Below are 576716 nucleotides of genomic sequence, written 5' to 3' on the forward strand. Positions count from 1 at the left end.
CATACTGGGCCATGATGCACTGGTGGTGAATGTTTCTCCTTTAGGAGAGCTCCAATGAATCCAAATTTCCATTTGTGTCTCTCATTGAAAATTTACATGTATGGTTGAAACATATGCTGGTGTGATTAAATTAAGCAATATTCTACTAACGTTGAAATCTTTTAAATTGAAGTGACATCATGCTTCCCAAAAATATAGTGTACAAGAAACTTTAAAACAAAGCTGTATTTGTTTAATGTTCTATAAAATAAACCTTCATAACAAAAACAGTTGCAATTTGAGAGCCCTTCTCTGAAATACAAATTAAAAAAAAACCGTCCATTTGAAATGTTCAGTAATTGTATCTGAATTACAACCAAACACGATAATGGCATACATTACAAAAAGATCAACATCCCTTTTATATGTAGTCAGTAATTAATAAGGTTTTTTTTCTATGCCTCATCTGTCACTTGCGATGATCACGTCCTTGATTTTTTTTTCCCCACTTGATAATCAGGATCTTTTCAATAAATATTTACATAGGAAGACCATACTTGCACACAGAGTAGTTTAACATTTACATTTTTGTGTCAACAATGAAATTCTTAATTTTGATGAAAGAGTATGTCAATCATGTGGGATTGAGAAGTACACATAGATTAAATTGATCACCTTCAGATGTAATTATCTGGGCCCAACTTCAAAGTTCATGACTACTCTCCATGCAGTAACAATGCTTTCAGTTCTACTTTCCTCCTGCAATTTGCCTTTTGGATCTTCATACTTCCGTGGCTGTTTAATACACCTGTTATTCCTTATGATTCCACCAAAATGTCAACTGTTCTGGTGGGTAACCAAATTCTACAATGGATTTCTACCTGGTCATTCCCCATAAATTGCCATTACTTCCTTTTTTTTCCCTAACTTGGATTAGCCACTTGGTAGGTGACAGATGGCCTTTAAGTTTTATGCAACCAGCTGCTCGAAAATATGTTTTGTGTGTATGTATGCGAAGGACATTTTACTTTCAGTTAAGAAAACTCACTTTGATTTCAAACACTTTCCAAAAAAAAAGCCTCCTTTTTTAGATCTTATTTATGCCACAAGAATTAAAAGTAATTTTATATTAACATTTTTAGTATTTGTTAACTTTTGGTACAGTGAGGAGTGGTTTTGTGTGGTTGCTGAAGTAAACAAGCTGGAGAGCTTGGTGGTGGTGAATGGACCTGAATTTCTTTTCATCGAAAGGATGTGTAATTGAAATTGTGATTGAACAAGGTAGTTTTCAATCATCTCAGGAGATCTCTGTCCTTGCTTGATCTGGCTTGTATGCAAATTGTGATTACTCAGCAGCAGATGAGCCTAGTCTACAAATGTCTGCATTTATTCATGAATGTGCAATGCTGACATTTATTTCAAAAAAGACACTATTAAATTTGATTATCAAAGAGATCTTACTTGAAACATTTTGGGAAGTATGGCCAGTCCATTTGAGCACTGACCCTTATTCATAACTTGTGGTTAAAATGGTAATAAGGTCATCTAAATTTACTGAGATTTGCAACCTCAACAGTACAGGTCCACTATTTCTGCACAGATACAAGTTATCAATGCAACTTGAGGAATACCTCGTGTGTTGGAAGCGGTGGTTTGGGACAAAATTGAGGTCCTATTTGTTTAAAGTTGAACTGCATCAGGAATTGCAAAAGGTTTGATTCCTAATGTTTCAGGAGTAGCACATGACATATTATTCTCATGAGCTAGGATTTTAGCACTTTTATATCTTTATTAATACACAAACAATTGGCACTTAATGCAAGTTTGTAAATATCAAAGTGTAATCTTTTGGACACATCATCTGATGATGGTCAAACTTGAAGTCGTGGAAATTCGAGGACAAGTTTCCATTCCGGTTACATTTGGCTTAACACACTTCACCTTCAGTACCAAAGGCAACTTTAACAAACCAGTGTCGTTGTGAAGTGCATAATATACTAATCACATTCATCTATTTAAACACCCAGAACAAATGTTTTATTTGATGATATTCGGTGCTTCAGAAATGTTCACTGTAAGGCAAGTGCAAAGGTTAGGAATGGCCATTTGACTAATGTAATTTCCAGTACTAGGTGAATGTTAATGATGAAAGAATAAATTTTTCATCACGTTTACTTCCATATTATTTCTTGATGTTGCTTAACACAATCCCTGGCTCAAATGTGAGGTTATTCTACTTCTGCTACTTTGAAATGTCCAATTTTATCAAGTCACGTAAATATACAGTTTTAACAACATATTTCACATTATAGACTCCAACTTGATACCAGTCAAGTCCTCTCAAAGCAAATAATACAGGTTTGATGAACTCTACACTACATTACAACTAATATGTTTAAGGATTATCTTGTAAAGAAAGACCCCATGTTGTTAACATTCATGAGGAATTCGTCAAAAGCATATTCTGTGCAACAAAAATGAAATGTATTTTTGTTTAAGTTGAAATTTGTTCTAACAATGAATTTCAATGTTTGAAACTGTTAAGTAAATTCTGCTGCTTTTATTTAAATTTCAACTTCCCTGATTATTACAGAACCTGGCAAAATAGTCGATGGGATGAAAGTGTAATCCATCCACATAACACCTCCTTGTTGTTTAAATTATTTGAAATGGACCAACAACATCTCTGGCTGTGGTAAGGGTTCACTATGTATAGATTACATAAGTATATATGTATGGTCTTTTGTAGGGAGGCTCACTACAACTAGCACACGTGACATGTTTGTGTGTATATGTGAATGTTAAATCTTTTACGTGCATTATATCAATGACTAAACTGTTCCTCTTAAACATGTTTGTAACTCCTATGGCCTTCTGCCGTAATATTATCAACAAAGGTGTTTTAAAATGCAATCTACTTTTGAACAAAACTATAATATAATTAGAATACAAAAAGTGATGCAGATTAATGTTATTAAGAAGGAACAACAATGTTTCGGCTGAATTTGTTGATACAAGATTACAAGAAACCTGCAATTAGTACCCTTTTTTTAGATAAAATAAAATTCCACTTATTCTGAGCATTGTTGGATAAATAATAAATCAGCTCGTTCAGTTCCTTGTTGGTCAGAAAGCACAACTTTAGATTGTGTGAGGCTTGTAGACTGAACACCATTTTTCTCTTTGTTCTTTGTGCAGATGATACGATTAATTCCCAACAATTATTTATGTGGCCCAGTAACTTGCTAGGTCATTCTGAATGTGGGATATTTTCAACCTGACTAATTCGAGATGATCACTATTTTACTTCCAGGATGTTAGTGATCCAGTTAAGCTTCTAAGAAAGACTTTGGCTGATTACCAGGGTAGAATCTCAAATCCAAACTGCCACCGTGATACCAGCAGGAAATTAGTTGATGGGCGAGGCCAGCACGATGCTTCGACTTTTGAATAAAGACAGAGTAACTGTAATTATTACTGAAATGTTCTACTTTGTGGCCAAAACATCATGTTGTTCCAACTTGCGTTGGAGGGGGTGGGGGAGATAAGGAATGTATTAAGTTGCTTTTGGAAAGCTTAAAACTATAAATTATTGATCTAATTAAATATTACACATGAAAAAGCATCTTGCAAACAGTACTAACGATTATTTTTTGACTAAATAATTGGAAGGGGCCCAGCCCTCCCATGTTGGCTCACTATCCAGCATTTTACAGTACCACCATCCATTGATGTTTTTCTCAAATACTTCAAAAACAGTTCCCTCTTTAAATCCAGCAGTTTCGCTATCTCCTGCAAAGTCTGCAAGAGCTACAAATAGGCATTGACTTGAGGATTCCTCATCATTGGACTCTGATGCAACATTAATCTTTTTTTCTGCCCATCTCTGTGTAATGTTTGGAGAATTGATCGGTTCCTTTCTCTGTTCGTGAACTTTGGAGGCAACCGTTCCTTTTGCGAGGAGGAAGTCCCTTGAAACTCCTTTAGGTTTCATGTCATCTTTGTTGTAATCATGGGACGAACCTGATTTAAATCTTGGTGGAGGTAAGGCAGGCTTATTTTGTCCCCACACAGAATCTCTCTGGGATTTCACATCTGCAGCTTCTGAAGATGTTTTCTTTGGCAGTGGAGGCCTTCTAGGTGGCACGATTGGACGAGATGGACTTTCTCTGCTTGCCAATGGTGGGCCTTTCAGTTGAGCTTCGTCCATTTTCTTCTCAATTGGTTTCAAACACTTGGGAGCACACACTTTCTGATCAGCAATACTTGAATCATCCATATGATTTACTTCGTTTTCTACACCATTGTGTTCTCTATAGAGAACTTTCATGTCACTTATTTTAGAGGTCATTCCTAAATCTTGCTTCACTTGAGGTCTATTTTCTGTGTTTCTGTAAGAGTTGTTACGCATATCCACTGAGGATTGATTACTTGAGTAATTTTGATTGCCAGTCATGTGCTGGGAAGAGTCCTGCTCCCCCATTTTTTCTGGCAGTCTTGCTTTTCTCAACTTGCTTCTCAGGTTAGAGATATCAACTTCAGATTCTGAGGAACCCTCTCCTTTTGTGATGGGAAGTGGCTTGGGCCTCAGTAGAGGTTTTGGCTTTACAGGTAGATTTGGAGGTGGTTCCACCAACTTATCTTCTATATCAGGCTTTGTCTTTGTTTGCCTTCCTACAGGTTTTAGATTAGGTCTGGCAATTTCACTTGCTAATACCTTAGGCCCTGTCTCAAGTCCTTTTGGTTGTGCCATTTTACTTGCTTCAGCACTTGGCTTCTTGTCTCCTTTAGATGTCATTTTTGGTGGCAACATGGGTAAAATGACCCCTGGTGCAGGGAGCTTGGATGACATCTCTTTTGATTGTTTATCTGGTACTTCAAAGTCAACCTTGCTATTAATCAGTTCTTTTTTTGGAAGGATGGGCTTCTCTTTGTTAAACTTGGAAGTATCATTGTTCATTATATTTGAAGAACATGACTTGGGTTGACATTCTGTATTTGATGGAGAGTTGAATTTGTTGTTGGATAATGGACTCTTACTTGCATCCCTTACTCTCCGATCCTTGAAGATGTCGATATCATTTGATTGTGGCTCTTTTGGTAAAGGTTTGTTTATAAAGGCATTGTCTCCGTTAGTGCTACTTCCTGTGGCTGTATCTGGAAGTTTAAGCTTTGCTAATTCTTGTGCTAAAGGTAGCAGAAAAGTTGCCCTCGAAGCATTACTTGACTTCTTGTACTTGTCAATGAAAGAAGCTGGAGCCCAGCCTTCTTCATCATCTATCTGAATATACCACCAACCACTTAAATTCTTTTCTATTACCTACAAGCAAACAAAAGACAAGTTTGTGTATCCTAGCAGTATAATGAAACAAATAAACATTTAGAGCAAAGTTTAAAAAGGGCTTTGTCTTTAAAATAACATTGCAGAGTTAATATTCCCAGGAAATGATCTTGGAAGGAAACCTGATTGCTCTGTAATATGTTATCTTTTATATCCTTTGTCTACAATGAAGAGCAAAATTGCAACTTTTCATATGAGCAAATGTAGAAACCCCCTGTATTTCAGACACAAAGGTAGGCACAAAGCGGAGGAAATCGGGTACAGATCTATCTGTGTTGCTTAAACTGAAATTTCATTTCTCCATTAGTTACCAAACAATGCACTAACAGCACCTAATAGCCTGAATATGCATGAGATTGTCTGATCTTGGAAGCTAAGTAGGCTCAGGACTGGTCAGTACTTGGAGAGGAGTCTGCCTCAGAACACCAGGGTTTCTGTGAGGGGCAGAAAGTGGTGACTCTGTCTGTAGCATGCATGAAATTCTTTACCATAAGGCATTCTAAATGTTGTATTACGTGACAATATTGGAACCTTTACCTTTTATGTTTCAGTGGCAACATTTAAATTGCTGCTGGTGTGTGGAACTGTTTCATTCTCATTAACCCAGATCTAATGATAAGTAGGCCTAACACAATGCAGGATTATCCTTTATTGGTTTTACTGGGTTTGAACTTTGGGTCAAGAAGTTGAAAAGTGGCTAGGAATCACTAGAGCAGTCTTTTAAAAAAGACCATATTATATTGACAGACATATTTCTAATATTTATGCAACATTTTCATCTGCTTACCTCAACTTTTTGTCCTGCTTGAAAGCTGATTCCATCTGGAATTGTTGTCTGGAAAGCAGCTATTGTATAAAACTCTTCTTCCACTTCTGGAGGGGTTGGTGGTTTGGGAAGATTCAATCCACGTGGCTATTCATAAAGTTGGAAAGATGTGTAATTTACTTAGTCCAGATGCATTGTAACTGATTCATATTCTGTTTTGTGAATTAATTATTTTTCACAAGGCTAGTATACTTAACAATTATTTTTTTTAAAAATCTTAAGTCTTTAGCCAAACTTTGTATGCATTTTCTCAGAGGAGAGAAGAAAATTACACATGTTTTTTTCAAGTCGAAGTGCTAGATACATGCTGTCCCACTCCTGGCCACACTGCTGTTTACAGGCTAAATACATGGTACCCATTTGATAGCCATTCAGTGTAGTGGTAAAAATGGCCAGGAGGTACACTGAAAATTTAAAGGGCCTAATTTGAAATTTTGCCTGTCAAGGACAGCTCCCACTTAGGATTCCTGAGAACACTCTAAAACACTTTTTAAATAAGTCTTTGGTCACCCAAAGCAAAAAGGAGGATATTTTGAATCTCAAGTAAAGACAAGTTAAGAATCCTCATAATACCACAACAATATTATACCTGTAAAAACACCCACCTATACATATAAACAAGCTCTCATCAAATTAAAGTAAAAATTTAAAAAAAATTCAAAGTATATCCACATCTCTGTGTCAATGAATGGCAGAACTAGTTTCTTTCCCCCCACCCCCCCCCCCCCCCCCCAACCACCTCTCTACTTTTTTTCTCAGTCTTGTGTGCCTTCAGTACTGGAGGTGGGGGTATGGGTTACCAAATCAACTTTTTTTTTGTGCACTGACTTTTTTCTGTTTTTTTAAAAAAAAAGGAACCCGTCCTTTACCCAGGGACCACCTCTACGTCACATGTAAGATGATCTACTCAGATGTGAATGAATTGTGTTACCCATGCCCTTCAGCAGGAATTCTGAAACATGAGTATTTAAAATTATGAAGACCTTGAAATGAAAGAGGGGTAGACACTTAAAAGAGGAGAGGGGTGGAATCTGCAATTTGAAATAGTCACTACAAACTTGAAAGGGAAATGACTCTCATCCTCCTTACATTCTGATTAAATTATACAAAAAGAAAGAAAGTTAAAGGGCCAAAACTCTCTTGCTTCAGTACTCAACAGCCATAACAGACTGACTCTTTACTCAAATGAACCAATGATTGAAAAATAGCACGACTACAAGAGCAGGCCAGTCTCAGTATCCTTTGATGAATAACTCTTTTCACTTCATGACTATGACCGAATACCACCTGATGAGTGCAGCTCCGATTACATTCAGTTCGAGGGTACCCAAGACTGGACAGGCCATATACAGAGCCTACTATGGCTTCAGCAATAATTTGTGAAAGCTACTCCAGCACCATATTAACCAGAAAAGTATTTGCCTTGCACATCTCCTTTAAATTCCCACTTCCCACCCCTCCCCCCCCCCCCAACCTCGAGTGTGTGACATATTTACCATGGGTTAAAGATTCTGACCATCGACCCCATCAATGCCTCTCATAATTTTATAAACTTGTCAGGTTACCCCTAATCCTCTGACCATCCAGGAAAGAACAAGTTTGTCCAATTTCTGCTTCTATAGCTCATCTCCTCTAGTCTAAGAAACATCATAGTAAATCACTTCTCGGTTATTATTCACAAGATGTACACCCTGCTAACAATGCCACATTTATTGACACTGACTATTTTAATTGCTCTTGAATGTGGTGAGCCATTGTTCTTGAAATATTCAGTATCTGTTAGGCTGGGAGTTCAAGGATTTTTTTTGTGATAGAAAAAAAAATCACAATGTTGAAATGTGTGTGATGTTCCCCAAGGTTTGTCCTCCTTGGTAATAGGTGTGATAGAAAAAAAATCACAATGTTGAATTTAATGTTGAAATGTGTGTGATGTTCCCCAAGGTTTGTCCTCCTTGGTAATAGGTGTGAGTTTAGGTAGTACTGATAAAGAAGCCCAGAGTACATAGAGTGCACTGGAATTGGGAGAGGAACATTCTAATTTCTTTGTGTTGAAACTTCTAATCAAGTAGAAAATGTCTTCTTGGTTCTGAGATCCCTTGTAGAGCAAGAAAATGTTACTATTACCCTGCTCCCACTGTTAACCAAAAGCTTAGCTGGTGAATTTGCATAACATTAGGCTCTTTTAATAGAGTGAAAAATGCTCTGTGAGCGTACGCATCATAAATATACTGCCTCTGCTAGGGGCAAGATGATGATGTCGCATTGACGCTGTAAGCCCGTTACCCAGGAGCCACCACTGGAGCTCCCACAGATTTTGGTTTTGGGATTGGGGCTCCCTCCTGCCACCTGGAAATGTCCTCCTCTCATTCCTGCCGCCCCTCGCTCCTTCACCAAGGCTGTCGAGACTGAAGAGGGCAGCATGTGGAGCCCCAGTGTGGGCAAGGGAGTCAGAGCCCGCCAAGCTGCTGGGCCCAAAGGGACCCAGGTGCTGAGCTCTACAATCCGGGAGGAAGGAGGACAGATGCTGAAGAGTGGAGACAGAGCAAAGAGCTGGAAGAATGATCAATGGCTATCTTTGTTATCCATAATCCCCCACACAGCTGGAACCACTCTATGTAATGAAGACGGGCGGTGCTACGGCACCACTCGCCTTGCCTCCATATCCTCCAGTGGACACTATGAGGCACCACTCTTCACAAAAGTGGCACAGGAGCAGCTTTTTAGGGCTACCTGCCTCGACGGAGGCCTGGCATAGAATTTGCCAGAATAAAGGCATGAAAGGGAATATGCTCTTGAACTCAGAGCCACCCCAGATCCTTGTTTCTCTCTGTTTCCTGTTGTCTTGCAAAACCTTAGTCTAAAATAAGTTTTGATATTTGCATTAGATTAACAAAGCAATTCATTTTAGTCACCAGTGGCCAGCAATGGGGTCTGCAAGAGACTAGAATTGAAACAATTCAAAGATCTAGGGGTTATAGGACTGTATCATGTTACAGGCCAGGATCAAACTCACTGCAGGATTAGAATCCAAAGGAATTTACAATTCGGTCACTTGTGTTTTTTACACAGCCGCTGCGTTCCAGGAAATTACTCGCAATTTTCCAGAACATAGTCTGTGTAAATTGATCAAAACGGGAATAAGGACTCTTTCCTGTTCCAATATTTTACCCCCTCAATCCCTAGTAAATTTCCCAGAATCCCTGCGGGCATTCCATGAACAATAGGCTAATAAATAGCAAATCCTGCCTCTAACTACTGAACTTCCGGTAGGCAACGGAGATTTTGAGTTTTGATCATTCGTGTGTGAACCAATGCCGAGACCTCCCACATTCTTCAGACCAGTCAAATCACACACATTCTGTCTTTTTAAAAAAAAACCATAAGTGATATCTCTGTAATGATTAAATGGTCAGGCACATGTTAACTTCTTTCATCCAGAGAAGAGATACCTAACTCAAAAGTGGGCAGGAGAAGGTGGTGCTCATCTCAAGGTTAGCAAAACCACCACACTTCAATTTTACCTGCTGACTTTGATCTCTTCTGAACAACTGTGACTCAGATGTCACATTTGCTTAAATGTTGCCTTCGTCATCTGAAGTCATCCTCACCTCTTTACCAAATTCAGCACTCATCCTTCCTGTCTTGTTTTTGTGTTGAAGTGTTTGAGGATATTTTGTGCTCAAAATTTGACACAAATAGTTGCTGTTCTTGCAAACCTTCTGATACTCACCACAGTAAGGTCTCTGCGTGGCGGTGGCCTCTGTCTCACATTTGTTAACTCTGTATTGTTCAAGATAAATATCATAAACTTTTTTGTGTAGAGGCACAAAATCATATTTTCACATTCAATATAAATGATTGGTTGACAGGCACACACATTGTCTAAATATGAAATATTTATCTTGTCTTCTGGCAAAGAGTTAAATAGATGACGGGCTCAATCTGAAACTAAAAGAGAATCAGCATCTGGGAACTCAAGAGTCTTAAAAGGAAGCAGGCACACAAATTGCCAAAGTTTTCTTTTTGATGTGGAACCATAAAACATTACAGCACAGAGACACGCCCTTCGGCCCTAGTCTGCGTCAAACTATTATTTTGCCTCATCCCAGCCAATAACCTGGACCATCCCCCTCCCATCCAGGTACCTGTTCAATTTTTTTTTTCTTCGATGTCATAATTAAGCCCGCATTCATGTTCCCTGGAGTTTGTGACAGGCCCATTTCTTGTGACTCTGAGAACACTTAAGTTAGCCATTAAAAGACCAATTTCAGGATCTTTTTAAATCCTGTATCAGGTTCTTTTTTTCAACTACACCCACCATGAAGATAAAATAAAGGAAATACAAATACAGTCAAAGACTTGATCTTCACTGTTGGTCAATCCCCAGTTTCTCCCATCTTAAAAATGCTGATGTTCCCTGGGAACTTTGGAACAAATTTCAAGCCATGCTTGCAAACGCAGCAACCATCATGGTCAGCCAAGCCCTTGATCTCAAGGTCAACTAATTATAAAAGTTCCTAGTAAGCAAGGCTCAAGCCCTACTTAACTATTTCAGTGTGCACACTTTTCAGTCACAATGGCTATGTCTTTTCTTGATATTCGCATTCTTTAAAAACAATTTATCTTGAAGCTTGAACTCCTGGGGTTTGAGCAAGGAACTACAATCTGTTTCTCACTACTCTTAAATATGTTAAGTTTCCACATGGCCTAAGTGCATACTTACTGCCTTTTGATTCAATGCACGTTGCCCCTCGGAACTCAAATTTTTCTTCTTTCTGGTCAAATAATGATGCTTTTTCTCTGATCTCCTTTGTGGAGCTTGGCTGTTTGCCAATTCCATGGCCCAATAGATCATTTGAAGCCTTTTTCAGGTATGAAGCAGGAGCCCAGCCTTCTCGATCCTGATACCTAGTGAAGAAAAATAGATGTTTTGTTATAATGAGATTTGTTGGTCACTGTAACATAGCTGCATAAGAACAGCTAAGCTAGCTGCTCTTAATCTGGACAATGGTATATTTAATTAAAGATATAATAGCTCAATTTTGAGGGGTGTTATATCAAGTATTTTCTAAAGAAAGAATAAAATCATTGTCTTGTCTACTTTCATACTTATAAGGAAAACCACTTCGATAACAGCCAGACCACAAAACTTTTGCTGGGATCATGAGATTCTTCAATTTCAGCTATCCACCATCTGGGGCTGAAACTAAATCTATGGACTCTATGAATTTTTTCTCTAAATTTAAAGTTGTGATTGTAACTGTTGTATCAGCCATGTGAGAGAGATCATTTTAATTCCACAACAGATGGAGGGAAAGGCCATGCACTTTTAACCTTCCTCCTATGGTTTTGGGCATGCAATAGGTGATGGCAGAGGATCACTTTAAATATTCAAATTTACAAAAGCAGCTTTTCCTGTTCTAACAGTGATGGGGTTTAAATTTCCAAGGAAGGGAGATGCTCTGTAATTCCATGCTATTGTGGTCCTGTTTCAGGTTCTGTCCTTGGTGCCTTCCTGTATGGTTTTCTGCAGATTTGTGGAAAAATTGCAATGACTTTATCACAAATTTTAAAGTTGGTTTTGATATTAAAGCATTTCTTGGTTCTCCTGGAAATCTCTTGTTGTGATGGAGCGCTGAGTTGAGTGCATGTTCGGATGTTTTGCTAATGAGTTTGAAAGATTTGGTGTTGATGCTATACCTCTGGGCCTTGAGGTGCTTGCCAGTTGTTCATGTCTTAGTCTAAAGAAGAATGGGAATTGCAAAAGTTCAGTAGCTTGGTGTCAGTTTTGAGGCTTTGGTTTTCAAACACTGTAATCTCTAAGAAGCACAGAGAAACACATGATATTCCTCCCAGATATCCTTAAAACCTATGGCATGAACATTGATTTTACTAATTTTAGGTAATCTCACCTCTATCTGGTTCTGCTGCTTTCTTCTCTTTACTTATTCCACTCTTATTTTTCTCTGCAACTCCTTTCTCCACACTCCTCTGGTCTCCCACTTTCTGTCCAATACCATATCACCTCTTGGACCCTCCTTAGCTGCTTCCCCCTGTCCTACCTTGGTTTCGATAAAGGGTTCGGACCTGAAACAGATGACTGACCATTTCTACCCATGCATGCTGCCTGACTCACTCTCATTGTTGCACACAGTTTTCAGTAACTGATTTGTAATGCATTAATTTAAGAATATCAAATAGGAGCTACTTTCCAACTCTTTCAAAAGAACTAAAATGATATTTTTTTAAATATTTGTTAATTCCTCCATGATTACATCAAAAGGATATTACATAATGTGACTAGGCCATCAATGAGTTATTCATATCCTGTGGGGGAAAAAAAAGTAATGAGACACTCAAGACTAAGAAGGAAATTATCAGTATCCGGCATTTCTAACCTCAAATCTATAACATTCATAAATCTTCAGATGAGCTGCTCACATTCTATCACCAAGTATCGGCCAAATATAATCATGGAACAATTACTTTTTTTTGTTTTATTTGTACTACCACCACTGAATTAAGTCCTAAATTCATACAAAACTCAGTTAAAGGTGGAATCAATTTCAGCTTGGATATCTATTAAGGTTATCAATATAGTATAAATGGTGAATGAGAAGACTCTTTCCCAGCTAGGTCTCCCCTTTATAATTGGAATGTTGCTTTGAAATTAAATACTGTATCAACATTGTTAGAGATGGGGATCCATAGTTAGTAGGTGTCCAATTCTCCACCATAATAGCAACAAGCTCCAAGCTTCAGAATCACAATTTTTGCAAATTTCTCTCTCCCTCAATCTTTTCACTTCCAAATCCATGGCCAAAGTAGAAACAAATTTGTGTAATTTCTTTCTGTAGGTTTGACCAATTCCTGGCACAACCATGTTTATGCATTGCAAATTTTTGATTTTTATATCTCTCATTGTAAGTACAAAATTTAATGCTCAAATCTGGTCCAAGTGAAAATCTCTTTAATCAATTAAACAAAGGATGATGAAGAAACCCTAACAAACTTAAAATGAGGTATTAGACATCAAAGAAAAAATAATAAACAAGGAAAAGGATTAATATAAAGTACTTAAAATCCTCTGGGAACAACTTGAAGGTGCATGACTTCACAATTTCACTATTCTTTTCCTGGTTCAATGGCATTTGAGGACTAAATCACATTGTTTACAATGCTTTAGAGTTACAAATTATTCAGACCTAAATAACTAAAGGATAAATTTGTATTAAATCATTCAATTTCTAAAGCATATGGAGAGAGGTGGCAGGAGGGTGCAATTGGACTCCAAGATTGGTGCATCCACACAATTGGAAAAAGCAACTTGAGCAATTTGTCCAAGAAATTATGCTCACCACATTCCTGGTGTCTGTGTCAGATTGCCCTTTATTGTTAAGTGTTTAAGCTACGAGCTGTAAACTTCTCTTTTTGATTCCAACTTAATTTTGAGTCAAAATACTGCATTTTGCAACAGAGTGAAACTGTGGCTTCACTTCTAAAGGAGTAACTGGATATTTTTTAAGGGGGGAAAGACAATGAATGAATGACCTTATAATTCAACATTGAATTGGCGGCTCCAGCCATGGCTAGAGATGGCGCTGTTGCACCTCTATTTCTCTGTGACAAAATAATTTTAAAGTGCCAAATCCAGACAACTGGCTTCTGTGGACTAGAACAGTGTTGTTAAATAAACAGTGTGCATTAGATTGTATTTCCGTATTACTTAAACCTACTCTAATTTTACACATCTTAAAACATTTACAACAAAAGTAAACACTGGTAGCAAAGCAGTGGATATGGATGAGGAGAATGAGCAGCGTACAGGAGAAGATGCCAGCTTCCAAGGATGGTGCGACAGAGGCTGAGCTTCACTTTTCCCAAGCTAGAGTTCTTGGTGAACTTGTGACATAAACTGGCACTTTCCTTTCCCCACCACTTTGTGTTCAGCATTACAGCTGAGGTCCTTGCATTCAGTGCCCTCCTTCAGTCGTACCTCATGAGGTGATAACTTCAAAATTTATTGGCATGGCAAACCTTACGCCTGTCTGCATTTTTTTTTTTGCTAACTAACTTGGTGCACCAATGAAAGGATTCTCCCATAGCCATCAATGTTCATCTATTTTATTCTGTTACTGGAAATTGACAGTGATTTAGATTAACAATAACGGTACTTTTATAAACAATTTAGGTGTCATCCATCCAGTTGCATTCTTGCCAAAATGTTCTTCATCAAAACCACGTTACAACATCAGTCAGTTATATAAACAATTCCTTGCTGGTTAACTGCATTGGGGAAATATTGTCAAATTATTAATAATCCTTATGAAATGCAATGTATAGGAGGTGGAAAATTTCTAATGATTTATCAAGAACCTTTGGAAGACATTGTGGAAAACTTAATGTTCTGGGCAATTATGATGAGCAACTTCGATGACCACAGCATTTTGGCCAGTGGGTGCTTAGTCCATGGCACAAACAAAACACCATGCCTCTGGTTTAATGGTTCAGCAATCCTCCTGCTCTGCTCAAGTACAAAATGCGCCAATAATAAGAAAAGCTGAATTGCCAGTCATAAAATCATAATCACTCCCCATTCACTGTAGTCATATCCAGAATTCAAGCAATGGACAACCCCAAGTAATCGGTAAAGAAATACGTAAATAAATACAAAAAAATGCAAATAAAAGTTTAAAATTGTAAATGTTCTCCAACTCTTTGGTGAAGATGAGAGCAAACATTCAGTCAGTGGAGTGCTCCACCCACAGCAGCTGTTTGAATAAAGATGTGGGAGTTGGCAGGTTTGTAAAATATGTCATTGAAAAGCTTGTCCCCCAAGAAAGGGGAGAGTGTTGCTGGAGAATGACCAAGTGAATTCGAGGTGGGCAGCAAAGTGAAGGAAGTTGATGAGCTCATCACAGGTGCACAGTTTCTGCAGACTTTTGTATTTTACTTTTCACCAGTGATTCTCAACCTTCCCTTCATGCTCACATACCACTTTAAGTAATCCCTATGCCATTAGTGCTGTGATTAGTACGGGAGGACCATCGCCTTCCCAAGATCGTGTTCTATGGCGAGCTCTTCACTGGCCACCAAGACAGAGGTGCACCAAAGAAGAGGTACAAGGACTGCTTAAAAAAATCTCTTGGTGCCTGCCACAGTGACCACCGCCAGTGGGCTGATATCACCTCCAACCGTGCATCTTGGCACCTCACAGTTTGGCGGGCAGCAACCTCCTTTGAAGAAGACCGCAGAGCCCACCTTACTGACAAAGGAGGAAAAACCCAACCCCAACCAACCAATTTTCCCTTGCAACTGCAGCACCCGTGCCTGCCTGTCCCGCATCGGACTTGTCAGTCACCAACGAGCCTGCAGCAGACGTGGACATACCCCTCCATAAATCTTTGTCCGCGAAGCCAAGCCAAAGAAGAAGAGTACGGGATTGCTTAAGGTGGTATGTGAGTGGGAAGGGAAGGTTGAGAATCATTGTTCTAGACCCAGTTGTTATTGAAATATTTTGCTTGAGGAAAATGGTTATTGGCCCATTTCCCTTTGGCGTTATGAAACCGTGCACATAACGAGTCAGTCAGTTACGATTAAAACAGTGGTTCTCAAACTATTTCTTTCCACCCACATCCCACCTTTTAAGCAATCCCTTACTAATCACAGAGCACCTACGGCATAGGGAGTACTTAAAAGTGGTATGTGAGTCGAAAGAAAAAGGTTGAGAACCACCGCTTTACGCAATTAAAGACTACAATACCTTTTTTTTTCAAGTTACTTTACATTTTGCAAGGTCTTTTGTTTTTTAAACTTATTTTTTCTTAATGGAGGTGTATGATCTAGGCATTGCAAGAGTCTGTCTCAGTCGACCGAAAAATTTGCATATCCAGCATCTCCAATCCCCGGATACTGGGGGTTTTACTGTATTCTCAGCTATGAGGTCATCATGGGGGGAAGGGGGTCAGGTGTATGTCAAAAGGAAGATTATAATCTTGACGATCTGGATTTCTTACAGCTGACCACACACCCACCATGTATTTTAATATGAAGCTGTCTGCGGAAAATTATATCAGCGGTAATTGAAGGATCTTGAGCTCTCAGCTGTTAACATCTGTTCATATTAATTCCAATGACTCATTATTCATATGCTGGTTATTTGCTCAGTGTACTATAATAAGCCGCCTTCTGGAAAAGAAGCCGGAAAAAGGAAGTGGTACCATTAGATTAAACCACTTCAAGCAGTAGAATTTTACCTACAATGGCACATTTTGACAGCCTAATTTTGAACTATACAAATAAATTAACTGTTTAAATGCAGGATATGCAGTTAATAAAGAGAGTGAATTTAATTCAAGCCCTACCAAGGGATCTTGGTGACAACAGACAGATGCTAAAACATCATGGTTCTGATCTGATTAAAGTTGGAGCGAAAACATTAAGCCAAGCTGTGGACTGCCTGAAATTTGGCAGACCTGATAGGGAGACAGCAGTGCAGAGTTCAAGCAGGCTGCAAAGGGGGATGGTGCAGCAGACGTAGCATTGGGTGAATGAAGCAGGAACAGGGATAGTCGGACTAACAGGGAAAACACGAAGGAGCATGCAACAATAAACCGATGCTGAGTGAAGAGGTGAAGGGTGAAGAAACAGCTCACTAGGTAGTATGAAGGAAGAATAGGTTGGCAAGGATCTAAAGTTCACTGAAGAGAAACAGATGACGAGGGGATATGGGATGGCTTTGGCAGCTAATGTTAAGGAGAATACCAAGAAATCCCATGTATATTGAAGGGAAAAGAGCAACTTGGGAAAGAATAATGGCTCAAAGATCAACAAGGGGATCTAGTTAGACCAAAGGTGAGGTCCTTAATGAATATTTCTCACTGGTATTTACTGTGGAGAAAGACATAGAGGCTTCAGAACTCAGGTAGAATAGGGGTCAGTGCAATGCTGTTGCAGCACCATCAATCAGGACTGAGGTTTGAATCGCACGCTGCATGTAAGGAGTTTGTACGTTCTCCCTGTGTCTGCATGGGTTTTCCACAGGGGCTCCAGTTTCCTTCCACTCTTCAAAATGTACTGGGGTTGTAGTCAATTGGGTGTAATTGGGCAGCAAGGGCTCATGGGCCGATCATGCTGTATGTCTAAATTAAATTAAATTGTGATGCCTTAAAGGGAGTCCAAGAGGTGGTGTGGGACATCTTCAAATGCATTAAGATAGATAAATCACAGGGGTCTGATCAAGTGTACCCTAGGAGGCTCACTGAAGCTAGGGGAGAAACCTCTGGGATGATGTGCAATTAGCATTGTTTGCAAATTTACAGATGTCACCAAAATTGGTGGTATAATGGACAATGAAGAAAGTTATCTAAGATAGATGAACTAAGAAGGTGGGTCAAGGAATGGCAGATGGAATTTAACTTGGACAAATGTGAGGTATTGCACTTTGATAGGATAAACTAGGTTGGAATTTGTACAGTGTATGATGGAGCCCTGGAAAGTGTTGTAGAACAAAGAGAGTTGGGGTAAAGGTACGCCGTACACTCAAAGTGGATAGACAGTGGGATATTTGGTAGTGGATTGGGCAATGTAAAGATCCATACCACCAGATAGGATGAAACAGGAATAGGTTGTCAAGGACCAGAGAGAGACACACACACAACAGGGCAGGGCTTGTGGATTATTGGCACATAACCTATTGCTACTAATGAGTGCAAATGATTGGTCCTACCTGTGGCATTAACCCCTATTCATTCTCAGAGGTAGGGGAAAATTCCCTCAAGTGATCAGCATATTCTTTCCTTCCCCACTACCCCTGCTGAATAAGTGGGCGACTCTGTCGGCCTTGTAGTAGACAAAAGAATTTCATGCATGTTACACTGTAAATGTAGTATTACATGACAATAATGGAACCTTCACCTTATATGAGTGAAATCAAATTCTTGAGTGAAGGAAATTCGTAAAGAACCCTGTTTTTAAATTAAGTATGAATAAAGAGCTGTCGGAAGTGGTAAAGCCAAAGCTGCTAATAAGCCGGCATTAATGCAGTTTCCATGCACAATTTTTCAGACTGCTGTGAAATAAAAAGGACCTCCTCTCAACGGTACTGGAATCTTTCTGACTGAACAGCAAGACATAAACTGGAGGTTGGGGAAAAAAGCCTGCCAGCAGATTTTGGAAACCAATGTTGTTTTAAAGCAAAACCTCAAAGGTTTTCTCCAAGATTTTAAAAAAGCCAGAAATTTTGATGGAGAAGTAATCTTGTGTATGTGGACATTAGGCACAGGATAATTACTGGGAAGTACAATGCACTAAAAGTGCTGGAGAAACTCAGCAGGTTATTGGAGTATCTTTAGGAAGTAAGGGGTAGCCAACATTTTGGGCCTGAGCCCTTCTTGACATTACCCTTTACTTCCTACTGATGCTGTGTAACCTGCTGAGTTTCTCCAGCACTTTTGTGTATTATAATCGTAGTGTCTGCAGACTTTCCTGTTAACAATCATCTTTAGAAACCACAGCAAAGAAACTCTGCTGAACTAGAAGCCTAGTGTCTGTGTGTGGCTGGTCCGACTGACCTGCAGCTGGACCATATCCTTCCATACCCCTCCCATTCATGAACATGTCCACATTTTTCTTAAATATTAAAATTGAGCCTGCAGTTACCTATTTACCTGTTTTTTTTTAAATCACTACACACTGATCAGATAAATAGTATGAATACATCTTTTTAAAATCACTGTTAATATGTTTCCCTTTTCTAAAATAAAATATGCATATCAGACCTCATTTCAGCAAGTATTTAATCATTTTGTTTTAGGAGTGAAGTAATATGTATACTAAAGATGCAAAAGTACAATTACATCTCCCTGGTTAATTTACCCTGGAAGTAGATGTATTCAGTGGGAATGGACTTACCTGGTACAATCCACACCTTTGAACTCTTGACATAACTCAAGCAACTAAGATAATGATGGCACTTGTAATTTGGTAATAGTAGCCTTAAGCCAAAAGAATTTCCTGGTTTTCTAATAAAGTATCAAAATGTAACACACTTATTTGCCACCATCAGTGATTCCCATGGAAACAAAAGCTGGTCCTTTGGTAGATTTTCTTGTTGGCCTCAGTCAAACTATGAATAAACATAGCTTATGCACAAGGTTTTTCATAATATCCAGGTAATTAAAATTGGGGAGGAAATTGCCAGGTCAATCCAATTTGCTACTCGGAGAATAAGTGGTCATATCAACATTATATTTAGTAAGCAATTCAAATAAAGGGGTAAAAACCAATTTTTATGCTACTTCAACATTATACAATATTCCCCTCAGTAAGAGATTTCAATTACCTGATTTTCCACCAGCCTTCCAGGTTCTTCTGTAGAACTTCCACTACAGCACCTCTTTCCAAATCAATCTCATCATTATCTCTTGCGGAATATGGATAAATGACCACAAAATTCTCTTCTAAGAAAATAAAAGTTTATATTGTACTCAAGACAGCATGTCATAGTTAGCAAAACTAAAGCATGATGAACAATGATTCTTGAAGCTCTGTAAAAGAAGCTGGATGACACTTAATTTATGAATAACCAAAAACTTAATACAGAATTCTGTGGTGTGGAATGTGCTTCTACCGATTGCTAGCAACATTTTGACATGTGACCACTTCATGCTGCAGCAAGAGCGGGATGGAAGAAAGGGATGGTTGAGGAATAGAAACCAAATGGTCAAGATGATGGGTGCATTATCACTACAGGAAACATGACCATCATGCAAGTTTTTCAACTAAATTTCCACTGCTCAGCTGTAGTTGTGACTTTCACGAGAGATGTTAATAAGCAATATATGTGCTTTAGAGTCACAAAGAAAGCTGCTGAACTTGTTAAAGGAAAGCAATTTTGAACTGTTCTATGTCTGTTCTAAAAGTAACTTTACACTTAGCAGAGCAATGATATTTGTTTGGAACCAGAAAATACAGACTGCTTTCATTATACAATAAAACCTACACCAAAATTTTATTTAACTGCTTCAGCTCTTCAATTTATTTAATTCTAGTTCTGAAATGAAGATCCCATAAATATACATACTGTGTTATAGATATGTTTTAAAGGAGATAAATTGGGGCAGGTTTTTTAGTGTAGGACACACTTCAAAACAGATCTCATTTAAAATACTGGAGCTCTGCTCAAGCCAGACAGGCTGTCTCCAAGAGCCTTTGCAAAAGCTTTGGAGAGTGCCGAAGAGACTTCACTAATGGATTGTTGTTTTGAAAAGCAGGCTGTCTGGGAGTACTATTTGCTGTTCTAAGAAGGACATGTGTGTTTTTTTTTTTGCAAGTAGAGAGGGAGTCAAACAGGCTTTTCTGTGTGTGTGAAAGAGAGAGAAGTTCTGCAGTTCCACAGTCCGGAGCAACAGCTGGGTCTGGAGCAGGACAAGTTGGCAAGCTTGTGGAAAAACCCCATTTTGAAGGTGGATTGTGAGTGCTTAGTTCAAAGTCCTTGTGGTTCATACTAAAGGAGAGGACTGGCTGCCTAATGTTTTACTTGAAATAAGAGAAACGAGAAGGAACTCTGTGGTGACCTGAAAAAAAAAGGTTATCATCTAGAAAACCCCGATGGGGCTAGTTTCTTCGGCAAGACACTGAAGTGGCTGATTAAAAGGAATTGGTTGTGGGTGTCCAGCGAACAACAAATCTTTCTCTGAAAACCGACAAGAACCTTCCTGAGTGGTAACCATTTACTTTTCAAGCACCAAATCCTGGTGAACTTTATAAATGTTAAATTCTGTGCAGTGTAAGAATTGCCTACAACCAGTAAACTTGGAGGAATGAGAAGTGAGATTGGACTGTGAATCAAATAACTTTTCTGAACTTACACACACATTACATACACATGCGCTTAGAATTAGAAGGGGAATTTAGTTAGGGTTAGTTAAATTAAAATATAATTAAAGGCAACTTTTGGGGGGGCGTGGCAAGATGGCATAGAGTCTAGACGTGCAATCTCGACCTCTCTGGCCAGACTTTTTAATACCCATTTTTTTAACCCTTTGTTTCCAAGTTTAAATTTTTTAAATTTTAGTTTAAAGTATTAAGGAATTATTATGGCCACTAATGGTAAAAAGACTAAATCTCAAGTTCAAAAGAAATTGCATTTTCGAAGTGCTGAAGATTTGGGGCCCAGACGACTTGAAGTAGCCCCAGACTCAATTTCTTCATTGCCTAAATCCCAAGGATTGCCTGTGGAGGCTGAAAAGGAAATGCATCAGGCAGCATTACAATCTGAAGAAGTCGTTTTTCTTCATGAATGGATGAGAAGACAACAAGATGCGGGGGGGAGACCAGCGGCGACTCCCTGAAGAAGTCGGGATGCCGTCGCTGGGAGTCCAGACCCACAGTAAATCTTTAAAAATGCCTTTTGTTGAATTGCAGCAGGAGCTGCAGTTACCTTGTTCTGCCACTATGTCAGAGAGAGCAGGGCTGAGCTTTACTGAATCACAATTGAAGGCAGCTACTCAAGCTGTTATAAAACATGGAATGGATATGTTGACATCTCAAATGAATGAAATGGTTCAAATTGGTATGAGGGCACGTGTAGATGCATCTTATGAAGAATTTAAAAAAAATTCAGATTGCTTTTTTGGACTGTAAACAACAAGTGACTTCTAACACAGAAAAAGTATTGAAGGTGGAAAAATCAGTCATAGAATTAGGAGAACGTGAGAAGGAGCTAGAAAGGAAAATAGATTATTTGGAAAATCAAAGCAGAAGGAATAATGTGAAAATTGTTGGTTTGCCAGAAGGTATAGAAGGACAAGATCCTCTTCGTTTTTTTAAAGACTGGATTCCGCAAATATTAGGGCAAGAATTTTTCTCTGGGGGATTGGCACTGGAAAGAGCCCATAGAGCTTTAAGAAGAACACCCTCAGCTGGTCAACCACCAAGACTGGTAATAATTCGATGTTTGAGTTATTTGGATAGAGAAACAATACTTCAACTTGCAGTACAAAATGCGAGACAACGACAAACCCCATTATTGATTCAGAATAGCAGAGTGTTTTTTTTTAATCCTGATCTGAGTCAAGAGGTCATTCAACGTCGACGTCTATTCAATCCAGTTAAAGAAGTTTTGTGGCGTAAAGGTTATAAGTCTACTCTTCGTTACCCTGCAGTGTTGAAGGTGTTTTATGGAGACTATCAATTTCGGTTTTTTGAAACTGATCATGAAGCAATGATTTTTGCTGATTCATTGTCAGATATAAGAGGACAAAGATGTAGTCCACCATTATCTCCTAAAGAAAAATCTGGTTGCTCTGGAAATTGAAGAAATGGCAGAAATGGGAATGGAAAGAGCCTACCTCCTTCTGAAAGAAAAGAAGAATTATTTTTATTCTATTTTTTCTTTTGTTATTATGAGATTTTGATGTTATTGACTGTTTGGCTGGGGAGGGAGAGATGTGCACTAAGTTTTTTACTAGTCATCAGCCACTGGTGGGTGACCCACACCCAATTTTTGTTTAGGGGATTACTACCTTTTGGTAATTTTTTTTGGGGTGGGGGGGGGGGATTTTCTTTATTATTTTTTATTTATTTTTATTTTTTAATTTGTGATTTTTTTTATTGGAGGGCCTATATATATAAATATATATATATATATATGTATTGATTTGAGTTTCTATATAAAGATATTATTGGTATTTAGTAATAATAGCAGATATGTCAAAGTTGAGGTTTGCTACTTTTAATGTTTGAAGATTAAATAGTCTGATTAAATGTAAGCGAGTCTTGGTGTATATTAAGAAAATGAAAATTGATATTGCCTTTTTACAAGAAACACATTTGAATGTGAAGGAAAGCATGAAATTAAAAAGGGACTGGGTTGGACATGTATATTCTTCTTCATTTAATTCTAGACCTAAAGGTGTAACAATTTTGATACATAAAAATTTATCTTTTGAATTACAATCAATGGAGGAAAAGGCAGAATGTATTCTTAAATTGAATTGTAAGATTTTTAGTGAATTTTGGACTTTACTTAATATTTATGCTCCAAATTCAGGTGATGAAGTATTTATTTCAGATGCATTTTTATGTTTGGGTCAGGCTAATGATAATATTTTAGTTGGTGGTGATTTTAATTGTATTTTGGAACCTTTATTAGATAAATCTCCGAAGAAAGTTTAAAAAATCCAAGATGGCAATTCAGGTTCAAGCACTGATGAAAGATCTTAATTTAGTGGATATTTGGAGACATCTTAATCTGACAGAGAAAGATTTCTCCTTTTATTCATCTAGACATGAATCGTTTTCAAGGATTGACTTCTTTTTAGTATCAGCACATTTACAAGGGAAAATACAACAAGCAGAATATAAAAGTAGGGTGATTTCAGATCATTCTCTGTTATATTTTACATATGAAACTTCTGAGAAAATTCAAATAGCTTATCGTTGGAGATTTAATACAATGTTGTTAAAAGATACGGAATTTATTGATTTTTTGGAAAAAAACACAAATTATTTTTTTTCTGAAAGAAAATTCTAATTCTGTTCAAAGTAAGTTTGTATTATGGGATGCTATGAAAGCTTATTTGAGAGGACAAATAATTAGTTATACTTCTAAAATAAAAAAAGAATCAATTAAATCAGAGTCTTGAATTAGAGAAACTGATCAGTGAGTTAGAAAAGGAATTTCAGAAAGATGCGACAGAAGATCAGAAAATAGAATTATCTAGGCTGAAATTGAAATATAATACTTTGCAATCTTATCAATTTGAATGTGTGATTAATAGGACTAAGCAATGGTATTACGAATGGGGAGAGAAAGCACATAAGGTATTGGCATGGCAATTAAAGAAAGAACAGATATCGAGGACTATTAATGCTGTTAGACGGAATTCTCTTATTACTTATAAATCTCGTGAGATTAATGATGAATTTTATTCATTTTATAAAAATTTATATACATCTGAAGGAAAACAGAAAACTGGATCGATTGATTTAAAAAAAAAAATCACAGCTAAATTTACCGATATTAGAGGATGGAGATATACAGGAGTTAGAAGAACCATTTACTGATTCAGAAATTAAAATGGCTGTGCTGGAAATGCCGAATGGTAAATCGCCTGGCGATGATGGATACTTTGTTGAATTTTATAAAATTTTTTATGATGATTTATCTACAGAGTTTGGGGATGTATTACATCAAGTTGGAGAACATTATGAATTACCTGAGTCTTGTTTTATTACAGTAATTCCTAAAAAAGATAGAGATCCTTTGAAAGTATCTTCATATAGACCAATTTCTTTGTTAAATGTAGATTATAAAATAATAGCTAAAATATTAGCGAATAGATTGGGTAAATTTTTACCAAAGTTGATTCATATTGATCAAACAGGTTTTATAAAGAATAGATATACTTCAGATAACATTTTGCGCATGATTAGTTTGATTAATAGATTTTGACAATCTTTAGATTATCTGATATCCTTAGTTGCAGAAAAAGCATTTGATAGAGTTGAATGGAATTTTTTGTTTAAAGTTTTGGAGAAATTTAAGTTTGGTCCTTCTTTTATTGGTTGGATTAGGGCTCTATATAGTAAACCGGTAGCTAGAGTATTGACGAATGGTTTGATTTTGGAATCTTTTAAGTTAACTTGATTAACTCGTCAAGGTTGTCCTTTATCACCAGCTTTGTTTGCGTTAGTGATTGAACCTTTAGCACAGTTGATAAGACAAAATACACAGATACAAGGTATGAAAGTTTTAGATGAGGAGTATAAAATTAATTTATTTGCTGATGACGTATTGGTGTATTTAACAAATCCAGCTCAGTCACTTTTGCATTTGAAGAAATGTTTAATACAATATGGATGTCTTTCTCGATATAAGGTTAACTGGGAAAAAGTGGACTGACCGAATTAAATATCTGGGTATAATTTTGAATGTTAATTATCAATCTTTATATAAATTAAATTATGCTCCATTAATGAAAAAAATCAAAACTGATTTGATTAAATGGAAAGATTTACCTATTAATTTAGTGGGAAGAATAAATACAATTAAGATGAATATCTTTCCGCGTATACAACATGTTTCAATCTATTCCGTATTTACTTTTTTTCGAGGTTTAAATAAAATGGTTAGGAAGTTTTTATGGAGGGGTAAATTTTCGAGAGTAGCTTTGAATAAATTAACTTGGAAATGTGAGTTAGGGGGATTACGTTTACCACATTTTCAAAATTATTATGAGGAAGCCCAACTTAAATTTTTAGCTCATTGATGGATTTGGTATGTCCTCCTAGTTGGGCTAAAATTAAGATGGCAAGTATTTCTGAATTTGAAATACATCAATTTTTGTTTAGGTGGAATATGAATTTGTTACAACAATATAATGTGCCTATACTAAAACATTTAATGAAGTTATGGATAAAGAAAAATAAAATGATAGGTTCTAGGGGTAAATTATTGGCTTTGACTCCATTGAATAATAATCAACTTATTTCTTTTTCAATACATAATCAAAGTTTATTGCATTAGAGATTAAAGGTGTGAAAATTTGGGAGATTGTTTTAAAGAGGGTAAGTTTTTATCTTTTAATTAGATGAGGGAAGATTTTGGTATTGATAAGAATTCTTTATTTCTTTATTATCAAATTTGATCTTTGGTAAAAATGTATGTTTGGTAGAGATATGATTTTACCTAAAATGACTAAATTTGAGACTTTTATGAAGGTACCAGAGAAGGGGTATATTTCATTTATGTATCAAACATTACAGGATGGTATAGATAAAGGGTTAAGATAGATCTAAAATTAAATGGGAAGCGGATATTGGTTTTATTTTTTCTGAAGAGGATTGGTTAGATTGATAAATGCACATTATGCAATGATTAATTACAACTTTTTACATCAATTATATTTGACACCTGAAAAATTAAAAAAATATGGTTTTAACGAATCAGATTTGTGTTTTAGATGTGGTGATACGATTGGAACATTTTTCATGCTGTTTGGTCATGTATACATATACAATCTTTTTGGAAGAAAATTCAATCGTTTTTAGAATATATATATATATATATATATATATATATATATATAAGATTAAAATAGTTTTAGATCCAACAGTAATTTTATTGGGTAGTTTGCAACCTTTGAAAGGTTTGGGATTAGATAAGTTCCAGCTTGCTTTTATATATTTAGCTTTATCCGTAGCAAAAAAAATGTATTGCTAGTACGTGGAAAGATACAAATATGATTGATATTAAAAGATGACATAATGAGATGAAATATTGTTTAATAATGGAAAAAATTACATATGTTTTGCATGATAATTATAATTTTTTTATTAATAAGTGGCTATTATACTCGGAATATTTACATTTCAATTTATATTGATTAGATTTTGATATGTATATTTAATTTTTTTAATCTTTCTTTTTTTATGGCTCTCCTTATGAGAGTTGGCTGAAAGGGGGGTTCTTTTCTTTTTTCTTATATATATATCTATATAGATATAGATATATCTCTATATCTATATAGATAGATATATATCTATATATCTATATCTATATAGATATATATATATATCTATATCTATATAGATATATATATATCTATATATATAGATATATATATCTATATAGATATATATATATATCTATTAAAAATATTCATGTTTAATTGCTGTATACATCATATATTATTTGTTTTTTGAACGAATAAATAAAGTTTTTTTTTAAAAAGGCAACTTTTGTTTAAGTAACCATTTGTCTTGGTGAATATTGCTGCTGGGTTTTGGGGTCCTCAGGGCTCGTAACAATACTCATTTGGATTCAGAGATCACATATTGTGAATCATATTTACTTTCTCACTATGCAATAAAGGGTGATTAAATTTAGGATAACTATAACTTGCAATTCTCACAAAAGACTACTTTTGCATTCCTCTGCATAAAAGTACTAGTGACGTTATCCTGATATTAGATGTGTGATTTATCCTGGGTCACTTTTGACCAACCTTTGAAATAAAGAAAGAGTGACAGGAGTTATGACATCAATGCTTATCATTGTACAGCCAACTGTTGGTTCTTTTTCACACAGACTCACTGTAAGTGCCACTGAATTTGGTGAAATAAGAGCAGATTTGAAAAGGCTTTATTCTGCGCAAGAACGCGATACTTGGACTGCTAGATACATGTGGCTCCTCTGAACTTTTATATGTTCGCTTCTTCAAGAGTCGGGAAACAGGAGATGGTATATGATTCAATTTCCATGCAAATGTTATTACTGTGCATAAATTCCAGTTTTTTGTGGATGAATATCAAGTGAATGAGCCAGAAGATTACTGACAATGGGACAGTTCGTAGATCTGCTTTTTCATAAGTCTTGCGACCTGAGTTCAATCTTGAACCCTGGTGCCATTTGTGTAGAATTTGCATGTTCTCCCTCAGACCCCCCCGTGTGGATTATATTTGCAGTTGGTGTGTCAAGGTGCACGTTTTGATTCTGTATGATGGAGAGAAGTACACGATCACAAAAGATGTATCCAAGAAATGAATGAGATGTTGAAAGGAAAGAGAATGTAGACAGAAACAGTATGTTAACACAACAATTATGATTTATAAAGTGCACATTTATGATAGGTTTTTTGGAAGATCAGGTAGTGGAATGGCTAGATAGTAGAGTTGCCATTCTGGAATCTAAAATTGGTCAGGGATATTTTTCATTTATTTTCTGCCAGTATATTCAGATTATGGCCTCTAGAAATCAGAATATGGCAAAATGGTTTATCACAGCAATTGCTCAAATAACTTGTGCAGATAATGTATTATGACATTGCTCTACTTCTATCACAACCGAGAATGGGCTTGGACCATTCATGACAGAATTCTATAACTGGAGCAAGAGTAAAAATTCTGTGCACTTGTAATGGGTTCAGAATTCAGTGAACATTTTCTGGGATTGTACTGTTGATGTAAATTAAAAATAGTAGTAGCAAAGCAAATTCTCTTAAGCACATTCATGCAAAACACACGGACGAGACATAAATACAGCAGGCAGATACACAGGACTCCACAATAGCAAGCACTTGTGTCCATCCACCTTGACCCCAGACACTGATGTACAAGTCTCCTAAAGTCCGCCGACGGCCGACATGTCTTGGCAGAGACCAGAATGGCTTAATAACTGACAGCATGTTGGGAAGTGAGAAGTGATCAGAGTATAAAGAGCTCATTAATGATTCTAATTGGACTATGATAAACTTGTTTCATTCTTAAAATCTTGGCAATGGGAAACGAAAACTATTTACTTTAGATTAATGTCAACATATATGTAAAACTATCATGAAAGACTACAAAATATTACATGTTTATACATTAACATCTGTTAAAGATGATTTCTTTAAAATATGAATAAATAATGTAATCTAAAAATAGAAAGATGTCTGAATATACAAACGTCAAAATAAAGCAATGACGGTTGTTACAACTGTCAAACATTAAAATACAGTTTCCTTATTCCTCGTTTTTTTTAAATCTCAAACCTCTAAGCAGATTTAAATAATGAATAAAGAAAATACTAAGCAAGAATTAGAAGCACCATTGTCATGAGATGATTTATGCTTAATCTCATTAAAATTTTTGTCTTTTATGTTGTTTAATAATCTTTACCTACTTTAGCCACTGGCAAGAGAAAATACAATTGCAATATTACACGATATTGGGGAGAAAGTATATAATGTATACTCGTGGTGTATGTAACCACAAAATAAAGAAATTACATTTGTGCACCAAAAAACTGAAATAAATTATATCTGTGTAGAGTTATTCCCTGTCCAATAACCATTAAGAAAATGACACCTCAATCTCTTTTTTTTAAGTCAGTGGATTGGAAATTTTATTCATGAATAATAAAAATCCAGATGCGTTGATTGTTGATATTATTCAATAGTGAGATAGTTTTTTTTTGGTGATGGTAACTTGTTCCCTTTCTCTTCAAACTATTTTCCAATATTTGTCTAAAGTAAAAACTGAAAATGCTGGAAATACTCAGTAGGTTTGGCTGCATCAGTGAAATGTTTCAAACTGAAAATCCTTCTTCAGATCCAGTGACAAAGGGTCTTCAGCCGGAAACTCAGTTTCTCCTCCCAGACCGCCTTGCTCAGTATTTTAGATTTTAGCATTTTCAGTTTTTTTTTTCTTTTGATTTCTAATTTGCATCCTATTTTTTCTTTCAAGCTCTACTTGCAAATGTAAAAACCAATCTTAAAGCAGAGTGCTACAGTCAACAATGACATCAGTAGCCAGATATTCTGCTACTCTTTTAAGAAAGAAAAACACTGATTAAGATTTAAATGTCCTTTGGAGACCATGGGAAGAACATACTTTATCTTCCTTGAACACTGCTGTGGATTTATTTACGTCTCACAAGAGGGGGCAGTTACTACAGTTCTCTCTGCATGAGAAACAACACTGGCCTTGGACCTTCACTGATAGGTCCATTTATGGGTTTAAATCCAGGACCCCCTCACATCAAAGCAAGAGGTCATCATCAAGGCTGACATCTTTTGACAAAGCTCAAACTGAGCAAAACAAAGTTTTTTTTAACTCTGTCAAAGTCAAATTTCCAAGGAAATTCGTGCTCTAGTTAGTAAATATATTTTCTATTTTGTCTGCTCTGTGGGCTACATGTGATACAGCTCGGAATTATTCCCTTTGTCCAACTCATCCGTGACCTAGCCCCACTTACCTGTCTTTAGCCTACATCCCCTTAAACCTTACCATCAAAATAAACATCATAATTGTATTCACTTGTGCCACCTGTTCCATCCACCCCACCACTCTCCCTAGGTCTTCATTAAATCTTTTCTCTCTCACTTTAAGCCCTATATGCTGCCTAGTTTTTGATTTCCTGGCCTTGGAAAAATACTATCTATAGACTATTAACCAGTTCCCTCAGGATTTTATTGACCTCTATAATTTTAGATCCCAACCTCCTATGTTTCAGGGAAAAGAACTCCAGCCTATCGAGCCTCTCTTTAAAGCTCAACCACTCCAGTCCTGGGAAGATTCTCACGAGTCTTTTCTACATCCTTCCAACTGAATGACAACCTCCCTGCACCTGAGCAGCACAACACCTTGTACATTTTTAACATGTCCTGTGCTCAAAGCTCAAACTGATGATGTCAAGCATGCCAAACTCCTCCTTTAACTCCATCTACTCATGTCGCTATTTTCATGGAACTATGTTCCTCTATTCCTAGGTTCTTCAACACTCTCCAGGACTCTGCTCTTTACTGAGCAAGTCCTGCCATGATTTAACTTAATATAATGCAACACCTGTATTTGTCCAAGTTAAATTCCATCTGCTATTCCTTGGCTCATATCCTTAGTTCAGCTAATTTAGATAAACTTTTCCCTGTCTACACCATCACCAGTTTTGTTCAGGTGCAACTTATTGACCACATCATTGAAATTGTTTTGTATAGATTGCAAACAACAGTGGACCCAACCCTGAATCCTGTGGCATGTCATTGCTCACAGGTCTCCAATCTGAGTAACAACTCTCCATGACCACCTTCTGTCTACGACCATCAAGCCAATCGTGTCCAGAATCCCATGTGACTAGTCTACTATTTGGAACCTTGTCAAAGGTCGTCCGAATGCCCATATTGACAATGTCCACTAACCTGCCCTCGACAATTCTCTTTGTTCCCTCTTCAAAAAAAAAACAATCAAATTTGTGAAACACAATTTCACACACACAAAGCCATGCAGACCATCACTGATCAGTCCTTGCACTTTCTCGATGCAAGTAGATCCTGTCTCTCAGAATCCCCTCCAGTAACTTTTTGTCAAATTTAATTTGGTTTAATTAATAAGTTGTTTGTGTTCTGCACGTGTTTTTGTATATTCATATTGATATATATTTATATAACATCCACTATACAGATGTATAATAATTTTAGTCAGTTACAAAATAGAGTTATTGACAAGTATTTTATGTTATTAACAAAACAAGCTTTATCTGAATAAAACTCCTTGTTTGTCTTGGCTGCTTACCTTCCCCAGGCTTGGCACTAACAATCGAAAGGTCATCCTGAGCTTCATCCTGGGGCTCCAGGCACGTGGCAGGAACCCAACCCTGTTCATCAGCTGTGCTGACAAACCACCAACCTGCAAATACAAATATTTTATTTCATCAAATGTATCCATCTCTTCAATGGTTGCCAATGCCAGTTGTGGCTGTGAAACCTTTCCAGCCAACAACTTCCTCAGTGTTTCAATTTTCTACTGTTACCTTTTTTCATGATCGCCACTGATGCCTCTGCACAATTGATCGGATTCCCACAGCTCGAATCATTTGTCCTGCACAAAGGATGTGAGATTTGATGGCATCCTTACAGAAAGCAGCATTTCTAGCCACACAATTGTTGATTTCAAAAGCCAAAATTTACCTGGCAAACATCTTCGACTGAAATATGGGTTCTGACAGTGTGCAAATTATTTACCAATTAATTCACTTGCATGAAAACTGGACTGTGGCTAAGAACTGATGACCATGAAGGTGTGGTAGGCAGGGCCTGCCTAAATTCAGCAAAGATAGAGGATCAGAGAAATAGCAGGAGCATCGCCTTCCACCAGGATTGCAAGGCCTCCACTGAAACAACCCACTCAGAATCACAAAAGCCAACTCAGAACGTCCAGACAAATCATATCACGGGCAGCAAACATCCATTGCTTTCCATCCAATTCACAAAAGTGTTAGAGAAACTGAGGAGGTCTTGTCACATCTCAAGGCAGTAAAGGGTTCAAGCCCAAAATGTTGGTTACCCTTTACTTCCTATAGATGCTGCAGGACCTGCTGATTTTCTCCAGCACTCTTGTCTATTGCACTAAAATCATGGCTGCAAACTTCTCTGTTTAAATCCACTGCTTCTCACCACTTTTTATTTGTTCCTGGTTGGAGTTAAAATACCTTTTGCAGATGTTATATTGTGAACATGCACTAAAGCACCAGAGAAAACTATATCCTGAATAGAAAAAAAAACATTTAGTCGCCTGAAACGATTAAAACTGCAACCAGTATTTTATTAATTCATTCATAGAAGGTACTGTAATTGCAATTGGCAAGACCAGTATTCATTGTTCACTCCTGGCTGCTCCAGCAGAGATTCTGAGCTGCCACTTTGATCCACGGTGCTGCTGGCTATAATTTTCAACATTCAAAGATGGAGGAATGGTAAAATTTTAGCAAACGTGAAGATTGTGAGACTTGCAGACTCGCTTAACTTCAAGTTGACGTTGCTGGATATTTATGCATTTTGTCATTTATCCCGGGTTTGCCAGATTGACACCTCAGTTTTGAGCATTCCTGATGACAGACTAACAGTCCAAACTGAATCAGGGCACCCCCCCCCCCCCCTCACCCCACCGACTGTAATGGTTAAGTAGGAGATAATGTGGGGTCATTAGATTTCAGATTATGGTGGAATGCAATTGTGCTGCTGCTGTTGGTCGACTGCATTTTTCTGTCTCCTCCAACATATTTACTCCAGCAGTATTGCCACACAACAAAACAGATTGCAGGACTTTGCTTGTCAAAGGACAATGTGAAGACTGTTCTCACCATTGCTGTCACAGATGAATGTATCCGTAATTGGAAGATTGGTGAAGATGAGATGAAGTAATTTTTCTCTCCCCAAGTTTTTTTTTAAACCAATTCCTGCAGACACATGCCAACAATCCTTTCAGGATTCAACTAGCTTGGGTGGTGATGCCTGAAAGCTACAAGCAACAAGGATTGGTGCAAGAATACCGAAATCCTCTCTCCAGAATCTGTCTGTCTTTCCTTCTCTGCTGTCCTCCTACAGCTACTTGATTAAGTCAGTCGTATCATTCTCATATACCATCAGTTAAATAAAATCACATCCTTTATCCCGAGAGTTGTGCACGTCTCTACTTGGCATTATGTAGCCTATGTCTTCATCTAGATACTACATCAGTGCACCACCACCTTCTTATGAAGTGGATTTTGATTTCAATCCTCTAGTTAAAAATATTCTTTTGCAGATCCCCTTTAAACCTCCTATGCTTTACCTTGAAACTATGTCTTTATCATTTTATCATTTCTTTTTCAATATTTTTTATTGAAATTCCACATTGAAAAATACAGAGTATATAAGAATACATGTTAAAAGTTATATAAGAATACATATTGAAAGCCAAGAATTAACTGAGGATTTTTAGATTACAGTTTCTGGAAGGAGAATGGGACTATTAGAAGGTGCACAAAATCAGTGAACCGGTGCGGACTCGAAAGGCCAACATGGCCTGTTTCCGCTCGGTAAATGGTTATATGGTTAAGGACAAAGTCAAGTTGAGCAACAGAATAAGCATGATTGCTATATAATCTTACACTATTTACGGATAAAAGCAATTGTAATTTACATGAGGGCTAAAATTTGGGTCTCCAAACCACAATTCATAATTCATCAACTCTTCCTCGTAATACATTTTCAGAACAGAAGTTCTGAACAAAGTAACATGAACAAAAGGTGATGGACTGTTGCCAATAGTCTAGACTTGTTTCCTTACATTCCAGATTGGCTTGAATCTGTTCCATGTGTACCTCATTGCCTTTCACTTGTGCTATTCCCTTCTTTGTACAGCACTTTTGATTAAATTGTATGGCTTTTTCCTGTATCTTTAAATGGCACTATCGACACATAATTTCTCAACATCGAGAACTACGGATATAATGGCATTCATTCAAGGTTGATATTTTTCTTCTCTTGTAACCAAAAGGAATAAATTAGAATCAATAATAAGGCAGCAGGCCCATATTTGATCACATTATCATTCACCCATCATCTCTTAATATATTTACACCTGCAATAAATAACTTAATGTTTGCTCATCTGATTTATATTTATATCCTTTGAAAATATTATTGTGCTTTACATAGGCACAGTTAGCTTCGTTGTTGGCACAAAACTGTTATAGCACTAGTGACCAGGGCCTCCTCTCTATGACCCCTGTAGGTTTCCTCCCACCCTCCAAAAACACACAGGGTACCCAAGTTATATGGATGTATTTAGATGGTGCAAGCTTGTGGGCCAGAAGTGCTTGATACCATGCTGCATCTCTGAATATAAAAAAAATAAATGTGATATATTTTCAGTGCCACAAGAAAGAATATGAAGGGAGACCAGACCCATGAGGCACTGCAAACTCTCTTCTGTAACTCTGGCAATTGTCAGTTCACAATCTCAGTGCAAAAGGAAAACAGAGAAGGCACGCTGGTGTTCAACGGTGTTAATACAAGAGTAGTCAGCACTCATCTTCATTTGAGATCAAATGAAGATGGTGTGCACTGAAAGGAGCAAAATACCAGTAAGCTAAATGTTAAGTCTTGACATATATATATACAAAAAAAAGGTCAAATATTGACTCCTTTTCTCCTTCTCTTAAAATTGGTTTGTTCTGCCAAAATTGGACAGATTGACATACAAACATACAGATTTAGGGAAGAGCAAGTCCATGAGGGGATTTAAATAGTCCTGGAAAAGAAAGTTGGCGGCAACATTTGAATAAACAAGGCAATGGAAGATGAAGGAAGTTATTGGAATAGTTATGTCTGGAGGTTTCAGGAGTAGTTTATACATTCAGCTTGTGCTTGGGCCACAAATTGTCTGCTTAACAGAAAATAATATTTTACCTGAGCTTTTAATGTTCGACTGTTCTTTAACTTTCTGGAGCTGAGAATCCATGGAAGCAATGTCTTGGCAAACATTGTTACGAAAACTTAGAAGCAAAATGCCTGACCACAAAGATATTGTTTACACAAGCTGAATTATGTTCTATCATCTTGGATGTATGAACATATATGGTAAAAGAACAAACTGAGAAGAACCGTGACCTCAATATTGGGGTTTTTATCTTCGTGTGAAATTATTCATTGGCTGACTTTGCACAAGAGTTAGTGCAAAGATATCTGCTGCCTACAACTTATCAAAAATAAATGATATAAAATCTTTGCGAGATGGGATCTTGTGAGAACAGATAATGCTGAGGTGCAGCCCAATAAATGACAGTACATTAATGAACTTGGAAAATGGTTAAATGTTATGCAAAGTCTAATGGAAGGCAGTGCAATTTGGTAGAAAGAATAGAGTGGTTTCTCATTATTTTGAAGAAATGTGTAGTGGGATAGAGAAACAAAGAAGTACAAATACACCATTCACTAACTGTGGCACCACAGATAGTACAGACCAAGCATTATTGTTTATCTCCAGAATAACAAAATGAAATGTAGAGAAGTTATGCTGGACCAGAGCTTAGTTAGACCATGCTGAGAGTACTGTGTACAAGCTCTGGTCGCTCTTCTTACATAAGAACATAACAAATAGGAGCAGGAGTCGGCCATCTGGCCCGTTGAGCCTGCACCACCATTCAATGAGATCATGGCTGATCTGTTGATAGGCTCATCTCCACCTAACTGCCTTTTCCCTATATTCCTTATTTCCCTTACAATGTAAAAATGTATCTAGCTTTGTCTTAAATATATTTACTGAGATAGCTTCCGCTGCTTTAACAGGCAGCAAAATCCACAGATTCACCACCCTCTGAGAAAATCAGTTCCTCCTCATCTCCTTCCTAAATCTATTACCCTGAATCTTGAAGCTATGTCCCCTAGTTCTTGTCTCCCCCATCAATGGAAACAACTTCCCTACCTTTATCTTTATCTATGACTTTCATATTGTTACACATTTCTATGAGATTTCCTCTCATTCTTCTTCTTCTTCTCATTCTACAGTCCCAGACGACTCACAGGCTAACCCCTCATTTCTGGAATCTATCTGGATAACCTCCTCTGCTTCGCCTCCAAAGCCAGTACATCCTTCCTGAAGTAAGGAGACCAGAATTGTACACAGTACTCCAGATGTGGCCTCATCAGTATCATGTACAGTTGCAGAATAACCCCCTTGCTCCTCAATTCAATCCCTCGAGCAATGAAAGTCAGCATTTCATTTGGCTACTTGATAGCCTGCTGCACCTGCAATCCAGACCTTTGCAATTCATGCATCAGCACTCTCAAGTCCTTCTGCACGGCAGCATGCTGTAATTGCTTGCCATTAAAAAAAATATGATCTTCCAGTTTTCCTTCCAAAGTGAATATCATCATATTTACTAGCATTGTACTCTATCTGCCAGACCCATGCCCACTCATTTAACCTATCTCAATCTCTCTGCAGACTCTCCTCTACACAATCTGTTTTTCCAGTCAATTTCATGTCATCAGCAAACTTAGATCTATCTCCTCTTCCAGATCGTTTATCCATACTGTGAACAGTTGCAGGCCCAGCACTGACCCCTGTGGTACCCCACTCACCGCTGATTGCCAATCAGAAAAAAAACAGCCCAACTCTCTGTTCTCTATTGGTTAACAAATCCTCTATCCATGCTGATACATCACCCTCAATTCTATGCATCCTTATTTTATGCATGTGTTTTAAACTGCACCTTATCAAACACCTTCTTGAAATCCAAGTAAACAACGTTCACCTGTTCCCCTCTGCCGCACTTCTTGTATCCTCAAAGAACTCCAGTTAGTTTGTCAAAACAGGACCTGGCTTTGCTGAATTCATTTCACTCCAGATGCTTTGCTATTTCTTCTTTAATGATAGCTTCAAGCATTTTCCCATGAAAAAAGTTTGAAAACCACTAATCATACCCAATTAACTCATTGTGTGCATGGTTTCATAACTCCAAAGGAAATGGGCCAATGACAAATTTTCTCAAGCAAAATATTTCAGTAACAATTGAGTCTAGAGCAGTGGTTCTCAACTTTCCCACTCACCTTAAGTAATCCCTTACTAATCACAGAGCACCGATGGCATAGGGATTACTTAAAGTGGTATATGAGTGGAAAGAAAAAGGTTGAGAACCATTGGCCTAGATCATTTTTTTGAATAGTGGTGTGACATTCGCATCTTTCAATCTGCTGGGACCTGCCCAGAGTCCCGAAAATTTTGTAAATCATCACCAGAGCCTCTACTATAACTTTTGCCATTTCTTTCATACCTTGGGATGCATTCCATCTGGACCAGGGGATTTAATCCATCTTTAGACTCTCAAGTTTACTGAGTACTACCTCTTACATCCAGGTTCTTACTCCTATCACATCCATAACATCTGTCTTTGGCATGGAAGATGTGTCTTCTACCATAACAACTATTTAAAAAAACGTCATTCAAAGTCCCAGCTAATTCCTTATTACCCAACGTCAATTCTCCCTTCTCAGCCTCCAAGGGAGCAACCTTCTCTTGCGCCACCCTTTGGCGTTTTATATAATTATAAAAACTTAATTATTGACCATTTTTATATTTTGTGTTAACCTTTTTCGTAATCTACCCTTCCTCTCCTCATTACTTGCTTTGTCATTCTGTTGCTTTTTAAAAATTCCCCAATCTTCTTGTTTCCCACTGCTCTTGGCAACTTAGTACACACGAGATTTTAGTTTGATGCCTTCCTTGATCTCCTTCGTTATCCAAGGCTGGCTGCCCCCACCCTTACTGTCCTTGTTTTTACCTCTTGAACATACTTTGCTTAAGCACTGTGAAAAATCCCCTTGAAAGTCTTCCACTGTTTCCCAAGTGTCCCATCATCAAGCCTGCATTCCCACTCTACCCTGGCCAACTTCCTCCCTCATCCCATTGTAGTTTCCCTTGTTTAGGCATAATATACTGGTTTTAGACCAAACTATTTATATGAGAAACTCATTCATACTGTGATCACTCTTTCTAAGAGGATCCCTAACTATATGACCTCAAATTTTACCTGTCTCATTGCACAGGACCACATCCAAGATTGCACAGGACCATCTCCAAGATACCACATTCCCTTGTAGGTTCAGTAACATGCTGCTGAAGAAAACCATCACGTATGCATTCTATGAAGTTCTCCTCAATGTTGCCTCGACCAACCTGATTCACCCAGTCTATGCGCATGTTAAAGTTCCCCAGGATAACTCCTGTTCCATCCTTAAATGCCTCAGGAATTTCTTGGTTTATTGCCTGTGCTATTGTAATATTATTATAGAGGCCTTTGAATAACTTCCACAATTTTTTTTCCCTTTATCCTACCTAATCTCTACCCAGATGTTTTGAACATTTTGCTCCTTAGATCATAAATCATCTCTCACTATTGCCCTGATATCCTAACTAAGAGCATTAATGTAATGGAAGATTCTAACTGTGTTGTTTTTTACTTTTGCAGCCTTTGCTTCTGGAAGGCAGAGAACCTGCTTGTTTTTAGAATCAGCAGACATAAGCTAAATTCCACCCAGGGGCCAGAGATGCTGTTATCTGACGAAAGGACATCTGTGTACCAAGAACATTTAATCTTCCTGCTTGTTTTGGTCACAGACTGTCAGAGGCCTAGCCTTGATGCAAAATAAACCATTGTATTCAAAGTGATAAGCTGAAAATTATGTTATTCGATAAAAGCCTAGCGTGCTAGCTTGCTCGCTTATCTTTCTTGCTGTGCTGGGAATAGGTGCTTGGTGTAGAGCTCATCGAAATAATCAAAGACTTGTTGATCCAAACCAAGGCTTTTATTAGCAAAAGACAGGAGCTCTTCACAGGTGGCCAACCAGTCCGGAATTATCCGACCTGGCTCGGGACACAACCCTTTAAGGCCCAGACAGTAGGCGTGGCTTAGCTCTCAGCCAATCGCTGTAAGCACAGTCTAGATACTGTAACTATATACACTATATACATTGGTGATAGATCTGTACTATCACACTTGGGTAAGCAGTTTTTGGGTAATATAAGCCATGGTCCCGCTGGTGAAGTTTGAGACTCTCCAAGAGGTGGCAACATATCTCAGCAAGAAGAACTTCTAGAGTCCAGCCAACGTCGCGGTCGGGGGAGGTGGAGAAGCTGCTATTGGCGCCCTGACAACCTACTACAAGTGTGCAGTCGTTGCCTCGCTTTGGCAGTTGGGACCAGTCCAAGTGTTGATAAGTATAGTTGGGAAGGGCTTGGATATTGTAGTTTGAAATCAGCTTTTGAATTTGTAATAAACATTTGTATAAACTGAACTGCTCTCAGTGTGTGTGTCTATTTTCTTTCGGCAGCTCAAACACTGTGACCAATCTAAAATGAACAAAATGAGAGGTACATGTTTCCCCAAGACAACTGCCCAACCTCTCTTACCTTCCTATCTGTTCCACATTACCTAATATCCTTGGCTATTTAATTTCCAAATTCTCCACCTTGCAACAACGTTTCTGTGATGGTCACTAAATCATACCACAAATTCACTGAGCTTGTTTTGAATACTACCTGCATTCAGATATCGTGCCCTTACACTTATTGTACTTTTAAAATCTGGTAATTTCTGCCCCTTTTGCACTGGACTTTTATACGCTCTACTCTTTTCTCCTTTTTAACTTTTGCTTTTACTTTAATCGCACTCTTTTACTTTATCCTTCCCTCTGCAAACTGTTGAACCTACCCTCCATCCACCCTCCAACCACCCCCCCCCCCCTTCCCAGAGAGACCAATATGAAAGAGAACTGGAAGACATTTCAGAAAATGACTGGCAAAAGAAAAGATTGGTTAAGGCTAAGATAGGTTCAGTATTAAAATGGTAGCTGGTTAAGTGTCTGAAAGGAAAGAATTAGCACGACCATAGGTCTAACGAAATTACTCTTGCATTAATCTAAATATATATTTATACACACACACACACACACACACACACACACACACATATATATTTGATGGACTAAATCGCTTTCTTCCGTTTTCTAACAATTTTATGATTCTCTAGGCAACTTAATAAGGGTCTGTAAAATAGTGAAGAATTTTGATAGAGTGAAAGCAGAGAATATGTTTTCACTTGAGGCCAGACCATAAAATAGAGGCCCTCAGTATGAGACTGTTACCAAGAAATTCAACTGGGAAATTAGAATAAATTTATTTCTCCAAGATGTGGTGAAAATGTGGAATTTTCTACCACAGGGAATGGAAATGTTTCAATGGAGGAGGAGGAGGCTGAAACAGGGGAGGAAGAAATGGTTTAGATGAGGAAAGATGAGAAGCAGCTAAGCAATGGCATGCATTGATTAAATGGACAGGGTGACCTGTTTCTGTGCACTATATCCTCTGCAGTAGGATTGCCGATCCAGTGAAACAAAAAAGATGAACTCAGGCTGCAAGCATCACAATTTATTCAGGTAAAGGTAGGACACGGATTGTCGGTGGAATGTTCAATGCAAAATTTGATTTGGAATTACCCATTACTTCAGTTTTAAGAGAATGGTGTGAGAGATTTGGGTGGACATGGTTGAATAAATGCTCAGATTTTAACATTAGACAGCAACATTGTTCATCTTTCCAGAAGTAACTTACCAGATTCATTTTTCTCGATTACTTCCACAACTTGGCCCTGATACAGACTAATCTCCGTGCTTTCCTGTTTGTCGTAATTAGTCACTGCCACGTACTGATCCAGGAAAAACTGGTCTGCAGATGTTCCATCTCCACCTGAAAATAAAGGATCAACCTTCTGAGAAAAGCATTGATAATGATAGGATGTGATCAACTATATTCTGCAGGGTGGGGAGATGGGAAGAAACAAAATAGCAGAGATTTATTGTGCTCCAAGCATCTACAATACTTAGCACACAAGGAGAGTGCTGGGGTTTCCTCACAAGAAATTGTACATATATTGATCAGTGCCCTCCAACAGTGCTATTTTACTGCAAGAAGGCTACAGAACTGATATTCACATTTGACTATTGATATTTCAAAAACACTTGTTGAAATCTAAATACAGAGAGCCCGCGGTTTATGAATGTCAGACTTAAGGACAACTTGTACTTACGATCAACTTGCATGTGCATAATGTTATCTCATGAAAGCCCATTCCGGTACACAAGACATCAATGGAACGAGAGCAGTGTTAATTTTAAATCATGATATATTTTCTCTTTTTATTCCCATCTAAACTGTTTTAAGAACTGTTTATTTAATTTTTTTTAACAGTACTAAGACAAACACTTGACTAACTGATGTTAAATAAGAACCGTATATACCTGTGCCGACTTATCTACAAATTCGACTTAAAGACAGACATAGGAACGGATCTCGTTCATAACCCAGGGACTACCTGTATCAAGGAGGATCTCTGTATGTTAAAAAAATAACATATATTTTACCATAATTAAAATTCTTACCATTTACTAAGTAATTGTAACAGCAGAAGGACATTCCCATTAATTTCATCCCCAATCAGTAACTATTGAGAAAACATTCACTGTGCATGGATCTGAAAACTGGTGTGCACCAGGTTGGGAGCTGGAAACTATCCTTGATCCGGTAGTGGCTCTTTTTGAAGGGTGCTAGAATGTTCTGAACCCCTGTCAAGTGCTTCCTCAAAATATTGTGTAGATACGTTCATAATCCAGTACTTACCACATACCTGCAACATGCTTCCCTCTAACAGGCTAAAGTAAAGAAAAATAAAAGCTGAAGATGCTGGAATACCTTGAACAGACACAGAATTTCTGGAGGGACTCAGCAGGTGAGACAGCATCCATAAGTTGAAATAATCAGTCAACGTTTTGGGTCTGGACCAGAGGGAAAGGGTTAATATTAAATGCATGAAGTGGGGAGAGAAGCTAGGGGGAGGAAGGGGTCAAGGGTGATAGGACAGAAGGTGTAGGAGTTCCTTAGAATGGTACAGGGAGAAACCATGATGAAATGGGGTGGGCAGATGGGGGGCGGGGAGTGTTTCCTAAAATTACAAAAGTCAATATTCACGCCATTTGTTTTGGTGAGATGGAGACAAAAGTCAAGGAGGGGGAGAGAGATGTCAGAAACAATATTTTGAGGAAGCACTGGACAGGGGTTCAGAACATTCTAGCACCCTTCAAAAAGAGCCACTATCGGATCAAGGAGAGTTTCCAGCTCCCAACCTGGTGCACACCAGTTTTCAGATCCATGCACAGTGAATGTTTTCTCAATAGTTACTGATTGGTGATGAAATTAATGGGAATGTCCTTCTGCTGTTACAATTACTTAGGTAAATATAAAGTGGAAGTCAGCAGGAGAAGTTGATGAAATTGTCAAATTCTACATGGGTACAAGAGATAGCGCCAATTGTCGATGTAGTGGAGGAAGAGTTGGGGAGTGGTATCTGAGTAGGATTGGAAGAGAGACTGTTCCTTATACCCGACAAACAGGCAGGTGTAGCTGGGGCCCATGCACATGCTGTAGGAAATAGGAAAAGTCAAAGCGCAAGTTGTTAAGAATAAGAACAAGTTCTACTAAGCAGGGACTGAATGGCTCTGCATTCAAAAAAAAGTAGAAGGCCCTGCAGTCTTTCTAATGGGGAGCTTAGTGATGTACAATCAAAAGGGAGTGATTTGGGAGGTGACAACTTGACACCAGATGCCATGATCTCTCATGGCATCTTCTGACACAGGCAAGGAAAATCTAGTGATTACTATCTACTAATCTTGCCTCAGCTGCTGAATTTATTCTTCTCCAAGTTTGAATACAATTCAAAAACAAAAATGCCTTCTGGGTGGTGAATTTCAACTTCCACCAGTGCCATGGCTTCTATTGAAGCTGAGTCCTGAAGAACTTGCTTGTTGCAGTGTCTCATGAGCAATTTAAGAGAACTAATGCCAAAGTACAATCTTTTTGACCTTGACCTCAAACATCTTACCACAGGTGGACAAGTTTATCCTGAACAGATTTGGGAGGAATGGTCTACATTCTGCCCCATATTACAAACACCCTCTGTCCATTAGATGACATATTTCTGATTGTAAATGGAGTGATCCAGAACTTCTCAAAACTAGGTTGTGATGTTTATTTTATTGTAATAAAGAAACTTGGGTTCTTTTATAACTATATTTTATTAGCTACAGTACTCACTCATGACCTTGTGGAGGCATCCATCTTGAATTAACTCCTAGCTGCAACAACTGGTCTCCGACTCCCTCTAGTGGTCAGGATTATCACTAGTGCTCTATCATTACATCCCCTTTCCTTGAGATGTTTAATCTAACAACATGACACACTAATACAGTATTCATTTCAATTTGAAGTTCAGCATAAACACAAACATCAGCAGCATAAACTTTTTAAGTGTGCAGTTCTTTTTCTTTTAGAGATCCAGTGTGTCAGGTGCTTTGATAACGCGTGTGGATCCTCTTAACACAGGTGCTTGTATAGGCTCTGCTGGTCCACTACTGTCTAGCACTGGTGGTGTTTCCTCTGTTTCTGTGCAGGCTAGATCCCCTGCATTTTTCTGTTCCTGCAATGTCTCTTGCATTTTCAGCAGGCTCTTTTGATTCCTTCTCAGTATTTGACCATCCTCTGTTCTGATCGTGTAGGACCTTGCATTTACTTCCTCCAGAACAGTGGCCTTTTTGACCCAAGTGCTGGAATCTCTGAGTCTCACTGGGTCATGTTGTGCCAGTGACCCTAAGCTTCTTGCTGATTTGACATAATTTGCTTTTTATCTCCATTGCAGATGCTTTTGTTTCCGTTCAACATCTTTGCTTTTTTTGGGTCTGCAGAGTAGGGAAGTGTTGTATGTAGCCTATGTCTCATCAGGATTTCAGCAAGTGACATGCCATGTTCAAGAGTTGAAACTCGGTAACACAATGGAGCTAAATGAGGATCTGAGCCAATGTCTTGTGCTTTCTTGAGCAACTGTTTAACTATGTGAACTCCTTTCTCTTGCTTTATCATTTGACTGTGGATACACAGGACTTGGTCACAGCCGAAAATCATACTCTTCTGCAAAGTTCTGGATTCTCTACAACTGTAACATGGTCCATTGACACTGTAGACAATTTGAGGAATTCCATGTCTTGCGAAGATTGATTTCATATATGTGATCACACAAGCAGCAGACATGTTAGGAAGCAGTGCAATCTCCGGATAGTTTGATAGATGGTCACGATTATTTCCATCCATGTGGAAAAGATCAGTCTCAACTTTCTGCCATGGTTCCGCTTTGCATGATGTTTCAAACAAGTCTCACAGCTTGAAACCATCTTGTCAAATGTCAGCATTTATCCCTGGCCAATAAACAGCAATTCTGGCCTCCTCAGCACTTTTCCATTCGAAGATGCCTTTCAAGCACCTTTTTCAGCATCTCTTGTCACAGTGATTGAGGAATGACAATTCTGCTCTGTCTGAGTAGAAGCCCATTAACAACACTCAGCTCAGCTCTGATGTAGTATGGCTGACATTCACCTCTAGGCCATCCTTCATTTTTGATGGCCTTCTGTAGAATGGTGTTAATTTCTGTTTCAGCTGTGATCTGCTTGGATTTCATGTCAAATACAGGAAGAGATTCAATGATCAGAGTCACATGGAAATTAATCTCTATCTATGTGGAAGTCTTAATTGTGCGCTTCACTCTGTGTCATTGCCCTGGATACCGCATCAGCTAACACAATAGGTTTCCTTGGTGTGTACATCAATTCAAAGTCATAACATTATAGCTTCATCATCAGTCTTTGGATTCGTTGTGACATTTCACTGAGATGTTTCTTATTGCTATTAATGGCATGTGGTCAGTCTCTGCCATGAATGTTGGTAGACCATACACATACTGTGGAATTTGTCAAATCAATAGGCTAGACCTAGTCACTCTTTCTCAATTTGCGCATATCAGCATTCAGATATTGTCCTTGATGCATATGCTACAGGTCTCCAATCTTTTCCCGGAGCCTGATTAATACGGCACCTATTTCATCTTTTGAAGCATCTCCTTCTAGATGCATCAAAGAACATCAAAAGCACTGGTTCTGTAGTTAGAATGGACTTCCTTAGGTACATTGTTTTGGAAGATTGGTTTGTTATGAATTTACCAATGAAATTTATCATTTATCAATATGCCTTTTTGTCAGTGGGTCTGGGCATCTCTAAAATTGTTTTCACCTTGCTCTTGTCTGGTTCCACACCTGCCTCTGACAGTTTATCCCTCAGAAAGGTGATGTCTTCACACCAAACGGACATATTTCTCTGTTAAGCTTTAATCCATACTTCTGGATACGCTGTAGCACTCTGATGAGCCTCTCGTCGTGTTGTTCTTGTGTAGGATCATGTCATCCATGTACACATGTACCCCATTTATGCCTTCTATATGTGCTCCATTGTCCTGTGGAACACTTCTAGAGCTGAGGAAATTCCAAAAGTAATCCTCAGACAGGAGTATTGGCCAAATGGTGTACTAAATGTACAGTATTTTGTGTCATCTTCGTGCAGTTTTATTTGCCAGAAGTTCTGGGATGCATCCAATTTAGTAAAAAAAAACTTTACATCGGCCATTTCACTTGTAATTTCATACCTGGTTGGAATCGGATAATGTTCTCTCTTTATATTGGTATTTAAACCTATTGGGTCCGTGCACATGCGTAGGACACCTGTGATGTTTCTTTTATTGTAATATCTTGCACAGGTCCAGCTAAGGTAAGCTTTGTCTCTCACAGCAACCTCTCTCTCACTTACTTAACAATAATCCCAAACAAAACTTGATCATGGATCATTGAATCTTGCATTTGTCCAAAATTGCATGTTTTTGCTTTTAATTTTAAGTCTGTTAAAAAAGTATTGAGGTTCTCCCCCTGAAGCTGTGGGCATAAGCAAAACATATACCTCTCAAACGTTTCATTTTTCTTTGGTGGAGTGCATTCATCAAGCAGCTTGAACTTGCTTTGGTCAGCTGCCTCAGCAAAAACAAATGTGTTGAAAACTCTAGTGCCTGGCGTATCGCTGCGATAAGTAAAAGCGCAATGTTCCATACATCAGGTTTGCTATTGAGTCCAATGTCTTGCAGGTACAGCATAAATTGTTGTTTGAACAATCTCCACTCACGGTCAACATTGCCTGTCCAATTTATAGCATCAGATGTCTTTACACTCTCCATATTTTCTGCTGCTATGGACTGATTCTCACTCTGCACATTCCTAGTGTTTTTTCCACTCCTGTGCACAATGTACACTCCTGGTACCATGTGATATTTCTTTTATTGTAATAAAGAAACTTGGGTTCTTTTACAACTACTATACTTTATTAGCTATAGTACCTACTCATGATCTTGTGGAGGCATCAATCTTGAATCAACTCCTAGCTGCAACAACTCATCTCCAACTCCCTCTGGTGATCAGAATTATCACTAACCCTCTAATCATTAAATAGGTAGTTTGAGGTGCTGCAGACAATTAGAGGTATTTCTCTCACTCTACCATTAAAACTAGGAGATCATCCTTGATGGCCCTGGCAAAATTAAAATAAATGGAAATGTGAACTTTCTCCACATTGTGGAATCTTGCCTCACACAAAAGAAGATGGATTTTGTTACCAGAGGCCAATATTCTCATGGCCAAGATGCTCTTCCCATAGTCAAATCATCTTAAATGCCATGTCCACTGAATTTTTGTTCATGATTTCATAGAAAATTAAGCAACCTGTGTTCATATTTAGCAAAATTTTTTAGTGCGTCATCAGTAACCAAAACATAGTTAACGCCAGACAAGAAGGCCAAATGGCCGACTATTCTGTGACAAGTGGCTTGGCTCCCTGTTTCCCAAAACTATTCTACCCAGGTACTAGTGCAGAGCATTAATCAATAGTCTTCTCTTATCTGGGCTTTATGGAACCAACATCATTTATAAGATCACTGTTATCCAAGTTATGGCTTCATGCTACTTTGGCAAATATTTCCATCTTAAACACAAATGCCTTCTACAGTACATTCCAATCTTGATTGGTCCTGGTCCAGAAATAAACAATGAAGCAGTATCTTAGCTCTTTTAATATTTTTCATCTACTCTTACAGCTAACATTGAGAACCAGCTGCAGAAATTAGCATCACTGAAGATCTGGCACCATCGATTTTGAGGCCATTCTACATTTCTCTATGTAAATGTCTCTTTGCATTGTTCACAAAGGAGCCCTGGAATGTCTGAGTCTTGCTTGTAATTTCCCAGCTATGTCTTGACGCTGGGTTTCTCATAGCAGTGAAGCAAGGTCTGAAGGCAATTTTCATTGCTCTTTAAATTTAATGGATTTTAACCTTTTTATTTGTTTGATCCACTTTCATTAGTTAATATTTCTGAAAAACAAGGGTTTGGAAGGTTTGGGCAGCTGGTATAATTTTGGTCTCCTTTGTGGGTGGGGCTTCTTCTGCACCACCTGCTCCTTAAGAGAACATTATGTCATGCAGGGCTCAGACTATGGATAAAGCCACCTTGTGAGCACAAGATGAAAGTAGCACATGAGCAAAAGTAAGACAGTGCTCACCACACAGCTGAATGGCAAGGAGCTGAATGGCAAGGGTGGACAGCTGTAAATGCAGAATCCATTCATTGTAATCTACATGTTTGAGGAGGTGTAACAGATTTGTGTTAATATTAATTTTTGAAGTTTTAGAATTTATTTATATATATATATAGAGTAAGGGAATTGTGAGCTGAAACAGGGTCACATAGAGATACACGGTTGCACAGTTGCACTCAGAGGGGTAGAGAGAAAGAGAGAGAGGGAGAGATCATTTTCGGATTTGACGTGTCTTGAAAAACAGAGACATAAAAAATGAAGTGGCTTCTTAATTGAAACTCAAGAACAATGGGTGTTTGCTTAAAAGCATTTGTGAATCCACATAGCATTCTGCTGGCTGCTGTTCAAACAAACACCTTCTCCCTTGAGTGACCTGTGCAGACTATCCAGAGTCATATCCACATCATTTTGAACAGAGATGAGGTCAGATGCTTTTAGCATATGGATATGAAGTGGCTTTGAAGGAACAGGCAAGAGGCCGTCTGCCATGATTTGTGTTTTGGGAGAAATTAAACAAAATCAGTGATTATGTCATGCCACATGCTTTTGAGAGAAGATATTACTGAAAACAGGGACATTTTGAAACCAGAAGAAGTTGACCATCCTGTGGGGAAGAGAGGATTGAAGAGACAGTACCCAGAAAAGGTACTGTTACATGTTACTCCTGGTCAAAGAATAAGTGGCTTTTGAAGGAGAAAGATCACTTCTGACTGTCTCTTTAAGATAAAGAGGGAAGTCTCTTTTGATTAAGAAATAAAAATTGATCTTGCATTTGCAACATAACCATTTTTAAATAGTTATCACTGTGGACAAAAATAGCCATTTCGCTGTCTCTTTGGAAAAGAGGACATATTCATCTTGTATTCCAAAATCTCCATGCAAGAGAGAGAAAATCATTTTTATGAAGAAATTTTGCTCTGAAAACCACTCTACAAAAGAAATTTGTGAGTTTTAAAAAGATATGATGACTTGATGTTTCAAAATACTTCTTAATTGCTTTTTAAACAGCAGTAAAGTCTGAGTTTCAACACAAAAGCTTTCTGAAATTGAACTTTAAAATCTCTATTCAGAATGATGCCTGAAGTGTAATAGTTTTGGTCTTACCTTACATACACACATTTGTGCATAGTGGGGTTAAATTAGAGTTAAATAATTAATTATTAATAATTAATAATAAAAAATATCGTTTTGAAAATACAATTTCTGTGGTGATTTTCCATTGCTGCTGATCTAGTTTGTAACAGGATGTTACCAACATAGTGGTTTGAGAGAAAATAACTATGTACTCTGTGAAACAAATAAACTGGAACAGTGGTTGAAATGACATGGGAAGCAGAGAACTCGTGCCCTTTCTTATCTACATTGTTAAAAAAAAAATAGTGACTACAAGATGGCCTTGGTTTGAATTAATGATTTTGGTTTGCAAAATTATTTGTGTAAACATTCATGGCAGATCTCCAAATGGAGTGAAGTTCCAGAAATTAATGGAATTACACTTTTTCTTCCAGGAGTTTCGATCTCATGCATGTGCCATTAAGAACAAGACATACTATAGGGAACTTGGCAGATGATGAAAGATCTGTGATGCCCTGTCTCTTTCCTGTTCCCATTCCTTTGCATAGTCAATAAATGTGTTTGCCTTTCTGAAGTATCAACTTGGTGAACTGCTACAACTCAGTACCAGTGCGAAATTCTGGAGTTATTTAGGCACAAGGAATTAAGTTGCAGCTTTGATTTCTCACAGGTTTGGAGATTGCCTAGAGGCAAGTCGAAAGGCAGTGGAAACAATCTAATTCTGAATACCTGAACTCCTTCTTCACAATTAGTGTCCAAGATCTCCCAACAACCATATTTACCTGAGGCAGATCCAGATCCAAATCCGGACAAGGCTTCTCTATAGTGCAGTAGGGAAGTATCCAACTGCCCTACAATCTCCCTTGAAATGGACCTGATATTCTGGCCAGGTTTAAACTGATACAGAACCAGTTCAGGTTCCCCCACCCCTCCTCCCCTGCATAAACAATAGGAGAACTCCACACGTTTAAAATTCCATTGCAGGACCCAGTCAGGAGTCAAGTCTTTGAACAAATTGAAGATCCAAAATTCCAAATCTGTCAGTAAGTCTATGTTTGCATTTGATACTGCACAAGCAGAGGTGCTGGACTATAGCCATTTAAATGCATTCACAACCATTGGCACACAGCAGCAGAGGTTGCTTCACCACATTCCTAATAAGCCTTGGTGCCTTCATACACAATCTTCTTTGACATCTAAGTTCCTGCAAAATCTGTAGAGCTGAAGATCCTCCCCAATATTCCTGTACTCATCCTTTCCTGAAACCTTCAAAAAGAGAACATTTCTGTGTTTTCCACTTATTTCCCCATCTACAATTGTAAAAATTAAAGTTAAAAGCAGTCTAAATTTTCAGGAACCATTTACCAAAATGTCTGAATGTAACTATGTTGAACAAAAACATTTCTCATCCTGAATGAGCACAAACCTAAAGCAACAGTTACGTATTTTTACTTTTGCTGCTGGTAAATAAAGGAGACTGTTTGACCTGCTGAATTTCTCCAGCGTTGTGTTCTTACTTCAACCACAGTGTCTGCAGATTTTCCGATTTTACTTCTCATATTACTCAGCCATATATTTAACACTGCAACATTAGCCACACATAAACTGAACTTATTATTAAACAGATCATGGGATGTGCAGCGCAAATCTGGAAAAATCTAAGAGTCTGATTTGGAGGTGACAAAATTGGATATCAAAGCATTTATTGAGTTCCATCTTACGTTGCCAGGAATTGTCCTGACATTCACAATCTGAACTGCTTGGAGACCTGACTTGTCAACAAGATCTTTTTTTCCTTTCTGTTGACTTCACATGTGAGCAGTTTTGGGCTCCTCATTTAAGAAAGGCTGTGTGACATTGGAGGGGGTTCAGAGGAGGTTCACAAGGATGATTCCAGGAATGAAAGGGTTAGCACATGAGGAGCATTTGGAAGTTCTTGACCAGAACACGTTGGAATTTAGGAAAATGAGGGGGGGATCTCAATGAATGATTTCAAATGTTGAAAGGCACTACAGAGTAGATGTGGATAGGTGGTTCCCCATTGTGGGAGGGTCTAGTACAAGAGGGGAAAACTTCAGGATTGAAGGGCATCCGATTAGAACAGAATTGCGGATGAATTTCTTTAGCCAGAGGGTGGTATATCTGTGGAATTTGTTGCCACGGACGATTGTGGAGGCCAGGTCATTGAGTGTATTTAAGGCAGAAACAGATAGGTTCTTCAATAGACAGGGTTCCAAAGCTCATGGGGAGAAGGCTGTGCAAGGTGGTTGAGTGAGGAAATGGATTAGCTCATGATTAAATGGTGTGGCAAACTTGATAGGCTGAATAGTCTATTTCTGCTCTTATGTCTCATGGTCTAATTCCCTGACTTCAATTAAATTACTTCTCCTAACACAACACAGCAACTTCAAACAGTCATATTACATGCATCATATTCCCGGGTTATGAAAGTCCGGGTTGAGAACAACTCATCCTTATGAACAGGCTGTTCCCCAACTCACGCATGCCCATGATGTGCCCTCACAAACGCTAAATAAGAACCATAAGTACCTGTTCGGCCTTATGTACAAATTCAGCTTATGGACAGACCCAGGTAACTGAACTCATTCGTAACCTGGTATCGGAAACAGAGAGAATCAAATCGTTCTTCGTTTAAGATCAAAAAGAACAGTACAGGAAGCCTGATACTTTTCCCTCGAGGGGTTCAGCTCACCCAGCTCTCGTCGCAGGTTTCAATTTGCTGAGTTGTCGAACTTGAAAATAATGGCACAAAAATAGGATTGTGACAGTATTACTGTACGTAAAGCAGTAGAAGTTCAAAAACCAGGATGCCAGAAATTTGGATCACACAAGAATCCAAACTTTTCGAAAAACTTTTTAAATTTAGGGGACTTCTGTGTACGTGCATGCATGCGAAAGTGCCACAGATGCACAGCAGCCACCATATATTATACATATTTACATACCCATAACAATGGATCCTAAAGTAGATAAAGCGTGGTGTGAAGAGAAAGAATACGTTGAAATTGAGTGAAAACTTGAAATAATTAAGAAAGTGGAACGTAGTGTCAGCAACTCTGTTCTAATGGAAACATACAGCCTCAGAATGTCTCCAATTTATAATATAAAAAGGTTACTGCAGAACAATCCATGGAAATGGTTATTAAATCTGTGGACAGAACTCTAGCTTCAGTTTTCAAGATGACATGCATGCGCACATGATGCAGAATAATCTTACCTCAAAGAAATGACAAAGTTGTAAACAAGGTCATATATGAAAGCATTTAAAGAAAGCAAAAGAAGCGTCAAGCGGATGCAGTAGAAGCTGCAAGTCTTCCATCCACAAGCAGTGAAGCTTTATTCCTCTTTAAATTTGAATTTTAAAAAGTACTACCCGAAAATCCAGAAATTCTGAAAATCCAGACGGACTCGATGTCCGAGCAGTCTACTGTACCATCAGGACCATAAAAAATATGAATAAATACAATATGAAGAACTAATAAATTATTCATGGAGCTGCTAAATTTTAAATGTAATTATGTTGGAGAAATATACCTGTGTCCAGCAAACTACTGTGTAGATGTATCTGGTGTGAAATTCAAAATATTTACACTTTGTTACTGAAAATAATACAAGACCAAGATTCAACATTGCTTTTGATCAAGGGACAATCCTGCCTGACCAACCTATTGGATTTTTTTCAGGAAATCTCAAGTAGGATGGACAAGGGAGAGGCTGTGGATGTTGTGTATATGGATTTTCAAAAGGCCTTCGATAAGGTTCTGCATAAGAGGCTGCTTAATAAGATGAGAGTGCATGAATACAAGAAAGATATTAGATTGGGTGGGGCATTGGTTGATAGGCAGAAAGCAAAGTGTGGGAATAAAGGGATCCTGTTGCCAGTTACTAGTGCTGTTCCGCAGGAGTCAGTGTTGTTGCTGCTTCTTTTATAATGTACATTAATGATTTAGATTATGGAGTGAATGGTTTTGTGGCCAGGTTTGCAGATGACGCCAGGATAGGTGGTGGAGTAGGAAGTTTTGAAGAAACCGAAAGGTTGCAGAGAGACTTGGACAGTTTCGGAGAGTGGGCAATGAAATGGCAGATGAGATACAATGTTGAGAAGTGTACGGTTTGGAAAAGCAAGTAAATAGGGAGACTATTATTTGGATGGGGAGAAAATTCAAAATTCAGAAGTGCATAGGGACTTGAGGGTCCTCATGCAGGATAATCTGAAGGTTAACCACCAGGTTGGATTGGCAGTAAAGAAAGCGAATGCTCTGTTGGCATTCATTTCAAGAGGAATAGTGTATAAGAGTAAAGGTGTGTTGATGAAACTCTATGGGGCATTGGGGAGGCCTCATTTAGAGTAGTGTGTGCAGTTTTGGGTCCCTTCTCTTAGAAAGGATGTAATAATGTTGGAGAGAGTAAAGGGAAGATTTTCCAGGATGATTCCTGGAATGCAAGGGCTAACATATGAGAAACACTTTGTGGGTCTTGGACTGTATTCATTGGAGTTTAGAGGAATGAGAGGGGATCTCATAGAAACATTTTGAATGCTGAAAGGATTGGACAGAGTAGATGTGAGTAAGATCTTTCCCTTGAATCCAGGACAAGAGGGCCCAGTATTAGATTAGAAGATACCCATTTAAAACAGAGATGAGGAGAAATTCCTTTAGCCAGAGCGTCGTGGATTTGTGGAATTTGTTGCCACGTACAGCTGTGGAGACCGGATTGTTGGGGGAGTTTAAGAGGAAACATGATAACTAACTAATTAGTCAAGATATCAAGGCTGGAACTTGGAACTGGATGTGAGAACAGTTTAGCCCAGGGTGGATTTGTGGAGCAAACTCGATAGGCCGAATGGCCTACTTTTGTTTTTTTTGTGATCATGGTCACTTTCAACACTGCTCTATTTGACGTAGTTTAAAAAATGCTGATGTATTCATTTGAAATATATTTACAGGTATGCGCCGCATAATGTCCTTTTGGGCAACGTCTGACTGCATATTCATCCATGGTCCTATAATTATTCAATTACTGTGAGCAAGTCCTCAGCAATTTAGAAAAAGCAATCACTAGCTATAGGAAATTGTAAACTGTATACTCACACTGATCCTACTACCCCGCGCTCTCCCCACAGCCCCGTGTTGATCCCCAGACAGACAGTGATACCACTTCCCTGCTCTCTCCCAGCAGCGTTATGTCAGTCCCCATACTGATCCCATTACCCTACTCTCTGGCCACATCCTCGTGTTGGTCCCCACACTGATTCCATTGCCCTGCTCTCTCCCCACAGCCTCATGTTGGCACCCACACTGATCTCTACTTACAAATAAAAAGTTTACAGGTACACTACGGTATCCCATATAGCTTTGTTAAGTATTGAATATGGTGTTAGCACAACGTTCACATCACATAATGCCTAATTTCACAGAAAATATAATAGACAATAAGCTGCACATACACAAGTCAATTTTTCAATGAGCAAATCATAGCATTTATTTTTAAATCAAGGAGAAGTGCCTGGTAAATTATCCACAGAACTCCTTCATTAATGTTAGGGACACCAGAACCAAATCCCACAGTTTAAGAAAAAGGGATAGACTATTTAGAATGGCGTTGAGGAAAATCTTTTTCACCTAGAGAGTTGTGGATCTGTGGGACGCTCTGCCTCAGAAAGCAGTGGAGGCCAATTCTATGGATGCTTTCAAGAAAGAGTTAGATGAAGCGCTTAAAGATAGTAGAGTCAAGGGATATGGGGAGAAGACAGGAATGGAGTACTGATAGAGGATGATCAGCCATGGCGGTGCTGGCTCCAAAGGCCAAATGGCCTAAGCCTGCACCTATTGTCTATTAATTCAGCATTGTTATCAAAAAGCAATTAGACTGTCTCAATTTAAAACAACATTTACTATTGCCACTGCATAATGCAGAGATAATTTGCATAGACATTCAGGGCACACAATAAAATAAGTATTTGACTGATGCAAAAAAAAATCACTACATCAAAGTTTACTGCTTATAAACTAAGTACTCCCTGTCTGTTTTATAAGGATAGTCACCATTTCACATCATAATGTCATCCTAAATTCAATTCAAACAAAATTGAAGATACCTGTACTTCATTGTCAAAGACATAAAACCCACTTATTAAAAAAAATTGACAAACCTAAACTTTAGAAAATTTGAAGAAAACCAAAATGTATCAGAACAAAATTGGAACTATGCATGCTAACTGTGGATCGTCCAATCAAATTGGACAAAAAAGTACAAAATTGGGACTATGCATGGTAACTGTGGATTGTCCAATCAAATTGGACAAAAATGTACAAAACTGGGACTATGCATGCTAACTGTGGATCATCCAATCAAATTGGACAAAAATGTACAAAATTGGGACTATGCATGGTAACTGTGGATTGTCCAATCAAATTGGACAAAAATGTACAAAACTGGGACTATACATGCTAACTGTGGATCGTCTAATCAAATTGGACAAAAATGTACAAAATTGGGACTATGCATGCTAACTGTGGATCATCCAATCAAATTGGACAAAAATGTACAAAACTGGGACTATACATGCTAACTGTGGATCATCCAATCAAATTGGACAAAAATGTACAAAACTGGGACTATACATGCTAACTGTGGATCGTCTAATCAAATTGGACAAAAATGTACAAAATTGGGACTATGCATGCTAACTGTGGATCATCCAATCAAATTGGACAAAAATGTACAAAACTGGGACTATACATGCTAACTGTGGATCATCCAATCAAATTGGACAAAAATGTACAAAACTGGGACTATACATGCTAACTGTGGATCATCCAATCAAATTGGACAAAAATGTACAAAACTGGGACTATACATGCTAACTGGATCATCCAATCAAATTGGACAAAAATGTACAAAACTGGGACTATGGATGCTAACTGTGGATCATCCAATCAAATTGGATAAAAATGTACAAAATTGGGACTATACATGCTAACTGTAGATCGTCCAATAAAATTGGACAAAAATGTATATTTAACCTGAAGAACTTTTTTATTTTTAATAATGGGTCTGACATGGTTGCATTCATTATGTTTATTACTAGATGGAGTTATTACAAGTAACTTTTGATGTAGAAATGCACATTTTATTACTTACTGATATTTTTCCTCTCCCTTTGTTTGGTATGTATTTGCTTGATTATATAATCATCATTTATTATGCATACTTATGTTAAACCCAATAAAAATATATTAAAAATAAAAGAACTCTGAAGTTGGTCTCATTCATTAGAGCCTTGAATGTGGAAATCTGAACCATCTGAAATCTAATAATCTCAAATCTGAATACAGACAGTCAACTAATCACTTATAGACCTACTGCACTAAGAAAATGTTATCAAATCTATTATGTGACCAGTACCAATAATTCATTCCCCTGCAACAGGACCATAATATATATGAACATATCCAGAATGCTTTTGCTTTCATACTTTAGGAACAGGGATACACTTTTGTATTGCTGAAAGAAAAAAAATACCAGCAAGCCTGATCTTAATGCATATTTGTACAAAAGAAATCTTAATCCCATGAGTGGTGAAAGTTAGTAACTTTTTTTTAAACAAGCTATACAATTCATTATATCTAGATGATTAGATTTCAGATTTATTATCAGAGTACATACACAATGATACATACAACCCTGAGATTCTTTTTCCTGCGGGTGAGACAGAATGACCACTTATTGGTAATACAAAAAACAACTGTACACAATGTAAACAGATAAAGAAAAGTAAACAAACTGACTGTGCAATACAGAAAAAACTTTAAAAAGTCAAGAAATGTATAAGTAAGAGTCCTTAAAGGAGTCCCTGATTGAATTTGTTGTTGAGGAATCTGATGATGGCATCTGTTCCCTGAACGTGGTGGTGCGAGTTTTGAGGCACTTATACCTCTTTCCTGCTGGTAGCAACAAGAACAGTGAGTGTGCTGGGTGGTGTGGATCCTTGATCATCGCTGCTGCTCTCTGACGGCAGCGTTCCTGCAGATATTCTCGATGGTGGGGAGGGTTTTGCCTGTGATGTCCTGGCTGTGTTTACTACCTTTTGGGGGACTTTACGCTCAGGACTATTGGTGTTCCCACACCAGACCATGATGCAGCTGGCCAGCCCACTTTCCACCACTCATCTGTAGAAATTTTCCAGGGTTTCAGATGTCATTCCAAACCTCTGCAAACTCCTGAGGATGTCAAGGTGTCATTAGTGTGTTGGGTTCAGGAAAGATAGTACTCTCAGGAACTTAAATTTGCTGCCCCTCTCCCCCTCTGATCCCCAAATGATCACTGGATTCTATACCTCTGGTTTTCCCTTCCTGCAGTCAACAATAAACTCCTGCAAACAGGATGTTACAGAAATGAGAAACTGAAGTAGCAATAGGTAAAAATTACTACTCAGCAATTCTCAAGACAAGAAATCACGAGACATGCATCCTGCTTTCTGTGGAAAAAATGTACATCTGCTCTCAATTAAGAATCCTGAGGCATGATCGTTGCCTGAACACTGCATAGTTTTTAAATGAAAACATATGGGAAAATATTGAACAACAGCACAGGGAAGCTATATCCTCCAAGCTCATCATTGCCATTGTACTGACCCACTCAGGGATAAATAGGTGACTGGTGCCAGCAGATTTAATCATGTTGTTTAAATCTCTGTCCTTTGCTAACTGATATCTTTGAAAATAAACAATTTCTCCTTCTGATTTTAATCTTTAAATATCTGGATAAAACCTTCCCAAAACTACTTTCACTACAATTTTAAAATTAGAACGCAGTTTGGAACCTGGTTTTCCTAAATATCCAAATCAAAGTGTTCGCAGTTTTGAGTCATTCATATGCTGAGATCTCGTCAGGCTAGAATGGGTATGAGTAGAACAGGGATTCCCCAAGCTACGAACACCCATACATACTAATGAGGTTCAATAAGAGGGGATTGAAACAAGCTGGAAATGCTGAGGAGACCCACTCAGTGAGTCAAAGAGGGTGGAAGTGCCTGCTCGCTTTCCCATCACCGCTGGTTCTGTGATCTTCCCCACACATTGTTACTGTTCATTTCCAACTCACAATGTTTGGGGACTGAACAGTTCTCAGAAAAGCAACCCTTTAGCCCAGGGACTGCTTATATTAACCGATGTGTCCATTTTCTGAAGCCAGTCCCAATTTTGCCATGTATGGTTAATCCAGAGTTGGATGTAGATCCAAAAGACTGATATTTTGGAACGTGCAGTGTAAATAGACATGGGCCATTGGGCGGCACGGAAAACGTAGCAATTAGCACAACGTTATTTCAACACTAGTGACCTGGGTTTGAATCCGGTACTCTCTGTAAGGTATTTATACATTCTCTCTGTATCTGTGTGGGTTTCCTCTGATTACTCCCTTTTCACCCCACCTTTCAAAATGTATGGGGGTTGTAGGTTAATTGGGGATTTTGGGCAGCACAGCCTTGTGGGCTGGAAAGGCCTTTTACCCTGCTGCATGTCTAAATTTATACAATTTATTTGCTGGAGAGAAAAAAAAATGTAAAAATAATGGCATGTGGTTGGAGAACAATAATATGGGGATGAGGCCAGGAGATTGAAGTCACAACAACTCCAGTTGTTCTGTCACATCAAACCATGAAAATCTGGATTGTGGAATCATTTCTGAAAGGCTTGTATCTCACTTGACACTGAGAAGGATGGTTCTGGATTACTGGAAGGGATTCCTGGCAACAATCAGCAGACCTTGGTGGAGGAGCTCCCAGGACTGGGGAGGCTTGTCCAAGTTTTCTGCGTAAACGTAATGGTTTCTGCAGGCTCACTCAAGACTAAAACCCAAGAAACCATTTAAATAAATTGAAAGCAAATTCTCTACAACACAGCATGAGGGGCAAGCTACTGCTTGACAGAAAGTTGACTCATATTTGGTGTTTGGAAATGAAAAGTGATCCAGCCCAACCTGCAATCAATGTACCCAACTGCAAGGTACACAATATTTGTACAACTATGAACAAATGTGGTACTGAAACACTTTCATTTACACCAGTGGTTTTCAAATTGCCCCTCTAAACTTGCATTTCACCTTAAGCAATCCCTAATGCCATATGTGCTTTGTGATTAGTAAGGGATTGCTTAAGGTGATATTTGAGTGAAAAGAAAAAGGTTTGAAAACCACTGTTTTAATTGCACCTAATTGACTCGTTCTGTGCGTGGTTTCATAACTCCAAAGGAAATGGACCAATGACAATTTTTCTAAAGGAAATTATTTCAGTAACAAGTGGGTCTAGAGCAGTGGTTCTCAAACTTTCCTTCTCTACTCGTACACCACCTTAAGCAATCCCTTAACAATCACAGAGCACTTCTGGCATAGGGATTGCTTAAGGTGGATTGTGAGTTTAGACGGACAGTTTGAAAGCCACTGTTTTACACTAAAAATAAAAACAAGGTTATTTATCAAAATAGTTTTGGAATCTGTGACATTTCAATTGCTGAGATATAGCAATTAAGAATACTGACGATGGAAGGGCAGAACACCAAGTACTTAAATCTCATGCTTGAACTTGACTAATATCCATATAGTAGTCAAAAACAGTCATTGTGAAATCCATGTTGCAGCATCTACTTGTCTCTGTACTTAAAATTTCAAAACAAATTACTCATTTTCTTAAAAAAAATGTAAAAATAAGCAATTTCCTCAATTGGAAACCCCAGTGCAGATTGGCAACATCACTATGTCTCACTGTTCATCCACGCAGGTGCTCCTTAAGGCTACATGCTTAGTGTCCTGCTCTATTTCCCATTCACATGATAACAAAACCAACTATGGCTCCAGGTGACAGAATAATGAAAATAATGAATCAGAATATAGGATGGAGATTGGGAATCTTGGGGTACGGTGCCAGAATGTTAACCTTGCTCTCAAAGTCAGCAAGACCAAGGAGCTTATTGTGGACTTTGGGAAGGGGAGGTGAGGGACCACACACTTGTCTTCATTGATGGGTCAGTGGTGGAAAGGGTTAATACTTTCAATTTCCTACAAGTGCACATATTGGTAGACCTCTCCTGGAGACAGCACAGAGGCAACTGTGAAGAAGGCTCACCAATAACACAACTTTCTCAGGAGTCTGAGGAGATTTGGCATGTGACCCAGGTCACATGTACACTATGGAAAGTATACTGACTGGTTGCATCACTGTCTGGTTTGGTAACTCAAAGTCCCCTGGAACATAGGAGGGGTGCAGAAAATGTCAAACTTAGCCAAATCGATCACAGGCACTGATATCCCATCTATGGAAGACATCTATGTCAGACACTGCCTCAAGAAGGCAGAAAACATCATAAATGATCGCCATTATTCTGGTCATAATCTCTTCTTGCTGTTAACTTCAGGCAGAAGGTACAGAACCCCGAAGTGCATCATCTCTAGTTTCAAGAACAGCTTTTATTCAACAGCTATCACGCTCTTGACACTTCTCTTACCATCTTAACCAGAAACAATTCGGCAATCACGAAAAGATCTATTTGTACTTTTAAAACATAATTTTTATTCTGCACGAACTGCAACTGTGAAAATTCACTATCCGCCTCATTATATTTATTGTCTCTTTATCTGTCCAGGCATATTGTGATAATTTAATGTCTGCTGTTGTTGTTGGTGCATCCTGTTTGGCTGCAGCAAGTAAGAATTTTGATGCATTTGTTCATTGTAATTATGTATCTGACAATAAATTCTTATTACTAAATAAACAGTTATCATGAAACAAAAAAAATATCTGATAATCAACACCAAGGCAAGTGACAAAGGACACATTTGTTCCATGTTGGAGTAAGTTGCTAGTCTGCATTTTCACATACATCAACAACAATGAGAATGGATGTGAAATTACATTGATGAATGAGAGGTTACATCGTGGATAGACAGTTCTGAGAAACTGCTTGGAATAAGTGTAGTTTAAAATAAATTGCTGTTCAATAACCCTCTTACAGGCCGCTCGCTTCCCCCAATTAACATGAGATGCTGCAAAGTCATATTTTGCTCAATTTAGTATTTGGTTTTGTCTGAATCAATTACTCAAACATTGAGAAAGCAATCCACAAAATTATAATTGGGGGAAAAAAGTTAAGAATTTTAATGTCCAAATCGTTTTGTGCCAATGAAAGGGTTAATGGGCGATTATTTGAACAATAACTTGAATGACAGTGCACCTATATTATTACAGTAAAAATTTGTGTGAAACCTTTTTAAGTGAATCACATCAATAAAAAAAATTGAATGAAGTGGAAGAACAAAAATCAGTCCCAAATTAATCCCAGTTTAATCAATATTACACAGGTACTGAGCATGCATGAACCACACCGCATTTAGCATTAGGCTGCCCCAACCACTGCCAATTAGCAAGCTGTATGGTCCAAAATCATGATGGTTTAAGACCATTCAGCAAAGTTAAGGATCAGTAACATTATGGCCAAGCAAGTTTCTCTAATACCTCTCTTTAGAAACGATGCCGTTCTCTGGATTATTGCAAGCCCTAATGAAGGAAAATGAATGAAAGTACATATGAGGAAAATGAAATAATTTTAAGAAGGTTTGAAATGAGATGCTGAGAAAGTGAACCACATGCAATGAAGTACAATTTATCCTATATATGATTATATTTATACAGGCATTCAAAGTTCTTGTCAATGCTTTGTCAGCCTGTTAAAAAAAACATCAAAAAGACCACTTCAACAGAAGCACATCAGCTGCTATGACCATGTTAATATTTATGATCTGGCATTAGTAAGAACCAAAACTGTTTAATAGGAACATTAATACCTGCTCAGCCTTCTTGTGCTCTAAACAAATCAGGAGAGAGTTTCAAATGACCAGTCTTGAGAACCAAATATGGGAAGGTATAATTCAAATAAAAGTTTGGACTTCGAGCAGTTATAACTTGGCTTTCTTTTTCTTTGAGATCAACATTTGATAACCTTTCAATGATTTATGACAGTGAAGCTGTGACATTATATAAGAGTTTGCTGTTGTTTTGACTTAAAATTTCAATACATTCATCTTTTTTTAATTTCTTGTTGGGGCTATGAATTATATAGTTGGTCACCAACATCCAAAACAAACAAAAATGTATTTTTCAAAATATTTCAGAATCCAGCCAATATAAAACCCAATTGTTCCTCCGTTAATTAACTCATTGCCGTAACAATGAGTTATTTGGTAAAGCAGTTAATCATAATCTTTGCCTTCATACCGATGTGATCTGATCATCCAATCAGCCACCTGTGTCTGGCCATTAGGACCTATTCTATACCTACACTATTTCCAGCACTCACTTTGTAGCCTTCTATGCCATGGTACAATACACAAACATGCTGGAGAAACTGATAACTGACAAAGGTCCCAGGCCTGAAACATTAGTTCACTTTGTTTCCTATGGATGCTGTGTGACCTGCTGAGTTTCTCCAGTCCATTTGGGTATTGTCCTTGACCTACAGATTTTCCTGTTTAACTTCATTGGACATCTACCCAATCCATCCCAATTCAAACAATAGCAGGCAATTTTCTCTTTCTGATTGTACCAAGTCTTCTGGGGGGAAAAAAAAGCAAGATTTTTGCATTTCAATGGTACCCACCCCAATTATTCAGATTTCATTGGTCCATTTGAGCCTTCCATCAACCACCATGTAAATATTGTGGAATAGAACATCATAATTCAGTCTGAAAAATAATGGAGGGGTATGAATAACTTTCCCCCTCAGATGATTTTATTTATTCCTATTTTGGCATCTACCTCATCTTTGACTGGATGTTTCACCTCACTGCTTTGGTTGTCTGAAATCCTTGGTATTTGTACTGAAGTCTTATCAGAACATTGGAGTCATTTATTCTTTAAAAGGAAATCAGTGCATCCAAGAATCTAGGAGTGCCCAATCATCTTTATAAGTGGCTCAGAGAGCTCATTTAACCTGCACTGGTCACTTGAATGTGAAAGGGTCACGTTTTACTGTTGTGCTTTAATTTGAAGTGTAAATGCACAAATAGTCCTGACCAGGAAGAAATGTCACTCTCCTTCACGCCAGTTAAATTTTACATTGAAAATCTGCTACATTGTTTGGAATCGGCACCAAAGCAGTCATTGGAACATTCAGAGACTATGTGAACAACCTAAAACAAAATCAAAGAATCGTTAAAGTTACATAATTGGAGGAGGCCAATATGGACAAAAAGAGCTATTTAAGCTATTCCCAGTCTATGGGACTCCAAGGGCTCAGCCAGGGTGTCTTCCTGAATCACACATCAAGCTTCAAATTCCAGACGATCAATTCTTTTGGAGAATAATTTCCTATTTCTCCTTTGATCTATCTACAAATTTAAATTTAAATGACTTTAAATTCATCTCCCCTAGTTATTAACCTTTCTGCTAAGGTAGGCCTCATCAGGATCTCCTCATTTTATACACTGCATTTAAATATTTCAGCCATATTTGTTCTGAAGAATATAATCCATAGCCTCATTTATATTCTCCAGGCTTGGCAACATTTTCTGCATTCTTTATCATGCCATCACAACCTTCGCATAATGCAATGGCCAAAGTTGTACATCGTATCCTAGCTGTGTTCTCACATTGACTCACTGAAAAGCACGATGAGTCATAATGGGAACACAAAGTACTTACTTGTGTTTATTAGCTCTTTTATTTGAATCACCCTAGCTTTTGACTCTGCACATTTAACTGAGAAGATTATATGGACAAAATCCTATTTGTGGCATAAGGAACGTAATAGAGATACTCATCATGACTATAAATGTTATGGTAATTTGTTAGGTTGTTCCAGGAACTCAACCTTGTCATACACCGTCCATCAATTCACACAAATGCCTCATCCATTGACGACAACTTCAAGATGCATCCCAAATTTAAATGTATACATATTAAAATAATCATCCCCATGCCAAAGTCTGAGAAACATAACTTAAAATTTGATTATGAACAGGTGTTGTATTTTGATCTGTACATTACATACAAAAAACCTTTTCCCATCTCTTCTGAAGATTTGTTCCACAAATAAGATTCCTTTTTGTTGGCTCATGTTTAGTTTTTAATTTAAAATATGTCGTTTGACCTTGGTAAGTTCGGGTACAGTCTGTTCAGAATGTCTGGCGCAGAATCATAGAGCCTTTGAAATTGTGCTTCTTAATTAATAGCAGAAGGTTTGATTTACTTTCAAAAGACAGTTGGGTTAATGGTTCTTGTCCAGCTAATTGATAATTTACTGTTCACCCCATTATGGTCATTTTTTTTGTCGCCATCATTTTTTTTTAAAAAGAGCTCCACTATTCTTCTGGGACACTTTATTTCAATTGAAAATTTTTACATGGATGGATAGGAATCTTGATAACACCAGGTTGGAGGTTAAGATTCTCAAAAACGGTTCTTTGAACTGGTCATTACAATTTCCCATCATCCAATCCTATTTATGCTACACAGATGATACAGGCAATCGGTTCTGAAGAAAAACCTTCATCTGCAAGTAAACTCAGTCAAACTGGTTAAAACCAACTTTACCAATTCATAATAACTCAATAAAATACAATTTTCAAAATAAACTTTATAAAGTTGTTTAACATCTCTTATAAACACACAAAGTGATTTAGCAACAGATAAGTGAGCTCATGGTCAATTCAATTGGTTCCTTACCAGATTTCTTCTTCGCAGTTGGTTCCCTGAAATAAGAAGAAACAAGTTTTACTGAGTGAATTAATCTTTATGTTATTACATCAGTTATGTTCAGAAATCAGAGAATATTAATTTTCAGCATTTTAATAAATATACAGTTTTAAAATTCCTGATTCCTGATGACAATTTTCAAAGATTTTAACAAGACTAATCTAGTTTTCATAAAAATGCTGTTTAAAAAATCCTGCTCCCTTGCCAGGGCTGCTTTACATACAGCCTGAAGAAACTGGTTACCTGCCAGTCTGTAATCAAACTTCATTTAATGTGTAGCAATTGACACATGGATAGATCCAAAATAATTGTCTTGACGATTATTGATCTGAAGACATCACAAAGGGAAAAGGAGCTTGGATGTACAGCACTCAAAATATTCTCAAGCCTGACAGAAACTGAATGAAGATGATAAAGAGATAATTCCAACACAAAACATTTTTTAAACTCCTTACAATGTTTCACTACAGGAGGCTTTTCCCAAATGCAAAATCTACCAAATTTTGTTAAGAAAGACCCTCTGTGGGGAAAGGTTATGGTACAGTTGAATGCTAAAAGAATTAAGAAATTAAACTAGATTGAGACAAACATTGGAAGGCAGGTGATGGGATATGACAGCTGACGGATATCATTGGGATCTGCAACAACCATTATGAAGCAATGCCATCAGTCAAGTATACCACAATGTCCAAGCCATGTTGGCAGAGCCTCATCCTTTGCACTTTTCCAATTGGAATGACATTCTTACAATCTGGGTGGACAAAAACAAGGGCTGCAGGAAGGGTAAGCAAATTAACTATAGCATTGTGGGGCAAGGGGCCATTCAAGTTGGTGGGGGTGGGGGGGGGAGTGAAAAGAAATTATAGATAGGGAAATAAACACTTATCTCTGCATATCAAGAGTCCCCAAGAGTGGCCAGGATTATGGTATAAGTACAATGAAAAAGAGTTAATTACTGATCTGTTAAGAAGTAAAAATAGCAGCGCTATGTAGGAACTGGGCTGCTGGTGACTGCAGTCAAAGAACTCACACCAGGCTGCAGACTGCTGGATACTGGCTCAACACTGGCTGAAAAGATACCAGGTATTGGATCCGAATGCAAGTGGGTGCTGAAGGCTTCCTGATCATATCAGAAATGTGCATCTGGAGCTCAGGTTGGTGATGGTTCAGACTAAATGCTGTGTGACTGCAGAGGCTGCAAGAGCACTGGAGCCGAAGCCGTGGGCATTCAGTGACCCTGAGGGGGCTCTCTTTTGCTTCTCTTTCCCTGGCTGTAAGGAGCGCTGGGCAATTTTTGTCTGCATTATGGTAGACTAAACAAAATTTCATGTAATATCACAATTTCTGTTTTATTACATGACAATAAAATAATCTTGTATCTTGGAGTCCTTCTTGGAAAACCTATCATAATGTTGTAGAATTTTATATCATATATCCATCATCATCACCCTGTAAAAAAACAAAGGCGAGAAATCACACTGCTCAAACTACAGGGGAATCACGCTGCTCTCCATTGCAGGCAAAATCTTCGCTAGGATTCTCCTAAATAGAATAATACCTAGAGTCGCCGAGAATATTCTCCCAGAATCACAGTGCGGCTTTCGCGCAAACAGAGGAACTACTGACATGGTCTTTGCCCTCAGACAGCTCCAAGAAAAGTGCAGAGAACAAAACAAAGGACTCTACATCACCTTTGTTGACCTCACCAAAGCCTTCGACACCGTGAGCAGGAAAGGGCTTTGGCAAATACTAGAGCGCATCGGATGCCCCCCAAAGTTCCTCAACATGGTTATCCAACTGCACGAAAACCAACAAGGTCGGGTCAGATACAGCAATGAGCTCTCTGAACCCTTCTCCATTAACAATGGCGTGAAGCAAGGCTGTGTTCTCGCACCAACCCTCTTTTCAATCTTCTGCAGCATGAAGCCGGTACCGCACGGATGGCAGACTCTTCAATCTGAGGTGCCTGCAAGCTCACACCAAGACACAATAGAAACTTGTCCGTGAACTACTCTTTGCAGACGATGCCGCTTCAGTTGCCCATTCAGAACCAGCTCTTCAGCGCTGGACGTCCTGTTTTGCGGAAACTGCCAAAATGTTTGGCCTGGAAGTCAGCCTGAAGAAAACTGAGGTCCTCCATCAGCCAGCTCCCCACCATGACTACCAGCCCCCCCACATCTCAATCGGGCACACAAAACTCAAAACGGTCAACTAGTTTACCTATCTCAGCTGCACCATTTCATCAGATGCAAGGATCGACAACGAGATAGACAACAGACTCGCCAAGGCAAATAGCGCCTTTGGAAGACTACACAAAAGAGTCTGGAAAAACAACCAACTGAAAAACCTCACAAAGATAAGCGTATACAGAGCCGTTGTCATACCCACACTCCTGTTCGGCTCCGATTCATGGGTCCTCTACCGGCTTCCACCAGCGTTGTCTCCACTCCATCCTCAACATTCATTGGAGTGAATTCATCCCTAACATCGAAGTACTCGAGATGACAGAGGCCGACAGCATCGAGTCCACGCTGCTGAAGATCCAGCTGCACTGGGTGGGTCACATCTCCAGAATGGAGGACCATGGCCTTCCCAAGATCGTGTTATATGGCGAGCTCTCCACTGGGCACCGTGACAGAGGTGCACCAAAGAAGAGGTACAAGGACTGCCTAAATAAATCTCTTGGTGCCTGCCACATTGACCACCGCCAGTGGGCTGATAACGCCTCAAACCGTGCATTTTGGCGCCTCAGTTTAGCGGGCAGCAACCTCCTTTGAAGAAGACCGCAGAGCCCACCTCACTGTCAAAAGGCAAAGGAGGAAAAACCCAACACCCAACCCCAACCAACCAATTTTCCCCTGCAACCGCAGCAACCGTATCTGCCTGTCCCGCATCGGACTTGTCAGCCACAAACGAGCCTGCAGCTGACGTGGACTTTTACCCCCTCCATAAATCTTTGTCCGCGAAGCCAAGCCAAAGAAAAAGATAATGATTAAGTTCAATTGAAAACTGTTCTTTAAATTTAAGCAAAGCAAGTTACAAAGATGAAACTTGAGTTGTCCACGATATAGTAGGAATAGACATTAACAGCACCTAATAGCCTGAATAAGCCTGAGATTGTCTGATCTCAGAAGTTAAACAAAGTGTTTGCCTCACGGTAGACGAAAGTTAAAGAATTTCATGTATGTTACATTCTAAATGTAGTATTATGTGGCAATAATGGAACTTTTACCTTACCTTTACCTGTTTTCCAACTAATGCAAGATCCAGAGGGATTTTGCAGAAGAGCCACTTGTAACGAGTGGGGAACAATCACTTACTTAAAGGCGGAAATGAGGCTACTTATTTCATGAGCCTTTGGAACACCCTTCAAAAGGAGGGTGAGATGGAATTGGGGCCTTGAATATTTTTATGACTGGGTAGAAGGGCTCATAATGAGAAAAGAGAGTGGAAGATTACCCATGAGCTGGCAACGTGGTGAGATTGCATTCATTATCACCCACAAACTAATTAAATGGCAGGGCAAGATAGAGGAGCTAAATGATATTTGTCTGTTAATAGCTATCCCTTTTAAGTAAAACAAAATCTAACTGAAAATATGATCCAGCCAAAGCTAGTCTAGCAGCAAAAAATTGTATTTAATCAAAGAAAAAGGCTTATACAGCATTGCCAAAAGAAAAAAAAATGAAGCAAGAGCATAGGAACATTCCAGCTTTCAAAAGGGGAGGAGCATAAGTGGAAAGAAAAAGGCAGAAAACAAGAGTAATTTATCATGAAACATGTCAAACAAAAAGATTGCAAAATCCCTTACAGATGTGTAAGAAGTGTAAGATTAGTGAAGTTAATTGGGGGGGATTGTCCCTGATAGGGGAAACCTGTACTGGAAATTAAGGAAATGGCAGAAAAAAATAAACTACTTGTGATAGTACAGATCTATCACCAATGTATATAATGTATATAGTTACAGTATCTAGACTGTGCTTACAGCGATTGGCTGAGAGCTAAGCCACACCTACTGTCTGGGCCTTAAAGGGTTGTGTCCATAGCCAGGTCGGATCATTCCGGACTGGTCGGCCACCTGTGAAGAGCTCCTGTCTTTTGCTAATAAAAGCCTTGGTTTGGATCAACAAGTCTTTGGTTCTTTCGACGAGCTCTACAGCTACTATTTTGTTTCTGAAAATTCCTGGGAGAGAGTGAACCTGAAAAAAAGTTAAAAGACTATTTCTCCATAGATTAGTGTGACAGACTGGTAATAAGTTCATCAAATCTGAGAACTTGCACCTCATGGTTAGAAAATAGTCAGCAGTTTTTTTGGTTGACACAATTTTTTCAATTGTTATGAGCGCTTCGGGCACAATGTGTGGATCCCCTACCAACTCGTAAGCAAGATTCATCTATTATAGGTGGCCTGAACATCCCAGTGTAAAGTTGTATAATCACCGCCCCCCCCCCCCCTCACCTTGAGGCTATAGACATACTCACTCCCAGATGGCTGACAGCCCCCTGCTCCACTGGGGAGGGGAGGTTGGCGAGGGTCCTCGGGGCAGGGGTAGCCGACGGGTGTGGGCTGTGACAACCCACCGGGGCAGCTCTCCACAGCTCAAAACGGGGCACAACAATGGCAGTCTTCCCTACCCATAATCCCCCACGCAACTGGAACTCTTGTGGGATACACAGAGCGGTTTCACCTGAGTGGGAGATTAGGGGAGGCGAAAACAAACGTTGCCATGCTGCATATATATGATAGGTGGCGCTGTGGCACCAGTTGCCCCATCTCCATCAGATCCAGAGGTGCTACGAGACGTTTCTGAATATAAATAGGCCCTTTCAGGTGGACCAGTTAGCGTGGCAGCAGCCTTTTAGAGCTGCCATCTGAACGGTGCATTCACAGTTTTAAATCTGCTCCTGTCTCCAGAGAATGGGGTTGCCGTTTGTTTGAGTTTCTGATTGATTAAATTCTGGATAATGGGGATTCTACTGTGTACTGAATTTCCATGCATTTATTACATCTTTTCTGGACAATTTTAAATGAATTGACTTCTAGAAGTCGCATCAAATTTGTAGATTTATTTTATTTGGCACTTTCTGCTTCTTTTAATCAAACACCTGTGTTTTTGCTCCATTAATGGTTAGTTGTCTGATTCAAAAAAATAGATTATAGCTGCTATAAATTAGTTTTCATTTTCTCTTCTACTTGTATACACTTGATCTGAACTCATCGTTATACTGTTTAAAAAGGATTTTTTTTCAAATAGTGATGAGCTTGTTGGGTATTTTATGTCGTACAGTATGTAAAACCCTGAACCACGTCTTTTCCAAATTTCAGACTTTATTTTGTAAAGTTAATCAGATCAAATGATCTAAGCCAGTGGTTCTCAACCTTTTCCTTTCCATTCACATACCATTTTAAGTAATCCCAATGGCATCGGTGCTCTGTGATTAGTAAGGGATTGCTTAAGGTGGTGCATGAGTGGGAAGGGAAGGTTGAGAATCACTGCTCTAGACCAAATTATTACTGAAATATTTTGCTTGAGAAAAACTGTCATTGGCCCATTTCCTTTGGAGTTATGAAACCGTGCACATAATGAGTAAATTAGGTACGATTAAAACAGTGGTTTTCAAACTTTTTCTTTCCAACCACATACCACCTTAAGCAATCCCTTACTAATCACAGAGCACCTATGGCATACGGAATACTTAAAGTGGTATGTAAGTGGAAAGAAAAAGGTTGAGACCCATTGATCTGGGCTATTTTACTGAGAATTCAAATGACTTGCCACATTTGTACAAACTATTTCATGATGCATGGTAGCTTGCAACCCAGAATATGAATGTAGAAATTTCCAATTTCAGGTAATCAATACTCCATTACTTCCCTTAAGCACCCACTCTCCTGCTGCCTCGTTTGCTTTTCCCATCGTTCTCCTTTCTTATCCTATTCCACCCCCTCAGTGGATCCATCTGCCATTATTCCTTCCTAATCTGGTTCTACCAATCACCTACTAGTCTCTGTTTTATCCTTCCCTCATAATACTACCCACTGACAATCTTTCCTCTTCCCTCTCAGTGCTGATACAGGTCCTGACATACCAACATACAGCTTTTCAAAGCTTGAACAGATGTGAACAAAATCTCCTCTGAACCAACCTAATTAAATGTAATAAATAAGGATTGATTCTGGTAAATCTATTGTAATATCAGTCTAGGCTAATCAATAATTTCTCATCAGTATAGAAATCACAAATTTAGAACTTAATGGCAAAGTATATTTCATATTAAACCTCCAGAGACATAGAATACTTGTTCCACTCTAGGAAGCTGAGTTACTATTTGTGCACCTGGAGAACAGAAATCAAGATTGGGGTTTGAACATAACTCAGCAGGAAAGTCACCCTGTTAGACACAGTACAAAAATTACATTTAAATTTAACATGAATGTAACTTTACTATATTCATAATATATTCATGGAACATCATAAAGATCATTCAACCTATGAGTGTTACTGGCAAATTAGGAACATTTACAGTAAGAGTTGTGCAAGAACAGAAATTTCTTCCAACAAATACTAAGGAAACCCAACACCACAGGGATCTCCCAGAGGTCAACCATTTCAACTCTGTCTACATCGATGACTGGGATCTCCCAGTGGCCAACCATTTTAATTCTGCGTCCCACTCCAGCACTGACATGTCTGTCCATGGCCTCATGCATTGCCAAACTAAAGCCACCTGTAAATTGAAGGAACAACACCTAGTATTCTGTCTGGGCCTTCTCCAACCAGATGGCATTAATGTAGACTTCTCCGATTTCCCGTCTCCCTCTCTTCCCCAACTCTCTCTTTCTTTTCTTCCAGTTCTCCACCTCTTCCCACTCCATTCAGAGGGCCTTCCCCTCCCTGCATCACTTCTCAGTTTTTTTTTCCCCCTCTTGTGTCCTTCCACCCACATCCTCCTCTTGCCTGTGGGACTGTGCTCCATCCTCTGCCTCTCCCCCCACTGTTTCATTCAGGCTTTTTGCTCATAACTTAACAAAGGACTCAGGCCTGAAACATTGGCTCTGTATCTTTGTAACATAAAGAACATTGTGTAACTTTGAGTTTATCCATCATTTTTGTGTTTTAAAAAAATAAGAATGTTTAAGCTGGTTACTTTCCCTTGAGTAAAAGATTAGAATAATAATAATGATTAGATTCATATTTTTCATTATGCAACTGGCTTCAGAGTGCCAATGTGAATTTAATGGATATATAATGTTATTCCTTCACTCATTTCTTTCCTCTTTTAACATTAAGCTTTAATGTGTAATTTCCGTCAGGGTTAGTGTTATATTATTACTAATTACCCTCAATACGCCCAGTTTCAAAATATAGAAACCCTCTCCTCAATGGTACATTTTGTTTATTTTAATTTTTAAAGTTGAATATTGTTCGACTAAAATGGGCTAGAAATTCCTTCAGTTTTTCTTTATGGGCTATCCTAAAGTAATTAGTGAGAGTCACATGAATGTAAACTTCTTTTCATGTGTGCATGAGATGGTTGTCAAGTTTTTCCAGTGGAACACTGCTGAAACTGATGTTTACGTTTCAATATAATGTTACCTCTTGATGTATGGCAATTCACCCCTGCTGGTAGTTAGTGGAGCGTATGCCATCACTGCACCAGGCTTTTAAAGGGACATAAAAAAGGCAGATAACATCCTTCCAGCTACAAATCAGTGCTGCTACAACATTATAGATGTTATACTGACTGGGAATCACAGCAACTCAGGTGGGCTAGAGAAGGCCAATGGCTACAGTAAGCATGGAAAACATGGAGAGCCTTTTGGGGCTACAGCAGGTTGCCACAGGTGAGTGTGAGGATATGTGTGCAGTCTATGAACACCTGCACATTGGGGAAGTCAGTAATGAAGCAAATGCCCATGCCAAGTTTTCCTGCTTCACATAAACAATCACAATCTGTGGTTAATGAGCCTTTACATGGAGGATGGACAAGATCTCCGTCCTCAACCGATGGTCAGAACACTTCCAATCTCTTTTCAGTGCCAACCGCTCAGTCCAAGATTCCGCCCTGCTCCAGCTCCCTCAACAGCCCCTAAGGCTAGAGCTGGATGAGGTCCTCACCCGGGATGAGACATATAAGGCAATCGAACAACTGAAAAGTGGCAAAGCAGCAGGTATGGATGGAATCCCCCCAGAGGTCTGGAAGGCTGGCGGCAAAACTCTGCATGTCAAACTGCATGAGTTTTTCAAGCTTTGTTGGGACCAAGGAAAACTACCTCAGGACCTTCGTGATGCCATCATCATCACCCTGTACAAAAACAAAGGCGAGAAATCAGACTGCTCAAACTACAGGGGAATCACGCTGCTCTCCATTGCAGGCAAAATTTTCGCTAGGATTCTCCTAAATAGAATAATACCTAGAGTCGCCGAGAATATTCTCCCAGAATCACAGAGCGGCTTTCGCGCAAACAGAGGAACTACTGACATGGTCTTTGCCCTCAGACAGCTCCAAGAAAAGTGCAGAGAACAAAACAAAGGACTCTACATCACCTTTGTTGACCTCACCAAAGCCTTCGACACCGTGAGCAGGAAAGGGCTTTGGCAAATACTAGAGCGCATCGGATGTCCCCCAAAGTTCCTCAACATGGTTATCCAACTGCACGAAAACCAACAAGGTCGGGTCAGATACAGCAATGAGCTCTCTGAACCCTTCTCCATTAACAATGGCGTGAAGCAAGGCTGTGTTCTCGCACCAACCCTCTTTTCAATCTTCTTCAGCATGATGCTGAACCAAGCCATGAAAGACCTCAACAATGAAGACGCTGTTTACATCCGGTACCGCACGGATGGCAGTCTCTTCAATCTGAGGCGCCTGCAAGCTCACACCAAGACACAAGAGAAACTTGTCCATGAACTACTCTTTGCAGACGATGCCGCTTCAGTTGCCCATTCAGAGCCAGCTCTTCAGCGCTTGACGTCCTGTTTTGTGGAAACTGCCAAAATGTTTGGCCTGGAAGTCAGCCTGAAGAAAACGGAGGTCCTCCATCAGCCAGCTCCCCACCATGACTACCAGCCCCCCCACATCTCCATCGGGCACACAAAACTCAAAACGGTCAACCAGTTTACCTATCTCGGCTGCACCATTTCATCAGATGCAAGGATCAACAACGAGATAGACAACAGACTCGCCAAGGCAAATAGCACCTTTGGAAGACTACACAAAAGAGTCTGGAAAAACAACCAACTGAAAAACCTCACAAAGATAAGCGTATTCTGAGCCGTTGTCATACCCACACTCCTGTTCGGCTCCGAATCATGGGTCCTCTACCGGCATCACCTATGGCTCCTAGAACGCTTCCACCAGCGTTGTCTCCGCTCCATCCTCAACATTCATTGGAGTACCTTCATCCCTAACATCGAAGTACTCGAGATGGCAGAGGCCGACAGCATCAAGTCCACTCTGATGAAAATCCAGCTGCGCTGGGTGGGTCACGTCTCCAGAATGGAGGACCATCGCCTTCCCAAGATCGTGTTATATGGCGAGCTCTCCACTGGCCACCGTGACAGAGGTGCACCAAAGAAGAGGTACAAGGACTGCCTAAAGAAATCTCTTGGTGCCTGCCACATTGACCACTGCCAGTGGGCTGATATCGCCTCAAACCATACATCTTGGCGCCTCACAGTTCGGCGGGCAGCAACCTCCTTTGAAGAAGACTGCAGAGCCCACCTCACTGACAAAAGACAAAGGAGGAAAAACCCAACACCCAACCCCAACAAACCAATTTTCCCCTGCAACCGGTGCAACCGTGTCTGCCTGTCCCGCATCGGACTTGTCAGCCACAAACGAGCCTGCAGCTGACGTGGACTTTTACCCCCTCCATAAATCTTCGTCCGCGAAGCCAAGCCAAAGAAAGACATGGAGGTTCACCCAAATAGAATCATCCAAGCCAGACACATGAATTATTGATTTTTAAATTTAATTTCTGTTCTTGGTACTTGTCACAAAATGGAAGCTAAGACTCATCGATGAGAGGTTTGTGTAAATAGGGGGCTGATGGTTCGCACACATTCTGCAAGCTGAACAGCATTTTTCTGCATCTGTTTATAACTTTATGGAAATGTGTCAATACTGATTAGGTGAAAGAGTACTGTTAGTGAGGCATATTAAAGAAACGGGGTGAACAAGGTGCTAGGGAGAATGACCATGGGTAATAATGAAAGAACAAGTGACCTGAAGTCAGGCAATTCAATGTTCATTTTGGAAGGTTGCTCGGTATCACAGTAGAGGTCATGTGAGAGGGATTAAGAATAAAAATGGCAGGCAACAAGTACCTCAAGATTACTGGGTGCAAGTGCGCCTCAACCACTCAGTGTTTGATTTCTTGAATGGAGATTTGATCGCATTGTGAACACCAGCATGCGAGATGAAAGTGGTGCAAGTGAATTGCTGCTTCAAACAGAAAATGTTGGAACTACTCAGCTGGCCAGACATCTTCCCACAGTGAGCGGCATGGTTAGTGTGGCACAATTACAGTGCCAATTACTTGGGTTATAATCCAGTGGTGTTTGTAAGGAGTTTGTACTTTCTCCCTGTGTCTGCGTCGGTTTCCCCGTTTCCTCTCGCCTTTCAAAACGAACGGGGGATGTCAGTTCATTTGGGTGTAATTGGGCAGCATGGATTTAAATGGCCAGAATCAGTTTCAACCATGTTGTAATTTTTTTTTAATATATACAGCCTGAACTACTGAGTATTATTTCCATTTTTATTTTAACCATCTACATTATTTATTTTCACTTAGTTGGTGAACACAGTTTAACCTGAACGACTATGTGAGTCCCTGGATAGTGGGAAGGAACAAAGTGAAGAGAGAGGCTTGCATCTTCTCTGGCTGCACGGGAAAGTGCCCTGGGACAGGGAGTGGTGTGTATAGTGAGAGAATTGATCAGAGAGTCAAAGAAAGTCATCCGTGCAAAATACAGAAAGGGGAGAAGAGTGAAAAACCAAATGGAGGTGGGCTCATGTTGAGGTGGTGCTGAAATAGCAGGCAAGGACGGGCTGAAGTTGAGTACTGGGGGGGGGGACACTTTAGTTTGTTCTGTCTCAGGTCAGAGGCACAAAAAGTAGAGGAAGTATGATTGGGAATCCATCTGCTCTAGCAGAGGAGATCCCATATGTCAGGTGTTACAGCGCAGAGCAGCAGCAGATATCCACCAAGACTGTCTTATTGTTTCTTTCTTTTAAAACAATATATTTATTAATAACTACTAATAATATAACACATTAATTAAGTCAACCCCAACCATGCGCGAATGTACTTGTTTGTATGCGTGTTTGTGTGATACCCAAACAATTACAGCTTAGGCACAATTCTGGAAAGTCATTCCAAAGTTCAGTCTCAGAAATCCTGTGTTGAAAATGCAGACTTTTAAACAGCTGCCCATAAGTAATCACAGAGGTGGTGGGCGAGACTGAGTGACCAAACTGCCAAAAACTCATGAATCCTTGTCAAGTTTCTTCCTGAGAAAGATCCTTTCACATTAACAGCTGTCACAACTCCCCTTTTCCTTGCATAGAGGAAATGAAATGACTTCCATGATGTGTCCAAAACCCAAGTATGGATCAAAGTGACCTTTCCTTTGGTCATGGTGAGGTTCAATAATTCCCCTGACGGGGAGAATTAGCCAAATTGTCCATTTCACACAGAGTCATTCCACTCAGTGTTCAATGAGATGGCTGGTGGTCAATAATGAGTGCTGTTTCCTTCAGTGTTCACTCCCATGACTCTCTCACCACCTGTGTCCCTGGATAAAGCAACAAATGCTCTTTCTCTTCCTCCACAGAATCAACTTTGGGTATAGACTGTACTAGTTGTTGTCATCCATTCTCTCCACAGCTGTGAATGGTTGCAGCTGGTACTAGCCCTTAAAGTGACACTGACACTAACACTAATTGAAACAAGAGCTTGTAATACAGGAGAGAGGAGGTCATTTCATTGCACCAGAATGGAAAGCTTCATCATGGGAGCAAATACAAAGGTGACGAAGATACTGGGAAAGTGGCATAGCATCCTTAAAGGAGACAATGGTGAAAGGGTATCTAGTCAAGGTAGCTGTGGGACTCTGAGGGCTTGAAAAGGAGGTTTGTGGCAAGTCTGTCCCTGACATGGAGACAGAGAAGTGCGTGAGATAGACCAAGTAAATGTGTGAACAGGGGGAAATTACAGCAAAGGTGATGGAATAAACACGTTTTGCATGGATGCAACGCGAACACAGGAAACTATTTCAATACACTCCATGAACAATAGTGAGCGTGCATTTGCCAAATGCCAAAATGAAAATTGAGGTGTGGATTTAGTGAGTGAAAAATCAGGCTTGGTGCCTTCATACTTCTAGTCCAGGCCCAGATTTAGAGCAGATATCCACTAGAAGACAAAATCATTCAAGTTTAATGTAAGCCTTTCTACAAAAATGATCTAAAAACTGATATGCCTTGGAAACAATGTTATCTTAATAACCAATAGACAATAAGGACACTCATTACTGGACAAGCCCATTTAATTAGTTCTTGGTCAAGCAGAGAGTGAGCATAGCATGAAGGACAGTCAAGTGAAAAATGGGCTATGTATAATTGATTTCAAATATGAATTCCATTTACCATGATCAGTCTTTTCAATTCAGAATAGGTTCTCGCATCCATTTATTCTTGTAAAGTAATTCTTATTCTCCGAAGCAGCTTGGCCTTCTGACAGTTCAGTTTAAAATGCAGTTTAATCTAATGAATGAGATACAATTCTGGAAATGACAGATTTACCATGGGTAGCTTTTCAATCTGAAAGATTGTCTTTTAAATTTGGCAACTCTTCAGAGATATCCCAATTACAGTGAAATCCAATCTAATTTACTGAAGGGTAAACAAGGTCTTTTGTAAATTATGACTGCACAATAATAAAGAAAATAGATTTTTTTTTACGCATAGCTTCAAGGAAATAATGTAATGTCCTTGAACGACACCTAAAATTTGCAATTGAAGGGCGCAGCTATACTGCTACTGGAAGACTCAGAGCTCCACCCCTGAAGTACCATCATGAATTGCACATACAGACAGCTGGCATTAAGGTCAAGCATCGACGCAAGGTTCATGTCCACAAGAATATAAGAAATAGGAGCAGGAGTCGGCCATCCGGTCCGTCAAGCTGCTCCGCCATTGAATGAGATCATGGCTGATCTGATGATAGGCTCATCTCCACCTACCTGCCTTTTCCCCATATCCCTTAATTCCCCTATGATGTAAAAATCGATCCAACCTTGTCTTAAATATATTTACCGCCTCAACTGGCAGTGAATTCCACAGATTCACCACCCTCTAGGAAAAGCAGTTCCTCCTCATCTCCATCTTAAATCTACTACCCTGAATCTAGAGGCAATCTCCCCTGATTCTAGTCTCCCCCACAAATGAAAACAACTTACCTACTTCTATCTTGTCGATGCTTTTCATAATTTTGTTTCTATAAGACCCCTCTCAGTCTTCTAAATTCAAATAAGTACATTCCCAGATGACTCACTTTCTCATATATTATGAATGATGAACTTAATATTATGCAGATGAACTGATGAAGGCAAGCAGAACAAAAAATGGTGGAGGAAAATTGACCTTCTATGATATTCATCGTAAAGAAGAAATGCAAAGTGAATCATCCAGATTAAAATTATGTCGGCTCATTTCTTACAACTTTGAAATTATTGCATCATCTGACATCATTGGGCAGCTGGTCACTTTTTACAAGAAGTGACTGAAACAGCTCTCTTCCAATAATGCCTCAAAGCTGGCATTCACTTGGTGAAAAATATATCTCTGTTTGCTGAGGGCAAAGAGAACATAATAAAGTCATTGTTGTATTTTTCATATTCACTGGTAATGAATCAATTTCCTTGAACTTAAAATCCTTTTAATGCATGACTGTTTTTAATCTGTGAAGTAAATGCTTCTGTTATTTCACATTTTATTTTCCAGCTTGGTGAAGCCAGACGCATCAAACATTATCTTGCCAGACCACAATAGCAAAACAATGTTGCCACAATGGAAATAGCATTCTAGGAAATCAATTGTAAATCCAACTCCTATTTTTCCATCCTTCAGATTTAAAACACCCTTTTGGCTGAGAGAAATTTAGACAGACAATACGGTAACAGGCCCTTTCGGCCCACGAGCCCATGCCACCCAATTGACCTATGTTTTGAAGGATGGGAGGAAACCAGAGCCCCCAGAGGAAACCCAAGCAGACATGGGGAGAACATACAAACTCCTTAAAGACAGCGCATGATATGATCCCTGGTCCCAATCGCTGGCACTGGAACAGCGTTGTGGTAACCGCCACGCCAACCATGCCGCTCGTAAACACAGTCATTTCAAATGAAGTAAAATATAAAATTTTTGGAGCCACAAATCAGATCAAGCCACATGGTTTGGGGACAAGCAAATATTTGGGTGTTTATTCTGAAAACAAATACTGATGGAGTTGGAGATTCATCAAGATTACATCAATGTGACATAAACTAATGTAAAACAGATCATCAACAAACAGAGTTTAAGATAAGATGACAGCATGGTTTCTGCCTGTAACTTCAGTTTCGATTTCAGGCCAGCAGAGACACAAGTGCTGGAGCAGAAACTTCCCTCTTTAATATTTCCAGCCTCAATTGCCTATTCCAATAATTCACATCCCTTTTAAGCTTTCAAGTCAGATCTTTTTATGTATTGCTATTGTTGATTAATTTTCTGAAGATTGAATTGAAGGACAAAAGGTGAAGCAGGCACATGGGTGAAGATGAATGCATTATGTAGTCCTGTTCTTTTCAATAGGATAATGGGGACACCATCAAATTAAGAGCATTTAACCAGAATAAAATAATGTAATACTAAGGATGGCATGGTTGGGATAGTGGTTAGCGGAATGCCTTTACAGCACCAGAGATCAGGATCGGGGTTCGAATCCTGCATAAGGAGCTTGTATGTTCTCCCTGTGTCTGTGTGGGGTTTTCCCTGGGGCTCCAGTTTCCACCCACCATTTGCAGGTTAATTGGGTGTAAATTGGGCAGCATGGGACTTGTGGGCTGAAATGGTCTGATTCCGTGCTGTATATCTAAATTTACGTACATTTAGACTGACTTTCTTGACATTTCCACTGAGGCCAGTGTGAGGAAAGAGTTTCACACATTTTCTTTGCTCTGCAGAAACATCACCAGCTAAACTGTGGAAAAAGTATGATGGCGTAAACTGTATGTTGAAAGAATTAGGTTCAGTTGGTTAAATGGTTTCTTTTGTGACATGGATTTCAGCATGTTCAGGTGCTTCAAAGAAAGGAGATGCTTTTTTTTTAAACCTTGAAATAATCCAATCACCCACCTACAATTCAGTCACCAATTAACTATAAAAATGCACTTTGATTAAACTAATTACTCGGACCTTGCATCTAGATTTTTGTAGTTATTTATACAGTCTTACTCTGTACAAATGGTAAAATACATTTACATTTATGCTATTTTAGGATCAAGCATGAAAAAATGCTATTTAAAATATATCAGTATTTCCTTACAGTGCACTGTTAATGTTTTAGTAAATGCCCTACAATCATGAGACAAAAGAACATCTAATATTTTAAGGAAGCCATGTAAATGTAAAAAAAATAGTTAAGGTGGAAATATTATACCTTCATAAACATCTGATACATACTTAACAATAACTGCTCAATGATACACAAATTCTCTTTTTATTCATTAAAGGACACATCTTGATGATATAAGATCTAAAGAGCATAATGTTGAGTCCATTTGGGTAGAGATAAAGAATAACAAAGGGAAAAAATTATTGGTGGGTGTTATCTATCGCCCACCGAATAACAATGGCACAGGAAATAAATAGAGATAAGTGAGGCATGTGATAATGATATGGCAGTAGTCATGGGGAACTTCCACATAGTTTGGGAAAATCAAGTTGGTCATGGGAGTATGGAAGAGGACTTCATAGAATGCATCCGCGATAGCTTTCTTGAGCAGCATGTTAAGGAACCCACAAGAGAAAATGCTCTCCTGGTAGAGTAAATGATGTAATAGTCAGAGACCATCTGGGAAATAGCAATCATAGTATGATTGAATTTCTCATTCAGATGGAAGGGGAAATAGTTAGATCTAAAACTAATATATTATGCTTAAACAGGGGTGACTACCATAGGATGAGGGAGGAATTGGGCAGAGTGGACTGGGAGCACAGACTAATTGATGAAACAGTTGAGGAACAGTGGAAGATTTTCAAAGAAATATTTTGTAATGCTCAACAAAAATATATTCCGGTCAGGAAAAAGGGCAGCAAGGGAGGGAAAAATCAACCGTGGTTAACAAAGGAAATAAAGGAGAGTATAAAATTGAAGGCGCAGGTGTACAAAGCTCCAAAGAGCAGTGGGAAACTGGACGATTGGGATAACTTTAAGAGACAACAAGGGATTACAAAGCGAGTAATAAGAAATGGGAAAAAGGATTATGAAAGTAAATTGGCACAAAATATAAAAACAGAAACCAAAAAATTTTATAAATATATAAAACGGAAGAGGGTGGCCAGAGTTAACATAGGACCCTTGGAGGGTGAGAAAGGAAAACTGGTAGCAAAAAATGAGGAAATGGCCGAGGCATTGAACAAATATTTTGTGTCAGTCTTCACGGTGGAAGTCACGTCCAGCATGCCCAAGTGTGGAGTTAAGGATGCGAATGTTGGGGAGGGCATTGATAAAATAGTTGTTACAAAGGAAGTAGTGATGGAGAAACTAATGGGTCTAAAGCCAGACAAATCACCTGGTCCTGATAATATGCATCCAAGGGTTCTGAAGGAAATGGCAGAAGCTATAGTTGATGCATTGGTGGTCATATACCAAAATTCCTTGGATTCTGGGCAGGTCCCGGCAGACTGGAAGACAGCAAATGTCACGCCACTTTTTAAGAAGGGATGTAGGCAGAAGACTGGAAATTATCGGCCAATTAGCTTGATGTCTGTAGTTGGGAAAATGCTTGAAGCCGTCATTAAAGATGAAATAGTGAAACTTTTGGAACGTAAGGTTTCAATCAGGCAGATGCAGCATGGTTTTAGAAAGGGAAGATCTTGTTTGACAAACTTGTTAGGATTCTTTGAGGATATAATGGATGCAGTGGATAGAGGGGAACTGGTTGATGTTATATATTTGGATTTCCAGAAAGCGTTTGATAAGGTGCCGCACAAGAAACTTATCAGTAAGTTAAGAAAAGTGGAGTCTGGGAAAGTATATTGGCCTGAATTGAAAATTGGTTGTCTGACAGGAGGCAGAGAGTCGGGATAAATGGGAGTTTTTCAGGTTGGCAGAGAGTGGTAAGTGGGGTGCCGCAGGGGTCAGTGTTAGGCCCACAACTGTTCATCATTTATATTGATGACTTGGAGGAGGGGACAAAATGTGGTGTAGCTAAGTTTGCGGATGACACCAAATTGAGTGGAAGAGCAAATTGTAATGAGGATGTGGAGAGTCTGCAGAGGGATATAGTTGAGCTGGATGAGTGGGCAAAGGTCTGGCAGATGGAGTACAATGTTAGTAAGTATGAGGTTATCCACTTTGGCAAGAAAAATAAAAGAGCAGAATATTATTTAAAGGGTGAGAAACTACAGCATGCTGTTGTGCAGAGGGACTTGGGAATGCTTGTGCATGAATCACAAAAAGTTAGGTTGCAGGTACAGCAGGTTATTAAGAAGGCAAATGGAATGTTGGCCTTCATCTATAGAGGAATTGAGTTCAGGAGTAGGGAGGTAATGTTGCAGCTGTATAAGGTACTGGTGAGACTGAACCTGGAGTACTGTGTCCGGTTGTGGTCTCCATATTTGAGGAAGGATATACTGGCTTTGGAGACGGTCCAGAGGAGGTTTACTAGGTTGATCCCTGGGATGAAGGGGTTGACTTATGATGAAAGATTAAATCGTCTAGGATTGTATTCGCTCGAGTTCAGAAGAATGAGAGGAGATCTTATAGAAACATATAGGATTATGAATGGTATGGATAGGATAGATGTAGGAAGGTTTTTTGAGCTGGCCGGGGAAACTAAAAGGAGAGGACACAGTCTCAAGATTCGGGGGAGTAGATTTAGGACAGAGATGAGGAAAAGTAGTTTTTTCCCCAGAGAGTAGTGAATGTTTGGAATTCTCTAACCAGGGAAGTGGTTGAGGCTGCCTCATTAAACATATTTAAAATTCGGTTAGATAAATTTTTACATGATAGAGGAATTAGGGGATATGGGGAGAAGGCAGGTAGGTGGAGTTAGGTCATAAATTAGATCAGCCATGATCGTATTGAATGGCGGAGCAGGCTCGATGGGCCATTTTTGGCCTACTCCTATTCCTACTTCCTATGTACCAAGAACTGAATGAGTGAAAAAGATCGCTTCATAAATATTACAAAGGCCAATGTAAATCACTATAATTTATGCACTGAGTTTAATCTTCTGAAGAAATTTTAAGTCCCGGACAGTACCATTACCTGGGAAGTGTTTGAAGGGGTCCAGTTAATTTTAACTGATGGGCATCTCTGGATTTTCAATAAATGAGAGGCTGATGAAAAATGACCTGATTTCAGAGTCTCAAATTCATACCAAGTCACTGGACAAGGAGGGAGTCACTGAAGTTCTGTGAATGAGAATGGGGGCAGTGGTCCAAACTTTAAATAGAGCACTAAAAAGTGAACTCTATGTGACTCACTGGGTTAAAAATAATTTTGGGATCCTCTCAGGGTTCCTGCCAGGCGACAATCTCAGCTGCACAAATAAAACCGTAGAAAGCGTCCCCTTTTATACTTCACATGACAATCAGTATTTGAATTTAAAATTGAATTAGAAACGTCAAGAGCTTCGAGTTAACAAATTCATAAAATGAAAGCAGATAAATAAGATTGTTTAACCAATAGTAATCAGATTAGATATAAAGGGTCCTCACCTACCACCCACCAGACTCCGAATCCAAAACATATCTTCTGCCATTTCCGCACCTCCTATGTGATCCCACTATCAGAAGCATCTTCCCCACTCCTCCCCTCTCTGCCTTCTGCAGGGACCACTCCCTCCATGACTCCTTCATCTATTCTTCCATTCCCACCATGACACTGACATCTGTGACCGAAAGTGGCACTCCACTTGTACCCACACCTCTTCGCACACCAGCATTTGGGGTCCCAAACAGCCCTTCCAAGTGAAGCAGCACTTTCCTTGTGAATCTTCAGGGGTCATTTACTGCATCCGATGCTCCTTTTGTAGAATCCTGTACCCCAGAGAGACTGGATGCAGAAAGAGAGACAGCTTCGCCAAGGAGTAGCAGGAATCTCCCAGTGGCCACCATTTCAATTTCCTGCCCCATTCACTTATTGTCATGTTTGTTGAAGGTTTTGTGCATTGCCAGAATGAGACCACCCACAAATTGGAGGAACAATGGGGGCGCCCTCCAGACGAATAACATTAACATCGACTTCTCCGGTTTCCGTTAGCTCTGCCCCAGCCTCCACCACATCTTTCCCTATGTTTCCTTTCATCTAGATCTTTTTCTCTCTCTCTCTCTCTCTCCCCTTTCCCTCTGTTTCTTTTCCCCCAGCTCTGCTTCCACAGAGCCAAAAACAAAACAACCTCCCCTCCCACCCTTTTCCTTTCTCCTCTGTCTCATCTATATCCAATGAACACCTTTTGTCTGTTGATCTGCAATTCTCCCCCTGCTCATTTCTCCCCCTCCCCATCCTTTTAATTCAGGTGCCTGCCTGCTTTTTACTCACACATTGAAGAAGGGCTCAGGCCCAAACATCGGTTATACAGTGTGGCCTTTTTATAACACAACTGAATGGGTCCATAAAATCTCATCACGAGAAAAAGTGGGGTGATGCTAAATCAGGGTTTCAATAAATTGTTGTTACAGTTGAAATTAAAACAAATTAATTTTTAGCAAACCATTTTGATCCAGTACTTGTGTTTGAGTATAAACTCATGTGCGTCTGTGTCTTGAACTGCCGTGTCTTTCCTGATGCCCCCACTCCTGCTCAGGACCCCGATACCCCCACACCTGCCTGGGAGCTCAACACCCAAGTCCAATGACTTGGACTTATATTGCATTATATAATTTGCATTATATCCAAATTCGTGTTAAATCAGGGAGCGTTAAATCCTGGTATCACTGTACATCTTTACCTGCTATGGACACTGCAAAACTTGCTGAATTCATCCAGAACTTCTGTGTTTTTACTACAATCATAACACCTGAAGACTATTGTTTTTCACTAGATTTAAATTCTGTCAGGTTACGGTGTATAAATTAAGTTCAGTGTAATATAGAACAGAAAAAGTCCCATCGGTCCAACTTGCACATGCTTCTTAATATGATGCATTTCTTAATTTTCCATGATTTTCAAAGCTCATTGATGTTTGTGCGTGCACACACACACACACACATAACATAACATAACAATTACAGCACGGAAACAGGCCATTAGGCCCTTCTAGTCCGCACCGAACCAAACACCCCTTTCTAGTCCCACCTCCCTGCACAATGCCCATAACCCTCCATCTTCTTCTCATCCATATACCTGTCCAACCTTTTCTTAAATAATACAATTGAATCCGCCGCCACTATTTCTCCCGGAAGAGCATGATCCATTCAGTGATAATCTTCAATAGAAAAATATTTTATGCCACATATGAAAATAAAATTATATTCAATATTTGAAAATAAACTCAATATTTTCAAGAAACCAGAGTTCCATCTGTAACATTAAAGCTATTAAAAAAAAACTGCAAATTTAACTCAAGGAGTCTGGGTGTGTACAACAAATGTAACCTTCTGTTGGCTACATCAATAATGAAGAAGCAATAGAATCCAACGAGTGATATAACTAAATGATTGTTCTAAAGTCCTTGTGGGCTCCTTTGATAGGTCTCTCATCTAATTATTTGAATGACAAGCTCACCAACTATTCTGCCACACAGGAGATTAGGTCATTGTCTCAAGTGTACAATTATGGAAAGATGTGATTTAAGTACAAGGTTGAAAGTTAATTATAACTTCTGTGTGAGCCCGTCAATGACTTATGATGAAACTTTAAGTGTTTTTACACATCTAAATTCCACAATTATATTAAACCCTTCTGAAACCAACCATCTATTTTTTTTTGGTGGAAAAAATATACTTCATGGTTTCAACAAAAGCTGAGGCACTAGAAATTCACCCTTGGTTGTTTTCACCAAATGCACAAGATCCTTCCGATGCTCTTTGTAATCAGATTCCAAACTACGATTTCATTAGTCTGAATCGGACTGAAAATGAAGTATGATCTGAGGTACTAAACATAAAGAGCAGATCTGAGCTCATATAATGGTGCAGGTTCTCCATTTTTAATCATTCATTTGGAATATTTGACTGGATGTAGTAATAAAACTGGGACTCAACATGAAGCAGACATTTATTCAGTCATTTATTGCCCTAGTCTGAAGTCATACAAAAATACAAACAGCTCTAAATATCCATAAAAGTCAAAAAGTTTTTTTTTAAAAAGGGGCAGTCACAGCTCCTAATGCTTCTCAGGCATTCGGAATAATCTTAAAAGTCCAGAACCAATCCAAGTAAAACACCAACTCACAGCGTATAAGGGACAAGAGAGTTCAATAAGCTAATTCTGTGGGTATTGATGAGAATCCTGGATGATGTTGACAGAGTCAAACAGAATTTCTGATGTTTTTTTTTTCGAGACTCTCAGTCTCGTCACCCATTTCCTCCCTTCTGCTCTCACCCATCGCTTCCCATCCAAAACAAATGTTTCCTCTTTCCCTCGTCTTCTACTCACCAACATTCAACACTCAGCGCTCCACATCTCCAACCCTTTCCTCTTATTGCAGCACTTTCCCTGTGAATCATGGGAAATGTGTCAACTGCTCTTCCATATCTTTCCTTCCCACCATTCAGGTACCCAATCGGATGTGAAGCAGCGATTCACTTGCAGTTCTTCCACTAGAATGCACTGCATTTGGTGCTCATGATATGTTGGAGTTAATTTTCAATTCCCATTGTCTGTCATTTCAATTCAATCTGTGGGTCTTTAGTCTCCCATACTGTTCCCATCAAGGCCACACTTAATTGAGGAACAGCAGTTCACCTTCCTTCTTGAAACATTATATACTTTGGAGACTGAAATTAAATTCACCAGACAACCAAGGACTTCCACCTCTAGCATTAACTCCATTCTTCCTTCTTTGTCTGTTAGTTATTTCCAGAATTCATTCAGTTCAGAAACCAACAGTTCGAAAAGATTATTTTCTTTTAATTGCCTAACAGCCAGCACCAAAAGTAATTGTTACTTAAACAATAATAGACCACCCAATCACAGATAACACCCCTGGACAAATGCAAAAGCTGCATGATAAAGGGTTCTGACCCGAATCACTGAATGATCATTTCTATCCATGGATGCTGTCTAACCTGCTGAGTTTCTCCAGCATTCGTTTACAGACAATCCCTCTGTTCTTTCCACCTCCTCCTTTCTGCAACTTAAACTGCTCTTTTTCTCTTCTACCAATTCTGATGAAGGGTCAATAACTTAAAACGGTGATCAGTTTCCCTCTCTCAACTTGCTGACGACTTCCAGCATTTTCCGTTCACGATTCAACATTGAACAAGTTTGCCAGGCCATTCAGTCTGCAATCCATTGTGGGAGGGTTCGATTCAGCATGCAAGTTGTCTCAGCCATTATAAAGAACCATCAGGCATGAATGTTCCAACAGAATTAGAAGCGTAGCAATTTTTCGAGATAGAATTACTTTTTGACATCAGGGCTGGTCTACGAGGAGAAATTAAGTCATTTTCTTCCTTCCCACAAAAATAATCAGAATAATTTTGCCTCCTGAAAGTGTGGTGTGTCCAGACGTTGACAGAAGAGCACTGGAACTGCAGGTGGAGGATGATGGGAAAGTGAAAGGGAAGCCCACCAGGGGAAAGAATTCTGCAGGTTCCTGAGGAAAGCTGGCTAGTGGCAATGGAGGGGTAGTGCAAGCAGCGGGTCCCAAAGTCATTTCATGGCTCCTCAACTCCAGATCAGGGTCAAGTTCCACACAAATTTTGTGGCTCTTTTGCCTTCATTCATTTTCAAGCTGGAAACTGAGGACGGGAACCAACATACAGAGTGTTGGAACCACCAGGGAACAAGAAGCTAATTTGGAGCTAAAAAAAAAACCAAACTGCTGGAGGAACACAGTAGTGCCTGGGGAGGCAAAAGGATAGCTGGTCACTAGGCTGCATCAAGGCTCAAAGAAAATTATAACAGAAGAAATAACATAAAGATAGTGGGCCTTAAGGAAGATGAAGAAGGCAAGAATATGAGGGAGTTTATAAAAGAGTGGATCCCTAAGACCCTAGGATGTCCAGAACTACAGCAAGAAATGGAAATAGAAAGGGCACATAGAGTATTGGCCTCTAAACCACAACCACAACAAAAACCAAGATCTATTTTAGTAAAATTCCTAAGATATACTACAAGAGAAAAGGTACTGGAGAAGACAATGGAAAAAGTAAGAGAGGGCAACAAACCACTGGAATATAAAGGGCAAAAAATCTTCATTTATCCAGATATAAGTTTTGAACTCCTAAAGAAGAGAAAAGAGTTCAATACAGCAAAGGCGATTTTATGGAAGAAAGGGTATAAATTTATACTAAAGCATCCAGCGGTATTGAAAATATTTATTCCAGGACAACAAAACAGACTATTCTCGGATCCAGAAGAAGCACGAAAATTTGCAGAACAATTACAAAAATAGACTGAGGGATGAAGACGGGTAATGAGAGTAAAAATGATCACGATTGATATGTATGCGGGTAAAGAGGTATAAGAGTGAATAGAGACAATGTGCATACGTGAATGTATCTGTACTTAGAGGAAAATATAGATAGTATAGACAAGAATTAACAAGGGAAGGTAATGGAATAGAGAGAATAAGGAGGGAATTAAAAGAGTGACCTTTGTGACATATGAAAAGTGAAATCTTTTCTGGGGGGGGGCTGGGTGGGGGGAAATAGCGGTCACTGTAAAATCAGTTGACGCTTGCGAGTGGATTCGCAAATCCAAATGGAGAGGGGAGATGTGGTTGTCCGACAAGGGATAAAGGACAACTCAGGAGGGGAAGGGGAGATTGGGGATAAAGAAGATAGAAATAGGAGAATAAGGAAAATGTTGGATGTTGTAGGAATGTTGTCTTATAAAGAGTTGAAAATAAGAAAACAGAAATGGAAAAGGAGGAAAGGTAATGATGCAAAAACGGAAAGAGAAGATAAACAAAATATAAAAGGGCTACGCTGAACTATATGACTTTAAATATTAATGGAATACATAACCAAATTAAAAGGAAGAAACTACTAAATTTAAATGAATAAATGTATTCCATTAGAAAAAATAACATATAGGTTAAGAAATAATATTGAAATATTCGAACAAGTATGGGAGCCTTACATTAAATACAATAGCGAAAACCTACCGGGGACAAACATTACCTAAGTTTATGGAAGGAGAAGGAAAGAAAAGAATGGACTCAGTAGAATTTCTGGTGTATTTTTGTTGAATGACAACATTGTCTGACTGGCTTAATGCAACCTAGATTGTATACCTAAAATGGATGAGAGGGGGGAGGGTGGGGGGTTGGCTTGGGAGGAGGGGGGGGAGAAAAAGTCACTGTATATGTGTGAAAAAGAAATAGTGTATATCATGGCTAATGTGATTTATGGTGTGAAAAATAAAAAAAATTAAAAAAAAAAGGCTCAAAGACTGGTGTTTTTCTCCAACACCTCTCAGGCTGCCCGTACCACCTGAACCATAAACTACTTCGCAACCATCAATAGATCTGTCTGCACCATTTGTTTTTGCATTAACTGCCACTGTGAATATTTATCCTTTTATATGATCTCTTTTTCTGTCTTGGCACATTGTGGCAATATAATCTGTACTACTGTTGTTGGCGTATCTTGTCAGGCATTGTGCCTCATGACTGATGAATATTACTCTCCTTAGTTAAGGACAGATTACCAAACTGATAACAGGAATAAGTAGGTTACCTTAAGAGAAAGATTGGATGGCCTACATTTAGATCCCTGTTAAGCCTGGAAGAGGGAGAGGAGATTTGATTGACATGTGTAAGATTGTGAGGGGGGGGGGGTTCTCTAAAGAGGGGGTGTGAAAGGACATTGCCTAGTGGAAGAATCAAGAACTAAGGGTAATTGTTTAAAAGTTTGGAGTCGTTCTTTAAGACAAATGAGGTGAGATCTTTGGAGCTTTTTTTCACAGAGCAGAATACTTGAACATTTATCAAGCAGAGGTTAAGTTGGATTGTTGAGAAGTGAGTGAGTGAAAGGTTGCCATGGGTAGGTGGGAATACAGAGATGATCAGATTTGTAGAGCAGGTTCAAGGGACCAAAAGGATACCTCCGCTCCTGAACTGTATATTCATACACTGAAGGAAGAAGCTTCCTTTCCCAGTTTGTTAGCCCAATTGCGATTCAAGTGCACAACAACATGCATGCATACGAAATGTCCAAAAAAACCCCAAAAATTATGTTTTAAAGGACAATAGGAATAAAAACCTAATTAGACCACCCAGAACAGATGTAGGAACCAGATTCAGCAAGTTGGCCCAGAAAAGTCCTTCACAGTTACGGGTGCATAATCCTGGAATTCTCTCTCTAAACACTTGTGGGACTGTTTTCACCACAGGGACTGCAGTCTAATCATTACTCTGACAGGAAGATTTTAAATAAATATCCTTCCATATCTACTACAGGATGTGAAGAAAAACAGAAATATTTCAAGCTAACCTCAGAGTAAAAAAAAGTTACAGTTTGAAGGCAGGAATGATGCTGTCATTCTGGCTGAAAATGGATGCTTATGAGGAGGTCAAATGACTTCATGTCTGGATTTGCAGATCTTGCAAATGCCAGCATAATTTAAACAAGATAGATAGGACCTGAGTGTGGTTAAGAAAGAAATGTAAGGATTGAAAGCTCAATGGTTTTATGTAACTTCACCTTTATGCGACTTCATGCAGAAATGGAAAATGTAGCTTTAAGTCACTAATGAGTCCAGCAAATGCACTAGTTTTCCCAGCTCCCAATACACTGAGAGTCAAACATACAGGCCCAGAACATGATGCAGTGCGACAATTACACTTTTCCCTCACCTTTCAATGGGCTGGATCATGTTGATCCAGTCTCCCAGTGCCTAGAAAACTCACCTGTGGTCTTTTTACTGCTGTATTTCATTGGATTGGATGAGGGGGGGCCTTTCTTAGTGGCACTCCATCACCCAGATATTTGCAGTAAGGTCAGAGTAGCTGATTGCCAAGGTTCCAAGCTCTAAAACGTCCATGATAACTGGCAAAATGAGTTGGGAGCCTGTGCAAAAACTGCCACATATAAATAACTTTATATGCCTTTGACATTAAGGGACATCTTAAATAATTATATTTAACATTGAAGATAACTAAGGACACACTTGCACATTAATATCTATAAATAAGAAAGAGCAACTTTAATGACATCTACTTTGCTTCGTAAATCTCTGTTATGGTGCAAGACTCGAGACAATTACTTTGTGTGATGCAATTGGTATTGAACTCTGCTGCAGGATCTGAGAGTTTGGTAGTGAAACAAATAGAAAAATTCGGCCCTCTCAATTTGTCAGTGAGATTCAAATGCCTGTCTTTCATATTGCATCAAGACATCTTGGACATACTCCAGGTTTGTCAGCTACAGTCAGCAAAAGTCAGCACAGCCTGGACTCATTTTGCTCTTTATGACTACAAGTTGTTGCAGGAGAGAACAGGGCAAGAAGCTTCCAACAAGAGCAATATAGTGAATGAAAGAATCAATGCTTCATGTTTACAAGTAAATAGATTTAGGGATTAGAAAGAAAAATTGAATCAATTAAAATAAAATAGAGTCAATATTTTCCTTCCATCTGAATTTGGAAAAGTGAGAACAATTCATTACCTAGTGGAAAGAAAGAGCTGACTTTATATTAAATGTACCAAAGTGTTGGAGAAAGTCAGCAGGCTCCATAGGAGGGAAAGATATATCAGTAAGGTGGGGCTCAGGCCCAAAACATTGGTTTTCCTCCTATGGATGAAGTGTGACCTGCTGAGTTTCTCCAACACTCTTGTGTATTTACTAGCAGAGTCTATATTGTTCTTTTTTGCTTGGCATTGTAGAAACATTGAACTCCTCAACAATTTCTGCATTGGAGAGTGGCACCCCATTAACCTTTCATGGGGTGCTTAATTTGCAATAAAAGCATTAATTTCTGAGACTAAAGGAGAGGCAGATCCAGCAATTTAGAGGACATCTCCTCACCACATGTTACTGAATAAATCATACATTCAGTGCCCATATTTGCACAGTGTAGGTATGAATATTTAAATGAAAGGTCTCTGTATATTAGAAGAAACCTTATAGTAAGGAGTACTCCTTGGAAAATCTGTTGTCCTATACTTTTTTTGCTTTGTAGGGGATTAGAGGAGGGAGAGTGGGGTGGGGGGGCGGTTTACAGGGGGATCTTTCTGTTTTCTCATATACATTTCCAATATTTGAAATGCATTTGCAATATTGTAAAATGTGATTTTTTTTTTGTTGTTTTAAATTCATAATTTTTTTTAATCATACATTTGTAATTTATAACTCATTGTTATTTTCTCAGCAAAATGTGGGCCAGAGACGAGAGTCGATTCTTATTCATATCCAACTACACCTCATTTGAAATGCAGCACAAAATACCCTTGAGCTAGCAATTTGCAATTATCATTCCAATTAATCAGAAGAATTACCCACATTATTTTAGCCATCAAAATTGTGGTAAATTGGCTTGGGCCATCACAGTCTGAAGGAGACACTGGAATCAATCTGCTGGAGGACCTCAGTGGGTCCGGCAGCATCAGTGGGAGAAAAAGCATGGTTGATATTTTGAGCCGAACCTCTTTATCCAGTAGCTTTAAGCTGTTCTCTTAATTTTCCAGTCAGTGGTGGAAGGGAAAATCACATATTGAAAGAAACTTTAAAGAAAGTGTTTCATGATCATTTAAAGGGATGCCCAATGCCATTTTCCATTCTGGCTTTAAATCTCATGTTAATGGTTTAAAAAAAATCTGTGGCATTCAGGCTCAATGAAGATAAAAAAGATAAGCAGCAGGTCACGTGGAACACATCTCACTGAACAGAAACCAGAACGTATCACCCACAAGTTATTATTAACATTGTAATTCATTCATAGGAACTGAATAATATCCAGAGCATTGACGAGATAATTTCATGAACTAAAGTCAAAGTATTTTTATCATCTGAAATATCAATGGAATTCTTAAATCATGGAATGGAGGAATGGCACTGCACATGTAAAGAACAAGTTTATCGTGGCTAAATCAGATACGTTGTTATAAAAATATCTTGCGCTGAATTCAGAACAAAGATTGCAGCTCATTCAACAAGCTTCAATGCTTTTGCTTTTTTTAAAAAATGTTTTAAATAAATGTAGAATAAAAGTACAAAATTTACATTAACTCGTTAATTTCACATTCAGAACTGCGACACAGTTCCGGAAGTAAGAACCAAATGTAAATTCCATATTTTGGTTTGGCTGCTGGCAGAGACACGCCAGATGTTGCTGACAGTTTTTGGATCCTCATCAAATATCTGCAGGTGCACTGTGGCAAGTATACCAGCTGGTTGTATCACAGCCTGCTTTGGCACTTTAAGTGCCCAGGAATGCAGAAGGTAGCAAACAGAGTCAAGTCCATCACAGGCGCGAACCTCCCAATCAATGCTGACATCTTTGTGTGGAGCTTCCTCGGGAAGGCTAGCAAATTCATAAAGGACCTCCATTATCCTGGTCACAACCTCTTTGCACTGCTGCCTTCAGGCAAAAGGTGCAGAAGCCCGACAACCAGCGCCTTTAGTTTCAAGAACATTTTCTTTTCGACAGCTATCAGACTCTTGATCCTTCCCTTGTTACACTAATCAGAAACTGCTCTGATAACACAAAAACACCACTATTGCATGCCATTTTTTGCCCTAGGATTACTGTGCATATTTATTATCTATCTTGGGCATTAATTGTCTCTCTTTAATTTAATTCAATTAGCTTATTATAAGTATTCTTTACACACACTGACTACAACAAATCAGAATTTTGCTGTATATGATATATTGTGCCATGTGTATCACCATCATCCATGAAATCCAGCCCAATAAAGTATTATGAGGCAAGATTAGCAGAGCTGGGACTCTTTTTTTTCTTTTGAGCGTAGAAGGATGAGAGGAGATTTCATAGAGGTCTACAAGATTATGAGAGGCATAGATAGGGTGGACAGCCAGTGCCTGTTTCCCAGGCAGAACTAGCAAACATTAGTGGACTTGTGTACAAAGTGAAGGGAGGAGAGTTTAGGGTAGACATCAGGGATAATTTTTTTTTTTAAAATGCAGAGAGTTGTGGGTGCCTGGAATGCCTTGCCAGGGTGGAGCCTGAAACATTAGGGGCATTTAAGAGACTTTTAGACTGGCATAAGGATGAAAGAAAAGTAGAGGGTTATGTGGTAGGGAGGGTTTAATACTTTTGAAAATAAAGGAATATAACATTAAGGGCTGAAGAGCCTGTGCTGTACTGTTCTATACCAATTCAACCTTTGTTTTTACTGGATTAAAAAAAAATAGTCATCCATGATGTATCTTTTCAGATACCTGTCCCATAAAAAAAATGTGATTTGACAAATGATCCTAATCCTTGTACATCTTGCTGAATATACTCATATTGACTGAGCCTCTTTAAGCTAAGACTAGCATATATTGATGCCTGGGATCAAACAATTTAGCACAGCCACGTTTTAAATGAATTATTTAATGTTCTCCATTTGCAAACAAAAACATATCATTTATTGTATTGTATTTATTGTATTCTTCACTATACAGTAAAAGTCCTAAAATCCAGACGGCTCGGAGATTGGGTCAGTCTGGATTTTCGGATTATCCAGTTTCTCAGGCAGTTCTTTCAAAATTCAAATTTAAGGAAAATAAAGAAGAGATTAACAGGAAAATTTTGATAGTTCAGATAAAGTACAAAAAACACCAAATACATATTTATTCGTTCATGTCCACAACTTCTGTGCATCTGTGGCACTTTACACCTAAAAGCCCGCTAAATTTAAAAAAGTTAATCGAGAAGTCCAGATTCTTGGGTGGTCCGGATTTCTGGCATCCAGATTTTTGGACTTTTACTGTATTGTTCTCTGTTTCTTGCTCTCAATGCAAATGATGGACATTCGAAATTCATGAACATGAACATTTTGCCATTGATAATATATTGTTTAAGCAATGTTTACTACAGTGATCTAACCCTTTTTAAAAAAAAAACTGTGCAAGTATCTGGAATTAACCATTAATGAGTAAATGGTGATTTTTTTAATTGATAATCTTAAAACTGAATTTAGCACTTTGTGCTTTTCATGAAGGTATTGATTACTGTTGGATTTTGAGAGTGGTGGAACAGTTAAGTGGGTATTTTTTTCATGTTCAAAAGCATTAGTGCTTGTTCACAGGTCGTCAGATACCATTAGAGCCAAATGCATGAAGTTTTCATTCAAGTAGCATTTTTAACAAGGCATCAGATGTTCTTCCAGAACAAGGAGAAAAAAAATATTTTCTCCATCCAAGTTAAGAATTCCAATTAAATGTAACATCCCAGTTTTTCCACTTGTTTTACTCTTATTTGCAATTTTGCAAAATGATCAAATTTATATTTCAGAATATGTAACACAATGCATAATTTTGCATAAAAAGTTTGTAAAACAAGATTTAACTTTTGAATCTACACGATAGTTTAAATGTCTGTCAATTACTGCGAACATTGAGACTGATTTTTCCAAATTATTATTTTTACTTTGTACAGTGTTCCCCGTATGTTCATCTGATGATTGAGACAGCAGCAATGTGCAATTTAACCACACACTATACTCACTCTTTCGGTGGGTTTAAGTCTTCAGGTCTTGTTTCAAAAAACTGGAGGACTTCATCACACTGAGAGATGTGGGCTGGTAGTCGGATCAGGGCCTGCAAATCATCAAAGCATTTGGGAGAGTTTTAATTTTCATAGCCACACATTGAGAAAGAATCACATTAAATGTGAATCCTTGAAACTAACTCATCAACATTGGTATCTCAACTTCTGCATGATGTAAATTTCCATTCTCTTAAGAAAAAATGTATTCCATTCTACCATTATGAAATCTTTAATATGCCATATATTTCTAATCAATTTATATTATATACAGATTTTAAATCACAAGTAAAAGACAAAAGTCTGCAGACAGCATGGTTGAACTGGAGAAATTTAGCAGATCAAACAGTGTACTTTATAGAGCAAAGATAAAGACACATAACCAACATTTTGGACTTGAGCCCTTCAACGAGGAAAGATTTTAAAATCACAACTGAAGACCCAAATAGAGAGATTGCTGAAATACAAAGCTATTATTGTGGGTGATTGGACGAGTGAATTTGGTTAAATGTGTCCAGGAGAACTTCCTACAGCAAAGTGGATAGGCTTATAAGGAAAGGACAAGACTGGACCTTGCTGAAATGAAGTTTAGCACTGAATGAAGCTGGATAGGTAAATCGACACGGGAACACCATGGGGGCCAGTGACCACAATTCTATTAGCTTGAAGAAAGATATTATAAAGGATAACACTGATCTGCAAATTAGAATCCTAAATTGGGGCAAAGCAAATTTCAACAAGATTAGGCAAGAGTTGCCAACAGTTGATTGGACAGAAGTGCAACTGTGTGAAAATATTATTGCCAAATGGAAGGCATTTCAGGGTGCGACAAGGAAGATCCAGGATGAACATGTTCTCAGTGGGATAAAAACCACGAATGGCAAGGTAAATGAACATTGGTTATCAAGAGACAAAGAGGCTCAGATCTGAAATGGGCAGACATGTTTGAGAGAATCCCTTTGAAGAATACAAGGAATGTAGGACATCGTGAGAAGAGAAATAAGGATGGCTAAAAGTAGTTTTGAGATGACTTTGACAGACAGTGCAAGGTAAAGAATAGGTCTCCTTCAGGAAGAACATGGGCTTTCAGAGGTAGAGTGAGAGATCTAAAATTAATATTATGTCAATGTGTTTACTATGGAGGAAGAAAAGCAGAAGGAGTAGGTGAGGAGGTTAATTAACAATGACCTAAGGAATGTCTGCATCTGTAGTGAAGAAATGTTAGCAGCCTTAGATCCTATCTACAATATTGGAGCCTTGACAGACATTTTTAATTCTTTGCAGAGGATGGAGAAGTCCTGACGGACTGGAGGTTAGCAAATATGGTGCCATCACTTAAAAGGTGCACTGATGACAACGGTCGATGACGATCTTAGTGAGTGGTTCTTTGCTCTTTGTTGATTCAGTATTCCCCCCACAATGGAGCTCCATGAGACAAGAAGTGACATTTGAATTGAGGCTCAACAAAAATTCACGTCAATCTTCTTGCCTTTCTCGCTTCACTGCCATTAGCAGATTTGTTGCTGTATGAGCTCCCGACAACAGTGATAAATTCAGTGCTGTATGTACTTCAAAGATAGCAGGAATCCCAGTCCCAGCTAGTTGAACAATTCCCTCAGCAATTCCTCATAGGACCACACATCAGATAAGTGATTCACAGGCGGATAACAGCCAAAACAGCCTCGTATTGAGCAATATAACGATTGGGGGAGCTCCACTTCTGAAAAATCATTCAGGAATGGTTCTGTTCTACAAGACAACAATCACTGAAAAGTTCAGTTTCACCAATTTTTAAACAGCAGCTGGATTTAATTCTCCCGCACATACCTCACAGGCACAAGAGACCAGAGATTTGCATCTCAGATCTGTTGGACGGCTCCACAAAGGAGTGTGGGTAGTCGCTGTTTAACTTGAAAGTGGTCTTATCTGTGGCTTTGTGTTTTGTTCTTCCTCTGTGCATTTTTCTCCCCCACAAATAGTGTTGGCGGTGGTCAATGGGGCAGGCACCAAGAGATTTCTTTAAGCAGTCCTTGTACCTCTTCTTGGGTGCACCTCGGTCTCGGTGGCCAGTGGAGAGCTCGCCATAGAACACGATCTTGGGAAGGCGATGGTCCTCCATTCTGGAGACGTGACCCACATGGGCTCTCCGAACCCTTCTCCATTGACAACGGCGTGAAGCAAGGCTGCGTCCTCGCACCAACCCTCTTTACTATCTTCTTCAGCATGATGTTGAAACAAGCCAATAAAGACGTCAACAATGAAGACGGTGTTTACATCCGGTACCGCACGGATGGCAGTCTCTTCAATCTGAGGTGCCTGCAAGCTCACACCAAGACACAAGAGCAACTTGTCCGTGAACTAATTTAGACATGCAGCATGGTAAAAGGGCATTTCAGCCCATGAGCCCATGCCACACAATTAACCCACACCCCCAGTATTTACTCGTGGGCGAAAATGGCCTGTTACCGTGCTGTATGCCTAAATAAAAAATTAAAAGGTTGGCCACCCTGCTAGGAGCAGACATTCAGCCACTGGGGCACTCAGTCTGCAGCTGATGCTTGAATAAAGTTTCAATAAACTTTGTGTTTGAATGAAATGGTGGCACCCAGGATGAAGAGCTGGCTGATGTCGCTCACTGCTGGGGCGACTCTCCCGAAGTGTCTGGCTTGGTAAGAGTCTTAACTTTATTAGTATTACGTATATTAGTAAGGCTTCATCTGTAAACTTGTTGGGGTGGGGGGTTAATTATGATGATGGCATGGTTTGTGCAATGCCTAATCCAGCACTGTTGCAGCACTCACAAATGGAGTTCAAATTTACAGGAAGGTGAGCAGAGGGCCTGACTTGGACATTAGCCTGGAGGTGACTTGGGTTGTGCCGAGGACATTACCAGGAGACTTGCATGGAGATGAGTCAGTTTGTCAGCACGAAGGGAGAGGTTTAATTATGAAGGCAGCATGGTTAGTGTACGGGTTAACGCAATGCTGGCATTCAAATTTAAATTTTGTAAGTTATAGGAATTAGGTGATTAAAGTGAACTTTACATAATTAAAGACTATAATCCTGATTTTTTTTTCAAATTACTTTACATTTTACACTCTCTTTTACCTTTTAAACAGTGTATTTTTAAAGCAGGTGTATTAGTTGGGCATTGGAAGAGTGTGTCTCAATCAACCAGAAAATTTGCATATCCGACATCAATGATCCCCGTAGGTGGCGGATCATGGGGATTTTTACTGTATTGCCATTTCAATTACTGTATCTTCTTCTCTTCTTTGGCTTGGCTTCACGGACGAAGATTTATGGAGGGGGTAAAAAGTCCACGTCAGCTGCAGGCTCGTTTGTGGCTGACAAGTCCGATGCGGGACAGGCAGACACGATTGCAGCGGTTGCAGGGGAAAATTGGTGGGTTGGGGTTGGGTGTTGGGTTTTTCCTCCTTTGCCTTTTGTCAGGCTCTGCGGTCTTCTTCAAAGAAGGTTGCTGCCCGCCAAACTGTGAGGCGCCAAGATGCACAGTTTGAGGCGATATCAGCCCACTGGCGGTGGTCAATGTGGCAGGCACCAAGAGATTTCTTTAGGCAGTCCTTGTACCTTTTCTTTGGTGCACCTCTGTCACGGTGGCCAGTGGAGAGCTCGCCATATAACACGATCTTGGGAAGGCGATGGTCCTCCATTCTGGAGACGTGACCCATCCAGCGCAGCTGGATCTTCAGCAGCGTGGACTCGATGCTGTCGACCTCTGCCATCTCGAGTACTTCGACGTTAGGGATGTAAGCTCTCCAATGGATGTTGAGGATGGAGTGGAGACAACGCTGGTGGAAGCGTTCTAGGAGCCGTAGGTGGTGCCGGTAGATATTAAATTATTAAGCAACATAAAAGGAAACCATTTGGCCTTCCGTTTATTCCACTATATAGAACAATCCCATTACAAATGTTTCCTGTAGCCAATTATCCTCACGTTTTCACCAAATCTCTCAATGGCACAACCAAGTAATGAACAGTGTCCAGATTTGTCTTATATGGATGTAGATTCACTAGCTCCAGCAGGACTCCCTGAGTAATTCTTCCCTGGACTGGATGACTAGAAAATGTATCCATTTTCACTTACACTGAAACATGTGCAAGTGTGTATGCTTCAGCTAAATTACAAAACAAAAATCTCAGTTGTGTTAAATAACAGGATGTCAGATGGCCTATGATGTTTACTCCAGCAGGTAAATCCATACAGCAGAAAGAAAGTGGACAAATGTGGCCTCATACAATAGATTCTACTGAACACCAGACCAGATCCACATCTGAGAATTTTATGCATTCTAACCTTGATAGATTTTCATTGTTGCATTCAAAGGCTATTCAAGTTCTACTCTTAATAGGAGATGGGAGCCCATCAATAAAGTTACCAGTTACCATATTGGCAACCAACGTGCAGGAACTATTTCTTTGCCCTTTCGTATTCCTCTCTAACTTTTTATTTTAACCATCAATAAAACTTTTAATTGTATCTGCTACCAGTTGTCATAGCTCAACATCCATTTTTGTTTGACATCATCTCAGAGAAGCAACTTTGGATTTTTTTTAAATGACATCCATAACATATCAATGTTATGGCACTTGCCCATTTACTAACTGTTACTTTTGTGACATTCAGAAAGGAATGAGAATCAGGTGTCATTTGGGAAGGATGGTGAGTATACCTTAACTGAGCAAAAATCTATAAAATAAAATAGGCCAAATACTTCTGTCACCTCAACTATGACTTTTTCCTCATTTCACTGGAAATTAAAGGTTAGAGAGAAAAATTAAAATTTTAAAAGCAAGATTATCATACATAATTTATCAACACAAAATTAATACTTTGATCTTGATGCCTTGATTTTACAGAAATCAGGCACTTCTGGGTGCAAATGAAACATAATTCTTAACCACATCAGTAAACAGCTCAAGGGGTTTCTTTGTATGTATGCCCTGTAATGGATCTGTGTTAATATTAATATTTAGGTTAATGTTAAGCTATATTTCATATAGAAATGTCTCAGTTAATTAAGTTTTAGAGTTAAAATTATTTCTAGTTAGTGAATTGTGGGCTAGATACAGGGTAACACACATGCCGCAGTACATTTGCTAAAACACTATGACAATAAGAGAGAGTTCATTCTTGGAGTTGACACTTCTGGAAAGTAGAGCCACAATAGAACTGAAGTGTTCTTAAATGAAACTCAAGGACTATGTGTGGTTTCTTAAAAGTATTTTCTGTTATAAGCAACATTCTGATGACATGCAAGTATAAGCTGTCCCTAAGTCGTACATTCATTACCGGGGATTGCCCGCATTTCCTGGCAGATATTACAAAACAGACCAAAGAATGATTTAGAGGATCAGCCTGGTTAAGAAATGGGACTGCTGTTTTTTTTTCAAATTTATTTTTAGCTTTATAATAAGCCTCATCTTCCTGAAGAAGATCACTTTAAGAACAGAGACACATAACAAAGGGAAGTTACTTTTAGAAATTTCACTGCTGGTCAATGACAAATGTTTATAAATGATCAGGTTGTTTTTTTTCATCTTCATGGCTAAAAGTGATGCCAGGTTATGTGATTGATGCTAAAATTTAAAAAAGAGAGTTGAAGATACATTTACAACTCTGGGCAAAATGAGACCATAACACCACATGATATAGGAGCAGATGTAGGGGCATAGATAAGGTAAATTGTAACGCTTTTCCCTCCAAGTAGGTGAACCTAAAACTAGAAGATGTGGATTTAAAGTACCTATCATAAGATAAAATAATGTTCAAAGGAGTAAGATTACAGATGAATTCCACTGTGTTTAACTGACAGAGTTGGATGGGAAAATACTTCAATGCAACAAAAATGCAGTGGTAAGTTTATTGGACTCATGTGGATTGTTCTGTTTAACTACGAAATTCAATGCAAATCAAATGTTAGTACTTACGTCTTGATAGTCTCAATGGCTTTAACAAGAACCATTGATAGCTACCAAGTCAATTGATATAAATTCTAAGAACCATTCAAAGCTTGCCCAAATATCCCCAACAGTAATTTCTTTGGATTGTCACTTTCTAAAATGATACAATTTAAAATAATAAAATTTTACAATATTAAAATGAATCAAATTAATCATGATAACTTGTAAATACTGTTTTTGAAAGTTTCTCCCTTCCTCCTATATAGTGGCAGAAATATTTTAATCCAGTATGTGTATTCATGGACTAGGTTTGTCGCACTGTAACAAGATTGATGTGCAGTTATCTTACAAGCCAATATTTAGGTTGACCCAGGAGCAAGCAGCAGTGGAAATAGAAAACCTTAAAAAAGCAGCAGAGATCAAAGAAAACCAGGCTTATCTGTGCTCATCTCAATTCACTAAATGGATCACAAATTGTTCACTGAAATAAACTTGAAATAGCTATAGACTGTTTTCACCACAGTCAAATTTCATGCCACCTCATATAAAAAGTCGATTGCTCGTTTCAAAGTGTAATAGGAAGAAAGAGATGCCAAATGAATTGGATTTACTAAATAAAGTGCAGCTAATTCATTAGTCACACTTCATTCAATTTCTGACATGTCAGGCATAGTTCATTCATCTGTTAAAAACATCAGCAAAGTCTTGGCTATGAAGGCCAACAACTGGTTCTCTCGCAGTGTGCTCTCTTCGTCTCAAGAGTTTCCAATACAAAGCCAAGAGATTTATCAGACTGAGATCCACAGATGAATCCATCAGACTTCATCTTTTTAGAATTCTGTGCTACTAATATAATGATCCTTGTAAGAAAAGTCTATGTTTTGCTAAATGCAGCTTGCCACTTGAATTTGCTCCCAAGACTACTTAATTGGCTCTCATTTACTTAATAATGCACAATTCGCTGAACAAGAACACCAAAATCTTGTTCAGTGAGGCTCCATGTGACTAGGCCAGGATAAGTCCTGCCATGAAAAATCCTAGATGACTCTTAACAGATCACAAGGCCACACCCCCAGATTTGCCACCTGTCAAATTTCCTATATCCCTAAGTACTCAAATCTATGAAAAAAATTTTAGTTCAAGTTTGTTTTCTCATGTACCAAGTTTCTTTTGTGGGTAGTGCAGCTGGACATCCCATGCATAGCACAGCAAGTAAAAATAAATGCAAAGTTGCAGAGACCAATTCGTGCAGATCAAAGGCAACATAATTTAAAAGTATAGTCTACAGATGCTCTAATGGTGTAAAAACACACAGTAAATGCTGGAGGAACTCAACCTTCAAGAAAGGCTCAGGCCCAAAATGTCAGTACTGTAACATATCTTTACCTCCTAGGAGATTTCGGGCCTGAGCCCTTCTTCAAGGTTGAGTTCCTCCAGCATTTACTGTGTGTTTTTACGAACAATTTTAAAGAATTTAAATAAGTTATTAAAACGTGCAAATCTGAAGAAACCTAAAAGCAAACACTAATGATTCAAGCAATCAGGGCAGCCAGTTTCTAAATAAGAGCCTGTTCAGGGTTCTATCCTGTTCAGTGTGGCCTTGGGTAGGGCATCTACCCAAAGGATAGATGTGGGTGCATCTGACTTCTTTCCCTGCTACTTGATAAAACATCATACTCAGAGGCTTCCTGTAATGTCTTGAACACCTTACATCCAACCACTTGATGTAGTACTGGTCTGAGCTAGCACATGGAGATACAGAAAATGAGAACAGGAGTAGTACACGCAGTCCTTCAACCATTCAATACACCGTGGCAGATTATCTATTTCCGTCACATACTCTCACACACTCACCAGATCTCCCTCATGCCTTTTGCACCTTGAAATTTATCTCTCTTCTTTTTAAGTATACGAAGACTCTGCATCTCCCTATGGGACAAATTCCCATAGCTTCACCACCTTCGGAGTGCGAAGAAATTTCTCATTACTTGTCCTTACTTCTCTTGACTCAGAACCTGAGTATATAACCCCTTTTTCTCAACACCCCAGCAAGGGCTAATGACTCCAGCATCCAGCCTGCCTGATCTTGCCAGAATGTTGTCAGTTTCAAATAGATCCCTTGGCCCTGTGATTAAACAAGTTAACTGTTGTCTTTGGCTATTCTGTATCAAGTTGTGGGTTAGGTTTTTTTTTTCTATTTTACACTCATTGCTTCCTGCAGATGCATTTGTGTGAGCCTGTAAAAGCAAATGTAATTCATCCCCAATATGAAATAGCCAAAATAATGGATGAAAACCATGGCAGTACTCATCTTTCATGTGACTTTAGTTACACAACTTCCTGTTGCTCTCCCTTTTATTAATTGGAAGCTGCCAACAAAGAGCTTCTTTACTCTTTCTTACTACATCCTCCCATGAAGTGGTCCAGCTGTGGATTTCAGATTATTCATTTGTTTCATTTTCTTTCTCTGGGAAGGAATTTTATACAAGATGATGATTATAAATCTGACTGGTTAGTACTGACAGTTCATTCATTCATTGCAATAAATCCATAGAACATCTTTAAGTTGTGAACAGCTTCTTCATTTGGGATGTTTTCAAGTGCACACACACAGATATCTCAAAATTCTCCTTATCTGGAATTCAAGCAACCAGCAGCTTCAAGCATCCAGAAAAAAAATTGTGGAAAATAAATAAGTTTAAAAGTGGCGCCCCTAGCGGACTACTTCTTTCTTTGGCTTGGCTTTGCGGACGAAGATTAATGGAATGGTAATGTCCACGTCAGCTGCAGGCTCATTTGTGGCTGACAAGTCCGATGCGGAACAGGCAGACACGGTTGCAGCGGTTGCAAGGGAAAATTGGTTGGTTGGGGTTGGGTGTTGGGTTTTTCCTCCTTTGTCTTTTGTCAGTGAGGTGGGCACTGCGGTCTTCTTCAAAGGAGGTTGCTGCCCGCTGAACTGTGAGGCGCCAAGTTGCACGGTTTAAGGAGATATCAGCCCACTGGCAGTGGTCAATGTGGCAGGCACCAAGAGATTTATTTAGGCAGTCCTTGTACCTCTTCTTTAGTGCACCTCTGTCTCGGTGGCCAGTGGAGAGCTCGCCATATAACACGATCTTGGGAAGGCGATGGTTCTCCATTCTGGAGACGTGACCTACCCAGCGCAGTTGGATCTTCAATGTTGGTGATGAAGTCGCTCCAATGAATGTTGAGGATGGAGCAGAGACAACACTGGTGGAAGCGTTCTAGGAGCCGTAGGTGATGCCGGTAGAAGAACCATGATTCGGAGCCGAAAAGAAGTGTGGGTATGACAACGGCTCTGTATACGCTTATCTTTGTGAGGTTTTTCAGTTGGTTGTTTTTCCAGACTCTTTTGTGTAGTCTTCCAAAGGCGCTATTTGCCTTGCCAAGTCTGTTGTCTATCTCGTTGTCGATCCTTGCATCTGATGAAATGGTGCAGCCGAGATAGGTAAACTGGTTGACCGTTTTGAGTTTTGTGTGCCCGATGGAGATGTGGGGGGGCTGGTAGTCATGGTGGGGAGCTGGCTGATGGAGGACCTCAGTTTTCTTCAGGCTGACTTCCAGGCCAAACATTTTGGCAGTTTCCGCAAAACAGGACGTCAAGCGCTGAAGAGCTGGCTCTGAATGGGCAAGTAAAGCGGCATCGTCTGCAAAGAGTAGTTCACGGAAGAGTTGCTCTTGTGTCTTGGTGTGAGCTTGCAGGCGCCTCAGATTGAAGAGACTGCCATCCATGCGGTACCGGATGTAAACAGCGTCTTCATTGTTGAGGTCTTTCATGGCTTATTTCAGCATCATGCTGAAGAAGATTGAAAAGAGGGTTGGTGCGAGAACGCAGCCTTGCTTCACGCCATTGTTAATGGAGAAGGGTTCAGAGAGCTCATTGCTGTATCTGACCCAACCTTGTGGTTTTCATGCAGTTGGAAACTACGTTGAGGAACTTTGGGGGACATCCGAGGCGCTCTAGTTTTTGCCAAAGCCCTTTCCTACTCACGGTGTTGAAGGCTTTGGTGAAGTCAACAAAGGTGATGTAGAGTCCTTTGTTTTGTTCTCTGCACTTTTCTTGGAGCTGTCTGAGGGCAAAGACCATGTCAGTAGTTCCTCTGTTTGCGCGAAAGCCGCACTGTGATTCTGGGAGAACATTTTCGGTGACACTAGGTATTATTCTATTTAGGAGAATCCTAGTGAAGATTTTGCCTGCAATGGAGAGCAGCGTGATTCCCCTGTAGTTTGAGCAGTCTGATTTCTCGCCTTTGTTTTTGTACAGGGTGATGATAATGGCATCACGAAGCTTCTGAGGCAGCTTTCCTTGGTCCCAGCAGAGCTTGATAAACTCATGCGTGCATGCCAAACAGCGGACAACTTACCAATCATGCAGCACACAATCTCAAGAAACTGGCAAATTCACATCCAGAATCTACCAATCCCCTTATGTGCTGGATACTGGAGAGTTTTTACTGTATCTATCTATCTATCTATCTATCTCATATGTGCATGAGTACAGAACAACTGTGATGATCCAAAATCAGATTATCCAAAATCCCCATTTATCAAAAGTTTTTTGGACCTGGAAGTGACATCTGTTCTCCTCTGAAAATTTTCGGATAAATTAGGATATCAGAAACAATCAGAAATCTTCAGTTATCCATTTTTCCGGAGCAGAACTGACCTCACAGGTTGAAAAAAACTTCACCTGACATGAAATTAGAACGACGATTGTCCTCATTTCAGTTAACTCTCTCCCATGTTTACCTATCTCTATTGACTTTCGTCTCCATCTTTCCCTCTCAAACTGCATGCCGCTGTTACCCAGCCGCAAACAATCGGAAGATTCCCTTGTCCCGCATCATCTAGGAGAGTGGCCTCCCAGGCAAGAGCGGGAACTCAGGCTCCTGGGCAGGAGTAGAGACCTTGGGCTCCCGGGGAGCAGCGGGACCTCGGTGGAGAGGTGTCAGTGATTGGCAGTGGCTTTGGGAGGGGGAGTGTGTGCAGGCAAAGACTGGGTCTGTGTCAGGCTCCAATATCGAGAACCAGGGCGTGAAGCTGGAACAGCCCCTGCCTGAACAAGCCCATAGGGAGACAGGAGCCTGCCGGCTCACTAATGAGTGTTCCACCGGCGTGGGAAGCCTCCCTGAGGATTGGCGGCAGTGGTGAGGATGTGTCGGGGATCGTCAGTAGTGGTTGGGAGGTCTCGGTGATCAGCAGTGGCATTGGGGACATGTCAGGGATTGGCAGTGACCAGCATTTTTTTTGGAGAGAATTAGCTGTTACTACTGGGCTGTTTTTAAAAAATCTTAATACTTCAGGCATCTGACCATTTTGGATAATCGGAGTTGTACTGTGTATATATATATATATATATATATATCACATGTGTGTGTGTGTGTGCGCATATATACATATGTGTGTGTGTGTATGTGTGCATATATACATATGTGTGTGTGTGTCTGTGTGTGTGTGTGGGTGTCTTTACTTAAGTCAGATGTAGGGCCCCTAGGCCTCTAATGAACTGCATCCATGTTGCATCTGAGAACTTACACAGCCCTATCAGCTCTTCAGCTCTTTGAGATACGTTTTAGCCGTACAAGTTTCCCAGTCTCACAACCTAAGGGCATTCCATTGCATGGTGATGGCTCTTGCTGAAGAGTGTACAGCAAACTTTAGTGAAACAAATGGTTTCCAATTGATGATGAGCACAAGATAAATTTAAAATTAGTCAACTGTAATGCATTGAATGTAATTACTGTTTGGTCAATATGAATGATCCAAGATAACTGCATAAATATTGCTCACAGGAAGATGTCTGGCAATAAATGGAAACAATAAAAGAAGGTTTGACATAAAAAATATACATAACCAAAACTATATAAAATATTTCAAAACATTTCAACAAGGAAGGTGACATGCAATTATATTAATTTTAAAATTTATGGTCACCAGGGCATCCAGCCAATTCAAATAAAAAAATTCTCCTGTAGATTTTCAACATGTCTCTGTTTCCATGGAAAATCTAGAAACTACATTTTTTTTTAAAAACCCTCACAATGGTCGTGCAATGAGCAATTAACCTACACTGAGAATATTATGAGACCCCAAATAATATATTATTAGTTTAATACAAAAAAAAGTGCTGGACACACTCAGGAGGTCATGCAGTGTTCTTTAGGCCAAAGATACATAACCAACATTTCCAGCCTGAGCCCTTAGTATGAGCAAATTGCCTGAATAAAATAGTGGCGCATGGGGCGCGGGAGGAGCACAGGCCCACAGGTCATGTGTGGGAGGGCAGAAGAGAAAAAAGCTGGGAAGTGAGAGTGGGAGGGAATGGTTCTCTGAATAGATCAAGTGAATTTGACTTTGGTGGTACATCTCTGGCAACCCTCTCATCTTTCTCAATCTGTCTGTCTCCTTCTTGGGAGACAAACTCTCAACACTTTTTTTAAAATAAAACCACCAACTCTTATAGTCATAGCCTGTCCTCTGTAAGGATTCTATTCCCTTCACTTAATTCCTCCGTCTCCATCGTATCTGCTCCTATGACGAGGTCTTCTGCTCCAGATCATCCGAGATGTTGACCTTTACCAGCATCAACTCAGACCTTTCAAGCCTCCCCTTTATTTTCTGCACATCTGCCCTGGCCCTTTCCGCCCCGAGACACAACTAGAATAGGATTCGCCTTGTCCTCATCTACCACCCCACAAGCCTCCGCATCCAACAAATTATGCTCTGTAATTTCTGCCATCTATAACTGATCCCACCACCAAAAGAGGCTTACCCTCTTTCTGCAGGGACCACTCCCTCTGTGAATCCCTCATCTGCTCATCCCTTCCCACTAGTCACCCACTTGGTGCTTATCCATGACTGCAGGAAGTGCTAGACGTGCTCACACCTCCTCCTCACCACCATTCATGGCTCCAAACAGTTCTTCCAAGTGAAGCAATACTTCACTTGTGATTCTGCAGCAGTCATCTACTGCACCTGGTGCTCCCATTGCGGTTTCTCTTCATCAAAGAGAGTGGATGTAGGTTGGGAGACCATTTCATTACGCACCTTTGCTTTATCTGCTGGCAGTGTCCATCCTATGGCCAACCATTTTGGGTCTGTGCTGTACTCCCACAATGACATGTCTGTCCACGTCCTCATGCACTGCCATACTGAGGCCTCCCACAAATTTGAGCAAATTCCGTCTGAACATTCTCCAACTGGATGGCATTAACATCACCTTCTCTAGTTTCCAGGAGGCCCTTCTCCTGTCTGTCTGTCTCTTTCCCTACAGCTCCCCTCCCTTCTCCATTCAGAGAGCTTTCCCCTCTCCCTATCACTTCCCAGCATTTTTCTCCTGCCCTCTCACTCATATCCACCTATAACCTCTTGCTTATGGACCTGTGTTCCTGCCCCCGCCCCCACCGTTTTATTTAAGCACCTGCCTGAAATGTCTGTTATGTATCTTTGCCATAAAGAATGCTGCGTTATCTGCTGAGTTTCTCCAGCACTTTTTGAGCATTAACCTACAATCACGGTGTCTGCAGACTTTCTTGCTTATTACTTTACTAGTGTTGTGTTGATTTTTTTTTTTAAGTAGTTACTTTGCATCTTTACACAATGCCGTATTTCTCATATCTTTGAACACACAGTTGCAGCATCGAAATGAATCAAAATTATGGGAACGATACACTTTCATGATTGCAATTTTGTGCATTTGATAAGCTTTGACCTAATATAGAGAATGGAAGGTTTAATGGATACAACTTTTAATTTTCATTCATAAAGAGGGACTAAAAGCAGAGATTTTGCTCTCCCACTGGCGATAAATGCTTGCATTTACTTGTACCTGGCATATGCAAATGAGAAAAACTTCACTGAAGGTTTTTGCACTGGTGACAATGTCACTACATTTTTTGGCAAAAATCTAAGCCAATTAGCCTTCAGGTTGGAGCTTTTACAAAAAGTAGCCGCTTTTATTTCACTGTCCCAGTCAAATGATCCTCTTCACGTTTTTGGCTTAGCTTGAAATGTTGAAGGTGTTTTGCAGCAAAACAATGATTTCACCACAGATTAAATTTGCTTTAAACACCAATCTTTTCATCATTCTAACATTGAATCCATTTTGAAAAAGACAAGCAGCTGCTGCTGACGGTCCAATGGATACGTAATGGAACACACTGAAGCTGAGAGCATCCACCACAAAGGCTTTATGAAGAAGGAGCTGCTGCTATTGGGCATTGAGGTTGCAGCCTCCCAAATGCATTGTGGATGCAGGGCCGGAGGCAGATTATTTTGTGCCCTCGGCAAGGCCAACTAATTGAATCCTCCCCCCACCAAAAAATTGCCAACTTTGATTTTCAAAAACAGATGTTTTGTAGAAACAATGAAAAGCACAAAACTTGAAACTGCTAAATATATTTTAAATTGCAAGAATAAGTAATACATCAATCTTCGATTATCTTTGTCAAATAGAAAACATTTTGAACTAAAGGGCACTCAGTAGAATGCATACCTCTACCAAGGGCATTAAAACTTTTTGCTTCGCACACCTTTAAACCTCACATAACGTTACTTGGCATAACCAATCCGTCATGTTAGGACAATATTTTGCTTACAGTCAGACAGAGAAACAAATAAAAAACAGGTTTATAAAATGTAACCTCCTTGTCAGAGGCAATAATTTTGTGAATTGTGCAGTTAAACTTTAAGGGCTCAAAAGTTTCAATTTCAGACACATCAAAATCTTGCTTTGCGAGCATTTTCCTTTTCAATCAGATTAAGTGCTGATGCCTGGCCATGTTCAATTGATATAGTTGCAAGCCATCTAGTCTCTGTTGCAATACTGTTGAGTGTATGTAAGTTTTATTTTTATAAGTTTGAGCTTTGAGAAACTACGATCACCATTTGCCACTGATACTGGAATTGTAAGAAGGATCCTTGGAGCAATGGAAACATTGGGCACATTATCCAGGGGTTTTTGCTGTAGTATGAAGCGAAGAGCTCCTTGTGGCAGAATAGACACTGCAGATCTTCAAACTATTGCTATAAGTTTGTAACACAGATCTTCAGCATCAATATCTTTCCAAATTAAGATCATTTATGTTTTTATTCTGAATAGATAATCCAAATTTCACAACGCTGATGTAAAACTTTCATGTGACAGGGCTAGTCCTTCAAACGGTTCTGCTATTTTCCTCTGAAGTCAGAGCAAGACTTCGCTAAGACTGTAAGAAGGTGTTGAAACCCCAGTTACTACACCACTTTAAAATCTTCATTTGTATAAGCACCTACATGAATGTAATGTGAAAATGTGAGGCATTCAGGCACTGAAGAGCTCCTACTTTACCCAAGTCAGACTCTGCATTCAAAAAGATGTTTTGGTTCAGAGTTGAAACTGTCGGAAGCTATGGAAGGATCTCTGCAGTTACCTTAAAACTATGCTTTGAAGTGAAAGCCTTTGAGTGACAAGATTTTTTTTCTTTTAATGTTCCAAGTAAATGACATGAAGGCAATTCTGCTTTCCAACAGGGAGCAAAGAGACAGGGTCTTAGAAACATTTCTTTTCATATACTGCCTGTAAAATGCTGGGCTGGCATTGTCCCTACTTTTACAATAAATGTACATCACTCATCAATTACCATTTGAATTTGCTTTAATGTTTGTTTAAGGGAAATGGGAGGGTAATAAGAGCATTGAATCTGTCCATTTACTATCTAATTATGATGCATGTACAATGTTTGCATGCAAGTGGGAAAAGGTCATTTATATTCCATTTACTTTCTCTAAAGTGAAGTCCCTTTTTAGAATACTGTTGTCAAAACATTCAAGCAATTTTATTTTAACCATATAACAGTTTATGGCATGGAAACAGGCCATCTTGACCCTTCAAGTCCATGCCGGTTCACTCAAACATCTCCACTACATCCCCCCACCTATTCTCCGCCCATAACCTCCAAGACTCTCCTAAGAGTTGACTCTGCCTCAACTATTTCCTCTGGAAGATTATTCCATTCAGCCACCACTCTCTGAGTGAAGAAGCATCCTCTAATGTTTCTCCTAAAATTTTGCCCCCTCAACTTGTGTCCTCTTGTTTCAACCTCCCCTGCTCTCAGGGGGAAGAGACTACTTGCATTTAGTCTATCTTGTCAAAAGAAATTTTAGTTTGAGCAGCGATGCTTCCTGCTGGTTTTATTTTTGTGACTACTGATACAGATACCAATGATGGTTCAATTTATGCAGCTTCTGTTTAACTTTTTGTTAATACTTGCAAAAGTTTAACTTTGAGCATAGAATTTCCACTATATTACACATCCCATGTAAAATTCAAATGAATCTACTAGTGAGTGTTCAAAGTTAGATGTTAAACTGATAGTTTAAATGATTCGATGCAATATCCTACCAGAAACTGGGTACTTAAACAATTGTCACGTAATATTTGATGTCAATTTGCTACAATTACGGAGCGGAATAAATTCACTTACACATTATCAAACAAAACATCTAACTCACCAGAAGGAAACTGCAGTTCAAGTGAATGTCATTATTAATATTAATAGGCATGTTTCTTTTGAAACTAGATTTCAGTACAAGTGTTTTTAATTCGCCCTGCCCCCTCCCTAATTGCAAATGTAAGAAAGATCAAGAACCACTTCCAACAAATACTGCAAATTTTCTGAGCCTGATGTTGTGGGACACATTCTGACTCCCTGCACTTCCAGTTCAGCATCTTTTTTGCACTGGATTTGTTTGGCCCCTCGCCTATCTGCTTTCTGACGCAGCCCACGCCTGCCTTGCTTGGGGCTCGTGTGGCTCAGGAGTTGCTCAAATCCATCATGCATGCACCACCCAGAATCAAGATGGCTGTGCCCAGCCAACGGACTCTGGGATGCCGACTAATCAAGTAAGTACACTTTTGCACGTTTGACCCCTACACATCAGATGTCTGGCCACCCTGACTGTGCTCCTCTTGAGTTCTGCACCCCAGGCGGATGCCTAGTTCACCTAGTCTTAGCGTCGGCCCTGTGTGCTTGTATTGTTAAAGAAGGAACAAGAATGCTTCTGATGCGTCATAAGGGAACATGGCATATGAATCACAACTCATGTTAAGAAAGGTTTTTACTGCAAATATTGTGAATGAAGTATATCATTTTTAAATTTAAACAAAATCCCATCTCCACCTAGTTCTTTACTCAAAGTAATGGGGGATTTGTTTGAATAGGAAGATTTAATCCAAATGAAAAAGTTTTTTTAACGTTCAGGGTGAAGTAAATTGTTGTAAAGGATTGAGTTCTGCTGTCATTATCATGAACTTGAACTGACTGTGATCATTTGGAAAAGATTATTGAACCATGAAGTTTCTCTCTAGATTATTTAGGAATGATTGAATTTGCAATTTCTCAGACGTGACTTGGTTTCAGTACCTTGGATTGGGCATAAGCTGATCACTAGACATTGCCCATGCCAGGTTTTTCATTTGCTATTTATTCTCTACATCTGCTGATAAGGATTAGTTGGCCAGTTACAGAAGAAAGCATATAAAACAACACATGGATCATTGGTAAGGAGTACGTTGCATGCCAGTGCTAATTCATGCTCCTTTCCAGACAAGCTCCAAGTATAAATCTATGCCCTGCCACCTTTGTGACCTCAGCTATTAGGAAACTGCTGAGATGCGCCAGACAGAGGAAGCACATAATGGCACAAGGCTTTTACTGATGAATTTGAACCAACAGCATGACATTGCATTACACTAATTGTCTGGTTAGAGAGTGGAAGAACAATGTATTGAATACAAATCCAGTCCATTTCAAAGGACAGTCACTCAAAGTCATCTTAAGGGATATCCTGGCAGATACATTATACACATCTGCCGTTCTGGGTGTTTCACATCTAATTTCACATCACATCTGTTCCTGGGCTCTAATTTACTCTGCCTTCTCAAACATGTTTTCGTGCTCCTCACATCCAGAATAGTATCAAATCTTAAGACCAATCAATCTTAAAGTGATTAACAATACAAATTGCCGGCACTGCACTCTTTCCATCAAGAGCACAGAAAGAGTAAACTTAATTTCAAAGATTCCCTGGGGGTGTATGGGGAAGATGTACACTGCATCATAATGCCAAATTAACCCAGGCCCATTTGGCTTGGCACAGGCTAATCACAGGACTGGTGTTCATCCTCATTATCATGGCTTTAGGATCCAGCTGGACTTAAACATGTTCGCAGAAATGCACAACCCTGCAGATGCCGAAAATGTGAAGTAAAATCAAAGATTACAGGAGGACTTGCCCTGCAGATATCTGCTGCTTTATGCCACACTGAATGTTGTTGAATGTCACGGCACACTGATTAAAATGTAATTATGTAAGAATAACTTCTAGCCTTACACAAACCCCTGGACAGCAAAGAGGCATACATCAGAAAGTTTTTTTTAATTGAATACAGCTCAGCATTTAACCCCATCATGACCTCAAAACTGATCAGCAAATTTCAAGATTTGGGACTCAGCACCCCACATATAATCCTGGATTTCCTCACCTCCAGACTAGAGTCAGTGAGGATTGCTAAAAACATCTCCTTCACAATCTCCATCAGTACAGGAGCACCACAGGGCTGTGTTCTTAGCCCCCTGCTCTACTCACATTACACCTACAACTGTGTGGCTCAGTTATGACAATAACACCATCTACAAATTTACTAATGATACCATGGACGTGGGTTGTATAAAAAGGGGAGATGAATCAGCGTACAGGAGGGAGATTGAAAATGTGACAGAATGGTGCACCAACAACAACTCAATGTCACCAAAACCAAACAGCTGATTGTTGACTTCGGGAAGGGAAAACCAGATGTGTACAATCCAGTGATCATTGGGGGATCAGAGGTGGAGAGGGTGAACAAATACAAGTTCTTGGCAGTCACTATCTCAGAGGCTCTTTCCTGGCACCAACACACTTATGGCAGCATGAAGAAAGCACATCAGCGCCTCTATTTCCTCAGGAGTTTGCAGAGGTTTGGTATGACACTAGAAACCCTGGCAAATTTCTCCAAATGTGTAGTAGAAAGTGTGCTGACTGGCTGCATCATGGTGTAGTATGGGGACAAGTGTAAAACCCTGCAAAATGTAGTGGATGCAGCCCAAGACATCACAGACAAAACCCTCCCCACCATCGAGAACATCGACAGGGAATGCTGCTATTAGAGAATCATCAAGGATCCACACCACCCAGCACACTCTCTATTCTCGTTGCTGCCATCAGGAAGGAGGTCTAGGTGCCACAAAAACCACCAGGTTCAGGAACAGCTGCTACCCCTCCACCATCAGACTCCTCAACAACAAACTCAATCAGAGACTCATTTAAGAACTCTTGCACTTTATTGGGTTTTTTTCCCCTCTCTTTATTGCAGAATTTATTTATATTTCTTTATTTGTTTACATGTGTATGTTGTTTATAGATTTTTTTTCTCTTGGCCCTACCAATAAATGGTAATTCTACTTTGCCTGCAGGAAAAATAATCTCAGAGTTGTACCTGATATGTATGTACTCTGACAATAAAATTGAAATCTAGATAGCAAGAGATTACTGGAGTCCCTCCCCCTCCACTGACAAGATCTACTGGGATTGTTGTCTGAAAAGGTCATGCAAAATCATCAAGGATTCCTTCTATCCCACACACAGCATCTTTCAGCTGCTCCCATCCAGGAAGAGATACAGGAGGATCAGAGCCAGCACCACCAGGCTGAGGAACAGCTTCTTCGCACAGGCAGTGAGAAGGCTGAACGACCAAAGGAACTGCTCACACTAACCATCTGAGTCTCTCATGTGTATGAAACAATATTTATTTTTTTAAATTTGTCTATGAATTCTTGTCCTGCATATGTATTGTTTGTCTGTATGTGTTTTATGTCTTATTGTGTGTCTGTGTGTTTTGCACCAAGGACCGGAGAACACTGTTTCGTCGGATTGTACTTGTACAGTCAGATGACAATAAACTTGACTTGAGACGCTGTTTTTCTGAGCAATGGAAAATTAACACACACTTCTTATCCCTTTCTAATTTAAACCTGTGAAACATAACTGGTTAAATCCAACTAGCCACAGTGAGATTCTGAACTGCTAATAAATTAATAGAATTCCTACATTTTGCCATGGTTTCTATTGTACAATATTGAAGCCACCATTAGTTTGCAAATCACACATCATCAATTTTTACTGAGGTTTATCAGATTATTTGACAAAGAATTCAGGCTAATTCACTTGCCCTATAATCAGGCTAGAAGTGGCTGTGCAAGGTATTTGGCTTCCAAAATTTATTTCCATGGAAGCTAATTGAATCAAATTACTGAACGATGCTACATCTGGTGACCTTCATTGATGGTAAAAGAAATGAGCATAGTATAGAAAATACAGAGGGTTGGGAAAATCTTTCATTTCATCTGATATTGTTTCTTCTACATAAATCGTGTCTTTTAGTACATGAAGATTTTTTAAAGATCAGTTCATTGATAAGCTCTTAATAAGCAATTTAAGATGGATTAAAAACAATTTTTAATGCTCTGAAGCAGATGTCAGGTGCACGCGAACACCATTTATTTTGAATACATTTTTTCTTCCTCTGCCTCCCGAGATTGATCTCTTACATTCCATGTGCTCTTTTTTATTTCCCTAAATGTTGGAATTATGCAGGAGGTCGAAGAAATTTGTCTGCTGCTACTTGTCTTGCCATTATGTTGTTGAATTACACAGCACTCTGTGGGCCAATTGCACTTAAAGACAGTGCACAGTGAATTAAATTATTGTTTAAAATGATTCAAAATAAAAATGAATGTACTTGGAAATTAATTTAAAACAAAAAAGAGAAATATTCAATTTAACTGCACTTACATTTTTAATCAAGGCTTTGGATCCCATTCAGATGAATGGGCCTGTACTCTCTGTGCCATTATAAAATTGAACAGTCACATGCCTTTATCCAGCTCATCAGATCAACACATTAGTCCTCAGCCATTGGATTCAGTACTGGGTCCAGTGATAGAGCAGGAGTCTAAGGCACTGGTATCTAACTTACAAATCACCTTGGTCTTCAATGGTTCTCGGAATCCAGAGAACCTGTCGGGGAAGAGATACAGGAGCCTCAGATCCAGCACCACCAGTCTGAGGAACAGCTTCTTCCCACAGGTAGAGAGAATGCTGAACGACCAAAGGAACGGCTCACACTAACCATCTGAAACACTATCTATCTATTTATTTATTTAGATATATTTGTCCCGCGTATGTATTATTTTTCGGTATGTGTGTTATATGGTTGTGTGTCTGCATGTTTTTGCACCGAGGACTGGAGAATGCAGTTTCGTCAGGTTGCACTTGTGCAATCAGATGACAACAAACATGACTATGCAGAGGACAAGCCAGTTCTCCATGCACCCATCTTCTGGCTATAAATATGATAACCTTAAGGTATGACCTCTTTTTATGAACTTGCGATTAAAGTGAAGACAATGAATCTATTTTGACTGCTGAGTGCTGCGAATTACCAATGGTCTATTCCATCAAGCTGTCAGGTTAGGCTCTGTATTCTGTGGGTCTACTGCAAGTTGATTTAACAAGAGCTTTATGCTTACCTATAGCTTCAACCAGCTCCATGAAGTATCCCAAGGACTAATTAGTTATTGATTATGTAAACACTATTCATTCTATAAAATCAATTTCACTTTTTTTCTTCTTCAGCAGTCCCTCGGGATCGAGGTTGACTTTACTTCCACTCCGGTTTTGAGGGTTTTTAGGCAGCTAGAGAGGCAAATGTAAAATTCAGACTCTTACTGCACAGAAATTCTGGAGAACTTCAGCAGTTCACACAGCATAGGAAGCAAAGGAGTATGGGTATCCCTCCACTTCCTATAGATGTTGTGTCACCTGCTGAGGTTCTCCAGCACTTCTGCATATTGCACTGAAATTACCGTGTCTGCAGAACTTTCCCGTATAACAGGGGTGTCAAACTCAAATTCACGGAGGGTCAAAATTAAAAACTTGGACTAAGTCGAGGGCCGAACTAAATATTTATTAAAAATTTTCAACAACATCTGCATGTTTTCTCTTCTTTCAACATATGTAATGTTAAACTTTTTCTTATTAAAATAAATGTTTAATAATAGTTTTGGATAAACTCTTTCCAGAAGCATTAACAAATGAGAAATAAAATAAATAAATAATATTTCTCTATAGAGGATTTGTCAAATGTTGCTAGTGTGCGGTCGAATAGTAAAATCTGAGGGCTATTGAGAATGTGGGAGAATAACATGATTCCTGAAACAATCAAATGGGTGACTGATTGTGGGCATGAACTCTAGCAGGGTTATTTGCCATGCCCTTTTTCCATTGGTACAGATATCCTTTGATTGACACACTTTTCAAGTTTTATGCCTAATGAGCTTGTATCCAGGTGCAGGACCATTTTTAACTAGGAATATATTTATCACGGTGACATGAAACTATTGGAAGATCGTTTTATCCTGAGATTAAAGTTCATAATACTTACTCAGGCCTGTGCGCGGGAGGGCGGGGTTTGCGGGCGATCGGGTTGGACGACGACAGTGCGGGGGCATCGGCTCTTGCTGCAGGGCGGCATCTCGGCGGATCAGCGGCCCCGTCATCGTGAGTCGCGGATCGGCCTGCGGCAGGGAGGGGGAGTGGGCAACTGTCCTGGCAAGGTCAGGCCCGAGGCCTCCGGTTCCGGGCACTGGGAAGCGGCCTTGGCTTCCCCTGACACCGGCCAGGCCTCAAAACCAGAGTCCACGGTGAGACCCTGCAACGTAAACAGAGGAGGTGGGGGCGATTAGCAGGCTGACGCCAATGCATTCTGGGATTTGTTGTATTACTGTGCATGCACTATACTGGCGCGGCGGCCAGCGGGCCACCTCTAATACATTTTTGAAATGATCTTGCGGGCCAAATATAATTATATTGCGGGCCAAATTCCAGAGTTTGACATGTGTGCCGTATAACTTCTGCAGATGGGCCGCTTTTAAGGCAAGTAGATGGGTTGTTTGTGATGTGGTGAATACTTTCTGTCACTTACGAAAGGCTTCTGTTGATGCATGGCTCTCAATAACATCCCAAATTTTCTCACGTTGAGGAGGATGAGGATTCCCAGGAGCATCTGAGTTCAGTTTTGGATCTTTTCTTTTGTCCATCTAGTAATTTCTTCCCATAACAGAGTGTGGAAATAGGTTTGGTGCCAGACCATGAAACAACATGGCCTGCCCAAAAGACTTGGTTATTAGTGTGGATTCCAGCCATCAACACAGCTTCACTATCACTTGATGTCCTTGCCATCGCTGCTGATAACAGCATGTTCAATATTGCAAAAGAATAGAAAATGCAAAATGTGAATGAAAAGCTATCACAATTAATTTCATTGTCCTTCTTCCCAGGAATTTCAAAATTCTACTTGATCGTTTAACCAGATTGCAAACCTTTGTAATATATGCTATATTGAATGAACATTTTCCTTTGCGTTGTAAACAATTACAAGGATGAATCTTGGTTTCTCCAGCACAAATGTTACCCCCACTTATCTCTTCTGTTGAAGTAGGTAAACATTTTGAAGAATATTTCAAAACCAAAATAAAAAGTCCACACCTCTCTTGCATGTGTTAGTCAACACACAAGGTGATTGACCTGAAATATTATTTCTACTTCCTCCCTATAGATCTGTTCAATATTTCCAGCAATTTGCTTTAATTTTAGATTTCTAGCAAACAAAGCCGTTTGTATTTGAACAGAAATTAATCAAACAGGGTGAAATGGGAACACTAACTGGAATGTACTTAAATGAGGTAGTTAATCCTATTCTAAACAACACCGTAACAAAAGGAGAAAATATTAGATATTTTTTTTAAAACATTGCAGCTGGTTTAACAGGATGAGACACTGAAGATTTATAGTAGAACGGTACATTATAGCTTTGAAATGAATACAGACTCTGGTATTGCATGAAGCTTAGCAACCATTGTTGAAGTGAAGTTCATTGTTGAACTGCTCTCAGGAAGTTCACAACATTGTAGTTAACCAGGGCTTTGTCTGGTAAATTAAGCTGACCAAATGAAGCACCATCATTCAAAGTTTGATTGGACAATTATCTTCAAAGCAAAAACAGCCATACAAACAGGGATATGTGTGGCCAAATTGGAAAGCCAGGAGGGGAAATAAGATTGAACAAAGAGCAGGAATTCAATCTGCTCAGAGTTTCAACTCTTAAAATCTGTAAGAGTTCTGCTGAGTAAAACAGTTGGTTCCTGTGGGTAACTCAAAGCCTCCGCACACAATGCTGTTTTCTACTCCTGAAAAGTCGACTTGGCAGATTAATGATTTAACAAAATCTCCTCAGAGAGAAAATAAAACATTATTTGAAAGGTGCTTCCGTGCATGGAGTTGAATGGAAGGAAGTATTTCAGTAAAAGTGACAACTGGTTCCAAATGGAACCTGTCCTGGTGAGACAAACTAATTTGAAAAGCTGGCATGTCAGCCAATTTGAGCTCTAATAGCCAGTTATTACATTTGAACTTGCCTTGAGAAGCTTGCACTGATGCACCAACATGTAGCTAAATGGTGGCTAGCCTCAATGTTCATGCTGCTGTACCTGTAGGCTTCTTACAGCTACTTCCAATAAGAGTGTGAACTGGGAAGATTAATTTGCAGCAACTTGAAGCAGGATGGTTCAGCTTGGAGGGATAGATTGTCATGTACTCAATCGGGATGGGGGGCGGGGGGGATGTTCTACAAATGGAGTGTGGAGGTGGTCAGGCAAGGGAGGGAGGGGATTCTAACACGATTCCTGTCACTCTCTCTTTATATGGGAATGGAGGGATATGGATCACATACGGACAGAAGATATTAGATTAATATAACATTATGTTCAGTGCGAACATTGTGGGCTAAAGGACCTGTTCTATGTTCTATCTGCGGCTCCTGTGCTTAATCCTCTAGTATGGATGTTTATAGTGAGACCTCGTTGTCTCCAAACTGTGGAACATGCAGGACGTCACCATGAATCAACAGTCTGCCATGACCTCTTGTTCCTTTCACTTACATTTCTATATTTCTCCTTCTTCCAACCCCAACCTTACCAAAATTCTGATGAGAAAGCATTCTCTTTCCCTTGGTGACTCTTGGAAGGTGGCACAGCACTTACAATTTTCAGGTCAAGCTCCCAAAAATTCTCTGGAATAAATGTTACGGTTGCTGGTGGAATGCTAGCAAGATGTTCCTCAAAATGACTGCAAATTTTCAGTAGCAAATAAAAGCTCCAATAACAATGAAAAGTTCATCCCTCATCAGCTGGTCACTATTAGAGAGCATCAAGTGGTAACCACCAACATTCTGAACAGTCTCCTTGATGAGTGCTGGCAGTAGTTAGCTGGCAAAAGGCAATAAATGATTCTCCAGAAGATTGTCCCAAGGACCAATCACCATTCACTTGAGAGATTCTTTGATGCTTAAAGGATTTGGAGATCATCAGCCTTTCATCCTCAGGGTATCCCAAAATGCTTCAAATCATTACTTTGCTGTGACTATGAAAGACAAAGTTTTTGCAAACTCCCTTCCATAACAATAAAATAACACTGTTCTATTTAATCAACAGCGTTGTTTGAAGGATCCACATTGGCTACTAGACTTGAAACCATATTTTAAAATTACTTTGTGTCTAAACAAATAATTTGAATAGTTAATACAGTATCTATTAGGAAGGACAGTTCTTCCGACACTGCACATTGAGACAACCTGAATTGCGAGCACTGAATTTGATACTGAAAGCACAATATAAAATCCAATGCATGAGAAAGAGACAGCATGAATCAAACTAGTATAAAGTTTTTTTTTTGAGGTATTAATGCTTTGCTACTTTTTAATGGTTTTGCACCAGGTTAGTCATGAGTATAACTGTGTTTTGTATTGTTAGGGAGATTAAGCAATTAAAAGAGTGCAACACAGAAAAGTTTGCAGATGCTATGATTGTAGAAAACACACACAACTAGTCACAGAGTCCGTAGGAGTTAGAGATATAATGCCAAAGTTTTGGGCCTGAGGACTTCTTCCTGGTATAAGCAAAAAGCAGGCAGGGGTCGGAACAAATACTGGCAGAGAAAGGGGGAAAAATTGGGAAGGGGAGGAGCCCAGATCAACAAACAAAAGGTGTTAATTGGGTATGATGAGGAAAAGTGAGAATTGATTTTGGCTCTGTGAAAAGAAACAGATGAAGGGGGGGGGAGAGAGAGACAGAGAGAGAGAACAAATTAGAGGAGACAGATGGACAAAGACGTCTCCTTTCCTTTAGTTCTCTCTCACCCTCCCCTTTGCTCCATCTCCTTTAACAAAATCAGTTCTCACCTTTCCTCTTAGTCACTTAACACCTTTTGTCTGTTGGTCTGGGCTACCCCCCCCCCCCTGAATTCTTCCCCTTTCTCTCCCGATCTTTATTCAGATGCCTATCTGCTTTTTGCTTATATCTTGAAAATGGACATAGGCCCGAAACATCAGTAAAATATCTTTACCTCTTATGGACACTGTGACGGAGTTCCTCGAGCATTTACTGTGTGTATTTAAAAATATATATCACAAGGGGATAACGCTCCAATGTCTCTGGGCAAATTTCTAGTTCCTGGTTGATCCAGAAACAATTGCATGTGCAATCAAATGTATCTACAATGGCTTTGACTTAAAATACATGCAAAATACATGCACAAAGGGTTAAGCATCTCAGCAAGCATCAGATAAAAATGGCGTCCTAAGGAGGTCAGGCCTTTGCTGTATCTCTCACTCTGCCATTGTTTCTGCGCACTGGCAGGGCAAGTGGAATGCCTTATGCTGAACATGGGCAACAAGATACCTGGGCAGGGGAATAAAGTCTTGTAGTTTAAGGCAGCTTTATGGCAAATCATGACTGTGGAAACATAGTTGGACAAAATAGCACACAGGTAGTATTATAAACTACTTTGTTCTTTTGAAAACTGGTACAAATTGTGTTCTGCAAGAACACTTACAAGTTATGAGCAAAAAAAAAAAATCAATTAGAAATACTGAAGAATTCACTGAAAGCCTGGCTTAAAATATATGCAGGTCTCTATGTTACTACATGTCAAAAACATGAAACAGTCTTTAAGGAGCTAATTATTCTCATGCCAATCATTTTTCACAAACTTTAAAGAATTTAGCTCAGTTCCTATAAACTATATTTTATCAGCAAATACAGCAATGAAAATTTCCCCCAATAATTATTTTGGGATCTCTCAAATTTACTAAAAATGAAGAGACCAAGACAGGGACAGAAAAATGTTAAAAGATAAATTCTGAGCCCATTTTCAATTTCACCCCATTTCCACACAACGAATAACAAAATCCAGCCAGATAGCTGCAGGATTACTTGCTAAACTTGAGCTAAAAATGATTAGGTTCAAATCCCTCTGCAAGATTTAAGCACCTCATTTGAGTTTACATTACTAAAACGTTGTTCTAGTGTTTGGAAGTGCTGTAGTTGAGTCTCGATGATAAACTCAGACCTTAATTTGTTGGAAAAGACACTATTTTGTCATTAGAAGAATAGCAAATATTCACAAAACTTTTAAACTTGTTAATTATTTAGAGTTCCAGGTTTGACATAGCAGTGAAGTGATACATGGTCAATTCACATTTCACTCACTTGAATATATATGCCTAAAATGCAGGATGTGCCCATAGAACATCTGAGAGAGATACAGAAAGAGAGTGCCAAAAAAGTGTTTTGGAGGCTGGCCTGCCACTTAAAACTTCAGTTGCAAGAATGGACATTTCACATTTTCAGGCTAGAAGATATTCCAACTAGTTCTCCTTCAAGAGGCTGCACTTAGAGATATATTACCCAGAGGTCCAAGTGGGCCAGTAGCTTTGATGATGGGCATTGCAAGGCTATGTGTATCTGTATGTGGAGGGTCGATCCATTGCCAGATCATTGATAACCATGTGAAAGGGAGCGTGTCGCAAAGGGCCAAGATCATCACCAGTGAATCCTTAGTTAAACTATGTCAGCTCATTTAGGAAAGCCACATTGTTTTCACATCCAACATCAGACTCCCTGTATCCTGTCACAGGAAGAGATTAGCAGAGAGAGACAGAGGAAAAAGAATTCAAGGATATGCTTAAAGTCTCCTTGGTTTAAAAAGGGAATATCCCCAGCAACCTTTAGCTAAGCCTGGCCTCCAACATTCCAATAGAGAAGAAAAATTCAGGATGCTGTTAAGAACATCAAGTCCATGCACAGCAATCACGAAGAACCCCTGTACAAGAAGGCATGCTCTTTTTCACAAAGTCACCTCCCTATGCCACAGAAGCCGTAAAACCATGGAAGAAGCCCTCCTCAACCCCAAGGGAGTGTGCATGAGTGGCCATGCATGCATGTCGTGTGTACAAGTAGGGTGCATGTGTGCTGATGAGCGAGTGAGTAATTTTGTAAGGGGGATGAATGTTGGGATCTGGGTTAAGAACTGACAGATGGTGGTATGAGGAGGATAAGGAAAGTGGGAGACTTAGGCCATTGAAGCTTGGGAGAGCAGAGCATGGTAGTGAAGTGGGAGAAATTTGGAGAGGGGATAGTAGAAGGGCTTGGTAATTGGCAGTGCTGTTTCATTCAAAATAAAATTGGGTTTGGAGTGGACGGGGGAAGTGTGTAGGAAAGTGTGCCTGTCAACCCAGACCTGAAATAGCATTGAGGTGACAATAGTGACTGGAAAAAAAAACCAGCTCAACCAAGACAATTATTACAGACAGGGAGGATGCTTTAACTGGAACTATGATTGATGGTAGGAAGCAATTGTATTCGATATCCATCCACCTGCTAATGACTTGGATTGGCAGTAAGGTGCTCTGGATTAATTTGATTGGCCTCTTATGTTAAAATGCTAGAAAACCAGTTTGACCATTAGCTTCGTTTCTTTGTTTTGACCATTGGCTTTAATAGGTATATAAATCCAAAATTGTGCTGAAGTTTGCCAATGTTTTGGAATGGCTGGATAGCACGTTATACTTCACTGTATTTCAATACATCCGACATAAATATAGCTAAGTATTGACTCTGTATATATAATTACATGGATGGAAATTTTAAAATAAAATATTCAAACTTTCGAAGAGATATGAAATTGAATAGTTTGCTTTCATGCTTCACCCTGGAAATAAAAATCAATGTTCAATTGCACATGTCTGAAAATAGTCATACAATTGAATTTCCAGGCAGTAACAGAGACTGGCATTTCAATGAGAAAGTGATTGCTGTTCTGTCAACTGTACCATTTAGCTGAGACATTAATCAGTCTGGCCTCTAAAGTGCATATAAATGTTCCAAAATCCTTCTGGAAACAGGCCAGGGATGTTCCTCCAATGCCCTGATTAATATTTATTTGAAAACAGATGCCCGAGAACAGACAATCCGTCGACTTGTTGCTTCGATTGTGGGAATTGTGTTCGAGTACATTGAGGCTCAGTGGGTTTCATGGACTTCTCTTTATTTAATCACTTTGACCTTTTCTGTTCCATATAGCATGTTCAGTATCTATCTGCCGAGACATATGCTATACCCATATTTTATCAGGTTTATCAACTATAAAGGGGAAATGCAAGCTTGTTTTATGAGACGTGATTGCTTATTCCACTCAATTGATTAAAATAGCAAGAGGATTGAATTTTTAAAAATTGGACTAATAGATGATACGTTGTCATGGTCGCTTACATACTTGGGTCAGGAGTAGAGCTGGTGCCGTATCCGAACGCACATGTGCGGGTCAGAATGGGGAGTGCGGACAGTGTGATGGATCACTTGCATGCACAGGGTCACAGATGGAGGAGATTAGGAGCATCATGGTCACCTGCATGAGAGAGAGCCAATAAAACAGGCAGAAGAGCTCTGATGAGAGGTGTTTTATGGGAAGAAAAGTTGTGATTTGAGAGAGGAATAAAGGATGATGCCACTTTGGTGCTGAAGAAAAAGTGTTGTTTTAATTTGGTGCATATCATACAATTTACAGTCCCTGGTGTCCCCGAGGGTTCAAAGCAACTTCTAAGTCAAATCCCAGTACCCAAGAGGAGTAGTGTCAGCACTAACTTCTACTGTGATGAAATGCTTTGAGAGGCTGGTCAGGGCCACAATTTAACACGTACCTAAACAAAGATCTGGACCTGCTGCAATTCACCTATCGTCACAATTGCTCCACAGCAGATGCAAACTCTCCACTCAGCTCTGGATCACCTTGAAAACAGCAATTTGTACATACGGCTACTCTTCACTGACTACAGCTTGGCCTTCAATCCCATTATTCCCTCAGTGCTGGTCAAGAAGCTACAAACTCTAGACTTCTGTACCCACCCCTGCAACTGGATCCTTGACTTTCTAATTGGAAGACCACAGTCAGTACCAATTGGAAACAACGTCTCATCCTCATTACTTATCAACACAGGCACACCCCAAGGTTGCATACTTAGTCCACTCCTCTACTCATTATACACCCATGACTGTGTGGCCAGGCACAATTCTAATCCTATTTGCAAGTTTACCGATGACACCACAGTTCTCAGTATAATCACAAATGTCAATGAGGGAGTGGACAGGAGGGAGATAGATCAACTCCTTGAATGGTGTAATGACAACAACCTTGCGCTCACGTCAGCAAAACCAAGGAGATGATTGTGGACTTCAGGGGAACATGACCCAGTCCTCATTGAGGGCTCAATAATGGAGATGGTCAAGAACTTCAAATTTCTGGGTGTCAACATTTCCAAGGATCTGTCCTGGAGCCTCCATGTTGATGCAATCACAAAGAAGGCTCACCAGCAGCTATATTTTAAGAGGTGTCTGAAGAGATTCAGTATGTCACTGAAAAACTTCTACAGGTCCTTTGTGGAGAGCATTCTGGCTGGTTGCATCACTGACTGGTATGGAGGCGCCAACTCTCAGGACCACAATAAACTTGGCCTACAATGTTACAGGCACCAGATTTCACTTAATCAAGGACATCAACACGAGGTGATGTCTTTAAAAAATGCAGCCTTTGCCCTCAAAGGCCCCTACTACCCAGGCCATGTCCTCTTCACTCTGCTACCATCAGGAAAAAAGGTACAGGAGCCTAAAGACAAGCACTCAACGGAACAAGGACAGCTTCTTCCCTGCTGCCATCAGATTCCTGAATAATCAATGAACCAAATGCTCTATTATTGTTATTTTTTATTTTATTTTTAATAGTAATATCGTAAGATGGTTATAATATGAATGTCTGCACTGTGACGCTGCCGTAAAAACTCCAAATTTCATGACTTGTTCATGACAATAAACCCTGATTCTGATCATAAAATGTTATGAGGGTAAACCAGTTAAGGGGCAACCAGGGAGATTAAACTTCAGCTCCCCCCCCCACCTTTTATCAACAATGCACCGGCATGTTTCTTGTTTCTTGAGGCACGTTTCTTCTCGTTAAATGTGAAGAGGCAGAAGATAAAGTTTGATTTGCTTGTGCACAACACCCAGAGCAGATTGCCTGTAAAGTAGAAGACGTTCTACAGTAGCTGAACTACTGGGCGACAATATCCTTGGCGACTGAAAGCTTGGAAGATGGCACAGATGGGCTGGGGTAGAGCCTATTGAAGGGGAAGTATGGAAGCAAGGATTCTTCCACTGTTTGCCTCCTCGAATTCAAGGACACCTGGTAAGTGTTTTTCAAGTTTTCACCCTTGATGAATTTAGCATTGTAATTAATCCAACTAAATGCATTTTTGGTGCTGCTAAACTTACATTTTTAGGACATAAAGTTACCATCGATAGTCTCTTGCTAGATGAAACAAAGGTATGAGAAATTTGAGATGGAGGGCCATTCTGCTACCTCTCAGAGCACAACCATCAAGGAGCCATTTTACTACTTACTTTCTTTCAACCGATTCTCTCTCTCTGGGATAATCCCGAACTTCCCTCCCTGATTCTCTAACCACCTACCTGTACTAGAGGCAAATTTGCAGTCACCAGTTAACCCAGCAATTAACTAAGATGGGAGTGGTCAACGCCAGAAAAGAAAAAAAAAATCAATGGTGAGAAGCCTACTGGATCTCTGAAGGCAGATTACTTGACAGCTTGTAGACAGGTAATCCAAACCAATGTCTGATCATCGTTGCATTGCTATTTCTGTAAGTACACTGGATTCAATTTGTCTGTCTCCCTTCTGCAGCAAGAACTTTATTGACTTGACTGCAAATTATTTGTGCAGTACATGCCTATATAAACACTGCCTATATAAACACTATCTCTAACACATACTGTGCAAACAAGCACACACCAATACTTACCATATGAAGTTTGACTCTTGGATTTCATCTTACAAATTTCTTCAAATATATGGCACACCCAAGGGAAGGTGAATGCAGTGGCTAATGCCCTAACCAGGTGCAATATAGAGAAATGACATACAACGATTACCACTGATTTCACTGCCATAGCTCATGCTCAGCACACTGATCCTAATCTCATCTGGTACCATCAGATCAACACAGGTCACCACTTCAAAAACGTACACCTGGATGACTCAGGTAAAACACTAGCTTGCAACTTTTCCACAGGTAGACCCAGGCCTTTTGTACTCGTGGCAATGCAGCAGGAGGTCTTCAGTGCGCTCCATAGCCTATCTCATCCAGGCAGGAGAATGTCAGTCAAACTGATTATGGAATGGTTTACCTAGCCTCATATTAAGCGGGATGCCATATCAATGTTCTAAAGTCTCCAGACACATGAAATCTACACTTGGAGATTTTCCAGACTCTCGATTCGATCACATGCCCCTGGACTTGGCCAGGCAACTTCCACTATTAAGAGGATACACTTACCTGTTCACGTGTGAGGACTGGGCTACAGGTGGTAGGAGGCCATTCCTGTCATGAACATTTCTGCGGAGATTGCCACTCAGACTTTCGATGATCGCTGGGCTCCGGCTTTTGGTGTTCTGGGCACCATTGCTGAAGGTCTCAGTTTGAGTCACTATTGTTCTGAGCTCTCACTGATCGTTTGGGCAACACCTGCATTCGGACTATGGCCGACCATCCGCAGACCTCCGGCCTTGTTGAGTGTTTCCACCATCAATTGGACGCAGCATTGACAAGGGATGGTGATGAAAATATTTACCCATGGTGCTCCTTGGCGTGTGCACTGCCGTAAAAGCTGACCTTTGTTGTTCAGCTGCACACTGACTCCACCTGGCAAATTTGTTAATCCATGTACGATAACTGAGCTCCACGATGTCTGCCTACGAAAAGCCTCTGAATGCTCAGACCAACACCTATGCAACATGCATCAACTGCATATATTGCATGATTTACAACACTGCATGTGTTTGTGCAACATGACGCCGTTGCCGACCACTTCAGCCTGCTTATGACAGCCCTTATGAGGTCATACAACACCACCCAAAAGTTTTGAGATCCAGCGGAATGGGAAGGCTGACTCTGCCTTCATTGACTGTGTGAAGCGTGCATATCGACGGTCCACTTTCTTTGTCGCCGTCAACTCCAAACAAACATTTGGACCGCTGCCAGTCGGATCATCCACGACCTGCATTTCAGTACCAGACTAAATTGGGCCAGAGTGTCATCCCTCCAGACTGCTACGTAGAGGGACAGATCCAGTCAGTCGCATCGTCACATGGCTCGGTTGCAGTGGCGATGGCGTACTTGCGCGGATCTGGAGGAGAGCCAGTCACTACTGGTGACACATCAGGGTGACACGCAAGAGAAGTAATGCACATGCACGGGTCAGAACGGGGGGAGTGCAGACAGTGTAATGGACCACGTGCATGCGCAGGGTCACAGGAGGACATAAGGAGCGCCGCGGTCATCTGTGTAGCAGAGAGCCGACGAAAAGGGCAAGGGCACTTTGGTGAGGTGTTTTAAGGGAAGAAGGAAAGTGGTGGGTGTTTTAGAGAAGAATAAAGGTGGTCAACACCATTTTTGTGCTGAAGCATGAGTGAGTGTGTTCTTTTCATTGTGTGTATAAACGCCTCAAACCGTGCATCTTGGCGCCTCACAGTTTGGCGGGCAGCAACCTCCTTTGAAGAAGACCGCAGAGCCCACCTCACTGACAAAAGGCAAAGGAGGAAAAACCCAACACCCAACCCCAACCAACCAATTTTCCCTTGCAACCGCTGCAATCGTGTCTGCCTGTCCCGCATCGGACTTGTCAGCCACAAACGAGCCTGCAGCTGACGTGGACTTTTTTACCCCCTCCATAAATCTTCGTCCGCGAAGCCAAGCCAAAGATATTGCATAGCTTACAGCCATCACAATACAAGTTTCTCCACAGGCAGAAATCCAAATCTAATTTCCTCTTCATTTAATGGCTCAATTGTAGCTGTAGAATGCACTTCGTTCAACCCTGTGCCAGCTGTACTAAATGGTAAAGTCACTAAGGAATCAACCTTGATTCAGTGATACTACTTTAAATGAGACGACCATGAGGCAAACTCTACTCCAGTGCAATGAACTGAGTGGATGTCAAGTTTGAAATCTACTGTTGGTGTAAAACAGTGGATTTCAAATATTTTATTTCCATTCACATACCACCTTAAGGAATCCCTATGTCATCGGTGCTCTGTGATTAGTAAGGGATTCCTTAAGGTGATATGTGGGTGGAAAGAAAAATTTGAAAACCACTGTTTTATTTGTACCTAATTGACTCGTATTGTGCACAGTTTCATAACTCCAAAGGAAATGGGCCAATGACAAATTTTCTCGAGCAAAATATTTCAGTAACAATTGGGTCTAGAACAGTGATTCTCAACCTTCCCTTCCCACTCACATACCACCTTAAGCAATCCCTTACTAATCACAGAGCATCTACAGCATAGGGATTATTTAAGGTGGTATGTGAGTGTAAAAGAACCCAGAGTTTTCCACAGGAGCAGTGCACTTCTGATGTGTTGGTTCACATTTCTCTCCAAACCAATATTCAAACCACATGCAAGGGGTCAGCAATTTAGATGCCAGAATTAGAATTTATAGTTATGAACAGGTCACCAAATGTGTTGTTTTGTAGTAGGCATCACAGCGCAAATATTGTTATAAAATTACATTAAAAATAAATAAATTAGTGGAAAAATAAGAGAAAGCGAGGTAGTGCCTGTGGTTCTTGTCCATTCAGAAATCTGATGGCAGAAGGGAAGAAGCTGTCCCTGTGCCTCTGGGTGGGTGCTCGTTTTCATGCTCCTGTACCTCCTTCCCAATGATAGTAGTGCCAAGAGGGTATGGCCTGGTTGGTGGGGGTCCTTGAGGATAGTAGCTACATTCTTAACACACCGCCTCAATGGGGTGGAGACTGATGCCTGTGATGGCACTGGCCGAGTTCGCAACTCTCTGTACTTTTTTTCCTGTCCTGTTCATCGGCACCTCTAAACCAAATGGTGATGCAACCAGTCAGAATTCTCTCCACGGTACACCTGTGAAAATTTTCAAGTCTTTGGCAGTCTACCAAATCTCCTTAAACTCCTCACCAAGTATAGCCACCAGCGAGGGCTTTTTGTGATTTCACCGAGAGGATGGCGATGTGTAGAATACGTTTCCAAAATTCAAATTGATTGCAGTGACTTCAGTATCTTCTGGTTGTGCGGTGCTAGAACAACAACCTTACTTTAAATGTTAGCAAGACCAAGGAGCTTATCATGGACTTCAGGAAGGGGGCATGCAACTGTTGATGGCAGTAGCAAAATGAATTCTGAGGCATACAGAAACATCTGCTCATGTTTGAGCAAGTGCCTCCAAACTCATGGTGGTGCTTCATCCTACAGTAAGGCAATGATTCCAAAAATAGTGCTAAAGCAACTAAAGAATTTTTCAAAGCTAAAATCCACCTGTCTTCATTGGCAGTAGTGGAGAGGGTTAGTACTAGGGAGTCCACATATTGGAAGGCCTCCCTTGGAGCCACCACAGAGGTACACCAATGCCTCTGGTTTCTAAGAAGCTTGAGGAGGTTTGGCTCATCTTCAAACACTTTTTCGAACTACAGATGTAGTGTGGAAAGTATACCGACTGGTTGCATTACCATCTGGTTTGGAGACTTGAGAGCCCAGGATTGCAGAAGGCAGCAGAAAGTGGAAAACTCAGCCAAGTCCATCACGGGCTACAACTTCCCATCCACAGAAGGCATCTATGTGAGGCGTTACCTCAAGGAGGCAGCCAATAACAGGATCTCTCACTGCACTGGTCATGATTTCTTTTCACTGCACAATCAGGCATAAGTTACAAAAGCATCACTTGAATAGAGTTTTATTTTCCCCACCAGCTATCAGACACTTAAACCTACCTGAACCATCCAAATCAGTCTGCATTATTAAAATATCACTTTTTCTTACACTAACTACAGCTGTAAACATTTATCTGCTTTTTAAAATATTTATTATCTATTATTCTGTCCCATGGTGCACAATCATAATTTATAAATTAAATTGTTGTTGTCTGTGCATCTTATATACATGTTGTGGCTGCAGTAAGTCAGAATTTCAGTGCATCTCTATATTGTACTAGTATATATGATTATAAACTCTCACATCATATCAAAGTTAAAATCAAAGCCACTTATGAATAGAAGATCTGACTTAAAAGAATAATTTAGTTACCATGAAATAAGGGCACTAGGGAAATCAGCTCCACACCCAACACTACTCTGTAGACAATTTCTTCAATTGGAAAAGCAGGTCTTGGGTGACAAAAACTGGGAGTCAGTTGGATCAGGGCTATTTGTGGTGATTATAGCTCACAGAAATAGAGATGGAGGAAGATGTGAGTGGACACCAAGTTATTCAGGGGAGAATCTACCTGGAAGATGACAGAAGCCTTGAACCCCACAAAGTGGAACAGGACAAGTTTGCCCAGCTCTGCTATTATTTACCCTCCTGTTTAAGACCTGCTTTAGTCTTCTGTCACGACTGAAAACACACAAGAATCAAAGCAAATTGTTGAGATTGTCTGCATACAAGTTAATGCAATAAATTTGTTGGACTATGCAATAGAATTGTTGGATCTCTTGCTTTCATGCAGAGAATTGCAAAATCAGATAATGTTGAGACAAGTCCGAAAACTGAAATCTGAATGTCAGACCTCATATTTTCAAGGGATTGTTGATGTTTACTCATGATTGCTTAATTGTACTCAGATTTCAACAGGCTTCAGCGGTCCTTCATGATTTGCCATATTTTTCTTTAAAAAAGCAGGCTGCAACAGGATATACGGTACCAAAAATATTTAAATACTGTACAACATTTCTCTGCTTCTACAAACACTAATATGCAATCATTTCACACAAAGGCAGCTTCAAGATAATAATATTAAGCTTTCTGGATGACAAACTTTAACAACTAATAACTGATTGGCAACATTAATCTGTTCAGTTGGATTATTTTCAGTTTATGTTATTTCTCTTGCAAATTGATTGCAAATGTATCCCATTAAATGGGGCAGAAATCGAGAGGCAGAATTCTGCTGCTCAGGAGTTACCCACGAGAACTTTTATCCACAATTATGTGCAAGAAACAACGAGATCCAAGCAGCACAAAAACCGCATTCTTCACTGGTCAGTAACAATTAAAGAAGAATTGTTCTTTTTTAAAATGGTGGCACTGCTGGAGTTGGTGCAATGAAAGCACTGTGGCAGCTGAGGACCCGTAGAGAGTCGTGAGAGGAGACAGTCTCCTCTGGAGGGTTCTCCTGCCCACTCCAACCACCGACAGCTCCTACAGGCATTAAACAGCCTGTTAAAGAAGCTGAGTATTTCATTTTAAAATCCTGTGACTGCGGGGTCTGGTACCAGGATGATGGCACCTGTGCTCGGCAACGACCTTGAAGGGTTGTGGGCTATGGGGATGCAGAGGACTGGAGCAGGGTACAAAATAAAAAGTCAAAAACACCCCCTGTTTGAGAAGGAGAAGCAGAGGAGACGACCCTACGGGTGCAGAGCAGTGAGGGTCTCAGTGGCTGAAGAACACGTAGGTGGTGGGCTTTTGGCATCTCAAGGTGAGGAACACATGCAGGCAGCGGGCTGCTGGAGACTTGTGGTCAAAGGACACACACCAGGCTGCTGGACAAAAAACACAACGCTGGAGAAACTCAACTGGTCCAACAATGTACTTTATATAGCAAAGATAAAGATGAAAAAAATGTTTTCAAACCTTGATGAGGAGCTTGAGCCTGAAATGTTGGTTATGTGCCTTTATCTTTGTTATATAAAGTACACTGTTAGACCAGCTGAGTTTTTCCAGCATTGTGTTTTTTTGTCCAGAAGTCTGCAGCCTGGCATGTGTCCTTTGACAGTGTCTGCAAACTTTCGGGTTTTACTGCAGACTGCTAGAGACTGGCTCGAGATTGGCTGAAGGGGTAGCAGGCATCGAAACTAGGATGCAAGAGGATGATGAGGGCGGGAAAGGCTCCCGAGTGGCTTTGGGCGTTGATGGCTTCCTGATCATGTCAGAGGTTTGGATCTGGAACTTGCATTGCTGCTGAAGTCTATGTGGCTGCAGAGGCCATGGGAGTGGAGCAGGCAAATCCTCGGACACTCGGTGACATGACTCTCTCTGACTTTAAGGGGTGCCAGGCAATTGCTGCGGATGCAATTTCGTGCAATATTACATCTGTTTTGTTACATAATAAAAGAAACCTGAATCTTAACTTTGTGAAATGAGTTTAAAATATTTTTGATTTGGATGCAGGGACGGGTGAAAATGCTTGGATCCTATGATTATGTACACTTGATTCAAACATATTCTTCAACTCCTATATCTTTATCTCCTATGGTCACTGCAAAACCTGCTGAGTTCATCTGACACTTCTGCATTTTTATCTTGTAACTCAATCTGTTTTACCAAATTTTCTTTGAATGATGAGCCAGAAGCATTCAATTCAGTTTTCCTCAGAATTGCACTCATTAAAATCATGGTTTTAAAAGGTGGTTATATTCTCACTGCTTGCCACCTTATTGAACGTACTGGTGTGTACGATGGACCAATACCTCCTGTCTTTCTCTTGAAGTGGATGTGGCATTCAGAGATACTTACCCAAGTATGGAAGGAAACATTCAAACTGAATGATAATGAAGAAGTAATATCATATATGTTTTCATCGCTTCCTTAATAATGTTGTATTGATTACACCAGTATTTTAAATGGTCATCTGCAGCTCATATAATCTACATGTCCATCAATTGTGATTAAAATCAGGGACAGGTAAGAGATCAAAACTGGGAAAAGACTGATTCATCAGTTGAAAGCCAAGAACTTGGAAGATATGGGAGAAGAGAAAGAAGGCAGCAATTGGTTCTTTGAAATTGAAGTATTAACGTGATGCCAACGTAGTCAATGAACACACAGATAATGGGCAAAGTGAACATAATGCAAATTATGTTTTCGGCAGTGGAATATTGGAGTAGGAGGGAAGTGCGAGTGGAAGGACAGCAGGGAAAAGTTGAGTTTAGAATTAAGAAAAGCATAGATGAAGGTTACAGGAGCAGATGAACCACAGTTTGTTTAGGCAAAATAAAGTTTAAAAAAATGTACTGCAGACATTCTTAGTGATGGAGTGGAAATGCATTCAGGAGTTTGTCTCAAGATCAAGAGAACAAGGTCCTGGGTAGTAAAGTTACATCCAATCTTCAAAGAGGGATGAAGACTGTGGGCAGGTATGGCAGGCTTCAAAAATAATTGTTTTAATTTTCCCAGTAAAACCCTGTCATCCAGAATTCACGCAACCAGCACAAAAAAAACCCAGAAGTTTAAAATGGACATGCCTCGCCGTTAGTTCACTAATTAATCTCGAGCAACTGAAAAATTCACTTATCCTGTGTCTAGCAATTGCCATAAGTAAAAAAAAATGACACAATGCAGGGCAAGCACAGCTGGTCAAACAGTTGTCCTTTATGTAACAAAGGTAAAGAAACATAACCAACGTTTCAGGCTTGAGCCCTTCATCAAAGTGTGAGAAAAAGCCGGCAATAGCCAATCGCCATAGATGCCAGACACCAGAGGTATTACTGTATTTAGTTGGAGGAAGTTATTCCTTGAATATTCATTGAAATACCCACTTATTCCTTGAAGAAGGGCTCAGGTTCGAAACGTCAGCAATATATCTTTGTCTCCTGTGGATGCTGAAAGACTGGCTGAGTTCGGTGTGTTTTTAATTCACCCATTACAGGTTGCAAAATAAGCAGTATGGCCATGCAAGAATCATATTTGACAGCAGCGAGAGATGTTTGGTGCCAGTATGTTTGTGAGCTACAGAAGCATGCAGATGAGAAACAGATGGGAACCAAGGACAGATTCTCATGTCAGCACAGAATGAGAAGGGAAGCCATTCTTTACAATTCCCTGGCTGTGATGACAGATAAACATATGGAAACAGGAGTCTTCTAATTTCTGGGAATTGGGTTGAGCAGAGCAAATTGAACAGCAGTCAGACAATGATATTTAACGACTTCTCTCCCAGACTTTTAAAAAAAGCTGCATCCAAATATTCCACGCCTGAGTGGAGCCAACAGAAGCCAACATCAGGTTTCCTGTCACCAGCTAAAGTCCAATCGTGACAAGCGTGTAGGGTGAATTTTCACTACTGCCTAAATCAGTGGTTCTCAACCCTTTTTCTCCCCCCAATCACATACCACCTTAAGTAATATCTTTCTAACCACAGAGCATCTATATGCATAGAGACCCACTAGCCTAAATAGTACCACGACACTCATTTTGAAATGGATTTATGTTTACATCATGTCTGCAGAATGGAGTTGAAATACAGCCTTAAACCTTACATCAAGAAGAATGATTTTTCTTATTTGAGCTAATCTACCCCTCCCTCCACCTCCACCCCCCCCCCCCCCCAAAAGATCTGGCCCACTGTTTCCATCTCTTCTTTACCAACTCCTGTATTTTTTTTTCTCTCTCTCTCCCTAACTTTTCTTTTTCCACACCTGCTTCCAAATGGTTTCTCGCTCTCTCTCTCTCCCTCCACCTCCCACACCTTCTGTTTGATACACTATCCCTCCCCTGGCTTCTTTCCCCCACTGTATCTTGGTCTTGACACATGGTTTTGACTTGAAAGGTTGACTGACCATTTCTACCTGTGGGTGGTGTCTGACCCGAGTTCCTCCAGCAATTCTTCGTATCCTCAGGATTTGAGCATCTGTAATTTTTGTGTTTCTCATCAGTCCCATCAAACTGAATATAGAAGGGAAGGTGCTGGAGAATTGTGAGATCAATCACACTAATTGCATCATTCAGGTCAATTAGGTTCATGAGAGATTTTATTTCCAGGCTGCAAGAGAACGTGCTGAAGGACGCACTTAGGCTTGGCCCAGCCAAAGTAAGGGTACTGAGGCGAAGGACCACTGTCTAGAGTCCTTCCATTATGGGCATTGAGAGGCTGAGACAGAGGGAAGCCCCTCAAACAAGAGAGTAATGACAAGATGCCAGAGTGGTGCTAATGGTACTAAATAGGGAACAAATGTACTTTGATGGAAATGTACAGCTATAACACAAAAGATATAAAAGACTTTGAACATTTCCTTTTTTTGTAAATAAAATATTGTGAATAAACTTTATATATGGGAAAAAAAATATTTCTTGATAGTGAACTCAACACTTAATCTGGTGCACTTATTGCTTTGAATTTATACTGAAGTAGATGATTGAGGTGATTGAGCTTGCAGGAAATCCCTTGGCTGTTGCCCTAGCAATTCAGTTCACATGAATTAGAATTATCAATATTTTCATTTGCAAATAAGTAATGTTTACCCTGAAGTAGAGGAAGAGTATACTTCCAGGAACAGAGAATGTCATTTGATTATGGACAAAATGTAGTTATTCTTCTTTATATCGAGAAACAGAAATTTATGAAACTGTAGTTTTTTTTTAAATTAGAAGTAAATGATGATACAAGTGTATTTATTAGTATATTTTGAGAAAAGACTTGGGACATCTGCAATTTTAGACAGAACTTTACAATTGCACTTTCCCAAACACTTACTGTGCCACTAGTCTGACCATAACAGCAAAGAGGGTAGTCAGAGGGCAATGATATGGTAGTTATGGGAGATTTTAACATGGAAGTAGATTGGAAAAACCAAGGTTGCGGCTGGATCGCAAGAGAGAGAATTATAGAATCATGACGAGATGGCTTTTTAGAGCAGGTTGTTGATGAGCCCACTAGGGGATTGACAGAAATAGATTGTACTGGATTGGCTGTACTGGAGGTGATTAGAGAGGATCGAGTCAATGAACCATGAGGGGGCAGTGATCACAATATGATTTGAGTTGAATGAGGTTTTACGAGGAGAGGCTAAAGTCAGATGTGTCTGTATTTCAGTGAAGTTAAGAGAATTATAGCGGCATGAGGGAGGAATTGGCCAAAGTAGATTGGTAGGGGACATGAGTAGGGAAGCTAGCAGAGCAGCAATGGATGGAATTTCTGCATGAGATGAGGGAGATGCAGGATAAATACCTACATTCCAAATAAGAGAAAATATTTAAATGGAAAAATGTCACAACTGTTGGTGACAGAGGAAGACATGGCCAAAATAAAAGCAAAAGAAGGCATATAAGAGGATACAAAAAAAGCAAATAATCGTGGGAAGATAGAGGTCTGGGAAGTTTTTAAAAACATGCAGAAGGTGAATAAAACCTCAGAGCGAGGGAAAAGATGAAGGATGAAAGTAGGCTTAAGGTGGTAGGCGAGGGGAAATAAAAAGACTTGAAAACCACTGTTTTAATTGTACCCAATTGACTCATTACATGCACGGTTTCATAACTCCAAAGGGAATGGGCCAATAACAATTTTTTCTCAAATGGAATATTTCAGAAACAATTGGGTCTAGCTAGAGCAGTGGTTCTCAACCTTCCCTTCCCACTCACATACCACCTTAAGCAATACCTTGGCAATCACAGAGGGCTTATGGTATAGGGTGGAACGTGAGTTTTTTTTTTGTTGTTGGTTTTTTTTTTTATATAAATCGGTTGCCCACCCCTGGTTTAGGACTTCAGGATTGAAAGACATCCTCTCAGAACAGAGATGTGGAGGAATTTCTTTAGCCAGAAGGTGGTAAATCTTTGGAAATTGTTGCCATAGGCAGTTGTGGAGGGCAGGTCATTAGGTGTATATAAGGCAGAGATTGATACGTTCTTGATTAGTTAGGGCATCAAAGGTTTTGGGAGAAAGCCAGGAAAAATAGATTAGCTCATGATTGAATGGCAGAGCAGACTCAATGGGCTGAATAACCTATTTCTGCTCCTATGCCTTATGGTTTTATAAACACGCTCAGCTCAAAAATGGGAAAAAAAATAATGAACTGAAGATCATCAGTTTTCTTCTCCAGAGTTTGGTGGGGACTTACCCTGCAATATTCATCTATTGGCTTCAGCCGCTTTACTGCAACATCCCTGATGTGACTTCGTCTGAAGAGGATTTTACCTGCAATACAAACAGATAGTATCTGGTCAGCAAATGGAATAGAAATAGTTAACACTCTGAAGGTCATCAAGGAATGCCCATCAATATTTTTAATTTAAGAAATCATATGTTTAAATATTTTTCAAGTTTACAGAGGGAATTGCTGAATACAAATACTACTTCCGCTCATGAAAAATGCATGAAATCCTTGTCTACTTCTCACTTCAAAAATATTTGCAAACTACAGTAGAACTGTTGTGAACAAAATAATTTGATTTGCTTCATGGACACCTGGTAAATGATAAGTGCTCACCAGTCAGGATGGATGTCTCCATGCTGTTTTACTCAATGACTCAAATGACCAACTGGTCAGTACAGAAATATTTATAGCAAATGCTTTTCATGGAGCCATTTGCTTACTTGGAAAATAGTTACTCAGATGAGATAGATTGGGAGGCATCTGAAACAAAGAACTTTAAATTTTTTTAATACAACATGGTAACGGGCCCTTTTGGCCCATGAGCCCGGGCCGCCCAATTACACCCAGTTGACCTATGACCTGGTATGTTTTTGGAGAGTGGGAGGAAACCAGAACACCTGGAGGAAACCCACTGAGATACAGGGAGAACAAAGAAATTCCATAGAGACAGTGCCCGGATTTGAACACAAGTTGCTGGCACTTGTAGCAGTGTGGCACTAACCGTTATTGGACAAAACAAGAGATCATAAACACAAACTTTTCAGTGCATTTTAAATTCTCTGTCTTTGTAAATAGTAATTTTGCAAATCAAAGCAGTTAACACAAAAAAAAAGCGTTGAAGGTATTTGACCATTTTCTCTTCCCACAGCGGACAAGAAAATTCTCCAAAATTAACAATTCATAGTTTATTTTTAATTCATTACATCAAAAGGTACGAGTGGCTTCAACAGAATTTTCCTCCAACATCCTGCTTTGTTACATCAGAGGAAGCTACTGTCACTTCCTCCAGTACAGTTTGTTAGTCTGGATATGACTGTGAATGACTCAAAGGTTTGCCAATGACACCAATAGTGGTCATGCTGACGGTAAGGAGGGTTGTCTATGGCTTGAATTGATCAGACAGAGAAATGGTCATGGAATTCCTCAATTTTCCTGCCTGCCACTACGTTACAATATACATGAAATTCTTGGCTGCGAAGAATGCCGAACCTGTGCAAGTTGTTGATTGGGTTTATTTTCTTCATTTGACAATTATGCTTGAATTAATATGATTAAAAGCTCCTTCATCTACATTGTCCACTCTCCTGTTAGATGCATAATAGATTTGAGTGGGGAATGACTGAGAATTCTACTGCGTCTCATTTGGTTGTCACTTTTCTTTCTCCCAACTACTGCTGAAACAATCCTTTCAAGCAAGAAATTACTGGAATTTCGTGACCCTGATCTGATACTTTTTGAGCTATTTGAGAACTATAAAATTTAATATTTAATTGCAGCCAAAACATTTTCATAAATATCCATGTTTAAGGTACAAAATATGGCAAGGTGTTGCAAAGCAGAATAAATCACAAGATACAGGAGCAGAAGTAGGACCAGTGGCTCAATGAGTCTGCTCCGCCATTCCAATCATGAGCTGGTCCATCTAACCACTCAGCCCCACTCCCTGGCTTTCTCCTTGCAACCTTTGATGCCCCGACTAATCAAATACCTGTCAATCTCTGTCTTAAATACAATCAACAACCTTGCTTCCACAGCTGCCTGTGACTCTAATTTAGGGACTTCATAGACTCTAACTAATGTTTCCACATCTCTGTTGTAAAGTGGTGACCTTTTATCTTGAAATTAGGCCCTCTTGTCTTAGAATCCCCTAGCATAGGAAACATCCTTGCCACTTCTACTCTGTCCAGGCCTTTCAGCATTTGAAATATCTCTGAGGTCCCCTCATCCTTCTGTACTGGATCTGCCCAAAACACCTTCATCAGCGGTGCCCGCTGGGTCATCGGCAGTAGTGCGCAGATCACAGCACACTTGCAAACTTCCTGACAAGACTAAATCTTTGATTGGACAGTTTTTTTTTAGTAGATTGAATGTGAAAATCTGCTACTTTTTTTTGGATGTTTTTATATTATTGGATTGTTGTTGAGATGTTATTATAAGTTTTAGGAGTAGACAAGCTAATGACACCATTGTTCTTTTGTATTTGGGGCATGTTGGATTTTTTGGAGGGGGGGAGGTGTTGTAATCTGAGCTGTTTTAAAGTGAGGCTGGGAGGGGTTTAACTTCCTGTTTGTCTTCTTTACTTCCTATCTGCCTTCTACATAGCTTGGAGGCCATGCTGTGTGTAAGAGGAAGAAGATAAGCCTCTTGTGTGCATACGTGGTTTTTCTGCTCCATATAAAAGTTATTATTTCGACCTTGAAGTTGTCGAATGGTTCATTCTCAAAGTAGAAGTTACCACAGATCACATCACCGCACCCTGAAGGAATAAACAAACAGCCACTGACCCAACTTCTCCAACTATAGCTGAATCACAGGAAACAAATCCTGATGCTGCTCCTTTCATTGTAATCCTGTAGCCTTTAAATTGTTTTCTTTATACCACTTTAGGGAAGTTAGAGATAAACTGCCAGGCCATTTGCAGAAGGACCATTCTCACTGTACTAGGCATTTTGTGACACATAAACTTAAATTTGTGTGTTGGAAGTTAAAAACAATTATTAAAAAAAAGACTCAATTATATGTGAGCAGTTCTGGACAGACAGGCCAATGAAGCTACCAAGCAATTTCCTAAGAAATATTTTTAAAAGGGAAGGCTGGTTGAGCTGTGTGAACTGGGTGGGCCGAATGGCCTCTTTCCATGCTGTGTCTCTCAGTGATTCTAGTTCACCCATGTTATGTAACCCAATCGTTGTGGCAACATCTTCTGAATTTTTTTTCATTACCATCACAGTGTTCCACGATTATAACCGGACCCACCAATTCTTGCCCTCATTCATTCACCTCCTCCCTAAATTAATCTAATCAAATAGAGTCAGTATGGTTTAATACTTTGACAAATTCTTTGAAGATCATTTGAGAAAGTTTCAGCAAGGATAGGGGAACCGTTGGTCATATCGCATTTGGACTTCGGGAAAGTAAGACACAACGTGTCTCAAAAAAGGTTAAACAAGAGTCTCTGATATTGGAGGTAAAATAGTGCCATGGATAGAGAGCTGGACAACAAGCAGGAAGCAGCAAATCAGGGTCAGGGTTATTTTCGGATCGGCAACCTAGGATCAATGCTCGGACCAGATGTTTTATGATATACATTAATGACTTTGAGAAATGTAGAAGATATACAAAAGACAAACCCAACAAAAGAAAAAAATATAAGGGGGGGAGGGGTGAGGAGGGTAGAGAGATGTTCGCAGGTTAGGTGAGAAGGCAAAAATTTGGCTAATGTGGAAAATTTGTAGTTGATAATTTTGGGGGAAAAAACCAAACTGAATATTCTTACAATGAAGAAAATAGCAGAGTAAGTGGTAGCACAAAGGTCTGTGCTGTTCATTGGTCCGACCTTTGCTTGGAAGGGGTGTACTTGGAGCTTTTTGTAGAACTACATAGCTTTGATCAGATCATTTGTTCTGAATTTATTATTTTGGTACATAAGCTGTCCTGTATTAACATTTCATCATGTTGCCAGCTCACTTTTCGAGATGTCTGGTGCTGCCCTGACATTCCCTTCTGCACTCTTCATTGAACCAGGGTTAATCCGATGCATTGGAGAGTGAAGGATGTGGTCCCAACATAAGGAAATGAAAATAGTGTGAATGGAAAAATGGGAAGAAGGACTCATTTCTGTGCTGAATCGCTCCACAGCAAACTACGAAATTTAAGATTGTGGTGGTGTACTACAGTCACTGATGGTCCACAGAACTTCATTGATACACAGTGTTAAGCTATCGGACCAGAATCTATGTCACTGGGCATAATTATAGAGCCTGCCAATGCAATAGAGATATGTTTGGTGTGAAGCAAGGACTTTGTTCCCACAAACATTTATGTGGTGACTTCTACCAATTTTATCAATGATACGTACACTTGTCAGTTAAATTGGTGAGGATGAGATCAAGTATATGTAACCCTCATGTTAGCTAACTTACTACCTGCTGAAGATCTAGACTAGCCTTTCTCACAGGGCCCCTACACCACCCCCCCCATGTCCTGCGCAGGACATCCCCACACTGATCCCACCACCCCGCTCTCTCCCCACAGCCCTATATCAGTCCCCTGCGCTGACAGCCCACGCCGGCCGCCCCACAGTGTGAGGACTGATATAGGGCTCTGGGAAGAGAGCAGGGCAGTGGGATTAGTAGGGGGACAGCCTGCGCCTGCTGCCCCAGCAATGACAACCCACGCCGGCTGCCCCTGCCCTGATGTCCCGTGCCGGGGGGCAGAGGCTGTCAGGCGCTCGCCAGCTGATTGTTATCCCCTTAGCAGCTGCTTTCAGGCGGCTGCATTCAGGTGCCGGTGGGGGGGGGGGAGAGACACCTCAGTTCTCCGGCGATTATCCCTCCCGGAGGAGGGTTACAAAGTTCACCTCGCATGCTCATGCTCCTCCTGCACTTTCAAGTGGCCTCCCGACAGTCGCATATGGGCATAATATGCGGCTTTACATCGGGGGATCTTGGCCATCTGAAGACATGTGTGATGTTACTTGACGTTAAAGACACAATGTGAACCGATGAATTTCATCTAATTTTTAAAAAAATAACTTTTTTTCAAAGCATTGTGAAGATGATTCAGATGGATTACACTCAAAACATAAACAGATATTGATTAACCTGCTGAGTGATACCAAATTAATCTGTTGACAGATATCACCTCTTCAAAAACAACAGAACATACTCAATGCCTTGATGGAGGGCTCAAGTCCAAAATATCGGTTATATCTCTTTATCTTTGCTATTTGTTTGACCTGCTGAGTTTCTCCAGCATTGTGTTATTGCGTTTTATCAACGTTGCCCTGTTCTCTGCTTCTGGACTTCATTGGACAATTTCTAGTTTTGAACCAATGTTAATTAAAGCATTCATCTTCACAATCAAGAATAAGCTGAAGTAGACCTCAGACAATGAAAATGACCCCAGGGTCTCTGGAGCAAGCAGTGGAAGAAAAACTTAGCAATAATCACTACTTTGGCTTGATTTCCAATGACTCATATTGGAAAGTTCACTTGTATATGTAGAGAAAGGAACAGAACTGGGTTAAGATCAGTTTTTCTCCACAGCTGAACAGTTACCAGCATTCAGAGATTCTGCTAACAGATTACAAGCAGTTACTTGGCAAAGTATTTGAAACAAACCAGGGCTCATGGAGCTATATTAAAGAGCCAGCAAAAGAGGATCAACAAATCAGAATAAAACTGGCAAAGACAAAGAAAGGCAAGTTAAACCTAGAATACATGATATTATAACAGCAATCACCCCAATTGGCAGAGCCACACATTACTTTAGAAATGTTTTATTCCATCTTTTTTTAAAAAAACATAGTGCACATTTAGAATTTTAATTAAATAACCAGCAAGAGTGAACGGGCCTCTGTGTCAGAGCTAATAGCACTTATTTGCACTGACAGTACTTTGGAATGAGACAACTGGTACCACTTTGACATATTTTAGGCAAGAGAATGTGACTGCAAACTTCTCCTGGAAAGTCAGAGAACTACGCAGTAGAGAAACATGCCAACTAGTCCAGGCTAACCACGTTGCCTATCTGATCTAATGCCATTTATACAACTACTCATTTGAAATTCAAGAGAATACACAAGGTTGCACACAATGTATCATGCCTTATCTACAACAATAAACTTTTTCTTATGGTGTGAAACTGAACAGATGGACATCAACATGGCCATAATGTACAAAGTGACAGATTTTTAAAAGTTTATTTGTGCACTTTGATCAGAATGGCTTTAACACCAGCTCGGGCAAGTTTATAGACTCATACAGCATAGAAATAGACATTCTAGCTCAAGATGCCTACCTAAGATAATCCCATTTCCCTGTATTAAGTTCACATCCCACTACACCTTCCCTTTCCATCTACTTGTCCGTCTTTTGAACATTGCAATTATATAAATTACGCAAACAAAGCAGCAACTGTCCTCAAAGACCTCCACCACCCAGGCCACACCCTCTTTACTCTGCCACCATCAGGAAAAAGGTACAGGAGCCTAAAGATGAGCACTCAACGGTACAATGACAGCTTCTTCCTTGCTGCCATCAGATTATGAATAATCAATAGCCCCTTTTACACTTCTGTCCCAGTAAATTGGCCGTTCAGAGTCCCAGTTAGGAATGGCATTTTTGCTGCTCACACTTGGCCACTCTTAACCAGGACACTCCACACTTTCACACTTACAAGGAGCCATTCTCGGGGATAGGACTGTTCTACTGTCAAACACTGTATATATTTAAGAAGGAAAATGTATGTATCTTGATCTATATGGTTTATAGTGTGAAAAATAAAAAATTAAAAAAATAAAAATAAAAAACTAATCTTCTTCAGAGAAGGAAGTTTCATTTGGGTGACCATGAAGATGTGCAAAATTTGTTCCAAAGATGGTTAGGGACAAACGCAATAATAAAAGATTACTGCTGACACAAAATGTCATTACAAGAAGTTCTTTCAATGCTAATCTGGTCAAAAAGCGGTCAAAACAAGTCTGACACCTGATCATTAAGATAGCCAACACCTAACCCAAAATCAAAACTGAAAATGCTGGAAATCTGAGATTAATAACAGTGAATGTTGGAAATACAGACAACATTGTGTGGGTGGACAAATATATTTATTACTTCAGATCAATTAGATTGTCACCTCATTAATCCGAGGGAGATTTGGTAGCTTTTTAAATGGGGTGCTTGTGGCAAAGGGATAAAGAGCTCTGGAGTAGCAAGAGAGAAGGAAAGATAGCAAGGAAAGTGATTCTGATCTGGCACTCATTGTCTATAAAGGGCTGGAAAAAAATTGTTCATCACAGAGTTCAAAACAGAATTGGATAAGAACTCGCTGATAAAGAATTCACAGGGTTATTGGAAAAAGAGCAAGGAAATGGGACTGACTGGATGCTCTCCAAATAACATGGATGGACTTCTGAGATAAATTGTGATTTTGTCCTATGGTTCCATGATAAGCTACTGATTAAAATCATGGTATGTTTTATTCTACACTGTGATGTTCAAGATTCATTTATTGTCATATAATAACACAGAACATTCAATTACATGATAATACATGAAATTGCCTTCTGCCTGCCATAAGACAAAGAATCGGTATGTCTTGCCCGGCACACCTTGCAGTACAAGAGAAAGAGAAGAAAAAGGTTTATCAACATGATCAATTTTGCAATTTCATCACAATTAAATAGTAATTAAAAAACCAAATGAACCCTTTTCACAAATCCTAAACTGAGTAATTTTTCCGCACATTGTATTGTTGATCCTCCAATTTGAAGTTTTGATCCTGCAATTTGAAGAGAGCTTTTCTTTGGCCTCTGATGTGGCAAAGATCAATGGCTCACTGACATCCTGATTCATGAAGAAATATTGACGTGTGAAAATACAACATTGGTGCAGAGTGCTTGAAAAGGAAAGTGTTCATTTACGTCTTCAATCTGATTAATACAAATTTGGTTTTAACGCTTATTCTTGGGGGATCTAGTTTTACAAAATACCAACCCTAAAAAAAAGTTTGAAGGACTACTGGTACATTAAATACAATTATAATAATAGCTGTATTTCAGTAAAGTATATGGGTCTCCAACAAAAATCATGGTGCAATTCCCATTGCTCAGTGCTACTCATCCAACAAACAAAACAAATTGAAGGCCACACGCGTTCTGATGGTTCCAAAGACAGCTCTAAAGTTAATGTCCAGTGCGATTGTGACATTACAGAAACCAAGCATAGCAATTACATGAAATACATATGTACTAAGGTCAATTTTGTTTCAGTCTCGCCTATCAATTCAATGCAAATTCTTGTCAGAAGTCCAAAAAACTAAATAACTGCAGCTGTAGATATTTAGACACTCGAACAGTTGAGCTATACAATTATCTGTAAAAATCTGATTCACATCCTACATCCTTTGGTGTGGCCCAAATCTTGCAAATGATTATGAAGCTAAAGGGCTTCACCCTGGAGGTTCTGCGAGACACTTCATTTGAACCACGCATCCTGTTGCCATGCAATCTGAGGTTGAGATGTAGACGTGCCATGTCATAGAGCCAAGACCACACAAGGTAACTTTCCATTCAAAGTAAAATCCTGAAGGATTTCCTTTTCTACAGCCACAGAGCACATTTTTCAATTTTGTCAATTTGCCCTGATACTACTCAGCATTCTAGTCGATGGAGGCCTTCCTCTGAGAAAGCAGGGAAGTCAGAAGCTTTCTGCCACTTTTTTTTTAATATTCAAAATACACATAATATATTGAATTTGCAAATTTTAGAGGTTTTACTTCTCTGTAGTCCAAGAAAATCTGAAGTTATCAGATTGCCATTGCAGAGCTGAAGAAATTTTAAGATCAACACATCTCCCAGGGGTTATCATTTCTAACCATGGATCAGAATAGATTAAAAACAAATTTGTATTAATCAGATTGAAGATGTAAATGAACACTTTCCTTTTCAAGCACTCTGCACCCATGTTGTATTTTCACACGTCAATAATAAATACAATAATATTCATGTAAAACAGATCCAAAAGAAAAGCTGTCTATTTCTATAAAGACCCTGCACAGTCCACAGAACAAATCCAAAGCTTCTCCTCACCATTCCTCACAAAAAGAGCATATCCTGCTTTCAATATCCTCTCCACCAACTCTTATGCTCACCGTACACTTTCCCACCCCCTTTTAAATGTCCTTATCCCCATCATTTTATATGTTTTTATATGGTAATGTAAACAAGTCAACTCCACTGGCACAGTAACCACTGCAAATTTTATCATTTCCAAGTTGTTGCATTCTAGGAAACTTTGGAATGACACCTTTTCTTAAAAATAAAACTGCAAACAGTTGCTGCAGTGGTGCGACTTCTGTAGATTTGCCACACTGGTGCACAAGGGATCCATCAAACACCCATTCACAACCTGTATAATTCAAGTCAGATACTTCCGACACCACCACTTTGTTCCTTTTCTAGCCACGTCCTACTTCTGAGCAATTTATTTCCAGTCCTGTTATGACCCATTTGGCTCTGCTTCTTTTAGATTTGGTCATATTCTCCAAATCCCAGGCACAGAGCATGATCCACAAACAGAAAATGACTCTGTGGCCTTTGCCAAAACTTTGCAATGATATTGCTGGGAATTTCTATTAAATCACTGTAACTAATTTAAATTCAGATTTCACACATCTGAGGAGGTCTCAATAAAAGAAAAGCTGGTCTAAGGTTTTTGATGGGAGTGTGAGAATCTTGTCCATTTTCCAGATGCCTGCCATTTCAAGATGCTGGGATGGCTCAACTCTAATTCAAGCATTTTTATCCTGTCTCAAGTAGTTAAACATATGGACCAATATTCATTTACAGTGCAAGAAACTCTGAAGGAAAGATGGTAAAAAGTAGATGAGATGCGCATTACTACAACAAGAATCCAAAAATCAATGTCCAACCTCCAAAAATGCTGGAAAAACTCAGCAGGTCATACAGCGTCTGTTTTGGGCCGTAGAGGGAAGAAGGGGCAGGGGAAGACTACAGACCAACAGGAAAGAGGTCAGAGATGGATCTATGATTTTCCCCACAAGGATTTCATTTCCAGTCTTCTCAGTTTGGCCCACACAAGGATCTAACACACAGTTTCCAACTCCGTTTCCAGGCCTCCCAGTTTGAACTCCACAAGGATCTCATCTTCTGCCTGCCCACCCATATGCACCTATGACCTCTTGCCTTTTGGCCTTTGCTCCTCCCCTGCCCTATCTTCACTCCTCTCCTCTTTTCCTCCCACCTTTTTGTTCAGACACCTGCCTGCTTTTAGCTCATACCTTGACAAAGGGCTGAGGCCCGAAACATTGATTGCATCCCTTTGGTTCCTATGGACGCTGCATGACCTGCTGAGTTTCTCCAGCTCTTTGTGTACTACAATCACACCATCTGCAGATGTTCCTGTTGAACATCAATGTCCAACCAATGGTTTTACAGCATAGGGAACTTCTTTTCAAATCTCTTACACCACCTCACCCATCAAATAAATCTAAAAGCATAATCATAAATATCTTTCCTTTAAACAAATTTATCATCCCAGATGGGAAATTAGGAAAATGTCAACTGAATGAACTGGAAGTCTCTGATCAATCCAAAAATGCCAGTAAGAGTACTACAATTGGCTTCTGCAAAGAAAACAGTTTGGAAAGTAAACAATTAACAATGATATTCTTAATTTCTGCACCCCCTCCAACAAAACACATACCATACATTACAAACCTCAGAAAATGTTATGATTTCTAATGGTTCCATGATTTTTTTTTTAATTGTTGGCAAATATTGATGAATTCTGTTGGAAATGACATTGAATGAGAGTATAATTGGTCTGAGTTAGGAATGTTTCTGTATTTGAACAGCTTGCTGACACATCACCATTACAAGATGTTAAACATAATACAAGAGTGCACTTGGCATCTGTAGAGACATAGGACAACAAGCAGCACACTCCTCCAAGTCCAGTTCAGCACCTTAATATTTAAATATCCCTATGCAAGTAGTATGATACGATCATCTGGGAAGGATTCCACAGGCAGAAGGACTATGTACAGCTTGTCGCTGGAATTCTGTGTGGACTTTTCAGATTAATGCAGAAACCTTGTGTGCAGCTGTTGGCAAAATCAACTTGAGTGTCACCAAAATAAATCTGGAACTCGTTCAGAAGAGAAACAGGGGATAAAAGAAGAAGAGGGAAAAAAAAGCAAGAAGAACGCTGTTTTTATAAGATCTAATTTATCAGGGATTTACTGGGTGTTACCCTGGAAAGAAAATTGGAATATTTTACTGCAAAAGCTTTTCTGGCCACATACGAAGGTTAACTCAGTTAATAAAAACCAACTGTGCCCCAAGTTCCCTACTCTGCAGCTGAATTAACATTTAAGGTGAATATTAATGCAAATAAGTAAATGCTCTGGTAACTACCACAAGTGGAAGAGGACTAACATTCCTAAAGGGATATTCCAATGAGGCCATTGGATCACATTTGGTTACTGTACAATGAAATCTCTAGAACAAGAGTTTAATTACTGTTATATAATAGTTAAATTGTAAAATATTTACAAGCTTTGCTCTCTCTCAATCACTTTCGTGCTTGCAAGGAAAGGCTTACCTCAAACAGCACTGGGACCAATATAAGCCTCAGCCAGCTGCAGGATCACTAAGATGATGAGCTTTCTCCAAAGCAAAACCAACAATTAAAACCAGATGTAATAAATTTATTTTAGAGATTACCAAGAGAAAGAAAAGGAAAAAAAAACTTGCATTTATATTGCACTATTAAATGTCAAGAAATCTTAAAATGTTTAGAGTCAACAAAGCACTTTTTGAAACATGGTCTCTTGTTGTGGAGGCCTTGTGGCAGTCAATTTAGATAAACTAAGCCCTTACAAACAGGACTACAATAATAAATTGATAATCTGTTTTTAAATATGTATTATTATTGACTAGGATATCAGGAAAGACCCTCATTTGCATTTCACTTTAGAAATACAGTAACTTCCTTGCCTAATCAAATATCTGTAGTATCAGAGAAATTTCTATCAATCATAAGACCAGCCATCCGGTATGCCTGCACTCCAACTCTCTTTAAAAGAGCATGATGCAACTAATACACTACTGCACTGGGCTCTGAAGGTCTCCGTCTTCATGAGTCCAACCCATGCAATTTTTGTATTGAAACAGGACCAAAGGTTAATAATACACAAGATACAGGTACACCACACTTTATGAATACGCGCTTTACGCAAATTTGCTTTTACGAAGAAACCTGCGTTTGCTATCCGAAAGAAATTTGAATGGGTTTTTGCTTTTATGAAAAGAATCTTCAATAGTAGTGAACAGGTCTTCGCTTTACGTCAGTTTGGCTTATGAAGATTTCATAGGAACGCTGTACTTTCGTAAAGCAGGGTATACCTATATCAGAAATAGGGACTACCTGAGAGGAAAGAAAAATAATTAAAAATCAATGAGAAAAATGTTTAACACTCTTCTTGGTCAGCTCATCGGGAGGGCAGGTGGCTGGCAATAGTAATTAATTGCACTTGTTAAAGATCCATTGACAATATAACTTTAAAGAAATATTTTCATTCCTGAGCTGATGAATTCCCAAGGAAACGATTAAAAAAAAAGTCGCATTCATCATCATTCAATGAGAATGGGGAAGGAGTGCCTCATCTGCATAGTATTATCCAAACAAGGTCTCATCAGCAATCTTATCTCAAAACTTTGCCATATGTGAGTATTTGTTAATACAGTAAAATCCAATTGTCTGGAATTCAAGCAAACTGCAACATCAAGCAATCAGCAAAAAAAAAAAATCACAGAAAATAATTAGGTAAAAAAATACGGAAGCTTAAAATTGGCATCCCCTGGCGGTCAGTTCGCCCATCCACACAATATGCAATCTCAAGCAACCGGCAAATTTTTAAAATTCCAGCATCTACCAATTCCCATTGGTGCTGCAGATTAAACCACATTTCATAAACGTTATTCAAATTCGATGAATCAGCAGACTTTTTTCTACACTCGAGTTGCCGCTTTCATCTGAGAAACAATGGGGTGGTGGTGTGCTGACACAGCTGAGGGTTTGAATGTTCACCCCAGCAGCTAAGGCGAAACTCTTAGAGCAGTCCTCACTCCTGCTTGGCAAGAGGTTCTTGCCATACAACAAGGACAAGTATCTCAGTGGTTAATGGAAACTTATGAGAAGGGTAGAAATGAATCCAATGCAGATTTTGAGCAGCTTAATACGTGAAGCAGAAAGCTTGGCTCAGCAATCCAGTGCTCAAATCTTAAAACTACTCTGTGCATGTAACAGGATTCCAAGTGATGACATTGTCTGGGAAAGTTTCCATGGGCAGAATTGGCTACTCCTTGTGGGCTTTTTGAATTAATACAGCATATGGCAGCACAGCTGTGGTGGCTCTTGTGATAAATTGGGAAATTTGCCTCAAACACCAGCAATTTTCATGGTTTATTCTGGTCATAGTCAAAGATTTCTTGATTGAGAAATAAGGCTTCCAATACTTCAGCTGGAGCTGTGACTAAGATAACGAAGATCCCAAGATTGAGTCCAGCTGCCATCTCACTTCCACTCATAACTCAAGGACAATCTGTAAATGTGGTGCGCTGTTAAACAGAACCAGGAACACTCAAGGTAAAGACTGTACAACAGCCTTTAATCCACAAAGACTTCCACAGAGCCAGGCTGACTGTTGCTGCAGTAACTCTGAGTGGGACTTCGGAAGCCGGCGCAGGCTTATATCCCAGAGGGAGATTGACACCCGACCGGGTGGGGCTTGATCCATTCAGGTTGACTAATTGACAGCCGGCCAGGTGTTATCCTGTCCCCCTTCCACTCCTGCAGGTACAGAGGTTGACCCCTGCAGTAGGGCGGTGGTGTACCACCACAGTAAATTTCCCAACAATGCCTTTTACACATACAAGTGAGACAAGCACAGGAAATCCATTGTATCAGGGACACCACCAAAAACATTTCTGAAGTACTTCTCCCTTCTACCACTTACAAATTCACAGCTTCTTATTCATCCTAAATTGACTGGCCACATCTTTCCCCATGGCCCACTGTTTTGTCCAACTTTCCAGTCTTTTGCAGTTTTGCTTGTTCAAGTGTTCTTCCTCTTTCTTTCTGAATAATATTGCTTGCATTTATCTCCACCAAGCAACTTGTGATCATTAATTTAGATTACATTTCCTCAGTCCCTTCCAAGCTAACCTTTCAACCTCCATAAAGTCCGAACAGTCTACACTCTACTATCTTCAACATCCTCCATACAAACTTGGCTATCCTTGCTCAGATGCAATTAAAATCCCCAGCTTCATCAAGAAATCCATTCACAGCCAAGCCACACCACACCTTATCTGTGGAGCCTCACCCAGCTTTTCCTTCCACCTCTGTATCCCAAACTCTGGCCTTGAGCAGATCCTTTTCTTCACTCAGTATTGGTGTCTTCAACCATTTTTGCGCTGCTATTTGGAACTTCCTCCCAATCCATCAAAGCCTTTTCTAAATATTTGAGTCCAATCAAACTTTTGGCCAATTCTCCTAACATTCCCACAAAGACTTGGCAGGAACTAATTTTCTCATCTGAAGCATCTTGAGGCACTTTTCTGTGCAAAAAGGCATGACATAAATGCTAACTGTTGTGTAGCGTCTACAATTGATCTTAACAACTATACTTTGGTTTCCTTATACGCATTACAAAATGTTCTTTATTTGAAGGTATCACAAGAGTCAAAAAATGTGACTGCCTTAAAAAGAGAAGACAGATGCCAGCACAATGCCAATGCAGGTTTAAGGATTTAGACCACCTACATTTGTTCAAGACCATGCATAAGCTTGGATTGTTCAAAGGTTTCATCACATTTGGAAACCAAATAAAATGACAGGAAAAGATTAAAGTAGATACGCAAGAATAAAAGAAAAAACGTAGGACACCTTTTCACTGAGTTTCACTGGCATACAAATGAATGAAATATCAATCACCAAAGGTGGAAACAACAAACAGCAAAATCCTCGCAATATCACCATAACCCGGTCCATTTTATAGCAAGATTCCAAAGTAAGTCAACCATCAATCAATGCCTGTGAAGCACAGAAACAAGACCTTGGGACAACAGCATCAGAGCATGAGGGCGAACCATTCCAAAAAAAAATTATGCATGTTTTCAACCCAAACAAAGGGAAGCAAATGAGCAGCCAACCAACTGGAATATAACGGAAGACACCAGCCAGCTCTGCAATACTGTTGCTGAGCAACATAATGTTTTGGTTTGAAATCACTGTCACATTTTGTGATCCATAACATGTGCCTGAAACCACTCAATACAATCATCAAACTCTCTCAATTTGGGGTGACTGTTTACACTTCCAGTAATTTTATTGCCGTCCAATTTGATTATTTCAGAATAAATTTCTGTTATCTGACAAATCATTATTGCCTTTGGCAAAATCCCCTTGTTGCAGCCACATAAACTTAACATTATCAGATAATATAATGTTTACTTTCTACATTTTAAGGAAATGTAAAAATTTCTCTTCCAGACACAGTCATTTAGCTATTTTATTGTAATCCACAGATAGGATGCAAGCACACATGGTAGTCATCTCTGAGCCTTCAATAAAAATATATTAGCCCTTGGTGACTATTTAATGCAGCATTCTTCAAAACTACAATGGTACTACACAAATCTCTTCCTGCTATATAAACGGAACAATTGGGGCTTCATTTTAGCATAATGCATTGCATTGCATTTGATACTCAGGTCATCATGCACAACCCAAATAGTGAATGAAAATTAAAACAAAATGCAAGGAGTATTCAGCAGGTCAGGCAAAGAAATATGTTTGTGCTTTATTTATGTTATTGACCTTTCATCAGAATGCTGAATGTGAGGCTGAAAGGGTTAAACTCTAGTTCCATTGGCTTTTCTGTCCCCAATTACCCTGATTTTATCACATTAATCCCGTGCGTTCCACTAATGGTTAGCTTTGAAAGCATCTCGAGGTATAAAAAGCATCTTGGGGATGAACAATACCTCACCTTCAAAACAATGAAAACTTTAGTCATGGTTCCACTGGGCTTCCTGCAGGACTAGGAGCGACATGACAGTAGCCAAAAGCAATCTTTCCCCCACAGGGGAGACCAAAAGGAAGGAAGGAAACTGTACAGGAGTGTCTAAAACACAAGAGTGTACCAGGAGCCATGCTGCTACCACAGAGCATCCAAGCAGAAGCTCCAAGTTTCAGGGTCATCTTCTGGAGGCAGAGCTCTGGCCATATATGCATGAAGGTTATGGTCACCCGCACTCTACTGACCACTGGATTATGCACTAATGACCGTCGATATGTGTCGTGCCTCTCAAATTATTGCCAATGCTGCAGACTGGATGCCATAGATGCTCTCAGGTCGAGGGGAATTCAAGGCTGCATGCAGAATAGGCACACAGATTTGCAAGGACTCTAAACTTTTTAGAACTCATGGAAAAGATCAAATTTACTGAAAGGATTTGCTGGATGGGCTCCAGGAATGAGGGATTTCAAATTCAAGGACAGATGAGAAATGGGGTGGAGAAATTAGAGAGATTCAAAAAAAAATACAAAATCTTCACATGCTTAGGCAGAGGTGGGGAGAGATACAGTCAAGGGATCCAACATCACTAGCATAAGGCAAAGGGAAGACAAGCATTTTGTAATCCAGAATACCATGTGAATATGCAATGGGTACAGATTCCAATGTAACATTTTCATGGGAATTGGATAAATATTTGAAGCTACAAATCAATTTGCAGAGTAGATTGCTCTACAAAGAACCAGTGAAGATGGCCTTAATTCCTTCCTCCTCTGATTTATGATCCATTGTGAAGCTCACTCCAATCTCAAGTCCTGGCTAAGGAAGAGAGCACAATTACAACCACAGCCATGCGACATTGATTAGCTTGGTAGAATCAGATACTGGATTCCTCAGGAAGTAATTCTATTGTCTTGACCAACAATGGGGAATGTTCTAGACTCTGGTCTTGTGCTTTATCATGGACTACTGTTCCCAATGCCAAATCATCGGGGCAAATCTCCAATCCATCTTGTTGTAGCTGAGGAAGGAGGAATGTTGTCAACAATAAGATAAAGGAGCCCTCTCTAGAAATACAGCTGTTGAGTTCACACGAGCACGACAAACCATTAATTTAGCGCTGATCCCTGAGAAGCAAAGGATAACATAATCCCAAATTATTATAACTTAGAACTAAAAAGTGCTCAGTCACCATTTTTCCACAGGAGTGAATGACACTGGCTACTTCACAAAAAAAAAGTCTCACCACTTCTCTTGATGAATGGTAATGTACTACCACTGCCCATTCCACCAATGGCAACAATCCAGGATTACCTGGAAGCTGACCTGGACAAGCACCTAATTACTGTGGCAGTTGCTCGAGCTGCAGTGCATAGCCTCCTTCCCATACCTAAGGGCCATAGCACTGTCTACAATGCTCTTGACAGAATTGCAGTAAATTTGCACCCAAGATCACCAGAAAATGTGGGTTGAAGTTAGCCATGGGCCCTTCAAGTCTCCCTCACCTTTTAAAGAGGACAAGAAAGGGCCCATGAAATGTCCTCGGCAGGTAGGATTAAGGAGAACCTCATCATTTATACGTAACATCAAAAGTATGTGGGTGAGTAGGACCACTCAAGTACAGAAGAGGGAATCTATACCTGGAGCCAGAGGAAGTGGGTGAGTGCTTCACACTAGTATTTATCAAAGTGAAGGACATGGATGATGGTGAGATCTGGGAGTTATTTTAAGATTCTAAGGCATGTTGATATTAAGGAGGAGATGTTGAGCTTCTTTTAAAACTGTAAAGTGAATAAGTCCCCAAAACCTGATGGAATTAATCGAGAATACTGAGGGAAATAAGGGAGGAGATTACTGGGGCCTTGACCACAATCTTTTTTTCCTCTTTAGAAGATTGGAGAACGATCAATGTTGTTTCTTTGTTTAGGAAGGGCAACAGAGGAAAACCAGGTCAGAGAATCTGTACGTACATCAGCAGATGGGAAATTACAGAAGATTCTTCAAGACAGGATTTGTTTGGAAAATTCAGCTTGGCTTTGTATGGGGCACAAATTTAATTAATGATTTTGTGTAAGTGGCAAAGATAATTGAAGAGAGTGGGATAATCTGTCTCCAGAGATTTTAGTAAAGAATTTGACAAGCTCCCTCATGGTCGGCTTGATCCAAATTAAGTCACATGGGCTCCATGGAATTGGATACAAAATTAGGTTGGATACAGAGTTGTGGTGGAGGGGTGTTATTTTTCTGACAAGAGGTTTGTGACCAGTGGTGTTCTGCAAGTATCAGTACCGAGAACACTGCTGCTTCTGTATATTTATATATAGGAGGCACAAAAATTGATGATGTGGATAGCGAGAAAGGTTGTCAAAGAAAGCAGCAGGACATAGATCAGTTGGAAATTTGGACTGAGAAATGGCAGAAGGAGATTAAACTGAACAAATGCAAATGATGCATTTGGGGAGGTAAATTACAATGGACAAAATACAGTAAAGGGTAGGACCTTTAGGAGCATTGATGCACAGAGTATCTTGGAGTGCAAGACCACAGATCCCTAAACTTAGAAAAAACAAGTAGATAGGAATGATTAAAAATGTGTACAGAATATCACTTTCATTCATTGGGGCATCGAGTATAAAAGTTGGAAAGTCACGTTGGAGTTATACAAGAGCGTTGGAGGCTGAGAAGGAACGATGAAAGCTTATAAAATTATAAGAGGCGTACAAAAAGTAAATAGTCTTCCTCCTGCCCCCCCCCCCCCTCCAGAATTGAAATACCAGAGGGGGCAAATTTAAAGGAAACAGGTTTGGTAGGTCTCAAAGGCAAGGTCTCAGAACACAATTTTGGTAGGGAAGGATTTAATTTACAGAAGGCAAGTATGGAAATGGTAACTGATGCAGCGCACACACACACACACACACACACACACACACACACACACACACACACACACACACACACACACACACACACACTGTTTGACCTGCTGCGTTTCTGCAGCATTGGGTTTTCACTTTCTCCAGATTTTCATGTTTTACCATTGACAAATGCATTATTTGATCTCCACTGCAACTCTTACCATTACAATCATGCATTTGGCCATTTCATACTCTTCCACAATTACTATTGCCAGGAGTGCATTCACTATCCCAAGCCATTATTAGTCATCATATTATTTGATATGACAACTTAATGCTAGAACCTATTATTAAGGAAATTGTAATAAAGTACTTAGAAATTAATAACAGGCTTGGGCAGAATTAACAGAAGATTATGCAAAGAAAAATCACAGGTAGCAAATCGATTGAGTTTTTGAAGGTTATATCTACCACTTCAGACAAAGGCAAATTATTAATGTGTTTGATAATGGGGCTAATACACTGGCACGGTCTAAGGATTTTTTTTGTAGACAGAAAATAAGGAGCAGGGATAAACTAACCTGCTGCTATAAGAATTCGTGCTGGAGGCCCCACTACTCACGATCTAGATTAATGAACTGAATAAGAGGATGAGGAGGAATATATTAAAGAAATGCTGATGCTACAATGCTGGCTGATTCTGTGGACTGCAAGGAAGAACACAGGGAAGCTGCACAAGGATTTTAAAAAAAGAGCTAAAGTATGGCAGATGAAATACAACATGAAAGATCATAAGGCAGATACAGGAAGCAAGAAGGAAAACCAATGCCAAAGCAACCTTCATTGAAAGAGGATCTGAGTACAGTAAAACCCTTGGTGTCCGGCACCTATGGGGATTGATAGATGCTAGATAAATTCATTTTATGGTTCCTTAGGACACGCAAACAATGCCTAACTAAAACTTATCTGCTGCCTCTTGATCCACTGATTTCTGCTCACCAGAAAAGTCTAATTTATGGATTTTTTTTTTTTGCTACTTGCTTGAGGCTGCCAGTTTCTTGAATTCCAGATACCTTGGGTTTTACAGAACAAGGATAGAGATGGTCTGCTCCAATTTTATATCACGCTAACGAGACCTCACCTGGAATACCGTGTACAGGCCTAACCTTTCTTCCAAAGAAAATAATTTTTTTTACAAGTATTTATGAGTGTAGTGATATTTCACAAGACTCAGTGTTGGGGAATGGCTGATTTATTGCAAGAGAAATAGACTGGGCCTAGACTCGCTTGGGATTAGCAGAATAAGTGGTCAAGAACAGAACAAAATCCTGACAGGACTTGACAAGGTAAATGTGAGTTGAGCTTTTGTCTTATTAGGGTGTCCAGGAACAGGGGTGACCATCTTATGAGAAAGGACTAGTCATTTAGGATATAGATGAGAAAAGGCTTCTTTGGCCAGAGGGTACAAATTGGAACACACTATAATAGAAGGTTGAGGATGCTCAGGTGCTGAGTGTATTCACCTCTGTCATAAATTGGCTCCTGAAAATTTATGTACTCAAGAAATGTTAAATTAAAATGAAGCAAACTGGGGCTGAGGAAAACGTAAGTCACAATTTGTTGAATGGCAGAACAGGTGTGAGGACCTGAATATCTTTTGTGCTAATAATTCTTTTATTATGCTCTTATTACTCAAAGGCTGTAGATGTCCATAAAATGTACAGTGAGTGGATGAGTGACAAATTAATGATAAAAGATTAAGAGAGAGAGAGTGTGCATTGCTACCGCTTTATCAAGTTTTGCCTGGATGTGCTGTGGTCCCAAAACTCTTTCTGACAGGGAGTTCATGTCCTTGAGGCATTTGTCTCCCTGCTAACTGGGTGGGTCACGCCTCCAGAATGGAGGACCAACGCCTTCCCAAGATCGTGTTATATGGCGAGCTCTCCACTGGCCACCGAGACAGAGATGCACCAAAGAAGAGGTACAAGGACTGCTTAAAGAAACCTCTTGGTGCCTGCCACATTGACCACTGCCAGTGGGCTGATATCGCCTCCAACCGTGCATCTTGGCGCCTCACAGTTTGGCGGGCAGCAACCTCCTTTGAAGAAGACCGCAGAGCCCACTTCACTGACAAAAGACAAAGGAGGAAAAACCCAACATCCAATCCCAACCAACCAATTTTCCCTTGCAACCGCTGCAACCGTGCCTGCCTGTCCCGCATCAGACTTGCCAGTCACCAACGAGCCTGCAGCAGACGTGGACATACCCCTCCATAAATCTTCGTCCACGAAGCCAAGCCAAAGAAGAAAGAACTTACTCCCATTGCTGAAAAGCAATGACATTGAAAATTGGATTCTGACAAAAATTGCTTAAAATAAAAAGCTACCACTGAATTATTTTTCTTAATGTAGTTCAAATAAAAGGATTTCCACCAGCCTTCACATTCATTGAATACATTACCTAAGCTTTGGGGGGCGGGGGGGGGGGGGTGGAAAAATTGCCTTTCCAGCTCAGCTCCTGTATCCTGCAGAGCTTTGAGCAATGACAGTTTCAAAGTTTCCAATCCAAATTGTCAGATAGGTCAGTCAGTCTCAGTATAGACTGGCTCATCTTCAACCTGATCCAGGGGCCTGCAAAAGCTTGGCAACAAACTTTTTAAAATTTAGATCAGATCAGATGTGTGTGCTTCCCAGCTTATTTCAGGTGATTTAATAGCAAATATCAGACAGGTTTCCATTCTTGGTTGTTGTCCAGTTACTCGAATTAGAAAATATGTCTGTGTGGCCATCAGATAAGTGCAGCTGCTGCTACATAACATCAGTGCATCCAACCTCAATCTTGACCTCGCATGCTCTCAGGGTGGCATTTATATGTTGCCCCTGTGAGATTCCCCTGGGTGCTCCAGCTTCCCTGCAAATGCCAAAGTAATCTTGTGAATTGGCTACTGTAAATTCCCTCAATCATGGTGAAGGACAGGATTACCAGAGTGAGCTTCAATATGAGATAAGATACAAAATTGGAGTTTAATCAGACATACTGAATCACCCAAAAGTACAGAAGAATGTGTTACATAGAAATACATTGGAGAATATAATTGATGGAATGCTCTTCAAGTCAATCTCCTAAGACTACATGAAATATTTACAGACCAAGCCAAGCTTTAAGATTCTGTATCCAGATTTATATGAGAGAGGACAAGATTGAGAGAAACAATTAAGGAACCTGGTGCAGCCCAAGGCACAGAATGCCTAAAGCACAGGGACTTAAAACAGAAACATGAATTGCACTCAAGTAGCACTGTCCAAAATTACAGGATGCCCCAGGGAGTTTCAGTCAATGAGGTATTGATGAAGTACAATGATAATGAAGGGAGATGCTGAAATCAGTAAGATCTCCAAACAGTAACCAGGTTAATGAACAAATATGTTTTTCACGAAATGGTCGGTATTTCCAACAAAATATCAGAAAGTCTACCTTGTGAGGATGGAACATTTTTACTCCAACTGAAGGAGCAGAAAGCTTTAATTTTAATGGTTCCTTGAAAGCTATCAATTTCGAACAATGCAGTGTTACCCATGTCATGTACTGAAATTTCAGACAAGATCACATACTTAAACCTCTGAACTAGGTTTTGAACCGTGATCTTCTTTCTCTGTAGAGACAGTGTTATTGCTGGGCCAAAGCCTCAATTTAAAAAAAATATGCTCACATGAGCCTAATTTAATCCAAAACAATAAAATATTCTGAAGCATTAGTTGTGGCTGATTTATTAAAATAACTTAAATCCCCAAAGAAAATGCAGCACACAGCACCAACCATCATCTGGAAAAAAGTTCTCACTGAGCGTTGACAATTTTAAAATAAATACAGCTGAGATCGTTGGAAACATGAAAAAAAACACACCCTTTGTCCTATATAACTCAATTATTTCCAGACTTGCAGACTATGGCTGTTCAAAATGTTTTACTAACTTGAAAAATACTTACAACAAACAGTGTCCAATCAGACAGCGAAAGCAATTAATTTGGATTCAAGCAAAATTATACAAGGCAAAATATCTAAATGGCTGAAAAAACGTACTGGTGCAGTATTCAAATGCAGCTTATAGTGTTCCAGTACATTCTTTTTTTGCAATTTCATGGTTTTAATCATCTAGTACAGCTGCTGGAGGTCCAAAGAGATCCAAGTCACATTTGAGCAAGACAATTACCTATTTTTTTTTGTTAAAACTGTACCTCTAACAATATTATGGTGTTTAGCTGCTAATTGCCGCAACAGTCAAACGTTCAATTTATGAGTGATATCACTGTGGAGTAGCTGCCTTTACCTTGCAAGCAGGGAGTTTGTGGCTTCCCATCAATATACTCGAGCTATTTATTTGCCTGTGTGGATGAAAAGTATTGTATTACAGAACCACAGAAATGTTTTCCTTTTAAAATATTTTTATTAATTTTTATAAAAAGCTTATAATACTAATACAATAAAATGATAATGGATAGTCTTAGAGAGTTCTGTATTGTGTATTGGCCTATGTGTTGTGTGGTTTTATGTTAAAAAGTGAGTTTGTCTTAGAGAGCCAAGGTGAAGGTGGACTACTGAGAGTGGGAGACGGACTGAGCATGAGCAGAAAATTATCTAAAAATTTCTAGACTTGGACAATAAACCACCACTGGGTGGTGCTGTGGAGTGGAAGGAGGCCCAGAACATGAGTCATGGTCTGGAGGACAGTTTAGAATGTTGGGATTTCAAAAAGGACGAACATTCCGAAGGTAGCCAGAAGGATCTGGACCGAGTAGTCGTTCCTCTCTCTGCAAGCAACACAAGAAGACAACTTCGAATTTTGTGTTCTCTCTCACAAAGATCTTTTGGCTTCAGTTTAACAAACAAACTTTGTTTATGATCTTTGCTTCAGTTGAGATCAAAGTTTTGTGAGTCTTATGTATTTTGTGTCTAAGTTTTTCTGTGGGCTGGTTGGAAGTGTAGCTTAGACTTTAGTTACATATGTTATATTTAGGCTGAGGAATTTATTAGTTTTACACTGTTATAGAGATTTGCATAGTAACCAATGGGCATTGTTATAAAAGGGGGGGGGGGATTTTGAAATAAAGTTTGAAGGTGAATTTTTTGTTAATAAACTAATTGTTCATCTTTACCCCTGTGTGATATGTCTTCTTTGTGGTTGCTGGTTTGATCTTGTTACATGCAATTAATAAAACAATCAATATATCTAAAGCAAATACAAATTGTAAAACATACCCATAATTCATAGTCCAAATAATTTTCTTTAAAAAAAAAGAAAACTAATAATACAAAAATAGAAATAAAAGAGGATAAAAAGAAAACTAATAAAGAAGGGCAAAAAAGAAAAAAACTCAAAACCCCTCCCTATCAGCATTGCCAGTTGCGAAATATGATTAACATTACAGGAGAAAAAAAAACATGGAAAAGGCACAAGTCAGACCGTTTAATTACATTGAAGTGAAATTATAAAATAAGAAAGTGAGTCATAAATGACCCCCTACAGTGTCTGAAATGTTATTTCTGAATTATTAACTGAATATTGAATCTTTTCTATATTCAAACAAGACATGATGTCATGCAATCATTGATCATGAGTAGGTGGGGCAGCATCCTTCCATTTAAGTAAAATTGCTCACCTCGTCAAAAGAAAAAGCACAACTCTGAATCAGGGCCAAAGAAGAATCTCATTGTACTGAAGAGGGCCACCAAAGAATTCAATACTAAATCTATATTAAAAATTGTAGACAAACCTCCCTCCATATTTTAGGATCATTAAAAATCAATTTACCTATCTTGCTATTATAAATGCAAAGAATCATAAACATCTTTTTAAGGAGAATTATCTTGCCATGTTTAAACAAGTGAAGCATTCCCTGACTCAATGGTAACCTTTGTCTACAATTTTAGTTGGCCATATAAATTCTATTAAAAGGAATATCTTACCTAAATTTTTATATCTTTTTCAATCTGTTCCAACTTTTATTCTTAAATTTTTTTTTAACTAACTTAATTCGGGCTATATCGTCTTACAGATGGAAGGGTAAACATCCTCTCCTTAATAAAATTCTTCTAAAGAGATCCAAGGGATATGGTGATATGGCTCTGCCTAACTTTAGATTTTACTATTGGGCAGTCAATATATGAAGTCTTACATTTTGGTCTTTTCTGACATTTTCTGATTTCCCAAGAGTCTGAATCAAATTTTGTAGATGATTTTTTTTTAAAGTTTAATTTCATCTATTTATGAGAAATCATTATGTTTAAATCAAACTTCACTAGTTAAATTTAAAAACGCTTGGGGACATGATTTAAATTTGACTATATTGGATGTGGATTGAGACTCAATTTTTAAGTTGGTTAATTGCTCTTCATTATGTGCTCATCATTGTTTATTAAAATTTAAGGTGGTACACAGAGCACATGTGGATCAGGTTAAATTGTTTCATTTTTACTCTGATATGAGTCCTGTTGTGACAGGTGTAAGAGCGGAGAAGCATCATTAATTGATTTGTAATGATCATACATTGATACAGGAGGATTCAACAGAAGGAGTTCACTTTTATGCAAGTTATGAAAAATGACTGAATTGTGAAATCATATGGGGAAGAAAACCTTATGTTCAATCCCTTTACTCCATATCCCCAAGATGTCTTTGCACTCACAAAAAGTATTTACTAATGGATCAATCATCAGATCAAATAATAAAGAACTTAACAGCAATCTTGATGAGTGCCATGTTGCAGATCGAAAGGTTGAGATTACTGTAAATTATTAAGAATTGCGGCGGAAGGTTGTGAATACAATTTAACCCTTGCATAAAATCAAAATGAAAGTTAAATTTTTCAAGAGTTTTAAACAGAAATGCCCATTCTATTTGTTCTAAAGCTTTTTTTTTGCATGCTCTCAGGAGTTTTCCTGGAAGGTAAATACATAATATTCATTAAGTGCAATATTAAAATAGGAATATCTATTTTTAATAAACCCTGTCTGATCTTCAGAAGTAACTGATGGTAGAATGTTTTCCATCCTATTAGATAACATTTTAGCATCATCATTTAGTAAAGAAATTGGTCTACAGGAGGAATATTCGATTGTGTTTTTGCCCTTCTTCACAATTTAAAAAAAATGCAAGCCTTATTAAATGAATCTGAAAGCTTACCCTGTTTAAATGAATCTGCAAACACCACACTCAAGTAAGGTGTGAGCAATTGAGAAAGTATTTTTTTTAAATTCCACAGGAAACTCGTTGGGTCCATGGGCCTTTCCAGATTGTAAAAAAGAAATAGGAACTGTTATTTCCTTTTGTGATTGATCCAGTATAATTTGATTATCTGAAGAAATCTTGGGGATAGTCAATTAGTCTAGAAAATTCTTCATCAAATTATCGTCATTCATAAATTGAGAAGAGTAAAGTTTGGAATAGAACCTTTTAAATGTATAATTTATCTCAAAATGATCTGAATTCATAATTCCTTTATCTTTACGAACCTTTATAATATTCTGCTTAGCACCAAATCTTCTCCACCATGAATGTAAAATTGACTTTAAGATTTCAAAAGTTTGCATTCAATTGTATACGTTAAGAGATCAAATTTAGTTCAATTGCTTTTTGTATATATCTGACTTTTTAGTTTAAGTGTATTGTTGATCTAACTGTTTAATTAACTCAGATCTTTCTTTATTAGTCCTCCTATTTTTATAAACAATATACAAAATGATTTTTCCCCCTAAGAAAAGACCTCAAAGTATCCCATATAATTAAGCTAGGTCTCCAAAGAGACATTAGTATCAAAAAAAAAAACATCTGTTCTTCCATAAACTTTACAAAGTCCTTATCTGATAATAATATTGAATTAAAGCACCAGTCCTTTCATCTTGAGGAAAATTAAGAAGAGTCAATGATAATGTAACAGGGGCACGATCAGATATTGTGGTATTCACAAGAATGAATTAATGGAATTAATTGATTATCAATATAAAAATAATCAATAGGTAAGTAAGAATGATGAACATGGGAAAAGAAAGAATGCTTGCTTTATACACAAGCTAAAAGTGGGAATTTTTTTTCAAGAGCTAAGGAAGTTCAATTGAAATAAATCCATTAAAAAAATGAAATTATTCCATTTAGAAAAAATGCAATATCCACTTTCCAGATGGTGAATGGTCATCATCTTAAGAAAGCACAACAAATTTTAAAGCATTTAAACTCAACACGGTTAGAGTAGCAGTTGGCACAACCCTATTACAGCACCAGTAACCTCGTGGCTAGGTACTGAAGAGTCCATGATTTTGTTTAGTCTCAATCAGTGGTTTTCAAACTTCCCCCTCGACTCACATTCCACCTTAAGCAATCCTTGTGCCATAAATGCTCTGTGATTGGTAAGGGATTGCTTAAGGTGGCATGTGAGTGGGAAGGGAAGGTTGAGAATCACTGCCCTAAGCCCAATTTTTACTGAAATATTCTGCTTGAGAAAAATTGTCATTGGCTCGTTTCCTTTGGAGTTATGAAACCAAGCACATAATGAGTCAAGAGGCACAATTAAAACAGTGGTTTTCAATCCATTTTCTTTCAACTCACATACTAATCACTGAGCACTTACGGCACAGGGATTACTTAAGGTGGAATGTGAGTTTAGAAGGGCAATTTAAAAACCACTGATCTGGGCAATATAATGAGGTATCTATTCCCAGTCTGCATCCAGTCTCTCCAATGTAGAGGAAACCACAAAGGGAGCACCAGATGCAGTAGGTGATTACTGCAGATTCATAAGTGTTACTTCACTTGAAAGGACTGTTTAGTGTGAGAGAGGAGGCTTGGGCACAGGTGGAGCATGTCCTGTGTTCACAGGAGTAGGTACCAATGGGGTGATTGATGTGGAGGGAGGAGTGGATGAGGGAGTCACAGAGGGATGGTCCCTGTAGAAGGCAGAGAGGGGAATACATGTCTGATGAGATCACGTAGTGGGTGGCACACATGGTGGAGGATGATACGTTGGTTGCAGAGGGTCTTGGGATAGTAGGTGAGGATCAGGAGAATCCTTTCCTTGTTGTATTGGAGGCCAAGATGGCAGGCCAGATGTGCGGGAAATGGGGGATATGCAGGTGAGGGCTGAGTTGATGGTGGTAGTGGGGAAGCCACGTTGTTTGAAGGAGGAGGATATCTCTGATGATCTGGCATGGAAAACCTCATCCTGGGAGCAGATGCAACAGAGTCTGAGGAATTGAGAGAAAGGACTGGAATCCTTACAGGGGACAGGATATGAAGAGGCATGGCTTGCAGCATGCATTGTTCTACATATCCAACGAAAAGGCAGGCATAGCTGGGGCCCATACATGTATGCATGCCTACCCCTTTGATTTGGAGAAAGAGGGATGAGTCAAAGGAGAAGTTATTGAGGGTGAGGACAAGTTCTGCCAGCCAGAGGAGGGTGGTGCTGGAGGGGGACTAGTTGGGTATGATGTCAAGAAAGAAACAGAGGGCTCTGAGGCCCTTGATGAAAAAAGAAAGGAAGAAAATAACATTTATTGCTAATCTAATTTCTAATCCCAACCTGAGCAATTGCTGGCAAAATCAAGCATTGACTACTAATTTCAATACTAATAGGTTCAAAAAAATAAGACCTAAAAATAATTGATCTATATATATTTTGAAAGTAGTTGAAAAAGGAACCCCAAAGAGAAAAAAAAAATATTTGCAATAGCTGAACACCCAATTTTCTTGAGAGAGAGGGATGCCATCAAATCCAATAACCATTGTGTATGAGTGGGCGGGACAACATCTTTCCACCGCAGCAGAATGAGCCTGTGTTTTTACTACAATCACAGCATCTGCAGACATTCAAGTTTCACTCCATTCAGTTGTTCCACTGTGAAATGTTCTTGAAGGATGCTCATCCTGAAGAGGTTCTCCTCCTCTCTTCGAAGGGAGTTCAGCAAGAGCTTCTCACTCCTCCCCATTTGCATTCCCTACTGTTCTCAAGCTCTATGACCACATACTCACCCAAACTCACTTCCACAGCCACATATCCTTCCTGGCTATCTGTTTCCATTAACATCTGCTGCCCCATTTCAGGTCTTGTTCCAGGCCTCCCAATTTGGGCCCCACAAGGATATCAGATATCTATGCTGCATTAACTCCTACTTTCTGCTTCTCTCACCATATCCTACAGACCACCTTCATCTCGATGCGCAATTACCAGCAGATCCTCGCTATTTTACTACAACAGCTCCATACCTGCCATGGATCTCTCCTGCACTTCATCTTCCACTGGATCCATCTGTTCAACCCACCGATTCCTTGCTCATTAGGTGTCCATCAAGGTTCAGAAGCGTGCCTCCCTGGAGACTGCTGCCTCTATGACCTTCCATCTAGGCATGGCGACCTATAGAAGTAAGCTCCAGACGCAGACCTCTACCTTGGCCCCAGCGACCTATGGGATCAAGCCTCCATGGCAATCTCCCACCTTGACCCCTGCAATGAGGCACTCTGCCAGAAGACCTGGAAGGTCTGTTCACGGAACAACCCACTGAGTCTCATCTCTGCAGGATGTTCTACTCAGTAGGTCAACTTTACTACAAAGGACTGACCATTTCTACTCCAAGATACGAGCTCCTCCAGCAGCTCATTATCTACCTAGTCACACAGTGAACTGACAAGGAGTGGATTCAGCAAAGGTGCAATGTCATGTCGATTATAAAGGTGGCACAAATGTGCTTGCTGGAGAAGTCACCAACAGAGAATGGCTCTGGAAATATAACTCAGTCATAAAGAGTCATTTCATAACAAGAAGAGATGAACAATTCTGGGAAAATGGAACACTTATTTGGTTTTGCCTTGGTTTGTGCAATAATCACCATTTGTCACATCTGCTGTACTTCAATGGGGAACAGTGACCTGGTAAACCCCAGGAGTCAGTTCCTATTTGCTTCTTGACCACAGCTGTAGAAGCTGATAAATGTAATGTTCTCACACAAGTCTGTGGTTTATCAAGTTGCTTTTGCACTCATCTGACATGCCATGTCTTATTTAACCAGCAGTGTCAACTCCTCAAGACTAGATTAAATGAGTTTCTTTTTTTTTGTGTGGCTCATTTACAGATAGGAACCATAGCTCACAGTGAGATGGAAGGAACGTTATCCTTCCTCAGACTGCATGGCATATACAGCAGGAAAAACATACCAGCTCCTCCTTGTAAATCACTGATTATTTGATCATTGCCTCAAAGGATAACCAACATCATTATTGTCCAACATGCACTGCAGTTACAAAGGATTGGCAGAAAAACACGTTGATTGGCATCGGAGTCGAACTATTAAAAATCTCGTGTTAAAAAAAATGATTCACTCTCTTTGTTGTAAACTATGAAAGTCATCCTTGAAAATTTGATCGAACAATATTCTTATCTTCTGATATTTGCAAATCTATCCATATTTGGAACCCCTGCAGTTGAATAGCTTTCCTCTGCTGCCCAAGAGCTTGTGGGCCACCCACGAGCAGATAGAGAAGGGAAATAAAACAGCAGGGAGAGGAGAAACTAAAGATGAGGGTGATCTTTATCAAGGGGATGCAGGAGGCCAGAACATTTTCAATTCCATAAGGAATTTTTTAAAAACTTGGTGATTTTGTAATGCTAATAGTAAATTTGCATCATTCATATTTAACAGCCAACTTATTATAATAATCCCCAATACTCACGGGTAAACAATGATTAAACCTGGTATCAGATTTATTGACCCAATACAGTAAAATCCTGGTATCCTGCAGCTATGGGGATTGCAGATGTCAATATGCAAATTTTCCAGTTGTAGGCACACTCTTACAATGCCTAACACAGTGTTTAAAAGACAAAAGACAGTGCAATATGTAATTTAGAAAAAAAAAATCAGTATTATAGTCCTTTATGTAATTCCCATAACGTAGAAAATTTAAATTTAAGTTTGAACCCTGGTTCAATAGTATTGCACTAACTGGGCCACTGTCATAATTAACCCACCCCCCAGTTTACAGATAAAGCCTTACTAATATACTTCATAACATACTAATAAAGACCTTTACTAGGCAGGGATAGGGTGACACTTTGGAAGAGTTGCCCTCACGGTGAGTGGTATTGGCTGACTCTTCATCCTGTGCAACACCATTTTATTCAACACACTTTATTCAAACAGTTGCTATGGGCAGGGCATGACCAGGGCGTTCTGCTTTCTGCTCCCAACTTCACCATGAGGTTTTGTGTGTTGCTTCGGAGAACATTTACTTTTACAATTTTAAACTTTTATTTACATTTTTATTCTTTTTTTATTTCCTTGTTGTTTTTTTTGCCGGTTGCTTGAATTCCAGATACTGGAGATTTTACAGTACTCTTATCCATAACCAAAGGATATTCAACTTTTGTAGCATCAATCAGAAAAACAAAAATGACTCAAGGTACATATTGTGACATTTAACCAAGAGTTTGATAAAAGTATACTCAGCAGGTCAACCAGTGTCCTTTTATAGCAATGGTAAAAACGGTTTTTGGGATGAGCCTTTCACCAAGGTTTGGAAAAATGTCGGCAGGCGTCCGACTAGTTTTATGGACCTTCCAAAATGAGGATAGGTGGAGAGATTTCAGGATTGAATTCCAGAGCTTAGCATCTTCAAGGACAATCAATTAAAAATGGGGGTGTTTGAGAACTGAATCGATGATGTAAACTGCACAGATAGAATAGGGCAGAGACCATGAAAGAATCAGAAGACAAAAATGGACTTTCTCAAGAGATCAGCATTGTTTTACAGGGAACCAAGCAGGGGAGGATGCTCAGCTATAATAGGGGTCATGTGAGTTAGGAAACAGGCCTCAGCCTTCAGATAGCTTTAAGCTTATGGGCTGCAGAACAAGGAAGGCCAGGCAAGATTGGAATCATTAAGGCCAGAATGCAATTTACGTGTGGCTAACAATTTCATCAGAAAACAACTTGTAACAAAGTGGAGTTGGACAATGTTATGGAGGTGAAAATAGATGGTCATAATGACGACAAGCTTTAAAAATTCAAGATCACATCGGAGACAAAAGATGCCGAAATCTGAAGCCAAACACAATCCTCTGCAGGAACTCAGCAGATCAAACAGCATCAGGAGGAGAAAAAGAATGGTTGACAGTTTGAGACAAAACTTCATCAGACGTCAGGAAAGTTATCTCAGAAGCTGGTGTGAAGAGGACAGGGTGGGAAGGGTGAGACAGAGGACTCACGTGGGACTGGTGAACGGGCAGAGGTGAAACATGGCAGACAGAGGTAGAGGAATGGCAGCTATCAGACAAAGGGGGAAAGAGGCAAGAAAATAAAGTGGGAGAGCACTATGAGGCATGGTTCAACATGAAAACGACACAAGAGCAGCCTTTTAGGGCTGCTCCACGAAAGGTAAGTTTATATTTTTTTCCCTCTGCACTTATAGCCGGCCTCCAGGTGGAGGCTTGGCATGAAAGGGCCTAATGGCTTTAATTGTAAACCTCACATGCAAACAACTTAACACAAGCTAACTTGAACAAAGTGACAGGTTAAGAGCTCAGCTAAAGACAGCTCAATACCAAGGTTTTGGAATTATTCCCAAGGCTCAGATTCAAAGCAGGAGGCGAGTACCTACACAAAAATAGAACCCCAAAGATGTGTCAGAAATGGAATTGCAAAAGATGATCAGATCATCTCTTGTAACTCCATTTCTCCTTTCCAAAATATATCCAACCCCCTGTAGAATAATCTTCAACAATTTTCTCCCACTTTGAAAACAACCCTTTTTCTTTGCCTTTCCCAATGATTTTTTTTCCATTTTTTGTCAAAATACTGATGCGGTCACAACATGTGAGGAAGCAAGCAATCATTCTTTGTCAACATAACATGCAACATTCCACATGACCAGTTCATCTTATGCTTTTTCTGTTTGATGATTTGAGGGAAGCATTGGCCAGAACAACAGGAAAACCCACAAAAGGCAGAGGTTTTGGCTTAATGAAGCATTAAACCAAATGCCTATCCATCATCATCTTGAGTAGCAGCACAGAACTTTGGTTTAATGACTCATGTAAAAGCTCCATTCGTTTCATTACCTCCTCACCCCAATGTGATGAGACATGGAAAAAAAAATCACCAGCCGTTTGAAAAGAGACCAAGCTAATGACTCACATTTACAAAAGGAACGTGCGAGTTGACAAGCAGGCAGAAAGTGGGAAAGGATCAGCAGAAAATAAACTGTTACACCAGGTGGGAAAAAGGATGGCTGGGAATCTGTAGGATACAAAATAGCAATGAATGAATTACTGTCAAAAGAAAGACATTCCGTGTTTTTATTTTTCAAACCATCATTGCTTCCAATAAAGACAAAAATGAAGGTTCAACTTGGGAACTGGCAAAGAAAAGCTGTATGAAAATGTCAGATACAGATAGGACAACTGGTACAAAACAGTTTCCTCCGAACCTATGATGCACCTACATGACAGTAAACTCTATTTCATGTGTTCTGTTAGTTGAGAATGTACAAAGACAATTAGTACAAATATTCCGAAGTGGGCACAAAGTGTGAATCGACATGACTGGTGTTCTCTCAGCAGGAGCGCCAACCCATATTTCTGGAATCATTTCCTTACGTGCTGTACCATTTCAAGAAAGACTTGAATGGGATTGTTCCTGAGCATCATTTGAACATAATGGCCAACCATCGTGCATGCCCATGTCCCTCTTCCCAATCTTGCAGTCAGCATTCAATGCTAAAATTTCTGGAAGCAGTTTCTCAGGGACACGTATTCAGTGGTGAAAATGAGCAAGCCCAGTGTCAAAAATGGTCAAGGGCCCACAGTATCTCAACCATTCCAGTATCTCCTTTTAAAAGGCATCAGGGCACATACCAGCATTTTAGACATCCCTCCTGTGTTCTCACCAACATCTTGCAAAGAGGGAAGCTCTTTTCCATCTCCCCCAATGAGGATCAATGCAGCAGCTGTTGAATGTTCTGTTTTATGCTGGGCCTCAGTCATTTGCCTAAAAGTTGAGGTTCCTTTAATTTATTTTAATTTCATGCCTCTTTAGCTAGAATAAATCCTGCTAACTGAGCTGAGATACCTTTTTCGGCAAAATTAGACTTCAGGAATTCTGTCATGTGATTGTAACATTTACTTTTCTTTGTCTCACTCACTTCTGAATGCAACTTGCGCACAAATTTCCATTTTGGCTCTTCGTCTTCTCCCTCCATCTGCCCACTACCACTCTGTGAATAAAAATATAAAGATGACTCATATCACCATTTTCCAGGAAATGGGGAAATTGTGGTGTGTAGCAAAGTCCTATAATTAAAAACAGATACAGTGATGCTGGACCATGGGTTACATAAGTAAACAGTATGTTGAGAAATCTATAGGTAAATGAAGAAGACAAGTGACTTGAACAGAACATTGAATACTACAGCACAGAAACGGGCCATCTAGTTTACACTAAACTCTTTTCTCTACCTAGTTCCATTGACCTACACCAAGACCAAAGCCCTCCATACATGCATCCACAACCTTTGCTAGCAATTTGCTCCAGGCTCACACCACTCTCTGAGTGAAGAAATTCCTCTGAATGTTCCCCTTAAACACTCTTCTTTCATCCTAAATCCACGTCCTCTAGTTCTTCATTCACCCAACCTTGGTGGAAAAAAGCCTGCTTGCATTTACCCTATCTATACCACTCACAATTTTGTACACCTCTATCAAGTCTCACACCCATCCTACCATTATACTAGTCTGAATCCAATTTTGAGAGATTTAACCTCAAATAACCCAAGTGTGTCTCCCAAGACAAAGAGTGTGGGGAAAAAAGAATTTTGAATACCTGACACTTCATCGATATATATATTATATTTTATATATATATAATCCAAAATTCTTGAATTCTGGGACAACACCAAAGTGCATGTACAATCTCCCCTTTATCCATCTCACAGTGCCAGCACTCAGGGGTATTTTTCAACCCTAATCTATATAACCTTGCTGGAGTCCAATGAAAATTATGCAAAATCTCAAACTGAATTTGGCGGACTCTCAGGTTTATTGGCATTATTTTGATATTTTTGCAAATTTTGTCCCATTCTTCCATCTCAAAAACCACACTCAGGTCTATTTTCGATGTTCTTTTAAGATCCAATGGAAGTTTATCCCTTGAGATTTGTGTTAAGGCTGAATAATAAAATGAGGCTTTGTGACCTTTACCATATGCAGCCAGTACAGAGGACCAGTGGTTCTCAACCTTTTTGTTTCTACTCACATACCACTTTAAATATTCCCTATGCCATAGGTTATCTGTGATTAGTAAGGGATTGCTTAAGGTGGTATGTGGGTGGAAAGAAAAAGGTTGAAAACCACTGTTTTAATCGTACCTCATTGACTCGTTATGTGCACAGTTTCATAACTCCGAAGGAAATGGCAATTTTTCTCAAGTCAAATATTTCAGTAACAATTGGGTCTAGAGCAGTGATTCTCAACCTTCCCTTCCCACCCTCAGGGTTTGATTTATCACAGTGGTTCTCAATCTTTTTCTTTCCACTCACAGACTACCTTAAGCAATCCCTTATTAATCACAGAGCACCGATGGCATAAGGATTGCTTAAGGTGAAATGTGAGTGAAAGAAAAAGATTGAGGATCACTGCAGTAGACAATATCATAACAACTAGTGCAGGTTGCTGTGTAGAACCAAAAATTGTGTGCAGCATATGACACAGTTGAAGATATCACCAAAATTGTGACCTAGAGATATTATACTATTGGATTAATTGATTAAAAGATTTTAAACTGTCACCAGTATAAAGGTCTCCCAATTTAATTATACCTTTCCCTTGCCATTCCCTCCAAATACTTGACAGTATTCATTCGAATATGAATTAAATTTAAATAATCTGGCTAATTTATTCCAGAACAAATGCAATTGCGATATAATTAGGTGAGATCTTGCCTCAGGAGGTAATTTTGTAATGGAGGGATAGGAGGAAGAGCAGAAGACTCCATATGATAACAAGGAGGCCCTCTCTCCGGAGGGAGAGACCAATGTGCTAAATGCTTAAAAGCATAATAATGCATTAACTTAGGCAAAACTAAGCCCCCCCCCCACCCTTTTCAAATGGCAATTATAATTTATTAAGATTCATGCATGGGTGTTTACTATTCCAAATAAAGCCTTAATTATTTTATCAAATTGCTTAAAATACTGATAATGATTGGAACAGGTAATAAACTTTTGGAATACTAGACATCTTCAAAGCATTTATTTTTCCCGACATTGACAAGTACAATGATGACCATCTATCTACATCATAAGAAATTTTCTCAATTATGGATCAAAATTTACCTTTACTAAATCCTCCAATTGAGGGGAACAATCAATGCCTAAATATCATATACCCTTCTTTGGCCAAATGAAACTGGCCTGGGTAAAAAGCAGATGCAGGGCAGTGTGCAGTCAACAGTAATGCTTCGGATTTTGTCCAATTCTCCTTATAACCTATGAATCTAGAATAAGATTTTATAATATTTAAAAGTCAGGGTCCAACATAAATAATAAAATATCATCCACATAAAGCATCAGTTTATGAGCCTGTCCTCCCACAGATATCCCTACAAAGTTCTCATTGTCTCTAATAGCTGCTGGCAGGGATTCCAAATCTAGAAAGAACAACATTGGGGAAAGTGGGGAACCATGTCGGTTAACCTTCCAAAGAGAGAAAATAAGGGGAAGTGTAACCTCTAGTTTGAATCGCCATCTCAGGGTTATTATATAACAATCTAAGTGACTGAAACTTCTTGACCAATTTCCCATGTGGGACTTTGTCAAATGCCTTACTAAAGTCCATGTACACAACATCCACTGGTTTTCCTCCATGAACCTTCCTGATAGCCTCTCTGAAAAACTCTATAAGATGATTAGACATGATCTACCTTGCAAAAAACCACAATGACTATCCCTAATCAGTGTCCCCACATCCAAGCAATTATATATCCAGTCTCTTAAAACATTGAACTTTACCACACAGTACAGGTCCTTCAGCCCACGATGTTGGGCTGACCTATATAAATCTACTCAACAAACTAAACCTTCCCTAATTCACACCTATAAACCTCTATTTATCTTGCATCGATGTGCCTGTCTAAGAGTCTTTTAAATGTCCCTGTTATACCAGCCTCCACCACCATTCCTGGCAATGCACTTCAGACACTGATGACTGTGTAAAAAGATTTACCCTTGAGTCTTCCCTAAACTTTCCTCCCCTCACTTTGTACTGACATGCTCTGGAGTTTGCTACTCTCTCCCTGGGAAAAAGGTGCTGCCTCTTCATCCTCTATTAAGTCACCTCTCGCTTTTCTTAGCTCCAAAGAGAAAACCCTAGCTCTTACAATTCCTTCCAGAAGCTTACCCACTACTGATATCAGGTTCACCATCTAATAATTTTCCAGTTTATGCTTTGAGGTTTTCTTAAACAAACAAACAACAACATCAAGAGTTAACAGGATAGTTATAAGGTGTATGGTGTTCTGGCCTTCACCAGTCAAGGGATTGAGTTTAAGAGCCATAAAATTCAACTCATAAAATTCTGGTCAGATGACACTTGGAGAATTTTGTTCCGTTTTGATTGCCTCATTACAGGGAAACTTCAGAGAGGATGCAGAGATTTACCAGGATGTTTCCTAGATTGGAGAATGTCATAGGTTGACAGAGCTGGAACTTTTTTTTTGGACCAACAAAGAATGGGAGTTGACTTGATAGAGATATGTGCAGAGAGATTATGGGAGGCATAGATAGGGTGGAAAACCAGCACCTTTTTTCCACAGGACAACAATAGCAAATATCGGGGATTGTCAGTTTAAGGTGAGAGGAGGAAAGTTTTGGGGAGAAAAAGACAAGCTGTTTTAAAAAAAAACACAGTAGGTGCTTGAAATTCATTGCCGGGGTAGTGATGGAAGCTGGTACTATAGAGATATTTAACATGGATGTCAGAAAAATAGAGGGTGAGAGGTAGGAAAAAATAAGGTTGCTGATTTGTAGGTTTATATAGGTCAGTAGAACATTGTGGGCTGAATGGCCTGTACTATGCTGTGCTGTAATATTTATGCTGTATTAGCTTTCCTCCAGCATCTCCCCCATGACTAAGGATATTTTATATACCTCTGCTAAGGCCCCTGCAATTTCTACACTCAAGGTCCAAGGAATTATCTCATCAGGCCCTGGAGAGCAAGCACCTCCTCCTCTGTAATAGTGATAAGATCCATGACTTTACTGCTCTTTTGACTCACTTCTATGATTCTCTGAGTAAAAGTGAAGTAACGAGTTACAGAGCAGTGAATTAGAGTATCATGGGTTGCATTGACAGGACTGTATTTTCAATCCACATAATAGCCACCAATGACGCCTGGACTTCTGAGTGATAACTTTAGTTATCATTCAGTACATTTTGATGGTAGCTGTCAAATTTCGGGGGTAGTTATACATAAAATCAGTTGTGTGAAAATGCAAACTGACAAATGATGATATCTGGCTGTACAATCACGAGGGAAAGGTTTAAACATCAACTCATTTGTAAGCTTCAATGTCAACATTAACTTTGAACTACAACCGGGCAGTGTTGTGCAATTGATTTAAAGTAAAATATCTATTACAAAATGTAACTAGCACTTGTTCGGCTTAGAGGCTGTTGGGCACAATGCAAGTGTGTCAGTTTGTGTGCACTGAGTACGAGCAATTGATATTTCAAGTTTGGAACACAAATTACATTGAAGTTACTCTTGTGCTATAACTGGGTTTGGACGCTGTAACAAAAAGGCCTGCTTGTGTCTACATTCAAGTGTTAGTCCCATACTCACAGACTATTAGGCCATCAGTAACTGAAGTTGTCCAGGGATTCTTCTCTTCATGCGTTCTTCATTGAGGGGGAAGAGAAGCCAATCACTCAGACATTATCCCTGGAGGTTAGGCCTACTCCCATCTCCAAATTGCTATTCAATCCTTGCCCACATTCTATAAGCAGCAATTCTCAATGGGAATTAGCTCTTCACAAGCTCCCACTTCAGCAGAAGATTGATTTTCTTGTAGTTACCCTGCGGTTTTTGGAATATTTGCAAAGGACTGGCATGGGTCCAATGCATAGTGCAGTTTTAACATCCATTTTCATATATAACACAACTTCTAGCCTCATTACAACCTCATTAAACAAGATGCTCATTAAACAGTCAAAATTGATTGGAGCAAAGAATACACCATGAAAGGAGGCAATACCGTATTTAGCGACTCTTAACGCTACTTTCAGCTTCGATGCTGCTCAGTTAGTAAATGTGAAAAAGCGGAATAAGCTCCAACACACAACTTGACGGAGATCCAGACATAATCATGAGGAAATCACAACTCCAAGCCCTGCAAAACTAACGGGGTCAAACACACGTACATGTTGCAAATCTGCGCATAGAATTCAAAAGGACAATAAAAATCGTTATTAAGTTTCACATTTGCTGATACTATGAACTCTTCTTTACACAAACCACTGCTGCTATAACTGGAAAATTTACAATATCCCAGCACAGGAAGTGCAATTCTAAGCAGCAAGATTCCATGATTAGGATGCTTCTTTCAGCAAGGTTGACCTTTCAAACAGAGGTCAGAACCAAACCTTGGGGTCAGTTATTTGGTTGGAACTCAAGGAATTACAAAGCTCTTATTTTCTGTGTGCTGAGTCACTGGAACTGCATCATTTCAACCTCCCTTTTCATTCTGATGGTTAAAGAAAGCAAGACTGTAACTGCAGGCTGAGAAAATTGAGATTACAATACTAAAATAAAACATCAAGATAGTCTAGAGCTGAAAGTAGAAAAAGATTCCAGCATTAAAGATGAAGAAAATGCAAGTTTGGAAGCTGAACTTTCAAACAGCAAACCAATTTAGAAAAAAAAAATGATGGTCTTTCTCCTGGTTCTAATCAGTTCCAGTCCTATCACATTATACATGCTGTCAAACTGTTGCTCAGATACCAAGCCTTGTGCTTGCATGGTCATGTAATCAAATAACTAGAATTCCTCTCTGTATATTTTATCTAGCATTATTGTAGACTCGGGTGCTCACTGGTATTTGGAACTTTGGAACTGTTGTACTGCAGAGTCATTTTCTTGATTACAATTACATTTTATGTGGGGTAATTGCTTATCAGGCTATAAAACAAACTGTTGAATCTAAAACCGCTCCATACGCAAACACTGTTTTTAACACCAACAATCACAAACTTTTACTGAGCAATACAATTACAGTTAAAATGCTGTCTAATGAACTCTAAATCAATCCTCAGAATAAAAAAAAAACTGCGAGTTACTAATCTTTGCTCTCTCGATTTTGCCACCATGTTCTCACCTGGAAAGTGTGTTGTGTGCCAAATGTGTCAAAAATAAGCTCATTTTCAACTTCAATAGTCCGTTTAACACCTGCGTCCAATGAAATTGGCCATTCAGTGTCCAGAGATAGGAATAGCATTTTTGCTGTTCACACTTGACCCCTCTCAACTGGGACACTGCATGCATTCACAATTACAATCAGCCATCCCGGGGTTAGGACGGTTCTATCTTCTACCGGTGACGTCATGACACATCGAATCTGCCCTAAATCCTGATCAATGTATTATCTTCTATTTGAACAAAATTAATCATACCTAATATTAACATAATTAAGCTTCATGTATAGCACAGTATGAGCCCTTCAGCCCCTGTTGTTGTGCCGACTTATATAAACTTTTATAAGGGATCATGGGAAAGTGCTAGCAATAATAGACAATTTTTCAACACTGTGGGAAAGTTGGTAGCAGTATTGTGCACAATTTATAAATACCGTGGGGAAGAAGCAATGGCTGACCTGCCCTCCCAGAATGCCATGCAGCAGAGAAAGGGCTGTATGCACATCTGCATGCACGGCAGTCTCATGGAGGGATTTCTCTGCCACATGGGATTCTGGGAAGTCAGGTCCACCATTGCTATTTATTTCCTCTCTCTCTCTCTCTCTCTCTTCTGCTGTGAATTTCCCACAGAAAAGATTATACTTTCATTTTAATCTTTTCTTCCTTCACGTTCCAGCACTCTCACAAAAACTTGGGTAATTTCTGTCCTAGAATGCAATTGCCAATCTACATTTGCCTGATTGCAACGCTAGTGTCTGCAGACGCCAGGGATTACACTAGAGGTTGAGGCAGTCCATCCCTGGCATGAAATGACATCATTTCACGTGGCGTTGAGTTGACCTTCATACCACACTAGACCCTTTTTAGGCAGAATGGCCGTTAATTCCTGGGACCACTTGCAAGTGTGATAGGGGCCAATGTAAACAATTCCAGCATTTAGACATGCTGACAATGTTGACCTGGAGTTTATGGAGTTATTCTAATAATTCTTCTTTTATGTGAATGAACAATTATGTATTTCTCACAAATTGTGTTTTGAAGCAAATGTGCACCTCCTTAAGCATTCTTGCAGGAGGTATTAGTGGCAACTCCTTTGTGTGTGCAGAAAGGATGTAAGCATTCTATTTATCCACAAAATACAAACCATTCTTGAGCACATGCATTCGTACAGAATCTTAGAAAGAGCTGGCATTTCACCCCTTAAAAATCCTGTGATTCTATGATCATCCATAATGTTTTTCACTTGCAACCCATTCAGGATGGCTCAAAATGCCTTTCAAACCTGCAATGATCTTTTTTTTAATGGATCACATTTAACCGCAGATGCATGAAGAGAAAGGAGGCAAGGAAAGTCTCTTTTCCAGAATCATAACCATGGCACTGATGTTACAAAGATTATTTTAACATCTTACAATCAAAATTCATTGTCTGCTCCAATGTGACTTCTGAAGATAAAGATTTGCTGGTTCAACATGAGGGCCCAAAGTATGGAACATGGGAGCAGGATGACAGGGAGTGAGTGGGTGGTGGACAAGGAGTGTTACTTTACCTGGCAGGAAAGGAATATAGCGCTGTTTGGGGTCCTTCTGGCCTCCCTCTACTGGGAACGTATCCAACAGCTGCATCTGAAAAGCACAATTAAAAAATAATAAAACACTTGGAAAAAGAAATGGAAAACCAATTTACTTTAAAAAATCATATCAAGACGGGAAGCGTTCCATGAGTAAAGTACTATTGGTTTGAAATGCAATATGACAAGATGTGCTGTTTAACCCATTTGCTTTGTTTAAACTAGACCTTTCAATGGATCTCATTATTAATATCATTTTCCTTATTGCCGACAGTGGGAATATTTTCCATATAATTATCACATCTCAATTCACCACTTAGTCATGGCCAGATACAGAATTGTTTTAACATAAACAGATCCTTTATTGAATCTTTTACAATCAAGAAATTAAATATTTGACAACACAAGATATATGGGAGATTTTTTTTTTCTCTCAGCTAAGAGTTTGCTCTGTTGCACTCAGAGAAGTTACTGCAGAAATATTTCAATCAGATTAACAGGAGATAGCAAAGACAAAACAAAATCGAATATGGGAGCAGAACAGAGAACATTTTAACTCCAAATATGGTGGAAAACGGTCCAAAGTGGCTACTAATATCAGGCAAACATATGATTCTGAAAACCTTCCCTGTAATTCTTAAAAATTTAAACAGGAAATGAAGCAAGTGCTCAGCGAATCAGCCAATATCAACGATGAGAGAATCATGGTTAGTGTTTCAAATTAACGAACTTTCATCAGAATAAAGTTGGAAATTAAATGTCGCAGAGATGGCAAAACATTCAGAGAACAAAAGGAACACTTTACTAGGAAGGAAATCAAGACAAAAACAGGTAGCATGAAGTGTTCTGAGAGATGCAACAAGCTTCATCAATAGGCAAGGTACAACGTTTTAAGTTACATTGGGCTTAGCTAATCTGCTGTGTAAATATTTTACTTTTCTTCCCCCCCCCCATGTTCAGACTATTCTTGCACCTCCAGTGCCCACATCATTCTTGTTATCCTTTCACTTCAGCCAGTCCAGCTCTGTGAACTGTCCTGAAGACAAACTGATGGTTTATTTTTAAAAAAATCAGCATTGGGATGCACATTCTAGTCAATATATCCCAGCGCTGTGCATTGGTTTCAAGATAAACATCTTTATATAGTTGTCCACAAAGAATTTTAACAGCCTGTTAAAGAGGGATAAAATAATTGCTTTCAACCCTTTCCTTCCCTGCTCAGTAAAATGTGTGGAGGTGGAAATAGTGATATTAAAGGCAGGTTCTCAGCACCTTACCAGCACTTTGACAAATAAATGCGTGGCTCTGGGGCCAGTCTGAGAGTCTGACTTTTTGCACCCTCAGATGCAGTCAACTTCTTGCCCTGCGATTTGCTGAAGTGCCAGGTGGCAGCCCAAGGCAAATGCCCAGGGATAATACTGATCAGACCTGGCAAAGAAAAACTTGTGGGCAGTTGAATGCAACTCAACGAGCTTACTGCCCTACAGTTAAAATCTCACTCCAAGTGCTAAATAAGCAAACAAAAAAATCAGAAAATTAGAAATAAAAAACAGGAGAAAATGGAGGAAGAAACAAAAGTTAAAGTAATTGTAAAATAAATTAAAAGGCAAAATCAAATTAAATTACAAAGAGTTTACACTAATCAGTGTCATTCAAAGGAATGTTAACTATATCGTGATGACATCATGACTTTCTTTTTAAAAGATTCTTATTCCGTTGAGTAATGCCTTTCCATTAGCAATGTAGGTGTCATTCAAATTAAGTTATGGATTTTCATTTGAATGCAGTGTTTCAAATGGCTTTTAGGTAATCGCGAGGAATATTGAATTAAGCAGCGTCATCTTAATTTCAAATATAACATTGTTTTTAAACAAGTCTCAAAGAGCAGCCAAAAATCCGACAGAAACTCTGCAAAAGGTCCACCCTGCACTTGGCACAAAACGTAACAGGGTGATTTGGAGTCTGGAAAGATAGTTGGTGAAGTTCCAGGATCGGATTCAAATGCCAGGATTGCTCAATCACCCCAAGTTCTGCATATTTGCTAAAAAGGAGTTACAAAAAGTTGTCTACATCTGGGTGAAAGAACAATCTAGCTCCTGTCCACAAAACGGAACAGTAAAAGTTGTCCTCATTTGGGGAAGGAACAATCTCATCGTTGTCCACGATCGCTACGCCACTGTATCCTTCTGAGGTTAAGTGAATCATTAGAATTGAATGCTTCTTCTCACACTATAACTTTTAGTCCCCACTAAAACAAGAGAATATTTGTAAGGCTTCAGTGTTTTGTGGCAAGGGCACACAGTGAATGAGTCCACTTCCAAAAGGCCTGCAGCAACAAACTAAGAAGAGGCAGTGCTAAAAAAAAACCTGTTCCAAATAAAATAAGAGGATCTGCTCAAAATACTGCCAGTGCTTCTAATTAGCAGATGCATGGACATGTGCTCTTTGTCAACCAACAATTCAGAGCTAGGCTGAGCAGCTGAGCCCCAACTCAAAGTGAAGATATGGATGAATTCATTATCCAAGCACAGATTTAGAACATTGTATACAGACTGTTCCCGCAAACATGAAGCAACAATCACATGTAATACTTGCAATATTTTATTAGCAGAAAATAAAATACCCAAGTTATCTTCTGTCTGCATGGAAGTTCTACCCACAGCCATTCAAAGTTAACCCTGACCTGGCCTGCGTTCATGTGAAGGAATCCAGAAGTTGCTGACAACGTAAAGTTCCAGTGTTGCTGGAATTGCCCCATATTGCAAGAGAAAAAATGGCACTTGGATGAGGTTTGAAGTGGAAGTTGTCTTTATGGACTTCAGTAAGGCCTTCGATAAGGTTCCGCACGGAAGGTTAATTAGGAAGGTTCGGTCGTTAGGTATTAATTTTGAGATAGTCAAATGGATTAAACAGTGACTGGAAGGGAGATGTCATAGAGTCATAGTGGATAACTGTTTGTTAGGTTGGAGACCGGTGACAAGCAGTGTGTCTCAGGGATCTGTACTGGGTTCATTGGTGTTTGCTATATACATTAATAATTTGGATGATGGGATGGTAAATTGGATTAGTAGATATGCAAATGATACTAAAATAGGTGGAAATGTGGATAATGACGAAGGTTTTCAAAGATTACAGAGGGATTTAGACTGCTTAGAAGAGTGAGCTGAAAGATGGCAGATGGAGTTTAATGCTGATAAGTGTGAAGAGCTTCATTTTGGTAGAAATAATCAAAATAGGTCATACATAGTTAATGGAATGGCACTGAAGAATGCAGTGGAACAGAAGGATCTAGAAATAATGGTGCATCATTCCCTGAAGGTAGAATCTCATATGGATAGGGTGGTGAAGATGGCTTTTAGTATGCTGGCCTTTCTAAATCAATGCATAGAATACAGGAGTTGGGAAGTGATGTTAAGACTGTTCAAGGCATTGCTGAGGCCAAATTTAAGAGTACTCTGTGTAGTTCTGGTCAACAAATTATAGGAAGGATATCAACAAGGTAGAGAGATTGTAGAGAAGATACACAAAAATGTTTCCTGGGTTTCATCATCTAGATTTACAAAGCAAGATTGAGCAAATTAGGTCTTTATTAGTTCAGTTGTTCATTTGGGAACATCAGGCAGCTCCATCAAATAACTGGGGGGGGGGGGGTGTGTGGAGGGGAGGGGGAAGAGGAGAAATAAATCTAAAAATAAATAGTTGGAAATCATTCAGTGAGGATACCTTTCATTATTAGGATTAAGCACATTACCAAATTTTCCCTTCCCAATTTAAAATTCAGTTACCACGTCCATGATCTTCCTTACCTACTGCTGGTTGAAATTACTGAATGGTGAATCAAATTAAAAAGGAATAGTTAAAAAGGCATAATGTTGTCTTTTTGAATTCCTCACCTGTGGTACCAAAGATGTGCAAATCTAAGCAGATTTGCACCAAAACTATAGCTCACTGGAAGATGAAAAATCTAATCAGCATTCTTTGAAAGGTTCACAGTGCTGTCAACTATATGCAAATTAAATTCTGGTGCTTTCGCAGAAACGATGGCTTACTTCAAATTGTGTGCACATGGTGGAAATCTCAATTTAGACTGCTCTTAATTTCTTTTAGTTCTTTTTGACAGAATGCATATGTTGGCACTTGCATCCATTAAATAGATATTTTTCATTAACAACATTCATAAGGTAAAGCTTGAAACAAAAAAAATTATGCCAGACCCAAGTGCTTATTTCACATTTTGTTACAGAAATTAAAGAAAAGGGATGCAAGATTACGATGACGTAAATCTGTCAGGGAAAAGATTGAACTGGCACTGTTAAAGTGATATACAGCCCACTCATGCATAGAAGTAAACGTACTTCGCCTTTCATGTTAGAAGATACAGCAGACTACCAGAAAATAAATGAAATTAATAGATTTATTTGAAGGTAGCAGAGATAACAATAATTCACGTTACATGTCATATTTTAAAATTGGTTCAGCTGAATAATGAAAATCTGATAAAACTTGAATGTCAAACAAGGGAGGAATGGATTTGTAAATCTCAAAATATAAAACAGAGGACAATTTTACTTTACACAAATTTCTTGTCAAAAATATGTTGTGCTCTAAGTATTATATAATGTGTAGTTATCGACCTGAAAGTCAAGCCCTTGGCTTTGAACAAAAAATCCCATTGCATCTGCTGTGAAAGGGGAGGCAAGCAGTCTGTCTACAGTTCCTGTTGTTCCTTATCCCAGCATCCGTGGAATTACATTCTGTACCAGTCTAATCCACCCTTTCTCAATGGGGGCCCGATAATCCCCTCCCTGTTTCTCCCCCCCCCCACCCCCCGACTGCTGGGGGCCACAGAAAATTTAAGTAGAATCCTGGTTTCCTGTTTGCCTTCCATAATATTTTTTTTTAATTTAATGTAGTCAGTAGGAGAGGAGAGAAGTAAAGAAGAAACCAGAACATGGCTGGTTCACAGGGAAGGGGGCACATAAACATAGTAGAGACCTGGGAGAACATAGCGAAAAGAAAGGTTGAAAATGGCTGGTCTAATCTAAATAATACAAGGGCATAATTAATAGAAAATGATAAATTTGTGGACAACTCCGATAATGAATGGAAAGTGTTGACAACAGAAGCAATTGGTGCGACAGCACAATATTTGAAATGTTGAAATATAGAAGCATCAGGAAACAATCTCTTATCTTCAATCTTATACAGTACTTCTAACATTTCAAAAACACCCACAAAAGGCCTGTAGTACAGTCAATGATAAGGCCTTCATCATTCATACCAGATCATAGTTTGATTAGGAATCCCAAGCACGCATTCACTCCCAAATAAAATCTTTACAATTGAGTTTGATTCTCTCCCCCCCACCCAGAAAATGTAAAACTGATAACATACGTAATTAAAAGGAAATGAGTATTGAAGTATGAAACCAGCTCTGAACAGTTTTGCCATTTTCACCAATGGCTAAGAAAACACCCAAGCACATTTTCTGAAAATAAAACTTGCTAATTACAGCAGAAGCAGTAGGAACAAAAATACATGTACTGTGGAAAATGCATTCTTCTTTTATTACATCAATTAATATTTAGGACCAATTGCTTTAGCTACTCAATTTTTTTTTAATCAAATATGGGAAGAACTTCCTAACCAGGAATGGTCAAGAGGGAGAATAAGGAAATAACCTCCAGTCTCAAGTTTTTCCGCATTTCAGTACAAAGCCACGTCAATGTAGAAGTTTTCTGTTGAATATTTTATTTTTAAAGACACATGCAAGTGCAGATAAACAATACAAAACTTTTCTTTTTGCTACGCAATATAATTTACAGAGTCCATATTTCTAAACCCCCCCCCCTTCCCTCAACTTATATAAACACACATAAGAAAATAGTCTAGTATCATTGGGAACGAAGACCTTCCTCAAAGATCCACGGGTGTTAAATAAACCATAAAGGATAAAAGATAAATAATAAAAATAAAAGTTAAAATTAAAATTAAAAATGAAAACTAAAAATTAAAACACATGTTGTCTGTGCCACAACCCCAATTCACGCTCTCCTTTGTTTACCTGCCTGGATGGTTTGTTTCTTATCTCATTACTCAAAGAGAGGGGGAATGAGGTGGATACAGATCATATCTGTACACCTATGTGCTTCAGATACGGTGGTCATATTTTAATTGACGTGTCATACTTCTTTCTCATATTATAAGTAATCTTCTCCGGGGGACTACAACTCTGTATTTTCATATTCCATCATGCAATATCAAGTTGAGAGTTGGACTTCCATGCAACCGCTATACACTTCCTGGCTAACGACAAAGCAACCTTAACAAATTGAATTTGGTGATTGGATAGTCTGAATTGCACTTCACCATATCTCCCAGAAGGAATAGTTCTGGACCTTGTGGAAAGTCCACTTTTGTCATTTTTTTTCAAGAATGTCCCCAAGGTCTATACAGAAAGATCTTACCTTTGTAGTGGAGTAAACAAAGGTTCCTACCTCTACACCGCATCTAAAGCACATTTCAGAAATTTCTGACTTTGATTTATGTAATTTTTCTGATGTGAGGGATAACTGATGCAGGAAATTGTACTGTACCAGCATGTATCTGCTATTGACAATTCCTGTCATGCTATTCAGACACAGGTCTTCCCACCACTGTTCATCAATTGTTGTGCCCAAGTCTGACTCCCATCTTTCCATCAACTGATGTAGTCTCAGCTTCGGGCTCTCACTTTGGAACTTTAAACTTAAACACATTCCTCTGTCGAGTCATTGGTTAAGTCATTGTTGGTCCTAATTTGTCTCTTAAAAAAGATGTTAACTGTAGAAAGCAGAAGAATGTTCTGTTGGATAATCCAAGTTTAATCCTCAATTGTTCAAATGACACTAACTGCCCCTAATCATAACAATCCTCGATACACCTGATCCCTTTTTGGCACCAGATGTCCAGGATCTTGTTGCCCATTGTCATGGGTATTAAATTTTTCTGGGTTAACAGCATATTGGGAGACAACCCCACCTTCAATCCATGTATTTTTTTGTCATGTCTGGCATGCATGCTTTAATATTTGGTTATCCATTTTTTGGAAATCAATTTGGTATTCCATTTGTATATAAACTCTCCTGCTATCCTTGTTCCTATTGCGTGTAGTCCAAATAAGCCTCGCCTTGGACATCAAATAATATTTCTTGAAATCTGGCAGTTATAGTCCCCCTAATTTATATTCCCATGTAGACTCTAGCCACTTTCCCATTCCACTTAAAAGTTTCTGACACATCCATTGAGCATCTAGAAGAGGTACTGGGGCAATGGAACGGGCAGCATTTGAAAAAGATATTGCAGTCTTGGCATCACCTTCATTCTTATACTATTTGCTCTCCCACTAATGTTATGGTCAGAGCCCTCCATCTAACCAGGTCCTCCCCAGTCTTCCAGAGCAAAGGGAGATCATTTAACTTATATACATTGCATAAGTCTTTGTTTATTTTTATTCCCAGGTATTTGATGCCTTCTTGTGGCCACTTAAACGGCTTCCCTGTTGATAGAGTTTATAATTCCCTTTAGTCAAAGGCATAATCTCACTTTTGTCCGAAAATTTACTTTATATCTTGAGATCTTCCCATAATCCTCTAGTGTGGTCTTCAGTTTGGCCAACAATTCTCCAGGGTCCATCACATATACTAATACATTGTCAGCAAAAAGATTCATTTTGTGTTCCACCTGGCCCACCCTGAATCCTTTTATATCTGGATCCTGCCGAATGATTTTTGCCAGTGGCTCAATGGCCAATATAAATAGAGCTGGCCACAAAGAGCAGCCATGCCTACTAGATCGACTTCGTGGGAACAATGGAGACATCTGCCCGTTTGTAATAATTTTGGTCTGGGGTTTGTGATACAATGTTCTCACCCAATTTATAAAAGCTTGTCCCAGACCAAATTTCTCCAGTACCTTAAACAGGAAGTCCCACTCCATTCTGTCGAGGCCTTCTCCACATCCAGAGATACAGCCACCCCCAGGTCCACCCCCAACTGTGCCAGATATATATTAAGCAATCTTGCTACATTATCTGCAGTTTGCCTCTTTCGAACGAATGCAGCTTGATCTGAATTCATCAATTTCAGAAATGTTTTGCCAACCTATTGGCCAATGTTTTAGCTATAATTTTAAATTCTCCATTCAATAGTGATATAAGACTATAGAAGGCAATCTTCAATGGATCCTTATCTTTTTTTGGGATCAACGTGTTAACTGCTGTTGAAATAGACTCCAGGATGGTATGTGTTTCCGCCGCCTGGATCTACCACCATTAAAAGGTCCTTACATTCTCTATAAAATTTGGCGGGTAACCCACCCTCTCGAGGATTTACCCACTTGTAGAATACTCAAAAAGTGTGCAATCTCTTCTTTTGAGAAGGGGGCATCCAGCCCCTCTCTCTCTCTTCCTGATCCAAATTTTTCATAAAGTACAAAGCAAGGCTGCTGTCGAACCATTCACCCCTAACTTTGTCCAATATAATGCCAGATAAGCAAGCTACAGTGTACAGATGGTGCCTAAATCCATTGCTGTTGCTTTGTTAGAACTCAGAACTGTTCTGCAAGATGAACTGCGCCTCTACTAACAATATATTTTTTTTTACATTTGGGATACTTTGTAGGCTTATTTAGGAGGTCAAATAATTGGATTTACTACAGGGATAAAAAAGAGGTACATGAAGAAAATTAATAATTTGGAACAGCTCAAATGAAAAAAAAGGGTTCTGATGACAAATACAGGGATTTAGTAAAAAGATCAAATACATTGCAAACATACAAAATGGAAAGTTTGATTCTAAGATCAAAGCAACAGTATTTTGAGTTGGGGGGGGGGGGAAATCTTATCCTGGCAGGTGAGGGCAGAAAAGGTCTCAAGGACAATTTACACGATTCTAACAGGGGAAGGCAAGATTTCGTATAAACCTAGTTCTACAAAGAACTGTATAGACCAGAATCGGGGCGGGGGGGGCTTGCTAAAATAGACAATTTCTTGCTTGCATTGGAATTGCCAAATTTGAAATTAATTTTTCTTGAAGGAAAAAAAGTTTCACTTGCTTGTCGCCTGATACGCAAGTCCTGATTTCAACAGTCTTCAGAAAAAAAATGGACAGGGATAAACACTTGATAGGAGCTGAAGATTGCAACTAATTCAATTGTTCTTCAAGAGTTTTGGCACCAATTCAACAAACCAGTCTCTTTCTACATTGTCCAATTTCTCTTCCAACTACAAGTGATGTCAAGCAAGTTACATTTTGAAATGCTAAAATGAAGATAGAACACAATGGGAGGTTAAAAAGCACTTAAGAGAAAAAAAGTGTTCAATTGCAAACTAAATTGGTGGACAGAGCTCCCAAAATGCCACTTAAAGAAAATAAAAATTATTTCCTTCTTAATAGTGCATTCAGCATCTGGAAAACTATTAAATATATGGTGAATAATAAATTCATGTAATCCTTCTGCATTCAGATTCTTGGAAACTAAAGTGAATGTTAAGGGCATATTAATCTTTCTTCTTTCTTTGGCTTGGCTTCGCGGACGAAGATTTATGGAGAGGTAATGTCCACGTCAGCTGCAGGCTCGTTTGTGGCTGACAAGTCCGATGCGGGACAGGCAGACACGGTTGCAGCGGTTGCAAGGGAAAATTGGTTGGTTGGGGTTGGGTGTTGGGTTTTTCCTCCTTTGTCTTTTGTCAGTGAGGTGGGCTCTGCGGTCTTCTTCAAAGGAGGTTGCTGCCCGCCGAACTGTGAGGCACCAAGATGCACAGTTTGTGGCGATATCAGCCCACTGGCGGTGGTCAATGTGGCAGGCACCAAGAGATTTATTTAGGCAGTCCTTGTACCTCTTCTTTGGTGCACCTCTGTATCGGTGGCCAGTGGAGAGCTCGCCATATAACACGATCTTGGGAAGGCGATGGTCCTCCATTCTGGAGACGTGACCTACCCAGGGCAGTTGGATCTTCAGCAATGTGGATTCGATGCTGTCGGCCTCCGCCATCTTGAGTACTTCGATGTTGGTGATGAAGTCACTCCAATGAATGTTGAGGATGGAGCGGAGACAACGCTGGCGAAAGCGTTCTAGGAGCCGCAGGTGATGCCGGTAGAGGACCCATGATTCGGAGCCAAACAGGAGTGTGGGTATGATAACGGCTCTGTATACACTAATCTTTGTGAGGTTTTTCAGTTGGTTGTTTTTTCAGACTCTTTTGTGTAGTCTTCCAAAGGCGCTATTTGCCTTAGCGAGTCTGTTGTCTATCTCATTGTTGATCCTTGCATCCGATGAAATGGTGCAGCAGAGATAGGTAAACTGGTTGACTGTTTTGAGTTTTGTGTGCCCGATGGATACCCCCCGATGGGGGGGCTGGTAGTCATGGTGGGGAGCTGGCTGATGGAGGACCTCAGTTTTCTTCAGGCTGACTTCCAGACCAAACATTTTGGCAGTTTCCGCAAAAGAGGACGTCAAGGGCACATTAGCTCTTTGTACATTTTACAGTTCAGACTAATAAGAATGAAAATAATTTATTTTAAGCACCAAATCTGGTTTGCATACACCACTATGTAAATACCATCATCATTCACCATATTTGCTGTATAGTTTTAATCTACTGTTTTGCAGTTTTGGAATTAAAGTGATGTCCTGTAAGAATTTATTGAGATATTGTGCTTGCATTTTTTGGAGTGCACAAGATATCAGAGTTGATCTTTCTGAATCAGATCAAATTCTTGAACCTTGAAAAGGTGAATTCTTACCAACTATAAACTCAAGAAAATGAGTCTAGAATTCAAAATTGGGATGAGGGAATAAAGCAATTAAGCCTTTGGAATCTTGGTCAGAAATTAGAATGACTGCATCAAAAGGCCAGGAACATTCAAGGCCATGATATAGTAAAGAAAATTGGGTGACAAAGAGATAATGTAGTAAAGTGGAGATAAATTGCAAAAGAGGGCCACAGAAGCTATAGACAAGCTAACTCTGCTCCTCACGTTCAGGATTACTGCATTAAACAATTTGGAATAGCTGTATGCACCCAATAAAAGTTACATTTTTAAATTAAGTTTCTACTTAAATATTGTAGCTCCAAAAAAAAAGTCAGATTCTTGGAACAAGAAATTTCTTCTCTAGTTTCAAGATCTAACCTACTCAAGCATTCCCAAATGGCTGATACAACAAGATTGTGCGCTATGGACTTGCTCAATTAATAAATATTCAATCAAAATGATACAATTATGCATCTTTTTATTTACTATAAAGCCACACTTTATTATGTGCATGAGGAATAGGCACACAAAACGATAGGCAATCATGGAATGCTGCAATAAAGAAGGATACCATCCCACCATATTCTTTGTGCATAGCCTTGGAAAGACCTCTCCATTTCTATTCCTCTCCTCTTTTAACAGTGACCATTTTTCAAAAGTTGCTATTGAGCCTTTTTCTTCTGCATTGAAAGTAGTGAACTACAGATCATAATAATTGAGGTCTGGTCGCTTAGCATTCGTTTTACTGAACTGACTGTCCAACAGCTTGTTCCATTGGTTCTGCTGACATGACTTAAATCTCAACCACTGGGGCAGATTGCAGTTAATGAAATCAAAAACGCTGGAGAAACTCAGGTCATGTAGGAAATAAAAGGTAACCAACATTTTGGACTTGAGCTCTTTGTGAGGAATCAGGAAAAACAGGTGTAGATGCCCAATTCCTGGACTCAAGACTGGAAGAGCACTTTTGCTCTGTCCACAGTGATAGGGGGATCTCCCAGTGACCAACCATATTAATTCCACATCTCTCTGCCACACCAACATGTCTGTCCACGGCCTCATGCAGTCCCAAACCTAGGCTGTCCATAAATTAGAGGAGCAACATCTACTATTCCATCTGGGCGCTCTCCAACCAGATGCCATTCACAGAGTTCTCCAGTTTCCATTAGACATTTCCCTGTCTCCCTCTCTTCTCCTGTTCTGGTTTCTTCTTTCCTCCAGCTCTCCACCTCCATTCAGAGAACTATCCTCTACCCCTATCACCTCAGCATTTTTCGTATCCTCCCATCCATATCCACCTGTGACTTCTTGTCTATGACCTTGTGTTCCTCCCTGCCCCTTCCCCCACCATTTTATTCAAATGCCTGCCTGCTTTTTCACTCATAGCTTGATGAAAGGCTCAGGCCCGAACATTGGTTATGAATCTTTATCTTTGCTACATAAAGAATGCTGCTTGAGTTTCTCCAGCATTTTTATGTAAACTATAATCTGCATGTGGTCACATTGCACAAACAACCAGTGATCGGTATCATTAATCAATGTGCAATTTGGTGCTCACAGCTAACATTCATCTGAGAGCAGTTTTGTTCTCCATGCCAGCAGTAATCCATAGTTCTTACTCATGATTAACAATAACCTGCATTTCGCTCATTGCTCATGGTGGCCTAATGATGCCCCATAACAGTATAGCTGATCTGTAACCACCAGACAAGCTTTCTATATGTCTGGGCCAGGCAGCTGCCAAGATGCATTTGTTCTTGAATTTATTCTACCTCTAAACGGTATTTTTGGCTGGCAGTTTGAAGGCAGGGGTTACTCCTCAAAGGCTGGTTGTACCTGTGAGGAAGCCAAGCAGGGAAAAAAAAAGCTGTATCATGAGCTGTACACCTATCAACAGAAATACAACTGAGCAATTCTTCAGCCTGGTGCAGATGCGGACGTAGCGTAAACTGACCTTTAGCAAGAACTTGGTGAAATTTCCTGAGTAGTATTAGTTTGCTGCACTTGGATATTGCGACACAGCATTAAGGGTTGAAGGGAAGAAGCCTCTTCTGAACAAGGAAAGCAAGCAAATGCTAGAAATCAAGAAGAATCCTCTGTAGTCCTGCCACCCATGGTCCTTTTGCTAAAATGAAATTCTCAGCCTCTGGCATTCCACTGTTAGGCAAGGAACTGCTTTTGTGCAGCCCGCACGAAAACAACGTATCTATGACTCCTGGACTTCCATGTCTTACTTAATACATATGGACTTCATAAATTTGTGGCTCACCTATTGATGGGTTCGTTGAAATTCCTGAGCAATTTGGCATGGATCGTGGTCAACATCTGCATCCTGAGTATGTATCTTAATAATTCCATGCTCTGTTGTTCAGCATGACAATTGCTGCATTTTACAGTTACATTCTATCCTTAATATGAAATCAAGCCAATGATATGGTTCTAAGTGTAAGCAGTGAATATTACAAGAGACACATTTGAATGGGCTTTTCTCTATTCATTGAATGGCCGTTGCTCGAAATAACCAGCAGGAACTGGCAAAGTTTCAGTATACACAAGTCTGACATTTTCTGCATTCGTATAGAGTTTATCTACACAAACCTGCATCACTTCTAAAGTAATCCACTTCTCAAAAGAACATTTTCTTCCAGGAATTATGCTGCCCTGACTCTAGACCTACAAAATTGTGGGGAAGAAATACTTTATTTATATTAATATGCAAAAATCAGGGTGTATTTGTTTTCAGGGAGCAAAACATCTGAAATTACAAATGCTTTGATTACTTTGCAAAACATTTTGTTTCTAATTTTTTTTAAATTTTAATTTATTTTTAATTTTTAGTTTTAGACATACAGCATGTTAACAGGCCCTTTTGGCCCAGGAGACTGTGTCACGCAATTGCACCCAATTAACCTACAATCCTTGTAGGTTTTGACTATGGGAGCAAACTGGAGGAAACCCACACAGACGTGCGGAGGAGGTGCAGCATGGGATTCAAACTCCATCACTGGTGCTGTAACAGCGTTGCGCTAACGCTACGATCACTGTGCAGTTGTTTAAATTTAATTTGTGCCATAAAAATCATACCTGTGGAGTGTCTTACCAAGGTAACTAAGGGTTCCTGCAAACACATTCTTTGGTGCACAGCACTTCATTGTTCTCATCTAGGGATGTGATTAGAGGAACAAGATACTGCAGATGCCAGAATCTGGAGTGAAAAAGAAATGCTGGTAAATCATTTACCAGGGTCTGGTAAATTCTGGTCTATACAGTTCTTTGTAGAACTAGGTTTATACGAAATCTTGCCTTTCCCTGTTAGAATCGTGTACATTGTCCTTGAGACCTTTTCTGCCCTCACCTGCTAGGATAAGATTTCGCCCCCCCCAACTCATAATACTGTCGCTTTGATCTTAGAATCAAACTTTCAATTTTGTATGTTTGCACTGTATTTTATTTGCTCTCATTGCAGGAGAGCCCTGATTTTGTAGAATCTGTGGCTTCTACAATTTGACCCATTCTCATTTATAAATGATACTTGGGCATGAAATTCAAGTTCTTATTGTAGATTATTGCTGTTTTGCAGAAATGGAATGGTTAAAAGATTTCAGAAAATGCTCCAAAGCGTGGAAGTCTTTTTTTTAAATGTTTGTCAGGTTTCGTGAATGACTCCAGAAACACGATTTGTCATCAAGATTGTGTCAGTTCTGAGCACTGAAGCTCAAAGCACAATGTTTGGCACCGACAAATGGGCAGTCTCACTCTTACCCTGGGTGTTGTACACAATGGCTGTAATACCACAAGACAGCAAAGGCAGAACTGTGTCTGCCATGGAGCCAGTTACAGTAACCGCATGAAGATTATGAAAGAAAAATACTTCCTGCTGCAAATGCTCTGTTGACATAATGCAAGGCTAGTCAGTAAGTAACAGTCCACAAGCAACTACCAGGCACAGATGTTGAATTCACAAAACAATAAATCAGAATTTTTTTTGTCATGAAATTCATTGTTTGTGGAGGCATCACACAGTGCAAACATTCATATTGCTTATATGATAAAAATATTGCACAAATGGTCCAAGTGAGACAGTGTCTTGATCATTCAGAAATCTGATCCAGAGGGGAGTAAGTTTTCCTTGTGCCACTGAGTATTTATCTTCAGGCTTCCACACCTTTTTCCCCCAATGGTAGCAGAGTGAAGAGGGCATGGCCTGGGTGGTGGGGAGTTATTGAGGATAGAGGTTGCTTTCTGAAGAGACCGCCTCTTGAAGAGGTGTTCGATGGAGTGAAGTCTGGTGCCCATGATGTCAGAGACCGAGTTAACAAATCTCTGGAATTTTTTCTTGTCCTGAGCATTGATACCCCTGTACCAGACAGTGATGCGACCAGCCAGAATGCTCTCCACAGCTCACCTGTAAGAATTTTAGAATCTTTGGTGACATACCGAATCTTCTCAAACACCTCACAAACTATAGCCGATGGCGAGCGTTCTTTGTGATTGTATTGACATGGAGGGTCCAGGACAAATCCTCGGAGATGATGACACCAAGATATTTGAAGTTCTTGACCCTCTCCACCTCCGGCCCCTCGATGAGGACTAATTCGTGTCCTCTTGATTTCCTCCTGAAATCCACAATCATCTCCTTGATTTTGCTCATGTTGAGCACAAGGTTTTTGATGTTACACCATTCAATGAGCTGATCCATCTCCCTCCTGGACGCTTCCTCAGTGCTGTTTGTGATTCTGCCGACAACCGTGGTGTCATCGGTAAATTTGTACATGCCATTGGAATTGTGCCTGGCCATGGGTTTATGTATGCAGAGCAGTGGGCTAAGCACAGATTTTTAAGGGGCACCTGTGTTAACCCTTCTCTTATAACACAAGCATCTTGTGTAGTCTGGATTGTGGAGGGTCATGTGACCTCACCTACAAATCAAGGGTTAAATCTGCCCACCTGTGCATCCAATGTATAATTGATTCTTGCATCTGGCATGTGATTGGTCTTCTGGGTGTCAATCAATTGTTAGGTCTTCACACAGGTGAGGCTGATGAGCAATTGGTCTGAGCAGCTCACGTGAACGGCCCTACATTGAAAAGCCATGCATGGAGCCTGTTTTGTCCTCTTTTTACTGCTGCCTCAAGTCCAGGCTGCCAGCCACAGCGGGAATTGGAGGGCCGACTGCAATGGGCCCATCCTGGATCCCGCACTGTGGTCAATGCTGGAAACCAGGTTCATTTGACATACTCATTAGTTGTAATTTATTTACTGTTCACTAATGTGTTGTGCATGTGGGTGGATGGGCATTGTGTGTTTAATCCTTGCATTCTCAATTGGGAGTTCAGAATGTTTATCAGCGATTTATTTGCACCTGATGTGTAGCTATCTGTGTATTATTCCGAGTTAGTCTGTGTGAGTGTGTGCCCCTTTGTGATTTCCCCTGTGCGTAAATAAAGCACACTGTTTGTTGATAACACGTGTCCAGCCTTGGTTTTCTTTGAACCCATCGAACCGATTAATGAATACAACATCTTCAGACTTGAATTTTTATAAATTCTACATCAATATCCTACTGATTTAAAACCACAAAGGTTTTACTCACACAATGTATTACTGAGAACATTTTTCCAGAGTATGCAATTTACAACCTCACTCGTCATCCTTTTCTGCCTATGAACCCTTCCTTGGTGAATCACCAGAAACTTTCCCATAAGTCTTTTAATGTTCAACACTTTTCATGAAACAACTGACTCTTGCACAAAGTATGAACATTGTAGTTATTTTCAATGGAAAAACGTTAGAGTTCTTAAGATTTTATTCTTACTGTCAACGTCCATGTTCTAAAACTTGAGGGTGCAAAGAGTTAGATGGAAATTTAGTGTGCTTCTACTTTATGAAATCATTTCTGCATGCTTATTTACTGAGCAGCCACAGAGCAGTGTTATCTGACCTCTCCATGTCACTTGCAGTCAATTCAAACAGAAGCAGTTAATGTTAATTCCAAAAAAGTCAATAATAATGTTTTTCTTTCATCTCTAATCGATATTAGAGAAAGAAGGTTAAAGTTGCTGCAAGTTTAATTTCAATTGTCAGGGAGAAGTTATTCACTCAATTTTCTTGTTGGGCACAATGAAAGAATCCTCTTTTATACTCTGGCTAGTTTCATGAATCAAAGAGAGCGCTGAAGACATAGGCAAAGTACAAAGAGAAATTTTTTTTTCTCTCGTCTCAAGCTCAAAAGTGTTCGCCAAACACAAGTTAACTCAGGAAAACTTGCTGCATGGGAGAATGAACTCGGTAGAGACAGACAAGGGTAGCAATAAATCAATGGTGATTTGTTGGAAGGCTATATTTGGCCCCAATTTATATTGGCCTAGCTCCACAATAGTCAGAAGTGTCCCAGTTTTGGTCACAGCTACGTATTCAAACAGTGCTTGAGAACTGCCCCACGGACTTGGTGAATTGTGACACAAGGAAGCAGTACAGCAGTCCATACTGTTAAATTTCCCAAAACCAGCCAAGATATGATTAGTGAATGGTGACAGGAATTAAAGGCAAGGATAAGAACATCAAAAATACATCAAGGTAGATTCTTAGTCTTTGATAAAGATGGGCAAATGTATCATGAATTGCAAGAGGCTCGAATTGAGATGACCAACTTATTACGTAGTCAAAGGACAAACTTTCAAAAATAGTAAGAATATTTTTTTCCCCTCGCAGTCCTGCAATTTACAAAACTACCTTTGAATTTTATTATATATTCAGCTTCATTCAATCATGGATGGCACGGATGGCGTAGCAGTTAGCACAATGTCTTTACTGCACCAGCGATCAGGACTACACCTGGGTTCAAATCCCAGGCTGTCTGTAAAACAGTTTGTACGTTCTCCCCATGTCTGCGTGGGTTTTCTCTGGTGGCTCCAGTTACCTCCAGCAACTGGGTGGCACAGATTTGAAGGGCCAAAATGGCCTGTTACATTGCTGTATGTCCAATTTAAAATTTCAATACCACCAGCCCAGGCTCTGTTTACCTTTGAGACAGTACATTTCAAAAAAAAAACAGCCTGTTTCATGTTAAATATTTCATCACTTCACCTCAAATTTTTTTGCTTGTGATGACAATCAGTTTATTTTACATCCTGTGGCCAGTCTTATAAATCAGCTGTAAATATTCAAAAATTTCCGTGAAGCATTACATGCTGGTTAACACTTGCACCAGCCAAACCGTTTCCACAGATAGTGTGGCCATTTCCTTTCAACAGTGCCAATGCCAATGCTCATTTATTAGACCCATCACAGGCACCCCATTACTGGTCATCCACATTTCTGAAATTATAGATTAAAACACGAGCACCATTCAGGATAGGAAATACAGCATTGGAAACAATTTTCTCATTGCAGGAGTTCAGAATTGTCAGAATACGTACATGGTATCATATATAACCCTGAGATTCTTGTTCTGATTGCATGTAATCACAACTCTGCTGTTTTAAATCAAAACAATTGAATAAAGCAGCTCATTAGAACTCAGTCACCAGAGGAAGTATGGCCAATAAAATTCACTTTGTAGTTGCAGTGCATGATACCAGAATAATTTACTTCTGTTACTCAGGTTGAAACTTAGCTAAAGCTGTGGGTTTAACTCATTCTTTTCCTAAAGGACAGGAATTGGGAGTGTGCAAGCGACTATCAACATTGATCTCAGGTCAGTCACTGAACAACAAACTGGAAATCTCACTCAAGGAGGACAAAGATGATCAATATGAGAACTTTGAGGGTTCAATTGGAATTAGTAGCAATTAGTAGTGATCTAAGGGAATACCAACTGCTAAGCTTGACTAAGTATGGCAATTTCACCTGTCAGAAGGTTATAGGTTCCAAATCCCACTCCACAGCAAGAAAACATTATCCAAAGAGAAATGGCCATGAAATCCATTGTTGGAGGTGTCCACATGGTATATTAAATCATGTACGACTCTGTCCAATTGTACAGGATCTAGAAGATCCCAAAGAACCTTGAAAGTAACAGCTGGAGCCAACATCAACACTTCAAAACAATACAAGGCCTCACAAAATTATTAACATTAATTTTTGTAAGTTTTTATTGTGCTGAGATCATCCCAATAACAAAAATGATCACATCTTGAAATGATTTGAAGGGGTTAGAATGCAATAACAATTTAAGTGTGAATTCACTTATGTGGCATAGCATTTCTGTTCCAGCAATCCTCAAGTGACCAATATGGAATGCTAACATTGCCAGACACAAAACTCTATATATTTTGAAAAGTGACAGAGCTTTCTCTGGTCTTCCAAGTTCTTCCATCAACAATCATTTAAAGCAGATTATCTAGTCATTAGCATGGTGCTATTTCTCACACATTGCCATATGTGAATATTGCCTGCTGTATTTTCCTCTATTGGACTTGGGGTGAGGGGCCGTACACAGCCTTTAGAGCCTCGTAGAAACCCCTGAAGTCGCCAATGTCCGCGCTGAGCTGTGTTCGTTTGGCGAGGCTAGTCCACCACTCATTTTGGATCTCCCGGAGTTTGCGCTAAAGATGGCTGCATGCGCGACGGAAGGCTTGTTTCTTCTCTGGACAGGACGGCTTTGTAAGGTGAGCCTGGTGGGCAGCTCGCTTCTTTGCCAGCAGCTCCTGGATTTCCTGGCTGTTTTCGTCAAACCAGTCCTTGTTTTTCCTGGAGGAGAAGCCCAGTACCTCTTCAGTGGATTGCAGTATGGTAGTCTTCAACTGATCCCAGAAGGTTTCAGGGGACGGGTCCGTGAGGCGGGTTGCAACGTCGAGCTTTGCTTTGAGGTTTGCCTGGAAGTTTCCTCTCGCTTCGTCTGACTGCAGTTTTCCAACATTGAACCTCTTTCTGGGGGCTTTATTGTTCCTGGGCTTTGGCTTGAAGTGAAGGTTGAGCTTGCAGCGAACCAGCCGGTGGTCAGTGTGGCATTCCGCGCTAGGCATGACCCTGGTGTGGAGCACATCTTGTTTGTCACTTTCTCGCACCAGGATGTAGTCCAGGAGGTGCCAGTGTTTGGATCGGGGATGCATCCAGGTGGTCTTAAGGCTGTCCCTCTGCTGAAAAAGGGTGTTTGTAATGACAAGCCGCTGTTCTGCGCAGAGCTCCAACAGGAGGCGCCCATTGTCGTTGCACTTGCCGACGCCATGCTTGCCCAGGATTCCTGGCCAGGTTTCTGAGTCTTTGCCGACACGAGCGTTGAAGTCGCCCAGGATGACAACCTTGTCGGCTGTAGGGGTACGTTGGATGAGGTTGCGCAGGTCGGTGTAGAACTTGTTCTTTTCTGCTGGTTCCGCCTGGAGGGTTGGAGCATAGACACTGATGAGGGTGATGTGACGCTTGTTTTGAAGTGGGAGTCGCATGGACATGATTCGGTCCGAGAGGCCTGTCGGAAGGTTTTCGAGTTTGGAGGCAATGAAGCTCTTGACCATGAAGCCTACACCAGATAGGCGTCGTTCATCCGAAGGCTTGCCAGACCAGTAGAGTGTGTAGCCCGCGCCGCGTTCTTGGAAGCTGCCTACATCTGCCAGGCGGACTTCACTGAGAGCGGCTATGTCGATGTCAAGTCTGAGGAGTTCATGTGCAATGAGGGCAGACCGACGTTCAGGTCGATGGCTGTCAGTCTTATCTACGGCCCCTCACCCCAAGTCCAAAGCCCGCTGCGCAGCTCAGACGGCAAAGTCCTCCTCAGCGACAAGATCTCCATCCTCAACCGATGGTCAGAACACTTCCAATCTCTTTTCAGTACCAACCGCTCAGTCCAAGATTCCGCCCTGCTCCAGCTCCCTCAACAGCCCCTAAGGCTAGAGCTGGATGAGGTTCCCACCCTGGATGAGACATATAAGGCAATCGAACAACTGAAAAGTGGCAAAGCAGCAGGTATGGATGGAATCCCCCCAGAAGTCTGGAAGGCTGGCGGCAAAACTCTGCATGCCAAACTGCATGAGTTTTTCAAGCTTTGTTGGGACCAAGGTAAACTGCCTCAGGATCTTCGTGATGCCACCATCATCACCCTGTACAAAAACAAAGGCGAGAAATCAGACTGCTCAAACTACAGGGGAATCACGTTGCTCTCCATTGCAGGCAAAATCTTCGCTAGGATTCTACTAAATAGAATAATACCTAGTGTCGCTGAGAATATTCTCCCAGAATCACAGTGCGTCTTTCGCGCTAACAGAGGAACCACTGACATGGTCTTTGCCCTCAGACAGCTCCAAGAAAAGTGTAGAGAACAAAACAAAGGACTCTACATCACCTTTGTTGACCTCACCAAAGCCTTCGACACCGTGAGCAGGAAAGGGCTTTGGCAAATACTAGAGCGCATCGGATGTCCCCCAAAGTTCCTCAACATGATTATCCAACTGCACGAAAACCAACAAGGTCGGGTCAGATACAGCAATGAGCTCTCTGAACCCTTCTCCATTAACAATGGCGTGAAGCAAGGCTGTGTTCTCGCACCAACCCTCTTTTCAATCTTCTTCAGCATGATGCTGAACCAAGCCATGAAAGACCCCAACAATGAAGACGCTGTTTACATCCGGTACCGCACGGATGGCAGTCTCTTCAATCTGAGGCGCCTGCAAGCTCACACCAAGACACAAGAGAAACTTGTCCGTGAACTACTCTTTGCAGATGATGCCGCTTTAGTTGCCCATTCAGAGTCAGCTCTTCAGCGCTTGACGTCCTGCTTTGCGGAAACTGCCAAAATGTTTGGCCTGGAAGTCAGCCTGAAGAAAACTGAGGTCCTCCATCAGCCAGCTCCCCACCATGACTACCAGCCCCCCCACATCTCCATCGGGCACACAAAACTCAAAACGGTCAACCAGTTTACCTATCTCGGCTGCACCATTTCATCAGATGCAAGGATCGACAATGAGATAGACAACAGACTCACCAAGGCAAATAGCGCCTTTGGAAGACTACACAAAAGAGTCTGGAAAAACAACCAACTGAAAAACCTCACAAAGATAAGCGTATACAGAGCCGTTGTCATACCCACACTCCTGTTCGGCTCCGAATCATGGGTCCTCTACCGGCACCACCTACGGCTCCTAGAACGCTTCCACCAGCGTTGTCTCCGCTCCATCCTCAACATCCATTGGAGCGCTCACACCCCTAACGTCGAGGTACTCGAGATGGCAGAGGTCGACAGCATCGAGTCCACGCTGCTGAAGATCCAGCTGCGCTGGATGGGTCACGTCTCCAGAATGGAGGACCATCGCCTTCCCAAGATCGTATTATATGGCGAGCTCTCCACTGGCCACCGTGACAGAGGTGCACCAAAGAAAAGGTACAAGGACTGCCTAAAGAAATCTCTTGGTGCCTGCCACATTGACCACCGCCAGTGGGCTGATAACGCCTCAAACCGTGCATCTTGGCGCCTCACAGTTTGGCGGGCAGCAGCCTCCTTTGAAGAAGACCGCAGAGCCCACCTCACTGACAAAAGGCAAAGGAGGAAAAACCCAACACCCAACCCCAACCAACCAATTTTCCCTTGCAACCGCTGCAATCGTGTCTGCCTGTCCCGCATCGGACTGGTCAGCCACAAACGAGCCTGCAGCTGACGTGGACTTTTTACCCCCTCCATAAATCTTCGTCCGCGAAGCCAAGCCAAAGAAAGAAAGAAAATTTTCCTCTATACAATATACCAACAAGGTTTCAAAAGTGGTTGATTTGCACAAAAATACTCTACAATACTCTTTCTTTCTTCCTGAAGTAAATTCTGAACAAGATGATATTAATCTGTAGTTTTGGAAGACATTCAATTTGGAAAATACAGAAGACCGAATACAGTATTTCAATATGTTAAATCATGTCAACAGTACAGAGAAATGGGAGTGTTAGCTTGCATTCTGAGGAAAAAGCCTCTGGCCCACATGCATACAGCAATATACCATATATTTTGGTGTACAAGTCGAGTCGTGAAACCTTTAAAAAAAATTCTCAAAAAGGATGGGGGGGGGGGGGCAGTTGTCTTATACACCAGATATACTTTTGAGACCTTAAATTCACAGAAAAAAAAACAAATTAATGTCAATTCGGCGTACAAGTTGACGCTGGAGGTACCTCCCCACCGCCAGCATCACCACTTCCTGACACCTCCCCACCACTGGGCACTGCCATAACCGCTCCTACCTGGGACCCTCAGGTCATCATTGTAACTCTTGCCAGGTAGGCCAAGGTTCCTGCTCCTGCTGGAAGCACAATGTCCCTGCTCCAGCTCCAGGGGCTATTGCTGTCTGGTAGGCAGAGGGGGTATTTTATTTTAAACTTACTTAATTTACAGCTTTGTTACTTGTGATTGGGGTGCTTTAAAAAGATTGGATTGTTCCTGGGAGGCCCAGACAGCCCAAAAAATGGGGGTTGACTTATACACTGGATATACCATAAAACCCTTAAAATTAGACTGAAAAATGGGGGTCAACTTGTACACCGGTCGACTTATGTGCTGAAATATATGGTACTTTACTTTAAGCATCTCATGATTGCAGATGCATCAACAGCTCAGCAGACGAAAAGTCCAGGTCTTTGGCAAGTGGATCTCACAATCAACCATAACCAATGGATTGTGAAAATATATGCTCAGGCAAACTTTCTTTCCTGGTGCTGAAATGTGAATATTTCAACTGGCACTGCAAGTGTTCAGTAGGAAATGAAAAACCATATTGCGTGAAATGCCTGTCAAATAACCAAGAACACTACACAAAAAAATTAAGTCCTGCAAACAAACTTGGCAAATCCATTAGAAACTCTTGTGCTTAATTCGCTTGCCTTGCAAATTCCTGAAGTGATAGTGGTCTTATCCATAAATGTACTATTTGACACGTGTCCTAATCACATGGAATGTTTGGAATGGAATGTGTGCTCTGTGTCACAAATCTATATAAAAGGTGGATTTAAGTTTCCCCCAGTCGGTTACCTAATTAAGCATGATGAGACAAGGTTTGAAATTTAGTCTGTTCCTTGCTAATTGATCTCAGTCTAGCCAAGGAAGGATGGTGCCTTGAAACCAGAAAGAGTTGAAAAATACTTGGCAGACAGGCAGCACCTTAGGAGAGAGATGCAGGATCAACATCTCTAGTCAATCATCGCTCAGTAACGCCAGACATTGATGATGAAATTCACCATTGCCTTCATTGTGACAACACAGTCATTGGTCAATGCTTGAAGATTAAGGTCATAGATCTGGCAAATAAAAACAACTCATTCCATTTTACTAAATGCCTTTAAGATTTTGATGACCAAGAGTAAGGGAAGGTGCCATCAACAACATCTTAGCGAATGTTCCAATGTAACTGACAGCAGTGCCTCAACACCCCCAGCAGCACTAGTCAACTTGATGAGTGGCCACATTTCCACATGCCCAATATCAGACTTCCAAAACACACCATTCTGAATTCTGCTACGGACAGGAACGACAACACTGATGGAGAAAAGATACAGCAATGTGTTCAAAACCTCTCTGGAAAAAAATTACAACAAACCCACTGGTTCATTGGAATCACCAGCCTACGGTCACTTAAAATGGATTCCAGAATGATGAAGAACCTAATGTCCATGCATCAGGAGTGTACACATACCCTGCAGAAAAAGCAGGACCTGACCATTTGCAGCAAAGTTTACAGTTTTCACCCTTTGGACCCATAAAAATGAACTGGAAGCACAGTATCCTTCATCATTGTAAAAACTGGATCAGAACATTAATATTTCTAATATTTTATGATTTGACTTCAGATTACAAGCATTTGAATTCTTCTTGTTGCGGGAGATGGTGCCAGAAATGGCTTCTCACCTTCCATGAAAATGAGGCCCTGATGCCATCTCGGGTTCTGCCCTGGATTTTGAACATAACCTGATGGAAGGACACATTTGTGAAAGGTGGGTAGAGCCCATGGTCAATGAACCTGTGGGGAGCCCTGCAACTGATCACCCAAATCCCATCTACATCTGGTGATGTTGAAGATCCTCTGAGGAGTCGGGTTGGTTCAGGAGAAGAGAAATGTAAATCACGAGAATGTTGGAAGGAAAATAAAATCAGAAGTAGGGTTGCACTGAAACAGCCCCCTTATTAACAGCAACTTTGTATCACAAAGTGGAATGTTGAAGTTTTAACCAATCTGCAATTCTGAGTAATTTTAAATGAAGGCCAGTCCACTGCTTTATACTTATCACTACATGTTAATAAGAACATCAAAATAATAATTGATAAATTTCCATTGTTCAGAGTCAAGACTTGTGCTGTGGGATACACTAGTACTTGATAAATAATATTCTGCAACAAGCTCCAACTAAAAGTGAAGAAATCTGCTCAACGGGGACAATGTCTGAAGAACACACTAAGCCTCTTGGTTAAGGATATCATCTCTTTACATTTAATCTTTCATAATTGTAATGTATCCACATTTGCTCACAATACAAAAATGGATGTCAAAATTAGACAGAAAACATGATGCAGATGGGTGGAGCTCACAAGGTGTTGATAAGTGGAAATATGGAAGATCAATACATATTGGCAAAGAGAACCAAAAGAAGGCTTCTTTATTTCAATAACTAAGAATCTCGAAATCACAAGAATCTGTAAGATTGGAACACAAATATGCAAGGTTGTCATTTAAGTAGATCAAACATACTAAGATGCTAGAGGAACTCTGCTGGTCTTTTCAGCATTAATTGTTGATGTTTCTTCAAAGAAAAATCAGAAAATGCAGAAGCAAGACATATCAGAAGGTCTAATAATTCAAACAATGGGGGAGGAATCCAGGTAACATAAGGTGATAATGGATATGATAAAGGATTAGGAAAAATGTATCATGTCTATGTGAAAGGAGACAGGGAATGGAGAGACAGCGTGGGGGAGGTTTTTTTTAAAATCACAAACCAGAGAAGTTGATATTAATGGCATCTGTTTGAAAGGTGCTCAGTTGGAAGATGAGGTGTTGTTCCTCCAATTTTCAGGTGGTCTCGGTCTGGCAGTACATGAGACCATGGACAGACATGTCGGCAAGGGAATAGGATGGAGAATTGAAATGGAAATGGGTGACCATGCTATTATTGTGGACAGAGCCACAGATCTCACAGTCTGCATCCATTCTCTCTGATGTAGAGGAGACAACAGTGAGTGCACTGGATGCAGTAGATGACCCCTGCAAATACACAAGTGAAATGTTGCTTCACTTGGAAAGACTGGGGCCCCGAAATGGTGCTGAGGGAGGAGGTATAGGTGCAAGTGGAGTGTCTCTTGCATGCACCGGGGTAGGTCCCAAGGGAGACGATTGGTGTGGAGGGAGGAGTGGACAAGAGGTAGTGGTCCCTGTGGAATACAAAGAGGGCAATATGTGTCGTGGTGGGTTCACGTAGGAAATGGTGGAGGAGGATGTATTGGATGTGGAGACTGCTGGGGTGGTAGATAAGGACAAGGGGAATCCTGTCCTTGTTGAGCAAGGGGGCCAGGGCAGATGTGCGTGTAATGACCCCCTCCATTGGAAAGCAAATAATATATTGCCTTTATTGTTGAGGTTTGGACTAGAAGGATAAGGAAGTCTTACTCCAACTTTGCAGGGAATAATGTACATCAAGCATTTATCTGCTTGCACTTAAGAAAGAAAATGCTCAACTTAGAAGAATGTAGATTTACTACAGAGATCTCCAAAAAATTCTCACCAGAAAGAATGTTGAAGGACATTGCTGGGAAGCAGGTTGAGTTTAATAATTTTCAACCACAAAGAAAATCAAGAAAGATCTTATTGAATGAAAGGAGCAAGGAGCTAACATGGGCTTTATGGATCCTATATTTTTTGGAAGCCATTAAACATAATGGACTAAGTTTCAAGATTATAGCCTTCCTTTTAAAAAACTTGTTCTTCTCACCCTAACAAAACTTCTATTCGATTTGTTACATGCCAAAAGAATCACCCAGTTCTTATGCAATGAGAACAAAAGTTAAAAGACTATTGTAGCGGAACATGCACTGAAACACTGAGCAGCTCGCAAAATGGCTGACGAACGCGGCAAACATGCAGACCTGGGGGTGACACTGGCTGTCATCCCAGGTGACCTCCGCATGGCGGGAAGATGGGGAACTCTGGTAGGAATGCTGGCCAATTCCAGGCTGGTGCTCTGATATCATGGGGCCCTGACATCAGTGCCTGGGGCCCATATAAGCTTGACAGCCAGAGCAATAAACCAGTCTCATTTTCCACGGCTTTGGTGTGCGTGTTGTTCTTCTTCGTGCTTGCATAGCATGAACGCTACAGCGTAAACGCACGCAGTATCCACTCCCTAGTTATTTACCCATGCATGTCGACAGGAAGTGTAAGAGGGACTGAACATTGACTCTCTTTTGCAAGTTTATTTAAGGTGGTATTTAATGTGTGGTTTAGACTGTAAAATCCTTTGATTGTGAGGACATTTTCATGAAGCATGATCTTATCTTCAGCCAAAATGCTGCTACTCAAGGAAAGGGCAGAAATCAGAATAGATTCTTTATCCTTATGTGGACAAGATTCATTTTAGTACTTTCTGGGTTCCAAATTAATTCAGATCAGTGCAAGAGATTAAAGCTACAATTTTCAAGGTCGATTCATCTTTGTTTCACATGGAGGGTAAACTTCCTAGTGTTTGGTAACTGAAAACATGGGTTTTCCCCGGGGTGTCCAGTTTCCTCTCACCGTTTGAAAGTTACTAGGGTTGTAGGTTAATTGGGTGTAAATTGGGCAACAAGGACTCGTGGGTCAAAATGACCTGTTACTGTGCTGCATGTCTAAATTTTTAATTATAAAAGATCATTGAAATGTAATCTCGGTTTCAATTTCCAAAAGTGTAGCTACCTAGAATCCCTGAAAAAGAAATCATCAAGGTCAGGTTATGTGTATGCTGCCTCCAAGTTGATTAAAACTAGACAAAATTGATAGGTGGACGTACCAGCTGGCTCCCAGCCAGGCACGAAAAGAGGATATTTATTTCAGCTTGAACAAATCTGAACACACTTTCAAAATAATCAATAAACACCAATTCCCAAAAGTACAGCAACTATAACTAAGGCTAATTACAGTGCACGTTTATAGAGGTTGATCTGTCTTAATATAGAGGAGCATATGATCAATACTTATCAATATGATCTCAAATCAACATCATTGTTCTATAAGAACAAATGAAGAGCTGTAACTCTAAGAATGACATATGTACTCTCTATGCCCACATGCCCTTGAGGAGATGAACGTCCACTTACTGTTGAAACCCAGTATATTCCATTGCTATTTAATTCTACAGCACTTTTACAGGAATCTAAAATAGAATAATGCTTTTACTGCAAGAAAGCATCTCAATTAACTATCAAAAACAAATAGCTACCTGAAAAAAATATCCATAAGTTTGGACAGGGAAAGTTGTAAAAAATTGGAGAAAGCGTTTTAAAGACAAATTGTTCAAGGAGGGAGGTTTTGAGGATAGAAACTGAAAAGACAAAGGCAAAAGTTATGCTAATCAGAGGACGAACATAATGAAGGATTCCCAAGAGGAAAGTGTCAGATCAAAGTTTAATTTATTGTCAGAGTGCATACATGACATGACATACAAGCCGGAGATTCTTCTTCCTGCAGACTAGGCAGGTAATAAGATTTCTGAGCGGCGTGGTGGTTTTCCAGCATTTCCTTATAAATATTGATATGCAGTCATCTGATGGGTCAGCAAAGAGGCACATGAAAGTGGAAGTGGAAGGGATTAAACATGTCACAGATCATGTGCTAGTTATTGATTATGAAACTCAATTTTCTGCATTGTCATTTAATCTATTTGATAATTTTATTCTCCCTACAGCATGTGCTGTATTTACCCCCTCCCTCCTCCACCCACTTCTGCAGCACTCTCCTCAGATCCTGTCTCTCATCCAAGCTAATGAAAAGCCCTCTGCAAATCTGTTTTCGGGTTCTTCGTTTTTCTTTGATGGTGCCTTGTAGTATTTGCAGCCAAGCCTTGCATGTTGTCATGTGTCAGGGCTGTAACAAGCTCGGCCTATGCAACAGCATGAACGACTGTCTTAGCTCTGACATGAAAAGATGGTGATGCTACAGAGAGACTGTATTGTTGGCCTTCTCTTTCAAAGCATTATATCCATCCTGGAAAACTGCTTCTGCCTGCAAATGGTCTGAAAACCTCAGCCTTTTCACTTGTGTGGACATGCCCATCAGTGCAACAGGAATGGAATTAAATCTTCCAAATAGATGCTTGTGTAATTGTTGTTATTCTCTGGAATTGGAAACTACACACATGAAATAAAATCCTTGCAGCAATGCAATAAAACTCCCAGTTTAACATACTTCATAAACTGTGCACAGCATTTTAGGTACATAATACAAAGAAGCAAATTAAAATAATGTTCTGTCAAAAAGTAAATCAGATCACCCTCAGAAGTTTGAGATCACTTGATGCATTTACTAGTACTTCCCTCATATTAAAAACACACAGAATTGCTGGAGGAACTCAACCAGTCTTGCAGCATCCATAGGAGATAAAGATATATTATTGACATTTCGAGCCGGAGCACTTCCACAAGAAATAGGAAAGAGTCAGAATAAAGTGAAGACTGGGAGGTGGAGGAGTCCAGACCAACAAAAGGTGTTAATTAGATAATAATGAGGAAAGGTGAGAATTGGTTTTGGCTCTATGAAAGGAGATGGGAAAAGGGGAGGGAGAGAGCGAGCATGAGGAAAGGTGATGGGGAAGAAAATGGGGGGGGGGGGGGTGGTAGTGGCGTTTAACAAAGTGGAGGTTGATGTTAAAGCCATCTGGTTGGGGGGGGTGTCCAAATGGAAGACAAGGTGTTGTTCCTCCAATTTGTGTGGTCTCTGTCTGGCAATGCATAAAGCCATGGTCAGACCTGTTAGCAAGAGAATGGGACAGGGAATTGAAATGGGTGGCCACTTGGAAATCCACGCTATTGCAGCAGACAGAGCCAAGGTGTGCAATAAAGCGATCTCCAAGTCCGCGTCCAGTCTCTCTGATGAAGGGGAGATTACAATGGGAGCAACAGATGCCCCTTGCTGATTCACAAGTGAAATGCTGCTTCACTTGGAAGGACTGTTTGGGGCCCTGAATGGTGGTGAGGGAGGAGGTGTGAGTCCAAGTGGAGCACCTCCTGCAGTCACAGGGGTAGGTGTCAAGGTGACCACTGAGGGGGAGGGAGAAGTGGACAAGGGAGTCACAGAGGGAGCAGTCCCTGCAGAAGGTGGAGTGTGGAGGTGAGGGGATCATTTAGGTGGTGGTGGAAATGGCAGAGTAGGATATGTTGGACACAGAGGCTAGTGAGGACAAGGGGAATGCTGGCGGAGGGGCCAGGGCAGATGTGCGGGTGAAGGCTGAGTTGATGATGGCAGAGAGAAAGCCAGGGGACACATCATTCCTTGAAGAAGGACTCAGGCTCAAAACATCGATAATATATCTTTACCTCTGTAGAGCTCGTCGAAAGAACCAAAGACTTGTTGATCCAAACCAAGGCTCTTATTAGCAAAAGACCGGAGCTCTTCACAGGTAGCCGACCAGTCCGGAATGATCCGACCTGGCTAGGGACACAACCCTTTAAGGCCCAGACAATAGGTGTGGCTTAGCTCTCAGCCAATCGCTGTAAGCACAGTCTAGATACAGTAACTATATACATTGGTGATAGATGTACTATCACAACCTCCTAAGGGCAGAGAGAGGCCAGCTGAGATCCTCTAGCATTTCTGTGTTTTTGCTACAATCACAGGAGCTGCAGAATTTCATGTTTCACTTCCCCCATAATGAAGAGCCGAATTAAAAGAGACTTTGGTGAACATTGCTCTCAGACCTGGCCACAAGCAAACAAAGGTGTGCTGGCACCAAAAGACAACTAGTCTGCAAACTTTTCTCTCCTCACTAGGAACACTTTCCTCTGTGCTTCATGGCCCTCCATTAATTTGTACTAATGACAGACTGAGACATGGGCAAGACCAAATCCAATGTGCCTTGTAAATAAAGTGATCCACCATGACTCTAGCAAAAATAGTCAAGGTATTCACCAATTGTGATAATGTTTTGAACTAACAGGGTATACTAATATCAAATTAGGCACAGGGACACTTGATAGCATTCAAACATTGACTACTGTTAATATACGAAGCCTGAATTCTCATTTTAGCAATGGTGTGATTTATTCATTCAACATCTAATTGGTTTAACACCTTGTTGTGAACAAATCACAGATGTCTAGACAGTGTTAATGGCATGAAGCTGCATGGTGGAGATGAGCACAAAATGGAAATTCGTTCAAAATTCCAATGAGCCCCTGCACTTCAGGGAAGTCACTAATTATAACGTCTAGACACAACCAGAGGAAAAAAATTCCCAACACAACTGTCATCACATAAACTGAAGCAAAAGTAGGCAATAGAAGAGAATTTTAAATTGTCATCCTAATTGGGGGGGGGGGGGGGGAGAAAGTGGTTAAAAAGGACATTTTATGGTCAGATTCATACAAATTTTGTTGTCCACATTAGTCCAACATGTGTTGTTGATTGGCCTATTGCTTTCATTGGCAAAATTCACATTTACCAACTCTCTGATCTTTTAAATTTTAGATGTACAGCTTGGCCCTTCTGGCTCACAAGCCCCTACTGTCCAAATGTATCAATTACCCAACAAATCCCTTGCGCTTTGTGAAACTGGGGGAAAACCAGAGCACCCAGAGGAAACCAGCTCAGACACTGGGAGAACATACAAACCCTTTCAAAGACAGCGCCAGATTCAATCCTGGGTTACTGGTGCTGCACCTTTACTTCCTTGGCTTGGCTTCGCGGACGAAGATTTATGGATGGGTAATGTCCACGTCAGCTGCAGGCTCGTTTGTGGCTGACAAGTCCGATGCGGGACAGGCAGACACGGTTGCAGTGGTTGCAAGGGAAAATTGGTGGGTTGGGGTTGGGTGTTGGGTTTTTCCTCCTTTGTCTTTTGTCAGTGAGGTGGGCTCTGCAGTCTTCTTCAAAGGAGGTTGCTGCCCGCCGAACTGTCAGGCGCCAAGAAGCACAGTTTGAGGTGATATCAGCCCACTGGCGGTGATCAATGTGGCAGGCACCAAGAGATTTCTTTAGGCAGTCCTTGTACCTCTTCTTTGATGCACCTCTGTCTCGGTGGCCAGTGGAGAGCTCGCCATATAACACGATCTTGGGAAGGCAATGGTCCTCCATTCTGGAGATGTGACCCACCCAGGGCAGTTGGATCTTCAGCAGCGTGGATTCGATGCTGTCGGCCTCTGCCATCTCAAGTACTTCGACGTGGGAGATGAAGTCGCTCCAATGAATGTTGAGGATGGAGCGGAGACAACGCTGGTGGAAGCGTTCTAGGAGCCGTAGGTAATGCCGGTAGAGGACCCATGATTCGGAGCCGAACAGGAGTGTGTTTATGACAATGGCTCTGTATACGCTAATCTTTGTGAGGTTTTTCAGTTGGTTGTTTTTCCAGACTCTTTTGTGTCGTCTTCCAAAGGCGCTATTTGCCTTGGCGAGTCTGTTGTCTATCTCCTTGTCGATCCTTGCATCCGATGAAATGGTGCAGCCGAGATAGGTAAACTGGTTGACCGTTTTGAGTTTTGTGTGCCCGATGGAGATGTGGGGGGCTGGTAGTCATGGTGGGGAGCTGGCTGATGGAGGACCTCAGTTTTCTTCAGGCTGACTTCCAGGCCAAACATTTTGGCAGTTTCCGCAAAACAGGACGTAAAGCGCTGAAGAGCTGGCTCTGAATGGGCAACTAAAGCGGCATCATCTGCAAAGAGTAGTTCACGGACAAGTTTCTCTTGTGTCTTGGTGTGAGCTTGCAGGCACCTCAGATTGAAGAGACTGCCATCCGTGCGGTACCGGATGTAAACAGCGTCTTCATTGTTGAGGTCTTTCATGGCTTGTTTCAGCATCATGCTGAAGAAGATTGAAAAGAGGGTTGGTGCGAGAACGCAACCTTGCTTCATGCCATTGTTAATGGAGAAGGGTTCAGAGAGCTCATTGCTGTATCTGACCCGACCTTGTTGGTTTTCGTGCAGTTGAATAACCACGTTGAGGAACTTTGGGGGACATCCGAGGCGCTCTAGTATTTGCCAAAGCCCTTTCCTACTCACGGTGTCGAAGGCTTTGGTGAGGTCAACAAAGGTGATGTAGAGTCCTTTGTTTTGTTCTCTGCACTTTTCTTGGAGCTGTCTGAGGGCAAAGACCATGTCAGTAGTTCCTCTGTTTGCGCGAAAGCCGCACTGTGATTCTGGGGGAACATTTTCAGCGATACTAGGTATTATTCTATTTAGTTGAATCCTAGCAAAGATTTTGCTTGCAATGGAGAGCAGCGTGATTCCCTTGTAGTTTGAGCAGTCTGATTTCTCACCTTTGTTTTTGTACACTAACTGTGCTGCCCAGACAAACTATATTCAATATTTCTCCAATTTCTGTTCAGAATTATCACCAACAAGTTTTTATCTACACCAACCCCAGATTAAGCTTAAGTCAGAGATTCATGCAGAAAAGTTTGAGATCAGTGCAGCGACCTTTCGTGCCTAGGATGAAGCATTAAACCATGAACAGCTCCTCAAGGTCAAAGTAAAACATCCATGGGCACCAGAGTAAAACTAAAATAATCCTCTTCCCTACTGTTCAGAAATCCTGACAGCTTGGCATCCGGCTCATGGGTGATGTATCCCCAAAATTCACTCGGGTCCCAGTTCCCACATAAATTTTAAACTTCCCAAATTCATTGAACAATGCAAAATGAGACTTTGTTAAATAAAAACATAAAGCAATGCTGGAGGTGTCTTGAAGAAGGGCTCAGGCCTGAAGCATTGATTATAGATCTTTACCTCCCATGGAGGTTACGAGACCTGCCTGATGAGTTGTTCCAGCATTTTTGTTTTACTACAATTACATCATCTTCAAACTTCTGTGTTTCACTCCTATCAACATCTTTTTTTTAAACTTGAACTAGGAGGAGAAGTTTGGGATACTAATTGAAATGACATCCAAGAATCTGGAAAATCTGTCAGTCCTGAACCATCAAAGTCCCAGCCAGATTAGACTTTTACCGCATTTTGAAAATGACGAAGGGATTTATCCCTGGGACACTGCTAACTATTTGACTTAGGTATTCCTTGGGTCAAGAATGACTTGCTTCCATTACAATGACCCCAACTTTCAAGGAGGTTTTAAGAATATCTTTGAAATACAGGTTGAACCTCTTTAATCCAGCGACATTGGGAACTGGCCATTGCCGGACCACAAAAAATACCAGAAAACAAAAATTGACCCCTACAGGAACTCCTTATGCAAGCATACCAAAGGTCGAACAAAGCTTCAAACAGGAACTAATACAGTGGGGCTGCACGGTTTGCGTAGCGGTTAGCACAATGTCTTTACAGCGTCAGTGACCTGGACATTAGTACAACTCCTGATGGACAGCGTGGGACTCGAACCCCAGTCCCAAATGCTGGTGCTGTAAAGGTTAAATCTGCCGCCATTGGCACAAACTACTTACAGACAGCACGGGACTCATACCCTAGAGCCAATCACAGTAGATTCAACCTTCACAGTGCCAGAGATCGGGAACCAGGGTTTGAGTCTCGTGCTATCTGTAAGGAGTTTGTACTGACTACAGAAGATTCAAAACATGCCGGACCACAGAGCACCAGATAATAGAGGTTCAACCTGTATTTATTTCCTCTGGGTGCCTCATAATATCTACTCTAAGCTCCATTCTTAATATCAGGTATTCTTCATTCAACATACATCAGGATGCTCTTTACCGACTACAGCTTGACATTTATTCAAGTTTATTGTCATCTGATTGGTCAAGTACAACCCAAAGAAACAGTGTTCTCCAGTCCTTGGTGTAAAACATGCAGAAACACAATGAGACATTACACATATACAGACAAAATACATATGCAGGACAAGTATTTAATCTATACACATAAATAAATAAATAGTGCTTTGTGCATACAAGAGTCATGTGGTTAGATGGTTAGTGTGAGCAGTTCCTTTGGTCATACTGCACTCTCACTGCCCTTAAGAAGAAGCTGTTCCTCAGCCTGGTGGCACTGGCTCTGATACCCCTGTATTAGCTAGAAGGTGCTGTCTGCAGGGAGGAAGGGGTCTTCAAAGATTTTCCATGACCTCTTCAGACAGCAATTCCAGTAGATGATGTTGATTGGGGGGGGGGGGGGGGTCTGGGTGGGAGTCTCCAGTGATCCTCTCTGCCACTCATGGTCCTATAAGAGGTGCTTCAGGGAATTTCTGCCAATGGCGAATCAGTCTGCCTTACAGCAGGCAAGAGCAATTTCATGTAATATGACACTGTTTTATTTCATGGAAAATAAATTGAATCTTGAATTGACCTCTGATCCATTTCTCTGTAGCAACCATGCCACATTTTCATGCAGCCAGCCAGGACCCTCTCAGTAGAGTTTTTATAGATGGTTGACATAACATTGGCCAGTGCCCTTTCTCGCTTCAGTCTTCTCAGGAAGTGCAGTCACTGTTGCACCTTCCTGACAAGTGAGGAGATGTTGAGTGTCCACGATATAGGTCACTAGCCAAGTGAACTCAAGGAGTTCACCATCACTCCCTCAAAACTGATCAACAAACTCCAAGTCCTGGATCTCAACTCACCACTATGTAATTGGGATCCTGGATTTCCTCACCTTTTGACCCCAGTCAGTGAGGACTAGTAAGAAAATCTCCTCCACAATCTCTATCAGTACGGGAGAACCAAAGGGCTGTGTTCTTGGCCCCCTGCTTGACTCGCTGTACACCTTTGACTGCTTGGCTTAGTACAACAACATGTACAAATTCACTGATGATACCACGGTACTGGGTTGTATAAAGAGGGGTGATGAGTCAGCATGACAGGAGGAAGATTGAAAATTTGGCTTAATGGTGCACCAACAACAACAATGTCTCCAAAACCAAGGAGCTGATTGCTGACTTCAGGAAGTGAAAAAAACCAGAGGTGTATGATCCAGTGATCATTGGGGGATCAGAGGTGGAGAGGGCGAGCAAATTTACGATCATGGGATTCACCATCTCAGAGGATTTTTCCTGAACCCAACACAAACGGTATAGTGAATAAAGCACGTCAGTGCCTCTACTTCCTTAGGAGTTTGTGGAGATTTGGTATGACCAGAAACCCTAGCAAATTTCCAGATATGTAGTGACATGTACTAATCGGCTGCATCACGGCCTGGATTGGGGACACCAATACCCCCAAGTGTAAATCCCTGCAAAAGGCAGTGGACGCAGCCCAAGACATCACAGGGAAACCCTCCTCACCATAGAGAGCATCTACAGAGAATGCTGCTAATGGAGAACAGCAACATCGAGGAAAGACCAGCCAGCACATGCTCTGTTCTTACTGCTACCATCAGAAAAGAGGTGTAGGTGCCACAAGGCACACCACCAGGTTCAGAAACAGCTGCTATCCCTCCACCATCAGACTCCTCAACAACAAACTCAATCAGAGACTCCTTTAAGGACTCTTATTTTTGCACTTTATTGATAGTTTCTATCTCTGTATTGCACACAGTTTTTAACATTTCTTTATTTGTTTACATGTGTACATTGATTCAGTTTTTTATGCTCTGCCAATAAGTGGTCATTCTGTCTCACCCGTAGAAAAAAGAATCTCAAGGTTGTATGTGATGACATAAATCTGAAATCTGAACTGTACTTAAAAAAAAACTTTATTTTCTGCCATGCAATTTGGGATGACTGAATTTCATCAAGATGCTATTTAAACCTATATGACTGTGTAGTTAATGTACATGAATACTGGGTCATTTCCATAGAAAAATAGTCAAGCATTATTTTTCTTTTGCCATTGGCAAGAGATCGCACTCCCTCTCTCCCATGTCCTGAAATAGGTTTAACTTTGATCAACTCTGAAGTGTTGCTTTCAGTTTCTAAAATACCAGCCAACAGGAGAAGCAGGATCCCAATTGGGCCAACCACATTAGACGTGCTTCCTCTTGTATAATGCAGTTTTACTGAAGAGCTAAAACCGCATGGAATGCAGGAACTTACTGCATCTACTTTAAACTACTGAAAACATAATGCAAAGGCATAGATTCTTTTTTTTTAAATTACAAAGGCACAACATATGGCAATCGATTGAATAAAGACGGTGTTTATAGAAAGACTGAATCTTTTTTCTTTGGCTTGGCTTCGCGGACGAAGATTTATGGAGGGGGTAAAAAGTCCACGTCAGCTGCAGGCTCGTTTGTGGCTGACAAGTCCGATGCGGGACAGGCAGACACGATTGCAGCGGTTGCAAGGGAAAATTGGTTGGTTGGGGTTGGGTGTTGGGTTTTTCCTCCTTTGCCTTTTGTCAGTGAGGTGGGCTCTGCGGTCTTCTTCAAAGGAGGTTGCTGCCCGCCAAACTGTGAGGCGCCAAGATGCACAGTTTGAGGCGTTATCAGCCCACTGGCGGTGGTCAATGTGGCAGGCACCAAGAGATTTCTTTAGGCAGTCCTTGTACCTTTTCTTTGGTGCACCTCTGTCACGGTGGCCAGTGGAGAGCTCGCCATATAATACGATCTTGGGAAGGCAATGGTCCTCCATTCTGGAGACGTGACCCATCCAGCGCAGCTGGATCTTCAGCAGCGTGGACTCGATGCTGTCGACCTCTGCCATCTCGAGTACTTCGACGTTAGGGGTGTAAGCGCTCCAATGGATGTTGAGGATGGAGCGGAGACAACGCTGGCGGAGGCGTTCTAGGAGCCGTAGGTGGTGCCGGTAGAGGACCCATGATTCGGAGCCGAACAGGAGTGTGGGTATGACAACGGCTCTGTATACGCTTATCTTTGTGAGGTTTTTCAGTTGGTTGTTTTTCCAGACTCTTTTGTGTAGTCTTCCAAAGGCGCTATTTGCCTTGGCGAGTCTGTTGTCTATCTCATTGTCGATCCTTGCATCTGATGAAATGGTGCAGCTGAGATAGGTAAACTGGTTGACCGTTTTGAGTTTTGTGTGCCCGATGGAGATGTGGGGGGGCTGGTAGTCATGGTGGGGAGCTGGCTGATGGAGGACCTCAGTTTTCTTCAGGCTGACTTCCAGGCCAAACATTTTGGCAGTTTCCGCAAAGCAGGACGTCAAGCGCTGAAGAGCTGGCTCTGAATGGGCAACTAAAGCGGCATCATCTGCAAAGAGTAGTTCACGGACAAGTTTCTCTTGTGTCTTGGTGTGAGCTTGCAGGCGCCTCAGATTGAAGAGACTGCCATCCGTGCGGTACCGGATGTAAACAGCGTCTTCATTGTTGGGGTCTTTCATGGCTTGGTTCAGCATCATGCTGAAGAAGATTGAAAAGAGGGTTGGTGCGAGAACACAGCCTTGCTTCACGCCATTGTTAATGGAGAAGGGTTCAGAGAGCTCATTGCTGTATCTGACCCGACCTTGTTGGTTTTCGTGCAGTTGGATAATCATGTTGAGGAACTTTGGGGGACATCCGATGCGCTCTAGTATTTGCCAAAGCCCTTTCCTGCTCACGGTGTTGAAGGCTTTGGTGAGGTCAACAAAGGTGATGTAGAGTCCTTTGTTTTGTTCTCTGCACTTTTCTTGGAGCTGTCGGAGGGCAAAGACCATGTCAGTGGTTCCTCTGTTTGCGCGAAAGCCGCACTGTGATTCTGGGAGAATATTCTCGGCGACACTAGGTATTATTCTATTTAGTAGAATCCTAGCGAAGATTTTGCCTGCAATGGAGAGCAACGTGATTCCCCTGTAGTTTGAGCAGTCTGATTTCTCGCCTTTGTTTTTGTACAGGGTGATGATGGTGGCATCACGAAGATCCTGAGGCAGTTTACCTTGGTCCCAACAAAGCTTGAAAAACTCATGCAGTTTGGCATGCAGAGTTTTGCCGCCAGCCTTCCAGACTTCTGGGGGGATTCCATCCATACCTGCTGCTTTGCCACTTTTCAGTTGTTCGATTGCCTTTTATGTCTCATCCAGGGTGGGAACCTCATCCAGCTCTAGCCTTAGGGGCTGTTGAGGGAGCTGGAGCAGGGCGGAATCTTGGACTGAGCGGTTGGCACTGAAAAGAGATTGGAAGTGTTCTGACCATCGGTTGAGGATGGAGATCTTGTCGCTGAGGAGGACTTTGCCGTCTGAGCTGCGCAGCGGGCTTTGGACTTGGGGTGAGGGGCTGTACACAGCCTTTAGAGCCTCGTAGAAACCCCTGAAGTCGCCAATGTCCGCGCTGAGCTGTGTTCGTTTGGCGAGGCTAGTCCACCACTCATTTTGGATCTCCCGGAGTTTGCGCTGAAGATGGCTGCATGCGCGACGGAAGGCTTGTTTCTTCTCTGGACAGGACGGCTTTGTAAGGTGAGCCTGGTGGGCAGCTCGCTTCTTTGCCAGCAGCTCCTGGATTTCCTGGCTGTTTTCGTCAAACCAGTCCTTGTTTTTCCTGGAGGAGAAGCCCAGTACCTCTTCAGTGGATTGCAGTATGGTAGTCTTCAACTGATCCCAGAGGGTTTCAGGGGACGGGTCCGTGAGGCGGGTTGCAACGTCGAACTTTGCTTTGAGGTTTGCCTGGAAGTTTCCTCTCGCTTCGTCTGACTGCAGGTTTCCAACATTGAACCTCTTTCTGGGGGCTTTATTGTTCCTGGGCTTTGGCTTGAAGTGAAGGTTGAGCTTGCAGCGAACCAGCCGGTGGTCAGTGTGGCATTCCGCGCTAGGCATGACCCTGGTGTGGAGCACATCTTGTTTGTCACTTTCTCGCACCAGGATGTAGTCCAGGAGGTGCCAGTGTTTGGATCGGGGATGCATCCAGGTGGTCTTAAGGCTGTCCCTCTGCTGAAAAAGGGTGTTTGTAATGACAAGTCGCTGTTCTGCGCAGAGCTCCAACAGGAGGCGCCCATTGTCGTTGCACTTGCCGACGCCATGCTTGCCCAGGATTCCTGGCCAGGTTTCTGAGTCTTTGCCGACACGAGCGTTGAAGTCGCCCAGGATGACAACCTTGTCGGCTGTAGGGGTACGTTGGATGAGGTTGCGCAGGTCGGTGTAGAACTTGTTCTTTTCTGCTGGTTCCGCCTGGAGGGTTGGAGCATAGACACTGATGAGGGTGATGTGACGCTTGTTTTGAAGTGGGAGTCGCATGGACATGATTCGGTCCGAGAAGCCTGTCGGAAGATTTTCGAGTTTGGAGGCAATGAAGCTCTTGACCATGAAGCCTACACCAGATAGGCGTCGTTGCCTCGGCCCCGGTCCGGGCAGTATGGACCGACCTAGGAGGGGAGGCAGGCCCCTCCAGCCCGGGTAAGAAACCTGCATAGGTGAAGGCCACTCCGATATAAAACCTACGACCCAAGGACCTCGCTGCCACGTCCCAGCTTGCTCGGCCACGGGCACACGAACCATGGGTGTAAAGGGTGGGGCCAGTACTGCGCGCACTGCACTCCACCTAAAAGCTCCTTTGCGCAGGCCCGAGGACAGGTCCACGTCCTCCCCCTCCACGTCCTCCCCCTCCACGTCCATCCCCTCCACGTCCTCCCCCTCCACGTCCTCCCCCTCCACGTCCTCCCCCTCCACGTCCTCCCCCTCCACGTCCTCCCCCTCCACGTCCTCCCCCTCCACGTCCTCCCCCTCCACGTCCTCCCCCTCCACGTCCTCCCCCTCCACGTCCTCCCCCTCCACGTCCTCCCCCTCCACGTCCTCCCCCTCCACGTCCTCCCCCTCCACGTCCTCCCCTCCACGTCCTCCCCCTCCACGTCCTCCCCCTCCACGGTCCTCCCCCTCCACGTCCTCCCCCTCCACGTCCTCCCCCTCCACGTCCTCCCCCTCCACGTCCTCCCCCTCCACGTCCTCCCCCTCCACGTCCTCCCCTCCACGTCCTCCCCCTCCACGACCTCCCCCTCCACGTCCTCCCCTCCACGTCTCCCCTCACGTCCTCCCCCTCCACGTCCTCCCCACTCCACGTCCTCCCTCACGTCCTCCCCCCGTCCTCCCCCTCCACGTCCTCCCCTCCAGGTCCTCCCCTCCACGTCCTCCCCCTCCACGTCCTCACCCCTCCACGTCCTCCCCTCCACGTCCTCCCCCTCCACGTCCTCCCACCCTCCACGTCCTCCCCCTCCACGTCCTCCCCTCCACGTCCTCCCCCCTCCACGTCCTCCCCCTCCACGTCCTCCCCCTCCACGTCCTCCCCTCCACTCCTCCCCCTCCACGTCCTCCCCCCTCCACGTCCTCCCCCTCCACGTCCTCCCCCTCCACGTCCTCCCCTCCACGTCCTCCCCCTCCACGTCCTCCCCCTCCACGTCCTCCCCCTCCACGTCCTCCCCCTCCACGTCCTCACCCCTCCACGTCCTCCCCCTCCACGTCCTCCCCCTCCACGTCCTCCCCTCCACGTCCTCCCCCTCACGTCCTCCCCCTCCACGTCCTCCCCCTCCACGTCCTCCCCTCCACGTCCTCCCCCTCACGTCCTCCCCTCCACGTCCTCCCCCTCCACGTCCTCCCTCCACGTCTCCCTCCACGTCCTCCCCCTCACACGTCCTCCCCCTCCACGTCCTCCCCCTCCACGTCCTCCCCCTCCACGTCCTCCCCCTCCACGTCCTCCCCCTCCACGTCCTCCCCCTCCACGTCCTCACCCCTCCACGTCCTCCCCCTCCACGTCCTCCCCCTCCACGTCCTCCCCCCTCCACGTCCTCCCCCTCCACGTCCTCCCCCTCCACGTCCTCCCCCTCCACGTCCTCCCCCTCCACGTCCTCCCCCCTCCACGTCCTCCCCCTCCACGTCCTCCCCCTCCACGTCCTCCCCCTCCACGTCCCTCACTCCCCCTCCACGTCCTCCTCCTCCACGTCCTCCCCCTCCACGTCCTCCCCTCCACGTCCTCCCCCTCAAAAGATGCTCACAAAACTCAAGCTAGCATGCTGGAACATCAGAACCATGCTAGACAAGGCTGACAGCCACCGACCTGAACGTCGGTCTGCCCTCATTGCACATGAACTCCTCAGACTTGACATCGACATAGCAGCTCTCAGTGAAGTCCGCCTGGCAGATGTAGGCAGCCTCCAAGAACGCGGCGCGGGCTACACACTCTACTGGTCTGGCAAGAAAGACTGAATACATTGAGGATAAACTCCCATGATTTCCTAAACAAATTGAAACCCACCATCAAGATTTTTTTCAAATTAGAGTCGCAGAAAATGCAAAGAACTGTTTTAAAATGCATTTGATAGTAAAATTAAATTCTGTTACAAATGCAAATATTTTTCGCAAGCTCATTTTCGCACCAATCCACGTAAAGAGACAAAATGTCCACCTCATTTATTTGTTTAATGGATGTAAAATGCATAGCTCGCAAATGAACTTCAGAGTTCTGAAGGAACTCCTGATCCATGACAGTCTAGGAAGCCTCTTCCAAAAATCACATCTGTTCATTATATTTTGGAGCTGAAATTTGGACTTTCTCCTCCATTCCCCAAGGGAGGTTTAGAATACAACCAAATCTGGATTTTAGTTTTTATTTCTCATTGGAAATAAGCTTTATGGAAAACAAAGTGGTGGCAAAGGAATACAGCGCAGTTAAGTATGCAAAAAGTGACAAGTAGAGCATGATGGAGAAATGTCTGAAATTATCCTCCTCTCTAACAGTGATACAGAATGTTTTTAAAAAGATGCTAAAATTATTGGAAGATAAATTATTGGAGAAGATGTGTTAATTCTTGTACATAAAATGAAGAATGTGTAGCGCGTGGGTTTCTGTTCACCCGCAGAGTTAGCTTTTATTGCACAGGGTCAAGTGTAAGATGTCTTGCTGTATCCTTCTATATGCTTAAGGCCTTCCTTCAATAGGCATCTCAAAGCAATGATCATGAACCACTGCTATGCATACTCCCAACATCCCCATACTCCAGCCAAAGCTCTGGTGGGCAGGCCATCTCACCAGGTGGCTAACACCAGACTCCCAAAAAGGACACACTGTTCTGAGCTGCATTATTTAAAAAAAATTACAACATGGGCCTCCATTTTGATGCAATCACAAAGGCGGTCCGCCAGCAGCTATGAGGTGCTTGAGGAGATGTGGGATGTCACCGAAGACTCTCGTAAACTTCTACAGGTGTACAGTGGAGAGCATACTGGCTGATACATTACTGGCTGGTATGGAGGGTCCAAATCTCAGGACAAGGAAAAACTCTACAGGTCTGTTAACTCGCCCTATGACATCATCAGCACCAGACTCTACTCCATCAAGGACATCCACATGAGGCAGTGTCTTAAAAAAGCAGCCTCTATTCTCAAAGATCCCCACCACCCAAGCCATCTGGAAAAAACGTACAGGAGCTGAAAGATGAGCACTCAGTAACACAGAGACAGCTTCTTCCCTGCTGCCATCAGATTCCAGAATTTCTTCTTTGCTTTGGCTTCGCGGACGAAGATTTATGGAGGGGTAATGTCCACATCAGCTGCAGGCTCGTTTGTGGCTGACACGTCTGATGCGGGACAGGCAGACACGGTTGCAGCGGTTGCAAGGGAAAATTGGTTGGTTGGGGTTGGGTGTTGGGTTTTTCCTCCGTCTTTTGTCAGTGAGTTGGGCTCTGCGGTCTTCTTCAAAGGAGGTTGCTGCCCGCCGAACTGTGAGGCGCCAAGATGCACGGTTTGAGGCGAGATCAGCCCACTGGCAGTGGTCAATGTGGCAGGCACCAAGAGATTTCTTTAGGCAGTCCTTGTACCTCTTCTTTGGTGCACCTCTGCCTCGGTGGCCAGTGGAGAGCTCGCTATAGAACACGATCTTGGGAAGGCGATGGTCCTCCATTCTGGAGACGTGACCTACCCAGCGCAGTTGGATCTTCAGCAGCGTGGATTCGATGCTGTCGGCCTCTGCCATCTCGAGTACTTCGATGTTGGTGATGAAGTCGCTCCAATTAATGTTGAGTATGGAGCGGAGACAATGCTGGTGGAAGCGTCCTAGAATACTCAATGAACAAAAGACACTGCCTTACTTTTTGTGCACTGCTATTTTTATATTACTGTTGTAAGATGGTTCAGAATATGAACGCTTGCACCATGATGCTGCCACAAAACAATTAATTTTGTGCTTTTCATGGCAATAACTTCTGATTTTGCTTCTGATACAATGAAGATTCAAAGTGTTCCAAGCATATCTTTGACTCCAGAAATGGAGAAATGCCACATCCCCACCGACTCATGAGAATCTCTGCCCCATGACATCGCAAAGGAGGAACATTTAGAATGGCACTGAAGACCTCAGGTGCACACATCAGGAGAAAAAAAAAAAAGGCCTGAAGACACACGAGAGTACAGATGCTAGAATCTCCATGAACGGTTCCAACCTGAAGCATCAGCCATTCTTTTTCTCCCTCTAATGCTGCTCAACCAGCTGAGATCCTCCAGCTGATGGCTTTTTGCTCCAGAGGCCCTGTGCAAGGAACAAATCAAACTACTCTCCTGCCTGCTCATCAGCCACAGCCTGCTCATCAGCCACAGCCTGCCCCATCTGTGGAAGCATCTAGTCTAGGGTATCACCAAAAGCTGAGCTGAACCGTGTTGTCCTCAATCCTAAGGAAAATCTCAAGAAAATGCAGCTTTGCTGACACAAAGCCTGATATTAATACATATGGATTTACTCTACACCTTTTTATCTTTTCATGCCACCTGAGGTAATTTTAATAAGATATTCTAAAATAAAATCCAGTTGCAATCTCTTTAGCTCCTTATGATAAGACTATCATCTCAATTTGGGATTTAACCATCCAAACCACTTTGGACAGCCAACAATGCAAGTACAGTGTGATGAACCCAGAGGACCCCAAAACCCAGCAACAATAGAAATTCACCAAGACAAATGGTTACTTAAACAAAAGCCATCTTTAATTTTCTGTAAACATAACAACAGGATCAAACTTTAACTTATTACTATGAACTTAACCCCCTTCTAATTCTAAGTGCACGTGTATGGAATGTGTACAAGTTCAGAAAATTTATTTGATTCTCAGTACAATTTCACTTCTCACTCCTCCAAGTTCGCTGGAATCAGGCAATTCTTATACTGTGCACAGAATTTAACATTTATGAATTTTCACCACGCGCTGGTGCTTAAATGGTTACAGCTCAGGAAGGTTCTTGTTGGTTGCTTGTTGGACACACACAATCTGATTTACTTTCATCAGTCACTTCAGTGTTTTGCCGAAGAAACTTGTCCCATCAGGGTTTTCCAAATGATCACCTCTTCTTCCAGGTCACCGCAGAATTCCTCTTCATTGCCTTCTTTCAGGTGAAACACTCTAGCCAGCCATTTCCTCTTATAAGGACCACAAGGTTTTTCAACAGGCTGAACTTAGAACTCATAACCCATCTTCAAAATGGGGTTTAAACAAGCCACCGCAGAAATCAGTGCTCTCTTAGAGAAAACCTGCTTTGTCTTTGCTCTCCCTCTGCTTGCAAAACCACACAACCTTCTTAGAACAGGAAACTGCAACCAGATTAAGGCAATGGACCCAATCTTCCAAGTCCGTTCATCTGTTGCTTTCAAAACAATAATCCATTTACACCTGCTTTTGAAATTCTTTAGCAAAGCAAGTCTCTTTGTTTTATTTAGTCTTTGCAAAGGCTCTCAGTACCTGCATGACTCACTTTTAGCAAAGCTCTTGCATGTTAAATGAGGTGTTTGTGTGAAGTGAACTACACTCTAAATCCCAACAATCTACCTCATTTAAAAAACATATACAATATAAAATGTAATATATCAGTCACAACAGTAAAATCCCTGTTATCTAGAATTCAAGCAACTGGCAAAAAAAATATGCAAGTTTAATATTGCCCCCCCCCCCCCCACACCCCGCCAGCGGTTAGATCACAAATCACACCACACACAATCTCAAGCAATCAACAAATACACTTATCCTGCATCTACCAATTCCCATAGGTGCTAGATACCGGTGGTTTTACTGTACATCCTTTCCCAAGAAAGCAACCCACAGTCTGTAGTGCTCCAAGTTGGCACTACCAACAACCTAGATAGTCATATCAATTTCTAAGCTCCAATCTCCTTGCAATGAATGGTCAATAAACAGTCAATAAACCATTTGCCTTCCTATTTGCTGCATCTGCCTGCCAAATTTGTGATTCATGCACAGAAACAGATCCCACAGCTTTAACAACAGGAATGCTTTCCTGCCAGATGTATGAACAAATTAATATTAAATGAGGCCTGATTAATAATTCACTTTGTTTTCCTTGTTTCATGAATTGGAAAGAAGTTGTTCTGTACATTGCGAGATGCGTGTAACTCACCTACCGCTCCCCAAGGTCTAAAAAATTGAGAAAGAAATGAAAGTAAAAGCACGAAAATACTGGAGGAACTCAGCCGGTCACGCAGTATCCATAAGAGGTGAAGATATATAACTGATGTTTCAGACCCGAGACCTTCTTCAAGGTTATGCATCTGTAGCTCCGCTGGACACCAAGAGACCTGTTTAGTTCCTCCATCATTTTTGTGTTTTTATAAGTGCAGCATCTACAGATGTGCGTTTCAGAAAGAAATAAAATAGCTGGGTTTATTTTTCAATTTTTAATACATTGATGCAAAAATGATCCAATAATCTCCATCTTATTTCCTTGGGGTATGGAAAGCGTTCTGGAATCTCTGGAGTGATAGTTCTGGAAGAAAAGCCATTATCTGATTGGTTGCAGCAAAATAACAAAAGCAGCATTCCCTTTAATTAGCACATATGCCACTAATGCACAAGTTTTGGACAAAAAAATGTTGGCTGTCTTAAAAAAAAACATTTGCACAAGTATAAAAGCACCTCAACCAAACTAACTACTAACGACACATCATAAAATACTCAGAATCCTACCCCACTTACTAGCATTCACATCAGCCTATGTCTCTCATGGGACAACTATCTCAATTCAGGATTTAGCTTTTGTGAACTTCTTTGAACTCCATCCAATATGAGTATATCCTCTGCACATGTCTAATATTACAATAGGGTGAACCAGCTAAGAGATTTTTACTTGCAAAGTTATTTCTGAAATTTGAATTGTTCACATTTCATTTGGTTCAGAAGATTGGGGTTTAAAAAAATCTAATTACTCCAGAAATCTCAGTAGATGCCCATTTGAGGATACAAAGTTGTTGGCAGTGTGCAAATTATCAGTCTTAAATGATAATAACAGCATTGATGGTGCCATTTCTACATTTCACTGAATACACTTTAAAAATAATTAGCTGGTGAAGTACTTTAACACATTTTGCAGCTTAAAATGTCTTTAGAAATGCAAAGTTTCACTCCTCTTTCATGATGTGAGAAAAGCCACAGAATCCTTCTAAGTATGTGGAATCTGGAATTTAAGCATCCTGCAGCCTCAAGTACTTTATGTGATCATTCATCTAATTCATAATACCTCTGTTTAGTTCTTGTAATTGCTTTCTTTGTTTTGTAAGATTGGAATATATTATACTGAAGTTTTTTTGTTAATTAGTTAATGTTTATCTTCAGAATCTCTCCTTTGAAGATCCTTTTCAAAAACCATTATTTATTTTTCTAATTGATCTATCACTTTCATATACTCCTTTATGATTTTTGAAGTAAAACATAATTTTCCCCTTCAAATACACTTTCAAAGCATCTCATATTACAAACTTATTCCCAGAGTTCAAGTTTGTATCAAAAAAATCAGTTGTCTTCCAATTTTTAAAAAAAGTCACAAAAAGTCTGGTTTTTTTTAAATATAATAATAGATTCAGTCTCCATCTAAAACCGATTTCTCTTTATCAGGCAATACAATGGCCATTAATAAAGGCAAAGGATCAAAGAAAATTGTCATTTTATATGGTGCTTTAAGAATCCTACCTTGCATCTGTGCAGAAATTAAAAATAAATCAATTGCAAAATGAATCTTGCCTATTTGAATAAAAAGAGTAATCCTTTTCTCTAGGATGAATTCTCCTCCATGTTTCTATTAAATTCAAATCTCTCATTAACACTAATGTAGCTTTTACTGTTTTAGCTCATCACTCCTTTAGTAGATCTACCTAAAAATGGATCCAAACAAAAATTAAAATCTCATCCTATTAAAATATTTTCATGTGCATCTGCTAAATTAAGGAATGTTTCTTGAATAAATGTCTCATTGTAAGCATTAGGTGCATACAAATTCAAAAGGATCCATAATTCTAAATATATTTGACAGTGTACCGTCACATACCTCCCTGCAGGTCAGTCACAACATTTTGAATTTTAACTGGAAGTTTATTTTTCATCAAAATCACTACACCTCCTCTTTCCGTTTTTCCATCATTACCTTTCCTCCTTTTCCATTTCTGTTTTCTTATTTTCAACTCTTTATAAGACAACATTTCTACAACATCCAACATTTTCCTTATTCTCCTATTTCTATCTTATTTATCCCCAATCTCCCCTTCACCTCCTGAGTTGTCCTTTATCCCTTGTCGGACAACCACATCTCCCCTCTCCATTTGGATTTGCGAATCCACTCGCAAGCGTCAACTGATTTTGCAGTGATCGCTATTTCCCCCCACCCCGCCTCCCCCAGAAAAGATTTCACTTTTCATATGTCACAAAGGTCACTCTTTTAATTCCCTCCTTATTCTCTCTATTCCATTACCTTCCCTTATTAATTCTTGTCTATACTATCTATATTTTCCTCTAAGTACAGATACATTCATGTATGCTCATTGTCTCTATTCACTCTTATACCTCTTTACCCGCATACATATCAATCGTGATCATTTTTACTCTCATTACCCGTCTTCATCCCTCAGTCTATTTTTGTCTTTACCCACATACATATCAATCGTGATCATTTTTACTCTCATTACCCGTCTTCCTCCCTCAGTCTATTTTTGTAATTGTTCTGCAAATTTTCGTGCTTCTTCTGGATCCGAGAATAGTCTGTTTTGTTGTCCTGGAATAAATATTTTCAAAATATAAAAGGGCTACGCTGAACTATATGTCTTTAAATATTAATGGAATACATAACCAAATTAAAAAGGAAGAAACTACTAAATTTAAATGAATAAATGTATTCCATTAGAAAAAATAACATATAGGTTAAGAAATAATATTGAAATATTCGAACAAGTATAGGAGCCTTACATTAAATACAATAGCGAAAACCTACCAGGGACAAACATTACCTAAGTTGATGGAAGGAGAAGGAAAGAAAAGAATGGACTCAGTAGAATTTCTGGTGTAATTTTGTTGAATGACAACATTGTCTGACTGGCTTAATGCAACCTAGATTGTATACCTAAAATGGATGAGAGGGGGGAGTGGGGGGGTGGCTTGGGAGGAGGGGGGGGGGAGAAAAAGTCACTGTATATGTGTGAAAAAGAAATAGTGTATATCATGGCTAATGTGATTTATGGTGTGAAAAATAAAAAATTAAATTAAAAAAAAAATCACTACACCTCTTGCCTTAGAATTAAACAGATAAGCCACTATATACTCAACCCAATCTCTTCTTAATTTCAGATGTTCTTTTTCAATTAAATAGGTTTCTTGCAAAGCAGCTAAGTCAACTCCCATTTTCTTAATCTATGTTAATAGTCTCCTTCTCTCCATTAAAATTAAATTTTACAAATTTCACAGTATTACTCATCTTAATAAACCATATTTAATCCTTTTAGTATTACTTCCTCCACCTCTGCCTGCGAATCTCCTCCCCTTAACTCCATAACTCAATGTCCAATGTGCCAGCACGCACTTCCTCCAGCAATCCAAGTAAAGAAAACAGTTATACAATTAAAGAATATGTATTCCAACATTTGAAACTATATATAGACAAAATAAAACCTCCCAACCAGTTATGTTTAAATAATACACACTACCTCCCCCTATTTTACAGGCTGTGACCAAGCTGTTAGAACCTCATCTCCTTCCCCCCCAACTGAAAGCAGAGCAGGTTTCGAGAACAATTAAAGTAATTAAGAATGACTCTAATATTATTAATTATAAACCTCAAAAAATAAATGAATCTTTTAAGAGTTTTTATTCTAAACTATGCAGGTCAGAATCTTTAAAGGGTGATAATAAATAGATAGATATTTATCTCAGATAAGTTCACTAAGATTGAGTATGGAAGAACAAACAGAATTGAGTGCCCACCTCACACAGGTCAAGGTGAGGGAGGCAATAAGTTTGCTACAAAGTAATAAATCTCTGGGAGCAGATGGCTTTCTCTCTGAATTTTTATAAAGAATTTAAAGAATTATTAATTCCCATTTTTATGGAAATGTCAGATCAGGCTTCGATATCTTACACTTTCCCAGAATCATTTTTCAACAGCAACAATTACTGTGATACTAAAAAAAAGAGACCCTTTAAAACCTTCATCTTATAGACCCTTTTCATTATTAATGCAGATTATAAGATTGTTGCCAAAATTTTGTCAAATAGAATGACTAAATTATTACCCAAATTAATAAATATGGATCAAACAGGTTTTGTAAAAGAGAGAAAATCATCTGATAATGTGGTTAGATTATTTAATATTATGCAGAAAAAAAGAAGAGACTTAAATGTTGCAGTGGCTCTAGATGCGGGAAAAGCATTTGATAGATTGGAGTGGGGCTGTTTAAGGTGCTGGATAAATTTGGATTTGTACATATTTTTATAAAATGGATTAAAGCATTATATAATGACCTTAAAGCTAAAGTAGTGACTAATGGACAAATATCCACTCCATTTTAATTGATGAGATCTAGTAGACAAGGATGTCCCTTATATCAGCTTTGTTTATATTAGCTATCGAGCCACTTTCAGAGGCAATTAGGAGAAATTTGGAAATTAAAGGATTTAGGGTTGGTCAAGGAAAGCATAAAATCTGTTTATTTGCAGATGATGCTCTAATATATTTGGCAGAGCCTGAGACTTCCTTGTGAAAATTAAATATTAAATTGGAAGAATATGGAAAGATTTCTGGTTACAAAATAAATTGAGATAAAAGTGAAATTATGCCACTTACAGAAGGAGATTATAGTCAATGTCAAAGAAATACTCAATTCGTGGCCAAAGAAATGGAATTAAATATCTAGGGATTTGTATAGATAATAATTTAAAGAATTTATATAAATTGAATTTTTACCATTACTTAAAAAATTGAAGAAGATTTGAAAAAAAATGATAATTTTACCTATAACATTAGTAGGAAGGAAATATATTCATCTTAACATAATTAACCCAAGAATATCATATCTTTTTCAAACGTTACCTATATTACAACCTCAATTTTTTTCAGGAATTAAATAAAGCTGTAAGGAAATTTGTTTGGAAAGGTAAATTGTCAAGAGTCTTTATAGAAATGTTAATGTGGAAATATGAATTGGGAGGCCTACTGCTTCCTAATTTTAAGAATTATTATCAAGCAGCCAAAATAAGATTTCTTACTCCTTTCTTTGAAGCAGAAGAAAAGCCGGCTTGTAGCAATTATTTGAATAAAGTTGTGTTTGAATAAAATGGCATCACCCAGGATGAAGAGCGGGTTGATGCCGCTCTACATTGGGTTGTCTCTCTAAGTGTCTCCTTATCCCTTTTTAATAAGAATTACCACAGACAGGGGTTTTATCTGTAAACTTGGGGAAGGCAAGTTAATTATTTATAATGTTACTGTTTGTCTTTCGGACAACTCCATGAAGGGGAAGGAATCTGTGCATGTGAAATGTTACTGAAAATAAAGTAAAAATACTTTAAGGTTTATTTAATCAAGCAAGTGAAGTTTGTTTAATGCAAGTACAGTACAGGTGCTCCCTAATATACGGTGGTCCAACTTGCAATTTTTCAAAGTTATGATGGTTCAAATCCGTACTTTCAATTTCAAATTCCAATCTGTTCCTGGGCTTGCAATATGTGGTACGATACTCCACCAGCCAGCAATTAATTTTAGTTCAATGCTTCAAACATTCTTCATGCTCAATGTGCTCTGAACGTTAATGTTTTTTTTTCAGTGTGGAATAAATATATTTAAAATTTAATTATAAAAAAAATAGGTGCGGTATTCTTTTCCAACTTACAATTTTTTCAACTTGTGATGGGTTTGCTGGAACGTAACTCCATTGTATGTTGAGGAGCACCTATATTGTAATTTTGTCTTTAAATTGTCTATTCTTAATGCAGGTGTATTAGTTAGATATTTTCAGAGCAAGACTCAAACAGCCAGAAAATACACTTATCCAGCTTCTAAAATCCCCATAGGTGCCGGATACCAAGGGTTTTATTGTATCAGGAAAAGTACTCATTCAAATACAGCAATGGGTTTTTATAAGTGAAGGCTTTTGATTATGGAATCCCTAATCCCTAATATTGTGCAGAGTGGATTAATAATTTAACTGCAAACATGTTTAATGTTATCAGCTAAATTTATGTATGATGCGCCAAATTATACAAATCTGCGTTCAACATTAAAGACAGCTGAAGGAAATGGCCAAAATATTAAGAATGTGTTTCACATGGTGCGAGGTTAACCACTCTCAATGTACCTGTACAACAAGACAAGTACAGATAACTGCCTCACTTCCATTGACAGCATTTTCTTTATGACTTTGTCATTCTTTTTTTTAATCCAGCATGCGGTTATGTGATTTCAATTAGTCAATGAAAGCTAATTAGCAATCAAAAATTTACAATTGAGCCATTCTCCCTTGGAGAATATAACAAAGAGCTGGTTAATGCAGTTGAAGTGTGGCAACAAGGCCACCATTTTTTAAATGTTGTATTCTGGGAATTTATCTGCAGTTTTGTACAAATCAAATTCAAAATTAGTACCTATCAACTCAAAACATGAAAATAATTTGAATCTGTCCACAAAAACGTTTCTTTTATTTCAAATAATGTATATATAAATTTGGTCTGCAATGGTATATTAATGAATGAGTATGTGTTTTCTATACATATATATATTAATATATCAGTCATTGCACATCATCAACAGGGTCACAATTTTCTATGGCATGGTCTCACTGAAGTAGAGGAGGCCACATTGCAGGAGATGAGGTTGGAGGAAATCCAAGTTGGCCTTTGCCTCAAGTATCAGAAATGATCCAAATGATGTTTTTTTGAGTGTGATGCAAGTTTTTAAACAGCAAAGGTGACAAGGTTGACGAGTTCTATCTAGGAAGCAGCACCTATGCAGTCATTAAGAGACTTGGGAGTTGGTACTGGAGTTCATTTGTAATAAAAGCTGTTCCACACAGCCAACGAAAAGGCAGGCATAACTGAGGCCTATGGGAATTCTCATGGCGACACATTTGATTTGTAGGAAATTAGCCATTGTTCAGTGTGATAACAATTTCTGCAAAGCAAATGAGGTGATGGAAGAGGGGAACTAGTTGGACTTTTTTTTTTTCGCAGTTAAGACCTTTTTGATAGGAAACGGTGTATAAATGATGGTATTGTAGCAGTTTTCTTCACTCATACAGAACTCAAAAATCTCATACCTTGTTTGCCAATTTCCACCCTATTCCCATTACTAGGTCAATGTCTGACCTTTACCTGACTTTACATCCATTGTAGGGACAGCTCAGCAACCAATAAACATTACAAGTACACAGCTATCATCTCTGACCCACCTCCCTCCTATTTCCTGCAAGATCTCCATTTCCTTCTCTCATTTTCTCCAATCAGTCTGTTCTGACTTTCATGTCATTTCTTCTCCAGTGTCATTCTTCTTCCTATCTCTGGTTTCCCATCGACCAAGATTCTCAGCCACACTTATTCCATTTTCTCATCATCTCACACTTATCTACTTGTTACCAATTAGAGCAAGGGTCCTCTTTATTCTTTCCACCCACCTTCTACATTCACTGAATCACCTCCAATTTCTAACACCTTCAATCCCCTGCCAATCCTAGCATTCCAAGGGACTGTTCCTTTCAAGATTCCCTGGTTTGCTCTTCCATCTCCAAAATTACTTAATTTCTCATTGAATTTCCCAATGCAACCACAGAACATAGAACATCTGCTTTCTCAAATCTTCATCTCCCATAAAATCATTCACACCTTCTCCAGGCATCAGACACTGCAGTTTCACAGCACCATTTATGTCACTTAGATTCTCTTGATCTCACCCTAACACATGTACAGTATTTTGTTTATTCTCTCTTCTCTTTTCCAATTTTTTTCTCTACAACATTTTGCTTTCCATTTAAAGTTGAAAGTCCAAATTACAAAATGTCATCTCCTTAAACATAGCACATTCCAACTAATTTCTATGATAACATACAAACTGTAAAGTAAATTCAATCCATAACTGATCTTGTATCAACTGATGGTTCATGATTTTCAACAGCTCAGACTGTATCAAACAAAACACATAACTCCATTGAGTTGTTTTAATTTGGATTTAAAAATAATTTTCATGCTATTACAATTTAGCAAGTGTCTGTGATCAATGCCAAGAGTCTAATTCTTACCCAGTTGAACAACATGTCAAAAAAAATACTTTCAAGATAGAAGCTGTGCCAACACATCTTGCAATATATTGCATTTTTTTTTCCCCACCATAATGACATGATTTCGACACTGATATTTTAGTGAGTTTTGATAAAGGCCCTCTCACATTACCCGAGCAAGCCTTCCCACAATTTGGCTCTGATTCACAAGTCACAGAATTCAAATAGCTTTGTGGTTTTCACCACATCTGATTTTCACAATCATTGAACTAAGTAAAATATTCTCTCAAGTATCCATGTTCACATCAATAATTTTGAAGTTGGTTTGAGATCTTGCTTAAACATAAATAAAAAGTCAAATAAAAGTAAACACACACAGAACATCTGTGCTGGTAGTGGTGCCAGTAAGAACTAACTACAAGATCCCGGGATCTGCAAGATAATATATCTACTAACCAATCATGTTGTAAACCTCATAGGACACATGTAGAGATAACCCAATGCTGAAGGCCAGGTGCTTCACTGCAAACCTGTAATCTTAACTGCAGAATATTCAGATCCCAGTGACTCTTAATAAAGAATATACTCCAATAATTATTTATGTGATAACTTAGTAACCACACACCAATGAAGGAGACATTTACAAAATGAAAAAAGTTAAGCATGCATTAAATTTTACAGGTCACTAAAGAGTTATTTTAATGCATATTTGCATGGTGGAAAGATGAGGAGAACTAGATTTCTTTTGTTTCCATTATGGATATTCACAAGGAAACCAGTTTAGCATCAGTGATGCTTCGAAGGCTATTTAAATCACAGTAGAATCACTCACAGATCTTTCTTTGGAAAGGAGAGAACCCAGGGACCCTTAACTTTAGTTCATCATATTCTACCCACGCTTTTCGATCTTCAGTGATTTTACATCACATTCGAATGCAAATATGATCTCAAATTTCTGCATTTTATTATATTTCTATGGCTGTCCCAAGCAAATACTTTTGGAGATGTTCAACAGGTTCGGTAGCAACTTTGAAAATAAAAACTGAATTGAAATAACTTTTAAAATGCAAGTTGAGCTGGTTGTTACTTAATGACATGGAGAAAACCTTATCTTTTAATTTCCAAATTCCCATTTATTATTCCCAAAGGACAATCTATAAAGAATGTAAAAACACAATGCTGGAGAAACTCAGCAGGTCAAACAGTATATTAAAGAATTATCTTTTACTGACAAACATGCATTGATGTACATGAATCAGTAGAATAATTTTTTTCAACATTATATGTAAATGTCTCCCCACATTACACAAACAGATTGAACTTCTTGACAAAACAGCAACTGCACTTTGGTAACTGAGCAATAGAGATCCCAAATACTATTTTAATAGAAGTATCCCTGTTATCCCTATCCATTCACAATAATATGTGCCATCTGAATTATGCTCTCCACCACAGATTTAAAGGCAGTCCTGCTATCTATTTGTCAATGAAAAACACGTGCCCCCAAACTTCATGGAGGTGATATAAAATGTACTTTTTTCTGATTAAATATATAAAAAAATATAGTTTCCATAATGCACTGAAACTCTACAAGCTTTTGGGGCTCTTTAAATTAAGCCAATCTATCATTCGTATTAACTGCTTAAATATTCGAACACTAAATATTTTCATCAACTTGGACTCAAAGTGCACAAAATTAAGCAATCCAGCCTGTGCTAAATTTGATATGTCAGACTGCAGGAAATGTAGACCTTGAAAACTGAAGCTAAAGATTGGCTTTTATTGCAAACCATGTTTTCCAACTAGTTCTCTGTCCCCTCAGAAGTTTTCCTTCAACTACAAACTCTAAACACCTCACAGTGCATCTAAAAACATGCCAAATCCCACCCATTTTATTGACATTCCTAAAAGCAAAAAAAAATTTTAATTATACAAGCTCCAGCATCTCAACCATCAGGCAAAATGAAAAACTCCCTATTCTCATATTTCAATTTCATAATATCTAGCCACAAAGCAAAGTTGCCTTCAACTGAAGTATTTCATAACTCTGCCAGCGTTAAGGTCCAGTTGTGCCTGCCAAATACTAGATATTGTGTCGAAATAGTCATGATCACACAGTAGATTCATCCATTGCTACTCTGAATTTCAAAAGAATGTCTTCTTCCCCATTCTCATATATTTACATTTGTTCATTTACTTTTCTCTCTCAGTGTCTTGTCAACACCGAACAGAATTTTACCCAACACTACCCAACCGCACCATGGTAAGCGCAACAATCCCTGCAACCGGAACTGGGAATTGAATCCTGCACTGATGGTAAGGTGTTTGTACATTCTCCCTGTGTCTGCATGGGTTTCCTCTGGGTGCTGCAGTTTCTTTCCACCGCTCAATTGGGTATATTTGAGCAGGATGGGTTTGTGGGCCTAAAGGAGTTGTTAGCATGCTGTATGTCTAAATTTAAGTTTAAAAATTACTTCAATTGCCAGATCATATTAATTTTCTTAGTTCTCTTGAATCTTAATTCCTTGGTCATGAACTTCAGGAATCTTCAAGGTGTCAATCTCAATCTTAGCTTAGACTTATTATTGTGGTCCTTGTACATACTAATTTTCTTATCCTGCAAGCAACATACTAACTTCCCAATGTTTTGCAATCTCTCACAAGACCACAAGGCTTTAAAAGCCTCCATAAAGCAGTCTCAACCTTTCATGGTTTTACTGCTGTAACATCGCAGGTAATTTGACACTTTTGAAGTGCCCCAATCTCACACTTCAAAACAATAGTAAGTAAAAGAAAAGGTTCAGGAATTTGACGCAGCATATGAAGTTGTAATGACTGTAGCATATTTCTACAGCAGTTGTTTGAGTAAAGCCATTAATCCAACTATACTCTTTAAATAGTGGATTATCGTATGTTCCACAGTGTAAATACCCACCTATTTTTCACACTTGGCATCATTTGCTTCCAAGCTATATTGTGATATAGCTGGCAGTCCAAAAACAGCATGCCTTACTTTCCAAACTGAGTAAAATTTCTTGGGAGCTGATGTCCACATCTCTCATAATCTTTGGTCACATTTTTTTTTATATTCCCTGTGAGCGATGCCAGGAATGTCCATTAATATTGTGAATGTTTGCCAGTGTCTTGCTGATTTAAGGGCAGTTTTGTACTGTGCATCTGCACCCAACGGAATGAGAACGATTGACCTCATTTCATTCAGCAGTCACACAGCTGGTGCAAAGGAAGGACCTACAAGACCACTACTCATTGCCTGGAAGATAAAGAGAAAAGTCCTGATTTTGTGCATCGCATAGAAAAACAAAGCACAAAGAAAAAAATGATTTTGCTTAATCATGCTGGATTCTTTTTCAGCTTCTTGGTTAAAATAATATCAATGTTTTGCATTTTTAGTTATTTTACTATTTCCTCGATGCATTTTCTCTATGTTTTAGACCAATTCCACAAAAGCCCTGTCTCTTGCTTCTCAGAAATTGGCTGCTATACTGAGAATCAATGGACAAAATTACTTCCATCATGAGAACCCTGACTAATTTTTTCCTTCCCTTCCCATTGATTCCAAGGCCATTTAGAATTATTCACCTCACCAAGACCATAAAAATTGCCTTTTCCATCAGAGGTGTTCAGCTGGTACAAAGAGTTCCCAAATTTACCAAAGGAACTTGGTCAACCAATAATTTAAATCATTAACTCAACCCACATGCTATGACACATTCTGATAAACTTTCAAGAGGGGATATTAGATCCAGGAATTTTCAGATGAAATTCACACATACATTCAAACATTTATTGGAAAAAGTACATTATGTTATTGCAAATTTTAGGCTGATGCACTGATGCTACTTTTAATAAAGAAAATGTTATTGAATCTTTTATATACTGACATTTGTACTTCAAAAAAATATCACAAATTGTATGTAATTTTCTCCAAGGGGATACAGCTTTGAATTTCTCCATTCCATCTTCCCATATTCAAGTGTGAATCTGATTTCCAGGTCACTGCAATATACTTCCTTGCCACCACTGATGCTATTTTAACAAATTTCACTTGGTATATTGATAGTTTCAACTTGGGTCTTGTTCCTTATTTCCAAATAGAAATAAATCTGTGTTTTGTGGAAATACAATGCCTGTAACTTGTTCTAAAAAAAATTCCCCATCCACTACAAAAGGCTTTACCTTTGGACATGACCAATGAATACAAGAAAGTTCCCATCTTCTCACCACACCCAAAACATTGATCTGATAAATCTGATTTCATTCTATTCAATTTTTGCAGTGTCAAATATAGCTGATATAAAAAATTATATCAAACTAATCTATACCTTACGTTAGTAGTGTTTGTCATACAATCTCGACAGAGATTTGCTCATCAATTGTAATATTCAAATCCAGCTCCCATCTCTGCCTAGATTTATGAACTCCATGTTTAATAGTTCTTGTTTTTAATAAAAGGTACTTTGTGGAATAAATTTCTTAGTATCTCCCCTCCTAATAAGAGTTTCCACCTCACTACAAGTAGTTAACAGCATCACTGGACCTAACCTTTCCCTCAAATAGCCTATCAAATGAAAATAACACAAAGAGTATTTTTAGTTATTCCATATTTATTCCTTAGTGTTCAAATGACATCAATTGGCCTTGTTCATAACAATCTTCAATATTTTTAATGCCTTTACGAAACAAAGTATTAAAAAATAACATATAATTTGAGAAATAATTATGGTATATTTCTGCAAATTTGCAGCCCATATATTCAAATTTTACGGTACAAATAGGTAGTGGTATTCTTCCAGGCTCTTGAGTCCTGTGTTAACTTTCTTCCCCAAGATGATCATATAAACCTTGCTGGAATCCTGTGTGTTGGGAAGTGATCCCCCAAGGAATCTATGAAGCTATTTTACTTTTTCCTTTTCTTTATATTACCATATATATTTTTTATATATAAATTTATTTTGGGGTGTGGGGTTTAGGGAGGGAGGGTATGGGAGGGGTTATAACCATCATATGATTGAAATTCTCTTTAAATTCTTATTGTTTTATGTTAATTGTTTATTAATTACATGTATGGGAAAAAATTAATAAAATTTTCAAAATAATCACAAATATTCTGAAGTTTATTAAGTTTTTCAAAGATACAAGTCAGAGATAATTTAAAAACTCATCTTTCCAACTGTTCTACAGAAAATGACCGAGTTCAGTCTACATGTTTAAATTTAAATTTAGACATGCATGGTAACAGACCATTTCGGCCCACAAGCCTGTACCACCCAATTAGCCACCACTCCTAGTACATTTTGAATGGTGGAAGAACTCAGTAGGTATTGCAGCATTAATGGAGGCCAAAGAACCTGTATCTCGATCTGAAACTTTGGCCCACCTTTCGCCTCCACAGGTGCTGCTTCATCCATCGAGTCCTCCTAGTGTTCTGTTATTTCTGTTCCCATTTCCAGCATCGGCGCTCTTTTTTTGTTTTCATATTGGCATAGACGATGTTTATTAATCAATCTGTAGATGTATTATTGAGAACTTGGGTTTTCACAAAATGGTCACACATGAACCACCAGAATACTAATCACTGTCTAACAAAATCAAAACTCATCAGGTTTTCTCTCTTCCAGCATTTGCACAAAATGATACACCCAAGCCTTTAATTATACACCTTTGGTAAGAGAATCCAGGTGGAGATTTGCTGAACTGATGTTTTTGTTTACTTACATTTTTCAGAATGAATGAAACACTTATAATGTGTAAAGAATGTTCAAGCAGTCAAAAAAATTTTATATCATATTTAAAGCAACAATTTTAGGTTACAAATAATTATATACTGATTGTTTTGTTAAATGATGGTGAATGTTTTACATATTTACATAGTTTGATTTTTAAAATCACTTACTGATATGAAAAGCCTGTCAATTTTCCATTTCATTCTACAGTTAGTGCATAGTTGAATTCCATCCCAATGTTAAATACTGTAATTGTATCACTAAAGCCAGTAAATTATCACGTTTGAATCACAGTAACTGAGTAGCTACCACACATTCAAAATCAAATTCTGCACTTTCAAATGCACCTTCAATCCTTGTGATTTATTCTTCGCTCACTGTTGTCTATTCATCTGAATATACAAGTTTTCCACAAATGTTTGATCAATGTGTACAAGTACTTCGCTTTATAATAAAAGTTGGGCAGTGTTAGCTGACACCGGGAGAATTGAGAAGGACTGTTAGAGGTTGGCAAACTGCTATATTGTATCCCACAGACAACAACCTGCTCAATGATAGTGTTGGAAAATGTACAAGTTGACCAAGTGATCCCTTCATGATTGGCTGGTATTGAGCTTTTCCAATGATGGTGATGCAATATGAAAGTCGCATGCTCTAATTTGATTTTAAAAAATCCCTCCACATTATATAGTTACAAGTGCTTATAAAAGTGTCCAGGAGTGTTCATGAGCTCTGTGCTGACAAATGAAACATGAGGATCGGGGGAAGGAGTCCCAGTGGAAAAATGGTCTAGTTCTTTGTCTAGGATTTCTCACCTTTCAAATACAAGATTGGAAAATTTCAACTCTTCTAAAATTGAGAGAAATACAAAGTGGGGAACTACAGACCATTTAGTCAAAGGGAGAAGGTTAGAAACTACCAATAACTTTGCAGAAAAACACAAAATGATTGGGCATTGTCACCTTTGTTTGTGAAAGTGAAGCATGTTTTACCAATTTTTTTTTTAAAAGAGCTCTGCGGAAAAAGTAAAAGCACGATAGATAAAGGCTGTGACACAAAGATTTACAAAAGCCATTTGATAAGGTGCCAGGTCACAGGTTATTGCAGAAAAATACCTGATGCACTTTGGTCCAAAAAGAAATTAAAACAATTTCAACAGTCCTGCTGCAACTCAAGTCGCTGCAAGAGGCAAGACATGAATTCATGTCAAAGACACCAACTTATGGATCCTTTCCTGGTTCAAGAAGAAAAAAATATTTTAAAGAAATTGATGATGCTATTATTAAGTTGTACATCCTAAACTGATGATTCCTGTACAATTCTGTATTTTATTTTGTAAATAAACCAAACTTCTACCTTTTGACCAGCATTCTGAATTCAGGGAAGACTAGGAGCACACAGGAGACAAGCTGCATTGTGTGTTTTAATACCGTGAGTGATTAAACGGGCTCACTGTACATCCTGTGGCAGCATCATCGGAGAAGCCAGGCTACAGCTTGTGCTGATAAAAAGGTCAATGTGTGGGGAAGAGGAGTAAAATAGAGAAAACTGAAGTGTTCCAATTGTGTACACACCCAAACACCTTCACATACCAAGACAAAGAACTAAAGTTAGCCGTTAATCTGCCAGGAGAAAAGATGGTGCCTTCTGGATTCTATTCTGTGTAGGCGATGCAAAAGCCTTACCTGCAGATTGAAGAACCTGCTGTAGCGTCTGTAGATGACTTCTGTGGAACCATTGGACCATGTGACTTGAATGATGTAAACCTAGGAGGGAATGAAATTGATCAGGAATTTTGTCATCGTCAGATCATGAAATTTACTGCTGTCACCTTCAGCACTAATACACTATCATTTCAGCCACCTACCAAATCACATTAACACAAGAGCCACCTCCCCGAGGCTTTTGATCATGGCATCTGCTAGATACTTGTAGAGCAGGCCAAAACAATGTTCCAGTGTCTACGTGCAATCAAGCATTCCTTTTGCATCATATACACACCAAGGTTGGGACACTGAAATGGAGCAAAGCTTCCCAAATGGTGGCATTTCGTCATTGCCAATTTGGCAGTGCAACACCACCAAGCCCCAAAGCAACAATTCAAAAACACTCCTTCAGAAACCACGTTTTACCAAACTTTAAATGTTTATATTAACACCCCTGTAAGCAACACAACATTCACCCAACCATTCAATATCCTGGGGTTTTTTTTTGGGGGGGGGGGGGTGTGCAAGGGGGAGGCACCAAATACAGAAAAACATCTCTATATAATCTGGCACAGATGGAAAGTGAGCACACAACAAATGGAGGTGCAAATGATGCAAAATAGAGCTCCCATGTTCAACTATATCTCACACCTCAGCACTCAACAAACTGTCTGATTCCAAAGGGTTGAGGGAGCTGCTGGTGTCTTACATTATAGTCTTTAGTCGTCACTGGGATCATTAGACAGCTTCCCAAAGAGCAAAGGTTGAGGGCACTATAGCTGGCAGAAGGCTGATAAACATCAAGGTGGAAGTACAGGCATATCCTGCCTCTCCTCATTGCCATGCCTGCTCATTTGTCTTTACCAATTGCAGGTTCAGATTAAGCTCCAACCCAATTAAAAAAGGATGGAACAATTTAAAAAGGGGTATAGAGCAACCCACAGCCAATTTTTTTTTAAATTTAATTTGCTTAAAGTTGGTTTGTAAATTCCCCAGGAACAAAATGCCTGTATGTGACCAGCTTCTGTGTATAGTTTTTTAAAAAACAAATCAGATGGAATATTAACACCACTGAATTATATTTCACAGGGAATGAATAACAGTGCAGATCCTGACCAATTACAATTCTTTAACATTAAGTGAGCTACATGGGTGCATGAAAGAATTAAATGTGTGCTTGCATGTTAATTCTGTTACCCTTGAACACACCTGGATCCCCAAGCCAAGTAATTTGGGGGTTAAAAAAAAGTTTCCATTAACCAATATTAGACATAATAACCATGACAAATGTTAGGATTATTAGTACCAAAGAAAATATTTAAAACTCTTGAGTAAATACAGTAAGCAGGTTTACTGACACAGAGGCCCTAAGTCTAACTATAAACATCCTGTTGCTGTACACTCACTACTTGTTCCTGGTGGATTTACAAGTATAACATTTGGTGATTCTTTCATTACTTGAATTAGGGCCCCTGAAACATCTGTGGCACATGTTCTGAACTACAGACTGTTGGGTACTTAACAAGGCACTTCAGAAGGAAGCATTGCTAATTAAAGCACACTGTTGTATAGCAAAACGGTTGGAGAATTTCATTACTGAAGGACTGCTTGAGCAGACAAATGAATTAAAACTAGTGGTTAAAATGTCAAATGGTGTTCTAGATTACCATACAATAATCAATACAATTACTAATGGAAATCAATTCACAGCTTTAACTACAAATTACACTCCATACTGTACTGTCCAAAGGATATCCTGCGTGTGGTAATTGTGCATTTCTCCAAGGAATTGACAAAATTGTCTGATCAATAGATGCCTCACCACTGGCAATCACAGACTCCGAAATCACAACTTGGGACTTTTAACCATTGCCACATCCTTTTGGTTTCCAATAAAGGAGGTAACAAGTCTGTTGTAATTTTCAGTCAAGGGAGAGAAAAAATAACCCAACAGACTTTGAGCCAGTCAAAAACCGTCCAATTTAAACTGACGATTCTTGGAGAAGGTGGGACAGTTATGCGAAAGATTATCCTGCCACATACAAAGCTCATTGACAAGGCACAAATCACAGCCTGCTTATGTAGAAGTCTCTGGCAGAGAGAAAATTGCAGAAAACAAATATCTTCCAGTTGCAGGGAGGATAACAGAGATGTTGCGTCCAGAACACTTTTGGGTGTATTTTATGGATTTTGGGCTGCTGATCATGAAAATCACCTTAAAATTCTCCTCTCACAAACCATGTTTTAGATACAACCTATTTTTATGATTTCCAATCATATTTTAAGTCTACTTCAAGCCCATGAATTGCAACATGTCATTGAAAATTCATTTTCTGCATTCACCCTCCTCCCCACTGATCCTGGTGCAGTCAGTGACAAACATGGAGAAAGGTTTCATCAGGACACTGCGACCATGGAAAAGCGGTATCAGGGCAACTGGAATCCATTAATGCTGGCCAACTACTGTTGAACACTGACGCAAGAGGCATCAGATGCTGAGTACCGTAAAAACAAATATCAGTGGCAAAAACATTTTAAGGTCAATTGAACTAAAGCAATATGCCAACATCATTATGTGATTAAACATTCTAAATTCAATAAAAGTTAATTTAATGTCTCTCCAACTTCCTACGTGATACAGCAAATCTGAAATTATCTTTGTGTTCATCTTGAAGTTGTCTATCATAATCCCCAATTTTTATTTCCAGGAAGTAAACCTTTTGAAAAAATTTGTGGTGCAGTGTTATAAATAAGCAACATTAGCGCTGAAAAACAGTTTCCGGATTTGTAGTATGCAATCTTGGCTCAGTTGTCCAAGTCAAAAGACAGCAAGTTCAACTTCTACACCAGACCATAATACAAAAAGCTGAGACTTCTGTATTGTACCATGGGACTGCATCACTGTGCGAGGAGATAAGAAACCAAAACTGATTCTGCTAACCTTGCTGAATGCAACAAGCCTCATGATGGTACTTTGGAAAATATTTCCCAGTAGTCTAATTAAAATGCATTTTCTAATCAGTTTCATTAAGGAGATTGTTACACATTGCTAGTTTTGGAACTTACTAATGTACGAATTGATTATTTTGTTTCTTACATTGCAACAGCGATGACACAGCAAATACACTTCAATGCCTGCCACGAGGAGGAGGCTCCAGGGATTACACATGGAGCTATGCAAATGCACGTTTTTTGTGAAAGAAGGAAGCTAGGATAGGGGGCACACGGCACGACAGATGAGCCAATGTCATTATAGCCATTTGGGTTACGGAAATTCACCCTGGCAGAATTCAAAAATAACCACCCAAAACTATGAGAAATTGAATAATTTCACTTTCTAGAATTCAGAAGGAGAGAGAAAAAAAAGGAAAATAGATCACAATATTTTCTCCAACTCACATTTCTTGATGCACGTCACAGAAAAAAAAATAAAATCACAATTTAATCCATTTTCTAGGATTTTACTTCCTACAACCCATCAGCACAGCAGTCACTTCTACTGCAATCAAGCAGGATAACTCATTGCACACATTGATTGTCAAAGTAAGTGAGCTCTAAATTTATGCAGAACTCACAAATCAATGCACTCTACCAATGTCTCAAAAATGTGATTTAAAGCTCATGTCAAAAAAAAAAACACTTGATGCAGCACAGAATTTTTATATGTTTAAATATAGACAGACAGCATGGTAACAATCCCTTCCGGCCCACGCTGTCCAAATTACACCCATTTGGCCAACAACCCTGGTACGTTTTGAAGGGAAAGAGGAGCACCAGGAGGCAACCCACAAAGACAGTGGCAGATTTGAATCCCGGTTCCTGGCGCAGTAACAGCATTTGGCTAACCGCTATGCTCACTGTACCACCCCTGCACTGAACATTTTTAACACCAAATTTCATGCTCAACTGGAAGGTTGAATATTTTGCCTTGAAATTAAAGGCGCATGATACGGTTACACACAAGAAACAGCAGATGTTGGAATCTGGAATGAAAATAATCAACTGGAGGAACTCAGAAGATGGAGCAGCATCAGGGGGAGAACTCTTCACCAAGACAGATTGCGGAGAGGAGAAGACCAGTATAATGATAACAGGGTGGGATGGGTTGGCAGGGGCCAGTGGGGGATTGGTGAGAGATGACAGAACCAAAGGCAGTAGATCAGTAAGTGCCATACAATGAAATGGGGGGGGGGGGGGGGGGGGGAAGAGAGAGGAGAATGAACCAAGAGTGAAGTTGGAGATAGCCAGAGGGGAGTGATAAGTGGAGACAAAGGATAATAGTACTAGAACTTGATAAGAGTAAAACATGAACCTTTGCAGGCACCTTAACTGAAGTAAAAACAAAATGCTGGAGAAACTCAACAGGTCAAACAGTGTGATTTATATAGCAAAGATAACGATACATAACCAACATTCCAGGCTTGAGCCCTTCATCAAATTATGACAGAATGCATGTATTTTTTTTTTGTTTTCGTGTCTTTTTTCCAATGAAGGGATCAAGTCCAAAACATTTGATATGTATCTTTATCTTCACTATATAAAATGCACTGATTGACCTGCAGAGTTTCTCCAGCTTTCTGTTTTTACTAGGATTTGATACGTGCAGATGTGATAAAACAGAAGCTGTAGGGGTGAGGTGGTGTAAATTTGCCCAGATAGAACCACAGGGGCATGGAGGGGAAGGGAGCTGGTGGGAGGGGGGGGGGGGGGGGGGTTGGGTTGTTAGGGAGAAAAGAGGAAGGAAATCCTGTTGTGTGGTTGGAAGAGGATGGAACCAGAAAAGTAAGGGCGGGATGTGTGGGAAAGGGGCGTAAAAATGGGGAAGGGGGAAGAGAAGCCTTAATGCTATTGTCAACCTCAGTCATGAGGTATGAACATCAAAGGCCCAATAGGGGCTTGGCAGTATGAGATAGGGCATATAAATGCTGTGGAAAATTAATGCACAGCCAGGGTGTGGGAGAAGCCATGGTAATGGAAATGCGTCTGGAGAGCAAGGAGAGTTGAGAGCCAAAATCATTGGGTGGGTGGGAAATGAGAGTTGGGATGCATTACGTGAGATAGTTTGGGTTAGGGGAACAATGAAGCAATAGAATTTAGCGGAGTGGCCATTGTTGGACCAGCCATTGTGTGCGTGACCTAGTGTAGGAATGGGAATAAGGCTTTGTTTTGTGAGGCTTCAGCGAGCAGATTTCAGATTGTGACATGACGTCACATACATCCCTAAGATTCTTTTCCTGTGGGCGAGGGAGAATTAGCACTTATTGCTCATTCAAAAAACACTGTTCATATGCAAACAAATAAAGAAATTCAGTTGAAATGCAGCAGAGGCTGAGGTGGAGGAGCACAAGTTGAGGCAACACATGGACAGGCTTTTCTAATAGTACAAGTAAAACATTTCCCTCAACTCTTCCTCTGGTACATCGATGACTACATCGGGGCTGCCTCATGAACCTGCCAGGAGCTTGTCAACTTCACTTTTCCCCCAACTTCCGCCCCAATCTCAAACTCTCCTGGTCCACCTCCAACAACACTCTCCCCTTCCCAGATCTCTTTGTCTCCATCTCGGGAGACCAGCTTTCTATCAACATATACTACAAACCTCCAACTCCCACAACTACCTTGACTACACTTCTTCACACCCTGTCCCCTGGAAGGATTCCATCCATCCCCTTCTCTCAATTTCTCCATCTCCACTGCATCTGTTCCCAAGATGAGGTCTTCCAGTTCAGATTTTCCTAAGTGGCTGCTTTCTTTCACAAACGTGGCTTCCCCTCCACCACCATCAACTCCACCCTGAGCTGTATCTCCTCCATTTCCTGCTCATTTGTCCTGGCCCACTCTTCCCCCAGACCCAACAAACACATCTTCACCTAATACCCCACCACCCTCTGCATCCAACACATTATCTTCCAGAATTTCTGGCACTTACAACAGGATCCCACCACCAGACACATGCTACACAGATGTGAGACATGATGCTCATATCAGAGTCACTTAAGTCAGCTTGACAGACTGCAGCAGCGTCACCTACATTCTCTAATGAAGATCACCTGGTGAGACAAGCTCTCCAATATCAAGGTCCTTTCTCGAGCCAGAATGCCAGCAATTTCAACCTTGATGATGTCAGCCTAACTGGGCTGGGCAGGACATGTTGTCAGAATGCCTGACAGAAGACTGCGCAAGGACATCTTGTACAGCCAACTATCCAGTGGTATCTGAAAACAAGGAGGCCAGTGACTACGGTACAAGGATGTTCTGCACAGGAGCATGGGAGGATCTGGTTCAAGATCGCTCATAGTGGAGGGACACCATCAGAAAAGGTGTGGACGCTGCTGAGAACAAGCTCAAAGAAGCAACAGAGGAAAGGCCCAGGAAGTGTCACAACAGAGCTTCTGCCCCTCCAGGTCTCACCTGCCAAGAATGTGGCAAACAGGGCCTGCCAAGGATTGGCCTGTACAGCCACTCCAGGACCCACCTATCAAACCCCACAAACTGACTAAAAGGAACCATCATCATCCTATGGGGTGGAGAGCCTGGAGAAGACAACAGCAAATAGAAAAGGTCTGTCGACAGGACAACGTCACGGTTGTCACGAGAGATGTTAACATGCAGGTAGATTGGGAATACCAGGTTGGGGCTGGATCTCAAGAGAGAAAATTTATAGAAAGCCTGAGATGGCTTTTGAGAGCAGCTTGTTCATAAGCACATTAGGGGATCGGCTGTTCTAGATTGGGTGTTGCATAATACACCAGAGGTGTTTAGCGAGCTGAGAGTGAATGGAACATTAGGGGGCAGTGATCACAATATGATGAGTTCAATTTGAGATTTTTCCAGGAGAAACTAAAATCAGATGTATCGATATTTCAGTGCAGTGAAGGGAATTACATTGGCATGAGAGAGGAAATGGCCAACGTAGATTGAAAGGGGGCACTAGTAGGTATTATGTCTTATGTTCTTAAAAAGGAGAAACACAGCAACTGAGGAGCAGAAAAAGCTCTCAACATTCCAGGTTGAGCCCCTGAATCAAAATATATCTTAGCAAAGCTTAGTTGTCCAAGAAAGATCGTAATCCTAGTCACATGAGAGGATTACTTGGACCTAGTTCCACATCAAAACCACTAAAGAAGAACTGCATGCAAAATAATAACATGTCAGGCACACAAATGCAATTCAGACATGGTAGCGCCAATCAGAATTTCCAATGCTATTAAACAACTGAGGAATTGTGTTTCTCATTTGGCTCCTGGTAAAGTCTATTGTTTATTGCCAGTAAAAACCAACAAGTAAGTAATATTGCATATTTTGAGGAGAAAGAAGGTGGGTAGGGACCCAGAGGTGATAGCATATAGGACAGAAATTGTGCAGCAAGGAAAGCCAGGTAGAGGGAGAAACCATTGGTGGGAGTGAAGTAAGTGAGAGAGAAAAATAAAAGGAGAAATGGAAACAGTGGACCAGATGGGGGAGGGGCTTAAAATTGGAAGATCAATATTCAAGTCTTGAGGTTCAAGACTGTTTTTAACTTCATTCTGCAGATATGATGGAAACATTTAATAAATTAATTACTTGATAAGTATCATGGTATTGTTTAGGCAGAATTGAAAACCCAGCCTACATATTCACCTCTGATTGGACTTTGGCTGAAAACAGGATCTCTAATGTTGGCTTCTATTGGCTGCATCCAAAAGTAGAATATTTTGTTGCAACTGGATTTATAGGTAAATGTTGCAAGTTCAGCCAAGCAGAGAAGGAGTTCAATGTCAATATCCAAATGCTGTTCAAGTTGTACTGTTCAATAATTTATGCAAATACATTGAATGTGAAATATTTTTACTATTAGTCATTGATAAGAACTAAACTCACCACCAACAGGTACTCTTTCAGTTTGTCGCCACTGAAGATTAATTTTTACAAATATAGTATTACGGTCCTTCAGATGCTAGTTGTTGGGGATTTTAGCAATGCCAATTCTTCCATAAACTATTTTTGTTGCTTTGTCCAATCTTTCTTTCCCTGTTTCTCTTTTGTGCTTAGTGACAATTGATTTGTCAATCTGGTTATCCTTTCCACCTGGTTATCCTTTATATTTCATGAAAGAGATTGGATTGTTAACACATAAAATGAACCAGGAAAGCTTATTTGCCTCACATGACCTCTACTCCTATTAGCATGCAAATTTTAAAACTAATACCCAACCACAAATACACCAATCTATCAGTAGCAGCAAAAGGCTTGAGGGAGCAGATGGTTTCTTACTACCCTCATTTATTTTTTTTTAAACAATCTTAAGCCATCTCAGAAAAGTTGAAAGCTTTTTTTTAAATTGGAAATTCTACATGCTAATTATTGCTAATGGAAATAATTGGAAAATGCAGAAAATTGGAAAAATTAGGTAATTAATGATGGTCACAGAAGAGTCAAATTCAGGGTTCCACCTCAGGGATTAGTGCTGGCTCCACTGTTTTTTGTCAGAATATATTAAATATTATGATGAAAACATTGGTGGCATGATTAATAGGTTTGTAAATGACATCAAAATTAGTGGGATCCACCTTAATGCACAGCAAAGAGTCTAAGAATCAGGGAACCAAAGAGTCTAAAGATCTCGATCAATTGCAAAAGTGGGCACAAGAGATGACAGAAGGAATTTAACCTGGACAAATGCACCACAAATTAAGAAAAGCTCCCTGAAAGTGGCAACACAGTTACACACAGTGGTAAAGGGGGCATATTGCCCACTTGTTTTCATCATTCTGAGTATTGATCCAGTGATTAATGGGTGAAATCAGAGATGGAGAGGGTGAACAATTAAGTTCTTGGGAGTCACTATCTTGGAGAATCTTTCCTGGACCCAACACACCAATGGAATCATGAAGATAGCATGTCAGTGCCTCTACTTCCTCAGGAGTTTGCAGAGGTTTGGTATGACATCAGAAACCCTGGCTAATTTCTATAGATGTATGGTGGAAAATGTGCTGACTGGTTGCATCATGTTCTAGTATGGGGATACCAATACCCCTGAGCGCAAAGTCCTCCAAAAGGTAGTGGATACAGCCCAGGACATCACAGGCAAAACCTTCCCCACTATCCAGAACATCTACAGGGAATTCTGCAGTTAGAGAGCAGCAGTAATCTTCAAGGATTCACATCTCCCAGCACGTACTCTGTTCTCGCTGTTGCCATCAGGAAAAAAATATAGTTGTCACAAGACTTACATCACCAGGTTCAGGAAAATCTGATACCCCTCGACCATCAGACTTCACAACCACAAACTCAATCAGGAATGCATTTAAAAACACTTACTTAAGCACTTCATTGATTCCTTATGCAATCTGATTTGCACAGTTTGTTTATATCCATTATCTGTTTACAGTTCTTTATTTGTTCACATGTTTACACAGCGTACACTTTTTTGACTACTAATGATTGTTAATTCTGTGGCGCCCACAAAAAAAAGAATCTCAGGCTTGTATATGATGTCATGTATATACTCTTGACAATAAATATGCAATCTGAGTCAATAATTGAATGTCATCTACAGTTGAACAAGACATTGGTGATGGAGTAATGTCTGGTCACCTACCTGTAGTAAGCATGTGACTAAATCAAGCAGAAAGGATCATCAACATCAAGGACGTTGCCAGGACTGGACAACTGCTTTCCTTGGAGCAAAGGAGGCTGAGAAGTGACTTCATAGAGACATAAACTCATGAGGGGCATAGATAGGGTAGATCGTCATAGATTTTTCCCAGCATTGGAGAGTTGAAAACAAAAGAGGCAAAGGTTTAAGTTGAAAGAGGAAAGATTTAAATCAGTCCTGATGGGCAACTTTCCCACAAAGTGGGTGGATGGCAATTGGAAAAAATTAACAGAGGAAGTGGTAAAGGCTGGTATTATTAAAAACATTTAAAACACATTTAGACTAATACTTGAAAGGAAAGGATAGGTTTAGAGCATTTTGGGTCAAACACAGGCAAAAGGGACTAGCTCAGGTAGGCACCTTGGTCGGCACTGGACCAAAGGGCCCATTTCTGTGGTATACAATTCTACAACTCCAGACCAATAACTGTGCAAAAAAACTTTCAAACTGCACCATTAAATCCATGATAATTCCACTGGCAATTCTACACTTATGAAGGGACTTGGTTGGGGTGGGGGGGGGCTGGGAGGGGTGGGGTTGGGTAGGGGAAAATCAAAATATCTTTACTTAGAGCACAAAAAGAAAACCATATGTTCTTTCAATTGATCCTGAATATTCCTATTAACTAAAGCTTGGTATAAAATATTGTTGTGTGCAATCATAAACCACATCTGTTCAGTGGAACCACTTAGGACTCAGGATTTACATTAAGAACATTTGCTACTTGCTGTCTAATTTTAACTGATGATTATACCTGCTGGGTCTGCACCATTTCCTTGAGATTTCTAGAAAATGTCAGAAATACAGGTGAGAGGGTCCAGCTCTGCCACCATTTTCCCCTGACCACATGCAAACAGACAATGAAGCCGATAACAAAGGGAACAAACACAAGTTTCGCAAATACAGCAGAATATCAATGCTTTATGTAAAGGCATCAACATCAATGCACCAAAGGCCAAGTATACTCTTCAAGACAGTTTTAAATTGTGGAGCAAAGAATGGAACCACATCCTCCAATAACTACTTACCAATTGAGCAGTGGACAAATCTCTCACACACACACAATAGATTCTCAGACCACTTTTATTACAGCTTCCTATCAGTCTTAATGAACCCTGTAATAAACATTTTATACATTTGCTCCAGTTGCACAGATACCATGAGTCAATGCTTTGGCCAGCTTCCCAGTCAACAATATAACATACAGCCTGATTGCACAAATTTAAGAAATCTTAGACTGTTGAAATTGTAATGCAAGATTAAATATTAAATAATAATATTACCTGTGTGATTGTAGAGGCTACGGAAGCACTGGAAGCAAATCCGCAGACACTCAGTGACTCTGAAGGGACTCTCTTTTAAATCTATCTGATTGTTAGACAATAGGAGCTGGAATAGGCCCTTCGGCCCGTCGAGCCAGCACCGCCATTTTACAGATCATGGCTGATCACTACCATCAGTACCCCTTTTAAGGGGTATCCCTGATTGTAAGGGGCACCAGGCAATTGTTGCTGATGGCAAATCTCCATCTGCCTTAATGGCAGACCAAATCCAATTTTGTGCATTATTACATTTGTTTTATTACATGTCAATCAAAGAATCTGGACATTTGTCCCCTTGATATCAAATACAGAAAACCCATTTCAATGTTTTAACAACCTTGAGGAGCCTTCGACACAGTCCCTCTCTCATTCCCATTCACTAACTCATCATTATTGCTTTCATCTCCTGCATTCCGCTCCTCACCTTGACTACCACCTCATTTCCCCCACTCCCAAAAGCAACAACATGAACTTTATTCCACCAATTGTTTCCTGAATCCTTATTTGTCACGGTTTTGCTAAGGAGTCCAATAAAAAGTCTGAAAATCTCTCCACGGCAGGGCACAAAATAACTGATCTAAAAGATCTCAACAAATCTGTACTGCACAATAGTCAGTGGATGCTCCAATATCATTTTTATTACAAATTGGAAAGGAGATCATTTATTGTGCAAATTAAAAAAAGATTAATTATTGTTGTGGATGATCAATTGTTTAAACAAAAACCAAATAATTCACCTACTCTTTATATATGAACCTTATTTTCTATATGGTCTATGCATGACCAAAGTATTAGCAATCAAAAGCTAAATGTAAAACAGTTATACATTTTCTGATAATTCATGCAACATTTCCAAAGTAGAAATGTTGACAAAATGCATTTTTTTTAAATTATTGTAGATCCAGCCCAGAACCACTACTTTTTCTTTGGCTTGGCTTCGCGGACGAAGATTTATGGAGGGGGTAAAAGTCCACGTCAGCTGCAGGCTCGTTTGTGGCTGACAAGTCCGATGCGGGACAGGCAGACACAGTTGCAGTGGCTGCAGGGGAAAAATGGTTGGTTGGGGTTGGGTGTTGGGTTTTTCCACCTTTGCCTTTTGTCAGTGAGGTGGGCTCTGCGGTCTTCTTCAAAGGAGGTTGCTGCCCGCCAAACTGTGAGGCGCCAAGATGCACGGTTCGAGGCGATATCAGCCCACTGGCGGTGGTCAATGTGGCAGGCACCAAGAGATTTCTTTAGGCAGTCATTGTACCTTTTCTTTGGTGCACCTCTGTCACGGTGGCCAGTGGAGAGCAGTGTAGAACCACTACTCACATGCGTGTAATGACAACACACTGTCCCACTGAGTAAACGCAGGAGTCCTGATACAGGTTTTATTTTAAGTCTGCCTTGAGCTTACCGGGGAGCACAAAATTGGTCTCAGCTCTTTGGCGTGAAAACAAAGGTCTGCAAATGAGGAATGGATTTGCTAGATCTTCCAATTGAGCAATTTACTGGTCAGGTTTCCAATAAATGAACTGAGGAGTGACCATAAAAACTACTGACTGCTTTATATATAAATATGTGTGTGTGTGTATATATATATATATATATATATATATATCTCAACCGACTTAAGACCAATCACAATAATGTACAAAAGGGATTGCTCTCAACACACTTCACATCAGACAAGAACCGATTGAACGTTCGCAAAAAAGAAAATTTGAGGATGAAAAGCAAATTCAATTGAGTGAAAAGTAAATCTGCGAGGCTGCGCTTGACCAGTTGCTCCGACCCTGCAATTGGGGCTGGATTTCCCAGTGAAGTTGGAAGAGTGCTCCAGAGGTAATCAATTCACCTCTGCCTAAAAGTGAGCCAGAGATCGAGCTTCGCCGCACTTACTGCAAAGAGTTATGAAAAACTGCCAAGTGGCGCATTCCCTCTTTATGTTGCTCGATGTTTCTGCCTGAAAAGGTTTCATTTGCAACTGCAAGTCTCCCCCACATCCGTCCATTGACATGTTTACTGATTCTAAGTCTACTTTGAACTCAGGAGGTGACTTGAGGAGGAGTCACTCCCTGATCGATTATTTGAGCGGTGCATAAGCACTGGGCGGTTTCCCCCAAGTTGGCGAGAGAGGTGCAACAATCCCAAGATATGGGGGACAACGTTCAGAAATGATTCAGCGTCCGGGTCCTGCAGCATTTAAGGATCTCAACGTTAAAGAATCACGAAACAGACGTTGTGCCCCACCACCCCCAATGAACCAGATGTGCCCCGATCCTCATCTGCAAAGAAAACCCCCAGCGGCGGTGCCCGACTCTATAAATGATCCCGAACACAGCAGCCCTCACATACATAATGCTTATTCGGGATCCGTCTCTTCTGCACGTCTTGCACCTTCACGTCCACAATGGATGGCCGAGGCATGGTCCGAGTCGTCGCGATCCAACCCGAGCCCCTTGCAGTGAAGTCCCAGACCCGCCACCGGCTGCAATCACTGCTGCGGCGCCTCGGCGATTCCTCATCCGCCGCGCTCACTTGCTGACCCCGCTCCTCGTCCCTGGTGCCATGAGCTTCACTGTTTTGTTCCCACCGAGTCCGACTATGAGCTTTCCCAGAGAATCCAACCAGAGGCAGTCCTCACTCAGCAGAAGCCGGCCCACAAACCCAGCCCATTAAAGGGACCCGCGACCCTGGTGGGTTGGGTCTACCGGCTTGTTTATAATGGGATGATTTGTTTTAAAAATAGAATGAAGTCCTTAAACAAATCTCAATGTAGGCACAAGTCTGTCAAAATAATCATTCGAACGAGTTCATCTTTAATTGAGTTCATGAAACATGAACTCAAATGTTCTCTCTCTCTCTCTCTCTCCCCTGCCGTGAATTTCCAGCCTTCTCGCGTTCCTTTTGAATGCCTGCATTTTGCTTTTGCAACAATCTGCTCGTCTTTGCTGCTGCCCTCAAGTAGGTGGTTGCTCCAGTTTGCAAGTCACCAGTCTGTTCATGCACCTTGCTTTCAGGAGGAACAAGACTGGATGAGCCCATCTCTGGAATATTTCCGCGTATAAGACGACCCTTCCAATTTCGGCCTGAATTTCAGGGTTTTCTCATATAGAGGGTGTATAAGACGCCTCCCCCCCCCCCCCCCCCCCCCCACTCCCCAAATATGTGCGTTGACTGAGCTGGAGTCGCATTGACTAAATAATACTTGTGATTGCTGTCATACCAGGTGGTTTGACTTCTCTACTGTAACCACTAGATGTCTGCTTGAACGAGTCATTTCATGTGTGTGAAGAATGGAATAATTGGATGAAGAATGCTGAAAAATACTATACAATGAGTGCTGTGTGTCTGTGATCAAAGCATGGGATAAAGTGAAAGAAGAGACTGTAATAAAATCTTTCCAAAAAAATGCAGTATTTCTAGTGCAATGGGACACTGACAACAGAGTGGAAGTCAACTCTTCAGATTCAGACTGGGTCCCATGATAGTGAAAACAGTGAAACTCCAGATTTGCTTGCCCAGTACTTTGTCTCAGATGATGATAATGATTTTGAGGGATCTTAGATGTGTTAATTTTAAAATAAAATTTTCTTTCTTAAAATCTTGTTGTAGGATGAGGTTTGAGTGGGTTATGGAACCAATCGAGTGGTATTTTGAGTAGAATTTTAAAGTCACATTTTTGTATCTGGCGTACAAGAGGACCCCTGTTTTTGGCATGTTTTTGAGTGCTTCAAGGGTCTTGCACGGTACCTATTTTCCACCCCAATCAAATATCCAGTTTTCCTTCTCCAATAGTCTGAGAATGAATAAATGATATGTTTCAATGAAAATGAAAGAATCCTTTTAAGTTCTCTAGTGAACGCTACGATACCACACAACATCACTGAAGAACTCTAAAAGTACCCATGCCTCTTCCTGGGCTGCTATGACACAGACACCACACTGACAAAAGAATACATTAAATATAAGCACAAGTCAGCTATTCAAACCCTGGGCATCAAACAAAAAACACAAAACTTTCCAGGTAAAGTCCCCTTAATCATGTTTGGGACAAAGACATGATGATAGGTTCTGGCCCAAAATATCAACCATTGATTTTTTTTCCCCCAGCTGATGCTGCTCAACCCACTGAATTCTTCGAGCAGATTCTACTTAACCTCCTTCCCCATCACCTGTTCATCAATGCCCACTTTGTAGCTCTGACCTTAGAACCTTGGTCCAAACTTGAACATGAAGCTGAATTCTGGACATCAGCTGAGATTGATTGGTCACGACACCAGTGTAGCAATTTACTTTACATGGCAACGTTGAGTTCTGATAAAAATGAAGTCAATGGACATCCTGTGGAAAACATACCATTGGTTAAAATCATACCTTGTATAAAGGAAACTCGTCATGGCTCAAAGGATGAGTGCTCATACTCCAACTATTCACAATATATAATGATTACGATGAGGTAACTGAAATGAAACATTTCCAAGTTTCCAGATGACACAAAATGGTTGGATATTCAAATGTGAGCTGTAAGGGGATGCAGAGGTTTCAATGTGGTTTATACGAGTTGTAGACAAATGCATGAAGGATGCTGGATAACCTCACATTATTTCACATCATACAATTTAATTACAGACCGATTGGTAATGCTTTGCAATGAGAAAAATAGATGCAGAAAGACCTGGCTAACCTTGTACAAGCAAGTCGTCAGGTATAGCAAGTAGTTAGAAAACCACATGATGTGTTGTATGTTAGTGCAAAAGGACTTAAGTATTGGACAGGGATGTATTGCTGCACCTACTCCTGAAGTTTTGTATGCTGATCTGATCTGCTATTCTGAATTAAAATGAAGTCAACCTATACTTGAGTACAATAGGTAATGCAAAATAAAACAAAAGTGCAGTTGTTTTCTGGACTGACTGGCATAGAAATAACATCTTAGAAGAGACTTAATGGAGAATGGTCCTGAAAGTTACATGGAGAATATTCTCAATAGATAGAGTTCAGAACCATTCATCACAACCTTGGGATATAGAATATGCCATTTAGAACTGAGATGAGGGGAAAACATCTTCACCCAGAGACTGGTAAACCTAGGGATTTCTCGACTATTGAAGTCAATGAAGGCATATTCAAGAATTTGGTTTCTATATTTATGAATGCTCAAAGGAATAAGGGCTAATGGGAAGGATGTAGAAACAAGATATCAAAGTAGACAATCAGCCAATTTTCCATAATTGCTGAGGTTCATTCATCTCATCTAGGCACATCATGGGCGTTCTCCCATGGTTTGTAGCACTCAGCATGAAGAACGATTTGGAGAAAGATTATTTGGATGAAAAAAATATGCTTTTCTGTCAATTATACAGTATAAACAACAGAAAACAATTGTGTTTATTGTTGGAAAATGAATGGGATACATTCTGTATTATCTAGAATTCAACCTTTGGGGTTCTGGAGGACAAGGGAAATCTAAAGAGGCCCTTTAGCAAAAGGACACAACAACATTGTCAGATAGGTAAAAACACAAATGCTGGAGGAACTCAGCAAGTCTCACATTCACAACATTAATAGGAAGTAAAGATACATAACTGATGCTTCAGGGCTGAGCCCGTCTTCTTGTGCGAGTAAAAAGTAGGCAGGTGCCTGAATTAAAATGCTAGGAAGGAGAATGGGCAGACAAACGGTGTTCATTGGATATGGATGGGAGGACAGGAGAAAGGTGAGAATTGACTGGGAGTTGGGGATGTTTTTGGTCCTGTGGAAGCACCGAGGCAGAGGGAAAAGGGAAGAGAAAGGGAGAGAAAGGAAAGGAGAAATAGGGAAAGATAGTGGGAGGAGGGGGCTAACGGAGAAGTCATTATTAATGTCATCCAGTTGGAGGGTGACCAGACAGTGTTGCTGGTGTCACTCCAATTTGCAGGTAGTCTCAGTCTGGCAATGCATGAGACTACATTGACAGTTATGCTGGCAAGGGAGTGGGGTAGGGCAAGAGAGTGGGGTGGCCACTGGGAGATCCCTGCTCTTGTGTCAGACAGAGCTGAGGTGCTCAATGAAGTGATCTCGCAGTGTATGTCTGGTCCTTCCACAACAGGAGCATCGGATGGTGCAGGGATGAGAGGGATATAAGACAGGTGTTTTGCACTTCGTAGTTCTGCCAAAACTTTGTATACTTTAGGATAGTAATGAAATAGAAATGCATCAACCTCCCTCTTTTGCTCTGCTCTATTCACTAATATCAACAATCTGCTGATAACTAAGATCATGGAATCAGAGAAAAGTCTACAATTATTTCCAGAAATTTTCCCTACATTTACATTTTAATGGGAGAACTGATACCTGAAAAATCAGAGAAAATTATCCAACATCTGGCTTAAGAGTCAGAAAAGTATCAAGACAGTATAAAAAGCATCATAAAAGTGCCTATAATACATCATAACTAGCTTCATTTGAGAATAATCAAAAAAATTCAATTTTGGCAATATCATTGACCCAAAAATTTAACTCCACGTCTCTCCCCTGTGCTGCCTGTGGCAGCCATACATGCCCAGGCTACAACACCCCCACCACTATGTTTCTCAGATGAGGTGGTATGCTTTGGATCTTGGGTAATTCCTTTACACCGCCACACTTTGCTTTTCCCATCATTCTTATACTGGTTAATCTTGGTCTCATGTGTCCATAAGACCTTTTTCTCCCAGAATTCTGTAGGCTCTTATAAATACATCTTAGCAAACTGTAACCTGGTGGTTCTATTTCTGTGGCTAACTAGTGGTTTGCATCTTGCAGTGTAGCCTCTGTATTTCTGTTCTTGGAGACTTCTGTGGACAGTGGTCATTGACATATCCATACCTACCTCGTAAAGAGTGTTTCTGATCTGTCGGACAAGTATTTTCTTCATTATGATGAGAATTTCTCTGTCATTAACAGTGGAGGCCTTCCTTGGCCTACCAATCCCTTTGTGATTACTGAGCTCACCAGTACGCTCTTTCTTCTTAATGATGATTCAAACAATTGATTTTGGTAAAACCAAGGTTTAGGCTATTTCTCTTACTGTTTTATTCTTGTTTTTTCATCCTCATTATGGCTTCTTTGAGTTTCATTGGCTCAACTCTGAGCTTCATGTTGAAAACTAGCAAATACAGACTCCAAAGGTGATCAAAAGCCAAGAAGCAAGCCTAGCTCTCTTACTCCAACACTAATGAACCAATTAAAATATACCTGAGTAATCATAAACACCTGTGAAACTAAATGTTCCAAACATTATAGTGTCCTGAAAAGGGGGAAATATGTCTAAAAAGTGCTATGATTTCTACATGATCAAACCAAAATAAATAACTGTGAATAAAATTTGGAGTGTGCACTTTAATCACATGTGAATTGTTTGATTACATATTTAAAAATGTGGATCACAGGGGCAAATCAATGAAAAAAAAAGTGTCTTCATCCCAAACATTATGAAGGGCACTGTATATCCTTGCTAGAATGCAGTTGAATATACATACTGGGTGGAGTTGAATAGAGAGAATAAAATGGAGAGCAGAAAATTATTGTGAATAGATTGGCATAGAAGGGACTATTTCCTTGGTTTAAACTCTATGACACATAGCAAATTCACATTTAGTGAATGCATAAACTTTCTGAAGCTTTGTGTTGGGGAAGGACTCAATCAAACTCACAGCAACATGTTTTATGCAATGTTAATTTTTTTTCAATATGTTTTTTTCTGGAAAGTCTTTTCTCCATTAAAGGAAATTTAAGTGCCAATAATATTATTCTATAGTGAGAATGTAAGTTTTAAAATGTTGTCTGGGAGAGGGAAGCTAACTGCATTCCTTTTTTTGTTGTTTTCAATTCAACAAGGCCAGAATTGATAAGGACCTCCTTATTTGGCAAAGCAGTAAAAGTCTATTAACCATTGGGTAAGGGACATGACCCTAACTGACGAATCCCAAGAAAATTCTGACATATGGAGCAGTCTGTTTGAATGTTCTGACTGTATGACTTGTAAACTATGAGGCAGCTGCTCTTGGGGTGAGATTAGCTGTTTGTGGCAAAGCTTCTTGCTATTCCAGAGTTCTCACACTTTGCAAACTGATTAAAACATTTGTTTGTGCAACTGTGTTTGTTTTCAAGCAACCAAAGGTCCACTTTAACAATAGGACAATTAATAATGTAAACAAGTTAAAAAAGATGAAGATTGAAAAGTCACAGGGGGGTGTCCTTGTACAAGATTCACTGAAAATTAACATGCAAGTCAGAAACCAAAATAGCCCACTGGTGTTTACTGCAAGAATATTTGAATAAGGGAGTAGATGTATCTTTCTTGAATTATGTAAAGACTTGGTGATACCACATCTGGAACACTGTGTTCAAGTCTGTTCTCTCCAGCAATAGTGAAAATGCAAGAAAGATGCACCAGATTTAATTCTGTTGTGGATTTTTTTTTGCTTCAAGGACAAATTGAGTTTATAAGGATAACAGGTGAATTCAATTAAAGTCCACATGATTTTCAGGGCTGCTTCGGGTAGATACAGGGTTGATATTTCCCTCAATTGAGGTGTTTAGATCCAGGTGTCCATTGTTACAAATCAAAAGATTAGCCATTCACAGAGATAAGAAAACTGTCTTTACCCAAAGAGTAAATCTTCAGAATTCTGCAGGCAAAGGGGCTGTGAAGGCTCAATCACTGATTGTATTCGTCAGAAATCAAAATGCTTTCAGATATTAAGGAATAAAGGGTTAGCAGGAGCACTGAGGTTGATGATATACTATAATTTTATTGACTGGATGGCCCATTCCTTCCTCTCCTTAAGGTAAGACGTAAACAACAAAAGAAAGAGATAATTCACTGGTTAAGATGAACTAACTATAAAATATTCTACTGTGCACATTTATAAATACAGTAATCAAGTTCAAACCATTCTTCATTGAAAATGTAAATAAACCATCAGTGATCGCCATCTACAGGTGAAATGTGTTGTTGAGAAACAAAATTGGCCATTATACATTGCCATAAATTTTGACGGCTCTGTATACAGAGCCGTTGTCATACCCACACTCCTGTTCGGCTCCGAATCATGGGTCCTCTACCGGCACCACCTACGGCTCCTAGAACGCTTCCACCAGCGTTGTCTCCGCTCCATCCTCAACATCCATTGGAGCGCTCACACCCCTAACGTCGAGGTACTCGAGATGGCAGAGGTCGACAGCATCGAGTCCACGCTGCTGAAGATCCAGCTGCGCTGGATGGGTCACGTCTCCAGAATGGAGGACCATCGCCTTCCCAAGATCGTATTATATGGCGAGCTCTCCACTGGCCACCGTGACAGAGGTGCACCAAAGAAAAGGTACAAGGACTGCCTAAAGAAATCTCTTGGTGCCTGCCACATTGACCACCGCCAGTGGGCTGATAACGCCTCAAACCGTGCATCTTGGCGCCTCACAGTTTGGCGGGCAGCAGCCTCCTTTGAAGAAGTCCGCAGAGCCCACCTCACTGACAAAAGGCAAAGGAGGAAAAACCCAACACCCAACCCCAACCAACCAATTTTCCCTTGCAACCGCTGCAATCGTGCCTGCCTGTCCCGCATCGGACTGGTCAGCCACAAACGAGCCTGCAGCTGACGTGGACTTTTTACCCCCTCCATAAATCTTCGTCCGCGAAGCCAAGCCAAAGAAGAAAAAAAAATTTTGACTATACATTTTGACATCACGGGGGATATGTTCCAAAACCCCCAGCTGCCTGAAATCGCAGATAGAACTGAACCCTATATATACTATATTAATCTGATAACCGATACAGCTACTAAGTGACTAATGGGCAGGTAGCAAATATCGCGTGGATACACTGGACAAAGGGATGATTCACTTCCCGGGTGGGACGGTGTGAGATTTCATCATGCTACTCAGAACGGTATGCAATTTTAAACTTATGAATTGTTTACATCTGGGATTTTCCATTTAATATTTTTGGACCATGGTTGACTGCGGGTAACTGAAACCACAGAAAGCGAAACCATGGATGAGGAGGGGCCACTGTTTCAATTAGTGATATCAGCAAAGTGTTCTCAGCTGGCCGCAAGAATGGGACAACATACTAAGCTGTGATACACATGAAGATGAAGCATGAATCAATCATTCTTTGTGATCAACTATGTAGTTTTAAATGCAAAGATCATCTAGATGTCACACATGGGAAAGGATGGGGCAATTATAAGACAGACAAACAGATTTGTCAGGAGAGAGTAGCACAGAGATCAGGATGAAGAGATTAAAAAGGAGCAATTGTGGAGATTGGTGCATTAGCAGACCAATGATATCAGATGGTGGTCATATCTCTGGCACAGTCTAGCCCTTCAGCTCAGAAAGGAAGGGGAAGAAGAGGAGACCCATAGTGATTGGGTTTTCGATAATTAAGAATAGATAGGACGCCATGTGAACAAGATTGAGGCTCCCGAATGATACATTGCCTCCCAGGTACCAGGATCAGGGATGTCTTAGATCGTCCATAACATTCTTAAATAGGAGCATCAGCAACCAGATATCATTGATAATGTTGGTACCAATGACATAGATAGGAAAAGGGATGAGTTCCTGAAGAGAGAATGGAGGGAGTTAGGAAAGAAGGTGAAAAGTAGGACCTCACTGGTGGTAATCTCTGGATTGCTAGAGTGCCAGATGCCAATGAGGGCAGGAATAGGAATTTATGGCAGATGAATGCTTGACTGAAGAATTGGTGCAGGGGTTCAGATTCATAGATCTCTTCTGAGGAAGATATGCAGTGGATGTGGTATATTTGGACTATCAAAAGTCTTTTGATATGCAGTGGATGTGGTATATTTGGACTATCAAAAGTCTTTTGACTTGAGGCTGCTTAACAAGATAGGAGCCCATGGAATTACAGCAAGGATACTAGGATGGGTAAAGCATTGGCCGACTGGCAGGAAACAGAGAGTGGGAACCAAGGGATCCTTTTCCGGTTGGCTACTGGTTTCCGGTGGTTTTCCGCAGGGGTCAGTGTTGGCGCCACTTCTTTTTAATGTTGTATGTTAATGATTTGGATTACAGAATCAATGGCTATATGGCTAAGTTTTCAGATTGTATAAAAATAGATGGATGGGCAGGTAATGAGTTGGAAATGGAGAGGTTGCAGAGAAACTTAGATAGATTAGGAGCATGGGCAAAGAAGTGGTCAATGAAATTCAACATTTGAACAGTTGTGCACTTTGGTAGAGTAAATTTGCATAAGGAGAAAATTCAAAGGTGCAGGATACCCTAAAAGTTGAGTCGGTGGTGAAGAAGGTGAATATAATGTTGGCGTTCATATCTTGAGGAATAGCTGGGATGTGATGTTGAGGCTTTATAAGGCGCTGGTGAAGCCTCACAGAGCACAGTTTTGGGCTCCTTATTTAAGAAAGGATATAGTGGGATTGGAGAGGGTTCAAAGGAAGATTTACAAGAATGATTCCTGGAATGAAGGGATTAGCAGATGAGGAACATTTGACAGTTCTAGGACTGTACTTCCTAGGGTTCAGAAGAAAGAAGGGGGACCGCATGGAAACATTCTGAACGTTGAAAGGTCTGGAGAGTGCAAGTGCGGGAATGTGGATTCCCCATTAAGTCAAGAACAAGAGGGTACAACTTCAGGATTGAGGGTCACCGTTTTTTTTATAAATAAAGAAATGGGGTTGGAATTGCTTTCGCCGGAGACAAGGTGAACCTCTGGAAATTTGCTACCACGCCGATCAGGTCATCGGGTGTATTTAAGGCAGAGATTGATTATCGATCTGTATAGTCAGGATATCAAACGTGATGGGGAGACGGCAGGCGAGTGGGGCTGAGAGGGAGAAGGTATCAGCTCATGATGGAATGGCGGAAAGGACACGACGGGCCGAATGGCCTACATCCTTATGCGAGTGAACCTCAAACGCTGCTGATCACTTTACTACCTCCAGTAATGGCATGACATCGTCCTGTCCACTGACGACGTCAAATAATGGTTAGAACTCAAATGAATCTGAAAGACCGTGTGTAATTAAGAGGCAAAACCGAAAGACAGGAATGGTGATAATATCATGCCCGTTTGCTGTGGATCATTTGTCAGTCCGCTGCATTCAACCTACCCACCCCACATCAACCCCGGAGGGAGCCGTTTGAACAATAAACCCGCGTCTCTGAAGTTTGCAACTGAAACAAAGGAGTGGAGTGCGTTTCGGAGGGATCCCGTGCAAAGAGCCAGTTGGCCTTCTGCTCGCCGCAGCGAAGGGAGGAGTCAAGGCGCGGTTTAAAAGCTGGGTCGGCTCCCAGAGCAATGACATCGTCTTTCTCCCAGACTTGCGTAGGCAGTTAAAAGTTTGCCCCCCCCCCCCCCCGGAAATTCACCCCAGAAACAAAGTTTGCCTGATCCACAATGTCAGTTTAAAATCACTTGCAATGCTTACTGAAACGTCGTCGCGGAGACTTGCCTGCACGTTGTTTGACCGACCAGCGCGGTGCCCCGGACCCAACACGGCGGTCTCAGCCCGACCAGCGCGGTGCCCCAGACCCGTCGCGGTCTCAGCCCGACCAGCGCGGTGCCCGGGACCCGTCGCGGTCTCAGCCCGACCAGCGCGGTGCCCGGGACCCGTCGCGGTCTCAGCCCGACCAGCGCGGTGCCCCGGACCCAACACGGCGGTCTCAGCCCGACCAGCGCGGTGCCCCAGACCCGTCGCGGTCTCAGCCCGACCAGCGCGGTGCCCGGGACCCGTCGCGGTCTCAGCCCGACCAGCGCGGTGCCCGGGACCCGTCGCGGTCTCAGCCCGACCAGCGCGGTGCCCCGGACCCAACACGGCGGTCTCAGCCCGACCAGCGCGGTGCCCCAGACCCGTCGCGGTCTCAGCCCGACCAGCGCGGTGCCCCGGACCCAACACGGCGGTCTCAGCCCGACCAGCGCGGTGCCCCGGACCCAACACGGCGGTCTCAGCCCGACCAGCGCGGTGCCCCAGACCCGTCGCGGTCTCAGCCCGACCAGCGCGGTGCCCGGGACCCGTCGCGGTCTCAGCCCGACCAGCGCGGTGCCCGGGACCCGTCGCGGTCTCAGCCCGACCAGCGCGGTGCCCCGGACCCAACACGGCGGTCTCAGCCCGACCAGCGCGGTGCCCCGGTGGAATTGCAGCCTGATGTCACGAGAAGGCAATGAGCTCGATTTAAAGGATGCTGCAGCGTGATTAACCGGAGCCACACGGTGTCACATCAGAATTGTACACCTTCGGAGAGAAATATCCATCATCAAAACCGTCTATAAAAAAAAACTGCAGTATGATATGCGCGTTTCCTAAATTTCACGCGAAAATTAACTTGCACTCGATTTTGATTGAGAAGGAAGCCTGCGAGTGATAACCAGAGACTGTGCGTTTCCATCGTGCTGTAACCACATCAAATAGCAGTGTTATGAACAAGGCGTCCTTTATTGAGGCTAGGAATTTTCAGCCGCTGATATAAAAATCTGCTGAAAGGAAATCTGTTGAAAGGAAATCAATCTTGTCATCTATTCCACTACATGACGTTATATAATTACAAGTAGTCCCCGACTTGCGATCATGGATTGGTTGTAACTCGGATTGTTTTGGTCGTAGATCGGGGACTTCAGACTACTGTATACAGTACTTTTAATAGATGTACTTGGGAGTTTTAATAGATTTTTAAAATTTTGGTCATGTGCAGGTGGTAGAGAACTATCTGTAATTAAGAGTTTATATTTTATCCTTTATTAAATAGTTTATATTAATGTACAATTATAATGCAATCTGTTCATTGACTCTCTTGGTCCCTTGACTCTTGCCTTCACTACATTTACAATCCGAAATACCCACTCCAGGCATTAATAAGTTCAGTGGATTTCCTTGTACAGTACTAGTTTAAGGTCCTGATATGTCCATAAGGTCCCCGTTTGCCATTAGCAATGTCCAAACTTAGAGAAGTCATTTTAATGTGAGCTCTTAAAGCAGCAACATCCCAACTTGACACCAAGTTATGGGTTATTAGTTTTTTTATGTTCCAATCACAAATATTATAGAGGTAGAGCTGTGACTGAAAATCCTCAGTTGAAGGTGGTAACTTCAAAAGAACTTTTTTAGTGTCTGCATACAACTGTATCAGAGTCATGCCACATAATGCAAAACAGTTCTTGAAGGTACTCGGCCTTCAGGTGCACAATCGTTCTTCGATTCAAAAGATGTGTACTTCTGGAAGATGTTTCATTCATCAAAATATCAAATAATGAAAAATTGAAATGGCATAGTGCACATTTTGAGAAGAGTGCTCTGATTTTAAATATGAAGATATACACCCCCACATGAGACACTGCAGAAAATGTTCATAAATTGAGAAATTACATTACTTTTTTTTTAGACAAACACCTAAAACAAGCTGTACATTTACCATTCTTTTTTTCTGTTACAATTAAAACTTTTTTTTTAATACAAGCTAAAGCACACCAACAGGTCCCTCTATCCTGTGAGCCCATATCACTCAAACACCACCAATTAGCCCACAAACATCGTTCATTTTTAGTTTTGATAAATAGGCTACTCAGCCTCTCATGTCTGCTCCTCTATTTAATAAAAGGCTGGCTGATCTGAATTTTGCCTCAACTCTACATTCCAGTTTACTCATTTATTTAAGAATCTATCCATCTTAATATTTAAAGTCACTGCTTTCCCCTCCCTTTAAGGATGCTCCAAAGATTCATAGCCTCCTGAGAAAAATTTCTCATCTGTCTTAATTGAGAAATTCCTTATCACAATCCTGGTTCCAAATTCTCCCACAGTAGAAAAGGTCCTCTCCATAACCATCTTTCAAAGCTCTTCAGAATTTTGCATCAATAAAATTCAACCTTCTCAACTACACATTCCTCAAGACTATACATTAATTCCTGACATTTTGTAAAACATTTTCTGAACTGCTCCCAACAGGTTAGTATCTTGCCTTAAAGAATGGCTGTTTATGTGTTATCTGAGTGAGATGGACTTTGAGACTCTAATTAGTATTAAATTTAAATATGCAGCATGGTAACAGGGCCTTCAAGCCCACAAGCCCATGCCATCCAATTAACCTGCAACCCCTGGAGATTTTGAAGGGTGGAAGGAAACTGAGGAAACCCATGCACAATGTACAAACTCCTTAAACCTGGTTGCTGGCACTGCAATAGCATTTTGCTACCTGGTACACTGCAATTCTTTGGCTTGGCTTCGCGGACGAAGATTTAAGGAGGGGGTAAAAGTCCACGTCAGCTGCAGGCTCGTTTGTGGCTGACAAGTCCGATGCGGGACAGGCAGACACGGTTGCAGCGGCTGCAGGGGAAAATTGGTTGGTTGGGGTTGGGTGTTGGGTTTTTCCTCCTTTGCCTTTTGTCAGTGAGGTGGGCTCTGGTCTTCTTCAAAGGAGGTTGCTGCCCGCCAAACTGTGAGGCGCCAAGATGCACGGTTTGAGGCGATATCAGCCCACTGGCGGTGGTCAATGTGGCAGGCACCAAGAGATTTCTTTAGGCAGTCCTTGTACCTCTTCTTTGGTGCACCTCTGTCACGGTGGCCAGTGGAGAGCTCGCCATATAACACGATCTTGGGAAGGCGATGGTCCTCCATTCTGGAGACGTGACCCACCCAGCGCAGCTGGATCTTCAGCAGCGTGGACTCGATGCTGTCGACCTCTGCCATCTCGAGTACTTCGACGTTAGGGATGAAAGCGCTCCAATGGATGTTGAGGATGGAGCGGAGACAACATTGTGCTAACTGGTACGCTAAATTGTTATTACGATGAGATTATATAATTCAGAAGCTGCATTAAAAACTTTTCTGATCACAATAGTGATACTTATCAAGTGTTAAAAATATGTAGCAAGACAATAGGTGAGCATCAAACACACAAGTCTTAATTTATTGTCAAGGTTACTGAATGCAAAGACTACCATCTAGTGGTCAGATATATTATTTACCCTTTAATGCGTCTAACTGAAAAAAATCAAGTTACAGGTTTAAAGTTTTAGGCAAGCATTTTCAATTATGGTTTACAAATTTACAACACAAAGAAAGTTTGATTTTGTACACACAAGCCAGAAATATTTAAACTCAATAGATTGATCTTTGGTCAAGGTGTAGGTAAAAAAAGTCACTCTGAATTTGAGATGCACATTAATGAAATCATTCAAGAGACAAAGGTTAATGATGTACAGACACAGAAATTGCTTCCCGTTGCTCTCCTAAGAGTATGAAAGGCTAAATGGGGCATTTGATAAGGATGGTTAAAATAATGAACAGTATTCAGAGCCATCAAATTAAAAGATCTCATCCATCCATGAAGATGAAATGTGAGTCTGATTAGTGTTCACCATTTATAGCTACAAAGCACAATGTTGGCCAATGAGAGCAGGGATAACACAGCTGAAGAATTTTGATGTAATAAATATCAAGTCAACAACCAATAGATACTTTCCCACCAGTAGACTAGTGAACAGACCTCTCATTATTAAAATGTTGTCCTTGCACTTCAACTGATTTTGTGCAGAAAAAACAATACTCCACACATTTATTTTTGTATTGCCTGTGGATCTTAAATATGAGTTGAGCTGATGAGATAGGACACCAAACCAAGTTTTTTTCTCCCCTCTGTAACCAAGCACATTCTGCTGAAGGAACTCGGGTGGTCAAGCACCAGTAGTAGAAAAAGGATGGTTCACATTTCTAGTTGAAACTCCTAGTCAGGACTCTATCTCAGAACATGCGACAAGTAATTCAGCTTTGCAGGTTGAGTAGCTCCATGTATTTCAATAAGTACTTCATCATCAGGGAAAGCAGTCAGTGGAAACTAAATTTCTAGTTCTTCTCTATATTGCTTTCAGCATTTTAGCCTTCCCTTCAGGTCTTGGCAAATAGAATTAGATGAACTTTTACGATTTTTTTTTAACACCACAACCAGTCAAAGATCAACAAAAATTCATCTGTGATTCTACACTTCATCCATGGGCACTTTAATTGCCATTCATTCCAAGGCCATCAAATTGCCATTGAGCTTTTTTTGTTAATTGTCTGACTGTTGAAAACAGTTCATTTAACAAGAAATAGATGCATCAACGTTTCTGCTTCTGTTCTGCAAGTCAGCTCCCTGGCATGATGTTCAATCCTTGATAGCTTTATATGGAACACAGGTAGACAAGATTATTTTGGACTAACTTCTAACAATTTAAAAGAAAAATAGGCCAAGAATTGGAAAGTATGTACCAGTCCAATACTTTGTGTTGTGAATAGGAAATGCTTTTGAACAGAATAAATCAAAAAGCAACCAATGAAGCAAATTAATCTTTATTGGCATTTTTTAAAATAAAACCTGGTTCACTTAAAATAGGACTTTTTTGTCTGAACTCGGTTTTTAATGAGCCAATTTGGTATCAAGAATATTTACTTTTTTTGGTTTATAAACTAACTTGAAAAAAAAATTATAATCTTCATGCATAGAAAAGGAAGCTCTGAAAAAAAGCCAATGCAAACCCAAAAAAATCTTCCCAACTAAAAACTTCTATACAGCGAAAGAATAGTTTATTTATAGCAATATTTGCAGACACATACAGTGACATTCAGCTGTTCGTTTTAAGGTATCAGTAGTAAATACAGTATTTTTTCATCCTAAGTCAGAAAATATTATGACAAGTTTAGAAAATATAAATTAAAGACTTGTTCATACATCTGTTCTCCTGAGTTCAAGAAATAATGGGTCCCAATCTTTCTTAGGATGCCTCCGAAGAAAAAGGGAAAAATTTGGCAACCTTGTTTGGTGAAATTGGACTCTGACAATCTGCTTCTTCACTAATTTTAAAGAAGATCTCTTGATCCTTTTTCTTCTGGGTCAATTCTTCCTCCAAAGCCTGCATCAAAAAACATTAAAATTATGACAAGACATTAAAAAGCTTTAACATCAAAGAATAATGGATGATCAACCAACCATCAGGTTAAGAAACAGCAGAAGTGTGAGTGTTCAATGATCACTCTACAACATTTAACTCTATCTGTATGAAATAGTTAATACTGATGTGCAGCCAAACCTAGATGACATTCAGATATGCGCTAAACATTATAAGTGACATGTAATATTTGTGCCAAAAGTGTCAGGCAACAACGTCTAACCACTTAACTTGACATTCAATGGCATTTCCATCCGAATTCCCCACCACCAGCATCCTGGTTGTCACTGGTGGAAACTCAACAGCCAAACAAACACTGTGACTAAGAGGAGGTTGGAGAGAGGGCATTCTGTGCTGATTGACTAGCTCCTGACATTTTAGGTCATTATACTGTCTAAACCACATAAGTCAGTGGTATAATGGAATGTCCTCCATTTTGCTCCATGAATACAACTCCAAAAGTTTACAAGAAATTTGACACTGTCCACGACAAAGCATTCCACTTAGCTGGCATCCAAACCACACAAAATGTTCCTTTCTTCCACCATTAGTGTGTAATGGCTGCACCTTACTAAATGTCCTGCAGTGATTTAGGAAAATTCCTAATTGGTTCCAAGTTTTTTTTTTCTCCCCTTTAAATGATGGCAAAAATCTGTAAGGGTATTGTCCCATTACAGTTTCTGTACACGTGTAGTTCTAAAAAAAATTCTTTTATCAATTAACGAGTAATTTTTGGACTTCATTTTGCATTTAATCCAACGTATCAACAAGAGAAAAATAAACAAGATCAAGGCAAGCGACCCATTATATATTTTTTTTTAAATGTAGAGCTATACAACATGGTAACAGGCCCTTCCTGCCCACAAGCCTGTGGCGCTCAAATACACCAATGTGACCAATCAACTCCATCCATCTTTGGAACATGGGAGGAAACTGGAGCACTCTGAGGAGACCCACGCAGATCACAGGGAGAACATAAAAACTTCTTACAGACAGTAACAGATTCAAACCCAAGTCACTGATGCTATAATATCATTGTACTAACCATACTGCCCCATTCTAAACAATGGAATATGCAACTTTACTCAATTCTAAAAACATAATCCTTCACTACAAAGATGACACTGCTTTTGAAATTGCATTATTCCAGATCTTCAGTGAAGGTTCCCACTTAAAACTCAGAAAGATCACATGGTTTTATAATACATCTTGTTGGAACAACACTCCACTCCTTACATTTGCTCAAAAAATTGCTTGTGCGTCATTGCCCAGGGAACGACAGAAGCAACTCTACACAAAATCTAACCTCCCTCACCTACCCAATAATTCTTCATGGTTACAATGCTCACTCACCTCTAGTTTTCAAGATCTTTGCTCCTTAACCAAAGTGAAAAATAAATTAACCTCTCAAACCCTTCCCAAAGCTAAGAAGTTGTAGACATTGAAATAAAAATCAATGGCGAAAAAATAAAAGTCCTGACTGACATTTATTTGACAGATTTTAAAGGCTCACCCAAAGTTGAAATGACTGTTACCAAGATCAAGTAAAGGCAGACTTCATGCATTAATTATCTCCTGTTACCTCTTCCAAGATGTCCATACTCATGAAATATAATGTTTCAATTTAGAGATAAAGCCCAGCAACAGGCCATCCTAGCCCACAGCTTGCGCCGACCCACCTCGGTGACAACCAACCTACTTAACTTCTGCACATCTTTGAAATGTAGGCGGAACACAAGCAGACATGGAGGGAGCACACAAACTGCTTACAGACAGCGGCGGATTCAAACCTGGGTTGCTGGTGCTTTAATACAACCACAGCAGCTAATTTGTGCGCAGAAAATACTGAAGGAAAATTATTATCCTGATCGCCTAGAACTTGAATTGTAATAGATTTATTGCAAGTTGTGCCGAGACATGCACACGAGTGCAAATCACAAGACTAACAAATTGTATAGTTTTTCCACCTGTTGGGAAACAAATCTTCAAGATGCTTGCAAAACTTTATGAAGCAAAAAAGGGGATTGGATAGCTTAAAGTAGTTCATGTCTGACACTGGGAATCTGGCTCAGGTTGGCCTCGATTGATAATTTAAAAAAATTCAGTGAAGTTTAAACAAAGCCCAAGGGAAGGGCCTCTCCCAGGGTAGGGACAAAAATGCCTCACTTTGGGCACTACTGACACTCAGCTGTAGATTCTCTAATTAAACACGATCCTCTGCAAGCGGAATGTTTAAAATATCTGAACAGGCTTCTTTTACTTTATAGTGAAAAATGCAATTGTTTGGTACCATCTGAGGGATAGATTTTTACAAAAGCAATGGGGAAAAATGGACACATGGCACCATTTGAAGACTAATCAATCCCTCAGACCTTCACAGGAAATTGTTCAGAAAATATTAAATTCTTCACTGCTCACTTTTTTCCTTGGTCTCAGCTTTTCTTGCCATTCCATGAGTTGTTGGTTGTGATTGTCATCAAGTGCTTTCAACTTCTGGGTCTCGTGTTCAATCAGAAGATGGGACTTTTCATTCTAAAGAGTGAATGAAAAGGGGTAAATAAATCAGTGCATCCAATCATTTCTTACTGCACAACCTGCTGACCAAGCTCAACGAAGTACAAGAAAGTAATCTGAATTACAAATCTGACATTGACAATTTCCAATTAGTAAAGTAAATCATTTGCTGTTAGAGGAGATACAATTTGTTCCAAAAAGTCTTTCATCTGTGCTACAATATAAAAATGAATTCCTTTTAATGCAAGGTACAATCTGCAATTTTGCAATATATATTTAATTTTAGAAAGCAGTTTATAATATCTTAGGAATTACAAACAAAAAGCTATTAACCTTTAGTTCAAAAAGCATCATTGTTAATCATGATTCCACAAATTTGATTTTCTTTCAATTGAGCTTTACGCAAGTTTTAACAAATAAAATAAACATTAGAATCAAACTTTATAGAAACATTATGAAGGATTTACAATGTATCCAAATCATTCTGTTGTATGAATTATATGTCATCTCTATTACTGTGCTCATTTCTTGTCTGTTACAATTCATTCCTCCCCCCTCCCCCTCCAAATGTTCATATATTTTAATGGCTGAGACGGCAACATAGCATTTTCCAAAATGCTGTATATTCTGACACACAAGTTGACCTTCAGATAAGACGGGGCCATATTCAGGGTTTTATCATATAATCGGACATATAAGTCGCTCCCCCCCCCCCAAAAAAATCACGTTGACTGAGCAGTTTGGCGTTGCGGAAGATGGTTGTTATCATGGAGCCTCCAGCAAAATGACAAAAGTATAAAGTGAGTTTTAAGTTAAAAGTGGCTCAGAAATTCAGCAACTGTGCAGCTGCGAGGATATTTGAGATAAATGAGAAGTTGGTAAGAGATTGGAGAAAGAATGAAGTGCTTTAAGAAAGATGCCAAAGAGGACTCCTTTGTTGGCCAGAGTTGGAAAATCCTTTAGAAAAGATGGGGCTATGCATGCTGGATCACTTGATGACTGTATGAACATCGAGACTCTGGATGTGCTTGCCGAGGTTTTTGCCTTCGACAATGAAATGACAGTGATTTTGTAGGATTTTAGATTTTTTTTTCAATAAAAATGTCTTTCTATTATAATGGTATCTTGAAAATTTATTGAACGTTGGGTTCTTTTTTGGCGTTTCAGGTCCAAAATATACGGTATGTAAAAGCAAATGAAAAGAGCAACGGTGCTGCGCAGGGCACCAGAAACAGGGAGAACCTTCCCTGCTTCCTCTCTGCCCCAACCCCCCCCCCACCAGCCTGGGTTGAGGAGGAGGCTCATGGGAGATGATCCTACAGGAGGATGACCATGGCAACGGACCAGCAAAGGGCTCAGTAGCTGAAGGACTCATTCAGGTGGGTGACTGGCTCCAGGGAAGCAGGTACCAGGTTTTAAGGTGATGCTGAAGGCAAAGGCTCCTTAAGGCCTTTGGTGCTGAAGGCTTCCTGATCACATCAGAGGTTTGGATCTGGAGCTTGGGTCATCTATGGTTTGAACTGGAGTCTGTGTGGCTGCTGGAGCACTAGAGACGAATCCATGGACACTAACTCTGAAGGGACTTTTGCTTCTTTCTCTCATTGTAAAAAGCACCAGGCAATGCTCATGGCATACAAAAGTACATTGTTTTTTCTACATTTTTAAAATATTATTACATGACAATAAAAGGAATCTTTGAACTTTTAGTGAATTTTAAAAATGACTACATACAATCCAAAGCTAACAGCATCAAGTCCACTAACAATTGTACCAATGATCTACTGAGCGCATGGTCAGGATCCACACGTTTCCATTGGGCAAAATAAGCATCAAATTGTTCTTGCTTATGTAAAGCATGTCAGCTGAGAAATTTGATCATGTAGTGAACCTATTTTAGCACTGGGTGATTGAAAATACATTTCATCCAGAATGAAATACAGTAACAACTACAGTAAAAATCCCTGTTATCAGAATTCAGGAACCGGCAAAAGAGGGTAAATAAATAACAAAATAAAATAAGAACAAATAAAAATGCAAGTAAAATTTTAAAATTGTAGAAATATATTTTCTCCAAAGCAACACAGAAACCCTTTAAGATGGGAGCAAATATTCCTCCAGCAGAGTGCCCCGGTCGTCCAGGATGAAGAGTTGGCCAGTGCCACTAGCTGCTGGAGCGATTCTCCCAAAATGTTTTCCTATCCCTGCCAAGTACGTCTTTATTATGTATGTTAGTAAGACTTTATCAGCAAACGGTGGTTAATGATGTTAAATTTAGACATGCAGCACGGTACCAGGCTCTTTCAGCCGCCCAAATACACCCTATCGACCTACACCCCCCCAGTACGTTTTGAACAGTGGGAGGAAAGAAACCAAAGCACCTGGAGAATCCCAAGCATACACGAGGAGAGTGAACAAACCCCTTACCTTTGTCCTTGTCTCTGGTGCTCTAACAGTCTAACTGTGCCGCCCCCACATGATGGTGGTATGATTAGCTTAGCAGATAGTGCAATACTGCTGCAGTGTCACAACAGTGGAGGGGGGGGGGGGTTCAAATTTAAATATAAATTTTGTAAGTTATAGGAATTGTGATTAAGTGAACTTTACATAATTAGGGACGACAATTCTGATTTTTTTTAAAATTACTTTACATTTTGCACTGTCTTGCCTTTTAAACTGTTTATCTTTAATGCTGGTGTATTAGTTAGGCATTGTAACTGCAAGTCTCAAACAACTGGAAAGTTTGCGTATCTGGCAACTGCCAATCCCTGCAGGTGCTTGGATACTGGGGTTTTTGCTGTACTTCCAGGTTGCTAGGTACCACTTCCAAGTTGTTAGGTACCACTCCAGAATTTCAAGCGGCACCAATCCAACATACATGATACAAACATCCCCTTTTGCCTGTTCTGCCATTCAACAGGTTCATTCTTGATCTTTTGCCTCAGCATCACTTAACCTGATCCTAGATCCACATTCCATAAACCTATCGACGTGTCTTGAACATAATCAACCAGTCTCCTCGGCCTTCTTGATATCAAAAATTCACCTGCCTTTGTCCTAAATATATGATCCCTAATTTTGAAACTGTAATCCTGATTTCTCATCTCTGCCCCATAGAGTTCAGATTTATTGACAGAGGACAATAATGCTATCACATACAATCCTAAGATTCTTTTTTTCCCTGCAGGTGCAGAATTTCTAATTACTGGCCACTGTAAACTGCACTCAAGGTGAAAGAAATGCACACAAAAGTACATTCAAAGTGGAGAGAGATAAGTCTTTGGAGCAAGGATTTTGAGAAACTGGCACAGATGAGTTGAAGCCAGCATAGATCAGCCATATTCACATTGATCTGGAGTGACAAGTAAGGGACTCATGTCCAATTCCTGCTTTCTCAAGTTCTAGTAGATTCCAGGTGAGGTCTCACCAACATCCAATGTTACTGATATAAAATATCTTTACACTTGAAGTCAAGTTCTCTTACAAAAAAAGTAACATGCCCTTTGATGCCCTAATTACTTACTGTTAATTTTCAATGGGTAGAGGACATTGGACCCCCAAACACAAACCAGTCCCTACCACAAGCTACCAATGCCAGACCTCCAATCTGATAATAAGTTGCTTTCTATTTTTGCTCCGTTAATCAATCCATGCCACCACATTTTCTCCATTCCTACATAAAGTTTTTTTTTAAATCTCAGGTGCCGTCTGAAGTACTCATTCAACTGCAGCAATAAAATCTTCAGTGCATATGTGCATCATACAATGTACGTGACAATAAACTATTAGTTAGCTATTTGACTTTCAGAAGTAGAATCTGATTCTGCTGTTATCAGTTTTTGCTCCCTTTGTTAAATAGTGGTTTGTATTTGCCAACTTGCAATCTGTGGGAATCATTCCAGAATTTATGAAATTTTTAAGATGCTATGAATGGTATCCCTTCTTTGACCCTGTGCTTCTAATTGTGAGATTTACAGGCAACTTTACAACATGGGGCAATGATATACAGAAAGTCACCTAACCTTTCCAGCAGGAAACTGGTCAGAAGTCACCTCATTCGCCAATCAAGGATTAGATTCACCCATGCAATTGGTTCTTGCAGGTCACACAAGCACACCCGGGCCAGCACCTCTAGCCACTGAAGTATAAAATCCAGGTGGAGCAACTCACTCTCATTCGCTTGAGATGATCCCGGAGCTCCACTCCACGTTGTGAGCAATGTTGGAGACTAGTTGTGTGGTCCATGCCAGGAATGGGGGGGGGGGGGGGGTGGGCGACGACGACACTATTGTGGCATGTACCCAGGAGAGACCACTATATTTTGCCTGTTATAGTTGTAAATCAGCTTAATATACCTCTGTTAACTAGTGTATACCAACCTTGCCTAATGTAGAAAGGTGGCAGGATTTGGTGTGTAACTTTAGCATCACAATCTGGAGTTGTGAGCATCTTTGATTAACAAGCGTCCAGTGTAGGATTTGCATGCTACTGTTGGGTAAGAGTATGTTACCTATTGTGAATTCCTGTGCGTGTAAATAAAGATCACATTTTTTATTTTTTCCACCTAGAATCTACTAGAACTTGAGAAAGCAGGAATTGGCCATGAGTCCCTTACTTGTCACTCCAGATCAATGTGAATATGGCTGATCTATGCTGGCTTCAACTCTTCTGTGCCAGTTTCTCAAAATCCTTGATCCAAAGACTTATCTCTCTCCACTTTGAATGTATCCTAATGATTTGGCTTCCTTGGCTGAATCACTACTAATACATGTCTAGGACATGTCAGCACCCAATAGCCTGAATACATCTGAGATTGTCTGATCTCAGAAGCAGGCTCAGGCCTGGTCAGTACTTGGAGGGAAGACCACCTAGGAACACCAGGGGCTGCAGGTTTCTATGAGGGGCATAGGACAAAGTGGTGACTCTGTCCGCCTTACGGTGGACAAAAGTTAAAGAATTTCATGTTACATTCTCAATGTAGTATTACGTTCCAATACTGGAACCTTTACCTCTTAGCTTTACTCTATGAACCATCAAACCTATTCTCACCATCACAGGCAAGCAGCTGTATTACTAGAAATTTGACTGTATTGCAACTTCCCGTGATACTAAACTCACATAATCTGCACAGCAAGATATACAAATTGAAAAAATAAACATTGTACTTATTTACTTCCCTTTCCTGTTATATGAGTGGCTGCAATCCAGGGATCACCTGTATGAGCTATCAGGTCAATTAATTTCACCAGAACTTTTTTTTTTAAAAAGTGCTAATTTGTTCAGTTGTGCATTACCTCTTAGACAAGAACACACTCAAAGTGTTTGTCATTTCTAACTGAATAATTTGTCCTGCAAAGCTCCATGTTATTAAAGGACTATCACTGCATACTTCTAAGATAACAAGGACTTCAACATATACTGATGAATTGAGACCCGAGAGGTAAATCATGTTTTTTTTAATATATATAAATCTTTGCATCCTCACCCCATTCACTGCCCTAAGATTCACATTTCTATACATGATCTACCCTTGCTAAACACCAGCTTCTCCAGCATTTTGTTAACATCTTTACCTTTGCTACATAAAAGATAATTGTTTGACCTGCTGAGCTTCTCTAGCATTTTGTATTAACAGTCACCCTCCACCAATACCGTTCTCCGCCTGGCAGAACATGTCCTCATTCTAAATAACTTCTCCTTTAACTCATTCCACTTCCTCCAAATCAAAGGAGTAGCCAGGGGTCCTCACATGGGTTCCAGCTATGCTTGTGGGCTTTGTGAAGCAATCTCTGTTGCAAGCCAACACAAACAAGACCCCGCAACTCTTCCTCCAAAATATTGATGACTATATCAGGGCTGCCTAATGCCCCGCAATGAGCTTGTCAATTTCATCCATGGTGGCCTTGTGTACTGTCCCACCCCGACCTCAAACTCACCTGGTTCATCTCCGAAAACACTCTCCCTTTTTGGATCTGTCTTCATCTCGGGAGACAAGCTTGCCACCGACATATACTACAAACCCTCCAACTCACACAATTATCTGGATACACTTCCTCACACCTTGTCCCTTGCAAGGATTCCATCCCCTTCTCTCAATTTCTACATCTCCATCACATCTGTTTCCAAGATGAGGTCTTCCAGTCCAGATTTTCCAAAATGTCTGCCTTCTTCCATAAATGTGGCTTCCCCTCCATGACTATCAACTCAGCCCTCACTAGCATCTTCTCCATTTCCCGCTCATCTGCCCTACCCTCCTCTGCCCCCAGACACAACAAACATAGAATTCCTCTCATCCTCACCTACCACCCCACTAGTCTCCGCATCCAACACATTATCCACCAGAATTTCCGGAACTTACTACAGAATCCCACTACCAGACACATTTTTCCTTCTCCCTCTTGGCCTTCCATAGGGTCGGTTCCCTCCTTGTGCACTCATCCCTCTCTTCACCATCGCACCTCTGGGCCCCCATGCCCTCCAACCAGATGACATGAACATTGACTTCACCGCTTGCCACTAAAGCTGCTTGCCTTTTCTTTCCACTCCCCTTTTCCTGTCTGTCCAGTTCTTCCACCCACCCAGCCGTCCCTCCTCCCCCTCATTGCTGCTGTCCCCTCCCTCCTTTCTCCACCTATCATCTCCTGCCTTTGCCCCACCCCCCCCCTCTTTTGATGGGATGCCTGTCAGCATTTTCTCATACCTTAAAGGGCTCAAGCCTGAAATGTCGGTTCTGTATCTTTACCTTTGCTACAGAAAGGACACGGTTTGACCTGCTGAGCCTCTCCAGCATTTTGTGTTCTAACTTCAACCAGTGTCCACAGAATTTTGTGATTTACTTCACAAACGCCAAGGTAGTCACAACTACAATTGCCCCAACCCCCTCAAATGAGGGTCCATTTCTCGACTAAGTCCCTTTCAAGGACAAATTGTAAATTCTAAGTCAATTACCTGCAGCTGCTGCAGCTCATGAATGTTGTTCTCACAAGTTTGTTGCATGTCTTTCATTTGGGCCTCGTGTTTTATTTGCTGATTTTGCTTTTCTATCTTCTGTCTCCTTTCTTCTTGAAGTCCAAACTATTTGAAAGCAAATAAACATTGCACGAGTTAAGGAATATGGAGCAGTTTTGAGCAGAGTCATTTTGAACCAATGGGCACAGAACAACATGGTGATTTAGCAATGGATGATTATTGGTATTCTGGTACCAATTGTGGTATTGTGTGAGAGAAACTCAGCAGGTCATGCAGCAGCCACAGGAAGCAAAGGGCAGTCAATAGTTCAAAACAGAGTCCTTCAATTAGGAACGTTGAAAATCAGCTGGTGGGGGGGGGCACAGGCTAATAGGCAAGAGGTAATAGGTAGATACAGGTTAGGGGGTAGAAGCTGAGAGGTGACAGGGGAGTGGGAAGAAGCCAAAAAGTGTACCTCTCTGATAGATGGAAGAGAAGGGCTGGGAAGCAGGAGGAAGGGGTAAGGGAAAGTGACCAGCAATTTGAGGTCGATATTGATAGCATCTGATTGAAGACTGACAAGATGGAATACATGGAAAGGTTGGCGTAGCGGTTAGCGCGATGCCTTTACAGTGCCAGTGATTGGACTGGGCCTGGGTTCAAATCCTGCACTGTCAAGGAGTTTGTAGGTTCTTCCCATGCCTGTGTGGGTTTTCTCCGGGGGCTCCGGTTTCCTCCCACCCTTCAAAAAAAAATAAAATTTATCGGGGTGTAGGTTAATGGGGTGTAAATTGGGCGGCATGGACTCGTAGGGCCAGTCTGTATCCAGTCTCTGATGCACAGGAAGCTGCACTGAGAGCACTAGATGTAGTAAGTAACATCTGCAGATTTTTTTGGTTTACCTGATTATGAGTATTGTCAGCCATTATCATTCCTCAAACAAATATTTTCCACATACACTCCTCCAACTGTGTTTCTACAGTAGAAATGGTTTCTTGAAATTTTCAATTCAAATCAGATTTTTATTTAGAGAATGAGAATGTTTGAACAATCCCTCTTCCCAGTCCATGATAAGCATACTGATTGAAAACCAAGGAAATAGAGAAAGGAAGGACGGGGTAAGGGAAAGCAGGAAAAATCCCATGATCACTGAAAGAATCTGTTCCTTTTGATACATCTAGACCTTACATCACATATTCTGTGATGCATCTGGACAGGAATCTTCAAATGTGCATCTGTTGGTGAGACATTATGGACATACTGGATTTCTTTAGGCTTCAGAGGAAGTGGAGTCATTGTTGCACTTTCTTGGCTCTGGCATGAATGTGGACTAGGACAAATTGCTGGCAAGATTTGTCCCTAAAATCAAAGCTCTCTACCAACATTCATACAGAATGCTTTAGCGCATCTTTTGCCTTTTTGTACCTTCATTAAGATCACCAGTTGAAGCCACAGGCATACCAAGCATGGGCTAGCCAGTTACCTGTTTGATTTTCTCTCGGTCTTCTGTATGACTCCCTGAAGAGGTGATACGCAAACTCTTCTTGTACATCATCATTCTAGTCTTCCCCTCACTTCTTTGGATTTTGGGAAGCCTGTTCTTTTCCTGTTGTTGTTTGATCTTCAGCTGTTCAATCATCCGTTGATTATAACGCTGCATCTGCTCCAACTCCTGCAGGGTTTAACCATACAAACCAAATAAAATGAGACACCACATGCAAGTTAGGGCTAAAATCCACCAGAGAAAGTTGATTACTCATTTGAATTAGATAACTCTTATGCTCATTAATATTTTCCACTTTCTCATTTAGAGCTCGTCATCTGATGGTACTAATTAGTGAGATCTTTCCATAAACTCATCTCATTTCCCCTCTTCACTTGTAAATTAGAATGCAAAGTGCTTACCAATCACAATATTGAAGGTGACATCACAGCCAAGATCAATTATGTTCTCAAGTGAAGCCAAAATGTTAAAGATATGAAACAAAATGATGATTTCTCTCGGTAATCATTTTGTCTCAAAACAGTAAAGCCATTTGGAAACCAATGCCTACAACAATACGAGAGGCAAGACTCCAATAATGCACTTACCAACACATCCTAGGAACCTTAAACAGATATACAAAATACTGTTGTTTACGTGATCTGACTTGCCTTGACTACTCCAACAGCATCTCGCAAAGCCAGAACCTTCACTACTAAGAACAAAGGCTTCAGACATATAGTATATCAAACTCTACAAGTTTCTACTTCAAGCTTTACACTGTCCTTACTTGGATATGCATCTTCATTCCTCCATTATCACTCAGTCTATTTAGAACTATTTAGAGGTCAAAGCAGACTGTTGCAGTGACTTGGCACCACCGGTTCTAAATCACCCTTGTGTGACTAGTATCATTTGCACATGGGATGAGCCATGTTGAAGAATCTAAAAAGCAATGCAAGCACTCAGAACAGCCAGTGGAGGGAGAACAGCCAGTGGAGGGATCATCCTACAGCAGTAACTTATATCACACCAAAATAGTTATTTCCCTTTCTCAAAAAAACCTCTACTCCTCCCTAGAAAACCACCACAGCTGTGCCTTCTCATGCTTAAGCTGGTTGGTAAGGGCAAATTTTAGATATCGTATTTGGTTCCTCTAGTCATAAACAGTGGGAGTGGCAGCCAAGGCAGGGGAATGCTCCTCTTGCAGATAGTGAATCAGGGAAGCCAGTAGCATCCAGCGACTTCCTCTGCAAGAGTGCATCCAGCTGCAGCTCCTAACAAGCCGAGTTAAGGAATTGGAGCTGGAGTTGGAAGAACTCCAGATCTTTGGGAGGCAGAGGGGATGATAGGAATTACGGGGATACTATCAAACTTAGGAGGCAGGAGGAGGATAGATGTGTGACAGTCTGGAGAGGGAAAGGTTACAGCAGTAAGTGCAGGGCACCCCTATGGCCATTATCCTCAATAACAAGTACACCATTTTGGATATTGTTTCGGCGGGGGAGGGGGGGGGAAGAAACGACGACCTACCATGAAGATCAGGTCTCTGACACAAAGTCTCGTCCCATGGCTAAGAAGGGAAGGGAAGGGAAAAGAGGTGAGCTGTAGTGATAGAGGGCTCCATAGTTAGGGGGACAGATAAGAGGTTCTGTGGAAGGGATCAAGTATCCTAGATGGTATATTGCCTCCCTGGTGTCAGGGTCTGAGACAGCTTAGATCGAGTTCACAGCATTTTCAGGAGGGAAGGTGAGCAGCCAGATATCAGAATCCATATTGGGACCAATGATGTGGGGAGGAAAGGTGAGGAGGTCCTGCAAGGAGAATTCAGAGAGTTGGGCATTAGGTTGAAACACAAGACCTCCAGGGTTGTGATCTCAGGATTGCTACCCACGTCACATGCTCGTGAGGTTAGAAATAGGAGAATCATGCAGCTTAACACATGGCTAAAGACACTGTGCAGGAGGGAGAGGTTCAGGTTTCTGGATCATTGGGCTCTCTTCCAGGGAAGGTTGGATCTGAACTGGAGGGAGACTAATATCCTTGCGGGAAGGTTTGCTAGTACTGCTCTGCTGGTTTTAAACTAGAATTGCAAGGGAGGGAAACCAGAGTGCCAGAGAAGATAGAGGAGTGGAGGAGGGAAAAGATGTGAAAATTGTGTGCACCTTCAGAAGTCAACGGTTTGTACATGGTCGAAATGTATCTATTTCAATGCAAGGAAAATTGTAGGAAAGGCAGACAAGCTTAAATTGTGGATTGGCACGTGGAATCATGACACTGCGGCAATTAGTGAAACTTGGTTGCAGAAGGGGCAGGGCTGGCAGCTCAATGTTCCATGTTTCCATTGCTTTAGAGGCAATAGAATGGAGTGGGGTGGTGTGGGGGGGGGGGGATGGGGAGAAGAAAAGAAATGAAAGGAGGAGGAATAGTGTTGCTTGACAGGAAAAATATCACAGCTCTTAGGCAGGACAGACCAAAGGGCTCATCTACTGAGGCTATATGGGTGGAGCTCAGGAATGAGTAAAGTATGACCAGACTCATGGGGTTATGTTATAGATCGGCCAATAGTCAATGAGAATTGGAGGAACAAATCTGTAGAGAGATAGCAGACAGCTGCAGGAAACATAAGGTTGTGATAGTAGGGAATTAAATTTTCCATATATTGACTGGGACTCCCATACTGTAAAATGGCTTGGACTTTGTCAAATGTGTTCAGGAATGTTTTCTAAGTCAATATATAGTGGTGCCAACTAGAGAGAATGCAATACTGGGTCTCCTTCTGGAGAACAAGAGATGATGATGACTGAATATGTGCAGGGGAACATTTTGGGTCCTGTCATTATAGCACCTTAGTTTCAAGTTAATTATGGAGAAGGATGGGTCTGGGCCTTGGGTTGAGATTCTCAATTGGAGAAAGGACAGTTTTGAGGAAATAAGAAAGGATCTAGAATGCGTGGTTTGGGACAAGTTGTTTTCTGGCAGGGATGTGCGAGGTAAGTGGAGGACATTCAAATATGAAATTTTGAGAGTATAGAGTGTGTATGTTCCTGCCAAGATTCAAGGTAATTTAGCAGGCATAGGGAACCTTGGCTTTTGAGAGGTATTTGGGATCTGGTTCAGAAAAAGAGAAGTGCATAACAGGTATAGATAGGCAACATGGAGCTAACGAGGTACTTGAGGAGCATTAAAAAATGCAAAAAACCTCAAGAAAGAAATCAGGAAGGCTAAAAGAAGGCATGAGGTTGCTTTGCCAGAGAATGTGAAGGAAAATTCTAAGGGTTTCTACAAGTATATTAAAGATATAATACTTAAAAGGATAGTAAGGGACAAAATTGGTCCCCTTGAAGATCAGAGTGGTTGGCTTTGTATGAAGTCAAAAAAGATGGGGGAGATCTTAAATGTATTTTTCATCAGTATTTACTCAAGAAACAGGCAGAGTCGACGGAAGTAAAAAAAAAAACAAGCAACGGTCATGGAACCTATAGAGATTAAAGAGGAGGAAGTGCTTACTGTCTTGAAGCAAATAAGGGTGGATACATCCCCAAGGGCTGACAAGATATTCCCTCATACCTTGAGAAAGGCTAATATAGAAATTGCAGGGGTTCTGGCTGAAATATTTAAAATGTCCTTAACCACGGGTGGAGGATTGGTGGGTAACTCGCATTTTTTAATTCTTTAAAGAATGTTCCAAAAGTAATCCTGGAAATTATAAGCCAGTGAGCCTGATATCAGTAGTAGGCAAATTATTGGAAGATGTTCTAAGAGATTGCATATACAAGAATTTGGATAGCCAAAAACTGAATACAGATAGTCAACATGGCTTTGTGCTTAACCAATCTTACAGTTTTTCGAGGTTACGAGGAAAGTTGATGAAGGAAAGGCTCTGGATGTTATCTATATGGACTTTAGCAAGGCCTCTGACAAGATCCCACATGGGAGGTTAATCAGGAGGGTTCAGACACTAGGTATTCATGGTGAAGTAGTGAACTGAATTCAACAATGGCTGGACAGGAAAAGCAAGAGAACAGTGGTAGATGATTGCTTCTGTGGGCCTGTGACTAGTGGTGTGCCGCAGGGATCAGTGCTGAGACCACTGTTGTTGGTCATCTATATCAATGATCTGGATGATGATGTGGTAAATTGGATCAGCAAGTTTGCAGATGACACTAAGATTGGAGGCACTGTGGACAGCAAAGGTGGTTTTCAAAGCTTGTAGAGGGACCTGAAAAAAAATAGGATGAAAAATGGCAGATGGAATTTAATGCAGTCAAGGTTGAGGTGTACCATTTTGGAAGGACAAACCAATAAAGGACATGCACCATGAATGGTACAGCAATGAGGAATGCAGTAGAACAGAGGGAACTGGGAATACAGATACATATTCCCTGAAAGTGGAATCACAGGTAGATAGGGTCATAAAGAGAGCTTTTGGCATATTGGCCTTCATAAATCAAAATATTGAGTTTAGGAGCTGGGATGTTATGGTAAAATTGTTTAAGACATTGTTGAGGCCAAATTTGGAGTATTTTGTGCAGTTTTTAACAAATTCTTAAATTGAGACCTACAGCATTGTGACAGGCTATTTCAGCCCAGCCCAATTTACACCCAATTAACCTAACCCCCCACCCCCCCGTTACGTTTCGGATGGTGGGAAAAAAAACCAGAGTCCCCAGTGAAACTCACACTGGCATGGGGAGAATGTACAAACTCCTTTCAGACAGCATGAGAGTCTAACCCTGGTCCCAATCACTGGCGCTGTAAAGGCATTGCGCTAACTGCAATACCAACCATGCCTCCCCATCGACAGGAAAGCAACCTAACTACAGGGAGGACAGCAATAAGATTAAAAAAACAAGTGCAGAGAAGATTTACTAGGATGCTGCTTGGACTTCCAAGAACTGAGTTACAGGGAAAGGTAAAAAAGGTTTGGACTTTGTTCCCTGGAACGTAGAAGAATGAGAGATTTGATAGAGGTATTTAAAATTATGAGGGAGATAGACAGAGTAAATGTAGATAGCATTGAGGGTAGGTGAGATACAAACCAGAGGACATGGGTTAAGGGTGAAAGGGGAAAAGTTTAGGGGGAACTTCTTCACAGAGTAGAATGAGCTGCCAGCTGAGATGGAGAATGTGGGCTCAATTTTAACATTTAAGAAGAATTTGGACAGGTACATACATGGATGGGAGAGGCTATGGGCTGGGTGCAGGTCAGTGGAACTAGATTTTAAAAAATTGTTCAGCAAAGACCAGAAGAGCCAAAGGGGTCTGTTTCTGTGCTGCAGTGTTCTATGGTCCTTATGGAGAATGGTGAGCTTTCACAAGAGTTCTGTGATTTTTAAGTTTGATGTCAGGACAACAGTGCCATAAGGTAGATGGGTTGTTTGAAGGTGGCATCAACCCCACAAGGTCCACGTTTGTTGGAGAGGCAATGCGCTCCAGCTTTGTCAAATAGTGATAGGCCAAGAGTGAATGAGCTTGTTACATTTTGTCCTCGGAAACTAGGATGAGGCTCAAATTTTCTTTGATCTATTGGTACTTACTTACTATGATGGGGTTTAGAGCAGACTGCTTGATTTAGAATCTGTTTACTTTGTTAGAAAATACTGCAACAATTTAAGATTAATACTTTACTGTCCAGTTCTTTTCCTGAAATTTTGCTGATCGTCAAAAGTGTCGATGCAATTTATTTATTTATTTTTTCAATTTAGACGTACAGCACAGTGACAGGCCATTTCAGCCCACGAGCCCATGCTACCCAATTCACCTACATTTTGAATGCTGGGAGAAAAACGGAACACCTGGAGGAAACCCACACAGACTCAGGGAGAATGTACAAACTCCTTACCGACAGCATCAGATACGAACCTGGGTCACTGGCGCTGTAACAGTGTTGCCTCAACTGCTGCACTAATCTTGCCACCCTCAGGAAATGTTAGCTTAGGAACATTATTCCTCATCTGGCTCAACCATATTTAAATTTTTCTGTTACAGTCTTATGGAATAAAAGTTCAATATGTATGACATTAAAAGTTTTGCAATACCTTCTCGTGCTTTTTCAATAACTGATGCTTTTGCAGGGTGTATTGATCCTTTAACTGCTGTTTGAGGAACTGATTTTTCTCCTGAAGATGGTGCTCTTCCAGCTCCCAGATTGCAGATTCCCTGTCTGCATTGAGAGAATGAAGTGTTACAGTTGTACCAGCCAAAATTAATCAGCATAAATTATCATAGATTCTATTGTATTGGCATCAGCTTTGCATTAATTCCAAAATTATGATAGCCATTCAAAACCTACATGCCAATTAATGATACTATTTTCCTTTTTTTCCTGAATGCTTTCATTCAACTCCACAAGCACCATGCCCGCCCCCCCCCCCACCACCCCATCCTCCCCACAACAAGTTGTCCAACTGCAGCAGGGAACACATCTTTTAAAAACTATTCTTATTGGTGTGTCAGACTCAAACCTGGATTAACTTGTCACTCTGAGGTGGGGAGTGCAAAAGGAAGTAGGGAAGATTCACTCGACTTAAAAAGCATCACACTTTCTGTTCCAAATAGCACTGGGTGATATTCAGGCCACTTTGCGAGGCAGCACAGGGTTTGTGCTGGGTGACACACACTGATCCCCCTGGCTCACAAGGAAACAAGACAGAAACAATAATGTCTTGGGCTTGAAGCCTCAATTTTTCATCTTATTTATTTCAGATTTATTATCAGAGTACATATATATCACACACAACCCTGAGATTCCTCTTCCCTGCGGGTGTGGCAAAATTACCACGAATTAGTAGTACAAAAAAAATTAACTGCACTCAGCTTAAACATGTAAACAAATAAAATAACTGTAAACAGATAACAAATTTAATCTAACTGACTGTGCAATGCCAAGAGAACATAAGAAGTGTTCAGGAAGGATTGCTCCCCTCCACCATCAGACCTCTAAACAATAAACACTCATTTAAGTATTCTTACTTTGCAAATCATCAATAAAATGCACAAGAAAGAGTCCTCAAATGAGTCTCTGATTGAGTTTGTTGTTGAGGAGTCTGATGGTGGAGGGGAGCAACTCTTCCTGAACACTCCTTTTGTTCTCTAGGCATTGCAGTCAGTTAGAATACATTCGTTATCAGCTTATAATTCTTTTGTTTACATGCAGCTGTTCCTGAACCTGGTGGTGTGAGTCTTGTTGCACCTGTACCTCTTTCCTGATGGCAGCAGCAAGAATAGAGCATGTGCTGGGTGGTGTGGGTCTTTGATGATTGCTGCTGCCCTCCGACGGCAGCGTTCCCTGTAGATGTACTCAATAGTCCCAAGGAATTTGCCTATGATGCCCTGGTCTGTGTCCACTACCTTTTGGAGGGCTTTACGTTCAGGGGTTTTGCAGTTCCCATACCAGACTGTGATGCACCCGGTCAGCACTTTCCACCACACCTCTGTAGAAATTTGCCAGGGTTTCTGGTGTCATACCAAACCTCCGCAAACTCCAGAGAACAAGAAGGCGCTGACGTGCTTTCTTCACAATGCCACTGGTGTTTTGGGTCCAGGAAAGTTTCTCCAAGATAGTGACTCCCAAGAACCTAAATGTGCTCACCCTCTCCACCTCTGATCCCCCAATGATCACTGAATTGTATACCTCTGGCTTTCCTTTCCTGAAGTCAACAATCAGTTCCTTAGTTTCAGTGATATTGAGTGCAAGGTTGTTGTTGGTGTACCACTCAACCAAGTTTTCAATCTCCATCCTGTATGCCGACTCATCCCCTTCCTTTATACATCCCCCTACTGCGCTAACGTCGACAAATTTGTAGATGGTGTTATTGCTGTACTGAGCTACACAGTTATAGGTATAAAGTGAGCTTCCATAAAGGCAACTGACATTTGTGCAAGTCACCCAGACTTAAAGCAATGTTCTGGCTTGCATGATGACATAAGTATGCAATTGGCATTTTATTAAAGTCTGCATTTGTTTGGAGCCTGACAGCTAGGGCATGCTCTGTTCTCGTTGCTGCCATCAGGATAGAGGTATATGTGCCACAAGACTCGCACCACCAGGTTCAGGAAGAGTTGCTCCCCTCCATCAGACTTCTAAACCATACAACTCAGACTCATTTAAGTACTCTTACTTTGGACATTATCACTGACTATTTTCTGTATTGCAAACTTTGTTTGCACACTTTGTTTACACTTCCCTCTTTTGTACACATTTTTTTTCTTGAGTACAACTTTTTGTACTACCAATGAGTAGGAATTCTGTCTGGCCCACAGGAAAACAAACAGAATCTCAGAGTTGTATGTGATGTGTTGAATGTACTCTGACAATAACTGAACTTTGCAATACATGGTGAGCAGAAGGGAAATTTATTGAAATTATGCACAGATTTCACTTGGTAGGCAGGTTCACTTTCCTGAGTATAAAGGGCATAATGGTGCAACCAACAGAACCACTGCCTCACAGTTCAATCTTGCGACTACATGTTTTTTTCTGGATGCTGGTTTCCTCCCACATCCCAGATATGTGCAACTTAATAGTCAATCCAAAAGTATAATGGAATTAGTGTAGAAATGTGAAGACACTATGGGCTGAAGGGCTGTGTTACATTTATAATTATATTTGTGGTTGTATTTCCACAATAAAGTAAAACTCAGATAATCCAGCACCCTTGGGACTTTGGCGAGGCCAGACCAACAGATTTCACAAACTCTCATGTTATTCCTATTAACATCCAAAATAAAAACGGCGATACTGCGGGAGCTGCTATAAAGGCAACCCTGAAGTGGACCTGGGAGAGCGGAGACAGGGTGCTGCCGGAATGCCAGCATTTCCGTACAGGCTTTAATGGGCTGCTAAAGGAGCCAATGGTGTTTGTAAGTAAAATCTTGCAACCATGGAGGTCTGTGCCCAAGATGGCAGCACCTTTGCTTGGCAGCAGCCAGGAGTAGTTGCAGACTCCAGGAATTCTCAACAAATGGATGCCAGGTCATTGGAGTTGCAGGGAAATATGGCCATTTGAATGTATGAATCTCTGATTTTTTTTTTGAAGTTTCATAAACCATAATGGAACATGGTCCTATAATTTGGTGGGTTATTTTCCACACCATGCAAGTTGTAATAATACTCAGGAACAGTACAGTAAAAATCCAAATGCTGATGTGAATTGAAGCATCTCTGATGTCACCCAGCTCATGCTTTTACTTGGTAAAACTCAGCTTCTCATTTGCTGAGACATTGGAACAGCTGAAATCAACGTCGGCAGGCTTTTAAATGGAATGATATGGATTTTTCTACTATTCGATAAACCTGTTTTAATGCACTTTTTATCCAATGCACATCAAGAAATAATTCAAATTATTCCTGTATGTCTTTATTTTGTAAATGCAATGTTATCTTTCCAATGACTTGGCATAACAAGGTTGAAAATGCATTACATTTTTGCTGCTACATGCTATATACGGAGCAAAATCTGACTCTAAAGGAGCCTCTTACCTCTCATAAGCTGCTGCTTCTTTGTAAGACAGTCCCTTTCTTTGTCCGAAATTTCCTTCTTATTCTGCATAATTATTTTTTTCAGGGCCATATCTAACTCTTGGTGCTGTTTTGATTGAAAATCCTGTTCCTAGATGGTTGCACAAATGATTTTTTGGATGTAAATATAATTCAAGAGATTTCATTAGTATGCCACTGACAACTTCCATTACAATGTCTTATTCTCATCAAATTGAAAGAATTTGAAAACTCATTTAAAGTCATTTAAAATGTTCTACATCAAGGATGTTATTTGGCTCCCGTCAACGCAATTTCTTTACAATGATAGATTATTTCAGTGAAAAAAGAAAATTGGCAAGACCCTTAAATAAGCACAACATATTAAAAGGACAGAACAGTCTAAGAAATTCTAAGTGGTTTCCCAGAATTGGGTTTTTGAACTGGAAAATCCTTGAACCCACTCAAAGCCTTTGAAGTGTTATCAATCTACAGAAAATTAGAGACAAGTGACAAAGACGAGGATTAAAGTACAAAGGTTAAAAAAAGACTACTGCTTCAGCAGTCCCTTGTGTTCAACAACAATTTGCTTCCATCCTGGATTTGTGGGTTCAGAGCATAATATGGGTACGATTGACTCTTCCTCAGTTGAGCCATGGAATACCTGATAAGAAGGCAGATGGGTAGTTTGTGAGGTGATGTGCTCCTTCTGCAAGGTTTGTGTGTGCTTCTGATGCATGGACTCACATGTTCTCAATGGCCCAATGCTTTCCCGAGTCCCAGTTGGGTGGGACAGTTCCTATTATATTGGACCATGAAGATTTTGCTTCCTGAACACTTGGGTGTATTTTATGGATTTTGGCCGGCTGATCATGAAAATCATCTTGAAATTTTCCTATCATGTACATTTTTAAAATTTCCAGTCATATTTAAAGATTCAATTTATTGTCATGTAATAAAGACAGTGCAATGCTACACAGAATTTGCTTTCGTTGCATGGCGAATCTGTCTGCCTTCAGCAGAAATTGCCTGAGACACCTCTTACAGTCAGAGAAAGAGAAGCAACAAGAGTCAACATGTGTCTGTGGATTTGCCTTCAATGCTCCCACAGCCACACAGATTCCAGTCCAAACGCTCAGCAGCCCAAGCAATCTCCAGCAGAATCTGAAATCCTTCAGTGCCCTCGGCAGTCCCCCCCCCGCCGTGCATCCCAGTCCTGACACTTGGTGTACCTTCAGGTTAGTCTCGAGCCAGTCTGCAGGCCAGCGCAAATCCCTCAACCAGTCACCAACAGCCCACACCCTGGATGGATTCCTTGCCTTGAGTCGGCAACAGACCGCCACCTGTGTGTTCTTCACCCTCACTGGTCCACCACTGTGGTCATTGTCATGTGGGTCAGCTCCTTTGCTTCTCTTTCTCAAATAGGGGGGTGGTCTCCTCGTTTTCTGGTACACTGTGCCAGTCTTCTGCTCCCTCAGGGTCTGCAACCCCTTGTAATTGCTGCTGATCACAGGCACCGCTGTCTTAGCCACAGACCCCACGGTGGCAGCATTTTTATAACCACCTTCAGCCCCATTTACTGGCCATTTAAAGTTTGTATGGAGCTGACAGCAGATGGACTGGGCAATTGGACCCCACGGTAGCACTGTAACTCCGTTCCCACACGGTCTGTACCAGTGCTGCCGTTACAGCACCTCCGGCAGCACTGCCATTTTTTTGCTATTTCAAGTCTACCTCAAACATAGAAAACGATGAAGTGCAACATGTCATTGAAGATTTGTTTCCTGAATTTGCACTTGGACGTCTTCCCTGCTGATCTCGGTGGAGTCAGTGACGAACAGGGTGAAAGGTTTCACCAGGACATTACGACCATGGAAAAGCTGTATTAGGGCAACTGGAATCCATTAATGTTGGCCACCTGTTGTTAGACACTGACACAATAGGCATCAGAAGCTGAATACAAATGAAAATCAGTGGGAAAATATTTTTAGGTCAGTCGATTTAATGCATCAACAGCATTTTTAGATTAAACTTGGTAAATTAAATACAAGTAAATTAACGATTTCTCCAACTTCCTATGTGATACATCAAATCTGGAATAATTTTTGTGTTCAGCTTGAAGTTATCTATCCCAATCCCCCCTTTTTTCAGGAAACAAACCTTTTGGGGAAAAAAATGTTTTCCAGCGTAATCAAAGTTCAATATTGACTTCCAGTGTTGTTTGTGTACAATGGGAGAATCTTGCGGTAGTGGAATATGGGGATAAATGGAATCGGTGTCAGATTAATGTAAATTGGTGCTTGGTGGCCTGAGGAGCTTGTTGCTTCAATACTTCATAATTAAGTCACTGGTATTTGTTCAAAGTCATTGTGATCTTATTATTAAATCTTTACCAATGATAAGGCTGCTAATTCCCCTCCCATGACAGAACTTGGAATAGACTAGCTGTTTCAGTCAAATGGTGTCGGGTCTTCAAACAGTGTGCTCTACCTAATGTAGCTGAGAGTAACCAGAGCCTCGGTGCCGGGAACATTTTTGCGAGACGAGGACACAGAACTTGGTTCACTTACACTTTCAAGCATACAGGATAATATTTGTCAAGATAATATTTGCTGTGCCTTCAGATGGCTAGAATGCACTGTGAATTGGGGTACAGCTCACAGCAATGATTTTTTTCCCCCACAGCAAACAGCAGATTTGTCTTTTGTCAGATTTGTCTTCTTTCTTGAAGCTGGTGATGTCATCTCTTAGGAGCCTTGGCACAATCTCCCATTTTCAAATGTGGGTCGCAATGGAAGAAGCTCTTCACTGTCAAGTTTTAGAATTTCAGAAAAGCTATCAGTGCCTTCCAAAATCCTCCCTTTTTTTAAGTTGGCAATGTCCCAACTTCATGTCGGTCATAAATGGTGTGAAGGCTAGTTCATAAATATCTCATTTAATATGCTGTTGGGTACATAACTTTAAAAACACTGGATCTGAAAATGTATTAAACATAAGCAAATACGCATTGCTACACAAAAGGTTGCATACAAATGTGTTCAGTGGATTCAGAATTGCATATAATTGTTCTAAAAAAATGATAAGAGATAATTGCTTAAATTCTCAGCTGCATTGTACAGAAATTAAGCTGAAGTTTATGCACCTCATTGCCATGTCCAAACAAGATGTTGCTTAGTTATTCATGCGAGAACATTACAAACAGGAAGCCATCAATGTAACACTGTCCTTCTAAATTCAGTTGTTTTGATGGCTGAGGGATTTAACTTTGAAGCCAGCTTTGCCATTTCCTAAAGCAGTCAAGCTATATGTGATTTTAAAAATTAAATAACATTAATAAAATGAAATTATTTCTCATTATATAAATATTGTCACTTTAATTAAATTTAGAAGGTAATTAATTGAAAACTCAATTGTAATTTTTTTTAAGAACAGATTTTTAAAAATGGATCAGATGGCATTTTACAAGAAATGCATGTGCATTTCAGATTTTTCCCCCTAAATTACATAGAAATTGTACTTTCTAATAAGAAAGTGCCATTGATTAAAAGTGATATTTTCCTTATAAATACAGCATTAACTGAAGAACAAGTTCTTTTTCCCCACCAGTAATGTGGCAGATGGTCCAAAATCTTGAGGGCTAAATCTGCACCACTGTAATTGTTGCATAAATGCAGGACCTGCAGGTGAGGGATGCTTTTGTGTGGGAGCAAAGCTATACAAATGACTGCCTGAGAGGTTTATCAGAAGAGGCTCAGAAGCAACAATAATTACTCCCAAACTACGATTAAGAAAGCTATATTTAAAAAGTATGTTGGAAATATCTTCTAATTTTAACACCCAAACATTACTGAAGGGAATGGGAAAGTGGTTTTCTATGTTAAAGGATGGCTGATCCCTGTAAACTCTAGTCTTAATACGAAGATCAACAATCTCTTCAAATCAAACACTTCCATCATCCAAGATATTCAGTTAAAATAGGCAAATGCATTTTCCAAAATTTAAATATCCTGAAAAAATGTTATTAGTCTTTTTAAGGTTAAACTAAAAACCTTGATTTTTCCAAACACACAATTTGAAAAGAAAATTGGTTAAAAACCTAACAGATATTTCGCTGCTGATAGAACACTCCCACCTCACTTGATAACTTGTCAGGTGTAATTCTGCAAATGAGTTTTAATACACACACACACAATATAAAATGGGCTGTTCCCATTATAGTGTCAGCTATCAAATTATAAAAGCACAGGAAGCCTTCACATGATCGTTAAGTTCAATAATTTTAACTCTAACCAGAAAATCAAGCAAAAATTCAAAACAATTGCAGAAAAAAAAAAGCCCCAAATTCTGGTCAAGATGACAGAAGTGAAAGCTGTAAATTAGGAAGGAGACCGCTTTGGTAGCAGATCTCATTGAAATCATAATACGATCACAGAAATACAGTGCAACATGCCAATTCAGATGAAAGTGCCACAGAACCTATTGAGAGCGATATTTTATTTAACTGTTTATTTTTTAAAAATGAGCTTTTTCTCTTCCAGACTCCTGGGATTGCTTTTAAATGCTCGTGAATGGAAGGAAAATAAATACAAGATTTTGAGCATTCTGAGGAAGTTATTTTGCCTTGGTTCAATGTGGTCATGGCAACCTGTGCAAGTATTTGTTTTATAGTCATTAGCTTGAAATTCATTCATAATACCAGAAAAAAAAATGTTGTACGGTTGATAAAAAAAATAGGATAATTCATAGTTTTAGATGCACCTGCACTCTTCAGGAAATTCGTCATCTCACTTTTTGGTGAGATTGTCATTCTCTTCCAGGACCCCACCACATCCAAATGACGAGTGTAGCAGAAGACAGAATTGGTCTAAAAAGTTCTTATCAATTCAGTTCTACTAATCCAATTTCCATTGAAACACTACCATTTAAAAAGGGACTACATTCAAGTTGCATTCTTTGTTTTGAGATCTGCACCCTCAAAGGTCAGAAATAGAACTTATTGTCATGAACAAGTCATGAAATTCAGTGTTTTGTGGCAGCGTCACAGAGCAAACATTCATGTTATAAACCATCTTACAACATTACTATAATTTTTTTTTTAAAGTGCATGAAAAGTAAGGCAGTGTCTTTGGTTCATTGATTATTCAGGAATCAAATGGCAGCGGGGAAGAAGCTGTCCTTGTGCCATTGAGAGCTATCTTTAGGCTTCTGTACCTTTTTCCTGATGGTAGTAGACTGAAGAGGGCATGGCCTGGGTGGTGGGGTCTTTGAGGAGAGGCTGCTTTTATAAGACACTGCCTCATGTAGATGCCCTCGATGCAGTGAAGTCTGGGGCCTGTGATGTTGCAGGCTGAGTTAACAACCCTCTGGAGTTTATTTTTGTCCTGAGAGTTGGCACCTTCATACCAGGCAATGATGTAACCAGCAAGAATGCTCTCCATGGTACACCTGTAGAAGTTTACAAGTCTTTGGTGATATACCAAATCTCCTTAGACACCTTACAAAGTATAGCCGCTGCCAGGCCTTCTTTGTGATTGCATCAATGTGAAGGCTCCAGGATAGGTTCTCAGAGATGTTGACACCCAGGAATTTGATGTTCTTGAAACTTTCCAATACTGAACCCTCAATGAGGACTGGGTCGTGTTCCCCTGACTTTCTCCTAAAGTCCACAATCATCTCCTAGGTATATCAATATTTTGATTCCTATTCATCCAAAGATGACCCAACTTTTTTTTTATTAAAACATAAAAATTGCATGCTTTCATGGTCTGGTATTGAGAAAGAACTCATCTCAAGTAGCTCTGATGCATACCCATTCCTTCAACCTCACCAAAATGCAGTTTTTGCCTCAAAGCAAATGTGTAAAAGTCCCTTCAGACCATGCTTAAAGGGTTAAAGCTGACACTAAAAAGTCCAGTTAATCATATTTTTTGTGTGTGAAATTGTGATGAAATGCACAAAACTACAATTTTTACACATCCCTCTAAAGCGCAAGACTGCTCATTGCAGATATATCTGCAACAAACATTCAAGGACAGATGGATGCACTGCGTTCCATTGGATTTTAATCCAATTGTGTTTTTTGAACAACTAACAAAGCACTTAGAAACAATTCACACCCAGATAAACCATTGATGTTAACCCAGAAAGAACAAAATTACAGAGGGGTTATCTAACCCAAGAATCCAATATTAAGTGCTGGTGTCCAATCAAATGCATGGAATCCAGGGCTTTAACACAACTTACAAAAATATTCCTTCGTCATATGGCTTAAATGAACTATGTTTCAATTCCCAAGTAGATTGCATGAAACATGGAGAATGAATAAGAGTGAAGGATTGAGATCAGAAACTAAGTGAGTAAAGTATTTCCAATATTTGTACCAGAGTTCAATGATTAGCTTCCACCCCCCACCCCTCCAACAGCTCACTGTTACCTAGATTTGTTATCCTCTCCTCATTTGGTTCCATCTACCCATCACTGTCATCATTACTTCTTCACCTAAAAACCTTGAGGGCTCACCTCTTCTCCAGCAGGTTCCATCTGCCCATCATCCCTCACTTGTCTGGTTCCAGAAATCACCTTCCAGCCTGTCTCAATATTCCCACCCACTCCAAACCTGGCTCCCTTTTTCATTTCCATCTCTCCCCCATCAGTTCCCATTTCTGTTCTCCTCCTTCCCATCACCTCACACCTCAACCAATCATTTAGCCCCTCTATACTAGTAACCTTTCCTCTACACTCAGTCCAGATGAGGTATCTCAATCTAAAATATTGGCTATTCTTTCGTTTCCAAACACAGCCTGAACCCCGCTGAGACGATCCAAGGGTTCGTTTTTTTTTGCTTTTAAAATATTATATATAAAAGGTACAAAGGAAAGCAAATGAAGAGCTTTAAGCTGTGGTAGGAATGCAGAGAGATAAAGAATCTTAAAGAGTTTGGGCCAATTCAAATCAAGAACAGGTGGAAGCAGCTTACTTCAGTTTTAGGCCCGTTCTAGTTCATTATTGCTATTCACTGCTGCTACCTGTGTTTTTTTCTTCTGTGCAAATTCTCCCATTTTTTGTTTCATGCTGTCTCTGCGTTGGTTTCTGGGAAGGTTTTCAACCTCACTCTTTACCTAATGTACAACAAAAAAGTACATATTTTAACAATTAATTTAATAATCTGCATCAAAGTGCAGAGGTTTCAGGATTAAGAATGAGAGTGGTCAAACTATGAAGTTTACTTATCTTGTTCATCATCGTTAAGTAAACTAAAGTGTAAAAGTATTTAGATTTTCAATCGATTTAAAAATCGTTCTATAGGATGTCAGAATTAATTCAGACCACACCTACATCAGCAAAAGGCCAGAATTCCAAGGGGACCATCCCCTCTCTGACACTGTGGTTTACTCAGTGACCAACATTCTCCCCTTCCCATTGTTGCAAAAACAATAACCCACCTTCGGCACATTATTCGAATAACTCTTGCACCCCACCCCACCCCACCCCCCTTTCCAATTTCTTGTAGGTAACATTATCCATTCTCACTCTACTCTTAAGGATCCCAAATCCAGAAGAGTGACTGACCATTTCTACCCATGGAGGCTGCCTGACCCACCAAGTCCGTCCAAATTCTCATTGCTTGCTCAAGATTCCAGCATCTGAAGTTTTTTGTTTCTCTCTCTTGGAAAAGCAACAGCCTCCAAGTAACACTGTACAATCACCAATTCGACATGCCTTCTAACCACCCCATGCCTCATTCCATTTTTGAAGTGAAAGAGCTTTTAATTTCTCTTTTCTTCACAATGCAATCGCCATTAAATTCGAACTAAACAGAGTGGTTACAGCTTTGCAGAAGTACATCTTTCAGAACACAAGTGCAACCCCAATCTTCCAGTCATGCATGAGTTCAATCCCATTGCTTAGCATCTGGTCAAAAGAAATTTGAGGGTCAGGTTTGCATCTTCGAACAAGGCATACGACATCCTCCGAGACCCAACATCAGAATTAATTCAGGTTACAGTCAATGGTTTCCTTCAAGTAGCAGCTACCACTGGTGGTTCTCCTACCCTAGTAACACTTTTCAATATACTCTTTATTAACTCACTCCTTACTTCATACCATTGAGCCCACTGTTGATCTCTCCAACCTTCCACCCCACCTCAGACCCCTTTTACTATTCTCCCTCATCTACGTCTCTGCAGGTACCCAAAACTGGTTGAATCCCAAACCTCTCGATTCAGATAAAAAAAATAAATGCAAGATGAGAGCCAAGCCCCTCATCACATATGCCACCCAAAATGCTCAGCATTTTCAGCTTTTGAGAAAACAAATAATTGCATTCTTGCAGCCAGAATTAAATTCAATAAGGGCATCAAACTTGGGAGGGGGGGGGGGGGGGGAACCAGACACTTTAGGGGAGCTAAATTCCACATAGTGGCACATTGGAACAGTGCCCTTTAGAGGAGAACCACAGGTCTGTGTTTTGCAGTCAGGTTACAAGAATGAGTTTTTTTTGGTCTGAGATAATCTCTTTATAGGAAGTGTAACCGCCCTCCCCCACCTTACTTTCTAATAAATATTATTGGAATTGATGTCTTTCTTCAGTATTCAGATGGAAGATCTTTGAAGTGATCAAATTTTAAGACAATTAAGATTTGCTGTTTTTGAAAAGGCAGGATAAAGGATTTCATTGAACAGGAATTGGATGGATACCAAGATTTTAAAAAGCTCAAAATCCACTAAGCGAGAAAGACCATTGTGCTGCAAGTACGACACAGAGAACGATTGCATCATTGTGGATCAGACGAACAGCCCGAGATGCTCTGAAATCCTTGCAAGAAAAAAATAGGAAATGGCACATTGAGTCTCAAATTTTACACAACACCGAAAAAGAAAGGAAATGTTTTAAGCAGTTTATTGGCAGCTTTAGAGGAATTACTGGAATAGTCACAGACAGCAGTGGTCTAATTGGCAGTAAAAAAAAAAAGAAATGAGAATAGTCAAGAGGCAAAATGTCAGAATGGGCCAGACACCAAGCCTGCATTTACCAATACTGCACACAAAAGCACCAGGAGAGTTCGGAGAGCCACATCACCCTCTTCCACAAGAATTTCTTCACTGAAGAGCACAAAGAACACGGAACACTGCCAAATGAAGAGGCTGACATGGAGAGCAATGCCCTGTTCAACAGTTGTCAGGTTGCGTATTAGAGAAAAGCCGCAGAATGGCAAAGGGCAATTATAATGGGGACTGTCAGCCTTTTTCTTTTCTATGCCATTCTAAAATAGCTGCTTTTTCAGGAGTTGATTTTGCTGAAGATTGGTGAACTTGAAAGCAAACTGATCTGAATAAATGCATTTGTTGTTTTGCACCCAAAAAGTTTTTTTTCTTCTTATTTCCTGAGTTGCTGCCTCTTAGGGTTTAAATTCTGTACCAGACAGCATGGTTTTATGGATGTAGTGAGATGCTTCATATTTTGCAACTTGAGTGTTTTAAAAAGAGTCCAGTCACTACTTGAGCTTCCAGAATAGGAACCTGGTGCCCTAACACTGAGTTCCCTAATGGGATACTGGTAACTAAGCACAATCTGTTGGGAGGAACTTGGCTCAAGTAGCAGTGGTTGATGTTTTGGGCTGGAGCCCTTAATCGGGAAATTGGCAAGTTTCTTATCCCAAAGACTTGTTCTATAACAATGTATTAACAAGAATTCAAATACATTGAATCCATTTGGTCAATGTTATTTTCTCTTCAATTTGAAATTGCACTAAATTTATATACTTATTCGTATGATACCAGTGGAGCATTGAGGTGTTTACCACCATTCTGAACAATAGCTATCTCCCTTCATGCCAATCATACTGTGTTTCAAGAGGAGATGTAGTCTGGAATGGATGAATCAAAATGGCGCATCACATCCATCATTATGCTCCTGTACACAATTAAAGGAGATTTGTGAATATTTAATAGTAAAGATGCTTGCAAATCTTTATTAGTGAGCGCCTAACAAAAAGATTTGCAAATAGAGTAGAAAATACCAAGTTTTCAAAATGGATACAACGTAAAGTGAAAAGTTGCAGCATAAAATGCACCAGTTCTCTAGAATTTCAAATGTTAAAAAAAAGCCGAAACATTTTCTAGGTACAAAGATCAAAAATGAGCCGTGTAAACATTACTGTATTTCAATAGGAAACATCAGATCCACCACACCACTAATATTTTGCTTGTTTTGGCAGAAAGGAAATTGAAGAAAAATGAGAACAGCAGTTTTGGAAGCAAAAATATTAGTAGCTAAATTATCTAACTTTTGTGCACAATTATTCAAATCTTCAAACTAAATCAGGAAATCAAAACTTCTATCACTCTAATGTTATTCATGTTGTCTGCAACAATAATCATTTGGAAACTGTATTTGATATTATTGTTGGGAAGAAACCAGAGAGATGATTTGAGGGGCCAAGACAAGTGAAAGAATTTAAATAATTGCAAATAGTATACAGTAAAACCTCATTTGAACACGGTAGTTGGGGTCCAAAATTTCATACCGCACTTCAGCCGAGTCGCGGAACAGATGGCTGGTGTGGGACGTTTGCCTGTGCCCCGCGCCGGCGGGCAGGGGTAGCAGGAAGAGGGGCTGTCAGGTATGGGGAGTTGGGTCACCGGCTGATTGTCATCAGCCCGCCCTTAGCAGTTTGGGGTCCACAGAAACCTGCGCTATAAGTGTTTCACATAGTAACGAATCGCGTTCTAACGAGGTTTCACTGTATATCATCCTTAAAACTTAGCACATTCATGATTCAACATTTCTATGGGGGGGGGGGGGAAGCTTCGGGAGGCTCCAAGTGGGTCAGGCTGCATTTCTGAAGACCAAGGAATAGTTTCTGATTAGAGTTGAAACCTGTCATCAGGATAAAGTGAAGAGGGGGAAATGAAGTCAGAGGAAGGGATAAGGCAGGGGCTGGCAGGCAACAGGTGGAACAACTGAAGAGGGAGATGATGAGCATGTGTAAACAGGTGAGGGAGATGGAGACTGAGCTTAGAAAGTAATTGGATTAGGCAAGGATGATGGGCAAATGGAACCAGCTGGAAGACACAAGAGACACAGGAGGGAAAAATGGAGCATGTAAAGTGCAGGTTGCCAGAATTTTACAAATTCATGTCCTCACTATTTACAGATAACCTGCACTCCCCACGTTTTCTCTCTCCCGTTGCCTCCAAGTTCCCCAGTTCAATCCTCTCCTGAACCAGGTTCCATCTGCCATGAACACCTACCTTCCTTATGAAATGGACCAGCATATGCAGCCTCTGGTGTTTCCAAATTCCAGCCTCTCCCTGGTTCCTTTACTACTTCTCCTCTCTCCTTACCAGAGTCTACCCATCATCCTCAATCTCCCAACACCACTCTCTCCTCATCCACTGGCTCCATCTGCCCCATCATCACCTCATTTCAACAATCACCTGATAGCCCTTGCATCACAACCCCCCTCCCCTCCCACCCTGGCCATCTCTCTTGACCCGAAACATCAGCCATCCCTTTCACTGCACAGATACGGCCTGACCCATTGAGTTTCTCCAGCAGTTTTTTTCTTGCTCGAGATTACAGCGCATGTTTGTATAGAAATCTTGATGTGACGTTTCTAACTTAATGACATACTCTATTGTACCTTATTTTTTTTTACCTCTTTCTTCATGGCTTTCAACTGCTCCATGAATTTGGCATATTCCACCTCTTGCTCAGCTTTGATCCGTTTGGCCTCATCACGCAGCCGGTTTGTGTGGTCTTGCTCCATTTTTTCTATCTGCTGTTTCTGTTGCCTTTCCAGATTCTCCAACTCTGTGTCAAAGAACTTCCGCTTTGTCTGCAGAGAAAAATTGTTTGCATGCATTTGTTGTTAAAAGTCACTGAAATATCAAGGTATTTATAACATGAATGTCCATTTCTCAAATTATTTCTAAAAAAGCAAAAGGAGCAAGGATGTGCAGTGGACCTTGACATTTCTTCAAAAATACATAATTTGAAAAGTGATTTATCAAAGTACAGGAAAAACCTGTTATCTGATATTCAAGCAACCGGCAAAAAAAACAAAAAATAAATAGGTAAAAAAAAAGCACAAAAGTTTAAAATTGTCGCACTTAGTTCGCCAATCATGCAACACACAATCTCAAGCAACCTGAAAATTCACTTATCTGTCATCTACCAATCCCATAGGTGCCAGGATACCAGGGGTTTTACTATATTAATGTGTGAAATCTTACTTTTCTTGTAAGGGTACAGACACGTCATGTGCTTGTCAGGATGAATGGAAAGGCTAAAAGTTTTAGGGAGCCTTGGTTTTCAAGGAAATATGGTTCAGAGAAAGAGAGAGGTGTATAAAAAAATATAGACAGCATGAAGTAAATGAGGTGTTAGAGGAATATAAAGAATGTAAAAAGAATCTTAAGAAGGAAATTATAAAGGCCAAGAGGAGATACGAAGTTGCTTTGTCAAGTAAGGTGAAAATAAATCCAAAGGGTTTCTACAGATAGAATAGGAGCAAAAGGATAGTGAAGGATAAACTTGGTCCCTTGGAGATGGCAGATGGGAGTTTAATGCAGATAAGTGTGAGATGTTATATTTTGGTAAGGCTAATCGTAATAGGACATACATGGTGAATGGTAGGGAATTGAAGAGTGCAGTAGAACAGAGGGATCTAAGAATAATGATTCCCTGAAGATAAAGTCACATGTGGATAGGGTGGTGAAGAAAGATTATGGTATGTTGGCCTTTATAAATCAGAGGATTGATTATAGGAGCTGGGAAGTTAAAATTGTACAAGGCATTGGTGAGGCCAAATTTGGTGTATTATGTACAGTTTTGGTCACCAAATATAGGAAAGATATCAACAAATTGAGAGAGTGTAGAGAAGATTTATTAGAATGTTGCCAGGGTAACATGGTCAAAGTTAAAGGGAATAGTTAAATAAGTTATGTATTTAGTGTTTGGTGCATAGAAGGTTGAGAGGGGATTTGATTCAGGTATTTAAAATTATTAGGGGTATAGACAGAGTTGGTGCAGAAAAAGGGGAAGATACAAACGAGAAGACAAGAGTTGAGAGTTAGGCCGCAAAAGTTTAGAGGAAACAAGAGGGGAAACTTTTTTTTACTGAGAGTGGTGGGTGTGTGTGGAACAAGCTTCCAGACAAAATGGCATCAGAGGCAGGCTCAATATTAGTATTTAAGAAGCTGGATGTGTATATGGATGGGAAAGGAATGGAGGGTAATGGGTTGAGTGTAGGTCAGTTAGGTGGGAGAAAGTGTTTGGTATGGACTAGAGGGGCTTGGCTGGCCTGTTTCTATGCTGTGATTGTTATATGGTGCGAGTTGAAGCCTTGGCTTCCACACCTGCACACTTGAGTCTCAGGACAGCTCATGAAAATGGCTGCCATCAACAAATAATCTGTTCCCGCTCCAGGAGAGGTTTTTATTCAGAGATAAATGCCATTTAATTTTCATTTTGTTATGTCACAAATGGCTTTAAAAATCATACATGCATCTCTTGTTCAAAACGACGAAGCATTTGCTCATGGTGTTGTTGCAACTTCAAACTGAGCTGAATTTGAGCCCGATGTTCCTCTTTCTGAAGTAACCGTAATTCTCGCAGTTCCTGTCTCCTGTTGATTTAAAACAAGAATTAGAGTTATAGGACAGACAAAGCAATTTTTGTATGACCTCAATTTTCCAAGTTTTGCAAAAACTGTCACAAACTAAAACCACAAATTTTGACATTGATGCACGATTGTATAAAATAATTGAACTCACAGAAATGACATTAAATGGGCTGCTGTAATTTCTGCAGTTTCCTCGGTTACAGAAATTTGCTCAAGTTCATAAGCCTGTGAAATGAAATAAAGTGCTCCAACTAGATTGTGAAGCTACCACACTTTTAATAGTAAAATGCCCATTATCCGGCCCCTACAGGGATCATGGTCTGCAAATTTTCTGCTTGACTGAGACTCACACCTCCAATGCCCAATGAAGACACCTGCATTAAGAATACATCGCTTACAAAAAAAGCAGCGCAAAGTGTAATTTGAATAAAATCAGTATTATAATCTTTAATTATGTAAAGTTCATTTTAATCAACTTACAAAATTTAAATTCGAAACCCAGTTACTTGTGCTGTAACAGCGTTGCGCTAACTGCTACGTTAACTGTACCACGGCCATGTTTGTATATTTTCCCTGCGTCTGCATGGGTTTCCTCGGGTGCTCTGGTTTCCATTTTATTCAAACACAACTTTATTGAAATAGCTGCTGCGGATGGGGCTGGACTAGGGCACTCCGCTGGGGTGTGTGCTGTTTTGGAGAACCTTTACTTGAACAATTTAAAAATTTTATTTAAACTTTCATTTAAAACTTTATTTATTCTAAAGCACATGGATTTACTTCCTCTTCATTTTTGTCAGTGGTTTCAGTTTCTGGTGGATTGAGTGCTGGATAATGGGGATTTTATTGTAGATTTAAAGGTTTTGAGGTTTAAAAAATTTTCCACATACCTTAGAAATCTCATTTCTTCTGTTTTCTTCTCATCCTCACCAATAATCTTTGACGTAGTGACACTTACTTCCACTCCATCAACAACAAACCTTCTGGTTCGCTTCAGTGTTTTGTTGTTTGCTTTATTACCCTGTACAAACATACAATCAGACTGATTATTTTTGAAAGTCCACAAAATTATTCCTACTCAGTACTTCATTTGCACTCTTATACTTGGTGAACATTAAGACTTATTTGCAACTTGCTGCTGATCTGGATTGATTCAAGCTCATTCAGCATCTTATGGAATAATCTTAAAGGAATATTCAAATCCTGTACAAAATATCACAAGGTTGATCTCTCTTATCCTGCTGGCATCATTGGAATTCAGTGTTTTAATATCATCAATCCCAAAATTATCGTCAAGCTGATACACTTGCAGAAAATAACTGATACAATTACCAGACAGCTCTGAAAACCATTGCTCATTTAATCAAAAAAGTAGCTTCAGTTGTGTGAATAGTGATATTACTTTAACCAGTGTCCCATCAACAGTTATACCACGTGCTGATAATTTAAGTTTCATTATATAGTCCCAACCACTGAAGTTGTTTGCTATCAATTTGATCTTTAATACCGATGCATTATTTTTAATACATTCTTCCTGTTTTACTTTTGCACTGGAACAAGCTGCCAAGAAATTCTTGTGCAACACAATATCAGGGAGGTACAACACCAGGACACCAAATGAATACTTCAGTCATTAGTCTCCCCATTACCATCAAGTTGAGATCAGGAAGGTGAAGAGAGAAGGGTTCTGGAGTTATCCAAAGCCACAAAGTCATCTACTTTCCTGACTGGATTCATAATTTAGTATCTTGTTGATCGGTCAATGTTCTTCCAGAAACATCCAACTGTGGCTGTTCCCAGGATAAGTGAGGCTCAAAGTCCCCAGGCAGTAAATTTGTCATGTGTCAAAGTTATAATCGTGATTTAATGTTTCTCAACATGCATGAAATGATGAAAACCATTTGAATTAACATTTTTAAATCAAATGAAAATCTGTGCCTTCACTTTGCAGCTGCTTTCTTGAATTTTATGTTGGATTGTAAAATCCAATCAGCTCATTTTAGAACTCAAAAAAATGAATTTTGTAATTCATTACTGTATTGTGAATTATCTTGTCCCCTCTCCCCACCCCGAGTGAAATGCAGTCACAGACTTTTGTGGGTGATGAATGAGAGGATGTCATTCCTAACTTCTGTTCAGTATTCCAGGGGACTTTGAACCTCACTTATCCTGGGAACAGCCACAATTGGATGTTGAACATTGACCGACCAGCAAGATACTAAATTGTGAATCCAATCAGGAAAGTCGTTGACTTTGTGGCCTTGGATAACTCCAGAACCCTTCTCAACTTGACTGAATGTCTCATTGCAGGGCCTTGATTAAAAATGTCCACCATCCTCCTTCCTTCACGGGGATGTTGCTTGTCCTGCTGAATTCCTCCAGCATTTTACCAATGTGTAATATCAGGGCTTTGGACATGACTATGGATGCTACTGGGGAGTCTAATGACTGAAGTATTCATTTGGTGTCATACCTCCCTGATATGATTCACAAGAATTTCTTGGCAGCTTGCTCCAGTGCAAAAGTAAAACGGGAAGAATAACAGCAGATGCCATGAATTCCTCTGGGCTATGCAGATGAACTGGGAGTGAGCTTCCCAGCGGAAGATCGTGCCTTGGGATAGGTTAGGGAAAACTGCACTGTGCAGGGCATAGGTGACAAGTGGCCTCAGGGTACTGGAACACGTGCATCCATTTGAATCCAGAGTACCGAAATGCATAGTTAACTGAAATACCTTTCATGTGAAAACTTTTTCAGGAAGATAGGATACGCATTAAATAATGTTCAATTAATTCAGGACAAAATCAGATTTGTCAAAAGTAATTGCAGGTCACAATTCATATTTTAGAGCAGAAATCATTTTCAAAACAGGACTGCTATGAACAATGTAGGCCAAACATGTTCTAACTGGCACAATTAGACATTTAAAATAGGTAATGAATGAGGGGGGGGGGGGGGGGGGAATATTCAGGATACAAGCTAGACATTTGAGATTCAACACTTTCAGGAAGCACAGAATGTGTAACATACACCGGAGATTCAAACCATCAGATAGCATTTGGTGATTTAACCAATGAACACAGCGAATAGCGAAACAGTTTAACAAAGGATGATCTTGCTTTGATTCCTGGTCCATGCATTCTTAGTGTTCAGCTAGTATAGCAAAAGGAATACAAAAAAAAGTACAAATAAGCACTCGTAGGTGAGGCAGCCAGAGACATGTCAGCCCTCTTATTTTAAGAACTAGGGAGCATGTAAACCAAGGCCAATTGGCTTGCAATGGTATGTGCTAAAAGACCAAACTGCTTCTACTATTTTTTTTTTGTTAAGATTCCTTTTCACAATAACTGACAAAAAAAAACATGTTTTCTTACCTGTATGGACAATGAACCTGTTTCCTTGTTCAAAGATAGATCAGCTGAAACAGAAACATTCAAGTCCATGCTATCTGACGCTGATACACTACCGGAATAAGAATTTCTCTTTGAATTTCCTTCAGGAGAATCAGCCACTCCATTGGAAGTTGATGTAAATGGAGCCAGAGTGACTTGCTTATCTGATTTATTCTTGGCTTCCTTTGAAGCAGAGGTATCCTCTGAGACTGATGTATCTGTAGGCTGGACGGTCTCAGAATTAGCTGCCAAACTACATTGTTTTTCTCCAGTGGAATTTTGTCCCAATTCTTTCTTTTCTGAAACTTGCACAGAAGTATTGGTACTTCCTATTTTTCCATCACTAATTTGTAGGTCCATTTTGGATTTGTCTTTGATAGGTGGACTGGACTTGCCATCTTCAGTTCCAGAGTCAAAATTGAGAGTCTTCACCGAGTTCTCACTTACTGCTTTGTCACTATCACTACTGCACATCCCTTCATCCAACTGCTCTTCATTGGAATTATCAGGTTTTCCAGCTTTAGAATCAGCATTGTTGACTTCTGAAGACTCTGAGATCTTGGGAAGGTTTTCGGTTTCCAAACTAATTTGGCTTAATTCGGAAGGACCACGTGCATGGCCTGGAAGGGGCTAAAAGAGCACCATCTTATTTCAGTTATGCAAAGTAGTTTCCATTTTAGCCAATTAATGCTTAATGTCTGAAATTAACTTCAGTGCATGTAGATCAAAAGAAAAAAATGCATAAAACCTCTTCATTTATTTACAGCGGAGAAGGTTTCAGTGCATACAGTCTCTGTCACATTATTATCCTTTACAATATTACTACATTTCCATGTGAATTTTCAACAATTTTAAGTCACACTCACATTAAAAAAAAAGAACAGAATTAAATGTGCATTCTATAAAAGCCAGAGAGGACAAAAAAAATCAGAATGTTTGATTAAGGGACAATTTATCTTTCTTGATCTGTGGCTGACATTTAAGAAAGCAGTCGATTGTTTCCCCTTTTTTTGTCCATGTCTTTGCTTTTTAAAAAAAAATCACATTTAGTTCCAATTTCCTTTAAATTACCGCTCATCCCATTTTCAAGCTACACCTGCCAGATCAAAAGTCATCGTTTCTCTAGATGGTTTACGAACTTTACTTCATCATCTGGCAGTGCCAGCTGTCACTTTTCCCAAATCCTCAATAGTTTAGCCCATCAACTTTCTCTGCTCGGCAGAGAAAAACCTTAGCTCTCCACTCATCAAATAACTAAATTATATCATGCCAGAAATATATCGCTTCTCGTCTCATCGAAAGTGCAGTGTTCAGAGTGGAAGACCATCATCCAAATTAGGATGATGCCATCATTTATAAAAGGTCTTCCTACATCTAAATTATTCTATACTAGGTTAAAACAAAACAACGCAGGTTTACATCAAATAATCTGTTACTTGCCATCATACTTTAATGCATCATTCTATCCATGTTATCAAACTCAGTCCAAAAATATTAAATTTGAAGTGTAACTTTCATTTTAGTTATGCTCTTACCGATATTGGTTCTGAAGAGTCATCATCTTCTGCTTCTTCTCTATTGTCTTCTATTTCTTCCATGACTTCGGCCTTTGCTTCCGCCACTAATTCCCGGAGAGGCTTATTACTGCTCACGCTGCTCACAAAAGGGTGCTGTTAATAGAAGAGAATGAACTGGTCGTACAAACATAAATGCTCGTGTCAAAAATTGCATCAAATTTACATCCAACTGACTGGATTGCACTTTTCATTTGACATCCATTTTGGTTATTTTTTGGGGGGGGCTTTAAGAGCAAAATCAATGATACCAGGTAATTAGTGTTACCAAGAATCACAGAAAGTTATAAAGATAAAACAAGACAACATATTATAGGCACGTTAAATGCAATGTCCTGGCAAAAGAAAGGGGACAAACATTTAAGCATCATCACTTTGTAATCAGTATCAGTGATGGTATTATTCACTGCATTAGGAGATGAATGTGGTATTTAGAGTAATGGAATGAAAAATTTTCTTTATTCAGAGAACCGTAAATCTTTGCAGCTCCCCCCAAAGGGTGATGGATGCTTGGAGTATATTCAAGCTGAGATCAATAGGCTCTTGGATTCCAAGGGAATCAAAGAAAATGGACAAAAAGCAGCAGATGAAGCAGAGCAGGACAACCCATTTGATTTCTTTCAATGCCCTCTTAGGTTAAAACACTGAATCATTTTGGTAGGTTCCAAGTCCATAAGATTTCAATATCACCAATTGCTTCAATGAATAGTGGACTGAGGCTGTGCTCTTATGGCATGCCCAATGGAGTTGGAAGATACATCTTCTTTAGTATACAACAGAAAACCTGAGCTAAGACCACAGATTCTTAGTTCTGTGTTGGTGTGGAATAAATAACTAATGGTACCTCTTTCCCAAACAGGTTCTGAAACCCATGATGTCCTCTCATTGCACAGGTGAAACTATTTTATTGTCTGGTGTAAAGGTGGCTGATTAAGGACTGTTAGTCAAAATCTATTTACAAAGAAAACAAAACATTGAATAAATTCTGAACATTGATTAGTACTGGATTCTAAATTCAATTGTTTACCAAGTCCTGACCACAAAAATCCAATCAGAAAACACCAAAATAGATTCACTAATAAAACAAACAAGCCAAAAGAAAATTATTTTTGAAGTTACCTCGCTTCTGGTTTGCCAGTTACAGCTACCTATGTAGCACAAGAAAAAAAACTTGATATCTTAGACATTTCATTTACTGGCCGTGACCTTGACAAATATTTATTTTCAGTCTCTTAACTCTCTGCAACAGTTCCATCTTTCTCAAATCTATTGGCATCCACTACCACAATTAAATAATGAATTAACATTCAACAGATTGAATAAATGGTTGAGAATTTAATGATTCAATCCAATCTCAACATTCTTCCTTGAAATATCAGCATTGTGTCTCTTAAAAGACAGTGAAGTGGCTCATTATTTCATGTTTTAGTCAATAATGAATAAATACTAACATTTTCAATTGTAAACAAAATATGGTAGATAACACTGACTATGACATGGCAAGGTAAATACAGTAAAACTCCCGGTATCCAGCAGCTATGGGGATTGGTAGACACCGGATCAGTGAATTTGCCAGTTGCTTGAGATTGCGTGTTGTGTGATTAGTGAACTTGCCGCTTGGGAGCACCAATTTTAAAATTCCATACTTTTTACCTATTTATTTTCCGTGATTGATTTTCTAGTTGCTCGAATTTGGGATAATGGGGATTTTACTGTAGTCAGATTATTTCATCAGCAAATTAGATAAAACAAAGACAGGTTTGTGCAGTTCTCACCTGTAACAGCTGTGCAGCACTTAGACGGGTATCTGGGTTCTTATCCAGTGCTTTCTTGAGAAAATCTTTAAAATCTGCAGACCTGAAGAGATGAGAATTCCAAAATGCTTAAAATTAACAATTCTGCAATCATACACATTGTTTAGGCCAGTGGTTCTCAACCTTTTTCTTTCCACTCACATACCACTTTAAGTATTCCCTATGCCATAGATGCTCTGTGATTAGTAAGGGATTGCTTAAGGTGGTAGGTGGGTGAAAAGATAAAGTTTAAAAACCACTGTTTTAACTGTGCCTAAATTACTCATTATGTGCACAAAGACATTTTTTCTCAAGAAAAATGTCAGTAACAATTGGGTCTAGAGCAGTGATTCTCAACCTTCCCTTTCCACTCACATACCACCTTAAGCAATCCCTTACTAATCACAGAGCACCAATGACCTAGAGATTACTTAAAGTGGTATGTGAATGGAAAGAAAAAGGTTGAGAACCACTAGTTTAGGTCCTTTTGCTACAAAAGGAAGTGTTGAAAATGGCATCCAATAGTTTTAATCACAGGTGATCTTAAAATAGCAAATTGTCATCCCACTCTAACATGGCTTTCCATCTTCATAGCTCAATTTCACCAGGATGGGTGCACCCAAAGACTGGGATGGGACGAAGGATTTTGCATCATCAGTAAATCCAAGACTTGAACAATCACTACAACCGGCACACTTTGCTTGTGGAATCATATCACCAAGTTTAGTTCACAATTCACCCAGGCTACTTTATGATCATGACATTTTTCAATTGTGAAAGGTACATCCAAGAAACTTTTGCAAAAATGAGTGGACTTACTCCCCCTTTAAAAAAAAAAATCACAGATCATTCTAGGCTGGACACCTTCATCATAACCAGCAAAACCTCAGAACTTCAAAAAGGAGCCCCAAAGTATTATTTCCTCAGAGCAAAAATCAATTTTGCTAGCATCACACACAGTCCACAATACAAATGACTCCAGCCAAACTATTTATGAAGCTTAATGTAATTTAAATTTATTAATACACATATTCTTGCGATAAGACTCATGTCGAGTTTCGCTGTGGTCAATAAGGCACATGACAGGATGGGCCTCCAAACTACCGGTGAGTTAGAAAAATCCGGAGTTAGAGCTTCAGTTCAAACGATTAAGGAACATACAACCAGTTAACCTCAAGAACAGGTCAGTATCAAGGCCAGAGATTTGAAGCATAGATGGGGCTACAGCTGTTTAAAATAAAGCTGGACCATCAGTTATTACGCACTAACAACCCTTTTAATTCTGTTTGGGACTAAAGGGATTTTGTTAGCACTAACACAGGAACAGCAATGGGAAATTCACCAGTCAATGGGAAATTCAAAATAATAGTTTTTTATTAAACTATTAATAACATTTTTCTTACTTAACTCTAAACTTAACCCCACAATGTATAAATGCAAGAGTGTGTGTGTGTAATTCAAAGTTCCACTCTGAAAAGTCAACCTTAAAAAGTTCGGCATCATTTTAGTCTTGCTTGAAGGTCTTAAATTCTCATTTCAGAAATAATTATAAAGCACTTTTAAACATTACATCTTCAGGCCTCTTTTACTCACAATCACATTTTCCACACAAAGAATCTGCCCTCTTCTCAAAGAATGTGGCTATTTTATTCCACAATGAATTCACAAATCCAGTCAAAGGTCAAACAAATGTTGGGTTGGCTGCTCTTTGGTGTATTTATACATTACTTCCAAGATGAAGTCACAAACCAGACAAGGGTTAAATGAAGTGGACCAAAAATAGACCCAGTAGAATTTGGTCCTCTTTACCAAAGAGACAGAAAAGTGGTCTTCAAAAACCACTGATTCTGTGTTCCACTTCTTCTAGGAGAAAAACTCAACAAACAGCACCAATTCTGGTTACTGTAACTCAACCCTATCTTTCACAAGGTTTCAACCCTTGTATGTCACAGGGTTTTGACTTCTGTGAACTCCAAGCTGAACGGATATAAAACTGAACTCAAAATGTCTGAACTCAGTAATACATTTCTCCAAGTCACGTGACAGTTACATCATGAATGAGGTCATCACCAATTCTTGGAAACCACATGACCATCACTTTTACTTCTACCAAAATTCCGTTTCTTTATCAAAGACATTCCATATCCATAGCAACCTCTGTTCAAGAGGCTTAAGTGGTTTTGATTAAAAACAGATGGCTTCCTCAGCAGTTCTTGAATAATTAAGACCCACTTGATATTCATTAGCTCTCTCTCCAAGACATGACTCCAAGAATGGTTCTCTATATATGTGCTGTGACTTGTGTGTGACCCTGTACCAACCCACAGCTAACTTACTAAGAAAACAAATACAATATTTTAACTCTATAATTTACTTTACTAAGACATTTTTATAAAAGAAACAAAGTTTAACATTAAATTTAAGGTTAAAACAAATCTGGCATCTTCCAATCGCCATAGGTGCCGGATACCAAAGTAATTTTCCATCACTCAACTGAAGCACAACAACTCCTGCCACCCCAATATGTCATCATCAAAAACCTGTTATCTGATTTAGAATTAGCTGACCAACCATCGACTGCCATTTGATGAAAGGTTCTATAAACATCTACTACTCTTTCAATGCAGAAAGTTGGCCTCACTTTGCTAATTTAAACCATGACCCTATTCTTTGACTGTAAATAACCAGAATCTTTTCGGTGCCAAGCTACGCCAATAATTTGAAAATGTTCATCAAATTACCCAATAAACTGCAAGATACCATCAACTTCTTCGTAATTTCTCTTGCAAATTTCAGAAATTCCAGATTTAAACACAGACTTCTGCTGCAAGAACTCCAAGATTCTGGTGTAGTGCTCAGAGATGCCAACAGACTTTGTCATTCAGAAGGCATTAAATTGCCATGAAACAGCTTTTACACCCTAAATTCTTGTCCCCATGATATACAGATCAGCATTGTTACTGCTTCATTTTCTCAACTTTCTTCACAATCATTTAAATAATGTATAAATACACCAAAGAGCAGCCAACCCAACCAGACTTTTGAGGGATATTTTCATTTGCATCTTGCCAGTTAACTCTCCATTCACTATTTTCCAAATTATATGCAACTTGTGTCATCTATTTTCAAATACCATCTGGATGTTCAAGTGGTAGTACACAAGGACACCGTCCAGATCATTTTCATTTTTTTCTTGAATAAATTTTCAGAATCTGGGCATCTACATCAAGGCCAACATTTCATGCTGTTCTAAATCATCCATCAGCAAAGCGCTGGTGAGCTGCCTTTGAACTGCAGCAGTCCTAGTGAAAGTACTTCCACTACACGGACTTATTTGATACAGCAATTCGGAGAGGAACCTGCAGATATGTTACTTCTACTGCAAGTAGTTGATCAATGATACTGACTGTCAAGATAACCAAGGACTTTTTTTTGGAAAATGGAAAAAAGTGAAATCCCCACTACTTCCAGCCACTCAGTGGTGGATCAGAGAGCTTCCCTCAGCTTTCACCATTTTACCACAAATCCACAGCCTCTCCCTACTTCTTTAAAAAAATTAGGTGGTTCTCCTCCAGTACACATTTAAAGTCCAATAATAATACTTACACAAACTACTCACAGAGCATTGGACAAAATTTCAGAAATTTTATTTTAAACCCAATCACATCGTCTTGCACCTGACAGCTGCACAAAAAGACACTTTGATTACAAGACGTGCAGCTTTCATACTGCAATATCCTCAGCAAGCCTTGGCTCTTAATTTTCAGTCTGCAACCAAAACAAATGAAATCCACTTTGAAAGAACCATGAAAATCTTCCAAGAATTCTGATGGCAAGTAAATTAGCTTGCTGCACAAATTGGTTCTGTTAAGATTGCCTGGAAAATCTTGCTGAAAATCCAAACATGAGAACAATAGCCATTAGCGCATTCTTCCCATTTATTAGGTTTGCCTCAATTTAGCAAGTCTGCAAAATTTAAAAAATACAAGTGAAAGATCCTTCCTCTCAAACATCATTTTGATATGGCCATCATGGGAAGCTGACCAGTCTAACAATGTGGGCTCAGTGATTCTTAAATGTTTAGACCTGACAAAGTGTGTTTTAAAAAAATGCTATAATTACACAAGTTGAGATTGAGATCCTGATGCTCTCTGCAAAATGAGAACCGCAATAAACAGCACTATTCAACTCCTCAGCTCAAGTATCAGACTGGCATCAAATACTGTATTTCATTATCTTGTACTCATAGTGAGAGAAAAATTCAATACTTGATTTACCAAAACAGGATATAGAATTATCCAATATTTCAGTCTTTACCATTTGGAAGGATTTTCCAATGTTGGAGGATCTCCCTTGGCAATTTTCAGCAAAACTCTCATTGGATTTAACTCATGATGAGGCGGTTCTATCTGTGCCATTTCAATCAAGGTTATGCCCAAGGACCAGATGTCAGATTTGTAATCATACGGCGTATCCTTCATGGTCTCACACATCACTACTTCTGGAGCCATCCTAAAAAAATATGAAATATTTAAAAAAAGGAGAATCCAATTTAACAAGGTTAATAAACTGAATTTTGTAAAGCAATGGGTGGCACACTAAGTGTGGTGGTTAGTGCAAACTATTACAGCAACAAGCCGGGTTCAAATTAGGAGCTGTCCGTAAGGAGCTTGTATGCTCTCCCCATATCTGCATGGGTTTCCTCCATGTGCTACTGTTTTCTCCCACCCTTCAAACAATACAGGGGTTTTAGGCCAATTGGGGTATTTGAGCAGCATGGGCTCATGGGCTGGAAAGGCCTGTGACCATGTTGCATGTCTAAATTTTTAATAAAAAAAATGAAATTAAATTTAAAATTCTCATTTGTCATATGCATACACTTGCACGCATTTTAAAAATAGATTTATAGGATTTGATTACACACTTTGTTGAAAATCATTGTTAAAATATTTATTCCAAAAAACTAAAGTAGATTCAGAAAGGAAATACAATTTGAATCAAATTAAATGTGAGAACTCAATTATTTGTCCAAGTGTAGAATTTGCTAATTGTCTGTCACTGATATGTCTGTATAATAGGTGTCTGGGATGCAATCTAAGATTAAATTCATTGTTTTATGACCTTGTGCCATACAAAACTGAACTTGAAAAATACATGAATATTGAAACTCATCTAATTTCTTAAACCACTTCACTAATAACTAATTAAAAAAAAAGACCCAAGGCATGTAACCCAGAATCACTGGAGGCTTTAAACAGTTAGGCAAAAAGGGACAACAGAATGTAGATGTTAAATATAACAGAAGGCAGAAAAAGTCAAGCCATGGTTCATGAAATAACCTCAGTGAGTAATCTTCAAAACGACCAATTTAGAATGAACAAATTTCAACCGACTTTATCACAGTAAATGGGAAAGTAAACCAAACTAGAAACATATTTGAATATTTAATGCAACATAAATTCCACAAGTTAACAAATCATGATAAACTGAGTACTAATGTGGGAAGATGGAACATTGTTTAGAATCAAAAAATGTTTCTTCTGGGACAGTGTAGCTTACCAATAGGGTGTCCCAATAAACGTTTCTCTCTTTTGCAAGGTCTTTGTGTTTTTTGCTGAAACCCCAAAATCCGCTGTGAAGGAAAGAGCAGAGTTGAAATGATAAGAACTGCACCTTTTAGGGAATAACAATTATTCCCCAATTTACTAACACAAAATCTTGTAATATTTTATCCATATTGAAACATACTTAGTGACAAATTTATCAAATTAGCTTTATGCTCAGACAACCTTTAATGCAGTTCTGTCCACTTGAGTAGCTCAAAGTCTATTGTCATCTGATTGCTCAAGTACAACCCGACGAAACATAGCTCTCTGATCCTCTGTGCAAAACATTCAGACACACAATCAGACACAAGACATATAGACAAGCAAGACAGATGCAGGACCAATGTTCAGACTTACAAATAAATATTGTTTAATAAATATGAGAATCTAAGACGGTTAGTCATTCAGCCCTTCTCACTGCTCATGCCAAAAAGCTGTCCGTCCGCGTCACCTAGTGGATACTCTTGTATATCTTTTCCGATGGGAGCAGCTGAAAGATGCTATATGCAGCATGGAATGGGTCCTCAATTGTTTTGCACAACTCTTCAGACAACAATCCTGGTAGATCACATGGATAGGGGTAGGAGAGACTCCAGCGACCTTCTCTGCACATCTTCTAGTCCTGTGGAATGGCCGCCGATACATTTCCCTGCCACAACTGTACTACACGGTGATACAGCCATCTAGGATGCTCTCGATAGAGCTCATTTGAAGGTTGGCATAATGATGGCCGGTAGCCTTGCCCGCTTCAGTCTTCTCAGAAAATGCAGTCACTGTTGCGTCTTCCTGACAAGTGAGGAGATGTGTATCTGTGATAGGGAACTAGTGAAGTGAATGCCATGTATTACAAGATTATTAGCAGTGCTGAAGATCTAAAGGTTCTCATTTCCAGTAGAAAATTTAAAATAATAATAAAGATGGCAAACTGTCATCTATCATCCTAGTTAAGACATACTGAAGAATGTCTCCATATGCACTCTAATTGCTATATCTGCCTGTGGCCAGTGATTCAAAAAGCCACATTTAATTTGCACCAAAAGGCACAAAGATATGCAATGCATATTATATTTAGCTGTGTTACAAGATCAAACCAGCAACCACAAAGAAGGCATATCACACAGGGATAAAGATGAACAATTACTTTAATAAAAATTGACCTTCAAACTTTAATTCAAATCCCCCCCCTTTTATAACAATGCCCACTGGTTACTATGCAAATTTCTATAACAGTGTAAACTAATAAATTCCCCAGCCTAAATATAACGTATGCAATTGAAGTCTAAGTTATTTTTCCAACCAGCCCACAGAAAACAGACACAAAACACACAAGACTCACAAAACTTCGATCTCAACCGAAGAAAGGATCCTAAACAAAATTCAGTTTGTTTAGTAAACTGAAGCCAAAGGATATTTGAGAGGGAGAGAGCACAAAATTCGAAGTGGTCTTCTTGTGTTGCTTGCAGAGAGAAGAACAATGGCTTGGTCCAGATCCTTCTGGCTGCCTTTGGAATGTTCATCCCTTTTAAAATGCCCAACATTCTAAAATGCCTCCCAGACAATGACTCTGCTTGGGCCTCCTTCCATTTCACAGCCACACCCAGTGGTGGTTTGTCTTCCAAGTCCAGAAATTTCCAGATCATTTTCTGCACATGCCCAATCCGTCTCCCACTCTCTCAGCAGTCCACCTTCACCTTGGCTCTTCAAGGGAAACTGTCACTTTCCAACACAAAACCACAACACATATACCAATACACAACACAGAACTCTGTAACAGCTGAATATGACCAAACATCCACATGTTTTTAACACCTCCTCTCTAAATTGTATGGCTTTGCCAAAATTAAGTACTGGAAAAATTCACCTGGACCTAAACCATAAAATCTGATCCACAATGACAAGCTTCACTCAACTTCTTGGCAACTGTCATGACTTGACCCTTGGATAAAGCTTTTCACCATATATCCACATCATCAATGAAACATTTATTTTAAATGAAAAACTACCTGCAAAATACCCAGATCTAAGCTCAACTATCCATTCTGATTTACTTACCAAGCTTCAATGTTCATGGGTTGACCCACAAAGCTGAAACCATCACAAAACTGACATCCATGAAATACACAACTCTGATTATCTGAAATGGTTGGGATCGGGCCTATTTCAGATAAATTATATTTTTGGATAATTAGTTTATTTCTTAAAACAGCCCAATTAGCAATGGTAAATCACTTGTTACAGTGTTTAAACAACAAAAGGGAAAGCTTTTTTTTTACCATTTTTAAGATATTTTTGTTAATTTGACAGAGAAATATTACATGTCTATATTGTTTAGATATTAATGATATATATTTTATATAATGTAATACAGAATGAGTCATATATAAATTATACATTGTCTTATATAATTTTTGAAATAAATGAAAAATCCTTATGAGAATTTCACTTCATATTCTAATATTGAAAAATACATTGTGAATATCTACATAGACCAATCTCTTCTAGTTGTAGAACAAAAGAAGAAAAAAAAAAGAAAAAATAACCATACTAATCTAACCCCTCCCACTAAGCACGGTCACCAGTAAATAAATTGTAAAGAATCAAGTGTCAGCTCTAAGACATCGGATAGTAAACCCCAAGCCCCCCTGCCTAAGTAATCAAATTATGACAATAGTCCATGAATGGGCCCCTTATCTTGCTGAATTAAACCTTGATCCCTTTAACATTACATCTAATTTTCTCCAAACTCAAGCAAGACACAACACCCTGCAACCAGTGCATACAAGTTGGTTCTCGGCTGTTTTTCCATCTTATCAAAATTGCTCATCTGGACATCAAAGTAAAGGGAAGGCTTTTTAAACGTGAAATCATGTTTACTGTATATTTCAGTGTATAAGTCAACCAGAATACAAGTTGACCCCCATTTTTCAGCCTAATTTTAAGGGTTTTATGTTATTCTGGCATATGTCAACTCCCATTTTTTTTTTTTTTTTTGCAGTGCTTGGGCCTTTCAGGAACACAATTTTAAAAAAAAACCCCAATAGCAAGTAACAAAGCTGTAAATTAAATAAGTAAAATAAAAAAAACCTCGGAGTTGAAGCACCGTCATTGTGCTCCCGGGGAGAAGGAGGAACCTCAACCTACCAACCAAGAGAAGTGATGGCGATCTCAGGGTCCTAGGTAGGAGCAGTTATCACAGTGCCCAACGGAGGGGAGGTGTTGGAGAGCAGCACCATCGACGATGTGGAGGTGCTTCCAGCATTGACTTGTACGTTGAACTGATGTCAATCTGTTTTTTTCTAGCTGAATTAAGGCCTCAAAAGTATATCAGGCACATAAGTTGACCCCCCCCCCCCCCAACTTTTGAGAAAATTTTTAAGGTTTCTCAACTCAACTTGTACACTGAAATATATGGTTATTTTCACCAAAAAAAAACAACCTGAACAAAATAAGATAAATCCAATACCTAAACTCAAAATTCTACTCAGAGATTTTCCCAAAATTCCAAAATTTATCTGAAATTTTCAGAGGTGAAATGACATCATTTCAGCTTTGAAAATTTTCTGATTTTTCTGAAATTCTCAATTATCCAAATTTTTAGTTGGGAGCTGAGCAGACATCCCTTCCGTGTCCAAATAATTTTGGATAACTGAGGATTTTGGATAATTGGAGTAGTATTGTATTAAGTTTTAATTTTTAAAACATTGCAGAAAAATAATAATTATGTAGATTTTTTAAAATTTAAATTTAAACTTATATACAGACCATTAACAGATCCTTCTGGCCAATGAGCCATCACGACCAAAATAAACCCATGTGACCAAATTCAACAATAAGTACTAAAACAGAACATAGTTTTATCATCAACCTCAGTAAAAATTGATCAGAAATTGGGTCATAATTTAGACTACTGAGATTTTGAATACTATCTTGATTTACAACTTCAATCTCTTTCACAACCATGTTTACTACTAAAGCATTTCACAACAGCTTCAAAGGAAATACTGGTGTCTGATTCATCATCTACATTTATTACTTTTAATCTACTCTGTGCAGTTGAGGAAGAAAAATGGTCAAATATTATTTGAGTTGTAAATGGTTATTTGTTTTAAAAAAATCTTGGGCAATATTATTACATCAATTATGATTAGACAAGGATTAGAAATTGATTAGTAACATATTTATCACTAAACACAATGCATAAACTGTTTCTCAAATACAGATGTATGCAAAATAGGTTTGTATAATTTATTTAAAATTTATTTATTCGTTCAAAAAACAAATATGACATATGCAATTAAACATGATCATGAATTTTTTTTAATATATAGAAAAAATAACTCCCCCCCCACCCCCCGCTTCAGCCAACTCTCCTAAGGAGAGCCATAAAAAAGAAAAAAAATTAAAGAAAAAGTTAAATATACATATTAAAATCTAGTCAATATAAATTGAAATGTAAATATTCAAAGTACAACAGCCACTTATTAATAAATTATAATTAGCATGCAAAATATACATAATATTTTCCATTATTAAACAATACTTCATCTCATTATGCCATCTATTAATATCAATCATATTTGTATCTTTCCACGTACTATCAATACATTTGTTCGCTACGGATAAAGCTAAATATACAAAAGCAAGCTGGAACTTATCTAATCCCAAACCTTTCAGAGGTTGCAAACTACCCAATAAAAATACTGTTGGATCTAAAACTATTTTAATCTTATACAGGTATTCTAAAAACGATTGAATTTTCTTCCAAAAAGATTGTATATGTATACATAACCAAACAGCATGAAAAATGTTCCAACTGTATCACCACATCTAAAACACAAATCTGATTCATGAAAACCATATTTTTTAAATTTTTCAGGTGTATAACTGATGTGAAAAATTGTAATTAATCATTGCATAACGCGCATTTATCAATCTAGTTACATTATCATAACAGATATCTAACCAATCATCTTCAGAAAAAAGAAAACCAATATCCACTTCCCATTTAATTTTAGATCTATCCCAACCCTTTTTATCCATACCATCCTGTAATATTTGATACATATATGAAATATACCCCTTCTCTGGTACCTTCATAAGAAAAGTCTCAAATTTAGTCATTTTAGGTAAAATCATATCTCTACCAAACATACATTTTACCAAAGATCGAATTTGATAATAAAGAAATAAAGAATTCTTATCAATACCAAAACCTTCCCTCATCTGATTAAAAGATAAAAACTTACCCTCTTTAAAACAATCTCCCAAATTTTTCACACCTTTTAATCTTCAATGCAATAAACTTTGATTATGTTTTGAAAAAGAAATAAGTTGATTATTATACAATGGAGTCAAAGCTGATAATTTACCCCTAGAGCCTGTCATTTTATTTTTCTTTATCCATAACTTCATTAAATGTTTTAGTATAGGCACATTATATTGTTTTTTTAAAACTTTATTTATTCATTGAGTACAGATAATAAATAACATATAATAAACTAGAAACATGAACAAGAAAAAGAGAAAAAAAGAACCCCCCCCCCTTCAGCCAACTCTCCTAAGGAGAGCCATAAAGAGAAAAAAAATTGAGAAAAAATTAAGCATAAAAATTAAGATCTAATCAATGTAAATCAAAATGCAAATATTCTGAATATAACAACCACTTATTAATAAAGAAACTATAGTTATCACCAGAAACATGTAATTTTTTCCATTATTAAACAATATTTCATCTCATTATGCCATCTATTAATATCAGTCATATTTGTATCTTACCATGTACTAGCAATACATTTTTTTGCTACAGATAAAGCTAAATATACAAAAGCAAGTTGAAACTTATCTAATCCCAAACCTATCAGAGGTTGAAAACTACCCAATAAAAATACTGTTGGATCTAAAGGTATTTTAATCTTATACAAGTATTCTAGAAATAATTGAACTTTCTTCCAAAAAGATTAAGCAACATCAATTTTCATTTTCTTAATATACGCCAAAATGCGTTTATGCTTAATCGGAGGTTTATGTTTAAACCTCGAACATTAAAAGTAGTAAACCTCAACTTTGACATATCTACTGATATTACTAAGATCTAATAATATCGTTATATAAAAACTCAAAGCAATGTAAATAGGCCCTCCAATAGGAGAAAGAAAAACCACAAATTAAACACTAAATAAAATAAAATAATTTTTAAAATTAAAAATAAAAAAAATTTAAAAAAAAACCCAAAAACTACCAAAAGGTAGTAACCCCTAAACAAAACTTGGGTGTGGATCACTCACCAGTGGCTGATGACTAATAGAACCTAGAGCCAATCTCTCTCTCCCCAGCCGAACAAAGAATAACATCAAAATATCATAATGACATAAAATAATAAGTAAGTTCTTCTATTCATCCAAGAGATTCCAAACTTGGAGACCCCATTTCCAGAGAAGTTGGACTCTTTCCATTCCCATTTCTGCCATTTCCAGAACAACCAGATTTTTCTTTAGGAGACAATGGTGGACTACGTCTTGCATCTGACAATGAATCAGCAAAAGTCATTGCTTCACGATCATTCTCAAAAAACCGAGATTGAAATTCTCCATAGAACACCTTCAACACTGCCGAATAGCAAAAAGTAGACTTATAACCTTTACACCACAAAACTTCTTTAACTGGATTAAATCGACGCCAACGCTGAATAACCCCTTGACTCAAATCTGGATTAAAAAAAACTCTACTATTCTGAATCAATAATGGAGCCTGTCATTGTCTCGCATTTTGGACTGCTAGACAGAGTATTGCTTCTCTGTCCAAATAACACAAACATCGAATTATCACAGGTCTCGGTGGTTGACCAGGTAAAGGTGCTCTTCTTAAAGCTCTATGAGCTCTTTCCAATACAAAGCCTCCAGAGAAAAATTCTTGTCCCAATACTTGTGGAATCCATTCTTTAAAAAAAATGAAGAGGATCTTGTCCTTCTTTACCTTCTGGCAAACCAACAATTTTCACATATTCCTTCTACTTTGATTCTCCAAGTAGTCTATTTTCCTCTCTAACTCCTTCTCACGTTCTCGCAATTCTATAACAGATTTTTCGACCTTCAACACTTTTTCTGTATTAGAAGCCACTTGCTATTTACATTCTAAAAAAGCAGACTGAATTTTTTTTTAAATCTTCACAAGATGCTTCCACACGTGCTTTAACTGTAGAGAATTCTGACCTCATACAATCTTTCATTTGAGCCAGTTCTTGCATTATAGGCTGAGTGACAGCATTTAACAGGTTAAATTGTAATTCAGAAAGACTCAACCCTGCTTTCTCTAACGTAGTGGCAGAACCATGTAACTGCAACTCCTGCTGCAGCTCAACAACAGGCATTTTAACAGTCTTACTGCGGGTCTGAACTCTCCGCGACGGCACCCCGACTTCTTCAGGGGGTGCCGTCGCTTTGATTCTCCAAGTAGTCTATTTTTCTTTCTAGCTCCTTCTCACGTTCTCCTAGTTCTATGACTGATTTTTCCACCTTCAACACTTTTTCTGTGTTAGAAGCCACTTGTTGTTTACAGTCCAAAAAAGCAGTCTGAATTTTTTTTAATTCTTCATAAGATGCATCCACACGTGTCTTAACCATATTTAATTCTGAACTTATACCAGCATTCATTTGAACCATGTCATTCATTTGAAATGTCAACAAAGGTTTTATAACAGCTTGAACAATAGCATTTAATTGCATACACTGTGATTCAGAAAAGCTCAGCTCTGCTCTCTCTGACATAGTGGTAGAACAAGGTAACTGTAGCTCCTGCTGCAACTCAACAGAAGACATTTTGAAAGTTTTACTGCGGGTCTGGACTCCCAGCGACGGCACCCCGACTTCCTCAGGGGGTCGCCGCTGGTCTCCCCCGGATCTCGTTGTTTTTTCATCAAATCATGAAGAGATTTCTTCAGAGTGAAATGCTACCTGATGCATTTCCAACAATGGAGTAGTCTTCCTGCGTGCTCCCGCCGTTGAAATCGAAAGGCTTTCCAAATCTGGGTCCACTTCTTGGGAACACACACCTTCTTCCAGAGAACGGGTAATTCCAGCGCCATCCTTCGCTTGGTGAGTAATAGACTTTTTTTTCAGCCCCCACAGGGAGTCTTTGAGGTTTAGACAATGAAGAGATTGAGCCTGGGGCTGCATCAAGTCATCTAGGCCCCAAATCTTCAGCACTTCTGCACTCGAGGTTTAATCTTTTTACCATTAATGGCCATAATAATTCCTTAATACTTTAAACTAAAAATTTAAAAATTTGAACTTGAAAACAGAGTTAAAAAACAGGTACTTAAAAGTCTGGCCAGAGAGGTCGAGATTACACATCTAGACTCTATGCCATCTTGCCACACCCCCCAAAAAGCTTGTATAGTTCATCAAAGGAATGTCAAAGTACAAAATTGCAGGTACTGAGTTAATATACGAGGACCTCTCTCCATTCTTATTGTAAGGCTACTTGTCAATGATGGCAGAAGTAGTTACAATTTCCTTCTGGAAAATAAATCTTTAACTCCCACCCAAGTTCTCTCTTTCTCCCTGAAACCATCACTTTCTTTGCCCAAGAGCCTCCACTGAATTTTACACCAAAGAACTTGAGCTGATCCATGGCCTCATTGCTGCCTGCCTCTACAACTATAACTATTCTGTTAACTTCTATGCCTTACCTTTCTCACTTCCCAAAACCTACTTCACTCTCCTCTTTGGTCTCCTTCTCATCACTTTTGAACGTGTGCCTTCAGTTGCTTGGGTCATATCTTGAAAATTCCTCTCTTTCTGCTTTGAAAGATAAATACAAGTCTCTGTTCTAAATAAACCTTCAATCAGTTCCTTTGAATCCACTTTGATTTTCACTGGATGTGATATTCAAGGCAAATTTCTTACAACCTCAAAGTCACTGTTAAAGTGCAATAAATCCAGTTTTCCCTTTTGATACTTGTACAACATTGACAAAAGAATTGAAAATTAGCTCTTTACTTCATTTCACATCTGAAGTAACTAACCTATTGATTTACCCTTCCCAATTCATGCATTCAACTAATCTGAATTGGTCTTCAGTCAAATTAAAGTATTCTTGCATTCATTTAATGCAATTAAAGGCGAAAGATTGACCCAATCAGGCACATTGAGATTTTCCAAGAACCAAGCTTTTAAGTCCTCAAACTCCCAGAATGAATCATTAGATTGTTCAACTTGCACAAAATCACTGCAATGGGTGCAAGATGTTTATTAGAAAATTACATCCTTGGTGCTCTATTCTTATGAAAGGGGAAAGAAAACTTTCCTGAACACTTGGCAGTCATTTTCTTTGCTTGAATGGAAAATCTGTGTAGCACGAACATTATCTTCACTGGTTTCAAAATCTACTGTGCAATAAACAGTAAACGAGACCCAGATTTCCACCAAATTGTACATGTGAAAGCTGATTTTTGCTTCATGCATATTTAGTTGTTGTGCAAGCTAATTCTCACTTCCACAAGATCTAAAAAAAAATTCCATTTCACTTGTTGCTAAAAAAAAATATGCTCCTAATTCAGACCCCAACAGATGGTTTGTAACAGAAGAAGAGCTGGTTATATGTACATGATGTTCAGTTGCAGAGCTCATAGCAGGGAGAAAGGGAAGTTGCATTTTGCAGCTTCACACTTCTATTGAATTTAAAAGACTTGGATTATCAATTCAACCAGAAATAAAACTGTATGTGTCTGTGTAAAAAAGAACACTGACAAAACCACACCCTATTTTCAATCATTTATAAACTCAAAACCTTTCATTAATAAAGAACGATTTATAATAAACTGTTCTTTGCATTTAAATTTGCAACTATATACACAATGCAGTGATTTTAATTGGCAAGGTAACTGTAAAACACAATTAAAGTGCAAAGTAAACTTGGATGACCTGCAAAGCTCAATCTTGTCTGCACCCAATATCCAGAGGTGCGCTTCCTACACATGCCACTGGATTGGAATTCAGAAATTCTTCTGAATACATCTCCAGTCTCTTGTGCAGCAACTACTTTCAATAATTTCCTTCTACTTCAGTGAATTACCATAAGATTGCAAGTAAGCGCTAGTGGATCAGCCAAGGAGAGGTCCGATCTTTCTTCACTCTGAAAATTCAACTGTGCTCTCATATGAACAATTTACTGCCACTACAATGCAAGAAACAAACAGCCATCCAGGCTCCTGATTCTAGTCCAGTTACAAATCCAGCATGTTTACAATTTACACACTTTGCTAGGCTCATCTTGAAGCACTTTTTTTAAAAAAAAATCACCATCTCACTGCTGGGAGTTGCAATTCGTGAGCATTCATGGTCATTCTGAAGTTCAAGGTTTCCAGTCTATCAAATGTCTAAGTGCCTGTTTGTACTGAAGCTCGTTTACTAGTTTTACATTTTAAGTAGTTGAGGTACAGCGTCTTTTGTCCAGCTTGGTGGGTGGGAACAGGTAAATGGGGTGAGGTAGTGGCAAAAAGATGTTGGAGCAAACCTCAATGTGAAAGGAAGTTCTAAACTCAAAATGAATAAAGTTACTAACAAGAGTTTCAAAGGGGGTGGTTCTTACTTGCATTCCAACAATGTCAACATTCTCAGAATCTCAAGTGATACATGTAGCATTACAACAGGCTACATTTGGCACAATATGCTCAATCAGCACTTGCCCCAATTTCAACTGGAAATTTGTTTCAGATTAAGCATCTCATGCAAAAAGAATGTCAAAACACTTGGCTCCTAATGCACTAAAAGAGTTCCATGTGCTTTTCCACCCCCACCCCCCAGATAATGAGAACAAAAATCAGATCTTTAACTGAAGATAAGATGCAAGAAGATTGCATTATTTATTTGCAATGTGCCTTCTAAAAATTCCAGTAGCTGTTTTCAAAGGCCTTTAAACAGCACATTAGTATGAAACACTAAACAATTTAAATTTGTGTAGAAACATTTACAATCTTCGGGTGATTTGCTGATGAATTGTGAAACTCGTGTCAGTTTTAATTTTGGAAATATAACCTCTAATGACACCATGAGATCCTGGAACCAACAGCATGATCCGTTTTATTAATGCCAGCTGAGGGTGAAATATAGGCGAGGAACTGAGCTCTCCTGTGCTGTTCAACTTCTTAGTCAGAAGTGGGAGTCTGTTTAATATTTTGATCAGAAAAGACAGTGACCTGCTGAGTTTCCCCAGCATTGTTTTTACTTCAATCGCAATGCCTGCAGGCTTTTGTGTTCTATTGCAGTGTAAAACTTGTTCCGTACAGATTGGCATGATACACTGAGGATATCACCAAGATATAAATAAAAACATAAGAAGTAGCTGCAAAAATGTGTTAAGAAACAGTCTATTCACAATTAAGATCTTTATTCTTTCAAACTGGATACAGTACACATTATTCAAAGCATCCAAAAATCAACTTTGGTATTTTTCAAGTATTACTTCTTTCAAGTATAGTGGCTTAACATCCATGATACGTTCTATGAAATAGGACGTTATGCGATTTGGACGGTGCGCAAACACCATATTATATACTTTGCAAAGCTATATGGGATTCTTTAGTGGGCCTGTATTGACTAAAGAGCCAATATACTGTACACATACAGTACTGTATTTCAGTATTTGGCAAGTTAATATGGGTTAAGTAGGTTAATACTGTACAATACACAATGCATATTACATTGTAAATATACACAACTGTATACATAGACTAATATGTAATCTGTACTTACCACAATTAGAGTTTGTACAGCTAACAGAGTGTGAGGTGAGTCTGGAGGCTGTTACTGGTACAGTTCTGTACTTTACAAGATATTGAACTTAGACTAAATTAAACTTTTAAATTTTTTTTCACTTTTTAAACTCATGTAAACACTTTCTTAGCCTATATCACACACAATTTAACAAAGAGCATCGGGATCATTCACATCACTGTTCTCAAGTTCCTCATAGTGTTCCACTGGAAGAGTTTCAGGTCGAATGACCTCATTGATGAAACGTCACCCACAATATCTCCTGTAATAACCTGAAGGACCTGGCTGAGGATCTTCTTGTGGAGGTGCTGGAAATCACTTTCTGTACAAGAGACATGAGATACACATGTTGTGTGCGGGAAGCTGTTGCATTCGCTACGTCCCATTCTCCGATCAGGATTTTTGAACTCTATTAGAACTTTTTGGGACCACGGTCCGTATATGCGGTCAGACGTTGCCCTAACGGATGTTATGCAGCACATGACTATTATAATGGGACAAATTATTTCCTCCAGAGTACAACATACGGTGATCCTAAAATTGTTGCCACTTATTACTTCTGCCAAAAGGAAATAAAAATCTATTTTCCTCTTTTTGCTGGATCATGGGGCAGCAGCATGGCGTAGTGGTTAGTGCAACGCTTTTCCTGCGCCAGCGATCAGGACTCAAATCCTGTGCTGCCTGGAAGGAGTTTGTACATCCTCCCAGTTACTGCATAGACTTTCCCCGGGGTCTCCAGTTTCCTCCCACCATTCAAAAACGTACTGGAGATGTAGGTAAATGGAGTGTAAATTGGGTGGCACGGACCCATGGGCCAAAATGGCCTGTTACTGTGCTGTATGTCTAAATTTTAAAATTTGCTTTGTGGTTGAAAGTGCAAAACTACTTCAAAACTTGTCTGAAATCCATTCAGGTTCTATTCACAGTTTCTGAAACACCTTGTGTAACAGAGCAGAGATGAAAGTGAGAAAGCAAATGCCATTTGGCCAAGTATGCCAGACACGGTGAGGAAAGGTACTTCGGGAGATTGCAGCAATTTCCAATGAAGCAACTTTACTTTCTACTGCAATTTAGAATCACAAGTAGTTCTTCTTCAAATGTCACTAAATTTGAAGGTTACACACCCATTTCACAGGAAGTTCAGCTTTGACTGGGGCAAAGCAGGTGTGATTATGACATTTAAAAGACATTTGGTCAGATATGTGGATAGGAAGGGCTTGGAAAAATATGGACCAAACACAGGAAAAAGAGAAACCCAGAATGTCAACATAGATGAGTTGAGCTGAAGGGCCTGTTCCAAACTGCACCACTAATTTATAAACAACTTTTCAGAAGTAATACTGCTCATTAAATACTTACTGAAAATCCAATGTTGCAGTTTTCTATTTAGATTAAATATTAATTTCTTTGTTTAGGCTTCACAAATTAGCAAAATTCTCTGAGACGCTGCAATATCTCAGTGGTTAGAACAGTGTTCTTGTAAACCAGGAGTCATGAGTTTGCTCCTCGCTGGGGCCTCATTTCTGTGAGGGGCGCTGGACAAAGTGGTGACTCTCTATCTTCTTTACAGTAGACAAAGTTAAAGAAGTTCATGTATGTCACATTCTAAATGTAGTGTTATGTGACAATAATGAAACCTTTACCTTTTCGTTGATGATTATTTGAGATAAACAAATGCCTTACCTAGTTTAACATTGCCATCTTGAGTGAGCAGAACATTTCCTGCCTTTAAGTCGCGATGAATGATTTTCTGGCTGTGAAGGTAATCTACAGCTTCCAGCATCTGTCGAGCTACAACACGGATTTGTGGCTCTGTCAACCCACGTTCCAACTCTGGTGAGGAAAAGACCACACTGTAAAATTACAAAGGGAGACTACCTGCAAGGAGTGGAGACTGTAGGATGATGGAGAGGGGAAAGGTTAAGGGTAAAAGTGCTAATGGCATTGGCTCCTGCAATCAGAACCCTAAATTCAAGCCGAGTTAACAAGAGCAGCGTGGTGGCTGTGCTCAAAATGCAACAATACCATTCAGGATTCCGCCCACATCAAGGCCAGGGATTTGGCACTTTGAGTCTAGATTTTAATCGTCAGAACAAAACATGACCTCTTACTTGTGGTCAAAAGAAACCCACCTTTTAAAACACAGCAGTCTCTACTGCATGGATTCTACCCCTTTCCCAATGTCAGCTGCTGCCTGTCACCATCTACAGGAAGCATCACTGGTAGTATCTAAAAAAACAATCTCTTACTGTACTATAATAAATCATGAAGAATTCTGAGAGCAAATCTAGATTTAGACTATTCCAACTTATAGTTTACTTTTCAAACATTTTAAAACAGAAAGGACAAACACAAGATAAAAGTTAAAAGATTTCCAGAAAATAGTTCAAAAATGTTGAAGAGCGGAGAATTTTTTTTTAATTTTTAGGTTTGAGGGGACTGTTACACAGCAAGTTCAGACTAAAAAATAAATTTACTCAGACCTCAGAGAATGTGAATTTTCAAGATTTTTAGTGTCAGAACAGCACATCTCAATGCGTTTCTGCGCACCCGATGGAGGAGCCAGATATCGCAGACCCCACTTCCAGCTATCTCCATTTCTCTGCTTGCACGTTCCCCATAAAATATTGTGGGGTGTGTTTATAGTAAGCCATGCAAATTCTGGGTCTTTGGCTGGTCATGAAGAAACACCCAGAGAAGAACAATCTCAAGATACAAGGTGCCAGACTAAAATTTAAAAAAAAAAACCAAGGTATTTATTTTAAGCTAAGAATATATTTACATAAAGCCAACAGCATAAAATTATACTGTGTTGAAAAGGTAGGGCAGCCATAATATGGCTAGGGTGGGAAAGACGACAAGTGGGCTTTGGTGGGCCACAAGGCAAAGCTTTTTAAAATTAGTGAAATAATACATTTTGAAAATAGTGAGTCGTTTCACGCCTATGCACAACATATTTAAATCATTCGAAACCTACCCAACATTGTTGCGTCCACTGCACCTCCAGGACAAAATTCGATCATAATCTTTAAAATGAGAAAGGGGAAAAAAAGGCACATGAAAATTTTGGCCAAGACCAAAGATGGTACAAGATACTACAGAAACATTTAGTATTGTTGCCCTGGTTTTATCAGCCAAATAAACAATCTATTTACTGAGTTAGTGAAGGATATGATGCAAAGCAGCTTGATCACCATGTGCAAAAACAATCTCTAAAGGAAACTCATTTGGTGTATGCTAAAGCATTTTGCTGCAAGGAAAGGATATGGTCTCAGTGCAACCAGAAGATATACAAGTCAGCTGCACGTTCCACAAAATAGAAAGTCCTCTCTCAACAAGAGCATTGGGAGCCTGTGAAAATGGGTCTAGAAAGTTTGACATTGACATTTTGATTCTGCTGTCAAAGTTTTTTTTTAAAAAAAGGCGTAAACCCAAGTGTTGAATGGGCAATCATCAACTTTAGGAGTTAGGCAAAGAGAACCTTAACATAAAAGAGTGGATTTATGAAGGGACAAATGAGTATTTCTTTTTATTTGTCAGACTGTGCTATGGTATGTTAATGAATTTTGGAAGGCAAAACTAGAATTAATCCTGGTTGAGAACTTGGACTGCAGAATTGCCCACAGCCTCTTCTTTGAAGTATGAAATATTAACATGCAATTCTTCTAATAAATTTGATATCAAAGATCGGTGTTGAAATCATTGCTTCAGTATACTGAAGCAAATATACTTCTTCCTTTAAAAAAAAATCAGAAAATCTTAACTTATTTTATTCGAACCACTGAACAAGTGCAGCAAATTTACAGTGAATTAATAAAAGGTGTTGTGCACCCATACTTTGTAAAAGCACTGCAATCGGGCAATGTATTACCAATGTGAAAGGAACTACTTATGACACCCAAAAACAAAAATTAGAAATCTGAAACAAAAAGTTCAAAATATTCAGGTCAGGCAACATGTAGAGCTCATACTCCCGAAGCATCATTCTTCCTTTAGTTGCTAGTTGACCAGCACTGCAAGTTCAGCAATAAAAAGAAAAACCTCACAGCAGACTGTGCTATGCTCAGTGACTGATTACAGTTTAAACATTTAAACTGAATAAAAAAATAAGCATTTCCTTTACTAAAGGGAAAAAGGCACAAGGGCATGCTAATTAACAAAAACATCATTTTCCTTCTAATGTTAACAGTGCATGCCAAACATCCTGTTTCAACAGTACACTACAGCTATCAGAGTTGGAAGTGAAAGGAAAATACTGGAGGCCTAAAATCTTTGGCTTGGCTTTGCGGACAAAGATTTATGGAGGGGATAAATGTCCACATCAGCTGCAGGCTCGTTTGTGGCTGACAAGTCCGATGCGGGACAGGTAGACACGGTTGCAGCGGAAAATTGGTTGGTTGGGGTTGGGTGTTGGGTTTTTCCTCCTTTGCCTTTTGTCAGTGAGGTGGGCTCTGCAGTCTTCTTCAAAGGAGGTTGCTGCCCGCCAAACTGTGAGGCACCAAGATGCACGGTTTGAGGCGATATCAGCCCACTGGCGGTGGTCAATGTGGCAGGCACCAAGAGATTTCTTTAGGCAGTCCTTGTACCTTTTCTTTGGTACACCTCTGTCACGGTGGCCAGTGGAGAGCTCACCATATAACACGATCTTGGGAAGGCGATGGTCCTCCATTCTGGAGACGTGACCCACCCAGCGCAGCTGGATCTTCAGCAGCGTGGACTCGATGCTGTCGACCTCTGCCATCTCAAGTACTTCGACGTTAGGGATGAAAGCGTTCCAATGAATGTTGAGGATGGAGCGGAGACAACGCTGGTGGAAGCGTTCTAGGAGCCGTAGGTGATGCCGGTAGAGGACCCATGATTCGGAGCCAAACAGGAGTGCGGGTATGACAATGGCTCTGTATACGCTTATCTTTGTGAGGTTTTTCAGTTGGTTGTTTTTCCAGACTCTTTTGTGTAGTCTTCCAAAGGCACTATTTGCCTTGCCGAGTCTGTTGTCTATCTCGTTGTCGATCCTTGCATCTGATGAAATGGTGCAGCCGAGATAGGTAAACTGGTTGACCGTTTTGAGTTTTGTGTACCCGATGGAGATGTGGGGGGGCTGGTAGTCATGGTGGGGAGCTGGTAGTCATGGTGGGGAGCTGGCTGATGGAGGACCTCAGTTTTCTTCAGGCTGACTTCCAGGCCAAACATTTTGGCAGTTTCCGCAAAACAGGACATCAAGCGCTGAAGAGCTGGCTCTGAATGGGCAACTAAAGCGGCATCGTCTGCAAAGAGTAGTTCACGGACAAGTTTCTCTTGTGTCTTGGTGTGAGCTTGCAGGCGCCTCAGATTGAAGAGACTGCCATCCGTGCGGTACCGGATGTAAACAGCGTCTTCATTGTTGAGGTCTTTCATGGCTTGTTTCAGCATCATGCTGAAGAAGATTGAAAAGAGGGTTGGTGCGAGAACACAGCCTTGCTTCACGCTATTGTTAATGGAGAAGGGTTCAGAGAGCTCATTGCTGTATCTGACACGACCTTGTTGGTTTTCGTGCAGTTGGATAATCATGTTAAATATGATCAAACCAAAATACACAATACCTGCATCCAACTCAAAAATCTATCATGGCCCACATCATGAAAATCTGTTGGTTTTTTTTTAAGGCTCTACAGCCCAGTTTACTGAATTGAACTTTAAACCACCAAAGTATTGACAAGTCACAACATTTTGCTGTGCCGTCAACAGACAAATATGTTGAAGGGCTCCAGAGAGCAAGCTTGTACCTGGCTTCTCTCTCATAATACTATGACGAGTCCAAGCACATCAACCATTCCTCATTACAGCACAAAATGTATTTAAACTGGGACCATTTCATGGAACTGACGAGACAAACTATTTTGTAGCTGTCTGCTACAACTTAACCTATTCAACTCAGCTATTCAATACCGCCTGAAGTAATAACTCAACAAGAACAAAAACTGAAGTCTACAGACACCTTTTTTGAAGTTTAAAAAAAAAATCACAAAGCAGGGAAAACTCAGCAATTCAAAGAGTTCACTTTATATAGCAAAGATATCGAAAAGGTACCTTGATGAAGGCCTCAAGCCCGAATAGTTAGATATACAGAATATCTTTATCTTTTCAAAATAAAGAATTCTGCTGGACCTGCTGAGTTTCTCCAGCTTCCTTTTTACAATAACTCACCAAGCTCTTTCCTCACACAATCCTGGTCTTTTTGCCTGCATACAAAGCTCAATCAGATCAAATTTCTGCCTTGCAAATAGAAAAAGTTCAAAATTAACTCCAGAAGTCCATTCTGTAATAGGTATGCCAGTGAATTCATACATTATACACAAAATGTGCTGCAGAAACACAGGATTTGGTATCATGAACTAGACCCCAGGATATGCAGATTTCTTGCTTACCACCACAAGACTTCATACATCACTTTTCTATCATCTTACAGTAAGAAATAACATGCTTCTTCTTCCTTTGGCTTGGCTTCGCGGACGAAGATTTATGGAGGGGGTAAAAAGTCCACGTCAGCTGCAGGCTCGTTTGTGGCTGACAAGTCCGATGCGGGACAGGCAGACACGGTTGCAGCGGAAAATTGGTTGGTTGGGGTTGGGTGTTGGGTTTTTCCTCCTTTGCCTTTTGCCAGAGAGGTGGGCTCTGCGGTCTTCTTCAAAGGAGGTTGCTGCCCGCCAAACTGTGAGGCGCCAAGATGCACGGTTTGAGGCGTTATCAGCCCACTGGCGGTGGTCAATGTGGCAGGCACCAAGAGATTTCTTTAGGCAGTCCTTGTACCTTTTCTTTGGTGCACCTCTGTCACGGTGGCCAGTGGAGAGCTCGCCATATAACACGATCTTGGGAAGGCGATGGTCCTCCATTCTGGAGACGTGACCCATCCAGCGCAGCTGGATCATGCAGAGTCAGTTTAAAGATGTCACTGTATTTGGCCCATGAAGTACCCAATTTGTGCTGGCACCTCTGACCTTGCTGATTCCCCACAGAGTCCAGGATCACCCTCAACTGAGGGCTGGGTACACTTTGAATCTGGGCCCTTGACTTTAATGAAGGCATTGCAGCTGTAGCTATGGCAACCCCAAACATTTAGATGTTGCCAAGAAAGTCAGAAGCAAGCAGTTTGTCATTTCTCTCTTTTAGTTAATATTTTCCAATTAACTTGCAACTGATAAACACTTTCAACCACAATTCCCTTTGAAACAAGCATCCCAGGAATGTAGTTGTTGACTGGAACAGGACCATCAGGGTTTGGATGCTGGGAAAACAAGAATTTGTTTCACTGGAACAACTCCAATGAGGTGATGATAACCTTTATATTTAAACAGCCGAAGTTGGAGAGAATCAAAAATGTTGAAATAAAACTGCTGCCAAGTGTCTCCAGTTAAGAAGCATTTCTATTTATAATGAACATGAAAAATTGCACATGCTGTAAACCAAAAAGAAATGCGAGAAATACTCCAATCAGGCAGCATTTGTGGAAAAGATAACAGATGAAGGAAGGAACTGGAACATGCTTTATGATTCTCTTTCCAGTGATGTTGCCTGATAAGATGAGAATTCCAGCAGTTTAGTTTTTTTTCCAAAACGTTTGGGTACAACTCAATTTTAACCAAGTGTTCTAGCAATAGATAGCATTTGAAATCTATAATGAGCAAAGGTCTGAAAAGGACTGTATGTACTTCTTAGCTGCAAACCTTATTGGAAGATCAAACAATCAGGCATGTACCTGCAGTTCTACAACTGAGATCATGGAATCAACTCCTAATACAAATGTAGTAAACCAGCCTTCGAATTAAAACATGAGGCATGTAAAGTTCATAGCTCTTTTAGATATGAGTGGGCAGTTGTCTGAACATTTCTGAGAAGCAAGGTAAGCCAAAATCAAGTTCAAACCATCAAAACATCTGTTTGTTTCATTATTTTGGTTTAATTCAGACAAAGTCCAAACCACATCAACTGAAAACACTGCGATTCTTGTTAAAGTGCTCTCTTTGTTTTAGTCAATAAAGATTTTTGATAATAAATATTGATTGTAGTTCAAGGTTGTGGAGAAAAATAACATCCCTTCATATGTAGTCAACTAGCTCATGTCTACCCTGGAGAAAACAGGCAGAATGCAAGAGAAATCTCTGAATTACTGAACAGTCAGTGCTTGATCAGCGTATCTGCAAACACTGAAAGCTGCTGTATTATTACATTTTATCATTTGACTATACATGTACATCCAGATGAAATAATTTATCTGGACCACAGTGCAAACATATTATAATGTGACATAATCACATACAACGCTATAATTAAAATATATAATATTTTGGGGAGGATTTCCTCAGTCACAGAACACTGTTCAATCTCACAGACTTCAGAAAGAAACTATTTCCCAGACTGTTAGTCCTGATTTTGATGCTCCTGTACCTCCTTCTTCTTCTTCGTAGATCAAAGATACTGTGTGCTGGATGGAAAGGGTCCTCAATAATTCTTTGAGCTCCTAAATAGAATAATACCTAGTGTCGCCGAAAATGTTCTCCCAGAATCACAGTGCGGCTTTCGCGCAAACAGAGGAACTACTGACATGGTCTTTGCCCTCAGACAGCTCCAAGAAAAGTGTAGAGAACAAAACAAAGGACTCTACATCACCTTTGTTGACCTCACCAAAGCCTTCGACACCGTGAGCAGGAAAGGGCTTTGGCAAATACTAGAGCGCCTCGGATGCCCCCCAAAGTTCCTCAACATGGTTATCCAACTGCACAAAAACCAACAAGGTCGGGTCAGATACAGCAATGAGCTCTCTGAACCCTTCTCCATTAACAATGGCATGAAGCAAGGCTGCGTTCTTGCACCAACCCTCTTTTCAATCTTCTTCAGCATGATGCTGAAACAAGCCATGAAAGACCTCAACAATGAAGACGATGTTTACATCCGGTACCGCACGGATGGCAGTCTCTTCGATCTGAGGCGCCTGCAAGCTCACACCAAGACACAAGAGAAACTTGTCCGTGAACTACTCTTTGCAGACGATGCCGCTTTAGTTGCCCATTCAGAGCCAGCTCTTCAGCGCTTGACGTCCTGTTTTGCGGAAACTGATAAAATGTTTGGCCTGGAAGTCAGCCTGAAGAAAACTGAGGTCCTCCATCAGTCAGCTCCCCACCATGACTACCAGACCCCCACATCTCCATCGGGCACACAGAACTCAAAACGGTCAACCAGTTTACCTATTTCGGCTGCACCATTTCATCGGATGCAAGGATCGACAACGAGATAGACAACAGACTCGCCAAGGCAAATAGCGCCTTTGAAGACTACACAAAAGAGTCTGGAAAAACAACCAACTGAAAAACCTCACAAAGATTAGCGTGTACAGAGCCGTTGTCATACCCACACTCCTGTTCGGCTCCGAATCATGGGTCCTTTACCAGCATCACCTACGGCTCCTAGAAAGCTTCCACCAGCGTTATCTCCGCTCCATCCTCAACATTCATTGGAGCGACTTCATCTCCAACATCGAAGTACTCGAGATGGCAGAGGCCGACAGCATCGAATCCACGCTGCTGAAGATCCAACTGCGCTGGGTAGGTCACGTCTCCAGAATGGAGAACCATCGCCTTCCCAAGATCGTGTTATATGGCGAGCTCTCCACTGGCCACCGAGACAGAGGTGCACCAAAGAGGTACAAGGACTGCTTAAAGAAATCTCTTGGTGCCTGCCACATTGACCACCGCCAGTGGGCTGATATCGCCTCAAACCGTGCATCTTGGCGCCTCACAGTTCGGCGGGCAGCAACCTCCTTTGAAGAAGACCGCAGAACCCACCTCACTGACAAAAGACAAAGGAGGAAAAACCCAACACCCAACCCCAACCAACCAATTTTCCCTTGCAACCGTGTCTGCCTGTCCCGCATCGGACTTGTCAGCCACAAATGAGCCTGCAGCTGACGTGGACATTACCCCTCCATAAATCTTCGTCCGCGAAGCCAAGCCAAAGAAGAAAATTTAATCAACATTCCCATTGCATATCATTAATTAGAAGAAAGGGAGACACTAGTGATCTTCTTGGCCGTTTTGATGATCCTCTGCATTGACTTCCAGTCCGCTGGTTTGCAACAACATAACACACAATGATGCAGCCAGGGAGGACACTCAATTATGCTCCTATAAAATGTTGTCAAGATGGGGGCCAGTGGCCTTGCCCTCAACCTCCTTAAGTTCAGATACTGCCGCAAGTTGCAGTTCCAGTTGCAAAGCTGGGCACAAAACAATTAGGCCCATTTACACTGCCCTTGTAAGATGGTAATTAACCGCATTGTCTCCTGTGTAAAAGGCGGGACCCGCCTTCCCGGGACACCAATGCTGCAGGTCCCGCCTCCTTTTGCACCGGGATGCCGGGTCCCTATGTAAAAGGATGCACTGAACCAGTTACTTTTGTACAAGTCTTCTAATTTACAGTACACCAATACATGAGGGCTAACGTGCATATGACTGTAATAAACTGCATTTAATTTCTGACATATTGGTGAAAAATTAACTTGCTTTCTTTCCTGCAGAAATAATTACAGTATCTAGAGCAGTTGGCTGAATTTAACTGTATTGGAGTGCCTTTTCAAAAGTACAATCTAGCTACTGTACTACTGTCCTACGAGCTTCCATACTGACTTTGTTGGAAACTGCAGTGCTCATTTTGATACTGTCTGTATCCATGTGTAGGAATCCAACTGATGGTTGTAACTTTATAAAAGCCTAATTAATGCCTATGGATATAGCAAAAGCCCTTTCTGTGTTTGCTCTCATGCCACTTGGTGTCCAAGTGCAAGATTGTACCACTTGTTTACTACATTTACACAGAAATCCCATGAAATTGGCACGTCAATGATCCGTGTTTAAAGGCAGGTCGGGTTGGATCGAAGAGTTCACAGTGAACCAAGAAGTTAATTTCTGACATCTTGGTGAAAAATTAAGTGCAATTTATTACAATCATATGCAAATTAGTCCTCAAGTGTTGGTGTACTGTAAATTGGAAGACTTGTATTCAAGCAATTCTTTGCTACCCAACACAATTAAAAGCATTGCATATTTTTCATAGAAGGATTAAATATTTTAAAATAGAAACCACAGAAGTTATGCCTTTTATGCTAAATTATGAGATTACATACTAAATCTCTAATTGTACCATTGGTCAGGAGAACACCAAAGGAAATATGAAGCCTCTACTAATTCCTGTAGACAGTCTCCAGAAAACAACCATGTTTGCCTACGTAAAAGGCCCCTTGGCAAATCAGTAAATTTATCCCTCAGGCAACAACAGAAGAGGAAGTTTAGAATCTGGATTTTGCATCCATTGTTCATAATCATTTTCTCCTCTGAACTTTTTCCTCCTCTAGAAAAGTACTTTCAAGTGTAGTTTTCAGGGATACCTGGCATACAACCACAAACAAAAAAAACCCATCCTAACAGATCCATTGTTAAGACAGAAATTTGTTCATAATCCAAAAATATGCAAAGGGCTGAGGGCCAAGTGGGTGCCTTGCTCACTTCTGGTAACAACTTAAAAATAAATACCAATGGCCAGATTGGGTCTCAAAATTAAAAAGCAACTTTGAAAAAACCTTTTAGGTTCTCTGCTGTCATCTACTTAAATATACAAAATGTTTTTACTTTTATTTGTCCTGTTAACGTACCCAAACAGATAACACTCGTCCAGTACCCCTACCAGGGAGAGAAAGCAAGAGTCCCTTTAGAGACAGTAACCGTGGATCCCTCGACCTCCTCTGATACCGCTGTTTTCAGTCCTCCCCTAACCTCCACAGTGGCACGGACTCTCATTCATTCCATCAGTGAACCAGAACTCCCGACATCCAAGTCACCATCCTTGATCCTGGGTTCCACACTCCAGATAGGATTACGAAGCTCTCAGCATCCGAGGTCCCTCAGGAGGTTTGCTTACCCTCCACATTCTCAAATCCTGATTCCAATATCTGGTTCCTATGAGCCAGTCTCCAGCAGAGTTTAAATGTACCCCAACCAGAAGGCAAATCACTCAAAGCAGAATTGCTAAATCACTTTTCAAGGAACTATCGTCATACTATGTTTGCATGGATGATTACTCAAGGGTTTCCTTGTTAATTCTAACCCTGATACAAGATCTGAATCATTCTAGCAATCAATTGCCCAACAAACTTTGATTAGTATACAATGGTCAAAATGAAAAAAATCTGACATAAAATCAGAAAATGCTGAAATTGCTCAGCAGGTCAGACAACATCCGTGGAAAAAGAAACAAATCTAATATTTCAATACCCCACCCTTTAATAGTGCTGCAAAGTAACAAGTTTATTAAAAATATCCACCACAGCCTCACTGAACAAAATTTCTTTTGTTGCTTCAGGAGTGAATTGGGTGCCATAGTCTCAAGAACACTTTAAAAAAAACACCAGAGCCCTGCAAATTCTCCATCTGAAAAAAAAATGGGTAATTCTCACTTGTTGTGAAGCATCTATAAAATTACAGAGATGAGCAACATTTTTAGTTAATGATAACAACTTAGTTAAAACAGAGCTTGCAGTTTGAGAGCTGAAAACGTTGGCACTAGTGACAGAACAATGGGTGATATTAAGTGCTATCTTAATTCCATGACTCAGTTTAAAAAAAAAAGAAAATGTTGAATTCAGACTGGGTTTGCTTACACTGTAGGTAACAAAAGTGACACGAGACCGACAAAAAAAAAATCACAAACACAGATAAAATCAACCAATGCCTTGAATAAGGGCTGGGCCAAAACGTTAGTTATACATCTTTACCTCCTCTGAATGCTGCGTGACCTAGCTGAGTTTCTTCAGCATTTTTATTTTTCTGAAAATAATGCATTCTGTATATTTATTAAAAATATTTAAACTTCAACTTAACAAACTTAAGATATGCTTGAAGGATAGAATTTCTGCAAATGCATTGTCAATCCCTCACAAGACAAAGGAATAAAGCACAGGAACAGGCCTTTGGCCCACAATGTCAGTACCAACCATGATGCAGTTTAATCTAATCCTATGTGACTGAACAGGACCATATCCCTCCATTCTGTGCCTGTTCATGTGCCTATGTGCTATCGTATCTGCTTCCAGCAATTACCCTGGCAGCATGCTCCAGAAAACCAATGTTAAAACCTCACTTAACACATCTTGAAACTTGCCCCAACTCACCTCAGTTACTTACCCACCCTGTGGGGGAAAAATGACTACCCTAACCATGCCTCTCAATTTCATATGCTTCTATCAGGTTGCCACTCAACCTCATTCTAGGCTCTCCAACTGGAGACAGTACATGCGATTGACAGCTAGAGAATAATGTAGAACTCTAGTCACCACATTACTGCAGATTGTAATTAAATTTGGACTTAGTGGTGTGATTTGCTGAGATTCTGATTATTAAGGGTGGGAGGCTGCAATTCTAAACTCCAGTCTGAGTGCTGTGCTTGCAGATGGTGAGGTGTTATGCAAAATTGAAAATCAAAACAGGAATTTTATCCCCTTATTTTTGAAAGGAAAATCTTTCAAAGTTCAATCAAATCTCAAGTCTAATGTTTCAAGCCTGGTTATTAAAAAGACCATTCGTGAAACAGCAAAGCTTTCACTTGGTAGCATTTTCCAAAACCAGAACATGTACTCTGGGCTTGAAAATGTTTAATTTTTGACAATGGTGAGGATCTCTCAGGAAGAGTATTTGGGAAGCACGGACTTATGGGCCAGAAGTGCCTGTTACCATGCTGTATCTTGAAGTTAAAACAAGTTCAGAGCTTCTGTACTTAACATATGGTGTATGCAGGAATCATGATCTTCTGTTAAAAGATGGGGAAATCTTAAGAGTTCAATGCAGAGCTGTATTTCTCAAGAAATAACATACAATTCAATCAATTGTAATCAGATCTGGTTTAAATGTCAACCAATGAGCTTTGTTCACATACTAGTGCCACTTTTTTTCAAACCCAGTCACAGCAAGAAACATGGAGCTGCATGTTTAGACATTTCCTGGCTAGGTTGTGCTTGCAAATTTACTTTGGAGATCATTTCTGCTTAAACAAGGATTGTTGGCAAATACAAACTTTATAACAGCCTTCAACCATGTGCTGGCTGCTTTTCACCCAAGATGACACAATATCAAGATATCAATAGCAAGGAGGAAGAGTTTGTGACAAAGGCTGCAGGTAAAGGCTTGAATCTTTCGTGGATTCGACAAGGAAACAGATACATTTAGAAGCGCATTTGAATTGGGGATAGCAAAGTTTGCTAAGGCAGAGCCACTATCTCACAGCTTCAGAGATCCAGGTCAATCCTGGTACAGTTTGCAATGTGCACATTTTCCCTTTGACTGCATGGGTTTTCTTGGGTTCCTCCCATTTACTCCCACATCTCAAAAAGGTGCAAGTTGTTAAGTTAACTGGCTGTTGTAAATTTCCCTTCGTGTCTGAGTGGTACAATCTGTTGGTATAGAACAAAAAATAATGGGAAACTGGTGATCAGCACAGACTCATGGGCCAAAGTGTCCATTTCCACAAATTGTGGGTCTATAACTTTAATCTAAAAATATGGGTAGTAGAATGAAATGTTAAAGATAGGAATTACAGACAGGAAAATAAATCATTGCGGGGACATTCTGACCATTAACTCAAGGGAGAACAATGGAAGAAACTGACAGTAGAGGTGTATACAACAGATAAAGAGCAATGCACGGCAGGGTAGCATTCAGTGACTTCTCTGAAGGCTTCTCTGAGGCTAACTCAACTTTTTCTTTAAAAAAAAAAGGACTTGTCAACTGTTTTTGAGGGAGTAATTCTTTGCAAGGACAGCACCAAGTTGTGGTTTTTGTTTGTTTCTGTATTAATGAAGACCAGGTAAAGAGAAGGAACAACCAACACAACATGGCTAAGAATGGATCACAAAAGCAGAGTCACTTCTAACAAAAAGAGTTTATGAGTAAGATTGTAATATTAATACTAAGGTGGAGGAAATCAGGACATGGTTTGGTTTTACAGGGGAGGAAAAAAAGATTGATCATAGCAACGTGAAATAAAAGGACTCTCGTAGAATCTCAATTCCCTATGGCAAGCCCAATATAATTCTGATTCTATTACTTTTCTGTGCAAGTTGCATATGATCTTACTTTTAGGCTATTTTACTGGTCAGAAGTTATTTTCAAAAAAATTCCTTGATCTTTATCAAAAATGTTGCCATGGTATCCTACATCTTGCCAATTTAAAAGTAGGACTTCTGAAAGCAATACCAAAGATTGTTTTTCCCCCAAAAATGTTTGAGTGGAACCTGAATTTCTGACACAATGGCAAGACTGCCACCAACTTTAAACAGTGGGTTTTAATCTTAGAGACAAAGTCTATGACCCAGCTTTTTGGAGATAAGGGAGAGAAACAGGATTGAGGTTTAAGGAAATGCTCAGAGAAATTGTAGATCAACATATTTCCAGTTGAATGGTGTAGGCCTGGCAGATTTTTAAAGAGGGGAGTGAGAGTGCAAGAGCACTCACTATCAGTTATACAGCCAGATCTGTGAATGTTAAACAATTGGTAGTTAAATCTGCATCCTCTAAAATTCAAGAAGTGGCCATTTTATAGTGTGAAATAGGGGTTGCAAGTAACACAAAAAGAGACAAGATTCTCTCGATAGAGAATTTGGAGAAGATAGATTTCACAGAAAAGGTATAATTAAGCAAAGGAGAGTTTCCAAGGCTGCAGGGGAACAGCAAGCAAACATCAGCAGAGGGTGGAAACATCAAGCACAACGGCTCTCACATTGCAGACTGTGAGGGAGAGCAGGGAACAAATGTTTGAAAGGAAGGAGTGAAGGTCAGAGCAAAAAGGTAACAAGTTTGAAACAAATGCCTCTCATCACAAAAATCATTCTTTGCCATGGAGTTACCAACGCAAACTAGTGTCAAGACTTAATCAGAGAAAAACTGAAACATGACAATTTCGCTGGACACAATTTCACACAGCACTTTATCGTGGAGGAATGTGTTACAATTCTGAACATTAAATAATGTGTCAAATGTACTTTGCGTTGGAGCCTCTCCAGCAATTGAGTATGGCTGAGAGATTTCATTTTTAACAAGCTAGGACAGTATCAGATAAACTAACTTGCTGCAACACATCAGGATGAGGACATAACCACTTATTTTCTCAAATTCCTATGAAAAACAATTGAGTAAAATGAGGAATTATTCTTCCAATGCAATTCTCATTCCAATCCATACAACTTTCATTAGAAATAAAAGTCAGGGTCTTGTTGCAGTTTCCTCAGATTTTCGATCTTAACCGTAACTATATTACACAAAATACAAATGAACATGCTTACCCATAACTTATTCTCATAAAAGAAAGCATCCAGTTGTTTAATGATGTAAATATGATCACAGGAGGCTAGAATCTCAATTTCTACCATGTAGTCTTCAAGTTCTTCTTCACTCTTCACCTCGATGACTTTTGCAGCAGCTAAAACTCCAGTCTCTTTGTTTTTGGCCTACAAAGTTTTAAAAAATACATTAATTTTAAGCAAACATACAGAAATTTGTTTATGATGATAAATTCTGATTCTGAAAAATCAAGAATTTTCAGAGATCAAATCTCTGAAAACCAGTTTTAATTTTACTGCAGGACAGAACCACCTCTAGGAGCCAGGTCATCCACAAGTAATTAAGTTTTAGCAAATGGATTGCAATGTAGATAGCCACAGAATTCAGGATGACAGGTTAAATTGATAAACTGGGGAGATGCAGTTCACTTGAAAGGGGTAGTGATAATATTTTGGGTAGAGCAAAATGGACAGTATTAAGTAAATTGCAAGATTAAATGACTAAGAACAGAAAAACACATGCAACTAATTACCACGGAGTTGATCAAATAAAACAATTTATGCAGAGAGGAGGAGTAAATATGACCTAGATACAAGAAATCACAAAGGCTTACTGAACCAAATGCAACCTCTTGAACCAATTAGTTATGCCAAGTGAAATATTGTTTTCCAAATCCTTTCACATCCCTATGAAAATAATAGAATGTGATAACCAGCACATTGAAGTTGCTGGTAATGTGCCAGAAACATGCTCATTTCTCCTGGTGTACAACTACCCAGTGAATTACAAGACCTTGTATGCCATGCACCATTTCACAGTGGTCAGCTCAATGCAAATTTTCAATGTGGTTCTAGCAGAGCCAGAGACGTTTTCTTGTGTACAACATCCAAATGAATCACAAGACCCTGTATGCCAGGCAGCATTTCTAAGTGGTCAGCTCAATGCAAATTTTCATTGTGGTTCTAGCAAAGCCAGAGATGTCTTCAGGTGACTCGAGATTGGAGCACTGCAGAACCAGTGAACCACTCACAGGTAGATTATAGCTCTACATTAGTTTGCCATTTTATTCCGGTCCTCAACTTCTTACACTATTCCCAAGAATCTGAAATGTAAATACGATTTCTTCCAACTAAACAGTGAAATAAAATAACTCCTTGAATATCATCATTTTGTTATAATGTTGATGAGAAACAAAATAAATTTTAAAATGTTTTTGTTTGGGTTTGAACCGAATGCTGGTGGGTGCTGCCTTTTACAATTTTTGCTTTTCAAACATTTATTCCTTGATTTATCCCTGTTGCAATGAGTGCTAAACATGCACTTTGCACCCTACTGTCTGTGGCCACAAAAAAATCCAGAAAATGTATCACATTAGGAACAAAATTAGAGGTATTAAGGAGATTTGACAATGGACAGTGAGCTGTGTGAACAATTTGCAATAATGCTAAAAAGATGAAAGCTGGTGCTCAAAGTATAACTCCTTTAGCTGCCACAAAATTAACTGAGTAGAAGCAGCAATCATGGAATTCAATCACCTGGGGAAGAATTATCTAATGAGGACTTCATGGAGATGGAACAGCAATGTGCTGAAGATGAAACTGAAGAAGCAGACGCACTACGAATTTTAACAACTAAAGATTTGTCCGAGGCTTTCCAGTGGTTAGACAAAGCTATGGCTATATACATTGAGAAAGATCCTCAAAGAGAGAAGCAGAGAATGATAATGAATGGAAACATTTGAAAGACTACACAAAAGACTCTGGAAAAACAACCACCTGAAGAAACACACAAAGATCAGCGTGTACAGAGCAGTTGTCATACCCACGCTCCTGTTCGGCTCCGAATCATGGGTCCTCTACCGGCATCACCTACAGCTCCTAGAACGCTTCCATCAGCGCTGTCTCCGCTCCATCCTCAACATTCATTGCAGTGACTTCATCACCAACATCAAAGTACTCGAGCTGGCAGAGTCCGCAAGCATCGAATCCACGCTGCTGAAGACCCAACTGCGCTGGGTGGGTCACGTCTCCAGAATGGGGGAACCATCGCCTTCCCAAGATCATGTTATATAGCGAGCTCTCCACTGGCCACCGAGACAGAGGTGCACCAAAGAGGTACAAGGACTGCTTAAAGAAATCTCTTGGTGCCTGCCACATTGACCACCGCCAGTGGGCTGATATCGCCTCCAACCGTGCATCTTGGCGCCTCACAGTTCAGCGGGCAGCAACCTCCTTTGAAGAAGACCGCAAAGCCCACCTCACTGACAAAAGACAAAGGAGGAAAAACCCAACACCCAACCCCAACCCACCATTTTTCCCTTGCAACCGCTGCAACCGTGCCTGCCTGTCCCGCATCTGACTTGTCAGTCACCAATGAGCCTGCAGCAGACGTGGTCACACCCCTCCATAAAACTTCGTCCACAAAGCCAAGCCAAAGAAAGAAAAAGAACTGCTACAAGGAATTATAAAAACAGAAGAAAATATGCACAGCAAAACTTGGACTTTTTTTTTAAACCCCAGCTAATCAAAAAGTTCAAGCAGTCACAGCTTGACCACCAACCCAACCTGAGGCAATGCCAGGTTCCCCAGGACGCTCTTGCAACACTCCCACCCACAGAGAGTGGCCAGACTGGGAACCACACTGGAGGATTACAGTAACATTTGGCTGTATAAGCTAAATTTGGACAAAAGCGAGATAATGCCTGTGATGAATGGGGATTATGGACAGTACCATCAAGGAAGTCCATTCAAATGGCTGCAAGAAGGCATCAAATATCTAACGGAGTGTTTCTCAATCTTTTTCTTTCCACTCACAAACCACTTAAGTATTTCCTATGCCATTGGTGCTCTGTGTGTAGTAAGGGATTGCTTAAGGTAGTCCGTGAGTGGGAAGGGAAGGTTGAGAATCACTGCTCTAGACCCAATTGTTACTGAAATATTTTGCTTGAGAAAAATGGTCATTGGCCCATTTCCTTTGGAGTTATGATACCATGCACATAACGAGTTAATTAGGTACAATTAAAACTGGTTTTCAATTTTTTTCTTTCCACTCACATTCCACCTTTCTAATCACAAAGCACCGTTGGCATAGGGATTATTTAAAGTGGTACGTGAGTGGAAATAAAAAGATTGAGAACCACTGAAGAATTCATGTACAAGTGGGATACCAAATTACTTGCCAAGAAAATGGATAATGGCATCTAAAACCATTTATTCTAGACATGGAAGAGTAAAACAGTGTATTGAATGGAAGGTGAGGATATCCCCCAAAATGTCCTTGACCCAGAAGAATACCCTAGACTCTGGGTAATAAAATTCTGGACACCTGGTGCCAGAAGGGGATCAGGTGTATTGAGGATCGTTGCAAAAAGGGGGAGCTTATGTCATTTGAGCAGTTGAAGAAAAAATACCATTTGTCTAACAGAATATTCTTCTGCTATCTGCAAATAAGATCTTTAAGGGTAAAATTGAGACCATCTATTACCCTATCTAGATGTAGTAACATGGAGCCTCTAATTTGACAGGGGAACGTGTCTAAGTTTACCTCAAAGATGTATTACATATTCCAAAGTGAGGGCCCAAAGCTGGGCTTACACAGGTCAAGGGAGAGATGGGAATCAATGAAGAGTGGTGGCAAGACCTGTGTCTGGATAGTGTGACTGGAGTCATCAATGCAGGTATGGTTGGTGCAATACAATTTTTTTTTTTTTACACTAACTGTACCTCACACCACAATAATTACATAAAGCCTGAAATTTCAGAAATGTGCTTTCGGTATGGTGTGGAGGTTGGAATCCATGTGGCTATGTACATTCTGGGAAGACCTTGGGGACATTTTGACACAAATTACGAAAGTGGATTTTCCACAGGATCCTGAAGTATATCTTCTGGGAGACTTTGGGGGAAGGTATATTATTTTCGTGAAGGTCACCTTGGTAGTAGCCAGGAAGTGGTCACATGGAAGTCCTACTCCCAACTAAATATTACATGGTGGAATTTGGAAATGCAGAGTTGCAGTCCCCAGGAGAAAAATCACAATGTAAGGAAGAAACATGACACATTTGTTGGAGTGTGGCAACCTTACTTAAAATATATGGGCATTCAGATAGATTATTTCTACATTATCTCCCCTCCTAGCCCCCCCCCCCACCAAAATAGGGATACACTATAATCCATCCCCAGCAGGGAAATGACTGTGACTAATGAAATGGGACATGGCGCAGACCATGTTTACTTTTCGGTTGTTTTTGGTCTTATTTTGAGTTTCTTTTTCAGTTTTTCATCTTTGTTACTTAGTCATTATCATTCAGAGGTTTGTATCAGTATAAATTGACTATTTTCAACTGTATGTGAGGGGGGCGGGGTGGGGAGGGGAGGGGATAAATACAGAGCCTGTATTTAAAAATGAATGTTTGTTGAATTTTGTAAGTCTATGAAAATCAAAAAAGAGAATAATTTCATCTCTTTATCTAAGATTTTCAGCATTCACCTTTATCTGACTCTGATATCGAACCTTCCCAGGCACTGTTATGCCACATACCAAACTGTACCACTCTCTTTCAGTTTCCTCCACCATCAATTTTAGCTGATCTCTAACTTTTTGTTTCATCCATTTCTCTGCAAATTAAAACCACTTTCTACCTTTTGCTGGTTCGAATGAGAGAACAATCTAATATATTAACTTGTTTTTTTTTAATTCCTGTACATGTTGCTGACCATATCCAGCACCTGAAATAACTTTTTTTAAATGCCAGTGCTCATCAACTGCCATAACCTATAGACAAGTCACTACTCCATCAGTTCTTATGCTTCTCTGGTACAGTGGGGTCACTGGGGTAATGTGTGGTGAAATGGGAGATATGAACACCACACCAAACTTCCAATTAGAAAAAGCCATTGACCTGGGGTTCAGGCAGTAACTGCCAGCAAGACATTAAAGTATGGTTCATTAGCTGTGTCAATTTATTCAGAAATAAGGGCTGAATGACTTGATAATAACCCAAATTTCTGGTCAACTTGTCAGTCTCTTAGGAATGTTACAAATTTTGATTTTTGCAGAAAATGAATTTTAAAAAATGAGCGAATATTTTGTCATTTCTTTGTCATGATCACAACGGCACAGAATTTGCCAACTTTTTTGCCATAATCTGATATCCCCACCAATAAGAGAAAGAAGCAACAGAGTCCCTATGGAGATGTCGAGCATCTGGGATCAGCCTCCCACGTTCCCACATACTCTGCAGCTGCATGGTCTCCTGCTTGTGCCAAACACAAACTCCTAGCTCCGAACCTTTGATATGATGAAGGAAGCTGCTAAAACCCAAGGTGCTCCCAGGACCCCTTCTTGCCACTAATTCCAATCTGGATACCTGGTTCTCATAACCCAGTTTCCAGCGGACTGGGGCAAGAACTTTAGGTTCTGAACCCCTAGCTCGTCTGATGCTATGGCCACCTTCCAGAGGGTGTGCTCCCAGGATCTCCTCGGAGGGGTGGTGCTCTCCCACTCCAGTGCCCCATATCAATCAGCTGATCCCCCAGGTGAGAGGATTCTGCAAACAGCCTGACTCATGCATCCAACTCTTTTCATTTGAAAATGAACTCAGAACCACACTTGCTCTCAAAATAGTGGACACAAGCATCCCAATAAAATCAAAGGGCAGGAAACCAGTAGTTATGAACCAACAAGCCAACTGGAAGGAGAATTATGTCTACTTCCAGTTCGAGCAGTGCTTGGTTTCCATTGGTTCGCTGCTAGTGATTATAGGAATGTTACACCACAGCAACATAGCATATTATTTAGAGTAATACAGATAAATTACTCACTTCAGTGGTGCTCAGCTTCCCTCATTACAGTATAAGCAGGAGTCAGAAGAGTGAGAAAGATCGATTTTCAGGCAGCTGGTGACACCATCTGCTGCTAAGCTATGCCACACACGGCCTGGGCAAAGCAGTGGGTTGGCGAGAGGACAAGCAGCCCAGAGGAGGGGAGGGGTAGAAGCAGTGGCAGTAGGGTGCACCTTTGCGACGCCTCCATAACCATCATAGCTCAGCGTGGGGCCATTACTCGGCCGCGCAAACTGGCAGCCGAGCCTTAAAGTGAGATTGCGCCACTGAGGGAGGGGGAGCCATTTCTCTATCATCTTCTCCTGTAAGTGTTAACTTATGACCGTACTTTTAAGTATTTATCTTGAAAACAACATTGTTGTTACTTTTATAATTGCGTATAGTACTGTATTATGTACAGGGAGTCCCCGGTTTACAAACATTCGACTTACGGACAACTCGTACTTAAGAATGGCAGTTTCAGGAGTTCATCGGCTCGAGGAAGGAGAGCGCCGCCCACTATTTTGAGTTGGATCACGTTGTCATTGACAATCAAAATCAGCGTAATATGCCTGTCAGCTTGTACATTAGTGCACGAAAAGGCTCAAAGTCTTTTTAATTATTTCAAAGCCACACGTGCAGCAAGTTCAAATTTACCTACAAATTTGACTTAAAACAGGCCTAGGAATGGATTTTGTTTGTAACCTGGGGACTGCCTGTACTGTATTGTTATGTTTAAGATATTTTAGTGCATTGGGAAGTGTTTTATATGCATTTGACTGACGCTAAATAAGGACCATATGCACCTGTTCCGACTTGCATACAAATTTGAATTAAAGACATACCTAGATAACAGAACTTGTTTTTAACCTGGGGACTGCCTGTATTCCTATAAAAGCACCATGTCTGCATTCCAGATGGACTTCAACATCTGACACCTAATGCAAAGACCATTAGATAGAAAGTAGTAGAAATAATAAAAAGACAGTTGACAGAGCAGGAAAACTATCTGCCCAATCCTTGGCTTTAATATCCTAGGCTTATAATTGCTTTAATAAACTGCTTTTTTCCTCAATTCTTCTGAAACCTTTAAGTTAAAATTATAACAAAGCACACAGAATTACAAGATTCGTATTGTAATTTTATAGTATAGAGCATGTAATAATACACAAAATTGCCTTCTGAAAGGCAGACAAAGTCACCATTAGAATCTCCCAGCACTCCTTAGATAGAGAGAAGCAAAAGAGAGCCCCTCCAGTCACAGAGTTCGTGGATTCACCACCCCCCCCCCCCAACCCCCACAGCCTCTGCAGCTACACAGACCCCTATTCGATTCTCTGGCAATCCAAGATCCAGATCCAAACCTCCGACACAATCAGGAAACTAGTACTCGAGGCCCTTCAGGAGCTCCTCTTGTCCTCATCACCCTCTTGAATCCCTGCTCTGACAATGAATTCCCACGATCCAGTCTCCAGCAGCTCATGAAGGTGCCCTGACCACAAATCACCTCAGCAACTGAGCAATTTACTGGCAAAAAGTAATGGCGCTGTATTATCTTAACGGTTCCTTAAAAAGGCAACACAGACAACAAGTTGAATGTCCCATTTCTGCCCTGCAAGTTTATGATTTTACAATTACATCATTTATGAATATTGTTTACATTTAGCAGTGGAATGGAACAGGTTAATCTCACTTTATATTAAATGTACAGGTTCTTTTCTAGTGTCCTTGTAGCTTGAACATAGATTTCATGAATACATCACAGGATTTAAATTACAAATCATACTCAGATCCACTGAAATCCATAAGACTTCACTTGAAATGCCCCACCCTAAATTCCAGTTCCTTAAATGCTAAATTTGCTCTCTCTTGCTCATTCCACACAATTATCTGATCCACCCATTTCCTGTTCCTATATCACAATGTTGTTTTCAAGATAAATACTTTAAACAGTTTCAGTTTCTAAAGCCTAATGGCTAATTGAAACCAGAATACACCGTGAAGCAACAAAACCTCCCACCATATTTGCAACTCCAACTCAAATGAATCCTGCATGAAGAGGACACATTCACCAAGGTACTTTAAACAATGCTTCATGACATCAGGGGAAAAAAAAATCAGTCTAACATTTGTCTTACATCAAAAAATTCCCAGTTAAAGTATGGTACATCAAGAAAGATTCTTAAACTGTCTTGTGACAGTTGTTATCAGATTTTCCAGACATCATAGTCCTATAAACTGAATGAGAGCAGACACTTTCCCCCTGATCAAATGCCAACTTAGAGCAAGCTCCACTAGATGACGATTATAACCCTCCACTGGATGATTTGTTATCAAAATCAGTTGTAATCTTAGCACAATGAGACTCAACTCAAAATAACGAGAACAGACTCAACAATTTAATTTTGTCTGATCATTTCATTTTTGACCTGATTCTCTCTTCCATTCTGTTAGTATTTCACTGACACTTCACATGGAATACATTTAGCCGAAATCAATCCTGGCCAATTTCAGAATTAAATAGTTACTTCTCCAAGTCAGAGAAAGATTTGCAAAAGAAAGCAAATTTGCTTACACATTTTTAATGAAAACATCCTAATTCTAAAAACCTGAGTTTTACATGCACCAACTTACTTCGCCAGGGAATACACAACTATAATTCCAATGTGAAATTTTGGTCCTACAAGCAGGCCAACCATATAATAAATGTGGCTCTCACAGGAGTGACTATTTGAAGGGCAGCCTTGAGGTCAAAGTACTACTGCGAGTCAAAGTGCAGGCTTTGGCGAACCCCAGCGAGGTAGCCAAAGTCTTTGCTTTTCTTTAAATCCACAAGGGACAGTAAAATCAGAATGGTCCTCCTTAGAGTTGTAGTGATCAGGGAGAAGTCAAGTAAACATGACCATGACATTCATAAGAAGTGTCTGGCAGCAGCTTATTGGGTCACATCGATCAGTTGGAATTGCCGTTGGCTGAATAGTGTACTAATAACAACCTTGCACTCAGTCTCAACAAAACCAAGGAGATGATTGCCAAAGGTGTATGATCCAGTGATCATTTGGGAAATCAGGGGTGGTGAAGGTGAGCAAATTTAAATTCCTGGAAGACACCATCTGTAGAGTGAATTGTGGAGGATCACATGGCCTCTCCATCGGGAATCTGGTGAGAGTATGGAAAGTCATGTGACTGCTGGCTGGAGCTTAATCAGGTCACCCCACCTACCAGTCAAGAGTTAGATCTGCCCACAAGTGAGGCTGACACACTATTGGTCCTCAGAGGTCATGTGGACGTGTTTTGCATTGAAAAAGCCAAGCGCATGCAGTCTCTCCCCGCTTTGATTGCTACTACTGCATGGAGACCATCACTGAACTCCAGGCTGCAGGCAGCTCCAGAGGGCCAAATGCAACAAGCTCATCCTGGATCCCAAGCTGTGGGCAATGCTGGGGACTAGGTTTATTTGATATTCTAGTTTAATTACTGTTCACTGGTGTGCAGTACCTGTGGGTGAATGGGTATTGTATTTAACCCTTGCATTTCCAATCAGGAGTTCAGAATGTTTAGGAGCGATTTATTTGCACCCAATGTGTAGTTATTTGTGTATTACTGTTCATTAGTTGTGACCATTGCTGAACTCCAGGCCACAGGCAGCTCGGATAATGGACCCTTCCCAGATCCCAAGCAGTGACGACACTAGAGATCAGGTTTGTACAAGTTCTTATTGGGTATGTGCCATGCCTGTGGGTGATGGATGCTGAAGTCAAGCCCTTGTTTCTGGGTATACCGTGCCTGTAGGTGATGGGTGCTAAAGAAGTTTTACCTTTGTTTCTCAGTATTCCATACCGGTGTTTAAATGTATGCCCTTTTGTGAATTCCTCTGTGCATAAATAAAACCCACTGTTAGTTGATAACATGTGTCCAGCCTTGATTCTCTTTGAACCCATCAAACCTATTCTTCAACTCAACACCTTCTCAGAGGACCTTTCCTAGACCCAACACACTAAAGTCATTGTGAAAAAAAACATGCCAGTGCCTCTACTTCCTTGGGAGTTTGAAAAAGTTCAGTACGTCATTGGAAATCTTGGCAAACTTTGACAGATGTGTAGTGGAAACTGTGCTGACTGGCTGCATCATAGCCTGGTATGGAGGCATCAATACCTCTGAGCAGAAAGCCCTGCAAAAGGAAGTGGACATCACAGGCAAAACTCTTCCCCATTGAGGAAAAACTGCTGTCAGAGAGCAGAAGCCACCATTGTTTCTCAGTATATACACACACCATTAAGAACATGCACTGTTCTCACGACTACCATCAAGGAAGAGATACAGGTGCCATAGACTCATACCATCAGGTTCATGAATAGTTGCTATCCCTCCACCAGACTCAAGACATTTAAAGGACTCTTATTTTGCACATTATTTATTACGGAATATCTTTTTTCTGTATTCACATTTCTCTTTTGTATACACATTGGCTTATTTTGAGCACAGTGTACACCTCTGATAAGTAGAAATTCTGCCTGGCCTGCAGTAAAAAGAATCTCAGGATTTAGTGAGGTCATGTATTACTTTGACAATAAATTTGAATGAACTCTAGTTGGACTTGAGGAGACAGAGGCAGAAAATGTTAGAAAGGAGTTTGAAAGGAGGGAAAGCCAGGCAATGCAGAAACCCCCTCTCAAATATGTATGATAACTGGAGACAAAGTTTGGGGGGTGGGGGGGGGGGTAGTGGGGAAGTAACCTCAAGGGAAATAAAACTGCAGCCAGATCAGTGTCACTTTGACTGTGATAAGAGTTGAAGAGTAAGTGAGCAACAGTGATAGTAAAAGACCAAAATATTGAGCCACATGTGAGACTCCAGGGTGACTTGTTGCTTTCCTGGTTTCAAGGCCAACGACGTCTCTGTCAGGAGACAATCTGAAAGGAGTGGTGAACAGCCGAGATCATGGTCCATATCAACGACATAGGCAGGAAAAGAACCCTCATAGGAAGTTACAAAGCATGAGCTCTAACAATGTAATCTTCCGACTACTCCTTGTGCTGAACGATAACAAGAAGTAGGAAGATAGCACTGGGGTTGAATGTCTGGGGTTATACTATCGGCTTCTCAATAGACAGAGGGATCTGCAGAAGTAGATATGTAGGTAGATTATATAAAGATACAAAAACAGCATATTAGTTGTAATGGGTGATCTTAATCCCCAATATTCACTGTGACTTCCTTCAAGCTGGTATCTTAGATGGAGCAGAAAAGTGCAAAGTCGTTTTCTTGGAACAATGTGGATTTCCAACTAGAGAAAGGGTCACATGAAGAAATTTAAAGTGCGGGGTCATGTGGGAGGCAGGGTCTAAAGGTCGGCACAACATTATGGGCCAAAGGACTTGTATGCTGCACCGTTCTATGTTCTTGACGTCAAAATGGGTGGAGAACCCCATCAAATGATCAAATTTTCAATGCGGAGCACTTTCGGGATCGTGATCACAATTCCAAGATAGTTTATAGATAAGGCAGGTGTTCCATCACAACATTATTTGGCAGGAATTGAGGAAGTATTGAGTGGGAACAATCACTGACACAGATTGCCTGGATGCAAATCCATATGAAATGTTGGAGTCTTTTAAAGGCAACCTGCTTAGATTTCAAGGCCTGTGCATTCCTGTGAGGAAAAAACACAAGGATAACAAAGTTAAGGAACCTTTGATGACAATAGGTAATGCAAGTACAGTTGAAAAGAAAAAGTAACCAGATGTGAGGTTTAAGAAACTGAAATCAAACTAGGTCATAGTGGTACAAAGGAAGCATGAAAGAACTTAAACAAGGTAATAGGAGGCATAAACAGAGCCAAGAAATGTCCTTAGCAAAAGGTGGATCAAGAATTCCAAGGCACTTTATATGTATATTAAAAGGGTTACTAAGAAGAGCGTAGATTCACTCAAGTACAAAGGAAGGAATCGTGAAAAGGCCCAACTGTAAAGGCAGAGATTCTCAGCCCTTACATGAGACACTTACCCCCATGAATGCACCGTGGCTGGCTCCAAGACGCCGTCTGCATCCCTCTTGGGGAAGGATAATTGGCAGCACTCCTCCACCTCACAAGAAGCGGCTGGTTAGGGGTGAGATGATGACATCTTGATGATGCCGTCAGTCAGCAGGACCGATGGTGGCTGCTAGGGCGGGGGCCAGTGCAGGCTATGACAGCCCCGCTTCAGCCTTTTGGGGCTGCTCTCTGCAGCACAAAACACAGCAGAGCAATGGCCGTCTTCCTTACCCATAATCCCCCATGCAGCTGAACTCTTCTTGGAAACAGAGCGGTTCCAGCTGCATGGGGGATTATGGATGGGGAAGACGGCCATTGCTCTGCCGTGTATTTTTATGGAAGGCAAGTTTAGGTTTTCCCTCTGCGCTTGTAGTTGGCCTGGTATGAAAGGGCCTGTGACTGAAGCTACAGGAAGAGGATGAGGTCTTAACTAACAACTTTGCATCATCAATTACATTCCTGGTAGCGGGGAGGAAATGGAGAGGCTGCAGTGAGAGAGACAGGTTAGGAGAAGTGGCAAATGAAATACAATGTTAATACGTGTATGGTCATGCACTTTGGCAGAAGAAAAAAAGGCAGACTATTATTTAGATAGAGAGAAAATTCAAAGGAACTTGGGAGTCCTCATGCAAGATGTTTGGTTTCTAGTCACAATAGTCATTCTCTGGACACTGCAACACACTGGGGGGTAAGACAGCTGTATAACATGTGGGATTGACTGTGAACACTCAATGAGTATTGTCTTTTATCTACCTCATCCAACACCCAAAGTAAACTGGACATCTCAGTTAGCCCAAGGCAAAAAAAAGTGACAACTTCAATGCCAGGAACTACTCAATCAGAATACCAAAGACTTTTTTGTTTACTCTCATAAGGACAGAGCAGATGGATCACTAAGTTGTATCCATGCACTTGTGACACATTTACCAGTACATGGAAAAATCTATGTTAATTATCTGACTGCATTTAATTTTCAGAATAAACTGCCCCAACAATTTCCTTTTTCTCTGCCTTGATTTCCTTCACTTTTCATTTTGATCACTTCCCCTACAGGATAAGTTCTGCACCAAATGGTGCACATGCTCAGCCTTTGTTCAAAGTTAATGCATCAAAAGGTTGTTAATCCACCTCCACCACCCTAAACAACTAGCACCCGAAGCATCGCGATGGTGGTCAAAATCCATGGACATAAATCTAAAGTGTGAGATGAACTGCGTGAAGTTAAAACTCAGTTTCAGACAAGACATAACTGTAGAAAAGTAGTACAATAATTCTGGCAATTTACAGACTCAACAGGAGTATTTATTGTGGAGGAAAAACAATGAAAATAGCAGCAAACCTCATGGCTCTTCCAGCCTGCTCTGCCATGCAGTGGGATCAATGATAATCCATTCCATTGTCCTGCCTAGTGTCTACAACACCTTAACCATAGAGACCAAAACTCTGGCCATCTCAGCCTTGAAAATTCACAATGAATCAACTTCCACTATTCCACAAGGTACAGAATTCCAAAGCTTTACTTGCCTCTGGATGAAAAAGTACCTTTTTTGTGCAAATTGCTGGAGAAATCAGCAGGTTAGAAAGTATCAATCAGTAGAAATGGTCAATGTTTCAGTCTAGATATTTTTATTAAAACTAAATGAAGGATTTTCACCTTGATAAATGTTCCTCACCCAAAACACTGACCATTCATACCAGTGGATTTCAAGCTTTTTCTTTCCACTCACATATCACCTTAGGTGCTCTGTGAATAGGAAGGGACGTCCTGCTTTGCGGAAACTGCCAAAATGTTTGGCCTGGAAGTCAGCCTGAAGAAAACTAAGGTCCACCATCAGCCAGCTCCCCACCATGACTACCAGCCCCCCACATCTCCATCGGGCACACAGAACTCAAAACGGTCAACCAGTTTACCTATCTCGGCTGCACCATTTCATCAGATGCAAGGATCGACAACAAGATCGACAACAGACTCGCCAAGGCAAATAGCGCCTTTGGAAGACTACACAAAAGAGTCTGGAAAAACAACCAACTGAAAAACCTCACAAAGATAAGCGTATACAGAGCCGTTGTCATACCCACACTCCTGTTCGGCTCCGAATCATGGGTCCTCTACCGGCACCACCTACGGCTCCTAGAACGCTTCCACCAGCGTTGTCTCCGCTCCATCCTCAACATCCATTGGAGCGCTTACATCCCTAACGTCGAAGTACTCGAGATGGCAGAGGTCGACAGCATCGAGTCCACGCTGCTGAAGATCCAGCTGCGCTGGATGGGTCACGTCTCCAGAATGGAGGACCATCGCCTTCCCAAGATCATGTTATATGGCGAGCTCTCCACTGGCCACCGTGACAGAGGTGCACCAAAGAAAAGGTACAAGGACTGCCTAAAGAAATCTCTTGGTGCCTGCCACATTGACCACCGCCAGTGGGCTGATAACGCCTCAAACCGTGCATCTTGGCGCCTCACAGTTTGGCGGGCAGCAACCTCCTTTGAAGAAGACCGCAGAGCCCACCTCACTGACAAAAGGCAAAGGAGGAAAAACCCAACACCCAACCCCAACCAACCAATTTTCCCCTGCAACCGCTGCAATCGTGTCTGCCTGTCCCGCATCGGACTTGTCAGCCACAAACGAGCCTGCAGCTGACGTGGATTTTTTACCCCCTCCATAAATCTTCGTCCGCGAAGCCAAGCCAAAGAAAGAACTTAAGGTGGTATGTGAGTGGGCGAAAAAGGTGGAGAACCACTGCTATAGAAAACCCAATTGTTACTGAAATATTTTGCTTAAGGAAAAATTGCTATTGGCCATTTCTTTTGGAGTTATGAAACAGTGCACATAACAAGTCAATTAGGTATGATTAAAAGAGTAGTTTTCAAATTTATTATTTCCACTCATACCACTTTAAGGACCTCACAGAGCTCCTATGGCATAGGGTCATCCCTATGGATGCTGTCTGACCTGCTGAGTTCTTTGCGCAAATTTCCAGCATCTGCAACTTTGTTTTCCTTTTTTTCATCCCAAAGGAGACCAAAAATTGAGGCAAAGAAATTCCTTTGAGTTTCTTATTCTGAAACTACACCATCTCATCCTTTGTACCCTCGTGAGGAGAACATTCTTTCATTGTCTGTCAACCTTGGGCTTCTCTGCAACATCAATTTTTTGTCAATGTGATCAACTCATCAACACCAGCAAGTAGACAAACACCTGGTCAACCTTTCATCCTAGCAATCAATTCAATGAAATATAACAAGCAACCTCCAAGTATGCCTCTCATTAAGTTAACACACCTTTGAATAAAACTAGAGATATTAGGGCAGATAAAGAGGAAGGCTTTAACAAGGTTATTAAAAATGGAAAGATTTAGGAAGGAATTCAAGTACAAGATCAATAATTTTTTTTAGACACCAGAATGAATACATGGAGTAAGGACATGAATTACTCAGTGATTTAATGATTCAAGTAATTTTCAAGCACATAGAAAATGTGGCTTCAATTTGATATTTTCAATTGTAATAACATCACTCTCATATTCAAATAAGAGTACACATTAGACATAAATGCAAGACTTTCACAATGTGCACATTACAAAACAGGAATTTCCTTTTCTCAATTGCCACATATTGATAAACCAATAAGCGCCTTGACACAATAGTGCTGAAGCCCTTCCTAATACTCACAGCTTCTATACATATCTACCACTGATTTATTTGCATTCTAATTTGCTGACTGGTGCACAACACAGACCTCTTGCAAGGTCACCACAAAACCTTATCGGACTAATGCAGCATCAGATTCCTTTGGCCATGTGTGATCTGATAGCAGAACATACCATGCTACCAAATGATGAGGCACTTTCCTTCTCCAGTGTGTCACAAGGCAACACTTTAGGACATCCTGACTGATGAACATTTGGTGATAATACAAAAGCCTGAGATACTAACGAAAATGTACAATGGTGTAAGAATGGTTATGTCACGCTGATGGTTGGCCGATGTCTGTGATATCACTTTATTCACATCCCCAATTCTGAAGGATTGCACGAACTGTCATGGGCTTCTCTTGTGTCAACTTAATGACATGCAGGATGGTGATGTGAACCTAAATTTAGGCTTTCTCAGAGTGGCCTAGGCCCGAAATGTTGGTAAATTTTCACTTCCTATAGATGCGGTTTGACCTCCCAAGTTTCTCAAGCACATTTGTGTACTGCACTAAACCCCAGAATCGACAGACTTTTTTTTTAAATCTGGTAAAGTTGAGCAGCTTTAGTCCATTCAAAACCAATTAAACATTTACAACAATGCATAGATTTGCAGTCAGGTAGGGATAATTTCTGCTGGCCAAGGAAAGCACATTTCTTTCTCTGAAAAACAGCAACCATTGGATCTCAAAATAATCCATTTGCTTCATGACTACCACTACTAACAACATTTCATTCCACATGAATTAGTCAGACTCAAATTCCATAATTGGATCTAAATGCTTGTGTGCAAGTCCTTGTGTCTACTAACATAGTTTCTGAAAACGTTTTAGAATTTGACAGGCAAGAGTGGATGGACTAAATCCAGTCACACTCTGATGCTAGGTACCCTGTACGAGGATGGAATGGTGCACACTGTCAGTAATGCAGTGAGCTCATGAGCAGAGATTTGTGGTTTTCATTGAAGCCTTCTTAACAGAGATTCAAGATCCCAGCAGCTGCTAGAATGAACAAGGATGGAGAAGCATTCAAGGATTTAGAAGAGGAAAGAAATTTTGAAGGATCAATGTAACAAAAGCTATTTAAAAGGGCAGAGTGAATCAACTACATCAGTTGACATGAGAGGAAGACCTTGCTTAGATGGTCAGTAATTTGATAGTACAAGCTCAAAAGGAACAGGATGAGATCTTGCTCAAAATAGTTTTGTAGTTTGAATTTAAACAACATCTCAAACCCAAAATGGCACAAATCTGCTTGTTGCTGCATTATTTTCTAAGAATATCTCAGACAGTATAAACATCATTCCCAAAAGCACATTACACAGTTAATAATGGCTTCGAATCATCTTATGAGCTCAGGAACTGTACTTGGACTCAACTTGACAACCTAAAATAGTCTTATGGATGCAGAAGAAAGCTACAAAGAAATGCAGAACTGCAAAACAACTTGCATGAGGATTGGGCCCAAGTTGTACTGAGTACTTACAGCCCGAGTGGGTCAGTCTATTCCTCACACGAGATGCCCTATCAGATGGAATGCCCACAGCCTGTAGGATTTGAAGGACTGCAGTACTGCCTGAGATCATCACATGGGAAGATGTAACAGCATTAGAGGAATGGCTTACAATCTGAGATAGAACTGGTCAGCTTCCTGCAGTTGACACAAGTCTCCGAGGACCATCTAATGTGTGAAGAATCAAATGGGTGTGGGACACAAGGAACCCAGGATGAAATATCCAAGGACCAATTCTGTCCGGGAATGTCATACCACTTTGTACTGTTATGAGCCCAAAGAACCCCAAAACCCAGCAGCAATAGACATTCACCAAGACAAATAGTTTTTAAAACGTTATTTTTAAATCAACTTCAAAAATGAAAATAGAATCAAACATTAACTTAACTCTATACTTCTTTGGCTTGGCTTCGCGGACGAAGATTAATGGAGGGGTAATATCCACGTCAGCTGCAGGCTCGTTTGTGGCTGACAAGTCCAATGCAGGACAGGCAGACACGGTTGCAGCGGTTGCAAGGGAAAATTGGTTGGTTGGGGTTGGGTTTTTCCTCCTTTGTCTTTTGTCAGTGAGGTGGGCTCTGCGGTCTTCTTCAAAGGAGGTTGCTGCCTGCCGAACTGTGAGGCGCCAAGATGCACGGTTTGAGGCAATATCAGCCCACTGGCGGTAGTCAATGTGGCAGGCACCAAGAGATTTCTTCAGGCAGTCCTTGTACCTTTTCTTTGGTGCAACCTCTGTCTTGGTGGCCAGTGGAGAGCTCGCTATTTTACATGATCTTGGGAAGGCGATGGTCCTCCATTCTGGAGATGTGACCGACCCAGCGCAGTTGGATCTTCAGCAGCGTGGATTCAATGCTGTCGGCTTCTGCCATCTCGAGTACTTCGATGTTGGTGATGAAGTCGCTCCAATGAATGTTGAGGATGGAGCAGAGACAATGCTGGTGGAAGCTTTCTAGGAGCCGTAGGTGATGCCGGTAGAGGACTCATGTTCGGAGCCGAAAAGGAGTGTGGGTATGACAACGGCTCTGTATACGCTAATCTTTGTGAGGTTTTTCAGTTGGTTGTTTTTCCAGACTCTTTTGTGTAGTCTTCCAAAGGCGCTATTTGCCTTGGCGAGTCTGTTGTCTATCTCGTTGTCGATCCTTAACCAACCCAAATTAACCCCCTTCTAATTCTAAGCGCACATGTATGTTTGTGGATTTAAGAAATGTTCTTTGGTTCACAGTTCAATCTTACTTCTTCCAAGTTCTCTGGTTGCAGGCAATCACCATACTGTGCACAGAATTTAACATATATACAGTTCACCAGGCTTGGTGCTTGAAAGGTAAATGTTTACCACTCAGGAAGGTTCTTGTGGGGTTTGCGGAGAGATATTTGTTGCTTCAGGATTTCCACAACTGAGGTACCACCACTCGTCACCTCAGGGTCTCACTGATGAAACTTGCCCCATCAAGGTCTTCTAGATGGTAACCTCTTTCTTCAAGCTTCCACAGAGTTCCATTCCTTCATTTCAAGAGAAACATCAGACAGATAGCACTTCCAGCCATCTACTGCTCTGGAACTTGCTTCCATCAGTTTCATAGTTTTCCCTGGATTGCACTTTTCATTTACTTGTCAGTGTCCCACACACTGACTGACTATGAACTAAACTCTCTCTCTCATCCAACAAACTCCAAAGAGAGCATGTGACTCATGTCTTGCAAAACCTCCACCTTCCTGAACAAAACAACAGTTCTTTCTGCTCCCACCTGTTGACAATGGTCAAGCACCTACTTGTGAAAGGTGCTTACATTCTCCAGAAATCCTGGCAATCTGAATTCTTCAGTCTTTCAAATAAGATCAGTTTTAAAATGTGTGAATGTATGTGACCTACTCTAAATCTTATAAATTCTCCCCAAATATTAATATTGTTACACTATCCAGGCCTATCACAGCATAATGTTTGTGATGCACTGAATATGGAACATGTGGTTAATTTGAAGGTTTGGTACACCTAGAGATTAATAATTGTGGTTTTAGTATGAACTGTTCAATCAAGGAGTCATCAAAAATAAAATTTCAAAGGGCTTCCAAACAAGCAAAGTCACCAACTAACAGGGATTAGAGAAGTCCTTCCTCTTCTACTGACCTGTTGCTAATTTACAGTACAATTGATATTCTAATTCACTACTTAAACCAAAATCACATTGGTCTGACCTTACCAATCTCTTAAAAATTAGTTTACTTATTATTCAGATTTAAACATCCTGTCGATGTTACAGGTATTTCAATTAAAGAATTGGCCAGGACTAATTGTATTGATATCCATTTTGATTTAAACTAAAATTTCAAGTGTAATTTGTCCCTCAACCCACCTAATCATGGGAGAACATTTCTGCATCTCTGCAATACACAGCCATACCCAATGCTCACACAGTGGTGCACTTAGTACAGCTATCACCTTGCATTACCAGAAATCTGCTTTGATCTTGACCTTGGTTGGGTATTCTATGTGTTTTCTCCAGGTGCTCCCATTTCCCAACATCCAAAACACACACGTTGGCAGGTTAACTGGCCTCTAAATGTTTTGTGAGTGGTAGAATCAGGGGAGAGTTGATGGGAATGCATGAAGAATAAAAAAAGCCATAAGCATAGGACACTTCTTGATTGCTTATTTCAGTAGGCTGAAGGGTCAGCTTCTATACCCACCAAGTCTGGAATACAAATTATCTACTAGAATTGCCTTTATGACAGACTCACGAACAGCTCTAATATTGAAGCAGCAGCTAAAGCGTACCAAGAAATTTCTGTACTTGAAGTTATGCACAGCGTGACAATTATCTCAACAGATGAGAGTTAACAACTTGATAAACTGGATGGTGTAAACAACAATACATCACAATAAACTTGAAAAATCAATTACATATTAAAATGTATTAGGAATTCAAGTCAGTAGTGTTTACATATCCTGTAATATCATCTCAATTTGAACTTTCTAACTGCACAGCAAGTGATGCAGAAGAGACCAGGCAAAGATCAATGGGATAAAAGAATGTGACACGATTTTAATTATTTAAACTGAAAATTTTGTTTCACACTAAACATAGCCAGAAACAACTCTTTGTCATCTGTTTCATTTAACTGGTAACCAACTTGCCGCATTCCAAGGCATTTGGTGACCAATTAATCTACAAAAAGGAATTAAAGCATTTCAAAATAAAACAATGCTGGTTATGTAGAAACCAGTCAGCATCTGTGAAGATGAAAAAGTCAACATTTGAGGAACTGCCTTTCATCAAAATTGGGGGAAAACAAATTTTAAAATGCAGATTAAGTAGAGGCAGAGAGCAAAACAAAAAGGTCTAAGTGGAGGGTGGGGGTTTGACAGAAGGAATTGATTAAACCAAGTGAAAGGGTGGTAAAAGCACATAAATAACACATTCAATGGTGGAGGAAATAAAAGTATTGGAAATTACCAGCAAACAGGTAAACATTTTAAAAGAAATAACAATGAATAATAGAAATCAGAGCTGCGAAGCTTGGAGCAGCTGAATATCTGTAATCATGTGGAATTCAGGATGCTGGTCAGAAGAGCTTCATACAAACAATGCAGGAAGCTGGAGAATAGAGTGAGTTGGATAATTAAGTTGCAAGAAATGAGTGGAGGTGTTCTGAAAAGCCATCAACAACCCATTTTTGGTTTCCCTATTGAGGAGGAGACTGCATTCAATAGCAAATGAAAGTTGTACAAAATTAATTGCGACTTCATGTGGGCTCTGGAGAGTAGGAGCAAAGGAAGCAAAATGATAAATGTAGCATCTGTCATTGAACATGAAGGTGTCATAGGAAGAAGAGTGTACTACTACGAATGGGAGAGTGAACCGTATCTTTGGAGCACAGAAATAAGAGGATGGCGTTACTGATAATAATGGTTTAGCACTGGAAGTTATCCATTGAAAGTAGAGGTTTGTAGAGGGATAGCCAGCCTGCACTGTCAAGACAGAAAATACACAGGTTTAATAAATTACGATAGCAGGAGTGAATAATAAATTCAGGTAGAGTCACCTTTGTCAATATGGACCCTCAAAAATCACAATGAGTTGATAGAATATTAATGATATATTTTGTCAGCATATTTCTCAGAAGGTGATAAACAAGCTCTTTGAATTTGTTTGAGGTATATTATTCCAGTTCATTATTACTATTTGTCATTGTGGTTCTTTCTTATGAAATTTATATCAATGATGTCTGTTACACATTAACAAATAATCCTGTTTAAGTTTCATGTTTTTACCTATTTGAGGTAATGTTTAGAAGTTTTACTTCCCATATATATCAAACATCCTTGTTCTGTATAAATTTGATTTTGATCCAATTATCCAAGACTGATTATTAGTCTGAAGTTAATCAAATCTTTTAACACACAAAGTTAGTTTCTCTTCATTCATTTAAATGAATGGGATACAAGTTCTCTGACTGATTGCATATCAGTGAGCTATTTACTTGAATGGAAATAAGTAATGGCAAACAGCTTATCAGTACGTAAATAGTAGACTTCTTTCTGTTAATACAAATGCTAATTTAGCTGTCTGAAAAGGCTAATGACGTCTCCTTTCAGTAAAGGTGAACTATGATTTGAACAATGTTTCCATTTCTGTCAATTGAGTATCTGCAAGGCTTAGAAATCTGTGGTTCTTTTCCTTAATAACTGTCATTTCCAGATGACAAAAATAGAATATTGTACAGTAGCCTAGGAAGGCGTGACCAAAGAAACCTTATCCTGCTTAGTTTAGAAAGTGACAAGCAAAAATGCAGGAAAAGGGATGGATGCAAACGAGGATCCTGTTATATAAAAGTCTATGGAATATGGACATAAGTGAGAAACTGGAATCTTCACTGGATCCAAGCTGCTGGGAATTGTTGCATTTTTGCAGTGAGAATTATAGGACTTGAATTGGATTCTGATTACTAACTTAACCACTAAAGTGGAGAATGAGAGAATCCAAGGAAGGTAAAAAGCAGACCACATGATGGCAAGAATAACAATTAACAAAACATGGTGATGCAACCTTCTGGTTCAGATCAAGAGCAGGAGAAACTGAAATAGTCAGCAAAATCAAAGAAAAAAAGAGCAGAACAAAGTTCTACATTTCCTTGAATGATAAACCCCAACTGTGATAGATTATGTTGTGTTTGTATTGCATATAGATGTTTTTGGGAGGTGAATTGGGGCAGGTTTTAGTGTAGGTCACATATAAACAGATCTTATTTAAGACTGGAGCTCTGCTAATGAGTCTTTGCAAAAGCTTTGGAGCGTGCCCAAGAAACTTCACAAATGGATTGTTGTTTACACATGAAAGAACTTGTCAGAGCCGACGACTGTCTGGAGTGGAACTTGCTGTTCTCGGAGGATCATGTGGTTTTGCAAGCAGAGAGTAAAACAGGTTTTCTCTCAGAGAAAAATCAGTTCTGCAATTTTAGTCAGCAGGAGAAGCTGGCAAGCTTGTGGAAAACCCCATTTGGAAGACAGGTTGTGAGTGCTTAGTTCAGCCTGGTCAAAGACCTTGTCGTTCATGCAAGAGGAGAGGGTTGGCTGTCTAATGTTTCACTTGAAATAAGAGAAACAAAAAGGAACTTTGTGGTGACCTGAAAGAAAGAGGTTATCATCTGGAGAACCCTGAGGGGGTTAGTTTCTTTGGCAAGACACTGAAGCGGCTGAATAAAAAGGAATCAGTTGTGGTTGCCCAGCGTACAACAAATGTCTCTGAAAACCGACAAGAACCTTCCTGAGCGGTAGCCATTTACCTTTCAAGCATCAAAGCCTGGTGAACTTTATAAATATTAAATTCTGTGCACAGTATAAGAATTGCCTGCAACCAGTGAACTTAGAGGAATGAGAAGTGAGATTGGACTGCGAATCAAAGAACTTTTCTGAACTTACACACACATTACATACATGTGTGCTTAGAATTAGAAAGGGGTTAAGTTAGGTTAGTTAAGTTAATAGTGATAAGTTAAAGTGTGATTGTTTTCATGTGTAAAGATAATTAACAATTTTTAAGTAACCATTTGTCTTGGTGAACATCTATTGCTGCTGGGTTTATGGGACCTCTGGGCTCTCAACACGACTTAATGTTCCAACTTGCGATATTTCAAAGTTATGATTATCAGAATCGGTTTCGAATAAAGGCAAGTCGGAGTCTACCTGATCAAAGTGGTTGTTTTTCCTTCTCTGAAAGAAATGCTTCTGTCCAATCAGCGCATGCAGTCCCTTTCCACCATCATTTTGTGCTGCTCTTCTAGTGACATCAAGGAAACATGCTTTGTTGGACCCTATTTTTTTTTAAAAAGGTGATTTGGAACACGTGCAGATTGCCGTCGCTGAGGGGGGAAGGAGAGATTGAAGAGGGAGAGAGAGAGCAACAGCAATCTGTGCATGCATTCCAAATCACAACATAGGTTGTGAAGTGACACCCTTGTCCCTAATTACCAGGTACCAACTCATGGTCCTTCCAGGAGCAGGGCAGAAAAATACCTGTTAAAAGTAGACCGTAACTTACGATAATTTCACCTTACGATACGAGTCATGGAACCGAACCCCTACCTATAACAGAAATCAACAGCAGGCCATCAGTGCTGATTCCTATACAAGAAATTAGAGGTCTGCATTTGGCCTGCTGTCTCTTCTCCACCATTCAATAAAATCATGGCTTATTTGGCCATCCTCTCAGCTCCACATACCTGCCCATTCCCTATAACCTTACTATTCAAAGATCTGTGTCTTAAATACATTTAATAAGGCTGCCTCTAACTACTTTATTGGGTAGCGAATTCCATAGATTAACTGAGAAGCAGTCATCATGTTTTAAATAGATTCCCCCAAATCTTGGCGCTTTATCACCTGGTTCTGGTATCATATGCCAATATAAATGGATAGGTTTCTATGTCATACATTTCTGTAAAATTATTCTCATCCAATGAGCATAATCTCAGGCTACTCCACCTTTTAAAGTAACCCCCTCATTTCCAGAATCACCATGAGGAACCTCTGCACTCTCTCAAGGACACCAGAACTAACAATGCACTCCAGGTGCAGTTTCACTAATACCCTGCTGCTGATGTGGCTTTCCCTCAAGGTCAAGGATGATGGTCTACACTCCCATGGGCTCTCAAAAGTGGCCCACCAAGTGAAGACACCTGTCCTTGTATTTGTTTAAATGTGTACTTAATATTGCATTCCAGAAGCACACAATACTTCACTAATCAATCCACTGAATACCCTATACAACTGCAGCAGACCCTCCTACAATTTGATCCCTCTAGCAATGAATGACAACATTCCTTGACAGAGATATTCGTATCCTCACCAACAAATGAGGTCCTGGAGAGTGGCCAATTCCACAACTTTGTTGAAGAGAAAGAATAATCCAGGGTATTTCAGAAAGGTTGGGAAAAGTGTTGGCGAAAATACTTCGGATCAGATTTACGCACATTTGGAAAGGCACTACAAGATTCGTCCACAGAAGCGTCAAGTCCGTTTATCCTCCTATAGATGTGCAAGACCTACCAAATTTTCAGTTTTTCTTGGGTTCCATTGAGCAGGTCATGTGGATACTTGCCAAATGATAAGTCTGCTGATCACAGCCCTACCATCCTCTTCAATCATGACAGACAGGAACCTGTCTAACTGAATAAATGAGAGGAAAAAATGATAACAATTTGGCACTAAATTGTCAACCAAAATGATTATGAAGATAAAAAAAATGCAGCCTAAACTCAGTTATAACACATCAGATCCCTGATATCCATATTTGTGGTCACAAGATAATCATCGCTCCAACGTAGAACACCTGATGCTTAGTTTTGTCGGAATTCCAGTAAACTGACAGGGGGGGGGGGGGGGGGGAGAGAAATCAACTTGACAGCGAAAAAAAACTGACAAATGGGTGCAGAAGATTTTCAGGGTGTTGCAGGAAATGGAAGGCTCCAGTCATCAGGAGTGGTTAGTCAGACAGGCTTCGAGGCAATAGCCTTTAAGAGCTTGATGGGCATAGATAAAGTGAATGCTCAGCCTTTCTTCTCTTCTCCCCCCCCCCCCCCCACCCCACCCCCTCCAGCAGGGTAGCTGATTCTAGATGACATGGATCCAAAGTGAGAAGACTGAAGATGGCCAGTGTTTCCAGAACAAGATGCCAAAGGAAACTGGAAGGGATCTCGATATTCAAAGGACATTCTTTCCCCCCCCCCCCCCCCAACATGTAAGGGATGAGAAGGATGGGGAATAAAGAGCAAGAGAACCAGATCAGAATGCCAATTTAGTCAGCACGAACGAGTAGGGCCGAAGGGTGCTTTCCAGCATCGTATTGCTCTCTCCGCCAGCTCCCTTGACCACGAGCAGTAGAGTGAAATTAACAGCACCTCGGCTCTGATGCGCCGACGTTCCAAAAGAGACCATGTGCGAGCAATTCCCCGAAATACAAAGAGAGCCGAAACACTAAGAAGTCAGTCTGGGTCTGATTTTCGAAGTAAAACAAGTGCGTCAGCCAGAAACCTCTAAAGACGCTCCCGTATCACCGGGACCATGAAAAGAATCGATAAAGTATTTATTCCCCTCCACAAAGAAAAACCATCCCCGTCTCCTTCTGAAAGCCCGCACACCAACAGAGAACGGACTGCTCCGCGGGCACCGGCGGTAATGGAAAGGGGGGTGGGGGGGTTAAAAAAAAAGCTCATTCTCTAAGACGAGCAACTTTCACAAGCACAAGTCTATCGCACAAATCTCCTCCCCCCCCCCCCCCCAACCACCGACTCCTCCTCCCCCCCCCCCCAAACCACCGAGAGACAGTCACAGGGGAAAGGAAGGAAGGAAGCCAACGTGGTGAAAGCGGCTGATGAGACAGACAGGCTGTAACAATGACTTCTCCGAAGTTTCAGCGCCGAAGCAACTTCAAGAGGGGCCATCCCAGATCGTGGAGAGAGGCTCGAAACTCCACTCACTCACCCCCGCCCAACGAAGCGAAGTTTTCTCTACCACTTCTGTGCCTTGACTAACCTTCACAGCGCCGGTTGCAGACTTTTTGTTGGGGGGGGGGTGAACGTTCATACGGAAAGACCCGTCCCTTTGCAATACCTTGTAAACCTTGCCGAATGCGCCGTCTCCCAGCTCCCCGATCAGCGCCCAGATTTCCTCGGGGTTGAAGTCCCGGCGAACGTGCTCGTACTGCTTGCATTTCTTCTTCTCGAAGGTGGAAAGCCTCAAGATCCTCTTGAAGTTGGCGAACGCCATGCTCGTCCAGCACCAGCGCGGAAGGAAGGGTGGGGGTCGAGGCCGGCTACGGAGGGGAGAGAGAGAGAGGGTGGGGGTGCCGGAAGCCGGCAGTCCGAGCCCCGATCGCTCCCGGCGGAGATGAGCCGCTCCCCAGGGGGCTGCACCGCTCCCCACCGCTCCCCGCAGGGCTGCCCCGCTCCACGCCGCTCACGCTGCCCTTTCCATTCCCCTCTCAATTGTCCTCGCACAGTTCAACCTTCAAACAAAGGGCGCCCACTTGGTTTTAAGAAGACATTTCTGGCTGTGAACTTCAGAGACCATCAACTGGCCAACTGCGCTGCATCTCCGCCCACACCGTTCACCTGTCCCGCTTCCGCTGGAGAACTACCCCTTATTATAATCTCCGTCCGCATGTTCCTCCCTCTCATTGGTTGTTCTCCGCCTTCTTCCAAACAACGACGTCCACCCTCGCTGCCGATTGGATAATATGGGCACCATTCATGGTTTGCTCCGCCCACGGAGCGGGACGACCGTCAGCTGTTGGCTCTTGTTAACCCACGAGGGAGAGAAAGTAACATAAGAAAGTTTGCAGTCGCTGGGGGTCGAACGTAATGAATAAGTCAGTGCAGCGGTGGGACCTCTGGTCCTTGTTGGGGGGGAAGGAAAGTTTATAAGTTTTACCTCATTTGTAATATGCGCTCGATAATGCCATCTATGCTTTTCTCATCTCAACTCTTATCACCCTTTCCCACCTTGATTTCTGAACACAATTTCCTCCCAAAGATGGAGCAACTGCGTCGCAGTGCCAAGTGAAGAACGAGGAAATGATCAGATGTAGTTGAGTCGAAGTTCAGTAAAAGTTGTTTCCTCAAACAGTCCTCAAGCAGCTTTTTGGTCAATTGTAAATGTCTCTGGATGCCCACCCCCAATATCCAGTATACAAGTTGTTCGATTATTTCGCAGTACTCTGAAAGCCCCTCATACTGCCTCTGTAAGGGTGGTCGTGTGCACCTCAATGCACAAACACAAACTCACATTGTTCCATGCATTGACGTGGGAAATAGGGCCAGTTTTCCAAGCCGCTCCCACAGTCTGCCTAAGACTTCAGTCAGTGGAACCTCCTGTCCGTGTGCAGTAGGCACAAGCTTTCCAAGTACAATGAGTGGGGCTCATAAACCAACTCTGGCATTGATGAGTAGAGATCCTCCTTGAGTGCTGTTCTTATTCCCAGGAGGATCCAAGGCAGCTTGAATGCCAAATCAGGGATCTAGATGAGGACCATCAGTGCAGCCTTCATGTGCTGGTAGGCTGTCATGTGGAGCTGCATTCCCAACAGTCATGACAAAACATCCCAGAGTGTGAAGGTAAACTGTGGGCCTCTGTCGGAGGTGATGTGTGGGGAGGCTGAACTGAGATACCCAGGCAGAAATGAAAGCTCTGGCGCATGAATCGGTTGATGAGTCCATCATAGGTATCGCCTCCAGCCACCTAGTGAATCTGTCGAGGACCATTAACAAGTACCTAGACCCTTGTGACACCAGAAGCGAGCTGACAATGTCGACATGCACATGGTCAAATCTGCGCTGCAGTGGCTGGGAAGGCTGAAGGGGCGTCTTCATGTGCCTTTGCACTTTTGCAGATTGGCAGTCCGTGAATGTCTTTGCCCAGTACGTGACCTGCTTTTTGAGTTCAAGCCATACAAACTTGTTGGCTATCAGCTGGACCGCCACTCGAATTGAGGGGTGGGACAGTCCTTGAATGGCATCGGAAATGCAAAGTTTCCAAGCAGTAGGGGAGATAGGGTGAGGCTGACCTGTGGAAATGTCTCACAGGAGAGTAGTACCTTGCGGCCCAATGGCTACATCCTTGAGTTTCAGGCTCGTGACAGCAGTTCTATGAGCCAGGAGTTCATTTTCCGGGCACTGAACTTTGGAGAGTGCTGTGTAATCTATACCCAGAGAGACGATATGTACTGCTTGAACAGAGGGCATCAGCCACCACATTACTCTTACCGGAGATAAGTTTAATCCTGGTTGAAAACTCAGATACATAAAATAGATGGCATTGCTTCATAAAGGTGAATGTTAGCTGTTGGTGGTCAGTAAAAACCATGAAGTCTCTGCTTTCCAAAAAATAGCATAAGTGTCTGACCTCTAGGTATAGCGCCAGCAGTTCCCTATTGAATGTGCTATATTTTGTTTCTGGAGGGCAAAGGTGCCTATTAAAAATGCTAGAGGCTTCCATTGTACATTGGTGTACTTTTCCAAGACCCTGTCTACAGCTGGATTGGACACGTTGGTACATCCATTTATGGATGGACCAATAATGTTGCTTTCACTTGAGCGTCTTTGGTCTGCTGAAATATTACCACATAATAGTATTTAATATCGTTCATTTCTACCTTGTGAAGGTGGAACTGCGCCTTAGCCTTCCTGAACCAAACTTCAGGTTGAGTGGTCCAAAAGACAGACAATTTGAGCGAAACCGCCGTGTTGTCCATGTTGGGTGCAAAATCCAATTGGGCCCACTGGGGTTACCAATGTAGCTTTAGCGTCACAGTGCGAAATGAAGAGTGAGAAAATGATCAGACGTATTCAAGTCGAAGTTTAGTACAAGTCATTTACTCTAACAGTCACGCGCAGCTTTTTAAAATCCCGCACATTCCAAATGATGTCATCACATTGTGACATCATGACGTCGCACCGAACTAGTTCGATTAAGCCTCCGGTGAGCCGCTACAGACCTGTATTTGCCATGTAATCAATTGTGTTTTTCTTCTTCAATACTCTTTGCAACCTTTGACTGAAAATTCAAGGGATTGAATATTCCTTTATTGTCAGGCAATAGTCCAGAACATGTAATATTGCACAAAATTTTTTTCTGCCTGCCATGGGGCAGACAAAGAGCCACCATTAGTGTCACCTGGCACCCCTTACAGTAAGAGAAAGAGAAGTAAAAGAGAGTCCCTTCAGTGGATTCGCCTCCTGCAGTCTTGCAGCTTCTGCAAATGATCCATCTGCAACCCGAGCTCCAGATCCAAACCTTCAATGTGATCAGGAAGCCTTCAGCATCTGAGGCCCTCTGGGATCTCTTCTTGCCCTCAGTACCCTCTCAAATCCCAGCTCCAAAATCTGGTTCCCATGAGCTAGTCTTCAGCAGTGCGTGACCTGTGTGGGTCCCTCAACTGCTGAGAACCTCACCGGTCTGTTGCCGTGGTCACCATCCTGTAGGGTTGTCTCCTCTGCTTCTCCTTCTCGCCAGTGCCCTGTGCCGATGTGCTGCACCCTAGATTCCGCTGCCCTGCTCTATTGGGCATAGACCTCATCCGTGGCTGCAGGAATTTAGTTTAAAGATACTGCTGCTCCTCTGACAGGCCACTTATGGCTGTACTGAGCCAGTGTACTGACAATAACCACAACAGCAGTGCGAGTATAAGACAGCTTTAATAAGACAGATTTAATAAACTAAATCTCTTGGTGCCTGCCACATTGACCACCGCCAGTGGGCTGATAACGCCTCAAACCGTGCATCTTGGCGCCTCACAGTTTGGCGGGCAGCAACCTCCTTTGAAGAAGACCGCAGAGCCCACCTCACTGACAAAAGGCAAAGGAGGAAAAACCCAACACCCAACCCCAACCCACCAATTTTCCCTTGCAACCGCTGCAATCGTGTCTGCCTGTCCCGCATCGGACTTGTCAGCCACAAACGAGCCTGCAGCTGACGTGGACTTTTTTACCCCCTCCATAAATCTTCGTCCGCGAAGCCAAGCCAAAGAAAAAAAAACATTAAGAGATCTTGTCTCTCTGCAAGACAAACCTCGAAGGCTAGACTGTAGCTCTGGACTGCTTTATATACAAGATCACCGGGATGACCCCTGGTGACCTAGTGGTGTAATTACATATCACCACAGTCAGCATTAGGACTAGGGTAGTTGAACCCTTCGGAATAGCGCTGTGTCTCCACTCCCCACTCTCCACACCACTGGTAGCACTGCAATTGTAGCAGCTCTGGCAGCTCTGCCGTTCTTTCCTGCCATGGTGACCGTACCATCCTGCCCCAATAGCTCTTCCCTGTGGTTAGACTGGATGGGATGACACTCATCTGGTTCCGTTCCAATCCACCCAGCTGCAGCCTGAATAACCACCTACCAATCCCTTCCTGATCCTACACCATTATCTCAGGTGTTCTCCAACAATCCTTCTTTAGATAAAAACTAGTTTCCACAACCTCACTGCTCTCTCTAAATTGTCCAACATTGGGGGAACAGATGTTTTGTTCAATTAAAAAGCTGGAAAGCATTAACTTCACCCCATCATTAACTCTGTTTCTATATTCTAATTCAACCCTCCCTGACACTGAAACAGACTGTTCATATCCTGTTATATCTAACTCCACATTCAGACCATGTTACATCATCTTTGTTTTATTTTCCAATCTACCCTCTGGCTCAGTTCAAAGATGCAGATGCTCTCATAAGTCCTTTGTTCACTCTGCAGTTCATACTCACATCCAGTTGCCATCCCCACTAACCTTGTTTCACATCCATTTACTCCAACCAAGTAAGTTCTTAATTTTAATATTTTTTTATCTTTGTTTTCAAATACTTCCAAATTCTTCAAGATACTTCCACTTCGACAAATTTAATTCATTTAACCTCTCCAACTTCACTTGTTCTACCTTTGACAGCTATACTTCTGTCCATAAGTTTTCGAATCCCATATCTAAACATCTTCCATCTTTCTCCCTTTCCTTCTATAAAACATAACTCTTTTACAAGCTTTGGGTAACTTACCATCATAACCTGCTTACATGATTCAACGAAGTGGCAACACAGGGTTAACTCACCAACTTAATAAAACAGAGACCTGCACCAACAATCGAGGGATGTGAGTTCAAAGTCAATTACAATAGCTGTGGAATTGTGATTGAGTTGAATGATAATCCTTTCAACAATAACCACAAAATTATGTGATCACTTTTAAAACCCCATCCACTTCATTTCTTGAAGGGAATCCCCAGAAAGGGGAAAATTCTTATCATCATATGTGACTCCAGCAATTACCTGTAATGGTCAAGCCAGTTATTAATTTCAATCACAAGCATTTTGTTGAAACTGAACTTGGATAAAACCACAGATAGGCCACCAGGCATTGATCTTGGTATCAGATTCAGATATGGCAAATGTGCTCTACATACAGCCCTGACCTGAAATATATTGCTAGTTCTTTAATGTTGCCTGTCTAATTTCAGAAACTCCTACTCTATTGTACTGTGGGAATTCCATCAGTATTGATAGTGGGACAGTAGCAGTTTCAGAAGGTGGATGAACAGTCCTTTCTCACAGATTTTGAGCAATGGGCAATAAATGCTGGTCTAGCCATTGACCCCTGTATCCCAATAAAAATATATTAAAAATGTTCAATGATGTCTAAGTGAATTGCATCAAATTGTTTGGATATTTTAAAGGTTCTGTGTAAATGGAAACTCATATTTTACTTATCTTCTGGATTCTCTTGAGTTATTTACAATTAAATAAAATGTTTAGCTATTTCAGCAAGCAACCATGCATTTCCTTCAATTTGTTCCACTTACATAGTTAGAAACCAATGTTTCACTGGGTAGAAAACTAGAAGGCTGTGGAAGAAAAACAACAAGAAGCAGGTACTGATTTGAGAAAAAAAAACATGCTGAACTCTGACACTCCTCAAAACTGCAAATTTTTCAAGATCCACCAGTATATTCCAAAGATTTTTAAAATCTTCTAGTTTTCTACCCAGTGAAACATTGGTTTCTAACTATGTAAGTGGAACAAATTGAAGGAAATGCATGGTTGCTGTGTAAAAACCATAAATGGTAGGAATTTGAGTGGCAAGCCAGAAAAGGGATTAATTCTACTGCTCTTTGAAGGAGCAGTATATAAAATCCTCCTGCATTATTCAATAATAGTGTAATTCTAAAATCTCTTCTTTCATTTTAGTATCTTTAGAACTTCATACTTTTACCCTATGTTATACAACTATCTGGCAGCTTTCACCTTACTTTTCTTTCTCTTTGTAGGTAGAAGTGGCTCACCCGTCTTTCCCAAGGAAGGAAGCAAAGCAACTCGTGTTTAAATGCTTGTGGATACTGAGATTCCGTTATTCATGGCAGATGGGGGTGGAAACCAGAAATTCACATCAACTCCAAAACTGCCTTCCAAGCAGCCATGAACTATGAAGACTGGAGATTTAAAAGCCTACAAGGTCAAAAATGATAAAGGAAATATAGAACATTGCACAAGTAGTTCAAATCAACTCAATCTAATTTTTCACGCAAAAGGAAATCCTTCATGACAAATGTCAAATCAGCAATACCCTCGTTAGAATAATTAATCTGCAAAATCATTCATCCCCTGGCATAAGAATCACTTTTCTTCCTCCTACTTCCTGATGAAGTTCAAAATAATCCTTATTTAGCTTTGTTTCTCCGCATTTTTTCATGATCTTGTTTCTTCTTGTGGGCAATTGTTTACTTCAGAGACTTCCTCTTTTATTGTGAGAACATTGACTGCACTGTACTTCCCCATATAACCCCCATGATAGCTTTTCTCAATCATTTAATTGGTTTTAAAGTGCATTGCAATGCCTTGAGGTTATGAATAGGCCGAGCACTTTGTTTTCATTTTCTGTTTTCTTCATTTATTTTCATCTTTCGCTCACTCACTCAATGTATAACAATGGCTGGCGACATCTGATCGTGTTGTGAACATTCTAATATTTCCTGAATTAATACATTTTAACAATTGCAAATTTAGCACTGATATTTCAATTAGCAATTGAAATAGAGAAAACAAAATGTAATTTCGATGATAGGCAAGCTAATTTAAAGTGAACAATTTGAAGCTGGAGTCTCGATAAAGGGTTCCAATTTTAAGTGTTGATGGACATTTCTGTCCATGGATGCTGTCTGACCCACTGAATCCCTTTGACATCTCTTTGTTCTTTCAAGATTTAAGCTTTGGTATTTATTTTGTCGGGCTAAAGCCGTGGTTCTCAACCTTTTACTTTCCACTCACATACCACTTTAAGTAATCCCTATGCCATAGGTGCTCTGTGATTAGTAAGGGATTGCTTAAAGTGGTATGTGGTTGGAATGAAAAAGTTTGAAAACTACTGTTTTAATCGTACCTCATTGACTCGTTATGTGAATGGTTTCATAACTCCAAAGGAAACTGACCAATGATCATTTTTCTGAAGCCAAATATTTCAGTAACAATTGGGTCTAGAGCAGTGGTTCTCAGCCTTCCCTTCCCACTCATAGTCCACCTTAAGCAATCCTTTACTAATCATAGAGCACTTATGGCATAGGGATTACTTAAAGTGATATGTGAGTGAAAGGAAAAGGTTGAGAACCACTGGGTAAAGTATAAATTTAACTTTAATTTCTGTGAATTAAAGTTTAAAATTAAAATGAATGAACTATCAGACTCCTAAATAACAGATTAAATCAGAGACTTGTTTGTGGACTCTTACTTTGTACATTATTTATTACTGAATATTTTTTTCTGTATTGCACAGTTTGTTAACATTTCCTGTTTTGGTTACACCTTTCTTTTATATACGTATCTTTTTCTTGACTTAGGTTTATCCTGCCAATTAATAGAAATCCTGCCTGGCCTGCAGATAAAAGAATCTTAGGGTTGTATGTGATGCCATGTACAATATGTACTCTGGCAATAAATTTGAACTTTGAACTTTGATGAACATTTCAGCTCCTAAATTTGAATTTAAAGGAAAAATATGTTAACACTATAGCATGATATAAGCAACTATAGCAACATTAAATCATAATTTATTTTGTAACTAGCTGATGAATCAGTCATTTCCTGTACAGAGTTTGTAATTCCAAGGTTAGGTACAATTTCATAATTAATAAACCATTCCGAAATATGTACCTAAAATAATACACTATTCTATACAGGCAGCAGCTCGTATAGCATGCAGATTAAGTGTACGAACCAAATTTAGCCTCATTATTTTTGGGCAACATTTGGGCACACTAAAACCAGTCATGTGTTAGTAACACATTTTAATAGGTGGCAAATGTAAGCTAAGTTGGAGGTAAGGATGAGTTGGCATTGGCTCCTGTAATCAACTGGTGCACTCCTGTTGCTGGAAGCTCCACAAAAAAAAGTACTTGATTTATCTTTAGCACTTCCCTTAAGATATTAAAAATAAAACAGAAATTGTAAGAAACTGGAAAATTGGAGTAAGTAGAAACAAAGAGCTGCAAATTAGAGGGAATTTAACTGAAGTGAGTGAGTATCGAATTTAAGATGGGTGCCATCGCATTGGCAGATCAAGAAAAAAAAGCTCAGAGGGAGCATTGGAATAACAATTTAAGAAGCCCAAGTGTAAAGAATAATAATGAGAGAGCTGCTGAGGTTTCAAAGTCACAACCAAAGCAGCACGTTTTAACAGGCTATGAAGGATATCAAAAGCTATACACTTCACCTTTGTTGTCTCAAAAGAGCTATGAGTCAGGCTCGTACCATGTTGCTGGATTTGTGACTTATTAAGGAAGTTGTAAGATGTGCCTTTCATCTCTCGCAATGCACTCTCTATAATCTTTGAAAGAATACATTAAAGCAGCCAGAGGGAATGAAAATACAGTATTTGTCAGACAAATACTGTATATATCTGTTTCCATAGTTATAACCTGTTTTGTGTTGGCTGGTGAAAAAAAGTATTTTACTGAATACTGTTGAAACATCTGTTTATGTCTGCTCCCAGCTATTTCTGTGGATGTGAGTTAATCTTTCTGTAATGTTTCATAAGTTACTGACCCAAGCTATGTTGATTATTTCTGGATTACTAATCCAATAAATTTGTGCTAGACATTTTTATAACTAGAATCAACCAACAAGATGAAACATGTTTTGTGTCAAACTAAATGTGTTTTTCAAAACCTTATTCACTATGTTTTTTTAAAAAAAACTCTCCAAGCTTGATCAACCTCATCTGTTTATAAAATATTAGGTAGGTGTGTGTGAAGTGCTGCTGCTTTGATCTGGGACTAACGCATTAAATGGTGAAGAGCAATTACCTGCTTTTTTTCCAACTGTAGACCAAATATGATTGCCTGTTACTTGTCTTTTCTTTAGAGGAAGCATGAACACTTGAGTGTTTTCCATTAACCTGCAAAGTGCTTGAGTTTTCATGCCAGTGTTAAAGGATCGTTCTCAAACTCAATCAATGAATATTTTGTCAATTACTCTTCAAGCCTGCAGGAATGTGAATGCACAGAAACTTTATAACACAGACACTACAAGACATCCCTTTGCACAGAGCCCCATGGAGGGAGATTACCCCTTTTACACTGTCATTGAAAGAGGGGAATTAACCATCTTTTAACTGCTTCACTTACCTGTGTGAACATATCTAACATGGAGATGGGAGGTTATTTTCATCCCGGTAATTACCTGGCAAGGTAGATGGTATCGGAGCCGATGCAAAACGCATCGGCTCCTGACCCAGCTTTAAACATAGGTCGTTCACACACCAATTAAGAGTAAAATGGGTCATAGAAACCACTTATGTCTACTATTAGGTAAAATGTAAAATAGGTACCCTATTTGATGACATATAGGACCTCCCCCCACCATTTTTACCATGAAATTTTAGGAAATATTTATTTTAGTGTATGTTCGGGTACCCGGTAAGTTGGCAAATGGGTTCCTCCTGTAAACCCCCTTGTAGGTGGCATGTGCGTGTGTGAAGTGCTCATTCAATTTACTTGGGGGGGGCCGTTCTCATTGAACAAAGGCTCAGCATAGAGCCTAATCATCGAGGCCTAGCGCTCACCTCAAAGCAAGTGATTGATTGCACCAGTGGCATGTACTACAAACACAGCTGTTGTTCTGCTGGTGGGAGCAGCCATTTTCGCACTTCTCATGGGGCAAGTGAGCGGAGGCGGCTGCTCCAGAAAGCACAGATCAAGAGAAGGAAGGTGGTCCATGAAGCTGCAGGCCCACTTTCTGGACAGCCACAGGACCTCTGCGGACTTCTTGAAGCTGGGTGAGTAGTTTGAGTGCTTTGTATTTTGGTGCCCAAAATGGTGGCACCAAAATGTCACCCTCGCGTATCAGACCCGAGATGATTTTTTCTGGGAAAAAAATGGGGGGGTCCTATATGTCATCAAATATGGTAAGTCAGCCATTTGCTTCAACAAGTCTATATTAGTGTTACTAATCCACACAAACCTACAACTTAATTTCTCCATGTTGAAACAATCACAAAGAAGGCCCACCAGCAGCTATACTTTGTGAGGTGTTTGAGGAGATGTGGTATGTCACCGAAGACTCTCGTAAACTTACTGTGGAGAGCATTCTGACTGGTTGCATCACTGTCTGGTATGAAGGCGCCAACTCTCAGGACAAGAATAAACTCCAGAGGGTTGTTAACTCAGCCTGCAACATCACAGGCACCAGACTTCACTCCATCAAAAACATCTACATGAGGTCACGTCTTAAAAAAGCAGCCTCTATCCTCAAAGAACCCCACCACCCAGGCTACACCCTCTTCACTCTGGTACCATCGAAGAAGTAGTACAGGAGCCTAAAGACGAGCACTTAGTGGCACAAAATACCAAATTTTGTGACTTATTTATGAGAGTAAATTCTGCTGCTGATTCTTAGTTAGCTTTATTAACTAATCTTTATTTATTTCTCAAACAAATAATTTCTGGACATGGTCAGTGGGTCAGACAGCATCTATGGGTAGAAATGATCAGTTAACATTTCAGGTCTGAACTCTCTCAAGCCTAAGATAGCAGAGGTGATGTTACATACATAAAGGAGGATAGAATAGATGGGAGGGGCCCAGAGGTAACAACATATAGGCCAGTGGGTATGACAGGTGGAGAGATGGTAGAGAGGTAATCCATGAAGAAGAAGGTGGAGTTACTGAAAATTAGATACATTTCTGCAGCTTCTTTGTTTCTCTGTTCTTCTTTACATATATATTGTTTTCCTTTCCCATTTGGCTTCCTCTTAACTACAAAAATATCCTTAATCTGTGTTAATCAGGATTGCTATGCCAGTTACTTTGGTTTGTCTTTGCAATAGCATGTCCCTACTTTAATCACTTAAGTTAAGTAAGGTTCTTTTGAAGTCCCTGCCCACCACCCCATGAATGGAAACATTATCTACATTTAAAATTACATAAAAATGTAATGCTCCAAAGACAATTTAAAAAATCTGTTGAACTGGAATCTGAAATAAAAACAGAAGATGCAGGAGATGCTCATCAGGCAGGCAGCATTTGTGGAGAAGGAAACGGCCAACATGTCCAATCATCTTTTATCAGAGCACCTTTCCCAGCCCCTTGTTTCCTTTCCCCATTTATTCACCTCCTATTTCCTGCCCCATTTCTCACCCCCAGTTTTTCGCACTCATTTCCCATCCACTGTTTCTGGTCCCCATTTCCCACATTTCCTTCCCTTGTTTTCCACTTCTAGTTTCCCACCTCATTTCCCATCCGGTTTCCTACACCCAGTTTCTTGCCCCATTTCCCATCCTTAGTTTCTCATGTCCAGTTTCCCGCCCAATTTCTGCTCCCTGTTTCTTGCCCTCAACATCTTACATAAAACAATTAGCCCTTACCTTTGCATGTTTTGATGTGAACTTTTCCTGATGAACAGAACCTCTCAATGTTGGTGTTCTTCATGTAAATCCTTTTTGGACCTTTGTCATTACCATAATGTCTTTTTCATTATTTGGAGATCAGAGGAATTAACAATATTTCAGCTGTGGTTTAACCAAGATTCTACATATTTAGCATAACTTTTCTTTCAAATCTTATTGCTCCAAAAATGAACCATGACATTTCATCATCCTGTTGTCTTTCATTACTTTTAAGGATTCCTTGATTCCTCTGCTTCTTGATTCCATTTAATCATTAACTTTTCAAAGAGCGTGTTAAAATATCCTTCACCTGCATTTCTCCATGTTGAAGGCATGGATCATGTGCAGCCATATGGAATTATCTTGAATTGACACTTTGGTTGGCCCAGACATAAATGCCAAAAGACTGGTTCCTGTCCAATACACTATGTTCCATCTTTAAGTGACAATTTTGCATGCTATTTTCTATTTTGTATTCATGATAACCACCCAATTTAAATTTTCAAATTGATTTTCCAATTCTATTTATTTGTTTATGTAAATTTATGATAATGCAGCACCAGTTTTCCCTTTTCCAGTTGAATGATGCTGATTCAGATTTCAGATTTATTGTTAGAGTACATACATGACATCACATAAAACCCTGAGATTCTTTTTCCTCTGGGCAAGGCAGAATTACCACTTATTGGTAGTGCAAATGAAATTGTACTCAAAGTACAAATAAAGAAATGTAAACAAACTGATAGTGCAACGCAAAGAGAAAAAAGATTAAAATGCTAAAGTAAGAATCCTTAAATGGGTCCCTGATTGAGTTTGTGTTTGAGCAGTCTGATGGTGAAGGGGTAGTTGCTATTCCTGAACCTGTTGGTGTGAGTCTTGTGGCACCTACACCTCTTTCCTGATGGTAGCAGCGAGAACAGAGCATATACTGAGTGGTGTGCATCCCTGATGATTGCTGTTGCTCTTCGATGGCACCATTCCCTGTAGATGTTCTCGATGGTGGGGAGGGTTTTGCCTGTGATGTCCTGGGCTGTGTCCACTATCTTTTGCAGGGCTTTACACACAGGGGTATGGGATCCCCATACTTGACCATGATGCAGCCGGTCAGCAGACTTTCCACCACACATCTGTAGAAATTTGCCAGGGTTTCCATTGTTATACCAAACCTCTGCAAACTCCTGAGGAAATAGAGGCACTGACGTGCTTTCTTCATGATGCTAGTGTGCTGGGTCCAGGAAAGGTCATCCAAGATGGTGACTCCAAGAACTTAAATTTGCTCACTCTCTCCATCACTGGATCATATATCTCTGGTTTTCCCTTCCTGAAGTCAACAATTTGCACCTTAGTTTTGGTGACATTGAGTGCGAGGTTGTTGCTGGTGCACCATTCAGCCAAGTTTTTAATCTTCCCTTCTGTATGCTGAGTCATCGACCCTTTTTATACAACCCACTACCATGGTATCGTCAGTGAATTTGCAGATGGTTTGTTGTTGTCTTGTGCCACAATCATAGATGTAGAGTGAGTAGACCAGGGGGCTAAGAATGCAGTCCTGTGGTGCTCTGTACTGATGGAGATTGTGGAGGAGATGTTCTTACTAATCCTCACTGATTGTGGTCTAGAGTTGAGGAAATCCAGGAGCCAATTACACAGTGGTTGAGTCCCAGGTCTGGGAGTTTGCCAATAAATTTTTGAGGGGGTGAGGGTGTTGAATATCAAACAGTAGTTGATAAAGAGCATGTTTGCTGTCACTGATCACCCTATGTAATCAAGAATCGGACAACATTGTGCTGATATTTTGGAGATTTTTTTTTTTAATTACTGTCCGGGAAACCAGTGCTTTTTGCCAACTTGGCAGCATGAAGAAAATCCTTGGGTCATAGGCACAAAGGTGTAGAACTCTAGATGGACAAAATGGGCTTAAAGGCCTATTTCAGTTCTGTGTCACTTTATGACTCCATAGAATGGAAATAAAATTATTGGTTGCTGAGCCTGGTATGTTAAACAATTTATTGTCATTAACAATTTACAATTAATTCATCCATAACAATCTTGGGAGGGTGAATATAAATCAGAATAGAATGTCTACAAAGTTTTCCATGATTTCTACCAACAGATGGAAATCTAACCGCTGAAATCCTAACCACTGAAATCCAATCAGTAAAGCTGATTATAAATATGATAGTCAGTCATTGGAAATGTGTTTGAGAAACTCCTGCTTGAATAAGAAATTAGACATCGGCTCCACCATATCTTTAGTTTAGCCTCAATGTACCAACTGTAAAATATTTACTTTGCTTTTGTAGAATATTTATGGTGAATTATTTAGTTGACGTACCGGAGGTAGTTTAATGGGGTGGAAATTGGGTGACATAGACTCGTGGGCTGAAATGGCCTGTTTCCTTGCTGTTTGACTATGATAATGAACTTTTCGTTGTTGGCAAGGGTTTTGGAAGGATTGCTGCACGAGCCATGAGAAATTTGGCATGGTGCAATACCATCATAGACTTTACAATAACATTTCATGTAATCTTTAAATAAGTTAACTTGGGCTATATTTCATAGATTTACTATTTCTAATACAAGCCTCCACAAAATTCTGGGCTAACATATACCTGACAAAGTAAAATGAGCCATATCCAGAAAGAACTTGGTTTTAATTTACTATTTGCCACGAAAGCATATTTTGCCAATACACCATACATGGTGGTATGAACGAGATCAGGAATTTGACACTCTCTTTCTGTCAGCTTGGCATAATCACATGGCCTCAGCAAGAAAGTTATTTTTTAACAGACTTCACCAGCTGATAGTGTAAGTAACAAGAGGAGACAGAGGTCGATAACCAGGAATAGAAAAGCATATAATTATGAACCCAAGACAATTCTTTCTCTGTGATTAGCAGCCCTAACATTAGAAACTTGACTGCATTAAACAAATGTTCTTTCACATGTGGGGAAAACTTTTTCAAAACATTTGTGATTACCTAAATAGATAATCAAAGTAAGGCCAAGTTTGATTGAAGGATAATAAACCATAGTCAAGAAATCCAGCATTTTGTCTCAATTTACAACAAGCTGTAACTGTTTGGTGTACTTCAATAACTTAGATTGTGACACAGGGACTATTCAATACAATCTTCATTACCAAACTGAATGCTTGTCATGTTGTATAACCAGCTACACCTAGCATTTTCCTATCACAAGCAAAAAAATGTGGTTAATATTAACAACTTTCTAAACTTTCAGTTTAAAGAATGAGAAGAACAAAGAGAAAGAAGGGTTGTTCTCCCCATTGAGTCATTAGCCCTTTTCTCAATGCCGACCTGCCTAGGTTACAGGAAAAAAATTGCAGGGCAAGCTGAACCCAGCAGTGTTTCACACTGCACCATTATTTGCAGGTAATTCTGCTATTTGGAATTTTAAGAAGGTTCCTATCTCCAGCGGTGATGTTGCGAGTGAAGAATTACGTACAGCATTCTGACAGCCAGCTGACTGCACAGTGTCATTTCACAGCTGACAGAGCTTTAGGTATTATGATCTTCATAAACACAAAACCACAATCAGATGAATTTGTCAAATGTTTATTGATGAAATGTTAACAACATCTGTACACTTAACAAAAAATACTTTTTTTGTCATTTTTCGATGGAAGGTCTTCTAAATACTCATCAATTATTCGCCCTGGGCTGCCTCACTCAGAATGTCCAGTTGCCGTGGCGTCGGTGCCTAGGCATGCCCAAAGCACCTCGGCTGAGCAGTTCCTCATGTTGGGTCCCTCCCCCACTCAGGCAGTGGAGCTCAGGCAGCAGGTTAGAGGGCTGTCAGAGAGGGGCTCAGACAATGGGGCGGGGGCTGTCAGAGCACAGGTTGTTAGAGCAGGACTTAGGCAGTGGAGGTCAGGCAGCAGATTGGGGCCTGTCAGGCAGTGGGTCGGGGGGCTGTCAGAATGCAGCTGGCCATGCTGTGAAATTTACCTACCAGACTGACTGATGCACGTAGGCACTAATGTCACTAATTGTACTTGATAGGACTGGTTGCCATTTCACACCACCAGAAGGCAATTAATGAGTTTACTTGACCGGCTGCTTAACTCTGCTTTGAGTAGAGTTGCGAGCCCAGTTGAAATTGACTCGCCCTGCCCAGTTCTTTCTTTTAACACAATTCCTGTGATTTGACCCTCCAATTTGGAGGGTTAACTCATGTGTACGCGGCAGTGTGAAAAGGCCTATTGGGATGATAAGATATTATTTAAGAAAATGCATAGGATAGATCTTATTTTTTTTTTAAATTTAGACATGCAGCACTGTAACAGGCCAATTCGCCCCTACGAGTCCATGCCGTCCAAATTACGCCCCATCTCAGTATGTTTTTGAAGGGTGGGAGGAAACCAGAGCCCCTGGAGAAAATCCACGCAGACGTGGGGAGAACGTACAAACTCCTTACATACAGCGTGGGATTCAACCTTGGTCCAGTCCCAATCATTGGCACTGTAAAGGCATTGCACTAACCACTACGCCAACCATGCTGTCCTTTGGCGGGTCACCACTAGGGCGACCTTTACCCGCACAAAAATTTATCTCGCACGAAACACCGAGGACCCGGACGTCACCCCAAACTAGTATTTTCCTTACTCATTAGCTTAAGGCATTTAAGATATATGCAAAGAAAGCATATACAGGTATTGGAGTGAGGCAAAAGAAACAGGGTCAAAAATTAAAGGAGATAGGTCCAGATTAGTAGATAAATAATGGACTCCTATCCACTTTTATTTCTGTGACCATGAATTTTATATTAGCGCAATTTTTTTTGTTACGGGGAGCTGAAATGTATACATCTGGAATATTGTTTTATTCCACACTAATTTCCATATGCAAAAAGAAAATGATGATTGTTCTGGAAGTCTTTTCCAGCTCTGGATTTGAGCCAGTATCGAGAATTTAAGCCATACTTTAAACCAAAATTGACCAAAGTTCTCATGCCATTCTTTGTATACATTTTAGCTCCCCTCAAGTTTGTAATATATCAAATATAGAAATTTGTAGTGAGATAAAATTCTTAGCACCTTCGTGGAATGTTGGAATGAAAGTGTGAATCAAATCCAGGACTACATTTGGGTGCTGAATGGCACATTTATTGGGTTTCAGGTTGGAAATAGTCCTCAGTTGGTATGGGACTATTTGGTAGATGGAAGTGAGGATGGGGTTAAGTGTTTTGGGACCAGTCTGGGATGTGAGCCTCAGATCACAGTTTAGATCTTAAATGGGAAAGAGAGAGGATATGGGAATTGTAGTTAATCTCGCAAAGTTAGAGGAGAATCAAGATGGTGGAGAGCCAAGGCAGAGTGAGGAAGGTTAACCAAAATTATGCCAGAACCTGAAGCATGAGGAGAAAGACGCCACAGAAATAGATGGGATCATCCAGTACTTGCAGGTTAGTTCGTGGTTCTGCTCAGAGACAACCAACATTTGGTGCTTCTGTGTTTTTCAGAGTTGCTAGAGAGTAATGTGCCAGATGCTAATGGAGATTAGTTTGCTTCAAGACGACCTAACATAATGATTGATAGCAGACATGGTAATTTAATGGCCATTCCTTATAGTATGTAAAAGAGGCAAACTGCAACCAAGAACAAAAGCTGCAGCACACTCAGTACAAGAACACTGACACAAAGACCTTGAGCAAATAAGCACCAACAATTCAGTCAGGAACTGACTGAGTCATACTGGTGTCACTAGGGGGAGCAGACCACACCGGGTGACACTATCAGAGGGGGTGGTATCAAAATGACTGTCTATAAAAAAAAATTGCGCAGTGTTTTAGCAGAAATTTATTATTTTTTTTAATAAAAAAAAACATCCCTGTAGTTAGTTAAAACCACAAAAACATTTTCCGTAATCCCATCTTACATGTACCTACAAGGCTAAAACTCTATGCTAATTTATTTTTTGAATCTTCTAATGCGCTCCCGTCAGAGTTGTCATTTTATGACCCAATTACCGCTGCAACCGTGTCTGCCTGTCCCGCATCGGACTTGCCAGCCACAAACGAGCCTGCAGCTGACGTGGACATTACCCCTCCATAAATCTTCGAAGCCAAGCCAAAGAAAGAAAGACAATGACACTTCAAATCGGCTATAGGCACGCACAGTTGTTTTTGTTTCTGCTGTGCATATAATATTGTAACTTAAAGGTGTAATTTTAATATTGCTCATTGCTTATCTCCTTACTATTGCCATTACATTCAGTGATATACGGGAATTATGGTTTACGAGGAACATGAGTGCAAAAACATTACTAAGGATTCTGTATGGTCTGGTATGGGAGAAGGTCCATGGGAGGTGTGGAGGTGGGTGTGGTGACACCATGAGTTTGGTGACACCAACCCTAGTATCGCCACTACTGAGTCATCATTCCAAGTTATGGCCACCAAATCAGAAAAAGCGCCAAGTTCATTTTCCAAGCATATATCAATGTCAGACATAGAGTTTATTCCAAATGAGAGCCAGAGAACTCTGCAATCTCTTGATCCTTGATTTAATGTCCCTGTAAAGCCTCTTGGAATAGTTTTATACCTATACTAGATCTGACACCAAGTTCTCTTTTACAATTAAAGTCTGAAAACATGATTGTATTTTGTGCCAGTTGTACATTAAATGAGTTCTTTATCATCCTGTTGTTGATCTGTCTTCAATATTAGACGGAGTTAAAAACACAAAAATGCTGAAGAAACTCAGCAGATCACGCAGGGTCCATGGCAGGTAAAGATATATAATGTTTCAGGCCTGAGCCCTTCTTCAAGATATGAGCAAAAATCATTCGGTTGTAATTGTGTAATTTGTAGCAATGAGTGGAATAATTCTCTGCAGCAAAAAAAGCATGTCCATTGAGTGTGAGGACAGCTGGGTTATAATTAGAACCACAGAACCATGGACATTTTCTGGAACAGCCGAAGGTCATTTAGTCCAGTGTTCCCATGTTATTTAGATTAAATCCATTTTCCAATTCTTGATCTGTTACCCAACTCATTCATTTCAATATGATGAGGAATTTTCTCTCCATAGACCATCTGGGCAATGCTTTCCAGACGCCTTTTCCCTGGACATCCCTTTAATCCATCATCCAATCACTTTATCTTTAGTTGGGGAGGGGGGAGAGAGGGGGAGGGGGGAGAGAGGGGGAGGGGGGAGAGAGGGGGAGGGGGGAGAGAGGGGGAGGGGGGAGAGAGGGGGGACGGGGAGAGGGGGGAGGGGGAGGGGGAGAGAGGGGGAGGGGAGGGGGAGAGAGGGGGGAGGGGGAGAGAGGGGGAGGGAGGGGGAGGGAGGGGGAGAGAGGGGGAGGGAGGGGGAGAGAGGGGGAGGGAGGGGGAGAGAGGGGGAGAGAGGGGGAGGGGAGAGTCAGTCAGGCTGCTGCAAAATTGGGAGACTTGGTAAAGATCCCATTTGAAGATGGGTTTTGAGTTCTGAGTTCCGAGTTCAGCATATTCTAAACCCTTGCAATCAATTACAAGAGGATGTGGCTGGTTAATGTTTTTCTCCTGAAATAGATAAAAGGGAAGAACCCTTTGTGGTAACCTGGAAGAAGAGGTTATCTTTTGGGAAAACGCACAAGGGGGCAAATTTCTTTGGCAAGACACTGAAGTGGCTGATTGGAGGAAATCAGTATGTGTGTGTCCAACGAACAACAAATATCTCTCTGAAACCAACAAAGGTTTTCCTTTGCGGTAACAATTTAAGTTAAAGCATTAGAGCCTGGTGAATATAATATGTTAAATTCTGTGCATGGCATGAAAATTGGCTGATACCAGTGAACTTGGAGAAGTGAAAAGTGAATGATTGGACAGTGAAACAAAATACTTTCCTGAGTACATACACATTGCATACATGTGCGCTTTGAATTAGAAGGGGGTTAAGTTAAATAGTGATATTATTATGCATGAAGAAAATGTTAAAATTTTTTGTTTAAGTAGCCATTGTCTTGCTGTATTTCTATTGCTGCTGGATTTTGGAGTCCTCTGGGCTCATAACACTGTTCATGGAATTAAATGAGTTGCAACAAACAAAAAGATGAGGCAAAGGGCCTGTTTCTCTACAGTATGACCAAAGAACTCTAAGAACATCTAGTTAAATTTATGCCATGAATGCTTTTCATGTATTTCTCTACCTTGTTTGAGTAGCTACCAATAAATTACCAAGCCCTTCAGGATTATTTTTTACCAGTCCTTTGACTTTTTATTTTAGCCAGGTGCAGAACCTTAAAACAAGTGAAACTTTGATTGTAGAATAGATTCATAATAGTCAAAAGAAATCTTCACTTTTTCTCCCTTCATTCTATTGTACCAGAAAAAAGCCTAATTTTCCATAAATATTTTTGAAGATGGTACATTATGTTCATAAGAAGCTAGAGAACACTTCCACTATGAAGTCATGGTTTATGACAAAATAGAATACATCTTTTGAAAGTAATCTAATCTATTGCATCACAAAACATGAATGGCAACTGTACTCCTTTGTTATTTAACAGTAGAATTTATTTCCATAGATCCCAGACTTGTCTTGACAACTGTTAAATTAGAGCCTGTATCACTGGCACTAAACCTCATTCAAAATGAAACTGAGGCCTGGATTTATTTTCAATTATTTGTATCTTGACAAAGTTCATGTCTTAATGTCAGTTAGGAATACTGTTGTCCTTTTGGAGTATTTTAAACTTTTGGATGTTCATGACAGCAGGACTTTAAATGGTAAGATTTAATTCTGGGAAGAAGATATTGAATATTTTCAGTGGTGATGCATTAATTCTGATTGTTTGCTTTAGTTTTCACTTTGGCTCAGGTGGCAACACCTGTGTTTTTGAGTTAAGAAGGTGTGTGTTTAGGTTTCAGCATGGATGAAGCATAAGGTTCAGACAGATGGTAGTACAGCTCTGAATAAGTGCTGGATTGTCAAGGATACATGCTTGGATTATTTTCCAAATTTTAAATGAAGACATACTTCACAGTAAGGGACCTTCCAGCCCATGAGCCTGTGATGCCCTAATATCCAAATTAACCTCCAACCCCCATACACTCTTGAAGGGTGGGAGGAAACCCACACAGATATGGAGAGAATATATAAACTCCTTATAGACAGCGCCATAAGGAATTACAGATATTCTATAATAAGTCACATCTATGTAGTGCTCTAACATAATGAAAGTTCCAGGGAAATTAACAGTGATTTTATTAAAAAGATTGAACAAGTTACAATAAAGAATGTATTGTAGATGAAGAAATGTTTGGCCAAGGAGATGGGTCTAAGGGATGTTTTAAACAAAGAGATGTGGAGAATTTTAGACTTCCAGAATTCAGGGCCAAAGCAGCAGAACGTTTGGTCTGCAACGATAAAGCAAATTAACAGAGGGAGATTTCAAGAGGCAAAATCGGGGGAAATAAAGAATTCCGAAGGCTGGTGGTGCTGGAAATGGTTTTGTATGAAGGGCTGAGAATGGTGGTTGGTGAAAGTAGAGTTGACAAACTAAAACCTAGTTTTTGAAAGCTAGACATTGTTGGACCAGGAGCCGGTGTAATAAATCAAACGAGGTTCTCCACAGATCCCTTGACATCTTTTACCCCTAAATCCATCTCCTCCCCAGTCTCTCCTCAGAACTGAGATGCATCGTGCCAGTCAACATCCTGATGAATCTTCACTGCCCCCTCTCCCGTGCGATCAGAATTCTTGAATCAATCTGTTGTCAATCTTCCAGGATTATGGAGGGGAAAAAAAGATCAATATTAAACTTCAGTGAACAGCTTGAATTGAAAAGATCTGTTCACATGCTAATTTCAGATATCAATTGACTAAATGTGGTGGTACACCACTGGCCTTCTGCAGGGGGAAACCTCTGTACCTGCAGGAGTGTAAGGGGATAGGACAACACCTGGCTGGCTGTCAATCAGTCGGCCTGAATGGATCAAGCCCCACCCGGTCGGGTGTCAATCACTCTCTGGGATATAAGCCTGTGCCAGCCTCCCGAGGCCTCACACTGAGTTGCTGCAGCTACAGCCAGCCTGGCTCTGTGGAAGTCTTTGTGGATTAAAGCTTGTTGTACAGTCTTTACCTTGTGTGTGTCTGATTCTGGTTAACAGCGCACCACAATTTAATCCGCAAAATTTTCCCACGACTGCCATGGAAAAACTCCTGAGTACAGGGAGCCTCGAAGTCGACCCATGCCACCCGGAAGCCCAGTCACGCTTCAAGATCTGACAACATGCGGTCGAGGCAATCATCGAGGCCCATGCAGGCGGCATCCTAGACTCAGATCGGAAGAGGTTGGTCCTACTCCAGTCAAAGCTGGGACCCCATGCCTTCAGGCAACCAAAGGCTGCTCCACATACAATTGCGCAATGGATACTCTCGAGAACTTGTACAAGCCCCCATGAATGCGGTCTGTGTAAGGTACCTCCTCAACACCCGAGCCCAGCAACCCAGGGAGACGGCTGAGTCTTACCTGGGACACCTGCGAGAGTTGGCCCGACCATGTCTGGCTGAACCCGGGGTAGGTGTAGAGGAGATCAAGAGGCTGATCCAGGACGCCTTCATCCGAGGGCTATGCTCAAGGGCCATCCGGCAAAAGCTGCTGGAAGATAGTATCTACGCCCTGGAAGTGGTCAGAACCCTGGAAGCTGCAGGCCTGCACATCGAAACCTTCGATTCCAGGTTCACCCAGGCTCCCTCATGGCCTTCACACACTGCAGCTGCAGCCACAGACCAAGCTGGGGAGGAGAACGTCACTACGGCAGGCGCCTGGTGCTCCTGTAAGTACTATGGGTCATGGTGTGGGTCAGACCGATGATTGCGCTGAAACTCCCTGGCTAGGAACCAGTACTGTTCCCGATGCGGTAAGAGGGGTCACTTTGCTAAAGTGTGCCTCTCGAAACCAGCCAGCATCTCAGCAGCCCTCTATGACCTCCCCTCCTTCCCTGTGGACCCCTCCACTTGCGTGTGCCGGGCGGCCCAATTGTCCCTGCTACAACTTCCGCCTTCCCTGACTCCGACGGTGCAGTATCCCGCTCCACCAGCGATGATCGCAGCGTGTGCCCCAAGCACCCGGACCAGCCCCTGCCCTCGCCAGCACCGCTCGCCGAGAACTACAGCGATGTCACTTCTGGCTCATGGCATGACGTCAGTTCAGGCAGATGTAATGACATCACTGCCGCCAGCCTCGATGAGGCAACTTCCCCCAGTGCAACGAACATAACTAGGGAAGGAGGCCAGCCACGCAGCGGGCACCCACGTGCCGCCACCATCTTGGGCCAGGCAGCAGCCTACACGGAGGGCCACCGATGTCGAGGAAAACAATGTGGTCAACACGGACGATGACCAGGCTGCCCTGCTGATGCTCCCCATGCCTCCGGACGCCATCGGCTGCAAAACGCTGTACCCCAAGACCGATGTCATCATGGTCAACACAGTTGAATGACCAGGCCGCCCTTCTGACGCTCCCCATGCCTCCGGACGCCATTGGCTGCCACACACCGCGCACCCCACGACTGACGTCAACGTGGTCAACATGGGTCAACCAGGCTGCCCTACTGACTCACCCCATACCTCCGGACGATATAAATCACAGCGCATAACCGGAGACCGACGACTCCGACCCCGAGACAGTCCTGGCTGTCACCATGCTGACCAGGGACATCCCTCACGACCTTGGGCGCTCTATGATGGACGTGCAAGTCAACGGCCAGGTAACAAAATTCCTATTCGACAGTGGTAGCACCAAGAGCTTCATTCACCCAAGCGTGGCCCACTCCCTGAGATTAAAAGTCCACCCCACCACCTGCTCAATCGCCCTCGCTGCCAAGGATAAGACTGTTGATACCCTCGGGTGCTGCTCGGCCGATGTAACTGTGGGAGGGGAGACTTACACGGGCTTCAGTCTCCAAGTCATGCCCAAACTCTGCACCCCAGTCCCCCTGGGCCGAGATTTCCAGTGCCACCTGCAGAGTGTCACGCTTGACTTTGGGGGGCCACAACCTCCACTCACGTTACACAGCACACCAACCTACCAGCCCCGGCCAACCTGCGGCCTCTCCACACTACGCATCACCCCACCGGCGCTCTTACCACATCTTACGCTAGGCTGCAAGCCGATCACGGCCAGAAGTAGGCACTATTGTGTCGCAGACAGAGACTTAATCAAGGCGGAGGTGCGGTGACTCCTGGCGGAAGGTGTCATAGAGCCCAGTAACTGCCCTTGGAAAGCCCAAGTACTGGTGGTCAAAGGGTGGTGGTAAGTTGAGGATGGTCGTGGATTACAGACAGACCATTAACCGGTACACCCAACTGGATGCCTACCCCTTGCCTAGGATTGCCGACATGGTCAACGAGAGAGCCCACTACCGGGTTTTCTCCATGATTGACCTGACGTTGGCGTATCACCAAATCCCCATCCACCCGAAGGACAAGCCCTACACCGCCTTCGAGGCAGACAGGCGGCTGTACCAGTTTCGCCGAGTTCCCTTTGGGATCACAATCGAGGTCCCCAACTTCCAGCGGGAGATGGATCGCATGGTAGACCGGCACAAGCTAAAGGAGACGTTCCCGTATCTGGATAACACCACTGTCTGTAGCCGTGACCTGCAGAACCACGACGCTAACCTGGAAAAATTCCTACAGATGGCCGGGGAGCTGAACCTCTTACAACAAGGAGAAGTGTGTGTTTAGCACCATCCGCTTCGTCATCCTGGGGTACATAGTGGCTCATGGGGTCGTCAGCCCAGATCCAGAAAGGATGCGCCCATTAATGGAGCTACCTCTCCCCCTCCCACGCTAAAGGGCCTCCGCGGGTGCCTTGGCCTATTCTCCTATTACTCGCAGTGGGTCCCTCACTTCTCGGACAAGGTCCGCCCAATGGGCCAAGCTACAATTTTCCCCCTCCTACCCGAGGCGCAGGCAGCTTTCATTTGCATCAGGCAGGACATCGCGGACGTGGATGAGGACTCCCCCTTCCAGGTGGAGAGCGATGCCTCCGAGGTAGCCCTCGCTGCTACCCTCAACCAAGGGGGGCACCCTGTCGCTTTCTTCTCTAGGACCCTTCACGGCTAGGGCATTCCGCCATTGAAAAGGAGGCCGAGGTGATTGTGGAAGCGGTCTGCCACTGGCGCCACTACCTGGCCGGCAGGAGATTCATCCTCCTCACGGACCAGCGGGCCATAGCATTCATGTTTAACACTACCCACAAGAGCAAGATCAAGAATGACAAAATCCTGCGCTGGAGAGTCGAGCTGGCAACCTACAGCTACGACATTCAGTACCGCCCCAGGAAGTTTAACGACTCCACTGATGCCCTCTCTCAGATCTGTGTGTCTATGCATGATGACAGGTTGCAGGCATTGCATGAGTCCCTCTGCCATCCGGGTGTCACCAGGTTGTACCACTTCATTAAGTCCCGGAACCTGCCGTATACCATCAGGGACATGACTGAGGCCTGATGAGTCTGGGTGGAGTGTAAACCCCGTTTCTTCCGCCCACCTCAGGACCATGTCGTAAAGGCCACTCGGCCCTTCGAGCGTCTCAGCATGGACTTCAATGGGCCCCTGCCTTCCACGAACCAAAATGTCTACTTCCTTACGGTAGTGGACGAGTTCTCACGCTTCCCTTTCACTGTCCCTTGTCCGGACATCTCCACGGCCACTGTCATCAGGGCCCTGGGGCAGATCTTCACCATGTTTGGCTACCCCACTTTCATCCACAGTGACCGGGGGTCTAGTTTCATGAGTGATGAGCTGTGCCAGTACCTGACAGCGAGGGGCATAGCAACTAGCCACACAACGAGTTATAACCTGAGAGGCAATGGACAAGTGGAACGCGAAAACGGGCTGGTCTGGAAGGCAGTTTTCCTGGCTCTCAAGTTGAAAGGGTGTGCCGTTGAATACTGGCAGGACACCCTGCCCGAGGCACTCCATACCATTTGGTTGCTGCTATGTACGGCTACCAACGAGACCCCTCATGAACGTCTGTTCACTTTCCCCAGGAAGTCGGAGACTGGAATGTCCCTCCCAGCATGGATCATGTCCTTGGGACTGGTACTCCTGCATAAACACATATGAACACACAAGGCCGAACCCATGGTCGAGCAGGTCTTCCTCCTACACGCGAACCACAATTATGCCTATGTTAGGTTCAGCGGTGGCAGGGACGACACAGTCTCCACCAGGGACCTGGCACCAGCAGGCGCACCCACCACTCCTCGGCATCCTTCAGCCCAGGACGACGCTGACCGAGCATACATCCCTGTCCCCAGGCAGGTATGGGGTGCGCAGGACCTCCTTGACCACCAGGGGCCCGCTTCAGCCCTGGGGGGATGAACCTTCCCCCCCCCCACCCATCCAATACGACTCGACCCTAGCCCCCTTGGCCACCCCTCCGCGCGGCACCACACCAATCACACACACCACTGCCGCCAGCCCCCCCCCCACTTCCCCTCTGACCAGTGACCAGGAGCCAGTCCTACGACGGTCACAGAGACCCTGGCGGCCGTCAGATCATCTCAATCTGTAAATATTGTATTTTGTATAGTGGATACGATTCCTTGTTACTTCCCCCACCCCTCCCCCCGGTACAATTTTAAAGAAGGGGTGAATGTGGTGGTACACCACCGGCCTTCTGCAGGGGGCAACCTCTGTACCTGCAGGAGTGTAAGGGGACTGGACAACACCTGGCTGACTGTCAATCAGTCAGCCTGAATGGATCAAGCCCCACTCGGTCGGGTGTCAATCACTCTCTGGGATATAAGCCTGCGCCGGCCTCCCGAGGCCTCACTCAGAGTTTCTGCAGCTACAGCCAGCCTGGCTCTGTGGAAGACTTTGTGGATTAAAGCCTGTTGTACAGTCTTTACCTTGAGTGTGTCTGATTCTGGCTAACAGCGCACCACACTAACAACCTAAAAAAGGAATTAAATCCAATATATTCAATGCTAATTTAGATTATTTGATTTTAATTGTCTTAATTCTCAACCTCAGATAATGCTTTACCTCATATCCAAAAAAAGAGCAAGCTTGATGCCAACTCCACTATTCATGCCTTCAGGAATGAGGAAGGAAGACTTTTGTAAGGTGCTTCATAAAGGAAATAGAATTGTATAGCAGTGAGAGATTGGGAACACTGAAGCATGTTTAACAAACTTCACACATATTCCTTTCCATGATTTTCTTACAGATGTTCAATTTTTTAACTTCCTTCGATGTGTCACAGATATGACCAAGCAACACATCAAAATGACTTTCAATATGTTTGATTGGAAAGCCTCAGGGGAGATCGGATTTGATGAGTTTTACATGTTAATTTGCATCATGATTGCCAACAAGGTATGGATTTATTTTAGTATCTGAGGTTTTGCAAAATACCAGCATCTTTTTGAACAACACCCAAAGAGGTATAGAGGCAAAATACCGAAGGAAAATGATCCTTTAAACACATCTGGATGTGAAAATTAAAACAGTGAAAGCAGAAAACTCTCACCAGGTCCGGCCACATTCCATGGGAGGAGAAACAGAGTTAATATTTCACAAAATATAAGTGAAAAAGAGTCCCTTCGGGCCTGCTCTGCCATTTAATCATGAGATGAACCTTATTACTCAGCTCCACTCCCCAGAATTCTCCCTGTAACCCTTGATGCCTCACTAATCAAATACCTGTTAATTTCCGTCTTAAATACACCCAATGACCTTACTTCTACTGCTGCCTGTGGTAACAATTTCCACAGACCCATGGCCCTCTGGCGAAAGAAATTTCTCTGCATTTCTGTTTTATATTGATGCCCTTTTATCCTGAAATTGTGGCCTCTTATCCTAGACTCCCCTACAATAGGAAACAACTTTGTCACATCTATTCAACCCAGGCCTTTCAACATTTGAAAAGTCTCTACAAGATCCCAACAAGCACAGTCCAAGAGCCGACAAAAGTTTCTCATATGCTAACTCTTTCATTCCTGGTATCAATCTAATGGATCTTCTCTGAACCCTCTCCAATGCTAGCACATCCTTTCTCAAATAAGGCTCCTAAAACTCTGCACAGTACTCCAAGTGAGGTCTCACCAGTGCCCTATAGAGTCTCAACATTACACCCCTGTCCTTGTACGCGATTCCTCTAGAAATGAATGCCAACATTGCTTTCGCCTTCTTCACTGCCGACTCAACCTGGAGGTTAACCTTTAGATTATCCTGCATGAGGAATCCCAAGTCCCTTTGCACCTCTGAATTTTGAATTTTCTCCTCATCTAAATAATAATCTGCCCTTCTATTTCTTGTACCAAAGTGTATGACTGTACACTTCACAACATTGTATTTCATCTGTCACCTCTTTGTCCATTCTCCTAATCTATCCAAGTATCTCTGCAGCCTTTTTCTGTCCTCAGCACCACCAGTTCTACCACTTATATGCAACATAAAAAGAAGTGGCCCCAGCACTGACTCCTGTGGAACAGGCAACCAACCTGAATAGGATCCCATTATACCCCCTCTCTGTTTCCTGCCATTAACCAATGCTCTACCCATGCTAGTATCCTCCTGCAATTCCCTGTGCTCTCATCTTGTTAAGTAGCCTCTTAAGTGGCACCTTGTCAAAGGCCTTTTAAAAGTCCAAATGCACAACATCCACTGCTTGTCCCCTGTCTGTCCTGTTTGTTATCTCCTCAAAACAATTGTTGTAGGTTTTGTCAGGCATGATTTCCCTTTAAGGAAATCATGCAGACTTGAATCTATCTTGCGATGCTCCTCTAGCTATTCCATAACCTCAACTTTAACAATTGATTCCAGCATCTTCCCAACCACTGACATCAGACTAATAGGTCAATAGTTTCCTTTCTGCTACTTCCTTCCCTTCTTAAACATCAGAGTGACATTTGCAATTCTCCACTGCTCTGGAGCCTTGGCAGAATCCATTGATCTCTGGAAGATCATTACCAATGCCTCCACATTCTCTGCAGCTACCTCCATCTAGTCCAGGAGATTTCTCTACCCTTAGACCATTTAGCTTCCCAAATATTTTCTTTCTCATAACCTTGACAGCACTCAATTCACTTCTCAGAGACCTTTGATAGCCCAGACCATAGTCTTCTACCATGAAGACTGATCCAAAATATGGGCAGCACAGTTGGGACTGAACCGAGGTTCGAATCCCTCGCTGTTTGCAAGAAGTTTGTATGTTCTCCCCATGTCTGCGTGGGTTTCCTCCCACGATGACAAGCTACGCTGGTCCCAGCACTGATCCCTGCAGCACACCACTAGTCACAGGCCTCCAGTCTGAGAAGTAATTGTCCACGGCCACTCACTGGCTTCTCCCACACAGGCAATGTTTTTGAATATTTTAATATGAGATTTCACATCCAAAGTACAGAGAACCTATGGATAGATGTTAAAATTCTCAAAGATACACTAAAATCACCAATGCCTGAAGAGGGCGCACAAAATCAGTGAACCGGTGCGGATTCGAAAGGCCAACGTGGCCTGTTTCCGCTCCGTAAATGGTTATATGGTTAAATGGTTATGGTTATTCAAACCTACTATGGATGTAGGTTAATGGGGTGTAAATTGGGCTGCACAGGCTTGTAGGCCAAAATGGCCTGTTACAGTGCTGTATGTCTAAATTTTAAAAATTATTCAGTTCCTCTGCCATCTCTTTGTCTTCCATTACAATCTCTCCATCATAATTTTCTAATTGTCCTATGTCTTCTCTTATTTATCTTTTGCTCTTTATATACTTAAAAAGCTTTTAGAATCCTCTTTGATATTATTTGCTAATTCATTTTCATAATTTCTTTTTCTCCTTTCTAATCACCTTTTTATGTTGCCTTCTCCTAGTTTTTAAAAAAGGTTCCCAGTCCTCTAGCTTCCCACTAATTTTTACTTCCTTGTCTGCCCTCTCTTTTGTGTTTACTTTGGCTTTAACTTCCCTCGTCAGCCATCATTGTCTCGATTTTCCATTCACAACTTTATTTCCTTTTAGGAAGTACCTGTCCTGCTCTTTCGTCATTTTTTGCAGAAACGCCAACCATTGCCGATCTGCTGTCTTCCCTTATAGTGTGCTTTTCCAATTGACTTTGGCCAGATCCCCTCTCATACGACTGCAATTTACTCCACTGAAATATCAACACATCAGAATTTAGCCTTTCCTTTTCAAATTTCACAGTGAACTCAATCATGTTGTGATCACTGCCTCCCTTTACAGTAAGCTTCCTAACCACCTCTGGTTCATTTGATAGCATCCAATCCAAAACAGCCAATCTCCAGATGGGCTCATCAACAAACTGCTCTAAAAAGCATCCCGTAAGCATTCCGTGATCTCTTGCTCCTGGGATCCCGTACCGACCTGACTTTCAAGAGAATAGTTGATGTTTCAGCTCAAAACTCTTCATTTAGACTCATCCAAGTCCAAATGGGTATTTGTGCTTAGGTCAGTTGGTCAATCTGCTTCCATTGCCTTTTTACTTTATATCTGAGCAAAACTTTTGATGAGAGGTTCCAACTTGAAACATCAACCATTCTTTTTCTCCCACTGATGCTATTCAACCCGCTAACTTCCTCCAGTACATTGTTTGTAGCTGCAGATTCTAACACCTGCAGTCTCCTGTGTGTGTTCAGTTTGACTCCAGCTGTCTCACATTTGTTCGCCAAACAAATTTCAATGGTCATGTTTTGTGTGTTTCATTCACCATAATTGATAAAAGGAACTAAATTCTCAAATATTTTACCTCATTAGCTAACAGTGAGACAATGTCTTTCATGTCATTTGAACTTCAGACATTTTCCTGAACTGCACCTCAGGTCTTTTTAATCAAAGTCAAATTTGATCGTTCAGAATTGTTCTTCTTTCAAAGGCTCTGAAATACAATTATTTAAGACCAGACATGGCTGAAAGACAAACTCCATTCATGCAATAACTGTTTGTTTTAAATGTTACAGGATAAAATGGAGCAGCAGTTTCTTTACCGTCACTCTCGCTCCATCTTTGACCTATTTGATTTGGATGGAGGACATACCATTTCCCCATCTGAATTTTATGCTGCAGGATTTCTCTTCAATATCAAAGGCCGTGCCTTTCTGCAGATGTTTCAAGATTATAGTGGAAATGGTGGTGAGGTGAGATTGTAAAATTGGAGTGCTAATTTCCCCAATTATCTCCCTTTATGTTGTAAAAGCATTGATTCTCACTGGATGAAGGATTCATTGGGTTGTGAAGCACTTTCAATATCTTTACTGGATGAGCATACCTCAGTGACGACCAAGAATTAACTGTGAGGAATTTGTAGCCCAGATTAATGCTCTGCATACTTGTACAATGTTATAATTAAAAAGATGTATTTGCACATACAGACAACAACTGATTTCATTTAACACCCAACAAGCTCGTGAAAATAAGGTTTGTAATCAAGTTATCTTGATTAGTTTTAAATGAATCTTTTGAAACATAACAAGTCAGTGTGTGGACTTGCTTGAACAATGTCCTTTCTTATCATACGTTTTATTTACCTTGCAATAACATAGCTGATACAGTGTCAGGGACAGATGATTCAGCCCCACAAGATTGTTCTGTGATTTAGTCATGGCTAATCTTGACTTGAATTCCATTTTCTCTCTCTCTTTTATCAATGGCAGTCTTACCATTGCAAAACTGAATCGACCTAATGTCATCTGGCCATTTGTAGAAAGTGAGTTCTACATTTCTACCAACTTTTGGAAGAATAAAAATGCTTCCCAATATTATTCTTTCAATTATATATTTCTCATTTTAAGTGGTTTCTTTGGACCTGTCCTCAGAAATCCTTTTTTTTTTAAAATTAGTTTAGGGACTTTAATTAGATTATTCATAGGAACAAAGGAAGTAGGAACAGGAGTAGGCCAAAAATGGCCCATCGAGTCTGCTCCGCCATTCAACACGATCATGGCTGATCTAATTTATGACCTAACTCCACCTACCTGCCTTCACCCCATATCCCCTAATTCCTCTATCATGTAAAAATTTATCTAACCGAATTTTAAATATGTTTAATGAGGCAGCCTCAACCACTTCCCTGGTTAGAGAATTCCAAACATTCACTACTCTCTGGGAAAAACTATTTTTCCTCATCTCTGCCCTAAATCTACTCTCCCGAATCTTGAGACTGTCCTCTCATTTTAGTTTCCCCGGCCAGCTCAAAAAACCTTCCTACATCTATCCTATCCATTCCCTTCATAATCCTATATGTCTCTATAAGATCTCCTCTCAATCTTCTGAACTCGAGCAAATACAATCCTAGATGATTTAATCTTTCATCATAAGTCAACCCCTTCATCCCAGGGATCAACCTAGTAGAGCGAATACAATCCTAGATGATTTAATCTTTCATCATAAGTCAACCCCTTCATCCCAGGGATCAACCTAGTAAACCTCCTCTGGACCGTCTCCAAAGCCAGTTTATCCTTCGTCAAATATGGAGACCAGAACTGGACACAGTAATCCTGGTGCGGTCTCACCAGTACCTTATACAGCTGCAACATTACCTCCCTACTCCTGAATTCAATTCCTCTAGCGATGAAGGTCAACATTCCATTTGCCTTCTTAATAACCTGCTGCACCTGCAACCTAACTTTTTGCGATTCATGCACAAGCACTCCCAAGTCCCTCTGCACAACAGCATGCTGTAGTTTTTCACCCTTTAAATAATATTCAGCTCTTATTTTTCTTGCCAAAGTGGATAACCTCATACTTACTAACATTGTACTCCATCTGCCAGACCTTTGCCCACTCATCCAGCTTAACTATATCCCTCTGCATACTCTCCACATCCTCATTACAATTTGCTCTTCCACTCAATTTGGTGTCATCCGCAAACTTGGCTACACCACATTTTGTCCCCTCCTCCAAGACATCAATGTAAATGATGAACAGTTGTGGGCCTAACACTGACCCCTGTGGCACCCCACTTACCACTCTCTGCCAACCTGAAAACTCCCATTTATCCCGACTCTCTGCCTCCTGTCAGACAACCAATTTTCAATCCAGGCCAATATACTTCCCCAGACTCCACTTTCCTGTAACTTACTGATAAGTCTCCTGTGCGGCACCTTATCAAATGCTTTCTCTAAATCCAAATATACAACATCAACCTGTTCCCCTCTATCCACTGAACCCATTATATCCTCATATCCTGTAAAATGAAGGGAAAGCTGGTGTACCCATCTGAAATTAAACATTTAAACCTTTGTATCATTCTGCAAACCTGTGCTACATATCCTGTAAGATCAATATTTCTTTCCAGGAATAAACACATTAATGTAGAGGTTGAATGATGAAGGCCTGATATTTCCTTTTGCATTTCAGCCACCTTGTGATAAGATTCTTTAAGCAAATTTGGATTTTGATTTTGTAGTTTTATACTGTCCTTTAGTTTTGAGTACACAAGCAACAAAACGATTTTCAAATTCATGGCTCAATCACTCCTATTTATAGAAACATTCACATATAATCATGTTGTGTTATGCCTTGGAAGATGGATCAGAAAGCAATATAGATAACAATCATTTGTCCTTCTTGGGTGTTGAATGAAATCAGTTATACTGTCTGCCATTTGGCACCTCATCCGTCACCAATAAATATTTGGAAGTTTCTGTCAGATCCAAGCAATGTTCTACCTTGCATCCCATACCTCACATTGGCCTCAGAGAGATATTCACCTTGAAATCTGCGAGGACATCTAACACCTGCTTCTTAATAATGATTTGTCTGGAATTCCACTTTTACCCTCCCTCCATTCTTTGGCTTCAATCTGATTGAACAGCAAAGAATAGTCCAGCAAGGACTAAATGGGTCAAAGGGCCAGTTCCTGTGCTCTAATGTTTCATGATTCTAGAATTGCTTGCTCCAAGTATTTGCCAGTATCAGGTGGGAATTTCTTGGGCCCAAGCAAACCAGAGTCATATTCTGCTAAAAGGACCTGAATAGATCTCTAAGGAAGAGTAAGTAAGCATGCAGTGCCCAAAGTATTTGAAAGGACCTCACCAGCAGTCCTTGAAGAGTCACTGTATCCCCCAAAAAAGTGAAATTGCAGATTTGTTTGAAAGCTCAGACACAGCAGTCATGCTCCTCTTGGCCTTCATAAACAATTCCATCTAATGGTTGGCCCATTGTAACCTTCTCTCACCACAATCTCTTCCCAAACCTTCCTTAAATCGGCTCTGTAACAGAGATGTAAAATATTCAATTCTTTGCAGTCACAGATGAACACCTTGCCTCTGGAATAAAAATTAAAATTGTCTGTTGACAATTCCATTCCTTGGAAGATATTTTCATCAAAAAACAAATATTACTCACTTCTTAGTCTGTTTCTTTGAAAGTAAATAAGGTGTAAAAAGATTGTTTAATCATTTGTTTCAATTTTTGATTTTTTTGATATCTATCACTTTTTAATTTGATTTGTAATTTGTATCCACGATTATCAAAGGTTGGCACATGAAGCCCACATTTCTCATGAGTGGTGTTTCCTGGGAAGAAAAGATTGATGTAAGCTTGACACTTGTTCATTGTAGTCATCAGACAAACTCGCAACGTGACAACTGTGAACTCTCCCCACTGCTGTGAGAAGGGTTTAGGAATAACAGCAAACTGAAATAATGTGGAAGCATTCATTATCATTCAGACCCCTTCTTTTATTTTGGCCTTTCTTGCTTCTAAAGGGAGATTACATCGAAGACAAAATGTGTGGAAATAGCAAATAATTGACTTTTAATCAGCCAGATTAATAATTTATGATAAAATGTTTGAATTAGATGCTCATTTCATTGTGCCCAACTTTAATTCCATTTAAAATATTTTGGATTAGAACATTAAAAATAACAAGGAAAGAAAATGTGATCTAAAAATTGTTTTTAACCATCCGTGTCATTTATGTGTTTATTTATGTGACCTAGAATCTGACCTACAGTGAATTCAAATTGTTCATCATGGCCTGCATTGATAAACAAAATAAAGATAAAGAAGAGCGAATGAAAAGGAAACAAGGCTATATGGGAATATTTTCTCAAAGTACAAGAGGTTTCTTGTAATTTCAGTTCATTGAGACATTTCTTTCAGAGAAAAATTAGAAACAATTATATATTTGCACAGTTAAAACATCTTATTTGTTCTGTGGATTTGTACAAAAGGTACTTACATTAAAGTTAAAAAAAAATACATTTCACTAGAAGCTGTTCTTGGAAAATCATTCTTTCCCCCTTGAATTTTTAATGAATTTGCTTTAGTAAATATCAAGCTAAAAGCTGAAAAAAAAAGATTATCTGAACATGTGGAGAAATAAAGGCTCAGGATCTGATGTGTTTTTACGGATGGTAACTGATGGATAAATATTGGTCTGGAAACCAATCATAATTATTTTGATATTTTGCATTGTGATCTTTTATGTTCACTTAGGTGAACCGATGGGCTGCAATTTAATGCTTCCTCCGAAACTTGCAACTTTTGACGGTGTAGCACTCCTTCGATATGGCATTAGAGACTCAATCTAGACCAATGGTTCTCAACTTTTATTTCCACTCACATGCCACCTTAAATAATTCCTTACTAATCACAGAGCAGCTATGGCATCCTATACCATAGATGTTCTGTGGTTAGTAAGGGATTACCATACTTAAGATGGTATGTGAGTGGGGGAAAATAGGTTGAGAATCACTGTCCTGGACTGCACTCAAATTGCCAAAATGGGACTTGATCCCACATTTCCTTACTAATCTAGAAGTACTGGCCCTGAACCATAGTTGAACTCCATGAACGTGGCATTTTAAGTTCTCTGACAGGACAGAGATTTCTGATTCAGGTGTATTTTGTGTTATTCTTAGCCATGATGTTAGTTGTTTCAACGTGCACCTTCCCAACTCAAGGAACCTGCACAAATACGCCTAGTGAAGTAAAACATGGAAGTCTGTAGATTCCATGGTTGAAGTAAAAATACAAATGCTGGAGAAACTCAGCTGGTCAAACAATGTCCTTTATATAGAAAAAAATGATACATAACCAATGTTTCAGGCTTGAATCTTTCATCAAAGTATGAAAAAATGTAGGTAGGCTTATGGACTCAGTGGGCAGGGACCTGGATTTCATCTTCATTTACTTGGACGACATCCTCGTTGCCAGCAGGGATTGGGCGCAACACAAAGCCCACCTGCGCGCTCTCTTCTCCCGCTGGCTGACTTCGGCCTCACCATCAACCCAGCCAAGTGCCAGTTCGGGAAAGAGTCCATGCAGTTCCTGGGCCATACCATCACAGCCGAAGGAGCCACGCCTGCCGCTACGTAAGTCACCGCTATCAATGAGTTCCAACGCCCGGACAACCTCAAGGGGCTGCAGGAGTTCACGGGTATGGTCAACTTCTATAACTGATTCATCCCAGGAGCCACGCGCATCATGCAGCCGCTATTCGCCCTCATCACAGCCAAGCACAAAACATTCACCTGGACCCCAGAGGCCTGCAGTGCATTAGAGGCCACCAAGGACGCCCTCGCGAAGGCTACCATGATTGCCCATCTGCACACCGGTACCTGTATATGGCGCTTTCCGTCAATGCCTCTGCCACAGCCATCAGCGCCGTCCTGGAGAAGCAGGTGAATGGACAATGAAAGCTGCTGGCGTTCTTCAGCCGGCTTCTCCGCCCACCAGAGTGCAAGTATAGCGCCTTCGACCGTGAGTTACTGGGCATGTACCTGGCGGTGCTATTACTTGGAGGGGAGGATGGCGGCCCCATGACTCACAAATGGTGTCAGTGGTCCCGAGAAGATGGTGCCAATTGCATTGTCCAGAGTGGTGACTGTTTGCACGCAGTGCTGCTAGGTTTTGTGGGTGATTTAGACGGGCATAATATCTTCTTTTCCCGGGTGGCCAGGAGGAGCCTTGGGTAGACCTCATTTACCCTTTTGGATTACTGGCCCTTCAGGGTAATCATGGCCTCCGTATATGATTCTGCGTCATGGATCATTGGGGTCTGACCCGTGAAGGAGGAGTTTCAGTCTGTTCTCGTCCGTGTTAACAACTTTTGCGGTCACCGTCAGGAAGTCCTCAAAGCAGCGTAGCCAGAGTTCAAATGTGTTAAGAGCGTCAGACAATTGAGTGTCTATGTTGAGTTTATCCGGCTTTAGGTAAACTCCATCTTTCTAGAAAAAAATATAATAAAATTGACTGAGATAAAATTTAACTGAGATTGACTATAGACTGGAGCAGCAGCCAGCCTCATTGACTGATCCTGGCAGAATAAGTAGGAGCATGCAAGGGGTTGTGGGTAGGATTGATCTTGGGAGGCATGTCCAGCAGTCAGTAGCCAATCACAGCATTACTGTGGCTTATCACACTTGATAAATCTCCTCTACCCCCCACCCTCTATAGCTTTCCCATCCTTCCTGTAGTGAGATGAACACAATGAGATATCTTCTCATTCCTTCTCAAAAGCAAAAGCATTTTTCTTTTGTTGATTTCAAAAGTTTTTTTTTGTTTAACAATGGAAATACAATGACATTTATTAATTTTTTAATTAATTAATTTTAGTCCTTGTCTGCTCTGCGTATGATGAAACGTTAGAGGGTGATAATATTATATATTGTATCATGGTTAGAATGAATAGAGCAAAATATTCATTTATTTTTGTGAATTTCAGTTAAAAAGGTAAAGTTCTATACTTTCATATTTTTATATCATTATTTTTTTCTTATTGTTATATTTCAAAAGTTGTTTTATGAGTTTTCTAATAATTGGAAACAAACCTTAAAGGTTTGAAACACAAGTTTGCACCAAGAGGGTCAAGTGGTATGAGTAACATTCTCTGGATCATCTGACAAGGTTCTTGGATTAACAGTCTACAAATATAGCCAGTGTACAATAGGATATGTGGAGGAACTTGAATGCAACTGGATTTTTTTAGGAGAAACATTGATGCAGTTTATGTACAAACATGCAGGGATGCATAACCTTAAGATTAATCATTGTTGAGAGACACAGAACCTAACTCTTCTTTCTTTCTTCCCCCCCACCCCATGCATTACCAAATCAATGATTCATGCCAGAGATCTGAGTTCTTGGCTGGAATGAAGCAGCTCCCAATGTAGAGTGGAACAAATGAAGTGCTGTCATGTGCCTTCTAGTGGTATGCTTGAAAATTACAGTTTTGGTTAATCTGTTATCCTAAACATGGGAGGTAGGGGAACTAGAATATCCTAATGAAGGAAGGGGGGGGGGTTGGGGGGGCAACTAAGATAAAACATGGATAAATATACTGCAATTCTGTAGCCAAGGAGTTTGTGAACATTATAGCTGAGTCTGAATTTTGTATTCAGTCATGTTTAAATGGAAATTATCTTGAGCAATGGTCGTTGTAAGGGAACTAGAACCTGATCTGTTTTTTTTCCTATCTGAGCCCTCATTCTGTAGTTCACACTGTTGATTTTAAATGACATTTTTTGGAATAAGTGGCCTTCTACAACTGCATTTATGACTGTATTTGTTAAATATGCTTTGCCACATGGAAAGCAAACTGTGCGATGAAACTACAAAATGATGCAGCAACTGTGGGCGAAGAGGAAGAGGGAGTGCACAGACCCCCCCCCCCCCATGTGATCCTTGTAGAATATATTCGGTCAGGAGAAAATAACTAAACTGCTGCCTTCCCCATGGATCAGGAACCACAAGTTTGCTCATGGATATCCGAGACCCCAGACGATACCATAACTGTTGTGTATCAGCTGTAAGTCATGAATGAGCAGGAGTGTTTATTTTGAAAAGAAATGAGAGCAGATGGATCCAATACATTTGTATTTTACCTCCGAGGACCAGGCATGCCACCACAAGCCATGCAGACACCACTTCTGGAACAATCCCTTCCTCCCTGTAACAGGCTGGCCACACAACCTCTCTTATGATCTGTTCCTCCCTGTGGCCCTCCCTACCCATAATGTCACTCCTGCTCCACACAACTAGTTGAATGCATCCACATGATCTCTCCTTGCCTATGAACGATTAACCACAAGATCTCTCTGCCCTCCAATCTCTCCCTCAATGGCGATCTCTCTACTTTGCAACACCTGACTCCTCACTGTGATCCCTGTCTCTTTCTCGTTGCATTTGGCTGCACACAGAAACCTGTCCTCCTAATAGTCTTCCCTTTGGCACGATCTCTTCCACCCCTGTCCTCTGACTGACTGTCTAGAGCTGACAGGAGGCTAAAATTTCTAATGAAGGACAACCATCCCTGTTTGCAGTTTAGCACATGGTCTTCCTTTCACTATGCTCCATGGAAGGGAATAAGACAACTCTAACATCAACGTCACACACTTTTCCTTTTTATTTCTCTACCCCTGTCTGCAACTTAGAATAGACTTTGCTTTCTAACTCAGTTTTGGTGAGAGGTCATCAATCTGAAAGATTAACTCTTTTTCTCTATAGGTGCTGCCTAACCCGATGAGTATTTTCTTTTTTTTTATTGAAACATACAATTCCCTGCACCTTCCCCCCTGCCCCCCCAACCCACCATAACCTCCTCATTCCCAGATTTTCCTAGTTGTAGACATGGAAACCTGCTGTCCAAAACAACCAGTGTTGGCAAGATTAAAATACTGTTGATCTGGTGACAATTATATTCATGAACAAGAGATCATTATGGCAATGCTGTAGTCATTAACATTATCATTTGATTCACAGGAAGATAATTCAATTGTGCAGAAGAATTCTAAAGGACTTAAGCTATACATTGATGCTGAACACCAGATCTTATCTGGAAAAAAAGAAAATAAATCCTCCTCTGCTGTAAACCTAAACTGACATCAGAATGACGTCAGTTGATAGCTTGCTTCTCTATCATATCCACCTTTTCTTTACAGCCCCTCATTTTCATTAATCCATATTTCAATTGAGGACCGTGAAGTAAAAAAAAATAGTTCTTGAAATAACATGCTTTATGTCCAAAAATTTTGGGTTTATTACTCTTGCAGACATTGCTTTTCATAAATTTATATAATGGTTCAGCATTTCAAAAGGAAATATACGAAAGGGTATGGGGAAAGGTTATAAAGGATAAGAGTCAGATCTTTAGTGGTATAGACCTGCTGGACTGGGTTTATCAATGATGTCAAAATATGCTATATTTTCTGCTTGAAATGGAAACTAATGGAATTAACTGAAACTAACATTTGCTCATGATAGTCATTTGGTTTTGCTTTCCTGCAAAAATTCTTTTAAGCTTCAGTTCAATAACAGACAATCGAGGTAGCAGTGTAACTTGGACATGCGTATTTAAAACTGAAGGCAACCTTAATGTTTAGAATAATTTGAGCCATGTTATCTATTGCAAATTTCTCCGAAATGACCATGCCATACAATCATACACAATGAAAAAAACAGAAATAGTTACAATGAAATATGTATAGAATTTATACAAGAGAAACACAATTTACAATCTACACAAGTCTCCTACATTTAAGTGAACTACACTCACACTTCTGAAGAAAAACATGTCACAATTCACTTGATCAGTCATGTGTAAACTCTTTTCATGGGAATTACTTAATAAAAATCAGAATTGATAGTCCTACTCCAATTCCTTTTAGCTGTTTACTGGAGAAACAGGAACAAGTTCAATGCTCAACCTAACCCCATTTTTGTAACTGTGTAACTTCGAGCAGATAATGAAACATACTGTACATGGGAATAGTTCCAAGTTTAAATATGGCTTCTCATCACATGATTAAGATCCAACGATTAAGATCACTTTCACTGAAGTACAGTAGGATACTGCAGCTTTAACATGAAGCTGTATAAATGATCTGTTTTCATGTGATAAACGACTGCAAATATATAACACAAGCATAAATTTAAGATTGAACAAGAAAATTAAATCATTTAGCTTCATTATCAGTGATAAAAGGAAAATACTGTAAATTTATGATCTCTCATAGAAACTAGTCTTAAAATAACACTTCTTCAATCTGCAATTGGTGCATCAAAACCATACAAAGGGTATCTGGGCTTGAAATAGCAACTTGCTTTGATCAAGATATTCCATTACATTTACCATTCAGCAATCTGACTATGTGGAAATTTGCCCAGATAACTCTTATCCGCACAAGACAGAACAAATTCAGTATGAGAATGTTCTGTCCCATCAGTTTATTTTCAATTTTCATAAAATGATAGAAGGATTTAAAAATATCAAAAGGTCTTCAGAAAAAAATTGTGTTTAAAAATGGACCAAACATGGATGGGAAGAAATGAAGAGGATCTCAGAAAACAAAACAGATGAAGAAGGCAGACGTCAACTTTTCCTTTATCAGTTAAAGTACAGAAGGTAACATGAGGGAGGTCACACTGCAGTGGAATGAAACACAAACTGAATCATGGATAGAATACTGTAGTTAAGTCTGGTCAAAATACAGCAGGAAACGTGATGGAATGGGACAGGTGCAGAGCAGATTTTGGAGGAAATTGCTAGGACTGGTGTCGTGTGGATCGAGGAAAGTCATGTGATCTCTCTGTCTGGAACCTTGGTAGGAATGTGGATTGTGAAGGTTCACATGACCTCTCCATTTGGAACTTAGTTGTAAGTTGCATCATCTGTCAATCAAGGTTGGATTCCACCCACCCATTAGAGCACACCTAGCGATTACCTGGGCCAGGCCCTCCAGCTTACTGTACTATAAAGTCCACCACTTGCAGTAGCTCTTCCTCTTTTGCTCTTTGGTCCTGAGATGAACCCTACTCCACTTCAGGTCACGACCTCTGGACAATGCTGGAAGAGTCCTTAGTAAGGTGTGCACTACCCATGGATCAGGGTTGTTAGATAGCATTGGAGCCATGTTAGACAAGGTACAGCTGGTAGTGTATTGTAATCCTTGGTTGTTATAAGTCTGTATACAGTTACTAGTATCATTAGTGTTAAGTTCAATGTGACTAATTATGCTGTGTTTTGTGATTGAGAGTACTATTGTGTGTTATCTCTGTTGTGATCCCCTTATGTATGCTTTAATAAAGATCCTTCCTGTGTCCAGACTTGTTGCTCTTTGAACCCACTGAACATTTCCCTTCCCACACAAAAGCTGGAAAGTGATGTTGATGAGAAGAGAGCAGCTTGACTGGGTTACAAAAGAGACTGCAGATGCTAGAATCTGAAATAATAAGCAAATGCCTGGAGGAACTCAATGAGTCAAGCAGATGCTGTTTGGGAAATGGAAAGTCAACATTTCAGTCCCTTCATCTGGATTGGAGGAGTAGAGGGGAGAGAGCCAGTCTACAGAGATGAGGAAAGGGGATAGTGCACTAGCTGGGGCAAGGAACATTGGGTGACAGTTGTAATTATATAAAATAATGAGAGAACTAGACAAGGTGGTCAGAGAGAAACTAATTGCCTTAACAGAAAGGCAGTTATGGAGGACTTTCATTTAAATCTTGAACCATGTGAGTTTAACGGGAGCACAGAAACCAAGGCCCCAATGAGTGGAAGTAGAGTGTGGGAACTGGGGCCCTGATGAGGTGAAATGAAGTGAGGGAACTGGGGCCATTTTAAGTGGAAACGGAGTCCGGGAACTGGGTCCCTGGTGAGTGGGAATGAAGTATAGAAACTGGAGCCCTGGTGAATGGGACTGGAGTGGAACAAACATCACTTGATGAGCCCAATGTTGAACAACTGGGGTTTCTAAATAGTTGGATAGTAGATTTTTGGAGTTTCATTCTCAAAGTTCAAATTTATTGTTAGAGTACATACATGATATCACAAACAACCCTGAGATTCTTTTTTCCTGCAGACCAGGAGGAATTTCTACTCATCAATAGACCAATTGTTCTCAAGAAAAGATGTGCGTAAAAAAGAGAGAAATGTAAACAAAGTGACTGCAAGACATAAATAAATAAATAAATAAATTTTGTGCAAAGTGCGAGTCCCTTCAATGAATCTCTGATTGAGTTTGTTGTTTTGGAGTCTTATGGTGGAGGGGTAGCAACTGTTCCTGAAGCTGGTGGTACAGCTCCTGTTGTACCTATACCTCTTTCCTGATGGCAGAAGCAAGAACAGAGCCCATCTTTGGTGGTGTGGATCCTTGATGATCACTGCTGCTCTCCTTGTAGGTTTTCTTGATGGTGAGGAGAGTTTAACCTGTGATTTACTGGGCTGTGTCCATTTCCTTTTGCAGGGCTTTCTATATAGAGGTCTTGGTGCCCCCATTCTAGGCCATGATGCAGCCAGTCAGCGCACTTGCCACTACACATTTGTAAAAGTTTGCCAAGGTTTCCAATGTCATATCAAACCTCCACAATCTCCTGAGGAGTTAGAGGCACTGATGTGCTTTCTTCATGATGACATTAGACCATAAGACAAAGGAGCAGAAATAGGCTATTCAGCCCATCTAGTATGCCCTGCCATTTAATCATGAATTGATCCATTTTACCACTCATCCCCGCAGCCCGGCCTTCTCCCCTTAATCTTTGATTCTCTGCCTAATCAAGAACCTATCATTCTCTACCTTAAGTACACCCAATGACATAGCCTTCACAACTGTCTGCGGCAACAAATTCCTCAGATTTATGACCCTCTGGCTGTAGAAATTCCTCCGCACCTCTGTTCTAATCGGACACCCTTCAATCCTGAAGCTGAACCCTCTTGTCTTCGACTCTCCCATCATGGGACACAATATTTCTACATCGACTCTGTCCATACATTCAAAGAGATCAATGAGATGAGTGTGTTGGGTCCAGAAAAGGTCCTCCTAGATAGTGACTCCCAGGAATTTAAATGTAATCACCTCTCACACCTCTTATCCCTCAATGATCACTGAATCATACACCTCTGGTTTTGGCTTCCTAAAATCCACTATCAGCTCCTTCATTTTGATGACACTGAGTGAGACATTGTTTTTAGTACACCATTTGTGGCCGCAGGCAGTTGTGAAGGCCAATTCAAGTTTTCAATTTTCCCCCTGAAATGCTGACTCATCACCCCATTATAAGCAACCCAATACCATGGTATCATCATGGTGTAGTTGGCGCACCGAGTTGCACGGTCATAGGTCTGAAGCAAGTAGTGTTGGGGGCTAAGAATGCAGCCCTGTTGTACCGAAGGAGATGTTCTTACCAATCCTCACCGAGTTATGGTCTGGGGTGAGGAAATCCAGAATCCAATTGCACAGTGGGGTATTGAGGCCCAGGTCTTGAAGATTGCTGATCAGTTTTGAGGGGACGATTATGTTGAATGATGAACGGTATAATATTTTAAATGGATAATGTAATTTCTATTCTAATATACATATTGTTGTTCCTTCATGTGGCTGGTAAAGATTCTGCAAATCTGTCCCCAACATCACTTTGAGAGTACTTTTCCAACAAATAATGTACCAGTTCAGGGTGTTAGCTCATCAAAACAGTACCATAACAATGAATTATATACTTCTCAGAAAAAGATGAACATCCTAGGTGCCCTTTCTCTTTACAGAAGTCTGAACAGTGACCCAACAAGTTCTTAAAAAATGAAGGATGTTTTTGAGAGAATTTAACACAAAATAAGCATTTCCATTTGGAGGAGAGAGATAACTGGATGCCATTAATTAAAGCTTGTTGCTATTCAATCATTTAAGGAAAGAAGAAACTTTTTTTTAACCCTGAAGAGGTGGGAATAGGGAACGGGCTACCAAGAGGGATTATTTGAGGAGAATAGAATATGCAATTAAGGGAAACTTAAAGAGATAGTTAAGTTGATAAAGTAGGATGTGGAAGGATGGAGAGATGCTTGTGTGGTGCATAAGCATGGATAACTGAATATGCAGTTTCTCTGCAGTGCTACTTTGTTCATGACAAAGTTTAGTAAAAAGTGACACAAATTCTTATCCAATGTCATACAAAATGTATTCAATTTCATTCATTTCTTTGAATGCAACAAAGTATGCAATTACATTCCCTATCAGCTGCACATTGATCTCAGATAGCCACCAGTTGTGTATTATTAGAATTCACCATTTGGTGGCATTACAGGAGTTATTTTTAACGGCATCACTTTACGGTATTAATTAGCTAGTTGCATCTTGTCTGAGTGGAAGTGCTCACAAGTTTTAAAAAAAAGGCAGTTGCCAAGGGAGATTTCTGATACTTAAAAAATATGCAAGTTATTTATGCTGAATTGTGGTTCTGGAGCAGCTCATGGCAATGCTGACGCTGAGTTAGAAGGTGCTGGTTACTTGAGCAACGCAGAAGTTTTGTCTGACACTCCAGTGCCATTCTGAGGATGTACTGCCGGTCAAATGCCCTATTTTTCAGATGGGACAAAAGACCAATGGTAGGATAGTGAAGTAATGGGAAGATATCCCAGTGACCTAATCAATCAATACCACTAAAAGTAAAACAGATAAACTGGCCGCTATTATACTGTGGATGGTGAAAAGGTTATGTGTGTATACTCCACAGCAATCCTGTTTCTTGTTTCCAGGACTATATTTCAAGAAATAAAAGTACTTTAATGAAGGCAAAATATTTTTGGATATCTTGAAAGGTACACTTACCTTTTTTTAAAAAAAACTTTATTGTCCACTGCTTATAAAGGACAAATTGTGTTAAAGCAAAACACTCAAAATAAACTGTGAGTACTGGGTCCGGGAAGTGACTGATTGCTCAGTGAATATAGGCAAAGGAGAAATATAAATGTTATTTGATACAGGCCAAGAGGTCATTTCAACTAATGAGTCTGAAGTTTGTTTGTTGTGTTTGGTGTTTTGCCAGACATTCTACTCTTCAAATTATTTTTTCCTAATTCATGGATAATTATCTCAACATAGAGCAGTACAACACAGTAACACATCCTTTGGCCCACAATGTCTGTGCTGACCATGTTAGCAGATTAAATTTATCCCATTTGCCTGCATATGACCCTTTCCTTGCAAATTAATGTGCCTGTCTAAATGCTTCTTAAATATCACTACCATATCTGCGTCTACCTCCCCACTCCACCGAGCAGCCCTTTCCAGACACCCACCATTCTCTGTGGAAAAGAATGCCTCACTTTAAAGGTATGCATTTGCCTTTTTGTGCCTTTCATAGTTTTATCGGCGCATAAGAGATAGGAGCAGAAGGTGGCCACCTAGCCTGGCAAAACTACCATTTAATAAGATCATGACTGATCTGGCCATGGACTCAGTTCCACTTAAGTCAAGTCACCTTTATTTGTTGTTCATACATTGCTCGCACAGTAGGACAAGATAGCATTTCTCCAGGACCATAGAGCATATTTACATAGATATAAGTTAGGAAAGCAGTTAACACATTAAAATATTAGGATATTAAGATGTATACACTGAAAGTCCAAAACACACCATCCACATCTGTACTGAAAGTTTAGGAGCCTGATGGTTTGGGGGAAAAGCTGTTTTCCACTCTGGACATATGGGCCCGAGTGCTATGGTACCTCCTGCATGATGGCAGAAGGGAGAACAGTTTACACACGGGATACGTGGAATCTTTCACAATGTTTATTGCTTTCCTCCTGCATCAAATGTAGAAGATTTCCTTCAAGCTAGGAAGAGGTTCCCAATGATCAGTTCCACAGAATTCACTATCCTCTCCAGGGTCTTGCAGTCTGAGATGGTACAGCTTCCAGGTGGTGATGAAGTTGCACAGGATGCTCTCAATACATCCTCTGTAGAATGTAGTGAGGATGGAGGGTGGGAGATGGATTTTCCTCAGCCTTCGCAGGAAATAGAGGCACTGATGGGCTTTCTTGGCTATGGAGCTGGTGTTAATGGACCAGGTGAGATTCTCCACCAGGTGCACTCCAAGGAACTTGACATTTTTGATGACCTCGACGGTAGATCCATCAATGGTCAGTGGAGCGTGGTCCACCTGAGCCCTTCTGAAGTCAACAACCATCTCTCTTTTTTTATATAAACGTTCAGATACAGGTTGTTTGCTCTGCACCAGTTTGTTAGTGTCTGCACTTCATCTCTGTCTGCTGCCTCCTCATTCTTACCGATAAGGGTCATCACAGTTGTGTCATCAGTGAACTTGATGATGTGGTTCTAGCTGTGTTTGGCTGCACAATTGTGGGTCAGCAGGCAGCCTGGAGGGGCCCTGTGCTCAGTGTGATGGTCTTGGTAGGGCTGTTACCGATCCGGACTCCCCATCAGAATGTTGAGAATCTAATTGCAGAGGGAAATATATAGACCCAGCAGGCCCAACTTGCATATCAGGTGAATGCTGAACTGAACTTCCCCACCTTTTCCTCATACTCCTTAATTCCCCATTTCTTTATTAATCTACCAATTTGTTTTTTAAATACATTCAATGAAGTGGCCTCAACTGCTTCCTTGGGCAGACAATTCCACAGATTCACGACTCTCTGGAAGAAATAGTTCCTCCTTTATCTTTGTCTTAAATCTACTCCTCTGAGTCTTGAGGCTATGTTCCTGAGTTCGAGTCTCCTCTGCCAGTGGGAAAAAAACATTCCTGTTTCTAACATTAATTCCTTTCAAAACCCCTCGTTCTTTTGAACATTCAGTATATTCCCAGACTACTTGATCTCTCATAACATCTTCATATTCATAATCAGCCTGATGAACTTCCTCTGCACCACCTCCAAAGCCATTACATCCTTTCTCAAATAAGAAGTAAGGAGACCAGACTGAAACAGAACTATTGGGTCTCCCCTCAGCTTCCAATGCTGCAGTAAAAACAATCCATGTGTCCAACCTCTCCTTACAGTGAATACTCTCTCATCCAGGCAACATCCTAGAGAATCTCTTCTGCACCATCTTTAAGGCTCCACATCCTTCCTGTAGCATGGAAACCAAAGCTGCATACAATATTTTAAATGTGTCTAAACAAAGATTTATATAGCTGCAAGGTGATGTACAGTTAATCCCCTGATCGATGGTAAACATAGCACAGCCCTTCTTTACCATGCAATTTATCTAGATCCCTCTGCACATTAATGCTCCTGAAGGTCCTTGGACAATAATTTATTCCTTCCCTGATAAAATTAGTAAAACATACTTGCAACAATGCTTTCCACAAAAAAGGATTTTGCACACAGAACTCTAGGTGGGATTATAGATTGAAGTTTAAATGTATACAGATTATAGTTCCTAAAAATGTCACAAACTACTATTTATATTGACATGCAATTTTTAAATTTAAATGTAGACATACAGCACTGTAACAGGCCAATTCGGCCCTACGAGTCCCTGCTGCCCAAAAGGCACCCTATTAACCTACACGCCGATACATTTTTGAAGGGTGGGACAGAACCAGAGCTCCCAGAGAACATGGGGAGACACGGGAGAAGAGTGCAGGATTCGAACCCAGGTCAGGCTCCATCGCTGTAAAGGCGTTGCGCTAACCGCTACACCAACTGTGCCACCCATAATTGTAAGTAGCTTCAACGAATTACATACCATGCAACATTTGAAGATATTTTCCTCCATAAACTGTCATAAGTGATTAAACCAATCATATGACATGGTCGTGAGAAGTCACAGCAATAAAGATGGAGAAATGAACATCCTGTAAAGACATAAAACAACAATGTATTGGGTGCTGTCATCATGGATGTTTGTTGAGCTGTTTAATTACCCACCACTGTTCATGGTTCAGCATAGCAGAGTTGAAGGTCTATGATCTAGCAAATAGGTTTTGTGATCACTTGGCTATATTACATCTGCTTTTATTCCGGTTAACGTTAATTGAAGCATTGCAATATTGGCACTTTATTTTATTTCTCTTTAGTACTACTCCCTGCAGTAAATTAGTGTTGTACGCTTGGTTCTTAGTAATGGCAGAGTGACCTTTCTGTTGGAAAGTAAGGTTACAAATTGATGTAGAATATAATCTTTATTGATCCTGAAGGCTTAATGTGGTACATGGGTGGCCAAATTTGATCTGCTTGATCTGTTCTGAATGATAGCAATGGCACAAATGATTTATTTGAAGCTCTTATTGTAGGACATCACCTGCATCTCAACTGTTGCAGAGAGAAATAAATGCATTACTGAATGGTTGTACACAACATTCATTCGACATATTTGTAGAGCTCGTCGAAAGAACCAAAGACTTGTTGATCCAAACCAAGGCTTTTATTAGCAAAAGACCAGAGCTCTTCACAGGTGGCCGACCAGTCCGGAATGATCCGACCTGGCTAGGGACACAACCCTTTAAGGCCCAGACAATAGGTGTGGCTTAGCTCTCAGCCAATCGCTGTAAGCACAGTCTAGATACAGTAACTATATACACTATGTACATTGGTGATAGATGTACTATCACAATATTTAAATGCAAGTTTCCCTGAAAGATTTCCAAATTTTGCATTCTTTGACACCTTCTTGGTCCAAAGTATTTCAAATTATTTACAAAACTGCATTATATAAACTAAGGCAGATTTATATTATATATAATATATGTTAGTATATATAAATTTGACTGATGGCAGGTTAATCTGGAAAGATCGATCACTTGGGATCCAAGGGAACTGACCTACTGTATCTACGTGGAAGGAGTCGGGGGTGGGGGGGGGGAAGGGGAAAGCATTGCTTTTCTGAATGGAGGCCTGTGATCAGTGATGTGCCAGAAGGTTGGTGCTGGGTCCATTGTTTGTTCATGTTCAAGTTTATTATTATCCAACTATATAAGTACAACCTGATGAAACAGCATTCTTCTGTCCTCGGTGTAAAAACATGCAAACAGGTATAACACAAACAGACAAATGATGCATGTGCAGTACGTGTATACATGTATAATAAATAAATATTGTTAAATAAAGTCTTGGAGGGCTTGTATGAGCTGCCTGTGGGGAGAAGTTATTTCTCAGCCTGGTTCTGGCTCTGATACATTTGTATCTCTTACCCAATGGGAGGAGTTAGAAGATGTTTCGTGCGGGGTCCTCAATGATTTGGCGAGCCCTGTTTAGGCAATGACCTCTTAACAATATGGATGTCAGTGTAGTTAACCAGCTTTCCAGATGACACCAAAATTAGTGGTGTGGTCAGTGGTCAGGAAGGATATCTATAACAAGATCTTGCCCAGTTAGAAATGTGGGCCAAGAAGTGGAAAATAGAATGTAACTAATGTGAGATGTTGCAATTTGGTAAGTCAAACTAGGATAGGATTTACACAGTGAATGATAGGCCCCTGGAAAGTGTTGTAGAACATGGAGACTGAGGGGTACAATTGCATAGTTGTTTGAATGTGATTCAGGTTGATAGGAAGGTGAAGGTGGCATTTGGCACACTTTCATTCACTGGGTGGGATATTAATTAGAAAAGTTAGGACGTCATGAAACACCTGCACAAGGTGTTGGTGAGTTCATGCTCAGAATAACAGGCCATTTTTCCCCATGACCATGTGTTGCCCAATTACATCTGATTAACTTACAATCCTAGTACGTTTTGAACAGTGGGAGGAAATCGGAGTCCATGGGAAAAACCCAAGCAGACACACGGCGAACATTTCCACTCCTTACATGGGATTCGAACCCCGGTCCCGATTGCTGGCGTTGTAACAGTTTTGTGCTAACCATGCCTACTGTGTGCAGTTCAGTTCTTCCAGCTATAGGAAGGATATCAATGTCAGATGGAGTGCAGTGGTGCTTCACCAGGATGTTGCTGGGACTAGAGTTAAAGGGAGAGATTGGATAGGCTGGGTCTTTATCCCCAAAAGTATAGAAGTCTGAGGGTGACTTATTAGGGACATGGATAAGTTGAATGCTCAGTTTTTTTTTTGGAGGGTAGACAATTATAAAACTAAAGGGCATACCCGGCCGGCAAAGTACTGAAAACCTGTGCTGACCAACTGGCCAATGTATTCACAGATATCTTCAACATCTCACTCCAGTATCCCTGTATCCCTGTTTCAATTAGGCCTCAATCGAACCAGTGCCCCAAAAGAGTGTGGTAACCTGTTAAATGACTATTATCCAGTGGCACTCACATCCATAATGATAATGTGTTTTGAGAGGGTGGTGTTGATGTCGAGAAGGCCACAAAGGGAACACCAGATGTAGTAGATAACTCTTCCGAAAACACAAGTGAAGTGTTTCTTCACTTGCTCGAGGCCCTGAATGGTGGTGAGGGAAGGGGTGTGGGCACGTGTGGCACTTCATGTGGTCACAGGGGAAGGTGCTGCGGGGGGGTGATTGGTGGGGAGGGATGAGTAGACAAGGGGGGTCATGGAGGGAGTGGTCCCACATGGAAAATGGAGAGGGGAGGATAGAGGAAGATGTGTCTAAAGGTGGAATCATGTTGTAGGTGGTGAAAATTACAGAGGCTAGTTGGGGGGTGGGGTAGGTAAGGGTAAGGGGGAATGCTGTGTTTGTTATGTCTGCGGGCAGAGGGGGCCAGGGCAGATGAGTGGGAAATGGAGATGTGGTTTAGGGCTGAGTTGATTGATGGTGGTGGAGGGAAAGCTATGTTTGTGGAAGGAAGAATTTTCATTTTGCCAGCCTCCCTTAGCAGGAGAGAACACAGGACTTCTGCTGCAGAGGACTCTGACAAGGATGTCAATAGAGCATGAACATTGTGGCTAACTTCATTGAGAGCAAACCCCACCTTCTTCTGAATCTTATAGCAGATATCGCAGCTTTCATACAGCAACCTAGTTGAGCCCAGACTTCTGTCAATGTGAGACAGATGCCAAAGCGATTAGCTTTTCAATAAATTACAAGTATTGCTGAGGATTTTATCAGCGTAGTTGCATCGGTTTCATGATGCAAGTTTGCTGTCCTCTCTGGCAGCAACAACCTTCCAAATCGATTCATGCTTTTTAAACAACCATCACAGCATGTGAAGACTTTCTTGTTTAATTCCAAATCCATCCATTGTTACTCAACAAAATGCAGTACATGTTGTAGGCTCATGGTAGCTTAAAGTGTTTTCTCCCAAAACATTCACGGTTTTCGTTTCAGAAGGCATGCAGCAGGTAGTTGGGTATTACAGTTAAATCCCCAGTAACTGGCACCTGATGGTACCGGCAAAAAAAAAGCAATAAGAATAAATAAAAATTGAAATAAGTTTAAAACTGTACAAGTAAATTTTCTCCAAAGGAACACACAACCCCTTGGTGAAGATTCGAGCTAACATTCAGTCAGTGGAGAATCCTGGTCATGTCCTGCCCGCAACAGCTGTTTGCATAAAGTGGAGTTTGAAATAAAATTGTGGCTCCCAGGATGAAGAGCCAGCCAATGGTACTCTCCGCTGGGTACCTCTCCCAAAATGTTTCCCTATCTAGTTGGAGGACTTATCTTTATCAGTATTAAGTATATTTTATCTGTAAACTTGGGGGAGGCGAGTTAATTATAATATTAGCAAGGTTAGTGCAGTGATTAGTGCTAGCGACGGGTTTGAATTTAAATTTTAATTTTGTAAGGTATGGGAATTATCTGATTAAAGTGAACTTTACATAATTAATTACTATAATACTGACTTTTTTTAAATTACTGAACATTTTGTACAGTTTTTTTGTCTTTTAAACTGATTATTCTTAAAGCAGGTGTATTAGTTAGCATTTTAAGAGTGTGTCTAAGACCACTGGAAAATATGCACATCTGGCATCCAAAATCCTTATAATTGCCAGATACCAGGGATTTTTACTGTATTACATAGAAGTGTCAACAACAGGGACATTGAAGGCAGAATTTAAGGGATGCACAAAGTGGATTAGTTGACTCTAAGCAATATGGGATGATTTAACTTACATATTTGGCTGGGAATGATTTTGTTTGCTTTAAATTTTCCATCATAGACAAGATACCATGAAGATCAAAGGGAAATCAAGGTGAATAATTGTTGGTGAATGAGGACTTTGGGTTGCATTGGAATTGTATTTGGTCTCTTTCTAGGTTAGAGGAACATTCTTGCTACCACATCATGCCCTGAAATATTAAGCAGGATCTAATTTCATTCAAAATTCCACATGAATTAGTCAAGACCATTCTAACGATCGAAATTTGTCAGGAGCTAACTAATGATTCCTTATTATAGTGCAGGAATGGAGTCCTACATGCTGCTAAAGGCCAAACTTTCAAGTTCATTTATCATCTGATTGTACCAGTATAACTTGATGAATCAGCGTTCTCCAGTCCACAGTGCAAACACACACACACAGACATGTAACATATATACACTGTACATATATACATGTCAAAATAAATATTCTTAATAAATAGTAGAGTCAAGGAGTTTTTTTTTAAACTGTTCATCAGTCATTCAGCAGTTTGAGTACCCGTGATAAGAAGCTGATCCTCAGCTTGGTGGTTCTGGATCTGATACTTCTATCTCTTTTCTAATGGGTGTAGCAGGAGGATGCCATGTACAAGGTGGTAGGGGCCCTCCCTGATTTTGCAAGCCCTCTTTAAACAACAATTTCAGTAAATCTCATCAATGGGGGGAGGGGTGAAATGAGTGGGGAGACCCCAGTGATCTTCTCTGCTGCTTTTATCATTATGTGGATTGACCTCCAATCCGATGCTCTACCGCAACCATACCACACTGTGATGCAGCCAGCCAGCACGCTCTCAATAGAGTTCCTGGGGAAAGTTGACAGAATGGTGGTGGGTAGCCTTGCCTGCCTACACCTTCTCAGATAGTGCAGTTGCTGTGGTGCCTTGCTGACAATTGAGGAGATGTGTGTCCAGGATAGGTCACTTCTTAAGAGGTCTCTGAGGAACTTGGCGCTCACCACTACAGAGCTATTAATGTGCAGTGGAGAGTGGTCACTCCTGATCCTCCTGATGTCCACAATCAACTCTTTCATCTTGCTTACGTTGAGACTCAGGTTGTTATGCCTGCATCATCTCAAGATTTTCTACCTCTTCTGAGTTGTGCGACTTTCTGTTCTTGCTGATGAGGTCAACTACTGTCATTGCATCTGCAAACTTGATGACTCTGTTAGAGCTGGATCTAGCAATACAGTCATGGGTCAGTAGCATGAACTGGTATGGGCTGAGCACACAGCCCTGAAGGGTGCCAATGTTCAGCATGACGGCACTCAACGTTCTGTGCAGAGTGTGGCCTTTCTGTTAGGAAGTCCAGAATCCAGTTACAGAAAGGGGTATTCTGTATGACAAGAATTTACCTGAAACCATGTCCTTAGGCCAATTTTTCACTGTCTGTGGCTCTATATTATAAACTACATGCACAAGAGCGATTTGCAATGTAGTTGTCAGCAAGACACATTTCTCAACTGTGCACAAATACATACCAAATTAGAAGCAACTCTGCAGCTAAAGCACACAAACATCTAGTGTTCCACAATTAAATTTTATGGCTTGAACATCACGAACAATTAATTATAAGCACATATCAAAGCAACTTCTGGGAGTGAGAAGCCGAGGAATCTGGATCATTCCAAGGAGTTAAATGAAGATAGTACCAATATTCTAAGGAGCAATGCAGCATACACTGCTAAATTTTACACAAAATAGACCAAAACATTGAACACATAAACATCAGTCAAATCGTCCATGAACATGAAGAAAATGAACACAGAAATGGAACTTGCAAAATCATCTCAGTGAGACTGAAGTATGTTTGCTGTTATGAGGCAAAGCATGTCCATTCTACGTTTTCAGAGAAAACAATGGGATAAAAAGGCAGTCTGTTGGGTGGCACAAATTAAAGTGAAAGGACAAACTGTTCCCTCCTTCGTCAAAAACCATGCTCACCTCCAGCTTTACATTCAGAAGAATGCACAACTCCAGCGATTTCACATTTTCATTGGTGAGCTTTAATAACATCATAAAAAAGCTGTTTGCTAACAAACTGCACATGTATCTCCTTCCAGTTTCACGTCAAGCCAGGTACTTAAAGTACAAAGTTTGCTAAGTAGTTTTTCCTTAGTTAAATCTGTTCCATGCAAGAACAATCCATCTAATCCTTTCTCCTTAGGCTTGCAGTTATTTTTCCCCTTTGAAAATTGATTGAATCTGCCTGCTCTTATCCCTGGCAGTGCATTCCAATCCATAATCATTCAGTCAATTATCTTCATTCTGTTATCTGCCTCTTAACCCTTCATGATTTTTAACACCTTGGTCAGATTTCCTCTCATCTTTCTTTCTCATTTGCCAAAGCCTGGCCTGCTGTATAGCGTCACTCTGCAGCCCTGCATTTTTCAAATGTTTCATTCCTTTAGATTCTCACTCTCTTATTGCCCTCAGTTCATAGCTTTTTACCATTTTGTCCACTCTCTTTAACCTGATCCTGATGAACAGCTTATCCCCAGGCCAGTCCTGGCTCCATTGTCAGATATTCCCTGTGTTTGATCAATCCTTTTCCCATTCTCTCTACAACTAAATTAGACAAAGTTTATTTTAGTTTCCAGTCTGATAAAGTGTCTTCAAAGCTTAACTAACATTTTATGCTACTGATCTGCAGAGTACTTCTAGCATTTTGCTTTTTTTCCCCTTCAATTTCCAGTTTCATGGAAAATAACTCCAGATTCTTAAGTCTATCCATTTAGTCTACCCACTTAGTCTGATAAATTTCTCCTATATTCTCTTTCATTCCTTCACATCTTCCATGAAGTGCGGCACCCAGAATATTATACAATAATCTGTGGCTAAAACAGTGTCTTAAATTCTCATTGCGATTTAGTTATTTGCGATGCCTCTATTGCTTGCAATCAACATTTTTCCAAACTATTTCCCAAAATCATTTCTCTCACAACTGACAAAATTAGGTGGCCAGACAAGGGTATAATATTTGCAATAATAGCTTTTTAAATTTGGATTTATTAAAGTTATGGTAAATACCACTGATTTAATTTAGAAATACAGTGTGGTAACAGGCTCTTCTGGCACATGAGCCTGTGCTACTCAAATATGACCAATTAACTTACTAAATTGAACGTCTTTGGAATATGGGAGGACCCAAAGGAAATCCACATGACTATGGAAAATGTGCACTCGTTCTGCCAGTAGCAGATTGAGCCCAGGTCACTGGTGCTGTCACAACGTTGCACTAACCGCTACACTGACCATTAATTTCTTCACTTCTTTTGACAACCATGGATGTTTTCCATCTGGACTGTCCCATTTATTCACCCATTCTACTCTAGCCTCGCTAGTATTCCCGCCATCAGTTTATTGGCTCATCTGCTATCTCAGCTACATTTTTCTCAGCAGCATTTGCATGACATCAGTCTTTACCAACATAGCACTCATCTATTACTTCAGAAATGCTCTCCACCACAAGAAGAACAGTTACTGACCACTGACTGCTGCTCCCCTCCTCCTCTAAAACACATTGGCTTTCTGTATGCCAAGAAACAATCCTTTACATTTGTCACCACCATTTTTCTCTTTTGCTCCCATTTCCTTTTTTAACCTTTCTATAATCTGTCTCTTTGAATGCAACTCAAGCCAATGAATCAAGGACCATTTTGCTCAGCTAAAAGCCATATTTGTACAGTTTCATGGTCTAAAAATCATCAATTTCTTGCATATGTCCACCAAAATGTAATTACAGCAATTAGTGCAAATCCTAGTTGAATTTTTCCGATAAATTGCACATTTTCCCAAGGTGCATCTATTGACACAACCTTCCGGTACTTTAATATTGATAAATTTAAGTTTCATTTGCTTTTGTTCAATTGCAAGAGCATGGCTGCTTCTGTTCAAACTGCCAAAAATAGTTAATTTGTGCTTGGCAGCATTTCAGATTTATTTTCATTTCATTAATTGAGCTGGCAATGGTAATTAAATTGTTCTCCCCGTTCCAAAAAAAGTTTTCAATTATGGTAGATAATTGACATACCTACAGCAAGATAACAGGCCATTTCGGCCCATGAGCTCGTGCTGCCAAATTTATACCCAATAATACATCCCCGGTAAGTTTTGAATGGTGGGAGGAAACCCATGCAGACACGGTGAGAATGTACAGATTCCTTACAGACAACACAGGATTCTAACCCCGATCCTGATCACTGGACCTGTAAAGGCACTGCACTAACTGCTAGGCTAACCATTCTGCCCCATGCAAGAAGATATCATCATGTTAACTTGCTATGAACAGATCAATTTAAAAAATGGTGACTACACTTTCACATTCATGTCATTACTCCAATCCAACTTCAAGAGAAAATTGTTCCCCATTTTGTCTGCAAACACTAAATATTAATACCTCCTCCATCGTGTTTCTAAGCTGTTCAAAACCGAAATTGTTTTACACTTCATAGAGTTTTAGATTTTAGCTTATTCAAATGTCAAGTTCATTAGATGGTAACATTGCAAATGCCTTCTGAAAGTTTTTGTACATTTATCCACCACAGCAATTCTTCACAGTTTATCATTCCACTTTATTGCAAGGTCAGAAGACCAGTCGTTTATTTGCAGTTTGAAACACTTTAAACTTGACTGTTGGATTGGGGAGTGGTAGAATGAGAATGGGGACATTTTAACCTTATGTATATTGACCCTATTATGGACATGGGAGATGGAAAGGAGTGGTGTCACCGCACCTCTGCATCAATATTCTTCAAAGCTGAACCACTACCAAGTTACCCAATTGGGAAATTTAGAGAAAACTTGTCAGTTCCAATTACATGACAACAAAAATGTTATGGAGGTTTTTGATCTGTATAAATAAATAAACAAGGCATAATAAATTTTTAGTTGCTGAAATTTACAAGCCTTGGAAAATGATTCTGTGTACTCCACCCACACCTCAATTTTCTAAACTTTCATTGTTTTAAATTCAGCTTCTGATGAACCAGAGAAAACTACCCAGGTTTGTTGAGCTCACAACTCTAATCCAGACAACATCCTGATTGGTTTTCCCTATACTCCTTCCAAAGCCTCAATATGATTCCAACATCACAAACAAGTGAAATGTCAATACCAATGAGTGACAACCACTGGTCACAGGCTTCCAGACAGATTAACACTTTTCCACTACTACCCAGCCAATTCCAATTCTAAACTTCATTCACCATGGATTACATCCATCTATGCATTCTGGGTGGAAGCAGTGGGGAGGAAACAGGTTTAAAACAAAAAGAGTGAAAAATGAGGGGTGGAAGCGGCGGGAAAGAAACAGAGGTTTAAAACAACAGGTGGAAACAGAGATTTAAAACAACAGGTGAAAATAGAGATTTAAAATGATGGGTGTAAATGGAGGAGTGAAAAAGGGTGGGGAGGAAATGGGAGAGGCAGAAACAGCAGGGTGGAAACATAGGGGTGGAGACACCAGGGTGAAAAGAGAGGGGTGGACAGAAGTGTGGAAATAGAGCAGTGGAAACACAAGGGTGAAAAGAGGGGTGGAAGCCAATGTGTGGAAATATGAATGGGTACAAACGAAGGGGTGGACACAAAGGAGGTAAAAAGGGAGGCGTGCAAGCCAAAGGTTTGAACCGGAGGCATGGACACATAACAGTCATAACAAAGGGCAGAATCAGAGTTTTAAAACCAGAGGTGTGTAATCAGAGGGGTGTAAACAGAAGTATGGAATTAAAGAGGGGTGGATGCAGAGGGGTGGACACAGAGCGACAGCAACTGAGGGGAATAATCAGACATGTGAAAACACAGAGGTGGCAACAGAGATGAGTAATCAGATGTGTGGAAATACCAGGGTGGATACAAAGGGGTGGAAACAGCAGGGTGGGGAAACATGATGGCTGAAACAGAGTGGACCCAGAGGGGAGTGTGGAAAGGGAGGAGTGGAACCGGGGGAGGGGGGGTGTGTGGAAACAGAGGGGAATAAACAGATATATGGAAATACAGAAATGGATAGAGGGGCGAACACGGTGGGGCGGATACCGAGGAGTTTCTCCCTCAAAGTTGATTGCTTCAGCACTTGTAGGATAATTAAATTTGAAGGTGCTGGAGTTTAATTGTAATTCAGATTATTAATTGATTAATGGGCTGCAATGAAAAACATTTGGTTTATTTATTTGTGTATTACAAAGCATTCATTATGAAACATTCACTCATCTTTTATGACAAATAATCATTTATTACCATGTACAGATCTTACAACAGTATACTTGCTGCTCATTACGAACACAGACTGTATTGGAAAGTGTATAAAGCATAAGAGGACACTGTCCCAATTTTGTCTGTGAACATTCAAATGTACAGTTATAAACATAAAAACAACTGTTTCTTAAAGAGGAAACAGCAAAAGCCTGCAGCATAGAAGTTCAAAAGCATGATTGAAACCTTATTTAAGACTTAATTTGCAACTTTTCATGTCAGATACAAAACCAATTCAATAGCCCCATTACTGTTGTGAACTACAAAAGAAATACTCAAAACTTTTTTTTTAAAAAAAGGTAACTTTGATGTACAACAGTTAATTGTGCTTTATCAAGGGACAATAATAATGCTCCAGTTCATTTAATAGACTATGCATTATAGCATAAAGGCCAGGAAAATAAATACTGCAAGGAAAATCTGAAATGATCACAAATGTTTTTAGGAACAGCTTTAGGTCAGTGAGACTGAAACTTTTAGATGTTTAGTTTGGAAAGTGAGCATCTGATCAGTCAGTCACAGTACAGCAGTCAATTCACAATTATTACATTAGAACTTGTATTATTTCAAGAGATTCTTTAGTATAACAGATAATTTATTAATGTTAATTTTTCATTGCCAAAAATGATAATGCATAAATGACTAACCTGTTTTACAACATGCCTTCCTAACATGGTTCAAATTAGAAATCTAATGCCAGATTAATCCTTCAAGAAGAACCTGAGGATTTTAAAATTAGAAGTAGAGTACTCTATACAGATACACAATCCTTTATCTGGAACCCTTGGGGGACAGCGTGTTCCGAATTTTGGATTTTTCCAGATTTTGGGAAGCCCACCTGAATTGTGCTGCTGTATCCACCCCAACCCCTTCCAGTCACCCTGCTGTCTCCCCCAAACGCCAACCCCCCCCCTTGTCTGCCTGACTCGTGCTGCTGCCTCTCTCCCCACCTGCCGGATTTTGGAGCTTTCCGGATTTTAGATGTCCGGATAAAGGATTGTGTACCCGTACTACTTTTTCATTGGACAATGATGTACAAAGTAAAACATCTTTAGTTTTCCTGCCAAAGGCTGAAAGAAATAACTACTGTAAAGATTTTACATTCAAAGCCTTATTTCAATCCAGGCAGATGTTTACATGTATTTTGATCCCTAATGATCATTCCTTTTTCTACGGTACTTCATGAATTACATAATTCACTAACTCAAGTATTGTACTAAAGGCAATTTGGCAATAAAAACAAGGAAACAATGAAAATATATCAAATTATAAGTGTGAAGAAGGTCCTTTTGAAATAAATCTATGGTATAACACCATGCCATTCCTTAAAATCAAATAGCCCTGCAAATGCCAAACATTTAATTTGTGCCAAAAATATTTATCTCAATGATGAGAAAACAAAGGGACAAAAACCATCTACTGTTGGAAAACACAACGCAGAGAAATAATTGGATAAATGATAGCAAGTTGATCAATGTGAAAATGATCAAACAGCTTTGTAAAAAGCTACAGAACAATTATAATTTTAGTATGATCTCATTATTCAACATCAATGTTTCAACTGCTGTGGCTTCAATTTACAATCATATATTGCAGCACTTGGAATGGTAGAAAAGTAGAAATATCTAGAATTTAAAAAAAAATAGCCAACTAGTTTTATGGTTGCCTATCAGTTGATCAAGTAGAAAATGGCTAATTAGTTTGTGGAGGCCACCGAAGATTTCTTTTCCTCCTTCACTGTTTTTAATGTGATAATTTGTGATGCACTGCTTACAGTTTGATGGAAGCAGGCAGTTTTTTTTTTCTGTTCATGAGACAGTCAGCAGACTATTTGACCTTCTGCTGTATCACCATCAGACCCAATCCTGCATTACCAACTCCAGGCAAAGGCACATTTTAGAAATCAGCAGGTTGCAGGAAAAAAAAGTACAAAATGCAAAAACCACTCTCTTCATTCATCTTAATGTTTAATTTTTCCTCCACTCAACATCATGCAACACTGAAGACTATTTTAAATGGCAAAATAAAAACGGACTGACTTCTCATGTTCTCAATATTTTCCCTCTAATCCAGATAATTATTCATCTTTATACATGGTGAAAATTAAAAATGAACGTAATTAAAACCCTCCAATTCCAAATGATTCAGTCTCACTGACTTTATCCCTGAAGGAAAATCTAAGGTCATGATTGTGTGCGGTCTTGTGATTAGACAGAATGCGTGAACCATTTAAAAACAGCTACTTACGATTTTATAAAAAACCGGCATAATTGTAGCTTAATAATGGATAATATGGTGCCCACACAGTTACAAGATTTATTTCGCTGAACAATATACTGCCCACATTGAAAGAAATCTATTTGGGCCAGATATGGATTCGACAGAGTCTTCCAATATAAAAAAAGGAAGGATCTGAATGAACTGGAGCCTCTCCTGAGTTGCGTTCACGGTATAACGGTAAACTGCTGTGCTCTGCATTTTAAGTGAATCAAATGAAACACTTTTCTGGAGGTCCTCATCACAGATGGGACACAGGTGACATTAAATGAACGTTCTTGCGTAGAAGGCAGTAACAGTCTACGAGGATTCAAAAGAGGTCAATTTTCCACAGGGGTAGGAGTCTGCAAAGGTTGGCTGATGATGACCTGCACCACATAGTCCTTGGGGATTTTCAGCTCCTCCAATTTCATTTTGTCTGTCAGTGGTCGGCCAGAAAAGAACCATCTCTGGCTGGAGGGCTCCACTCCCTCTGCTGCGTGCAAACGTCTTTTCATGTGATAGACTGTATCCGTGCTGCGGACAACAAGTTTCAAGTCTTTGCCTGTGGAAAGCCGCAGTCGCAGCTGACATTCTTGTCCAGAATTTGGTGATGGCTCTGGGATGTCTAGAGTCTCCAAGTCACTTTTCTCTTCAATCATGTTGATTGGAGGTGCAAGGCAATAAACTGGGAGTTGATACCTATTCCCAAGTTCATCATAACATTCTGTAAGGACTCCTGTGTGTGAAGCAAAAAGAAAAAGTAAATCACAAGTGACAATTATGTATTTCCTGTCACAGCAGGGAGATTCAGTTCGTGTGCATAAATTAATTAAAGATAAGTAAAGCTATTTTAGCATAATTCTCAATTCACATCTTCAAATGAAGGAGGCAAAACTAATAGCTGAACTTCAATTCTTTCTGGAGTGAAATATGCTAAAGAACAATTCTAGATTCTCCGCATGAATTTCCAGAATGATGACACTTTCAGGTTTGATTTCCATAACAGAATGCATGGGATGATGTTTTGCATATTTCTACATCACCGTTAATCATGAACAGCACGATATAAATACCCTCATTCCAACACACCAACCCATCTGTCAAACCTTTGATCTCAGTTCCAATGACCCAGGTGCCCAAGCCCCTCCTCCTACATCTCAATCACTGAAGGTATCAATCCCCTGGATTGACCCCTCTCATACTCTGAGGTCCAGGCCCTGGTTGCTCCATTTCCTGACCCCATAAGCTTCAAACCCTTTCGTTCTGACAGTCTACTTTCTCACCATGCTTAATCTTCATCTACAATCCTAAAGCATTCTTCTCTGCCCTCAAAACCTAAAGCACTCACCCCATAATTTCTTCCCACAACTCCTACAGTGAAGGCATCATCTTTCTCTCTTGAGCCTTTAGTACAGGTGAAGCTTGAGCTAAGGATCTAATGACCAAAGTAAGTAAGCAAGCAAAGGAGTGAGTTGTGAAAGAATAAACTTTAATATGTCAAAGAAACAGTTGAAAACTAAAATTGACATTGTTGCATTCAAAAATATTGTGAGCAATTGACTGAATAAGGTATGAAAGTGTTACTTCCAGCAATTCTGTAGAAAAGAGTCATCATCCACAAGATAACAAATGTTGAGGGAGAGAGGGAAATGGCTAATTATTTTTGAAAAAATGTAGACATACAGAACTGTTACAGTCTCTAGCTGTCCATGAGCCAGTGCCACCCAATTAACCTACAAACCCCGTACATTTTGGAAGGGTAGGAGGAAACCCAATGCAGGCACAAGGAGAATGTACAAACTCCTTACAGAAAGCTCCGGATTCAAACCCAGGTCACTGGCGTAACAGCGTTGTGGTAACCGCAAGGCTAACCATGTCACTCTTTGGTTCTGATAAAAGATAAAACATTCTCTTCATTCCCCTCTTCCTGCACAGCAGCTGTCTGACATATCAAATATTTCAAAAACATTCTATTTTTGTTGCAGAATTTAAGTAATTGCATCGTCTTGCTTTCAATTTTTTTTCAGTTAATTTTTTTTCCCCAATTGTTCATAATTCAGTAACATTCTTGATACCTAATGGGATATGTGATCATGTCTCTCTCAATCATTTTCAGCAATTCAAAATAACCAAGAACATCAAAATGTACTTAGAATCAAAATATTAATAATACCTGACTCAGAGGTTTTACGACCATTCACTGCTATTAATGACTTGTATATGGCTACTCAAATTTCCAAATTCTGTAGAAGACTTTGCAAGGACAATAAATGCAGACAAAGTCTGACGTAATGCTTGAGATAAAAATTAAGGGTGAGTAAGGCAAAGCGTTATATTCTGGCAACAAGAATAAGATAACATTTTGATGAAACGGTACAATTCTAAAGGGAATTTAAAGCCAAAATACCAGTGTGTATTTTAAAGTCTGTAGACAAGTTGAGAAGGCAGTTAATAAAGTAAATGGGATCCTAACATTTGTAAGAGGAGTTTGGAACACAATTGCAAGGAGGTTATGTTGAACTTTTATAAATTATTGATTGGACCACAACACAATTCTGTTCAATGCAGTTTAGAATGTATGTGAAGGCCTGAGATAGAGTGAAGAAAAATACATTATAGTTTCTGGGCTGAGGGTTTTCTGTTACAAAAGTATCTGGGATGGTTGGGGCTGCTTTCCTCAAAGCAAATAAGGATGTGAAGATATGGAAATGGAGGGCTACTGTTGCTATTACTGCAACGGTCATAACTAGAATACAATTTAAAAGTGAAATGCAAAAGATCATGGAATTATGAAAGTTTTACAGTGGTGAATAGTTATGATATGGAATAAATTGTCTTAGTATTGTAGATATAGATTCAATTGTGTTTTCAGAACAAAGTTGAGAGTGAAAAAAATTGCAGAACCAAATGTGAAGAGCAGGCAATGCCACTGACAGGATCCTGCACCAAGTAAACTTGACTGCGATTTATTGATTTGGATGGAAGAGCTAGACACAAAATTCTATAGGAATTTTTTTGAAAAATTCCAATGCGATAAAGAACTAAAGGAAATCTATCAAGAGAAACAATTATGGATTTTAGTTTCATTTTCAACAAAATATTCAAGGAAATATAAAGTATGGGTTCAAAACCTTCTGAACTGGCCATTAAATGAAGTTCTTTGTTCCAATTTTTGATCTATAGTGCCCATCATAATGTTTTGAAAAAATACATTATTATCCTTTGTCCCTGTGTTCCAGTTTTAAATTTGTAATCAAATAATTCACGTGATTAAAGTGCACATTTAAGATTTTATTAAAGGGTATTTGAATACATTGTGATTTGACTGTGTATAAATTACACCACTTTTTTTATACATAGTCCCCTTATTTCAGGGCAACATAATATTTGAGATATAGAAGTGGTAATGTTTATTAGTCATGTTTGGTACTTTGCTGTGTACCCCTTGCATACAATGACTACTGAAAATCTATGATTCATAGCCATAATCAGCTGCTGAGCATCTTCTCTGATGAAGCTCTGTAAGGCCTCTACTGTAGCCATATTCAGCTCCTGTTTATTTTGGGGGCTTTTCCCCTGAAATTTTCTCTTCAGCATATGAAAGGCATTCTCAATTCATTTTAAATTGGGTGACTTGGCCATTCAAGAATTTTCCAGTTTTTAGCTTTGAAAAACTCCTTTGTTGCTTTTGCAATATACTTGAGATCATTGTTTTGCTGTTGAATGAGGCACCACCCAATGAGTTTGGAGGCATTTGCTCGTACTTGAGTAGATGTTTCTATGCACCTCTGAATTCATTTTGCCATTGCCATCAGCATTTACATCATCAATGAAGATGTGCCAGCTCTTGTAGCAGTTATACATGCCCAGTCTATTATACCCCCACCATGTTTCACATATGAGGTGGTTATGCCTTGGATCTTGGGCAGTTCCTTCATGCCTCCACACTTTGCTCTTGCCACTACTCTTATACAAGTTAAGCTTAGTCTCATCTGTCCACAAGGCCTTTTTACCAGAATTCTGCAGGTTCTTTTAAATAATCTAGTCATCTTGTTTCTGTGGCTAACTTGCATCTTGCAGTGTAACCTCTGTATTTCTGTTCATGAAGTCTTCTGTGGACAGTAGTCATTGACACATCCGCACCTGCCTCCTGAAGAGTGTTTCTGACTAGTCAGACAGGCATTTTGGGGATTTTTCTTCATTATGAGGAGAATTCCTCTGTCATCAGCAGTGGAGATCTTCCTTGGCCTATCAGTCCCTTTGTGTTTACTGAGCCCACCAGAATACTATTTCTTCTAAATAATGCTCTAAGCAGTTAATTTTGGTAATTCTAAGGGTTTAGGTGATGCTTCTTACTGTTTTATTCTTGTTTTTCAGGCTCACAATGGCTTCTTTTACTTTTATTGGCACAGCTCTCGTCCTCATGTTGAAAACTGGCAACTAGAGTCCAAAGATGATTGAAAGCTAAGGTCCAAGCCTAGCTCTCTTGTACTTGCATCAAATGAAGCAATTAAACATACCCAAGTACTCACAAACACCTATGAAGCCAAATGTCCCAAACGTTATGGTGCTCTGCAATGGAGGAACTATATTTAAAAAGTGCTGTAATTCCTACATGGTCAAACCACAATGTATGCAAATAACCTTGAATAAAATCTGCAATGTGCACTTTAATCTCATGTGAATTGCTTGATTACAAATTTAAAACTGTGGAGCACAGGGGCAAATCATGGAAAAGAGGAGTATTTGTCCCACATATTATGGAGGGCATGATATTGCTGCTTAGATTAACCATAAGCACTGAAAATGACTAAATCCACATTAGATAATAACAAACCTGACAGAAAATAGCAAATTATTGCAAGCTCCTCTTATCAAAACATAACCGAGTAATATTTTGAAGTACACAAATAATGTAGCTCAACTCAATGAAAAAAAAATCAAGACTTTGCACTAAATGCATCTGCTTTTGTTTTTGCCAGGATGTTGCCTGGGATGGAGTATTTCGGTGAGGAAAAACTAGGCTTGTTTCTTCTTGGAGTGAAGGAGGACAACAAATTATGAGGGGCATTGATTGAGGAAAAAAAATTGTTTTTCTCATATAACCATATAACCAGTTACCGAGCGGAAACAGGCCATGTTGGCCTTTCGAGTCCGCACCGGTTCACTGATTTTGTGCGCCCTCTTCAGGCATTGGTCCCAGTAGATCTCCATTCAATAAAGATGGGCGAATTCAATGCATTTCATTTGGCAAGTCTTGCAAAAACACGTCAGTGAATGAGCACGGACAGGTACGCACTGCCAAATGGCCAAGGTCCGCAAGTACACTGAGGCACTTTTTTGAACAGCGGGAGGAAACCGAAGCCCCCGGATGAAACCCACGCAGACACGAGGAGAACGCACCAACTCCCCACAGACAGCTGCTAAAAGATATGAGATTTGTCTTATGAAAAATGTTTAAGTTGCAGAATTCATGGGGAAGGGATGCAAAATAATCTGTGATAGGCTGAGGTCAGGCTTTGCCATGAGGAACATTGTAGAAATTATCTGATGGATCAGTTATTTGGGCAGATAGAGATAGAAATTAGCAAGTTATGAAATGACAGATTAAAGAGTACAAACAAAATAGCAGAGGTTGCAAAATGCTGAATTATTAGACCATGTCCAGCAGATCAATAAGGTTCCTCTGAGTAAAGAAAACTGAGCCAGTATCACAGGTGGATGATTTTCATCAGAAATGGCTCATTCTGATGCAAACAAAAAAATTATCCAATGTTAAGTTTGAAATGAAATACTGAAATTTGCCAAGTAACCAGATAGAAGACAAGGTGATGCTCCTCAAGCTTGCATTAGCCCTTCTTAAAATGAGTCAGTGGTCACAAACAGATAGTTGAGTGGGAGAGTGAGATGGAGAGCTAAAGTGGCAGGCATCAGAAAACACAAGTTGCCCAGAGAGCTGAACGCAGGAGTTTTGCTATGAATGTGATGTATATATGGTTTCTCCAATGTAAAGCAAACAATATCGTGAATACCAAACACAATACATTAGATTGGAAGATGTACAAGGCAACTGCTGCTACTGTAACTGGGAGAGGACATAAAAGAAAAGGCATTACATCCACTGCAGTTGCAGGGGAAACCTTTCTGAAAATGTCAATTTATGTGTAACATTCATGTAGCGTGTTATTTGTTGTCAATAGTGAAAAGTCCCGCTCAAGATTTTTATTCCGTTGCCCATTTCTGACATCAAGTTTGCTGAAAAGTTTATCAAGATATGTTTTGGCAAAGGAAATCTCTATGGGATGGAAAGAAGCACTAAGCACAGGAGACATCACCCAGATCAATGGAAGAAAAGGACAGTGCATATGATCATCTCATGAAGTACGGGAGCGAAAGAGAAAGTTTGGTAAGAATGCTCCAATATCTCTTTTCATCAATAGCGACAAAAGGCTTTTGTGAAGTTTTAAGAAGCCCAGGTAAAATGCTGTTCCCTGATTTTATCCTGGAGTTAGAGAAAGAAAAAAGGAAATTGCAATAACATACACAATGCAAAATGAAATCCATTAACATTAGGATTAAAAACTACAGTACTAATATTCACCATGGAAACCAGGGACAGATTTTAGTTGAGAAATCTAAAATACTGGAACTTATGCTGAAACTCACTGGAATAGCAACTAAAACATTGTGAAAGCAACATTTTGTCTTGTTCCTTCACATTTCCTCTTTTTATAACTTGTTTGACATGATGTTCAAGATGCCTTTATTGTCATGTATTAGAAAAGAACATGTAATATTACACAAAATTGCCTTCTGCCTGCTATAAAGCAGACAGAGTTGGCATTAGTGCTACCTTACAGTAAGAGAAAGAGAAGCAAAAGAGAGTCCCTTCAGAATCACTGTATGCATGGATTTGCTTCCAGCGCTCCTGCAACCATACAGACTCCTTTTTGATCCATCGGCAACCTGAGCTCCAGGTGCAAACCTCTGACATGATCCGGAAGTCTTAAGTGCCTGAGGCCCTTCAGGAGCCCTTCTTGCTCTCGGCACCCTCTCAAATCCTGGTTCCAAAACCTGGCTCCCATGACAGTCTCCAGCAGCCCACAGCCTGTGTGGGCCCCTCAGCCGCTGAGTCCCTTGCTGGCTCGCTGCCCTGCACTGGTCCATTGCTCCCCCTTAGCTTTCAATCTCTTAGGGCTGCTGCCGAGCCCAGGTGCAGCCATCTTGGGCATAGACTTGCGTGGTTGCAGGATTTTACTTACAAACACCATTACTCCTTTAAAAGGCTGTTTAAAGCTTGTATAGAGCTGCTGGCATTAGAAATGGGTGGCTGAACCCATCAAACAGCACTGCGTTTCTGCTCTCCTGGGTCCACTCCAGCAGCAGTACTGTTCTAACAGCTCCTGCAGCAGCTCCAATCTTATCAAGATGTTTAACAAAGAAAGATGGGGAATTTGGAGTAGGCATCTTTTCAGAAATCACTTTTAGCTTATTAGCATGTTCAAATTGGAAAAGTTTAGGGATTAGTTTAATTTAGCAGAAATAAGGGCTTGAGTTTAGTTTATTTATATAGCACATTTAAAACTCACATTGACCAAAGTGCTCTACAGATCATAAATTACATCTCAACTTAAGCAGCTATTTAAAGTCCAGTATAAAATGAGTAGCCGAAGTTCAGAATTTACATACAATATGGTAATAATCAACAATCACCTCAAAATGCTTGTGAATGAAAATACAACTTCAACCTGGATTTAAATGAGTTAAAGGAAGGGGCGGATTTGATTGAGGGAGGAATGTCGTTCCACTGCCTTCAATAGCGAAGGCGCCATCTCCCGAGTTTGTGATTTGAGCATGGAACAACCAAACGCCCTAAATTGGCTGATCTGAGGGATCTTGAAGTGGAGAAGGGGATTAGGAGATTGGTGATATAAGAAAGGGCTCGTTCATTAAGGGCTTTGTAAACAGACTGGAGAACTTTAAAATCTATTCTAAGCCATACTGGCAGCCAGTGGAGGGAGGTCAGAATAGGGGTGATAATGAGCCTCGCTGCAGCATTCTGCACCAGTTGCAGATGGGATAATGATGACTAATTCTTGTATATAGAGAGTTAGAGTCGTCTAAATGGGAGTTTTGGTCTTGATTTTCCAGAATACAAAACTTAAGCAAGCTTCGCTCTCATTAAGTTTGCATACAGGGCTTCACAGGTACCTGCTAGACTTTTAGGTCTGACACAGACTTAAAATGAATGAACTTAAGCAAATAAATCCTCAGTGATGAGTGGCATTTATAGCAATTTAATTAGTGGAACAAAATGAAATTTTGAATTATTGCCATTATGATGCAGACAAACCCTAGGACAGATCAGCCAGAAAGAAAACAAATTAATATGGTCATTTTTTTTTAAAAAGAAATAACATAAAACCAAGAAACTTTAAAATCAGCCTTGTATCAATGTGTATTTAAAAAATGGAAACTATGACATAGAATCAACAGCAGAAAAATAGTCTTCTTATTCCAGATGTGTGTTTACGAACCTACCAACACAAAATAAAATATTTGATCATAACCAAAGTTTGATTCTTGCCTGACTAAACTTTGCAGGCTCTACTTTATACCCATCTGATCTTCAAAATCCGCACATTTTTACAAAGGTGCTTAAATTTTTTAGATCCATCTTTTAAACATTTCTTGTTCTATCTCATAAAGGTTACTAAATGTGAAATGCTGAAGGAACAAATGGAGAGTTGGTGTTGTAATTGACGGGGACTGTCCCAAAGAATCATTATGGTCTATATACATTACCCTACCCTCAATCATCAATGAAAGTTTCAGGATTGGCTGGTTTATATCCCCTCTGGCTGTTAGTGATATTTCCTGTAGTCATTATATCTACAGGAAAAGATCACTAACAGCCAGAGGGAATACAAACTGTAGTCATTATAACTACAGTAAAACCCATTATCTGGAACTCAAGCCATCGGCAGCCTCAAGCAAATGGGGGGAAAAAAAAATCACAAAATAAATAAGTACAAAATATGGAAGTTTAAAAATGGTGTGCCTCGCCGTTAGTTCATCATTCATGCAACATGCAATCTCATGCAACATGCAATCTCATGCATCTGGAAAATTCACTTATCCGGCATCTTCCAATCCCCATAAGACATTTGGAAGATGAAGTATCAGGGGTCAGAACAACGGTTGCCAGTTCAGAAAGACCGAGAGCAATCCTTTTTTTGAGAAGGCCGTATTGCCAAATATAGAAGTAGAGTACAAGGGAGAATTATTTTGGCCCGTGCACTCAAGACCAAATCAAATTCACTGATCTACTGTTTTACATGCTAACAGCTGTAATACTTTACCACCTCCAAGACACAAGAACTTAGATTACGATATTACAATGATCTCCATACCAAATTACTGATTCTATTTTCTTAACAAGTTTGTCAGCCTATGAGAAATAATGTTTTCATGAAATTAAAGCAATCGTTCCTCTTTGCTTACAGTCCTCTAGGGTGTTTAAAGGCGAAGGCCTCAAATTTACCCGCCTTGATAAACATCCTTCTTCTTCGATCTTTTATTCTTCCACCAATCATCAATTCTCTTGCCAGAGGGAACAATGTACGAATGAGAGGAGTGCATTTGGTATTGCAGAAACAGAAATCCTCATTGCATTTTAGAAATTCTTTGAATGAAATCTGAAGAACTGCTGCAACCTGCAGGCTATGAACGGAGGGTGGAGAATTGATAATAGGTACTCTATGGTTTTTGTAGGCAGGGAAACAATTAAGCAAATGGACTCCTCCTTTCCATAAATTGCTTGTCCTCTTCTCCAAATTATCACTAAATATTTAAATGCCGTTTAAATCATACAATTAATACTCCTGAACTTTAAAAAAAAATCATGAGAAATCACATTCAAGACCATATTATTCCGTTATTTCACAAGTTTCAGGATTTTATAAACATTTTTATGATTCAACACGTCTGTGTAACCTACAACGAGCAGCGTTTCCAATAATACTAAGCAACCTACCATGTGGCAGTGTTATACTCGCACCATCAATGATTGCCTGAGCGAGTTCATGATCATTAATTTCAAAAGCGTGTGCTGCAGCCTTGAGGGCATCCCAAATCTCCTTCCGACCTTCAAAAGCAGGCGCAGTGTCCCAAAATTCATCTCTCTTACTCCGCAGCTGTCCCTCTGTCATTGGATAATCACTTTTCCATTTTGGTTTTTCTTTTTTCAGGGGCTGATTGCGACCCAAAGCCACTACAACAAAATGCAAGGTCAGGAAAAATCGACCAACACCTTCCACGAATTACATCCAAATCTAACAAAAACATTTCAAGAATCAATATTTAAAAAATAATGCACTGAATTTGTGTTACAATTTTTAAACAAACGCAACAATTAAAACACCAGACTATGGTGCACAAGAGAAATGTGATTCAGATATTAATATTAGTCTTTGAATCATAATTTACAGTGTAGTGCAGACATTCGGGATATGTGGCCTGGCTGGACTGCTGGTTTAAGGGGGTGATTTAGAAAAAGACATTTATTTTCCAAGTTCATAGTGGAAAACCAAATCCACCATCAGAGTACAGCAAACAATATGCTGGATCATATTGGCTGGTCCTTGTGCTCAGAAAAACCATATGTGGTCTACTTAGATTTTTACCTGGGTCAGATGCAGAAGGCATTAGTGGAAAAGCTGGACAGAATTTTTTTTTTTTAAACTGGGAAAATAGTGACAATTTTAATAATTTTTAATGTAATGTCATTCAGAAGCCATATAAAATCAATAAAATTATCTTAAAATCACAACAAAGGAAGCTCTAAGTGATTAAAAACATTAAGCAAAGATCATTAAAAGTACAGTCCAGAGTTAAACTGGAAGGTCTGCAGATGCTGTGATTGAGTGCAATACACAAAAGTGCTGAAGAACCTCAACAGGCCACGCAGTGTCCAGAGGAAGCAGAGGGATAGCGTCAATGTTTTGGGTGTGAGCCCTTCATCAAGATATGAGCAGAGCAGGCAGATACCCAAATAAAAAGGTGAGGGAGGAGCACAGGCCAACAGGCAAGAGGTGATAAGTGGATAAGGGTAGAAGACAAAAAAAATGACAAGTTATGGGGAGGGATAGATGAAGAATGGACAGGAAAGGGGGTGGAAAGCTGGAGGAAAGTAGACAGCAGAATAGAGAATGAGAGACAGGGAGGGGCCTAACAGAAATCAGAAAAGTCGATGTTAATGGCACCTGGTTGGAGTGCTCAGACAGAATACAAGGTGTTGTTCCTGTAATTTGCAAGTGGCCTCTGTTTGGCAATGCATGAGGCCATGGACAGACATGTTGGTGTGGGAATGGGGTGAGGAGTTGAAATGGTTGTCGACTGGGAGGTCTCTGAAATTGCAGTGAACAGAGCAAAGGTGCTCAATGGAATGATCTCCCAGTCTGCGTCAAGTCTCTCAAATATAGAGGCCACAACCGAAGCACCGAATGCAGTAGATGACCCCGCAGATTCACAAGTAAAGTTTTGTTTCACTTGGAAGGACTGTTTTGGGCCCCAAATGGTGGTTATGAAGAGGCTTGGCACATCAATAGCATTTCCTATAATCACAGGGGTACGTACCAAGTGGGAAGGAATGAGTGGATGAGAAAGTCATGGAGGAAGTAGTCCCTGTGGAAAGCAGAGGGGAAGATGTGTCTGGTGGTGGGATCAGATTGTAGGTGGTGAAAATTGCTGAGGATATGTTAGATGCAGAGGCTGTGGGATAGTAGATGAGGACAAGGGGAATCTAATTCTTGATGCATCTTGGGGCAAAGGGGAAAGATGTGTGGGAAATTAAGAATGCAGGTAATGCATTTCTCTTGGTAATAGAGGTAAAGCCACTTTTTTTGTAATGGAAGACTTCATCCTGGGAATAGTTGCAGTAGAGGTGGAAGAATTTCTAAATTACACCAATGTACAGTCCAACTGGTCTCTGAAATCTCTGTCCTATCATACGAATTAAAATCTACAGCATCTCAATTTGACCATAACAGATTATTTGGTGATGTAGTGGTGGGAAGTCCCTGGAGAGATGGGATAGAATCCAGTGTCAGAGTGAAAGGATAGCTCCAGCCCACAGAAGTTGCCAGGAATCCTTGGATATTTATGTTTTATATTGAATGAAAGAAAGTCAGGGGCTTCATTCAGTGTCAAGGGTTGTACACCAGCAAAAAACCATCACACTTCACTGCCTTAATGTTGCATATCATCAGTGTTTGGATGAAACAATTCAATTTTGAAATAGATTAGGGGAAAAATTGAATAATAAATATGCACAAAAACTATTGTTGACCACTATTTGCATGAGCAAATTAGACAGCAATTTCCAGCATCAACATATGTATGGTTAATGTAGAAATCAGGAAGTTGTCTTGCTCCTCAAATAGGTTTGCTGCTTGACCATCCTAGCCAAGGTGTCAGAAAACAAATTCACGAAGGCTGAGGACCATGATATACCAGGAAACATGACAGAAAAAAGTTGGGGCTTATCCAAGACAAATAAAAAGTTTTGTTTTTTTGAAGATTTTTTAAAAACTATTGAAATGTCAAGATACTAAAGTTATGTTATTTAGCACGGACAAAGGATATAATGGATTTAATGAAAACACTCTCACTTCATCACCTCGAGGAATAGATCTCATTGTTTGGATCAACAAATTGGTAAAGTTTTTACAAACAGTCATGAAACCAATCAAACTTTATAATATTAGAAAATCCAGGCTTAAAATTAAATTTGCACTTGGGGAGACCTCAGTTTTTATGTATTTTTCCAAAGCAACAAAAGAAGAACACAAAAAATAAATTAGGAGCAAGGCCACTGGATTCCTCAAGCTTGTCCCATCATTCAACATGATCCAGGCTGATCTGTGCTGTGCCTTTTCCTCAGTCCCCTCAATTCCTTGTTCATTCAAAGACTTATCTACACCTTAAGGATATCTCATGATCTGACCTCCAACACTGTGGTTGAGAATTCTACAGCTTCACAATCCTCTTAAAAAAAAAAGTCAATGCACCTATTTTGTTTTTTAAATGACTGGCCCCTTATTTTGTAGCCTCCTCCCCACTGTTAAATACCTACCCCTTATTGGCCTCCTGTCAACTTGTGCAAATTATGCACTTGAACAAGCTGATCCCACAGAATTCACTCTTTTGCAAACTCTCTCCTCTGAGATACTAAACAATTTTAGACAAGAAGATCTGAAGATGCTGGGCTCCAGTACAATATAAAAAGTTCTGGAGAAACTTAATATGTCACGGAGTATCGAGTGGTTAGTAAAATTCCAGATAATCTTTTTCATTCCTCTTTATCAGAGTACGACCTCAGATTTCTTCACATTAAACTCCATTTGCCAGCTACTGTCCAGTCATTTAATTTATCAGTATACTGCTGCAGAATCAGAACATACCCTTACACCTATTTTTTTTTTAATCCTTAGTTTCATAGACATCACAATTTGTTCTCTCCTCTTGGTCATTAAAATAATAAATAATTGAGGGGCAAGAACTAATCCCTGAAGCACTCCATTAGTTTATCCTGTAGCCTGAAACAGCCCATGTATTCAAACTGTGATTCGACAGTCAGTTTTCAGTCCAAAAAGTTTAAAGGCCAGATGTTCAACCATCAGGGATTTCTGAATGACTATTAGGGATTTGATACATTAAGGAAAAACACTAAAATATAATCCAAGATGGTCTTAACAACAGGCACCAGCCCAAAAACTAGAAAATCTGTTTCTGTCACTGTAACAAATGGATGACAACAACGTGAAATATGAACGTTATTCACTAATATCAGGAGTCTTTTGGTGTCCAGACCCCTGCTCTAATTGAGATTCATCAACAGGAAAAAACTAGAGTGCATCTGCAGCATAAAGAGAAAACCTGAGCTGATCATTGCTTCCTACCTAATGGATAAACATTGACCATCTGTACTTCCTGTAGACTTTTTAAAAAAAAAATCACAAATCTAACCAATATCACCAGCCCTTTAATTTCGTTAATATCGAGAAAGTGATTGATGATCTTTGTTATGAATGGAGTCAAATTCCTCCAAGAGAAAGATTCCTTATTATCTGAATAAATCTCTCCTCCTCACAGCCCAAAGTGGCCTAACCTTATTCTCAGATTGTGGCCCATAGGTTGTGCCCTCCTAAACGAGGGGAAATATGCTCTCCAAGTCCAACATGTACAGCCCTATCAGAATTTGTAAGTTTAAATGAGACTTCCTTGCAAATAAGTCCAGTGAGTATTTGCAGCATTCCCTCTGTAGCAAGCGCAACCCTTTTAAGAAAATGTGCACATAATTCCATGTTAAACTCTGCTCCTTCCTTAATAACAGACCTAACCAGTCCCCTTCCACCACCACCCTCCTCCTCCACCTAGCTGAACTTGTACTCACCCTCAATAACCTCTCCATTGACTCAATCCATTTTTCTCCAAATCAAATGAGTATTCACATGAATCCCAGCTATTCTTGCCTTTTTGATGGGTGTGTGAAGCAATCCATGCTGCAAGTCTACGCAGCCAAGGCTCCTCAAATTCATTGACAACTACATTGGTGCTGCCTCCTGCATCCATTAGCTCATTAACATTAGCCACATTGCTGCCAACTTCCACCCTGACCTCAAATTCACTTGATTCATCTTGGTGAACGCACTTCCCTTTCTCAATTTCTGTCTCCATCTCAGGAGAAAACTGTCTACGGACATTTTCTACTAACCTACCAACTCACACAGTTACTTCAACTGCACCACTTCCCATCCTGTCTCCTGTAAGGATTCTATTCCTTTTTCTCAATTTCTCGGTCTTCACCTCATCTGGTCCCAGGATGAGGCCTTCTATTCCAGGATACCTGAGATGCCCTCCTTTAGAAAACCTGGCTTGCTCTCGTGGTTCCCCTTGTCTTTATTTGCCTCCACACCCAACATATTCTTCACATTTCCCCACCTGCATTGGGATCCAACCACCAGTTGCATCTTTTCCCCCCTCTCAGCTTTCTGTAGGGACTGCTCTCTCTGGAACTCCCTCATCCACTCATCCCTTTCTACCAATCACTCCCTTGGTACCTACCCCTTGCAGATTAGAGGAACACTACCTTAGATCCTGTCTCAGCAGTCCCCAATCAGACAGCATCAATATCAACCTCCAATTTCCATTAACTCTCTTCCTGGCCTCTTTCCCTATCTCTCTCTTTTCCTTCAGCCCACCTCATTCCTTTCCTTTTCCTAATAGAGAGCTTCCCTTCTTAGCCCTCTGCCCCCTCCCTATCACTTCTCAGCTTATTTTCCTCTTCTACTTACATAAAATTCAGTAGGTCTTGCAGTATAAGGAGAAAAGCAAATCATGTTTCAGGTCTGAGCCCCTCCCCTTCCCCCTTCTCTCCTTTCTGCTTTTTTATTCAGGTATTTACCTGTTTTTACAGATTCACGGTAAAAAGGCTCAGACCTGAAACATGATTTGCTTTTCTCCTTATACTGCAAGACCTACTGAATTTCTCCAACACTTGTGTTTTGCACGTTACTCCATATGGTTCCTCACCAAGGCTCTCTAAAATTTTGATAGAATTCCTGTATTCAAATTCTCTCAGTTAAGCCCAACATTCCTCGATGTTTGCTTCACCTCCATGTTGGGGTTTAGTGATTTGTGCACAAATACACGTGGATCCTTTTGAAAACATCTTTATTCTCTCACCTTTTTTTTTTAAAAAATATTCTGCTCTACTGTTTTGTGAGCCAAAATGAATAACTCTATGCTTTTTAAACATAATATTCTAGATGCCATCTTCCAGCTCATATAGTTAACTTGTGCAAATATTCTTGAAGCCTTTTACTTTCTTTGCCCCCCCCCACAAGACAAGCTGACAATAAGACACTTGGTATCTAGAGCCAAATCACTCAAATTGTGAGCAGCATCAATCATCACCCTCAAATTGTTCATGCTCTCATAACAGATTGATGTATTATCATGTGTACTGAGATGGTGAAAACTTTATTTTGTATGCATTGCAGACACGGTTAACCTCTACATAGTAAAGCTAGAAGTACAAGAATAAAGGAGTGCTTCTATAAATCAAAAATGTAACATACAGTGTAAAAGTGGAAAATACAGTTAAATCATGCAACGCACCAATTTATATGGACGAGAGCCCACTTAAGTACCTGACAACAGAAGAAACTGTTCTTTAATTTGGAAGTCTTTTCATGCTCACAAATCTTCTGCCTGAAAGCAAAGTTTGGGGGTGGGGGGAGTGGGGTGTGAAAGAATGTGACAGGGATGTGTCCTATTTTTCCAAGGGAACAGGAGGTGACGATAGAGTCAATGGGATGAAATGGTGGGGGGGGAGGGATAGTGTGGTTGCTTGAGCTGCATTCAATACGCTGCAGTTTTTTTTGCTGTTTTAGGTAGAGTAATCCCATACCAAGCTGTGATACAACCAGACAGATTATTTTCTGTGGTGCATCTTTCCAAATTACTCAGGGATAATGTGGACATGGCAAATTTTCTCAAGTTTCCGAAATTTTGTTATAAATTTAAATTTAGACATACAGCACAGTAACAGGCCAATTCGGCCCACAAGTCCATGCCGCCCAATTTACACCCAATTAACCTATGCCCCCAGTATGGTTTGAACAGTGGGAGGAAACCGGAGCCCTCGGGAAAACCACACAGACGTGAAGAGAACGTACAAACTCCTTACAGATAGCGCAGAATTCAAATGCCAGTTCCAATCACTGGTGCTGTAAAGGCGTCATGCTATCCGCTATGCCAACCAAAATTTGTCAAATTTTGCTTGGCATAAAGACACACAAAGAGGTGTCACCATCCTCGTGCCTTCACCAATTGAGAAAACACAAGAGTCCCTTCAGACACCAAATGTCCATGGATTCATCTTCTGTGCTCCTGCAATAGCTGCAGCTGCATGACATTCTAGTTGAGGTGTGTTCCCAATGTGAAGGTGTAACTCAGTAAATGACCACTCTTTTGCCTCCATAAATTCTGCTGAGAGAACTCAAGCTGTTCATTTCTTTTTAATCTGTTATCTTAGTGTTCAAAAAGTATAAAACATTATTGCACTGTGAGAGGACAGAAGAGAATAGACCTGTTGTGATGAACCAAGACCTTTTCTTTTTATATATCCACTTGGTTCAGTCTCCAAAAGCATGGATATGTGAACAAGTATCAAAGTACAGGGAGTCATCAATCAACAGTGTTTTGAAAAATAAATAGCAAATTTTGCCAAGTCTAATTTTTAGTAGGCAAACAGGTGTGCAGAGATTACAACAGTGTACAAATGAGTTCTTCCAACTCATTTCAAACATACCCAGAAAATGAACATTTAAAAAAAATTATTTAAAAATAAACATTTTCAGCAGAAATAACAAAATCTCAAGGTATATTATCTCTCAAGCTATCTGATGCATTTGAATGGTGTGGAAAAAATGTCTTTTTTTTTAAACACTGGTTTAAAGAGACTCTGGTGTGTTGGCTCAAATCTTAACAACGTGCTTCAAAATCCAGTTTTTTAAATAAATAGCTCCCTGTGGTAGGGGTTACGGAATTCTTCAATATATGCTCTCAGAATTCGAAATAAACAAAAGTTAATCAGACTAATGTTTGGCTAATCTCTGAGGATTTAACTTGCAGTTGAATGTGATGTATTTTAACCACATTGGGGCCAAGAAATTGCATTCCTGCTTCCAGAAGGGGCTGGCAGTATAAGTTCAATAGTGAAGTAACTAGCTGTTCCTTGAATCCATAACTGCTATGAGATGTCCAAAATAATCACAACTTTTTAAAAATGAATTATAAAACATGCATCTATACATTACCACATGAAGAAAAGGATTTCAAAACTTGAATTAATTCTTCCTTCATTACCCAAACTTTTTTTTTAACCCAGTGGGTGATGGAAGGATATCTGTTATAGTCTCAATAAAAACACTTTAAAGCTATGTCTACAGAAGGGAGAATGGCTTTTATATTGATGCAACTTTACACTCCCCCCCCCCCAACCCCGTTGTGAGCTTGACCACTGCAAATGCTCCCATGGTATGTTCTAGTCACCTACATGCATTGAGATTTTCTCACCAGTTTGTACTACCTTGCATCAGCAGGTCACATGAAAATTTATCAAACTTGCATTGTACCTTGAGATTTTATTTGCAGAAAAGATGTTTTGAACTCCAGCCAATAGTTTATATTTACTTTTCCCACATAGAATAATGACATTTCAATCAATCTCAACATCTATTAGCAAACAAATCACATTTAGTTTCCAGTCAATGACAGAATGAAATATTGCACATGTACTTATCAATGAGCAAATATAACAAAAAGGGCTCAAGATGATCATCACTTCAAAGAAAACTTATCAAGTTTGAAAACAAAACCAGAAGTACTGAAGTTATTCCAATATTACTGCAAAATAGATAAGGTAGCAATCCCTCATGATGTTCAAACATGATCCTGACCACAAGAATTATGAGATTCAAAGTAGCGATTCACATCTCCAGCTGATGGGGAATGTTGGCTAAAGATATATCACATGAATAGAGGAAATGGGCAGTTATTTGGTTCAGTTGAGCTCAAATATTCCAATGCATATTACAGTTCATAGGCACTAATCCTATTGTTTGCATTAGAACCATGTCCTTCTATCCCTTGCTTATTTAAATATCTAAATGCCTCTTGTAATCATAGAAATAGTATGTGAAAAGCCAGTCTCTCCCATTGTTCACCTTTTCCATATCCCCAACCCCATTTCCTACTCATCACCCTTACTCAATATGCCTATCATCCTTCCCTTTACTTCAAACCATCACTTCCAAATCTCTGTCTCTACACTTCCCCCTACCCTACTAGGCTCACTTCCTTTGCCCTTTTCTGATATTTCCTTCAACTGACCAGCCACTCCAAAAACTGGTCATCTTCCCTCTATACTCTCAGTCTTAATGCAGCATCTCAACCTGAACATTGACTGCTCCTTTGCCTCCATAGATGTTGCTCAACCACAGTTCCTCCAGCAGTTTATATTTTTGCTCCAGATTCCATCAGTTGTTTGTGCCTCCTAGTTATCTTCTTTCTTCTTTGGCTTGGCTTCGCGGACGAAGATTTATGGAGGGGGTAAAAGTCCATGTCAGCTGCAGGCTCGTTTGTGGCTGACAAGTCCGATGCGGGACAGGCAGACACGGTTGCAGCGGTTGCAGGGGAAAATTGGTGGGTTGGGGTTGGGTTTTTCCTCCTTTGCCTTTTGTCAGTGAGGTGGGCTCTGCGGTCTTCTTCAAAGGAGGTTGCTGCCCGCCGAACTGTGAGGCGCCAAGATGCACGGTTTGAGGCGATATCAGCCCACTGGCAGTGGTCAATGTGGCAGGCACCAAGAGATTTCTTTAGGCAGTCCTTGTACCTCTTCTTTGGTGCACCTCTGTCACGGTGGCCAGTGGAGAGCTCGCCATAGAACACGATCTTGGGAAGGCGATGGTCCTCCATTCTGGAGACGTGACCCACCCAGCGCAGCTGGATCTTCAGCAGTGTGTACTCGATGCTGTCGGCCTCTGCCATCTCGAGTACTTCGACGTTAGGGATGAAAGCGCTCCAATGGATGTTGAGGATGGAGCGGAGACAACGCTGGTGGAAGCGTTCTAGGAGCCGTAGTTATAAACATAACTTAAATAAGGAGCATCTAAACTAACACTTCATTAATTTCTAAAAATTGGTTTTAAATTGTTTCAGTTGCTATTCCAAAACTATAAAATAAATTGAAATGTCAGTTATCTGCGAAAATGCATGTTTTCTTGCCTGCAGTCTGTCAATCATTTTTCCACCACTTCCAACATAATCAAGTGCTTTACTATGCAGCCAATTGTGACACAAACCAACATTTTCATAACAGAATTGCCAATTACAACAGATTTTAATTCAGCAATTGCTACAGTCCACTTCCCACTTCTAACCATGCTTATTACATATGGGATTTGATATGTTCCTACTTTTGTACAAGCTCCGCTGTGTACAGTTTTAAGCTGGCAGAAGCAGTGCACACAGCAACCTTTTGAGACCTCTGACAGCTATTCCTAATCTAGCAAAACACTGGAGAAACTCAAAGTCCAGCAGCGTTCTCCATGTAGTAAAGGTAAAGATAAATAACCAGTGTTTTGGGCCTGAGCCCTTCATGAAGGTATGAGCAAAAAACAGGGAGGAGTCTAAATAAAATGGTGGGGAGAGGGGAAGGGGAGGAGCAAAGGCGGATATGGGTGAGAGGGTACAAAAGAAAAAAGCTGAAAAGTGATGGGTAGAAGATAGATCTACGAATGAGATAGAAAGGGATAGAGCTGGAGGAAAGGAGATATAGAGGGATGGGGAAGAAAGGGAGACAGGGGAGTGGCCTAACAAAAACCCAAGAAGACAATGTTAATGCCATTCGGTTGGAGAGTGCTCAGTGGCAATATTAGTGTTGCAGGTGGTCTTGGTTTGGCAGTGCACGAGCCATAGACGGAGATCCTGGCGTGGGAAAAGAGCACAGAACTGAAATAGTTGGGCATTGGGAGAATCCTGCCATTGGTGCACACAGAGCAATGTCTGTAGATAGTTTGTATCCCAAGGTGGAGACAGAGATTGAGAAAGGGGAGAGCATTTTCAGAGATGGGCCAAGAGAGGTCAGGGTGGAAGTTGGCAGCAAAGTGGATATAGTTGATGAGCTCATAATGAGTAAAGGAGGCAGCACCACTACAGTTACCAATGCAATGAAGGAAGAATTGAGGAGTCTTGCAGCATGGATTGATCCATGAATCTGACAAAGAAAGACATACGAGTACCCATGGCTACACCTTGGACAGAGAAAGTGGAATGAGCAAAAGAAGTTACTGAGGGCAAGTACTAGCTCTGCCAGGCAGGAGGTGGTGGTGGTGGAGGGAGATTTGTAAGCCCTGTTGTTAAGGAAGAAATAAAGTCCTGAGGCCTTGCTTCGGGTGAAATGAAGGTGAATAGGGACCAGAAGTTCATGGTAAAAATGAGGTTGTCCAGTCTTGGTAAATGGAAGTTGAAGTGATGGAGAATGCACAAGGTATCCCATCTGGTGGTGAAGGGGGGACAAAATGAAATTGAGGTATGATGATACCAGCTTGATGCTGCAGGATCACATGGAAAAATGGGTCTACCAGGGCAATTTGGCATATATTGAGAATATATAGCAGAGCAGAACAGAATATGGTTGAAAGGCTAGCAAAATTTAGGGAAGGGAGAGTTCCTGGAAGTTGATTGGTTATTCCTTCTTCCTACCAATCGCCTTATCCTGGATCATTAACATTGAAAGTGGGCATGTGCAAAATAGGTTTCCTCTATTAGATTAATATTTTAATATCTCACTTGGAACAAACTCATCAATTTTGGAGTTTAGGAGGTCAAAATAATCCCCTAATGTTAAAAGTCAAGATAGTTAGGTTGCACTGTGCAATATTGGTCATATTGCATATTTCTACATTTGAGTGGTGCTGACATGCAAAAATAGTTTTTTTCTTTCCAAATGAAAGATATGTGCTGAAAAAGTTAAAATTTTTTTAACAATATACTTATATATAAAAATTATACTTACCATTTCATCTGTTTATTTTGGGGTTGAAATTCTTGTCAACAGGACAATTAGATTTTGTGGAAAGAACAGCAAAATACACCTTTTAAATTCACCACACAATGAATCATGCCAAAATAAAATCTCAAAGCAGATACTGAATCAGTTGAACGTAAATACTTCAAAGGCACAATTTAATTATTTTGATCAACCATGTCTCTTGCATCTTGCACACCATTAAAATAAGTGGAGAGCAATAACAATATCAATTCACTTTATTGACCAATTTCCATTTATATATATTTAATATTGGATTACAATCAGTTTAAAATCTGTGAATGTCACCATCTTAAATACAAAATCTTTTACTTATGATCCCATGTGATCGTGCAAGTTCAGATATTTATTTTTGCATAAACAATTTAATTTTTTTTCCATTTGAAACAGCTAGTTGAGATGATACTCCAAGTTACAACTGGGTAACAACTAGTCTAAAGATTGGAATTATAACTTGAATAATAGCCAGGAAAAAAAAAATCCATTTACATTGGTTAACTGAAACTTTAATCCTGCTTGCCAGTCAAGGCTCCTCTCCATGTGGTTAAATTTTAAATATTTAGAGAGAGTAACTTGCAACTGCATTGTTCAATCATTTAAATTAATTATAGGAAAGTATAAAAAGTACCTTTTAAAGACCTTTAGGATCTATTTTATGACTGATTTAATAGCTTCCTAGATTTGCATTGTGGCTGATTATCTCAGCAAGAGAATAGCCACTCCAGTGGTGTCACCCTAGAACTCAAGAGCCCTTTTTACACTGAAAAACCACTTTATTGCTGTTTATATGACCCGTCTCTGGAAGCCAGCTTGCTTGTTCACACAGAACTGAAAAAAGCTGGCTCCGTGAGCCAAATATGCTCCATCGCTGAGACTACCTTCCTACGTCGATTGAAGACTGGTAAGTCTAGAACCACCCCCCCCCCCCACCCAATCCACCTTGCGATCCTTTCACACAGCGCTCAAAAGGCAGATAAAACCCAGCTTTCAAACTCTGTAAAAGGAGCTAAGGATGTGCAGAAGATTCAGATTACAAGTTTAAAGTGATCTAAAAAATTCATTACAACACACCACCATTAGCAATTTCTGTCACGAATTCAATCCCCCTCTATCACGATTGGTTGAAACTGAAATAATCTTGATAAGGCTGCATTTTCATACAAAGATATGTCTGTTCCTTCTTGCTCCAAACAGTAGAGCCTTTGGCCCATGATCTTATGCTGATCTATATAAACTTACTCAACAATCTAAACCTTTACTACCTCACATCCACAGAATCTTTTAAATGTCCCTTTTGCACCAGCCTGCATCACCAATGCATTCCAGGCCCCCACTACTATGTGTAAAAAAAAAAAAAATACCCCTGATGTCTCCCCTAAACTATCCTCCCCTCTCCTTATACAGATGTCCTCTGATATTTGCTATAGTCATGCTGGGAAAATGGTGCTGGCTATCCACGCCTCATTATCTTGCAGACTTCTATTAATTAACCTCATCCTATTTGCTCCAAAGGGAAAAGCACCAACCCTATTAATCTTGCCTCACGCCCCCTTCTCCAATCCAGACAACATCTTAGTAAATCTCCTCTGCACCCTATCCAAAGTTTCCACATCCTGTTGTTACAAGCCCAGATGACTCCAAAAACCAGCAGCAATAGAAATTCACCAAGACTATGATTATTTAAACAAAAATGTTTTAAATTTTCTTCATACGTAATAATATCAATATTTAACTTATTACTATTAACTTAACCCCCTTCTAATTCTAAGTGCAGGTGTATGTAATGTGTGCCTAAGTTCAGAAAAGTTCTTTGGTTCACAGTCCAATTTCATTTCTCATTCCTCCAAGTTCACTGGTTGTAGGCAATTCTTATACTATGCACAAAATTTAACATTTATAAAGTTCACCAGGCTTTAGTGCATGAAAGGTAAATGGTTACCGCTCAGGAAAGTTCTTGTCAGTTTAGAGAGATTTGTTGTTCCAGGACATCCACAACTTGCCCCTTCAGGGTTCTCCAGATGATAACCTCTTTCTTTCAGGTCATCACAGAGTACCTTTTTGTTTCTCTTATTCCAAGTGAAACATTAGACAGCATGAACCACAAGGGCTTTGACCAGGCTGAATCAAGCACTTACAACCTATCTTACACATGAGGTTTTCCACAAGCATGCCAGCTTGTCCTGTTCCAGTCCCAGCTGCTGTTGCTGGCTGAAACACTGTTGAAGTAACCTCTCTCTCTGAGAGAAAGCCTGTTTAACTCTCTCTGCTTGCAAAACCACATGACCCTCTTAGAACAGCTCCAGACAATCTGCAGCTCCAACAAGATCTTTCATCTGTTGCCTTTTTGTAAACAACAATCCATTAATGAAGTCTCTTAGGCACTCTCCAAAGCTCTTGCAAAGACAGTTGGCCCCGACATTTCTAGCATGGGGCAGAGCTCCAGTATTTTAAATAAGATCTGTTTTGAAGTGTTTGTATGTGACCTACTCTAACAAACCTTTCCGAATTTATCTCCAAAAAACATATCTATATACTCTGTCACACCATTCATTCACATTTCACTTCTCCAAGTTCACTGGTATCAGGCAATTTTCATACTATGTACAGAATTTAACATTTATGATCTTCACCAGGCTCTGGTACCTTAATTTAAATTGTTACCACAAAGGAAAGTCTTTGTTGGTTTCAAAGAGATATTCGTCGTTCATTGGACACACAAAAACTGATCTTCTTCAATCAGCCACTTCAATGTCTTTCTGAAGAAATTTTCCCCCTCAAGAGTTTTCCCGAAAGATAACCTTCTTCCAAGTTACCACAAAAAGTTCTCCTTCTTCCCCTATTTCAGGAGAAACATTAACCAGCCACAGCCTCTTGTAATTGACTACAGGGATTTAGAATAGGCTTAACTCTGAACTCAAAACCAGTCTTGAAATGGGGTCTTGCAGGAGGTCTGTAAATTTGCAGTCTTCAACACCAACTGCTGCAGTAAAACTGACAGTCTCTCCCTCTCCCCAAAGGATGTAAAACTGACAGTCTCTCCCTCTTCCCAAAGGATGTCATGTTTTCTTTCTCTCTCTTTGAAAAACCACATGACTCCTCTTAGAGCAGCAGACATCAACCCAAAACTTGGATTGCTAGCACCAGTTTAGCAATAAAAGATTGATCAGTTTCTGAGCCTGGACACCTGTTCAAGCATGCTATTCCTTTAAAGATAATAGTCCATTTCAATTCATCAGTCCAATTTACACCTACTTGTTAAGTCTTCACAGGCATTCTTCATGGTTTCTGTAAAGTCAATGGCAAAAATGAAGGCTTCACCTGCACAGGTTTTTGCATTCCAACTGAGATGTCTGTTTATGAAGTGTAACCTAAATTAAACCCCCATAATCTATATCTTTTTAAGATACATTTTATTCCATAATTGTACTATTCCGTTACACTGTAATGAGATGACTAAAACCAAACATAATATGCAACATCACTTCATGACCCTTGAACTCAATCCCCAAACTAATGAAGATCAGCATACTGTAATCCTTCTTAATTACCTTATCAATCTTAAGAGATGTATAGATTTGGACTCCAAGGTCCCTCTGTTTCTCCACACTGGTAAGTATCCGGCCATTACTCCAGTACTCAGTCTTCACGTTTGACTTCCTAAAATGCATCACCTCGCACTTATCTGGATTGAACTCCATCGAACACTTTTCCACCCAGCTCTGCGTCCTATCTCTTTTTGTAACCTACGACAACTTTCAGCACCATCCACAACTTACCCAACCTTCACATCATCTGCAGACTTACTGACCCATCCTTCTGCTTCCTCATCTAGATCACTTATAAAAATCAAAGAGTAGGGATCCTAGAACAGACCTTCGCAGAACTCTACTAGTCACTGACCTCCAGGCAGAATACCTTCTGTCCTTTGCTACTCTCTGCTTTCGACAGGGAAGCCAATTCTGATTCTACACGTCAAGGCTCCATGTGTCTCGTGGCTCATAACTTTCTGAACGAGTCACTCATGGGGGACCTTGTCAAATGCCTTGCTAAAATCCACATACACCAAATCTACTGCCCTCCCTTTAATTTCTTTTGTAACCTCCTCAAAAAACTCAGTCAATGCCCCAGCTTCCCTCCCTTCCCACAGAAACCTGGGGTATAATCGCTTCTGGTCAGAAGACTTATCAATCTTAATGTTTTTAATGCTCTTTCCTAATCTCAATATGGTCCAGCACACAAGCTTGTTGCATGCTGATGTCCCTTTGATTAAGGTATTTTGCTCTGGTGAATACTGAAGTATTAATTTAGAACCTCCACCACTCAGCATGTTGCCTCATTTATCCTTTAGCAGCCCTATCTTCACTCTCGTCATCCTTCTGCTCTTTACATGTGCATAGAATGCCTTGCCGCTTCTCCTTAAACCTTCTTGTCAAGGCCTTCTCATGCCCCCTTTGAGCTCTTCCAAATCTATTCTTAAGTTCCTTCCTGGCTACCATACAGTACAACTGAGCTTCTTCCCATGGCAAGTGAGATTGCTGAATGACTAAAGGAACAGCTCATAATAACCATCCTAGAATCTCATATTCACAAAGCAATATTTGTATACAATACTTGTTCTGCATATGTATTGTTTGTCTGTATACGTATTATGTCCGGTTGTGTGCCTGAGTGCTTTGCACCAAGGACCGAACAATAGTTTCGTAGCATTGTACTTGTGGATTCAGATAAACTTTTTTAAAAATTCCTAAATCTAATGCATGCTTCCTTTTTTCTCTGAACTACCTGCCTCACCTGTTTTGTCAACCATGGCTCCCTTTTCCAACTGTCTTTTCCGTCTCAGTGGGACAAACCTCAATTGAACCCCACGCAAGTACACCCCAGACATCCTCCTCATTACTTCCGTGCTTTCTCCCATGAACATCAGTTCCTAATTTACTCTACCTAGTTCCTGCCTCATCCCATTGTAATTAGCCCTTCCCCAATTAAAAACTTTCCCATTTTGTCTGTTTTATCCCTTTCCATAGCTATGCTAAAACTCAGGGAGACGTGTTCACTATCACTGAAATGCTCCCTCACAAGGTGGTCTGATCACAATCTCCTTAAACCTTCTTTGTCATGAACAATCACAAAATTTGTTGTTTTGGGACAGGATCACAGTACAAACATTCATATAAATCAACTTATTTTTTTAAAAAAAAATAGTGCACGAAAAGTGAGACAGTGTCTGGTTCATTGATCATTCAGGAGTCTGATGGCAGTGGGCAAGAAGCTGTCCTTATGCCGCTGAATGCCCACCTTTAGGTTCCTGTACCTTTCTCCTGATGGTAGTAGAGTTAAGAGGCATGGCTTGGGTGGTGAGGATCCTTGAGGTTAGAGGCTGCTTTAAGGCAGTGTCTCTTGTCGACATCCTTGATGGAGTGGTCTGGTGCCTGTGATGCTGCCGGTCAAGTTAACAACCCTCTGGTGATTTTTCTTGTCCTGAGCATTAGTACCTGTGTACCAGCCAGTGATGCAAGTGGCCAGAATGCTCTCCACGGTACACCTAGAGAAGTTTGAGAGCCTTCGATGACATACCAAATCTCCTAAAACACCTCCAGTACTAGATCTAGTATAGCTCCTCCCCGAGTTGGCTTACAAACATACTGTGTCAGGAATCCTTCTTGGACACACCTGACAAATTCTGTTCCATCGATCCCTCTCGATGTTGGGAGGTGCCAGTCAATATTGGGGAAGTTGAAGTCTCCCACAACAACAACCCTGTAATTTATGCATCACTCCAAAAATTGTCTACTTATCTGTTCCTCCATGTCCCGAGGGCTATTTAGGGGCCTATAGATTATTCCCAGTACAATGATTGGTCCCTTCCTATTTCTGACTCCCTCTCCAACATCCTCCTTTTCTACAGCTGTGATGCTATCCCTGACCAATACTACTCCCCCACCCTCCTCTTTAACCACCCATCCCATCAAACATTTTAACTATATTCATGCAGAAGTTTATTTCTGACTACGGACTAAATACTGTATAGGCCATCTACTGTATTTAATTCTCACAAAAAGATTATGGTTTGAAACAATTTAATGGAAATTATTTATTTTGCAATTTTTAAATTGTTTCAAACCATAATCTTTTTGTGATAAAAGTTACTGAAACTGAACATTAAAATGAATTACTAGCGTCAAAGTCCACTGAGAACAAGATGGTCCATAAGTCATCACATGAAAAATGAATTGTGCAGGGCAGTCAATTTCTTATGGAATAGGTTGATTTTCTTTGATTTATCACTTATCATTGTGGATGATTGTTCTATGTGCGAGAAAACATGGAGGAAGTGAGGAGAATAATCAGAATTCTTAGGAAGTTCAATTTTACTTCAATCGCAACTACCCGCCACTACATTTCTTTAATGATGCAAGTCCCAAACTTTTCCAAAAACAAGGTCAACAACCATCCAACAACATTCTACAGAACTAAGGAAATTGCATTATTAAAAGTTTTTCCAAAACTCATTTTCTGCTAAGATTTGACTTGTTCAAGGTGCATGAATTAGGGTTAAGTTTCCACTGGAAAATGTATGCTGCGTTACAGGAGAGGCAGCAATTTATAAATCACAGATCATATTCACCATGGTCATTTCCCTTGGGCGAGGCAAGAATGAAGATCAATTGCATTGCCTCTAACAAAACGGACTCAAACAGCAAATAATCTTTCTATAACTTAATCTGTGAAGATGTGGAAAAGTTTACAAATACTGTTAAGATGCTTGCAGCCTTCTGATATTTAGTTGTTAAAGCTCTTACAGCAAGGATATTCAGATACAAATTATAAATGTTCGCTCACTGGCAAGCATGAAGCCAAACAGGTGGTATTTCCCTGCTGAGTCGAGCAGTTCTGCTGTAGACATAGATATTAATATGCTTTGTAGAATTAAGTCTCCACAGAAAAATATTGGAGGGGGGGGGGAAGAAAGAGTAAGAAAAATGGAAGTAATCAACTTGTCAGTCTGTTACAACAAAAGGGGTTATTTTAGTTCATCCCACAACAAAGCCCTCTGTCAGTAACCTTGCAGGTTGTGGCTCCTCACAGGGACCAATTTAATGTAGATTTAAAATTTGTGTGATAAGATCAGTTTTCCATGCAGCAGCAGACGTAGACTTGGTTGAACTCCACAATGTCAAGTTTTCCAGGGATTCATAGAAAATTACTGAAATGATAAAGGCAAAAAAGCAGCTCTCAGCAATGGGTCCAAACACAATCTGTGGCAGAAAATATCATAGCTTTGAGTGAAAACCCTTTTTTGATCAATGGTTTTGAATTGAAATAGCAACTATTCTTTTCCTCTCAATGATCCTATTTGACCCTCTGAGTTCCTCTGGCAAACTGGGTTGAGCTTTTGATTCCGGCAACTGTAGTCTCTTGTGTGTCCCAACAATGGGCTCTTCGCTTTAAATCACCAATGTACAACTTCAAGTCAGGAAATAACAAGAAACCAAGATTTATTTAACAGTTTCTTACAGGAACATGCAAATACCATTCGAAGTTGGGATTTAAAAAAAATTTTCAAGCACAAGCCTCCAAGAGATTAATAGAATTGCAGTCTCCAAGCAATAACTTGGAGATGGCTCGTCTTTATTCAGTCAATTCAAAACATTTCCTTACTGTAACAGAGGAAACTTCTAGGATTGGGTTACTGAATCAAGTCAGGAGGCACCCTGATGAGAAGCAATAGAAAGAATAGCACACATTTCCTCCATAGCTCTATTGCAAATTTGAAAAATGTTCCAAACCTCGTGTTCTTGTCAGAAGCTGAAATAATCACAATAAGGGAATAGAGTAAAAAGGGTATTAGCTTAGAAAGAAATTCAGATGCTCAGTGTTGGAGAGGCTCGTTCCAGTGGCTCCAAAGTCAACCTCATGGAGGCATAATCATGTTCTTTACATGGCTGTATGAAATGAAAGATAACCTGTTTGCCTGTTCGCCAAAGATCTCCTCTCACTGTACAGTACTGGATATTTTATGACAAAGTTCGTTATCATCCGAACGTTCAAGACAAACTTGACAAAACAGCATTCTCTGGTCCTTAGTGCAAAAGCATACAAACCCACAACCAGATACATGTACAGAAAGTGATAAATAAATAAATTCTGTTTAATAAATAGTTTCAGAGGGTTTAGTATGACCAGATCATTCATCAGTCTCACTGCCTGTGGAAAGAAACTGTTTTCATGCTCGTGGTTCTGGCTCTGATACTCTTGTATCTCTTTCCCACCAGAAGTAGCTGAAAGATGTTGCGTGCAGGGTTTTGCACATCCTCTTTAAACAATGATATCATTAGATCTCTGATTTGGAGTTGGGGAGGGGGGAGACTGCAGTGATCCTCTCTGACACTCACGGTCCTGTGGATTGACCTCCAATCCATGGCTCTGCAGCAACCAGTCTACAGTTAGCCAGGATGCTTCTCAACAAAGCTCCTGTAGAAAGTTGACAGAATGGTGACTGGTCGCCTTGCCTGTCTCAGCATTCTCGGAAGTGAAGACACTGTTGCACCTTAGGATATGTTGTACGTCCAGGATAGGCCACTACTAAAGTAGATTCCAAGGAACTTTGGTGTTCTCTACTCTCTCCACAACTAAGCTATATATGTGCAGTGGTCATCCCTGGTCCCTTTGAAGTCCACAATCATTTCCTTTATCTTGTCCACGTTGACACTCTGTTTGTTATTCTTGCACCATATCTCAAGATTTTCCACCTCTTCTCTGCAGTGCAACTCATCACTGTTGCTGATGAGGCCAACTACTGTTCCGTCATGTGCAAACTTGATTACTGTTGGACTGGATCTGGGGTTGCAGATTTGGGTCAATGGTGTGAACAGGAGCAGGCAGAGCACACAACCCTGAGGTGCACCAGGGCTCAACATTCTGCTGCTGAACCAGACAGACTGTGGTCTTTCCGTTAGGAAGTCCAGATCCAGTGACAAACGGGGGTGTTAAATCCCAGTAAGGACTGCTTCTCCACCAGCATCTGCAGAATGATCTTACTAAAATCTAACCTGAAATCGATGAACAGCAGGCTGGCTTATGAGGAGTCATTCTGAAGGTGAGTCAGGGCAGAGTAGAGGGACAGAGCTATAGCATCATCAGTGGATGGTTTCTCTAAAGACAAATTGAAATGGTCCCAGTGTCTCTGCAAGGTGCGTTTTGATCCGTTCCATCATCAGCTGCTCAAAACATTTCAAGGAGGTCAGTGCCTTGGGGTGGAAGTCATTGAGGCCTGTTACCATAGTCCTCTTTGGTACCAGGATGATGGTGCTGTCTTGAAACCCATAGGGACGATGGACGGCTGCAATGTTAAAGATGCCCATAAGAATCTCCGTTGGTGGGTCTGTGCAATCCTTCAGTATCCAACCATGTACATTATCTGGTCCCGCTGCATTGTGTGATTCACCCTGGATATGGTTCTCACCTCAGCCGATGCGATGCAGGGGGGCCTTTCATCTGGGGGACATTGTCTTTAACTCTCAAGGTTGTTTTGCAATCTATTATGATCTTAATCCGTCGTCAAATGCACCTCACGTCACCAGTGTTACACAGCTGCCTACAGATCTTCTGCATGTAACTACGCTTTGCCTACCAGATTCCACTGGAGAGTTCAGCCCTGGCTGATCTTTGTGACATCTTCTCTCCTGTCCAAAAGGCAGCATCACAAGTCTGAGAAGTGCATGGACCTCTGCATCCAATCATGGTTTCTAGTTAGCCCTGGTTGTGAAACATTTCACCTTATAAACTTAAAAAAATTATACCAAAAAGAGAACAAAGCATTTATCACTTTAAAAAAATTTACTAGAACATGAAATGTTCTGGTTTTCGCAATAAGCTCAATCTTACGAAACGAAGAACATATTTCTGCACTGAAATTTGCTGCAGACAATAGCATTTCAATTATATCCTATTTCAAGTTTATTATCTGACTGCATATATAAAACCAGACAAAACAGTGTTTCTCCAGAATATGGTGCACGCATAATGCACAGGACAAAATAATCACATTTATACAGAAAGTCAATTTAAAATAAATAAATATTTTGCAATAATTTACGCTGCTACAGGATACCATTCAATCCCACAGCCTGTGAGAAGCTTTCCCAGCTTCGCATTTTAGATTCTGATGCTCCTGCACCTCCTCCCTGAAGGTAGTGGGTCAAAGATACTGTGCAGATGGATGGAATGGGTCCTGAATAATTATTTCAGCCCACTGAATGTCATCCCTAGAGGAAAGGGAGACCTCAGTGAACTTCTTAGCTGTTTTCATGATCCTGTATTCCCTTCAGATCAGATGCTTTGCAGCTACTGTGCCAGACAATAATGCAACCAGTCAGGTGATTCTCAATTGTGTTCCTGTAAAAAGGTGTCCTCCTCAACCTCCTGATAAAGTGAAAGTGCTGCTGAGTCTTCCTGACTAATGAATTAGTGTTGTGGGTCCAAAGATAGGCCACGTATAGCAAAGAGCTTAGGGCTCTCCGTGACAGAATCATTGGAGTGTCGTGGAGTGCGATCAGCCTTCATCCTTCCAAAGTTCACAAACATTTCCTTTGTCTTGTCCACACTAGGGACTCAGGTTATTTTCACAATACTTGATGAGCCTCCCAACCTCCTCTCTGAAAGCTGACACATCATTGTGGCTGATGTATCATCTGCAAACTTGATTCTGTTTGAATTGATATGGCAGGGCAGTCATGAGTCAATAGTGAACTGAGCTCATAGCTGACGTGCATGTGCTCGGTGTGATGGGTCTCGCCCCTTTATTTTGAAAGGATTGGCAGATTTAAATTTTTTAATTCACTACTGCATCAATTTTTTTTCTGAAAAGTTCATACATTATCCAGGATCATTACAATATTTAATAATATAGATGAATGATATAATGAAACACCAATTCACAAAAGTTGCCTTAATCCCTCGGCAAATATTAAAAGTTTATAACATACTTACAATTGACAGGTGATTCCTCGAATTATTCACTATCATTTTGACTATCTATTCAATTTATTTTCCTGCTGTGTCTAAGATAGACTGCTAATTATTACTGTTCTTAGTCTAATTTACAACTGTCCTCCCTCCCTATGAGCCAACATTAATTAAAAAGTTATCACTCGTCCACAACACTCCTGCGATACCCACTGGAAGCAAAATTCTCAGAAATTTTCCAATATTATGTATTAAAATCCTCACCATTTCCAATTTATTGTAACACTGAATTTCATACCACCATACCCCAGGATACTGAAAAGTAGGTTAAATCATAACATGATTATTCAAGGAATATTGGATATTCAAGTTGTGATCTGATACAATCTGTACAGTACTTGAATTGCTTAATTATTTTTATATAGGGGAGGTTTTCTCCAAGCATTGAAACTGCACGCTCAATCTAAAAAAACCTAAGAATATATCCATCACCTGAATAAGCACCACAAACTATGAGATACAAAGTTCAGATGTTTGCAACATATCCAAAATTATATATATTTTTTGAGTCAGAGCACAGAACAGGGTGTTCAGGCCAATTTTTCCATACAGATCACGTTGGTATTCTGGGCTAGTCCATTTGCCTACATTCAGTCATTTTCTGAGCCCTTTCTCTTCACAGATTTGTCCAATGTCTTTTGAATGTCAAAATTGTGCCCAGTTCTAGAGTTTATAGAGTAGTTTGTTCCAGATATGAACCATTATGTTACAACCTAACAACCCTTTTAATTATGTTTGGGACTAAAGGGTTTTTGTTAGCACTAACACAGGAAGAGCAATGGAAAATTCACCAGTCAATGGGAAATTCAAAATAATAGTTTTTATTAAACTATTATTAACATTTCTTACTTAAGTCTAAACACAAACCCACTGTGAGTGAGTAAAACTTCAGGATCATTTTATTCTTGCTTAAATTCTCAGTTCAGAAATAATTATGATGCACCTTTAAACATTATATCTTCAGGCCTCTTTTATGTGCTCCACTCAAAGAATCTGACCTCTTCTCAAAGTCTGTGAATGTGGCTATTTTCTTCCACAATGAATTCACAAACTAAACAAGGGTTAAACAAAGTAGCCAAACACAAAAATAGACCCAGTAGAAATCTGTCCTACTTTCCAGAGACAGTGAAATGGTATACCTTATTTCAAAAGCCACTGATTCTGTGTTCCCTTTTCCAAGGAGTAACACACAATAGCACCAAATCTGGTTACTGTTACTCAAACCTGTCTTTCACAAGATTTCAACCTGTGTACAGGGTTTCGACTTGTGAACTCCAAGCTGAACTGTTTCAAAACTGAACTCAAAATGTCTGAATTCAGTTATATATTTCTCCAAATCATGTGACAATTACATCAGCACTGAGGTGAGTTCTAATTCTTGGAAACCACATGACCATTACTTTTATTTCTACCAAAATTCTGTTTCTTTTTCAAAACCATTCCATATCCATAACAACCTCTGACCTCAGCTCTGTTCAAGAGGCTTAAGTGGCTTTGATTAAAAAGAGATGGCTTCCTCAGCAGTTCTTGAATAATTAAGACCCACTTGAAATCCATGAACTACCTTTCCAAGACGTGTCGTCTCTGAGAATGAACACTCTTCTCAGAAAACAATGGTTCTCTATAAATGTGTGGTGATCTGAGTGTGACCCTGTACCAACCCACAGCTAACTTACAAAAGCCCCTTTCACACTTGCCAGTGATCCCAGGAATCAAAAGCCAATTGGCCTTTAAAGTGGCAAGTGTGAAAGCAAAATCTACTCAACGCTGGCATCAGATGACATCATCTCACGCCGGGGATTGCCGGCCTTGACCCCTAGTACAATCCCCGGTGCCTGCAGAAGCCAGCATTGAGATCAGGCAAGTGTGAAACGGACAATTGCATTGCAGGCACTTCCTATTAAAGGTAGAACAGACCAAACACTGGCGATAAACTCTTGCAAGTATGAAAGCGTTCATTGTTTCAGTTAGGAGCAGTCTTGTGTGAAAGGCCAAACCCCCATTCCTATCCCGGGACACGGAATGGCTGATTTAATGGGATGCAAGTGTGAAAGGAGTTTAAGAATACAGATGATATTTTAACTCTATAATTTACTTTACCAAGACATTTTTATAAAAGAAATATAGTTTAACATTAAAGGTCAACACAGAACCATTACAACCAATTGAGTGAAAATGTTGTGCCTCAGATCTCTCCCCTCTCATCTTAAACTCACGTCCTCTAGATCAAGGATCATCTGTGCTTTGAAAAAGTATGCAAACATGCCTCGTGATTTTACAAACCTCAACAAGATCACAACTCAGCCTCATCTGCTACAGGGAATAAAGATCTAGTCTCTTAACCTTTCCTTATAACTCAAGCTCTCTAGCCCCAGCAACATCTTGATGAATCTCCTCTATATCTCAACCAATTTATTGATGTCCCTCCTGCAGCTGGGGTCCAAACATGCTCTTACTTATTCCTTGTTAGTAGAATCATGGTCACAACATTTGTACTTGATATTCTATGAAGGCAAGTGTGCCAAATGCCTTCTTCACCACCTTGTCCATCTGAGTTGCCACTTCCTGGAACAACCATCTGTATCCTGAGATCACCCTGTTCTACAACACTTTCTTTGACTCCATCACTCACTGTACAAGTTCTACCCTGATTTGACTTACCAAGACATTTGTCAGAGTTAAAATCTATTTGCCATTCCTCAGCCCACCTTCCCAAATGATTTTTTTTTTTTTTTTTTTAAAGATTTTAGATATACAGGCCACTTCAGTCCACATCACCCAATTTACACACAATCCCAGTATATTTCGAACAGTGGGAGGAAACTGGAACCCCTGGGGAAAACCCACAGACACAGGGAAAACGTACAAACTTCTTACAGACAGTGTGGGATTTGAACCCTAGTTCCAATTGCTGGCACTGTAACGGCGTTGCACTAACCGCTTCACCAACTGTACAGTCTTTGATCCTACGTAAACTCAGATAGGCTTCCTCTCTATCCACTACATCAAAAATTTTTGGTTTCATCTGCACATTTACTAATCACATTAATTACTTTGCCAAATATAAAAAGCTGAACAATAGTGGATCCACTGCTCACATCAGATAAACATCCCTCACTACTACACTCGAGCTTACTGGCCTGTGGTTCCATGATTTGCCCTTGCTGCCCTTTTAAAAATGGCAGCACATTAACTATCCTCCAGTCTTCTGGCACTTCATCAGAGGCCTATTAATACAGGCTGAAACGTGCTTGGGACCTGACCAGAGCAAAACCACAGAAATTACCCCAAGAAACCATTATGTAAACATAAACCTAACTTCTTGGCTTGCCAGTTCACTCTACTTTCACAGAAAGTAGAATAAAGCTTGAAACATAAAAGAAAACCATTTGTCAGAACTAGTTTTTATTTCATCAAATATATATAGTATGCTTACAAATGAAAAGTTGTACTATTATTTCATCTAACAATGCATGTCAAAAGTGATAAAACAGAAAAGGGAATAACTTTTAATATTGTCATACATCTATTAGAATACATTGGAAGTGGATAACAGAAGTTCAGATTACGGCAGGGGCAGCAGGCACCCATACACTGGGGTTGTGGAAGGAAGTGAATTTTCTACACTAGATTGTTCCTCACTACTTGAGCTTCTCAAACTTTTGTTCCAAAGGAGCTTGCTAAATTTTGTTTAAATCAAATAAACAATTTCTTGTTTTGTAATAAAATTCCAGTCCTGCAATTAAATTTTAAGTCAGCTTAATGCATGTACCAATAAAATTTGTTACTTTGACTTCCTCAACTACTGAACCATCTCCACAATCTCCGAGACTGTTGATAACCAATCAGCACTTTGTCATCATCATTTATCCACTCCTCCATATTTTCTTTGCTTACTTCAAGACATTTTAAATCTCATACCTTTAGCATATTCTACCAATTCTTGAATAATTTTCTTCTCGCTAGAAACACTAAAGCCAGCAAAGGTTGGCCACAATTTGTGCCAACCATCCTGCGAAGCTTTTGCCAACTTTACCCAAGGCCAGATCAAGTGACATACGACTCTCTCGGTTAAGTTCCTTTATGAACGATGCAACAGTCTTTTCATTGTCAATGCAATGAGCAAACCGTTCATGAACTCTGACATGTATCTAATATGCCCGTGTCACAGTGCTGAATTAAAGTGGTACAGTTAGGAAAACATATCGCACAATAAAATTATCTTTGACAAAAAGTTCTACTTTCAGTTGGGCTGATCAAATACTAAGTAACTAAACGCAAAAGTATTTCACACATTGCATCAAGGCAAAGTTGCAATGTGCTCTTGCTTCTGCTATAAATTCCAGAGCAGTCAAGTGCCTAAAGACGAGCACTCAGCGGAACAAGGACAGCTTCTTCCCCGCTGCCAGCAGGTGCCTGAATAATCAATGAACCAAAGACACTGTCTTACTTTTCGTGCACTATTATTTTATAGTAATGTCTTAAGATGGTTATATGCATATTTGTACCATGATACTGCCATAAAACACCAAATTTCATGACAATAAATCCAGATTCTGATTGTGGAGAGTCATGTGGCTTCTCCATCTGGAACTGGTGGGAGTGTGGATTGTGAGGATAATATGACCTCTCTGCCTGGAATCTGGTGGAAATGTGGATTTTGGAGAGTCACATGACCTCTCTGGTTGGAACCTAGTCGGAAGTCACCTTACCTGCCATTCAAGGATTAGATCTACCTACAGGTAATGCTGATGCATGATTGGTCCTCGCAGGTCATATGGATGGGTCTTACATTGAACAGGTCTCGCATTTGTAATCTCTGCTCTTTCACTCTCTCTTTGATGCTAATGACCATTACTGAACACCAGGGCTGAATGCCAATGGGCTTGTCCTGGATCCTGAGCTATGGTCAATGCTGGAGACCAGTTTCATTTCAATATACTAGTTGTAATTAATTTACTGTTTGTCACTGTCCTGCATCTGCTAGGCTTAGAGAGAGTTGATGGTACTATGTTTAACCTTCACGTTCCCAATCGGGAGTTGAGAATGTTTAGCAGTGATTTATTTGCACCTGACGTGTAACTATTTGTACATCATTTCTGTGTACACGTTCACTAGTTGTGACCATTGCTGAACTCCAGGTTGCGAGCCACAGGCAGGTCCAGAGGGCCAAATCAACGGGCCTGTTCCAGATCCTGAGCAGATGGAGATCAGGTTCATGTGGATGTACTCGTTAATTAAGTGGTATATCATGCCTACAGATGGTGGGTGCTGAACAAGTTAAATCCTCGTTTCTGGGTTTACCATACCTGTGGGTGGTGGGTGCTGAAGTTAAAAACTTGTTTCTCAGTATTCCGTGCCTGTGTGCTGCTTACACTGGTCTGCACAAGTTCTTTTGTGAATTCCCCTGTGCATAAATAAACCCCATTGTTTGTTGATAACACATGTCTAGCCTTGATTCTTATTGAACCCATCGAACCTATTCTTGAACACAACATCAAGGCAATTTTTTTTGTTATTTCACAAGAGGTTAAGTTTTCAGCCTTAAAAGACAGTTGGGCACACATTTTTACCAATTAACATGAACTTGGACTTGTGTACGCTAACCGCACTATTCCAGTCAAGAAGTGAAGGGCTATTTTTGGGATCCCTATCTCCAACTGGATATGCCTCCATGTTCTGAGCAAAGGCGTTACATGGCATGCAACACTGATACAGGGTGGACTCATTAGCTTTGAAGAGAAACTGCAAATTCAACAATAAACTTAGTCACTTCTCCAGTTGTTTGTTGCATGCACAGTGTAATGAAATGTCATGCTTACTTTTAAACTTATGCAACCAGTTCAGTTCACAGTTCAGCTCTTGACTATTTTTGCCCACTTCATAAGCATCTCACCCAATATATTCACATCAATGTTGCATCTAAGGTTATATCACTGTTCTACTCCATGCTCTTTCTAGCTTCTGAAAGCTTCCTCACCACTAAACTTTTCTAACTCTCAATCCACACAGAATTTTGAGATTTGCTTTTTTTTGTTTTTGTATAATCATAAATTATTGATGAGCCGATAGCATTTCACTTGCACAAAGTTTCTTCATTTAACTTCTTCAGGAACTCCATCTTTTCAAGGAAGGTGCTCATTAATATTAATACCACCTCACAAACCTCCTGGTGTCTTGGAAGATGTATTATAAAGCTAAGACACTGTATAAACAAAGACAAGAGTGTTTTAACAAAAGATCAGCAGCAAATTTAAACAATTTTGGAAGGTTGTTGCTGGCTAATACAGTTGTCCTGTTGACTGCTCTGCAAACTAATGGGAAGGAAGCATACAGGACCACACAACATCCCAGACTACAGAATGGTGGGCCAGGCAGTCTCAACCCGCAGCAGAATCATCTTCAAGATTGCAAATTTGGTTTGAGGTTTTAATCAATGCAAATTTCATCTTTCCTCTAAAATTTGGTGTTAATAATGTGCCCAACTCAGCTGAAAAGAGTAGCGAGTAGCGTACTGCATTTGAATGAACAATTTAGAAGCATTTGCAATTGAAATTTTAATTGTATTTAAAGGGAGTTAGAGGGATGTTTTGCACTGCTTTGAATTAAGACAACACAAATTTAGCAACAATACAATATGCATTAAAATATAACTGACATTTAAATTGTTAAAGCTGTGGCATCCAAAGCTGAAATCTAAATATTCCCGTAACAAACTCTGAATGGCACAAATTTTACATCTGTTCAAGAAAAGAATGCTTCATTATATTTATAGATTTAGGTTTTTTGAAACATGACATCACATACAGCCCAAGATTCTTTATCCTGTGGGCAGGCAGAATTACCCCTTATTGGCAGTGCAACAAAAAAAATGACAGTTAATTGGCCATGTAGTGTCCAGGGATAGGAAGCCATTTGTGCTGTTTCCACTGAACCACCTTTTCCACTGAATACAACTCATCCCTGGGGATCGGAGAATCTACCTTCAAATGGGATGGATGGAAATTGTCCTTTTCCCACTAGTTTAATTAGCACACTGGCATCAGGGATACGATAGGGGTAGAGGCCATTAATCCCCGGCATGATTTGACATCATTTGATGCTGGCACGCTGATTGTTTTCCTTTTCCACTGGACCCTTAACCGGTTAATTCTCCATTAATTCCTGGGACAAGGTGCCAGTGGAAAAGAGGGTACTGACTTGCTTTCTTTTTTTTTATATAAATTTTTTTATTTTTCACACCATAAATCACATTAGCCATGATATACACAATTTCTTTTTCACACATATACAGTGACTTTTTCTCCCCCCCCCTTTCCTCCCAAACCACCCCCCCACCCCCCCTCTCATCCATTTTAGGTATACAATCTAGGTTGCATTAATCCAGTCAGACAATGTTGTCCTTGCTTTCTTCATGATGGTATTTGATCATTCCTTTGCAGCTTATGTCTCTAATATTTTCTCAATTCTAATGAAAGATCATCAACAAGAAATATTAACATGACGGACCATAATTCTGAAAGGTGTGGGTGGGCAGTAAAGTTTGAAGACTGAAAGTACTTTGTTATGAATGGTTAAATTCAGATTACATTTAATTTGTATTCACATTATTTTGAGCTGTTTTTGTACTCGTCTTGAAAGGAGGACAATTGGCTAATTAACAGGTCTCCTAATGTCATGTAACAAGTACAAAACCAAGTACACAGACATTTCTTTGATAAAACTCTTTGCAATACAATATTGCACAGTTACACACTTTTGATGCAATGGCTTCTGTGTTGTTCTGCCATTGTTAACTCAGTACAACAGCTGTAAAGTAGGTGAGGATAAACAAAACTTGTCCGTTTCTGTTAGAAGGAAAGCTCTTTGCAAACATATTGGATAAACCATGATAGCTGTTAATAACCAGAAACCATCGAAGGCTTTTCAAGAGTAGAAAACACCATCATAGAATATGAATGTTTAAGAACTCGTATTATGACATGATGGTTAAGGCAATTAAAAAGCTCGGAAGTATAGAGCACAATTAAGTAGGGAATGAACATAGAACAGCACAGGCCCTTCACCTCACATCTCATGTTGACCCACAGAAACCTACTCCATCAATCTAACCTTTCCCTTCCTTAAAGTCCAAAAACCCTCTTTTTCTTGCATCCACAGGACTATCTAAACACCTTATAAAAGTGCCTATTGCACCAGCAGCACATTCCAGGCATCCACCACTCTTTTAAAAACCTTACCTCTGACGTCTCCCTTAAACTTTCCCCCACTAACATTAAACAGATTTCATCTGGTATTGGCTATTACCACTCTGAGAAAAAAAGATGCCAGTTGTCCCTTATAATCTTATATACCTCTATTTATGTTACCTCTCATCCATCCTGTTGCTTCAAAGATAAAAGCTCGAGTTCAATCTTTTCCTATAAATGATTTTCTAATCCAGGCAGCATCCTGGTAAATCTCCTCTACACCTTTCCTAAAGCTTCCATATCCTTCCAATAATAAAGTGATCAGAACAGAAACATAACACTCCAAGTGAGGTCTAATCAGAGTTTTGTTGTGTTGCAACATTCTTGAACTATGAAAGAACAAATACAATACATCAAAGAAATAAATGAGTTCCATTTTAACATGTCCATAAATTGATTTTGTCCATCAGTTGGAAAATTCACAAATTCATTTGATATCTCTTCAATATTGCAATGAATGGCATCAAAATACACAAAATTGACAGAAACAAATGAGTAATAATGGAGAAGGAAACTAGTTTTGCCATTAAATTGAAACTAAAATTTGTACATATGTTGGACTTTCAAATAATAATATTATGGGAGTTAATCATTTTTTGGGATGTCCTTAAGTCAGGCATTTCATGTTCATTAATTTCATGATAGCCTCATTTCTTTTTCCAAGTATCAATCTCAAAAGGTCTTCATTTAGAACAATGAAGATTTGAATATTTAAAGCTAAATTTTGTCAAAATGAAGTTTCAACATTTAAAATAAACACTGGTTTAAAGAAAAATCCTTACAGTGGCATGGGAGGATACAGTGGAAAAGGCCTATGAGCACAAGAAACTGAGATACAGTGAGCTTGTAGTTGATGTACAACAACGTGGCAAGGATCCGACCGGTTGAAGTAGGCTGCAGAGGATTTGTAGCCTCATCGACATTAAGGCTACTCCAGGAGTTGAGAATGTGAGGAAAGATACACCAACAAGCAGTTAAAGATCTTTCCTGAGATGCTCATTCCACCTTGTCACTGAAGTGAGTGAATGGCATTTAGGGGGTAATCCCAGGATATCAGGATTCACTGCTGAAATCTCCGAAGGTGTTGTGGGTCTACCAGTGAAACACTGAGGAAGGAGGGAGACCACTTGATATCCCAGAAGATGCCACCACCCACTTAGCTACCCTGCAGAGTCTAGGCAGCAAGTTGCAGGAGTGCAATAAGGGATATTAACCTTATTGTCCTAGATACCTGATCATCCGGTGAACCAGTGACTACTGATAAAGAGCAGCTGACAACTAGGGAAGTCCTTGAAACAGCATGGAAAGACAGCTGGCAGGAGGTTACAGACCCACTGGGGCTTCCATGGATAGCTACCCACAGAAACAGGATCCAGCATGAAAAGTACACGGGTCCCACTCGCTCTTGGTTACAAAAAATGTAAGAAGAAAATACCCCGAATCAGTGAGAAAGGGGGCAGAAGATGACTCATCGGCAGATAACCCAGTAACTGACACAGGAATGGAACAGACAATGAGATGGACGTTCACCATATTTGAGGCTGCAACAGCTGCAGCAGGACACAAGTTCCAAAGTTGCATATGTGGGTGGGCAAAGGTTACTTCCACTTGAGGCCTGAAAATATCAGAGCAGGAAAGGATGCCTGAAGAAGGAGCAACAGGGACCTCGTGTTGGCACCTACTTTTTGAGAAGCACGTCGAGTCAGTCGACTGAAGTTCAGCAGCAGGACAAAATCCTAAGTCTGTATGACATCAATACCCTGTCCCAACAGAGGAAAAGCAAGGCATAGGAGAATAAACCCAACCCACCCCACTTCGACTGGCAACAGAAAAGAAGATCCGGGGGTGAAAGCTGTTGATTGTGGCCAAAATCCTGTGAGAAGAAATATGCGAGATGCTCAGAGGCAACAACATGAGGAAGTTGGAAAGAATGTGGGAATTAATCTATAGCTATGGGGCAGAACATTTTGAAGTGTAAGAGAGGAAGAAGACTACACCAATAATCCCAACCAAGTCCAGGAGGCAGAAGGAGATAGATTATCTGGTCAGAGAGGGGAGGTAGCTGAAGAAACAATGGAGGAAGGCCACAGAGGAGGAGAGGGAAGGTAGAAACCTGTCACAAGCAGAAATCTGAAGCAGGCTTGCGACACTAAGGAGAGCTGAGCACCTGGTAAGGAAGCACAGAAAGAAGCGGACAAGAACAATCTTCTATAAAAATCCCTTCAAATCTGTGAAGGGGAGAAGAGTGGAAGTCTCTCAGTGTCAAGGGCAGAACTAGAAAAACACCTGGAAAAGCTCCACACAGATAAATGACTCCACGAAGAGACCACTATCCCACCTGACATGCCACCGATCTATCCACTAGAACACCAACTTGATATCAGCCCACCTAGATGGAGAGAAGGAGAAAACTGTGCATAGAGCAAGGGCTGCATCAGCCCCAGGTCCCAATTGAGTGCCATACAGGCTCTATAAAAATGTACCAGGTGTCCTGCGGTTCCTCTGGAGGTTCATGAACGTGGTATAGTGTAACCAAAAGATACAGAGAGCAGGTGGAATCCTGATCCCAAAGGAAAAGGTTTAATCAGTAATCAGCCAATTCTGCCTGATCAGTCTTTTGAACATTGAGGGCAAAATCTTCTTTAATGTAGTGGCTCATAGTCTGTCAAGATATCTGCAAATGAACCATCTGATTGATACATCAATCCAAAAAGCAGAGATCTTTGGCTTCTCTGGCTGCCTGAAACATGTTTGCACTATCTGGGATCAGATCCATGTTGCCAAGAAGGAGGGGACAGATCTTCATGTGGTGTTTCTAGATCTTGCCAATGTCTTCAGTTCAGTCCCTCAACCTCCTCTGGACTGCTTTCAACTTCTTCAGGGTCCCAGCATCCCTCAAGCCTTGTTAAGGCTAATTCCATGATGTGCAGATGATTGACAACAACAGACTACACCACAGTGTGGCAACATCTGGAAGTTGGAATCATGGCCGGTTGCACCATCTCTTTGCTAGCTTTCACCATGGCCACAGAGGTGATCATTAGAGCATCTTGATGGGTGGTTGGAGGGCAGCGCACAAGATCTGGCTTGAGGCTGCAGCCTATCAGAACATATATAGATTATCTCACCGCACTGACCACAACCAAGGCTTGTGCTGTTCGCCTGTTGAGGAAGTTTCAAGAAAACATCCCTCAAAGATACAGAGCAGGTACATCAACTCAAGAAAGATGCCATCAGTGGTCTTGAGAGCATCAACAGAACCACACTACCTGGTAAGTTTAAGCTCTGATATATGCAGTTTGGGCTCTTTCCACACCTCAAGTGACCTCTAACCGTGTATGACGTTCCACTCGAGTGTGGAAAAGCTGGAGAGACTGTTCAACTTGTACTTAAGAAAGTGACTTGCTCTTCCCAGATGCCTCACCAGCATAGGGCTCTATGGCAAAGGAGTCCTCGAGCAACCCACTTCAAGTCTTTCAAAGGATTTATAAGTGTGCCAAAGTAAGACTGAGGATGATGTTAACAGAGGCGAGTGATCCATTTGTAGCTCAAGCTGCCATCACCCTCGATACTGGAGGAAATGGATTCCATCAGAAACAACTAAGCAAGCCAAGGCAGCTCTAAATCATAGGGGCATTGTCGGCCAAGTGCAGCAAGGGAGGAACAGTCTTGGGGCCAGAACATAAGCCTGGAAAAAGGCTGCTTCCGTTTCAGAGATGGAGGTTTGTGACAGAGATGTGTCGGCAGGAGGCAGTGGCAAGATACACAAAGGCCATCGCTCAGGCAAAGCAAGGGCAATAGATGAGATGGGAGGGAGTGGAGAAAAGGAAGATCTCCTGCTTCAGATCACAGGCTGAAGTGTTCATTCGTATTTTTGTCACATCTACCCTTCACTCCAAACTGGAATCCACCTTCTTCCATAAACAGGAAGTCAGAAAAATTTGCTTCCCATGCCACAATTTACAATTTGATGACCAACATTGACTTCTAATAAAGCAAAGGCTTATTTCAAAAATTCTCATGCTGATTTTCAAATCCGTCAATGGATCGATCACCCACCCCTTTCTTTCCACTGTTAACAGATTTACATGCACACCACAATTCTTTTTCAAAGCATCTCCATCCTCCCTCAATACACACTTTATCTCTGGAGCAAATTAACAAACGATTAGTCAGAGGTGCAAAATTGTGTTTGTTCGGTTTCCCTGATATGCTTCAGGTTTATTATTTTATGCATTATACATACAAATCATTGTTGGTGAAATTGAAGTAGATGATGGGAGATGGCCAAACAGCGTTGGGCAACATACTGGCTAGAAATCAGGTGCCTTTACATTACAGTATTCTGTAATCAACATGATTATCCAACTGCACGAAAACCAACAAGGTCGGGTCAGATACAGCAATGAGCTCTCTGAACCCTTCTCCATTAACAATGGCGTGAAGCAAGGCTGTGTTCTCGCACCAACCCTCTTTTCAATCTTCTTCAGCATGATGCTGAACCAAGCCATGAAAGACCCCAACAATGAAGACGCTGTTTACATCCGGTACCACACGGATGGCAGTCTCTTCAATCTGAGGCGCCTGCAAGCTCACACCAAGACACAAGAGAAACTTGTCCGTGAACTACTCTTTGCAGACGATGCCGCTTTAGTTGCCCATTCAGAGCCAGCTCTTCAGCGCTTGACATCCTGCTTTGCGGAAACTGCCAAAATGTTTGGCCTGGAAGTCAGCCTGAAGAAAACTGAGGTCCTCCATCAGTCAGCTCCCCACCATGACTACCAGCCCCCCCACATCTCCATCGGGCACACAAAACTCAAAACAGTCAACCAGTTTACCTATCTCGGCTGCACCATTTCATCAGATGCAAAGATCGACAATGAGATAGACAACAGACTCGCCAAGGCAAATAGTGCCTTTGGAAGACTACACAAAAGAGTCTGGAAAAACAACCAACTGAAAAACCTCACAAAGATAAGCGTATACAGAGCCGTTGTCATACCCACACTCCTGTTCGGCTCCGAATCATGGGTCCTCTACCGGTATCACCTACGGCTCCTAGAACGCTTCCACCAGCGTTGTCTCCGCTCCATCCTCAACATCCATTGGAGCTCTTACATCCCTAACGTCGAAGTACTCGAGATGGCAGAGGTCAACAGCATCGAGTCCACGCTGCTGAAGATCCAGCTGCGCTGGATGGGTCACGTCTCCAGAATGGAGGACCATCGCCTTCCCAAGATCGTGTTATATGGCGAGCTCTCCACTGGCCACCATGACAGAGGTGCACCAAAGAAAAGGTACAAGGACTGCCTAAAGAAATCTCTTGGTGCCTGCCACATTGACCACCGCCAGTGGGCTGGTATCGCCTCAAACCGTGCATCTTGGCGCCTCACAGTTTGGCGGGCAGCAACCTCCTTTGAAGAAGACCGCAGAGCCCACCTCACTGACAAAAGGCAAAGGAGGAAAAACCCAACACCCAACCCCAACCAACCAATTTTCCCCTGCAGCCGCTGCAACCGTGCCTGCCTGTCCCGCATCGGACTTGTCAGCCACAAACGAGCCTGCAGCTGACGTGGACTTTTACCCCCTCCATAAATCTTCGTCCGCGAAGCCAAGCCAAAGATTCTCATTAAGAGAAACAATGATTATACGGTAAACTCAATGTTGAAGAATGGAACTGGAAGAGTTCCTGATGGGTTAAAATTATGGGATGCAACAGGCAGGAGAGCATTGTAGATGTATCATTTATATATTGTGAACTCCTGGAACTTACTTCAGGATAAGAGGAGATTTAACTTAGAGGTTATCTGGTTGGCTAATAATTGGAGAGAGAGAGAGGTCAAAGTATTAACCTGAAATGTACCCTAACAATAAGAGGCATCACAAAAGCATTAATTGGCATTTTTAAGTCGTTTGCCTTCTTGTGGGAAACTATGCACATAATAACTACCGGTGGCTTCTTAATGCAGTTGATTTACAATTGACCGCACTAAATTGATTTAAAACAAAACAGCAGAGTTATTGTTCAGAAAATAAGTGCAGAAATCAACCACTTAGCTTCTCAAGTCTGCCCTGCCTTTCAATATCACATGGCTGATGTGCCCCAGGCCTCTGTGCCAGTTCCCCAGGTTCCTTAATCACTTAAGTTTTAAAAAGAGCAATCAGAATCAGAATTTATAGTCATGAAATTCGGTGTTTAGTGGCAGCATCATGGTGCAAACATTCACTATATTATTGTAACATTACACTAAATGAAAAATAAAAATATTAGTACATGAAAAGTAAGGCAATGTAATTAGCCCCTTTTGCAATGGCACCTTGTTCCAGGAATGAACTGGAAATTTACTGGGACAGGGTCCAGTAGAAAACGAACACTGTTCAAACGCCAAAATCAAATGATGTCATTTCATGCCAGAAATGAGCCACCTTCATCCCTACTCGTATCTCCGATGTTTGCTGATAAAACCAGTGGAAAAGGGACAGCAGAAAGTCACCCGTTTCCAATTGAAGGTAGAACACTCTGATCCCCAGGGATGAGCTGTGTTTAGTGGAAAAGTAATTAGTGTCCCAGTTAAGGGTGGCCCAGTGGAAATGGCACAAAGGGCTTCCTATCCCAGGAAACTGCACTGCCAATTAACTAGGATGCCAGTGGAAAAGGGGCTAATGAGTGTTCATTTTTAGGTTCCTGTACCTTTTTCCCCGATGACAGCAGAGTGAAGAGAAAATGGCGTGAGTGATGGGGTCTTTGAGGATAGAGGTTGTTTTTTTTTAAAGATACCTCCTCATGTAGATGTTCTCAATGGAGTGGAGTCTTGTGCCTATGATGTCGCAGGCTGAGTTAATAACCCTCTGGAGTTTTTCTTGTCCTGAGAGTTGGCACCTCCATACCAGGCATTGATGCAACCAGCCAGAATGCTCTCCATAGTACACCTGTAGAAGTTTGAGAGTTTTTGGTGACATATCAAATCTCCTCCAACACCTCACAAAGTATAGCTGCTGGTGAGCCTCCTTTGTGATTGCATCAACATGAAGGCTCCAAAACAGATCCTCGGAGGTGTTGACACCCAAGAATTTGAAGTTCTCTACCTTCTCCACTACTGACCTCTCAATGAGGACTGGGTCATGTTCCCCCACTCCTCCTTCTGAAGTCTACAATCCTCTCCTTGGTTTTGTTAATGCTGAGCGCAAGGTTATTGTCGTTACCTTTACTGGACCCAACATCATAATGTCATTGTGAAGAAAGCAAGTCAGTGTCTCTCATTCTTCTGGGTTTTGCAGAGCTCCTCAATGACATCATAAACCTTGGCAAACTACAGATGTGTAGTGGAACACATGCTGACTGGCTGCATCATGGCCTGGTATGGGGGAAGCCAATACCTCTGAGTGAAATCCCCTGCAAAAGGTGGTGGAACAACCCAGTACATCAAAAGCAAAACTCTCCCCACTATCGAGAAAATCTACATAGAATGCTGCCAGAGGAGGCCAGCAGCAATCATCAAGGATTCACACCATCCAGGGAATGCTCTGGTCTTGCTGCTGCAGTCAGAAGAGGTCTAGGTGCCATAAGACTCACCACCAGGTTCAGAAAGAGTTGCCACCCCTCCACCATCAGATCCCTCAACAAGAGCCTCAAGCAGTGATTCATTTAAGGGCATTTACTTTGCACATTTATCATTAATTATGTATTTTTTCTGCATTGCAGTTTGTTTACATTTCTCTATTTTATATAGGTATCTTTTTCTTGAGTACAAATAACACTACCAACATGTAGAAATTCTGATTTGACAATAAATTTGAACTTGGAACTTTGGGAACTGACCAGAGTTCATTCTATTCCTGTCATTTGCAGGCTACACAGAATTGTCTTGATTTCAATCGTATGTAGTCCCTTTCTCTCGTCCACTGCAAACATTTGGTGCTATTTCCTGCTCCTATTCAGGACTCAAATGATTTTATCAATCTGGACTCAGTTTCTGTGACCCTTCCCTTTCCTGCTATCTCCAATTTAAAGCATCAGTATCCACCATCCATTTCAGGTCCACAAACTCTCACAAATTGTGATTGCACCTTCATTCTTGCTTCCTACAAGCATTCCACTCTCCCAGCTTCTATTGCTCTATACTTTCTATTTGACCAATGACCCCTTTCATAGCAAAGTTTCTGAGATTACTTCTTTTTCCTGAACTGCAGCTTGCACTGCACCATAGTTGACGAGTCTCTCAAACACATTATCCTTTTCTTCCACTGCAGTTTTCACCAAGAACACAAGCACGGTTTTAAATGTCCTCACCTTTCAATCCACCAATATCCATATCATCTGCCAATTTCAGCATGGACCTCTGGAATTTTTTTTTAAAGATTTTTTCTTCTATGGTTTATGTTTCACTTTTTCACCTGCCACCACCATGTGGCCATGAAACCACAAGCTTTGTCTTTTACTTTTCTCATCGTCCACAAACTCAAAACACTCTTGCCAAGTGAAAAAGTAATTCTTTTGTTGTACTGGATTCAGTTATCATGTAATTGTGAACTCTACACTGGAGAGATCTGCCATCACGCAGGTCTTTTTTCTGCCAACAAAGCAGAACATGGATTCGCTGTCACATTAATTCTCCATTCCCATTCTGACCTGTCATTTTCCTCTCGCATTGCTGCAATGAAGGCCCATTTTAGCTTGAAAAACCACACCTCATATTCCAAATGGGCATGTAACAGCCTTTAAGACCCAACAAGTTTAGATAATCAGCCTTTCCATTTTGTGTCAGCATTGGGCATTTTTCTCTGTCCACTGCCAATGCATGACCTGAGCATATCCAGGATTTCCAGCATCTCCATTTTTTTTGCTCTTTGAATGATCTATCCTGAAGCCAGCGGCTATCCTTTAGGAGGTTCTTGAGGAGATTTGTCTTGGTGTACAGTACCGTGGAGAGCATTCTGGCTGGTTTCCTCACTGTCTAGTATGGAGGTGCCAACACTCAGGACAAGAAAAACCTCCAGAGGGTTGTTAATTCAGCATGCGAGATCATGGGCACCAGACTTCACTCCATCATTAAGAAAGCAGCCTCTATCCTCAAGGACCCCCATCACCCAGGCCATGCCCTCTTCACTCTGCTACCATTCAGGAGCCTAAAGACGAGCACTCAGTGGCACAGGAACAGTTTCTTCCCCGCTGCCATTAGATTTCTGAATGACCAAAGACACTGACACACTTTGACTTTTCGTGCACTATTTTAAAATTTATTTTTGTAAGATGGTTTACATGAACGTTTACTCTACGGTGCTGTGGCAAAACAACGAATTTCATGACTCGTTCATGACAATAAATCCTGATTCTGTGGACAGTGGTGTAGTAGGTGATACAGCTGTTTCACTACACTAGGGACCCACTGATGATATTGCCCTCTGGAACAGTCAATGTGGAGTTTACATGTTCTCTATTTGCAGGGGGGGGGGGCTGGAGGAGTAATGGGAAAGATTTTGCTCAGGTGCTCGGTTTTCTTCCACCAACATGCTGTTTATTAGATTAATGAGTAAATTATGCCATGTATAGGTAGGTGGCTGGTTGGAAAATTGGAGTTGATAATGAGCATAGTTACAAGGATATGTTGAGATTAATGGGCATTGCTTTGAATGTCAGCAAATTTGTGTCAAATTTGCCATCTACATCATGAGGAAATATTAACTTATATACAATACACCAACTTCAGTTTTACTAACGATCCTTGATTTGGTTAAATTCTTCTCCAATGTAAAAGGCAGTTATTTGTATCTGACTTCTGGAATTCAACTCTTTTGGTCCATGTTTGCACCAAGACCAGATAATGTCAAGAATTTGTTACAGTGAAACACAAATTCAACATTGATAGCACTCTCAATGATACAATTCATAATTTTTCTGAGGATTATTCCAAGAGATAATAATAGAGCAGCGAAAAGTCACTGCAAATCTATTGACCTGGTTTTAATCTTTACTGAAGGCATTGTCCATATGGAATTGTATATTCTCCTGTAATTGCATAGGTTACTTCATGGAGCTCCAGTTTCATCTCGTGCTGGTTGGCTGATTGACTACTGTAAATTGCTACAGGTGTCAGTTGTTCGGAGAACTGGAGATATTTATAGGCATTTCTGAAAGAATAGGCTGTTGAAAAAAGTGAGGCGAGGAGACTGGTGGAAATGCTCCAAGACTCAGAATTGACTCAATGAGTACAACGGCCTCCTTAGAGAATGGAAACTGAAGGTCCCAAGACTTGGTAAAAGGATTACAGGTAATGTATTGAGAGTAAAAAAGTCTGCAGATACTGAGATTGAAGTAAAAATAATGCTGGAGAAACTCTGCAGGTCAAACAGTGTAGCAAAGAAAAAGATACATAACCAACATTTCAGGCTTGAGCCTCTTAGGGGTAGGCTAGAGAGAAGGTAGGCAAGAGAGAAGGGTAGGCTGGAGAGAAGATTCACAAGGATGATGCCAGGGCTGAAATATTTTGGTTCTGAGGAAAAATTGAGTAAGTTGGGGTACTTTTCTTTGGACATGCGAGGATCTTTGATATGTAATTGAGGTTTAGAAAATTTCAAGGTACCTAAATGTGATAAACAGAAGTGGCCCATCTCCCTTTGCAGACCAGGCATGGATTTAAACTAATTGGTACAGTTAGAGAGATGAAGATGTATTTTCTCCACAGAGATGGTAAAGAATCTGCAACTCACAGTCTAAAACTGGTAGGCTTAGAAGCATTCACATTTAAGGAATATGTTTGTATACTTGAGTTGTGCTAATCTGGTCTCGTGGAAGGTAGAATTACACTTGGTCGTTCTTTTTCAAGCCAACATAGTCACGATGGAGTGAATGACCATTCATTGTGTCATCAATCGTCTATCATCCAGTGAATTGAACACCTTGGCCAGAGGAATTCCTTTAGCAATTCAGGAGTATGAGACAATACCCATCGACAATTTTCAGCCCCTTCCTTTTGGCAAACTTGGAAGAAATTTCCTACTGATGGCTTATTTTTATCAAATGCTGCCTTTATATTGAGGATGCAACAACTTGAACAGGAGGAGGAAAATTACACCACCTGGACCTTGAAACTTGCTGTTCTTCAGGATCAGGGCTGATCTCTTATTTTCTCACATTATTCCTATTATCCCTTTATTTCCCTCATATCCTGAAATATAGCAACTGTGTTTTGAATGAACAAGTTTCCTATCTTTGGGTAGTGAATTCCAAAGATTTACCACCCTGAGAGAAAAGAAATCATTATCTGAATCCTAAATGACCTCTCCCTTATTGTCAAACTGCTTTCTCCATTAAGATCCACATGTACAGAAAAAAAAGCAATGCAAGCCACTTGCTGCCAAAATTCTATCAACAAATATTCAACTTGAAATATACCCTTGCACTACTGAATGTCAAGATCACTTTCCAGTATTTCTTCAGATTTTACTGAAGGGTTAATGCTTGCCACATCGTGCAGTTTGCTGTCCTCTTTTTCTTATACTTACAGAAAAAATACGAGCCCAAGAAACAGGGACAGGATTAGTGTGTGCAGCCTTTAAACACGATCTATTATTCATCAAGATGACTCTACCTCAGCACCATTTTTCTGCGCTATATACAGATGTCATGATTCCAGGAAACTGTGCTGTCAATTAATTTAATGTCTGAGTTTCCACAACTCTCTTTGGGAAGACTCAGCATCTTCTGAAAACAATTCCCTAGTTCTGCCCTAAACAGCCCACTTCCTTGGATCCTAGTTCTAAATGCCTTAGTCAAGGAAATATATGCAACTAGCCTATCACACCCCACACAAATTTTGTTTCAAATGAGATTTTCTCCTATTTTTCTAAATTCTAGAGATTGCAGGCCCAGTTTACACACCACTTTCCTCCTATGGCAGACATGCCATCTAGTGAATCTTCACTGCACTTCCTCTAATTACAGGTGTATCCCTTCTCAGGTATGAACTTAAAATTGCACAACTATTCGTGATTCAGTCTCATGATGAACCTCTGTACTTGCACAAAGATGTACTTGTATTCCCTCACAATAAATAATGTAATATCTGTCTTTCCCTTCATGTGCTGTGCCTCTTTTTGGCTTTCTGTTGCCTGTGTACAAGTACGCAATGGTTCCTTTCAACATTAATCAATCACTCACCAATCCTCACAAAAGATCCATTTATTCCCACTCTGCTTTCTGTTAGATAATTTTCAATCCATGTCAACAAAAAGTCAAGCACAACTCCTTGTGCTCAGCTTTTTGGCCAACCCCTATATTTCAGTTTTATTGTCAGAGTACATAAATGTCATCACATACCACCCCGAGATTCATTTTCCTGTGGGCAAGGCAGAATTACCGCTTACTGTAGTGCAAAAAACGTACACACGTAAACAAATAAAGAATTGTAAACAGATAAGAAATGTAAAAAAAGTGCAATACTGAGGGAGTAAAAAAATCAATAAAGTGCATAAGAGTTCTTAAATGAGTTCTTGATGGAGTTTGTTGTTGAGGAGTCTGATGGTGGAGGGGTAGCAGCTGTTCCTGAACCTGGTGGTGTGAATCTTGTGGCATCTATACCTCTTTCTTCATGGCAGCAGTAAAAACAGAGCATGTGCTAGGTGGCGTGGACCCTTGATGATTGCTGCTGCCGTCAGGCAGCATTCTCTGTAGATGTTCTTAATAGTGGGGATGGCTTTGCCTGTGATGTCCTCAGCTGTGTCCATTACCTTTTGGAGGGCTTTATGTTTAGGGGCATTGGTGTCCCCATACCACACCATGATGCAGTTGGTCAGCACACTTTCCACCACTCATCTGTAGAAATTTGCCCAGGGTTTCTGGCAAACCTCCACAAAATCCTGGGTGCTATGTGGGGTAATATCAAAAGCCTTCTGAAAAATCAAAAGTACATCATCTTTCTTCAACAGGACATGTCCTCGGAATAGTTACTGTTATTTCACTCCACAAATTCAATTATTTAGTTGACATTTGGCCTGAGGCTACATTTCTCTCTGGAGTCAAGTCATTCTAAATGAATCAAACTGGGCACTGGTCCAAAATGTAAATAATTACGGGTGGATCACATTTTTTTGCCACTTTCTGTCCTTTTATTAAGGAGTTGGGACCAATTCCCATTAGTGTTTTTGGGGGGGGAACCAGTTCACTTAAGTTGAATCAACATTACTCAACAAGTTCTACTCATCCTCACCCAGGATGCGCCAAGCTCAAGTGGAGAATTGGGGTAGAACGATAAGTTACAACCACTGATTAAACATTTTACTGAGTGCCAGAGGAGCGCTTCAGGAGTGCGAGTGATGGAAAGGCAACTGAAAATTCTGCCTGGTCAAACCACAGAAACAAATGCAGTTTCCATTAAAAACCATTAAGGTTGCCGTTCCATTTTAAGATCAATACCCTGCAATTTTAAAAAAAACTTGCTTTGTTCCAAAGCAGGACCTTCTTTCACAGCAACTCATTCGCCGAGTAGTTTTTTTTTCGCAATCCAACAGCTGGCCATCCTAGTTTTTTTTAGTGTCATTCTTCCGAATGTGTGTGTGTGTGTGTGTGTGTGTATAATATATATGATATATATACACACATATATGTAGATACATACACACACACATATATATTATACATACACATATATGTAGATACATACATGTGTGCATATATATAGAGAGAGAGAGAGAGAGAGGAAACATGATTAAAACAAGAATGAAAGCCAGAAGTTGAGATCATTTCAAAAGTTAATACCAATGTATGAACGAGTCCACCTTTCCAAACTTCGCAGTGCGAACACAACTACAAACAGGTACAGTTCACCAGCGGCCCCGCGTCCTCAGTCAGTCAGTCAGTCAGTCAGGTGGGTGGGTTGTGGGCTGAAGAACAGCATCGCCACTTCGACGCGGGCTGCTCCACTCCACTTTGCTGAGTCCAGGACGCCTGGCATCTCGCAAGTGAACACCGTGCAAAACTTCACGTGAAATCACGGATCCACCTCGAGGGACTCACTCCCCAAATAACATTGCCATCGGCTTCTGAAGCAGGTCTGGCGTCGATGCGATTGGAAAGGGAAGGGTAATAATGCCTGTGTGGGCCGGCGAGAGACAAAGGCAGAAGAGACTCCTGGGCTCGCAGCCACCCGCCCACTGCCGGTGACCCGGTCTCAGCCGCAGCGGCTGGGAGGGGAGGGGAGGGGAGGGGAGCCGACGGACGGAGGGAGCGACCCGTTCCTCCTGCAACGACCTCGGGCTGACGGAGGGCGAAGACTCCGTGGCTGCGAGCCCGGGCCGAACTGGGGAAGGGGAGGGGGACGGAGCCAGTGAGGCCCACTCTCAGACTTCCACACACAGGGGGAGGGGGAGGGGGGACAGACCGACCCAAAACTAAAGGAAAACAACTTGAGAGAGGAAGCAGAGTCTCTCCCCCCCCACCCCCACCCCCACCCCCACCATTGCCGCCGGCTTCTCTTACCTCCCGTGCCGTCAGAGTTCTCGTTCAAGCTGCCCGAGGAGTCATGGTGAGAGCCCACACAACCTCCCATGGGTGAGCTGTGGTCACTTTTACAACAGACCAACTCACGGCCGCAACCTCGGCCGGCGCTGGCTCCCTCAGCCGCCGCCGCGCACGCGCACGCGCGCGTCCACGAGGCGCTCGTCACCACCGTGAGCGCCCCTTCCCCGCGGTCGCTCGACCCTCCTCTTCGCGCGCGCCCTCTAGCTTGGGGGGGGGGGGGGGGGGGGGGGGATCGCCTTCTGGAAGGCGGAAGTAGTTGAGGTTCGCTATCCCTCGGGGTCGGGACCCCGGGAGTTTTGGGGGGTGGGGGGCGACTTCCAGTTCGCTCCGCAACGCACGCTGTGCGTCCGCAGGTGAAGTCGGCGCAGCCCGTTGGTCGTCTGCTCTTCATGAGGTAGCGGACACAGCCCAGGACATCACAGGCAAAGCTCTCCCCGCTATGGAGGACGTGGACAGGGAACAGTGGACCATCCAGCATCCACACCCCACCCAGTTCTCGCTGCTGCCATCAGGAAGGAGGTGTAGGTGCCACAAGACTCGCACCACCAGGTCCCCCTCCACCATCAGACTCCTCAACAATAAACTCAATCAGGGACTCACTTAAGGACTCTTACTTACGCCCTTTATTCTCTCTATTATACAGTAAGTTTGTTATCTGTTTACAGTTTAATTTCTTGTCATGTTTATGTGGTGTAGTTTATTTTCTGTACTACCAATCAATAGCAATTCTGCCACAGGGAAAAGGAATCTCAGGGTCGTATGTTATGTCATACATGTACTCTGACAATAAATCTAAAACCGTGGATGTTCTTTTACCCCAGCATCATTGTTGCACAAACCCCCATATATCCCTTCATATTTGACAATCTGTCGCCGGATGTGGTGCTTTTACTGCGAATGATTGCGGGTCATTCTCAATTCAAGATGGCTTGTTTCCACTCTGCATTTTCTGGCTACTGAGTAATGAGCTGGGCAAGAAGCTGGTCCGTTTTTTGCATTGTACTCGGCAGTATCCTAAGGTTAAACCTTTTTGGTTGGAGATAGGTAACTTATTAGAACGAACAATGGGGGTTAAATGCCCACAGGATCCAATGTTATTTTTTATTGGGTGATATTAGAGAGTTAAACCTAAATTAAGATTGAATATCTATCAGGTGAAGTTGGTTCAAATGGCTTTAGCAATAGCTAGAAAATGTATTGCTATAACTTGGAAGTCTGATAGATTTGGGAATGGAGTGATGGCATGTGGAAGTTTGGAGTTGTATACTACTTGAGAAAATTACTTATAATTTAAGAGACAAATATATATTTTGGAAAATATGGAGCCCATATTTACAAACTGAAGGTATGAATATTCGAATGAATCTCAGACATTCCTTTCTCCTATTAGAAGAAGACTTGGCAAGGAGTGCTACTTTTGAAGATCTCTTGTCCCTTTTTTTGCTTTGGATTAGAGGGACGAGGGTGTATTTTTATAGGGGAGGGGTTCTTTTCTTCATTCTTTTTTCTTGTATATACCGCATGTATATGAAGTGGACTTGTATTACTGTAAAATGTGTGAATCTTTTGTGGTTTTGAATTTATAAATAACATTTATTTTAAAAAGGCCTAAATGTGAACTGTGTTTTCTTCTGTAGATGAGGCTTCCCTAGATGCTTGACTGGAGCAGAGGTAGGTATGTACTTCGGAAGATAGTTGCATTTATTCCTTGTTTAAGCAAGGTGTCTTTTGTCCCGGATCACAGACTCAAGCTTCTGAATGCCATCCTGTATATTTCTTCTCCATGTTGAGATGCCTGGGACAAAGATTCCAAGGAATCCTTTGTAAAGTTCTATTTCTTTGAGGATTTGAGCAAATCTTTTCCTCTCTTAGCTAGTAATTTATTCCAAGACAAAGCTATCATCATCTGGCCAACATAAACCCACTGAGTATAACAAAGGTCCCTGACATTTATTTGCTTATTTTTCCATTCTCCAAAGATTCAGTCCACAATGAGGGACGAGCTTATATAGATTTCAAAAGTATGAGGGCATAAATAGAATCCATAGTTGGAATTTTTTTTCACAGGCCTGGAGAGTCCAGAACTAGAGCACAGGTTTAAGTTGAAAGAGAAGACATTTAAAGGAATCTGAGGGGTGAACTCACAGAGAGGCGTTGGTTGTCTGGAATGATCTGTCAGAGCATGTAGAAAAGGATGTAGTTGCAATGTTTAAAAGGGCAGATACTTTAATAGGAAATAGGCATTACAGTTGGTCTGAAGGAGGTGGGCTGAAAGGGCCTATTTCTATGCTGTAGCAGCTGCTTGTGAAAAAAGGTTAATGGACAGGATGTGGATGTATTAACAATCACATGTTGGTGAAGTTAGTTATTATATGTAACAGCCAACAAATAATAAGTAAATCTTGGGGCAGAGGGGACCAGGGCATATGTGCAGTAAATAAGGGAAATGTGGATGAGGGATGAATTAATGGCAGTAGAGAGGAAACCACGTTCTCTGAAGACTGAGATCTCCTGGGAGCTAGTGGAGTTGTTCAAGTGAACCGGTATGGACTTGAAGGGCCGACATGGCCTGTTTCCGTGCTGTAAATGGTTATATGTTTAATCATCAATTTTATTAATTTAATAATACAACATATTAGAAGCTGATTTCGGACATTGAAACTCAATTACACCTAATTAATTTGCTAACCCTGTATATTTTTGGAGGTTAGGGAGAAACCTGAAGACCTGGGGAAAACCTACGCAGGTCACGGGGAGAACATACAAACCCATTACAGACAGCACTGCATTTGAACCCAGGTTGTTAGCTCTGTAATATTGTCACACTAACCACCTCACTCATTGTGCCACTCCGCAGAAAAGCACTGGCTTTGAGGAGACCCATAAAGTTCACAAAGTAAAAGTTATCCTTAATAATTAAGCCTCAATGTTTACTATTGATTGATAACTCAGTTTATTTCTCAGTAAACACTTCATGTAATTTCTTGGTGGCTGATTGCCTTTTCTGAATAGAGAAATCAGTGCACTCTGAAAGAAACTGAGTAGTTTTGAGATTATTGATGTTTACTTCAAATATATTAACTGGAAAGTTCACTGTTGTTTTTACAAGCACGATTGTAAGTATGAATCACACACACACAAGATTTGTGCAAGAGAACTAGGTTCATTTCCAGTTAAATAATTCAATGGCAAGAAGCAAATGTTTCTAAGTGACCATAAAGTAATATGTTTGTTCTTGCACATTTTAAAATGGTGATGCACATAACAGAGACAGAGACACCTGGTGGAAGCTTAGTTGGTGGAATAAAAATAAAACTGGCTCTTGATTTTCTTTGGATCCCATTGTCTTCAATTTGAAACTGATGTCCCGTAGAAGTGATCAAAGCGCCTTCCGAAAACCAATTGAACCTTAATTGAATATGAAGATACTGCTTTATTGGATCACTTTGGCAAATAAAGCCAAGGATTAAAATCACTCTATTTAGGCTGCCATTCCATCTGCACTTCTACCTCACCAAATCCTACTGTGTTATAATTCCTCCTGTAGTAGTTACAAGCTACAAATAATTCTCAGGGCAGTGGACAATGGAACCATCGCATGAATTTCGTCAAGAACTTGGATGGACTACTGGCATGTTTTTATATGATTTTGAATCTGATATTGTATATTCATATCATGTACCCTTCTAAAATGAAATGGATTTGCAAGACATATCTGGATATTATGGCTTAGAAGAAGACATCATTACTAATAATAAATCAGGAAATGAAAACGTCAAATGACAGAAAAAAACCTTCCCTGAAGCTGTTCCCACACCTTGCCTCTGAATATATGTCAGTATATAGTAGAATTCCTATTAATTGGGTCTCCACCAAACATCCTTTTTCCCCTTTTTTTTGAGAATTTCCACAATCTATACATTCTGAGGATTGATATTTGTTCAAGTAATTTATGATTTTTTTCTCCAACTTGAATAATGAATAAAATTAATTGTTGTCTATGAATGCTAATTTTTGAAAATGTATATTTACTTCCAGAAGTCTTATGTAAAATAAGTTAAATATATATCATTTGTCTGATCAGAAGAAAGAATTGAAGGAATAAACATTGATAACAAAGTGAACTCATGTAAGTGAATGCATTAAGAGTTACATTGTGTTTTTGGTCATGAAACAGTCGAAAACTTTATTCCTTTTAGTCAAAAGGTGTAATATTTAAAGTTGGTCTGAATTGTGCGCTACTGTAATTTTGTGAAGGTTGCTCAATGTGATTTAAGTGACAGCACGATTTTCTAGTTTTCCATCCACATGCTGCCATTGAAATTACAGGGTTGCTATGCACCGATGCATAGAATTTCAGGAACGGTTCATTTTCAATTGGCCCTCCCTGTCGGCAACTGATTTGCAAGGGAAAATCAGGAGACATTTATGATGGTTGAGTAAGGAAATCAAATGACCCAAAATCAAAATTATCTATGATGTTCATGTCACTAATCGAAAAAAGGACAATAATACATAATGACAATAAAAAAACAGAAGTGCAATTTGTTTCTGTGATTGAATTCAAGTTTTTTTTAAAAATGTATCTGTAAGCTTAACTCATGCAGAATTTAATTGCTTGCATATCACTGAATTAGGTTAATAATAATGATAATAGACAATCAAATATATTTATATCCCATCTTTGTTTTTTTTATTTCCTTTTTGTTCTTTCTTTCATTGCTCTTCAGAATTTCAATAATTTAGTTGATGTATTAACAAAGACTGCACAGCTACTGCTGGATAGCCTATTGATAAAGTTTGGAATCTTTGAAAAGCTATTCGATCACACATTTAAAAAAAATCAATGGTGATCCTGTGCATGGAGTTGCATTCTTAGTCATTCTGACAGAATAATTTCACAATTCAGCTGAGAGTGGTGCCATGAACCATGACTTCAAAAAGTTTCAGCCTGGAGGCAATATTAATCATTTTATTTTGCATGCGTTATGAGGTAAGTTATGCTCTATTTTTGCTATTCCAATATTCTAATGATTCTTATTACACAGAAATTTGCAGCTGTGAAAAAGAAGCATTATTCTTGATCCACTTTTGTGGTAGTGTACTTTAAATTGAGCTCAATTTTATTGGAAAACCCATAGAAGTTTAGGAAAGAAACTTTCATATCAAAGAATAAATAAATATTCAAAATTCAAAGCTATTTAAATTGTAATTTTGTAGTAAATTATTGCCCCCCAAATTGGGGGATGCGTGGTAAGGTGAGATGTTCAAAATTTTCAGATCTCAAACTTGACCTTAAATCAACCTTCAATATCCCTCCTACGTCTGAGGACAGTCAATTCTCCCAGGAAGCAAGTTAGCGATTTGACTAATGTAATGAAGCTGTGAGCCTGAGATTTATCCTCAGTTACAGGTATAATCTTCACTTCATTTTTTTTCCAGGAAACTGAGCAAACGAGGAGAGGGAAGGCAGGTTTGGGGAGAAATAGATTGCTCATGAACCGAGAGAAGCAAGATTATTAATATACTAAATATATAAAGAGTCTTTGGCTGGACTCATCCACCTGGAGTGTATTAATTTGTGTTGCGTATCTTGTTGGCTCTTGTGAACTAACCTACATATTGCTGGTTCCAGTTTTCAGGCAATGCTCTTAACTTTGTTTAGAGTATTGCTTTCAACAATAGATCTGCTAATGTTCTACGTCTGTAATTTGCTTTTGCAGGCAGCGCTATTAAAGAGGCATACCTCTCTTTGGATTCCAAATTTCCCCAGCACCCACCACGACTCCCATGTTTTCGTTAGCAATTACGGGCTCGTTAAATATGGTTGGGCCTTACTCTGTGACTAGAAGCCAAGCTTGTCAATTAAATTTGCCTTCAGGTGGGGATGCTGGCAAATGGGAAAAAAATCAGGCTACAATTTCAAAGTTCAACAACGCGCAGTGCCTCTCACTTCAAAGTCTTTGAGTTGAGGATTAAGTTACATGAAAAATAGGGTGGAAACTGCCATCAGACATAACTCCCATTAAAAATCTTCAAAATGACAAGTGAACATAGCTGCTTGAGGTGAAATTAATTTGGATTTCATAGTTTGATTTGTCCTGCAAGCTTTGTAAGAATCTTAGCGACTTCTGAGGAAAAAGCTTAATTCATATCAAAAACATGCCAACAGTTCTTCATCAACACAAATCGATTAATACTGGTTTGCTGCCCAATGTCTCAGCATGCCAACCGATCAGGGGAACACCAGTGAGGCTTTTGCAGTCTTCATTGGCTCAGGTAACTGCTCAGAAAAGCCCTAGAAGGAGAAAAAGATGGATGGGATTACACCAGCATCTGGTACTCAGCTTATCCCAGACTTGAAGTGGATCTGCATACCCACTTGGAGGTGGATGATCTTTTGGATCATTGGCCTCAGGCAGCTTAACTTGACTGGCATCTTTTATCTAAGATGAGATTTATCTGTAACAAGGCAATGGTTGTGCACAGATTGTTACAATCAGTGATTATAATGGGGGGGGGGGGGGGATAGTTTATATGTGATAGCACCAGAAATATTGACAACATCTATTCTCTTGGGAAGGAGAAGGTGCCTATGCTACATGCCATGGAGGACAAAATACATTTAAACAAGGAAGGAGAAAGGCTAAAAGAGCACAAAGCTTTTCTGCATAGCAATTATCCTTCCAAAAATCACTGGCCTCATCTAACTTTATCCTGGATTCAGATGGAATAAATAGAATACTTTTGTGACAGCATAATTTTCTAGTTTTCCATCCACGTGCTTTTTTTCCATTTCTGCTTCTGCTTATTATGTATCAGAGAAACCTTCCTGCTAAATATTTACATTCTTCCCAGTAAAAATAGGCTACCTGATTACCGGAGTCTGGGAAAGTCAGTGATGGAAACATCTCTTCTCTTGGAATGCTGATATATCATCGTCTTTTTTTTCCATACAGGCTCTTACTGCCCACAAGCCCATGCTACCCAAATACCCCAATTAACCTCCATATATTTTTGAAGGGTGGGAGGAAACCAAGGCACCTCAAGGAATAGCACGCAGACTCAGGGAGAATGGGGGGGGGGGGGTGGTGGGAGAGAGAACAAAAATAGAAAATCATGGCTTGAAAATAAGTTTTGAATCTTGCAACCTGATCAATATCAATGTGCTGCTTATTCTTTGTCTGGATGGCAATGGTTACCATCAAAGAGATACACACTGCAGCAGGTTTAGTCCACCATTTGAATGACTAGTTGTCATTAGATATCCAGGTCCTGGAAAAAAATAGGTAATTCCCCCCCAAAAAACTTGCAAAAACAATATATAATATGGGTAATTCCAGATGATGTGGTCTAAAAGCACGGGAAAGATGCAACATATAATGGGAAAGTCAGAAACTAAATATTTTTTGGGGTTTACTCATGCATGGTGAGAATGTTGAATTCATCGTGATATGAAGTGGTTGAAGAGAAGAGTATAGATGCAGTTACAAAAAAAGACTTGATCAGGGAGGAAGGGAAAAGAATGATATTGAAATGACGAAATAAGTTGGAAGACAGCTTATATGGAATATAAATACCAGCATATGGCTGTTGTATACTTATTCTGTAGAGTTCTACAACATTTCAGTTTCACACTGAAAACTTGCTCTTTTCTCTTAACTTCTATCTGTAAAATAAGCCAATAAAGTCTGGCTCAAAATTGTAGCAGCAGGTTTTGGGATCACAAGATGTGTAAGATCTGGTGCTTGGGTCACTCAGCCAGATTGAGTGTTTGCTCCATTCCTATTTTTGGGCTACTTTTCAACACAGAAGCAGCAAGCTCTAGCAGCCAAGTTAAGGCAACCATTGAACAATGGAGGGAAGAACGTGTTGAAATTCTTTTAGAAACCCTTTGGAATGAATTTGAGCTCAAGTGATAGAGCCATTGGAAGTTCACAGTGGAAAATAAGAGCATGTAGAGGGAAGGAGAACTGAAATAAGTACAACTTCCAAATCAGTGCTGCAAAGTTCAATGATCTGACCAAAACAGAATGAAACATATCAAATAAAATGTAAAAGTACAATGCTGGAGAAACTCAGCAGGTCAAACATTGTATATAACAAAGATAAAGATACATAACCAACTTTTCAGTCTTGAACCCTTCATCAAGGTATGGGCAAAATATAGGCAGTTGCCCAAACTTTAATCATGTTGTCAGCAGACTTTTGTTTTTTACTGGTGACATACACCATGTTCCAACTACTTTTTCCGAGAACACCATTGATAAAAGTACATCATCTCTTGAATGTAAAAGGTTCATAACCCCTGCTGGTTTTCTCCTACTGAGCAATACATTTTCAAAAAGGGAATATACCATATTTATGCTTGTAAAGCCTATTGGGTTGGTGATTGAAAGGTTTGGGGCCTGGGCTGGGGTGAGTCAGATGGTGGGGGAAATAAGGTGAAAAACATTGAGCAGCAGTGAGAAGAAAGTTCCAACATGTGTATGGATTTTTGTAGTGCCTTCAATTAAGTGAAATGTCCCAAGACATTTCACTAGAGTATGATCAAATAATATTTGATATTGAGCTAGAGAAATAGATATTGGAAAATTAAAGTTTGGGCTGATGCAGCATTAATAACTCCAAAAGACTGAAGTTGAACGAACTGATAGGGTTTTATTAGCTTTGGACAAAAGCTGCTCAGCTGTTCTGCCCTGGGCAAGGAAGGGCCTGTGGAACATTCTGGAGTCTGTGGGAGGAGCCACAGGCATAGTTGGCCAATGGGTGTGCCCAAACAGACAAACATATGCATACAGTGGTTTACCACAACTCTGAAAACAGAGGTGGAGGGAATGTTGAAGATACTCAGCAGTTTAATCAGAGAGAGAAAAATATTAATATTTCATCAGGATTGAAAATATTTGTTGTAGTGTGCTGGACTCGAACGAGTGAACAGACTGTGAGGTCTGAGGTTGCAGCTGGAATGTTTATTTAAACTGAGCGCTTGCTTTTCAGCTGTGCAGTCGGACTGCGCGTACGCCTCGCCGCTTGTGTCAGGTTGACGCAAGCGTGCACGCCAACTTCCGTCATGGAGCAGAAGAGATGGGAATGCGTTGCCATCTCTGCCGCAACTGCCCCGCCAACTGCCCGTAACAAGTGGGGCCGGTACTTCACGGCGGATTTGTGCATCGCCACAATAGCACATTTTTAAAAAGAATAAGAAAAATGAAGTTGGGAGGAAAGAAAGCAAAACTCTATGGTGGAAGGCAGGAGAAATCAAACAGGAAAACGATTACATAAGGTGAAAGAATGTACTGCAGTCAGGTGTTAAGAAGCAAATGGTGGATGTAAGGGGGGAGTTAAAGGAAACAACAAAGTTGTTCACTGAAATTATTTCAAGACCAAAGGGATGTAAAGTGCCCTATTAAAAGAGTGAAGTGGAGAATTAAAATGACAAGTGATTTGAAGCTCAGGATCACACTCAAAGAGTGTTTAGTCTAAATGCGATCTTTTAGCAGCTATCACATGGCACCTTGTAGGAATTTAGCATCAAGAAATATATTTAGAATTGTACAGACACATAGGATTACAGTAACATGAGAAAAAATTAAGCAATATCAACACATAAATTGCAAATTATCTCTTTAAATAGCACCATTTCAAGAGGCAATGGGGCTCTTGTCACTGCAAAATGGTACTGTTGATATGAAACCAGGATTGAATGCTAACTCTCCTACCAACTCTGCAATGTGTCAGTGTCTGCTGAGGTTCATATGTTAATACCCTCATTAATGTGCTTTCTGATGATACTTTGTAGGAAAATGCATATACTATCATCCATATAGTACTAATCATTTAGAAGTTTGGGGTGTTCATTTTCAGGCAAGAGTTTGAATCCTGCACTGGCAGCCAGAATTTAAATTCAATGTGAAATAAAAATCTATCATCTGCAATTCCTGCTGCCCTCTAGCAAAAGAGAATAGAGTGCAATTTATTCTCTTTTATTAATCGTTGGATGCTAACTTGCAGGTGCAAGTAATTACAAAGACAAATAGTTTGAGAGAGCTAATCTTTAGAATTTAGTAGAATGAGAGGAGATCTCATTGAAACATGTAAGGTTGTACAAAGCTCAACACACTAGTGCAGTGGTTCTCAACCTTTTTCTTTCCACTCACATACCATTTTAAGTATTCCCTATGCCTTAGGTGCTCTGTGATTAGTAAGAGGATTCCTTAAAGTGGTATGTGGGTGGAAAGAAAAAAGTTGAAAACCACTGTATTAATTGTACCTGATTGACTAATGTGTACCTAATGTGCACAGTTTCATAACTCTAAAGAAAATGGGCCAATGACAATTTTAATCAAGCAAAATATTTCATTAACAATTGGGTCTAGAGCAGTGATTCTCAACCTTCCCTTTCCACTCATATGCCACCTTAAATAATCCCTTACTAATCACAGAGCACCAATGGCAAAGGGATTACTTAAAGTGATTTGTGAGTGGAAAGAAAAAGGTTGAGAACCACTGAACTAGAGGCTGGGAGGATATTTCCATTTGTAGAGGACTATAGAACCAGGGTTCACATTCTCAGAAATGAGGAGTAGGCTGTTTAGGACTGTGACAAGGAGAAATTTCTTCTCAGGAAGAGTGGCGAATCTTTAAATCCTCTCACCTGGAGGTCTGGATGGTCAATTATTCAATTCATTCAAAAGAGAGATTGATAAATATCTGGATTTTAAGGGAATCGGGTGACTTGGGGATAGTACAGAAAAAAGTGCTGAGGTAGAAGAATATTCATGATCTCGATGCATGAGGGACCATTCTCAATTGGCCCTATGGGCTTATCCCACTCCATTCTTTATGTTCTTTGTTCTTATGCAAATGCATCAGTGATTTCCCTTTATTAACAGAGAGCAACAAATTGTATGATGTTGCAATCAACTAACCCTTTCCTGAAGAGTTGAAGGTGACCTCAACAATGAAGACGCTGTTTACATCCGGTACCGCACGGATGGCAGTCTAATCAATCTGAGGTGCCTGCAAGCTCACACCAAGGCACAAGAGCAACTCGTCCGTGAACTACTCTTTGCAGACAATGCCGCTTTAGTTGCCCATTCAGAGCCAGCTCTTCAGCGCTTGACGTCCTGTTTTGCGGAAACTGCCAAAGTGTTTGGCCTGGAAGTCAGCCTGAAGAAAACTGAGGTCCTCCATCAGCCAGCTCCCCACCATGACTACCAGCCCCGCCACATCTCCATCGGGCACACAAAACTCAAAATGGTCAACCAGTTTACCTATCTCGGCTGCACCATTTCATTGGATGCAAGGATCAACAACAAGATAGACAACAGACTCACCAAAGCAAATAGCGCCTTTGGAAGACTACACAAAAGAGTGGAAAAACAACCAACTGGAAAACCTCACAAAGATTAGCGTATACAGAGCCGTTGTCATACCCACACTCCTGTTCGGCTCTGAATCATGGGTCCTCTACCGGCATCACCTACGGCTCCTAGAACACTTCCACCAGTGTTGTCTCCGTTCCATCCTCAACATTCATTGGAGCGACTTCATCACCAACATCGAAGTACTCGAGATGGCAGAGGCTGACAGCATCGAATCCACGCTGCTGAAGATCCCACTGCGCTGGTTAGGTAACATCTCCAGAATGGAGGACCATTGCCTTCCCAAGATCGTGTTATATGGTGAGCTCTCCACTGGCCACTGAGACAGGTGCACCAAAGAAGAGGTACAAGGACTGCCTAAAGAAATCTCTTGGTGCCTGCCACATTGACCACCGCCAGTGGGCTGATATCGCCTCAAACTGTGCATCTTGGCGCCTCACAGTTCGGCGGGCAGCAACCTCCTTTGAAGAAGACCGCAGAGCCCACCTCACTGACAAAAGACAAAGGAGGAAAAACCCAACCCCAACCCACCAATTTTCCCTTGCAACCGCTGAAACCGTGTCTGCCTGTCCCGCATCGGACTTGTCAGCCACAAACGAGCCTGCAGCTGACGTGGACATTACCCCTCCATAAATCTTCGTCCGCGAAGCCAAGCCAAAGGAAAGGAAGGTGACTGGAAGGTAAATGATCTTGATATGCAGTAGTGTAATGTGTAAATTCCAGTGGTAGACTGTAATTTGAAGAGTTTGGCAGCAGATGGCCTGCTCTGCTTTTATGTGGAATTATAGAAAGTACATTGAAATTCTTAGAAATTAGCTGTAATGACATATAGTACAAAGAATAAACAGGTTAAATTCTGCATCAGCAAACCACAGGGCTGCTTAGGAATTGTGCTGTTCATCACTGCACTATAAACGATAAAGAAAATGAACGCCAACTTGTTACATTGATAGGCATCGAACCTATCCTTTCCAGCATGGAAGTGGAAGCTCATACTCTTCATGTACACCTCTTGTATTTAAGATTTAAATGGAAAAAAGTCATAAATCAAGTGTCAGATAAAGACTGCAGCCTCAGCACACAAACTAATTTATAGGTGTGCAGAAATAAAAGTGCTGAAAGACTCCAGTAGTTCTGGGCTTTGGATCATATAGCCTTGCTAGTATGAAGGCACAGACCTTGCAACAAGCTGTATGCTCAAATTTGGAGGATCAGGAACAAGAGGATGAGGAGAAGCTGTTGAGCGGGAGGTAAAGCAAGAACAAAAGGAAGAAATAGTCTGGACAGCACATTTTTGTCCTTCTTTGTTCCTGAAGATCTCATCCAGTAACCATTACTTCATATACCTTTTACTTTTTAACTTAAGTTCTTACTGTTCATTGCAGCATCTGATTCTGAAGATGGACTGCACCCTTAAAACCAAATTTATACATTAAATCAGGGGTGGTCAAACTCCAGCCCCTGGGCCAACTGTAATTCATTGTCCATTTTTAAGTGGCCCAGGGTGAATTTTAAAAATAACATAGTCTCAAAAATAAAAATAATTGCACTATATGTACATTGGACTTAGTTTCAACACTAGATGTTGCTGTCATTTTGAACAACTACTAGACCAGTAGTTGTCAACCTTTTTCTTTCCTCTCACATACCACTTTAAGTTATTCCTATGCCATTGATGCTCTGTGGTTAGTAAGGGATTGCTTAAGGTGGTATATGAGTGGGAAGGGAAGGTTGAGAATCACTGCTGTATACCCAATTATTACTGGAATATTTTGCTTGAGAAAAATTGTCATTGGCCCATTTCCTTTGGAGTTAATTAGGTATGATCAAAACAGTGGTTTTCAAACTTTTTTTCTTTCTACCCACATACCACCTTAAGCGATCCCTTACTAACCCAAGAGCACCTATGGCATAGGGAATACTTAAAGTGGTATGTGAGAGGAAAGGAAAAAATTGAGAACCTCTGTACTAGACTGACTATTAAAATATTACTAAATGATGAAAATGTTAACATCATTTAAAAAAAAACATTTATCTCAGTTAAAACAAGTTTACCTCAGTTGATCAAATATGGCGGAACAGAAAAGACAGAAAATAGCACGAGCGTGCCAAAATTTTCAGACACGATGGGGAAATGAATACTTTTCGCAGAAGTCAAGGGGAAGTGTGTTTGTTTGAATTGCAAGGAATCTGTTAACCTTAATAGCCTCTCTACAGATTTACATATTGCATGATAATCATTAAGGTGGACACTTGGGCCATGAACTGTATTCACTGAGAGTTGTGGAGGAATGTTGGGGACAGCCTTGTCCCTTTCTTGATCTTTTCACCTGTTCTTATTTTGCAACCGTCTTTTTTAATTTGCACTGCTTTTTGAATGAGAGTTTTAATGAATTTTATTGTCTTCATTTAAATTAAATTTAAGTGCAGCAGATACAGAAATGTCTACTGTAATATGTGAGCATGTCAATGAACTACTGTAATGTCTACAGTTAAACTATTCAGTGGTATTGTAGATATTTTGAGAGAAAATTCATTTTTGATGGCACAGGGTTTTCTGGTCTAAAAACACCATTTTTTTTGGCCATGTAACTGGTTGAAAACAGCCAGGCTTAATATTGTTTGGTCCATGACTCCTTATATTTTTCTGTATATGGCCCAGAATCAAAAAAATTTGGCCACTCCTGCATTAAACCATACCTCGCCAGGGATAAATAATGTTGCAGAAAGAGAAAGTAGACCTGGAGTCATGGATTCTCTTATTCTCTTGGGTGGTGCTTGAGCAACTCTTTTAATCTGTCAGATTGCTTGACTGTTGTGAAAGGTCATGTAGCTATTTTCCAAATCATTGTGATCGCAGCTCTCTGAGATACCAGTGCATCACGCAGTATTTGTGTATGCTGCAATGTTCTATGTTTTATATCAGGAGCGGGCAACCTTTTACCATGTGTGGGCCGGATGGTACGTCAGTGGTAGAAAGGTGGGCCACACTGATGCTATCATAAATAAAATAAATAAACAGATAAATGAAATTAATGCTATGATGCATTTCAGATCAGGGAAGGCATTTTCAAATTAAAATGACTCAACAAAGAAAAACATAAAAGTCAAAAAGGAGAAAAATTAGTCACAATGTAAACAAAATAACTAACCCCAAAGCAGATAGCAGTGAGAGGGAGAAAATATCACACAAAGAATGGTCGAGCCTCACACAGAGAGGCTCTCATTCCGGAAGAGGGGCATGTCACGGAGAGATGAGTCACTTGCAGGGAGAGGAAGTGACAGAGAGAGAGGGAGAGAGAGAGAGAGAGAGAGAGATTTATGCAAAGATAGGGGGAGCCACACACAAAGAGAGAGAGAGTCCAATCCAGGGATAGGAAGTGCAACATTCTGAGAGGGAGTCCAACACAGAGAGGTAATGATTGCAGAGAGATGAGGAGTCACACTGAGAGATGGTGTCATATACACACAAAGAAAAAGTCTCACATACAGAAACAGGAAGTGTGTGTGTGTGAGAGGGAGAGAAGAGCACCACACAGTGATAAAGTTGAAAGAGCATTACAGATAGAGGTGGCTTTGCAGAGAGAGAGAGGTGGATTCTCAAAGACATGGGTCTCTCACGAAAAGATGGGTCTCACACAGAGGAGAAGGCTCTTACAGACAGCAGGATAATGTCACCATGGGGGGATGTATTACACCATGGGGAGGGGGGGTGAATGACATCATGAGAGGGGAAGTACATCATCATGAGAGATGGAGATTACACCATGAAAGGGGGAGAATGACACCATGAGACGGGCGAATGTCACGGGGCGGGGTCTCGCGCAGTGGGTGGGAGGGGGTTTAACCACTTCAGAGGGCGGGGGGGTCCTCTGAAGCACAGAGAGCAGGGGAGCTGTGCGCAGAGAGTGAGAGCCTCGAACACATAGAGCAGGGAAGCCACGCACAGAAAGCTGGGGAGCCGTGCACCTAAGAGTGGAGCCGCACGTGGTTGGAGGCGGGGGTGGGGGGGGTTGGTGGTTGAGCCTCAGACCAAGGGAGCCAGCCACATACCAGTCCAGATAGATTTGGATCGCAGGCTCAATCTGGCCCATGGGCCATAGGTTGCCCACCCCTGTTTTATACTTTGCCATTGCTATTTACACTGCAATTGAAGCTGCAACATCAGTCCTCAGATGCTGCAGCTTAACTGGATCCACAGGTGTGCATGAAGAATATGGGACTCGACTTCTATGCTGCAAAGAATAGACTCCATGCATATCCCTGTGACTAGTTGGTGTTGGTCTTCTTTGATGTTGAATGCACCAAGCATTTAAAGTTATGTGGTGATACACCACTAGCCTACTGCAGGAAGATCACTGGAGGACAGACCACACATGGCCGGTTGTCAAATCAGTCGACCTGAATGGACCAAACCCCACCCGGACGGCTGCCAATCATCCATCTGGGATATAAGCCAGATCCAGCCCCTCTCAAGGTCAGTCACTCAGGCGCAGAGCACAGCTAGCTACAGCAGAGACTTTAAGCTGAATAAAGCCTGTTGTTCAGTCTTTGAATCTTGTGTCTGCTAACTGTCTTGACTGTGCATCACCAGTTATATATAAACCCTTCAGCATTCTCTGTGCGGGAAGAGATAACCAGACGATCAGAGAAAAAGATTAAGGATATGCACAAGGGTACTTTGAAGAAATGCAACATTTCTGTTAATTCTCAGGAACATCTGGCTCATGCCAGCTCAAAGCAGAGAAGGAGCATTTAATCTGGTAATGAGAACCTTAATCCCATGCACCAGAGTAAGACAAAAACCCTGTGTAAGAGAAAAAATGCACAACATCACAAACTATCACACTTCTTACCTATCTGGACTTCCAGTCTAATCTTTGGAGGATTTCCCATATTGGTTTCAATAGCCACTTGAGAAACTATAAAACCAGAATCATTCCTGATCCTGAGAGAAAAAAGAAAGATGAATCTACTACGAATTGATAATTATTTTCCTCATTTGACTACTTTGGATCAGAACTAGTATGTGATCTCAGGGAGCGACCTCTTCTGGTCAGGCCTCATGAGCATTTGGGAATATTGGGAATGCGATACAGTGCAGAATTTCTGACTGCAGATACAGCAGGTGATTGAGATAATGTTACCTTCACCTGCCCACTGCTTCCGTCAATGTCAAACTATCGTATAAGAAGAGAAATTATTTTCTCCCATCAAATAATGCTGATACAGTATGTTTTCTATTTCCTATCTGTTGCAAAATAATGTTGCTCCCTCTTGTGGGAAAATTTAAAACATAGAAATAATGGAATAAATTTGTTTTGTTTCAAAATAATATGTGCCGATTATTAAAAGATATGAGCTAAGTATTTAAATTTATGCCAAACTCTGCATTTTATTTTCAAAAGATAAATTATAACATTTTGCTTTGAAATATTGTTCAGCAATAATTCAATAAATTAATTAGTTAATTTCTATTTAAAGGAAGGACATGCAAAAGATATGTGTAAGTAAATTTCTGAAAGGATACTTCCTGAATCAGATTCCAACGCTCATCTGATACATAGCCATGTAAGTCCCCTTAAGTACTGTAAATGTGAGATGGAAGTCTGTATCTTCACAAGTGGCCTGCAAGAAGTCATCTCTTGATCTGCATTACATGTCTTTTGATTGTTACATGTCAGGATAAACACTGGTTGTGCTGGCATTAATTCTGCCCACAATAGTACTGTATGCTTGAAGATAACAACTCAGCAATAGTGAAAGAATCTTAACATTCAAAATAAATTAGTATCTACCTCAGTTGATCCTCCCAGCAGAAACCTAAGCAAATAAATGGGAGAAATCCTTGCTATTGATGTCCTGAACAGTTCCAAAACTTTAAAAGAGCAAAAAATTTAAATAAGTAAAAGAAAATGTTTAAAAAGTTAAATCATTCTTTTGGATTTCTTTTTTTTTCCAATGTTTTTATTGTTTTCCCTAATAATAAAAAAGTAAAAGCCATTAAACAGAGTAAGAATGTAAAAAGGAATATACAGGTGTAGTAATTATATGGAGAAAAAAAACATATATAAACAAAAACAAAATACTTTAACAAATAGACAAAACAAGTATATTGCGCACTTGAACAAATAAAATGGCTAATGGAAAAGAAACAAAAAGAAGGGATATTACTATTCTAAAAAATCTACCCCTTCCCTTCCAAAGTTGTTGGTAGTTGCATATAGTTTAGTATCATATAGAGAAGGTTCAAATCACAAAACAATATCTGAATAATCTTATAAATCATGAAAATAGTTGATTAAAAAGACCCCATAAATTAAAATAAATTCAAACCTGTTACATTGGTAGAGCAGTTGATTTTTTTTTCCCCAAGTTAAATATGCCTTCATATCAGATAGCCATTTCCATTTCATCAGTATTGAACATCTAGCAATCAGGGAACCAAAGGAAATTACATGTGATTGAGAGACTGTTAAATTCACGCCAGTTATCTTAGTTAATGCAAATAGGGTAATTAAGGGTTTTGATCTCAAATTTGCATTAAGGACTAAAGATAAGGTATGAAAATTATCTTCCCAAAAAAGGGAAAAAGAAGTTCAAGACCAGAACATGTGTAACAGAATACCTTCTTCAAACCTGCACCTGTCACATTGTGAAGAAAGGTTGGAGTAAAATTTAGCCAATTGTACTTTATAAAAGAAGGCTTAATGTACCTCCTTAAATTGTACAAGTGAGTGATTTTTTTCAAAAAAGAAGTGTTTACTAATTTTAAAATAGAATCCTATGTAATATCTGAAAATGAATGCTGAAGATCTTTTTAATTTTTTCAAGGGTATTGTCCCTAGACTTTAATAATAAATAATATATAGCTGATATCAGCTTTTTAATTTTGATTCAGTTAAAATTTATAAATCATCCCTATAGTATAGTGGCCATCTTGATTCCTGTGCGCATGCACGAGTCTCCATTTGGTGCATGCATGATGGGTTCGCATATTGGAGTTTGGTTGGTGCATGCATGAGAGTTAAGGGCAGAAATTCAATATTGTCAGGGCACTTACCTCTCCCACAGGCACCAACTGAGCTCCAATACGTGAACCCACCATGCATGTGCCAACCGAAGACTTGCGCATATGCACAAGAATCAAGATGGCCACGCCCAACTTATGGACCTTGGGACGCCGACTAACAAAATAAGTACGCCATTTTGGCTCTTAAATGCCTGTATCCCTGTAATAGTTTATCAAATAAAACATTTGATTAAAAAGTTTGCTTTAAGACTTTTATACTCCATGAGTGCGGGCCAAATTCCAACTTACTCCATTTTGAGATATGACTGATCCTTCAATCCCAATTATGGGATTATCTGTATCCAGAAAATTCTGCAAAATGGACAATTGTTACAAACAAATTGTTTGCAGAAAATAAATGTCAGACACTTGTAACAGTGGTCTTGTGGGATTTTTATTGATGAAAAATATGTTGTGATTTAGCAGCTTCTATTGATATTTCTCAGGATATTTCAATCAACTTCTTCTGAGGCAGAGTTACATGAAATAATTCTAGCATCTTTTTGACTCCAATATGGTTCAAATTTGTCACTCTGCTCTTGCTGCTACCATCATGAAAGAGGTAAAGGTTCCACATGACTCGCACCACCAAGTTCAGGAGCAGTTGCTATCCCTCCAACATCAGACTCTTCAACAATAAACTCAAAGAGTGACACATTTAAGGACTCTTACTTTTTCACTTTATTGATTATTTTCCTCTCTGTATTGCAAAGTCAGTTTATCCACATTTCTTTATTTGTTTACATATGTATGTTGTGTACAGTTTTTTTTATTTTCCACTGCCTATAAGTGTTAATTCTGTCTCACCCACAGGAAAATGTGATGTCATGTATATTCTCTGACATTAAATTTGAATCTGAAATTTATTGTCAGAATGCATCATTACGTGGTCCCATTTTCAGTTCATTTTCATTTGAGTGGGACTGTCACTTTCAGAGAACAAATTAAGCTGCAAGCCCTGCAAATTGGGAGATTGACTGTTAGTTGACAGATTGGGGACAGCATGTACTCAAATTGGATACTTCTGAAGAGAGTGGAAGTGCTGGGAAGGACAGGTACAGAGACCATGTGACCAACAGATTAAAGCAACAGTACATTGTTTGCTCAGGGGCCATTTTAAGGAGACAGCACAGGAGCAAGGAGCTTTTGCAAGTGATGCTGTGCTGAAGTAGCCTCATGTAATAATAGACAATTTTTCTGATTTCTCCTTGTTATAGGGGAATGAGTATGCTACACCATGACTCGAAGGGAAAGTCACTTTGAACGGCTGAGCCACAAAAGGGTTCTGGAAGCAGAGGAGTTCTGCAGTTGGATTGTGACCATTGTGATGGTCACTTGGAATGGCTGACCCATGAAAGGGTTTTGAAAACAGAAGAAATACTGCATTTCTGCTGGCCCACGAAATGGGTTCCAGAAGCTTTGTGAGAATCTCTCGCTTCATGTCCCCTACGGAAAGAGAAGGGGAGTTTTGATTTTCACTTGTCTGAAAAAGATTTTGTGAGTTTATAAACAGTCTGTGACCCAGTCTCACCCACCTACTTCGTGAACTTCTTTGCATCCATTTCAAGCCTATGTGTCAGCATTAGATTTGCTGAGACTGAATTTTGAACTGTCTTTCCAGAATTATGCCTAAGCTGTAGTGGCTTGGAGTATTTTACACACACACACACACACACACACACACACACACACACACACACACACACACACACACACACACACACACACACACACACACACACGTATATTTGCACATAGTTAGGGGTAAAGTTGATAAGATTAGATAAGGTGTTATATTATTGTTAATTAATAATTAAAAATATCTTAAATATAACATTGTCTAGGCTAAATTCTATTGCTACTGTCTGGTACATAACAACATGCATGACATCACATATAATCCTGAGATTATTTTACCTGGGAGGCAGAAAGAATTTCTACATGTGTAGTGTAAACTGTACTCAAAAAAAAGATATGTATACAAAAGAGAGAAATGTAAACAAACTGTAAATATAGAAAAAATATTCAGTGATAAATAATGTGCAATGTAAAAGTTCTTACAGGAGTCTCTGATTGGGTCTGTTGTTTGGGAGAGTGATGGTGGCAGGGTACCAACTGTTCCTGAACCTGGTAGTGTGATTCTTGTGGCACCTATACCTATTTTCTGATTGCAGTAGCAAGAAATGTGAATGTCCTGGGTGGTGTGAATCCTTAATGATTGCTGCAGCATTTCACATTGCTTTTCTTGATGGTTGGGAGAATTTTGCTTGTGATGTACTGAGCTGTGTCTACTATCTTTTACAGGGCTTTCCACTCGGAGGTATTGGTACAAGTTGTGTGGCACCTATAACCAAGTAGTGATGCAGCTCATCAGCACAGTTTTCCACTTGCACATCTGTAGTGTCAGGGTTTCTGATGTCATTACCAAACCTCTGCAAACTCCTGAGAAAGTGGAGGTGCCGACATGCTTTCTTCATGATGACACTTGTGTGTTGGGTCCAGGCAAGGTCCCCTGAAATTGTGACTCACAAGAATTTAAATTTGCTCACCCTCTCCAGCTCTGATCACCCAATGATCACTTGACCATTGATCTCTCGTCTTTCCAGGGGAAGCAGCAGTTCACTTGCCCTTTTTCCAACCTTGGTCTGCAGACAGTGTACATTACGTAGTGTCCATTTTTGGGAAACTAAACATGACTTGGGTGACTTCTTTGTGGAATATCTGCATTCAGCATACAGGTTACTTTAGTTTTTCATCTCACTGACCTCTCTCCTGTGTTGTTCCAGTGAGCCTTGATGTAAGCTTGGGGAACAAGGTATGTTGTAGCCTTCCAAACTTACTATTGAGTCAAACAATATTCAACAAAAACAATATTTTCTGTTTATATGAGAACTAGATTTCCTCTCACACCCCAACATATATTTATTGGCCTTAGTAAATTGCCTCTAGTGTCTGCAAGTTGGATCTGGGTATTGTTGATTAAAAAGAGACAATAGATTGATGGGAAAAATAACAGAGAATGGAATTGTTTGATAGACTTGTGTTCAATATGGCTGGGACGGCATCTGTTTACAATATACATTAATGATTTAGATGAAGGTTTTAAAAGTAACATTAGCAAATTGGCAGGTGACCCAAGGCTGGGTGGCAGTGTGAAATGTGAGGAGGATGCTATGAGAATGCAGGATGATCTGGACAAGTTGGGTGAGTGGGCAGATGCAGTTTAATGTAGATAAATATGAGGTTATCCACATTGGTGGCAAGAACAGGAAGGCAGATTATTAACTGAATAGCGTTCAATTAGGAAAAGGGGAAGTACAATGAGACCCAGGTGTCCTTGTTCATTGGTCACTGAAAGTAATGCAGCTCCAGCAGCCAGTGAAGAAAGCTAATGGCATGTTGGCTTTCAAAACAAGGGGTGCTGAGTATAGGAGCAAAGAGGTCCTTCTGCAGTTGTACAGGGCTCTGGTGAGATCACACCTGGAATATTGTGTGCAGTTTTGGTTTCCAGGTTTGAGGAAAGACATTCTTGCTATTGAGGGAGTGCAGCATATGTTCCAAAGTTAATTCCTGGGATGGTGGGACTGTCATATGTTGAAAGATTGGAGCGTCTGGGCTTGTATACACTGGAATTTAGAAGGATGAGGAAGGATCTGATTGAAATATATATTAAGGGATTGGACATGCTAGAGGCAAGAAACATATTCCTGATGGTGAGGGGGGGGGGGGGGGGTGTCCAGAATTAGAGGCCACAATTGAAGAGCAAAGGGTAGGCCATTTATAACAGAGTTGAAGAAAATCTTTTTTCACGTCGAGAGTTGTGAATCTGTGGAACGCTCTGCCTCAGAAGGCAGTGGAGGCCCATTCTCTGGATGCTTTCAAGAAAGGGTTAGATAAAGCTCTTAAAGATAGCAGAGTTAAGGGATATGGGGAGAGGGCAGGAACGGGGTACTGATTGTGGATGATCAGCCATGATCATAGTGAATGACGGCACTGGCTCAAAAGGCCTACTCCTGCACCTATTGTCGATTGTACGATATATGATAAATAGCAAGTCTGAAATCAAAAGACAAAATTAGCTGTTTGCAGTGATAATGGAAATTAGCCTTTAACGTTATCTTTAATTTTCTCCTCTGTTTGAAGCCAAGAATCAGAGGTTAAAAACCTCTCTGCATTGAGCACCGTTAACAGCATTTCCTATGGTGTGTTTGTCAGACCAGAATTTTTACTATTATGTAAAAATGCTGACATTCTTTTAATAGGAAATAATTCCTGCAATCTCTGATCATCTAACCTCAGCAAGGTGCATGGAAAGAAGAAACTTTATTTGAGTGAATAATATAAAAGTTGTTTCAATTATCTTCTGCTCTCAAAAGAGAAGAATGTTCATTTTAAGGGAAGATTATAAAGCAGGAAAACAATGATAAAGTTGTATTTTCAATGCTTGGTTCTTTTATTCATAGTTATCACTTTCATTTCATAAACATATCACAACTCCTATAATTAAGAAATAACCTGAATATCATCTGAATTTTTTTTTACTGATTGGTATGTCCAGATTTAAGGAATAATGTCAAATCACACTTGATTATTTGGAGGAGTATATCTGAAGTGGCTCAAACCTAAAATGCAATCAAGTGGATGATGACTTATTTACAAACTAAAATAATGATTTGGATTTACTTAATATAGGAAAATAAAACAGTGAGCGATAAAGGCAAGATAACAAACACACCACGGCAAATAATAACAAGAACAAGCAGAGCCCCATCCTTGCAAGTTCCATCAATGTTTCTTTTTCACAACACATCCAAATAGTTTATACACTTAAACATTGTTAGAAGGAAGATTTGAAGCTGAATATTATTCCACTAATTATAGCAAAAGGACTGTAATTAATCATTTATAAAAACCGGAACACCAAATAAAGAAGATTTTAATGCTTTGCTTGCCATCTAATTTTACATTTCGTTTCAGAATCTGAATATATTGACATGAGCATTGTTTTATGGGAGTATTACCAGTGCAAATATTGCTATAATAATAAATTAATGCAAAAGGAAGAAAAAGTGAGGTAGAATCTATGGTTCATTGTCCGTTCATAAATCTGATGGCAATGGGGAAGAAGCCATTTTTGTACTGTTGAGTGCTCATCGGTACGTCCTTCCTGATGGTAGCAGAGTGAAGACAGCAGGCCCTGGGTGATGAGGGTCCCTGAGGATAGAGCCTGCTTTCTTAAGACACTGCCGAGTTCACAAATCTCTGTAGGCTTTTCCTGTCCTGTGCATCAGCTCCTCTGTACCAGATTGTACATCTCTAGACAACCAGTCAGAACTTTCCATGGTACATCTTTTCATTCTGTAGAAATTTGCAAGAGTGTTTGGTGACATACCAAATCTTCTCAAACTCCTCATGAAATGTAGCCACTGGTGAGCCTTCTTTGTGATTGCTTTGTAATAGAGTCCCCAGGATAGATCTTCAGAGATGTTGACTCCCAGGAATTTGAAGTTCTTAACACTTTCCACTGCTGACTGGATTTTGTACTCCTGAGTTCCCCCTCATGGAGTCCACAATCAGCTCTTTAGTTTTGCTAACATTCAGTGCAAGGTTTTTGTTGTGACACCACCTATTTTGCATGTTACCAAATAGATTAGTTGTATTGCTGCATTAACATTTTTTGTAATGCATGATCAGTTTAAGAGTGTAAGTTAATGCTTCCATCAAATGTGATAACGTTGCAGTCTTTTTGTTGGGTGGAAGATAGTACCCAACTGCTTTCAACATGCATTATTTGTAAAATGGTTCATTAGTTTTTATATTTGAAAACAAAGAAGAAATGCTGTCATTTAGGAAATAACAGTCAGTGAGAGATAGTGTTAAATACAGACTGAAGTGATGCTCTCTGAGAGGGCCAATACATACAATATGATTTTGTAGAATCTGAAAGGACAGAGACTTTGGTGTCCAATACCAATCCTTAAAATTTGCAGGAAAAATTAATGTGTTGATTAAAAAATCAGAATAAATAGTGGAAGAAAACGATGAGAGTGCCCTAGAATTTTATAAATTGCAGGTTGATGCCAAGCAACACAATTCCGGGCACAATAATTCTGGAAAAATATAATGGCCTAATTCATCAGAATGTCAGAGTTATGAGGAGTGATTGCAAAAGTTAGAACTATTCTTCTTGGAAGCTCGGCTACCAATAACATTCATCAATCAGGATTCAAATCCAAGATTCATTTGCTCCACTGCACCTTGCATTTAGCACTAATGTAAGTCTCGCACCCACCTCTTTCAGGCTGTACCCAAAAAAACAGCTATTCAATCACTACAGACATGTTCAGGACACAACAATCAATGGCCACCTCTCTCTGTGGGCAGAAATGTAAATCATACAAAGCAGTGTATCCTCACATCCAACTGACCTCACAACCACTCCATCCTCATCCTGGACTAGATTTAGCATAAGCATGAAAGACTCATTTTGAGAGCAGAATACTTGCTTTAGTATTACAGTTTTACAAAATATCAGAATCCCCTCAACAAGAAGCAGTATTGAACCCAGATAAACCTCATGGACACCAGGTACTTATGGCAGGGCATTCATGCGATCATGGACTACATTGCAAAGATGCACTTGCTTCAAGAAGGAGACCAGCGAGCCAGTGGAACACACCTCTCGTATGTTGAGTTCACCCACACCCATGGTCACCACCACAGATGTCAGATTGTCCTTTCCAGAGTGTGAACTTTCAAAAAGTCACTGAACCAGGAGTCCCTGGATGTGACCTCTATGCCTGAGCAGACCAGCTGACAGGAGTATTCACAGACTCCTTGAACCTCTCTCTCCAACAGATTGAAAAGCCCACCTGCTTCAAATGAGGCCATGATTATCCCTGTAATGAAGACAGGCCTAATTGTCTATGAGCTGGTGGCTCTGACATTCACCATCATGAGGTTGGTCATGGTTTACCTTAACTTCAGGCTACCAGCCACAATTGACCCACTCCAATGCAGATGCCATCTCCCTTGTCCTACACTCAGCCATGGGACATCTGGACAAAAAGGACACTTACATTATGCTACTATTTATTAACTACAGCTCTGCATTTGACCCAATAGTACAAAACAAATTCCCAATCTATATGCCCTTGGACTTAGAATCCCTCTCCCACGGGATTGGTGACAACAACACCTCCACGATCATGCTCAGCACCATTGAGCCATCAAATATACACCCTTCTCCTCCATCAATTCTACCTGTAACTCCCATTGCCTTGAAAAGACAGCCAACAAATGAAAAGATTCATCCCACTCTGGCCAAACCCTCTTCACTCTCCTCCCTCCAGGTAGAAGATGCTCTCCTTTTATCTCTCTCCTCCCTATATGTACGTATGTACGTGTTTGCATAAATACATATATAAAACACAGTAAAAGTCTTAAAATCTGGACTGCTCAGTGATTGGGTCAGTCTGGATACTTGGGCATTACTTTTAAAATTTAAATTTAAGTTGTAAATGGAGAGATGAATGTGATGTTTCTTTTATTGTAATAAAGAAACTTGTGTTTTTTTTTAAACAACTATACTTTATTAGCTAAAGTACACACACGACATGTGGAGGCATCCATCTTGAATCGCCGAGCTTCAACGAACTCATCTCCAACTGCCTCTAGTGGTCAGGATTATCACTAGTGCCCTATCATTGCATCCTTTTTCCTTGACCTGCTTAATCTAACATCATGACACACTAATACAGTATTTATTTCAATTTAAAGTTCAACACAAACGTAAACACTAACATCAGCAACACAAACTTTATAGGTGTGCAGTTCTTCTTCTTTGAGAGATTAAGCTGGTCAAATGCCTCGATAATGCGTGTGGATTTTAACACAGGTGCTTGTGTCAGCTCTGCGGGTCCATTGTTATCTGCTCTGGTGATGTTTCCCCTGTGGCTGTGCAGACTGAATCTTCTGATGGATATGGATCAACCTCCGAGTTGGGCAAAGGTGGAACTGGCTTGTATATTTGAACTGGCGGGCAGCAACCACCTTTGAAGAAGACTGCAGAGCCCACCTCACTGTCAAAAGGCAAAGGAGGAAAAAACCCAACACCCAATCCCAACCAACCAATTTTCCCTTGCAACCGCTGCAACCGTGTCTGCCTGTCCCGCATCGGACTTGTCAGCCACAAACGAGGCTGCAGCTGACGTGGACATTTACCCCTCCATAAATCTTCGTCCGCGAAGCCAAGCCAAAGAAAAGAACATCAGTTTATGTTTAAGTGGGATTTGAATTTGTTGCGAGGATGTAATATGTCAGTATTAAAATATTTGTTAATGATATGGGCTAAAAGAAATAGGGTTTAGGATCTAAGGGTAAACTGTTAATTCAAACTCCATTAGATCATATAATTGGCTTTATTCCTTTTTCAATGTTTAATAATCATTTGAAGAAATGGAATTCTAAGAGTATAAAGATAATTCAGGATTGTCTTAAAGATGGTCAATTCCTTTCTTTGCGGGAGAAATTTGATATCTCAGTAAATTCCTTATTTGTGTATTATCAAGTGAGAGCTTTGATAAAAAGAGAATTATGGTACAGAAATGTATTTTCCTATGTTGACAAAATTTGAGTCTTTGATTTCTTCTGCACCTAGGAAAGGTTATATTTCCGACATGTATCAACTGTTACAAGAAGCTATGGATAAGCCGGGCTGGGAGAAATCTAGGCTTAAATGGGAAAGTGATTTTACGTATATTTTTCTGCAAGATAATTGGGAGGCTATGTGTCAGGATAGTGTAACTAAAGTGATCAATGTACGATATGGAATGGTCAGTTATAATTTTTTTACATCAGTTATATTTGACTCCAGAGAAATTGAAAAAGTATGGGTTTAGTAATTCGGATTCTTGTTTTGATGTGGATTATGTACTGGAACTTTTTTTTTTACATCCAGTATGGTCTTTTGTTGGGATATATGGTTTCTTTGAAAGGATTAGGGTTAGATAAATTTCAAATTGCTTTTGTACGTTTGGTGCCATCTGTAGCACGGAAGTGTGTAGCTAGTACCTGGAAAGATAATGGAGAGGTTAATATTTCATGTTGGCATAATGAATCGAGAACTTATATTATTATGGAAAAAATTACATGTAATTTGCACGAGAATTATCTATTTTTTGTTCAAATGTGGTCTCCTTATTTGGAGTATATGAATCTAGACATTCTTTGAAATTCTTTTAATATTTACTCTATTGTTTTTTATATTTGGCTCCCCTTAAGGGAGCTGGCTGAAGGGGTGGGAGGGTGCGTGTTTTTTAAAAAATATTAAATATGTTAAAAAAATATCTATTTTTCTTTATCATTGCAAGTTGATTGTATTCTTTAAATGAAGTTTTAAAAAAAAATACATATTAGGAAGGAGTGCCATGTTGGATAGTTGAATAGATAGTCAATTAGCAGCAAGTAATTATTTCTATCCATGTGGAACAGATCAGTCCCAAATTTCTGCCATGGTTCTGCTGGTACATCAGTTATTATCATGGGCTCTTTTGTCTATTTTCCGTGAAACCATCCTGTCAATGCCAGCATTTATCCCTGGCCAATAAACAGCAGTTCTGGTCCTCCTCTTGCATTTTTCAAATCCAAGGTGTCCCTCGTTCACACTTTTCAGCATCTGTTGTCGCAGTGATTGAGGAATGATACTTCTGCACGGCCTGAGTAGAAGCCCATTGACAACACTCAGCTTAGCCCTGATGATGTAATATGGCTGACATTCAGCTCATTCAGATTCTTGATGACCTTCTATAGAACTGTGCCATTTTCTGTTTCTGCTGTGATCTGCTTGGATCTAATATCAGATACGGGAAGAGATTCAGCGATCAAGTTCATGTGGAGATTCACATCTGTCTCTGTGGCACTCTCATTGTGTACTTCACTATGCATCAATGCCCTGGATAACTGGTTTCCCTAGTGTGTATACCCTCTTGACTAGGCTTAAGTTTTCACATGCTTTGTCACCCAGCAGTGATTCATGTCCATCTGGGACTACTGTGACCCTGAGATGGTGCTCTTTAACTTTCACCTTGAGTTTACATGTGCCTTTCATGTCGATGCTCTGTCTAGTGTATGCTTTGAGCTGTACAGGATTTGCAAGGATATATGGCTTTATCTTCATTGCCCTGATATCATGCTCACATATCAAATTGACCTTTGCCCCTGTGTCCAGCTTTAAAGGAGTATTTTTTCCATCTGTATGTAATGACCTAGTCCATTTATCCTGCTTGATTCTGTTCACACTTGACTGTTCAGTGTCTGTTGGTTTATTATCTTCCTGCACTACCATGCCAACAAAAAAGTGTATCACTGAAGGCAGTTTCTTCGATAGTGTGCAGAATTTCACTTCTGTTTTATTTCCCTTTGGAAAAACATTGCTTTGCATAGTAATTCTGCCCTTTGCACTTATTACAACCTTTTCCATAGGCATTGTTTCGGTGCATGTTGAGTGCCACATCATTTAAAAATGAATATCTCTCCTTTTTGTTGTTTCCTATGTCTCATTAGTTTGTTAATGTATGTAGACAAACACTGTGGCTATAGCACTCTCACAGAACTTTTTTTGCATACTGCAGAGCTATTTCATTGGTGTGGCATATCTTCACAACTCGAACTAAGGCACCCTCTCTCTCACTTTCTTATCACTAATTCTGAACGCAATTTTATCAAGGATCATTGAATCTTTCAGCGACCCAAAATTACATGTTCTTGCTTTTTGTTTTGTCTATTAAAGAATCAAAGTTCCCTGCCTGCAGCTGCATGTCTGAGCAAAATTCCTACCACTCAAATGTTTCATTTTTCTTTGGTGAACAGTGTTCATCAAACATCTCGGCAACCTTGTCGAACTTGCTTTCGTTTTCTGCCTCGGCAAAAATGTGTTAAAAACCTAGTGATTGAGGTCCCGCCACAGAAAGTCAAAGTGCAATCTTCCATGCATCAGGTTGCTAGTGAGTCCAATGGCATGCAGATGCAGTGTGAATATTTGTTTGAACATCCTCCACTCATGGTCGACATTTCCAGTCCAATTTACAGCATCAGGAGTCTTCACACTTTCTGTATCTCTGCTGATAATGACTGACACACACTTGACACACACTCCTGGTGTTTCTTCAACTCCTGATACCATGTGATGTTTCTTTTCTTGTAATAGATAAACTTGGTTTCTCTTAAAACAACTGTATTAGCTGAAGTACACAAGACCATGTAGAAGCATCCATCTTCAGTTCCCGAGTTGCGACAAACTAATTTCCAACTCTTTCTAGTGGTCAGGAGGATCACTAGCACTCTAGCATTACAATGAACAGGTAAATGTTGATAGTTTATTCATTGGCTTCATTTATCAAAACAAGCAGTTTTAAAGAAAAACGTCAAAACTTCACTACCAAAAAAGACCATGTAATGCTTGAAATTATGTTTAAAATTTAACATCATAAAAGAAAAATACAGAATATAAATTAATTTATTTGTGATAATGATTACATGCATTAAGCATGGTCGCTTGTTGTCACTGTGCAACTGTGGCATTTACTCTTGCAGGCACACAAAATCCCACTAAATTTAAAAAGTTTAGATTTTTAGACTTTAATTGTGGGTGTGTATGGCTCCCTCTCTCTCCCTCTCTAACTGCCCCCACTAAACTCACGATCCACTGTGATAAGGGATTGCTATGTGGTATGTGAGTGGGAAGGTTAAGGTGATAATCACCACTCTAGATCCAATTGTTACTGAAATATCTTGCTTGAGAAAAATTGTCATTAGCCCATTTCCTTTAGAATTATGAAGCCGAGCACATAACGAGTCAATAAGGCACAATTAAAACAATGGTTTTCAAATTCTTTTTCCACTCACATACCATCTTAAGCAATCCTTCACAGAGCACCTATAGCATAGGGAATAGTTTAAGGTGGAATGTGAATTTAGAGGGGCAGTTTGAAAACCACTGCTCAATAATTATGGTATGTGTTTATCGATCAAGCAGTTGATGAAAAATACTGCTGATAGTCGACTTCTATTAGTTTTCAGACCCAGAGCTGAGGCTTTGGCAAGCTGACCTCAAATGCTAATACATCTCACATTATTCATCTTAGAAAGAAGACCCAACTCAAAAAATCTAAAGCAATTTATCTTGCAGGACAAGAAGTTTAACCATTATTATTCCAAGCTGCATGACATGAAAGTGTGACTTATGCTTGCTTGATATTCAAGGCTATATGAATGATATACCAGATGCAGGAAAGCTGCCCAATATATTTTGGAGTTGATCAATTATTTTTTTGTAATATTTAAAAATTTTCCATACATGTACTTAATAAACTAATATTGATTACATTTAAATTTGCAATGATTAACATGCTGCTTCTACCTTGCCCTCTCTCTTTATACCTCCCCCACTCAAAAGTTATGCTCTAAACCTAGAATATCATGTGATGTCTGATCAATTAATCTTTAATTACAAAAATGAATGATATTTAACTTCCTCAGTGAACCATAGGATTTAAATATTACAGTACGTATGGAGCTCAGCACAATATATAAAACTACTTTCAATATTTAACAAAAATTGACTGTTGGTGCTGTGGGTGGGTGGAGTCTGGGGAAATAATTACAAACCACTGTTTGGACGAGGCCATTAAAAAACACCACCTGGAGGAAGGAATTATCAGGGCAAAAAAAAAGTTTTAAGGACCTATAAACAGGGAAATTGGTGCAATGTGCAGCACTGATTAATTTGGTGACATACTAACAGAGGTTTGATCCATGATTTACAATTTTAGGCAGGTCCATCTGCTATAAGCGTTACATTGGAATTAGAAATGGAATGTGAAAGCCAGATATTATTTCATCTAATTAATTTTTAATTGACCAAAATATATTCCAATTAAATTAATTTCAGCAGGGTTAAAATGTGCCAGCAAATGTTTACTTAAAGCCAGCAAGGCTACCAGCCACTGTCATGTCAACCTTCTACAGGAGCTCTATCAAGAGCGTCCTGGCCGGCTACATCATAGGAGGGTACGGTTTCAGCAGAGAAATGGATCAGAGGTCAATCCACAGGATTGGAAGAGAGGGTTACTGGAGTTTCTTCCCCCTCCCCCCAAATCGACTTGATCTACCGCGATTGTTGTCTCAAGAAAGTGCACAAAATTATTGAGGATCCCTTTCATTAAACACACAGCATCTTTCAGATGCTCCCATTGAGAAAGATACAGGAGTATGAGAGCCAGCCCCACTAGGCTGAGGAACAGTTTCTTTCAACGGGCAGTGAGAATGCTGAACGAACAAAAGATCAGGACACACTAAACATCTGAGACTCTTATATTTCTGAAATAATATTTTAAAATTTATTTGTATCTCCGAATACTTGTCCTGCATATGTTTTGTTTTTCTGTATTTGTGTTATCTTTGGCTACGTGTCTGCAGGTTTTGCACTGAAGACCGGAGAATGCTGTTTTATTGGGTTGTACGTGTGCAATCAGATGATAATAAACTTGACTTGGTGCTAATCCGTTTGTCTTCCTTGGAACTCTTAGGTTAAACATTCATTCTGAGGTAACCTACCACCAAACAATTTATTAATCTACTCACTGATATTTTTTTTTAATGGGTTGAGTTCATTATCTGCATGCTCCTTTACTTCTAAACAGTTGTCAAAGTAATTTAATTGAATTAATTATCTTTTACTAAATTTCACATGGTTCATAGTTTAGTGAATAATATTTTCCAAGAGACCATGGAAACATTGATTAAAGTGGCAATCTTCCATAAATGATATTAGAACCAATTAATCTTTTTAAATATTTCTTATGTAAAACAGATAATTCAATTCAATGGAATGATTTTCTTGCATTGCCATTGACTCAATGTTAATGTAGTAAAATTCTCTTCATTATTTTTACAAAATCTATGAAATATTCTTGTTATGAAGCAGAAAAGATCTTGCTGTAGTTATTCAAACAGCTTGAGAAGTTTTGTCAGCACAATTCAGTTGGGTAAAGACAATTTTTCAATAGATTCTAGAATGTGAAGAATAAAAGATATTGTGTGATGACATTTTTCCAACTAAATACAGTGCAGACACCTCAATGCCTCTTACGATCGGTTCCAAGAAGAAATTTCTGCAATTCAACAGCAAAGTTTAGGACCAAAGGTAAGGCAGCCTCCAAACCATCTCATCCACAATTTCCTGGACAATTATTCTTCTCTAAGTAAAGCATTTTAATTTATATTTAGCCACAGAGAGCATTGCAAAATGACACTGTACAATTTGTAGTTGGTTTCAGCACACGGTTTTAATCTGTTTTTCCTCTGTTCAGTTTTTGGCATGTTGAAACAATATAAATTCACAGGAAAATGATTCCAAACTACTTGAAAGGAAGCATTACTCAAGCCAACTATTTTTTGATGATTGTTGGAGAAAATAGGATTTATTCACCAGGAGATAAGTAGTCTTATTAAATGTTCTGTACAATATCTCAGCAAGAAAAATAGCCATTCTTACATTCCAGCTCTCAGTTATCACCTGTGTCTGACATTATTTTATTAGTTTTTAAATTAGTTTTCTATTTCTTTCTTTAAACTGTTCTTGATTCTGATTCCAACATTGGTTTCTGGCATATACTGTAATTTCACATCATAAAAACTCACTGAGGAAAAAAAAAACAATATTTTGTTGCTTTTCATTTTCATTCTTTTGGTGATCATCTTAAAATTAATGCCAACTTACTCTCAATTTATTTTAAGAAGGTTTGGATGGCACTTTCTTTAAAACCTTGTAACTTTAAAAAAAAACTCACCACCTTCATCCTCTTGATATCCTTTCTGCAATAGCACATCAAATTGATGACACACTATTCTAACTGTGTCCTACAGTACTTCATGTGCTATGACATTTTACTATTATCTGTTTTGTGCCCTTTATATCACTTATAACATTTGTTTTTAAAGCTGTATTATCAACTTGCTTTCCTACTTTTATAGATTTATATTTCTGAACCACATGCTCTATCTGCTCCTCCACTTGAGGTAAAATTTTATAAAGCAAATAATTTTATACAGAGTCCTTTCTTACTAGTTCACATCTGGATATCAAATGGCAGGGGCTAAAATTATCCAACCAAATTGTGCTGACAAAACTTCTCAAGTGGTTTGAATGACCAAAGCCAGATCATTTCTGCTTCATAACAAGAATATTTCATAGATTTTGTAAAAATAATGAAAAGAATTTTACTACATTAACACTGAGTCAATGGCAATGCAAGAAAATCATTCCATTGGATTGAATTATCTGTTTTACATAACAAATATCTAAAAAGATTAATTTGTTCACTAAATTTGGCAAATTATTTAGGTTTGCAATGGCCTTACCATTCCATTTTAAAAATTATTTGTACATTCTAGTTTAGATTTAAATTTAGACATACAGTGCAGTAACAGGCTACTTTGGTCCATGAGCCCTGTGCTGCTTCTTTGGCTTGGCTTCGCGGACGAAGATTTATGGAGGGGGTAAAAGTCCACGTCAGCTGCAGGCTCGATTGTGGCTGACAAGTCCGATGCAGGACAGGCAGACATGGTTGCAGCGGTTGCAGGGGAAAATTGGTTGGTTGGGGTTGGGTGTTGGGTTTTTCCTCCTTTGTCTTTTGTCAGTGAGGTGGGCTCTGCAGTCTTCTTCAAAGGAGGTTGCTGCCCGCCGAACTGTGAGGCGCCAAGATGCACGGTTTGAGGCGATATCAGCCCACTGGTGGTGGTCAATGTGGCAGGCACCAAGAGATTTCTTTAGGCAGTCCTTGTACCTCTTCTTTGGTGCACCTCTGTCACGGTGGGCAGTGGAGAGCTCGCCATATAACACGATCTTGGGAAGGCGATGGTCCTCCATTCTGGAGACAGACGACCCTGGTTTGTTTCAAACAGTGGGAGGAACTGGAACTCCCAGGGAAAACCCACACAGACATGGGGAGAACGTAGAAACACCTTACCGACAGCATGGGATTCGAACCCAGATCCCCATCATTGGTGCTGTAACTACACTAACTGTGCCGCCCAAGTAAAAAGAAGTTTTTAGATGGTAGGAGAAGGAGATTTTTCTCAGCCTTTGTGTTATTAGGCAATTCAGGGAAACCAACAGATCCTCTTTATTCCTTTAAAAAGTGTTTGATTAGTGATATCCTGAGGTCGGTCTTTGTGACTAAAATCAAATGACTGCGCATTGCTGAAATAAAGAGCAATTTTACAAGGTATCCCATACAAATAAACTAGAGGTCTCCAAAGAGAGATTAGTAGCTAAGGCCTGAAGTCATCTATATACATTTTCAGTTGAAATTTCACCTCACAGGAAATTAGATTAGCTTCTTATCCTCATGTCAAGTATGCTCCTAATGACATAATCTCTGAAATGAATGCAGTAAGCCAGATGATCAATAGGAATCTGATTTTTAAGTTGTGACAATAGTAGCTGGATATGCTAGGACATTTTTTCTTGGAGTGTAGGAAGTTGAAGGGGAATCTTAATAAGAGGAATAGATAAGGTAAATAGACCGACAATTGCAGTCTTTTTCCAAAGCTAAGGGAGTCTAGGTTGAAGAGAGGAAAGATTTAAAAGGGACTTGAGGGACATCTTTTCCACACAGTGATTGAGCTGCCAGAGGCAGTGGTAAAGAAACTACAAATGGAGGAAAGAAAAATGGCGGCGCTACTGGAGCTACTTAAGGGCAGTTCTCAGACACATTGGAGAGTGGAGATACAGCCCTGCTCTGAAGGATTCAGCTGCCCCTTTCTAATGGTGGTGGCTCTGCACAGGCTTTAAACGGCATGTTAAATGATCTGACGGCGTTTGTAAGTAAAATCCTGCAACTGCGAAGTTTGTGTACAAGATGGCAACACCTATATTCAGCATTGACTACAAGGGCTTTCAGACTCCAGGGAGCAGCAGACTGGAGCAGGGCACCAGAAACAGGGAGAACAACCCTGTTGAGAGGGAGAATTGGAGGTGGCAACCATTCAGGAAGTGACCATGGCAGTGGACTAACGAGAGGCTCAACGGCTGAAAGACCCCAAAGGGAAGATGACCCCACCAGCAGAGCAGCAAGGGGTTCAGCAGCTGAGGGATCTGCACAGGTTGCGGGTAACTTACAATTGGGGGACCTGCAGGGACTGCGGGCTGGTGGAGACTAGCTCATGGGAACCAAGTATCCGAGTCAGGATTAGAGGGGGTGCTGGTCAATTTTGGTTCCCAAAGAGCTTTGGGTGCTGAAGGCTTCCAGATCATATCGGAGTTTTGGAATTGGATCAAACGGGAATCTGTACACTGCAGAGGTTGTGTGAGTGCTGTAGGTGAATCACTCAATGACTCTGAAGGGACTCTCTTTTGCTTCTCTTTCTCTCCTACTGTAAGGAGATCCGGGCAAGAATTTTATGTGCTTATGTTACCATACCCCTCACTAGCTCATACAGCAGAGAATAATCTTTTAGTTGTCAGTTCCACCCAGTGAGTATTGATGCAAATGTTAAAAGTTAAAGTTTACATTAAAAGCAATTGTTGTCAAATTTAGTTCCTTGGATTGAATGCGAATGAAAAATCTATTTCAAAATTAAGTCTGGCTGTGACTTCAATCTTTGGTAAACTATTTAGTTGCTCAGATTTGATTTGCATGATTTTGCAATTTGTCATACCATTAAGGCAAGTAATGCAAAAAAATCCTTGAGAGATCTTCTTTGAGATTGTCATACCTGTCCCTGTGTAAACTTCACATTGGATCTAGGATGAAAGGGGCAATGGGTTTGGGGGGGGGGGGTGGGGGGGGGGAAAGAGGAGAAAAAGCTCACTTGCCATCTGTCTTGGTGTGTGCAGTGAGAAACTGCACAACAGCAGGCATCAATAAAGAAGCACAACAAGCTTTGATGGTCAGAAGCTCTGGTTTTGCTCATCTGGTTATTGGCAGGCTGCTGAATCAAATCATTCCACCAACAACCTATTCTGAATGTAATCTAACTTTAAAAGAAGCAAATATAAACCTCCTATCAGTACCCCTCAACATAATGCACGCAAACTTGAGCTGATTGCAGAAGCAGGTTGGTGGAAACCAATTGAAAGTGACTTTTGGCCTATTCCCAGCTAACATTGAAAATATTTTTCAATCAAAGTTTAGAAATGCAATAAAATACTCGATTGAGTGTGTCCTGTTTACAATTGTTATGATGTTCTTATTTGGAAGAGATTAAGAGTGGAGAGAGAGCAGTGTTCATTGAGATGGCATTGCTTCTGAAATTTAATCTGAAACTATACACAATTTGGAGCATCAGTATTTCCTGGATTAAGTATGATAAACGGGACCATCAAAGTAAAATAACATTTTTGGCCAGAGAACTGCATTTAACTTGATTAAACAGTTACATTGAGCCAAAACTGTCCTATTTCTCCCAATGATTATAATCAGGAGCAAGTTCAAACAGATTGTTAAAAATACTTTGATCCTGAAGTTGTAGCAATAATTTAAAGAATTACTTGCCACTTGCAGTGATAGCTTTCACTTACCGTATTTGATAGCATACAAGATCCACATTTTTTCTGAAAAATTGGCTCAGAAATATCCCCTTGATCTTGTACGCAAAGTTGACATGAGCATAATTCGTACATTGCATGTCATGAGTGATACTGCCATGCTTGCGCAGTTGAAATTAGGTTCTTCTCGCAAGCAAATGCTCAGGGTCATGGGTTGTTGGTCAGAGCAGATAGGGGGATTCAGGGCACCAATTTCATTAACATTAAATTCCCAGGGGCGTGAGGCCGTGGATCAGCTTCTCCTGCCACCTACACCCAGGGATCGTGACCTCTTACATGGAGAACCATCATCCTGTTCGCTGGCTAGAGTTTCCCGGCAGACCCTATGCATGGCAGGCACTTGGCACTGAGCATTGCCAGGGAGAAGCAACCCAGGCCTGGTGGCAGATGAGCCGGTGCACTGTGTCTCGCAGTGTAGACAGCAGTGTGGCCAGGCTGCTGCTTTTGGCAGAGAGGTAAGGAGCCACGGGTGACCAAAGGAACATGGTCACTGGGAGGGTGCAGAGGCAGTACGGCATTTGCTGCTGGGAGAGTCTCCTTGTACGCCCGCTCTGAGGAAACCCATCTAATTCTGGAGAGGCTGCCACTGCTCATTTCCCCTAGTGAGAAGGCCAACTATGGTGGCCCCCACCAGCAGCGTAAGAGGTGCAGGAAGAACCAGTTCACAAACATTTGGGGGTTGCCAGTGGGGACCCCGGGCCCTGGAACTGGGTGGCCTGCCAAGGAGAAGCCATACAGCAAAGTGAGTGAGAACTGAATTAAAAGCATTCTGCTTTCCCATTAATACACCAAAACAAATTCTTAATATTCCTTGTATGCTGTCGAATACAGTAATCTGTTGAAATATTTAAATAAACTTTTAACATAATCATAGAGGTTATGACAACCCATAATCACATGGGCAATCCCAGCCTCATCATCGCTCAAGAGCTATGCTTCATACCTTTGTTGCATGCATGATGTTGACCTCCCTCTACAACTGCATCAATTCCCTGATCTCATCCTTATCTGGGAAAGTAATTCCACTTTACCCTTCAACACATTCATTATTTCAACAACAGACTTTTCTCCTTGCTCTAGATCAGTGGTTCTCAACCTTTTTCTTTCCACTCACATACCACTTTAAGAATGCCCTGTGCCATAGGTGCTCTGTGATTATTTGGTGGTATGTGGGTGGAAAGAAAAAGGTTGAAGACCACTGTTCTAATCATACCCAATTGACTTGTTATGTGCACGGCTTCACAACCCCAAAGGAAATGAGCTAGTGACAATTTTTCTCAAGCAAAATATTTCAGTAACAATTGGGTCTAGAGCAGTGATTATCAACCTAATCTTCCCACTCACATACCACCTTAAACAATCCACCTTAAACTGATGGCATAGGGCATTCTTAAAGTGGTATGTGGGTGGAAAGATAAAGGTTCCATGCAAGGATTTTAATTTATATATATTTTTAATTTAGAGATACAGCACAGTAATTGGCCCCTTTGACCCATAAAACAGTGCCTTCCAAATACACCCACGTGTCCAATTAACCTACTAATCCGCATGCCTTTAATATGTGGGAGGAAGCCAGAGTACCTGGAGAAAACCCATGCGGTTTCAGGGAGAACATAGAAATTCCATACAAACAGCGGAGGTTTCGAACCTCTAGCCACTACGCTAACTGTGCTCTTTGTTGTTCTTTTGATGCAATCTTCTATTGTATTTTCAGATTCTTTCTTCTAACTGCAACGAAGACGTGCTCAAAATATTAGACCGAGCTTCAAAATGATTCATACTGAAGATAAAACACTTGTCAGTTAATTGACGGGTACTTGTGACTCATGATTGCCTTCTTTTCAATACTGAAAAGTGTTGAATTTGAATGGATATTACTCTGGCAAAGAACATTATTTTGTCACAATGTGGTTTGGATGTACACTATGTACCTTGACAGAAACTAGATTTCAAGCAACTGTTCAAGTGGGAAAAAAAATCAGAAATTTCTTTTCTGTCCAACACTGTCACTGCTGAGCTGTAAACAGTTGAATTTGGAATATAAAACCACATCTATTGATGGGAATGTATACATCTAATTAAGGAAACTGCTGTAAAAATATTGTGCTAACACCTTATGAAAGAAATAACTTCTTGGTACACTTAAAATTAGAAAATAAGGATATTTAAAAAGAAACAAAGGAAAATGAAGTAAATGAATTTTTTCTCAGTGACAGAATACTGAATTCTGTCAAGAGATAAGGTTGTAAAGCAGGGGTGGCCAAACTTGCTTAACGAAAGTGCTACATATGATAAACTTCAGATTCTGAGAGCCGCAAGAAAAAAAATTACATAAACATGTTTTTACTCCTATTTTGTTACAAAATATTTATAGAAAAATATTAGGAAATATATATATGTAATAATAATTATTCATGCATGTTGTCTATAAAGTGCTAATTTGTATTCATTTCAATAATCAAAAAGTACACATTCCGTATATTCTCGTGTAATAGCCAAATTTTGTGGACCAATTTTTAGGGTAAACTTTAGGGTGTCAACATCACATGCATCCTACTTTTGACCACAGTAAGTACCTGCATCACTCAAGGCATCGGGAGCTCGGATGGGTGGGAGGCTGAAGTGAGGGCCCACGGTCAGGTTTCAAGAGCTTGAAAGGGCAAATGGCTGAGGCGAGGGTCCGCGGTCGGGGCATCGGGAGCTCTGGAGGGCGGGCAGTCTGGATCACTTACACTCTGCTAATTTCACTGCCTGAAACACAGCCAGACACACCACAATCACACAATTGCAAGTTACGCCCATGAGAACTACCATTGTGAGCACTGGCTCATACAATTCCTGTCTCAGTCAATATATTTCTGTGAGCCACTCAGTATATGTCACAAGCCATGGTTTGGACACCCCTGGTGTAGATTAAACTTATAGTTGACTGGGTTCTCTAAAGTTTATGAATGTCCATCTTACAGTATGGACACTCACTACGCATAAGCAAGTGTTTGGGAGAATGTTCAGATGGGCAGGGATAGAATTGCCATCCACTGCAGAGTCATAGGCATCTTTCACTGGGTGGGAATAGGGCATTTCTGCATGCTTCACCCCATCCAGACTCCTCCTACACATCATGTCACAGCAGTAAGGGGCTGGGTCGAGCTGAGCAGAGATGGAGTTCTGAGCAGACTCAGAGTCTGTGAGGCTGGCTGGAGGCCTGTTCACTGTCTTGATTCAGCTGTTTCTGTGATCTTCATCCACACATTTTTTTGTTTATTTCAGTTTATGAACATGTCTCGGGAATGGAATCTGACATAGCTAAGGGACTTCTATACGTTAGTCTTAATTACAGAAGGCGTTACCCTAAAACTATTGATGGCTTTGGTGAGACTATACAAAGAGAATTGTGTGGAGTTTTGATCTCCCTCTTCAAGGAAAAACTTGCCATAGGTTCATCAGATAGATTCCAAGGATAGAGGAACTTCAAATGAAGAAAGACTGTGTCAAAAAGACCAGAGTATAGAAGAATGAGGAGGAGATTTCATAGTATTGTACAAAATTCTGACAGGACTCAAAGACTGGATGGGGAAGGGTATCCAAAACCAGGGTCACCATCTCTGGCTATAAGTGAGACATTTGGGATGAAGAGAAAATGTCTTCTCTGGTGGTAAACCTATGGAATTCTCTGCCATCCAAGTTGCAGAGGCAAGCCACTGACTATATTTTAAAACAGGGGTGTCAAACTCAAATTCACGGAGGGCCAAAATTAAAAACTTGGACTAAGTCGAGGGCCGAACTAAATATTTATTGAAAATTTTCAACAACATCTGCATGTTTTCTCTTCTTTCAACATATGTAATGTTAAACTTTTCCTTATTAAAATAAATGTTTAATAATAGTTTTGGATATACTCTTTCATTGTCATTGTCATTGTCAATGGCCCATTTCCTTTAGCGTTCTGAAACCGTGCACATGACGAGTCAATGAGGGATGATTAAAGCAGTGGTCTTCAAACATTTTCTTTCCACCCACAGACCACCTTAAGCAATCCCTTACTAATCACAGAGCACCAATGGCACAGGGACGCGAGTGGAAAGAAAAAGGTTGAGAACTGTTGTATTGTGGTAACTCCACATCTGATTAGGTTAATTGTTAGGCAAGTGGTCAGAGAAGGACCCCCCCCCCCCACCCCAAGAAAGGCTTCAATCACAGGAACAAAATAAGCTTCCGTCTCACTGCTCCCAATCTTACACACAGTCCTGATGTGGAATGTGGGGTCGCAGCTCCACGTTCACCCGAGTTCAGGTGCTGTCTGTGTGGAGTTTGTATGCTCTCCCCTTGTCTTGGACCAACAGATCAGTCGCCTGACGAAGGCACCCGAACCCCCCGTTGAAATGCCGGCGTCCGGGGCGGTGGAGGAATTGACTGAGAAGAGCACATTGCTCCCACCCCCTTCCCATGGTTGGAGAGGGATTAGACTGCAATCTCACGGCGCCGGGCTCGTCTCCAACAAAAGGAGCGGGAGGCAGGGTCCGCCACACACGGAACGAGGGGGAAGGCATCGCGAATGAGACGTTCGGTCCGGCGTCACCGCTGAAGCGCAGACCCAGCGAGGATGGTCCCCAACTCCAGCTGCGTCTGTGTGTCCGGGAGCCGGGCGGGCTGAGTGCGGCGCTCTGATCCCCGGGATTCAGGACTCTGAGATCCCTCCACACCTCCGGCGTCTTCATTTTCACCTTCAGTGTGCATGTGATATACTGGCGCGGCGGCCAGCGGGCCAACTCTAATATATATTTAATCTGATCTTGCGGGCCAAATATAATTATATCACGGGCCAAATTTGGCCCGCGGGCCAAAGTTTGACATGTGTGTTTTAAAAGGACTACATTTTGGACACAAAGTGAGAGAGGTAATCGGGGAGAGACAAGGAATAAGATAATGAGTCAGAAGATCAGCCATGAACATATTGAATAGTGAAGCTGTCTTAAAGGCTTAAATGGGTTATTTCTGTTACTATTGTATGTTGTGTTGTTGTTTTATGTTATTGTGTTGTTGTGGAAGTTTGCATTTTTCAAGGAGATTTTGAAGATTTAACCTGTCTGCTCAAAATTCTCTTTCTGAATAGGGCTTGGAAAAATGGGTCTGGTTTGCATCATTGGTCCTGCAAACATACAGTAACCCTTTTAGGATTAGGTTGCAGTATTGGTCACCTCACTTCAGGAAAGACAATAATATCGAAATACAGATAAGATTTACTAGAATTTTGCTGGGACTTCTGGAACGGAGTTATATGGAAAGGTTAAACAGGTTAGGACTTTATTCCCAGGAGTGTAGAAGAATAAGTGGAGATTTGATAGAGGGATACAAAATTTTGAGGGGTATAGTAGAATAAATGCAGTTACACTTTTTCCACTAGGTGAGATTAGGTGAGATACAAACCAGAGGTTATGGGTTAAGAGTGAAAGGGGAAAAGTTTAGGGGGAACATTAGGGGGAATTTCTTCACCCAGAGTAGTGGGAGTGGAGAATGAGCTGCCAGCTGAAGTAATGAATGTGGCTCAATTTTCACATTAAAACAAACTTGGTCTGCTACATGGATGGGAGGGGAATGGAGGGCTATGGACTGGGTGAAAGTCAGTACGACTAGGCAAAATAATGTTCAGCACAGATTAGAAGGGCCTGTTTTCTGTGCTTATAATGTTCTATGGTTAGGGTCTGGGTTGGACCTCTGCCCCTGTAAACATACAGTAACCCAGTTAGGGTCTGGTGTTGATCTCTGGCCCTGTAATTCAACTGCAGGATTTTCTTTCTGTTCAGAGCCATATTTTTGCTGACTTGCAGTTTGAAGTTTCTTATCTCATTTTGTAAGAGGACTTCATTTTTTTTTAAAAAATATAAAAGTATCCATCTATTTTGATGAAACAAGTATGATAACAAAATTTGAAACAGCAGACACCAAATATCACTCATCGACCTTCTCAGCCAACACAGATTTATGTGCTTGTACCTAGCTGTCTACTCAAAAATTCTAAGGGGGATAGGCAAACTTATTAATATGCTTCTCTTAATATCAAAGCAGAAATAACCTGCAGGCTTCTAATAGTGAACCAGTGGAAAGATTAATGCACATAATGCAAAGAAGTGCATCCAAACAAAAAAATTGCTTGTCGAATCTGCTGAGTAAATTAACTAAGAGCAAATGGGGAAGGCATTGTAAATTAGTCTTCAAATTAGGAGCAGTGCATGGCATTTTGCCTGTTGCAGATGATGACCGTCAGTTAGTACACTTTGTCAGCTCTGAATGGAAAACATATGACCAGCTGATGGTTGATCATCTTAAAGGAGGTTTCAAGAAAGAACATTATTTTACCGAGTATATATGTGAATCATTCTCTTTGTGCAACATGCTATTAGAAATTATGCCATTTTCCAATCACTAAGCAACAAGGTGGTTCTTGTGCTTAAAGGGAGGCAAGCTGTAATTTGGACATTCTCAACAGCTCCATGATCCATGAAGTTTTACCAAATAGTGGAGTGCTAGGTGAAAGTTTGTGAAAAATATCAAAAGCTTAACAATTTTCTATTAAGCCCACTTGTTTGTTTCAAAAATAAGGTGCTCTTCTCAGGTATTAATGTTTCACTCCACTAGTTCTTTTTTTCAAGCAACAGAATGTTCATTTCTAACATTATAATGCTTTGCTTGGAGTTTTGCCAGAAGATTTTTTTTATATCCTCAGAAAATCAGTTAAATCACAATGGAAATCAAAAAGGAAGATCAATTTGTATCACAGCAGAGAGGCTTCCAAAATGCATTTATTGGTTATGCACTTCTTAACCTGACAACACAGTAGTTTATCCAGTAGCTCTGGGGTCTGGTGGAAGATGTTGAAGGGAAGGAGAACAGGACAGAGGGAGAAAGAAGAAAATGTGAAGAACCAAATTCTAGCCATGGATAATGAGGGTATCTGATCCCTGTAAGCACCATCCCTCTTTAGATATGATTTCATCTTATCCTCCTCCTGCTGCCAATCATTCGAGCATTTTACTGAAATGAAAAATTAAATGTGAACACTAAGCTGATATCCAAACCATGTCTATACTTCTAGCCATGAGTTAGAACACAAGCTATTTGTTTTTTTTCCATTTGCCCTCCCTCGGTGTGCTTTGTTTGTTCCAGTTATCCTATATAGGTCCCAGATCATGGCTAATAAAAAGGTGCTGACATGCAGTGATGGAAAGTTTTGATGATCTTGGAGAAAGACCTCAAGTACCTTTGGACTTTGAAAGCTTGACTTTGAACTGTTATCATCAATGGAGCCAGCATGGTGAATGGGAAGAGTAAGATCATTGCCAGAGTGGGAGGATCCACACGTGAAATAGACAACAGATGGTATCACCCCTTGAGCACAGATTATTGAAGCACCGTATCAATCTTAAAGCCCTTTTGAAGTCTATTATCCACAGCCATGAGAGCAGCAGAGTCTGTTTGTCCACACTCTCAGATATTGGCTGGTTCTGTTTAATAACAGTAACAAAACAGAAATGTCGGACATTACACGAATGTTGAGTCTTAGAGTGTTGATATTCTGCTGACTTCAGCACAGGAAGGAATGGAACCTGGATTCTGGCTAATATGTTTGCAGTTGAACTGCACACCTCCAACCCTTCTGGTATTGCTTTCAGGACCCCCCCCCCCCGACCTACCAATTTATTAATATTTTACTATGCTCACCCATTTACTCTCTTCTGCAGGCTGCTAATGAGGTCTTCCTCCAAGGGCCTCTGAAACAGAGTTTATGTCTGACCTCAGTCTTAGTGTTGAAGGAGCAACTTAAAGCAAGCTACATCTTTGGGCTGAAGGGTCTGTTCCATTCTGTATAGCACTGTGACTCAATATCGCTATATAATAATGTTAGCAATTACTTCTGTTACCATGTCAATATTTCTCATAACAAATATTTTCAATCATTTGGATCAAATATTGTGATTTAAGTTCATGCAGGAGTCAAGACAATACCACTTCCCCCGATTCCAATTGCAAGTCATTCTTAGATGTTGTATTATCATAGATTACTATTAGGGAAGTTGTATGCAAGGGTAAAAGGTTCTTCAGAGGATTGTTTCACTGATCAATGCAAAAATAAATTTTCTAACAGGCTCCAGAAATATTTCATTCTAGGTGAACCCAATTTTATTTGGAGCTGCGAGAACAAAGTTCTAGTCTAATGTGTCCTCTCTGCATTCAAGGCCCCATTTTACCTGGTGTTGATCAGCCTAACCATTGGTCCTTGTGGACTGTCCCATCAATAGTCTGAGATATGGTTTTGGGCGGTTGGTTGTGGGATTGAGCAAACCTTTTTCCATGAGCTGATGAGACTGTTTAGATTGCTTGTGGCAAGTTCATATTGGAAGTTGACAGCTCATGGTCAGCCATGAACTGAATGTTGTTATACTCCTTGCATTGGTTTGAAACAACCAAGATGAAGACTGGCACAGCTCCAGCAGTGATAAAAAATGCAAGCACATTAGACAAATTATCTCTGAAAGAAAAGTTTCACACATAATTATGAACTTAATATTCCTTTAGATAAATTCCCTCAAAAAATATGGAATTCTGTAGACATTGAATCATTAAGCACGCCTAAGATTGAGTCTTTTTTGGCACGCTGGGCTCAAGAGATTGAGGGATTAGGAAGAAAGTAGACCTGATACTAAGAACAGATGAGCCATGATGTAATTTAGTGGGAGAGTAGCTCAGTGGGACATGTTCCTCCTATCAGCTTTGAAGACATTATCATTTGAACCTTTCATTTGGAATACAATGATTTTCTATATGTAGAAGGCATATTCCTCCATCTGTTAGAAAAGTCAGATGAGAAGTGCAGTAATTGTATAAGATTAATCACAAACTAACAAGTTGCATTTTTCCATAATATATGACTGAGCAGAATAGCTTTGATTGAAAATTTAATCACTTTCACTTTTTACAACATTATAATAAATTATTCCATTGTATTCTTATACTTTTAGTTTGCAAGTCAATGTTTATTAATTTGACTGATTAAAAAAAGTTATCCATAACAATTTCAAATTTCAATTTTTAATACATTCACTATGACAGTAAACAAAAAAGTTCCAATGACCTCATTACTGCTCTTTCCTTGGTTTATGGTCAGATTAGATTGGCAAACTAAAAGTATAAGAATACAGTGGAATAATTTATTATTTTAATGTTGTAAAAAGTGAAAGTGATTAAATTTCAATCAAAGCTATTCAGAGACCTGACTGCCATGGTTTGTGGTATATCATGCCCCTCAACAGTCTCCAAAACAGAATACATATTATTTAGGGTAACAGCCACCAGGGTACCCTATACTGAGGGCCTGCTCCATTTCCCTCTCCTGACTGTCACCAGCTACTTTCCTTTTGCCTTTGAGTTATAATTGCATCCCTGTAACTCATGTCTATCACCCCCTCAGCCTCCCAAATGATCTGGAGTTCTTCAAATTCCAGCTCCAATTTTCCTAACATGGTTTGTTAGGAGCTGCAGTTGGATGCACGATTACCAGATGAAGTTATCAGGGATACTGCTGGCTTCCGACTATCCACGTTCTGCAAAAGGAGCATGTCCCCTGCCCTGACTGCCATTTCCACTTCCATGTGAAAGAGAAAAACAAATTATAAAACCTGTCCTTACCTGTGCCTCCTTGCTGAATTCTTTTGTTCTCCAACAGTGTAGTCCTTACATTATCTTAACACCTGCACCACTGCCTCGGTTTGCCAAAGCCTCAAATTCCCACTTTCACACTGGCCACTCCTACAGTGGTCTCTCTATTAAAGTCCACCTTCCCTTTATTGGCTATAGTTAATTACCCAATGGAGAAATTTAAACAAGCACTTACTTTTCCTGATGCTTTTTAAATGCTCCTCTTCTCATTCCAAGTACCACTCACAAGGTTCCTGATGAGAAACAAACAAGCACCTACTTTTTCTGGTACTTTTTAAAAGCTCATCATTCCAAATCCCGTTCATACAGTTCCCTTCTCTAATCTCATCCTAGCAGTTTCAATGAGGACCAATCAACATAAACATTTGTTTATTGCTTTCCCCTATTATTCTGGTAATAGTAGATTCAGAAAGTCTCACATCCACACACAATCAATGCTGTGAACAGGTTGTTTTACTTTTTGATTCCCTGCTCCTGTTTGAATGAACTGGCCAATACTCCATCCCATAATTTTGCTGTGCCCACAGGAATAAGGAATCTCAGGGTTGTATGTACTTTGACAATACATAAATAGATAAATAAGACATCCCATGCCTATCAATCCATAATACTTCCGCCGAGGCAGCGATCAATTCCACGCTCTCACAAAATATGTCTGGACAAAAGCAGGTGTAAAGGTCAATGTTCCATTATTGTTCCATAATACAGCTGAATTCATACACCATTTCTGCATGTTTTTAAGATAAAATTAATATTGTGAATAAAATGCTGATTCTTGTTCATTTTATTACAGATAGTTTCATATCAGAATTATGATCTGCTTTGAGAGGTAGAATTTGATAATTCTGTAAAATCTATAGCATAGCCAATGGCAAAGTTGGCAACAAATGACGTGAGTTGTAAGGAACATTGTTGGTAGCTCCTATTTGTTTGGTTCTAGTGCTGTGAATGTTTGGGAACTGGATAAATAAAAGTGTGGTAAGATAGTTTCCTCATCCTCAGAACATCAACAACATTAGGGGTTAGCGCAACACTGTTACAGCACCAGCAATTGGGACAGGAATTCGAATCCCACACTGTCTGTAAGGTGTTTGCAAGTTCTCCCCATGTCTGTGTGGGTTTTACCTGGGGGCTCCAGTTTCCTCTCACTGTTCAAAACTTACCTGGGGGTGGGGGGTGTACAGGACAGTTGGGTGTAATTGGGCAGCACAGACTCATGGACTGAAATCACCTGTTACTGGGCTGAATTTCTAAAAAAAACATGGATAGAAGCTGGTCACATGGCACAATTCTCAAAAGACACAAAAACCATCTTGCAAAACCCACCTAAATTATGCAATTAGCAGCACGAATTGTCAGAACTTATCTTGGATAATAATAGATGGGACGAACAGAGAAAAAGTTTTGAAGCTCTTTATGGATTTGGCATTCATTAAAGAAAAGGAGAAAAGAACATAAAAGCATTGGACCAAGTTACATATCAAAAAGCAATTTTGTAATAATTATATGCTATTTATGAGCAGACTTCAAGACCAAGGGCTAATGTGCATCAGGGATGCTTGAACCAAGCACTCAGGTTTCAGTAATCTGGGAAGCACAATTTCAAACATGATATTCATACAAAATGCACCATCAGTACTGGAAGCTATCATATTCATTCCTCTCATTTTAAGATGTATGATAGAACACACTTCAGTTTCACAAAACCAAAACTCAGAAACGTATTACACAAGTTTAGAAATCTAAAAGAATAAATTAAATCATAACTAGACAACTGACTTGACAGGCTATCATTAATGAAGTAAAAGAAATATGCCTTGCAGATCCATTTCTAAAATAATTTTATGAAGTGACCGAAATATTAAAGTGCTGAGATTAATATACCTTTCAGTAATAACAGGTTCCTGTCTGGTATAAATTTCTGAAACCAGTCATGGATCATTCCAGGCAATGTTAAAAAGAAAACTACACAAGGCACAAATATTTCAAATAAAATATCCTGCTGGTTTAGAAATGAGTTTTTGTAAATAAAATAACTTAAAATCTTTCATGTTTACAGAGGATCTGAAGCAATAATGCACTGCAATTACATAGCTGACAATCATGGAGTTGCACAATGCTCCATCTTAAAATAGTTAAGAATTAATTCAACCAATTGGCAGTCTCAGTGTGGGTCCTGTAATCCAACAGTTCCATTTGAGCAAGTGCAGGAAGTGTGAATTGACCTTACAGCAGGTTTCCTTAAAGCTGACACAACATGTGATGTTACTGCATTTTTTATGAGAATGTTTCATGTGATTTGTATAGGGTATCAGTAGATGTAATTATCTTTTTTTGGCTTTGATAATTTTAAAGTCTTAGAGTCAGATTTTTACTGTATGAAGCAGGCCCATGTCAACCAAAATGTCCCACCCACACTAGTCCCACCTGCCTGCATTTGGCCCATATCCTTTTAAACACATCCTATACACATTTCATTCTAAATATATGTAAATACTTGAGGGATACCCTTTAATAGATTTTGCATAAATTAGTACTATTTCCATAAATTGAACTAGGAATTTAATTTGGCAGTTTTTAATAATTCCCCTTATCATTGACTGAGGGACTGTCTTTAAGATCTTGAGCATGCATGGAATAACCAAATGCATAAATACTTGGATTATCCCTAGAGTTGATTTATTAATGACAATGTTATTCTCAGAGCGATTTATTCAACACAAACATTAATTCATCCCTTATCCTTTGAAAAGTTTAGAACATATCGAGGATTGTCCACATGGTCCTCAAGATCTGGTTTACTTGAAAGAAAGAGGGTAACACTTGGAAAGCAATTTTCTGCCTTTTGAAACTGAAAATAAATCTTTACCATCACTGGCTCTTCAAACTATTTATGGTATCAAGTACCCATAAAACTAAGATACTGTGCAAGTATGAAATAATACCATAAATATAGGAAATATATAGCAACAGAGAGATTACGAGAGAGAGAGAGATTACAAGAGAGAGAGAGAGAGAGAGAGAGAGAGAGAGAGAGATTACGAGAGAGAGAGATTACGAGAGAGAGAGAGAGATTACGAGAGAGAGAGATTATGAGAGAGAGAGGGGCGGGGAGAGAGAGAGAGGGAGAGAGAGAGAGAGAGAGTGAGAGAGAGGGAGAGAGAGAGAGAGAGTGAGAAGGAGAGATTACATTTCAGGTCACCAATCATTCATCAGTTGATGATTTACAAATTAATGCGTATTCCGCCCCAATAAGATGCGTAAACATTTTAAATTGAACATACAAAAGAAAATTAAATTAATTGGAACATCTAGTTAATTAGAATTCCAAATAAAATCAATGATTTAAGAGATCAAAATTTAAACATCTCAAGTTTCATCACAAAAATTAATTAAATCAAAATGTGCCAGACTTATTTTTAATTAAAAAGAACTAAACATCAAATAATGTTGTTGAAGAACTTTGGTCATACGTTACAATACACAAGCGCTGGAGAACTCAGCAGGTCACGCAGCATCCATTGGAAGTAAGAAGCAATCGAATAATTTCATCAGATGTGTGACCTGCTGAGTTTCTCCAGCACTTTTGGGTATTGTACTTGACTCCAGCATCTGCAGATGTTCTAGTTTAATTCCATTTGGCCATTTGATTGCGGCTCTCAATTAAATCTCACAAATAGAATGACGCACCAAGAAAAGGTTTAATTATGTTAGAAATACATTATTTCAAGATTTTTCTTTCCTGAGAAGTTGCTCAACATTTCTTGTGGTAAATTTAGTGATTTCACTGCTGCTATGTTAATCAAAAGTTGACTAAACTCCTTTTCCATCATCTCCTTGCTTGAAATGCATCTTCTGGCAATATACACAGAATGCTGGATGCAAGGGTAGAGGGAAATTCTCTGGGTAGGCACTTGTTCATTTTAAAATTCCATAACCCTGTGAAATATGTAATTCAATAAGAAGTTCCAGAAATCTGCAGCTATTGAAAATGCAAAAAATGAGCCTGAAAATGTTAGTTATTTACTTTATAAGGGAGTCAATGAGCATCCAGTTTTTTTTTAATCACTTAAATTTTCTTTTGTTCGCTCCTTCTCAGCTTTGTCTTCGGTCTCTTATGTTGCTTCAGCATTCCTCATGTAGGTGCAAGGAACAGCGTTTTATCTTTACTTTTGGTCCCCTCGCGCAAACAACAGCATCATGTCTTTAATCTAGAGCTGTAGAAACATCAGAACCTGATATTATATCTTACAATGTCATGTAACTCAGCTTTTCTCCCTCTTCATAGATGATGAAGCAACTCTATAAAGTCATTGTACACTGGCATTTTCCAAGAGGTCTTAAAATGGACGCCTTACATGCCTCTCAAGGGATCTTCTGAATTAAAATATTGACAACTTAGTTATTATAATTTGTAAAAATAGAATTAAATTACCATTAATTTTATTATCTTCTCAAGTGCCTCATGGATAGAAGTAAAAGTTCAAACTGATGAAAAAAAAAACAATATCAAGACTGCTGTTTTGGACAGACCTGAGTTAATTGTCATTGATTGTGTGGGAACACAATTTCTGCATGAATATGACTCACCCGTATACAAGGATTTCAAGCAATGTAGCACAAGCAATTACTTATTCATTGAAGAGGAAAGAGCCATGGACAAACCAAGTGAAAGATCCAGTGACAGAAATGTCCACTTCGTATTGAGTTAATTAACACTATGGGACACTTGCTTCCTTTTCTCCAAGAACTCTTCACATCATGATTAGATCTGCCGTTTTAAAAATGCTGATGTTAGAAATTAAAGCTGGAATGTGAGGAGCCAATAAATATTAGCCGTAATTTTCTGATAAAAAGCACAATGATGCTCAGCTTCACTAAAGAACAAATTGGGCAGGAACTTCCAGTGTTTGACAACGAGCATTTAATTGTGGAAATGATAATGTTGCTGTATGATTGGGTCTGCATGTCTGCCTATTTTACTTTAACAGAGTCTCAATTTAAAGGCATGAAGATATGGAACTGGAATACTGTATGCATATGAAGCATCCAATAAATGGTGTTGATAAATAACTAACAACATTGTGAATTTGCAAGTACTGAATGATGACCTCTCTGACAATTATAAGTATGGAATTTTGTCTGTAGAGTTGGTGTTCACAGAAGAAAATTGTATTATTGTGTGGGATTAATCAATTTTATTCATGTACTGTATTTGTTCGGAGCCAGTTGCTTGTGTGAGAAATTTGTACATCTTAGTGTTGTTTTATTTTGTTGTCTGGCTACCCAATATTTTCTTCCAGTGAGATTTTCAACCATATTGATCTGACTAAATTCATTCTCAAAGCACAAGTTACTACTCACCTTCATGGTGACAATTGTATTTGATTTGAAAGGTCAGGGACATCTCTCCTTAAACTGTGGGTAGAGAAGCTGCCACCCATCTTTGCCCAATGTACCTGACATGGACTGATGCAGAGTGAGAGCATGTTTGCCAGAGGTGGATTCAGGTTTGTTCTCAAAGCAGACTGGCCTGAAACAGCAGAAGAAATCCTACAAAAAAAACAGAAGCGATTCCAGGTTCATAAGAAATAGGAGCAGGAGTCGGCCATCTGGCCCATCAGACCTGTTCTGCTGTTTAATGAGATCATGGCTGATCTGATGATAGGCTCATCTCCACCTACCTGTCTTTTCCTGATATCCCACAATTTCCCTACTATGTAAAAATATATCCAACCTTGTCTTCAATATATTTACTGAGGTAGCCTCCACTGCTTCAATGGACAGTGAATTCCATAGATTCATCACCCTCTAGGAAAAGCAGTACCTCCACATCTCTGTCCTAAATCTACCACCCTGGAGCATGAGGCTACATCACCTAGTTCTAGTCATCCCCACCAATGGGAACATCTTTCCTACCTCCATCTGAACTATGCCTTTCGTAATTTTATACATTTGTATAAGATTCCCTCTCGTTCTGTGAGTACAGTCCCAGACGACTCAATCTCTCCCCAAAGGCTATCCCCCTCATCTCTGGAATCAACCTGGTGAACCTCCTTTGCACCACCTCCAAAGCCAATATATCCTTCCTCAAGTAAGGAGACCAGAACTGTATGCAATTTATCAGATAAGGGCAGAACAACTGGGAAAAGAGGCCCTGACATTAGAAATGGCACTCATGCTAGGAATGTACTGTACTATGAAGAGGGGACTGTTTTGGGACTCATTCTGATGGCTGCAGGGAAGAAAATGTCAACAAGAAGTCAAGGATCCAGTTCCAGAGTGGGGCACTGAAGCCTAGATCCTCAAGATTTGGGATGAATTTGCTAGGGACTAAGGTATTGAAGACAGAGCTGTGAATGATGAACAGTTGTCTCTCATACATGTCCTTGGCATCCAGGTGTTCTTGGGCCGAGTGAAACACCAGATAGTGTCTGCCATGGATCTGTTTAGCCAATAGGCAAATTGAAGTGGGTCCAGGCTGGCTTGTAGGGTAGATTCCACCTAGGCCAATGGTTTTCCTTGGGCTTAGCCACTGGACGGCTGCCTCAACTTCAGCAACAGTGACCATTGGGTTCGACATGGCTTGCAGTGGTTGATGTGGATGTCACTTCCCTTTTGTCTCCCTGTTTAGAGAGAGTTTAGAACATGTTTAACTCAGTGGGGATTATTGTGCTACTGCATTCTGAGCTTTTGGGTTTTGTCATATCAAGCTTTCCCTACCATAATTCCTGCATCTCTGGGATGTTGTTTCAGGATGAGCTTGGTGCAGAACTTTCTGGTGGCTTCTCTAGTAGCCTTTCAGAACTTGTACTTGGATAGCTTGTAGATGGCTGGGATTCCTGTTTTGAATGCCACTAACCTTCAACACCAAGACAATTTTGCGGTTCTTCCATGGTTTCCATTTAGGGAATAACTTTATTGTTTTCTTGGTCACAGTCTTCTACACACTGCTGAAGGCAGTGATGGTGGAGGTATATTCATCAAGGATATTTGGTGAATCCGTGAATATGAACCAGTCTGCAAACTTGAAGCAGTTGGACAGGGTATCATATGCATCCTTGGAAGAGTGGTATCTACATTTCATCACTACGCTCTCCCTCCTCAGCTTCTGCTTATATGCAGGAAACATGAGCACAGCCCAATGATCTGACTCGCCAAAGTGAGTGCATGGGATGGAATGATAGGCATTCTTTGTGATGTGCAGCAGTGGTCAAAGTTGTTGGGACTGTAGGGACCCAACCGATACAGCCTTTTTGGAGATCAGTGGTCCTCAACCTTTTTCTTTCCACTCACCTACCACTTTAAGTAAGCCCTAGGCCATAGATGCTCTGTGATTAATAAGGGATTGCTTAAGGTGGTATGTGGGTGGAAAGAAAAAGATTGAAAACCACTGTTTTAATGGTACCTAATTGACTCGTTATGTGCACGGTTTCATAACTCCAAAGGAAATGGGCCAATGACAATTTTTCTCAAGTCAAATATTTCAGTAACAATTGGGTCTAGAGCAGTGATTCTCAACCTTCCCTTCCCACCCACAGGGTTTGATTTATCACAGTGGTTCTCAATCTTTTTCTTTCCACTCACAGACTACCCTAAGCAATCCCTTACTAATCACAGATCACCTATGGCATAGGGATTATTTAATCCCCATGTGAGTGGAAAGAAAAAGATTGAGAACCACTGTGATAAATCAAACCCTCCGGTCCCAGTAACATCATCGAGAGATGCCATAACACTGCCTTCCGACTACTGCAGCTTAAACCAACTCTAAGATATGCTTGATCAATTGGAACTGCCAGAAGAAGTCAGCCAGCAAGTCAATAAATGGTAGATGGAGCAGGGCTAATCACTGTGATTGAACACCTATTCCACAGTGCAAGTTAAGAGAAGTTATTAGCTGGTGCATTCATTTGCAAAATAAAATAATTGGCACCTGAGTGGTGTTGCACATTACCTGACAAAGGGCCCAGGCCCAAACCGTCAGTTACCCTTTACTTCCTATGGATGCAGCACGAGCTGTTGCGTTTCACCAGCATGTTTATATGTTACACATTAACTGATGTCATGATTTGTCTCTCTGCACACTTCTATCTCTTTCAGAGCTTTTGCAGTGATTAATTAATGAATGCTAATTTTACCTTCAGAAGACTTGCTGCTTCCTGTGCAGCCCTCTTGGGTCCCCACTTCACAGTGGAAAAAGTTATGTGGTTTTGACACTCTTATTGCTGCAACTAGAATGCAAGAGGCCAGATAAAGGTTGCGGATAAGTAATTTATTATAATGAACAGTATCAAGTTATCCTTGACTGTAAAATTTAGACTATTATGTGCTTCTTACTTCCTTCAAAGGCTCTTTTTTGTTTTCACAATCCTTCTATCACTGACACTAATACCAAATCATTCTACGCAATAGTTTTATTGTGGTTAAGACACGTAATTTCCCTGAGTGAATAAATATTTCTTTTGAACTAAAGTCAGGATTTCAAACAAATAATCAAGATCAATCCCCCCTCCCCACCCCCCCCCCCCCCCCACACACACATACACACACACACACACACAGCAGATTAGTGATGTTAGATCATGCAGGATTCACTCTTCTACTTGGGGCACTGCAGAAAAGTTGACGAAGATGAATTTGGTGTAATTCAGAACTCTTAAACTTACTGTCTCAAGTGCAAAGTCCAGAAATCCATCTTTGTCTTAATAAGTACATTAAATCAGTACCACCCAGAGGGAGAAAACACAAGATGTCTTTTGCATGCATCCACCCATCACACATAGCTCAACAGAAATATTTCATTGTGTACAAAGTCCAAGGCTTGATACATAAAAGTTAGTACTTTATGTGCAACAAGATGTACACTGACAATTTGCACCCAATTATGAAAGAAAGTCGAAAATTACACGAAGGTGGTTGATGAATTGTCAAGTTTAGTTGATGGCCTTGAGAAATAGTGAAAGTGGGCTACCATAGGTTGGGAAATTGACACAGGACAGATGGTATTCGTGGAGGTGGGAAAAGGGGTTTCAGAGACATAAGCCCCTTTTACAACGTCGATTACATCTGAGTTAACTCACCAATATCCTGGATCAACTTGTGCAAATTGAGCCATGTGGAATTACATAACCGGGCAGGGTGAGTAGATTTCAACCGGGCTCTGAAAAACAAATGGAGGAAGCAAAAGTCAGAGCCCAGCCGAGTTAACTCACCAATCGTCTTTTGGCGGTGGGAAATGACCACCAGTCCAACCAGATATGATTACCTGTGTGCGTGTGTCACAGTGGTCTTCTTCGGCCACTGGTTTGTAATACAACCGCAGAGTTGCAGGGCCAGCATTCGAAAATCAACTCCATTCTCCATTACTAACTGCATGATAAGACTTCTGTGTGACTTAAAGTGAGTACATATCGCATCACTTGTGATGTCATCACTGGAGGTGGGGAGCCCCCCCCCCCCTTAAAATCCCGAGTTGCATAATTATCTGAAAATAATGGTGTGGTGTGAAAAGCTCCCAGGGTCAGCTTGCCCTGCAAATTTTCCCATTTCCTAGGAAGGTTGGCAGTGAGAAAGGGGATATAGTTGAGCTGGACCAATGAGGCAGATTTGGATACCAACTGGCTTTGAGTACAGGCATTTGGAGATCCAACAGGGAAGACTGATTATTTTCAGCAATGAGGAATGAAGGTGTGGGATGGGAGTGACACTGAGTAATTTTCTCAAAGCAAGAAATTAATTCTCTAGAAAATTGATAACATTGAACTCTCTAGCCAAAGATTAAGCAAGACCCTGATGTTGTTGTGGATTAAGTGGCAAGTTATGTGCACATACATATTATATACACAGACTCAGTGTCCTACATATAAAGGAGCACGATTGCCATCAGATATTTCAGATTACACCTTCAGTTTCTAGCTGTATATCTGCATAAAGGTAAATTAATTGAGCTCCGATTTAGATAGTGTGAAATAGAAGCATCACCAAAGAAGGTTGCTCGAGGTGATTAAAAGGTATGTGTTGAATGAACTCCAGATCAATTAATTATTTGGTAACGTTCAAATGAATCTCTTTTTTTTCTGCAGCTTTTCTAGTGAGTGGTTCATTATTTGTAAAATGTTACACTCGGCCAGACATACTCAATCTAATATGCAACATGATTAGATACATTTAAAAAGAGTTCAAATTATAATTTTACCAAATAGATTTACAAAATGCTTAAAATTCTTTAAAATATTTGAATTAATGAGAACATTTGATTAAATAAAATAAAAATGCCCAAATTCTTGCAATTGCCTTCACAATTACTGCACCCAAATAAAGTTATGCCAAAAGTCCTTCGTGTGTACATAAGGGACAAGATGCAAAATAAAAATTGTGCTCTCTTCCTGGACTGTGTTGATCCCAGCAGCAGACTGTAAGGTCAGAAGCACAGGCAATTCATTCCATGTTGGTCAATGTTGGTCGGCAAAATGCCTGACTGACATAAACACAAGACATTATTCCTTCTCACTTTTCAAGCCCAATTTTCCATAAATGTAATCATGAATTTTCTCTGCTTGTCTTACCTTCTCTTCTACAACAATTCTGCACAGGGTTTAATTTGCCTAATCTTTCAAAAAAAAAAGTCTCCCTTCTCCATAGAAACCCTCTAATGATCCAACCTCCATAACTCTCCAGATTGAAGATTTCCAACGATTCAGCACTCTCAGGAAGAAGTTGATAAAAATATATTTTTCAAGTGAGTGCCCCCTTAATTTGTATCCCCTCTCCCCTCGTTAGTGACTTTCCCACTGGAGTTAAACAGCTAATCATCTACCCTATCATGAGACTTTGGATTTTGACATTGTAACAATACCTTTATTTTTTTTTAACTCCAAGCACTTGTGACACAGATCATTTGCCATTTCTTTCCTAACACTTGTTGTACCCAGAGCAAGCATTTTGCATTTCATGCACAAGAATATCTACTCCACTCATTTCAAATCCTTCAGAATGTGAATGAGTCCCTGATTTCCATTCCAATCCTTTTACATAGAATGCATTCTGGAATTTTGGGAATAATTTTCTGGAAAGCCACAACTGTGTAAAAAACATAATTGAGTAAAGCTGCATAACTTGCTCTGAAAAAGGGGCAAGATACCTGAAGATGACTCATCACCTATCCGTTAATCAGGTGGCAGTCTATAGGTTAAGATGTGAATTCAAGGAGAGCATTTTATTCATGTTCATAAAATAACATGATTAACATTTATTTACTTGTGGAATAAAATAATGTTCTTTTGAAGTAGAATAAACACAATGTGATGGGAAGTGCTTAAGAAGTAAATTATACTTAGAAGATAGAATTATGAAAATAAAATATACATAGTAGGTGTGATTACTAACATGACCCTGAATCCTCACAGGGTTATATAGTGTGTAAAGCCAGAAATCAGCAAAATCCAAAGAAACATGACATAAATAACTGACTAATGAGAGTTGAGAGTTCATGGATCTCACACTTAAGTTGTGGAGGAAGCTATTGGAGTCCCTGAAGAAATTCAGGGTTGATTTGTGCATGTAATAGCCAAAGAGGTTATGGTGTTTCAAGTACTTATCAATGAAGAATTAGGACAGTCATATTCCACTTAATTTATCTTGCCCAGTGTTCATGAACCTACCTGTATATCAAATCATCAATTGTATCTTGGTCTCTAGATCTTTAAATCTGCCTAAAGGAAAATAAATTTGTCACAAACTTCCCTCCATTCTTCTCTTAAATATCCCCAGGTCTGGCCAAAAAAAAAAGAATCAACTATAATTAATATTACAATTAATATCACCAAGAATTCTGGGATTTGAATGCTGAGCAAAATCCAACTGCATTATTATTATTTTCAAAATTATTTATAATAAAAGGGAGTAGGTTAATTGGGTGTAAATTACGCAGCGTAGACTCATGGGCCAAATGGCCTGTTACCATGCTATCTCTGTCTCTGATACAATTTCATATTTGTACTACCTCTTTGAAAAGAAAGACTTGCTTTTGAATAGCTAATTTTGTATCCTATTCTAGATGACTCAAAGCACCTTCCAGTCAATGAAATACATTCATGGTTGTAGTCTCCTGCAATGTAGAAAAGGTGGCTGCCATTTTGAACCAAAGGAATTCCCACAGTCTGCAACAAACCCATCTCTTTATGTGGGAAAACAGGCAGGGTCTCAGTTTAATGTTTCACATGAACAATGTCACCTCTGACAATGTGTCTGAAGCCTCTCACTTAGAGGCTGAAATACAGCAAATGCTTCTTATGGTGACTTAATCGCACAACCTTCAATTTGCTAACAAGTCTATTCATCAAACGGTTTTTCAAATTCTCACTGTGTCTCTGCATTTTGTTTTCTCGGAGAAGCCTACCTCAATAATGTCAGCATGGATAGTTTTTTTTTAACAGAGTAATGATATGGGTTAAACTAAGCACAGCATAACCTTACACAATTGGCTTCATTAAGAAGATAGTTGCAATCACTTTTGACAAGATAATGATCATGTTTTAAGAAATCTAAGATACATGTGGGTTGTTCTTGCTGTTGTGTGAAGTGCAGAAAATCCAATGTAGTGAAAAGAGGATAGATTTCTAATGTATTAAACGAGCCTTGTATTCACACAGCAGATAATAGATCTTCCACAGAAGCAGATAAGATTCAAAGCAGAGTAGAATGAGATGTGTTTTGAGGGGATGTGAGAACTAGGGTTCCTGATGATTTTAAAAGAAGCTTGGGAAACAGGAAGGCACATTGAAGGGAATGTAGGAATCAGGTTCCATGGTTTGGGACTCGTGACTGTTCATTGCATCAGGAGTCATCTAGTACCTTCTATATGTGGAGAAGGTGACCCCATTCTCCATCAGTACTGTGGTGTGAATTCTGATGAGTTTATTCCCTCTCTATGAGAGACTTCAAATCCAGGGACTGGGATCAGAGATGACGTACTTTAGATAGTGACTATTAAACTGCATCAGGTGAAACGATGGCAACCCTGTGTGACTTCTTTGTGAACTCATTACTTGTCACCTAATGCTATCAAAAAGATAAATAAACTCCCATTAATGCATGACCAGTCTGAAAAACGAAGTATATATAATGTGAAATCTGATTTGGAAGTCAATTTATCAAACAGTATTTTGCTTGCAAAATACTATAGAAGTGCCATTACTGTGAGTATTCCGGCATAAATGGTAGGATTTCAGGAAGTGCTTAAAGACAGTCCAAGATATTAGAATTTAAAATAGTCTATTTATTTTTATTTTTGACATTTGGTTTTGCTGAAAGTGTGTCAAAATGGATCATCACTGCTGACATTAAGATATCAAAGTCACAACATTCGATATGAACAAGTCCAGCATGTCAAATTGAAAATAAAAGGGATATTGAATGTAACTCTGACACTGAAGTTTTTAGCTGCAATGTCGGAAAAATTGCTTAAAAAATTAACATAATTACTGCCCATGTGGTCATTCACACTGGGCATCTTTTTAGACTGCAAGTACCTGAGTGCAACAGTCCTGGTGGTTGTTCATGCAGTAGAGTGGGTGACTGTCAATAAATTTTTCTGGTACAATTTACACTGCAGGCTTCCTCCAAAATGTTGTAGGGGTCCTGCAGGATATATCTTACATGCCTGCAGTCGAAAATTCCTAACTGTCTACAAGCATTGAAAGGAAAACTGATTTTATAAAAGTAATAAAACATATCAAAATTGTATTACTTTATAGAATTTCCTTTACATCAGATATTTCAATGCACGATATAAGAATGATTATTTATGACTTTTTTTTATTTATCTCTATTTTCTGAAGAACATGAAATTAATGAAAGGAGAAGGAAATGAAAAGAATTGACTCAGTGGAATTTCTTGTTTATTTTTATTGAATGACAACATTGTTTGACTGGTTTAATGTATCTTAGATTTTGTTCTTTAAATGGATGGGGGGGAGGTAGGGAGGGTGAGATGGGAGGAGGGAGGGGGGTTATAAAATGACACTGTATATATTTGAAAAGGAAAATGTATGTATCATGGTCAATGTGGTTTATGGTGTGAAAAATAAAAAATTTAAAAAAACAAAAAAAACATGGAGGCAACATAATTTAATAATTCACAATCAAATCCTACTGACTCTTTTGGGACCTGATGCCATTTGCCAAAACAATCTAGAACATTGCCCACTCCTCCTTTGGTATTTTATCTGAGAAAAAAATGTGAATAGAACTCTCTCAATCAGTCAATTATATTAAAAAAACAGGTAAAGAAGTAATTTCGCTTGGAAAACACTACAGATTGCAAATGAGATGTTTGTAAAACTTAAGACTTTGAAGTCCTTCATATGCTATATTCCTTGTAGATAGGAGAATGAGGAACTGCATTGTGGTTTTGAGTTACAAATGTGTGACAAGCTGACTAATAATAGAACTAAAGAGACTCAAAATCTGAAATAAGAATTAAGATGGACTATTTTGTTGATCAGGGGAAAGTAACTAAAAGAAAAAATATTTGGGATTAATGTTAATGAAAAATCGAATATGTGGGATTTTGCCTCTTTTTTGTCTTTAAAATCTTTATTTTTAACACACAAACTTGTAACCATCTTCTGTTAAATGTCTTTAAGTAATGTTCTATGTGATTGATTTTTAATAACAAAATATTTGTGTAAAGGTTAATGTGGCTTAAACATGGTTCAACTATCCTCAACTATGTTCAATATTGCTTAAACAATGTTCAATGTTATTAAATGTGTTTTAATGGTCAACAGAAATTCTTGACATTTAACTCGCCCTCCTCAGATCTCCAACTGACCACTCACGCAGGGGGATCCTTTATTTAAACTCCCACCCGCACATGCTCTATTTTTTTCTTGTTTTATTCTTTAATCCCCCCACCCCCTTCCCATCCTCCTTACCCTGATACAACTAAGAATAAAGTCATATAAATTAGGCAGATATGAAAAACACAAATAGAGGTGAGGTCAACGACCCCCTACAGGAACCTAGGAAAAAAATCAATGAAGGTAACCGGGTAACCATAGGTAAGGAATAAAAAGAAAGGTAACAATGAAAAGAGCATGTCATCTGCACCATGTCCCACTTCATTGATCCCAATCATTTCCCTGCAGGAACATATTGTTTTGGTACCCTTATTCTGAAGGGAGATAGTCATTTCTGCATAGCCATATATGTCAGATTCACTCTAATAAATGTGCCATATTTCCTCCTTAAATTGTACATAATTTTTCTCCAGGGGAATACAACTCTGTATTTCCATATTCCGTCATGTAATATTTAGTTGGGAGTCGGACTTCCATGTGACAGCTATACATTTCCTGGCTATTGTCAAGGCAATCTTCAAAACTGAATATGGTACTTGGACAGTTTAAGACACATGTCCATGATATTGCCCAGAAGGTACAATTTCGGATCCTGTGGAAAATCCACTTTTGTAATTTTTTTTTAGAATGTCCCCCAGGTCCTCCCAGAAGGATCTCACTTTTGTGCACAGCCAGGTGGAATGGATACAGTTTCCAATCTCTACACCACACCTAAAGCACATTTCTGAGATTTCTGATTCAGATTTATGTAGTTTTTGTGGTGTGAGGTACAGTTAATATAGAAAGTTGTGTTGCACAAACCTGTACCTGGCATTAATAACAGCTGTCATGCTGTCCAGATACAGATCTGACCAGGACCGTTCGTGGATAGTTGGGCCCAAGTCCGTCTCTCATCTCTCCCTTGAGTACCCAAGAATGCAGAAGGTTGCAGAACGTAGCATACATAGTCAAATCTGTAATGGGCTCTGTTTTCCCATATTATGAAAACATCTTTATGAGCGTTGTCTCAAGAAGGCAACTAACATCATAAAGGACCCCCTTTAACCTGGTCACATTCTCTCAGTGTTGGTGCAAAGGGGAGGGGGCATTTATGGGCATTCACCCCCTCCCAAATGAGGTATTATGACCCCCGCCCCACCCACACTAGGGTGGCCAGATGTCTGGTTTTAGGCTGAACATTCCAGCTTGGGAGTGTACAGGTAGGAAGGTGGCACTTACCATGTTAAACATGGCATCCTGGAATCCGGCAGAAGGAGGGGGAAGTGATGGTAGTGGCCTTGGAACTCCAATCCATTGCACATGCACTAACCAGCACTAGTGTATGCGCACAAGAAGAAACATGGACAGTGTTCGCCGACAGACCTTGGGATGCCTCATTTAACATACATTCCCCCACCCCCCCAACCCCCGCTGAGCGAGTTTTTGAGCGGCAAATTTTAGCCCCCCTCCCATTACCCTAATGGCCCCTGCTAAAACTTGTTCTGGCGCTGACCCTTCGATCTCTTCAGGAAGAAGGTACAGAAGCCTAAACTCCAGCATCTTCAGGTTTGAGAACTCCTTTTGTCCAACAGTTATCAAGATATTGAGCCTTGCCTTGCTTCCCGAACCATAAACTCAGGCACCACAAAAAGATCTGCCTGTCTTATTGAAATGCCACAGTGATTATTATCTGTCTACCTTTCATATTTATTATTTCTTTCCATATGAGGGCAATTTAATGCATTCTATTGGAGTTGTTTGTTCCAAAAGTACCTGTTTAATTTCAGTAAGTAAGAATTTCAGAGCATATGTACATTATGTTTATGATAATAAACTCATTATCACAAAAAATATTTAAATTTCTCTAAAATTAAAGCTTTAATAATTAATTTGTCCAAATCTAAATATTGAAGTAAGCATTCAATGTGTTTTCAAAAGAAACAATACAGAGTAGAAGGTCGGGTGAGAAAGCAAAATAAGGAAACAACAAGTTCGGACAGGAATCACACAAACGAAACGAAAACTAGCTCCAATAGAATAAATATTGCCGAGAACTTTGAACAAACATTAATAAGGGTAAGTGTAGAATAGCTGTAAAATAGAAAAAAAAAATAAGTTCAACATAAAAGAAATAAAAACTTGGGCTGTCACAATCTTAACAGGATATCTTCAAGCATTTTATAGCCAGTGAAGTGTTTTGAAGTGTTCTCATTACTGAAATGTACGAAATCAACAGCGATGTGAAAATAGCCTCATCTCAGGAAACTATGATAATTCCTAAACCACAACCTGCACACTCTGAGCCAATTTTCCGCGACTTGTAACAATTATTATTTTTTAAAGGAGGAAACATTAGAATGGAGCATGAAGGTCAGAAGAAGAATTTTCTCTGTGTATGTGGAGAAAGATTTTTCTTTCCATAGCACTGATCAGTTTTGGTGCAAAATCTGATATTAAGTAGCAGTACACAAGAATAAAAGGGAAGCTTTAGCAATCTAGTGTGCCAAGGATGCAACCAGCAGATAGCGGTTGGGAGAGGTTAATCAGAGCAGTGTTCTAGAATTGAGGCTAAATGCCTTCAATTCACATCTGTTTCACTTACCCTCCACTTTCCATTCAAGCCAAGACCAAAGCAAACTTCCTAAGTGATTTTGATGCTCACATCTTGCACACGAGTCCTTCTTCCCCTTTCCCCAAAGGCAGGCAGACAAACACATAATTAAAGTCAGCAATTAATTGAAATAAGGAGCATGATAAGATTTATTATATCTACCTGAGAGAGTAGAAATGCTTTTGTTTTGTTTAAATTGATTAACGTCACTATTAATCTGACAGATGCTTTGCTGAGTTTTGTGCTATTTTCATAGATTGAAATTATGTCCTTTGTGAAAAATCCAGGCCCTTGACATGCTGTTCAATAGTCAGCTCCATAATCCAGACATTGATGACAAAAGGTGGTGAGCTCCTGTGGTGTATTCTAGGTTTAACATTTATCAATTAAAGAGCAGTGGTCCTGAAAATAACCTCGAGATGAAACTACTCTATCTCTCCTTCCAATCCAACCTGCTTTCCTTCCCTGTTTTGTTATTTTTGGTGTGGCAAGGTTGATGTAGCAATTAGCGCAACGCCTTTACAGTGCCAGCGATTGGGACCGGATCAAATCCCGTGCTGTCTGTAAATATGTTCTCCCCGTGTCTGTGTGGGTTCTCCCCGGGTGCTCTGGTTTCCTCCCACCATTCGAAATGTACCGGGGAGTAGGTTAATTGGGTGTAAATTACGCAGCGTAGACTCATGGGCCAAATGGCCTGTTACCATGCTATCTCTGTCTCTGATACAATTTCATATTTGTACTACCTCTTTGAAAAGAAAGACTTGCTTTTGAATAGCTAATTTTGTATCCTATTCTAGATGACTCAAAGCACCTTCCAGTCAATGAAATACATTCATGGTTGTAGTCTCCTGCAATGTAGAAAAGGTGGCTGCCATTTTGAACCAAAGGAATTCCCACAGTCTGCAACAAACCCATCTCTTTATGTGGGAAAACAGGCAGGGTCTCAGTTTAATGTATCACATGAACAATGTCACCTCTGACAATGTGTCTGAAGCCTCTCACTTAGAGGCTGAAATACAGCAAATGCTTCTTATGGTGACTTAATCGCACAACCTTCAATTTGCTAACAAGTCTATTCATCAAACGGGTTTTCAAATTCTCACTGTGTCTCAGCATTTTGTTGCCTCGGAGAAGCCTACCTCAATAATTTCTGCCCTGTTGATTTGGCAAAGGATTGTGACTATGGTAACCCAGAGGACGAGATGGAAGTAATTTCCAGAACAGGCTAAGTTAAAATCAAGATCAGAACTTGTCTGTGGTTAATATTTACAGCCTCAAGTAGAAGTGGAGAATAAATTGCCAGGTTCAGTAATTAAAAATAATCCCTTATTTTTTCTTAACAGGTTCTGAGTGCAGTGCTTCAACATTTAGCATTTTTGGTATCATTGTCATGCAGCTTTTCAGAAACATTTCTTTGCCCACATGACTCTAATTCTGGAAAACATCTACCCTGGAAAAAAGATAGCGAGCATTTATTTATCTCTACACCTCATGATTTTATAAACCTCTCTAAGGTTACCCCTCACGGAATGAAGACACAGCCTATTGAATTTTTCCCTTTAACTAAAGCATTCTAGTCACAACAAGGCATTGATATCAAAATAATTTGGGTTTCCTGGTTGGTTCACAAGCATGCCATGTAATTCATAATGCGCTGTGTTTAATTAACAGAATGGCTATTATTACTATTGAAATTATGCATTAAATTTGGAACCACATCACTTGCCCATGTGTAATTGCTTTATTTGTTCATTAGTTTTGAGAGAAGTTATGGTCATTATCTGTCCTCAGATAATTATTACCAGTTACAGAGAAGAAAGTGTACTGTACTGAACTGAACATTTCTGAACATACATGTATACAAATTCCAGCCTCTGCCACTTCTTCAGTTCAAGGTTAGTTATTTCTGCATCCAGTTGTGCAAATGTAGTCCAATAGTTGCTGTCTGATCTCTATTTCAGAATTGATGAATTTTCCTAACTTTGCTATTACCTGTATTTCCAATCTTGAATTCCTGGACCTAAATCATTAAAAGAGATACAATGAAGATTTGCTGCATGACGAGGTGAAAGCATGAAACCTTCCCTACTCATTGACCGGACACTGTTGGGACCGTGCAGAATACAAGCCACAGTTCTTCCAGCTCGACAAAGTCGCACCTCATGAGGCCACACCTCCCTTTGAACGACTCGGTATTGATTACAAGGGACCCCTTCCCTCGTCCAATAGGAACATATATTTCCTGAACGTCTTTGATGAATACTCCAGGATCCCTTTTGTCATCCCCTGTCCTGACATGACCTCAGTCACTGTCATAAGGGTGCTCAGCAGCATGTTTATCCTCTTTGGGTACCCGAATTACATCCACAGTTATCAGGGGTCCTCTTTTATGAGTGACAAACTGCCGCAGTACCTATTGGCTCGAGGGATTACCAGTAGTAGGACGACCAGTTACAACCCCGGGGGAACGGCTAGGTAGAGAGAGAAAATGCCATAGTTTAGAAAGCTGTCCTCCTGGCTCATAAATCAAAAGGCCTGGCAGTGTCCTTTAGGCAGGAAGTCCTGCTGGAAGTACTCCATGCCATCTGATCTCTTCTATGCACCGCTACCAACTCAATCGCACATGAACATGTTTTCTTTCCCCAGGAAGTTGGCAACCGGAACCACACTACCACCCTGGCTCTTGTCCTGCTGCAGAAACATGGGAGGGGTCATAAATTTGACCCATTGGTCGAAGATGTGCAACTCCTGCACCCCAACCCTCAGTATGCCTACGTGGTGTACCCGGACAGCCATGAGTACACGGTCCCATCCAAGACTTGCCGTGTGCCAGAGACCCCTGCTCACTCCCCACCCCCTTCTACCTAGGTCTAATCTACACCGCCTCTGTCAGGGACTTGGTGTAGGTCAGGAACCCACCCCCATCCACCACACCATATACTCTGGACCCTGCTCCAGCTGCTCTGACCATGACTGTCCCCACATACAGACAAGCCTCACTTCCTATGGAGCCAGCCCTCCATTCCAAGCCTCAAAACACATGACTGGGAAGGGAGCCAACCATTATACCACTAGTGTGCCAGTGACAGAGGCAAAGGAGACCACCTGACTGGCTGAGCTTCTAGGACCTTTAGCCTGGTGGGGTTTTGTTTTAAAAGAGGGGATGAATGTGGTGATACAAATATGTGTATAAGTGACTGTCAATGGGTAGCTGGCCAGTCCCCCACTGGTGGCTTGCTCCCTGGTAACTTCTCCCCTTGTGTCCCTGGAATAAAGGTCGACCTCCCTCTCCCTGTTCTCAGTTGAGCACTTGGAATCAGGCCAGCTACAAGTCTAAAGTGTAATAAAACCTATTGTTCCTCACTCTACAGCTTTTGAGTCATTGATAGAGAGTATCAGAGGGAGTCAGAAAGGGAGCTGTGCCTGCGGAAAGTGGAGAGGGGAAGCTGTGTCTAGTGGTGGAATCATGATGTAGGTGACAGAAATTGCAGAGGATAGTATGTTGGATAGTATGGTGGGGCAGTAGCTGAGGACAAGGGGAATCCTATCCTTGTTTCTCTCTGTCCCTAGAAATCCTTAACTGCATCTCCTCCATTTCCCGCACATCTGTCCTGCCCTCCCTCCCCTAGAGAATCATCTATATTACTGTATAACATCTGGTTTGAACAAACTCCTAGCCAAAAAAAAAAGGAAGGAGCTCATTGATGAGCTTGTGCCATCTTCATTACAGGTGTCAGTGTTCATCAATGAATCAACTATTCTAAATATAAAGATATTGGCAAATTGGAAAGTGTACCTGTTTCTCTTTGGATTGTATTCAATGAGTTTTTCATAGTTAAAACAACATTATTGGTCATAATTTTTTGGCAGGGTTAAAGTAGTTGAATCTGGATTTACTTCCTATGATGGAAATGAAAGTTTATTTAACGGCTCTAAATTGTTTTGAAGATATTAGTTTGATGTAAGCCTAATAGCCTGAATATGCCTGAGATTGTTTGATCTTGGAAGCTAAGCAGGCTCAGCACATGTCAGTACTGGGAGGGGGAAACCGCCTAGGAACACCAGGTGCTGTAGGTTTCTGTGGAGGGGCACTGGACAAAGAGGCGACTCTCTGTCTGCCTTACGGTGGACAAAAGTTAAAGGATTTCATGTATATTACATTCTAAATGTAATATTACATGGCAATAATGGAAACTTTTCCTTTATTTGATTAAAGTTAGCTGGTTTGAAGTTGCTGACTACCATGGAGGCTGTCTTGAGAATAAAATAGAGAGTTGATGGAACAAGCATTAAAATTGTTCAGAGCATTAAAATGGCAAATTTGTGTTCTTATCCCCTTTACATTTTTCTTTGCATTTAGTTGGTAATAACTGGTATTTCTATGAACATAAATTATATCACATTTATTTTATATAACATCTGCAACTTCCGAAGGTTGTGACACCTGCCGTGCAGGCCTAGAACTGCTGTAAATGTGTCTGCATTTGTTGAGCTACAGAAGAATCCAGTGAAAATTAACTAATTTTGCTCAATGCAAATTGGCAACTAAGGTCCTGTCACTTACACCAGTGGGAGATACGACGAAGAGATCATTCACAGAAAGTAGCCACCTGTTACTTGTTTAGCAACAGGTTTCTCAGCAAAAAACAGTCAGCAATTGGGTGAAATAAGTCAAAGGTCAGCAGAAGGAGATGGAGAGAGGGTGAAGTGAGTGGGTTTGAGAAATTGTTGTGCCTTGTAATGAAATGCAAAAGAAGTTTCATCCTTTTCCAGCAATGCTCCTCCTCCCAACATGGAACATATGAGAGGACAACAATATATTTCTAAACTTGCAAATGAGTCACCATCATTTAGTGTCGTGAAGGACAGGCACTTCCTAAAAAAGAAGTCTGTTATTGGCTGCACTAAAGAATAGTGACAACGGTGAAGTAGAGAAAGTGTAAGGTAAAAATTTTTGGATATCTTGTGTATTTCACAAAATGGATGTTGTTTCCTGGTTCATTCTATCACTGAAAAGTAAATTATGAAAGAAACATCTTAAACCAAGAGCTACCATCAGAATCACCTTTAATGGAATGGAAAAGTGTTCAAAACTTGCAAACCAGAAGTACACGCTACGAAAGGATCAGGTTTACCGTGGTGTTACCGTGCATGGCTAACGGCACAAAGTTAAGACCCATGGTAAACTTCAAATGCAAAATTAAACCGAAAATGAATTCCCTGCGGGTATTTTTGTACATTTTCATGAAAAAGGATAGATGGATGAAAATGGTATAATGGTTCTCAACCTTTCTCTTTCCTCTCACATACCACTTTAAGTAATCCCTATGCCATAGGTGCTCTGTGATTTAAGGTGGTATGTGAGTGGGAAGATTAAGTTGATAATCACTACTCTAGACCCAATTGTTACTGAAATATTTTGCTTGAGAAAAAGCACCATTGGCCCAGTTCCTTTAGATTTATGAAACCGTGTACATAACGAGTCATTTAGGTATGATTAGAACAGTGGTTTTCAAACTTTTTCTTTCCACCCACATACCACCTTAAGCAATCCCTTACTAATCACAGAGCATCTATGGCATAGGGAATACTTAAAGTGGTATGTGAATGGAAAGAAAAAGGTTGAGAACCACTGGTGTAAAACTATAGATAGACAATGTGTGGAATAGGCGGCCAGGGAGTTTATGCAAAAAATCGGAGTTTGCAGGTCTGGGATAGGTTTCGTAGCCACTTAACTGAGAACACCAAAAGTAGATTAGCATTATCTAATCCTTACATGGCAGTTATCCTATGTGGTTTGATGTCTACGTTGCAACCTCTCAATATCTGCTTGTACAAGCCATTCAAAGACCACGTGTGCAAGGATGTCGAGGGCAGAAAAGTCATTTACAAAAGGCAGGGCAATGTGTGCTGCATCACTTGATGTGCTGTGTGACTTCATGCTCAAGGCATGGGACAAAGTTAAAATAGAGACTGTGATAAAATCATTTAAAAAATGCAATTGATGGTACGGAAGACCATCAAATATATTCACCCTGATGATGAAGCTGAAACCGCCTCATCAGATACAGAATGGAACCCATATGATGACCTGTTTAAACAGTGAGAGTGTGGATGTGCTTGCCGCCATCTTTGCTTCAGACGGTGATAGTGAGAGTGAGAGTGATTTTGAAGGGTTCTAAATGTGTTGTTGCTTTCAGACAATGATTTTGGAGGGTGCTAATTTTGTTGTTTTCAACAAAAATCTTAATGAAAATCTGTCAGTCAGGGTTTTTTTTTGGTTTTTCAAGGGTTGACATACACTGGATCAGCATGGATTGGATTTTGAGCTGAATTTAATGTCTCAAAAGTATATCTGGTGTATAAGTCAACCCCCATTTTTTCAGAGATTTTTTGGGGTTTAATGATTCAACTTGAAATCTATGGCACTTGCTTTCTGCACATTTATCTTTAACTGTGCAATGAACCTACATAATAGATAAACACAAGAATTTAATCTGGTTATTACTCATTTGTTATCACTTTGAAAGCGAAGGAGATCCAGCGGAGATACTGTTGATCTCTGGAATGAGGCAAGAATGGTAAACAGTTACCTCAAACAATCTATCTACTCAGTGCTGTTGCCCACATTACAGCTAGAACTCTAATTTACAATTATCCTTAAAAAATACAGTTGAGGAACCATTCTGCAACACTATCCTCCCCGGCCCAAACTGACAACTGAAACCGTTTGATGACAATGGATCCTATTGTGCTGACCACAGGATGCCAATTAAATTTGAGCAGTTCCACATCCCTCGCCAGACGTCCTCACCAATGAAGTAAAAGATCAAGACAGCAACAACTGAGAGAGTTCCCAGCGACAGGGCGGCTAAGAGAAATATCACAAATTGCCGGGATTTCTCCATTTCTTCCTGTGGTGCGACTCTCAGGGTAACAAGCGGGATCCAAGCTGCAGTAACCCTGGTGGGAAAAGTGCTCTGAGCTGCTAATGGCCCTCCCAGGAAAGTTGTGGAAGGTTTAAATGGGATTTGATCCGTTGCCTGAGTTGCAAGTAACTAATCTATTGTGTAATTTGAACTGAGTTTTCCCCAAGAGGATCATGCCTAGGATTTCCCCTCTTCTTTATTTATGGAAGGAAAATTGTTAATGCATGAGTCATATGTGTGGATCGTTTTATGGGAAATCTGGTAAATTGGCAGTTTTGTACTTTTTACAAGAGTTTTATTGCAAAACCCTGGCTGACAGAACTAAAACTGGACCTGGCCACCCTGGCAGTGTCCCTCCAAGGTCTGCATCCTAGGCTGCTGCCCAGTTCGCCTAATGGTAGGGCCAGGCCTGAGTGCAACATTAAAATGTAGTTCGTTTGAAAAGTGTCACTGTAGCATGTTCCTGAATTATATCTCGATGAGCTCAATAATAGAGATTCATATAATTTTACAGCATTAAACAGGCCTTTCAGCCCAATTTGTCCAATGCCAACCAAGCTATCTACCCAAGCTAGTCCTATTGGCCTCAGTTCAGCTGTTTCATAGAGCATAGAACATTGAACAAGCTATCTATCCATGTGTCTGCCTTGATATGTTTTTTTGTAATTCTAATAGTTCACAAAGAGCATTAATATGTAACTACCAAGCCAGTGATCTAACATCATTTTTGAATTCTCATTAGTAGGTTTTTTTGGCCATTCTTCTCCATTTGTTCTTTATCTTGCTTCATCAATGATTCCAGACTAAGGATAAAAAATAAGCAAATGTCCAAATTAAATGGATAAGCATATAAATCTTGGCCATATTTATTAATTCATATCTTTGTGTAACTTAGAAGGAGAAAATAATTACTTACTGTTTTCATATTTTATTCTGACATAGAAGCATTTTTCTTTTTAGAATATTTTTATGAATGTTTTACAATATAAACAATTGAACCGTACAATTACACAATGTTCTACAAGATTCAGAAAAAAATAATTTTAAAAAATTATACAATATTCTCATAGTAGGAAATCCAGAGCACAGAGCGCAACCATGACAATCAAATAAGATTTAACAACAAAAAAATAACCAATGGGAAAAATTTCAAAACCCCTTCCTCTAAGCAAGGTTGAAAGTTGACATGTATGAACCGAGTGACCCCAACTTGGAGAGGGACAACACAGCGCCAAAATTCCGGAACAACACTAAATCTTAAGGTTATGATAATAGTCCGTAAATGAGCCCATGTCTTTGGGAACTTCACATTTGAATCATTGATAGCATATCCCAGTTAAACAAGCCATAATATCTCTTAGCCATTGTGCATGTGTAGGCCGAGTATTTCCATTAAATCAATGATGTAAAAGATAAAATTCAGCTTTGATTTGAAATGAGTAATCCATCAACATCTTGAGATAATCGAAAAGGAGCAAGTAAAGGGCAAGGTTCCAATTTTAACTTAAGAATTACCAATAGCATTTGGAAAAAGATTTTTCCAAAATGATTCTAAGCGAGGGCAGGCCCAGAACACGAACTAAAGAAGCATCACTATTTTACATTTGTCGCATACAGGATTTATGTCTGAATAGAAATGAGACAATTTAACTTTAGGCATATGTGCTCTATGTAGCCCTTTAAATTGCAGTAAACAATGCTGTGCACAAATGGAGTCCCAAACCTCATCGGATAATGAAAGACTCAAATCCAGCTCCCAGGCATTCTTGATTTTAACTGGGGGAGGGGGCCTAGTCTTAGATCAGCCAAATGATGATAAATAAGAGATATTAAGCCTTTATTATTATGTTTTAAACTTTATTTATTTGATATTAAGCCTTTATGGGAAGATTGTAGATCAAAATGGGTGCAATCACCTCAGGGATTCTAGGAATACCAGGGATCTGAGATTGAACATAAATATCTAAAAAAAAATGAATTTTAGGTAAATTAAATTTTTATCACCAATCATTTGAAAGAGAAGAAACAGCCTCATTTCAATGTTGATGCCAACTCTCCAGACAATCTCAATAATCGATTACCTTCCTTATTTTCCTGTAATGCATTCTCTCACATATGCCCTCTAATGGCTCCCAATTCTCCTGCCATCCAAATGCATCAAGGAATATATTCTGTAGCTAATGAACTTGTCAGTATGTCTGAGATATGGGCAGCATACAACTGCAGCTAGTAGAGCTGTTGCCCCACAGCTCCAGGAATAAAGGTTGAATTCTGAGCTGTTGTACTGTCTATGTGGTGTTTTCATGTTCTTCTTGTGACCATATGGGCTGCTCCCACATTCTCCGGTTTCCTTCCACATTAAAAAAAGACATCCAGTTGAGCAAGGAGGCTTACAACTGCCAAACTTTAAAAATTATTATAGAGCCGCACAATTAAGATACCTATCAGATTTTTATCAAACAAGGGAAAAGCCAGATTGGACGAGATTAGAATTAGATAAAATAGGGGAAAAGATACCTGAACACATATTATATAAATGGGATGAAAAATTAGTACAACATAGAAGTTCTTCAGTATTACATCATCTCCTCAATATTTGGAAGAAGATTCTGTAGAAAGAAATAAAACAAATTATCAATTACCAAAACTAATATTGACGCAAAACAAGTTACTCCCTTTTACAATAGATAACCTTTCCTTTAGAGAATGGGAAAAAAAGGGATTAAAAGAATAGAAAATTGTTTTTCAGGAAATAGATTCTTATCCTTTGAACAAATGAAAGATAAGTACAATATAACTCAAGATACAGCGCTGGCATATTACCAATTGAGATCCTACTTGAAGGATAAATTAGGAAGCAGTTTGAGTTTGCCAGAGGGAAGTAACCTTGAATATGTGATTACAGATACAATGATAATCAAAAGATTTATAACAAATATGTATATTAAACTGCAAGTAAAGGAGAATGAGGAAACAAATGGTAAAACTAAACAAAAATGGGAACAAGATTTAAATATAAAGATAAAAAAGGAAACATGGAAGAAGTTATGCTTCGGAACGATGAGAAATACAATAAATACGAGGTTACGTATGATACAATATAACTGGATACACAGGCTATACATTACACCTCAAAAGTTAAATAAATGGGACCCAACAGTATCTGATAGATGTTTTCGATGTAAAAAAGAAATGGGAACAACAATTCATGCAATCTGGACATGTGAGAAAGTAAAAAAATTTTGGGAAGATCTAAATCAGATATTAAATAAAATAACAGAAAACAATATACCAAAGAATCCAGAGATCTTCCTCCTAAGTAACATAAAAAACAAAGAATTTGGAATTGATTTGGAGGATGCACAAAAAAGATTTGTTAAGATAGCTCTAGCCGTAGCAAAAAAATGTATTATGTCAACCTGGAAATTGGAAGATAATTTGAAAATACAACAATGGTATATAGAAATGAATAAATGTATTCCATTAGAAAAAATAACATATAGTTTAAGAAATAATATTGAAATATTTGAACAAATATGGGAGCCTTACATTAAATACAATAGCGAAAATCTACCGGGGACAATCATTACCTAAGTTAACGGAAGGAAAAGGAAATGAAAAGAATGGACTCAGTAGAATTTCTGGTGTATTTTTATTGAATGACAACATTGTCTGACTGGTTTAATGTATCCTAGATTGTATACCTTAAATGGACGGGAGGGGGGAGGTAGGGAGGGTGGGATGGGAGGAGGGGGGGGGGAGAAAATGGCACTGTATATGTGTGAAAAGAAAAAAGTGTGTACCATGGTTAATGTGATTTATGGTGTGAAAAATAAAAAATTAAAAAAAAAAAGACATCCAGTTGGTAGGATGATTGACCCCGGTATATTGTCATTTGTGTGTAGGAGATGGCAGAATCTGGAGAGAGTTGATGGGGATGAAGGAGAGCTGAAAATTAGATTAGTATAAGATTAGTGTAATTGGATGCTTGATGATTGGTATGATCTTGATGATTGGTATGGTCTTGATGTGTCAAAGGGTCTGTTTCCACAATGTATGGCTCTCTGACTCAAAGCACCTAGAGGACAAGAAAGGAACACACAAACTCGACACCTCAAGGTCAGAACTGAACTCAGATCAATGGAGCTGGGAGACAACATCAGCATCCACAGCAGAGCTGCGCCACCCAGCACACAATTCAATGCTGTGCTCAGCTTTCACTCTTCAATTATTGCCAAAGGTTTGAGAACATTTTAAAAAGTGACTATTTCCCATGGTACATTTCATTGAGACTTGATGAACAACCTGATCAATATCTATTGAGGAAATTTGTTAAGACTTCACTGAAGAGAATGGGCACTGGGCTTCTCTCCTGGACACATTGGATGTACCGTAGGATCACCAAGGGATCAGAGTTGGGAAACTAGCAGTACTGTCTCTGGTATTGGACAAGAGTGAAGGAGATGTAGCACAGGATGCAATACTGCAGGGCAAAGAAAGAGGAAAAACAGGAGACAAAGATGGAAACCTTCATTCATTGAGTACAGAGACCTCTGATTCTCAGGATCTCCTTCACCAAGCCCTTCAAAGCTGTATCCATTCCAATTTTTGTGTCATTAAGCCATCTTGAAACTTTCCAGTGTGTATCAATGGAAGTGCTCTGTGACACCAACATATCTACAAATGCTGCTTCTCATAGAGGTTCAGATATCTGTTTTAGCACCAGCAGATACATTAAAACTTAGATCAGGAAATCATCACTCAGTCATAAAATGTTGGGTTATAAAGCAGAACAAGTAAGACTGCAGACACCGTGATTTTAGCTTTTAATACACAAAAGCGATGGAGAAGAACAGCAGGTCACCCAATGTTCTTTATAGCAAAACTACATAACCCCCAACATTTTGGGCCTGAGTTTTTCATCAAGGTATGATCGAAAAGCAGACAGGCATCTGAATAAAATGGTGGGGAAAGAGGCGATGGGGGAGGGAAACAAGTCCGCATGCAAGAGGTCATAGGTAGATATGGGGGGACAGGATTTTAAAAAATCTGGGAAGTGATAGGAGGAGGGGATAGCTCTCTGACTGGAGAGGGAAGGGGTCGGGGAGCTGGATCAACGGAGGTAGAGGGATAGGGAAAGAAAGAGGGACAGGGGAGGGACAAGAGAAATCAGAGAATTTGATGTTTGGTTATACTACATTTTTCAACTGGCAGCATTGGGTCACATTTGTTCACTCACTTCCTGCACAATTATTTTCTGAATGGTTGCTCACCATTGAGATTTGCTGATTTTGAAATTATTTATTTCACTCTGATTTGAGCAGAGTCATGGTAATATCAACAGATTTATTTTGATCATAATCCAGCATCTTCTACTGCAGCAGTGCCACGAAAAAGGAGGCAAGGTTGCTTTCTTCTTTGGCTTGGCTTCACGGACGAAGATTTATGGAGGGGTAATGTCCATGTCTGCTGCAGGCTCGTTGGTGACTGACAAGTCCGATGCGGGACAGGCAGGCACGGTTGCAACGGTTGCAAGGGAAAATTGGTTGGTTGGGGTTGGGTGTTGGGTTTTTCCTCCTTTGTCTTTTGTCAGTGAGGTGGGCTCTGCAGTCTTCTTCAAAGGAGGTTGCTGCCCGCCAAACTGTGAGGCGCCAAGATGCACGTTTGGAGGTGATATCAGCCCACTGGCAGTGGTCAATGTGGCAGGCACCAAGAGGTCCTTGTACCTCTTCTTTGGTGCACCTCTGTCTCAGTGGCCAGTGGAGAGCTCGCCATATAACACAATCTTGGGAAGGCGATGGTCCTCCATTCTGGAGACGTGACCCACCCAGCGAAGTTGGGTCTTCAGCAGCATGGATTCGATGCTTGTGGACTCTGCCAGCTTGAGTACTTCGATGTTGGTGATGAAGTCATTCCAATGAATGTTGAGGATGGAGCGGAAACAGCACTGATGGAAGCGTTCTAGGAGCCATAGATGATGCTGGTAGAGGACCCATGATTCAGAGCCAAAAAGGAGCGTGGTTATGACAACGACTTTGTACACGCTGATCTTTGTGTGTTTCTTCAGGTGGTTGTTTTTCCAGACTCTTTTGTGTAATCTTCCAAAGGCACTATTTGCCTTGGCGAGTCTGTTGTCTATCTCTTTGTCAATTCTTGCATCAGATGAAATGGTGCAGCCGAGGCAGGTAAACTGGTTGACCGTTTTGAGTTCTGTGTGCCCGATGGAGATGTGGGGGGGGGGCTGGTAGTCATGTTGGGGAGCTGGTTGATGGAGGACCTCAGTTTTCTTCAGGCTGACTTCCAGGCAAAACATTTTGGCAGTTTCCGCAAAACAGGACATCATGCGCTGGAGGTTGTAAGGACACAAAAAACTACATATGAAATAGTTGTCATTCGGAGTGAACCTGATTTGCTGGACAATTCACTATCAGAACAATCGTGCTGGATTATAATTTCAAGTGGAAGACGGCATGGAGCGGAAGAAGCTTGGCTGTGTGAGCCAGCAGGACAGAAGGAGGAGATAATGAGTTAGCAATAGTGTATGGAACCTTTGGGCTTTGGATAATATACGTAGGTATCAGAGAAATATCATTTTTCCTTTGTTATTTTCTTTTCAGATTAAAAATTCATTAATAATGATACATTATTGGAATATTCTCTAAAATTAACTGAGATCCTTCGTTTTTAATATTAATCTATCAGCACCGTTTCTCTGCAAATGGAGTGCCATGTTTTAAAACAATTTGTTTTTACTACCTTTTCTTATTTTTCCAATTACAATAAAACCCCTGGTAGCTGGCACCTATGGGGATTGATAGGTGCCGGATAAATGCATTTTCCAGTTGCCTGAGACTTATTCTTATAATGTCTAGCTAATGCATCTGTATTAAGAATAAACAGTTTAAAAGGCAAAAGACAAAAATACTATAGTGTACTGATGGATTATGTTATATTTTATATTGTATATAGATATGTTTTAAAGGAGATAAATTGTGGGGATTTTTTAGTGTAGGTTGCAAACAAACACAGACACTTCACAACACATCTCACTTAAAATGCCAGAGCTCTGCTCAAGCCAGACAGTTCAGGCTCTCAGTGCCTTTGTAAAGATGATGGAAACTGCTTTGCTGAAAGACTTCATGAGTAGGTGTTAATTGGACATGCTGTGGAGAAATGGATTATTGGTTTTGGAAAGCAACAGATGAACAGACTCAGAAGATTGGGTCTGGTGCTACAATCTGTCTGAATGCAGCTTGCTGTTCTAAGAAGGTAATGTGGTTTTGCAAGCAGAGAGAGAGAGAGAGAGAGAGAGAGAGAGAGAGAGAGAGAGAGAAAGAGAGAGAGAGAGAGAGAGCAAACAGCCTTTCTTTAAGAGAGAGAGAGAGAGACAGAGAGAGAGAAAGAGAGAGCGAGTGCTGGTTTTCTGCAGTGGCTTTTGGAAGCTTGTTTGAAACCCCATCTTGAAGATGGGCTGTGAGTTCTGAGTTCAGCCTGTTCAAAGCCCTTGTGGTCCATAGAAGAGGAGATGGTTGGCAGTATAATATTTCACCTGAGATAAGAGAAACAGAAAAGGAACTCTGTGATGACCTGAAAGAAAGGGGTTATCATCTGGAAAACCCTGATGCTGCAAATTTCTTCAGCAAGACACTGAAGTGACTGATCAGAAGGAATCAGTTTGTGTGTGTCCAACGAGCAACAAATGTTTCTCTGCAAACCAACAAGAACTTTCTTGAACAGTAACTATTTACCTTTCAAGCACTAAAGCCTGGTGAAGATTCATAAATGTTAAATTCTATGCACAGAATGAGATTTGCCTGATACCGATGAACCTGGAGGAGTGAGATTGGACTGTAAATTAAAGAACTTTTCTGAACTTATACACACATTACATACCATGCACTTAGAATTAGAAGGGGGTTAAGTTAGGTTAAGCTAACTTAATAGAAATAAGTTAAAGTTTGATCCTGTTTTTATGTTTAAAGAAAATTACAAGTTACTTTTGTTTAAATAACCATTTGTCTTGGTAATTTCTATTGCTGCTGGGGTCCTCTGGGCTTGTAACAGTACTTACTCTGAACAAACTTGAATGAATATATAAACCTTAAAGTATTTTTTTTGATTTTCTGAAAGAAGAACAGCCCCTCCCCTAGTGTTTAGATAAAACCTCTGACCGGGACGACTCTTACTAAGCAGGGATAACCAGCGAGCAGCATCAATCAGATCTTCATCCTGGGCAATACCATTGCTGATTCACACAAATTTATTCAAACAGCAGCTGTGAGCACAGCACAACCAAAGCACTCTACTGGCTGAATATTTGCTCCCATCTTCACTAGTTGCCTGAGGCTGCTGGTTGCAAGAATTCCAGATACCAGGGGTTTTACTGTACAGTGATAATACTTCACATTTCTCATCACTATATTTCATTTAGCAAGTACATGAACATATAAATATTTTCTTCCAAAAATGATTCTCTATATTTTTATTTGTGTAATGAAGCAGATTTTGTATTTAATTTTTATCTTTCCATTGAACAGAAATGGCTTGGTTAATATTGCTTAATACTGACCTCACTCTTATATCAGCTGGGCTGAGTATTGCACACATTAAAGTTTTAATAGAATGAAAATTGCCGTTCCTCTGATAATACCGACTGCAACAAACCAAAATTTAGATGGTTACATCAATGACTATTCAGGGCTGATGGTTCTTAATAATCTTTAAACCATTAAAATATTTATTTTACAAATTAAGTTTCATTTGTTTGGCAAGATGCAATCAATCCCTGATAATAGCTTTGATTTACTAACCACTATCTGTTATAGTGGCAAGACTAATGCATAATATATGTATGTTTTACTGCATTATTGGAACCAATTTCTTGTAATCACGAATAACGTGAGCAAAAGAAAATCCTTAATCACTTCATGAAAACTTTGAGAATATTCTGAAAGGCGGTGAAAGATACGAACTCATTCGTACTGTATGGAAATTTAACAAAAGTAAGAAAGAGAAAGACTTGCATTTATTTAACTTCTTTTATGCTCATTTCAAGATAATTCAAATTTTAAATTAAAAAAATATATGGAGCATGGTAACAGGCTCTTCTAGCCCAATAGCCCGTGCCATTCAATTATGCCTAATTGACCTACAAGTCCCATACATTTTCAATGGTGGGAGGAAACCAGAGCCCCCAGGAAACCCCAGCCAGACATGTGGAGTATGTATAAACTCCTTACAGACAGTGCTGAATTCTAACCCAAATCCCGATCATTGACCCTGTAACACCATTGCATTCACCACTACACGAAACCGTGCAAACATTTTAACATGACAATTTATGCATCCCAAGCTTGCACAAAGAGTTATATGATAATGGCTACATAATCTACCTTGATTTAGATTGCAGGGTGAATAATGACTATGTCATCAGGATAACTTCTCTGCTCTTCTTTAAGATGCGCCACCTGATCTTTATCATCCACTTGGCAGAAATTATGAGAGTTTCTATTTACTGCCTTATTTGAAAGACAGTCCAGACAGTGCAGCTATCTTGCAGTAAAACACTAAGTTTGCTTATTTGTCACAAAATACCTTGTGCAATGTGAACAGACAAATAGGTTATATCTAACAGTACATGCAGCTGTTTTCAGAGCACTACTTATAGGGAGTAGAATAACAATGAAAGGGAAAATCAATTAGCTCTAGGCAAGGGCAGCTTGAGAGCACTGCTATAGGGTTCATTCAGGAGCCTGATGGCTGCAGGAAGAAAGTGTCTTTAAGACAGCCAAGACTTTTGTACTTATGTCTTTGAGTGAGCCCTGAATTTAGCATCTGGTCATTTAGTGGTGTTACAAATGAGCAGCAACTGAAATAGTTAACAGCAGAAAATTGTCCTCCACAGACCTAAAACAAAAATTCAGGAAACAAACTGGGTCCAAAGAAAAAAATAACATACTTACAATCCAGACCAAAAAAAAAACCCCATAGGATCTGCATTTCAGTAAAGGGAACACACACTTAGTGTCAAGGGAAATAAAGATCCTGAGAGATTATAGAAATTCTAGAATACTAGAAAATGACAATACAAAAGAAGGACATTTAGCTCATCGTATCTGTGCTGTTTGAAAAGAGCTATTCAGCACAATCTGACCTTTCAACATTTCATGAAGGTCACAGATCTTCAAGTACTTAGCCAGATATCCTTTGAATGCAGCCAGGCCCATGCAAAGCTGGTAATAGGCCCAGGCCAGATGGGAAATGTAGGCTCCATTTCAAACTGCTCATTAATTATTTTTGTAATCAGTGTTAAATACATATGAATTATGTATGGATATATACTTGTAGTGCATATGATGTACTTACAAGTAACAGAATAGAATAAAAGAACTAGAATGATTTATAAAAATGTAATGGCAAACTATTTAATTCAAAATGTATATAAGACAATAGAGTACAGTCCGGTAATAAGAAGCAGTAAATACAATCATACATTCATGTTTATTCTGTATTCAGAAGTTCAGATAACAAATGGTCATCACTTCTCCACATTCAGAAATGCTTTACGTTCTTTTCTTTGGGTAAATTCATTAATTACACCTGAAAAATCAAGCAACTTTGGCTTGTCACAGTTGATGTTCATCCATTTTAACATTCTTGCACCATTGTGGACCGAAAGTATGACAATTTATTTTAGGACACAGAAGCTCCTCGCATTAGAGGCCACATTTGCTGGCAATGACAGAAAAATACGCAACACAATAAAGACATTTCGGAAAACATTGTCCATTCTCAAGTTCAATATTTGACCATTAATTTTCTTTACAGCATCGATTTTAATATTTACATCAAAAATTATTTTAAGGAGAAACACTTCACTCTGAATGTCACTGGAAATATGATTTGGGTATCACAGCTGAAACTGATTAGCTTTTAGTAGCAACTCATTCTCATCTAACTGCTTTAAGTGCCACAAAAAAAAAATCAATATGTCCACAAATGTCCCTGATTGCAGAAAAGCGACGTGAAAGACCATCGATAACAAAGTCAATTATGTTGAAGAACACATTCACCCTGAAGTAATTTTTGGCATCCTTTTGAGTTGGGTACCCCCTGCAAGTAGCAGAACTATCTGGTACACCAATTTTGATTGACTCATGCCGTGCTTCTTCAAGTATATTATTCCATTTCTCTCTCAGTTTCAGGATATCTGCCTGTTGTTGATTAATGTCCCTTACCACATCTCATGTGGCATCGTGAGATTCTATTACGAAGTTGACCTCATGGATCACTGTGAGAACTTTAATCCAAATGGCTGACATCAGTACACATTCAAAGGTATCCAAGTATTTTTTGATACCCTGAAGGTCAGACTTACACTTGACTGTCAAATTAGTAACTTCACTCAGCTCTGCCACAGCATTTCTAACACTATCCAAATGCCGTGCAATTCTCGCTGACCACCTTGTCTTTGACATTTTATGTAGTGAGACAGGAAGGTGTTCCTTCAGTATTTGCTACCCCGCTGCGAACTTGAGCTAAAGACATTGAACATTTTCTGTATGATTCCAAAGAATGTTATAGCTTCATTGCAGGCTTCAGCACAATCCGTACCAACAAGATTCAGGGTATAATTTGCACATCTGGAGAAAATGCAGTTCCTATTCTTCTCCTTTAAGATAGGCTGTGCACCATTGTACTTCCCTGTCATAATGAAGCTATTGCTTGACCCACACAGTCCTCAAAGGTCAGACTGAGACTTACTAACATTTTCCCTGCAATTTCTTCACCCGTCCTTCTGGAAAATTAATGAAATGCAAGAAAGTGTTCTTCAATATCTGATGGCGAATACAATCAGGCATTCTAATAACAGCAATTACAAAATACTTTGCAGTTTTTATTTCTTCAATAATGCCCTTTTGCACAAGTGATTCACAGATTTCAATGAACTAATTTTGTATTTTATTTGATAGGTCATATTTTTGGAGCCAATGTTTCATTCCCCTGTGCATTATGTATACGTGTAACAAGTTTGGCTAATACTAAATTATATTTGCTCAGAAGCTCAACAATACCCCAAAAATTTCCTTTATGGCTATCGCCAATTTGTTCAGAAGAATCATGGAAAGCGAGCTCCCTCTCTGACAAAAATAGGATGATATCAAGAATGCAATGAAGTATTTTCTTTATTTATTACTTTCAGCCTTGAGCTGGTCAACAATATAATTGTCAGTTGAAGTTGAAGCACTGCTCATTGCTGCCTTACTTGGATCTTTCTATGCAATATAGTTTTCCTTGTATAAGTCTGAATTTTCATGACTTGGAATTTGATCCTTTAATTTCCTCTACCCTTTCTCAATATTCCAACCTGGATGACTGGTTAATACACATTAGGAGAGACATCCCCCTTGTTAAACAAAGAACAAGGTGTACAATTTAGTGATTGTTTCACTTGACTCCAACCCGAGCCCAGGCAGAAAGCCCTCGGAAGTACCAGGCTTCCCCCCTACCCCCCTCCCTACGGCCATACCTGGATCTCCTCACTGCCACCCACAGAAAGTTCATTTTTGCACTCAATCCCCTTAGGCTTCACCGGCACATCTACTCATCAATATACTGCAGCTTCGTTGGTTGTCTCACACCAGACTTTATCCAATGGCACACTGGTTTGTGAGATTGGTCTCACTGAGCAGCCTGGGAGTTGTCCAAACTTGGACTATTGCAGGGAGCACTCCCCAAGTTAGGCAGTGTAGAGAGAGAGACAGAGTTAATGGACATAGGCCAATGAGCATTTATCAGATCCCGCAGCTTTCATATTAAGTTGAATGATTCCTTTTTTGCTCTCCAGGGCCTTGTTTGCAATGCATTTCCATAATTTGCTTTAAAAGTGTTAAAGAAACTTGGCAGGTCATGCAGCATCCATAGGGAGTAAAGGTAACCAATGGTTACCACTCATTAACAAGGCTGACACAATCACTCATTCCCACGTGATGCGCGTGCACAGCGAGCATTGTGGCAGTCGTGACAAGAGTGGGAAAAGATATATTTTTATTTGTGTGTGTGACCACCACAACAAGATACATATAATAAATTTGGAACATAAATTGGTTTCAGTTATCTGTATTTATTTATCTCTATTTTATCTGTATTAATCTTTTATGATTTTTCTTTAAAATATTAATATTTTATGCTAAAGGATACCCCCCCCCGACTCTCTTTTTAATATCAATATTCTTTACCAAGGCCTCTACCAGGGGGAGTAGGCCTCCTCAAAATCATAGGCCCATTCCAACTGGCCCACCTCATGCCCCCTCCACCTTCCCTCTCCCCCTCCCACCCTCCCTCGTTTCCCCCCCCCCCTCTCAAGTCTGACCTACACAGTGAGGGTTGTGTTTCTGCCTCTATTATCCTTTCAGGTACTGATTTTATCATGGGTGATTTTACTTCCTTCAGACCATTTCCACACCTCCTTCCATTAACAAGATTTATATTCAAAACAAATACTAGGTTCAGCAGGTCAGGCAGCATTAATTAGCAAGAGTCACAATCAAAGTCTGAGGTCAGAACTGGGAAAGGGTAAAACAAGTCAGATTTCATCAGACAGGAAGGTGGAGCAGGAATGGGTAAAATTAAATTGGTTAAGGGAGGCAGTTAGAAGCAGCTTATGGTTTTTTGTCAACAATAAGACTTTGGGACACGGGCAGCAGATCAGATTTGCACAGAAGGAAAAACTGAGATAAAAACAATCTATTAGGCAGACATGGTTAATTCTATGCAGAAAGAAAAGAAGAGCAAGTTATATTGAGATCTGAACTTAAAGTCTCTGCCCTCAGCTTTCAACACTTCTGCTAAGATATATAATTCTTTTCAATGTACTCTCTGGGAAATGGGCTGCCAGTCACACAAAATCAAGATCCACAAGGACAAATAATCTGACTGAGAGTACAAAAAGAGCTGAATGCAGTAGAAACTGAAGGGGGGGGGGGGGGCATTTGTAACACCAAATGAGCTCTAATGATTTGACAAGAATCCACAGGTCATGATAGAAGAGAAAATTCAAACAAACGGGGCCAAAATGGGATTATTTAGACAATGCACCAACTTGGATGAGCTGGGCCACAGGACCTGTTTTGTTCTGTCTGACTCCATTTAGAAAATATCCAGGAAATGGTGAATGAATATTCATAGAGAGTTTCTTTTCACAAATTAAAGATGGAAACTTTCAGATATGCACATTATCAGACCAGATAATCTGTTGTGCAATCAATATACTCCAAACAATGCTCAACATCATAATAACATCCTTTCTCAATCAAGAAATGCTTATGAGAGGTAACTGCTATACACTTCCTGGCCACTACCAATGCGATCTTTACAAATTCTGTGTTTCGACAGCCTCATTTTAGGTCTTACATCTGGTATATTTCCAAATATAAACAATTCCGGTATCTGTGTAAATCAAATTTTAGTGATTTGTTCTAGAAGATTTCCTGAATATTCTCAGAAAGTTTTACCTTGGAACATGACCAGGTTGAATGCAAAAGATTCCTGTTTCTTCACCACATCCAATTTTAATTTGTGTAACTTTTGCAGTGTAAGATATAATTGGTGCATAAAATAGTATTGTGCCAATCTATAACTTACGCTAATGGTATTGGTCATGCTGTCCTGACATAAGTTGGACCATCTTTTATCATCACTCAGTATACCCAAATCTGTCTCCCATCTTTGTCTAGATTTATGTAACCCCTGTTATAGGGTACTTATTTGAAGAAGGAAATACACTTTTGAAATAAATTTCTTTGCTGACCCCTTTTGAACCTTACCTGCAGTGTGGTAAGGTTATCATTGGGCTCAATTTCTCCTTTAAATAAGATCTTAATTGAAAATAGCAGACGATAGTATTATTAGTTATGCCATATTTGGTTTTTAATTTATCAAATTACATAACAATCCTCAATACACCTGATCCCTTTTTGGGACCATGTGTCCAGGATTTCACTGTCCATTGTTAAAGGAATAAACCTATTTTGAACTAGAGGCATTTTAGGAGATAGGCCTCCTTTCATCCTCATTTGATAATTTATTTTATTCCAAATATTAATTTTAATAAGGGGGCTTATTTTACACCTGAAATTAATTTTAAATTCTATTTATATATAAAATCTTCTGCCATCCTCTCTTTATGCAGCTCTATTTTTGCCCAAGAAGGCTTGCCTCCTCCATCAAAGAAGAAGGTGACAAACTTTGTTTGGTCTGCCCAATAATATTTCTTGAATTCTGGGAGCTTCAAACTTCCCATCTCATAATCCCATGATAATTTATAAATAGAAACTCTGGGTGGCTCACCCTTCCATGGGAATTCCCTGATGCTTTTCTTTAAGTCTTGAAAAATCTTCTGAGGTAATGGAATTAGTAAAGTTAAGAAGAGATATTGGGCTCTTGGCAACACATTCATTTTTATACAATTGACCTTGCCAACAAGAGTTATTGGGATAGTCATCCATTTACCAAGGTCTTCCCCAATTCTCTTAAGCAAGGGAAGATAATTCAACTTATATAACTTCTGTAAGTTACTATATACCTTTATCCCTAAATATTTTATATCATTTAGCAGCCACCTAAATTGTGAATTTCTCTAAATTTTATTAGAATTCCCTCCCATAAGTTGCATAATTTTGCTTTTATCCCAATTGGACTAAAACAATCCCATCTAGATATGACTCATTGGAAAGTAGACATACATGCGTGTATTCCCTGGAGAAAATTACTTATAACCTTAGTAAAAAAAATGATGTTTTTTCTAAAAATTTAGAGTCCATATCTTCAACACATAGGCATAGATTCCTAACAATGACCCCTCCCCACACCCTCTGCCCTTGGCCCCCTTGCATCTGGGAACCACGTGGAATTCCGGGTAAGTCAGGATATTTGTCCCTTGACAGGAAATTTATGAATCCAATTAAACCTTTTTTCTTTTTCTTTTCTCTCTTCAATTCTATTAACTATTTCTCTCCTTTTCCCCACCCCCCCCACCCCCCTCCCCCCGGGTGGATGGGAGGGGGAGGGTTAGGGTTTGCTCTTTTTTGTTGTTGTTTTTTTTTATTTTCTTACTCAAAATCATCATTGAATGATAAGATTATGTTTATTTTATGTAATTGATGAATTTCCTGTTTTCATGTTGATTTGAAAATATTAAAAAAAATTTAAAAATAGGAGATTTGAGACTTTCAAACCGGTTTTTATTTTTAACTCTGAACAACAATTTCTTTCACTCAAATAGGATAGGATTTGTGTCATTGCAATTTGGCTTGTGTGAGAGAATCTAAAGCTTGATGGATTTTTCTCTCTCCAGGTAATTGTTTTCAATTAGTAAAATCTATCACTTGCCAGTAAATCAAATTCCTCATTTATTTCACTGACAGTAAATGATCTTTATACATAGTATGTTTAATTTATTAATGATGCTTCTAACAATTGTTCTATTGCTTTTTATGTTTCAGTAAAATTTTAACACGTGTTTGATTTTTACATTTGACTTTGAATAAATTGCCCTCCATATGGAATAAGTTCCTTACATTTTAAACTACACAAACTTGTTTTCAACAGTAGAGCCAAAAAACATTGGATTCCTGCCACTATCATATGTTTGCCAGGGTATCTAAAAGGAAAGGTCCATTGATTTAAATATCCTTGAGTAAAATCCATGATGGTTATGGGTATCTGAATGTCGGAAATAGAAGCCTGAGTCCATTACATCTACACACCTCATATCATGCTGTTAAGTCCAGCTCTTCAGCGCTTGACGTCCTGCTTTGCGGAAACTGCCAAAATGTTTGGCCTGGAAGTCAGCCTGAAGAAAACTGAGGTCCTCCATCAGCCAGCTCCCCACCATGACTACCAGCCCCCCCACATCTCCATCGGGCACACAAAACTCAAAACGGTCAACCAGTTTACCTATCTCGGCTGCACCATTTCATCAGATGCAAGGATCGACAATGAGATAGACAACAGACTCGCCAAGGCAAATAGCGCCTTTGGAAGACTGCACGAAAGAGTCTGGAAAAACAACCAACTGAAAAACCTCACAAAGATAAGCGTATACAGAGCCGTTGTCATACCCACACTCCTGTTCGGCTCCGAATCATGGGTCCTCTACCGGCATCACCTACGGCTCCTAGAACGCTTCCACCAGCGTTGCCTCCGCTCCATCCTCAACATCCATTGGAGCGCTTTCATCCCTAACGTCGAAGTACTCGAGATGGCAGAGGTCGACAGCATCGAGTCCACGCTGCTGA

The 576716-nt window shown here is 40.1% G+C and overlaps 4 protein-coding genes, 1 long non-coding RNA gene and 1 other non-coding gene across 19 annotated transcripts; 1 reads left to right on the plus strand and 5 right to left on the minus strand.

Moving 5' to 3' along the window:
• Window positions 1–210: 210 nt before the first annotated feature.
• Window positions 211–265931, minus strand: sh3pxd2b (SH3 and PX domains 2B). 4 transcript variants are annotated; one of them, XM_069898787.1, is made up of 14 exons: window positions 255491–255777; window positions 242174–242254; window positions 180518–180593; window positions 138804–138880; window positions 95422–95513; window positions 64329–64354; window positions 61122–61163; window positions 40562–40696; window positions 31203–31316; window positions 19489–19606; window positions 10870–11054; window positions 9877–9926; window positions 6108–6233; window positions 211–5299 (listed from the first exon to the last, which is right to left on the minus strand). In XM_069898787.1, the coding sequence occupies exons 1-14, from the start codon at window positions 255560–255562 to the stop codon at window positions 3626–3628; spliced, it is 2868 nt and encodes a 955-aa protein (XP_069754888.1). In that variant the 5' UTR covers window positions 255563–255777; the 3' UTR covers window positions 211–3625. The 4 variants fall into 4 exon arrangements, with proteins under 4 accessions (XP_069754888.1, XP_069754889.1, XP_069754890.1 ...); XM_069898788.1 differs by lacking the exons at window positions 61122–61163; window positions 255491–255777 and adding an exon at window positions 265573–265931; XM_069898789.1 differs by lacking the exon at window positions 61122–61163.
• Window positions 265932–269017: 3086 nt separating this feature from the next.
• On the minus strand, window positions 269018–420075 carry stk10 (serine/threonine kinase 10). 4 transcript variants are annotated; one of them, XM_069898793.1, is made up of 19 exons: window positions 419968–420075; window positions 345600–345764; window positions 332223–332271; window positions 330929–331078; window positions 317428–317500; window positions 316186–316380; window positions 311851–311932; window positions 310037–310171; window positions 308484–309131; window positions 306000–306130; window positions 304992–305115; window positions 303145–303324; window positions 298510–298602; window positions 291488–291617; window positions 288045–288169; window positions 282004–282192; window positions 280521–280646; window positions 273480–273593; window positions 269018–271025 (listed from the first exon to the last, which is right to left on the minus strand). In XM_069898793.1, exons 1-19 carry the CDS (start codon window positions 419995–419997, stop codon window positions 270888–270890), a joined length of 2877 nt encoding a protein of 958 aa, XP_069754894.1. In that variant the 5' UTR covers window positions 419998–420075; the 3' UTR covers window positions 269018–270887. The 4 variants fall into 4 exon arrangements, with proteins under 4 accessions (XP_069754894.1, XP_069754892.1, XP_069754893.1 ...); XM_069898791.1 differs by lacking the exon at window positions 419968–420075 and adding an exon at window positions 371767–372287; XM_069898792.1 differs by lacking the exons at window positions 298510–298602; window positions 419968–420075 and adding an exon at window positions 371767–372287.
• Window positions 388097–388213, minus strand: LOC138743743 (U12 minor spliceosomal RNA). The gene has a single exon (XR_011345047.1). It is a non-coding gene; the product is annotated as a U12 minor spliceosomal RNA (small nuclear RNA).
• LOC138743428 (EF-hand calcium-binding domain-containing protein 9-like) lies at window positions 392082–411361 on the plus strand. Of its 3 annotated transcripts, XM_069898802.1 has the most exons (5): window positions 392082–392301; window positions 398759–398907; window positions 402502–402678; window positions 409621–409700; window positions 411251–411361. In XM_069898802.1, exons 1-4 carry the CDS (start codon window positions 392166–392168, stop codon window positions 409660–409662), a joined length of 504 nt encoding a protein of 167 aa, XP_069754903.1. In that variant the 5' UTR covers window positions 392082–392165; the 3' UTR covers window positions 409663–409700; window positions 411251–411361. The 3 variants fall into 3 exon arrangements, with proteins under 3 accessions (XP_069754903.1, XP_069754902.1, XP_069754904.1); XM_069898801.1 differs by lacking the exons at window positions 409621–409700; window positions 411251–411361 and adding an exon at window positions 406486–406760; XM_069898803.1 differs by lacking the exons at window positions 409621–409700; window positions 411251–411361 and adding an exon at window positions 406020–406408.
• A 10413-nt stretch (window positions 420076–430488) lies between the features above and the next one.
• ubtd2 (ubiquitin domain containing 2) lies at window positions 430489–488438 on the minus strand. 5 transcript variants are annotated; one of them, XM_069898799.1, is made up of 4 exons: window positions 488212–488298; window positions 480517–480668; window positions 442825–443061; window positions 430489–433524 (listed from the first exon to the last, which is right to left on the minus strand). In XM_069898799.1, exons 3-4 carry the CDS (start codon window positions 442997–442999, stop codon window positions 433127–433129), a joined length of 573 nt encoding a protein of 190 aa, XP_069754900.1. In that variant the 5' UTR covers window positions 443000–443061; window positions 480517–480668; window positions 488212–488298; the 3' UTR covers window positions 430489–433126. The 5 variants fall into 5 exon arrangements, with proteins under 5 accessions (XP_069754900.1, XP_069754899.1, XP_069754898.1 ...); XM_069898798.1 differs by lacking the exon at window positions 480517–480668 and adding an exon at window positions 461527–461668 and having other exon boundaries at window positions 488212–488295; XM_069898797.1 differs by lacking the exon at window positions 480517–480668 and adding an exon at window positions 454432–454462 and having other exon boundaries at window positions 488212–488293.
• A 50523-nt stretch (window positions 488439–538961) lies between these two features.
• LOC138742882 (uncharacterized) lies at window positions 538962–546752 on the minus strand. Of its 2 annotated transcripts, none has more exons than XR_011344484.1 (5): window positions 546700–546752; window positions 544120–544199; window positions 543178–543270; window positions 540401–540589; window positions 538962–539253 (listed from the first exon to the last, which is right to left on the minus strand). It is a non-coding gene; the product is annotated as an uncharacterized lncRNA (long non-coding RNA). The 2 variants fall into 2 exon arrangements; XR_011344485.1 differs by lacking the exon at window positions 538962–539253 and adding an exon at window positions 539614–539807.
• Window positions 546753–576716: the final 29964 nt, after the last annotated feature.

Source organism: Narcine bancroftii, chromosome 9 (genome assembly GCF_036971445.1).
Source record: "Narcine bancroftii isolate sNarBan1 chromosome 9, sNarBan1.hap1, whole genome shotgun sequence".
Taxonomy (NCBI): Eukaryota; Metazoa; Chordata; class Chondrichthyes; order Torpediniformes; family Narcinidae; genus Narcine; species Narcine bancroftii.

Bases quoted from the DNA above. Each gene is read 5' to 3' on its own strand.
- sh3pxd2b (XM_069898787.1), bottom strand. From the start codon at position 255,562: ATGCCTCGGCCATCCATTGTGGACGTGAAGGTGCAAGACGTGCAGAAG. The intron at 242,255-255,490 runs GTATGTGAGGGC...ATTCCCTCCTAG, and splicing joins GGATCCCGAATAAGCATTAT to GTTTACATCATTCAAGTCAC. The intron at 138,881-180,517 runs GTAAAGTAACAC...TTTGTATTGCAG, and splicing joins CTATATTCCTTTCCTGCCAG to GTAAAATCCTCTTCAGACGA.
- stk10 (XM_069898791.1), bottom strand. From the start codon at position 371,922: ATGGCGTTCGCCAACTTCAAGAGGATCTTGAGGCTTTCCACCTTCGAG. The intron at 345,765-371,766 runs GTATTGCAAAGG...AAAACTTTGTAG, and splicing joins CATTCGGCAAGGTTTACAAG to GCCAAAAACAAAGAGACTGG. The intron at 316,381-317,427 runs GTAAGCTACACT...ATATTTTTTTAG, and splicing joins TTTATTGGGACACCCTATTG to GATGGCTCCAGAAGTAGTGA.
- LOC138743428 (XM_069898801.1), top strand. From the start codon at position 392,166: ATGAAACTGAGGCCTGGATTTATTTTCAATTATTTGTATCTTGACAAA. The intron at 398,908-402,501 runs GTATGGATTTAT...TAAATGTTACAG, and splicing joins GCATCATGATTGCCAACAAG to GATAAAATGGAGCAGCAGTT. The intron at 402,679-406,485 runs GTGAGATTGTAA...TATGTGACCTAG, and splicing joins ATAGTGGAAATGGTGGTGAG to AATCTGACCTACAGTGAATT.
- ubtd2 (XM_069898796.1), bottom strand. From the start codon at position 488,281: ATGGGAGGTTGTGTGGGCTCTCACCATGACTCCTCGGGCAGCTTGAAC. The intron at 443,062-488,211 runs GTAAGAGAAGCC...ATTTTGTTGTAG, and splicing joins GAACTCTGACGGCACGGGAG to TGGCTTTGGGTCGCAATCAG. The intron at 433,525-442,824 runs GTAGGTTGCTTA...CTTCACACACAG, and splicing joins GAGTATAACACTGCCACATG to GAGTCCTTACAGAATGTTAT.